The 464187-nt window shown below is 40.2% G+C and overlaps 1 protein-coding gene across 9 annotated transcripts; it reads right to left on the bottom strand.

Annotated features, from left to right (window-relative positions):
• Positions 1 to 32071: 32071 nt before the first annotated feature.
• ATP2B2 (ATPase plasma membrane Ca2+ transporting 2) lies at positions 32072 to 420783 on the bottom strand. Of its 9 annotated transcripts, XM_065687053.1 has the most exons (26): positions 420513 to 420783; positions 340216 to 340269; positions 303070 to 303174; positions 212013 to 212496; positions 155626 to 155823; positions 133053 to 133310; positions 131984 to 132109; positions 124134 to 124259; positions 120618 to 120710; positions 114659 to 114700; positions 112752 to 112916; positions 110341 to 110555; positions 108669 to 108911; positions 86472 to 86713; positions 85667 to 85901; positions 80144 to 80323; positions 79026 to 79113; positions 71096 to 71202; positions 70187 to 70378; positions 62992 to 63205; positions 59423 to 59634; positions 56186 to 56293; positions 52246 to 52428; positions 45795 to 45966; positions 39766 to 39821; positions 35284 to 35368 (listed from the first exon to the last, which is right to left on the bottom strand). In XM_065687053.1, the coding sequence occupies exons 4-25, from the start codon at positions 212209 to 212211 to the stop codon at positions 39814 to 39816; spliced, it is 3606 nt and encodes a 1201-aa protein (XP_065543125.1). In that variant the 5' UTR covers positions 212212 to 212496; positions 303070 to 303174; positions 340216 to 340269; positions 420513 to 420783; the 3' UTR covers positions 35284 to 35368; positions 39766 to 39813. The 9 variants fall into 9 exon arrangements, with proteins under 9 accessions (XP_065543119.1, XP_065543120.1, XP_065543121.1 ...); XM_065687047.1 differs by lacking the exon at positions 39766 to 39821 and having other exon boundaries at positions 32072 to 35368; positions 45880 to 45966; XM_065687052.1 differs by lacking the exon at positions 39766 to 39821 and having other exon boundaries at positions 35250 to 35368.
• Positions 420784 to 464187: the final 43404 nt, after the last annotated feature.

Raw genomic sequence — 464187 nt, 5'->3', positions numbered from 1 at the left:
ATGGCTGATCCCGGATGCTGCTATTTGGTTTACCAGCCAAGAAAGGTAGAATTCTAAATTTGGAATGGAAAAGGAATAGTTTGTTTTACAGACAAACCAGTCTGGCTGCTGCTGCAGTTGTCAGCTTGCAGCATAGCTGTGCAGATAGCGTGGGAAGCATATTTAACATAAATCAATCTGCCTGCTACCAGAACAGGTAGGCAGTCTATTTGTCTGTTTTGATGCCGAGAGGAGCACGTCTGTGCCAGCTCAGCTCCCTCTGGTGGCTAATGTCTATAATTGACAGGGGTTTTTTCCTCAAAAAAAAAGATTCAGTGTATTCCAGCTGATTGGCTTCAGCCTGATGAGGTAGAACCTATGTTTGAGAGCACGTAGGTTTAGGTAACTCTAAGTTTTCTGTAAAGCATTGATAAATAAATGCTTTTACTATGAGTAATGTAAAAGACTCCCAGGTTGTACAGTCTTTTTGTTGTTGCTGTGCAAACTGTGAGAGCATACAGAAGTGTTCAGTTTTTAGATTTAAGCTGTTTAAAATAAGTATATTAATATGAAATAATGTAATTTAATCATATTAAAACCAGTGTAAATTTAAATTCCATCCCTGCTGTATTTGGAAAATTACCAGTCTTATAATTCAGACTAGCAATTTGCTGATAGAGATACAGGAATAAAACGAGGGCTAGAATATGAAAGACTTTAAAACAAATGAAAAGCATAAATTCTTGCAAAAGCTTTCTTGGTGATGCATCCATGTTGAGCATGTCTTGTAGCTCAACAAGATCTCTAGATTAAATAAAACAAATCCCCTATACACATCTTCCTCCCCCCCCCCCCCCGAAAAAAAAAAAAAAAAACAAAAGGAAAAGGACAACAAACCAGAGCACAAGCCCAGGTGATTGTGTAACCAACATGATTGCACAGATTCCAGCAGCTGTGCTAGACTATTTATTCAGCCTTAATCCCATGTGGACATACATACCCAAGACCTACCAGATTTTGACTTAAGTAGTTAAAGTTTCATAAATGGCTAAATATAGCCCCTAGTTAGGAAACCCTATTTGTATTAGAACCTTCTTGCCAGGTCGGAAGCAAGCATTTAGTTGAAATAGGTAGCTTGAGTACATCTGGTACATTTTACTTCAGACTGCTCTTGATAGTGGTGAAGTCTAACTTAGTCTGACAGCTCAAGGTGCCTACAACACTACAAGTGAGCTTGATGAGGAAATCACATTTGTTAATATCATCTACATGTTGTGTAATCGATATTAATCTTACCATAACTGTGAAAACAATGAGGACTTTAGTAGTACTGAATTCTAGCTGCAAATATTTTGCTACAGGAGAACAAAGTCTGGTTTTGGATATGTTTCAAGTTTGTTTTTTCTTTTCTTCAGGTTTCCATTTGTTTCCAGACTTGTCCCTGAGTTGGTAGGGAATGTTTCCTAGTTCTGAGGTAACCCTTTGTGAAGCTTAAGCCCTTATCCAGTCTAATATTTCATAACATTACAAACTGTTTAAAGTTATTTCAGGATTGCTTCTCTGCTTCTTGTCCCCTCTCCCTTAAAATGCATTGAAATCGTCAGAATATTATTAAAGTAAGTTATGCCTTTAAGAAATGTTCTTCTGTCACTTTGTTTTATATTTTAGGCCAGTCTCTCTAGAATCCTTACCTAACCTTTACGGTACTGGAGAAAGGGGGAGGGAGGGGAAGGTTGCTAGGATACTTGCAAAAAAGCAAATTAGCTGCACTAGAAATAAAACAAAAGGATTAAAAATCTCTAACCTTTTGAGTTAAACATCCAGATTCAACAACTGCCAACATTTTGTAGTTCTTCTCTTTGAGACAAAAAAACGCAGAATATTAATAGAACTCCAATTTCACAGTCGTATGGGACTTTAAAGCATTGCCCTAGTAAATCAAGTTTAAGATTTGCCAAACAGCATAAAAACTCTTGCTGTTTTCAGAAGATTGGATTATTATAGGAAATTTGGTATTTTGGGGTTTTTTGTATCCATGTTTGGATGTGGAGCTTCAGAGTTCTAGGTCTTCCATAAAACACTGAGCTCCCAGATGAACAAAACTGAGTCCCTAAACCCAAGTAGAATCTAAGGAGTCTTCAATGAAAGACGTTTTGACAGTGCTGTTTTAAGTCTCGTTTTACATTTTAGTTCTATTGAGCTTTTCTCCATTTATAGCTTTGGCAGCAGAAACTCAACAAGAAAAACAAAGCTAAAGATCTAGATGCTTTTCCTTCACTAAAATATACATTTTCTTGATTTAAACTCTGACAAGAAATCAGTCTTTGAATATTTTTCTGCATCTTTAGTACGGTAAAATTCTTGCTTCTTTCAATAAAATATCTTTTTGTATATTCAAATCCATTGCAACAGAAAACTGATTGTAATTGTCACTCTTGTGCATTACCTCTGAGGTAGAGCATGTACTCATAACAAGCTATTAGAATTATAAAGCACATCGTTGTCCCACAAGCATTCCTTGTCCCACTGAGGCATGCAGGTTTGGATCAGATTAATGCAAAGAATGAAGCCATCATTACTCTGAGTAGTGATCTGCCGCCATATGCCCTGCCCCAAACTTTTCATGCCATTGTGCTTTGTAGACTAGCAAGTACATCTGCATTAATGACCCTTTCTTCTCTCCTTTTTACCCTGAATAATGCCTAAAGAATAGCCCTTGCCTTTACTATGTATGTGGGAGATCTGCTGGTGAACATGACAGCTTGGGTATTTTCTGTGTTTGGGTCGAGAGAGATGTCTATACAATATTTACTCCAAAGGTGTTAGAGGAGAAAGAAGGCAGAGTAGCGTTAAGCTTCAGCAAGTCAGTTGTCTTCGTGAAAACGTAGCAGGAAGTGCTCCTTGCTGTTAAGTCACAGATGAGAGGAACTGCTGGCCTCAGTGCATGATTAAAGAGAGATGCACGCATGCCAGCTCTCTGCTCTGCAGATGCTATATAATAAAATGCACCTCTGTTTTGTTATGTTGTCAGAAATTGACAGAATTCGCTTTCCCTGAATAGCTAAGGATAACTTTAAAAACTTGAAGGGAAGATGAATGCTGCCAGTTTCATAATCAATTCCCATGACTTTCATTCTGATGTCTGATGCCAGTAAGAATTTGTTCTGCACCCCTTTGGATGCCACATAAGTCACAGATGAAAGAGTATGAGTTCCTTACTTACAGAAGGAATTGGAGATTATTATACTGCTCTGGCTTGACTATTTCCTTTCTCCAGCTGAGTCAATAAACAGTTATTTCACATAAGAAAGTTGCATATTAGAAGCCTTCCCTGATGTAACTATTTCCTTATTTAGCTCTCTGTCTCTTTTTCAACCGTGTATTTGCCTTCCTCTTCTATTTACCCTTCTGTGAGTTGCAAGAGTAAGTTTGCAGGTTTGTTTTTTTAATTGTTTTTAGTTAAAAAAAAAAAAAGCATAATCATTGCCTGCATAAAGGGAACTGGGCTATTCACAATCTGAGATGGCAGATTGGTAAGAATCCAAATGCAGCTGCACAAAGACAGCAAACAGCAAATTGAAATGGAAACACATTTGGATAATTACAAACATGCCAAATCAGGAAATGCAAATCTGTGTTTTTTAAAAAAAAAGGTAATACTGTTGCCTTTCTGCAGTGCCTGCTGAATTAAAAATGCAAAGTCTGTAATAAGACAAACCTCAGGAGTTACAAAGGAAAGTAGGTTGTATGAATTAAGAAGTACTATGGTCTAACAGGTAGGTCATTTTATAACAATCCAGAAAAACAGCATTAGGAGACTGCAAGTGCTCACTGCTCCTGAAGTGATGGGAAAAACAAATATGCCCCACATAGAAAGAGCCTCATCACCCAGGGTCCTGTCCCACAGTACCTAATTTAGGCAAGCAGACAGACCCAGAAGTGGTTGTCAGGGTCAGCCAGAAGCCCATACCTTCAGACAAGTCCATGGGGATGAAGTGTGTTCAGGGTCAGGCCAGGAGCACAGGTTGCCAAAGTCAGGGGCAGAATCAGATCTAATGATGGCAATTCAATATTATTAAATTCATATTTTCTTAGAAGTAAGCATGAATGGTGAAGAAAATAAACATGCTTGGAAGCTGGGGTTACTCCTGCCTTGATTATCCAAATGCTAGTAAAGTACTGGGACTAAAACCTGGATGACAATACAGTTTCAAAATAGCAGATGTTGTGGACATGGCCCTATTTTAACAATGTGGAATTGCAGATAACAGAGGTTAAAATAAATCTGTATGGGTTTACACATTCCCAGATGAATGACATTTTCATCAGAACTGAATCAGATATTCAGACTGTGCCAACATCTAAACTTGAATTTTACAAGTAGCTTACTTCTAAGACAATATGATAGCCATTTACTTTTTTTGTGTAATATTAATAATTCAAGTCATAAAGACTTGCTTAAGCCTCTGTGAATTTCAAAATCTTTGTTACATAGCCGGAATAGTTCTTCACAGTATCAAAATAGATACTGTTAGAATCATAAGATCCAAATGACTGGCATATCTCTTGTTCAGTTAAAAAGCTTGAAAGACAGCAGATGAGCCTGAATTAATTCAGCCTTACCTAAACATGTGGGTCGTCTTCTGGGGAAAAGAGAAAAATTGAAAATATAGTAGGCATAGCCGTAGATACACTTCTAGTGATAATTTGGCCTTGGTAAAATAATTTCAAAACAAGACATGTCTCAGGGAGGAAATGCATTTATAGCATGAACCTGTTCTCCAGAAATGAACTCCTGATGCTACAGTTTTATGGTACGCTATTGTTATATTGAAACCGAACATAGCTGTGTTTTTTTGTATGCAAATGTTAAATAAGATTTGGGAGAATTCAGCTGTTTGCAACCAGGTAACAGATTTCAGTATAAATGAGAAAAAGATAAATCTATTGGAGAACATAACTTGGGAACCTGTAGGGTTGGAGTTTCTTTCTGTTGAAACTTCTCCAGTTTTTAATCACACTATAAATCTTCTCCAAGCAGTGTTACACTAGTGAGTGCAATAAGCCATGACAGAGGTAGATTGCAGTCGTGCTGAATAGGTATATTCAGTGGTGTGATCATTCCCATTGATTATTTGCTGTGGCATTCTTGATTTCCATGTTTAACCATTGTCTTAGGTTTAATAGAAAAAGAAGAATGAAATTAATTTATGTGTAAATAGTTTGCTAGAAGGTCATTGTTTTCTATTCCCTGAAAATGGTGTGTAATGCAGACATTAAGTCTTACTTAAATTGCAAACCACAGTCTAAGAATTTTAAATACAGCCTCATGAGAAAGGTTTGACATACTAAGAGTATGAGTATATCTTCCCACATGAAAGTTATAACAATTTTCAGGTTGTTGAAATTCTGGTGGATTACACTTAAGTATAATAGAGTAATACCTGGGTTTCTCTGAGGAGTGGATACTTTAGTGGCCAGAAAAGCAGAAATTATGCATTAAACCATTTAAAAATATGGTGCAATGATGCCACCACTGTACATGGTCAAGTGCTTTTCTGCAGTGCTTGGAATGTGATGCAAAAGAACTGTTTTGGTGATACTGTTTAAGCTTTCTATGATTAATGGCAGAAGTTTTTTAAGAGATGCTAATAAAACATTTTTTCTAGCTCCAGTAATGTGCTTGACGGAGTGTAGAGACAGTGAAAAGGGAGAACACGTGCTGTGATTTTAGAATTTAGATTAGAATATTTAAAATTCTCTCATACAAATTCACTGAAAGAGTCAAGTATGGTATTCATACTAAGATGGAACCTTCCCATTCCTCAGAACTTTCATCTCTGATTCAAAGACAGATGAAATCTGCATATTGGGAGCTCTGTTCAACCATTTTGTTGGCATGATGGTAACTGCCAACACCTGCCAGGACTTGGTTCCCTGTACTCCCGATCTCTTTCCCACTCTCCTGAATGCCCTTGCAAGGTTCATCGTAGGTTATGTGTCCATGCTGAAGTACTACTTGCTAAAATACCATCCTTACATGATGGTATTTTATCTGTAAGCCACTGTAAGCACACAGTGGCACCAGAATAGAAAGATTAATCCCTTAACATCTCTTGTTTAAGAGATGGAACTACACTAGCAAAATACAAAATAAATCTTTCTAAGGTACAGTTAAGAGACAGTATGTAAGAAATGAGTTTTCCATTGCCTTGTTCCAGAGACATTTAAAAACACTTTTTTCCCTTTAGCAACATTTAACTTATTCCTCCCCTCTGTACCTCTGTACTTATTGAAGAAAGACTTTGCATAATGCAGTGTTACTAGATACTTTCTCTCCATCTGAATTAAGAACCATCAAAAGTCTAGAATAGAGTTTCTGAGTGAAACTGAAAGGGCTAAGTGGCTGAATAATACCTTTTTCAAAAAAAGAGGATATAGCCAGTTGCTTTGGAAATAAAGTCCATTCATTGCCAGAGGACTTAGAGATGTTAAGACCACCCAGAAGGCAGGTAGCTTGCCAAATCAAAATCGAAAGTACATCAGGCATAAAGGGCTGCACTTTTCTTTGAGAACTCCCAGGACTACAGTGATTCTACTTTTTATGCTTCATTATTTAAAACCATAAAGGAGACCCTGCAGCTGAAACTTTATATTTTGCCAGCACTTCACCCCATCTGTATAAAAAAGTAATAGATGATAATTATAGCAGAAGCAGAGCGGAGAAGTACCTCCATTATGAAACTGAGGCACTGAGAGTTATGGTAATATCAACAAGGCAGATTTTTCCTGATCCAGCATGCACTTACTCTACAGAGCATTCAAGTGAAACAGAAGCAAGTGGAAGAAGTGATAGCAGTAAGAACAGAAATGGTGGTGTATCAGAACAGGATGATTATGGCATCACTAGTCCCATTCAGTAAAAATTTTGAGAGCTGTCAAATGATCTCAGAGCTGAGAGGTGTGCTCAGGGTTTTTGCTCTTGTAATCCCTAAATTACTTGGTGTCTAATTCACCTAAACTGGGCACTAATTCAAACAAAGTAAAGTAAATTGATGTTTTCTAGCCAATAAATGGGGGAATAGCACTATAAAAAATACTGCAAGATAACTAGAGGTGGCAGTAGTGGTTGTTCTATTTGGGGTTGTCTTCAGAGTTCTTATTCTGTTAAAATGAATTTTTAAATTGAGGAATAAAAGAACATAGTTCCCACTTGCACATTAAGAAGTGATAATCTGATTAGATGTTCTGTTATTTTTATAAATGAACACTAATATAAAAATATTCAGTACTTTACAGGTATAATTAATACAGCAGCTTCCATTGGTGTGCTGTGCCAGTGAAAACAGGGTTATCAGAGGTTGGCATTTCAAGGAGTTGATTATGCAGCAGCACCTGCTCAGCAGCACAAACCTGCCAAATGCCAGTGACAATTTGTGTCATGTGTTTGAATCTTCATTATGTCACTTTGTGTTGGAATAAGAACAGTAACCAGTAATGAGAATACCACTGCAAATGCAATTGTTATGGATTTGGAGGGTGCTGGTACTAACCCAGATTTCCAAATTATCTTATAATAATTAAAAAATATAACTGCATATTAACTTGGAGCACAATAAGGTCATGGCAACAGAATACATTACTCTGATGAATGACTGTAGCCTTCACCATCTGCACGGTACCTCAGTCAGTCATATTAGGAGCAAGCCCAGGCATGCACGAAGATAAAATTATAATGCTTTCCAAAAATATGTCTGGGAGTTTTCCAAGAATGAAAACATTGCTCCCTCAAGTTTGTCATTTGAATGTTGTATTTATATTGCAAAGCGCTAAAATAATAGATTTTTTGGCCAGAGTATGATAACCTATTCTGACGAGCTAAGTGGGTAGCACAGCTATATACTTTTACTGATAATTGCTGCACCAAAGTGAGTAACTGGTGGTTGAGTTATAGACCAGCCTTAGGGAGTTAAAGCCTGCAAGTGTGAGAGAGGTAGAACTTTGTGAATTTGTCACGAGTTGGGTGATACATCACTTGCAAGTTGTTAGAATCATAGAATAATAGAATAGTTAGGGTTGGAAAGGACCTTAAGGTCATCTAGTTCCAACGCCTCTGCCATGGGCAGGGACACCTCACACTAAACCATGTCACCCAAGGCTTCATCCAACCTGGCCTTGAACACTGCCAGGGATGGAGCATTCACAACTTCCCTGGGCAACCCATTCCACTGCCTCACCACCCTTACAGTAAAGAACTTCCTCCTTATATCCAACCTAAACTTCCCCTGTTTAAGTTTGAACCCATTACCCCTTGTCCTGTCACTACAGTCCCTGATGAAGAGTCCCTCCCCAGCATCCTTATAAGCCCCCTTCAGATACTGGAAGACTGCTATGAGGTCTCCATGCAGCCTTCTCCAGGCTGAACAGCCCCAACTTTCTCAGCCTATCTATCTTCATACAGGAGGTGCTCCAGTCCCCTGAGCATCCTCGTGGCCTCCTCTGGACTTGTTCCAACAGTTCCATGTCCTTTTTATGTTGAGGACACCAGAACTGTACACAGTACTCCCAAGTGAGGTCTCACAAGAGCAGAGTAGAGTGGCAGGATCACCTCTTTCGACCTGATGGTCACGCTCCTTTTGATGCAGCCCAGGATACGGTTGGCTTTCTGGGCTGCGAGGACACACTGCCGGCTCATGTTCATTTTCTCATCGACCAGCACCCCCAAGTCCTTCTCTGTAGGGCCGCTCTGAATCTCTTCTCTGCCCAATCTGTAGCTGCGCCTGGGATTGCTCTGACCCAGATGTAGGACCTTGCACTTGTCATGGTTGAACTTCATAAGGTTGGCATCAGCCCACCTCACAAGCATGTCGAGGTCCCTCTGGATGGCATTCCTTCCCTCCAGCTTGTCAGCCGAACCACACAGCTTGGTGTCATAGGCAAACTTGCTGAGGGCGCACTCAATCCCACTGTCCATGTCAGCGATGAAGATGTTGAACAGGACCGGTCCCAACACCGATCCCTGAGGGACACCACTCGTTACTGGTCTCCAGCCGGACATCGAGCCATTGACCACAACTCTTTGTGTGTGGCCATCCAGCCAGTTCTTTATCCACCGAGTGGTCCATCCATCAAATTGATGTCTCTCCAATTTAGAGACAAGGATGTCGTGTGGGACAGTGTCGAACACTTTGCGCAAGTCCAGGTAGATGACATCAACTGCTCTACCCCTGTCCATCAGTTCCACAGCCCCATCATAGAAGGCCACCAAATTGGTCAGGCAGGATTTCCCTTTGGTGAAGCCATGCTGGCTGTCACCAAGCACCTTGTTGTTTTTCATGTGCCTTGGCATGCCTTCCAGGAGAATGTGCTCCAAGATTTTGCCAGGCACAGAGGTGAGACTGACTGGTCTGTAATTCCCAGGTCATCCATTTTCCCCTTTTTCCAGTCGTTGGGAACTTTACCTGACTGCCATGATTTTTCAAATATGATGGCCAGTGGCTTAGCAACTTCATTCACCAGCTCCTTCGGGACCCATGGATGGATTTCGTCAGGTCCCATGGACTTGTGCATGTTCAGGTTTTTAAGATGGTCTCGAACCAGATCCTCTCCTACTGTGGGCCCAAGGTCTTCATTCTCACAGTCTCTGCGTCTGCTTTCCAAGACTTGGGTGGTGTGGTCAGAGCATTTGACAGCGAAGACCGAAGCAAAGAAGTTATTAAGAACCGCAGCCTTCTCCAAATTCAGGGTAGCCAGTTCTCCTGGTAGCTTCCAGAAGGGGCCCACGTTGTACCTAGTCTATCTTTTATTTGCGATGTACCCATAGAATCCCTTCCTGTTATCTTTAAAATTAAAAAAAAATAATAAAGAATGGCAGACTGCCATGTACAGGGCCTCACTTGGATGTGTCTGCAGTCTCGGAAGCTTGATTACCCTACATTCTCTTACAACTGAACCTTGAGCTTGTTTGGAGGTTCTAGTAAGGGAGCACAGCTACTGTATAACCGTGACTGAACCCGCCTGTATCAGGTAAGGTCATCCTCTTCGACAGAGAGCGCAGCTTCAGGAGGGACGCGCATGAAGTGGTGAGGGAGTAAGGGGACACCCAGATCAGGCAGCCAGATCAGCTGAATCAACCCTGGCAATCACTAGGGTGACAGATGTCGCAGCCAGATAGCCCTCACATCCTCACATTGTTTATTTCAGTGTAATTTTTTTGCAACCAGTTTTTGTTTTTCATTTCATTTATTTTAATGAATTTTTCATGAATGAAGCGTGTAAGATCTCCTTTTGCACGCTAGCTTTTGAGTTTGATAATACCAAGGGGACATATCTCTCTGTTTGCCAGCCACAAATTTGATCTTCATCACAGTGTCATTGGTTGTGTCTTGTCTTTTCACTCTTTTGAGTAGAAAGGCTTGATATTTGCCACTGACAGAAATGTTCCCGCTCCCATAATGTTTCTTTCTGAATCATTCAAACCTAGAATTTTTTGAATCATGTCCATGCTTTATGAAATTAGTCAAGCCACATGTAAGCTATTTATGATTGCCACCCTTTTGGGATTTTAATGGTTTGTCATAAATTAGTAACAGAAATAAACATTTTAGATGTTTGCCAGAATTGTTACTATAATAGTGAGTGAGCCTAAAGATAAGTTATAGTCGTGCGAAGTTATTCTGACTACAGTCCAGTATTAACCAGTGGCAGATCCGGCTGGCACTGGCAAATCTGAGTACAGTGGAACCTATAGTCAAGTAAAAGCAGTCCAGTTTGCCACCATCTACTCATACTACTATGTTGCCTCTACAGAATGCTTTTTCTCAGTACATTTCAAGATGATTTACAAGGAAAAGTACTGCTCTCATTCACTTTGAAAAGGCAGTAAAGCTTATATATGTATTGTGGTCATATATGGGTAACTTCTTCAAGAAGACATGCTAGTAAAACCGTCACCCATAAAACCTACCTAAAAACTTCATGAGCAGCAGTTACTGTCTATTTTTTATTAAAAGTACTGTCCAAGGTCGAAAATCACATCAGGAATATAGAAAGGTTGCTTTTGTAATGTCAGGAGTTTGGAACAACTTTAAATTAAAAAAAAAAATTTCAGTTGGCTTGCATAAAGCATACTTCATTTTAAAATGTTCTATTCCCTTTATTAATTCAGGTACTACTAATTCTGCTTTTATTTAATGCAAAACTAGGTACTTTGGATTAGATCAAGTAAAAGCAAAAGTCACTTTAACAGCTGAAAGTTCTTCTTTCATCTTGAAAAGTTCATTAAAAAAAGCCCAAAAGACTAAGCTGTTGTTTAAAAATGGCAAATGTTTGATTCTTCAATTGGATAAATTATCTTCTGCTGAGGCAAGTCTCAAGTTAACTGCAGATTGCACAAACTCAATGACAGAAGGCTATGACCATTCCATTAACCAGACTGCTGTGGTGTTTATTTTAGACAATCTGTTTAATTTTCCTTGGCTTTCATTTTGATGTATTGAAGATCACAACCCTCCAATATGTGCAATTTAAGTTTTCGTTGCTGATGACAAGTTGAAATTGAAAATAGGTTTGTAAAATTACAGGTGTCAGTACAGTTAGAACAGAACAGCGTAATTATTGACAGAGCAAATCCTTAAAGCCAGATAAGAAATTAAACTGAAAATCAGCTGCGAAATCAGATATGTCTTTTGAGGTTTGCAGACTCATGGATGGCTTCGTCTTTAGAGCTGAGCTGCTAGCATCACAAATTGTTAATTCAGTATCAGCATTGTTATTAGTCCTTATGCATTTTTAAGCTGAAATTTATTTGGAAATTTAGATCTGGAAAGAGGATTAAATAAATGTGTGGGGGGTTTTTTGTTTCTTGGCCTTTTTTTTCTTGCAAACATAACCATTGCCCAAAAATGCTTCTCCTAGCTCCATTTTTAATTTTAAGTTATTTTTGGCCATGTTTTGGGTTATGTTGATCAGTATAGGATATGCAAAGAGTTATTAAGGTTCTTGTCCTTTCTGGTACACTTGTAGCTGTTGCCAGGCTGTGCAGTATAGCAGCTCTCTTTGGTTTCCTGTACTTTCAGTATAAAAATGGCAACATTAATTTTGATTGAGACATAGCTTACTGAGACACAGCTTTTTCTATCCCATGTATCTGTCATGTGTGTATAGAACAGAAAGAACTACATGGGATGGTAAAATACAATGTTTGTGATAAACTTTGTTGAGTTAGTAGGTGTGAGAAATGTAAACCACTTCTCTTCCATTCCAATTATTTGGATGTCTCCTTGGTGTAGCAATGAACAAGCTTGTTGGAGCAATATGACTCATGGAACTGGGACTACTGTGTCAGACAAAACCAGGAACCGTTACTTCTGTCAGCAGCTCATGATGCTGTCCAGTTTGCACCATTAACTCACTGTTCTGTAAAGACTAGCAATGGTTGTAGCTTGTAGTACAAAATGAGGACCCCCATGAAGCCAGTACACAGACATCTGATGAATTGTCACTCTGCTGAGCGTCATAACCTTCTTGCTACTCCCTCCTTTGTGGGTATTAAGCAATACTTTAGTATTGACAGTTTTTCTCTCTCAGCATATTCAGTAGCCTTTGAATATGAAAGCCCTCATGGTTAGGTTACTGGGGATAGGAAGAAAGGCATAAAGACTTGTTCCCAATTACTTTACTTCTGATGTCTATTTTATCTATAAGTCTATGCACTTTGGTTCAGTTGGAGATCATATACTTTTAAGCTCTAAGGAAGAGCTAAACCACAAGAAAAGGGGTAATTCTTTTCTAACAAAAAGAACAAATCCTTCTTAGTTTCCTTATTATGATCCAAACATACAGTATGGTAGTGTTAAGCTATGACAGACTGTAGTACTGCAACTACACCAGTCATGACCCAGGGACAAAAAAATTCTAGCCTCAATTTTATGGTTGGTTTTGTGTATTTTTCTCTTTATGCGTGTATAAAGAGGTACATACATAATATTTTATTACGTGTATAGGTCCCAGTTTGGGCTATTTCTAAGGACAGTCAGAAGCATCTAAGTCAGTTTAGCAATGACAAAAAAGTGTGATTCAAGTGAACTCCAACAGAGGTCTTATTCTTTAGGGAAACCAGATTGGGTATGGACTTGAATAAATTCAGATTTAAACTCCATCAGCCTTTGGGAGTCTGTGAATGGCTCATCATGTATTCAAGACACACAGTTAGGTACAAATGCCAACCAGCAGAGCTGCAATACAGAGATCAGATTCTTCTTCCATCTTAAATCAGTGGTTTCCTTTCTAAAAATATACTTTAAAAAAAGCTGCAAAGACTGAGCATTTTGCTTTGTGAATTTTTCCTCATTTAGTAGTTGGAGTTTTTCTTCTTTCAGTTGAAGTACTCTCAGAATACCAAGGCTATGAACAAGGAAAAAGAAACAGTTCACAAACAGATTGAAATGATGGAGAAAAATTCTAACCTATCTGTTTTGACAGATAATAGCTTGCTGCTGTGGTCCAGCATTTACCCAATTTTTCCTTTCTAACTGGGTGAAATTAATTTTGCTGAGATTTCCTTTGAAAGTCTCCATGAAAGGACGCTGGACTTTCCCACAGGAAAAGCACATATTGTTTTGTTCCACATTAAGCAAGATTTTCACACTAGCGGTACACAGCACCGCCCATCACCTGTACCGCGCTTTTACATAGGTGGCAAACCAAGCAGCTCTGAGTGCTGCAGCTGACAGCAGGAAATCTGGGGTAAATTTCAGAACAAAAGAAGGAAAATTAGCCTGATTTATTTATGCATTGAACATGCTCCATTAGCTCTGTGCATCATGTGAGCCCTTGTTTCTAAGGAAACAACTCTGATGCTCAGCACATACTCTCTTATCATGAAGTACAGGATTTTTTTTCATCCTCAAGAGAATTTTTTTAAGACATAAATGTGAAATGATGTGCTGCACTTGAATGGCATTAATTTCTATTTACAAAAACATAATTCTTAACATATGATCAGTTCAGTAGAAGTGATTATAAATCTATGCTGAAATTAACTACAGTAAATATCTAGCACAGTCAAATTAATTTTATGATATTTGGGATGGAATTGCCTCAGTTTACAGGGGGAAAGATGTTATACAATTGTGTCCCTAGATGGTGCTTTTACTTAGATTCTTTGCATTCTTTGAAAGGATCATTTGCATTATTGCTGATTTATAATTTAAAAATAATAAAATAAAATCATAGTGTGACTATTCAAATTCTTCTGCTTTCAGCAGCAGCTGCTTCCAGCAAACATGTCTTGACTACCTTGAAGTTGTACCTAAGGTACCAGTGTGGTAAGGACGAAAAGATGGCAACAAACCTAGTAGAAAGGCTGGCACACACCTGAAGGAAATGGTTCTTTTATCTATCAGTTAGTATCAGATTGCTAAACTAAAGAAAGGATTTGCAGATTTACAGTAGCTACAGAAGATATGCAGTACAATAATAAGGGTACACTTGAAGGATTCTCTGTCCCCATTTGTTAGTAAGATAACCACTAACTAAGCAGCTATAAATTCTTCAGGCCTGAAGTCTGTGTGTGAAAGGCTAGATTTTATGGTGTTAAAACTTGTTTAAATATGATTCTGATGAAGGTGGGTAAGTTGCCTATTGAGTTAGACTAAGCTATGGATGGTGGGGTTTCATTTATTTGTTTCCAGCTCGCTTGTTTTGTTTGTGTGAGTATCACCGGTGCAATTAGGATAGGATTAAATCCTCCACTGAGTATCAAATTAAATTGTAACTGAGGTGAAGAAATCCACTGAAACAGAAATAAACAGAAAGTACAAATAAGCCTTAATAAGTGTATAAATCTAAAAAAGAGACAAATATAGATAAATTATAGTTTCTATTATTAGAACCATTTTTAGGAATGCTCTGAGATATCCAGGTACATCCTCTTTTTAACAGAGGATGTGTTTACACACTGGAAACAAAGAGGCAGGACATTAGCCAAACACCAAGAGAGAAGTAGGTAGTAACCAAACAATTAGGAATTTTTCTGTATAGAGGTACACAGAAACTGGAATGCCTTTCACCATACCTCCCTTTTCAATGTAACTGGTTTGGCTTAACAAAGCTTCTGCCTGAACAGTGTTTTTGTTCAGCACGTGCAGCTTGCAGTTCTGACAGCTCTTTGTATGGCCCTAGAGGTAAAGATACTCCTAATAGTTAGCAGCATCAGACAGAAAATATGAGATAAGAATTGGTACTTTGATGTTACCACACGTGGTCAGCCAAATACCACTTTTAGGTGTAATAGCTACCATAACTTACAAGAGAAACAGAGCTAAACATGTTCAGATCTAGAGGTAGCCTTGCCAGTCCTGTAAGGTTAACCCTGAAGGAAAAAAGTGTGCTGTATTTTTAGTAATCCAGCCCTAAGAGAAGTGCCATTGAGTGAGCAGAGAGACCCTTCCAACTGGATGGCCAGTGCTTGGAGTTAAATGCAAAGAGAAATTTTTGGTACAGATTGGAAATCTTGGGGTATCTATCTGTAACTGGCAACAGAATGAGCAGTAAAGTAGGCCACCACCTCATCTGCAAAACCAGTCTGGCATCTCTATATGAAAGGACAGATAATGCCATTTCATTTCTGCTCAGCCTGAGCTTCATTGAAACCTTCTGAGTTCCACCAAATTCTGCAACACTTGGACAGGATACAAGAGGCGACCACAGTGAAATGGTGGGTTTGATGGGTTGAGCCTTTTTATGTAACAGTGTAAAGCCAACTCAACTGATTTCTATTTTGACTGTAAAATCAGGAATATCTCTTAAAGGAGCCTCACAATAATAAAACATTTCTAAAACAATAAAAACATTTCTAATAACCTGTTAATAAATACCAACAAGAATTGATTGGGACACATGAGCCAGGCTGATAACAACACATTTACTGCTGTGAAGGGAGTACCGTATCTACTTGGAGATGATTTAGGCCTGTTTTAACATCTATACCAAAAAATACCTATTTAGATTCCCAGGATAGTTTCAGCAGAAGGTTTTTTTTACTGCCTCTAAGTTTGCTTTTCTTGTCCCCCTTTCCTTTTATCTTTAGGAGAATATTTCCTAGTCGTTTCTGGTAATGTGGTTTTTACAGCAGCAGAGATTTTAATAAGCTAAGCTGGTTATGTTTGCATGCTTAATGAAAAGAAACATCAATTCTTCTGGCATGTTAAAAATAAAGCAAGATATTGCATGCCTTGTAGACATATTTAGTTTGCAGTTTTCAATACTTGTAGCCTTTAGCCTTAAATTATCTCTCTTTTTTATTAGTCTAAGGAAGATGAATACTGCACAAGAGGCTGTTAAATAAGTGGGTATCTGTCAAGCCTTAGAGTGAATTTCCATTTTTATAAGTGGTATTGTATTGTTTATCATTTGACTGCAAATGCTTTCTGGCTTATCTCCAATTTGAAAGCTGATATTGTAGTCAATATGAAGTGGCACCTATTAGCTAGCAGTCAGGGAAGAAGTGAATTATGCCTGTGCTTTAGGAAGGGACATATAAGTCACAGGACTTAAGCATGTAATTTCCTTTAAACACACACTTCATTTGTCATTCTGTGTGAAGATGTTTGCCTGAATTAGGATCCAAGTAGGCCATGTAGTTAAATGTGTTTCTACTCTGAGAATCTCTCAACAAGTTCACACATGCTTTAAGATGGACGATGATGAAGGCTACAAAATTTTTTACAAATAAAGTTTTGTTTTATTATTTGTTGTTCATAAGCAGAGAAAAACACATACAAAATGAGAATATCTCTGCAGAGGTTTACAGGCAAAACTATTAGCCTTGTTCATACAATTTTACTGGAGGTTGGAAGTGAGAATGAGCTCTAGCAGTAGAGGCACCCCAAAATTCAATTGAGTGTTAAAAGGCTTGGAAAACTTCACATGAAAGGAAAACTGAACTGAACAGCAATTTTTCAAGCTGAAACTGTCAACAGATTGTTACATCTGAATCCATATTAGAAATTCAACAGGGGGAATTTGTTGTTTTTCCAGGAATTAAGGGCATCTTAAGACCAAACCCAAGTCAAGCGTCCATCCATTTGTGTTGAGCTGCATGCTCTCTTCATTGAGTAATCTGTTAGAAAGGGATGGTTTGATGGGCTTTTGCTGTAAATTCCTTCCAATTTCTTGCAATTTAAAATAGAGTAAAAAGGGATCAACACTGATACTTACATTTAAAAATTGAATTGAAAGAGGAAAATGGTTTATGCAGGGGCTTCCAAATCAGAAAACTCTTTGAAGTTTGAAGCCCTTTTACAGCTTTTATTCTGCTTACAAACTCAAAAATAGATACTTGCAGACTGCTGACTCCACAGAAGACCTCAGACTTTCTGGGATAGGGTGTTTCTGCTCAAAATTGATCTTGTGAGGAAAATTTAAACATCACCTGTGTGCAGTGTAATATTAGAAAAATATTTTATTTCCTTTAGAAAACCTTATGCATGGACATAACACAATAAAGGCTGAACTTAAATCTAAAACTCTCTACTTCTAGAGCATATATCTTGTTTTGTCTTTCCTCTTTCTTCTAATATACAACTGTACTTAAAGGCAGCAGCAAGAACAAAACACTAGCCCAAGTATCTGAAATCTAAAATAAACAACAGGAAAAGAACTGCTTATTCTTGCAAGGAAATGAAAGAATAAACATTCTAAAACATAGTATCTGTACTTAAGAACTTTGATCAATTTTGCTGCTACTGAATAGTTCTTTTTTCAGTACCAAAGACAATAGAATTGGTCCAGGTTTACAGTATTACCAACATCAAACTATTTTCATTTTAATTCTACAAAAACCCTCTGTCAAAAGGATGAACCTGTTGAGTGTTAGTCCTTGAATGGGGCCTCAAACTCTAGACTGTCCAGTTTGGAAGAACATACTGAACCTGGATTGATTTGAAAGCCTAGTGATTGTATGGGCAAACTGGCAGGAAAACACTATTCCAAAGCAATCCTCCTGTAAAAGTCTGTAACTTTTGGACATTGATCTTGTAGAAAGATGCTAATTCATTCTGTATGTCTATTTTTAAGAAATAAAAGAATATGGAAAAGTAAATGGACATTTATTGTATATAAATAATTTGTCACCATGAATAGTGACAAAAGCTTAGAGACCCAGCACATCCTGAGATCACAGAATCATAGAATCATAGAATAGTTAGGGTTGGAAAGGACCTTAAGATCATCCAGTTCCAACCCCTTGCCATGGGCAGGGATGTTTCACACTAGACAATGTCACCCAAGGATCTGTCCAACCTGGCCTTGAACACTGACAATAGTGCAGTTAACCATCATTCACTGGTCTTTTGCTATTGCCCTCATAAACTCGATATACACACAATTTTCACCAAAACCCTCTCATCTGAGTGAACAAAAATAATGCAGCATTCCCAGAAAATCAAACCAAAACAAACCCCAAACCCACTGAACAAACCCAAACACCCTCCCCCCGCTTGCAAAATCCTTACATTCTGCTTTTATCTGCTTCCACAGGCTAGTCTCCAAGGAAAAGAGATATAACACAATGTAAATCTAAATGTTGGAGCAGGCTTTTGATCAGCTAATTTTGGAGCCTCTGGGATTGCTAAAAATTGTTTCTTTCTTGTTTGGAGCACAGTTCAGCAGTCTGGTAGCTGACTGTTTTGCTGGCTCTTGGCTTTGTCATCTCTTGCACTTCGCTGGGAGCAATTATAGTAGAACTGGAAATGCAAACATAGTAACATGATCATTTATTAATGAAGAGAGTGGGTTTATTGCTGAAATGAGGAAAAATGTTTTATTTAAATTCTAGCTATGAGTATTATCGGTATTTTTCAAAGGGAAAGCAGGCCAAAATATCAAGATCATTGTGACTTCATGTCTCCGTAGTATCATTATTTCAGTAACACTTAGAAACATGAATGAAGAGGTTAACATAGATTGCTCTATCTTCACCCAAATTGATTGAACCAATTGCACTGTTTTATTTCCTTCAGAATGTAGCAAATAATTATAGGAACATTCAGGAAAATCCAGAATTTTAAAGACTCCTAGAAAATATTTTGAGAAAGCAAGCTGTGGACCCATCACTGCACAGTTTGGAACCCCAGAGTCAGATTTCATCTTAACTAATGTATTCTAATACAGCACTTCTTATTGAAAACTAGAACTTGCCCAAAATACAGCCTTGGTGAACTCTTTCTATAAAAATTGTTCACTTTGAAATTATCAATCACTTCACTTTGTACCTTGATAGTAACAGCTTTGAATGGGGCCTTACAGTATAAAATACCAAGAGTTTAACATCAAGAATTGTTCTTCAGGAGTTTCATGTCACTCTGGAAGAAGTTATCAATTGGAGCTTCTGTTATCCAGTACAAACACTGTATTAGACTTGAAATAAATTGGTCTGTGTGGTCATACATAGCAGGCAAACAGGATCCAGATAAATCTCAGCTCTAGAATTCCCACATTACTAATGACATTCTGATTGTATTGCTGCAGTTGGCTGGAGTTCTTAAGGCATGAAATTGCCTCCCTGCCAGGCTGTAGCAATGGTTTTAATCTTCTCATTAATTGAGCAGATGAAACAGGTCACAAATGTAATATGGTCAAAACCACAATCTTAAATATACCTGGTAATTAACTATATAATCAGTGTAATATTATCAGCTATTGCTATCAAGACTGCCATAGGTGTTATCTATTACATACCAGTTACCTTGAGTGTCTATAACTTTCTATAAGAGTATCTCATGTTAGTATTTTTAATAACTAATTTGCTCTGAAGAATGAGAATAGTCTTTGGATCTCACTTCACTCTGTATCCAGATGTCCATAACGCACTGTGTGCAGCTGGATTTTAATGCCACTATAGTTTTGGAGGAAGTTTTTTCTGGTATTTTTGGATTTAGATCTCTTCTTGGGAAATTGGAATTAAATGATCTTAAAAGTCCCTTCCAACCCAACCCGTTCCATGATCTGTGATCTCAGACATGCTTTGGAACTTCACTTTGTGTTCTTTAAAAAGTTTTATTTTCAAAATGATTGCTCTTTCAAGACTTTTGTATCGTCAAGGTCTAAATCTGGACATGACAAACTTTATCTGAAGTGAAAGCTGTATGAGGCAAAAGTAAAAAAATAGAAATCAATTTCTATTCCAAATACTTTCAGAAATCAAGGATAAAGAAATAAAATATGAAGTTTTTCTTTGGGACTTCTTTTGAAGCATCACTGGAGTAACTTACTGGCTTTTTCGGAAGCATATACGTGCCTTCAGAATCTAAAACATATTTCAAAAGTTTGTATAAATATGCTTTTGACATGTAACTCCTAGAAACTGGAAACACCAGAGGTAGCAATTTCTCTTTAAATATGCCGATATCTCAAGCAGACAGGAGCTACCAAAATGCACTTTGGCTTTTGCAGTTAGCATAGGGTATCGCAGATGGCTTTTGTCCAGAATTTCAGAAGCACCTGAAAACAGCTACATTCTGGCTACTAATGCATCATGCAGGATGAAATAGAACCTCCTGTGAAGCTTGTTCATTTCTTTAGACATCATAGTAACATTTCTCCAGACTATTTCCAGCACAACTTCTCAAAGCTAGTGGTTAGGCAGAATGCCTTTTATTAGACTTTTTGATGGTCTAGGGTGACACTATGTGGCTAATCCGAGCAGTGAAATATCAATTGCAAGTTATCTCTTGGAATAGCTCATGAGGAAAATCTAACCATTCTAATGCTAAACAGACAAGGTTAGAGCCCATCAGGTTTTATTAATGTCATATGAAGTGGTGAGCGTGTCTGAACTTTTTGTTCCTAACTGTAACATTCAAAGTATCACTTGGTGTAAATATATGCAACAATGAAAGAAATTATTACACTGAAAATAGACTCTGCCTTGGAAGGGATAGAAGAGTTAGGCTGTGGTCTAACCCTTTTTAGAAAGGAAAAAAGTATCTGTAGATACTGGCCTCTCTATCAGCTGTGTAATGCCAAGTCTATTAGGAAACAAAGACGATATTCCTAGTCCAATATCTTCAGCTCTTTCCTGTTGCCTTGAAGTTAATTTTCTTTTATTTGGCCCTGTCTCCCCACTCCTTCCCCCATTTAATTCTTTCCCTGGAAGGACTGCTTGGGTCTTATCCATCTGTATGGATGTGGACAGTCACGATCTAATTCTGCAAATAATACCACACCTCTATATTTGCATGGATATGTGTCAAGCTGCTTTATCCCTACAGTTTCTGGCTGGGCATACACATATTTGGGTGGCAGTCTGTTTCAGCTCATATCTTGAATGAATGTTACTCATAATTCCACAGATTGCAAGAGGGCTTCACTGGTTCCACCTCATGACAATTCAAAGTCATCAGCTTGTGAACTTATCCCATGTCCAAGGAAAACTCCCTTTTACATGAGTCAGCATAAGCTTTTAATACCTTAAGTATGTCAGTTCCTGTTTAAAGCTTTTCAGCATGCACCAGCATATCATTTGGGAAAAACAGTCTGAGTGTGACATACTGCATGGCAGCCTCCAAGTGTCTCAACCTGACAACCATCACTTTAAACTGCTCAGGCTGTATCTTGCTAAGAAAGCAAGTCTCTTTCATAGTTCTGCAGATGCAACTCCATTTTCAGGTATCCACTTGTAAAATTTAGGGTAGGAAACAGTTTGAGCCTGCTACATTGTCCAGATGTCGTCTATTGCAGTGGCAATAAGTGAGGACTTATGGAATTTGTTCAAGCAGTTTTGCATAATCTTATAATTAGATCCTGCTCTTCCTTCCTGCACCCCCATTTCTTGGCTTGAACCAAGAGTGGAGGCAATCTTAGTAGTATTTATACTTCTTTGATGCAATTTCTCCAAAGGTTTGTCCAGGCCTCTTCCCAATTTGCTGTAGTGTTTCCCCCAGAACCAGCATCAGTCTGTTTGGAATTCAGAGACTGTCCTAAGAAAGATTGTCTCCTCAGCTGCTGCACTTGGCCTATATTTAAACCCACAGTGGGGATGAATCTACTACTACTTCTGGAAATGGACCTTCTTTGTTGTCCCTTCACAGCTTTTTTGTACACCAACATTTACCAGATCCACTGATGCAGTTTGTGACCACAGTTCCCTGTCTCATTAGTTTCAGCTTGTCAGTGACACTCAGCAACTCTCAAGTCTGTCACTCCTTCAGAGCCATGAAAGTTTTGCTGGTTAAGGATCACCTGAGATGTTGGGTCACAAACCAGATGTCAGTAGTCTCCTTTGCTATCGCTGCTGCTATTAGAATTTCTGTCCCTAGATAATATTTTTACAGCAGAACAGCTCTTTTCCAAATAATTTGTTTATCCAAAGGGAATTTCCACAATTAGTATTTATAACATAATAAAACCCAGCCTTGGCTATTTTTATTGTCTATAATTCACTTGAATTTTGACACTGAACTCCAAAAATTAGATCTTAAAAGTTGTAATCCATCAGCATATTACAATCACATTTGAGACCACTTAGCTATTGCTAATGGGAGCTGGGGAAGGAGGCAGGCAGAAGTCATGCCTAATATTTTTGCAGGTCTCATAGTTTCTTAGCCAAAACATTTCTGTGTATTTCATTGATCCAAGGTATAAGGAAAAGGTAGACCTTCGAAGTTTATCCCCTAAACTTTAACATCCTAAATCTCTAGCAGCTAGGCTTTCATTAGAACAATAAAAGTGCTATCTTACAATAGGAAGGTTTCTTTTTCTCCAGTTCCCTTCAGTGGCAGCACTTAATACCCTGTTGTTTTTTTTGGAAGTCGAGGTGATCCCCCATAGATTAGGTACAATTATAATTTTATCCATTTCTGTGGATGGGAGAGATCTAAGTTCTGACATAATTTTGACAAATTCTTGAACAGTATTGACCTTGATGCTCTCTGCTGATCATGATTTGTAAGTCACAGGCTAAGTCAATTGATCAGTTGTCAACTTGTGTTTCAAGTCCTTACTATTGTCTGGTTGGCAGCCTGTACTGGAAGTTTTCTTCTCAACCACCTACAGCCGATGCATGTACTCACCACCTGTGCTGATGGTAGGTTTCTTAATAACATTTCAACTTGTAGAATTAAATGTAGCTAATTCAGGCCCATTTCTGGCTGCACATTCCACAGCATATTTAGAGCTTCGACTTCAAGCTGTATGCTACAAGCCCAACACATTTTCTTAAGCTTTCACATAGACCATATTGCTGTTGAGACAAGTAAGTACTGTACGGAGCTTTCCAGCAGAAGGAAGCTGTGTTGTCCCGCTGTTTCCTTGTCACAGTGGTTTCAGCAAACTATTCTAAAGAGCAACTCGATGACCTTTTTTAAAGCAGCTGTTGAATGAAGCTTTGACGATCTACATAACTCATGGGTAGATTTGAAGGTCTGCATTTAAAAATATGGTAAGAAACTACAATTAAAAGATGATAAGAAAAGAGCTGGTCTGTTTAAATGATTAGAAATTAATTTAGCCTGCTGGAGGGTATGCTCTTCCCCTGCTTTGAAAGGAATCAGAAGAGTTCTTATTTGGAGCTTGTAGCTACATTTGTATGATGTGTGGAAATGTGTTCTCATACCCAGGGCACAAAGTTCTAGCTATAAGAACCCCATTTACAGCCTCAAGTCCAGTATACTCCGCAAGCCAATCAAGAATTCTTCTTCACCTTGGCAAAGATCTTTCATCTCAACAACCTGCAGCTTCCCAAACTTCTTAGTTCATCCTGCTTGTCATGCCTCAATGTTCTTCTGTCACTTATCCTATGCATTCATCAGTAACAGAATTCCCTCATCTGGAGTAGCATTTGTGATGTGCATTATGCTTGTCTGTGCTACAGCAGATCAAGTGCTCCTGCAAAGGGTTGTGAATCACATGCAGGAATAGCTGCCTGTGAAAAAGACTAGTCTTTTAGCTCAACGTAAAGCTAAGAATGGTTTGATGTTACTTGTTTATTCATCTTTCTTATCATCAAGATGGATGATTTTGTTAATTTTTGTGTAGAAAAGTTTTTACGTGTTATTCCTAAAGGTTAAAAAATGTATTACTCAGTCACTAGACTGTTATCAAACTTTTTTTCCAGCCATATTTAAACTAAATGGAAAAGAAACCCAACAAAGAGTCCAAGGAATTCATATCACCATCTGCATTGCTATTCAGCATGGTTTGGTTGGGGTTCTTTTAAATAACACCACAAAACCCTCCTGAACTGGTGTATAATCTAATGCTGCCAAAACAAAAATAGCACCCACAACAGTTTAAATACAAAACTAAAGAAACCAACAGAAAACTGGGAGGAGCGGGCTAAAAAAAGGAACATTTATCAGAATGCAAAAGCAATTCTTGGAAACAGTTTTTCCTTTTGATCAGAATAACTTAACATATCAGGGTCTGCTTCAAAGCTCAGCATTTCCTGAGAATTAGTGAAGCTTGAAGAGCGTGTTTCAAGTGATAATCTGCTATTTCCGTGGTGGTGGCAGCTTACACAATGAGATGCAGTTCATGAGATTCAGTTCTAATGGCAAATGGCTCTCAAGCTGTATTTTAATCTATGCCGGGGGCATCTAAGATGGGTGAATGAACACAGTTTATATTCTAGAGAAATAAAAATTCATTTTGAAGATGAACTTTAAATCGTTTGTAAGTTACTCATTCTCCGTACAAAAGTGCTGATGTGGTGAAAGCAACCGTTACGTGTATGTGATTCAATAAACCCACAGAGGAAATATTTGCACTTTGATGACACTGTGCCATGGGGGCTGTAGGGCCTGTGGATAATCAGAGCCCTACTGATTTTATACTAATTTTCTCTATTGTTATTCATAACATGTTCTTAAAACCTGGGTTGTACCAGCTGTATTTTTAACTCTGTTTGAAAGACAGTATTTCTTGTATCATGGACATTACATTGTGGGGAATGCCCTCTTCCCACACCAGTGCTACTGTCAGAGGATTGTATCTGCCTTATGAAAATTAAGTATGGGGAATCATGGCAGTTATTAGCACATGCATTACCATAGGCCCCAGATCCTGGAGCATTCAGGCTCTGTTATAATGTACAATACTTAAAACAGGTTATGATTTTTATAATCGCATCACTCAGGAATTGTTCTTTGAATGCAGCAGAATGTTTTCTCCTGTGGCTCTCACATACAAAGAACAGCTTTTCTTCCTTCTCTTTTGGTAGAGACTAATGCAGTCTGAATCTTGACAGAACAAGTTTCTAAAAGATCCTGTTCTGATTCATATTCTGTCCAGTGTCCCTTCTGTCATCCCTCTTTGGCAGCCGTTTCTCTTGCTCCCTATAGATGGGTTACACAGGTTGATGGATGTTGTACAAATCTGACAGGTTTAGAAGCCTTTGTGTGATACTGTGTGTGTACAATACCAGATTTTTCAGTCGCAAACCTCTGAGTGTTTGTCAGAGATTGTAGGGACAAGAACAGATCACCTTAGTTTCTGGAAATGTAACACTGCTTTGGGTTTGGTTTTTTTCCAGCTTTCCATATCAAAAAGCACATCTCTGTATTCTGATTGGAAATTAGCTAATTTTTATTCAAAAACCTGTGCCTGGCCTTGCCCTATGTCTGAAACCAAACCATAATAATCCTGTTGGCAACACGGCTATGGTGTTACCTATCTCAGCCTTTAATGCCACAAGAAGCACAGAAAATGAGTTGCATGCTTCTTAACTGCAGGACTGGAATCTGAAGAATAGGTTGAAAATCCTAACAGCGAAGTTACTCCAAGAAATAGAATATGAATTGATATAATGAAATTGAAAATTATCATTGCAAAGGGAAATGGAGATCCACTATACAACAGGTTTAAATAAAACCAAAACAACCCACAGAAAAAGCATCAAACCCCAAATTATCTCCCTTAAAACTAAACCAATACATTAGTGTCCTTCCTCTGCATGAACATGCTTTAAAATCTTTAACATCAATACTAAACACACATCATTTCTTGAGACAGGCGGATTAAGCACAAGACTGAGCAGTAAGAGAGTCTGATGGAGTTGAGTTTTTAAATGAATTTAAAGATACATCAGAAGGGTCTTTAAAATCCAACTGATTTCCAGTGTAGGCAATTCTTATCTTAATTCTGCCTCTCTAGACAGCAATACAGTGCAACATTCACACATGCCTTGCTTATAATCAAGGATTGTTTTTAATCACAGGACATGTCTTCTCACACTGAGATACTCTGGGCTTCCACATCAGCGAAGGTATACTAAAAAGCAAAAATCTATGAAATTAAAAGTCCGTAGTTCTCGTGCACCCTAATCGGCCTCCTGTCTCTGAAGCAACATACAAAAAAGCACTGATAGCACTACTGAGAAAGCTTATGCTTGGGTGAAGTCACAGCAGGGAAGAGATGGTTACAGAAATAAAATATCTGTGGTCTATTAGTTGGAAAGTGAACTAAAGAGTAATAGTAACTGTGAGATATTGAAAACTAGAGAACAATGTAGTACAATGTGGCACACTTTCAAAGGAAATGAACTTGCAAGTAAATGCTGCAGAGTTTTTTTTTTTTGGTTTTTTTTTTTTTTAGCAAACTTTCTTATGTTAGGAATTTTTTAACTATTTACTTAAATTTTCTTACTAGAAATTTTCACAAAATGGTGTTCATGTGACACTTTCAAACCTAATTTTCACAGGCCCATAGTGAGTAGAACAAGTGGAGAGAGGTATGCTGACTTTCCTGCCCTCCTGGCACCACTTAGTTGCAGCCTCAGAACAAACATGGTATTTTGTTAAAGCTGCTACCATGGTAAAAGCTTCCTCTCGTCTCCTTTGTGATAATGCCTTCAAAGTCTTACCTTCAAGAACTGGTGTTTTCTGAGCCCAGTTGATATTTTCTAAAACCAGACTCACTGTTTTACTAATCTGATAACATTTTTTGAATGATGTTTTGTGGAAATAATTTATAAGGAGACATCATTTGATACAAGGTTTAACTACCTGAGTTAGTCTAAGTTCCCTACCAAATGGCAGGTTGTTGGGGAACCCAGATAGTGGGAGGGATTAATTTGGTTTTGTATAAAGATATGTTTTGGACCACATAGCAAGGGCCTTACATGAGCTATCAAATGAAGGAAGCTCAAATTGCAACTACAGTTTCATCCCATTTCAGGATTCAAGACTACAACTGAACACTTAAGCATGGTGAGACTGCATTGACAAAGAATGTATATCTTAATCATTTTATTGACTATAACTAGGTAGTAGAATATTCCCCCATGTGAGGAAATTCCAAGTTCTATCAGCTATCATTTTCATTGTCTGATGTCTGGAGGGATGGCAGATTTCCACTATGCTGTAGGAGCTCACTATTAGCATAGTGATGCTCTGCCAGTGGCGTATTATAGAGCAGCCTGCACTTTTTTAGGAACAAAATGTACTGGCAGGATTAGATGGGCAGGAACACTGAGGAGACAAAATGCTTTGACAATAATGTGGTAGTGCTTCTACAAAAATAGGTAGTGCTTCTCTCCTTAAACTGAAAAAGACCAGAATAGCAATTCAGTCATCCCTACAGCAAACTCAGCCAATGGGGGTTTTCTCTGTGTTTTCTCATTCAATGAAAATACAATTCATATCCAGGAATTACGTGATACAGAGAGACTGGGATATAGGTGCTGTGGTTTAACCCAGGACAATAGGCTATTAATAAAAGGAAATAGGTAAAAAGGCATTTTTCACTAAGACCATTTTTATCACCTCAGGGTTGTAAGTAATAATACAGAAAAATGTAATAGAAAAATGCTGAAACTATCTGAATACTTCACAAGCAGAGAAAATAGGATAATAAACCCAACTAAAAGCGATTTTAATTCTTGATGGTAAACTCCACCAAAAGGGTGCATATGCAGGCGGAAATGGCTTCCCTAGCTGCAGCCAGTGCAGTACATCCTCCAGCAACAGAGCTCATTCTCCCCAGCCTTGCTGGTACTCCAGCAGGAATGGCTGATAATGTGAAGTGTGATGCTATTTTGTCAGATGCAAGCATCTGTCTGGCAGAAAATAATTTTGCTTTAGAGCAGCCACCAAACATGCTTGTGACTCTGCATTTTTGCTTCTGAAACCATAATTCTCTATGATAGCCTTGGTACCTTAGTGGCAAGACAGACAGTCACAGGCACTGAATGCTCTCTTTGGGGTATGGGGAGCTCCATAGGCATCTGTTGAATTCCCTCTGTTGCAGGCTGGGTAGAACAGTCATTTTAATCTGAAGTAATTGCAGTTCAATTCTGTGATCAGTTGCTGCTACTTCTCTGTCCCAGCATGAGCCCCCACCAAATCATATGGTGAGACCAGTCATGGAACAGGCTAGAAAGCACTGGAAATTATCCAGGAACAGTAAAAACCCAGCAGATAAACAGTCTGTTCCACCCATGTAGCTACATAAACACTGGTGCTGGCATGTAATGATGCTTTTTGATGGAATAGCAAGTTTATCATAGGTAGCTATGTAATACTGTTAGGCGTTTGGCATGCTCCTCTGTGACAGAAAGCATTCCACTTGATTCAGTTGCACCCCAAACATAAAGCACTCTTTACGTACACAATGACAGGTAGCTGTCTTCTGTAACTCCTGTCATCTTTGTCTTTGAGAAAAGAATACCAGACATGGATCAAATTAACAATTCATTATACCTATGCAAAGTAAGCATAAGAAAGCTTTCCTAGTTGACATGTTTTGATGAGAACATATCGGTAATGTATTCCTGTGGCTTGTCATCAAATAATGATTGTCTTATTTTCTTTAATCTTTCTATTTAAAATGCATCTCACAAGTCTTGAATAACTTGAAACAATCTGATGAAAGGACCAGGAAGTTTTACAAATACATATAGGGTCCTCTTCAACAGATACTGTAAATGTTTTAGAAGGTTCTTTCAAGAAAGCTACATAACTTGCTTGCTAATGTTCGTTATTGTACCAACACTGCTTATACCAGATCATCTCCTAATGGTTCTTAAATGCACACAGACAAGAGATAGAGTGAGGTGCTTTATCATTTGCTTGAAAAGAGAACAAATCCATCACAGACAGAATGAGTGAAGTACACTCCCTTACTTGGAATTGAACAGTTGGTACCAGGCAAATGTAATGTCCCAGATACACTGATAATCAAAATTTATTTGAACATATGGGAGAAAATGTTGTTGTATTTCCCCTGGCTTGTGTTTTTCAAGTCTGCCTTGTTTACCAAGTTCTTTAATCTTATTTCTCTTCAGTTCCCATCAGGTTAGATCATAATATGCATGTTAATACCTGTTTGTAGAAAGAAAAACAAAATCAGACGCTTCTTTATCTTATTTAGTACCTCTTACACCAATGTGTTGGTGAACAAAATTGAGCATTCCCTAAACAGATTTCATGTACCAATAGAATTAGAAATACAGATTTGTAGTTTATAATCCAGGACAGTTTACATGTGGACCCTAGTCCTGATCTGGGCCATGAATACATTTTATTATGTATTCTTAATACCATGTTTTATTATGTCGGTGTCGCACACTGGAACAGAGCTGGACATGGAGCTGCTGGAATAGAAACATAAATAGGAAATGTCTATTGCTTACCTTTCTGTAGTTCCTCAGAAGCAACTCTTAATAATACAGTATTACCAACAGGAAGCTGGAAGTATTGAACCCTGGTCCTCTCACAGCCTGTGTAAGTAAACGTGTTGCTAAGTGAGCTACTTGCTTCAGTGTAATCCAGTACCACAAAATGTGTCATTTATTTTTGTATCACAGAAGGGGATGCTGGAGATCACCCACTTCTGGTGAAAGAGATGTCAGGTTTGGGCTATCAGCTGAGCAAGTTTGTTACATCTGTTTTCCAGCTAGAGGTCTAGACCTCACTTTGGAAACCTCAGCCTATTCACAAATTTGGACTGAAGCTGGAAAAGGCTGGTAGGCAGAGAATACTACTTTAGTACCTCTTGTATTCAAACTCAGTTCCTAGATCAAGCCAATAACAAACAATTAGGATTTTATTTCATTCCATTCCATTATATAGCAAACTTTACATGCACCTGCATTTTCTTCCTTTCCCTCCCTACTTTTCTCTTTGCCTCTCCTTCACGCACTATTTATGAACCATTTCTCCCATTCCATCTCAGTAATATCTGCATCAAACAAATACATATAGTAGCATTTAGTGTAGCATCAGTCTATACGATCAGCACCTGGTATTTCTGTCAAGGCATGCATGACTACCCTCTTTGTCTTCATAGGAGTGTATTTCATATGGGTGTGAGACGAAGAGCAAGAATAAACCATGTCATTCTTATTTTGTATCAGGACATCATTCTTAGTTCATTGTGATTGACTAGTAACTTTAACTTCAAACACCATGTGCCTTTCTGAATCTTCAATCTGATGCAGAGTAAGAAGTTAGGGTAGTGGGGAATTTCTGTTATTCTTCTAAATTCACATGTACAACTCACATCCATGCAGTGCTAAGAAAGTATTTCATATTTTTGAGAAGGTACAACTCATAAAATACATCTCTGAAGCTGACAGAAGCTTAACAGATATTCACTGCTTAAAATGCATCCTGCAGCCACAGTCCTCTTTCTTACTAACACCTCAACACACAGATACTTGTTAGTGGAGACAGAGTGCTGCAAAAGCACTTGGACTGAGCCTGTAAATAAAGGTATGTGTGTAAGGAGGAGGTAAATGAGTGACAGAGAATTAGAAGATAAATATTTCCAGATTGTTACCTCGGCTGAGCTCACAAAATCAAAGCAGAAAACTGTTTTATTCCAAACCAGTTATAAAGCTCCATTCATATAAGAAATCCGTTAACTAACAACTATTTTCTGTAGGGTTTTTGTTGAATTTACCGTATTAAATAAATTTTTATTTATTGGTAAGTTATCTCCCACTGTAGTATTATTTCACTGTAGTTTTGGCTATCAAGTATTTCTCACCATACAGAATTTGTGAGTAAAAGCTTGAAATCAAGGTGGGAAGACAGGAAAATCTGAAAGTTGAAGCATTTTACCTTTAACAGTGAGATTATATGATAGTCACTCACAATCTGTGGGAGAAGTTCAGCCCACTATATCTGTTTAGCTAACTTCAAAACCTTGCTGTTGCTAGTACAGTTGTGTGTACAACCACAGGCTGTACTGCAGCTTATGGAACAATAGCATTAGTCTAAGCTGTAAAAATAAGAAGGAACTTTGGGCCAAGGGTCTAAGCACCAGAACAGAAAGTCTTTTATTTTGCCCTAGCACTGCATATGCAGTGTTTAAGTTCTTAATGGCAGGACACAAATCCTGCACTGAACTCCCTGGTTCCAGAGAGTTTTTTTCTGATTGCGACAGAGGGGGAAAGAGATGAAAAAAATGTATCTAAATGAAGGGATATGTCATGGGCCAAAGTGATAGGAAAAGAGTTCCATGTCTGTTGGTTTTAGGACCAAAATTAAATTAATTGTTTCAGACACAAATTTACTGTACTTGGTAATTCCAGGCAAATTCACTGCAGCATCATTCACATCAGCCACTCCCACCATTGTGCACCACCACCTCAGCATGGATCAAATCATCTTTCTAGGCATCACCCTGGCCCATAGTCAGGCAAGGACTGGAAGCACCCTGGTCTGGCTCACTGTCAGGGTGTGCTGAAAGTGTAACCACTGACTGCTGAGTAGGCTTCTTGCTGCCAGTCCACAAGCTTTATATACACCTCTCCATTAAAAATACCTCAGTGAGAATCCACAGCTAATCCTAATGACTTCATGTGAAAATAAAGAAAGCTGTTACATTCAGACCATTATTGTTCATGCTGCTTTGTGAATTTATTTCTTTAAATTTTCCACTTGTGCTCCTGCCAAGAGAGATCTATTAGACAGAAAGCAGCAAGAGTAAAACTTCATCATTTTGTTTCAAACTATAAAATAATTTACATCACATATTTTACTTACTTTTGTCTTTTTTTTTGGTTTTTTGTTTTTTGAAACCACAAACATTCCAGCATCACACTGTAGGAATAAGAATAACAATAGAAAGCATAACCTTTTGCATAGTATTAAATGAACAGACAGAGTTAAGTTCTTTATTTACAATTATTGTCTAGATAAAAAAATTCATAAAAACAGATGAATGAACATATATTAATAACCCCTAGTGGGATGGATTGCCAATGTACCACTGTATTGTTGTCCACAAATCTCATGCTGCTAAATACAGTACGTAGAGAGCGAGCATTTATATATTGCAGGGAATTTTAACAAACTGATCATTTTGGTTTTTGATCCATTGTTCCCATCACAGAGAGGTCAAGCAATAAAAGAAAGGAATTGTGATGCACGACTTGTAGTTGAAAGGTCATAGCTATTCTGCTTTAAAAAAAAAAAAATCTATCATTTATCATATACATAAAGCACAGTCTCTGCTCACAAAAGCCCAAGTTTTCTATGCATCTCAGTTTATATATGTTTTACTATATATACACAGAATGCAGTGTTCATTGTCTTAACAGTTTTCAAGTCTGCAAATGGTACCTTAGGGAGGGGTACTCCTACAGGAGAATTGAAAGACAAATGAAACCAAGAGAAAACATAAAGAGTGTTTGGAAATAAAAAAGCAAACAGTCAGTGTGAAGATGCTGAAAGTAAATTGTTCCAGTATTAGTAGCTTCTGTAGGTGTTCAAGTCCAAAGCTAGAGGCTTCCCTGTAAATAGATAACACTTTTTTTTTTCTTCTGAATATGATATCCCAAATAGGCCATAGAAACCCAATACATGTTATACAAAGGTTAATCACCATTATTTACAAAGCGAACAATCCTGACTGAGTTTCAATCACTTTGTTGCTAGGAGTTTAGCTAAATAATTATGTTTCCATGCTAGCTTTTTACTGTTAAGAAACGGGTCACACTATGTGTTGAAGAGAGAGTTGTATATGCCTTCAAAGACCTGTTCTGCTGTTGAGTGAAAGGTTTGGATCAGATAGCGAACTAAGACTTTGAGCCAAAAAACATTCAAGCTTCTACACAAGAGTCCGGAAGCTGGCAAGTCAAGCTGATTAGAGCGTTACCTGGCTGAATAGTCTTGATGCACCCTGAAAACGTTTTAGTCACTTCAGTCTGCAGTTTGGCCATGAGTCTAATCTTGTTTTGGAGAGTTCTGGCTTGGTTTAGTGCTTGTGACTGCAGAGATGCACCACTCTATGAGCCAACTCTAAGACAACCAGTAAGACCTTAACAAATCAATTTATCAAGCTAGTTTGAGAGTGTTTTTCAACACATCTGGCATAATCAATTGTGTAATTCAAAATGTCTTTTGCACTGTACAGTTACGGAAAAAGATCATATGCTGAAAAGTCTCCAAGCAAACTTTATATTAAATACAAAAATTACTTATGAAAAATCTGTGATCCACAAAGTGCTTAGCATTCAAGTGGTTGACAAAGCAATTACAGAAGCTCGTAAGCTTTATGTTATCAGGGCTGTTACCATCTTGAAAAATCCTTTTTCACCCTCCATACTGCAGGTTTTCTGAAAAGCTTTCTTCGTAGAAAGCTCAAGGTACAATAACGCAGGACTGTGTTACAGTGATACCTTGAGACTACAGGAAGACAAGCTCAGTTAAAAAAAACCAAAAAATCACACAAAGCACAACTTAATATACAATTAATAAAGTTTCGTTCAGGCCTAATAGTGCAGAAATTACATTGTTCCTTTAAAAAAATCAAAGCAACAACCTACAGTGATTCTCATCCAAAATGCCAACAGCCCATACTTTGCAAGTAGTAAGGAAATCAATGCCTAAAATACTAACTGAAAGGGATTAACACAATATATCACAATATTTTAACATTAGTTTTTATCTCCATATAGACAACCCAAATATAACTTATTGTATTTATAAACTCATATCTCTCTAAAAATAGTTTTGGAAGCCATTGCCATATGTTAAAAGAATGAAACAGCCTCCTTTAGTGTATGTTGCACCAAAACAAAGTCAAGCATGTTACTGGGGGGAAGAGACAACCTGATAATTTTGATTTTTATTTGAAACAAAGGAAGCCTGGTTTACCTCCCTGTATACAGGATCACAATGCTACATCCAATGTGTTATATTTTGGCTTCTTTTGTTATCTACTAGCAGTATCTACATTATTTAACACCCAAGAAAAAAAAATCAGGCAGAAATCAGAGCACGGTTGTAATAAAATATCCAGGGTGCGATATTACAGACATTTTCAATGAGCTGAGCTGAGCCAGTTTTATACTACTTCGGCAGGAAGTGCTTTCTTAATCCTACAAATAGTTAAGGATATTATCTACAGGTTTGTAAACAAATTACATTCTTTTTTTAGGACATAAATAAGTTAAAATAGTCAGAGCAATTTGAGCAGAAACAAGGCAACATGCCAACAAAGAAACTTTATATATATAACTATTTATATATAGATAGATATATACATATATATAATTAATTATGTATATACTTATATGTATATATCTCTATATATAGTCTCATAAATGTTTACGTTCCTCTGTCCAACTGGTGCAAATCTACTGTGCAAGTTAAGCTTCGCAACTTCAAAAAAGTTATTTAAATTAATCTATACAATTGAGTCCATGCCACACAAGCATTTCAAAAAACTCACAGACCAGTGAATTGGATAAATAGCCTCAGAAAGAAGTCCTCTGCAGTTCCTGCTTAAGAAGGAAAAAACAAAAGGGAAGAAAAAGAAACCAAAGGAGAGAAAGAAGGGCTAGAAGTGTACAGTACGTTCATGCAGGAGGGGTGGTTTTGTTTGTCTGACAGGGAACAAGGGGGGGGGGGGGGAGGGGCTATGTAAATCAGCCATTCATTCTTTCCCCAAAACCATTGTGATCAACAATTCATTCACTTGCCTCAGAGTGAACTAGAGTTCAAACAGCTTTTCAGCCAGCAATGTTTTTAATATATATATTTATATATTTCGGTTGCTGTGGGGGTTGTTATTTTATTTTACTCCTTTTTTTTTTTTTTTTTTTTTTTTTTTGCAGTGACCTTTTCAGCTAAAGTGATGTCTCCAGGCTATGTATTGGGCTTCCTGGACTAGAAGAGGTAGCTGATTTACTTGTATCAGTTGTAAGATTTATTCCACTGTCGATAGCACTGTTGTTCTTGTTCAGCGAAGACGGTGGACTCGAGTTTTTCTTGAGAGCAGAGTCTTCTTCTAGGTCTGTGTCATCAATGAGTGGGATGTGGGGCTGGGAATCTTCTATCCTAAATTCAGGATGAGTCATAAAGTTGTGAATAGAGGTTCTAGATTCTGGTTTTTCTAAACCTTCATAGAGAGAGCTACGGAATGCCTTCACGACGCGGATCTGGGGGGAGAGAAGGAAAGAGGGGTCAGAGGCAGCGCCTTCGAAGGGCGACACTGTGCTAGAGAATACTTTGTGAAAAATGTAGCGTATGGTTAGGGCAGTGCAGGCAGCTGAAGTCCACAGTCTCTGGATGTTATGTGCATAAACAAGTAGCTCAGTTATGTGCATTTTGAATATCTGTATCAACTGCAATATTAAAATAAATCAAGTTTAAAGCCATCAAAGAACTGATGGGAAGTAGTGGTTAAAGAAAGCGAACGTCCACTCGTGTGGTACATCCCTAGTAAAAGACAAGCCATGTTAATTGTAATGCAAATGTAAAACCATGCATGTTGATAGTTTTGCAGTGAGTAGTAGGAAGGCTTTTTTAATTAAAAAAGTCTCTTTTGTATTGTTAAAAAACCATTACACATAACATATCACACTTCACAAACAGAAAAGCACAGAACACAGACACGGTTGGATGGGTACGTATGGGACACACACAGGAGCCAAGTGTAAAAACTAGAACTAATATCAGTGTTTTAAAGCAAAATCTAAATGAGGGCAGCCAAGAGCACAAAAAGCCAAGCAGACAAAGCACTAAGCATAATCATGCTACCACGGGGAAAAAAAAAATTCACAGTTACCACATGAACAGAGATAACTTGCACACAACAACTACACTTGGAAGCCTGGATAATGTGAACATAGTATTGTTGAACCAACTTTTATTTTTCCTTCATGCATATGTGAGGTAAACACTCGAGTATAGACCCACTGTTCTAGCCATTTAGCTTTTTAATATATATAAAATGTGATAAAATACTGTATTGATTGTTGGGTTGAATTGGATTGCATTGTTAAACAACAAGGTTTTTTGGTTTCTATGTCTCAGTTGTAAAACTGTGAAGTTAAATTCTGGAAGCAATAAAATTTATGCCATATATGCAGTCTTTAAACTAGGTCAAGCTGAGTGATGCCAGGGTCAGGCTCATGTCATTAACCCCCTGACAGTAAGAACACATGAAAATGAACTGCAAGGCTGAGCCCAGTAGACTGTCAGGGACAGCACAGAGTGCTTTCTCAGAAGAAAACGAGAGGAACAGAGCAAGGAGCATTGCAGAGTGCAGGCACTAAGTCCTCTGCGGGAGGGCAAAGGGAGGGATGCTGCCTGTACCCCAGTGACCTACCAGCTCTGCAAAGAAGGGAAGGTTTGTGCTGGTTTACTGCTGAAAAAAACATAACTTTCTGGAAGAGGGAGGTGGGGGCAGAGAGGAAAAAACAGAATGGCAAAACGTGATCTGTTGGCAAATGTTTTATGACTAAGTATGAAGTTCTATCCTTCTACTTCCATGTAGTCTATGAGTGAATTTTTAGCATTTCTTAGAGAGGAGACCAAAGCACAAGCAGAGGCAGAAAAGGTGCAAGCAGGCATTGTGAAAGCTTCTCCACACATATTTGAAATGGTTTTGTGGTTGGCATATGTATCTTTTTACACATAAATATGCTGCACATTATCGGTTAGCCTAATACACCCCTAATTTGTAAAGCTTTAATTCCTCTTTCAATTGGCAGACTGCATTTCAGTCATGGCATGGGGTCACAGTGTTACAGCTGTGGAGTCTAGCTGATCCTGTGGTTGGAGCTGTCCAATCTGTACAGAATTTCAGCACAACTGAAAAGGAGCTGACTTGTACTTTGATCTCTTTGAACTTTATCCTCATTTATGTTCTCTAATTTGGATATTTATCATCTTTCAAAAATCCTAATAGCGGAAGTCAGTCATGCCATCTTAAGATATATGGCCTTCAGTTTGTCCAAACATTTTTCCTTTCTTCTGTACATATATATTTGGTAACAGCGGGGCACAAAAAGTAGTTCATGGGACTGCTTATGTTCCAAATAAAAGGATTGGAGTGGTACAGAACAGCTAGTCCAGATGCTGCTATACTAGAAGATTTCAGGAGACTGGCAGAGGTGCAAGACAAAAGGAAGATGAGAATAAATGTAGAGGCTACAACCATAGAGTGTACCTAACACCTCTTTGGCAGAGCCCTGGAGTTACAAACTAGGGGTTTATGAGAGCTGAATCTCTTTGATACTGCTGTGCTGCAGTATGTGATGGTTCTGTATAGTGAACACACTGAGATAAGAGATACATTTGCATTACTAAAGATAGGATTGGAACTCATAGGGAAGAGGTGACATACTAATTCCCTCATTATACCTTTCTATATTGTATTTTAAAGTGCAAAGTAATATAGTCTAAAACAAGAAAAACACAATAGTATGTTTTGTCAAGGCAATCTTTAAAACATGTTACTACATTGCCCTATTTTAAATCAGGAAACTCTGCAATATACTTGCTTTGTAGTATGGGCTGATAGAGTGACATTTTCTGCAAAGCTACCTATTATTTCTGTTATCTAACTGAAAATAACAGCCATCTCATTCAGTTGCAGCTATTTGCTATATCATATTAACAAAATAATTTCATTTTCTTGAATACAGCCATTTCTTATTGCATACATTTAGGTTCTATCTGCTAGCTGGATTCTTTTCAATAAAGGTAAAGCAAATTTTTATTTAAATAAAATGTTTACAATTTGATATCATGCTTGAACAGATACAGAAGAATCCAATGGAATAAAGCTTTTCTTCAAGTCACACAAACTGCATTTAAGCCTCTGTGGGTTATAGCAAGGAAGGAACCGATTTCAATTTATGAGGCTCCAAGTTCCCTAGTAGGAACTATATTGCATTTAATACCAAAACTTGGCATCTGAGTTGCATTTCATACCAAGCTTTTAGACAGTCTAGCTAGCTGACTAACAACTTACACAGCTGAGGGAAAACTGTAGCTTTAGGTTGTATCTGAAAGCCAGTTATGCAAACCTGCCTGCCATGACCTGAATTTGGTACTCAGCAGTGACTGAACAAAGGATCCACTGAGAGAAAACAGTGCACTAACATATTCTGCTTGGACATGCTTACACAGAGCCTGTAACTGCAGAACAGTCAGCCAGCAGTTGTATCCCTTAGTGTGAAGACCTGTGGCAGTTTTGGCATGGACTGTGCAGTCTTACAGAACATTTAGATGTCAATAAAATAGCTTCTAATTGTTCTTAGTGATTTCTAGTGAAAATACTAGAACTAGTTCAGATCTGCTGATACCTAAAGTAGTTAATCTTACGAACACAACGGTAATGCAAAAGCCAAACCTGGGTGAACCCTAAAGCTGAGAATACATAAAGTTAGCTTTCTAACAGGCTTTCCTCACTAGGGAGCTGTAGAAAACTACCTTCTTTTCTTAAAATATCCCTTAAGACATGCATATGTATGTTCCACTAATTTTTTGCTTAAGGAGAAACTCCCTCCCCGGCTTTAAATTTTGCATATTTAGCTTGGCATCTAGAAGAAAACATTCATGTTTTTAGTGTCACACCTCGCTCAGTGACAGAATTTCTGCATTACAGTGTAATTCAAAATGTTGTTCATAGTCTGTCCCCCAATGTATAAAATTATTGCTTATAAGAACAAACTTGCTCCTTTCATTATGTTTGTTATTGGAAGCTAAGGTTTATTGGATACAAAAGTGGTGTTCTAATTTCCATGGAATATTCTACTATATTTAAGCTGAGAATGAAAAAAACCCCACTGTTTACCCAGAGTTACTTGGCCCAACAGCAACAAATTCTTTTAATACATGCTTAAGTTCAAGATTTGAACTAATATCTGGTGTAAAAATGTTCAGGGGCTTTGCTGAAACAAAGTTCATGTTACTTTTCTGAAGATAAAGCGGATGAACTTTCATATAATGTTATGGGCTATAGCATGTAAAAGCAGGGACATACCCATGATGGATAGAACCCAGAGGGTGCTGGTTTATTATGAACTATGTAAGTTCATGTCATGATGTTACTTTATGATACTGACAATGCCAAGGAAAGACAAACAATGTGATACAGCTCCCTTTTCTCACAGTAATGGAGACAACAGAAAAAAAAATGAACTGCTTTTAAACAGAAGACTGTGGGGACAACACTTCAGGACATTTTTGACACTGCTATAAGTTTCCACTTCTTTCTTCTCTGTAGCTGTAATAGAAAAAACTCTTCAGTTTCATCCCACCTTGAAAGTTAGATTTATTATACTGCATCAGGCAAGAAAAATAAAAGAAATAGATTTTTAGATACTACAAATTTTTCCCATCAGAAGAAAAAAGATGACGTTCAGAATCTCACTCCTAAGTACAACAATCTAGGCAAAATACACAAGGCCTGTTAAGCATCAACAGATGTATTATGGTTGGTAGTGTGTGGGCTTATACTCGAATGTTTACCTGGCTTCATATAAGCCAAGTATCTTGAGTTTGGTTCACATTCATTTCAGGCTCAAGGTTAAAGACTCACAACCTCTTTTTATTTCACTCTCTCCTGCTGAACCCTTTTGTCCAATGTTCTCTAGCCCTCTGGGAAAACAAACACATTTAATATTCAGACAGTAGAGAGTAGGGCACTGCAGAAGCAAATAAATTCAATACTGAAAGATCAGTAAGGTGATTAGTATAAAATTGTAAACAAGAGGTCAATTTTGCAAAGAGATGCCAACTCTTAGGTGAAACTGATGCTATTCTATATTAAGACTATAACTATACAAAGGCAAATAAGTTTGGTGAAGTACTACTGCATATGTAAAGCTTTGAAACAGAAGGCCTATCTTCAGTATATTTGGGTTTGTTTAGTTTTGAATCCTCCCACCTTTATATGAGTAGAAAGATTAGGTATCCACAAGAGTAGATACTGAATGTGTTGGAGTCACCTCTAAGTGCTGTGGCTAGTATGCTCTAGATTGTATGATGCAGAAGTTCAACAAATTCAAAGATAAAATAACCACTAAATTTTAGGAAAGTTTTCTGCTTTGATGAGTGAAACAGATGCACAAGATTATCTGTGCTACTCTCTTCTTTCTACATAATATGCAGTAAATCCAGGAGGAGCTGCTGAAAAGTCAAAGCACATGCAGCAATGGAATACCTGCATATTCTGTGAAATCCTCAGGCCTGAGTCTCATTGTGCAAAAGGCTCACCTGGCTATTATTGCACTGAATTTTAGGGCATGAGATCAGGATCACATGCAGGGCTTCCACTTTCCATATCACATCTTTGCTACAGGATTGCTGCAAAATTATGGAGTCTGACACTTTGGTGTCAGATTTGGCAAAGTTGAAATATATTATGCAACCCTGTTGTAAAGAATGAATTTCTGCATTAGGAGTCAACCTTCTTGTCATGCTGTATCTCCTTTTGAGGACTTGGGTTTATATTTAGACTTTAAACCTACTTAAGTTTCCCTACAGGGAAGAGCTACAAAAATTGATTTTGATCTTGCATATCCCAGCAGGATTGTGAAAACTTGTGAAATCAGTAGGAACATCTAAGCTTTAGTATGGTATGGTATCCCTGTCTCTAGTTTGCTGATGTTCCCAAATGGTGCAGCTTCTACAAACGTAACTTCAGATGTGGACTTTGTAAAGTTCTGCTTGTTGTACTTTCTCAACTGAGAGTTAATCCATGCTGCCACAGAAAGCAACCAACATCTTCCCCAAGGCTGGTATGCCCAGTTGACTTGCTCTGGGATCTGCACATGCATCAATACTGGGCAGTAATCTTGGCCTTGCCATTTATTAAAATAGAGGATTGTGGGTTTTTGTAAGAAGTTTGTTCCCATTTTTCTTCACGAGAAAATTTGATCCAAACTCAAGACTTCATCTCAAGTTTTAGTTGTAAAGTCTGTCCAGCTGAATGATGATTACATTTATAGGAAACTAAGTGTGTAAGAAATAGAGAAAAGCAAAAGCTGCTGGAACAGCAAATAATTTTTCTTAATACAAAAGAATCTGATTTTCTAACACAACTATTACAAATAACTATATTAAGCCCTCTTTTTAAAATTATCTTTTAGTAAATGGACTGTAATATGCACTAGAATGAAGTCTGCTGAGTGTCTTAGGCTAGTTTGACAACCTGCAGGTGCTGATGCCCTTATGCCACTCTGAGGCAAATATTGCCTGTAAAGAGCTTCTGCCTATAAATGACAGTTTCCTGAGAAGTGTGATACATTTCAACTATTTCCTTAATTTTTCGTTTTTTTTTTTTTTTTAAACCAACCAACCAACCATACCCTAAAAAACCTTCAGAGATTTACATGATGTACAAATATTTGAGAGTGTTTTGTGATTCTTTGATAAGATTTTAATAGGCTGCTATAGAATTTGGAATCCTCACACTTTCCTATGTCATTCTTAGCAAATGGCTTGTTTGAGGCCACTCTTGCTAGAGTTAATATGAAAGTCTCAGAACAGTGATGGACCTCAGCAGGAAAAAGGAACTTGCAAATACAGCAACTAGAGCTGATTCATGACCTGGGAGGCTGCCTTTTGGTGGGGTTTGGCTGGTTGGTTGGTGGTTTTTCCTTCAATGCTTCCAACACTTAACAGTACTTTTTCATTATCATCTTTATGAAAGAAATTAATTCTTTTTTAAGGGACCTGCAGTTTCTGGCTGCTTCCACTTAGGAACAGTAGAGACCATATATAAGACTGACAGGAAGGCGGAAGAGCAAGGACAAAGGAATATTAAATGTGAGTCTGTCTTGGGAAGTTTGAAACCATGTTCTTTTGAAGGGGTCCCTACTGATAATATAAACATGTGAGAACCAGACAGAAACAGATTAGGATAAATAATAACTTGTTTACTTTGTGTACAGTGAGATGTACTCATCCTCCTCCTAATTAAACAATGTAGTAGCAAAGCCTTCCAGCGTATACTTCATTTTAAGCACAAATTAACATTTTGTGTTACTAATTCTGAGCTTCAAAAGTAAAAAAGATGTTCCACTAAATCTGATTTTGTTTTCCCCAAAAATACCCCCCATCAAAATAAATACATGTAAAATATCAACCAAAGCTGGGATGGGATAGCCTGCTATCTAAGCCCACTTCTAACTCTGTAGTGTAACAGCTTTACAATGATAGAAGATTGTGTGCATCCCTGCAGAGGACATGACAAAACCTGAGAACTTGGCTGAGACCATATTAGAGACAGACCCTTAGTTTCCCCACGTTTTCATTTTCTGTAGCTTAAATGTGTGCATATTGCATACGCATGCAGATTTAATGTGCACTGAAATAAATGTTCCACTTTTATCCGAGTATATAAAATGCCAGGTTTCAATTTGCAGAAATTTGCACTATGTTCATATAAAGCTGCAGTGTTTTTCACTTAAAAGAAAGATAAGAGACTCCTGATACAGACCTCATTGTTACCAGGTAATGCTGACAGCCACACATTTTTCAGCTAAAAAGTATCACTAGAAGTAGAGAAATTTTAGTACTTCAATAAATATTTCTCTGTCTAAATTGCTTTGAATTAAGGTATTCCCCAATGCTGTGAAAGACTGGAATGAATTCATATTTATGAATAGCTGAAACTTTCAGTAATAATTTGCTAATTTCTTTCATAAACCACTGTAGATGTGGCTGCATATGACAGGCAGGTTTCTTTTTAAGCATGAACTAACCTTGGAATTAAACATTCATCTACCCAACATAATAAAAAATAGTTTTATATTATTTAATATATTATCATATGATATATTTATAACAACATATATTATATATGTTATTATAAATCTTCAGAAATTGATGAGGTGTCCCAATGAACTATAGATTTAAAAGCTATATCATTAGTGAAGGACTGCATTAAATGCCCTGTGAATTTAGACTTACATATTCTTATTAATAGAGTAGGATGTGATTTTTGTATTTTTAAGTATTGATATCAGAACCTCTGCATTCTGGGCACCCAAAATGACACCTAAAATATCCTGATTGCTGAACATGCTGAGCACCACTTCTCTTAAAATAAACCCTCCTGATAGTAGCTCATATTAGACCCTTTTGTCTTGGCTGCAGCTTGAAGTTTTTCCCTTGATACTCCCCATAATACATCTATGTATGCAACATTTTTAAGATTCCCAAAGAGCGGGAGTGGCTTCAAAATCAGAGGTATAATTAACCCATTATTCCATTCTTCCCCATCAGAAGAATGTAATGATTTATGGTTTAATTCATTCTGAGCAGCTCAGAGGAACGAAGCCAGTTCTGTCCAGCTACACATATTTTAGCTGAAAGGTAGGCCTAGGTGTGCACTTTGGAACTGAAATTTTCTCTGAAACTGCCAATTGACAAAACCAGACCCTGTTTCTATGGCATCTGGATTAGGAACAGTTTTCCAGGTTCTAGAAGATGAACCAACTGTAAATTGGAAACAAATTAAAAAGCAATTAGTTTTTTTCTTTGGGTTTGCACTGCCATTCATTAGGGTTTTGTCATTGTATTAAGAAATCAAAACTTTCCCTAAGGGTTATAATTTGAAGCACACACTGGTTTGATACTAAACAGACATTATAAATATATTCTATATATATTGTCATAAAATATTAACTGCCCAAAATAACCACTTTAAAAGTCCCAATCTCTAATTGTCTTCTGCAATGGAGATACATATCTTTGGGTAGCTTAACAAATTAATCATGTGGGGTTTATTTTGCTGAATAAATGTGGCTATAATTGATGCGTTCCATAGGCCACTTTCATTTTTCTAAATAAAAAGAGACATCAAAGACTGTAGCAGATTATGCTTTCTCCTATTAATTAACTTCAGCCAGTAACCTAGTAAGGCGTTTTGTCAAGACACAAGACTATTCGATTCTTAGTTGCTTTGCTGCAACAGAGAGAAGAGACGGAAGATAAGTTGTGCATTTTCATCTTACTAGATTTATCCCTTCAGACTACTGGCTGCAGGGTGTTATTGTAACATGTACCACAGCAGAATGAGCTGCTCTCTGTTTTCTGCTCCAATGGAGAAATGGTATTATGGGAAATGGTTCCCTGGTGAAAGGCTGGTTTGTGTGAAGTGTTTTGTGACCTGCTCAGTATGGAAAGGAGGGAATGTGGGCTCTGAGGTGTCAGAAGCAGATTACGCTGCCTGTGGCCTGACAGTGGCACACACCTCAGTGACTTGGCTGCTCTTGACTGTGCCCTGTAATGTCTGGTGCCGTTGGAGTAAAAGTTAGAAGGCCAAACAGCAAGAGATACAACTTTTCTCCAAGGAGCAGCTGCCAAAGTTGGTACCCCTATGTCTCTTTGGGTTCCTAGCAAAAGCAAAGTTTCTCCTTTAGATTTTAATTCTCACAAAACTTCTAATGCATGTCTAAATGCTTGATGTTCAAATACTGAGGGGGTTTACACTCAAACGGAATGACAAGGTCAAACTGCTTTTCCTTCTGCAGGAGTTCTGGCATTTTATTTCCTTCTCTTGTCTGTTCCTGTCTTCCTTGTCTCTGTCTGTCTTTCCTCTCTCTGTTGGACAGACAGACAAGGCTGGTTTCTTGGCTGTTTGGCCAACTCTTCACTAAAACTCGCATAAAGAATATACTGCATTATATTGTAAAGTAAGTGACAAACTTGTGAACCGATTCTATAAATTTAAATGCTTTTTTCATGCTGGCTATGCTGTAAAACACAACAGCAACTTACAGTCCAGAATAAGTAGAACTACAAAACCAAAGTTCTCTCTGTAAAAGCCTTCCTGAGCAGCTGGAATTTAACTGCTGTTGAAGCAGCCTTTCTTGTCAGCTGTCTCAAAGTTTTTATTCACTATCTCTTCACTGGATGCTTTGTTTGCATCTAAAAGAAATCTGTGTCAGGATTTCACAGTTTATGAACCTGTTTCTTCTAACAAAAAAAATCATTACCACATGTATTTTGTTGTTTCAACACTGCCCTTTAACTTGCATAGCTCCCTCCTTCCTTGATGCATACCTCCTAGTGAATTTAGCGATAACTGACCTATTCTTTCACCAGCCATATAAACCTTAATCCCTCAGCCTTGCATCATTTACTAGATTCTGTATTTCCTTGTTCCTTCCTGCACCTGTGCTAATTAGAGTACATCCTTCCTGGATGTGTGTGACCTATACTATACACAGTCTTCCAGATGGAATGATCTTTTCTCTGACAAGCTCTATTGCTTAGTATATTTGTAGAATCATTTAATGTATACATTTTATGAGCAGTAGAAAAATACATCCAATGAGACTGAGAAAACATGACACAGAAGCTTCAAATAAAAGCAGAATCTCCAAACACTGGATAAAAATGACTAGAAGGTCCTGTCCTAACAGCAAGTTAACAAAACTTGCAATGGATCATGGAGAGTATCTACTGTACACAAAGTAATCATGTTACGTGTTTCTAGCTACGTGCACACTAATAAACATAATGGGACAAAAAGGGAAAGGGCAAAGTAGCTTAGTCTCAAATGACTGCTACATAAGTTGGCATCTCTGTAGGTGTGATGCATTAAGAATACACACTCACGCCCAGCCGCAGCAGCAGATGTGCTGGTAGGAGAGGAAAGAGCATTGGATAACGATACGTGACTAGGGCTAGAAATATTGGTTACATCCTGGGTCTGGCTTGTGACGGAGGACTGTCTCCTTAGAGCCCCCTGAAAGGAAGTGCCACTCTTGAAAGTATTGACTACTTCGATCTGTAATGGAGGAAAGAATGAGACAAGTTGCTTAAAGTATGGATACAGTTGCATAACTAACAGGAATAATAATGAAAAACAATAAATCAACCGTGCACACAGTTTTACTTCAATCGAAATAAGTACTTCTAAAGTGTTCCTTTCAATATTTTTTAGATATGAAATGATCCAAACTTTCTGCCTGGCTAAAATGAAACAGCTCTATAGGAGACAGTGGAGCTGCATCAGTTTAAACAACTAGATTTTAAATAACAATCTTTAAAATTTAAACAATTTTATTTGTATGTAAATAAAATAAATACAACCAGCATACTTGCTATAACGAAACTGTTTTTCTGCTAAGAGTAAATTTACTTTCTTATTGATCTCTAAGTGTTCTCTCAGAGGGAGGAAAATTCAGTCACTTCATTGGAATTGGGGAGGAACAGGGACAATACCCAACAAACAAAAACTCTTTAAAATATCCAGATTATGACTCCATTGTGCTTACAAAACCAGGGCTGTCACTATACCAGCTTGATCAAATAGGAAGTGTTCCACTATCTCATCTGACTTTTTCTACAATGAAAGTTTGTATAAGCACAGTGATAATGAATATTGGTATTTTATAACTACAGATTTAAAAATATTCATATTTTATCTTTATACAGAGCACTTAAAATCACACAGAAAATTATGTGGAACTGGACTGACTATTGCAGCAAATAATATTATCATTTTCTACTTGCTATTTTATTATGTCTATTGTATGCACTTTTTGATATATCCTTCCTGAATACCTGTTTTATTCATCACCACGGAAGATGAGTTAAAAAAAGAGCTGAGTATTTCAAGGCATTCTTTGTCACCAGTATAACCCAATAAAAAGCAGGCTCTGCATACAGATGTGAACCAAGGGATTGGCAGTAGATATTATCAAGTAGTATATATGCGACAAATACCTCCACACCAAAATGTCCTCTTCGTTACATTAGTACATCACAACATGTAGTAGTAGCAGTATCAATTACAAGAATTCAACCAACTACTTGTTTGAAGCAACCCACTGTTACCAGATTTGTATCTTGCAAGCCAGGTTGCAAGGTACACAGCCTAGAAACTAGTTGGGAGAAGTGGTGTATTGATCAATTAAACCAGCACAAATCTTGGTGCAAGCCCTCCTGAATAGTCAAGTTGAAAGCACTATAATAAACTGGCTAATAGTTTATGCTGTGGTCAGTCTTAGGAATAAACAAATTTGTATGGCTTCATTATAACACTACAGATGTATCCCTTCCCACAACCTGATCTTTGGGCAGAGGTGTTTATTCTCCTGCCTGGTTTTGGGGAATAACCACATCACAACCAGCTGTAAAAAGAATGAATGGTCACTGCTGTAAAACTGTCACACTGAACTTTTAATATACAAACATAAAATAGCTTATTTGTTACCTCCTGACTATCTGAGAGTCCCGTTTACCACATCCATTAAAATGTACACATTCATAGATGTACAGTATTAAGTAGTTATCACATCTCACAGCTTTCCTCTCAGTTTTTTCTGCAGCAGACTTATTTTAAATTGCATGTCTCATACAAATAGCACAGTAAAACATGATACAAGGTGATTTTGCATGTGGAATAGGGGTACAAGTGAATCATTAGCTAAGGTTCACATTTACATATAGAAAAAAACACATGGCCCAAACCACTGGTTACGTATGAAGGCGTATTAAATACTCACCTGAAATGTTCAATGTGCAAAAGTGGAATTAAATACAGATCTTGGGTTTTCATGATCTAACACAGGTGTCAGAGCACTCTTCAAAAGAGACCATTCAAAAAAGATTTTAAAGACTCTGACTGAGAACATGAAGTATGTATCACTGGGGAAGACAGATGGTAAGTCCTAAGCCAAGGGGCAGTTCTAGAAGTACAAATGTCTTCCTAATAAACTGAAAGACCTTGGTGCAAGAGTGAAAAGATAAGGGAAGATCAGTATTCAATTGTTTCTCCAGAGAACAAGAATTATATGTGTGTTATTTACTCATTCTCATGAAGAAAGTAACTACAGCTCTTCAGGGACAGAATTCATAGTGGGAGGACAACAACCTTCTCAGAATCTCAAATGCCCAAAGTTCAGGGCTGTGTCATACCTGAAGCCAAGAAAGAAGAGAGGAATTGGGCCTAAAAGTTTATCTTCCAAAACCAGAAAATTACAAAGAAGAAAGAGTTCACAGAAATATATATATATTAAAATAATGCATTTTAAATTAAGATGTTAACTTCTTAATTAATAAAGAATGCATTAATTTGGAACAATTCAAGCTGCTAAAAAGGAGAAAGTAAATGATAAGTCATACATCATGAGAAGTTTGAATCATGTTTTGATTATAGGCCTTCAGGGAGACAAAAAACCCTGCTGTCCTACATTTGAAGCTTATTTCTCAGGTTGGAATTTTCACCTCTCTTGTTTTTCTGTACTATATTCAAAAAGATGTCTTTGGAGTAAGTCATTTTTGGAGTGACTTTGGAGAAAATCTTGGAGGTAGCATGGCTAATAAAAATACTGGTGATCAGCAGTTAAAAAAAGAAATAGAAATCTTATAGCAGCAGAATAGCCCTTGCAAAAGTCTTTTGTGGTTTAACACAGAACAGACTGTCAGCAAGCATTTCTGTCGTCATTAGTGGTAACAGGACCCAGGGCTCATTCATCTCATCTCCAACCAAAAGCTTTTCGCATGAAACAAAACAGTATCCATGGGCTACTGCCATTTTTTCTATATTAAAAACTCTATGGAAAGCCATATAAAGAGGTGCTAGGTTTATAGCTAACTTAAAAACCACTTGCCAGGAGTGACTCTCATTGTTAATTGGGTTTGCACTGGTTCAAGAGAAGAGTTTTAATGCAGAAAGGAAGGAAAAGAAAATGCAGTACAGCACCTCCATGTATTCTTTAGTATCTAAAGAGGAATAATCTATTTTTCAGGAGCAGTTAACATGGCAGCTGTATATTTTTCACGTTTTGATTTTATTCTCGTAACATTTCTAGCCAGTTATTTCCCATGTTAAGCAGATAAAGGAAATTGAATTATAAGATGAATGAAGCAGAGAAAAGCTTCAGGCCTGGTACTGCAAAAATCTGACATGGAGCTTGAAAAGTTTTCAAATCTACACACTTTACCATTTTTCCATATTCAAATGTGTGGTAACTCGAGAAACTTTAACATATACGATTAAAAAAGATGCAATGATTTCTGGTTGTTCCTCAGATTACACAGGTTTGCCTGCTAAACTTCCCAAAGGCTCTTAGACCTGCCAAGATGGTACGATGAGTCTTGTCTCTTCCTTCAGAATGAAGAATTTGTAAGAACTGCAATAAAGAGTTGGAAAACAATGCTGAAAAGCAGCAGAGGTTGGAAAGTCCTGCCTTGAATGCAACTTGAGACCACCTTTCTATCTTTCTGAAACTTGCATAACTAGATGAGTCATTTGCGGAATTTCATGTCAGTGGCCTTTCAAGAGAGCTATCCAGTAAATAAAACACATATCCATCCAGAAAAGCCCTGAAGTCTATTTATAAGACAACAAAATATCTAAATGAAGGAGACAAAAAATGAAGATTAGAAGTAGAAAGTCAGTCTCTTTGCCTTAGTTATGTGCATTTTCATACACCTTTCTTTAATGCATGTCTTCATAGAAACACATCTGACATTTCAGTATGAAGAATGACCAGTGGAAATCCTTTCACTGGTGTCCAGGTTTGAACCCTCAGGTTTAAGAGAGTGCATAAAAAGAAAAGAATATCTTTATACTGCAGTTTTTGTCAGTCTGGATGAGGTTTTATTGGAGCATTAAAAGGGAGATCTATCAGAAATCTGGGAAAAAAAACCCCCACAAACCCTATCATAGAGTATAACTGTTTCAGGAGTGAAGACTTTTGTCGAGTTCTGTGGCTATCTGCCCAAAAATAACTGAATAGAAAACAAGCAAAAATAATCTAATATGCATCACAAGCATATGATGGCGGAAACTGGTCTCGTTAGGATTTGAATGATCAATCTAATCGTGAGAAAGTCTACAGTTCATTCCTAATCTTACTGTCATCCTTAAGTATATAAAGTGAGGGGATGCTCTACCTTCTTCTTCCGCAACTCCAGAAGTGCATTAGACATCAGAGGATTCTTGCAAATCCTCCAGCTCCCCAAGGATGCTACAGACATCCCCATCTTCTTCCATCAACTCTTCTTTAGCTGGCTTCCTGAGAAATGTAGTAAAGTGTATGAATTTGGATGGGCCACAACACACAGCACGACAAAATGTGCTCAACTCAAGGGCCATCCAACAGTAGATTTAACTTGACCTGCATATAAGTTCATCACTCTCCAGTGGACACCTTGGAACTGTTTTTGAATCTGTTGGCCCATTTCCTTTTTTCATTATCATTCCACAGATGTGAAATGGATGTAAAAAATCAAAGTCGCTAAATAAACAAAATGAAAGAAAAAAATCACAGAGGCCTCTCGGCAGGAAAGAAATAATACATCCTACTGAAGGTATTTCTACAACTAAGAGCAGAAAGGAAGCTAGGAAGATGGATGTTAGCAAAGAAATATTATTCATGTTCATTTCATTTTAAATAGCATCAAAGAATAGTAATTTATCTGTGAATTAAGTGGACAAAGATATGCAAAACTAAAAGCTACCTCTTAGACTAGAAAAAGAACTGAAAGGATGTAATTTGCTTCTTTGTGCTTGTAGCTGTTTACACTCACCACAACCAGAAAGATATCCTGACAGAAATGCCAACAGACAACACTTTTCCTATAGCCACCAGGAAGAAAAGAATGCATATTTAGAGGTCATCTTTTCATAGAGATACCTGGGCACCTGTTTGTCACCTTTCTACAGGGACAATTTGAATTTTCTCTGATAATGAGTGCTCCTGAGTCAACAGAGCCAAGACATACAACCTCAAAGCTGAAGATCCATATTTAATTGCTTACCACAGAACCTTGGGAATTGACCCAAACACTTAATCTCTCTAATGGCAATTTTTACACTCTTGATTTTTTTCTCTGTGGATGCACTGAAGAGACCCAACTGGCCTAGTTTCAACTTAACTCCCTCACTTTTTCTAAAGGCATGGCTGCACCTCTTTCTCCAAAAAAAAAAAAAAAAAAAAAAAAGGATCAATTTGGAGATGAGGAAAGGCAGAAAGTATTATTTTTCTTGAAGACAAAAATCAAAATCTACTGAGATAATATTCTTTCAAATTTTATTTTTCTTAGTTATTCACTTCTTGCAACCATCATGTAAGACATTCACAGCTGGCAAGTACATATCTCTGTCAGAGCTGCTCTCTTCTACAAGCTGGCACAACTACTTGATCTTAGAAAGATCAAGGAGAGAGCGCTGGAGGGTTATAAAACATGCTACTGCACTGCAATGAAAAATGTGAAACAGGTCACAGTTTTTTTAGCACTACAGGACGTATTTGGCCAGATATCCTCGTCTCTACTATATTTAGCACCATAATTCAGTGCAAATACATAGTACATTAAAAAATGCCACAGCTTTTTGCATTTAGCAAAAAGGTGTGTGGGGGGGATGTTCAAATAAAAAGATAAATATTTTGTTAATAAATCATCCACAGTAACCCAACACATACATGTCAATATTTAATGGATGCTTAGGCCCTTACTACTAAAAATAAATCCATAACAACATTTTTCATTGTCTAATAGGAAAGAAGATCAATTCCTTTTAATCATGAGATATATATGGTAGTGCCAGAACAGAAAATATTATCATCTTCTTTAATGAAATTGTACTTTAGACTCAACAATTTACTGTGTGATTGCAAAAGTGGCAGCAACAAGCAGGTTTTGACAAAATCAAGCAGTTTGCATGAGAAAGCCTTCAGAACATTTTGCTAATCATTGTCCCAGCTAGCATATTCCAAGTGGTGCTATTTTAGGGGCTGTCATCCCTGAAGTCGAAAAATAATTTCCATTCACAGTAGTCTCAGAAAAGTATTCCCATTTGTGCATATTATCATTTTGTAATCCTTCCATTTAATTTCTACTGCTGTACACACACCCCCCCCCCCCCCCGCTTTGTTCAGTTCACCTCTTTTACTTTTTCATGTACACCTCCTTTGAAAACAGTTCAGATGTTAACCAGTACCATCAGCCACACACTCAAACACTGTGGCTTTCCTTACAACATTATCTAGCCTTGATCAAAGATTAAGGGTGGGTTTTTTCTAGACCTTGTGGGCATTTACTTTTAGCATACCTGGGTTTGGATTCTGTTGAGCCCTCTGAACCACAGAATTTGTCCACGTCGAAGTTCTCTCTCTGCATGATCAATTTCTTCAACATCTTCATTAAGTTCTTCCTCAGGGGCTTCCTCCTTCTCAGTGAGCCTCCCTGCCTCCTTTAAAAACTTTAGCCTACTTGTTGGGATGGTTGCAATGACCTAAAATTACAAAGAAGTACTGAAAACATAAGCCTCATTCAGTAACCATAGTGCAGTAATCTGCTCATTGCAAAAGAACATTGACATTCTGATGAAAGTTATAGTCTTCCAGGAAAGCTAAGATAAGCATATTCACAATAGTACTTTACACTTATACAACTCCATTTTAGTCCAGAAATACTTAGTTTGCTGTGTAAACAATTAGCATTAATTGCGTAGCTAAACCACATTGGCAATCCACAGCTGTGGAGTAAGTTTGAGGCTGAGAAAAATGTCCTTTCTCAAAAGACTTAAAAAAGGTGGTTTTATTTGAAGGTAGTTATTTAATCTTGGCAAGATCGATACTTCTGCAGCCAGAGTTTGGGTATTTCTAATGACTTACAATATGTTGTTATGTATGACTAATGACTTTCTAATGACTTACAATAATGTATGTTAATGTGAGCTGAAAATTAGTTGTACCTCATGCTTAAAAATCTTCTCACGCTACACTGGTTCCTATATTCAGCTTCCCTTTCGTTTGGCAAGTTGAAATGCTTTTCTCAGCATTTCTCAAAAATGAGGTTTTTGAAAGGGGTGGGTTTCACTGCCTCCCTGTTGGACTTCTTACAGACCTAGCTCTTCCTCTGTGTCCTTGTAACTAATAAATCCTGATTAACTCAGCCCCAATTCTCATTCTGTTTGTCCACCAAAGTGGTCCTTGGATATAATTACTATAGGAGACAGCCAATAATCTTAAAGATGTGCACATTCAGTGTGACTCTCTTGGGCCATTTTCTCTTTGTTCTGATTTCTTTTGCCAGCTTAAATAAAAATACATGCAGATGGCCATTTAAACAAGACACAACCTGGAGCATACTGACCACTTAAAAACTCCCAAATTTCCTACAAAGATAAATCCGTTAAATCCATTTAGCAAAAAAAAAAAAAAAAAAAAAAAAAAAGTGCTGCAATTTTCTTTTTTGTTTGTCTTTGTTTCAGCATGGAGCAATCACATCTCTGAAGCCTAAATGTGTGAAAGACAGGAGAGAAAAACAGTTGCAGGAAAGCTGGTGAGGATATATCTTACGGTTCTGGAAAACTGGACTGGATATAGTGAATACACATGAAGAGGCACCAGATATTTGCAGGATAAAAAGAAACTGCTGAGTTTGTGAGGGTCTCCTTGAGCTTCATGAGCCACAACTCCAATTATATTCTTTTAAAAAAAAAAGAAATGTCAAAAAACCCACCACCTTCAACACTACTACAGAACCTTCTTAAAATGCATTTTGGGGTGGAAAAACAAGATGCAGACTTGGAAAATCAATGAACTGGCTGACACCAGCAAAGACAGAACAGGGGTTAAAAAGAAAAGGTAAGTGCTAGTCACTTAAATACTTACTGAAACTCCAGCTTTCCAGCTTTCAAAACACTATAAAGCCAGCATTCTACAGAAAGGAGCTACCTGGGAGGGTTCGGTATCTGATGGAAGTAATGGTGGTGAAGTACTTGCAAGACAGTACACATAGAAGCAACTGTATTTGGTGGTGATTCTGTGCAATAGAACATACTTCTTCTTTACTACCTCTCTCAGCCAGGCTGACACATTCTGCTCCAATTCTTTTCTTAGGGTGTTTACATGTCTTTTTGTTTGCTCATTTGTTTTCCGTATCTGCAGACACCTGCCCAGTTTACGTACTGGCAGACTCAATTGACTGGATTTAGATTAAGAAACTAAATATCCATAAAATTCTCACAGTTTTAAAAGGTGATCAATAATTCTGGGACTGTAACATGAAATGTTTTAGAAAGACTTGGTTTTCAGAAGATGAAGGCCACCTTTTAGAAAATGGTCCCTCAAAGCATCTCAAGAGTGGCTTCCTAGAAATAAAACCTTAAATAACGTTTTAAAGTGCTGGTTTTAACATCTAAGCCTGAAAATCTTGATTGGTTCTAGTGGTTCAAAGGAACAGAGCACATTCAGGAGAATAATAAAACAAAGGGATAACAAGTTTGTTTCGTGCTGAACTAGGATTAGTCATAGCAGAAGAGAAAAAGCTGGGAAGGAGGGGAGGCATCTCTTCTAAAGGAAAAGTCTCTCTTACTGTAGAGCTCCATGAAGAGAGGATTTGCCACAGACTGTAAATCATGTAAAGATGTAAATGCATTTGTTTAGCTTGTGTTTTTCTTCTCTGGTCACTAAATACTGCTGCACCACAAGGGAAAGAGTTTTACCCTCTGTATTTGCTTTATGTAAAAATGTAGTCTTTTCAATACTAAAATTGTTGAGGTATTCCAACAGCAATTTTAATTTGATGGCTAGGCTCTCGTAACAAGGCTCAGGCAACTATGCCCATCCTTAAACAGGAAAGTGATGCTGATATTATTCTTAGTTCTCAGTGGTCAAGTAATAACCACGTGTAACAAAATTCAGAAGGCAAATAGTACATTGATTGAAGGCTGTGGGGAGTTTATTACAGCTGGTCTAATAAACCTGCTAGGATTTTTCTCCTTTTCCCTGCTTTTCTTCCCCCCTTCCCAAAGTTGAGCATTTTCCCATCAGTTGAAAACAAATCTTTTCTTTCCAATAATTATCACACTGACTTTAGATCTTCCTCCTGCAAAGTCACAAAGCAAATCCCATCTTCAGTAGAACAACCTAATAGTGGTGGTTTTCAGCCGCATATGCATTAAACTCTGTCATGTCTCTGAGGCCCAGTTGTCCAAAATACTGATGTTTTCCATAAGAGGACAGCCAACTAGATTTGAAAGCTAGCATCTGATCATTACAATGCCATCAGAACCAAATGAGTATTCAACTGCAGCTGACAATTTCTTGCCTGTTTCTTCACAGTGGCAAACTAGCTGATCTCTATGTAGCTTCACAGCTGAGAAGCAACACGTAACTTCCCATTTTTACTGTGTCAGGTGGCATCAGCTTAAATACATTAATAATGTATTCAAAGATGAAAAAAACTAATGTTATTAACTTTGCTATATGTGTTTGTACTTAAAAGCATCATGTAGTATTTTAACAATACCGATTGTGAATGTGTTATAACTTCTAGTCATATGTAACTAATCATATAACTTGTCTCATTGACACATGCTTTTACATCTCTTCTGTAAGTTTATATTAGCTAATGATGACATAGGTTGTAGCAGAATTTTAAAGTGACACATGAATTAAACTGCACTTTCCTGCAACTATTGTAGGAAAAAAATCCTTTTTCTTTCATCTGCTCTTCCATCCTGCAGGGAAGTAGGTGGATGAGGATCACTGAGGGTATGTGTTAAATGCACTGGACTTAGCCTTGCGCCAGTAACAAGGCTATCATGGACTGGCTGAGTGGGTGTTTCAGCAAGGAAATGAGTGGGTTGATAGAGAACTGGAACTAAACATACATGTGCTGCCTTGGGTACTCTATTGCAGCAAAGGTCACCATGCACTGGCCCTTGCTATGCTCTTTTTGTGACTAGAGGACTAGGTTATGAATCATATGTCTTTCCTGAAAAAGCCTAACTGAAGATGACCTTGGTGATAGCACGCCCTGCTTAGGGAAAGAAAAGATACAAAAATTAACAAAAATCAAAAGGAACAGTGGGATAAATTATCCTTATTGCTCTGTCTGCTCTCGAAGTACTTAGAGAGCACCTGTATTTCAGTGTGTTCTACAAGCGGCATTGTGAGAGAGCAAGGAAACAGGATAGTAGGACTATGAGCAATATCACATCTTTGATGGTTTATAAAAATAAAAGACAGAATTCTGCATACCTGACCCCATACAAGTTCTCCTAGTCCAATAAATACACACCACATCCACTGGTCAAGCTGCAGGGGGGAACAGCTAAATGGTTTTCCTCCAAACTGGACAATTACTATCTACAAAGAAAAGCAGAGAAGAAAGGGGGTCAGTATTTTCTGGGGAAGAAACAAAACAAACTAAAAAATTACCACTTCCCTCCCCCAAAAAAGCCCCAACAACTTTCAGCCATATTTTACTTGAGATTTTAGTTTGTCTTGTGCATATTATAGCTCTGCTGGTTTCATTCCAACATATTTTACCAGGAGAATAGTCAAACATATTACAAACAACCTTTAGTTTAATGGACTGAATTTAAAAAACACCCAAAAGCAAAATGCTCTCTTATATTCCACATAGGTTGTTTGGCACTTGTAGGTGGGACTACCCGAGGTACAGTTTGGGAACCCATCCAGCAAAACCTCAGAATCTCAGTCACTAAAAATCCAACCATACAAACTTATTCACTTCGTATTAGGGATCAGAAAAAGCCGTAACAGTTCAGACTAAGGCTTCTGTAGCCTCACACCTAACAACAGTGATATAGGAATGCCCAAGAAGAAAGAAATAATGACTGTCTCCGTGTGATCTCCCAGATTCTGAGTATTCTCAGCTGGAGATCTGTTAATTCTGGAGTAGTTTATTTTGAAATGTCCACTGCATGAGAGATTTTTCCTCTAATTAACATTTTACTATACTGTTATAAATGTGTTATTATGATGGGATACCAACTCTAGTGCTGTTGGAGAAAGAGGGGGGGGAAAACCCCACGCCATGCAGCAGGATAACCAGCACACAGAACCTGAACAAGTTTCTAGGCCTGGTTAGATTGTTAAGGTTTTGCTGACAAAGTCAGATATTATTGATATTTTTGTTAGTAGTGCTGTTGCATAACTAGGGAGCTGAAATCACAAGCCAGAGATCTAAACTGACTGCTAAAGGCTTCAAAACACAAGTACACAAAGTGGTAGTCCGGTCTAAGACACAAAGGAACACTAATACAGAAAGTGGTTGATTCCCTTTGTGAGTGAATAAACACAAACTATGAACACAAATCCACCCATGTGAAGTGCAAATACACAGGAAGAGGGAAGGGACAGGGAATGGAAGGCAGTAGATAGGAAGGAGGAAAATGATTGGAGAGATTAAGGAAAAAGGAGGAGACAAAACAAAAACTGCGAATTATGACACTAAAATTCTAAGCAAGAAATTACAAGTCCACATTGAGAGATTGCTAAATGCTATATGGCAGGTATGGCATGTTTTAATCCATCTGTCCTCACTGTGAAAAACCTTTATTGGTTCTGAAAGCAGAGAAAGGATTTAAAGTAAAAGAAATCTATTGCTTGTCTGTGGACAGGAGTGGTAACTACCCCTTTATTTCTCAAGCTGTTGTAGCTCTCTCAGAAGCACTTTCTGATCTTTACTGAGGAGCCATTCTAATAGTCTCCATATTTGTTACCTTGAAAATTTGGCCACTGCTTCTACTTTATTTCTACTGATTTTTTTTTTTTTATTTCTACTTACTTCTTTTTTATTTCTACTTATTTCTTGTTACATTCTACTTATTTCTTTTATTTAGGAGGAGGACTAAACTAAACTATTAGTTAATGGAACTACTGCACTCAAAGATGAAATAGCAAAGCCATTAGTCTGTACTTCACAGAAGGCGTAGTAAATACATATGGAACTAAGAAAGTTTGCAATATGAAATAAAGCTACTTCTGTAATCTCCCACATCCATCTACATAATCTAACCTCAATCATTTTGGTTTAGAATAAGATGCTTGGCTCATGCATCCAGCTATTAAAACACACAGCCAAAATTCCAAATGCTTTCCTGATATTGCTTCAGCAAGCAACATTATGCAAGCTGTATTTCCACAACGTAATACACAAAGTGGAAAACAGAAAGATTAACCTTCTGCTGTCACAAGAAACATGACCTGGTTGTAAAAAGAGACTTAAAAGCAAGTAGGAGTCACAGCCTCTCTTATGTTACAATGTCTTTTTTGATTCACTGTTAGAGTTCAAACCTAGTGTTTTGAAGTGTGCACTGAAAGTATTTCAGCTACTAGGGAAGCAGGAGAGAGTGAGCAAAACCAGCAGCCAATTCAGAAATGTGGCTAGCAGCTACATGACACTTTTCCTTCAGCCTGACAGCTGAAGAATAATGCCTAGAACTAAGAAAACATCCTCAAACACTACCCATGATTAAAATAAAGAAAGAAAGAAAGAAAGAATTAGAGATGAGTGTGAATTTGTCAGGCATTTTAGTTCCTGTTAGTAAACCCATGTTTTCAAACTAGCTGCTAAAGAACGTCACTGTCAAGTTCTACTATGAGTCACTGGTGTCCTTTTCCCCATACTTAGTTTATTGAGTGGTTTTCCCTTTGCTGTTTCAAACCACTATAGCCCAGTTTCTAATAGCTCCACCCTCCTCATTACTGCTTCCATGAGGAATGTCCCAATACTGACAGCTTCCAGGATGCCAATGCAGAACTGAGCAATAATGTCGAGACAGAAATAGCTCAAACCTAAGCAACTGTGAGGGCTGCAGCAGGCTTCTAAGGTAATGTCAAGTGGTATCAAGTACAGGATAGAAGTCAGCAAATGGATGGATACAGGAGTGGAAGGAGGAAGCTGAGTTCTTACAGAAGAAAAATTACAACTATTTGGGAAAAGTGTGTATTTCTGTCATGATGCTCACACATGACTGGGACAGCAAACTCTTCAGATGGACATGAAGAATTACTGCCAAGGCACAGTATTACTGAGAACACTGAGCAACATTAGGCGGTGGCATTTAACCTCAGAAGAATAGATCAGCATTAGCTATTTGAAGGCTAATTTATCTATTCACAGAGTAGTAAATTAAAATGCTTTTTTGCCATTGATTGATATACTATTTAATAATTTCTTCTACAGAAAAACAGTTCCAAGACCAAAAAATCATAATGGATGTTATTATTGCACATCTTCAGATTAACTTAAAGATTGACCTACTGAAAACAATCAAAACTTATGCTCTATTAGTATGGCTACATAACATACTCCATTACTAACACTTGTATTGATTCAAAAAATATGTGAAACTAGGTGCTTTACTATTAAGTGTACCCCTTACAACATTTAGATTTAAAAAGAAAGAACATGTACAAAAGTTACACTTCTGATGAATAGTTACTAATTCTTGCCCAAATCATTACCTGAATAGCAAATGTACCGAGTACAATAGTGCAAAAAATAGGATTTCTGAAGATGCCATCAAAGACATTTCTTTCACCATGGATTTTCCGTGCGTTGATTTCATTGAAAAGCTGCATCATGACGAAGGTATTGAAGATAATGGTGTAATGTTCTGAAGGAGGAGAGTGAAGGGGTGCATTCCTCCCACTGTCAATCTTAAACATTTTCTCACCTAGGCATAAGACAAAAATAAAGGTTTCCACTAGAATAAGCTAATCAAATGTCTATTTCCCTTGTTGGCTTTAGCTAGTTGACTCCTGTGCTCTGCTTTACTAGCTTGCTTTTTTGCACTTAATACATATAATAGGCAGAATTTATAACACCAGTAAGCACAAGATACCTAAACTTCTTGAGCAACAAGCTTCTCAAATGATGACTTTTACCTATTAACTCAGTATACCTATGCAAAGTTTTCAGTAGAGCGTTTCCTCTAACCAAGTAGTAATTATTCTAAGTCAATTCTTTCTGATTTACCAAGCACCTGAGACCATGATTGTGATTTTCTACATAAGGTAGAAGCAACCACTCTTCAGCAGGTTTTACCCATTTGCTAATCCAGTATGGCATAAACTCTTGACAAGCATTCAAGCATTTTAATGATAAAACCCACAAACATTCATGGTTTTGAATGGATTTGGGTTTGATCATGCTGCTAGTCTGCTTTGCAAGCACACCATGAGACATTGCTCTTTATTTGGATGATTTTACTTGCTTTTAGACCTGGTCAATAAAAAAGCGAGATACAACGAGATGAGTAACAGTAAAACCGAGATACGTTCTGAAAAGATACTTGCACCTGAGGGACCTTTTTCTTTGTAGAATCATAGAATGGTTTAGTTTGGAAGGAACCTTTAAAGACCACCTATAGTTCAATCCCCCTGCCATGGGCAAGGACATCTTTCCGTAGAGTACGTTGATCAAAGCCCAATCACAGAGTCACAGAGTCATAGAACAGTTAGGGTTGGAAAGGACCTTAAGATCATCTAGTTCCAAACTCTCTGCCATGGGCAGGGACACCTCACACTAAACCATGTCACCCAAGGCTTGAACACCACCAGGGATGGAGCATTCACAACTTCCCTGGGCAACCCATTGCAGATACCCACCAATTGCAGCTGGGTTAGAAAATGAAAATCAGATAGATAATAATACACTCATGTAGAACTGTGGCAAGCAAATAGATTTTTCCATAAGAATCATTCTTCCATCACCAGGAAAATATATACCTAACGACAGATAGAGCCATGTAGTTTCTTTTTCAGAGAGAGGCATCTACAGTGAAGAATAGGTAATAATTTGCTAGTAATAACAGGTAATTTGATAGGCTGAGGAAGTTGGGGCTGTTCAGCCTGGAGAAGAGAAGGCTGTGTGGAGACCTCACAGCAGCCTTCCAGTATCTGAAGGGAGCCTATAGGGATGCTGGGGAGGAACTCTTTGTCAGGGACTGTAGTGACAGGACAAGGGGTAATGGGTTAAAACTTAAACAGGGGAAGTTTAGATTGGATATAAGGAGGAAGTTCTTTACTGTGAGGGTGGTGAGGCACTGGAATGGGTTGCCCAGGGAGGTTGTGAGTGCTCCATCCCTGGCAGTGTTCAAGGCCAGGTTGGATGAAGCCTTGGGTGGGATGGTTTAGTGTGAGGTGTCCCTGCCCATGGCAGGGGGTTGGAACTGGATGATCTTGAGGTCCTTTCCAACCCGAACTATTCTATGATTCTATATAAACAGTAAAGGAAAAAATTAATGAAAGAAAACAGATACAATAATTTTATCCATTATAGATACATACACACATACATGCACACATATTACATCTATTTGCTTTCATTCAGTACACACACAACACAAATATATGAATAATTCTTCCCTCAGTCAAAATATCTGTCCTTAAATCTCTATTATTGCATTGCATCCCTCAAAAAGCGTAAAAGCAGAACATGCTGCTACTGTGGAATGGCATTGGTTAGACCCATAACTAGTTTTATTTCCAAATGTTCCGAAAGGCGCTATAGTACATCAACGTTATTATGACTAGCTGCTGAGGTTATGATTTATTTTTAATACTACAGTTTGACAGAACTAGACAATGACTTCTGGATTTCCAATGTGCCTGATGTCTCAAGGCACTATTGTATGTTCAAACACAATGGATTTATTGCCACATCATGGAAAGAAAAAAAAAAAACAACCCAAAATGTGATGTACTGGTCTCTACAGAAACCAAGTACAAAAAAAAAATAAACTATTAGTTGGTAAAAAAAAAATTGTCATTAATTTGGAATTTAATTATCAAAATACTGCATTTAGAACATTATTTCACTGCAGAGCTGAGACTCATGGAGTTAGGAAAAGACTATTTCGTAGGCTTATCAGAAAATTGGTTGTGCTGCATCCTTCAAAGTATGCATGGGTTTTCCACAGACACACAGAAATAATTAGAATGGGGGGAAGAAGCCTGGTTTTCTTTTCATCAGAGGTCAGGAGAAAATATTTAAACCATAAAACTTATCAAAAAGCCATTAAAACTCCCTATAAAGTCCACAGAAGTTCTTGTTCCAAGATTCATATCACATGAATTACCAAGAACAAAGCTCAAAAAACTCCTAAGAATCATAAATTTACAGTTGCAGCTTATATGGAAGTCAGTACATAAAGAAAAAAATCTGAAAGAGAACAAATGTAATTTAAAGATGATGACATAGTGACAAGAACACAATACCCAACTGATAACATTATCTGTCCTTTGAGCAAAGTTCACTTACTATTGTGAAGGAACAGAATCTATTATTAGACCCTGCTAGTCCCTGCACCAAGAAACATTCCTCCTCCTTCCCTCCCCTCTCCAAAATACAGCTTATGAAAAGCATCTGTTGATAGCAAAGCCTGAGGAGGAGTCCAGCAATCTCATAAATTAGATTTGTTTTAGCCTTTTAATATCCATTCTAGATATTAAATGTCAAAACAGAGTGTTATTCGTATCACTTAATACTAATTACTTGCTTACCAATACTACGTAACATCAGCATTATTCCTTGACTGTGGCAAACATTTTGCTCCTGATAAGAGCTTCTCCAGCTATTGGTAAAATGGATCTTGATTTTTGCTATGTTTATATTGTTGCTGTTAATTTTTTGTTACATCCCTATTAAAGATGACAAATCTCAAAAGGAAATTTCAGAATAGAAGAACAGACACAGATAAGTAAATAACACAGATAACACAGTACTAAGATACTCTGCTTAAAATGCAAACCCATGCTACATTTTAACATGAACTTTTCGCAAAGCCTGGATTTTGTTAGGAGGCAGAAAAGCTCACTGAGGCCATTCCCAGGGGAAACAACAACTGAAAGGTGACTCAATCACTCTATTGCATGTGTTCTATTACCCCTACTATTTCTGATCCCATTAAACACTTCATTTCTTCTAGCTCTTTCACTAAGACACACTTAATAGATGTGCACTAAGTGGTTACATTTACAGCTTTCTGACATGTTCTAAACCAAGCAACAAGCATAACAAACTTCCTTACCGACAAAAAGAAGTGTAAATATGAGAGTAAGCTGATACACAGCATGGCCCAGAATGTTCTTCATCATGGTACGGGATATAAGAGGCTTGTTCCTGCCATATGGCTTTCTCAGCAACAGAGCCTCGGTGGGAGGTTCAGTGGCCAAAGCAAGGGAGGCAAAGGTGTCCATAATGAGATTGACCCACAACATCTGTACAGCTTTCAGAGGAGAGTCCTGTGGAGACAAATTGGAAAGTTACATATTTCCTAGAAAAATAATGGTTGTGAGGTCTTTCACTGGGATTTCATTTCTTCCTGTGTGATGCCAGCAGTGCTGAAGATGGGACACTGAAATCCACATCCCTTTAGTCTGTCCTACTATGTCCTTTCTTGTCTTCTTATGCAAGACCAGTATGACAGGAAGCATAGTCATCTGAGCAAAGATAAATCATTACTCTTCAGTCCCTTAAATCAGGAATATTTACAATCACACAATGCTTATAAAGCATAACATGATGCTTTATGACAGATTTTACAATATCCTCTGTTACTTCATGCATCATGCTGAAGTTTCCAGCTGAATTTAGGTAACTAGATAACACAAGTGGGAGTTTCTTTCCTGGAAGAAAAATTATACTGGAACAGTTTAAAAAGTAATGTTTCCATTTACTATAAATGACCTGTTTTGTCAGAAACAGCTTGAAATTATTAACAATTTATGAAACAATTCCTGAGACGTGTGAACACATCTTACTTGGATAAGACCTTTTAAAAACAGTAGTGAATTAAAAAAATGCCTGATATCTGGGTTTAAAAAAAACCCAACACCCTGAAACTCATTAAAATATATCAAATATGAAAAAATAATGATTTCCTTATTATTTCACTGGGTAACAGGGTAGTATATTTGAAACTCCAGAACTGGAAAGAAAAAACTCAAACATTACTACCGGTCAGGATGTATTAATTTTCTGAAGCAAATCTCCAACCACTAGAAGGAGCTCTTTCCTCACTCAAATCAAGAGTCTGTGGTCATTACAGAGGACTTGAGATCTTTTAAAACAACCCAAAAGGAAATAAATAAAGCAAACTAACACAGATCTCCAGAGAACTCAAGATTATTATTAGAGAGTTTTGCTTTGTAATTCACTAGGGCAGCTGTAATGATAGATGCAACCTCTTCAAGGAGCCATATCAGGAAGAATGAAGGAGGTTCTTCTGTATCTAACAACCTCCTTCCTATGCTTTTAGACTGAACCCAGCATGGGCAGCATTAGTAAGGTCTGCTCTCTGTTTCAGATAGATGTTTTTTATTAGAAAAATAGAATCTCAAAAGTAACAAGGTATCAGCATGAAAGATCTTATAATGGAAGGGAGTTAATCTGCAGTGTGGGAGTTGGAAGATCTGAGCACTATTTTTATGCATTACATTACCATGCTGCTGTAATAGTGAAGCAAAGAAATCTATGGACCAGCATACGAGCCAAATCAAAGCCAATAAACTCACCTTATGAACTCTGTCCTTTTTTTCAAAGAGTTAAATGGTCATTTTTAATGAAATATTGTCAAATACTGAGGGCCAATTCAGTATCTCAAGAACATACGGAGAACAATGGTAACTGGTTTGGTCTCTTGTGGGTCTGGTTTATATTCCAGCTCTCCCTTGTGATAAACCATTATTTCCTCTTGAAAACATGTATTTAACATCCCTACAGTTAGATAAATTTTGATACATCTTATTCATTAAAAAAAAAAAAAACCTAATTTTTGGCTTATTTGAAGGGATGGAGAAAAGCAACCTCCTAAGTTTTACAGGTTGGCTACATTAGGGAAGATTAGCATAAATAGATATTCGACCTCTTGGTTATGTGTTGCATTAACTGGGCTTATGTGGAGAGTTCAGTCACTCATTTGGTATGCAGCTGCAGAAACAGGAAACATCTCTGTCGTTAGAGGTGGCTAAAAACCTGAAAGCAATCAGGACAAACTTGGTTCCAAATTGAGGCCTCATTTGTTTTTTATTAATACTTATGCCTCAAACAAGGAGAGTACTTGCACTAAAAGCAGTTTGTTGCTAGGGCACAGTACATAGAGAAAAAAGAAAACATAGTTTCTACTGAACAATTTTCCTTGTCATACTTCTACCTGTCTGGTTAATAACTTTTCTAGAGAAACATTCTCTACTTTGAAATGTTACAATAGCTGAATTTCCACTCCCTGTGCTGACTTCTATGTCAGTAAAACTGAATTTGTCTGTTATGCTTAACAAATACAGTTAAATATTCAGGTGTCTATCAGAGCCTGACATATTCCTAGCATAACGAAGAGGCAGATTATTTCAGTCTCTAAATCACGCAACTGTAGTTGGCAGTCATCAGTTTTGGCAACAACTTGTTCTCACCATTTCACACTGCCAATCACCTTGTGTGGCTATGGTGCCCCTAATAATTATCTATTATTGGCAGTGCTACACTGCTCAGTCAAGTGTGAAAGCTCATTCTAAGCTGAAGCCAAAACATTAAATACACATTAGTCTGGGCAGGCAGTGGAATGAAATTTCCACTGCAACTCTATCTGATTTCTGATTAGTTGGTGGAAGCTGAGGAAAATACGTATCAGCTTAGTCTTCCATTACAGATTTTAGTCGCCTATGCAAGTGGGATGCAAATTCAGTGTTCTTCTCATTTTGGTCACTAACTGACTAGAACTAGTTAGTTCCTAACTCACTTTCTGAAAACTTTGGGGATGAAAGCTGCTCAAATTGCACCCAAAATCACCAGTTATTTGTCAAATTCGTTTCCACTTGACCTTGGAATAGGTTAGCTTTGGCCTAGAGGTAAAAGGAAAATGTCCCTTAAATCAAGTGATGTTACACTTCATCTTCGAAACACTTAAAAGTACAAACTGCCAAAGGCTGGAAATAAACTACAAATCTTTTGTGACATGCAGAGCCTCACAAATTTTAGAGCTTGTTACTTTTGATTTAGATGACAAGCTGTAGGAGAGGAAAAAGGTATTTTCACCCTTACCTCTTCACTCCCACTTGTCAAGAGAACACATGCATGGGTTTATAAAAATGAGCATTTCTGGTGGGTTTAATCTTATATCCACTAATGCAGAGAAATGTCAGCCCTCACTTCTGCTGCTACATCATCCACTAACTGTATGGAAGTGGCATCCTCAATTCTATCTCCGTGGCTCTAAGCCCTCTCAAAACAAAGCTAAACAGTGCATACTTTGATTTTATATTATAGCTTTTTCAAATTTGCCAATGCTGTGATTTTAGGATTTGCCAAATACAGTTCTGCATTCAAATATTACAACCAAGTGAATTACTGCCTTACACATGTAAGTATAGATCATCCTCATTTCTTGAACAAGATCTGTAAAAACAAGTGATTCATGCAGTAGTTCACTGCATTTAATTTTCCAAACATAATGTACTATAGAGTCACTGTTTTCAATTCCTAATGTCTGCTAAAGCATTAAGTCTTCCTCAGATTATGAGAATAATAATTTGAATGCAAAATGTTAAAACAAAGTCTTCTCTGTCTTTGACGCAACCTTTCTGAATAGTTACATTGCCTCAGCGGTTGGATACAGACAAAATTTGGCAGAGAGATAACCTGCTAGCTTTAGACTTCCAGTGAAAAGCTGTTTCCATTTGACTGAACTGCATTTTAAAATCTTTATTTTGTACATACCCAGATTATTTTTACAGCTCCAAACATAATGACCTAATATTCTCTTGGTACTGTGTAGGGGACAGGAAACAGGATGAATCTTCTGGCTTTGTAAGGCGCATATAAACCTCTATATGATACCTAGAGATGTGGAGCAATGACTCATTTGAAGTACAAAATTCACAGTAAATGTAGGCAGAGCTGCAAAGAAGAACCCTCACTGAGTCAGGCAACGGCTGTGCAAAATTGTTATTCCAAGGATGAAGTCAGAATATAAGAGTTTATGTCTCATAAATCCACTGGAAAAAGAAATCGCTGGCTTAACCTGAGGTAATAGTTGCGAAACAGAATGGACAATTATATGCAAACTGGTCAAGATAACCACACCCTGATCAGTTTAAAAGCATGCAACCCAGAGAGAAGAAAGCAAAAGGTAAAGGAATTGGGTTATTTGAAAGACAAGGTGAACTGATACATCTTGGTTGCATTGTGCCACAAACTGCACTGGCATGGGACTAGTAGCAACAATAGTTGGGATCTCATTGGTCGGTGTTATCTACATGCTGGAAACAAAATTAAGAGCACCTATGCAGCCACAGAGGGAGTGATCCCTAGTCAGCTTTTAATCAGAGTAGGTAAGTATAGAAGCTTCATCCTCCAGTGTCCCAGTATGCTGGCTCTGAATTGCAGAACATACTTTTTGAGAGGTGACGTAAGAAGCATGAAAGAAATGTTACAACCTCCATAGAATTTTCCTCATTCTAGATTTGATTAAATATCACCAAAAAACATAACCTGGGGAATATTAATTAACCTGAATATTAATTGTGAACTAAAATTATATTCTGCTTGTCAAAGAAAGCCAAACTGACCATCTAAAAGCAAAGTAAAATCCAGTCCGATATGGACCTTAAAATATTCATTTTGAAGGTCACAGAAAGCTATGCTGCCTTTTGGAAACTATAGATTTTAGCTTCATTTGTTTGTTAATAACTTAAATGTTTCAGTCAAGATAGTAATTTAAGACCCGAGTACAGTTTTGCAGACTTAGATCTGTGTATGTGCACCTAGCCTGTTTGCAAGGTATTTTTGCTATATTCGTACATTTTGAGATAGAGCTATTTTCAGAGCAACCACAGGGTACAGTGATGTCCATGTTCTCATGGGTGATTTTTAGTAAAGCTTATGAGCCAAACAAACATAATGCCCTTTCACTGGCTAGAGCCTTTGGGTCAAACCCTACATAATGATGTCCATACGTAAGCAGGGACAGAACCGAGAGCTGCTTGAGATGATCAGAGGTGAGGTCTTTGAGCATAAACAGAACTACAATGGAAGTAACTGCTGCCCTTTTGCTACAGTTAAAATTTTAGCTTCTTCGGACCTCTCTGTAGGATTTGCATTTTTAGTGCCAAAGTAAGGAACTGCATGAGAATCTATTTGGACAGAAATACAGGAATTCTAGGAGGTGTACATTAAAAACCTTTAAACAGGGACTACAGACTTGACAGGCTCAGCGATGGTCTTATAGACCATTAGGGCAATACAAAGACACTGGTCCTGATCCATGTCCTACTAGAAGCCAGTGAAATTATTCAAAGGATAAAGAAAGCTCTGGAATGAAAAGTTTGCACTGTTTATGCACTTAGACTAGATAGCAAACAGTCTTTACACTGTAATGTTTAACCTCTTAAAGAATAAACCAATTATCCCTCAACTAACAAACGGAATATATTAGCCTTCATGTTTTCATCAAGCTATTGAAAAAGTGCTGGACATCAACAACAACAACAAAAATCACCTTAACTAAATGTTAGTAGGCAGTAACTGAATGTCTATAAAACAGGGTCTTAAAAGGAATCACTCACAGCAGGCCCAGTAATGGCATTCTCACCATGCTGCTGTTAGCACTCTTTTCTATATTGTTTTGTCCCACTGATAAAAATCCAGGAGGATTGACCTTCCCAAGTTTCAGTCCTTATTCTAGTACCTTCTGTTACCAACAATAATCACTTTACAGCAAAGCATTTTCTTAATATGCTTCAAAATAGTTCCAAGGGAAAAGTTATCCAACTTCTGCCACCAGGTGAGTAATTCTGTGGCACAGAGAAGCTCAGCTCTGACACCTGGGCATCAGCAGGGCCTGATGGCAGCGGGGGGAGCTAGCACTTGGCAGCTAACAATTTTGACTTTTTGGAAAATAAGTGAATTCAGGTGTCAGCTCGCTGTCTGAACAGGATAAACCAGTTATTTCATTTGTTAAGATCACTTCCACTTGCTTCAAAACCAGCCTTTTTGCGTGTCTCCCGGCACTATCCTCATGCTCACTCAGCAGGGGAGCTGACGGGTGACAGTCCCACCCACCCAGCCACTGCATGGCGCTAGCAGAAGCTGAAGCTTGCTCACATGCTGCACAAAAGCCTGTATGCGTCAGTCAAGGCTTAGGAGAAGTTTGACCTCATGGTTTTGTAAAGGTACCTGGGTTTCTGGTTTCAAGTATCAATTCCATGATTACAATGTAAGTTTACCCTGGAACAGAGCTAATGACTTATTCATTGTTTTGCTCAGGTGTGCATGAGGTGAAATATACCTACGAAAACAGGCCTGTGCATCTGCATGATGCACAAGAGAGGGAAGAGGCAGCTTCCCCATTGTGTGTCTGCATCAGAGGAGGCAGTTCGTGACAGCACCTGTCTGCAGCATCACAACTACACTTTAATTTAGGGAGGGACAGCACTAAAACCTGCATGTTGTGTTTTATCCTCCATTAGAAAAACCTACTGTACTAAATACATCTTTTCTTTCTAGGGAAAATAAAACTGCAGTTTATTAGTCAAAAGGTAGTAATTTGAAGGGGGGAAAAATCGTGGTTTACTTTCACACATGCTTTTTGCAAAAGATGTAGACACATTGCAAGTACTCCAGGATTGCACTGGGGGATTAACGTAAAGGGAGAAAAAGAAATCAAAGTCCAAGTGCATGTGACATTTAACTGGTTTGTCATTTGCGCCTGAAATGAAAAGGGATTGCCTGAAAGCAACAATGTTTTTATCAGTCAAAAAGTCCCCCTGCTGGGATTACATCTGTGTGTCAGAACTGCTGTCCTGAAAATAATAATCCCATTCCATAATCCATCAAAAATACACATTTCATAGTGAAATATTCTGAGAGGAAAGGGCCAAGTCACATAACTTTGTCCTTCCAACCCCTGACATTTTCTGACCATCATCACAAGGTTCAGTCATGACAATAATATGCAATCAAACCCAGGGAGCTATATGGAAACAGCACAAAAATTAGCCACTCTTAGAAGTAATCTGCTTCCAAGAGAAGATGAATTAGTTCACTTCCTTACGTGAACTGCTATTTAACATTTAGCAGCTTGATCCTAAATACACTTTTAATGCTCGGAAGAATTTCAGTGTATTTTCTGTTTTGCAAAGTGAGAATCAAATGTAAGCCACTGTTACTTAAGAATGAAAAGTTTATCTATCTCAATAGGATTTGACCCCATACTTTTAGCAACAGCTCACCTGGGTAATGCATGCTCCAGTAAAAGCCACAATGACAGCCACAATGTTAACAGTGAGCTGGAACTGCAGGAACTTGGAGATACTGTCATAGACATTGCGTCCCCACATTACAGCCTTCACAATGCTACTGAAGTTGTCATCTGTCAGGATGATGTCTGAGGCTTCCTTTGCCACATCTGTTCCAGCAATACCCTGCAAAAATTAATTGTGACTACAATTACCTACTAGAAAGCACAGAGACAGTTAGAATACAGATCTTCATACTCATTCGAAGTCCACAGTTATGCAGAGACTTCCCAGCATAGTAACAGGAAATGCTGAATATATTCTGCATTTTCTGTTCACTAGGAAGTTTGCTAATGTGGCCTATTTTTGAAAGTGAGTAAGGACACAGAAGAGGGGAATGATAGCAATGGAGTTCATGTGATGATCGTTTTGAGTGGTTTAAATTACCAGCTTGATGACTACTGATCTTCTGAGTTATTTTTATCATTGATTATATCTTATTAATATACATGAACAGAATTGCTAACAAAAATTAGTTATGTATATAAATATATAGTCTAGAATATTAATGTCTTCTGAATCAGAGTACACTGGGAAGACATCTTTACACTTAGTGATGGATTTTATCGAAGCAAAATAGTGCTCCACTGTTGTGGAGAAAATAGTTCAATCTTTCTGTGTTGGTACAGGATTCTGCACATGACCAATAATTACCTTAGACAAAATACTGGAAAAGTAACAAAACACAGTAAATGAAAGGATTCAGAAAAAACATAGTTCACCCCCCCCCCCCCCAATAACTATGTAATAATCAAGCAACTTTCTCGGCACATAATGAATGAAAAGCCTCTTACAGCAAATCTATAATGACACAAACATCAATAAATATGCTCAAGATTATACCATTGCAAAGCCAACATCAGCTTTTTTAAGTGCTGGTCCATCGTTGGTTCCATCACCAGTCACAGCTACGACCTGCCTCTGCTCCACCTGGGTGCTGTCAATAATACCTGCAAAACATGTGCGTGTGTATACATACACATATATATAAATGATTAGCAAGATAAAACTCCCCTCTAAAAAATAGCAGGGCCCCTGTAACATAGACTACATAGTACCACACAAGTCTTACGCAGATCAAAAGAGTTGATTTTTAAGGAAAAGAACCATGAAAGCTGTGTCATCACTACTACACACTACCAGACATCACCACTAGAATTTACATGAGAAGTTCTGATCCTGCATCATCAAAACATCAATAAAACTTGCATAGAATTCAAAGGGAATGAAATCAGATCATTATGTTCTTTTAGAAGATTTCTACTATTTAAAATCATGTGTCACAGTAAACACATTTCAGCCCAGCTCTCTGATTAAACATCAGTGGAAAGGATTTACCAGAGACTTAAGTTTGTACTTAAAGCTCTCCTCAACTGGGACTGAACTGCAGTATCTGCTTTACTGGGATGCCTTCAGGCAATCAGTTTGACCTAAAGCTAACATGCCATTGATGAATTACATTTAGCTGGAGCCAGTTTAGCATTTTAAAAGCTATGTGCAAGTCTGCCAAATACTGTTTAAGAAGATGTAAAATAATTCTTTAAATTCTGGAGCCAAATGTTTTAATAAATAGACATAATAAAATAATTCTGATATTAATTTTGTGATCATTTGAGAAAAGAAAACACTTTTCACTTGATGAATCAAGTTTCATACAACTAGCCTGAAGGGAGTCTTTTCCACTTATGCAGATGGAGAAAGTAAGGAAAAGAATAAAGAATTTTTCTAAGGCAACAGAAGTGGCCCTTGGATGGGGATCTTTCACCACTCATATTTGTATTTCCATGTCAGAGTCCATTCAAACATGAGTCTAGAATACAGGATTGTTGTGTAGGAGACAGGAACACCTCTCCAAATTAATTAGGTGGGGAAATGACAAAATGCCTTTTGCTAACACATTTTGCAGAAAGTCATAACCTCTAAAAGCAATTATCAAAACCTTCCCAGTGTGAAAAGCTTTCATTCTGCTCTGGAATAAAATAACTCACATATCAGATACCTAAGCAGAAATAGGAAATTGCAGATTACAAAGCAATAGCTGCCTCTTGGCAAGGTTCAGGCTTATCGGGCACTCAGAAGATTGCAATGCAGCATGGAAGCAGTTACTGCCCTGTGTTTTTCAGTCTTACAAAAAGCAGAAAAAACCCTGTTTGCTTTCCACTGGCAGGACAAACTCAGATAAATGGCACATTATTCTGATAACATCTTATAATTAGAGCTTTCAATTTGTTGGGGTGATTTGCCTTTGGTATTACAAAATAAACAGGAACATCAGATACCATTACTGTTAAAAGCACTTATTTTGGTCTTCCCTTCTTGTTATTAACTCATCCTTTGATGTTAAATTAATAGTTCAAGCTTTTTTAAAAAAAAATAGTTATAATCTCTGACATGCTATAGTATTAACTGCTCCAAACAGGTAGATAACATCCTCTCACAACTGGATTCCAAATGGGAACACAACCCAAATCAAGCTGAAGAGGCTCTAACAAATGCCCTCCTATAAATAGCACTCTGAGATCAATGACAGTACTACCAGATGTCCTCAGCTAATTGCAAAGTAATTTACAGGGTTTAGTAGTTGTTCACAAGGTTTAGTAGTCATTTTTATCTCTAAAAGCAAACTATGCAGCTGGGATAAGACCAGCATAGACGGGGAATTCCTAAAACTTGGCAAAGCTTCCATCCCAAAAAGCTTTTGCCGTTTCATTGGTCTGTTCCCTCATCTTAAGCTGTTTGGCCACGACTTCTTAACTGTCAAAAAGAATTTTATTCAATGGCCATAGGAATACACCTAGAACATAACATTACAGTGTGTTCCACACACAGACTCTGCTGATGTGGCAGGAATCGGGGAGGAGTCGTGTGGCTTGCATGAGGCATAGGGTTTTCAGAGAAAGAAGCTTGTTTCTGATGAGGGAAAAGCTGCTATTTAAAACAACTCTGTATAGCTATCAAGAGGGGCACTGTATGCACAAACTTGCTAGAAAAGGTACCGGCACTGAATACACAGGTGAATGTGAAATATATCCAGTACCTCCCACCTTCCTCCCATCTAACATTAATCGAATAATTTAAAGGCTAATGTCAGTGTTACATGTAATATTACAGACAGCATTGGTAATTGTGAACAGTGCTCCACAGCTTCATGAAATTAGAACAGAAGAACATGGCTAAACCACACATGTTTCTGCACCAAGCATGCACCACAATGTGCTTTAGGCTACAGGGGAACCATAAAGGCATCAAGGCCTCCCACAAAGTTGCATTTAGTACCAGCTACAGAGACCTAAATGATATTTAGAGAGTAGAAAACTCAAAATTCAAGTGCAGTATACTTCCTGCTTCCTTTAAACTGGTCTTACGTTCTTCGCTTCAGGGAAGAGTTGGCTGAAGCTGACTTTTGACACTGTGGAACAGGTCAACTTCCTGAATTCTTCTTCATATGAATTTGAAGAAAAATAAGTTTTAACATTTTCTTACAAACGAAAAAATTAAAAACCACTTGCAATTTATAGCATGCTGATATTTAATTTCAGAATTTCAATTAATACACTTTTGTCTATTATTCCACTTAGTCTTATGGCATGTTCACATTAATTGGGCCATATATAATACCTCCTGTGCAATAATATGTGAAATATTTTAGTAATTAAGGGTAATTATTAAAAATCTTTTCTTCTTTAAAGTTCTCTTTCTGCTTATTAATCCATCAGCTTTATATGAGAAAGGAATAGTTGTTTTCAATATCATAGAAAAATAATTCCAGCCTAATTTAAACATATTGGAAGGCACAACTTCTTTAACTGATAAAGTGAATATTTACTATACCTTCTCATAAGAAGATGCTCTTTCCCATCAGTTCTCAACAGTAGCTTCCCATAGTATTTTAAGTAACAGCATGAAAATATTGAAGAATTTCAGCAATAGTATTATAAGGACACATGAGTATACATTCTATGAACCTGTTATATTTTGAAATAGGGTAAAAAATGGAATCATACCAATGGGCGTCATAAACCCCGTAAAAAACTGTATTTCAGTGGGATTGAGATATCAAACCTTTTCACTGCACTGAAACAGTTGGTGATGCTGAACTTTTTGTTTTCGATGTAGCTCTACTTCAAAGCCACAAATACTTGAGACCAGCTGTCTGCCCAGTCTGCAGTGCTGAACCATGCCTTTGTCTAGTCCCTCAGCAGTAGTAAAAACAGAAATGCAAAATGAAAATGATCCTTTAGCAGGGTGGGATTGTGCTATGTTAAGGAGAAAAAATATTCCCTCCAGCAGCTGTATGTCATTAAATATTAAATATAAAAAAGTTTACTTTGTGATGTGTGTTTTTACCCTAGAGCAGATAGAATACATCAAAGAAAAGAAAACCCTCTTGATCCCTCAAGTGTCTGAGAAAAACATAACATTTTAACAAGAGGCCCCAAACTAGTGAATATTTCAATAGTTTCTTGTAACTTTTAATGGCCCTTGGAGTATTACCAGCCAAAATTGCAGCCTGATTTTCCACAGACTTGTTCTTGAACTTTGGAAGACAACTTCCTTCTGCAAGTAATAGAGGAGCCAGCAAGGATAGGTGCCATGCTTGACCTCGTGCTCGCCAACAGGGAAGGGCTGGTTCGAAATGTGATGCTCCAGGGCAGCCTCAGTTGTAGCGATCATGAGATGGTCAAGTTCGAGATCCTCAGGACAGTGAGAAGAGCGTGCAGCAAGCTCACTGCCCTGGACTTCAAGAGAGCAGACTTTGGCCTCTGCAGGAGCCTGCTTAGTAAGGTTCCATGGGATATAGCCCTATAGGGCAGGGGGGCCCAAGACTGTTGGTTGATATTCAAGAATCACCTGCTACAAGCTCAGGAGTGCTGCATCCTGACTAGAAGGGAGAGCAGCAGGAGGGCCAGGAGACCTCCTTGGATGGATAAGGAACTGCTGAGGAAGCTATCAGGAGAACTCACTACCCTGGGTTTGGAGAAGGCTGAGGTTGTGAATGACTTCTTTGCCTCAGTCTTTGCTGGCAAATGCTCTGACCACACCACCCAAGTCTTGGAAGGCAGACACAGGGACTGTGAGAATGAAGAGCTTGGGCCCACTGTAGGAGAGGATCTGGTTCGAGACCATCTTAAAAACCTGAACGTGCACAAGTCCATGGGACCTGATGAAATCCATCAGCGGGTCCTGAAGGAGCTGGTGAATGAAGTTGCTAAGCCACTGGCCATCATATCTGAAAAATCATGGCAGTCAGGTGAAGTTCCCGATGCCTGGAAAAAGGGAAATGTAACCCCCATTTTCAAGAAGGGGAAAATGGATGACCCAGGGAATACAGACCAGTCAGTCTCACCTCTGTGCCTGGCAAAATCTTGGAGCACATTCTCCTGGAAGGCATGCTAAGGCACATGAAAAACAACAAGGTGCTTGGTGACAGCCAGCATGGCTTCACTAAGGGGAAATCCTGCCTGACCAATTTGGTGGCCTTCTATGATGGGGCTACAGAATTGATGGACAGGGGTAGAGCAGCTGATGTCATCTACCTGGACTTGTGCAAAGCGTTCGACACTGTCCCACACAACATCCTTGTCTATAAATTGGAGAGACATCAATTTGATGGATGGACCACTCGGTGGATAAAGAACTGGCTGGATGGCCACACACAAAGAGTTGTGGTCAATGGCTCGATGTCCGGCTGGAGACCAGTAACGAGTGGTGTCCCTCAGGGATCGGTGTTGGGACCAGTCCTGTTCAACATCTTTGTCGCTGACATGGACAGTGGGATTGAGTGCGCCCTCAGCAAGTTTGCCGATGACACCAAGCTGTGTGGTCCGGTTGATACGCTGGAGGGAAGGGATGCCATCCAGAGGGACCTTGACACGCTTGTGAGGTGGGCCGATGCCAACCTTATGAAGTTCAACCATGCCAAGTGCAAGGTCCTACACCTGGGTCAGAGCAATCCCAGGCACAGCTACAGGTTGGGCAGAGAAGAGATTCAGAGCGGCCCTACAGAGAAGGACTTGGGGGTGCTGGTCGATGAGAAAATGAACATGAGCTGGCTTCAGTGTGCACTCGCAGCCCAGAAAGCCAACCGTATCCTGGGCTGCATCAAAAGGAGCATGACCAGCAGGTCGAAAGAGGTGATCCTGCCCCTCTACTCTGCTCTTGTGAGACCTCACCTGGAGCATTGTGTGCAGTTCTGGTGTCCTCAGCATAAAAAGGACATGGAACTGCTGGAACGAGTCCAGAGGAGGCCACGAGGATGATCAGGGAACTGGAGCACTTCCCGTGTGAAGACAGGCTGAGAAAGTTGGGGCTGTTCAGCCTGGAGAAGAGAAGGCTGCGTGGAGACCTCAGCAGCCTTCCAGTATCTGAAGGGGGCCTATAGGGATGCTGGGGAGGGACTCTTCATTAGGGACTGTAGTGACAGGACAAGGGGTAATGGGTTAAAACTGAAACAGGGGAAGTTTAGATTGGATATAAGGAGGAAGTTCTTTACTGTAAGGGTGGTGAGGCACTGGAATGAGTTGCCCAGGGAAGTTGTGAGTGCTCCATCCCTGGCGGTGTTCAAGTCCAGGCTGGACAGAGCCTTGGGTGGGATGGTTTAGTGTGAGGTGTCTCTGCCCATGGCAGGGGGGTTTGAACTAGATGATCTTAAGGTCCTTTCCAGCCCTAACTATTCTATTTGTTAGATACTTATTCGCTCTACCATTTTAACTTGCCACATCTTAAAAACATTAATTGTATTTATATTAGTTGCATGTGGCTTTCAGTAGTAGTAAGTATCTCTTGGATTGTTGCTTGGTTTTGTTCAGCTCTATTTCATTTATTTCATTTTTCCTGGCAAAGGTTTTATTTTCCTCTTAAGGGAAATCCTGACTGATTCAAATGAGGACTCCCAAGGGACTTATTTAATCCACTTGATGAAACACAAATTGTTGTGTGTTTCGGAAACAAATAAACTATTAGGCTGTACAAGTCATGTCCTTCAACACTATACAACAGTCTTTTCAATGCTCTAGGGAAATGAGTAGACTTCAGCTAACTTGGTGCAGTTTTAATACTGACCTATGGAGTTAATATTTCTGTGGTCCAACCCAGTGGTCTCCAAACCTTTTCAATCATGACTACCTATGGCAAAATCTTTCTGAGCACATACCCCAAAATATGTATTTTATTTATAAATGATGCATATGTAATACTGTACTAATATATTTATGTACATTATAAAACATACATTAGAAAAGGATTAGACAGAGATGAAATAAACAGCATCTAAAAAATAATCTTCTATTTATTAATGGCAAAATATATGTTCTTCCTGCATCCCAGTGGATTGTCCCTGATGTGTGTGCAGCCCACTTTAAGACCACTAGTCTAAACAGTAGCTGGAGGGGGTGAGTAACAGCAGGATGTCTCCAGCTGCCCCATCTTGTGCACTGTACCAAGGCTTACCAGATTTCTCTGGAATGATCCATGCTTCCAGAGTTCCTCACATACACTGGTCTCAAAGCCAAAGGACCCTACTGAGCCAATCTTCAAAATTCACAATGGAACTTTAGCTCCAAAAGCATGTAAACATTAAAAAACAATAATTACATACTGCTCCAAAGCTTTTATCAATCATGTATGGGGTCATATCAATAAAACTTTGCCATATCAAAAGGATTTCCTACCTAAATGTGAATTATTTAAGGAGCCAACCAGCTGATAACATCTAACTGATAAGCTGGATCTTACCCTGAATGTCAGTTCCTGCAAGAATTGCTAAGATGGGTCTCCCCAGACTTTTTAGGGCCTTAGCAAAATAGTCTGGTTCTTTCTTCATCAGGAAGCCAGCAAATACCATCTGCTGACAGGGCTTCTGCCTGCACCAGCCCCCCAGCTTAGAATGGCCAGAAATGACGTTATTCCTAATCAAAAATTAGCTGATTTCATCAGCTGTCTTTTAAGTGTGAACTTCAAGGTCAACAGAGTAAGATTTCAAGTCATCAAGAAGTGAGTAACAGATAGGAAAAAGGCTTTATAAAGAAAATCATGAACAAATCCCTCTTTTATAGGAGCATTCCATCTGCAGTGTTGGAAGAGAACATCATTTGTGTGGTGCAGTCTGAGCAAAAACAGACTAAAAATACAGCCAGAAATCTAAAGGAAGCCAATGCATCTCATAGCATGAGTGAGCCTATAGGAAAATGGACTAGGCTTAAAAAGCCCATGTCCATTCATGTAATCATATAAAGGGCCGCTCCAGGTTTCACCATCTTCAATAACTGCTATTGTAACATGAAAAGTGTTTTATCTTGGAATACTTGTTAAGAATAATTGTCAGAGAACAGATGCACTTGAGTGACTTGAGATTGTTCTTGTTTTCTTCATAAAGAGGTATAGGCAAAGAATACAAAATCTCTGCCCCCTCTTGTTTTATATGAATAACTAAGTAATATTTTCTTTCTGACCAGCAAACACACATTTCCCCTTCCCAGCTACAGCCTCATTCTAGTCCAGTTAAAAGTCACAAAGCAAATATGAGATTAGTATTTCTGTTATTCATGCCAACCAGTTTCCTGTTCTTTTCCATTTGAAGACTCGGGTAGAACACAAACACAAAAGACTTGGTTACTGAGAACACTTCCTTGCATTGTGTATAAATGTGCAATTAAAGCTAAGAACTCAGCTATATTTGTAACAGCAGAATTTTCACAACACAGTTGAAGTGCTGAGCATACTTCAGTAACTTTGGCATTAGTTTCCACACACACATAAAGCAGCCGGCACGCACCTTTGACCAAAGTGTGTTTGTCAGTGGGAGATGAGCGAGCAAGCACCCGAAGCTTTGGCCAGATTTTGTCAATCCGTTCTTGCTCAATCTGGAGGGGGGGGACACAAAAAAAAAACCCCAAAACAGTAGAACTGTTAGCCTGTGATTAGAAAAATGCAAACTATATTTATGTCTGTGTGGCAGCTGATTTGCTTCACTGCCCTGGTCTGCAAGTTTACTCCAAAAGCACAGAAGAATTGTAAGAGCCATCAAAACTGCAAATGAAGACAAGGTGAAAACAGGCAGTTTACTACTGTCAAAGTTCAGATGTTGGCTAATGTCAGTATATTTGCCACAGTACCTATTCAGCTTTTCTTATCACCTTTATGGATTAATTCCACTCTGTATCATGACTCTAGATAGAGGATGTTGACAAGTAGAAGAGTGTTATTCTATTCTAACTTTGAATCCAAATCCTTCACTCCATTTTGACATCAATAATGGCAGAATTTTCTCTGTATACCAATATAACAAGAATAAACCTGCTGCATAGACTAACAGTACAAACCTGCTGCATATACTAACATTCCCAGGATTCCATCAACCAATGCAAGGAATGAATGACTATGTCCATTCATTAGTGATAGACTCAAAGGGACAGCACAGCGTTTACTTTTTTCAAGCTGACTTCAATAAACTGTGTGTTAGCTTCATCTTTTATGAGGAGTTAAAAATCTTCTGAAGAATAGATAAAGTTAAGCAAATGGTTAGAGTGAGTGGATATAGCAGTACATTAGATAAACTGCTATAAAATAAAGAAATGGGAGGAGCTGGTTCTCAGTACATTGCAATTCTATGAGAGAGATCTGCAAACTGCTGTTGAGTTCCTTCTCTTTGCTAACAAACCTGCTTTAGGGTGCTTAGTTTGATTTCTTGTAGACTGGTGCTATGGTTCTAAACAGCGCTGAATTAGGCTAGCACTAAGCCAAGAGTGGCTTCTGCATGAGGAGAGGGTGGCCACATTTTCAGTGGTATTCTGAATTGCAGAAGGCTAGCAGTAGGAAGAAGTAGCAGCCTCTCCAAGTAGTCTTTACTGATACAAGGTATACTGTATATGAGGTATTTAGTATATGAATTACCTCTCCTTTCTCATTTCGGATCCTTCTATTGAACTCTTTCCCTTCAAGGCAGAGAAAGTCTTCTCCTGGATGAATGATTCCACATTTTATGGCAATGGCACGTGCTGTGTTGATGTTGTCTCCAGTGACCATGCGGACTGTAATTCCAGCTCGCTGGCACTTTCTTATGGCTTCTGGGACCTACAAAAGCAATGTAACAGGAGAGAAAATTCCTAGGTAAGAGATAAAGTTTAAGTAATTCTGTTTCTAAATCAGAATATTTTAAGCTAGGAAATTCATGAAGGAAAAGGTGAAATCATATGGTTTATGGCATATTATAGCTATCTGACTTACAGAACTGAAGTTATGCCACAGGCAAGACAAGTCTTGTACTGAGGAGCACGCAAACCCTTTTTAAGACAAGCTGCCTAAAGCTTCTCCTGACTTTACTAAAAAGGAGTGCTCTGCAGATTTTCTGACCTTTAGCGTGAGGTAGAGCATGCTGTACACCTCGAACAGCCTAGACAGATACCTTCAGCATACCACCACTTCTCTAAATTTCATTTGTACCTAGAAGAGCCTAAGGGCATCCCAGGACTCCTAATGAAGGCAGAAACCCTTCCCAGAACTAGTGAAACTGAACTTCCTTACTACAGCAGATAGCAAGGAACAGACATAAAGCATTTCTAGGTTGCACTGGTTCTTACATGTGGGGCAGCGGAGAGGTATGAGAAGTAGACAGATGACACTCAAGAGAGGAAAAAGATTCCCTGAAGATGAGCATGACTTAGATAAGCATTTGAACATTAGGCAGTGATCCTAAGTAAACCTCCAGGAAATATGAAGGTTATTCCTCAAATTAAAACAGCTCCAAAGACCTGGCCCTAGATGCTTGCTCTGCAATGTTGCCTAACACTCTCAATCTATGTAATTCATACATAAATCATACTTGCATAAATTCCCTAAATACATAGCTGACCACTGACTGCAAATTGCTGCTGTATGACAGCTGAGCTCCTTCAGTAGACAGTTATGTAAAGTAACAGGATTGTCTGACTGTGATGAGTTAGGTCAGCAATCATGTATATAGAGAGCTGTTGATTTCCTACATAAACTAATAAGCAAAGGATATGATTATAAAAATAATTTTATTGTGCTTATTGAAAACTAAGAAATAAAACCAGCACCCCCTGCCCCCCCAAAAAAAAAACCAACAAAAAAAAAACAACAAAAAAACCCCAAAACTCCACAAAAAAACCCAGCAAAAAGCCCCAAAATAACAAATTAAAGAAGGGGTTATCAAAATGATATTACTGGCTACAACAGCAAAGCCTCACTATATTCTACTACCAGTTCACTGCAGTTTGCCGATCATAACCTCTATCATAAATATAAGTGTATTGTAGAGCTCAGTGCCAATTACAATTGATTAATCTCACCCATTAGTACAGAAAACATGAAGAAAAAGGGCCACCATCTACCAGATTACCCTGTTACTTCTGCACATCTCTAGATATTTTAATTTCCTCTATAGCTGCAATATGTGACACTGCCGAGGGCAGGGCATTGTCTTTTGCATGACAACCACTGCTCTGATCCAGTGTGGCAAATGCTGGCCTTCTAATGATTCCATGGGGCCAGAGAGGCTATGTATCTCAGGCTGCACGTCAGACTGAAATTACACACCCTTAAACCATATTGTAGATAATGATTACTCTAATCAGTGAATACAATTTCACACCATGTTTCTGCATCTTTAATAAAGGCAGTTGCGAAGCTTCCATTTCCCCAAACACCTCACTGAGCTAAGACCTAACTGAGGATCGGACTAGTATTTGCCCCATGACTACAAAGAAAATGCCTCCACCCTGAGGCTGCATCTATACAATGTGCTGTTTGCAGAATGACTGTCAATACTGATGACAGAACCAACAGAAAAAATAAGAGACAGAGATTTATCTTCCCATTCTCCTATCTCTACTAACAGAATAATATTCCCACAAGTAGGATCCTAGAAACATTATTTGGACCTAAAGCCTTTTAGCATTATGAACTAGACTTCTGTGGGGGGTATACAGTCTATGGGGGCATTAAATCTATTGCTTAAGCAAATGACTCCTGATCTAGCCAGCTGCCACATTAATAACCCTGTCTATATCCCATTTGCCAACTTGGAATGCCCTTAGTAGCCACTTTAACTGTGGTGACTCTCATGCATAGGATAGGACAGATTTAGATGACTTTCTGTAAAACCAGCATAGTGGATGAACCATGAAGGAGAAAATAAATTACAGTGCAAACAGAAAAAGGTTTAGTCAGAAAAAGTGCCAGTCCTATTACACAAGGTCACGGGAGGACAACCTAGTTTCCAAACCATCTCAAAATCAAATAGAACTAGAGATAAAATTCTATTTTCCTCTTCTCTCATTTTTTGGACAGCTGGTGGGTGGTAACTGATTTAATACTGTGTACAGTAATTACAGTGAAAATATTGTTCCTATTTTTTTATTGCTGTAAGGAAGAAAGAGTGTTGGCAGACTGAGTGGGCAGGGGAAGCACATATTTTCCATTAGTTCTGCAGAGATTCAGTACACATTTTAAAATTCTCTGGTCTGCAACGAAAACCTCCTGGTACATGCACACATGCATAAATTACCCAATGCAGGAATATCTATCAGAATCAGGTGGCAAATAAATAGGTGGCATTTGGAAGTGGTTTATGTTCATCTCCCAGAAATAACAGATTGTAGGCGTGCATTGGCAAATCAGTATAAGTCAGTTCAGACACATTAAAATCAATCCAGAAAGACTGTCAAAATCAACAGAGAATCTCTACAGGAGCAAGACATCATTCCATTTGTTCTCATATATTTACCAAAGAAAAAACCACATGCGCACACAAAGAGAAATATTAAGCAGGTAGTTCAGTGCTGCTGACATGGAATTAAGCTACTGTCTGAATTAACCAAGGAATTATGCAGAAGTCATGGGTGTCCAGTGGTTACACTCCAGATAAAGCTGTTCACTTGCTGGATATCACTGTTGAATAATTAATCCAGATAGTTCCTTTTCTTGTACAGAAGGAAATGCAAGTGCAAGAAAGCTCCCAGCATTATCCTCCGAACAGATGGCAGAACTCTGAACTCATGCAAGCATGGCAGCACTGACACTGCAGGGATTCCAAGGATGCACACCAGCACCATGCCACAGGAGCTTAGTGGAAACAAGTAGGCTTCCATTTTGCATGTGTTACCTTCAGCAGTCATCTTAGGGAAAAAGAGAAAAGTGAGCCTTTCCCAAGAAAAATGTGAATGTAAGTTAAGGGAAACTAAAGGCGACCAGGATGGTGACACTGGATTGTTTCATTGGATATACCTAATATAACATTTGTGTCAGAACAAATTCTGATATCCATGGGAATAACAACAAAGCAGCAGCTGCACTAATAGTTCTGGTTTTTTATATTATTCTTCCTTACAGAAGGCATTTGGAATGTGGTGTCTAGTGGTGACTCTAATAAGTGGGCTTAATTCTGGCAGATTACTAAGATCCCTTATAACAAACAGCTCAACATCTTACTATTTGCCTCTACAATGAGGATTTCACCACTGTAATAAATGTATAGTATGATATTCCCACTAAGTCAGATATTCCAGACCTAGCCAGTTTGTCTGAAATTCACTGGATTTTTGCTGGCTTGGGTTTGTTTTTTTTTGTTCCTTCCTTTCTCCTAAGGCAGTGCTACTACTTTCTATCCATGTATGGTGTAATAATAAATTAAACATTGTTTTAAAGTTTTCATGACATTATTACCACTTAAAAACAGCAAAGGGGGGGGGGGTGAAGAAGAAAAGGCAAACCCCAGAGCCCCCAAAACCAATTGTCCAACACTTAGTATAATTTTGAAATAATAAACATTTTACCATGTGTCTTGCAACAAAGTAAGAAGTGTTACTGCATATTCTGGTGCTAAACTACAAGAAGTTCAATACATTATTCACATAATGATCTAGAAATAAAGTGCTTTCCTGCCTTCACCTTCTTTGATCCTTTACACAGAAGTCAGAATTGACCTCTTTATTTTTAGCAATGTTACTCAAGCTCAAAAGCAATTATTCCCTATGAGAGGAGAGCGGTTCTCTTCTAAAACATCCTCCTCATAATCTCATGACTGGATAGTTTGCAGCTATTTTCAATAATGAGTGCAAATCCCTCATTATTTGGATAATATGCTACCCATCCCCTCAGTCTGTCACACACACACAACCTGACCTACAGCTATTTTCTCACATGGACCATGAACCAGTTTGGAGGGAAAGAGGACTGAGTCACAGCTCCAGTGGTCACTGGCACTTAGGAACTTTCTGAGTGAAATATAGGTGAGCTAGAGCATTAAGGGATGGCTGCAGGCAGAGCATTTTAAGGTTTTTAAACAGTTTTAGGCATTCAGCGTCAGGTGTAGAGACAGATGGGTTAGCAGCAAGAGACCATCTGACAACAGATAAAGTGAATGCTGTGTACATGATGGTTGTAGAGATAAGGAGTCTATTGTAGAGTCTGCACCTAAGCAAGATTTACTGTACGTTATAACAGAAAGTAGTTATGCAGTTGGTACCTGTAGTTGTAATGTTAGTTTCCAAAGTTACAACAGTCAGAAGAGTATACTTTATAAAGGACTTGGGGAAATAAATCTGGGCTTCCCCAGGCAACCTGTGCTAGTGTCTCACTACCCTCACAGTGAAGAATTTCTTCCTAATGTCTAATCTAAATCTCCCCTCTGTGAGTTTAAAGCCATTCCCACTTGTCCTGTTACTACAGGCCCATGTCAAAAGCCACTCTCCAGATTTCTTGTCAGCCCCAAAACCTTGTAAGTGCAGTAGCAGGCACATGCTTCCACTACACACAGCCAATGCTGATTGTCTCAGTTAAGCAGAAATTTTAGTTGTATTTTTAGAAGCCATAGAAGTATAGTAGCCATGAAATCTGCAGCCTTTCCATACCAAAGCTTTACCTTGCCCAAATACATTAAAAACAGTTTTCCTGAGTAGCCACCAGTTAATCTTAAGACAATTAGTAAAGTGGCAACTGTTACATAGACTCCAAGCCTGCCTGCAACTTCTGTGGAAAGCGAGCCCACTGCAGTAAAAATCACAGAATCACAGAAACATGGCAATTCTAATCACTGCACATCTTTAGTGTCAGAGTTGCACATTACTGCATTACTTAAAGCGAAAATTCTTTAATACCTGGGAGCATAATAAAACTTCTGCCGAATGCTACACTTGGAGAGAAGGTTAAGTCATCTTAATGCTGTCATTCAGAATGCCCTATTTTGCTTTATTTAAACATTGGTTGATTAATAGCTGATTTTTATCAGGTTAATTATTTGACTTATTATCAAGAAAAGTCTGTTTCTAAAGTTCACTTCTACCTTGACAGAGCTAATTAAAATTGAAAAAAAGATAAAACCTGCAAGAAACCTGTGGTTTCTTGGTTAATGTTCAGCTCTCTGAGAAATGCTTTATAACATAAGAATCAATATACCTCTGGCCTTACTGGGTCTTCAATGCCAACAACACAAATGCAAGTCAGGTCAGACAATATGTCGTTTTCGTTGTCCCAGTCAGGCTCTGGGCTGCTGCTGAAGTCTCGGAAGGCAACGCAGATGGTTCTCAGCCCATCGCAGGCCATGGGTTCTATCACTTTCTTCACCATTTCATCTCGGTCGCGGGGTCTGAAGATCCGAGGTTCACCAGCTGCATTAAGGATCCTGGAACATCTGTTTGATTTGAGAAAATACATAAGTTGATTGTGTATTTGCACGACTGCTGACAGGTATTTCCTTGTGTGAGCATATTTCATTCAACAGTTTCCTTTTTTGATGGCAAGGCTTGAATTCCCAGTCTAAACACCTACATTAAACAAGAAGATTCACTACTGAACTGTCACAGAGAGATTTTGTTTGCAACTTATTACAAAGACACCAAGAGCCCTTCAGCCATTATTTCCTCAATAACCATGTAATTAATGAGCTGACAACTTACAATGAAATTGAAAAATCCTTGTTTTCCAAAGGGGTTGAACATAAACCATCCATCTGTGTACTGCTGAATGCAGACCCAAATCTTTGGCTAGCCAGTGGTAAGAAAAATAAGCCAAAGAGTCTTGCAAGTGTGAGCACTTAAAAAATATATATTTAGAAAATAACAATAACAGGTTATACTCCTATAGTGTGTCATATTTCTGCTGTAAGTAGCAAGTTCCCAGGACCAAAATTCTCCCATTGTCTCATTAGTGTCAGAACACTTTGCCTTTGGAAAAACACAGCACCTAATCCACTGGAACTTACTTCTTCAGCACGATTTCAGAAGCTCCTTTGCTGTACATTCGGAAACTGCCATCTGGCATTTTAATGACAGTACTCATTGACTTTCTCACAGAGTTGAAGGTGTAAACTTTATAGAGCTTCTCCTCGGGGATGAGGTTTCGAACAGGCTCATAATCCTGCTTTAAATCCAGGACAAATCCTAAGAGACCACACTCCGTCTTATTGCCGACCTGGCGAGGCAGGCCACCCTCTTTCTCTGGTGGCTGAAGAGAAGGAAAAATCAGATATTAATTTCTCTACTGATAAGCAGTATACCACGGCTTCTGAACAATGAATGCAGAGTTGAAATGGACAGTTTAAGATCTGAAACTCATTGCCACTAGTCTTCCAAGTTTTAAAAACCAGCAAAAAATCCCACAGAGCTATAACCAACTTGAAGCAGCTATTCTCACAATGAGGAACATTTCCCTAGCCAAAGAGCTACATTTGGTATCTTGCATTTCTTCGCTTTCAAATTAGCCATTGGCAGTTGAATATCTTGTGATGGTTAAAAATTAAGCTCAAAAAGAATTAATTCTCATTTGTCGAAACCAGGGGATTTAATTTTCTCACCTGATTAGAATTACATTGTTTTGCTGACTTTCATGGTTGTTATGGTTTAGGCCCACCTGGTAATTCAGAACCACGCAGCCGCTTGCTCACTACCCCTCCCTTCCTCCCCCTGCTCCCGAAGAGATAGGGAGGAGAATCAGAATGCAACTGCCATGGGTTGAGATAAGAACAGTCCAGTGACTAAGGTATAACACAAAACCACTGCTGCTACCACCAATGATAATAATGATAAAGGAAATAACAAGGGGAGAGAATCCATTGCTCACCACCCGCCAACTGATACCCAGCCCAACCAGAGCAGTGATCTAGCCCTTCCGGGTAACTGCCCCCAATTTCAATAGTGGGCATGACGTGCTGTGGTATGGAATACCCCTTTGGCTAGCTTGGGTCAGGTGTCCTGTTTCTGCTTCCTCCCGGCCTCCCCTCCTCCCTGACAGAGGACGAGACTCACAAAGTCCGTGGTCAGAGCAAACATTACTGAGCAACAACTAAAACCATCGGTGTTATGAGCGCTGTTCCCAGGCTGAAAGTCAAAAACACAGCACTGCACCAGCTACTAAGAAGGAGAAAAATGACTGCTGAACCCAGGACAATGGTTAAAGAAAGATCTGTCCTTTTCTTCCTACCAGGCATTTTTTATGTAAAAATAACTCTATGTCTAATTATAACAGCAAATTTCAGTGAAAAGGTATTTCCAACAATCTATAAAATAATAGTTCTACAACTAAAAGTAACTGTTTTTGTAATTACCGCATATTAGTCTGCTGCTTCAGACAATAAATGCTTTGTATGTTAGAAAAAAAGTGGAGCAGACCAGTCTAGAATTAAAGAAGTGTTGCTTAAGCCAGGGCTAAACTATACTTAGGGGAACCAAAAGGAGAAGTGCTTTCAAAACTTGTATTTGCATGGAAAATAGATTTGACTCAGGACAAGACCGTAAGTCATCATTTTTAATGAGACTTCAAATATTGCCTCAAATATTGCCTCAAATATTGCAGAATTAGGACTGCAGGACAATATTCATAATCCATGCTTAATTTCACTAAAGAATTCAAAATTCAGTCTACTTCAGAAATAGGATTCCTGAAGCAATGGAATTCCCTACACTGCCGCTCAGTGGGAGGAGGGGTCACGTGGGGATTGATTAAAGTTGCATACCAGTAATCCTACTTAGATTTGAATTCTTGAAAAAATACATCCACAAAAAGGGAAAAGGGGACCTTTAAATAAGTATTAATAAGTACGTACATATTGCAGATACCCACCAATTTCAGCTGGGTTAGAAAATGAAAGTCAGATAGATAATAATACACTCATGTAGAACTATGGCAAGCAAATAAACAGATTTTTCCATAAGAATCATCCTTCCATCACCAGGAAAATATATACCTAATGACAGATAGAGCCATGTAGTTTCTTTTTCAGAGAGAGGCATCTACAGTGAAGAATAGGTAATAATTTGCTAGTAATAACAGGTAATTTGATAGGCTGAGGAAGCTGGGGCTGTTCAGCCTGGAGAAGAGAAGGCTGCATGGAGACCTCATAGCAGCCTTCCTGAAGGGAAAAGGGGCTATAGGGATGCTGGGGAGGGACTCTTCATTAGGGACTGTAGTGACAGGACAAGGGATAATGGGTCAAAACTTAAACAGGGGAAGTTTAGGTTGGATATAAGGAGGAAGTTCTTTACTGTAAGGGTGGTGAGACACTGGAATGGGTTGCCCAGGGAAGTTGTGAATGCTCCATCCCCAGCGATGTTCAAGGCCAGGCTGGACAGAGCCTTGGATGGCATGGTTTAGTGTGAGGTGTCCCTGCCCACAGCAGGGGGATTGGAACTGGATGATCTTAAGGTCCTTTCCAACCCTAACTATTCTATGATTCTATCTAAAAATCTCTGTCTCAAAGAGATTTATCCTTCCAAAAAGAGTTACATCTTACCTCTATATGAGCCATTAATTTTACTGAGTTATATGGGTTGCATTCGTGTTGCTGTGACATTTTAGCCTTACTCCAGGGTCAATGTAAAATTCTGATACTTGGCGAAGATGCTAGCATATTAATTTTATTATATGCTATAACAACTTGCCCTGCTATAATCCAATTACACTGTGGTGTAACTTCTCCCTGGATTCTCAAATTCACTCAAGAATCCCTAATGTAAGGTGCAAGTGCTCATATTTATGTGTATTTGGAAGGATTGTTACATTCAGATATGAAAACCTCAGGAGTCAAAAAGATACCCCTTAAAATACAGTTTTGTTTAAATACATAAGGCACATTTTCATGACACTGCAGGTGCACATCTGAAACATGCTAAGAACTTCAGCTTTCTTAATGCAATAGAGTAGTCAACCTCTCTGCCTGGGTAGGGATGCCAGGAAAGGCCAGTTTCTCTGTGTATCTCTTATCAAACTCTTCCCATTTCAGATCTAAATCCTCATCTAAGCTTTGGTTCTCTCTGCCACCAAAGTCAATGAACCTTGACATTGACTTAAATGCGAACGTGACCAAGCAACTAGCAAACATACACTGGCAGCCAATAAAAGACATCAATTTCTTTCCATCAAAGAACATACAATCCTAGACAATAGTTAATTTGTACATAAGATTTCATCATGCCCTGATATGAATGGACATGGAAAAAAAAATCTACCCACATTTCACAATATAAAAACTAAATATTAGAGTCCTTATAGAATTATTTTCATTTCAACGAAAACTAGATCACATTCTCCTCTTCTTACCGTGCACTAAAAATGGATTTCTTTTAGAGAACATCTTTTGAATGCAAATACGTAAGCAAGGGGAAAAAATACCAGTGACAAGAAAATGAACAGACATTTCAGAAAGGTTTCAAACCCTGACAAGTGGCCACCTCCCTCTAGAGCAGCTGCTGTCTCCATATTCTTTGTACATTACATTATAATAAAGCATATGGTGGTGAGAGCTGGCAAGCAGCACTTCCTTTCCTGTACTGCTTCAGCTCAAAATCTATATGCCAAAAGCAGTCTCCTTGCAGATTGTTCCTGACAATCCTTTGCAGAAGCTGCTGGCTTTTAAACCTTCCTACCGTGCTGTATCTGTATTTATTTCTTGCTGAAATCTGCAGGTTTTGGCACCTGGAAAACAATTGAAAGGACAGCCCAAAGGGGTTACTTTTAAATAATTAACTAGAACAACTTCATTGACTCCTCAGAGAATGGGAATCCTTTGATAACGTGAGAGAACTGTGATTTGCAAATGGGAACTTCACCTTTTTGAATGTGCTGTTTCTTAAGAGCTAGGCACAAGGCAGCCACATACTGTGCAAGCTTCTACTAGGAAGAAACTGATCTATCTTCCACCAGTACCAACCTTCCACTGATCCTTGTAACATGTTTTCAAATGTTTTTTCCAAGTCTTTATATTATTTAGGTAATAACAGGATTTGAAGTGTAAGTGAATACTTGCACGTAAAACGAACTGCAGGCAGAGGTACAACTACCAAACCAAAATAGGTTTCTAGGTCAAAGTACAGCTGTATTATTAAGCCCTAAAAATAACAACCCAAAAGCTAGTATTGACCTAACAGTGAATCTGGATTACAAAAGGTGTTTTCAGAATTTTTTCACAGGAAAATAATAACTAATAAGATGGGATAAGAAGGAAGGAAGAGAAAACTATAGGCATAACTTCCAGAAGTGCTTTAACTTTTAAAATTAGATTACCAAATCATAAGCCTCGATTTTTGCCATAACACTTATTAAACCTCATTTTTTTCTCATTGCCTCTTTTGATGTGAAACAGGAGGACCTAGCAAGAAGATCCAAGCAGTCTTTTCACATTAAAATCTTAGGTTTTCATGCATTCTCTGAAGTAATTTGTTTTACGTTGTTCTCCTGTGTTCTACAGCTTGAACCACTCCTTTAGAATAATAAAGACTGTAAATACACCAATTTTATCAAGATAAAAAACCAGACTTTTCTAGAATATGATATCCATATCAAATGTTTCATTTCAACTCCATTTGCAACAGGCAAGCAGAGGAAAAATTATTTCTAAACTGCAAAAAATATCCACTGTGGAATTTATTTATTCAGCAAGGAGAAAACAGACCAGGATGTGCAGGGATTTTCTCTGTATGTTTAAACATTATATGTGTAAAACCAAGAAGGATCAGTGCTGCTTGAACCATGGACTACTTTTAGTATGTAATTCCTAATACTGTAAAAAGGAGAACTACTAATAAACTAGAGTGCTATCAAATTCAGAGATACTACCTCCTCATTACGTATTTTGAATCAATGGTTTAATGGAAGAAATCTAAAGGAAGATTAAACCAGACCGAATTGATAATCTTAAGTAACAGCTTTTTGTAGATACAGATTTATTCAACTGACCTCAAGCTAAGCCAAGACAGATTTAGAAATGACTGTTTATCTTGGAGAAAAACTTCAAGATGGAAGGAGTGTGCTTTTTCTAGCCAAGGATTAAGAAACTAAAACTACTTGACTAAATAAAGTTTTCAATTACAAAATGGGGAACAATTTCAGAAGATGTGTTGAAATAAAAAAGCAGTAATACTAGACATCAGCTCTTCTAGTTTTCAATTATGATTTCTCATAGGGAGATGCTGTTAACTACAGAAGTTCAACAGCAGCACTGGTTTTCTGTCTTCCACAGGAAGACCATCTCCACAGATCCTTCACCCCAGCTATAATCTGGATTCTGGGTACCAAACACTATGAACAAATTTGCTTTATCTTCTCCTTACTATTTGTTCTAAGAGTACTGTTTTCTCACTGCATTACCTCTTCAGAACTACATGGGAACGCACATCCCTGTATAAGAATGCAACAGAAAATTTGTTAAAGCTTATCTGGAAATAGGCTGGGTTTGATATGCACAGATTCTCTTACAGAAATTTGTTTTACATTTCCACATACAGTTTAGAAATGTTGCTTAATAATCCTGTCTGGCTTTTCCTAAACGGTACTGTGGAACTTGCCTTTGGTTCTACTGAATTTCTGTATACTTTCAACACTATGTCAGCACACAGCACGTTGCTGTCTTTCTGGGTAGATCCCAACTGGTGTACTAATTATACACAACTAGGATAACACTAATTAACCAAATTAGAATTCTTAAATCTTTTTGTAGATGAACACAAGTTAAAACAAACCAGCATCCTAACAATAATACCCTGCATCACCTCTATACTGTTAAAACGTTCAAAATTTACTTTCATAAGGCCTGTATATGTTAGGAATAAAATCAGTCCTCATATCTTGTGCAGATTCGGATCTTTGCTGCCATTGAGGACACATCTAGAACAATATTATTGCCTTGACTGATGAGGAAGATCCCAAATTGTCCTCAGACTTTTCTGAATTTTAAGTAGTTTTGTTCATCTTAAGAATTAAACAGTTGTTTCTGTTTTATGTAGAGCACAAAAAGCAACATGCTTTCTAACAATATACATGCTATTTTACAACTCAGAATCATCACTGCAAGGTACAATGCTGTCGAAATTCAGTTAAATTAAAATCAGAAGTTTTAATTGAGGTCAGCATAAGGGATTGAAAAAGAACAACAAAGAGCTTGGAACTGGTTGTGTAATACAGAATCAACCACTTCCCTGGGCAGCCTGTTCCAATGCTCGACAACCCTTTCTCAGGGAAGAAATTGTTCCCAATATCCACCCTAAGCCTCTCCTGGTGCAACTTGTCCTATCACTTGTTACCTGGGAGAAGAGATCAACCCCACCTCAGTACAACCTCCTTTCAGGCAGTTGTAGAGAGCAAGAAGGTCTACCCTGAGCATCCTTTTCTCTAGGCTGAACAGCCCTGGTTCCCTCAAGCCACTCCTCATCACACTTGTGCTCCAGACCCTTCACTAGCTCTGTTGCCCTTCTCTGGCCCTGCTCCAGCACCTCAATGTCTCCCTTGTAGTGAGGGGCCCAGAACTGACACAGGATTCGAGGTGCAGCCTCACCAGTGCCCACTGCAGGGGAACAATCACTGCCCTGGTCCTGCTGCCACACTGGTGATACAGGCCAGGATGCTGCAGGCCTTCTTGGCTGCCTGGGCACAAGCTGCTCATGTTCAGCTCTGACAATCAATACCACTAGGTCCTTTTCCACCAAGCAGCTTTCCAGCCACCCTTTCCCTCTCCAGGTTTCTTGCAGCCCCTTCAGGCACTGGAGCTGCTCTAAGGTCTCCCCTTAAGGAGCCTTCTCTTCTCCAGGCTGCCCCAGCCCAGCTCTCTCAGCCTGGCTCCAGAGCAGAGCTGCTCCAGCCCTCGCAGCATCTCCGTGGCCTCCTCTGGACTCCTCAGTTCTGCTGTCTCAGCAAGAAATGAGTAGTAATAGTGAAGCAGTTTAAAAGACTTCTTTCTACTGACCAGACATGTGCTGCACTCCCCAGCCCACATGGAGCAAGCTCCTCAGACGAGGGACAGCAGTGTCACAGGCCTCCACCTTGTTATTTGACAACCATTTACTTATCAGATCTGTTCAAACTTTCTAGGAAGTTGGAAATGTTTGACTTATTACTGTATAGGGTGTAAGAAACAATATATTTGTACAGTAGCCAGAACAATGGAATCAGTTAGGTAAAACTGGCATAATTAGATCTACCACAACAGTTGGAGGATACTGAAATTCAGGCTTCCTCTATCAGATTAGTACTCATGCAAGATAGTTCCTTGATTTTGTTCTGGGTTCGGCAGTAACAGTTACTTTTCTCCTTCTTAGTCGCTGGTGCAGTACTGTGTTTTTGGCTTCAGTCTGAGTCAAAGGCTGGGCTTAAACCACATGAGATTTTTAGGAGGACAATAATAATTTTTTTTTTATATGATCTGAAGAATAACCCGAAAATGATGCAACAATCTATTTAATTAATGCAATGCTGTGGTACCATCTATTCCTCATCGCTAGTGCTCCAGATGGATATAAGTTTAGTCAGATACAGCACGAAACCAGTGTATTTCAACATCTCTTGTTGCCTTGAATAATGTCAAGGCCAGCTGTAATTATGTAATGCATCAGTGTGACATCTCCCATCACCATGGCAAAGTTCAGGGAGCAGCAGTGGTGTGGCTCAGTGAAGATGGACTTGTAGCTGTTTCGGCTTACATAACGGTAGTAAGACAAAAATGATACTATCCATAAATTCCCTCCAGAGTGATTATGAAAGAAGATTAAATCATGCATGAAGAACAGACTGAAAGCCTGGTGTGACAGTCTCTACTCCCTCTTTCACTGACTGTTACCTACTTTTACATTCAAAGAGAGCTAATACTTTGCCCTTAGTTTTAATAGCAAATAATTAGATTACACTTTCAGTCTGAAGGACAAATTTACCTTTGTTCCATTTGAATTAAAACAGTATAGGGCAAAAGAACATTAGGAAAACCATGAAAATTGTTTCTTCTTATCACTAGTTAAAAAAGTCCTGCACACATCACAGACTTACAGAGTAGTTGAGGCTGACAAGCACCAGCCTCCCTCTTTTGGGAAACCATCTAAGCCCAGGGTAACATAGAGCAGGTTGCTCAGGGCCGTGTCCAGTTGGGTTTTGAGTAGCCACAAGGATGAAGACTCCACAACCTCTCTGGGCACCCTGTGCCAGTGTTTGACCACCCTCACATTAAAACTTGTTTTCTTATATTTAAATGCGATTTCCCATGTTTCAATTTGCTCTCACTGCCTTTTCCCCTTTCACCAGGCACCACTGAGAAGAGTCTGGCTCCATCTTCTTTAGTCCCATCAGGTGTTTATACACATTGATAACATCCTCCTGAGCCTTTTTTTCTCCAGGCTGAACAGTCCTAGCCTTCTCAGTCTCCCGCTTGCATGTCAGGCCCCCAGCTCCATCATCCAGACCATTAATGACATGAAATAGCTTTGCCCCCTTACTGGGGATACACCAGGATACACTGTTAGTGATCAGCTTCCAGATGGACTTTGTTATCCCAACCCCCTGTGACCAGTTTTCAACCTGTTTCTTGTCTATTTTCTACTCCCTACATCATCAGTTTTTCAATTCACTCTCAGGAACAGACAAAACATTTCTATTGTATGTGCATAAATTTTCAGACATGCAAAATTTTGACACATGAACAATTTGCACTATTCATATGAGAACGCTACTCCTAGTTTTCTTATACTTAGTGTTAGAACTAAGTAGAACAACAATTGCTATTTCCTTCAGCTTCTGAAGCAGAGAAAAAGGGGTAAGAGGAGAAGCAATATTTGAGGTAGTTAACAGAGCTAAATTTAACTACATTTATCTATGTAATTAATTTAATTGGGCCCAGAGCAAGGATTCCTGATTTCAAGTTATGAAAACATTACCTGATATCTTTTAAAACTTATATTTAGACATTGCAGTTCATTAGTGACTCCATAATCAAGAGATGACACATGGGTTATTCTGGTTCTCTGGTCTGAACTTTTTTCTTTTATACCAAATAGCCTACATTTCAAGATTAAAAGAATGGAAAGTGAAGACTTGATTCATTTCAAATTTAAGAAATTATATTTTTAAATCTCTCCATTCAAATGACAACAGTTCACGGCTGCATTTAAACAGAGGTACAATAATACACCATGTTACAGTGCAACTCTGCCTTGTTGTGATACTACTGACTAATCTCAGTTATGACTAGGATATTCCATCTTTAGTGTTTCCAGATGAGATTAAACTGATTTTTACAGACACAGATTTTCCTCCATATTTTCCCAGAAAAGCCTGATATATATTGTAGTTTAAGATGGTATTCCTCTGTATGAAGGGACTTTCCCATTGTTACTGATCCAAACCATTCGTATGTTCCCTTAAAATGTATCATTATGGGACAATCTGGCTCTCACACTCTGAACAGTATGTATTCCATTTCCAAATTTGGACACTAAAAATCTCGACTCTTGTCCTTTTGTACAGTCCTATTCACAGGGAACTGGCAATTGGTAGATTTATCCTAGTGCCATTCCAGCTTTGTTTAACTGCAACAAGAGCTGTTGACAAGTAACCTAAAATAATTAGACATAGCAATTGTTATTAACTTACTTTAATTAACATCCAATTTACTTTAAATATAGTCTAAGTACAAGGTTTCAGTTCAAGCTAGCTATAAAGAAAGAAGCAAGAGCGTCATGCTCCCCTATTACAGATAACGTCTGAACACACACCAGGGACAAATATGCCATTTCTAAACCCAACTGATTAAAATTAAGAACAGATTAATAGATTGCATAGCTTTTTGATACTTTGTTCCATATATCTGGCAAAATGCTTACTATATTTCCATGAACAACAAATGAGCTGAACATTTTTCTTAAAGTACGAAGGAGAAACTGCACCTAACTCAGAACTGTAATTGGTACCTTCAGAATGAAAACCCAAACATCCGCTACCTTGTTTGAGATGTATTCAACTGAGGTTTCACTGCATGCTGGTATTAGACTGGCTTCATGAGTGTTGCAGGCAGAGAAAACACAGACAGGAGACAAACTGCATAATGTTGAGCTGATTGGGTAGTGAAGATTACATTTCAAAGCAACAACTGCAGTTAAAAAAGTGTATTTCAAAATTAAAACCAGTAGTAGGGATTTACATGGTTTTTTGTCAATATTAAAAGCATTAATGCATCTGTTCTAGGGCTGAAACCTCATCTTTTAGATTCGAGAAAACAGATACAGCATTGATCTAACTAGCTATTGTACATTTGGAAAATGTCCTCTGAGCCACTCTAATACACGTATTACAATCTATCAACAGTTTTCACACTCACATCTCAAGACTATTCCACCAAGGTTGCCTCTGAAAACTTTACTCAGTGTTTCTGAACTTGCCATCATCACAATTCCAGTTATATGATCTTCCTCACTTTTAAGCAGTTAACTCTCGCTCAAAATGAATCATGTTTTTTAAAAACACCTCCACTAGTAGCCTAAAGTTCATCTCATGCATGCTTCCTACTAGCCATTGACATGAATTTCTGCCACAAAGTTGTGACACACACCGTCTAGTCCCTGTTACCTAAGGATACCAACTCTCATTTCAATTTGTATTATCTACTCTGTGCTGTTTACTAATTACAACTGGAAATCTTGCAGTACAACGTAGACCTTAAACCTTCATTTGAGGATAATGAATTGGGGAAAAACCAAAATGTGCCCTGCGATAATGACTGTATCATACAAGAATTCAGTCATCACATTAAATAACAAAAAATTCATAGCCTTGCATGTGCACATCAAAAGCCTGAATTTGAACAAAAGAAATAGTATCTCCAGACAGCTGAGCTTTGCATATAGTTTGCATTTGCACAGAACTTATCAATATTTTGGATTTTTTACTTTTCTACTAAATATATCTCAGATAGGAAAACTGAATTTCTAGAAAGACCAAACCAAAGCAAAAACTAGCCTTAATACTCACTGCGTTTCTGGTTGCAGCACAATTACAAACCACTTGTACAGTTTAAAGAGCTAAATTTAGCAAGGGCAAAGCAAATCTAGCCACATGAAACGTAAAATGAAGTTTTTTTCACTTGACTGATGCTACTGATTATAGCCCATCATAATTATAGATTTCTGTTAATATTACTCATTTCCAGGGTGAGGAAAAGGGTTCTTCAAGCATCCATTTCTAAAAGAGTCTAAAAACATGAACGGCAGCTATTTCGCTTTTCATACAAAATGCACTCCTCTAAACCTATATGAGCACATATCAGCTGGGTTGTTTTGGGGGGAGACAAATGCATGAGCTCTCGTGTATGTAATATCTTAGAGTGATGCTCGCCTAATATTTTCTCAGAGGCATTTTTTTTTTTGCATGATTGGTGGGATAATGCTTGAGATCCATTATGAATTCAGTCCTCTGGCTGTCCCTCTCCTTGTCAGAATACTCAGAATGATGTCTTTGCTGGGAAGAACTGCAGCCTGTGAGACTGCAGCCAAGTTTGATCTGGTTATTCATCACAAGGAGATGGGACAGGAATGATGGAGAGGTTGAACATCCTGTCCTTTATAGGAAAATTCTCCCCAAAAGACTTGTCTCTCACCTCTTCCAAATACACCACCCTTCCTAAACCACCACTGACCTGCCAACCCTTCTGCTTTGGAGTAAGGTAGCTTAACTCTCTGGCCACTTGACTTAAGTGGAAATGACAAGAAAAAAAAAAGGGGGGGCATAAGAAATACATGGTGGGACTTTTTAAACACAATATTTTCATCCAGTATTACAAACAAGGAGCTCCATCTACTGCCCAACACTCATTCATAATGTCGGATGGATGAGACCTCTGTGAGGACTTGCCAGTAGCCAGCCATACTCCTTTGCTGGGTGTTTGTGCTTACGCCCAAGACAGGTTTGTAGTCATACTTCTTAAAGTTGTCCTAAATTGTTAAAACTTCCTTCCAGAAGTTAATTTTTCCATGCAAGGTGTCTGCCTAAGCAGGTCTGTCATTCCTTCAGTGCTGCTACAGAACAGTACAGTTTTGACTGTTAAAATACTCTAGCAACCTTCCCTTTGAAAACTTTCCATTTCCTCTGCTAGATTCCAGGTAGGAAAAGGATTTTCTGTAATGGATACCTACTGTCCATCAGAATCATATGTCCCTGAGAAATCAGATCCATCAAAGTCCCATACTTTTGAGAAGCCCATGCCCCTTGCAGTTTCCTCAGAATCTATGGTTACAGTTCTTCAGCCTCATAAGGATTCTAGAAGAATTCTAGATCTTAATCTTTAGATTCTAGAGATTTCCCCAGCTTATCCAGCACCATCTCTAAAAGCAGAAAGGCCTTTTCACACTGACTTGTAAATAACACAGAAATAGGACTGACTGGAATCCAGAGGGGCCAAGAGCTTCACATACGAGAAAACTGGAAGCTTGAAAGAAAAACTATTAGTGAGGTCAACCTGCAGAAGAAAGGAGAAGTAGAATTTGAAGCATAAGTTCTTACTGACTGTAGATTTAATACCAACTTTCTAGGACTAGCTATTTAGCAAATAAAGTAAGTCTTATTAAGTGCAATCTCATTCATAAAAAGGAGCAATGCCAAGCTGATTTAAAGTCTTTTCCAAGTCTGTAAAGTAACTCCTGTACATTTGTTGCTCTGAGATTAGCAAGGTGTTCTCTGTCATGTACTTTATTGCTTGTCTGTTGTACTTCAGGCATTGCATCAGGGTTTGGGTGGTTGTTCACCCCCTTCACAAAGAATAAACCATACTGGAATTCTGAGAGTAAAAAGAAAACTTACTAAAAACCTACACAGGATGTAACAGAGACTATATATTTATGTAACATATCTGAAAGAAAATTAATGTCATATTTCACTATGAGGCGATTCACCCACTCTGTTGTTTTCTAATACGCCTGTTTGTGTTTCTTTGATTTTAAAACCCATTACCATTTCCTATAAAATTGGTATTAAATTATCACATTTAAAATTATTATCTTCCTGTGCCTGCACAAAGAAAACCTACATTAAAACAGATGTGCCTGAAGTAAGTGGTTTACACCCACTCGGGTAAAAACAAAAGCTCCCATCAGGAAAACATGCTCCCTGGTAATAACCCCTCCGAAGTTAGCACTAAATTCTAACCAGCATATCAATCAGGTCCAAAGTGTGATGACTCAACGTAAGTAAGTTTTCAGAGGCATGAAAGAAGTAAGTATTGAAAACAACTGTGCCAACATATGCAATTAAAAAAAAACAACACACCAAAAACTCCAAACAAACTAAAAAACCCCACCATAATACAGCAAACCACAATGGTCCTAAAAATGCTCCGACAACAATAAGCAATATTCACATATCTACATGAAGACACTTTGGAATAGCTTGCAGGAAGCGCTGACTTTTAAAGCCTGTGTTCATCCACAGGCATATTTGGCAGCAGCTGGCACTTACTATTCCTGAAAGTGAATCATCTTACACCAGTATGAGAGGAGTAGAAAGTAAGAATGTGAAAGTAAGACAAATAACAGAAAAATTCTACGCATGGTAAGAGGAAAACCGTAGCAAGTTAAAAAGCTCATTTACTCATTTTCATACAAGCAAACAAAAAAAAAAAACCAGCTAATGTGTTAAATGATATTATAACAACAAAAAGCTTCCAAGCGACTGTCATTCCTGTTTATTATCTTGCAGTGATTATTTATTCCAAAAGGAATAAATGGAATCTGCAATTACCAAGCTGTAAAGGTAAAGATGGCCAGCACTAAGGAGAATTTTAATGTCTTGCTTTCTGCCACATGAAGAAAGAAAACACAGACGTATAATTCAACTTGATCATAAACTTTTAGCTAATATGGAAATAATTTGTCATGCTACATCACTGGATGATCTTTAAGGTCCCTTCCAGCCTAGCCCATTCTGCAATTGTATAATGCAGGATTATCCTATTCATCCATCTTCTCTTGCCATGTTCATTTATGGCTGGGGCAGGATGGTCACCCCTTCCTTTGACAGTACAGGCGACTAGGAGCAAAGCATAAGAGTTGTCAGGAGCTGCATTCCCGTTGCCAAGTTCATTTACAATTACAATTTACTGTATAATGAGAACATCTGTGAAAGAACTAGCTCTGTCTGAGCACCTCTCTTTCACCATTTCTGCCATTGCAGAAAGGAAACCTGCCTTGCCTCTGACAACCTTGCAACTCCTGAAAATACGCAACCTTCCAGAGAGTTCTGCTATGTCAGTAGCAATGTATAGGATGGCCCTGTTCTGATCTCTGCTCCCTTATCCCTCTCTGCTTAGGGAAATCCAGCCCACAGCCAGCTGCCAAAGCTTTCTAGGCAGCTGATTCCATTCTACCCCTCACTTTAAACTCTCAAAAAGCTTTCTGGTAGCGAGACAAAGCCCCTACACCCTGACAGCAGAGCGCACACGACTGGGATAACATCAAGACTCAGTGTGTCACATGTTCAAGCAGTCTTTGCGAAATAGAGTTATTTCAATTATTAACTCAGCAGCTAATTTAGGGAGAAAAGCTATCTTGATACCTCTTATAATATAAGACTTCAATGGCAAATGATGTGTGAAGATCATTATTCTCTGTAATTACCACTCCTAGAATCAGACAACTAAATACATGATCTACTATCTCTAATTATTATTTACACAGTAAATACTATGCACACTGCAAGTTTGGGGTTGTTTTTTTTTTTTTTTTGCTTTGCTTTATCTGAGGAACTGCTTACCAAAAAAAATGTTGTAAAAAAATACTGTTGGGTATATTTTGGTGATGATTTTCTTGCTTATATATAGAAAGAGACTTTGGCCTGCATTGTCTCTCCCCATCTCTAATGTCTATCTACATTATACAGTTGCATAACACTGGGAACAAAATACGGGAAGTGAGAGAAAAATATCAATTTACAAAAATATCAATATGCTTTTTTAGCATATTTTGTAAACAAAACAGTTTTTTAGAAAACAGTTCAAAGTTCAATCAAATAATATTTTAATTTTAAATGGTCCAAATGCACCATTTAGCTGAGATTCAGAAATGCTCCACACAGTTATTAATGCCATTCCTTGAGCACTTCAAAAACAAGAGCATGTACAATTTTCATGTTTCTACTAACAAACTAATGTGCCCTAAATCCAGCCCTACTGAACTGGAAGATGCCACCCTGAAATCCTGCATTGATTTTCTACATGACTTTCGGCAAAGTAGGTTTTCCTCTGTGTTTCTCCTTGTATCACCTATTTAGTAACTTACTGTACCCCTAAGACCGCAGAACACAAACTGGAGAACCTGGAGCAGAGCATCATGAGCTCGTATAAATCCACTTGTTCTTTTTCAGACAGTGAGAAAATGGGTATCTTTGAATTCCTGCACTAGTTCATCAATCTGCCAGCTGAGGATTCTCTTTTCAGTACACTTGTGTGACATTTTCTGGATGGCTTTAATGACACTAGGAGAGGATTTTGCCATTCCATATGTATTCCACAGCGCCAGTGCAGGAAGATGATTAAAGCCAGTTACTCCTTCCTCCTGCCTCCCTCATCCAGAGCCAGATGACACTTGACAACAAGCTAGGCCAGTGCCATTCATTACATGGGCTAAGTTGCAAAAATGCATCCCAGATCTGTTTCTCACTGTTTACTGGTTTCCAGTATTATTATGTAAGGGTAAAACCTTGCAGAGATCTATCCTTACATAAAATGTCTGTCCAACAGCACTCCTGCTCCTCCCTCCATCCTTCTCAACCTTAGAACGCAAATTACTGAAATCTCGACACATCATCAAAAGGTAGAATTTATTCTGGAGCGTTGCCTGAAGAAAGCAAGCAGAGGTACAAAAACCATTACAAAGGATGGGCTCTGCTCAGGTTGCTGCCAAAAATCACTCAAACTCTTCCATGCCAAAACTACTGGTGCAAACCTCCCTGGGAGCAAAGCTTGTAACTGTTCACGGGGGAAAGGCAATGCAGGGAAATAAGGAAAGCCTCATGGCTGCAAAGGGGGAGAACACTGCGGAGAACATGGGCAAGCTGCTGCTGCCAACTTCCGATCGCCCTTCCTCCTCATGCTCCAGTTTTTCCCTCACCATGCCCTCATTGCAGCGTTCTGTTTTCTGGAGCTCTGTGCCTTCTCCCACTGTCTCTTCTTCCCCCAAGCTGACCTGCTTTCTCATAGGCAGGCCAGCCCTGACTGACAACTTGACTACGTCATAAATGACTGATCTTCACAGACTTCAAGCCAACAACTGGGGCTGCCAGATATATTTGCACTTTAATGTTAATGGTAGGGAACTATGCAGGGAATAAACCAGAATTTAGGCCAGGCCATTTACTTGGGTTGTCATTTAACGTCAGTATAAATGAAAGCTTTCCTCAGTCTATCCTTAGTATTTTATTTTTTTTTTTACCACTCTGTCCCCATTTCTGGCCTCATTTTTCATGTACGTGTTTTTGTTGGGGTTTGCTGGCGGTTTTTAAAGTATCTATTTTAACTTAGAACATTGTTAGCAGCAATGGATGAACTCATCTGGACAAAATAAGAGATGACCTGAACCTTCATGTGCAGTAAAAACGAATGGTAATTCTGTCTGTTTTTTAACACAAGAAACAAAGAGCTTGAGAAGAGGTTTTTAAGAAAACTGTACCCGAGAGTAAAAATATCTTTCCAATTTCAAATACCAAAATAACTAAAAATGTCATCTGGAGGATAAAAGCTACCTTCTCATGGTTCTCTTCTGAATAAAAAGAGGATTCGAGTGACATCCAATAGCAGCTTCGTTCAGCATGACTGCTCTTGGCAGACAGCTACAATAAAGCACAGGCTCTTTTGCTGTTGCCTCAGGAAATATAAATCCTCATGATTTTCTGTTGATAGGTACAGCATAATCTGATCTATTGGGCTTGGAGCTTTGTGTAGAAATGAAACAAACAATCTTTCCTAAGCAGTTAGGGTCTCCTTCTTCCATTCAATTCTGAAAACAAGACTTCATATAAATAAATAGACAAAATATATGTATACAGACATAAAAGCAAAGGTCAGTGCTCTGTCAGACAGGAATGAGAGAGCTGCAAGCAACTACTGTTGAAAAGATATGGCATTTCAATCCTCTTTTTCATCACTGATAACTTTATACAGTAATGTGGGGAAATGTATACAAAAATCCCTAAACCAACCTTCTACTACTCAAGTTTTTAAATGACCCTGTAGGAAGCTTCCAAATATCAATATTCCTCAAAACAACTTTAAGTTTTTTTTTCAAGAAGGTCTTACTACATTGGAAGTGACGGAATTATGAAAGGTAAAGGGAATTTGTTGGCTAAATAGTATATGTGTGCATAGATATATATTATTTTTGAGACAGTTTTTTCATCCAGTTAAAAACAGTATGCAAGATGAATTCAAGTATTTGATAAATGAAATCCAGTCTACATTTGACTTAAATAAAAATCAGTAGGAGAAGTATTAGTGCTTTACATGACTTTTTGAGGACTGTTCTGACAGGAAGATCATATATTCCCACAACCCAGATAGCTGTGCTACTTTTGGATGCAAATATATTCCTCACAAATAAAAAGAACCCTTCACCTGGCTACTACATCCATCTTCTCAATACCCACAACAGATTTCCACCTATTCCTGCACAGCAGCTGCTGTATTAAAATCTTATTTTCCATTACTTCTACCATTTCACTTCAGCAATTTCTTCTGGTTTTCCTGTATCCTGGGTTACCTCCCTGCCCTGCCAGCCTCCCTCCACCCCTTTTCCCCAAGAAAGCATGAATTGCATTCACTCCAGTCTCCTGCATCAGACAGTCAAAAGGACTCTTTATTCTTAGCAATAAAATTCTGTGCCAAAATCTCTTGAACTGCTTGAATAAAGCTAGAAATTTTGTTCCACTTCTTTTAATAAGATCATTCATTATCTATTCAAGGAAAAGGAATTATACAAAGCAAGAAGGTGAATTCACACCTTCCTTCCTTTCCTCGTAAATCCCAAAGGCTGTGCCTATGTTAGCTCCATCCTCCTGCGCCACGCCGATGCCCTGAGCGAGCCCGTTTTCTCAGCACCATCTCCCATGAAGGATGACCGCTGCTCTCCCCCATGGAAGACTCCTCTCAGGGAAGCCTGTGGAGAATCCCTGCTCTTCCCTGATGGAGTTATCTTGGGCCCTCAGGGCCCTCCCTGTTGCCTTGTGAGGAGTGGTGGGTCTGAGCAGAATGTGGAGACCCTCCTCTAGGGCTATGGTAGGAACATGGTCGGAATTTAGGTGCTAGTAGCAACTTTGACAACTTCACTGTTTCTTAGATAGATGTTATGGTGTCACGAAGAGGTGTTCTTCAGCCAGATGATAAACAGGAAACATTGCTGTCTCTGTTCTGGCTTCCTTCGCCCCTTCTGGTTTTATCCAATAAAGGCCTTTTTGTTAAAGTTTTACAAGGTCCCATTCGTTATTTGATTAACATTTACAAACATGTAGACTTGCCCATGACATCTCTGCCTATTTTCCTTTGAGATCCTCGTTGAAGGATGCCGCTGCATTGTACCACACGATACGCAAATGCAGTAAATGGTCACTAGAACTGAGAACAGTCCTGCAGCTCCAGACATGCACCTAATACAGGCATAAGTAGCTTTTTTGCTCCCCAGGCACTTATAGAGTACCAGCTGAAACGCCTGTGTTAGACCCTAATAACAACGAGTTCAGCTGGGTGTTTTCCACTGGAGCTGAAAACCCCTCTATTAAGTACTAACTGCAATTTGTTCTTAATAAGAACTCATTATACACATCCACAACCATGTCATCTGTGCCCTCTGACAGCTTTCAGGAAACCAGAAGAAATTCTTCTTATTAAAACTGAATTTTTGCAAGCAAGAGCTCAATAGAGGAGTTCAAATCACCAGTAGTGGTACTTGGAGCCTCTATTTCATGACTGCTCCATGATATTCAAGACCAATGTGCTTCTGCTCCAAGTGCAAGGAAAATACTCCCAAAATGCAAATTTTGTTTTCAGGGTAAGAGATGCATTACAGTCCTCATCACATCTCACATGCAAAAATGTATGAAGTCTAATCTTTACTTCTGTGTGGGAAAGCTATCGAAAACATGACTATTGGAAAAGAAAGGTTTTCTGGAGAACGGCTTCACAAAACCAGCATAAAACCAGCATTAAAGTGGCTCTGCAGCTAATGGAATGCAAAAGCAGCTCACTCAGTAACTTGATCCTTGGAAAGCATTAAAAAGAACTATATTTAATGATGCTATTGTTCAGTTGGACTAATTTGTGTTTAATTTCTCGGGGAAATTCAAATCTTTTATCCCAAGCAGGGATATTATTTTCTTTTTATATTTTTATCAGTGGTTCAATTGCCCCTTAATCAAAAGACAATGCAAGAGGGAGTATTTATCATTCAGCAGAGCATCTTGACTAATTTTATGGTCCATATGTGATCACTCTGAACAGAAGTTCATACAAAGCGCAATTTACAGCATACTCAGAACTAGATAACTAAAAATAGCATGTGTAAAATTCAATCTTATAACACATGCACCCTTTGGGTTTGAGCTGATGTTCACAATATGATTAAATATACTCTGAGTGCACAAGTATGCATTCGGTATTAGCAGCTAGAAAAATCATTCTGTATGCTTTATGCTAGAAACAACTCCCTTAGGTATTTTCAATTGTATTTATTTATGATTTAAAAGGGGCTATGGAATAATACCTTGTATCTTAAACTTTAGCTTAAGCTTGTTATAAACAATGAATAAATGAAATCCTCTGATACTTGGAGTTGTTATTCTTGTGGTGTCTGTACTTCAAGGCTTGATTTTATGACAGAATTATAGCTAAAAGTCACCATTAATTTTACATAGAGAATCATCTGCTGTGCATCCAGCACAAAGGTGATTTCCAGGGGATTTCACCCATTTATCAGTTTGACAGAGAATCAGTCTCTGTGCGAAGCTAAAAAAGAACTGAAATGGTGAAATACTGACTCCTTCTAACAGACACACATAACTCATTCCAACAAGAAGCCATGAAGCCAAGCCAGAGTTAAAAAAAGTTCAAAATTATACTGAGACCAAAGTGAGATTTTAGAACTATTACTGACCAGAAATTTTTCAGTCAAATGGAACTATTACCACAAGAGAAAGACAGAACATTATATTTCATACTACAGGTGCATCACTCTGGGAAGTCTGATGCCGCTCAGAAACCTAAATCTAGTCTGAGATTCTGAGAGGGCAGTGGAATGGATGTTGAACAGAAACACTGGTTACTGCTTTTGATCTCAGGCATTCAGAATGAACAGTTAAATGTAAAACAAATGAAGCAGAGCTGACATGCAGTCTTGCTCTGCCAGTCACACCTGACTTCACTGCCACCCAACCTGCTGCCTTCTGCCTTGTTCTTTGGAATGAGGAAAATTCTGCCAACATTAGTAATATTCTCTCAAGGCCCTCCCAGAGTCAAATGCCACAGTGGCAGCAAGGACTGATGCTGGTGACCAGCATTACCTCTGTAGCAGTTACACAAACACAATTATATAGCTTTCTCCTAGCCTTCATCCCAGTTTAGACAAGTACCTTGTCTTAACCACAGTTGTGTGTTGAGGATGAATTTGATTCCGTCTCTCTTTCTACAGAAGGAAGTATCTAATCTTACTTAGGCTGTAACAATACTAAAATAAGATGTATTAAAAGATGTTCCTCTCCCTAACAATCAAACGTAATACTGATTTCTGAAATCATTATTTATCCAGCAATAGTAAAATACTCTTTCTAATTTACAAATGTGTAGATTAGATTCCAAAAAGCCACTGCTGTAAAATATCCACTATTACACAGCATTTATACTGAACCACCTGAGAGTGGAAGGCCCATCTTGCATTTTGGCTATCATGGTCAATTTTGTCCCGGACAGCGCATAGGAAAAGGATAGAATATAATCCAGCCTCAGCTGATCAGAGCTATTTCTCTCTACAGTGCAACTGCAGAAAGGTGCACTCACACTGCTGTCTGGTTGCAGCTAGAAGGTGGCTACCAATGGTATCTTTGTGAGCAGACGGAGCATCTGTGTGATTCCCTGTCCACTCATGCTGTCGGAAGCAGCTCCAGCTGCCTCAGGGACTGGTTCTCCCCACATTTCCCTTTCCAGAGAGATTTCAGTGGGAACAGAAGAGTAAGCGCAGTACAGCACAGATGACTGTCTGAAGGGTGCCTCAGCTGTGCCTTGACGTCAGACACTAACCCTGGCTACACAGCCCTCAGGAGCCTTCATTTCAAAACCGGGTTTGCTACAAGCACACTTGGTGTATCTGCGTCAGGTTCCTCTAAACATCCTTCTTCCAAGTATTGATTGCTACTAATATCCAAATGTTTACACTGCAAGAATTCAAGGAAATACATGCTCCAGCCCTCAGCAGCATTTCTGTATTTGTATCCTGTTTTCGGTGGTTGTATTTTAAAACAATAATGAAGTGCAGGCAAGACTACATTAAACAGCTCAGCACAGAGCTATGAAAAGGACAGCACATAAACCCATAAACTAAAACAATAAATTTGTTCTGCAATACTAAGATTAAGCTTGACCTTTAAAGGAGCAAATCTATTGGAACTGCAAAAGTTTTCAGCCTCTTAATTAGCTTCTTACAGAAGAATCTAATGCTGTTAGCAAGCAGGATATTTCCATTTTGCCTTTCTCTACAAACTGAATAAAATACTTCTGGATGTAATTCAGTTCAAACCAGAATGAATAAAGTTCATGAACCTCATTGATTTAACCAATCCAATTTATCCTATTTGAGAACTGAAAGTTCTTAGACACACAGAAATAACTGTGCACATAAGAAGTCTCAGTGACAACTTGTTCTGCTTTTAAATTTAAGTGCACCAAAATTGGGCCATACCAATCTAACAGCAGGAGAGTTTTAAATGCAGCATGGTCTTGTACTTGTAAGTACATCCCTATCCTTAAAAGATACAAATACATAGTTTTTACAGCACCTGTTCTCATTTTGAGGACCTCAGTGGCATTTAACGCTCTATAATCGACAACAGGATGTTAAGGAATTAACATTGCTTAAAACATTATAACTCCTTCTTCTAGGTTTCATTCTGTTGACAGAGAAAGCCCACGTACCAGGATCTTTGTAGTGTAAGCACTGTTGATAGCAATTGCGTTAACCAGCAGTTCGAGGGTTTTGGCGGGTATGGAGTCTGGGTCAGGGATCTCTTTGTAGTGGACATCCCCAACGTAGGCTTGGACCACTGTCATCCGGTTGGTCGTCAGCGTCCCTGTTTTGTCGGAGCAGATGGCTGTAGCATTACCCATAGTTTCACAAGCGTCTAAGTGGCGGACCAGATTGTTATCCTTCATCATTTTCTGAGGAAAAGCAAAATAAAGAGCTGTCAAGATCTGCTTTGGCAGATTTTAACATCAGTCATGAAAACCAAAATGCATGTATTTAGTCTTGTCCACAAGTACGCAACACTCACTGAACCAGAACTCTGACTGGGGATGATAACCCAATGCTTAGTCACAGACAAACAAGCAGTGACTAGCCCTGCAATAATTTTGCCTTCACAAACCAACCCAGTCCCATCCTTTTTTGCAATATATATACATTTTAAGGAATAGCCAGAACAGCAGAGATTAGCTAAAGAAACTGAAGATAGCAAGATTTTTTTAAACAGTATCATTATAGCAAATATTAGACGTTTTCTGTTCCCAGTGCCAGGATGAGATCTGGCAGCACACCGAGGGACCACACATTTGGGGAAAGAAACAAACTAGCAACAAATACCAACAACCATAAAAAAACCCACACTACAAAAAACCACCATGGTAGAGTACTCCATTCCACAATGCACCTGGAAATGCACAGTCATTGCTTCTATCTTCTCAACATCAAAACCACCCTGTGGCCCATCACCTGACATTACTGTCAGACAGTATCATATCCTCAGAGGGTGCAGTAACACCCCTTGTACACACAGCTGTATGGCAGTTGGACACTGCACATATAGATACTCACCTGTGTGCTGCACGTGTTGCTGGAAGGATGTAAGGAGACTGAGAAAGTATTTTAAAAGCAGCTAAACTCTTTATTAGCAAAATGCCATCCTTGAGAGGAGCTCTTTTTTTCCTGATGACAATGATGTTTGGCTACATATAAATAGAGCTATTCCTTCCTAATGTTCAGACATTGATTTAGTTACATACTAAATAAACTTCACAAAATCTTCATCTAAGATTCCCAAAATCTGACCAAGCTGCTAAAACAATCTGAGAAAACTCCTGAGATAAGAGTGATCCACAAGTGCAGGATTTTAATCCTCTTTCATTTCCTCATAGAATCTTTTACACTGGCTACAAAGAACTGCAACTGCCCTTCAGAAAAGGAGGTGAAAGCTCCAGTGAAACTCTCGTTTCTTTGAAGTATTCCTGAAGGCTTCAAATCCTTGTAAAAATTTTGTACTATTGCACAAGTAAAATGTGAAGACAGAGTTATTCTGTGTCAAAATCTCATAGTAAATTCTGCTCAATAAATTCCTGGTGCCCTTGCAAACTAAGTACGTGTTTCTGCTGCACCGGGTAGTTTTAAAGACACGCATTAGAATACATATGTATTTGCAGTTTTGACAAATACTTTTAATACAAAGCAAAGTGTCACTTCAGAGGAATTTCACTCAGTATTTTGAGCACATTTATTTACAGGCCACTTTTCATCACACCTGATAAAACCTGAAGACTTACTAGTAAACTCAACTGAACAGCATTTTCTCCCATAATTATTATTAATGCCTCTTACCTTTACAGAGTAAGCCAGAGAAATAGTGACAGCCAGTGGAAGTCCCTCAGGAACGGCAACCACAAGTACAGTAACCCCAATAATGAAGAATTTAACAAAATACTGAACATAGACAGGAGTGCACTCAGGCAACCACTGCTTCTTGTTGACCACAAACGTGTCAATGGCAAAATATAGTACCAAAATTATTACAGTGATGGCAGACATCACCAAACCTGAAAAGAGAAATATTCAATTACTATAAACCAAAACACAATTAAAACCCTGTGCAATTAGAAACTACATTAGAATTCTCTTATTCTACATGATGCTTTTCACCAGTACCAATAATGATGATAATGATATACTCTACAATGCAGAAAAAACATTACTATAATGCATTTACAACAGCCCTGCGTTTCGGGGAATAAGGAAATGCTGAACTGTACAGAACAGCTGAATCATACCATGTTAACTTTTAAGCACCACCTTACTGCTGCCACTAAAACTTCACAGTCAGTCTGGTTCCACAGGAGCTCGCTGTTACTGAAGCTTTTTCCCTTTAGTGCAGTAGTTTGACTGGTACAACATTCAGCTGTCCTTTTAACCTCCACCTTTCACAAATTACTAGTCTATCGATATTCAAACACTCATCTCTTTTAAATAAGCTTATCTTAAGAGGCTTGAGAAAAGGAGTCTCCTGTAGTTTATGTTGCTGTGTAAGATATTTTAGCAAAGCCTTATTGATGTGCCTGGCTGAATACAATGAGGCAATGCTGCAGGATCATCCACAGAGCAGGTTTTCCCTGCTTTTATTGAAAATGTGATAAATACCAATGTGTCCAAGGCTTCCCTTTTCAAAGGGCCATTTGTAAACCGTGCGTATTTTTATGAAGAGAGGCTCAAGAGGTCTGACACTGACAATAGAGCACAAGAGACACCAATTCATGGAAGATCTCAGGGACTTAATATGCTCTCCCAGTGACACAGACTTTCCTAAGCAAGCACTCCCCCTCTGCAGTTTTGTGCCTGGATTTGAGCATACAACTGCAAACTCCATTGGAACATCTATTTTGCCTTCTATGATTGCTGCTCTTTGGCAGGTTTCTAAGCAGCCATTAAGCCTGCATTTCAGTGTAAATTAATTTCTCTCTAATGAGATCATACGGTAGAAGCAGAATGCTGTGAATTTCATGTCTTGACTGGGTAAGCTGAAGAATGCTAAGGTTGACAGGAAACAGATGAGCCACGGAGACTGGTATATGCCAGAGGATAAAGGAAAACCATTAAAATATTGTAAAGGCAAATACCCATGACAATGCAAGACATCCCCACATACTGCCCAATGACAAAGAAAAATCAAATGAGGCAATAATTAATTAATTGAATTCCTATTACTTGCCACATTTTGTTTAGAAATCCCCGTATCGCTTTAAAAGCGACAGTCACGTCTCTGCTGAAATAGCAAAGAGAGTAATAAACAGAAGGCAATGTAGAAAGGTATTTAAGGTATTTAAGATATTAATGATCATGAGAAATGAAGTGGTTTTATATCAATGCAACTGCTGTACAACTAACAACAAAGCAGAGACTATTAAGGAATATGAAACTGGCCAAAGCATGAAACTGGATATGAAAGAGATGATACCCATAGATTCTGAGCCATGCACTGTTCAGGTGGAGACAGAAGTGGCTTCATGGTGTTACATGATCAACTAAGTGTAAAGAACTTAGAAAGGAATGAGAAGGAATAGCAGGGGTAAAATCAGACTGGTAAAGAATGATAAAGGAGACTGAACAGAGGTAAAGTTAGGAATCTGTGTAGGGCGTCTGCCAAGGATCCGATAGAGATCAAGTTCTCTTTAACACCACTAGAAAAATGAACCTAATGAACATTATGTCATTATGAAAGAGTTTCACTTTCTACCTACATGTTGGAGAAGTGTTACTTCTAACAGTAGGGACCAGGTGGTACTGAATGTGTCATGTTTGGGTAAAAGGCAGGAATATGGATATTAAGAGAAAACAGAATGCTTTCTGAATCAGTAAGAGGAAATGCTGTGTGAGTGGTATTTTGAGATGATATTAGAGATTCTGAAACTGTGTACTCAGAAGTTCTAAGTGGAGAGGAAATTAAATTTGTAATGACTGCATCTGGGAATCTTAACTATGACAAAAGCTACATTTCATTTTGATTCAAATATTCATTATAATCCAAGTTGCCTAGAGCTTCCAGTTTCTTGACAGTCAAAGCTAAGTTTTAGGAGAATAAAAGATCTTCAATACCATGTAACTATCTTTAGAAAAGCATTAAGATGACCCATTTCTAAATACTGCAGTAAGAGGCCCATCCTGTTTTAAGAATAACTGTCTCTAAACCCCTTTATTGCCAGTATAACATACTGCTTCCTCAGTCAGTTATCCAGTCATACCTGCTTTGCCTATCTGGACTGCCAGCTTGGTCAGCTTTCCCTGAAGAACAGATTTTTCCTTCTTGTGCATGTTGGATTTCTTCTTGTCTTTGTCATCTCCCTCTCCCCCTTCTGCACTCTTCAGCGGCTGCATCTCCATGGCAGCAGCCCCATCCTGCTGCTTGGCTAATAATGCAGAACAGAACAGTTACTCCAAAACTATTCATTCCTTTATTGTAGTGTTGATACTGAATTCAATCAGCAACAGTCATTGAAGGGGCTGACTGCAACACAAATGACTGTTTCTGTGCACAGGATTACACTTCACTCCCATGGCAGTCAGACATCCCTGTGAGACCCAGGGGTGTTCTGCATGGCACAAATGTACAAGCACACCCATGTGCACCCCATAAACATGGGGATGAGTGCTGCACTCTTTGTCAAGCACCGTGAAAGTCATTGGGTTGTATTTATTGGTTGATCTTTTTAAACCACCGATGACATTCTGTGTTATACACATATATATCACTTAATGTCTTGCAGATTACTTGGCAAGTAACAGGACATCAATACTGCAGGTTTTCCTAGAATAGATCTCAAATGCTTTGGCAAATAGACACTCTGTGTTTCTCTAAATGTTGTTACGCCTCATAGATTACAATGCACCTTCTTACAGTCACACCTTTAATGAAAACATTTTAAAGGTAATGTAGTTCCACAGATGATCTACGGACCTCCTCTCTTGACCGCATGGGCACCGCAGAGACCAGTGGATCACATTACATGAACTGCTATTCTAGGTAAAACCAGACTTTAAAAGTTTCCTTAGCATTCGGTATTCAAGTAACTTTACCATCCAATGGTGACACCATCATCAGTCTCACATTAAAAAAGCACATAATTTGAAGGCCAAACCATCCGTTCTTGAGAGAACGCTAATGCTCATATAAGGAAACTTTATTTTCGTATCAAAGAGAGAGACATGTTTTTTTAAAGCAATGACATTCCAGTTTATATATGTGTATGTATCTGGTTTGTATCGAACACAGACATAAGTAAATTAAACAGAATGAGATGAAACAGCTTTGCTTTGACATTCGTGAAGAGCTTGTACAAAACTGTGCTTATTTGATCTGGAAATCTAATTCGACTATGTAACCTTAAATCTTACTTGTTTAATACCATTTTATGTAATGCTTTTCTACCATTAACCACTGAGCTTATCTGTTCAGTTTCTGATCTGTCACCTCTACAATCCTCAGTACTCTCTGAGAAGAGAAAGCTATAGTTTAGTTGACTTCCTTGGCATAACCCAAAGAAATTGTGATAACTGTGTCTCGTACAGTAGAAAGGGAACCATGACTTCGCTTCACAGAAAGCTAAATATTTATTTCAGTTCCTTCCTGAGACTGAACATTAAATAAGGAATGTCCAAGATTATTAACCTTCCTATTATTTATCCTTATACTATACTCTTACATTGCTGAATAACCTCTTGGCTTTTAGGTTTCCTTTTGTTACTGGTTTACCTTCTCCCTGCAAAAGAAAATGTGTCCATACAATGCCATTAAACACCAAGGGTGATGAGACATATCAAAAATAGGGCTGGAAATCCACTAACAATACATAGCATACATAACTTGCACAAGAAAATGGATTTTAAATGAGCTTTGTGACATGAAAGTATTATCTATAAATGGCTCATTAGAAATACTGCTCTTTTCTTATCCTAAATATCTGTAAGTCATAAACACCTTGGAAGGTTTGTCAGGTTTGGTTGGTTGGGGCAGGGTTTGACATTCTGTTTGAACAACAGGGCCACTTTTACACACAGGCACAAATCACAGGTTTTCATGTTACTTTTCAACAGAATTTAACTACATGCTAAAAATAAAATCCACAACCTCCTTAATACGAAAGAAGATTACCTTTGTTCTGGCTGTTCTCCATATTCCCATCCTGCATTTTGCCTATATGATGAGAAATTTCAACAGACAACAGACAGTAAACAACCTTTGCCCAAGACAGAACATGAGAATGGGAATTTACATAAAAAGGGCAGACAAAAGCAATGAGCATGTTACAGATACTTCTTTATGGTCAGAGACCATTGTTATTATACATCTACTTAGGACAACTTAGCTGGACACGTTCATGGACTGCAGTCAAGTTCAATGTTGTAACATGTAAAATATTAAGTATCAGCACATGATTTTGAGCAAATTGCAGAAGTTGAGAGGTTGAAACTAAAAAAAAGAATCCAGTGGAAATTAGTATCTGAATAATATTCCTGAAATGAAATTTCAGAAAACTGGGACTTCAAAGAACCACAGGTATCATTTTGGCACACCCCAGTATACAGCCTGACTATCTTAATGTAGTCCAGAAGGAAATTCACTATTTTAGTAAATTAAGACAAAATATAAATAATTGTGTCAATGAATATGAATAAAAATGTAAATCACAAATGGTTTTTAACTTGCATTTTCCTCACTTAGTTGCATTACTTAGCAAGTTAATCCAGTAAATACAAGTGCTATGCAATCGTTCTAGAGTCAGATTTATCCTGAAGAAATATTTGCCAAGTGCATCCAATTTCCCATTTTAGCTACAGAGAGCCTCAGCATTGCAAAGTCGTTATGTGAATTCTTTCTTTTTAAAACTGAAAATACACCATTTGAAAGTGTCTGTGAAACACCAATGGCAGAACACAAACTGGAGCGTACAAAATTTAGGTACTGGAATCACCAGCAAACAATTTCAAATGTATTCAAAATTTCTTGGTGGGACCCTTGGGAAACTTTCACAGTGACATAGGAATTTATCTTCTTGAAAAGACTGCTTGAGTTTTGTAAATGGGAGAGTCAGAAGGGACGACATTCTCTTTGTATAGTTATGCATAATGCCCAATAAATAATGCTAAAGAAATTTAATAGTTAAACCACCTTTACAGGGTTTCTGACACATTCCAGTAAGAAATGTATCATTAGAGTTTATAAAACTATAAAGGCTAAGATGCATTTCCTGCATCTTTGTATTTTCAGTGATTGGGAGATCACTAAAACCTCCCCTGTCCGAAAGAGGACAAATGGCCAAATCAGCCATGAATTCATCACTTCACCCTGTGCTAGCAAGCTGCAGGAACTGAGAACCTCCGGAGCACAGGAGGCCAATCACGGCAAGGGGGTCTCAGTAGGTATAATCATCTTGGTGCTCCAATGGATTACTGACGTAAACCCTTCAGCATCAACTGCTTGTCTGGATTTCTAGCTCTGTTCCCACCTTGGCTGTCATAATACATAGTACCTTCCCCTTTGCCATGAGACATGCATGGATGAACCCGAACAAAACCAAGTTTGTTTTTGCTGTGGAATTTCCTGAAGAAATTGTACATAGAGTGGACAGTTGAACTTGCTATTTCTCTAATGGCTATTTTTTTTAGAACGGTTTTTAATAAAGTTAGTGGAAGACATAAAGCATCTCTAGAGATTCTGATTTCTGGCTAGAGGATAAAGCCTTCCTTAAGAACTGGAAAACCCTAATTTAGAGCAGTCTGCTCTATAGCTCTCTTTTCAGAGCACAATTCAAAACCTTAAAGCAGTGTAATTGATGATTCTGCCATTTAAAAACCAAAACAAACCCAAGTCCAAGGCTTGCATAAGTGGAAAACACAACATATATTGGTTTTTTTCTGTGTAAATCCAAGTATTTAATTTGATGCTACATATTTGCTGTTTAATAGTAGTATTATAATTGTTGTAATGAATTATACTGACAGTTCATCTACCCTGGCTACCTCAAACCAGCAGGACACCAAATGGGTAATCACTAACAACAGCGAGAGCACCAATATGTAAGAACTATATTCTTAACCTCAGCAGCTACATTAGGTTAGCAGCTGCATTTAGGTTGTTGGAGCAAGGGGAGAGTCATCACAGCTAGTTATTTTATGATTATGTAGATAGAATAACAAAGAACAGGTAATTTGAGTAATGATGACAGAGAAAATATAAAGAAAAGAATGTAAAGGATTTATTTCCTCCTGTTCAAAACAATTTTAAGCTTGCACTTGGCTATAAATTATGAATAAAGAAAGAAATTAAGAAAGAAAATGAGCTGACAGAATCACTACTGCTGAGAGATCCTTTCTCCTTTCAGTTAGTGCTAGGACCAGAAATACTATCCCATCTTTCTGGGTTTTGTGCATTGTTTAGAAACATTAAAGGGATGAGTATTTATTGATATTTGATAATGTTTTATATATAATTCTTTTAAAAATTGTAATCTATTTTCCCATAATGTTGCAAATCTTTTCTTCTTTTCTTTTTTGAAATGAGTAAAAGGAACAGTGTTTGGGCCCTGGAGTCCAATTCTGCGTTTATTTTTATCACTTTTCCAAGCAAGGATGAAAAATCTAGTTTATTGTAAGAACACAGAGCCTCCTGCTATGACTTGCATTCTGCCGTTGCTTTGAAGGTTCTGAATTTGAATATAACACATTCTGCATGTTGCCCTTGCCTTACTAAAATTTGTCCTTTGGAAAGCACCCATGGCACCGGTCTTGAGCTCCTACTCCGAAAGACAGGTACTTCTCCAAATAAACCTTCCAGGACAAGACTCCCACCTACCTCTCCCAGCCCTTTATGAGGAGTCAGTGGCACAGAATAACAAAGATCTATCGCTGGCATTAGAAATTGTTTGTACTTGGGAGGAACTGCTCGGTATCACCCGAAGCAGCTAATGGAGCTATGTTCTCATGTGCTGTGATGGAGCAGAAAAGCACAAAATACCCTGTGGATTTTCCACAAGGGCTCCTCTTGCAATGGAAATGAGTTATAGCCCTCTTCATGCCAAGTTCTAGTCTGCAGCTAGCAGGAACAGACGCACATTGCAAATCTATATATAGGGGGAAAAGTGACGTCAAATGGATCTGCAGTGAATACTTGGAATTCTCTCATGCAGGCTGGTACCAGAGCCAATGCGTTAGTAAAACACAGGTTGATTACAAAAGTACAAATCTGACTCCACTTTACCTAACAGGAAGTTTTAGCCAATTCTTCTATGCACACACTAAATAACTTCACTTACAGCTCAGAAAATACTTTAAAATACATTAAAACTGCAGATTGTTCTGCACAGTGGTGTACATACATGTGCCAGAACTGACAGAATTAATGGTACCTATCGAGTATTTCAGCTGCGACTTTTCTCTGTGTCTGCTGGGGTATTTCTAGATCAGAATATAATTTTCAGTAACAAATTCTGGTACCAAATGGAAAACCACCTCCAACACCCCGACATGGAGTAGGAATGGGGCAGTGCTCTAAAAACAGCGATGAGCGCTCCTTTCTCTAATGAAATCAAATTTGGGGTAAACAAGCTGAAATAGTGATTGCTGTTTCCCATATTTTCTTCTAAAAAATTTACCTTTTCTAAATCCACTTTAAAATTAGATGAATTTTCATTAATTACATTTCTGTAACATTTTCTCATCTACTTATTCTAAAAACTGAACATATTGCCCATAGTTTTAACAGAGACCATCGGTTACGTATTTTAATCTCAGCTACTAGAACTCAACAGATGTTATAGCAGTTCCTTCAGTACACACAGACTGTGTCACAAACCTGCACAAATTTAACACTATAAGCGCCACTGACTGAAAACAACTGATTTCTTTTGTGTGAACTCTATACTGACAACTAAGACAATATTCTCTCTGAAATGGTAACGTTTTCAATTAACAAGCAATAGCATTTCCTGAGCTAAGTACTTACTCAAGCATATAATATCTTAATTGAAGGTACTTTCTGCACAGAGGTATAGGACTTCAGGTAAAAAAATGCTTCTTTCCAGTCACATCTCAGGGAGGATCCTCTGACATTATTGAAAAAACATTTCAATATTCTTATTGAAAAAATATCTGCATGAACTTGGTCTCCTTGCTTTAGAATTTACTTTTTCCCTTCCTTTCTCCCATCCAAACCCCCTTCTGTACATATCTACTTTATTCTCTAACTCATCCTCATTGCTAAGTAGGAAAATGTGTCGTATAAACATACCAGAATTTGGCAATTTCCCAGACAATTTCAAAGAAGGACTAACCCTACTTGCCAAGAATCTGTTCTCCTCTGCACACCATGTCAGATAAGTTGAATTGTGGAAAGTTTCTCTGTTCATGTTGATCAAAGATCTGCAGAATTAATTCAACCACCTCACCTCAAAGGAGTTAAAAGCAAAAACATTCTCAGCTGCATAAAAAACTGACTTCTGCACTTTGTGCACTGAAACCAAGTGAGTATCTATCTCTCAACTCCAAGCTAAACAGGGACAGTATTGTTTCTGATGGGAAAGAATCTTACTTAAGACACTGACTTAATATCCCTCGGAACTCAATTTATATACAAAGTTCAGGCAGTAAGACAGAACATAAAAGGTATTTACCAGGCAACTAAAGCTTGATAACATGGAAATGAGGTTAGAACTATTTAGGACTCATCTCTGCCTCCTGCTGAGTGGCAGTTCTCACCCAGCAAAGCACTTAAGCAGATGCTTAACTTTGTACAGCTTGCATGACTGATCACAACTGTGACACTGCAGTCTGCAGAGGGACTGGGGGTGATACCTGGTAAGACTTTGTATGTGTACAGCTGGTATACACGCAACAAAGTACAATTATAGAGCATAAAGAATGGGGAATGATGCATTCATCATTAATTTCCTGGTTCTTGGTCTCTAAGGAATCTGAAATCACAGTGTAGGAACCAGGATGATTCAGGTTCCTGTCATGCAGCGAGATGGAGAAATGAGAAATCCTAGTTTTCCAACAAACTTAGCACGTGAAGGAGCAAAGTTAAAATCTGGTTACACGTTTCTTTTGAATCCTAATAAAATTCTTTTAAAATAGCCTCAAAGATTTCCTTTGCCATTGCTTTAAATAAGATATTGCACCAGTAAATCTTCGTACTTGTCTACTACTTGGCATAGCTATGTTAGAAGCTCTGGTTTCACATGCATAATGCAAGAATGACTGACCTGCATGGAAAAAGCATTCTATCACCAACACGATGAAAAGCAGAAATACTGTTGTCAGTATTCCTGGTGCAGCACAAGAGGGAAAGGTTTTTATGGCAAATAAAGACTAACGCATCTGATTATCACAAAAAATACAGCTGCTGCCTAGACTAATATTGACCCATTCCATTTAATACTGCTATTAGACTATTCAAAGAGATATCTGCATGCAAAGAAGTGGGGTCAAAAATCTGTACTAAGAGACAGCCAAAACTGACTACTGCAATACTTTTTTGTTTCTTTCTTGTAAATACAGGCAGGCTCATTAGATGGTCCCTGTCTAATCTTCCAAAAGAGATGCTCAGCACAGCAAAAGTAATTCCTAACACACTGTTAGCTGAAACTGAGCCAGATTCCTGATCCCAGCACTATTTCTCAGAGCTGCATGAAGACTAATGAATACTTATGAGAGTGCCACATCAGAAGAAGAGAGAATCATTTTATGATGGTGTTCTTCAGATCTATGCTGGCAAACAAGTGAAGAACTTTACAATGAAACTTCATGTAAAGGCAACTCAAAAGTTTTGAAACTAGCCTTGCTTAACTGTTCCTTTTAATTGCGGTTTTAATTAATGACAAATAGATCATAATTCCTACTTCGTCCTCTCCCTCCTTAATTCTGTGTGAATGAAGTCAGTCATAGCATCTTTGTGGCATCTCTTATAAGCTACCATAGAGTTTACGGAGTAGGATCTCTCAGAGGGCAATCACATGCACATATAACATCTGTGCTGTTCATCAAGGGAGGAGGGGATCTTACAGAGTCAGGAGAGGAATCTATCAAATACAACAAACTGGGTGTTTGTGACGTACCATTGACTAAGCTGGCATTTGCATTACCAGTGGCATTTGCACCTGCTGCACCATCTGTAGCTGAAGGAGGGTGGGAGGAGGGATGGGAAGAATCTACTGAGCAATAATGGATAAAAAAACAAAATATAAATAATAATAATAATAATAATAATAAACAACAACATGAACAAAACATGACAAAACAAAACCATTTATGGAATACTATGGCTTTGTTTTCTTCAAAATCAATCTCGTTGAAATTAATTAACATAATTTTCAAAAGCAAAATATCATTACAAAGATGTTACAAAAGCAAAAACTCATACATGGAATAACAATAAGTAAATAAATAAAATGAAAGGCATTTAATAGAGTTGGTGAGAACTGACAGTACACAATATTATGTGCATTGCATTGGTCCTTTTATGTGTGATTTGTTTAATATAATGTTATGCAAATATTAAAATGGTTGAAATATACCCCTTGAGTTTATGAATTTACACATTACATTCATTTTTACATTATTGTATTACATTTACAGATTTACAACATTATAGATCTTGTATTTTATGCCATGGTGCATATTATGATGTGTTATTGCTGATACAACCCAGTCTAACATGGGCTCAACCTATATCCTGCCATCACCTAGTTAATATGCACATTGACCTGAACAGAAACATTAAGCTTTTCAATATTGTATGTGAAAATGACAAACGAACTTTTGAGGAGAATAAGGAGGTATTTTAAATCCAAATAACAAATGGAACTGGTTTGTTCTGAGATTAAAAACGTATCAGAAAATAATTTTTTTCTGGTTTTAGCCATTATCTGCATAGGAGTGAAATTGGTCAAGAAATCTTTCCTAGCAGGAAGGTGGAAAACCCCAAAAAGGTTTTATTTCTTTATTATGAAGCCTTGTGTGGGATGGTTTAGTGTGAGGTGTCCCTGCCCATGGCAGGGGGGTTGGAACTGGATGATCTTGAGGTCCTTTCCAACCCTAACTATTCTATGATTCTATGATTATGTGTTTTATACTAGAGTTCACAAGTTTAGCCTCTACACATAATACATTAAACAAGCCCTGTTTGGTTCGCATTGGTCAATTGTTCTCAATGGAACACAGAAGTCCTGTAACGAATCCTGATTGAGACTCTTGGACTCCTTCAGCACCTTACTCATAGTGGCTGTTTGCCACTGTACTGGTTTGGTATTCAAGAAAAATAGTCTCCTTTTATTTACCAATGGTAAATTGGGAGAGGAAAATAAACAGCAGACAGGAGTTCAAAACAGGCCCTGTGTGACTACATTCGTGCAAATTTTAATTGCAAATTTGACTGCTGTGATGGTAATAACTTAAACTGTTTTGGTTACTCATGCTTATTTTTTATGCCATTTGGATACTCACACTAACCAGCGCAGCATGAACTGCTAGCAGCAAATCATGCATTCCAACATTTAATATGCTGTAATTTGCTTCAGAGTAACTGATTATTCAAGCTTAACATTAAGATTTGCAACACCAACAATGCACGCACACTTAAACGTTTGCCACGAACAATCCTGCTGATTTGAAATTATTCTTTAATTTAACTGGACTGATTCAAAGACAATTATTTTAATCATTAGTTCAACCGTGATTTGCCCCAAAGCTGCTGGCTAAAAGCCTCATCCTTTCATTTGATGTGGTACAATTCTTACTCTACCTGGAAGCTGATGTCCATCCTCCTGTTTCACACCTGCATGGTGGTTTTTAACAAAATGTTAATGAACAATAAAAGCATACACCCACAGGAGACTGAAACAAACATTTATGATCTGCAGGATTTCAGAGTTGCGGGTTCATACACAAGAGTACATTATTTGAGGCTGGGCCTCAATCTACAGCCAGCTCTGCCCAGCCTCTCCTCTGCACCAGCACAAAGCTGCTACCAACAGTAGAAAATGTGAAGGAATTTTCTTGGTATTGTAGCTATATCCAATTAGATTCAGTGTCTGCATACAAAGTTCTTTGATACACGTGTCTGTCTCTGTCTCTGGGTAATAAGTTACAAGCGCAGTGCAGTGCATTACTCTGCTACCTCTGATTTCTCTTTCCCTGTCTTTCAAGGCTATCTACAAAGAGACATCAGAGAATCATCAGTGTCCCGAGCAAAACAACACACAGAGAAGGCCAGCCCAGTTGAACAGGCGCAGCAGGGCAGATGGCTGTCACTTCCAAACAGGTACTGAGCTTCCTCTTCATCACCTATAATATCCTTTGTCACTGCCAAAACAGATGCTGCCAGACCTCAAAAGGTCCATGGCCAGGAGTCTTTCTCTTGATGGCAGCAAGATGAAACTCTAAGATACTGTTCAAAACTAGTCTGACATGGAAGAGTTTTACTTTGGGAAGTTTTGGCCTGAATGGTCCTGGAACTAACCATGCCTAGCAGGTATTGTGAATTTCTGTGTTGAAATGAAAGGGTAAACATTGCATAAAGCCTTCCGTCAACTCAAAAGGGGTTTCCTCAGAGAAACAAGTGCAGCCACTTTTTGAACATATTCGGAAATGGAAATTGTAGGTCATGAAAACCATTTGAATTTGGCCTTCCCAGCTGCAGCTTCAAATTAATAGGATGGAAATGACAAAAAGGTGGAATCACACTGCCTGACAGAGACTAAGTCAAATGTTCAGTAAAGCTATAGCTGCCCTTTTTCACTGATGGCAAAAACCACTGAAAAGTGTTGAAATTACTAAAACCCCATCTTAATTAGCCCTAAAATTACCTCTGAAAGATAAATATTCTTAGAACAAACTTGGAACGAGATTCTGAAAGGAGACTTGAACAATTTACAAGACTATGAACCAAACCTGGAAAGCACACACATTAAATCACGTTTCTGCTTATGGGTGCAAGCCATAAATTAGCAACTGGTTATGGCATCACTATATGAAGGCAAAAAGTCTATAGAGACTTCTTGACTCCATTAACTGGCATCAGACATCAAAGCTAAATTCTGTCAACATTTTTTGCTACTTTCTTGTCTCTTATGTCTTAGTCAGAACTTTACACCTTAAGAAATTACAATGTCTCTACAGTCATTAAACACCTAGGCAAGCAAAAAAGACACCATGTATCTCTATTTTACTTCTGAAGCTCAAAGAAAGAGGCTATTTCCATGGCCAAGTTGTTGGGGTTTTTTCTGAAAAAAATACTACATAGAGTTAAATGCACAAGAGCAAAACCTTAGCAAAGTTTTGGTGAGTATGGCTTTATGTAAAGAAGACATGACAATGGGAGCGTGCCCATGTATTCCCTTGATTGCATTATGTACTAAGAATCCACAATTTCACACTGGAAAAACATCTTGTTATCCAATGTATTTATTGGTTAACGGCTTTGGCTGTTTTTCTGTGTGACATGTAATGACAAAAATGTATACAAAAAAGGAAGTTGTTAAAATCATATTTATTTGTCAGAAATGGGGGAGAGCTCTGGCTACACAAAGCCCAAGAGCTTTCTTCCGAGCATCTTTATGTGTTGTGAAATTTACCTTTCTTATCTTTCTTTTCTTCTTCTTCTCCTCCAGCCCCTAGCAGGGTGAAAATGATGCCTGTCTGAGAATTCACACCCACAGCAGTTACCAGCATCCGTCCAGAGCCTTCCATGACGTGAGTACCTGAAAATATGCAGTGAGAGTTATATGTAGCTGAAAAAATAGAAAGAACCACCATTAAATATTTTATGCAAGACTTTTACTACAGTACTGAAATAAATTTGTTACATTTTAAAAATCTATACTGAGGTAATATAATTACATACCAAAAATAGCCCAATAATAGTATATTATTCTCTACCAAGAACGGATGGTTAACTGCAAATCCTAGGCTGCACCTGCATGAACCACACACATCAGATTCCCTTTCTAAAAGGAATGTTGTCACTAACCAAGTTTACATAATCGTGGACAAGTTTAGCTTCATCTAGTTAATTCTTGTAACTTTGAAGAGTTTTTCAGAGTTCTGCAACCGTTCCTCTGTGACTCCGGTCAAGCCTGCACTGACTGCACATGCAATACTGTCACATAAATGAAGTGAAAATACAGGTGCGGTTTCTTCTCATCTTGCTCAGGTGATTTACATGCTTAGAAAAAATATTTTTGAAGACAATTTCATGTCTTTAAAATTAAAAAAAGCCACACAGAGAAAAGTCTTCAAGGAGATGTTTCACTAAACCAGCAGAATGCAAACAGCAGAAAAATCTGACAGGTACTTGAAAACAAATTCATTATGAGGGATTTCTATTACTGTAATACAAACCAAAACGTACATTAAGGTTTCCTGAGAAAGATCATTTGTTTAACTAGATAATTTTACCATTATTTAAAGTAAATTCCTCTCCAGAAATATTTCATGCTTTAGTGTACAGAAATTGTTTATTTACAGCTCTTGCTCCTACACTGAACCAAACAATAGGTGCATCCAGATCATACACAGCCTCTAAGAAACCTTTTGCTTTGAGTTGTGGAAACAAAACCCAACAGAAATTCCCAGAAGTGATAAAAAATATTCTGATTTACATAGGGGAAAAATTTTATAACAGAGGATTTGCAAGAGATCAGTCTATGCATTTGCACACTGGCTATTTCTGAGATGTTTGAAATGGAGGAGCAACCTATTGTTATGACAGGTATTTAAGGCCAGTTACTGGAAGCTTATTAAAAACCCTGTAATTGAAGCTCAGGAACAAGGACAGCATCAAATGAATCATTTGTCATTTCATGTAGTGACAAATTCATAATCTAAAAGTTCATTATGGAAGCGGTATTTTAAATGGCCAAAGAGAGATATCCTTAGCAACTAGTGAATTTTAAAAGACATAAAGCAGCTCAGTAGTGCTCCTATGAAACATATGAAAACCAAATACATAATGACCAAAACCTACTGATAAGGCTATTAGTTGAAACAGACTTTATCTTTTATCCTTTAGTATAAAATTCTGTTATGCCTATTAAGCGTAAGTCACTGCGAGAACACAGAGGAAAAGCAGTAATTTCCCAACACGAATTGACAGAGCAAGGATTGGAAGTTTACTGGACTTGTATTCTTTTAAATATTCTTTCCTGTATACGAAGGAGGAAGTAGTTTGGAAAGTATGAAAATAGACTGTAACACACCAGCTGTCAGCCCTGGGGAAAAAATCACTGCACACAATAAAGACAAGTGCACATTTATACCTCCGGGTGAACTATGGGAAGACTCATGGTTAACTAGAACCTGCTCAGGAAGTATTCTATTATTTAACAATTGGTTTTAATCCTAGGTGCTACGGTTTTAAATAAATGTTAAGACCAGTCATTATTCCCCATTCGCAGCTGTGGAACACCAGAAGAATGAGACCAGATGTAATCAGAACAAGTTTACCAAAAATGTAAGATCCACTGACCTTCCTGAAGACAACACCACAGTTTCATTCATTCAGCAGCAGCACGGATTTGGTAGAGTCACTAAGTGACTTGTCCTAAACAATGCTGTGGCTGATGAGGTAAAACTTCTGGTAAGCTTATTCTCAGCTACCTTGCCCCTAATCACTCACCCACTACCATCACTAACTACCACTCAACATTTTAAAACCGAAGTGAAGCTGTTCACTGGTGCCTGTAGCTCTGGCATGTACCGCAGCAGGGCACACCTGAAACCACAACAAAAAGACATCCTCAAATAAGCTTTCTGCTAGCTCCTGAACATGGACTCTTGGCTGACTGCACCATGAGCTGGCTGCACTGAGCACGTGGGGAATAGAATTGATTTCTCAATGAGAATCTTATTGGGCATTCAGGTCTCCTAAGCCTGAATGGCCACAGAAAGATCTTTTCTCCCCTCCTTTTAAAAAAAACACTGCATTTTAGTGTATAGAAAATACACTCATTTCAGTGAGTTCTCTCAAAAGCTGAAAAAAGTGAAGATATATGGACCTGTGTCCTTATACAGATTTGTATTATACACACACACACACACAAACACTTGCTGTTCATCCAGTTGCTGTCCTAGAACATGGTAAGCAATGCAACTATCTATTTATAATCAAAATATCTTTCTCTAAATAATCAAAATCTCTCATGTTCTTAAAAGGAAAATAGAAACACAGAACAGAGAGAACATCTGTCAACACTAAACCTAATTTGAGAGCATAAATATCTCATCAGAACACTGAGAAAATTTCAGCAGAAAGAAGCCAAATAAGAACAAAAATGCACTAATGGTCAGACATATCAAAGAAAAGCAACAGACTTTCTCACTTCATTGACAACTGTTCCTGTGGCTTTGTGAGACAAAATTTGAGTCCTTAAAATGTCATTTGCTTTCTTTCATATGATTGATAGAGAAAAACATCACAGGCATACAAATTAGGACCGCCACCCAAACAACAAAACACAAGTTACATTCAAGCCTAAAGGAACAGAACGGATCTTTAAAAACCAGAATAGGCTTCCTTGTACTGGCTCAGACAAAACGGAAAATGTCTGAAACAACTTCAAAATTTAGAGGAACCTTTTTTTTAATGTTAACACCATTTAAAATATATTTCAATTAAGAACTTGCTTTTAATATTCCCATGTCTTTTTCTGAAGGACTGTTTGTACTGGACTACAAGGGTGGGTAGAAATAGCCTCCAAAACCTGGCACACACATTTATGTTTCAAAACCACTCTATTAAGAAACTACGTACCCACCAGATTTCACCTCCCTACACCAGGAAAAGACAAAACTACCTTAACCTGAAATGCCTTTCTGAACCTTTTCTTAACATTAGTTTTGTAAAACATAATTCAAACCTGTTCAGGTGCACACAAAAGCATGTTTTAGAGATGGTACTAATTTATCATCACATTGTGTTCCGCTAGCGCTATGGAAAATTCAGCGGCATCTAAGCTAAGCCACAGAACTGACCTCCTTTCACCTAACTGGCAATTTCACCATTTAAATGGCATTATAATTATATTACCTTGAATAAAGACATGGGCACTGGTAACTTCAATCAGCTGGTGTTATATAAATGGAGTTTTGGAATGAATGTGTGGTTTTCACTGATCTGCACACTAAGCACATCTTTCAACCTCGTCTTGCACAATTCTACTGGCCCCTTTCCCTCTCAAGACTGGTTTTCCAGTATTAGTAAAATCATTCTTTCACGTGCTGAGTATTTAATTTCAAGTTAATTAAATACTTAATAAATTTTGACTATTCCAAGATACAAAAGGAAGAAGTCTAGTTTAGTAAAAAAAGATAGAAACAGGTTAAATGGATAGGAAACCTATTACAGCATGTACTTCTCACACAAAAATGCCACTAAGCATGAGACTGCTCAGAACCCCCCAGGTTTAATAATAGTACTGGTGAAAGAGATCGGAAATAGAGCTGAAAAACAAAAAAGAAAGCCGGAGCCCAGCGGTTTGGGGGTTTTACACTGATCTGCTACTTCCAGCAAACTTGTGGTGAACAAAAGTTCTCGGCATGTCCAAGCAGCTGTTTCAGTCACTGCAGTTACTAAGAGGTAACTGAAATTAATAATACGGCGAACAAACCACCAGAATACCCTCTATGAAAAAAAGGAGTTTTCCAGAAGAAACTCCCCCTTCTACAAGTAATTTCAGCAACTGGAACTCCTGAAGTGAGCTGCTCAGTTCTGAACATTTCTGCTGCACTGGAGGCCCAGGTCCGAGTATTTCCTGGCAGGGAATGAAGACAGAATCAGAACTACTTTTCTCCAGAAAACAACTGACTCAGTTCCTCACTCCAGCTTCCTTTTTATTTCCAAACCTCACAAAGCACCACGGCAAGAGATTTCTTGTGTATTTGTTCTTAAATAAGCTCTCTTTCGTTTCAAATCCTTGTTGTGCACTGATGGAAATAACCATCTGTAAGAGTCAGGTTAGAATAGTGTTCTGTCAATTTCATTTCAGCAAGAACTACGCTGGGTGAGTTCCTCTATGTAACTCTTTCATACCTCAATCAAATTAATCTAAATACCTGGGGGGAAAAAAAAGGTCTAAACAGTAAGCATCATAAGGCATTTTATTACTATTATAATACATGGTACTCCAAAATACTTCGCTGTGTGCAATACTGAGGCCAGACTCATATTCAAATTGTCTCTTTAGGAGTCATGGATTTCTGTGAATTTTGAACTACACAAAACTTAAAGGGGCCCATCAGCTTCAATCAAGACAGCTGAGTAGCAGTTGGTTTGCTTACCCAAGTTGTCTTCATCGTTGGTTGATATATGCCCATGTCCACTGCAAAAATATACTATGTCAGCACAGTCTCATTTAAGCTGATCACTTATGATGCAATGGCTTATGCTACACCATGAATGCTTCTTTTAGTTCGGTCTGTTACTGAACTAAAAGAAGGAAAATGTTTTAGACAGAAGTACAGTGGAACTATATAAGAGAAGCTGCTTCCTTTGGTTTCAGGTACATCAGCCTATCTATTTCCATCTCTGCCTTCCTAGGTGGTACCGAATGTGCTATATACAGATGGAAATGAACTATCTGCTTTAGCCAGCACTTGTACTCTTCGAATTGCTTCTCAAGTATGGTAAATGACTATCTGGATGATCAAACAGGACATTAAGCACAGAACTCATTTAGTTTAATTATGTCATCCAAACTGACTGCATATAAAAATGTTGTTCCAGGTGCTGATGGTGAAAATAATACTCCCTGATTTGGGGTGTTTATCTTGCACCAAATTTAAACTCACCAAACAAACTGTGGCTGCAATTCACGTGCTACCTTTTTTCAGTTATTCCTGTCAAGCCTGAAATGTTTTTTATCTTCAACAGATGATTAAGGGAGAACAGTGGCAAGCGACATCCTGCCAACATTTATCTAAATTCCAAAAACCTACCTGGAGATAACTGAACGATGTCTTCAAGTACAAAGATAAGAGGAAAATTTATGGTCTGTCTGATGGTTTTGCAGGGGATTGATTTGGGTGGGGTTTTTTTCTTTAGACAAGTTGTATAAAAATACAGATCTGGGCTAACATCCAAGGCAAGCTGAGTTTTAACACCCACCCCCGAAAGACATGGTGCTTCACAAGTTCTCAGGTTTTGGGCTACTAATGATTTCCACTGGGCGCCTCAGCACTCACATCACTGGGATTAAACTTTGTACCGTATCGATGGGAAAAGGTCTTTCTTTTTTTTGCTTGATAGAATATCAACTCCTGAGCAAATAGAGTTTAGAGATTTTCTAATAGTGTGAGTAAAAAATCATTAGTATAAGTATGGAACAAAGGTGAGTGTACCGCTTGTTAAAATATCACATTAATTCTTCACCTTCTCTGCCATCACAATAGAGATTACATAGGAAGAGAGAAAAATAGAGTATACACTTGATTTAACTCTGCAATAAAAACGTAAAGACAAATTTGTCTCCTCTTAGCAAAGAAAACTGAGTTTTGGTAAGCAATACAAAAACATCTTTTCTCCTAACATGACTGCTTTCACTTTCTCTCCCTTTCAGGGCAACACCTTCATGTTCTTTCAGAGCCACCATGGAAATCTATGGGTATTGAAAAAGATCTGATTCACTTTAGGAATATGTGAGAGTACAAGAACCAATGGAAACCTCATGATCAAAAATCCTCTAGAACTCAGCAGCAGTTGATTTTGATGGAAGCCAATGATATTTCATAACAGAAGTTTCTATAAGAAAATATCACGATTAAAACTGTCTCTTCAAAACGAAACTGTCTGTTCCAGTTACGATGTTTACAGAACAGCACAACTGCCAGCTAAGAAAAAAGAAATGAAAAAACCAAAAAAGCACAAATATTTCAAGGACAACACCGGATTACTGATTTTGTTAGGAACAGCAACAGTGAGCTGCCCTTCCTCCAAATATCCCTGCAGGCCTCCCTGTTTATACACCAGAAGGCATCTCCAAGAGAATCCTAAATTAATCCAGAAGATAAACCAAATTACTGTAAATCTAGCAAAACTAAGTCAGTACTTTCATACACTACTTGTGGAAGGCAGAACACTTCCTCAGATTCCCTTACAGTCCATCAGGGAGCCAGAGGGACACCAAAACCTCAGAAACCCTGTCACTGTCCTCTCCAACCGAGCATTTCTGCATAAATGCTCAGCTCTTCCGCGTACCTTCCTCACACAAATGCACCCTTTGGAGTCTGCAGCTACACCACTAAGCTTTACCAGCCTCTCTTTAACATGTGTAAACACATTTTCAGGCATCCATAACTTGGAAAAATTTAGGGGTTTACAACACGAACAGCAAAAGGCCTACACTTGGCAGCACATTGCAGCAAAAACATTTAATAAATAAAACCCAGAATATTTTTAAAGAAACCAAAGATTTTTTTTTTTTTTTTTTCCTAAAAAGAGCAGAAGCCATTTGGTTTGCTGGTTTAGTCTCAGAAGTGATAGAAACTTTTTGTGTCATTTGAACAAAATAATCCAGTACACAATCTCAGGGAGCAAGATGCTTGCAGCTTGCCAAAGTTAAAATGAATTAACACGGTCTTCGGCAACACGAAGTCCGTGGCAGTGGCCAGTCCACCCGTAACGTTAGCAATTTCTTCATCTTAAGTTAATGCAGCTACGTTTGACTGAAAGCTAGCAGGGTTTTAGCAGCCCACAATTCCATATGTTACATGATAAACATTCATAACCTCATAGTCAGTGCTCTGGTTATGTGATGGCAGTTGTTGCCTGAGAATCTCCTGCTCGGGGAGGCAGGCTGGGGCAGCAATGCTGCAGGGCTGCATGTCGACCTGCTGCACCACCACATCAGTGTTCTATCTGGGGTGCCCCTTTGCTGACCCTTGTATATCCAGACAGCAAAGAGAATCCTTTCCACATATAAAAAAGCTCAAGTATATTTGAAAAGGACTGTTTCAGGTTATTACACATTGATGATGATTGTGAGATCAGCAGGCTATCACACTGTGATGACATACCCGCTGGAATCTATTGACAATCAACCTATTTAGAAACTATGAGGATTAAAAAATCACATTCTATTTAAGCAATTTACTGTATAGAATTATATTACAAAATACAAATACTACAAAGAGCTTGAATTTACCACAGAAGATAAGCTCACAGTATTCTAGTATTCTAGCGTTTCCTTCTAAGCACATTGGGTTTTCTCTATTGTATCTAGTACACACACAAAGTGTTCAAAGAGACTTTAAAAGGCTTGTTTCCTCTGAAAATACTTCATTTCTTGCATCAAACCTCCATAGCATGTACTTTGAATTACAAAGACAAGGCCAGTGTTCAAAAGATCAGTTACTAAAACCTGATGGTGTGGAAAAAATGAAACAACGCAGTGCATAAGAGATAACTCAGCAAGTATTCCAGCAGATTTACCTGACAGGAGCATTGGGTCTTTGTCAACAGACTTGCGGACTTGGTCTGACTCTCCAGTTAAAGAGCTTTCATCGATTTTAAGATCATTTCCTTGAATAAATATCCCATCGGCAGGTAGAAGATCACCTTTCAGTAAGAAAATGGTAATGGAAAACCAGAGTGGTTTAGTAAGATTGTTCTTATAATTACATCATAGTTTTCATTGTAACATCATAATTAACAACAATTGCATTAAAATGTAAAATGAAAGCAGAAGTGAAAGAACTACTACCATATCTATCCATGTTAGCCACGGTACTCCAATCCTGTTGGGAAGGGCCTTTGTATCGCACATAGTTTTTGCCTAATCTTGTCCCAGGATCAAAATGCATTACATTTAACATATGCTGAACGCAATAATCACTGAGATTTGGCAGGGGGAGTGCTGCTCTTGAACATGCCATGCAGGTTCCTCTAGAAGCCTGCACAGGAATGAACAGTGGCTGATGAAGGTCAAGTTGCCCTTTCCCCTTCCCCACTCTGGAAGCCCTTAGCTGAGTCCAGGAGAAACTTGAAGGGTGACAGAATGGGCATTGTGCTGGAATTCACCATCTCAGCCAAACACAGAGCTCCTGCAAAAGTCACTGGAGCCCAGGGCACCCATCCACTAGATGCATCTGATCTGGGGGAACTTACAGGATCCATGGCTCTGGAGCAGCCTACCAAATGGGGGACCCACAGAGGCACAACTCCCTTTCACAGAGCATTTCGAAATTCTTCCTCTTAATACCAAGAGGACAGAAACGAAACATTCCAAATAGTGTCCTCCTCCATGGACGAGCATTGCCTTTGTATGAACAGCCATTGTCCTTGTCAGTGAGAGGCAGTGAAGACTGCAACAATAACATGAATTACCTAGTGTAATTGGACAGCAAGTGTCTCAGGTTTTCCTTCTACCCTAACAGCCAAATTGTTATCATAGTCAACAATAACACCACATAATTCTCTTTTACATCCCTTCCAGTGAAATGAGTCTGTTCTGATAGAAAGGGAAAACAGAATAAAGATCAGGAAAGTTGCCAGAACTTACCATATTTCACCTGTGCAATGTCACCAACTACTATCTCTGCCACTGGGATCTGGATAACCTGTCCACCTCGGACAACAGTAAATTTCTGTTCTTGCTCAATACGACTTTGAAGCCCACGAAACTGCTTCTCCTTGCTCCAGTCATTGAAGGCAGTGACAAGTACAACACAGATAACAGAGAGTAGGATGGCAGCACCTTCAATCCAGCCAGCTTCAGCCTCACCTTCATCTTCAGCTCCTCCTGTTGCAGTACCACATCCTGAAAAGACAACATGAAGAACTGTTTAGTCACATGAAGATTGGGTTGATCACGTTTATCACAAGAAGAAAAACTTGCTGTGAAATGACAACAAGGGTAAGCAGCAGAACTGCTTTGTGAAGTCCTGTCTGCTAAATGAAGCATGGCAGAATAGAGGAGAAAAGTAGAAATAATGTCTGAGGAAGAGAAAGAAATCAATAGAAACTTTAGATCTTTTATTTTCCCTGCTGAACAAGGTATCCCTGGTAAACCCAAACTAAACAAACAGAAGAAGGCATCAATTCTGTTATCCAATTAGAAGGATTGACACCTTCACCTGGTCCATCAAGCACTTCCAGAAAGAAGGAGTAACATCAATCAATGCAAAGCAATGGCATTATATTAAGAGACTGAATTAAAACAGATGTAAGAAATATTTTTCACTACATACAATTTCTAAATATTTCAACTAAATGCACTTATAAAAAACACTTGTTTAAAAAACACAGAGTTGATCTAAAAGTATTAGTATTTAAATGTGATACTGAAATGTATTAGGGAACACTGAGTAAAAATAATAGCGTAATATTAATTCATCATTTTTCCTTACAGAGACATACAGTGGGGCGTGCTTATAGAACTGGATGTTATTTTTGCCACAAGTAAAACCATATGAAAAAATACATTCTATGTATGAATTCTGAAGTGTTAATTCTGAACTGCTTTAGACACGTTGCTAATTACTTACTTCAAAGTAATATGCAACTAAAATGTAAACCATTTCCTAGATAGTGTTCACAAAAGAAAACTAATCTAGCTCTCCTTGATGAAGTAACACCTGAGAAAAAGGTACTTTATAACAGTGGGCAGCAAAGTACAGACACTGGAACCCCACAGTTCAGAAATCCCAGTGGACAGGAGAGAAGAACCCAAGGCTGAGCCTGGACAGCACAGCCTCCTCTGCCAGGTCCGAGGGAAGAAGGAAGTCTCTGCATTTTTCACACAGAACTGACCCAGGGAGGCATCCAACATCACTTCTCCACCTTTGCCAGGTACCAGGGAGTTCAGCACCTTAGCAACTGCGCTGCTTCCACCTATGACTGAAGTTTAATTTTGGTATAGTCGTCACCTGCCACCAGAGGGAATTAAGAAGCAATGTGATTTCTATTTTTAAGTCACAAAGATTTCCCTGTAGCATAAGCATCGTAATTTGTTAACCAACCAGCTGAGTAATTACCCTTGCATAAGAACAGTAACAAAAGTACCTAAAGCCAAAGGAGGAAAGATGATACTGAACGTCCATTTAAAGAAGTTTAAACAAGGTGACTTCATTTCTTTCTTGTGTACAATAAAAATGGTTTAGTTAGTAAGGGCCTTGTACTGCGGATAAAGGTTCACATAGGTCAGTGGTCTAAGGACACCTTTGCTAGGAAAGGCCCTTCTCTTGGGAGTGTGCTTTGCCTTTCAGTTGGGCTAAGTCTAAATTTAAACAACAATACGATTTCAGACCAATTTCATTGTTGTTTTAAAAGAGGTTTTCAGACAGGCGGGATTTAAAATGCCACCTGCCCTTCAAGAAGTGACCCATCTGTCGGGAAATGTATTCTTGCACTATGTTGGGTTCTTGCTGCAAAGCTGTTCTAGAATTATTCCCTTTTGATGGTGGAGGGGATGGGCCTTGCACCTCTATTGGTGTAAGTCTGTAGAATTCCTTTTCTTCTGCCATTTTGTCCCACAGGATTTTCTAAAAATTCTACAAAGAGTTAAAAGAATTTATGGGAAGAAACTGAATTTGTTCATAGGGAAAACCCCACATACCGCTTAACTATACACTTACACTATCTGTCCTCCTTACTGTAGTACACAGAGTGACACAGCATCAACTTCACAGGTAAGAGGAAAATAAGGAATAGAAATAAGACACCCAAAAGACCTAATAATATTATGCCTAAGTAGCAAAATGTCGTTTAAAGCATCTAATGTTTATTAAGAAAGCTCATATGAGCTTTTAAAAATCGTGTTAAGGTCCAAGATTGCTGTTACGCTTTCACAAGTTAGTACTTGTTTCCCGATGTTACTAATGAATCTGACTGAGATTTTATTGAAAGGCACAGCACAAAAGCGGCACAAAAGAATCTGTAATGTGCATGTGTGATTTGTGGTGGGGTTTATTCCAAGACAGTCAATTGTGAAGTGCTAATTTACAAGTAAATTTAACATAGGTCCTATCTGTCAGAAAATTCAATTCCAGAGAAGTAAACGAGTTTTTAATATGAAACTCTTTCCTACTGTAGCTATGAGCATATGCTATGTGTGTCATTCCCCAAAGCCTCAGCCTCGTGAGACACAAAATGCATTCTGCATCTGAAACTGAGATTACAGATTTGACTGCGAGTCAAGAATGTACGGAGCTGGAACCCCATTGGCACCAAAAAAGCAGAGGAAGCCATGAGACGGATTAACTTATTCCAAAAGCGCACAGGAACAGGCAGGTGAGCCGAGGCCCCTGAGGAGTGGGAGGACCTGACAGTGCCAAAGCAAAGGACATTCAGAAATACAAAAAGGGACTACTAGGATTGTGTCTTCCATAAGACATCACAAAATACGTTACCAAAAACCTGTGGAAGGAGAGCAGCATTTTATAAGCTTAAATTTGACCAGAAACAGGTCTGCAAAGACTGTTGAAAAAGTTCTCTATAGAAGGGAGATGAACGGAAGATCAAATCCAAAGGTGAAGAGGATCCAGGAAAAAAAAAAAAAGAAGGGAAGTAATTCAAACCAGCACACATAACCAGACCACCTGAAGTCACAACAGCCTGGACTGCTATCTCAGCAGACGTCATGCGAAACATGGGCACAAGAGCTATGGGCTACAAAACCTGCTCAAGAACCTGGGGAGCACCCAGCACTCGACCTGTGCTAGACCCATTTATGCACCTCATTAACTGCCAATCATTTCAAAATCAGCCTGAGAAGCCCACTCTGCATTAGCAGTGTTTCAATTATTTATTAGGTTTTAGAAAGAAAAAACAAGATATCGGAAGGGAACTGTACGACAGAAAAGACTTGAATACACTTGCATCAAAAAGGGAAGGTGAGAAAGCAAAGGAAGATATGCAAGAGCAGGTTGCTTCCAAGGTCACAGACACCATTTTAATACGTATTCCTTGTAAGATCAACCAAATCTGGGCAAATGCAGAAAGCGGCAGACAAGCCCTGTGCAGATAAAAAGAATATCTGCTTAAGATTTCAGAGTTCTGAGGAGGTTCTTAAAGCTGCTTTGAATAGCACAGCGACTGCGATGGCAAACCACACGGTCTTCAGCTGCAGCGTGGTAATTTTTAAACCAGAAAAAGAATGTTTTTGAAACCTGTGAACATCTGTATGCTTAACAAAGTCCCAACCTACAGCACACACCTCTCAGCTCCTCATCTCAACCTACACGGTACTATTTTTAAGCTGAGAATAGCTTGTGGCATTTAAATTCCCAAGGAGAATCTCCCAGCACTCCCAGAGGTAATTTTTTTCAGTCACTCAAACTGGTTTTGTCATCAGAAAGACAACAGTTCCCATGATAAAAACTTCTGATTTAATCACTTTCTGCAAAGACATTTTTCCTTAGCTGCAGCTCCGGCACTGATGCTATTAAAGCAAACTGTGCAGCTCGAAGTTACAGCTTTTTCATTACCAAACATATCCAGTTGGAGGGCAAAAGGAACAATAACCACAAATTGTACAATAAATATATAGAATCACTTTCTTAACAAGTTTTTTTAAGCTGTAACAGATAGGGCAATATTTATTTTTACATATTCCTTGTTGTGTCTTATCATTTGCTACAAAATTAGACCAAAAGATCCTGAAGTACCAAACTGCTTCCCGAACCCCTCTGTGAGATGCTGCACCATCAGAGGCTGGGCACGAAGCAGCAAGGTCAGCGGCTGCTGGAAAGCTTTGCGCTCTGAGTGTCACCCCAGAGCCACGGCTGACGGCAGAGGTGCAGAAATGACTGGAACTCAAAACAGCAGAGTTCTGCCTTTCTCTCACAGTCTCCAGGGACTCCTGCGCCCGTGACAAACATCTGTTAGTTACTTATTGTGAGCCAGATCGCATCCTCCAGAAACACAGAAGGGCTTTACTAGTGCGAGATGTTTATACTGCACACATGGTTCAGGTTTAGGGGCTGTACATTCTCTACAAGTGGTTTTTGGATACTTACTTGAAAGGCATTTTAGAATTCCTTATCTGTGATACACCAGTTACTTACATAAGGGCTGTGGCGTAGGGGGGAGCAGAAAAACTCCTCATGTCCCTGTAGGTTATTATGTAACTGCCAACTTTGGAGTTCAATATTAAATATTTACACGTTTCCGTGCATGTTCATGCAAGGAAACAAACCTGTAAGCCCTGAAAGCGTGTATATATTCACATAGTCCTTCAGCCTGATCACAAACATTTGTGAGCAGAGAAATGGTCATTGAAGTGCTCAATCAGCTTCAAGAGATGCGAGATGCTGATCAAGATTCCTCTTGGAGCCTCCAAGGGAAGGCATTTTGGAAAGATCAGTTGGAAGGATAGGGCCCTACCTCCCTCAGAGGCAATGGAGAGGAGTGGGACCATGAAACTATTTCTATAGTTTCTATTTCATATCAGTTTAGTTTCCTTTTGTTGCCACAGAGAAGGCAGAGAAAGGCAACTATAGGAATGTTAACCACAAGTCCTGTTCTTAGGGATTGCAAGGGAAAAGTTTAACATCTGATTCACTATAATTTTACTGTCTCTTGCTCAGACCTAACAATGCCTGGTAAATACAGCCACATATTCAAAAGGTAACACACAGCTTCCAAATGTAAGAACCAGACCTTTGGAAGTTGCTCTTTGTGTTTATTACTAAGAGGTCAAGTGCAGTTGCTCAACAACGCTTGCAAGGTCATGTCCTAGCTGAGCTTTACTCTCAGGATTAATACTTCTGGAGAATCTCTTCCTGGAAAATATGTGAGAAAATTTTATATTTCATCCCAAAGCTTCATCATTACCTCACGGCCCCAGTTGAGAATTGAGTCGTGCTTGGCAGCCTGGAAATCTACCTAATGAGCAATATCTAAAAGCAACCCAGTTTGTTGATGACTTACACAGCTCTAATGAAGGGAAGGCATCTATGGGACTTAATTTTTGCAGTCCAAGACAGATTTGTAGGAAGCAGATGTAGATCACTTTACATTGTGAAACGATTATTTAGTTTGCAGGTCCCATATGATACAATATGCACACTTGGCACTTTACGAGGTCTTAATGCAGTGTTACTGAAGCCAGCTCAAGTCTTAAACTGATGTCATTTGATGACATCCAGTAATGAATTTGCTCTGTAAGCACATTTTGTGCTGGTGAACAGTACAGGATTGATAGTTTTGATACTGTCAAGCAAGACCAGAGTGAAACCATTACTTTGGACAAACGCTTGGCTCCCAAAATGTAATGCTTCACTTCACCCCATCTGCATTTTAGAAGGGATACAACTGCTTTTTTTCTGTCCATGACACACATAGGATTATTTCCATACTTCTGTTCTTGGGCAGAGCATGGTACCTAGATTTGGCTTTACCTGCTGAGTCCAAGAAGCAGTGTTTAAATCTCTGTTTTCTTTCTTGTTGCTTCTACAGAGACACCAAAGGTATGGATGGTATTTCCAGGTTGTCGTGGTTTAAACCCAGTCAGGTTGAGATAAGAACAGTCCAGTAACTAAGGTATAACACAAATCACTGCTGCTACCACCAATGATAATAACGATAAGAGAAAATAACAAGGGAAGAGAATATGATACCACTCACCAAAATGGGCCCGACCGAGAAGAGAGAGTGCCCTTCTGGGTAACTCCCAGTTACCTCCCGGGCATGACGTGCTGTGGTATGGAATACCTCTTTGGTCAGTTTGGGTCAAGTGTCCTGTCTCTGCTTCGTCCTGTCTTCCCCTCCTCCCTGGCAGAGCATGAGGCTCAGAAAGTCCTTGGCCAGAGTAAATATTACTTAGCAACAATTAAAAACCATCGGTGTTATCAGCTCTGTTCCCAGCCTGAAAGTCAAAACACAGCGCTGCACTAGCTACTGAGAAGGAGAAAAATGACTGCTGCTGCTGAACCCAGGACACAGGTCTTATCATTCCATGTTGCCACACTGCAATCAAAATATCAACCGACACAAAAACCCCAAATCACTATTGGATGAGCAGAACCTCACTTGCTCTATCTCACTCAAAAGGCAATAGGTTCAAAGGAAATAGGGGAGAGAGAGAGTCAGTCAGACAGACAGACAGTATACCTAGCCAGCAAAGTGGAAGGGGAAGAATCAAGAAGTTTGTAATAGGGAAGCTTCAGAAAAGACTGTCTGCTAAATAAGACTTAGATGCAACCTTGAATAACCTAGAAACAGGCTATTTGTGAGAATTTTAAAATACAGTAAAACCCATTATAGCATATCATAAGCAACCAATGCAATACATTTTCATCCAAACACATACAAAAGAGCAATTGCATTCACTTAGATGTATTTTCAGTGAATAGGTTTGCTGTGCAACCCAGTATGAATTAGCAAAACAAGTGTTTTCACACATCATCAAAACCAGTTTCTCCGTAATAATAAACAATCTTAAAGAGCTTCACAGGCATTACTGCATGTACACATAGTAAAAACTTCTTCAGAAAAGACTAAATGATGAAATAGTCTTCATAATTTCAGGGTTGAGAGAATTAAAGACCGGTTAAAATCCAAGGTTCCCAATACAAGATTCCATAGATGAAGAAGAGTTCTGTCTGTGGTGGGAAGGCCTTCCTGCGATAATTGTAATAAAGACCCTCTCTAGGAAAGAGACAGCTTATAAAGCGTGTGCATCTGTTAGTACAGCCTGTAACTATTTCATATAGAAAAGTTGTCTTAGAGGAGCCTTAGTAAGAAGGAACAGCCCATTTAGGTCCTGAACGCACAGCTGAAGAGAGAAAAACACATAATGTCAAGAAAAAATGGTACATTCAGAGCTGCAATTATCCAGGCACTCCTTACAAACACATCAGAAAGCTACAGCTACAGCTAATTTATAAACAGGGAGGAATGCTCCCATTTCCCATGCAGCAATCCCCAACCGTATCCAGCACTTCCCAAATACAGCTGGATGGAGAGGAGGATGTGAACACTTCCTCAGCTACTGCTCCAATGCAGATCACTGATAGCACCAGGAAACACAGAAGCCCATGAAAAGAAATAAATTCTTCATATCAAACTGGCTGTCACCAGGCTCTTGACTTGAAATAGACCTAGGAAAAACATTCAACACTAGCATAAAACAACAGATATTTCCTAAATGCCTAATCAGATTGAGAGCTCCCTTTCTTCCTTATGCTTCCTCTGCTAAATCCTAATAAACAAAGCCTATTCTCTTCCTGCCTGAAGCAGAATGATCACTGGAGGTCTTTAGAGTGGATGCTCGAGTAATGGATGCTCATACTGTTCTATCACTCCTTGTTCCCTAATATTAAAAAAAAGTATTTGCTTCCAAAAATATTCCCTTTTTTCTTTTTCGTTGTGTGCTTTATGTTCTAAGCAAGACGATTTTAGAGCAGACTGTATTTAACAGAAATCCCACCCAAAATTTGCAAGACAGTGTTCAGAAAGGTCGAGACTTTGCCTGGAAATCTTGACAGATGTTTCATTGGAGCTTCTGAAAGAATCAAACTGAGCACAGGATGAAGTTGTGACTGCTGACTGATACACTTGATACACATAGACCATTTAAAGAGTAATTGTCAGCTTCTTGCAGCCTACAAGCTCTGCAGAGAGAGGTTACTAAGAATAGGCTGCTGACCTTAACAGGCCCCTTCAAACCGATTTATGGGTTCTCAGAGGTCCGCAGGCCACAGCTTGAAAGCCACTGATCAAGAACATTTGCAGCTGAGAAGCTTCACACAGCCAGGGTACTGCAAAAGGAGGAAATTAAACCAGTCTCTTTTGAGCTTAGGCCATAGCAAGGTGCTGCAGAGCCAGTTCTGGAAACCCCGTCACGTCCTCTGCTGCTGTTACTCCCTCATTCATCAGTCATATTCATGAGAACAAGAAAACCAGGCTGAATAAGATACGGAAGATTTGTAGACCTCAGCCACAAAACCAGCTCATAAACTGCAGCATTTATTACTTTCATTAAATTTCTTATCTTCATTACTTTGTTCTATAAAGCTTTAAGCTGTAAAAAATCATGTCAGTAAAAGATTAGATGTTCTAGAATAATGTCTTGCAGCAGAAAGCAGTAAAAATTTCTATTAACATTAGCAAATAATGGGAACCTATAAAAGTAGTTGCACAGTACAAATCTATGCTCTAAGGAAACGTGTTTCTGGACCCTATTTTCCAGTTCAGTTTCATCCCAAAGGATGAGGTCCCATCTGAAGGCACATCCTGTTTGTGCACTCTCACAAAAGCAGCCAAAGCACACTAAGTGGGGACAAACAGGAGATGTACTTCTGCATGGATCCAAACTCACATATCAATGTAGATATGTCCAAAGCAAGCTCAAGCAGCATGCAATTAGGATAGTCTCCATTTAGAACATACACTCTGCATTCCGCATGCTGCTTTTGGTTTCAACTCATCTAGTTTTAAGATTCTGAAAGTTTATGCATACTTAACTGACACAAGATGAGCATCTCCTAAAGAGAAAAGGCAAAGCTGCTTACACAGTAACTGAAATAAACTGGGATCAGTTGCTTAAACTGCTACTTTTCTGACAGAAGATATGCATATATGTATGATACATGAAAATATGCCTATCTACATTAACACACACATATACACGCACACACAGATGCACATACTTAACAAGCAGTATAATTCAGTGCCATTACACCCAGTATTAACTCTACTGTAGTAGATGTGGGCTGTTAAACCAAACACTTACTTGTCTGTGCTTTATTCCCAGCAGTGGAGTCCAGGGGGTGAGGGCTCGTTCTAGTCTCCCTCTGACTGAGCTTTAACACAAACCCTCTGCACATCTAAGCAGATCTGAAGTTGAGAGATTTTAAGAGTCTTTCCCCCAGGTCGCAGGTCAATACCTGGTTCCACATACGTGTGCACACATTTCATGCTGAGTTTGTCCCAAAGGCCTGTTTTATTGTTACTGCCTTCTCAAAAAGAAAAGGAAAACCAGCAGCCATGTGCTGTACACCTGCCTTGTCCCCAGCTCTGTGTTCACCCAGGTAATACCTGCTTTGTTCCAGTCAGCTGTACTGAAACAGTTTCATCCATATAAAAAGTTCCCATTCTACTTCAAACCCACCAACAGATGTGAACCATAACCACATGCAGACCTTGGGCTCTCCCATAGCTGGTTTGACCTCACGCAGAGCAGCTGGTGAACAGCACCCTCCTTTGAAACTGCAAAGAACTCCTGTCACCTCATCCAAACGCACCGGGAACTCAGACATGTCACATCATGAACAGATTGTGCAAATGTGAAAAATATTGAGATTTTAAAACTACTACATTAGAACCGATTTTTATTTTTTTTAATTGCAATTAAGAAACCAGTATTCCTGTGTTTCACGCTGGTTTATTTCATAAGATGTTAATGCTAACTATTGACAAGAAAGATGTTCTCAGAGCTTTGGGGTTTTCATCAGTTTGGGGGAATTTTGATGGGTTTTATTTTTAAGCAGCAGGTAAATAATTTTAAGATGATATTTTGGTTCCCTTTGCTAAATTGAGCACAGTACTTGTATCCCTCTGCAGTACTGATATTCAAATTTCAAGTTCCTATTGAAAAAGCAGGGTAAGCTCCCATGAATAGCCATACACTGGTATGCATAATCAAGTTGTCTCCAAGTAGACAAAATGCGGCTGGAAATATGACAAATTGGTCTTCACAGCCATGAAAAACAGATCTAGGTGGTGATGTGTTTCAATTCCTACAGGAGACAGCTGGGTTATACACCAGGAGCAACTCGCTGTGTGGACACTTGGACAGATTATCTAGGAGAGGCACTGAATTTCCATCACCGGAACCTTTTAAAAATAAGCGTCATAAATTCCTGTCAAGCGTGGCTTAAGTATTGTTGATAATGCTTTTGGGTATGGGGACGGACTAACTGACCTCCGAGAACCCTTCAAGTAGGTTTTCTCATATCCTGCCTCTTCTTGCTTGCCTTTGGATGCTGTCAACAGGCTGGGGATTAGCCAGACCAGGGAGGAGCAGAAATTGGAGCACCCTGATATATATACCCAGTCCTTGCTTCAATGCTACACCCCTAATAACAGGAAGGGCTGGGAACTTAAAGTAAAATAGAGCTTTGCTGTCTGCGTAAGATGAAAACAGGACCAGCAGGACTTGTTGTCTCCGTTCCAGTCCCAGTCCTCCTGATGCCCATGGGGTGTTGGGGATGATGCTCAGATGAAGCCCACAGCACCTCCCCAGTGTCCTGCTTGCAGGCTGCACAGCACCTCCACCCCGTGAGCCAGCCCAAATGCTGCAGCCTCCCCAGGCCACAGACCCAGTCAGCAGAAGCATGCCAGTAAAGCCAGGTCTGTCAACCGCCTGCACAGCCCAGCAGCGTGCACAGATGGAGGCAGCTGTGCCTCTGCCCAAGCTGCTGTGCTATCCTCAGCAACAGCATCTGGAGCACTGGGGTACAAACCCCCAGAGAGGCCTTGTTGTGTCCTGATGGGGTTGTCAGTGACAGTCAAACACCTACAGCCAGGTTCCACCTGGAGCCACCAAACCATCCTTGCACCAGGCTCTCTCTCCATGGCCCCACGCCACCCAGGGCACCCACAGGTCCTCTGGTACTGCCATCCCAAATGTAAACCTGTCCCATCTTCTGCATCTTGAAAGCAACATGAGAAGCAAAAATGTTGCAGAACTTGAACAGGGCATCCAGGTGATGACAACTCACGTGCACAAATATGTCTTTAGAAAAGCAGCCTTATACAGTATTGAAAGACAGTGAGGTAATCCGCATGCAAGTTAGGACACGCGTACTATACTAGCTGGACACTCCAACCTGCTCCTGGATATTTAGAACTTGCACTGAAGTACAATTTAGGGCAGGAATTAAAAAGTAAGATACTTTCTTAAGCAAATTCTTAAAGGAACTAAATCTACTTAACCAAACAGATTGGACTAATATCACTAGAAGCCATATGCTGCTTCACCTCATCCCAGCTTTGGAAGGAAAGAGAGTAAATGATGGCGTTCTGGTGGAACAAGCTGTTTTTAAGAGGGCACATACTTCCGTTTCTCCTGTTTTTAGTCCTGTTTTCCAGGATATCAACTGCTTCATGCCTTGTGCTGCCAGACAGTCTAAAATACCCTTTGCAAATCTCATGGTTTAATTTTTATGAAGAATGACAGAAGTATTTCAGTGCGTGCAACAAGACTCTTCAGAGGTTCTCTTCTGAAAGCTCTGAAATCAACGAATACTTTGAGATTTATTTTATAGAAAATGCCATTTTCTAACACTGCACTTCCATTGTCTCAACCCCTTTTGTGAATTTTGCTCCTTGGACAGAACAATAAAACCTCCTGTGCAGCAACAGCCAAACAGTGCTGCCTGTTTAGCAGCAAAGATGATAAAGGATCCCTAGTAGGACATTGGCTGTTAAGGCTGCACGGCCCTTACACCCTCTTACTTACAACCTGGTTTTCCCCTGATGCCTGGAGAATGCTATGTAACACACTCTAGAGACTTGCAAAATAACATACGCACTTCAGGTTTGTACAGTACAAAGTCTGAAACAAATGGCGGCAGGATTCCAAATCTGTTCTAATTAAGGGCTAAAATGACATCAAGTCAGAACTAAAACCTCTGAGGAAGTACATGGCGTGGTATCAGATTATGCTGTACTGGACACATGGCTGACAGTCCTGCCAAACTCCAGCCAGTGCTTACAGCCTGCAGATGGTGCCAGTGGTGGGCTCAGGACCCGCAGCTGCATTCCCCGGCCATGCCAAGGGGTTCCGAGTTTACCCTGACAGTGAGGACTACCAGACAAGCTGCTCCCTGGACCTCTTGTGAAGGTGATCGCTAATGATTGTTTTCAGCATCTGCAGCAGAGTTCTGGAACTTTCTGAAGCGATCACCCAGGGATGCAGGGCTGGTTTGCCGTCTCACTGACGCGGTTTGTGAAGAGGGTGGAAGTCAAGATCCAAATCACTGCAAAGTACTGAAATGAATGAAATGTAGCTCCTTTTATTTTAAAAAGGGCTTCACGTTTTCTGACATACCTTTTGTGTTATGCAGATGGCATGAAGAGATAATGGATTTTCAACATACCACAACTATTACATGATGACATTTTTACAATACCAACTGCACACACACAGGTTGTGGAATCAGTTTTTCATCGTAATGTTGGCTTTGTAGCTGGAAGGGCTGGCAAATGACTTACAGTTGTTTATTTCTATGTACCGCTATGATTTTAGGAGAACTCTAAAGTAATATTAGTGCTGGCCTTAACAAACCGGATTTTTATGCTGCCTCCGTTTGTGCATTTTTTAATGCAATCTATGTTACCACATGTAAAATACTTATAAAAATATATTAAGATCTAAAACTGCCACAAAGAACAGAGAATTAACTTTGTTCAGCTGACTCACTGCTGACATTTCTTATTCTTTCACTCATTATTCAGATCTACCAGTGCATACTAATGAAACCCAGGGAGACAGGCTTTTAGGGACAGGGAGACATATGCAACATTTCTCTGTGGAAATCCTTGTGTCCTGGGATCTTGAACTGGCCTGGCAAGACTCTGGGGATGTAAAAGTTTGGCAAAGAACTTAAAAATTCATGGGCTGAATCAAGCCTGGGAGTAGCCCTACTGAATTGAAATGCTAAGGAGAACGTAGGATGAAATCCCGGATGTAAAAGACAAGGTAAAAATGGATAAATGCTGCACACAATATTTGGTTTATTTCAGTTATACCCACTGCACCTCATCAGGAAGCAAATGAACTGAATCCCTCAGAGGACGGCTCCAGATTTTCATGCGGTTATTTATCTGGGGTTACTTTTAACTCAGTTTAATGACATTTGGTTAAAGCTCCTCAATAATTCAGGCTTTCACTTTCTGTAACTGCTTTGAAGCAACAGCTTATCCCCCCGGGTCATCTGAGCAAAGGGAGCACACGAGTGTTTCTTGCTCCGATGAAATCTTGATCCATGCACAGATTTGCGAGTGCTTATTTCTAGTGCTGAGGTCACACAAATGATCAGTACTAATAAAGATAAAAACAATAACCCCAGTCTGTTTCCATTTGGCAGGAACTGACTGTACTCTCTAATTTACTGCGTACCACTTCCAACACCAGATGAGTGGGTCGTGCTCCTGCAGAGCTAATCCTGCTATTTGTTTTATACCCAGCGTTTGCCTCCTGCCCAACCGACACCTGTGTGTTTCTCCTGTGCCAATATGTGTTTGCGTACACAAGGGTCTATTTTCAGGTTTCCTCAGCAGGGAATCTTGTATGTTTTTACAAGTTCAGAATAAGCTGATTTCATCAGAAGAATGTAAGACTTCCAGAATCCCCAGAGGAAAGCAGATCAATCTCCCACACGTCTTGGAAAAAGAATGTAAGAATTTTAAGATCTGGGCAAGAAGTCTAAAAGAGAAAACACATTTCTGTGAGAGCAGGAAGGACAATTCGATACTGCAGGACTGAGCTACTCCACCTGAAAACACTACAACAAACACATCTGTGCCACACCAACAAAGAAAGAGAAGGGATGAAAATCATAGATTAAACACAGGGAACAAGAGAAGAACTTTATCTAAGCTAAGGTCAAGGTGCCCATCATGCATGGCAATGCAGAAAGGGTCTTTTGCCCTCCTGTACCACCCTTCCTGAACTACAGAGACTGCTCCAGCATTCACCCTCCTGTGGAAACCAAGAGGTGCTGTGCTGCTTTCTTCCCAAAGAGGAAGGAGGCACCCTTCCTGAACACCAAGGCACCCCTGAATTGCATCCCGTATTCCCAACGTGCATCTTGCCAGGCTGTGACGGTGGCTAGTGGCTGCTGACTCAGCATGGCCAGCTCAGATTTCTAGCCGCATGCTCAAACAGAGGGAAGACTTCTCTATATGCAGAGAAAGGCACACAAGAGCAGAAGAAAAAACCTGCACGTGAATCCGATACAATAATACACTGGTATAGAACTTTGCCTGAGTTGCAAATCCAGGCAAGGGAGGGGTAGGAATTACCCTAGGGAAAAAAATGAAACAAAGCCCAAACAGAGTGAATTTATGGGAAAGGCCAGAATCTGGATTAGAAACTGCAGCTGTTCACAAAGGCAAATACTGGGCAATAAACAAAATGCTTAACATGACCTTAGAGCTATGTTAGAAAGGTGGTATTCCTTATTTCCCCCTGGATGAAGGGGAAAGTTTGAATGGCTGCTGTATGCTGTTGTACTAAGATTCCCTTTAGTAGCCTAGACATCATGTGAGAAGCAATAATACACCCCAGTCTGATCTGGGGAAAGCTGAGAACTGGAACCACAAAAAGATATTGCCTGTGACCACAAAACTGAAATGTGCTGAAGGAGTAATGTCTTAATTACATTATACTACTCTGGGTTTTTTAATCCAAGAGATTCCGTAGTATCTATACTGAGTGCTGGGGAACTGGGACAGACAGTGTATCTTTAGAACATGACACTGTACTTGAGTCCAGCCAAAACCCAGCAGACAGCCTACTGCAGCTCTTCTGCTCCAGCACAATCGGCACTGAGGGTCAGGAACCTGTGAGGAGGAGAATTGCACTGACCTACACTGACAGAGAGAATTCTTTAATAGAGGCACACAGTACATCACTTCCTCCCACAGATACCTAGTCACTGGTCAAACCTTTCCCACTGAGACTTACTCCTACAGACTTGCCCAATGCGCTGCAATGTCAAGAGGTGTATTTTGAGGGTGTCCTCACAGAGAGGCAGCCCCGCATTTCAGATCCCAAGCAGTGGATCTGCACAAAGTAGGGGATGAGTTGGTTGTTTGCAGGTTTTTTCCCCTCAGACTGATTCTTTTTATCTACCCAGCACGTGGCTGACTTTGCTCCTGTGGCGAGGACCTTCAAAGCTACCCGGCGAATGTGGCACTGATAAGCATGTTGGCTCTGGCATTTCCATGTCTGACTGTGACCTGCTGTCCACTCAATCCTTACACATGTACTGTTCAGGTTCACATATAAGGATCGTAAGATTTGCTAGAATATGCACTGAACACTTACGCCATGAGTACAAGTGAGTGCTACGTCCTCAGGAAGGCTTAGCACAGAGACAAGATGAGCAGCTATCCTCACAGGAGCTGTGGATCAGCTGTATCTTCTCTCCAGTTACACAGACACCCTTTCTGATTTAAATCTCCAACTTGAGTCCCCACTGACGAAGTGACACAACACATTAGAGGAATGATAAGGAGCCAACTGAGTTGTGAACCCCAGAAATACTGTCTCTTGTAAGGGACTAAAGGATGAGAGGTCAGCAGGCACCCCAGGCCCAGCCCCAAGCAGCAGCCACCTATCAATGCCACCAAAAGCTTAATGAAAGTGGCTTCGGAGGACCAAATTTCAGGGGACCATGCCCTGTTTCCATGTCTTCTTTTCATTAACTTGTTGCATGAGTACGGGCACGGCTGAGCCAGCCAAACCTCTGCTGAGCAGTGCATTAAGCAGTGTAACCCATCATTTAACTTCAAGGTGGAGTTTTGCCTTGAGAGTTTCAACAGAAGCTACCTCAACCACAAAGACTTTTTCCTGTTTCCCCCCATAAGCTGTAAAGAATTGTACACTTGAAAACAGACATCATGCTTGCAGCTTCACACTGAACCCTGGGATGTTCTAACGTTCTGCCTCAGGCTACTTTTTTCCCCCTTCATAATCCACAGAAGGAAATAGAATTCAAGAAGAAAAGCTGACAGGTTTGTTACATCCATGTAAATAGTAACTGACTGTCACATGTTGACAGGAGTGGGTTTTGCAAGTGGGTGATAAGAGCCACATGTGATGTGAGGCCTGAAGATAGTAACAAGGGAGAGGACCCAAAAGGCTCAGAAATTGCTAGTGGGGGTGTTAGCAGAAGACTGAAGATTTTTTCACAGCTGACCAAGGGTATGGATGCCGGATGCACCGAACCTGGGCAATGGGGCTGATGTGCTCTGAGCTGCAGGGCAGACTGAGTGAAAGTGGCTTCAGAGAGGGACAGCAGCAACACAAATCACAGTTAAGTCATTCCCACAACAGACTGCTTCAGCAGAGACCTAAGGGGAAAGACACTCAAAAAAACCACCCCAAAATCCCAAAGTAAAACTAAAATGAACAAAACACCACCCCAAAAATCAGGTGGGAGATTCCTGCACATCTACAGCTAAAATGAGACCAAGATCTGGGGGGAATGAGAAGAAGTGCCATTTCCCACTCCCTTGGTGGGTTTCTGAGTGTAAGCTCTCTTTCCCAAAGGATGCTTCATTTCCTCAAGTGATGCAAAGGTTTGAGACCCCGAGTCCAGCTACTTCATCTCATGAAGCAGTTCTATTTCTAAAACAGGACACTTGGTATTTCTTTACAAACCGCACACGATAATGATGTCACCATTCACTGATACACAAAGACAGCTTTCAAATTTAGTCCTAGACTAACTACATAAAAAAGTGAACGCAGGATCCCAGATATTCCTCTTTACGTATCATAGGCTTACTGCTCGGTTTGCTCAGGGAACCCATTAACCCAGGACAGAAGGATTTTGTTCTGAGGAGCAGTCTTTTTGAACTGAAGTGGCACCCCTGTGTGATCAGCACTGCAGTACAGCCACATCTGCGCCAGGGACTGCCTCTCAAAACACACTGGCTGGAAGCAGCAGCAGTTTCGCACTTTGCTGAAAGGGCGGAAGAAGGAGCCTGTGAGGATCAGTCATTGCCACAGGGCTGACAATAATTCATGCAGAAGTTCTCCATTGTTCTTAATGGCCTGTCAGATGATAAAGGGAATGCAAAGCAGATCACAAAACCAACTCCAGCTCAGCTGCTGAGAACAACATTCTTGAAACTCACTCCTGCTAAGAAACACAGGAAGAACCGAAGTGGCTTCTGGAGAAGCAGTGAAACAACGCTCCACTACCATCCAGTAATTCCTGTAGATGAGATTTTGTGACTGCAATAGAAAATTAAACCATGATTTCCAAGATTCACCAAGATTTTAAATGGAGAACTGGAGTAGAACAGAAACTTCCTACATTGTCAACAACAGATTATTATTCTTTCCAGTCAAGACTGGTTAAGAAACGTTGCTATTGATACTTCAAAACCTCAGAAATACCTACTGTTTCCAACAGTCTAAACTGAATGCAACTCAGCAGGTAATAATCCCAGACTGGTTTGTGTTGGAAGGGACCTTAAAGCTCATCCAGCTCCAACCCCCTTCCACTGGAGCAGGTTGCTCCAAGCCCCATCCAGCCTGGCCTTGAACACTGCCAGGGATGGGGCAGCCACAGCTTCTCTGGGCACCCTGCACAGTGTCTCAGCACCCTCACTGGGAAGACCTGCCCAATGGCTAACACCAATCTCCCCTCTGTCAGGTTAAAGCCATCCCCCCTTGTCCTATTAACTACTTACTTTTCCCGAGATAATACCAAACTGTGTTGTAGATGTTTGGAGATGCAATTATGATACAGTCAATGGACTTAAATTTGGCAATGTATCAACATTCATAGATCAAAATGGGAAATGAAGCCGATCTAGATATACACACAGAAAATTGACTTCTGAGCTTGCAACTGCCTTATACAGCAAAAGGCATTAGCATACATACATACTTAACATACTACACCCTTTAACAAGGTTCCTGAAGCAATTCATGGACAGTGGTATTTTCTAGATGTGTGGTCTCTTTGCGTACTTCACAATAATAGAAAATAGAAGACACCCTTCTCTCTGTGGACTCCAGCCTGTCCAAACCCTTCCTCTGCTACCTGCCCAAGACTTACCATCTTTAACGGCTTCAGCTACATTTCGCTGACCAGACTTCTCATTTGAGTTGCTCCTGGAGATAAACCATGGACTTTTCTTAACAGGAGGAAAAAGCATCTGGCTAACGCTAATGCTTCTGCTATTGACAGAGATATTTCTGTGGAAACATCAACTTTCACATCATTTGGACTCCAACAGAAAGGCCCATGCTCTGTTCATTATCCTTCCATAGTCACAGATGCCAAGGACATCAAAAAAGCAGAAGATGATCGTAGGCACTTTTAGCCAGGACAAAAGAATTTACACAATTATCCCATGCAACGTGAGGTCCGTCTGCAGCACAAACTTCCCTGTGATATGAAAAGCGCTGTGTCAGTATGTACCATGGACCTGCAAGGAAACTGCCTGTTTCCAGCAGTGTCTCACACCTCTCTGCTCATAAAGGTCTCACCACTTGTATTTATATTTTAATTTCCTGTAAGTCTTTTCCATTGCAACAGTACTGAATTTATATTTACAACTGGTTTTAGACTCTGAAAGGTCCATGTGGATGACAGCAAGGTGATGAGTTCAGACAGTTAGCAGTGATGAGAGAGCAAATCAGTGTGGACAGGAGAAGAACCTCACTGACTCATTTTCCAAATTAAAATGCATTTCATTTGGAAAAAACAAAAGAAATAGAATTTAAAGAGGAGGCTGCCTCTATGTTGTAAAACAATGCCTTTCCATGTTGTAAAACAACCATGCACCAGGAAGTAGTGTCCTGTTACACAAAGGAGACTTCTTGTTGAGTTATAGACAAACTTGATTGTCACAAGGTTTATATTTCACGTTGTCATCTACCAGCAAAATCAAATACCCCCAGCATTTAGGGACTGGGAGGAGGAAGCGGATGAAGAGAGAAGAAGGAAAGAACAAAGTTAAGAATGCATCGGGTAGGAATTGGAATTCTGTCCAGGAAAGCTGCCCACTGGCTCCTCAGCCCATGGAGCTTCAGCGGCTGTGAGCAGGCACCAGCTGCAGCCCCCCGCCGCTCCTGTGAAGGGCTGCAGGGGAGGCCCGAGCCCCAGGACCAGCTCCCCTGTGCCCTGCTCATCACAAGGCTCCATGCAGGGCTGGGCAGCACAACCACTGAGTTCAGCCAGGAACCACCAGAGGATGTTTTAAAGTGGGCTGTGGAAGAATGGAGCACATTCAAGAGTAGACAGTGAGCAGGAAGTGCCAGCTCCCCTTCCCAACAGTGGGCTGTATTTGCAGAAGAAAATATACTCTTCTCATGAAAGAAATAAAACTTGCAACTAAATGTACATTTCAGTAAATCGTTTTCATTCTGGGAAGAGTCAGAAAAGGAAAATAGAGGTTTTCACACTTCCCAAAGGAGGATTTCATACTTGACCTAGTAAATGGGCAGGGTCTCCCTATTACCTCCCATAGGCAATATTACCCTCTCACTTCAGGGAAGCAAGATCAGTGATACAGACTGTGGCAAGGATGTTTGATATTACATGGCATTTATTTCCACAACAGCAGTGCAGAGATGGACTGACCTAGAGCAATGTGGAATGACTATGAGGTTTAGATAGGTGAGCAGACACTTCCCAAGAGCTGCTGCCCTCTCAAAGAACTACATCTCCCCAGACAGGCCCATGGTTGGTCAGAATCCAGGTCCATGTTCAATTCAAGAAATAGTTTAAATTGTCCCATGTACTGGCTGAAGTAGAGGCAAAAGAACATATTTTGTTCCTTCACAAACACTTTGCATTTTAGTCAATACTAGACTATATACAATTTCATTTTATAATTGGCTACAGAAGGTTATGCAAAACCATCAACGCAATTTGAAGTGTGACTGTACCCCACTTCACCAATAGCAAAATCAAGCTCAATATGTGTCAGGTTTGCTATGTTTAGGACATCTACCAATAAACTTATAGGTGTCCTTGGCAGCAGTTTGTAATATACTTATTTTAAAGAAAGAGAATCTCCCACATTTGTGCAACTGCTCAACTCTGGCTACTGTACAGAACCTCAAAAGGCACTGCAGATTTATAGCAGTCAGGCACTTCCAGCTCAGCAACCCAGACGTTTTCATGACGGCATTGGCATGGAAGTTCTGAGCAAACACTCGCTCAACAGGCATGGTCCGAGACAAAATGCTGGAGCTGAGTGGCCCAATCCCTTTATTGGTGCAGGCCCTCACTTTGATGTCGTAAGTGGTATCAGGCTTCAAATTCAAAGTGATGCTCGTGTCTTTGCTGTATTAACCAGTGTTACAGACTTACTCCTCACAGGAACGCTCTCAGAATAAATCCATACATGCCTGGGAGACACTGAGACACCACTGTGACAGAGGCCATAAAAATACTGGGTCTCTGACGCCTGCATGCTGCCTGTTGGAGGTGGGCAGCTTCCAGCTCACCTGGATGGCAGTCGAATTCACAGACTCTGCCTCCACCTTTCGAGGTGGGGCACTGGGCACATCCTTATCAGCGTGCACGTGCAACATTCTAGTGACTCTTAACATTTGCAGATAGCAGAAATTATAGGTACACCCAACCTCTGAAGGCATGTGTACTCCTCTCCCCTCCCCTGCAGTACCCTGCTTTCCAAAGAGAGCCAGCCCAGCTCCGCTATGGGGGCGGCTGGCCTTGTGCTCCTTGAACTGAAAATGCTCTTGATGCACATCACTGGCGAGAAGTGACAGAATGGCGTTTGCACACGTGGAACTGGGGGATAAACAATCCTTCACTTGAAAAAAGTAAAGGACCTTTACAGTGTGTTCCAGAAGCTGCATTAAAAGATATTCAGTGATTTATGTTCCCTGTGTAAAACATGGCAACAGGAAAATGATTCTAAAAACATAGGGAAAATGGTGACCAGTGAATAAAATCCTGTGCTGTGGGAAAACACAAATGCTTTTTCCCAGGCTGTGCTGCTGAGCTTTCCAGACTATCCCAGAATCTCAGACGTGTCGTACCTTCCCATGGGAAAATAAATGTTTTAAATGCAGCGTTAAAGTAAGAAGAATAGTAATTTTAGAACCCAAACAAGACTGTCTGATGACACATCTCCCCCCTTAATAAAACCTGTAACAATCCTATTTCCCAAATCCTGTTCCCCTCCAATAAATTAGAAATAAGAGGACAGTCCACACGTTTACACCTAAGAGAAAAGTTTGCAGAACCAAGTTCTCATGTTGTAAAGCATCATTCACTGTTTTCAACATCCCCAAGGTATCCTACCATGTCCAGTTATATGAGGTAGTAGCAATAAATAACATTTTCTTCAGTTAAAAAACAAACGACTCCTTTATCTTTCTATGCCTAAATCAGATACCTGCTGAATCAATAGCCACATATTCAAAATGCAGTTAGAAAGCAATAAGAGGTTCCTGACTGTATAGAAAGGATTAATCGTAAATAAGATGCAAGAGCTCTGCATAGCTACGTGCTTATTGTGCTTGTAAATGGAAAAGGAAGAAGGAAGGGTCTTCAAGGAAAGTAGCCAAAGGAAACTGAAGCAAATGTAAAAAGTATTTCAAGGCTATATTTAGAGGAAGACATTCTTCCTGCATTTGCCAAGCTGTGCACGTCATTTCACACAGCATGTTTCAGCCAGCTTTATGAGTCTATGAGAGAGCTGGGAGGGGGGGGAAGAATCTGTATCAGTTGCCAGAAATGGAAATCTTGCATTTATGTAGAGGCACAAGTACTTTAAGCATGTGAATCCAAGAGAACTTTCTGAAGGGGGGGAAAGGGGAAGGAGGGGAATGGGGGGTGAGAGTATGGTGTTAAATTTTCTAGATATCACAGAAGGATTCTGCAGTATCTAGTTTATAAGTAACATGATTTAGCCTCTAATACTCCCTAGCCATAGCTATACCACTAAAAATAACTCAAATGAGCGAATTTCACTAAATTCAGGTCTTCAGCTGGTATGTTACAAACTATCTGACAACTTGCCCATGCCCATGCAGACAGGATCCATCAGTTACAGAAGCAATTAAGTATTTCTCCTCTATAATGCAGTAAACGACCATCTCGGATACACAAACACCGAAGACAAGCACAAAGGTGAAAATAGAAACAAAACTATTCCAGATTCACAAGAATATGGTGCTTTTTCTTTAATGTGTTTAGCACACGTCACAAGGTTTCACTATTTGCATAAAGAAATGTCAAGCACACAAAAAATATGTCAGTACCAGATGCAATGGTAAGAGGCATAAACCACATGGAAATTTCCTGTTAGTGACCTTCTGGAGGGTGGGGATGGAATTCATTTGAGTGATAGGGCTGGGTTTACTTCCACTTACACAAATGACTTCTAGAAAAAGGTTTTACCTTCATTCCCTTCTCCAGGCGGCTGATAAAACGAAAGTCCCAAAGATATGATGGCTGCAATTTCCAAGATTATAAGAGTCACATCCTGCAAGGCTTCCCAGACTAGCTGTAAGAATGTTTTTGGCTTCTTTGGAGGTATAAAATTTTTTCCAAAAATAAGCTTTCTTTTTTCTAGGTCTGCAGCAGTGCCAGCTAATCCTGTAAAGAAAATAAAAGAGCACACATTAAAGTTGCACTGGAATAGAAAATGCCTGCTTAGACCTGCATTCCTATAAGTTATTCCTCCAAGAGCAACTACAAGCTGTACCACCTATGGCATATTAACAAATAGATGGATATTCCATTTAAATTTTGCCTTTGCAAGACGATCCATCCTTATGTTCTGAACAGAATCCTTATGGGCTACATTTGGTACTAATTCCTAACAGTTTAAAGCATAAAAAAGCCAGTAGGTTTACTTTAATAAGACCTATGTATATAGATACATACATACATGTAAGCAATGACTTCTGAAAATAGCCCATAAAGCACAAACACAGTATACTGGGGAACAGCTGGAATAGCTGGTGGCAGATTTTGGTAACAGCCATAGAAGCAGCATTACATATCTCTGTTCTGAGCTCAGGTCCACAACCTTGAAGTATAAAGCAATAAAGCAAGTCTCATTCTACTGCAGAGCAGCATCTCCTGCTGCATACGTACTGCCACACACTGCTGGAATGAACTGTTGGTTAAGTGAACAAAGGCAGCAAAAGTGACAGGTTACATATGCAAAGAAAGTAAAAAGGAAATTATATGGTTCCTTAAATCAATATAAAAAATCCATATTTTGCACGACATTTCAATTTAAGAACATTTCAATTGAAGGATGTAACGTAAGAATGTGTGGCTGCATTGAACAACCAACTTTGTGGTTTTTTCCCTATTTTAATGATATTAATCTATGCAGTCTAGCGCCTGTTCAGAAAACAAAAATGACCTGCAAATGTCAGGATGGAATAACTGCGCGCATCCTCCGCGCTCAGCAGCATGAGGAACTGCAATAAAATCAGTGGTTACATATATCTGCCAAAAAATATTTGACATCATTTGGAACATTTACAAAACCGAAGGTTTCGAACGTGCCCAGCAACATCAAGTTATTCACGCTTATGCACCCTAACGTGACATGATGACAATACTTGAGAGTTGGCCTCGGAGCAATACGAAGGTGCCTGCAAGAGAGCAGGAGGAAACAATGAAGCCCACACTGTAAGGATTCAATCCTCACACAGTTTAGGGTAAGCCCTTGCTCCCTGAAGCATATCAGTATCCAGGGGGTACGGATAATGGTGCTCAGCTGTATGTCTCATTCCTTTGGGACCGGTACAACTGTTCCCGGCAGTGTGCATGTGCCAGGAAGCCTCCTCTTGGATGGAAGCACCAGGCCCAAGCGTTATTTCCTCAAACGAAAGCGATGCTTTCCTGAACAGATCAGTCCTGCTGCAGTGCAGGCGAAGATGTCAACTCGCCTTTCACTGGAGGTATATGATTACAGCTGCTGGGTACCTTCTGGCTCTTGGTTAACTCATCAAACTTTCATTTCACCTTCAGCTTTTAAGAAACGCTATCCCCCTCTCCTAGATAAAGGCGGACTGTAGTTATCCTTACCTCACTTCATTTAATTTTCAGTACCTAGTGCCACAGTAACAGCCAGGTTCCAGCTGTTACAGTGTGTCGACATCATTCTCCACGATTCTAGCAATAACATATCCAACCTCTCCACTCCTCCATGAGCTCCCGGTCAGCTTCCAAGGTAAACACTTTCCACTATGAAACACAAACTGCAAGCTATGAGCTCCTCGGGTAGTTGCCCTTTTGTGAACCAACGCAGATCACAGGAGTCGGGACAACACACGGAGATCGGGAGAGTCACTCACCACAGCTGGGATCCCACACAGGGCCAAGCCTTCAGAGCCACCCACCCACACTAGCCCTGATCAGCTTTCAGAGGGCTGCAACACCTGCCAGCACAAGGAAGGACTTTCACTCCAAACAGCGTGCACAGTGTGAAATAGGCCCCCAAAACATAACCTCTTCCAAATACAGCAGGGACTTCACGCATAAAGAGGAAAGTACATGGACAGCACTGGCAGTGGGAAGGATTCAGGGCAGAAACGTTCACATAATGCACCTACAAGCAGCAATGCAAAACTCTGAAACAGGAAACTCCAAAGCACTTTGGAAAACGGAAGGAAGAGATGTCTGATAAATGCCTCTGTTCCAGCACAGAACGTATGCGCAAGGTGGTGGGCCAGCTCCAGCGGGTGAGGAGGTGACGGGGTACTCAGCACCCTGAAATGGCACAGGGAATAGCTGCAGTCTTCTTCAGCAATCCTAATAGTCTCTACCTAGACATGATGAACTCACCACTTGGAAATAGTGCTATAGACTGTCAGGAGGCCGTAAAAAGTACCTGTACCCTATGTACTGCTCATAATGCACATACAAATACATGGCCAGCCTGAGAAGTCTCCAAAGTGAACGACCAACACTGGAACTCAAAGAGCTGCTTTCTCTTTAAGATAAAAACTGTTCATTTAGTCCTCATCAGGTTGAGGACCAGACTGGATTTAAAGCATCTGTGGTCACAATCATCTTCTAGACTACAGTCTAAATAGCCCATGCTGGAATCTAGACATAAATTTCATTTAATTTTACTCTTTCATTTTTTTATAATAAATATTATTTCCCTTAAAACCCCTGAAGAGACAAGGGTAAATCGTGTGATTCTGTTCTTTTCTGTAAGTCTGTGTCTTGGTGAAATTCTTCACCAAGTCAGCGTCACCTCAAATAAACAGCATGCTCATCTTCAATTACGAATCTATTTTCTTGCAAGACATTCAGAAACACTGGAAAATCAAATTCAGTGTTTAGCTCACGCCAAAAGGTTTCCCTTTTCCTGAGATCTGGCCATTGCTCAACAAAACTCCTCCAGCAAAATTGTGTTGTTTTGTTGTTTTCTTATCTCCCACTGAATGCCAGAAACTAAAATACTGCATTTAGAGAGAAAGGAAAGGAGAGAATGCAGAAATCTGCAGACCAATTGATGAAAGCCCATCTCAACAGTCCTAAGCATTACTGCAGAGATAAGGTCAGAAAGGGACAATAAAATATACAGAGAAGCCAAAGTTATACAAAGAGATACAGCAAAGGGAAATGTGACTGAGAATCTGAGACAATGAGAGAGGTTTATTCTGCAAAAGCTTCCATAACCTCTCCATACCATAAACTCGCCATACCACTGCCAGCAGAAGGCATGGTGGAGGGGGGGGAGAGGGACAGAGGGGGGCAGGGACACCCACACCTTATCTTCTTCAAATCATCTGCTTTATTCAGAAACCTTATTTTAAACAGTGCTAAAGGTGTGAGGAGGCTCGGGTGCCCCCGCCCCACGCCGCAGACCTGCAGGCTGCTCTGCCCAGCTCGCGTGCGATGACAGGCCGGGCAGATGGCAAAGACGTCAATTACGCAGCGAGATGGGAAGTGGACATCTGTCCTCACCAGGGCTTCCACCCAGAGACAGCTTCCCTGCTGCCAGCTTCTTAATGGGGTTTTGCCATTTTACGCATGCTGACTTCCCCACCGCTCCTGAAGAGCGCTCTATTAATATTTCTTGCTCGCCCCTTCAGTGTTGAGTCCTGGGACAATGAAAGAGCACTGCAAACCAAAGTAATCTGAAATATCAGTTCTATATGAAGGCATAAAACACTGAAGGAAGTGAAACAAACAGTGGGGACTAAAAAAAACAATAAATGGAAATAGCAATTCAACATGACTCCATGTTACTGGCTAAAGCAGCAGCCTTCCACCTTGCATTCTGCATGACAGCAAGCCACAGATGAGATGCTTTTATGTTCATTTGTCCACACAGCATGAATTTTATTGTTTAAGTGCTTTTCTGTGTTGAAGCTGTGCAGTACACTTTGACCCAAGTGTTTCGGAATGATTAGAAAGATTTGGGCTAAGTTTATGTATTAACAGCATCCACAGGTTTAGGAAACACTGAAAATTTATTACTGATGCTTACAGCACTTGAGCAATTTCTTAAGGCTTGTTTCCAAAAAGATCTCTCCCCCCCCCATTTGTTGGAATTGTGTGGGAGAATCAGAACAGCCGCATAAAAGGCCTTTTCGACAACGTCGTGCAGTACATGAAATGCATTTCAGCTTTCAGCTACCATTCTTGCTTTTTTGGAGGGAGAAAAAGACTAAAAACCTGGAGAAGCACCACTTAATGAATGTTCTCTGCTCCGTATCTGCATTGGTCAGTTACTGCATGCTGAATATAGAGCCATCACTTCAATTAATGCTTCCCAGAAAATTGTATTTCTCCCACAGTCATCTCCACTGCAACCAAATGGAGCATGACAGAGAATGATTTTGACACTACAAAAATAGCAGAGGCACAGGACTACTAAAGCGACAATTTAAAAACCGCAGAACTTTAAAGAGAATGTTTTACATCTGCTTAAATGATGAGATGAAGAATGGAGACCTCACATTTGCACCAACTTTGCAAATAAGCCATTCATTACTTACTAACCTTCTGCACACTTTCTGATGCATCCAGAAAAGTAGATTCAAATTTCAAATGGCAAAACCTGTGAACAGTGTCACTTATAAACCACAGCACAGGTACCTTCAAATGCAACAGACTTGGTCAGACAGGAAAAAAAAGGTTTCCCAGTGATGCTGAGCTGCCATTGGAATTAACCTACAGAGGTACACCTACTGTTTCGCCTGGCGAACTCCAGTGACGGTAAGATACGACATGCAGGAATTCTGCCTATGAGAAGACAGCCCTATATTTTATCTCATGAGCTCCTGTCACTCTTGTCTCAAACTCTCTTCTCAAATGATGAACATTCCTAGCATCACATTACTTACGTCTTCACAGGAACTAAAAAGTAAAACACCACAAGGTATCGCCTTGACAATTTTCTTTGCTGTGTTTCACCAATGCCATTTATTTCCCATTTAACGCTGAAACAATCCCTTGCCACTACCGCAGCTATGCTTTAGCAGAACTTGCCCAGGCCCACCAGCTTCCATAGCTCTTACATAGCTTCTCAGAACTCCTTACATTACAAATATCAGCCCCATTACTGCTGTTGTAACATAGAATATTCAAACCCACAATCTCATTCAACAGTTACAGTGGGATTTCATCCTCTGGCTTTGGAAACAAATTTCTGTGCACTATTTTTTCTCTCTTGAAACAGCTCAGAGTGACACCAGGCCTTTTCTTCTTCCACTTCAATCTAAGAAGTATTACCTATCCGTAACTGAAAGAGCAGAACAAGTCAACTTCTCAATTCAAATGCATAGCTAATAACTAACAGATTCAGTTTCTGAGATCTGCCTTAGGAACTGCGCCTACCTAAGAAATTGGGCAAGGCAAGGAGACATACACAGTAAACAGTGATTACTGTTATGGCTCTGACGAGATGCTAAGTCCTTACATTTAATGACATCATCAAGCATACTATGATGCAATCCAACACCAGTCTTCATTAGGTCATGGGGATTGAATGCCACTTGCTTGAAGGGTACCTAAGTAAAATGAACACTTGCTTTGGGTCCAGATATACCACAGAAATATATGTTGCCTTAAACTACTTGTTTTACTGGCACAAGATGAGTCTTTTCAGAGTAAAACATACAGAGATGTGAAACGCAAAGTGAAAATACTCCCACCTAGAACGGATACCCTTGTGACCTCCCAGGTTTATCATGTATGTTGCTCGAGAAATTTTTGGATGCAGTACATTGAAATTCTGTTTAGGTTACACTAAATTCAAATCAGTTGAGAGAATTCAGTCCATCAGCAGGAGAGTTTTTAATGAGCGCATCTACTAGTTTCAGCAAGCTCACTTTGAATTCCACTAGTGAATGAACCTCAATGTATACTAATTTCTTTCTAATCTCAGAACAACAAAGCTGCCTGTGAAGTGCAATGAATCTCATTACCTGTTGTCATTAATACCAGCTGCTTACATTTGTTTACATAAATTGTAAGAAACTTGTCCCAAAATGACAAGCCTGGGGAGCCAAAGATCACTTAGTTCATGTCCTGTAAGCTTTATGCTGCCAGGGCCACTATTCCTGCTAGTCTATTCAGCAGTTCAGCCCCCAGACGCTCACAGGACTTAGAGCCTCCTCAAGTCAACCACTCTACAGCTCCATCTGAACAGCTAACACAGAAAAGAGGGGCCCAGACACAGAAGAAGCAGGAAATGAATAAATTTCCTCTCCCTTTCCTCATTAATCATCCTCCCTCTTCCCATCCCACAGCAGCAGCTGGTCCCCATATCCTGCCCTCCTGAGCTCTGCTACCCTGCAGCACCCAGAGCACCCTTCAGCAACTGGACTGCCACAAGCTGACTAGAAAACCCTCTATGTAAACCTTCCCTGTTACAGGTTGCAATCAAATCAAGCACTCTTAAGTCACACAAAGCACATAAATATGTCTCTAAACCCATGACATTTTAAGAAAGAAAGTAACTGAAGAGCTTAACACTCTTTCTGATGTTAATATAAGGAACAGATACTTAAAAGCTTGCTCTTCTACAGTGAGTTTCTATCTCTCGATCTCTTTCCAGCTATAGAAATGCATCAGCAACTTTATCTCAATTCAGCGAAAGGCTGAAGTTCTTGCCCCAGACAGTTTGGTGGCAGTTCAGTGGAGTAAATTTGCATCCCTTGGAATTCCTGATGCACATTCCACTGCAAGATACCATGCAGGATTTATTAGTGTCAAGAAGCTCTGAATGCCGCATAACGTGTTTCATTCATGTCTCCATCTAGCCATTTTGGTTTGATTTCTTCTCTCTTCTTCTATTTGCTTTTCAAAGTAAAATTACTCTGAAAAGGAGCTATTAACCAAGATGACTAACAACAGCAGAAGCAGAAACGTCTCCCAGTAGTGACTGTAACATAGCCCCCCAGAAAGCCACTCACCTGAAATGTGCTACGATTTCATAATAATGTCATGACCGGACAGTGCAGTGCATAACCATGAGCCCATATCAAGGCAACAGGCAAGACATCAAACACTAAAGGCAAGAGATGCATCCTAGGAGATGACCAACACTTTTCTGGCATTAACGGACAACAAAAAACTTTCTGCGAAGGCTGGTAATAAAGCATGCACTGAGAGCTCAAGGTGCGGTATGAAGAAAGAGAAATTAGGATTTCTTTTTTAGAAATGTGCTGCTGTCGGTGGCTGTTGAGGGGGAAGATAATCATCTCTCCAGAAATCATTTCTTCAGCTCCTGTTCCACTCAATAGCCATTACTCCGCTTACACAGATCTCATCTTGTGTACCACAGGCTCCTACAGATGCTGTTCGTTTGCTCTATCTTGACGTAATATCAAGTACAATAGTCATTATGGACTCAGGGCAGCAATACTAATAAATACTGATAACCTAGCATGTACATCCACCATCCAACTCCCACCCCATACCAACCAGATAATATAAAGAAGACAGTAAAAAAATCCTTGTTACATGACATGTAAGTAACAGCAGACTGCAGATATTCACCTAGCACTAAGAGACAGCTAACCCATAAGTTCTGGAAGTTCTCTACTGCAGTTAAGCTGACCAGACCCAAGCCAGTGGGCACTCCACAGTTGCTTGGTGCTTCAGGTTTGTCCAGCATCCCACACCCTCAGCAGCTCACTGGTACTGGTGACTTATGGAAGAGGTGGAGAGGGAACAGGGGAACATAATGGTGTCTTTTTTCCAACCTCCCTTTCCAGGTAGTCAAAGCCTTGAGACAGTTTCTCCAAACATCTTTTTTTAGTTATTTAAACAAAGGTAGGATTTCACTCCCATAGTAGGTAACACCATGGTTTAGAGCAGGCTGCATAAATGCCCTCTGCACATGTATGACCCACAAAGCCCTGGTTTCCTACTGAAACAGATGTAAGATGGTACCATTTCAATGAAGTTGTTGGAGAATATAAGGGAAATAGTATCAAAAACCATGCTATTACAATGCTGAGTTATAACATGATTGTTTCAGATAATGTTAAAGCTTTTTCCTTCTCTTAATATTTAAACCAAATCAAGCATCTCTGACTACAGCTTAAGACACACTTCCTGGCTATTCTGTAGGATCAGGCTTTAAAAGCACTAACATATGAATTGGGTAATGGCAGAAGAAACCAACCATGTAAGTTTAACAGAGGAGATCCAAGGTCTTGGCCAAGAAGAAGAAGAAGAAAATATAAGCACATAATAAAGTCAAAGCGGAAAGCATTCCTTAACTAGCACACCTCCATGACTACTTAACATCCCTCTTACTGGAGTCTACAAAACAGTTCACCACTTTGTATGTATCACTAATGGCCACCGCAGGGGATGGGGAAAGAAAAAAGACCCTGACATCAACCTGTAATCATCTCAAACCAAAGTTTGGGTAGCACTGCTGACAAGGAAACCACTCTGGTTGCTGCAGCAGCAGCTTCTTCCTGCCTGCGTGGATCCAGCACAGCCTGGGGAAATGCATGGCCCCCAGCAGAAACACTACCAGCAGTCATGGTCCATAGGGAGGACGTGATTATATGTCACAAGTCAGTGCCTGCATGAAAGCATCTGTGTGCCTGTTGGGAGCTGTGCACATGCAGGAGCTCTTCCAAGGCCTGGAGTAGGTCCATTGGCAGGACCAGAGTTGCTATGGGCAAGAGGCAGAGCAGGGAATAACACAGGGTCCATGCATGGGATACCCTCCTAGCTGAAGAGAGGAGAAAAGGACAGAGCCACATGTCCACCTGTGAACAGGCCTATACTCACTGACACAGAACTAGCTGCTAGACTCTGTTCTTCATAGGTGATACAAAGCCCTCAACTTTAACTTTTTCCCATTTCTTATTATAGTGCAACTTGTTGTCACTTGAAGTTTAGTGAGTATTACGTTCAACAGAAACAAATGTCAACGAAATGTCCCAGAAACTGAGGCCACCTGCCTGAAATACAGCTGAATATGTACTAAGAAGAACCACCTGAGTCTTCTCCACATGACAATGTTCTTCCAGATGATGTGGCCTAGGCTTGCTAAAGACTTCTCATGATTTTCTGTTCAGCTCCATAGAGCACGTCCACTCAGGATAACAGCCACAGTAATCTGAGAAAGCAAATGCCCAAGAAATAAAGCATGTGCAGCTGGGAAAGCATGGCTTGAGAGAGGAAGACATTATGCAGCTGAAGATGCATTAGACAGGCTTCTGTCAGCTCAGCATGGGGCTCTTACACAGTATCCTGGAAGTCTAGCACACCTCTCTTTATTCAAGGGACCTTTACTATTTTTATATATCACTGCAATCACCGGAGTCTTTAGCATAAGTTCCAAGAGTTGATAGCTCACATTTATTTGATGAAGCCTATTGGAAAGGTTAAAAGTAACATGGTGTAACAACGTACACTCTCATAACTGCAGCATGGAAAAGAGCGTTTTTCTAGGAGAGGCTAAGAATTCTCGGTTAAGTAGCTAATTCCTCATACACATATTTTAATCACATTAAAACAAAAAACAGAAGAAGGACTCTCAGACTCCGAAGAGAGACATGTTTTTGTCATGTCTATTAGGGAGTCAAACTGAAAATATCAAACCCAGCATGATTCTTTCTCACCCCTAGTTGAGAAAAAACAATAAATAAGCCTGATAGCAACGAGCTGCCTTTTTCTGAAGTGTTACCTCCAAGTGCTGCTACTTGGCAACTCTTCTTAAATTCGCTGCTATCTTTGTCAGTGTCATCTGCTCTTCCTGTGAGTAATGTCAGCTCATCAGCTACACAGCAACTGCACTCACTTCAAGCTATGCCTTTGCAAGAGGCAGAGCAAACGCTGTAGTGTATCTTTTGCTGCTGAGTGTTCAAGAGAGTATTCAAGGTATCTAAAAAAAGAGTGAGAACACTAGAGAAAACAGAGCACTGTGATCCCTGTGCCACCTGCAAACTACACTATCACTCCTGCAAGTGACAACGATGTCACTCAAAAACACCATGTCCAACTTGTGAGGAGACAGTAACATAGTAAGATGCTTTTTAAGCATCCAATGGATTACATCCCAATGGTCAGTAACATCAAAGTAACTATTCCTTTGAAACCCCTATCATAGCACACACGCTGTTGTGCTCCCCATTACCCATGTAACACCATTGCACTTATCACTGCCCATGTGCTCCATCCACTTCACAAACAAGTGAGAACTGTCATTTAGATCACCTTCTACCTTTCCTGTAGACTTAAGTAGCACACAGACTTGGAGGAACAAGAAAAGTGAAAGAAGCTGTAAAATTCCCCCCCCTCACGGTGCCAACATTATTACCATTGCAGTGAATACCTCATACTTGAGCACAGAAACATAGCCAAAGTTCAGAGTCACTGGGCATCAATGCAAGTCAAACAGGCTCCCTATTGCCCCATTTCCTAGATACCTGAGAAAAGGTGCCACAGAAAGGCTCAAGACTTTCCAGTCTGCTGGCAGTTAGCTGAATCAGCCCACAAAAGCTGTCTAGGTGTCAAGGAACAGCAGAGGAGAGCAGGGCACTCACCCTCAGTAGCAATGTTTTAGTAGGGATGAGGGCACTATGGAACAGAGGTGATGTTATTCCTCCAAAGAGTACTCAGCCTTATATAAAGACAATAAAAAGAGGATAATACCAAGAGATATATATTTTTAACACTGTGAAAAATGACAATGTTTTCTTGACTCCGGTTTTATTTCTGAATTATTAGAAAATATAAACAGCAACCAAAGCAATCCCAAGATGTACTGTGGGATACAGCATTCTTCTATTCTTATACCCATATGCAGCAGTACTATTAGGAACACAACACCCACAGACACCTCCTAATTTAGCACACTAAAAAGCCCAGAAGTATAGACTCCCTTTTATAAGAAGCACACATTGCCAATCACCTTGATTAGCCCTCAATGTAACTAACCTAATGTGAATGCAATAATCATAACTGAAGTTCTTCAAATTATTTTTCAGTGCAAGACAGAATTAGAAGACTAAACTAAATTATAATGTAAGTTCCTCAAGGAAGGTGTCCACAGTCACCAGCTGCAGTAAGAGCATAAGTCAGAAACAGCCAAGGACACCATGTATTTTTATGCACAAACTGGTAACACTTCAAAAATCCAATCTTAATAGAAATATTCAAGACCATGTAATACTTAAGCAAGGTTTGCTTATAAGTTTTCTCCACAGCTGAACAGTGTATCTGACTAGCCTGGTCTTCACTCTCTGTTGAATATTAACCTCCATCATATATTCTATAGGAAACAGAGACTCTAACCTGCATCCCACCTTGCATTTTATCACGGGGGTGACATGGCAACCCTTTCAGCTGGTACGGGGCACCTAAATGACCAGAGCTACAGATCTTGGTCAGCACAAACCTATGGGAACGTCAGGTAGCATAGGCAAACGTGAGCCAGAAACAGCACACATATAGCCAGCACACACCCTGGGGGACGTCTAGAAGGAGACAACTTCAGATCCGAACCCCAGTTCCCACAGGTGACAAAAGCAGAAAACATTTTTTGGGGTACAAAAGATGGAGTTCCAGAAATCCAAAGCGTCACTGACAATTGCTCAACTATAAAGAAGCCCTATTCAAGGTGAAAAAAAAGTGGGAAAGGATTTGTATTCAACTCTCTTTACTTAGTAGATCATAGTATCTATGTGTTCATTATGTTAACAATTGCTTGTTCCACCTTTTCAATTTTGTGTTCTCTGGTTTCAGAAGCTGAAAACATTTTGTGTCCTTTAGCAAGTGCACATTCAAGAGAATGCAATACAGCAGCTCTGCATCAAAGCTCTGACAGGAGAGCACTCACATTACAAACACTTCAGAATTCCTGCTAGACACAGTGGCAGAATCTTGTGTCACAACAGAAGCACCCAGTTCGTATTATCAACCATTCCTGGGCAACTTCAGGGAGGAAACAAAAATCGTATTTTCTGAATGCCCCCCAAAAAGCTTAAGTTTTCATTTAAAATGAGACCTCAAATTAGATGTCATTTTATCAGTTTATGGCTGTAACCCTTTTTCTTGCACAGCAGTTACCTATGTTTATGTTGTGATAGCCTTTTCATTTTACTTTCAGCTTACTAATTCATTGCTGTGCCTAATCCAGCTCAACTGGGAAGAGGCACTCTTAATGCAAAATAAGAATGTCCATACTGAGAAATAATTCACAATGGTCAAGCAGGAATACATGTTCCAGAATGAATCTGTAGGTAAATCCCTTAGTTTGGGTTTGATTTAGACCACTTTCACCTCAGCTTCTCAAAGCTGCTGCTAGAGACAAGTTCCTCCTCTTCCCACAGCTGTGGCAATACAGACATTAGGAGTCGAAACCATGCATCATACAACAAGAGAGCCCAACAATTTACTTTGACAAATTAGAAACAAAATCTTGCAAGAGAAACAAAAAGACCAAGAAGCAGAAAGGAAGCAAGAGGAGATTAAAGAAAGGCAACTAAACACAGCATTCTTATTATCTGAAAATGAAGCAGAATTCTACACTTCTATCATGTAACACAGAGGCACAGATTTAGAGGCTCAGATTCGGGGCTTAATTACATTCTTTACACTGAAAAAGACGGAAAAATTAAATAATCCTGATTATGCTCACCCCCCAAAAACGTAGTATTGAAAACATTCATCTGACTTAGCCTAGAGATGTTTGTCCTACTAGGAAACTTAATCTGAAATCTTATTTTGATTTCCGCATACTTCTCTGCCGGTAGCAGAGTAGGCTTCCCTTTGCATAGTTCCTGAACTGGTCAGCTTATTTTCCTTGTGTAGTTCCTGCCTCACACAAATGTTTTGGGGAAAACCAGTCCAAATTCATGGTAAGGTTGGAATCCAAAATGCAAATTACTACTGGCCAACTGTTATACAAAGCTTATAAAAGAGAAGTCTTCCCAAGCCCTTTTCAATGGCTGTTGAACAACTGCATCATAAGTGACTTTATATTATGACTGAAGTTCAGGTTTTCAAGTTCATAGAACAGAAAGCACTGGAATAAGTCTTTCTTAAATAGCAAAATAAAATATTCCTTTCCTAAGGAAAAAAAAAGAGGTTTGGAAAACTGGCAGCCTTACTAAAGCCCAGAGTGTTCCAGAAACGCAGGCTATGATTTCAAAGTATTTTGTCATTTGTACAACCATTTTGCTTACAGCTGCAATGCAGCATTCTCTTCAGGACTGTGCACTGCACTTAAAGGATAAAATGACCCAACTGCCTACTCTGTTCCATCATTATTCATTAATGAAAAGACTGGGCCTAGAGGATTGTCACTGCAGGATTAAAAAAAAAAAGGTTCATTAATACACCCCTTAAGCATGACACACATTAACACCACACAGAAGACGAAAACAAGAAAATCAGACACACTGTCGGTGGATGCACTGGCAATATTTAGAGGATGTTACCAGTTTAAATAGTACTGATAACATTCTATTATATTATGAAATAATTTCGATGAATATACAAAGTGCAAACACCTTGAAATAAGGATGAAGTCATTCCTTTCAGGCAGACATCTTGAGTCTGCATCTGCTTTCTACAGGTTACGTAAATGATAAGCAGAGATGAACTGAATGGTCATCCTGAAATATTCAGGATGCTAAAAGGCAGACTCTATGTGTGTGTGTGTTGCCCTAGTTCTGCTATTCCTTCTGTTCTATACACAGTTATATATTTGTATCACATGTTGATTTTTCCCTGTCTCCCTATGTGCCTATGTCTACTGCTCTTCCTGAAGATTATCTTAACAGATCTTCCCTCTATATCCTTTTCCACACTTTATTTTCCCCTTCATTTCATCTCAAAGGAACCAATGCCACTGATAAAGATCAGATAGCTCTTCCTTCTTTCCTCTGAGCTTCTGCTGCTCAGCATAGTCCTTACTCTCTCCTTGAAACTTCTTCACCACTTGAGGGAAACTGTCTGTCCTCTGAGGCCACAACTGTTACTTAACATTGCCCCCCCTGTTTGGGTGGGGGTTACTTGTTTGCTTTTTAAAGAGAGAAGCATGAGCACAAAGTAAGTAAAATCTGGGGAGATCAGCATCTAGCAAAATCCACATACTGTTGAATTAGTCTTCAAAGATGGCCAAAGAACATTATGTACTTCACAGGCAATGAATGACATTGAAGAAAAGCCTTTGTAAGAAAACAAGTAAGACTAAAAATCTTACACAGAAATACTCTATTTATTTTATGATTATGGAAAAGAACAGACAACAAAAAACTTCAAAAGGAATTACCTGAGACTGTAAGTACCAACTACTGATACTACGTTGTATTTATGGGTCCTCAAGTTTTAGACCTTATTGGAAACACGAAACATTCCTGTTATGAAAACAGGCTTGCACAACATAAAAAGACTCTAACAGCATTAATCTTTAAACTTCCTGAGCTTTGTTTTGTGTCACAGCTTTTATTTGCAATTAAGCTTGGTGCACATCAAGCTTGCCACCCTGAGAATACAGCCCCAGATGAGTAATTCAAGCTCCCTTTACACTCACCTACCAAACTCTGACCTATCAGACCAGTCCAGTAGAAGTGAGAAGGTATTACAGTTTCCTTCAGACCTTGATATCTGAGCAATTCATTCAACCAGGGTACCAATTATGTTTGATCCCCTCACCTTTCCCCCTGCTTCTGGACTGGACTGATTTGCTGAGAAATGGTAATTCCAAACCACGCTAAATTTCATCAGTGACCTGAGATGAAAGGTTATGGATCCTGAAAACAATCTTTAATTCATGCAGTTTGTTCAACTTATTATAGTTTTAATGCTATAAAAATACTGGCTCTTCATCTATAGATAGGCATCTACTGCACTCTTATTTACATGCAGTTGGGGTGAAGATAGTCATCTGTATTGCTGAAAACGTGCATAAGAATGCTTCAGAGAGCTATGTGTCCTCTTGTGCTCACCTGTATCAAAACAGTAATCTGAAAAAATTCGAAATGTTTCCTTGTCAAATGCTTGAAAACGAGTGATATCATGAACTGATGCAAAACCACCAATCCAGTCCACCTAATATGCTTTTAGCTGATTAATATAAAATTATTTAATAACAATGTTCTAGAACCAAATACAGCAACTAATGTAACCAACACAGACCTGCCTTCTCAAAAAAGATGATGCCTCGGAAGTGTATTCATGGTTGGATTCACTAGTTGCCTCACTAGGAAGGCCTTTGCTCTGCCTACCTGCAGCATCAGGCACTGATGCCTCCAACTTCACCAGACACATAGCTCACATCAAGAGCACCAGATTCTTCCAGTCTTTATCATGTAACAAGTGGTGACAAAGCCCCAGGACCTCAGGCTTCAGCAACAACCGTATGAGCCCCAGCAGGGTTCTGGGGAGTCTTCGCTTAGTCGTGAGCCCCCACAGAAACCAAGCTGGACACGTGCTGTCATCACATCATCTCCAATTGCAGCAAAGAAGCGGAGTTCTCCAGGACTGCTTTGCTTTAATAAACAATTTAGAGCTCGATCCCACTTCTGCAGCAAGCAGCAGTTGTGCAGCAGGGATTAACAGAGGGCTCAGGGTCCAAGCATGCTGCCAGGGCTGCCTCCTGCTGCTAAGGTGCCTCTTCTCTGTGCATACAAAAGCAAAGACACCGTCCTCCCCCACAGAGCATTACCCTGCCCTTCCTGGGGCTGATACATGACAGAAACCAGATGCAATTGCCAAGTGGAATATGTTATTGAAAATCTCCTAAAAAAAGCTGAGGCAGTTAGAAAGGCCCCACGTCAGCTCCCCACTTGGAAATTCTTTTTCCCTTATATCTTTAAGGTGGTTTTCCTCTGCTATGGCACTCCACATTTGTTTTTGTTAGATGCTTTCTCCCTGCTGCTGAATCCAGACTGCATCTGCTGTGCTTTATGTAATGCTGCTTTGTGCAGCATCATTGGACCTAAATACAGAATTTCAATGGGTAACTGCACCTAAAGATTTTGCTTTCATTGATTTTAAGACATTTTGTTGATTTTTTTGTTGATTTTAAGCAGCATCACTACTAAGGCCTCAGCTTCTAAAAGTCAAATTCCTTGAGGCTGAAAACGATCGATCTGGTCCTGAATCCTGTATTTATCAAGCTGCTGCCTTCAACACCCTTGGCTTGTCCTTGAAAGGGCTTTCTGCAGTCATGACTCACTCTGCTACAGCACTCATTTGGCTGCTAGAAAAAAGAGCTGAGTGACAGAGAGTTAATCACAGAGGGACATCTCCATGTGACAGGGAAAACAGGGAGATACCTGGGGCACATGGAAGGAACACCAAGCACTCAGATCAGTGTTCTTGCTGTTCAAAAACAGAGAGAACTGCTATCTACAATTCTATTTTCCTGGCTTCAAAAGCCCTTTCTCAATTCACAATTTCATTTCTGTGTAGGGAAAAACACAGTAGAGCCAAGCTTTTCCCTACAAGCAACCACTTAAAGGGGGAGAAGTACACAGCAGTAAGTATTTGAATCATACAAGTATTAGGAGAAAATCACAAATCACAAACAGGCAAGTAATTAAGCTGTTTGCAGGCTACTTTGCTCTTCACATACCACATCGTTAGTCTGTAACTGGCAGGGTATCCGCTCTCCAGAAAGAAACTCTTTTAAAATTGTACTGTTTTTCTGGAAACTTTGGGGTATCACTTTCCAAGTGGTACAAAACCAATGACCAAATGTTCTTACACCACTGTAGACTGATTCCTTTCAATAGCAAAATTCTGTCTGGAATTTGCCTTCAGATAGATGAAGCAAAATGTCTGAAAACTGCAGCTCCAGCAGCGGTAACACAGGATGCTTTCTGGAACATATTTATTTACCTGAAACCATGTACGGTCATTAGGCTGTTTGTTTCCCAATAAACATTAGTAATCTGTGATCTGTGTGATATCATCTAAGTTTCTCATCTTTGCTCCCTCTCCTCTGTCCGCTCAGTGTTTACAAATTATGATTAGATATTAGTCCACTATCTGGCACAGTGGGGATTGTGATTATGATTGAAGACCAGCAAAACACAAACATATTGAAAAATAAAGCAATTTACATCTCAGATTTGGCATATCCCTTTTCATTATGGATATCTGAGTTCATTAATTCTCCCTGAAATTCACATGGAACAGTGGTACCAAAGCCAAGCGTAAGATACCCCTCTTCCCATGTCCCCATTCAGGTCAGCTCCCGAGCCAGCCAGGCATTCTTCCAGACCTATTTCCAAGCACAGTGACACAAACAGCTCTGCTGACATGGAAAACCAGGAGCAACAAATAGCTGGGAACTGGAGAGGGTGGCAACAGCACAGCTTAAAGCATCTGAACTGCTAAAAGGTATCCAAGTCTTCAGACAGCATAGGTTTACACGCACCTATTGCACAAAGCATCAGCGCTACGAGAAGTACTGAAATTAAAAGTACTCATTTGCAGCACTCCAGTGACAAGCGCAGGTTTACACGTTGTCTGTACACGAGCCAGCAGTGGTCTCTTTATCCTCATAGCAAGGATTGTTCACCCTCACAGCAAACCAGCCACACGCCTTTTGCTTTTACAGTTCTAATCTTTGCGTAACATAATGCTCAGGCTATTAACAGCAGAGCATCTCTTGACCCTTACAAGCCTCTATATTTCAAATGTTTGGATTTTCACAAATCTCAGGAAGCTTTTTTCCTGTAAAAAAAAAAAAAAAAAAGAATTCATCTACATGGATCACATAAAGTTTGTATAATAAATGTCATAACATAGATCAAAAGTATTTATTCTTGCTTAACTCACATCTTTCACGCTTTCATCTACACAGAGACAGAGAGAATATACACAAATGTAGGAAACATGTAGGGATACCACAATGATGATGCAAGGGGAGGAGCTCTGGTTTAGGCTCATAAGCTGGGTGTGCATGTGGTAAAACCCACCTAAGTACATACCAATTTTCTTTGTCTTCAATTATACTCGCACAAAAAAAGATACGGTATCTTTATAACAGAGGAACAGACTATGGTAGAAACACACCTCAGAGATTAGACCTGCCCTACACGGCTTATGCTGATAGAAATCCATTTTTTCCAAGCCTATGGCTCATTGTCAGTAAACTGATTTAATGCAAAAACCTAATGGAGTCTGTTTAGAGCTAATGGACAACTACGAGAAGGACACTTAAAACTCTCTTTTTTAATGTGCAACACAGAATTCAGGATGAGCAAATATGCTGTTTTCACGCACGGGCTAGATTCAGCTTGGCACTTCTGCTGTTGAGGGTTTGGTGGATTGGAAATAGAAAGGCTGTAACTGCTTTTGAAAGTTTCAGAAAATGACGTACTCTACATTCTAGTTATTTCTAAAATTACACGCAGTTGAAAGATCACATTAAAGGTCTTTTACTTTGGATCTCTTCATGCCACAAATCCAATCTGGAAAAAGACATGAGACCTCTAGGAATGATCAGTACAACAGCGTTATCTTTAAACACTTGGAAAACAAATAACCACTGACTTGGATCTGAAGCTGAGGCAGTAACATACACGCAGATAGGGATTTAAGTAGTTGTGAAAACATTTTACATGTTGCAAATTCATGCAAAGAACTCTACATCTCGGAGTAATTCTTACTTCAGTTACAATGCAGACTTCCATCGATTCTGCTGTTTTAGCAGACTGACTGCTTGCAGCTCACACTCACTTTTGCACCACATAAGAACTCCAAGTCAGGAAGCAAAATGTTTCAAAAGCCAGGGAAAACACTGCCTTTTCCTGAAATGCTACAAGTGACCTGGCCTCCCATATATTTTTGTTGTCAGCAAACTAACACAATGTATGAATCCCAAGCGTTCTTGGCAGTTTGTGACACTAAAAAAACCAGAAGATATCACAGGGATGATTATATTTAGATTTAATTAAATACGTTAGCACAAAAAGTGTCAGTCTGATATAAACTGTAAGAAAGCAAACAGGCTTTTCCTATGAATGTGTTCCCCCAGTTGTCCCACCCCCTTTCCCTGAGGTATTTTCAAAGGTTGTATGTCTCTTGATATTTATCTTTCCTTTTAGTTAACTCTAACGGGCTGATGGGTTTCTGCTCCATTTTAAGCAAATCCATCCAGCTAGAGCCACAAGTATGACCTGGGCTGTAGTTCTCTCTTCCGAGACTGCTTTCCAGAGGTAAATGAACACAAATTTTGCCCAAACTACAGCCCATGCAGAGACACACTGTCTCCTTGCTCTCCCTCCAGAGTGCACAGGGACCTCAGTGTGGACCACAGATGAGTGATGATAGCACTGAAGAAGTGTTGCCCCCCATTCATGGTCTTCAGACATCTGTGTGACATGAAAGAAGGGCTGAGCCGAGTACAAAGCAACCAAGCACATCAGCCCAGGTTATCTCATCCAAAGGCTTCATAGGCATGTCAAACCAAGCGGCGAACTCATATGAGTCTGTGGGCTTCACATGCATCTGAACCATTACAGATAATAGTTAAAAGCAGTGCAAAACGCTGCTAGATCACATTTTGAGTTCTCACAAAAATAAGTTAAACTACCTACACAGTTACAACTAGAATTATGTTGAGAGTCCAGGTATCACAAGCAGTAGGAACAAATCCTAGAGCAACAGATCTGCCTGTAGGTACAGAGGTACAATGCCTCAAGGGTTTCTCAACGTTATTTCAATTATGCCCTTACAGATCCCAATAAAAGCAACACTGGAAAACACAAGACGCACTTGCAAGTTAGCAAACTGTCCTGCATGACTAAACTAATTCCTAAACCATCAACGTTATTTCCTTTTTAAGTAAAGGTAATTACACAGTGTTCTATAAAAAGATATATACATGCAAGGCAAAAAGCTGCCACTGCCAAGAAAATTATCCATCTATTCTAGCTGTGCTGCTTCCAAAAATTGCCTCAACAGTCACATTAATCAAATGGTTTATAGCAAAAATCCTAAGAAACACTTTTAAAGATCCGTAGTGTGAAGTTCACTTCGGGTATTTCTTACCATTCGGTTTCAGTCCCAATGTCTGGGAAGACTTCTGTAAGACATTGCAACTTCTCTTGCAAAGGCCTTTAATAGTTCTAAGCTCAGGAAACAAACAAAAACTTATTTCCTGAGATTTTATAAGCTGAGCATAGCAGGGAAATCTTATAGATCCTAGAACTGAGGATGCAGCTGTAACCCTATAGCATACAACCAACACGTGACCACTTCCATCTTTGAGTAGAGAAAATTCTAACCTAGCTCATCTTACTCCTTTCAATTAAATCAGTGGACAAGCTGTCGCGAGTACACAACAAATTGAAAATGACAGTGAGAATCATCTAATACTTCTTGGCTCATTTATCATTCCAGCCATTGAAAAGGATTTGAAATATTTTTGCCAAAACACAGATGGATATTGGCTTTTCTTAGGCTTGATGCCACTAACTGTGAATATCAAACCTGAAGAGGAAAAAAAAGGCCAAATTCTGCAGCACCTGAACACTGGGAAACCTCAGACAAGTCTTGAAACTGGGGGTCAGATCTCTAAGAATACGTTACACCAAGTGGTTCTGCCACAAAATCTCCTGGAAATACAAGATGTGGCAAGCCAGCGAAACTCCAGTACTCCCGCATACAATCAGGTGTGTTCCTTGGAGCACACAAGGAGAACTAAAGGAAACAAAGAAGAAGAAATAAAAAGACAGTATTTATAGGGAAACTCATAGGTTTTCCAGGGAAGGGAGTAGCCAGGAGGACAGCAACAATAACGCAGGAGTCCTGGGGAGCTGGTGTGGAACTGGCACCCCCAAGGTGCCTAGGCTGATTCCTTGTTTCCAGAACACCCTGTAGTACTTGCACTTCAAAGGCTTTTATCAATATTAAGGATATCCCTGTATATTCATCCCTTTCATTCAACCCCAAACAGCTGATGGAAGGATGGAAAACAATCCTTGAATATACAAGCAGGTAAGTTACACCATCCAAATACACCTGTTTCCTGGAAGGACAGAAACACTCTTCCGAATCTGCTCCAGCCCCTGCAAAACAGGCAGAGGCTGTTATTAAAATACTGTCTTGGTTTGTGCAGGTTCCTTTGACTTTTCATAATCCTACGCGTGCTGAAAATTCAGTGAAAAACAGATTCCTCCTACCAGAGATCTGTTTCATACGTCAGGCAGTTCCTCTAGATAGAAAACTGATCCCCAGGAGATGGGAAAGATGGGCAGTTTAAAGGGACTGCGATCGCATAGGACTGGCCAGAGTGAGGAACAACAGCGTGCCCATACTTTAGATAACTGCAATAGGCTCTCTGGGATTTTCTCAGCATTAAACCTGATACACTGCCACCCAATCCTTTCATCTGCACTGGTTATAATTAGTGATAAATAACTTGCAAATAATGAGAAATAGCTTGTCAACAACACTTCACTGCTCTTAAAACTGCTATGTGAAGTAAATCCTGGCAAATAGTCACACAGCGCACACATACACACATATACAGACTCCCACGACCAAAACCCTCCCAGTGCCAGATCTTCAAATGATGTGAACCTGATCTTCAGGCTAAGAAATCATGAAAGCCATGTTCATGGGAACATGACTGACAGGCTGAGAAAATGGGAGCTCTTCAGCCTGGAGAACAGAAGCTACGTGGAGACCTCAGAGCAGCCTCCTAGTATCTGTAGGTGGCCTACAAGAATGCTGGAGAGGGACTCTTCATCAGGGACTGTAGCAATAGGACAAGGGGTGATGGGTTTAAACTTAAACAGGAGAAGTTTGGGTTGGATATAAGGAAGAAATTCTCTACTGTCAGACTGGTGAGGCACAGATTGCTCATCCCCAGCAGTGTCCAAGGACAGGCTGAACAAGGCCTTGACCGACCTGGTCTAGTGGATGGTGTCCCTGCCCATGGCAGGGGTTGGAACTGGATGATCTTATGGCCCTTTCCAACCCAAACCATTCTATGATTGATTCTCCACACATTCATGTATAGCCCTTATATGCTGAATGTGGTGTTGAATTCCCCCATTAGAGGCCTAGGTGATATGAAGTGGGAAGACTGACAAAATGTGTGGAAGTCTAAGAGGATGACTGGGGAGTTTAATTCCTGCATTCTTCCTGTGGGGAAGAACCACAGCTTGAGCTGGGAGACGGAAGCAGGGAAGTGGCTCCCAAACACCAACTCCCTTTAAACACCCCCACATTCCATTGGGAATGACGCAAAAGGATAGGGACAATTCAAAGTGAAAGTAATTCATCAGCTGAACCTGATGCCTTGGTTTTCCACCCTGCTGAGATAGCAGCCTGAGCCTACACACTGCTTAAGGAAGTTCCAGCAGGTCACTGTCAAAGGAGAACATTACCAGCTCCAGCCTCTACACCAATCTACCGAAGCCTTCTCTTATGGTTTCTCATGGAACCAGAGAATAGTAAGTCTTTTACTGCAGAGAAAGTGGCAAGCAGGTAACAAACTCTGCACTTCTGATGAGGGAGACAGAAGATAATGGCAGTGTTGGCTTCCAGGATATTCATAAGTTTGCGATGCCTCCTCTGCCGTATCCTGTTGCAGTTGGGTTGCGATCAGGTAAAGAAAGACAGGACTGGAACCTGAGCTCTGGGGACACTTGTCCTGCTTCCTTTAGCTGCTCTCTAGCCTTTGCTAGAGCAGCAAGCTTTGGCAGAGCAGTTTCGTGAAGCCCCAGGTCATGTCGGTTTAATGCAGCTCTTTAAATCCCAACAACATTTTAGGAAACTACTTGTAATACTCAAAGCTTCAGGTGGTTTTTAAACACAAGGACCACATTAAGAAGTTTATGCAAGGTGCAAGGATGGAGCGTGTTGCCCTGCCAGCAAGCTCTCCAAGCAGAGGACATGCAGGGGTTTGCAGCACGCTCTTGAGAAGAAATTTGTGCAGTTTTAATTCCTTCCAGAGGAGGACAGTGGTCTACAACAGAAGGAACTGAATGGCAGTATTTCATCTGGCAAGTTCTCCGTTTCCCCATGCTGGCCAAGCAGACACAGGTTCACCAGGTTTTCTGTGAGCTAACAATGGCAAGCCCCAGCCTGGGCATTATCTTAGATAATCCAAACATCAGTGCTTGCTTAAAAATGACCTGGAGCTTTGGAACGATCACTGATGGGGGAGTTCAGATGTCAAAATCACAACCTTTCTAAATAGGGACAAGTTTGACCAGCATGCAGGATGCTGAAATATTTTAAGCACTTATATGAACCATATGTAAAATTCAAGACTCAATTTATCTGTACAACACACTGATTTTCTGGATGAGCCTGCGCTGTTTTAAAGGCTTGGCTTCCACAGGGAGAAATTTCTTATGTAATATTTAATATTTGAAAGAAAATGCTGAGAAGGCATGGATCTTAATTATTTAGCTTCTGACACATACCCTCCCTTTAAAAATTCAGCATCTGACTGCAGATCTAAAAGACTTCCCTATAAATAAGTTATCTTCTCTGAAGCTGTAACAGATTTCAGAAAGTATTGCAATGGCTCTTAGCTGATCAGAGGAAACGCAGTGCTATTGAAATGTAAAAAACCGTGTATTTGAGTATTATTTTAAGGCACCAAACCATTCCAGGTTGCTGGCATTCTTTAACAAAGCAGCTTTAAAAAAACGATGTGACTTCCCCTGCTCCAAGTACTTGCTTTCCAAGAAGTCAAGCACAAGACTGAGGGAGTAGTTACAGTTTCTCTTATCTGCAACAGACCTGTTTCTTCAGTAACTATCTTCTAAAGCATTCTAAATTAATTAAAGAAACCTCAAGAGACAGTAAACTAATTACTCTGGGCATACATAAGATGCTGTGGAGTTAATCTCTATGAACACAAGTGAGTTAAGTTTGTATTGACATATTGGGCCAAATTTATTGTCAGAGAAATTAACTTCAGTGGAGTTAAGCCAGGAGTGAATTTTTCCTCATTAAGTAGAAATAGGTCTATCATCTCAAGTGTGAGGATTTACTGCCTTTTGGGAAAATTAGATTGCACTTTCATTCTGTAACTGACTACTCTTGCACACCTGTCTGCTTCAAAATGAACAGACGTTTTTGTTTAACCACCTAATAGACTGTTACAGGTGACCCCTTTGAAGTGAGCACTGACTTCACTCCAGAGGATGCAAGCAGTACTGCTAAACTATGTACGTAACTTATCCCCAAAGCTACCTGAACCTCCCCTGTGGTACTCAAAGCAGGAGACAATTCTGATGTCTAAATGTAGCACAAAATGTCTTCTTGGTCCACATTTAACCCAACAGAGCTACGTCTGAAAATTCATCTCAGGGAAATTTCCATCTACTGCATGGATTCCACAATCTTTTCCTATTTAAAAATAATTCTTCATCCAAATTCTGTAACCACTGCTATATACAGTGGTTACAGAGTATCATATATTAATTTTTAAATTACTTTGTATAGAGGAACAGAACTCAGAGCAGTAATTGCTACCACTTTTTAAGAAACAGACAAGCTAAGCAGCCAAACTAGCAAAGAGCTGTGTCTCTATGTCAGCACTGTAAGTCCCACCAGCTTAAGAGACAATGTCTCCAAACTCCTTCAGCTCTAAACATTTACCTGAAGTAACCACGGTGTCCTTGGCTGCGCTAACAGGATAGCACTGCAGTCATGCGTATCAGGACAGCTTTTGCAGCACCATGGGGCACTCATGACAGTAGACCTGGTGCTCTTCAGCATCAGCCACTCTTCCAGACCACTTAGCCACTCAATCTCTTTTTTTTTTTTTTAGCTATCCTAAGACATCTACTTAGAATTCAGGAATATGTCATGGAATCATCAAATGGTTTGGTTGGAAGGGACCTTAAAGCTCATCCAGCTCCAACCCCTGCCACAGGCAGGGACCCCTTCCACTGGAGCAGCTTGCTCCAAGCCCCTGTGTCCAACCTGGCCTTGAGCACTGCCAGGGATGGGGCAGCCACAGCTTCTCTGGGCACCCTGTGCCAGCGCCTCAGCACCCTCACAGGGAAGAACTTCTCCCTAATATCTAATCTAAATCTACCCTCTGTTAGTGATGTCACATAACTACTAAACACTAAGGGTAAAACTTGGCTCTTTTTTAATTTATTGTCTTCTACTTTCCACCACCCTCCAGTTTACATCAGCACCTTAAACAGGAACCTATTTTCAGCATGACGGCAAGAGACCAGAAAAGTACCTGAGGGCAAACTGAAATAAGCTTTGAGGGAGGCTGCAATTATTCAGAAACAGAATTTGTGAGAACTGCCATAGCTCCTTAAAACCAACAGAACTTCCTTGACACAAAGCAAAGGCCTCATATTATTCTTAACATTTCCTGAAGTGTTAACATCTTAGTTAGCCCACCCCTTCTTATGAAAGTCATTCTTAATAAATCCGCACTTCCCAGTGCTATTCATGTTACCCCAACAACTTGTTTCTTGCAAGTCCTTCCTTCAATGTGAGTATAAGAAGACAGCAGCATAGAAATACTAATCAGAAATCAGCCTGACTCAGGGACATCAGGATACATGGAAATTTCCACCACTGCAACCTCCAGAGCAAGCACAAGGAAGGAGAGATGAGGCAGGGAGGTTACTCTGTTGGCCTGGGATCTAACATCTCATCTCTTCCCCATACCAACTCCCATCACTTAGTAGCATGTACAAAAAGTTTAAATCTTACTTAGACTTATCCTCATCACTATCTTGGCAAATGTAGCCTGAGTGTGGCTTTAAACACATCTGTGAGAAAAAAACAAACCCAAGTTAAATTGCATTAAGGAAACATCCAAAATTACTAGTTTTAAAATCAAAACCCCCACTGCAGAGTATTATGCTGATCACTGAGAAAATTGCTATAAAAGCCAGAAGGCTGTTTTCTTTGCAATACCAAGAGGATCTTTTCCATTGTTCTGCCAAGATTTGCAGCAGTCACAGAGATGTTTAGCTTTTTCTGAGGTTCATCACCGCAGTACAGCTGCTGTTTCGCCCACAGCAAAGTGTCAGCCTCCTGGAGAGTTTTAATTAAATAAAAGGCAATTTTAGAAGGGGGGAGAGTATCATGACAAAGTGAAACCTTGTTATTTGGGTGTCAATCTGCATAAAGCTATATTGCCTTTTGATTATGTTTATAAATGGCATTCAAATCAAAAGCAAGACTTGCTGAGTAATTCTGCTGAAACTGGGTATCAGCAGAATTTAGGCTGATGGACTCATTAATTTATATTTTTTAGTACATATTTCAAAGAAAAAGCAAATCCCCAGATTTCAGGTATAAGAGTCCTTCCTTCTCAGCCAGCCATCTGATGTTATCTCATTCTCCAACACAGCTCACACTGAGAATGAAGCATGGTGCTAGTTTTCTATCACCTAGAAGGAGGAACTGTGAGCTACTACTGTTCCTTAGCAGTAACCGAGACCCAAGGGTAACACTCATCTGAGAAGCAGAAGTTTCCTAATTACAGTTTATTAAGAGAAGTGTTCCTTATTAAAAATTACAGTGAGCACCAGTACTGAAACCTTTCTTCCATCTCTAATATTAAAGTGTTGTCAGTGCTGTGCCAGTTGACTGTACAAAATGACAAGTATCCAGGCACATCCCTTGCAACAACTGGCATCTGCTTTGGAGTCATTTTAGTTGGTTTGAATGGCACTAATTAGAAGTAGTTACATATAAATGACATCCCAAAGACTTGACACAATAAACATTGCTATCTAGTGCCATTCATTTGCTCTTCCCATTCAAATATACACAGTATTTACGATAATTTCCATGTTCACTGCCACCTTTATCCCACAAATAAGGTCATGAGACACACAAACAACAAATATATGAAGCACCACATGGAAGTTGAATACATAATAAGTTATCAAATGCTCTTTAAAGCGCCTAGGCCACGGTTTTGATTACTTCTAAAAGTTGTAAACATACCTCTAAGACTGTAGATTAGAAGGCTGTCTCGGTACTTGACCTTGCAAACAAGCCATGAAGGGCCCTTCACAAACACCTCTTGGTGAGTATCAACTGCCCAGGCAGTTTTACAAATACCAACAGAATTTCCTATCTATTCCTCTGCTCTACATGCACAAAACTGTAGGTCTGGAATGTCAAAGTACAGGCCAGGCAGACATGGCCAGCAGTAAGCAAAGCAGCAGCTAACTACAGAGTTGGAATCTGGCTGGGTACAGAATGTGAGGCTGGAGATGAGAAGGTCTGTGATGCAGAAACACTGCTTTATTCAGCTGCAATTAAGATCATTAATAGATGTAGCTACCTCAGGAAAACGCAGCAACCACCTAGTGACATTCTTTGATTTCCACCATCCCAGGTTTTTTTGCATCCCACCACCCTTATTAAGACTTACAGCTTTTTCCAATACCTGTTCTATTCAGAGCGTCTTTAATACCACATATGAGCTCGCTCACAACCGTAGTGGCATAACATTATTTTCAAACACCTTTAAATAGTGCTGTTGGTTAAATAACTCATCACTAATGTGATTTCAGGAATCCAGAGTGTCCTCTAACGCGCAACTTTTAACACCAACTGTACATATAGACCAGAAAAGTCAAGGTGACCAAGTTAAATCAGTTACATTCAATGCAATGTCAAATTTCTGACAAACCGCATATAGCCAAAGCATAAACTACTTATTAAATGATTACTAATTTAATTTCTCTTAATGATGTTTTGGGTCATCATATTTTTCTATCATGGAAAGGAGAATAACCCTAATGGCTCCCATCCAAACCAGAATAGTCACAAAAGATTACCGGGACCTCACAAAATTCTGAATCCCTTCCACCACCTTTTAAAGATTTGCACATGCCCTTTAATTTTCATTCTTTCAGATCTCAAACAATAAATGCAGATGTATTTTTTTTTCCTAAGTGCTCCCATTCCTAGCTTTAAAGCTACATACACTTCAAACAGCTTGACAGGAAGGCTTTGGAGTCTTGATTTGTTGTAGTCACAGCATAATAGCAAAACTCCGTGCACACTAAACAGCATCACCGTGTAACAGAGAAGGATGAACAGAATCTTGGAAACATTTCTCCAGCTCTAATTCATTCTTTCCCAGAACAGAGCCAGTTAACACGCCACCTTTTTACTTAACACCCAGTTTAGCATCATCTATGCATAATCCAATCCCAAATCAAACTACCTGAGCATATGTTGAGATTTAAGCATACTTAGTGCATGTGCTTTAAATTAAGTAAATGCTCACAAACTCTCTCAAGGTCTCACGAGACACATCTAATGCAAACAACACACCGGCTGGGATCTTGCACACGCTGAACTTCCACAGCACTGCAAAGTGTTGTGCCTAATACAGTTTTAGAGATCTGAGACTATTCCCCGTAACAACCTCCTAGTTTTGAGCAAATTCCATGGTTCTGTCATTCACGTGTCACTGTGAACGCCACAAAGACACTTCTTAATACTGAAACTGAGCAGAGAGCCTTGGGATCAGAAGACAAGCACTGAGATGGCTGTGGGGCAGCAAAGAGCACACCAGAACCCTTGTGGCTTTGCTTAGAGCTCTAACAGTTCATTTCTATCGGCACAACCCCATCATCTAAAGCTGTAAAAATAAACAGTGCCGAAGAAGAGGCAACAGTACTTATATGCTTTGCTGTTGGGAGAGTCGTGCACAATAATCTCTAAGAGCACTGCCCATTATACCACCAAGTAAAACAACTTGAACTTTAAGTACCTGAACGTGCACAAGTCCATGGGACCTGATGGAATCCATCCGCGGGTCCTGAAGGAGCTAGAGAATAAAGTTGCTAAGCCACTGGAAAAATACATGAAAAATCATGGCAATCAGGTGAAGTTCCCAACACCTGGAAAAAGGGAAATATAACCTCCATCTTCAAGAAGGGGAAAATGGATGACCCAGGGAATTACAGACCAGTCAGTCTCACCTCTGTGCCTGGCAAAATCTTGGAGCACATTCTCCTGGAAGGCATGCTAAGGCACATGAAAAACAACAAGGTGCTTGGTGACAGCCAGCATGGCTTCACTAAGGGGAAATCCTGCCTGACCAATTTGCTGGCTTTCTATGATGGGGCTACAGAACTGATGGACAGGGGTAGAGCAGTTGACGTCATCTACCTTGACTTGTGCAAAGTGTTCGACACTGTCCCGCATGACATCCTTGTCTCTAAATTGGAGACATCAATTTGATGGATGGACCCCTCGGTGGATAAAGAACTGGCTGGATGGCTGCACACAAAGAGTTGTGGTCAATGGCTCAATGTCCAGCTGGAGACCGGTAACGAGTGGTGTCCCTCAGGGATCAGTGTTGGGACCGGTCCTGTTCAACATCTTCATCGCTGACATGGACAGTGGGATTGAGTGCGCCCTCAGCAAGTTTGCCAATGACACCAAGCTGTGTGGTTCGGTTGATAAGCTGGAGGGAAGGGATGCCATCCAGAGGGACCTTGACACGCTTGTGAGGTGGGCTGATGCCAGCCTCATGAAGATTAACCATGCCAAGTGCAAGGTCCTACACCTGGGTCGGAGCAATCCCAGGCACAGCTACAGATTGGGCAGAGAAGAGATTCAGAGCAGCCCTACAGAGAAGGACATGGGGGTGCTGGTCGATGAGAAAATGAACATGAGCTGGCTTCAGCTCGCAGCCCAGAAAGCCAACCGTATCCTGGGCTGCATCAAAAGGAGCGTGACCAGCAGATCGAAGGAGGTGATCCTGCCCCTCTACTCTGCTCTTGTGAGACCTCACCTGGAGCATTGTGTGCAGTTCTGGTGTCCTCAACATAAAAAGGACATGGAACTGTTGGAACAAGTCCAGAGGAGGCCACGAGGATGATCAGGGGACTGGAGCACCTCCTGCATGTAGATAGGCTGAGGAAGTTGGGGCTGTTCAGACTGGAGAAGAGAAGGCTGCATGGAGACCTCATAGCAGGCTTCCAGTATCTGAAGGGGGCCTATAGGGATGCTGGGGAGGGACTCTTCATCAGGGACTGTAGTGACAGGACAAGGGGTAATGGGTTAAAACTGAAACAGGGGAAGTTTAGATTGGATATAAGGAGGAAGCTCTTTACTGTGAGGGTGGTGAGGCACTGGAATGGGTTGCCCAGGGAGGTTGTGAGTGCTCCACCCCTGGTGGTGTTCAAGTCCAGGTTGGACAGAGCCTTGGGTGGGATGGTTTAGTGTGAGGTGTTCCTGCCCAAAGCATGGGGGTTGGAACTGGATGATCTTGAGGTCTTTTCCAACCCCAACTATTCTATGATTCTAACTTCAACCAAATTTCACTTTTCCTACCAGGTATTTATAATAACCATTATTCTGCAACAAGTCTTCACCAAAAATAAAAAGTGTCATTCTGCCTTTTAGGAATGTACACACCAGAACTGTGCTCTCTGACTATTTTTTATTTCTAAGCCATCTGCTCATAAACGAGGATTTGAATTCCTTTTCACCAATAACAGTGTAACCTTCTGGTATAAAATGTATGAAAACTTTGGGGAAAAGACATCCAGTGTGAAGCTTGTCCTGTTAGGGCAATGTGAGATGAAGCCCAACTACATAAATCCAGCATTACAAATAACTGCCAGCCAGTACTGATCTTTGCAAAACTACTACAAGTACTTGGGCTACTGACTCAAGACTGCTGCAAGAACTTCAATATATTTTACAAATCGTAAGTCAAAGTACGCTTAGGATTATGTGAAAATTCTTTTGTCATTAAACTTGATTAAGTAATCAGGTGCTCTTCGATATCGCAACAATATTTATGTGTATGGGTCCCTGGAAAAGCCCTTTTCAATCTATCTCTGCCCACAGCAGCTGACTTTTCTTTCCTTCCATTAAAAGATCAGTCTAGGGAAAATAGATCTACCTTTTCACCTCAAGTTTCTTGGCTTTGGAAGAGCAGCACCATGGCAGAGCAGGGCTGGCATGGCTCTCCACAACTATTAGAATCATTATTTCATTAAAGCAACTCTTGTGATGATCCCTAATAAGTAGGTTGTTCTCTCATCTAACCAACTAGCAAGTTATTTACTACAAATATAGATATCCAACATAATACTTGTGTAAGAATATTCATGTTAACAGCATTACATTTTAGGAAATACCAGTCAGTGGGAATTCCTAACTCATAGCACTATGTCTGCATTCATTAACCTGTTAGGAAGATGGAATTTTATTTAAGAAATTCATTTATCCCCTACTTTGCTTTTACCATTGTGACTCTTAGGAATGGTATTAAGATAAACTAATTTCAAAATGGCTTCACTTGACATTGCCAAATGAAGAAGTGAGTGTTCCCATTCACTCGAATGAATGTATGTTACAGTACACATTAGGATGCAAATATTAAAGAAATACAGGTAAGTGTCAAAAGCCAGTGTAAAATGGCTATCCACTTCTTCCTGTCCTTATGAAATGCATAGACGTTCCATACAAGTCTTAGGAACTATAAGAAAGATTCATAAAGTTTACTTGCACAGCAATCCTTTCAAATACCTATAAGTTATACCATAAAACTTGCTCCATATCTGCTCTGTTGTAGGGGTGATCAGCATTTTCTTTCATGACAGAAGGAAAATTTCAAAATCAGTTAAGAGTAAGAGCACTCTGTCTCACACTGATATTCATTAATGTAAAGATAAAAGCTAGAAGAATGTCCAAATGCAAATCTGAGTGAACACATTTCACTCTATCCTGATTTTTTACCTCCACTTCAAACTGTGAAGCTGCTATTCTAAAAAAGCAGAAGAAAAGTACCATGCTTGTGACAAAGTTGTAGGCAACAACGCATACCCTGAAGAGCGATTTCCATATGGTTACATGATACACTGTGCTGCTTTTCAGAAGAGTCTATCCCTAATAGATATGCACACCTACAAAACTACAATGTTTTTTTAACAATTGCCAGTTATTCTGTTAATCCCTTAACACATTGTCTTGCTTTGTGCTCTGGAATAACCAAATTCCAAGGTAAAATACACATGCAACATGAGGTGTTCAAAACAGGAGCAAAGTGTGCCTGTGATCAGCCCCAGCTCTTCCAGGCACCAGCATCCTTCTTAAACTGTTGTGGGTTGTTGGTTGGTTTTTTTTCGGAGGGGAGTGGTTGTTTCATTGGGTTTTTTTAAGCCAGATCACTGAAGCCTCTGTTAGAGTAACTATGCATATGTTTTCCCTAGAGACCTTGGAAATAACTACTAACTTCTACAGACAGCATTTCTTTCCTATTTAGAAAAGCAGCTCAATTTACCAGCCCATCCTCCTTTCCCGGCAGCAGGAACTGTGCTATCAGGGCTCCTGAACATATTCAGCTGTGACCTACAGTCGAACGCCCTTATTACATCTGCATTCTGCACACAGAACACGGAATGAAGCACTGACCTTGCACTGCACAGAGTAAATTCTAAATATAGCAGGATTTCTAAGTATTCCAATGTTCTTTCACCAGTTAACTGTTAACTCATGACAACAGGCAAGTATTTTCCCTGAGGCACACGTTTTTCCTTTGTTGTCCTCTTATTCCAGGTTAGAAGAAAGCTGGCAAATAGCCAAGATGACATGCAGCTTATTTCTACAGGTAGCTGGTTAAGTTACTTTAAGGGAAAGGTAAAATGCACTCAGGACAAGTGATGCAGTCAACAGTTTGAATTCTGCAAGCCAGATCTTATTCCTCAACTACCTGGGCTTTCATTTGTTAAGTTTAGACTATATATACATAATACGTTGTTGAGGTATTTTAATTACAGTTAACATCACATTTGGGATGCTGCCTCTGTGGAGCAAAATGGTAGCACAGGTCTGCAAAACAGATTTTGTACTCTGCCCTAAACATCCTAATGGCGGAGCAGAGAGGAGTGAGGAGGTGAAGCATCCTCCCTAGTATACAGAGATGTCCAGAAGCATATGTTGAATCAAATGTATTGATGCAGGATTTACAACATACCATATAATAACAGCCGTTGCTAAAAGGAGACAAATAAAAACAACACTCCCCCTCCCTTTATTAGATTTATAAGAATCTCGGTCTCTGCTTTGAGCAAGTTCTAGCTTTTTCCTCCTCTGTTAGTAAGGTTTAGGGATAGTGAAGTAAATTTGTTCTTTTCCCCTGTAGCTGTTAAAGAAAATGCCTTGGATGCTGTGAATTGTCAGCTGAAGCACTCAAGTATTAACAACACACTGGCCAGCTTCATAGGTAGCTGTTCTTGCCAATGTAACTATAAAGAGAAACCTAAGAAAAAGAAACCCAAACAACACTGCCTTCCCGTTTTGCAGCAGTTATTTTCCCCTAGCCAAGAGCTTGTCTTTAAGACCCACCTCTAGCACATTTTTCCCCTCATGGCTACCCAAGAAACAGCGCTGCGATGGAGCACTTCCCTCTGGATACTCAGCCTGTGTCCTCAGCACGTGCCAGAATCTCTCCCCATGGCTGCTCTCAGTGTCTTGGCCAGGACTCTTCCATGCTCCCACGGACCTGTTTCCTTCTGGGGACTCTGCATTTCTTCTGTTCACTTGGCATCCAAACCTAAATTCTTCCATTAACTGTCAGCAACAATAAAAAGCTGTTTTGGATGAAGATTTCAGTAGCAATAGATAATTTCCTGACTCCTTCATGAAGATACTTGGCTAGTGCCCTTCTTCCACTTGTCAAATGCTTGAGCACATCAATACTTAGTGCAGTCACAAGATGGGACACCTAAGCTGTGATTCCTTCCCTTGTTCAAGTATTTACAAGAGACTCACAGGGTTAACTATCCACGTATTCCTCTTCTTCCATGAGTTCTGCAGCCTGAGAAAGAGCCATAGGCCCTGTACTAGATGAAGTACAAATGTCTCATAGTGCCATAAATATCCGCCCCTCACTCCCAAGTGTGGCATCTAAACTATACAGAACTGGGCCTAAAACTCTCCCTACTTGTTCTGAAGACTGTCCACACTTGAAAAAGGGTGCTGAAAGGCAACAAAAATTACACTGTCCTAGAACATTAAAATCCTGCAAAAAGAAATCCCTCAGTAAATGTTGTGCTGCACACTCAGTACCAACCTCTCAAAGTTTCCATTTCCTGTGATTCAGGATTACAGCTGAAGTCTTTCTATTATTTTAGCCCATATTTAAGACATTGGAACACTTCAAGTACCAGATCAGAGGCAGATGACAGGTTAAAATGAGGATTTGTGAAGGGCTATAAATCAAAAGGTACAACAAGGAAACTAATCAAGAGAACATTATTATCATAAAACACAGTAAGAATTCTAATGCACAAAGCTCAATTATTTTCCCACATAATAAAAAGCTTTCAGCAGGAAGTTTGCATGCAATTTGAAGCTAAGGATAGAGGCATTTTTACTAGAATAATACTAAGTGTGAGTTGCTCTTCCAAAGTATTCAAAGAAATTTTATTTGTTTTATGAAGCACAAAAAACACAAGCATCCATGTAGTGCACTACTACTTCCACAATATTTACCTTCATACCACATCACTGGCATATTGTTTTGCCTCTTATCTATCAAGAAGTAGGATTTGGGGAATATATCACAAACCAGACTATTATTATGGAATTCATCAGAATTAAGAATTAGGTCTTACACACATGTGCAGAATTAAAACTTCTGGTGCAAAATCCACAGCAAGAACAGGAACGTTACTTCCAGCTGACTCCAGCGGTAACAGCCTTTGTTAAGTAGCTGGCAATGATGATGATGATGCCAAATATGGGATGTAAAAAATTTCACCTTGCCTGCAGGTACCATAGCTAATAAATAATAATAATAATAATAATAATAATAATAATAATAATAATACACTGGTTATATTTCTACTTGCTTCCAATGCTGCTAAGAGCATTTCTTTAAAATACTTCCATTCTTTGTAGTAAATGTAAATCTATGGTTCCTCTCATAGAACTGAGCAACTTAAATGCTCGCGTGAAAGAAAGCAACATTTCTGTCATATACCTAGCAGATAAATGGGTTTATTTGTTTAATGGAAACTATGACATTTCCTTTCAATACAACCCAACATCTGAGTTTAAGCCTTAAACATAATACATATATTTGTGTATAAATGCTCATCTCCCCAAATAAAATATTATTGGAGGAACATAACTGGCCATTACTTGACTAACAAAACAGCAAAATGCTCAAACAAAATAGCTCTGAACAATACTGAACGACAGTAAAAGTATTTTCCTGTTCAACACCAACATACCCGCCTCAAGAGCAATTCCTGCTCTGTCACACACCGTAGGTAATCTCTCTCCAGCTTCAAGCAGCAATAAGATGCAGTAGGTGGATCTTCTGAAAAAAGACTACACAAAACCCATTTTTGTCTTCCAGAAGACTTCTATGTCTTCCTCAGGTGTACTCAAGTCGAAATTTCTTACAGACATTTTCCAACATGAAGCAGTAATACCGATGGTATGCGTGTCAAGGACACCTCATGCCAAGCTCTCTCTAACTTCTATACTACAGGCATGATTTTCATCTTTTTAATCTCAGAACTGTGGGAGCAGTTACCTCAGCCCTCTCAGGTGCATTCATCTGTAATTCCCTATGCAGAATTTCAGCCGGCTGAACATTCACAGTAAAAATCACAAGCTGCCACCACCTTTGCGCAAGAAGGACAAGGGAGAGAAGCACAGAGCTCCAGATCACATGCAGTGTTGGCCGAACAGAGGCAGCTGATGGCTACAAAACCAGTACATTTAAAAGTATGGCACCTGAAACTCAGGGGAGTTCCCTTTGTAAATCTACAATTTAGAACACACAGCAACTAATCAGTTACAGGGAATAAAGGAAGTAAAACTGCTTTTAGTTTCGAAACAGATGAAAAACATCATTTCCAAAATGGTCTGAACAAAAGAGTCAAAATACAAGATTATTCTTCCAGGAAAGCCTCTTGAGAGTAATTCTTAATCACTACATTGCTGAGTTTGTCCATTTTAACAATTAGCATCTATGAAAGCTGGAAAACTTTAAAGTTTTCCAGCACTTCTCTTATTCCCTACAAAACCACAAAGTAAAAATGACATCATCTTGGAAAGTGATGCCATGCAGTCATGCAGATACACAACTTGATCATTTTTCCTTTGAAGTCGTTGCAGACACAATGCATTAGACTCCTGCTAGACAGCTGGTGTGGCTTTGAAAAAGTCTTTCCAAAGGCCTATACTTGAAGCAGATTTTTGCAGAGCTTAGAAATACAACTGCACCATCCCTACTGATCCCACATGATGAACGTCTGGCCTCTACATGGCAGGCAGGCCCTTTCTGTCCGTGACAAGAACAAATACCTAGGTCTATGCTACTGTAGTAACTTCACTGACTCAGTTCACTACAGCTCCACTGTTTTGTCCAAATACTTGATAGTTAACTGAACATTATCTTTGCCTGCAAGTCATCTCACAGCTCTCGCTAGGAGGTTTCCAGATGTTAGTTTACAGCTGTTTCGGGTTTTATTTTGTTGTCTTTTATAAAATTGCCAGCTCTTGTTCTAATTCCCTTCAGCCTTTTTTGAATTGTAGGGACATCTCCAATATTTCCATGAGAGAAAAGCTCATTCAGAACCTTGTTCAACGAACCTGCATTGTGTCAGAGTGACAAGCAGAACAGCCAAAGTAAAATACTTTGTTTTCTGTGTAAGGAAGCTAGAGCTTATGAAGCACAAGTACTTAAATTAGGAGCAAGTGCTACCTTACAAAGCAAGGCCAATATTTCCGCTACTGGAAACAGGCATAGCTATCTCCGTTTAGGCAGATATACCACTGCAGGGTTCAAAACCAAATCCATTACCAGTATTGAACACAGATTTAAAATTAAATCCTCCTCTGTCTTCCTTTGCACACCCGCATTTTTGCAGACAATTCTTTCAAACATGACATTCCCCAAATGTGGCTAATTTTGTTAGCCCAGTCTTCTAAATACTCCATATCCTATGAAAGAGCTGCATTTCACGTTTTGTAGAGAAGAAAACAGTTTGGGAATCCAGCTTTCCTCCGTAGGTTCAGTTCTTCCTCCCTCCTTGTGCAAGCTTTGAAATAAAATAAATTCCAGGGTTTTATCTAGCTAGAAATGTAACACTGTTGGGTTTGGGGGGGTTTTGTTTTGTTTACCATATCCTTTAATAAAACATCCTTTCACTTCTGATTCCCAGAAGCTCCTAAGATTCTTAAGCAGTTCAATCATTTTATCTTCCAGGAGTATTACTGCTGCCTATGAAGATTCCAGGGGGCTTTGACAAAAGATGTAGGGAAAGAGAAGAGTAACAGCGATCTAGAACAACATCATATACACAATATTATTAGCATTATCAGTGTTAACATAAGATATTCAGAGTGAAGAGTATATTTTCATTCAATCTAAACATGAAACTCTAAACAAGCACACCTGGATTGAAGGAAAAGGCAAAATACGTATTTATCCTGGGACATTGGAAGTCAAACTGCAAGCAAAAAACCAACTTCCAAGGATGGCTGACACCACATTAAATTGCACTGAGTAAAGCACAAAAAGCTAAGTGAATGTGACACTGAAGAAGATCCATCTTACCCTTGTCAGACATACTTTTTGATACAACTAACCCACAGCTACGAATTTTCCTCTCCATCTGCTAGCCTAGCACTCTCGGTGCTTTATTTAGGTGACTTGGTCATTTAAGATTCTTTTATTAGAATAAGTGAAATAAAGTTGTCAGCTCTTCAGGGGATGTCAAGGTGGCACTTATCAGTTGCTGATTCAGACTTATAGAAAGGTCAAATTGTTGAGCAAGGGTTTCTGTAGGCTGAAGCTTCTGTATTTTCCCTCCTCCTAGAAGGATTAGAGCAAAGCCATAAGTACACTGCCCAGAAGGACGAGTGTGAACAGCAGACTCAAGCAGTAAATTGCAACAGACTCCCAGCTGAAAAGTAGACCCAAGCAAACGAGCTCTCACATAATAACTTCCAGCAATATCATGTTTTCTGATGATAAACACAGTTGTCTGTGAAGGTTTAGGCCTATTTCATCCTCTTGACAGATAAACCCTTCTGGAAAAGCAAACTCCTCCAGTGAGCCACTGGCACCTTGGACACTCTGTTGTACAAGAGTTAATCTGAAACAATATTGGACAACATCATTGCCTGTTAAGAAGAGCGTTTATTACTGAACTCTGGTTTGTTTCAGAAAGCCTGGAGACTGTTCAGTACCCTGCTATCATAATGTTGATAGTGGTCACAAATCCACAGTTAGCTCCACATATTTAATAGGGAATTAACTAATGCAATTTTGTCTCCCCGAACAAAAAAGCCCCTAAAACCCAAACAATTTTTCCTACATTAATTACACCAACTGCACTGCAGAGATCAAGCCAATGGTGGGCTCTTTTTATACAAACTAAGCTCCTTTCACCCACTGCAATATAACAGCCAAACAGAAACAAAAGCTGTTGCAGTGCAGAATTTGCCATTACATTCCCTGTTACACATCTCCCAGCTCAGCATGAGCTATACAATAAGACCGCAGCTTGTGATAAACTGAATGTATTAATTAATTTTGGCTGCCAGCTCACCTTACTTGCACAGAGTGACTTGATATTAAATAGAGTGTCAGGTGTTCCCCTCTGAAAAGACATGGACATGCTTATTAATTAGCTTTGCCTGCCAACTCACTTTAATGAGTTGTTGGATTACTGAATAAACCAGTGTTTGGCTTTTCAGTAAGGTTACTTTGTACTGAGCCTAACACTTTACTGCTAGACTATTATCTAGTCTTCCCTCTTGCCAACACATGCTATTAACGCTCACTCAGTTCATGCTGAAATGTATTTGAATCCTTAGATTACCAACCTACCAGAGCATCCTACTGTATTTTCACTTCCAAACACTTTCTTCTGTATCTTCCCAGCCTTTATAGCTCTTCCAATGTACTACAGACTTTAAAGCTATTATTTTTTCCTTTAATTAGTCTTTTACGATGTTGGAAACTGAGTGGGAGAGTAAAGAGCACTGATGTTCAGGCAGAAACAAAGTTCCCACTACGAACTTTGATTTGGAAAGAACTCTTAGGAGTATGTCTCTGTTGACTACTAGAAGAACTACCTGGCTTACTTGGCTTTACACACTGAACTCAGTATAACTAATTAAGGCTCTATAAATTGCTATTCCAGAGTCCTCTTAGTGCTCAAAAGCAAAATTATCTTGAGTGCTTTTCAATAAGCACAATGAGGCCTTAAGTAGGAAACAGTTGACTTTAAACTGCTTGGTAAAATAAAGATATTTTAAATAGAAAAGTATATGCTCATATTATACTTTACCATTTTCAACATTTTCCTATCAAAAATGACTAAGATATTAAAGTCTTTTGACAGCTATTTTTTTTAATAATTACGTCTTGATTTCTTAACCTCCTCGAAGCATCAAAATCCATTATTTTTAACAATACTGTAAAACTGTATCAGTTAAAAAGACCGTGTCATAAACACTGAATGTTAAATTAACAACACCATTGCTAGAAAGTATTTCAAATTATTGTGATATGCCCAAAACTCAAAATTTATATTGTTTTGCTTAAGAAGAAAAGAGAAATTTCACTGACTTGAATAAAGGGTTAAATCAGGAGACAGAACTTGATAAAAAAACACTTGTGTGTCTGAAAACATGAACACAAATAGCCAAATTTTCCTATCATTTAAACTATGGAACTTCACCCTGTAACTTTTACACTGAATTCTATCACGGGGAAAAGTGGCAGAAGTTTTCATAAATCATTTTTTGCAAAAATATTTTTCTTGAAAGCCTTTCCAGCAAACAACTACTTCCATTCATTTCTTTAAAGATTCAGAAATTAAAACTGATATAATTTTAAATGGTATGAAAATTACTGTGTAAGTTGTTGTTTTTTTAAAGCCAGAAGCCAAGTCTGACAAATGCTGGTCTTAAAATAGTATCACCTGGAGGCTGGTACATACATTTATAGAAGACCAGTTACTCATTTGATACCCCTCACTCAATTGCATCAATTCTATTTAATATCTCAAATATACTTATTCACAGTCATGCTGAAGTGTTTACCAGTCAACATCAAATCTGCTGCCAAGATTTAATACTCAGCATAGACATAATCGACCAGTTGTACCATCACCACCAATCTATAGAGCAACCTAAGAAGATACAGAAGATCCAGTTCCAGTTCAAATCGGAGAAACAGCACCAAGCAGATAAAGGAGATACCGTGCTGCACAAAGGCCCAGGTTCACATAGGACAAGCACGTTTTCCTAACAGGAGGGAGCTCAGAAGCTAGGATCGGTGTGTGCCTTCCTCCAGCTCTGCTCTCTGGGCCCGCTCCTGTACCCAGAAGGCTTGAGGGCACCTTCTCCAGAAGCCCTGACCTTCTTTCTGGAGTAAAACTGAGCCACTTTTCAGAAAGATCCTGTACATACAGGAATCCATTTTGGAGATTTCTGCATTTTTTCTACTATGGTAAAAGTAGTAGGAGGACTTACTTAAAAATACCTAACTGGGGAAAAAAAAGTCCTAATGATTAAATAATGCTATACTGCCCTACTGAGAACCACGTTTCTGGAGAGGGATTTGTATGGTACAAGAGACAGGAACCCTAACAAACAGTTTAAACCTGCTCGCCCAGCAGACAAGAGAAACCAGTCAGCAGTCATGATTCCTGTTTAACTACACATATGCTAGTGATTTTACTCACATTGCAACACCAGCAAGAAGCAGTCAGCCATCACCTTGGTAATCCAACAAGGTTACCGTGACTTTCACAGACAGACCCAGGCATATAAGACTATCAGTTTTTAATGACAAAGTGGACTCTTTTGAAACACTTGAAGATGAAAATAGGTTTAAGTCTATTCCCTCCTCCTGCCACCCAAATTCAAATGCAGCTGGCAAAAATTTCTTCTTACAAGGTATCATGGCAACCTCATGAAATTGAATCCGTAAGAAGTCCAGGAAGACTGAAGAAGTCCCCCAAATAAAATTCAGGACTTTAAAGCAACAGTGCAAGTTAAATGGCTCAAAATAAAAGAGAGGAAGAAGGTCTCACCAGATCATGATGAGATAGTGACATTGTCAAACAAGAAATCTCAGTGTTTCCAAACTGGGTACCAGATTCAGGCATTCCTTTTAAATACCTCATTTAAAATCCAGGTTTCTCTCCTTACACGAACATGGCCAGACAGAAAAGACTACAAGCTTGAAAAAGCACTGCCTGATTCTGCAGGAGGTCCCAGCAGTCACCATTACCCCAGGAACAGCAGCTCCGAGCGACTCATAGGAGCACAGCTGGCACAAGCCCTGAAGGGACATCTCATGTCCACAGACCAAGGTGAGGTGTCCCTTGTACCAGCTACTGAGCATGGGAACATTTAGAATCATAGAACAGTTAGGGTTGGAAAGGACCTCAAGATCATCCAGTTCCAACCCCCCTGCCATGGGCAGGGACCCCTCACACTAAACCATCCCACCCAAGGCTCTGTCCAACCTGGCCTTGAACACCGCCAGGGATGGAGCACTCACAGCCTCCCTGGGCAACCCATTTCAGTGCCTCACCACCCTAACAGGAAAGAATTTCCTCCTTAGATCCAATCTAAACTTCCCCTGTTTCAGTTTGAACCCATTACCCCTTGTCCTATCACTACAGTCCCTGATGAAGAGTCCCTCCCCAGCATCCCTATAGGCCCCCTTCAGGTACTGGAAGGCTGCTCTGAGGTCTCCACGCAGCCTTCTCTTCTCCAGGCTGAACAGCCCCAACTTCCTCAGCCTGTCTTCATGCAGGAGGTGCTCCAGTCCCCTGAGCATCCTCATGGCCTCCTCTGGACTCGTTCCAGCAGTTCCATGTCCTTTTTATGTTGAGGACACCAGAACTGCACACAATGCTCCAGGTGAGGTCTCACAAGAGCAGAGCAGAGGGGCAGGATCACCTCCTTCAACCTGCTGGTCACGCTCCTTTTGATGCAGCCCAGGATACGGTTGGCTTTCTGGGCTGCGAGCGCACACTGAAGCTGGCTCATGTTCATTTTCTCATCAACCAACATCCCCAAGTCCTTCTCTGCAGGGCCGCTCTGAATCTCTTCTCTGCCCAGTCTGTAGCTGTGCCTGGGATTGCTCTGACCCAGACGTAGGACCTTGCACTTGGCATGGTTGAACTTCATAAGGTTGGCATCAGCCCACCTCACAAGCGTGTCAAGGTCCCTCTGGATGGCATCCCTTCCCTCCAGCGTATCAACCGAACCACACAGCTTGGTGTCATTGGCAAACTTGCTGAGGGCGCACTCAATCCCACTGTCCATGTCAGCGATGAAGATGTTGAACAGGACCGGTCCCAACACCCATCCCTGAGGGACACCACTCGTTACTGGTCTCCAGCTGGACACTGAGCCATTGATCACAACTCTTTGTGTGTGGCCATCCAGCCAGTTCTTTATCCACCAAGTGGTCCACCTATCAAATTGATGTCTCTCCAATTTAGAGACAAGGATGTTGTGTGGGACAGTGTCGAACACCTTGCACAAGTCCAGGTAGATGACATCAACTGCTCTGCCCTTGTCCATCAATTCTGTAGCCCCATCATAGAAGGCCACCAAATTGGTCAGGCAGGATTTCCCCTTAGTGAAGCCATGCTGGCTGTCACCAAGCACCTTGTTGTTTTTCATGTGCCTTGGCATGCCTTCCAGGAGAATGTGCTCCAAGATTTTGCCAGGCACAGAGGCGAGACTGACTGGTCTGTAATTCCCTGGGTCATCCATTTTCCCCTTCTTGAAAATGAGGGTTACATTTCCCTTTTTCCAGTCATTGGGAACTTCACCTGACTGCCATGATTTTTCAGATATGACGGCCAGTGGCTTAGCAACTTCATTCACCAGCTCCTTCAGGACCCGCAGATGGATTTCATCAGGTCCCATGGACTTGTGCACGTTCAGGTTTTTAAGATGGTCTTGAACCAGATCCTCTTCTACAGTGGGCCCACGCTCTTCATTGTCACAGTCCCTGCATCTCCCTTCCAAGACTTGGGTGGTGCGGTCAGAGCCTTTGCCAGTGAAGACTGAGGCAAAGAAGTCACTCAGAACCTCAGCCTTCTCCAGTTCCAGGGTAGCCAGTTCTCCTGATAGCTTCTGGAAAGCACCCACTTTATCCCCAGTCTGTCTTTTGTTTGCTGCATACCTATAAAACCCCTTCCTGTTATCTTTCACATCCCTAGCCAAGTTTAATTCTAACTGGGCCTTAGCTTCCTAACCTGGTCCCTAGCTTCCCGGACAACACCCCTGTATTCTTCCCAGGCCGCCTGTCCTTGCTTCCACCTTTTATAAGCTTCTTTTTTCCCCTCTAAGTTTCCTCAGCAGCTCCTTATCCATCCAAGGAGGTCTCCTGCCCTCCTGATGCACTTCCTTGTAGTTGGGATGCAGCACTCCTGAGCTTGTAGCAGGTGATCCTTGAATATCAACCAACAGTCTTGGGCCCCCCTGCCCTCCAGGGCTATATCCCATGGAACCTTACTAAGCAGGCTCCTGAAGAGGCCAAAGTCTGCTCTCTTGAAGTCCAGGGCAGTGAGCTTGCTGCACGCTCTTCTCACTGTCCTGAGGATCTCAAATTCAACCATCTCGTGATCACTGCATCCAAGGCTGCCCTGGAGCATCACATTTCCAACCAGCCCCTCCCTGTTGGTGAGCATGAGGTCAAGCATGGCACTCTCCTTGTCGGCTCCTCTATTACTTGCAGAAGGAAGTTGTCTTCCACACAATCGAGGAACCTCCTGGATTGCTCATGCCGGGCCATACTGACCCTCCAACAGATGTCAGGGTGGTTGAAGTCTCCCATGAGAACAAGGGCCCGTGAGGGTGAGGCTTTTCCTATCTGTCTGTAGAGTGCTTCATCCACAGATTCCTCTTGATCAGGCAGCCTGTAACAGATCCCCACAGTAATGTCTCCTGTCGCTGTTCTCCCTTTAACCCTGACCCACAAACTCTCTGTTGACTGATCACCTGTCCCCAGACAGAGTTCCATGCTCTCCATCCTATGCCTATATAAATAACATCTCCCCCTCCCCGCCTGCCAGGCCTGTCTTTTCTAAAGAGCCTGTAACCTTCCATTCCAACACTCCAGTCATAAGAGAAGGACAGGAGAGACAAAGACTTTTACATCCGGGAAATGGCATTGATTGTCACTGCGCAGCAAGAGCCAATCTATTTTTCTCCGTGATTTTGAGCTGCCAGCTGCAGCAAAGCTCATGTCAGCATCAATATCTTTGGAAAAGTGGGGCAGCAGAAAGCACTGCCAGCATCTCATGGCAAAACATGCCACACTGATATCCTTGTTAAACAGGATTAACATCAGGAATTAAAAATAACATCTAGGTTGGGGGAAAAGAAAACCTACGGCAGTGATTTCACCTTAAGAGTCTTTGTATGTTGGTAATGCTGAAACAGTTCTCGGCATTAAGTTATTTTAAATCATTTTACACTCTCCAGATCTTTTACCATGCACACACTTCAGGGCTGAAGGCAAAAAAAGAAATCTGTTTTTTCCAAGATGCTTATTTAACATTCAACACACATTAATAAAGACTTATATTCTTAGCTTGTATACAACATTTTGGAGCAGCTATGCACATGTGTGTTAACAAACTGGGTGTGTTCTTTGTCCTCTACTAATCGGTCACTTTAAAACAGCCAATAAGACAATCTGAGACCGATGACTTCTGGCATGTGTTATTTCATATTTAAGCAAATGACTTCAGCTACACTATAGCATTAAACAAAACCAATCAGGAACAACTCATTGAGGAAAAAAGAACCAAGACTCTTGCTCAGCTAAACCTGTTTTGATTTCTCTGGCAATACAACATACTGCTCATATCCATCTTCTGATCCAGTGTGCACAACAGGTTTGGGTGACAGTTCACTTTGGGAGTTTCAGGTTATGGCTTTTACTTTGTGGACTGAAGCAGTTTAGCTTTCATGTCTATAAGCAGGTGAAGGCGTAATACAATCAGAGACTCCCCTGGGAACAAAACCAACAACATATTTATACATTTTTCCTTAGCTATCTTGTAAATCTTTTAGATTTATCTGTACAGGCCTCCAGCACCTGTAGCTTTGAAGCATCACTGACAGACAAGGCCAGCATCACAAAGAGCAAATTTAGCACCCCAGGGCCAGCTACAGCCCTCCTGTCACAGCCTCACACAGCGCAGTATTGCTCCTGTCTGATGTGCCCATAACACTGGTTATCACCAGTAATTCCCTTTTACGGTTCCCCTCAGCATATTATGTCTTAAGTCAGAAAAACAAGTGTCTGAACACCAAGCTAAGCACCCTGCTCTGCAGCTCACTTCACAGCTTCTCACTGCACTGAACCAAGAGAGAGGTCAGCTCTGTCAGGCTGCCCTTGCACCCTCCCTATGCGCCTGCACAAACCCACTGGCTTGAGAAAACAATAGAACAAAGGAAAAGCCTGAGTACTTCACCATCATCACAAGAGGGGTACAGAGTCAGCAGGCAAGCACGCCTCAACACTTGAATGGGTTTCAAACTCACACTATGCTTTTGAAGGGAACAGGGGTGGCTTCACCGTTTTGTCAGGTTTCGCTTTAAGCAAAAAACTAGACAGTTTTCAGAGTGAGAATACTAGGTTGGGACGTGGCCAGTCCTTGCAGTTGGGCATCCCCAGAGGCTGAAGGGCACTTCACTGCTTCTTTTAGCCTTTTCATCAATTATCACTCACTAACAGGAGTGTTCTTTCTGTACTCCAAGGTTCCCAGGGGCTGGAAGTCAACTGCAAGACTACAACTCAAGGAAAGGCACAGGGTTTAGTTGCAGGAGGGCTGCTGACTGGATGATCCCTGCTATCAGTGGCACACCACGCAACAGCCACGGCCCTACTGGCAGGGCAGAACGAGGATGTTGTGCAACAATATTTTACTACCTTTAACTTTTTTTAACTGATGGCAAAAATAAATGGGGGAGTGGGGGGGGAAAGCCCAGTCGACCACCAGGGGGTCAGAAAGGAATTATCATTCCTTTATAATTCAGTCCCTGTACAAGACTAAAGCGCAGGAAGCACAGAGAAATGCAGGACTCTCCAATTTGTCACCCGGACTTCCATACTAAAGTAATGACTTGAAACTGCTCAAAAAAATGGGGAAAGAAGTACTAGATTTTTTATATTGTTTAAGGAAAGAATTAACTGAGGGGCCTAGAACAATGCTTACGCTAAGTGCCAAGATTATCAATATAAACTCGCACTGTACTGTTAGAGCATTGGCCATACTCATGGTCTTCCTGTATTAATGCTGACATGATCCTGAACAAATAGCACTCAGCCTGTAGCATCAGAGCAACTATGCCCTCATTTAGGAAGTCAAAGTGAAATTCTGCTGCAGCAAATAGCTCCTTACTGAATGCAGTAAGGAAATTCTCCTCTCTCTTTTGTAACTGCTTCAAGGGCAAGCTCTCCTTTTCAAGAACACCTGCCAAGAAGTGGGCTATTCCCTATTTCCCCTCATCTCCAATGCTAATCAGAAAAGAGAATCATGACAGCTTTTGAAGGACTCTAGAAATCTGGTCTTTTTGTACCTTGGAGGACAATACCTAAGCTGCCCTCATTCTGAAAAAGACAGTTCCACTGTGGGAAGTGGTTGGGAAGAGACACTGACACAAAATGCGAAAGGAATAATCAAAGATGCAGCACAGCCCAAGGAAGCTCAGGTTTTCAAGTCTCTTAACAGAACTGACTCAGCTCACAATCCACACAGGAAAAGAGTATCTGCAGTCCCTGAAGAATTTCACTGGAAAGCAGGGAGGAAACAAGGGTTTAGTAAATGCTATTGTTACAGAAATAGCAGCTACATACACCCAGCTATTTCTATTACACAACAGAAATACTCTGCATTTAATATAATCTGTGGTTGCATTGCCAAGTTCTGGACTGGCAATAAGGATGGGACATTAAAAGTGCATTGTTTAACCAGCTCCAAGGCAAGGATAAGGAACGAGAATCCTAATGAGCATTCAAAAAGGACTTTTTTTTCTTTAAAAGTTAAAAAGAAAACTACTATAGCATGCTGCAAGCTATGGCAGACTGTGTCACCTATCAGCAGCGCATAATAGGTTCTTTATGTCAGAGACAGTCCTTTTTTCAGGATGTGTGTGGAGGCCACCTTTGTCCTTCCACCTCTGGGGATGCCCAACTGCAAGTGTATTTTCTAGAACACCTACATAGATACGGGTAAAGTATTACTGAAGATAGGGTAGAAGACAAGTCAGAAACTGTGAATGCATCACATTAAAGGAAATCAGTATTAAGGAAATGCAATTATGTTTGTCCTGGAAGCACATTAAGTTGCCTGCCAAAAATACATCTTTGGCTTTATTTTCCACTTCTCTCACCTTTATAAATAACAGCCATGTCAAACACCATCAACCTTTGACTTCTTGGAAAACAGATAGAAACAGTAAATTTGACCAGTCTAGATTTGAAGGATAAGTAGTGATTGCAAAAGGGGACAGGATCATTACTGCGTCTCACAGGCTTCTTATCGTGAGTCTGTTCAAAAGAAAAATAAGCACTCGGTCATGGTAATTCCTCTTGCAAGGCTACTGATCTTAGACTTACACATTGAAAACCACTGCCCCATTTCATCCAAAACCCTTTTTCAACCCATAACATGTAATCCTCTTCTATGAAAAAGAAACATTACTGTTATTGTGAAGACTGGCATTGTCACCACCTGCCCAACCCATAGATGATCCTTATAAAGACTTCAGCACCAAGGTTTCCAACTTGCCATGGCTCAGCAGGAAGCAGCATTGCTGCTGGCAGTGACCGCTTGGCAGAAAGTCTGGGGACACCTAACAAAGATGCAGGTAATGGTTTTATTTGTTGATCTGCAGGTGGCATTGGAAGGGGAACATTTCCTGCACTCCTGTAATTGTCAGCTGAGACAAGTGGTTAAGAGCTGTGCTCTTCCATTTCCTCTAGCAGGGGCAATCACAGAAGGATAAAACCACTGCATGTCAAGTGGTTGCTTTCCAAGGACAGCAACGTCAAGCAAAAACCCCTCCAGTCTCTCTGATAGACTGCAAAGACAAAGCTTAATTTCATCAAGGGCAAACTGGCTACATCGATTGGATTATTCATTTGGTTTAATGGACTTTGCTTTCCTCCTGCAGCTTTCTCAAAACAAGAACAAAATGAAGATAAATCAGCTCTCACTCCAGGCTGACACGCTATATATATTTATGGATTTCTAAGCCCTGCAACACAATAGAAGCAAGGTATTCATTATACAGCGTTTGTTCTCTGCAGTGCTGTTACTCTCGCACAGGCTCCAGAGAGAACAGGCATGATGGCAGAGGAAAGGCTGCCAGGGAGCTCAGCTCCATGCCTCTCCCCTCCCTTCAGGTCTTGCTTTACCATTACTGATAAAACACATAGCTTTTCCTTTCCCAGTACCGAAGCCACTTTAAGAGGCACACATCAAAGTGCCCACGACAGAACACACTTTTGATCCCCCAAGCGAAGGGCTAATTGCCTTCTTCTGAGGGAGCACCACTAACGCAATCAATTTCAGCAGCTGATGTAACTGCCAGAGTTCATGAAAACTAAAAATCACTTCCCCCATCATCATGTGCACAGTTGCTATTATGTTAAAGATCTGGCCTCATCTTTTTGCACACAATAAATGAGCTGGTTATGCCAACGAACTCAAACCACTATTTCTAACAGGATTACACATTTATCAACCACACCACATAATGGCAACACTTTCCATCACTTATTATTCTGCAAAAATGGAATGACACATTGTATTGCATCATTGTACTTAGATTAAGGGGCGATACAATTATGGCAATATATAACACAATACATTAACCTATGATAACCTCTTTAGAAAGAGGGAAAGAATTACTTGAAGTTGCTGGGCCAGACTTTCTTTTGACTTACAACACGTTGTAGTTGCAATTGAGCTGATTACAATGAGCAAACATTAGACCTGTGCAAACCAGGTGCAAAATCTCACACCCATTCATTATTCTGTTCATTGAAATCTGGGGTGTAACAACAGAATGTGTGTCGGTAGTTAGCCAATATTGCCTGCAAGGATTAAATGTACTGCCTCAAAGCAAAGGGGAATTCAGTTTGTGTGACAACAGTCTCCTTTCTAGAAGTGCTGCATTTTCTAAAGTAAGATAATTGTTGAAAGAAAGATGACATCCTGTGTAATCACATCAATAAATCAGCACTGGCCTCAGAAAATCTCTGATGCTAACTAATACAACAGGCAGAAGACATTCACTTGCTTTCTTCCTTTCCTAACCTGCCTTTAAAGCAATGCCAGTTACAGACAGAAGTTTTTTGCAAACCATTTAGCATTCTCAAAGGTGATCTAGCTTATATTTATTTTAAAAGCTTTGTGAGGAAAATGCAGCATGCAGTATTTCTCCAGTTTTCTACAAGTAAATGAACAAAGCCAAAGTAAATCAGCAAGTGGCAAGACACGCCAAACCCCAGAAACAAAACAAGCAATGAAATTGTACTTATCACTTTGAAAAATCAAAGCCATTCATTTGAGATGCTTATGTTTGGGTAACCTTTGGAAGAATGTTTGCTGTTCCATTACACAAACAATGGAAATATTAGATAAGGAAAATAACTGCAGTTGCCAAGAATGCTCCATGCACTCCTCTCAAGCCATTAAACATGTAGATACTATTTTATGGATATATAACATACAGCCTACAGCAGGGATGTCAAATGTCCAGAGTCATTTCCCCTCACCTCTGAGCCTGCCTGGCTCCCAGGAGCACGGTGCAGAAGTGCCTGACCCACCATGTGTACATGGCCCTGCACTGCTATACACGCCGAGATACAGAAACCAAAGAGCCAACTTCAACCTCACTAAGGCCAAGTATTACAACTTGAACAGGCATATTATATAGGGCTTTGAGACAATACTGCAGGCCAAAGCAAACCGCCTTGCCTCACATGAGTTATTAACACCCAACCACCTTGCCTAGAATTTTTCCATCTGTTCACAGTCTTGAAAGACCTACTGCAGTAATGGTGTTTAATGTGAACTTGGGTCAGACCCAGCATTTCCCCACACAACAGAGCTGCAAAGGGCCAGATAAGTAATAACTGCTTCAGCACTTTCCTCCACAGTGGGAGAGCTGGGGCAGGAGCAGCCCCACGCAGGAGGGGAGGCCCCAGCTCACCCAGCGTGTCCTTTCCCATGCTCACCACTCGTCCCAGGGAGGCAGGCACCATTCTGGCTTTTCCAGGCATGCCCCCAAAGGTAAAGGCAGCACAAATCCATCAGCGGGACCTGTCAGGGGTCCAGCAACTGCAACAGAATGTCAAAATGAAGGAGCGTCCAGAACCCACCTTCCCTGCTGGCTACCCAGCCTCACAGCGCAGCCATGCGTGACCTGCCAGCCACAGCTCCCAGGAGCAGGCACCGGCACGCAGCGGCTGAGCGAGCCAGGGGAGGTAACCAGTGTCCATAGAAGTAACTGCAGGAACATGTCAGGTTCTCACAAGTCCTCACCAGCTCAACCACACTTCACACTGCATGAATAACGGGCGAGATTTGAGTTTAAACTTTGGTAGTGGTTTATTCCCACGCAAGGTAGGACAAAGCAACTCTTAGAGGCCTTTGCCGGGACAACACCGAAGGCTTTTTTCAAGGGGGAGGCTGTTTTCATTGTTTAAAACAACCCTTCCATGTGGATAGAACATGTACAAATAAGGACCAGACATATACTTAGAGCTTGGCTTTTGGCCTGGGTGTGTTGGCAAATTGGCCTGAGTTATGTTTTGACACCACACATGAAGTTGAGGAACCAGACAGCATGGTGACCTGGAGAGGGGACGACCGGGTCTTCTTATACATCACTTTTAAGATGGAGTTTGAAGCTTTCCAAAGTACTTCAGCTCAGCCTCACAAAAAGATTTGTGGACAGCTACACAACATTTGGAGGTTTATGCGTGACTGAGTGTATTCTTTTAAAAACAGCTAAAATGATGCCATTACCAACGTCTTTATTTTCATAAACTGTTTCTGACAGTGTGGTTTTATAGATTTCAATCTCTGGCAATCCAGTATTTTATATTTCTATTTTAAACTTATTTGTCTAAATCAAGTTTGTTTCATTCCTTTCTCAGTTAAGTTTCTAAATTGTTTACATGTGTAGCTAATTTAACATATAGCAGCATTATTATATGTGGTGCACCTAACCGAAATTCAACCTGTCCTAGCAAGATCAGCTTCAAAACAGAATACCAAGTTATTAAAGTTGTATTTGTATAGAAGCACACTTAAGGAACCAAAACTAGTGAGTACTAAAAGCAAGTGCTTAATTTCGTTGTATTCAGTCTTCTTTTACCTCACAGTTGCATCTGTAAAAGGCAAGATTGTAATAATGAAAAATAAATGCTCTTTGTTGAATTTATACTCAGTCCATATGTATATGTAATAAACATGCATTTCAAAGGATAGTAACTTAATCTTTGTATCTAAACTAGTTATGATGATTCAGTCAACTTCTACACTAGAAATACCATCATTTAACTTGCTATTTGGCAACCCCTGGTTGCCATGAAACCTTTTTACAGTATCCTAAAAGAACAGCTGAAAAAATACAAAAAATCAAACTTACATTTTTCACATAAAACTGGATTCCTCCAGCTCATGTAATAATATTACATCTGAAAGCTCCTCACACGCTACCAGACCATTCCCAGAAATGGGGAGACTCAGCCTGTCAGGCATCTACTAAACACCTGCAGAAAAACTTCCCTGGTAGAGCTGTAACATTATCCCATTATCACTAACGTGTAAAGTCTTTCGGAGCTGCCATTTGAGGCCTGACTACATATATATCATCACTGGAAGACTTTGTTCTCTACAGAAAAATGAGACAAGCAGCACTATACACAGCTTCGCTTCTTGCACACACTGGAAATTCCTGCATCCAAGTATTTGAAGGGAGAAGTCACAGAAGTTAATTCCCTAAAGTATTTTTAAGAGGAGTAAGCATTCTGTAATACTAAGGCAATGTAGATGAAAAATTTACTGTAAATTGGTGCATACTACATGAAATTGTGGGTGAAATATGGGCAAGCATCAGAAAGACCGGATTCCAGTCTCCTCTGGCATTCATCCAACTAACTCATTACATTTTACCAGCTGCCCGTCATAAGGTATCACTAATCACAGAACCACAGGATCATTAGGGTTGGAAGGGGTCTCATCCAGTCCAATCCCCTGCCAAGGCAGGGCCACCTAGAGAAGGTTATACAGGAATGTGTCCGGAAGAGTCTGGAATGTCCCCAGAGCAGGAGACTCCACAATGCCCTTGGGCAGCCTGCCCCAGTGTTCTGCCATCCTCAACGTAAAGAAGTTCTTCCTCATGTTGAGCTGAAACTTCTCATGTTTCAGTTTATGGCCATTGCTCCTCGTCCTGTCACTGAGCACCACTGAAAAGTCTGGCATCATCCTCCTGGCACCCACCTTTGAGATACGGATGTGGATTAATGAGATCCCCTCTCAGTCTGCTCTCCTCTAAACTACCCCAGCCCACCTCCTGCTATCTCTCCTCATAGGATAGATGCTCCAGACCCCTGATAACCCTTGTGGCCTCTGCTGGACCCTCTCCAGTACCTCCTTGTCTGTCTTGTACTGAGGAGCCCAGCACCGGACACATCTCCAGACGTGGCCTCACATGGCTTCAGCGGGCCTCAGACTGCATGGAACATTACAGAGCTGCCACTACAGCTCTGCCCAAAGCAGGATTCAGCGCTGTCACTGTGCACAATGACAGATCCTGCTTGTTTTCTGTATTACTAGAATACGAAAGTGAAACTAATTGGAATAAAAGTAGTTTTCAAGCAAATTCAAGCAGAGACACATTTGTATTTTTGCACATAAAGTATTTCCATAGTTTGTTGTTTGGTTTCTTATGAGTCCTTAAATGGTAGCTATTCATTATAATATAATCACTTTAATGAAGGAAATCCCTCAGGCACAACTGAGAGCTGGGATCCACACTGCATCTACAGCTACAAAAGCAATCAAAGAAAATTTAAGAAGAGACTGAAGCCTTGCAACCCATAACACTATTAGTTCATTCAGCATGCAAATACTATTCTACTCAACATTCAGCAAACTTCTAAAGCTCCACCCTAAATTAACACAGAAAGCATCGGTGAGTGTATCTCCACCACAGGGTAAACCACATTCGAGTTATGCATAGAATACCTTACCTGGAGAAGTTCAAGGCCTTTGCAAGAGCTTCAGAAAGGCACCTTTAATACAAGTGATTGCTTCTACCAGTCCATAGGTGGTACATCAAATATTAATATGGGAATTGAATTGCTGAGTAAACTCCGAGCTAATTGCTACTTCTTACTTTCTAAATATCAAGTAAGCCAGTAAATTCGGATTAGACCGCATTTTACCAAATTATAACGTGCCTGCTTCCAGGATATATTTTTTTCCTGCTCCAGTAACTACTTAAGCCATACCACTCAAAACAATAAAGACTTCATGGAAACACACTCTGAAAGAGCTTAAAGGCCTGGGAAGAACCAAGTTCTACAGTCAAGTAATTTCTGCCATTCCATCCCTATTGACCCCGGACCCCTGCTCAGCAAGAGTTTATTTGGTTTATTGAAAGAAGTAGTGTCTCACAGTAACGCTTATTCTGATATTCCTCATCAAATTGTGTAAAACGTGCAGCACTCCAGACAATAAAAAAAGCAGCAGTTGAGTTAATTGTGCTTCACCAAAATTGCACTGGTTGGAAAAGTGATTTTCAAGCATAGCAGCAAAATATGGGATTTCATAAAGATATTCCATGGGGAATCCACGGTTTGTTGCGAATACCAACAGATAAAACTCTGTGGGAGCCTACGTCAATAATTTATTTGTAAGTCACGTATACTTGCTGCTAAAATTCCATTTCCACACAAAAAACTGTTATGTTTCTTTCCTCTAATAACAGTCCTATTTTCAAGGATACCCTTTTCACTGTATTTTAACTTTCTATGCTGTGCTTGGATACAAGAAAAACAAGAGCTAGGGACTTATATCTAAGCATATGCTTATATTGACATAAGCCTTTAGTTTTTTCTATGGACTTCTTATGGATATACTTTCTCTCAAATGAAAATTTCCGAGTTTGACATGACATATGTTAGACAGATTCACCCCTAAAATGATTTTTCCAAGCAAAACAAACAAGATGAAACCCCAATATGACTGGGAATTCCCATTATGTGCTCTAATTCTGAATTGAAACTCAGCAGAGTCTCCAGGATTCAAAGGCTATGCTGATTGCCATTTGAAGCTGGAAATGTTTTTTCCACAATGCACAAGTGATGAAGTGCAGGTAAGGCTTAAAGGAAAGTTACCTTATCTGAAGTATCAGATATAGATTACTGCTGGAGTCAGCATGCCACACTAGTTGGACGCATACACTCTGTTCCGATATGAGGAATTAAGTTTCCCTGATGTCACAAATTGAACAGATAACGCAACCAACATCTCCTTTGAAGTTCACATTGACCAGGTAATCGCTACAGCGAGTTGGCAGAACTTTACTGAAGTCACTGAAGTGATCTCGCCTCACCCAGATGGAGACTTCAGCTCTGACATTCTATGAAGCGCTGCAGGGTATTTAAGATGCTGAACCCCTAGAGGGATATTTATAAATCACTGCTTATTCTGTTATGGAAACACAGGGACCCTGCACTTCTGTCTGGAATTCCCCAGATGCATCAGAGATAGGTCAGAATCACTGCATATTCTCTATTGCTGCATATTCTCTGAAGTGTTGAATCTCTCATGTGCAACAGCTATTAGGCATCTGCACTGACAGGCATCTGGAAGTCCCAGACAAGCGGCAGGGTCTCAGCTTCCTACCTCTGCACTCCTACTGGAAGCAATCTCCAGGCAGGAAAAGAGGTCTGCCTGACGGATTAGAGGTTTGAGCAAGACGAGAAAAGGGGAGAGATCTGTCATAAAATGTTTGACACTAGTTACTCAGAAACAGTTAACTTGTTATTTAGAACACAAGACTGCGCGTGAACGCTGAAGCACTACCGAAGCTGGCTGTTCACTTGAATACAGAATTAGTTTAACAATCCTCTGCTGAAAAGATGCTGTTCAGAGCTTTATAGTTTATAATGTTTAAACAATAATGAGACTGTATATGATCAGCTGTAGGACCACAAAGAATCTACTTGAAGGCTAGGCAGTGATAGCTGCTTCTTTGGGACTTTTCAGCTAGTGTTATTTATAATCTCATACTATGTGATGCTACAATTGACATGTTTAGAACTGCACCACTAATTCAAGCTCTTTCAAGCATTTACACAGTGGAGGTAACTAAATAATTAATTTTAAAAAGGAAAGAATGGAATAAAACCAAGGTGTCTATGTTCTTAAAAACAAAAGTCATTTCAAATTAACATCCTGGCTACTTTAGAAGCACAGGTAAGTATTACAGACTCAAAAACTTTATCATCTCTAAAAGTGTTCATTTTCCTTGGAGATGAAAATACAGTGATTAAAATAGTATTCTTAACATTAAATAGAATTTTACTCTCACTAAAAAGGAAAGAATTGGTGAAAAAGAAAATTGCATGAGGAGAGGGAAATGTCCCACCATTGTCAATGTTTTCTGGGGAGATTCCTGGCATGAGTGTCGAAAACTAGATTAATGACTGATAACCAGGCAGAGAACTCCAAAACACACTTAGAAGGATACTTAAAAGTTATGATTGGTATTAGTAAACATAAAGTAAGGAGTTTAATTATGCATACAGAAGTCCAGCTAATACAAAGATCAATGCCACCATATATTGAGTGAAATATGATACTACTGTAAACCAAGATTAAAAACCACCTAATATATATATATTACATATTGAGCTACAGCATAACATAGCGTGTAACTCAAAAGGTCATTTCATATTCTCAAAGTGCTCAAATACCTCAAGATTCTTCTGAAGCAACTAGTCTCCACTTTCTTACCCTCAAGAGCATATATGTTAATGCCTCTTTATAATGCCATAAAGCAGGTGCTGATTCTTTGTCTGCCTTTAATGGAAAAATAAATGCATTTAGCTATTTGAATAAACTGCACTTCTTTTATTCTCATGTTAGCTTTACCTATAGCTAGATTGCTTTTACCTTTTTTCTCCAAAGACACTTTCGTTTTATTATCGTGGGCAAAAATGGCAGCACCATGACAATTATGTTCAGGTTTGAAACAAAACCTCTTTCTTTCACCCTCTGGAGAGCACTTATGCAAAGTCCCCCGTTCCAACTGAAGTGAAATACGCTTACCTTCTGTCGGTGATGTCTTCAGATGTCTGCAGAGCCCCTCTGTTTCCCCATATGTCTCTTTAATTTTTACTACTGCTTCTGTCCCTCGAAGTTCCATGAGGGAGCGCAGTTCTTGCAGTGTGCACCCAAACTCTCCTGCATGGTTGGCCTCATTTCTTTGGTTCTTGGAATAAAAATCGCTATTTGTCATGTCACCCATTGTTGCTGATTATATTGCTCCACTCGTTACAGTTGATAGAATCTTAAAACTGTTTAAAAATTGAAGGAAAGGAATCTTGAATTCCAATCGAAGAAATTAAAAAGAATCCAGTGTGTGTCCGGCAAGGACGTGGAGGATGCCTCTGGCGTGCAAGGTGTCCCTGACTGGCTAGTGGTCTGCAGGACGGCTGCTTTCAAGGCTGCAGACCAGCTCCACTCCATTCACCATTGCCCATTATGCTGCACCCAAGCTGTAGAATCTACATGGTCATTTCTTCCTCTGGACCTTTGGGAACAAGCAGAAACGACTCATTACAAGAGTGAGCAATAATGCTTTACAAAGGTGATATCAAATTTATTCTCTCTATTGTTGCAGGTTGAGTTGTCATTTAAGAAAAGCTATGCAGAACTGCTGTAGAGATCTGTTAAGTGCTGCGGGGAGTCAGAGCAAGGATAACACTAGCTCTGTTGCAGATGAAGCTCTCTGCAGCTGAAGCTAAATGAGATGGCTTATGAATATTAATAAGTAACCAATTAGTCCAGCATGGTAGATGCACCTCCAGTATATGCTCTAGTTCATACAGCCACATCAACCTTTGACAAGAGCAAAGACTCGCTCATAAGGACTACAAGGTAATTAAAATCAGTTAAACACTACTAGTTTTCATAATAGGTTAAAGCACAACTTTTTCAGTGCAAGGACAGTAGAACTGGTGGAAAACCTAGAACCACTGTTACAAATTCAGAGCACATTTACACACATTACACCTGGCAGCATGGCTTCCTGTGAAAGCAAGCAGAGCCCAGGGCAGAGATGCAACACCTGAGGTTCCTGCCTGAACATTCAGCACTATGCTCCCATGGCACTGTTTCCTGTCAGCCCAGCCCCTGAGCACCAGCACAGCTTCACCCCACAGCAGGGATAAACACACCCCCCAACACACGCGCAGTGTTGAACAAACCACATTTGGATCATCAGGGAGACAGCTGATGACTTGCCAAAACCAGCCTTTAAAAGCAGTTCCCCCTTCCTAAGTTCTAATGAAGCTGGTTTAAACACTGCTAAAACCAGCTATTATATTTGGCACAGAGTTTTAACAGAGATTAAGTGTTGCTTTTTTGCTTCAAGCGGGTTAGTGGGAGTGCACTGTCTGATTTATAGGTCTCAGAATAGTTTTTCTTAATAAAGATCTTTACAAAAGCATACTATCAGTTTGTCTGATAATGACTGACAAGCCTGTCATAGTCGATGTACTTATTTCGAACACTCTAGGTACAGCAATGCACAGTGGAAATGAGTACACACACAAAGGACATATAGAGGATGCTAAAGTGTTTAAAGTCCCAATTTTATATTTTGTAACAATTTTAACCTCTCTCCCACATACCAGTTAACACATAGGCTTGGTCTTTCCACTGCTCTAACTGCACCATCCTTGGTCCACAAGTAAGGAGGGTCAGGCCAGCTGTATGCACTAGTTCCTCTCTGCCAGTGCTGGTATCTGCTGTGGAGCTGTCTGATACACCTTGCTCAATCAGACAAACTGAACCTCTACCAGCCCTCTCATCTACAGAGGAAAAACTCAACATTCCTTTGATTTCTCTGAAGGAAGGAAAAGAAGGGGAGTGGGGAGGAGGGATGAAGGACCAGTTTTAACACAATATTACAGCTGCAATTAAAACAGCAGGCAACTGCTACATGCTTCTTCTACCTGTCCTATTTATTGACATATATTCCAATGGCAAGAAGTGCCAACACTGATTTGGTATCTTGCTTTTCAAGTTCACAACAACAGTACAATTTCTGCACAAAATGTGGCTTACAGTGAGCAACAAAGAAGAACTGGAAGTAGTAATTAAAAAAGGGCCTTTATTTGCCTAGCTATAGCCAAGGAGGAGATATTCCGCTCTGCCAGCAACACTCAGCTTTCCATGCTTGCACAACGCATTCACAGTATCAATTCATTTTTAGACAATTCCCTATAAAGCAAACATAAAAGACCTGACTATTGCTTTATCTGTTTTTAAACCAGATGGATCTGCATTCTGAAAAGGAATAACACCAGCCTGGAGCATTGTTTTGAGAGAACTGCAGGACAGAGATATCACACATACCCAGTAAAACAAACTCTGTCCCAAGAGCACTGCAGCACCACAACCTCCACTGATGATATGCCCTCCCTTTCCCAAAATGATCATTTCAGACTCTTTCTGGCTTCATCTATGAAAAGATGCTGCTGACAGTCACATCAAAACGCAGATACAGATTTGAACATGGAAAAGGATACCCAGGAAAAGGTTGTGAAAAAATGAGGCATCAATAATAATTATAATGAATAGCTAAAGTAACAGACTGGTGGTTACTTGCAGTAAAGGAATCTATTCCTTAGATGAGCGCACATCAAGATCTTGAACACAGGACATGTAAAACAGCCACCATGTTAAAAACGCAAACATGCCACTCTCCTAACAGAGAATTTACTGGGCTCTGCCAGTCCTGTGGGCTTTTAAACATTCCTCTAAAAACCGAAAACTGTTCAAAACAGCATTTTCCAAGGAGAGCTGTATCCTGATCTCATTCCAGATGCAAAGGGCACTGAACTCAATGTCAAAGATGTTTGCTACACGATTTTTCCGTGGAATGCGTCCACCACCCTCAATCAAATCATCTCTTTTGACTCACTGTGCCATCACTATACATTAATATATTAGCTTCTATTTTTAGAAATTCACTGTCATCTGTCAGCCACAGCAAGACAGGTTTGCTGCTTTTTAGCATGAGTCATCTGCCTGCTTAATTTTTAATTTCACCTTCAATTAAATATTAATCAATAAACAAATATGAAGTTCACCCTTCTTGCACTCAGAGTTTGTGCTCTTCGCATTCACCTAACATTCCAACACCAGGGAAACACCATCTCCTGGTTTTGAAAGGCAGATGGCAAAATATAGAAAGCACAAGGCATGACTAACATTATTCACTGATAGTGCATCTCTCATCCCCTGGAATGGGATATGGAGGTGTCACTCGATCCTTGAATCTCTCTTATGAGAAGCCCAGGAACCTTGCCAGGGAGCACATCAGGTGAGCATCACTGACACATGACCACCTCTCCCTTCCCCAGTGGTTAATATTCCTTTAACAAAGGCTGAGAAAAGGAAAACTGGAGACTGGCATATGGCTCTACTACCCCACCAGCAGGGTTCAGGCTTTGCATCGCTCAAAGAGATCAGATTAATACAAGTGGGTGAAATTTAGTGTCTTCTCTACAAGAAATCCAAGTATTGCATTAGGTTTGGGAAAGTTCACCACCCCCAAATCCTGAGAGTGCAGCTTCTGACACCATCCTAGCACACAATCATTTCCTCTTCGATTAGGTACATGTGTTCTCACCATTCCCTATGACAACAGCTTACAGGGAAAACAGTCCTCTATACACATGTTCAGCAAAAGAGAAATAAGTAACAGAAAAATTCATTTCACATACGATGTCACACTGTCCTTTCAGACAAAAGCAGTAGCTTTTAATGAAGTTTATTTCTTCATATTTACTCTTACTAATGGCTTCTGAAACAAGCTTTAGAAACATGAAATTTAGGTTAAAAGGTTCCTAAAGTGCAGCTTGAAAACAACAGCATGCTGTGGGCAAAAAGACAAAACAGCAGCCCATCTAGATCCACTCCAGGTAGCAAAAAGCTTAATGTACTAGAAAGCCTGAGTAAAATACCGTTCTCATTTTTGTCATTTCAAAGTCAGAATTCAAGTCTTCACCTTGGTCTAAGATCCTGTTTGGCAAAGATGTTGCAGATTTTTGTTGTACAAATGCATTACAGACTCGAGTTATTTTGTTGGTTTGGTTTTTTTCCAGAGTGTCTGTGTCTTGGGGAATAGGCTTCCAGTCCTGTAGAGCCCAAGTCAAATATTTTTCATCTTCTAGCTGCTTAAAGGAAATGCATGCCAATTAAAACAGAAGCAATTTGGATGAGCTAACTACAGGCCTGCTGGGAAAACCAGTCTTTGATTTCCCTAATCAGGAAAAGTCTCATCTTGGAAGCTTGTAAATATTTTCAGTGTGTTAGAATGACTTCTGAGTAGATACCATCACCATAACGCATTGATGCTGACTCCCCAAATTCAGGATACACGCATATTCAATTGTTCTTTCTAAACTGTCATCTCAGACTATGCTAACTCTGATCTCAAATCCAATGATGAAGGAATCTCTTGCATTACACAAGGAAGGATGGAAAGGGAATCGCTTCTTCACAAATCGGCAGAGGCACAGCCAGGTCCAAAGGCCAGGGCAGACCAATTAGCAAAGCCTAGGTCCTGTTCACTCCTCATGCAGCTGGGCAGAAGGCATACAGATTGGGTTCCCCATGAATGAAGTGGAGGAAATCAGCAGTTCCCACCTTCTGTATGCAGCATTACTGTCCTACTTGCATTACGGTTTGACTGTAGATATAATGATAGCTGGTACCTTGGGACCTATAGAAAAACCCTGAAGTAAGAGGGGAAAAAAGCACAGGAAACGTCACATCTTAGTGAGTAGCAGATATTTAACCAGATTCATCTCTATTCATTTCATTAGAGATACCATTCCTTGAGGAAAACAGGCCTGGAAGCAGATTTAAGGAAATCTTCTCTTGAGTCTGAGCAAAATCATCTGAGAGAGGCTCTTTGAGACCACAGTTCTCAAACTCTGATGCGAGATGTGGGTGGCAAATAATGAACTCATGGCAGACCTTTTCAGGGTGGAAACTGCTGAGAAAGAAAACCATAACCCGCTCGGGAGAAGGCTCCAGATGTGCAAAATAAATAAAGTTTGGCCCAGTTGTACCACCTTTTACTATTTCTGTTCTTTTCATGTCAAGCACAAAATGCCCATCCTCTTCTGAATATAACCTTGGCAGACCAGAATGGGAAATGGATTGTCTATCCAAGCAGCCAGTGAAGCTAATCAAACACACCTAAAGATGCTTAAACTCACACTCTCTTAAAACAAATACTGACTTTGAAGTTTAATTATCAGGAATGCACAAGATGCAGAAGGAACTAAGGAAAAACTCCACTTGAATAAAAGCAGGTTGGCACCTTCACAAGTGTGAAATTTGTGTTTAACACCAGGAAGCCAAGAGTAGATAAAAAAGGAGAAACTGAACTTTGTAGCTTAGTGTTGTCTGAAAATAACCTGACTTCATCATTACATTTATTAATGAATTTCAAGTCACATTTAGTTAGCTTGTACATAATTCAGTCATGATTGTGAGGGTGCTGAGGCGCCGGCACAGGGTGCCCAGAGAAGCTGTGGCTGCCCCATCCCTGGCAGTGTTCAAGGCCAGATTGGACACAGGGGCTTGGAGCAAGCTGCTCCAGTGGAAGGTGTCCCTGCCCATAGCAGGGGTTGGAGCTGGATGAGCTCTAAGTTCCCTTCCAACACAAACCAGTCTGTGGTTCTATGATGAACACGCAGGGATGAGACATTTGTACATTCCAACTAAAATGGATGCTTCATTCAATTGTTCTTAGAAATATATTTCCCCTGTTAATATGATGACATAAATACAAAGTTCAGGTATTATTTTAAAAAGATTAAAAAATAAGTTTGTTTTGGGTTTTTTGGGGTTTTTTTTATTATATATAAATTTGGTTGGTTGGTGTTTCGTGGGGTTTTTTTTAATCATAGGCAACTATCTACCATAATCCCTCAAGTAAACAATTGTTTCAGTCCTTTCAGTATGAATCCATGCTTCCAATCAGCTTGGACTTCTTGTAGCAGTTTTGTTATTAGGTAGGATAGGTAATGATTCCATGCCGCCTGTAAAATACTGTTGATTATTTGAAGCAAAAAAAAAAAGGCACTGTCACAAAACGAATACTTATTAAAGGGGCACAAAATGCCATTCATTGCATTTATACAACAAGCCTATTTACCTGGGACTTCTACCAAACAGAATCAAGCTCACAAATTTGCTGCCATTTTTATCCTTCTTTTTTGTTTTACCAGTACACTGAGAGAAACTTCAAATAGCAATTGTTAAGTAAAACTACCTCCAGTGCCCTGCTACAGCGTACAGTTATTCAGCCTACAATTTGATACCAAGTCTGTTTTCCACCATTACTCATGTAAATGTTTACAGCAAAGCCACATGAACTACCAACAGGAACAAAGCTATTAAAGGAATCAATTCAGTCCCATTAAAGTCAATGAAATGACTCTGTCAGTGACTTCTGGGGGATTGGATCAGGTCCTGCACATGAAATCCTTCCTCCTCTGACGCCAGAATTTCACTCTTTATGAATGCTGTTAGGAGATAGACTGCAGTAAGAAACCAAATCCCATTTATTATTGCTTATCACTGAGCTCTTGTCTGAGTTACAGAATATTCTCGGCTTTGCTGTGCAACACCCCCAACCCCTGGTGACTTCAGGTGCTGCTGCAGAGGTGCCCAGCTCACCAGCCTCAAGGGGCACAGAGCCCTGCTCATTGCAAAGTCACCTCCTGTGCAGTTTTCTAGTAAACTCCGTACTAGCCACAAGTGTTAAGAACCCTCTCTCATTTCTTGATAATACTAAAATGAATTTGTTTTGCTTTGCTCTCAGTGATAAAATGAACGGTTGCTTTTCATTAGCTATTTATCTTCTCAGGACTCTAATTCCACACTAAAGCAGCTACTGGATTTCTTCTGTTCACCACCTCCCTACACACATTCCTGCTCTTCAGGGTTACACTTCTGGCACTGAACAGAGACCCATTCTACACCTTTGTAAGCTTTAGAAAATTCACGTTTTCATGTATATCTGCATTCATTTTACACAAAGACTAACACAGCGCAGTTGTTCCAAGGAAGGCGTAATTCCAAACTTATCAATTTAATTGAAAACATAGTTGGAAAAAAGCTAAGCATATTCAGAATTCAGATAGTCAGCTATCATTAAAGTAGATGTGGAAAACAATCTAGGTTAAATGCTCCAAGAGCAACAGCTGATCACAGAATCATAGAATAGTTAGGGTTGGAAAGGACCTCAAGATCATCCAGTTCCAACCCCCCTGCCATAGGCAGGGACACCTCACACTAAATCATCCCACACAAGGCTTCATCCAACCTGGCCTTGAACACTGCCAGGGATGGAGCACTCACAACCTCCCTGGGCAACCGATTCCAGTGCCTCACCACCCTAACAGGAAAGAATTTCCTCCTTATATCCAATCTAAACTTCCCCTGTTTAAGTTTTAACCCGTTACCCCTTGTCCTGTCACTACAGTCCCTGACAAAGAGTCCCTCCCCAGCTAAGATCAGCTAAGGAACATACCCCAGAACAGACCTGGGCCCCAGCACAGATCATGGAACCAGTTACCAAGCTTGGGGTGGGGGGCATCCTTTCTCTAGCATAAAAACACACAAAAGATGCGTTGCCCATCTGTGGTGTACTAGAGATATCTACTGATCGTGTATGAGCTCGTTGTACATTTGTCCTTCATTCATGCACTTACACATTACCAGATTTCTTAAATTTAGAATTTGAATTTCAAGGTGACCTTTACCATCCAGAAGGTATTGGCTTCAAGCACATAATGTCAAGAAACTTTGAGAAGTCTGTGCTTATATCTGCCTGGTATCTGATTATATCTCATTTTAATCAGTAATGCTCTCCAGAGCATCTTAAATAGGTTCTCTACGGCCTTAGAAACAGCATCTTCAGATTGATAGACACAGATTCAATACATCTGACGGTCCTACTCTACCCCACACTACCAAAAATCTGGGGGTTTATTTTCAATCTGTATTCATAAGGGACACTGAATTTGGTTCCTACAGTTTTTTTCAAGTCCATTATTAATAATTTCATTACAACAACATTACCTGGCCTCTCTAATCTTCATACCTTAAGACTAATTCAAAGTTTTAATACTGTGGTAGAAGCTGCCATTGCTCCTGGTAAGTACACATATATCTTAACCTCATTTTACCTTCCCTTCTCAGATGTTTGAACAGTATTTTACAGAGACTTTGTATCTTAAACATATTATCTGTGTTTGAACCATCTATCAGCCTTTTAATCAATAAGCTACAATTTCTACTCACAAACCTCCTTTGGCTTGTAAATGTCAGAAAACCAACATGGGAAAGCGCCTTGCTAATTGCTTAGAGAGTTCTTGAGTGACAGCAGAAACATTTCCAGTACTGGCCCAAATTTTGTCATAAAAGTAGTCTCAAATACTTAAATGAGGACAATTGTATTATTTTTTAAATAAGCTGGAGATAAACGGAGGCCTCTTCCTGTTTAGATGGAAGCAAGAGCAGCACATCTGTACTTCTGAGGAAGCACAATGGAAGAGCACTCATTAATGTGAAATGCAAATCTGATGGATTACTTTTTAGTAAAAGTTGACAAGTATCCTGGTTTTTATAAGTATGGATCTACAGCATAGATAATAAAGACTGAGGAAATCCGTAACTGATCAGCTGCAGCAAAATGCATTGTGGTGTGTCTTGTTCGGAACATTGAGGGTTAAAGGCCGAAACCAACTCTTGCTTGGCCAACCTGTATTTCCTTACATCAGTCACATGGCAATGATGAAACCAGAATAAAAACTGAACCCCTGTCAGCAAACACAGCAAGCAGGTCAGTGGGGTTTGTACCTGATGGAAAGTCAGTGCCTCTGAACATGAAATGTAGACAGAAATTATATCCAGCATGCAAAAGTCCCAGTGGCTGTTTTACTAAACCCACCTATTTTAATAGCCGTATTCCTGGGATCGATGATTATTTAGGAGGTATCACAGTTCGTTCTAGAACCTACCACAACCACTTCACAAGGAATGCAATTTACAGGCGAGATTAAATCCACATATTTCTCATGGAAAAGACCTTTCCTATTTTAACATTATTTCCAAGCTACTGGAGTATGATCAAGTGCTGACACTCGGATCCCCAAGAAAGAAATTCAAAATTCTACACAGCAACCCAAGGGAAACCATTCAGGGAAAAGATTAAACCAAACAAAAACAGCCCTGGACTTTCTATGCTGTTTTCTCTGCTCTTCTCTCAGCAGCTACCATATAAATCAACCAACCATCAGCAGTGAAAACGACTGGTTACCTACCGATTGACGAGTCCATCTTTAAAAGAAGGAAAAAACCTCAGAGCATATTAACAGACTGCCAACTGAAAGACAGGAGAGTCACAGCACAGCCATACCGAAATGGAATCAGATTGCTATATTTAGCCAAAAATGCTCTATTTCATAGAATCACAGAATGGTTTGGGTTGGAAAGGACATTCAGGTCATCCAGTTGCAATCCCCTGCCATGAAGGCAGAGATACCTCCCACTACACCAGGTTGCTTTCAGCCTCATACATGCAATAATGTCTTTTACCTACAAATGGCTTTAAAACTGAGAGCAGAGAAATCAATTTTTGCAGTTACCCCTCCTTATATTTGTCAGAGGGTTCTCAAGAAACAGAAACCCTGTGCCAGCAGCAGGGTGAGAGGCATGGGGCTCAAGCAAACATTGTGGCAGCTGAAGCCAGGCACCATAGGGTCCAACAGCAGTCGGCACAGGACTGCTCAACAGATGAAATGCTGGAGCACGATACAAATCTTCACGAGGAACAGCTGGCCCAGGGGAAGAAAAAGAAATGAGAAAAAAGAAAACCGCCCATAAATACAAAAAACCCACTCCAAGCTTACACTGCAGCCTCTGTCTGCAGCCCTACCTTCTGCCACCTTTGCTGCACTATTAGAAGGCATATTATGATACTATGACTTAAAGCCATGAAAGTAATACTGAAGCTTTTAGTGCAGCACCATTGGTGGTTAAAGAGATTAAGAAAACCCATCTTCCATGCAACAGGAGTCTAAGCAGAATAATGAAAGAGGAAGAACACAAAATATGAAAGAAACATCGTTAAAAAAGCACAACATGTTGTTCCTTAATGAGTGACTACAAATATGTACAAGTGGCACTGGAACATGCACATTTCTCATACACACTACTCCCATAATGGCTGTAAAAGAAAACTGCATGCTATTTGTTCAAAAAAATTTATATGCAGTCCACTAAAATGAGAGCAGAGAGACCAAATTATAATTAACAACTGCGCTTGGTGCTGTAAGAACAATCAACAACAGATTTTGGTGGTGGTGTTGCCCACGTATTTCAAAGCAAGAGACCACCTTCATTTTTTGGGGCTAGAACCACAAAAGGGTTATACGCAGTACCAGGATATAGAATCATAGAATAGAATCACAGAATAGTTAGGGTTGGAAAGGACCTTAAGATCATCCAGTTCCAACCCTCCTGCCATGGGCAGGGACATCTCACACTAAATCATCTCACCCAAGGCTTTGTCCAACCTGGACTTGAACACCACCAGGGATGGAGCACTCACAACCTCCCTGGGCAACCCATTCCAGTGCCTCACCACCCTAACAGGAAAGAATTTCCTCCTTATATCCAATCTAAACTTCCCCTGTTTCAGTTTTAACCTCGTTACCCCTTGTCCTGTCACTACAGTCCCTGATGAAGAGTCCCTCCCCAGCATCCCTATAGCCCCCATTCAGATACTGGAAGGCTGCTATGAGGTCCCCATGCAGCCTTCTCTTCTCCAGGCTGAACAGCCCCAACTTTCTCAGCCTATCAGCCACATGCAATGTTTTAGTTTTGCCAGGCAGGATTTTTAAGCAAAGAGCCAACATTTCACATTGAACAGGAGATGCGAGTCCAGCAGGTGCCAGTCACAGACAGACCAAGTGGTCTACTCCCACAACACATCATTCAAAGCTGACACCAGTTCTTCCCAGCAGCACAATGTACATCTGTGTAAAAGCCACACAAGTTCTAAAAGCTTTCTTTTAAGCTCAGATTGTTCTTATCCTGCTTCCTATCTAGTTACATCAGCCACCTGCAGCGAAACAACCCATGCCTTCTCTGGGTCTGCTCCTCACACACACTGACAAACAGTACATCCTGTATTCCTCACTGTATGGCTGCCCTGCAGAGTCAGACCCACCTCTGGACCATCTCCGTGACATCAGAAGCCTGCCCTGCATGCCACCCAGTTGCCATTCATCTTTCAGTAGTGAAGCACCCCAAATCGCATCAGCACTCCTCCACAGTGGAGAAAATGGCTGCTTCAGACTGGGCGCAGCCTCATCTTTATCTTCTTTTCTATTGACAGCCTTTCCCCTCCCTTTGACTTACCTGATCATTCCCTACAGATACACAGTACCTCTCTACTTTGTACAGTAGTGGGTAAGAAGACACAAAGCAATTCTTATTACCACGCTGACAATACCATTGCATTCTTTCTTCTGTTTTGCTCACACCTCTAAACCTCATAAGGAATTACGTCACATTAAAACACATAGCTGCCTTACCTACCTCCTGAGATCAGTTAACTAAACATATAAAAGCAAAGCCTAACCTGCTGCCTGACCATACGTTACACAGCATACCTAAACATACTCATATATGCCTCAGAATTCAAAAGCAGCACAATGTGAAAATATAACAGATCTAAAAATCAAACTTTAAGAGATTTTGGATTACTGAAAAATGAAGTTACCAGTATTTTAAGACCCCCAGCACACATATTAGAATTAAGTTCCTATAAAACTTCACATCTGTTTAAATCTCCTGTATACCACTGAACTCTGTGCACAAATAAGCAAACACAGGAAGAAAAATCCTTCAGCTCTGCTGCATCTTGGGGAAAACAAGTGATATGGCAGAAGACAAAATGCATCTTTCTTCATAAACGCATATTTGCATAATATTTTGCAATTGAAACTATACTTTGGTTAGATTTACCTTAGAGGCTTTCATGAATACAACCAACAGAGCTAGAAGAGAACAGCCACCCCATATAGGTCCCACACAAAAGGAAAGCCACCTCCACCTCTCCCAGCTTGTATGGCCAGTCATTAGGTAGCTTATTGCTATCACTTGCCACAAAAAGCACATGTGATTCTTATTCTATTTAACTGGGGGAGAGGGGTGGGCAGCATTCATAGAAGATAGACTCTAACATGGACTTGGTGATCTTAAAGGTCTTTTCCAACGTAAAAGATTCTACAATTCTATCTACCATGAAATTTTTAATCTATAAAAAGAAAAATTCAAACATGTCTTCTCCACAGTGATTTCTAGCTATGAACGTCTTAACCACACTGAAATAGAAGCAGAGCGAGCGGAGAGGTAAGTCAGCACCACGTAAATCCATGTAAAAGGATGGGAGAGAAATGAGAGAGAAAGAAAAAGAAAATTCCCTGCAGGACTCAGTCGTACAATAGAAGCTGTCATCCAAGGTCACTCTTAAGAAAGAGAGCAGCCAAAAAGGAGGTTTTAAATCTCAGTGGGCATTAACTGAAAGACATACAGTGATGGCCTGCAGTGATTTTAAATAGGACATTCACAAAGGATTAAAAGTATGTATGTATCACTCAAATCAATCAAAATACCAGACTTTTGCTAAACGCTCCCTGCACAGATTATTCTCACATACAGAGAATCGAGAAGTTGTTTTGGAAAAGAAATTACAAACTGCAGCTTTACAGAAATCATAGGGACACACCGTATAAACACCTTCACCACAAAAATGCCATTGCTCCTTTCTACTGGAAACACCTGAGCAAGACGACAAAGGTTTAACACCGCTGGGAATAAAATAAAGGAGCAAACTAATGCCCTGCGCTAGAGCTGACAGAGCAGGGCGCAGGCTGCAGGGGGTGACTGGCACTGTTTGATCTCAGCTCCTCCCGACTGGTGCAGCACCACGGCCACGCCTGGACATGCAGGGATGTGCAAAAGCTGTCCCCAAAACTCCTGAGAAAGAATAAAAAGAATCTGGGTAGAAGCATTTCAAAAGCGAACTGTTCTTCACATTCAGCTCTAAGGAAAGCTATTCGATTTAGCAACCTGTTTTAAAAGGGTGGAGGGGGAATCACTCTTCCCTCAAAAATGTATACAGTACAGACACTACGCTTCTGCTTCACAACAGCAACATTTGGAAAACTATTTAACCTTTCTATTTTTATCTGGGTGCATTCAAATTACCAATAATGTGCACCATGCTGTAACAAAACCACTGATGTAGGGTATAATTTTCCCTCAAGCACATTATCCTAGCTGGTGGCTTAGAAAAATAGATTGATAAAACAGCAGCAGACATCAGTTGATGGATAAAAAGTGATCACAGTTATGTAGTATATGTTGCTGCCCAACCTTAAAATCATACAATTAGCCAAAAAATACAAACAGTAGGATGGGACATACTAACACCACCACATAATTTATGGGGCCATCCTAAAACTCCTCCTACAAACATGGTTTTAAATAGAGATTATCATCTCACAATTTAGCTATTAACACACAGGTTTATTTTAAAGCCATCAGCATGCCTGGTACTTTTATTAAATATCTTCTTCCTTGCCAAGTTCAATCGGGATCTCATCCTAACCATGATAGGCTTTTAATTTTCTTTTCTATTAATAGCAACTTAAAAATAAAATGTTCTCTTTCGAAACTGTAAAGCTGTAACTTTCTTTAGGAGCTGCAAGGGGGAAGAGAGATTAATCTTCCCACTCTGCATCTCTTAAACTACATTAGCTATCTGCATGTATGGGAAAAAAGTAAGAGGACAAGTAAGAAAAAGGAATGTTCTCTAAAAGTATCTTAACTGTAACTCCATACAAGCATTTATCAAGGCTCCAGAGCAGTAATAGGGAGTTATCAAAATACAGGAAATAAATACTTCAAGAATTTCCACCTAGGGTTTGGATCATTCTCAGTAATTCTCTTGTTGGTCATCACTAGAGAACAGATTGATGAATGACATAGCTGAAGGATACATAGACTCCTGCTCAGCAAAGCCCTTCAGCAGATACTCAGATTTCAGCACAATTGAGTCCACATTAATTCCCCTGCAAATGAGGGAAGATGGAAAGTTAGAGATGAGTATCATAGCACTCTGTGGCCATCTGACACGTGGACAGGATTGCTCCAGCTGCTTTTCTTCTGTTGCCTCCTTCAAGCAACAGCAGAAGAATGGCCAGACAAGATCATCCACAGGCATAGGATCTAGGACGGATATCACCACATGCTGCAGCACCTGCTTTCACCATCACACTGCAGTGCCGCCTTTACTTGCAAGAAATGGAATCAATAATACCAAGTCGTAGGCTGTCGTCGAAATCAGAGAGCTCTAATATCTCCAGAAAAGCAAGCAATCAGTAACTTCAGCCTGCACAAACACGAGAGAGGGCAGAGCCCGTGGTATATGGTAGTGCTGGAAGGACCCACAGGTGTGCTGCTCCATGCATCCCTCCAACCCAGCTTCCCATGCTGGGAGCTGCCTTGTTCTGCTGCGAAACCAGTGCACAGGCCAGGCCCTGTGCTGCTTCAAGAGGTATTTTCTCTCATTGAATGCTTGTGATCTCTCTTTCAGGATATGGGCCTTGCCACAGCTCTTCAGGCCTATCTTTATCTAATGATTGGAACACTGAAATGTGTTTTAATGAGGGATAAACTGAGACCATCTGGATGGCTCAGCTGCTACAGAGCATAACGGTTTGCTGATTTTAACCATGTCTCTCACAGAGAACATAGACCTGTGTTGCACAAAGCGCACTAGTTTGATTTCTCCTTGTAATCAAATGTGTTGATCTAAAAATCTATTTCCAGCAAACTACTTGTCTGTTTTGGGAACAATGCCCTCCTCAGCTCCAAACCACAGGGATGGGGATAAGCAGAGGCAATTGGGCTGAACAGGTATTTTTTAAGAGGCTGACAGCAAGCATTCTCAGTGAAATCATCCATTTTGGAACATGAGCACTATTTATTCATGAATGAATGTACATTTTTCAGAATATATAATTTGTTGACCCTATATATATTCTGCAAGACAAACAGTGAGTCTACTTGGGGAGGTAAAGTAAGAAAACAACTCCTTGTAGGTTAACTTCCCATGTATCCTTATGGCATGGTCATAAAAGTGGCAGCATGGAACAAATGGAGCAGCAAAAGCCTCTTCCCACAGCTCCACAAAGCACTGCCTTTTTCAGTATTACCTAGCTGTTAGATAAGCATCTTAGGTTTATGTCACTCAAACTGCACCATTTGTCCGCAATTACCCAGCAATTTTAGCTTAGGATAAGCTTAGGATGCTGCTCAAAGCGGGGCTTTCCACGCTACCTGCTGCCCCTTTCAGCCATCACTGCCCTCAGGCCACAAGCAGTGGGGTGAAAATATCTAACTGCACCACTTTTGTTTGCCAGCCAAGATTTATACCTGACTGTACAGACCAAACGCTGTGATTTTAGTCTCTCAAGATGAAACTCTTCCACTTTGTAGGAAAAAAACCCCAAACCACCACATATTTAATGGTCAGCAGAAGAAAGCGTGAGAATAGTTCTACATACTATTAGAATTCTCCCTGGGTAGATGGGGGGCTTCTGCTCAAATCTCAAATGAAATAAAATGAACAGGGGACCGAACCCTAACTTCCTACGCTCCTCAGGTTCTTCTACATTAGAAGACAACAAGCACTAGCGCTTTGTGAAACACTCCAAGTTCTAAAGACTCCAGCAAACTTCACAGCTGCTTTTGCAGAGACCAAAACTGCATGTGGAGGTGTTGGGAATGGTTACATGTGTGTGTAATGACTTCCACCAAAACAACAACATCCACCATTAACAATTTGAGATTGAAACATTCTGTTTCAATTAGTTTAAGTGCTCTTAATTATGCATTCACCAGAAATGACAGCTTTAACTCCTGATTCCAAGCAGATCTGAAAATTAAAAGCATAAACCCAGTGACTGCTCTTGTAAGTAGAACACACTTTGGGATAACTGAGATCTTATAGAATTTAGCAAATTTTTTTAGCATACCTTTTCTTCATCTAAATAAAGTTTCTGGGGAAGAAAAGTAAAGGTCCTCTGTTGATTATACGCCTCAGAAAGTGATGCAACACAGAATGTTCTGGCCTTTGACTATGAAGTGATTATTTGAAAATGAAATTTAAGTAAGCCTTGCATACATTTCCTATCAGAGTATCAAAAAATGCCTAAAAGGGAACTTTTGGAAGAAGTATCTTGAGATATTTGGAAGAAATACCCCCCAAGATGCTGAGATAGACTGATAACTGCCATTTCTGAAGCTACGTCTAGTACATTGTATTGCTTTATTGATTTGTTGGATTCTCAGTTCTTTTAGGTATAAATGCTGTTACAGAAACATCAGTTGGTTACTATGACATTTTGCTGCTCACTTCTAAACCAAAAGGGCTTTGCCAAATCTCTGAATTCTTCATGTCACAACTGAACTTCTGAAATTCCCTCACCATGAACGACAGTCACAGATTCACTGTAACTCCACGTCGCTCCAACGGTCACCAGGCCCAAGCAAAGGATTCCATTATTAGAGATGTAGATGTATCTACAAATGAATCAACAAAATTAGATCCCTGCCTCTACAGGCAGAAGGGGTAACAAGGAATTACCTGCATTTTGTCACAAGTTCTGCAGAGATCCACGTCTAAACACAGCAAGAATCAGTGGTATTACCAGGTTGTGTACAAGGTGGACTAGTTTAACACAACCATGTCGTAAACACTGGGATTTCCATGATTAATCTTAGAGCACCGTTTGACTCATCCCCCTGCACTGACTTAATACCTGAAATCTGCAAGTAAACAAAAAATGTACTCCAGCTGTTCCCAAGGTTTTCATCCTAATCAGCTCTCATATATTTTCAAGAGAAGCAAATTCACACCTCCTGACAACAGATTTGTTTTTCATAGTTATGTTCTGTGGACCCATCTGCAATATTTCACACATCAGGGCATTAAAGCCACCTTACTTCTAACAATTTTGAGCAATCTCCGAACCTGTTTTTTAATCGGCAGTCATACAGGGATAGCACCCCCCCCACAACCTTGAGAATAAAGAAAGGAAATTGTCAATTTGCCAACAACAATCTCTGCATGCTTGAATACAACCCCTAAAAATAAAAATACAAACTTCTATCTCAGAAAATTAAGCAGAACTAATCAAAACATAAACCACATCTGTGACTTGCATGCACCGAACCCACATGTCATCCCAAAATGCATGTGCAGTCTGCTCCCGATGTCAGGGAGCAACCCAGCCAGGTTGTGGATTACCCAGATATCACCTCTTGGTAGAGCTTACATAAACCTGGTACTCCCTCTGTAAATCAGTGCAAAGATTTGAGGTGAGCACTTTAAATACACAGCTTTATTCGCATCTGTTTGAGTGTCCATTGGTTTGCTGCTTTTGAAAATGAACGTAAACCACTTCCTCAGATATGTTCCTCAATAACCTGATGTTTATGTTGCTTTCCATAATTCCTTGCAAGAACAGAATTTAGCAAGTTCAGGCACAACCATTGTCAAAAAGCACCTTCAGTCCCGTTGTCAAAAATTATTTCAGCACTTGGGAGTCTGCACCCATGGAATACATCGAGCAGAACAGACTATCTCCATATCCCTGTACCAGCAACCCAAGTGACCTTCAAGAAATTATGCAAATAGTAAAAATGTTCATCTACCATCTCAACTTATTTTAGCATTTGTCAAAGCTGCAGCTCGCCCATGTCTTCCCATGACTGACAAAGCCATGTACCCTGTACACCTTATTTTAACAGGCTGAAAAACATTCCTGTAGCACTCTCTGTACTCCTGCTCTTCATTTACATCACAGCCAAAAGGCAATGACACAGGAAAATCTGTGTATGTGCCTGTTTATCTGCTTCTCTGGTTGACCTGATCTGCCACTCGCAAGCACACAGGAACAACAGCTTATTTGCTGAATCTGTTTACCCCACTGTCATTCAAGATGTAGCACGATGCTTAAATAGGCAACAGTCAGATTAATATAATTGAGGATGCAGTTCAGAGTAGACAGGAAGCCACGCTGCAATTGCAAAGCGCTTATTCTCTTATGATTAAAACATCCCCAGGGCTCTATCCGTATAAAGACATACCCGCAGCAGAGACGCACAGAAGCCAGAGGACCAAGAGACACAAGCTTTTCCTTTTCAGACTAGCTCCACGGTTTGAAAGGAAGAAACATGAATCACGCGAAGTTGCCATTTTCATTGCATAAGAACCACTGGTGGGTTTGTCATTCCTTTCGACACATTATAATCAGAGCTATATTTCTATTACAGAAGACGTTTCAGGCACCAGAATGAAACTGCAGCACACAGATACAGAAAATCTCTTAAATGGCCTATTTTCTTTTACTCCAGTGACATATGCCTCTCTGCTATTCCCGAACAGATTAGAAAGACTCTGTCCAAACACAACAGAAGAAAAGCAAATAAGGAGCAAATCAGTGACTGAAAAGTTGCTCAAGTCTCAAGCATCACAGGACTGACCAGCAAAATTCAGATTTCTTTGTACTGTCGTTGCTATTCCCAGTAGAGGTAAAAAGAGACATACAGAGTATAGGTGGCCTCCTCCTGTAGAGATCCAAACACTGTTATCACAGATGGTAGAGGAAAAAGGAATATTGCTGCTGTAGACACTTGCTGAAGTCTTTCTGACTAGTCTCACGTAAGCTATTTAGTATCTCAGCACAAAAATATGAAAGCATTTCACTTTGAATTACTCGTCCTTGCTCACAAGTTGTCAAGGAAGTCTGAAGAATAGTAACACCACGAGTAAAGTTACAGTGGTGGAAAAGGGCTTACCAAAGCCTACCATTACCTGCAGCATTTCACAGGTCTAACGACGTCCAAAAAACAGTGTCCACAGACAGAAATGCTGTGCTGCAGCCAGAACTGCGCAACAGCCACATCCCCCCAGTTGATAACCACCAACTCGGTGTTAAAACTTGGTATGATGATTTAAGTGACATTTGCCCTAGAAATGAGCCCTCCAACTCCTACTGAAGCACACAGGAGTCACAAGTGGAATAACAGACAGAAACTATTTCTGTATCTGTGCAGAGTTGATCTTTGCCTTTTCTCTAGCCTAGATTTATATCTCCCTTAAGTGATCAGTGTTGGCCTAATTCTACTCCCATTTACTTCAGTTGAAGCTTTGCCATCAACTTCAAAAAAAATGGATTTAACCCAATAGAGTTCATTTTGATAAATTCTGCTTGCAGAGAGGAGGACCTCTGCTTCTCCATCAGAGGATAGGATGATGTATTTTTACAACAGGCTTCACAGCTAGATGACATTGCTATGTCCTACATTCACATTTTGGTTTTGAGCAACACTGCAGTTCTGAAGCAACTCCTACAACCATCCCTTTTTATTCCATGTTAGTTCTGTTTGCAGAACAGCTTTGGGGCTCATGAACTAAATTTCTTTTGGAGGAAGCAAAGCAGAAGCCCCACTTCAGGTTCACACCAAAAGCACCCACCACGTACAGATCTGAAACAATCGCAGGTCTTTGGAAAGCTGTAACATGCAGTGAGCCCATGCAGTCCAAAGGCTTAGACAAAACCTAGTCCAACATAAAACCTGCACAGATGTAGAGGCCCCAACACTGACTGCTTCAAGCTATTGATCCTATTGATCTGCTCCTAATGCACCAAATGACCTGCTGATACAGACACATTTCAAATTCTAGTTCTACTTCTTATCTCTAGAATCTTTCTATTTCCCATTCAGCATTAGAGAGATTCATGACCTTCTGCAATTTATTCCCAGATTCTTTCTTAAATGAAACAAATTTCCTTTTTGGATTATGGCCTCAGACCTATGCCTCCATCTTACAGGGAACTGACTCTGTTAGTCTAAAATTCTCTCCCAGAATCAACCTTCCAAGACATTTTTAGCCAAGAGATCATTTGTTTAGCAGTGCATTAACCAGTACTGTTCTGGAACATCTCAGTTTATGCACTAGGTCTAAGAACTACAGTGAAACTTAGGTACCTGCAAATCCACGATCAGAATACAATATTGAAAGGAATGCTACAAAAGTAGCCCTTCGGAAAAGGGTCAACATTTCAAACCCCACATTACCTATGTAGCAGGAACAGCAATATTTTAGGCTTTTCAGCTTCTACAGAAGGAAGGACCATTACCTAAGGTATGTCTGCAAACACTACAGTGGTAATGAAAGGAGATGTACTGAAAGACTCATTTAAAAAAAACACCACCAGAGTAACCCCAACACAGCACAGCACAGACACTTGACAGGGAGAGAAGTCAGTGACTGCTTTCATGCAGGTCAAATACGTCAGGCTTTACCCAGCTAAAATTCCCTTTGACAATTATATCCTAAAAGTCTTGGGAAGCCTTCTGTCTGAAGGAGCAGCTCGTTCTGCCAGCAAACTGCCTCTGAAAATAAGGATTTACTTTAATTCTCCTCCCTTTTTTTTGTTCACATCCCAAGATTAGGACAGACGACTCCTGACTGGCAGAGCTCTAGCTGCAGGACCGCCTGCACCTTGGCCCTGCTCTGGGCACCTCTACCTCTGCTCTGCCTGTCCATTCTCTACCCACTGAGGCCTCTGAAGGATGAAGTGAGAATTCCCCTGGCAATATTCCTTTTAACATGGGAAGGAGCAGTAGTTACCCACTCATTTTTATCCCTGTAATGGTAATCAGCCCACCCTGCATTTTAGAAGTGCCCCCTTCAAGTTAAGAGTGCAAATTTTGTCATAGCTCACTGTCTTCTTTTTCTACAGTTCCCCCTCAGATACAGGCCATTATCAAGACAATTATCAGATGTTTTGTGTACTATTTTGTGGTGCATCTATCACTAATCCCACTGCAGCATAATTCACCAATGGAAGGTGACACTTCCAGGAAGGGTGCTTTAACAACAGAAACACTAATTAAGAAGCACTGTAATTATACTGCAGAAACAAGTGACAAACTTCTTGTATAGCACAAAGTACATGGACGCAAGAGGTCCAGATTAAGTCAACGTTTTTTTCTCATTGCCCTAACTTTTATATAATTTCACACAGTAAATGGAAAACTCATCTAGAAATGTGGGGCAGGTCACTTAGCACTGTTGCAAGCAACTCCATAATAATATTTAAAATGGAAAGACTTTGAGACTATACCTGTAATGTTTTTCAAATTCCCTACACAGGACAAGCCTGTGCTGCTTTCACTCCTCTTTCAGCACCTTCCACTTCTGCCCGTCTGAATTCCACTTGCTGGAATCAACTAAAGACACCAAAAGGAAATCATAAATCTGTCATGTAAACATGTAAAACACCAAAAAGGAAGCCAGGTTGGCCACACAGAAAGCATAGCCTCCTACATCAACTGTAAAGCATGAACTGCCATTTCAGATCAGTGTTCTAAGACTTGTAGGACCCTTTGACTCCAGAGGTCCCATCAGACCAAGAGTTGTACGTGACTCACAAAAACGCAGGCTCACACTTCTGTGAGTTTCTACTTTCAAATTAAACCCATCCTTTTTTCTCCTTTCCTCCATTTTGTTTCTTAACAAAACCATAGGATAATTTCGGTTGGAAAGGATCTTTGAAGATCACCTAGTCCAACTCATTGCCAACTTTAAATGTGAAAGAGGGTCATACCCAGCTGAGCTCTGAATATCCTCAAGGATGGAGATTCCCACCCATCTGGGCCACTGTGCCCATGTTGAAACATCCTCCTGGTGAGCAAGTTCTTTATATTTAATGAGAATTTCCCTTACTGCAGCTTCTGTCTATTACCTCATATCCTTTTGCTGTGTACCTAAGAGACAAGCCTGGCTCTGCCTTCTTCTATAACCCTCCACTGGGCAACTGAAGAGCAACCCCCTAAGTCATCTCTTCTCCAGACTGAACAACCCCAGCTCACTCCACCTCTCCTTGCATGCTGTGTGCTCCCTACCTGGATGGCCCTTCACTGGACTTCCTCCAGTTGTATTTGTCCTGTTCTGGGGAGACCAAGACTGGTCCCAGCACTCCTGATGTAACTGTCCTGGTCCCAGCACTCCTGATGTAACTTCACAAGTTTTAAACAGAGAGAGGAAGTTAAAAAGAGTGAAGTCGACAGTTATTAAGAAGTTTAGTGACCAGATTTTGGCACAGGCATCATGCAAATCGCAGTTCAGGTCTACCTGCCATATCAAACTGGTTTCATTGCTTATACAACGCCACCATTTACACAATACCATTGAGAGTAAATGAAGAGTAGATATAATTTGCCAAAATCATTGGGAATGGGACTTCATTTTCAGAATCAATGATCTGTTTTCACAACTGGCGCTGAGGAAAATAAGAAAACATTTTACGTATAATGAAGCACATCCATTTGATGGAAAAGGTAAACCTAGAGTGCATTTTCAGAACCACATTTCAACCTCAAGGTCAAATTCTGCAAACAAAGATTAACTACCTTTCTTACATACAGGATTAGCCACATAAGAGCGATTCTTTTAAAAACTCTTTTCCTTCAGTCCACAAAATACTGGAATTAGGGGATTCAACTCCCATCAGTGAAGGAGTTTGATACATTTTCAGATCTCCATTCACCACTGCTATCAAGCCAACCTTGCAAAAAATAGTTCATTTTGATTGTTAAGGGGAAAATAAATATATATATATCTGTTTACTAGCTTTAGCAGGTTGCTTAATTCCCCGAAATAATCCAAGCAATACTGATTCTTGCCATATTGGAAGTTTTACAGCATACACAAGAATGCAATACCTAAAGCTGAACACCAACATTAGAGTCCAAGACACTATGAGATTATTAATCATCTATACCTTTGTCTTACAAATGCAATTTGAAAAAGGAGGCTTTGGTAAAGGTACATGCAAACAACAGCAAATCAAAGCAGCATTCAGGGATTAGTAACTCAGCCATCTTTCCCAAGACTGAAATTTATCCCAAAGGGTGCTGCTGGCAGAGGTCTGGACACGCACTAAGGTGGGCAGGAATCATGTGAAGTGGCAGAAAAGAAAAGGACCAAATCAATTAGTACTTCAGTGAAGCCACAATATTAAAAAACAGAGAACTTGTGCATGAAGTCATTCTCTCTTTTGTTTAACCAAAGTAATATCAGCACTCACCTACAAAAAGCAACAGGGAGGCAGTTGGAAGCACTGGTAACAAGGGGTAGCACCCTTAGCATGGGAAAGGATGTTGATTTAGCTCTTAAATGTCTTATAGTCTTATCTCCTACTCAGCAGTTGGGCAGCAGGAGTTGTGCAACTCTGCAGCACCTGTAGAAATGTGGAAAGCGGAGTCTGTCCATGGCACCAGCAGAGCACTGCTGTCATACCATGTGTCAAGGAAGATGGACAAGCACAAAAACTGGAGAATGAAGGAGTCATTCAAACTGTCTAAAGAGAGCAGGAGAAGACCTTAAGCCTCTTCCAAAGAACTGTGATCCAATGGAGATGATAGGCAAAGACTAGTATCGATACAGACCTTCACCGTGGAATTCAGCTGAAAGAAAACCTACTGATGCTGCTTTGAAGCATGGCTTTCCCACTCCATCTCATGTTACAAACCAACATCCTCACTTCTGCTTCTCAGGTACCTATAACACTGCCAGAACTTGACAGGCACAGACTAGTTTGGCTGAGTTGTCTAACTATGAACATCATTTCCAGCCTGCCTAGACAGTTTTTAAAAGGAGAGCCAGCATGAAAAAGGTATTTGTTACAGAGAAGTCAGCTCTCTGAGGATATGGTGATTCAGGCTCTAAGCCTTTTTAAATTTACAACCTGCTAACCAAATCTGTGTCCATATTCAGATGGAATGATTGGGCAGTGAAGTTCAGAGCAGTAGTCTTTTAAAGGCAAATCCAATTAGGACTGGATTTCAGCTACTTAAAGGTGCCTAATGTTTCCTAAACAATGACTGAACAGCTTTCTAAGGCACCCCGAAACAAACTTTGTGTTACGATGCACATGGATTTTGCAACACATACAAATCTCATTAGCAGCAAGAAGGACTGTAGGACATGATGCATTATCATTGACATGCTCCCTATGGAATTAAAAAAGAAAATGCAAACACTTTCTAAGTCAATTTTTTACAACAGTAAATAGCTTACAAATGGTTCCATGGCCACTTTTACCAGTGCACATCGGCTCCAATCATTCCTTTACCTTGGCTGAAACCTCAGCCCAAACCTCAGCCCTTAATTATCAGCCACTGTTAAGAACTGACATGTCTCCTGATACTAACAGCACACCTTCCCTACAAAAACTTATAATCATTCTTTGGGAGTTTCATACCTTCACTTAAGAAACTAGGCAATTACAGCTTGCTCATGTTCTATTTTGTGGTGCCAGTAGTTTTCTTCACCTTCAGAAAATTTTGCATCATTATTCTAATTACAATAAGTGGGAGTACACAAAATCTTTCCAACAAAGGAAAGAAACTGCGATGGCAGATGCTGACATTTTATACTGCAAAATACCAGAAGGGGAAATAATGAAATACTAGAACTGCCACTTACCCAGGTAAGAGTCAGCTGTTGTAAATAAAATCTACATTCTTTGAAAGTCATTCAGGTGCTGATGAACTGACGCAGAGTTAGTTATACTCTTGCAGAATAAAGCTACCGTGAGTAGAACTGTTTATTTAAAAGAACAGTTGCCAGTGCAACACAAACAGCATGTATGTGTTTGCGATACATTTATAACCCCAAACCCCACGCAGGTAAGTTTCCCCAGGTGTCCTGACACACCATTACACATGAAAAACACGTTTCCTGGAGAGCTTTCACATGCCATTACCATGCTGAACACAACTGTGCATTTAAATACTCTACTAAGCCATTTACATGCACAAGAGAGCTGCCTGCCTAGCCAACTGTGATATCCAATGTCCTAGATGCCATGGAGCAATTGATCCCCAACATTTTGCGGAGAGTGAAGGAGTTGAACACTTTAACAGTTTCCTGTTTAAGTTCCCAAATTTATTAAGGTCTCTGTGCTAGGAAAACTAGAAAGTTTGGATTCAAACAAAATACATAATTACACAGGATTTTCTCAGTCAGAGAGAACTTCAGCCAAACAGAACGAGGACCCTACATGTGTACCTGGTTTAGATGGGCAGAACTGAGGAATCACAGCCACCTCTTCTGCAGAAGAAACCTTTGGATATTTATGCAACCAGAGAAGTCACAGCACCCTTTTAAAGTACAGAGTAAATTCAGTTTCAGTCTGTCCTCCAGAAAGCACAGATTTCTCTGTGTTGTACTTAAGTAACCCCTTACATAATCCATCAACTTCCTTATTTTAAAATACATATAAAATACTCTGAGTTTGAGTCCAGTGATAACAAAGTAGTCAAACAAATCTGAATGCCTCTTAAACCCACTTTTTTCTTTTGACAACTGCCTGAGAACAGAGAGCGCAGCGAGCTGTTCTTCCTTTAAATTTAGCTTCTACCTCTGTGGAAACTCCTTCCAATATTCCAGTATTCGTTGCCCGGTCTTTCCATTCAAGCGGAAAGGGACAATGGACCTGATTTGGCTGGCCCATTCTCATGACGAATTATTAGCTTCATAGCTACAGGGAAGTTACAGAAAGGCAAAACTGAGCACACGCCTAAACAGAAAACACCATTTCTTTCCTTTACATCTGAGGTGAGGAAGGGGTTTGCATCTGTACTAGTGCTTGTCCCCAGCAGTGGGACAGCTGGCTGCTGTAGGAGCTCTGTATCCCACACCTTTGTCTCACAGGATGAGCAGCATCCAGCACTGGTACCACCCCAGACGGATGCGGTGTCCTCAGAGTCCACGTGAGGCTCCGGACTTGCTCATGAATCTGGTTGACATGGGATTTTTCTGAAATTAGAACATTGCCCCATTTTCAGTAGAGCCTCCAAGATGCCAGGGTTGTCCCTGTTAGCAAGGACACTCCTTGAAAATTAGGACATCTGATAACCTTAAAGAAGGAGGGTAATTAATCTCATACCTGCAACATTTTCTCCTAAAGAAACAGTGATAAAAGTAACCTCCTATTAGAATACCATTAAATGCAGTTATTATGCAATGCTCGTTACATAACCCCGCTTTACCAATGCCGGGTATTTTATTTTCAGGCAGAATTCACTTTCACAGACTTGCCCACATATGAACATATTTAAAAGTATGGATTGCCTCTCCCAGAGGACAGGAAAAAAGCTTTGGTCCTAGATACATTTTCAGCTAAATGGATGGATGGCAGAATGGCTGCCAATATCTCAGATGTAACTTGAATCCTTAAGAAGTCTTTTTGAGAATCCCTTTTCAGCTAATTCCTTTCAGAGGAGTCATAAATTTCATATAAGCATTTGCAAATCCAAATATATCACCCTATGCAGATATTCGGTACCATCTGAATTTCAGCTAAAACTGCACTGTGAATCTGCTCAAAATTTAAGGATAAGCAAAATTTGACTACGTAAAGCATGACAACTTGCACATTTGTTGCTGTATTTATCAAAACTATTTTTGTCATCTATTTTCCTTTATCCCTGCGTCCAATGAGGAGCAGGAACAGTGATGCACTCCCTGTTCTAATAAAATATATCGTCTAATTTTACTTAATAGGTTCAGTTAGTTTAGAAATAAATTCCAACTTCCAAAATAGATATTTGAATATTTTGCTTCTTGGTGTCTCAGCTCAAGTTCAAGACAAAGAAAAATCCACAGCTAGGAAAGAAATGAATTAAACAACAGTGCATGTGAAATTCTGACAAGGCAAGATGCATTTTTAAGATTATGTTTAAATAGAAAGGATGGAAACTTTCAAAACAGAAATCCTTGCAAAGTACAAGTGTTATATAAAATTCATTAATAAGCTGCTTTTTTTCTTTCCAGGTATTGGAAATATTGAACATTTACCATTACCTATTAAATTCATCCCAAAACATTGCATTTATAAGGAGGTTGGAGGTATGCTATGTGACAATTGCTAATGAGAGCATAAGCAGCTGATTAGTATTTCAGGTACATCATCATCCTTTGGTAATAAATCCTGCCAAAACAGTAAGTTTCGTTTTTCTTTTACATAAATGATATTATAATGAATCATTTCTATCACTGTACCTTCTAAAATTAAAGCATAGGGGATGTTTTCAAAGCAATTATCATTTGCCTTCTGGCTGTACAAGCTAATAATGGACATTTCTCTATCTTACAAGCCCACGTATCTGCCTTATGACTTACAAGTAACTCAAGCTGCTACTCATCATACACACCGCTTGCATACCCTACCTCCGAACACAAAATACTGTCCACATAGCATAAAATTATCCTATGCAAAACATAGCAAGCAAGTTACCATTAGAAGCAGTAGTGTCCCATACCTGAAATTCTCCAGCCGCTGGGATTGTGTTACTGAGCCAAGAGATGAATTACGCAGATGAGAGGAGCTACCCGTTACAGCAGGAAGGCACGAGTGACCACGGTGTGATGTACTCACCCAGGACCAGCTCCAGAGGGGTCTGACCATGAGCTAGAGCAGAGGTACCTCTCCTGGAAGGGGAGCACTCTCTCTCCACCCCTGCAGCCTGGTCTCTCCTCTCTCCTGTCTGTCCTCGCCTCGCTCCCCACGGAGCACACACACTGCCTAGAGAAAGGCAGGAGCAGCACTGTGCTCCTAACGCGCAGCACGCAGCGAGGGCAGCGGAGGAGGGAACAAGAGGAGGTAGTTGCTCCTTTATTAACAAACCCTGCAAAATAAAGTGACGTTGCTACAGTTTTCCATTCTAGATCTTTTAAACTGTCTCTTCACTAGCTCGCAAGGGAAGGCAGCAAAGAAAGTGGCTTCATTTGCCCTGTCAGCCCCTGTGTGCCTCATTTTTTTAATGCACCGTGGCTATGCAAGAAAATAAAGCCTGGGCTTTGTGCACACCTCAGGCTATTGAGCAAGGCAAAGATAGTTCTTTACTCATGAAACAAATGTTAAGCATGTGCGAAACTAAGCCAGACAAGATCCACTGAAGTTAGAGGCATTTAAACCAGAAATAATGACTTTTAGAAACCACTATTCGGAAATGCTACTGAAAAGACAGGAAGGTATTAAGAGTTCCAACCACTGCCTGCGAGATTTACACAAGTGTTTTATATGAAATGTAAGACTAGTGGCAAAGGAAGTCTTCACACTAAACCCGAAATACCATGCAAGTTATCAGTTATGAAAATATCTCTGAAAATATGAGGTAGTGGATTAAATGGGATCAAGCAGAAGATGAAACTGAATCCCAGGCTCCCTCCCTCTCAATCCCTCAACTAAGAGGAGAAGCAACTAAGTCATTGCTCCTATTGCTCAGCTTCTCTGCAGAGGTTGTGACACCATGGGTAAGCCTACTTCTCTTGCTCTGTAAAACCTGTCTGAATGGAACTATAACAAATTCAGCTTAGAGCTTGGAGGAAATAAAGGAAAAGAGAAAAGGGAAAGACAGGTTTTAATAGCGTCTATTTTTTAAAATGTCCACACAAAAATAAGCAAGCCATGTAGTAGTAATCTACATTAAATGTATATATGTATATGTAGACACACATACACACACACAATGTTCCTATTGGTTATATGTCTGTTCTGAACATCCATCATTTCCTCGTCTCTCCTCACACTCGCAACAAACCGGTAGGTGCACCTGCATGAGCCTGGTGGCGGTTCAGTTCCCCAGAACAATCCCCTCTGCTATTTTAACACTAAACACCAAACTCTCAAAACCCAGTCATTTCCCACCGATACGCATTCTACCCCAATGATAAAAGACAGCATTGTGATCAGAAAAAAAATTACAAAATATCCAGAATAACGGAAGCTTTTAGCATTGCTTTTTAAAATCATCCTCAAATTATCTCAGTAAAAGTTAACACATTTTAATGGTGCAAATTGTTTATCACTGTCACACTATGAAACAGTGATCAAATTTGCATTTCAATCTGTAAAGCATAACCATTTCTCCTACAGACCCAATAAATATTTGTGATACTGTGATATTTGTGACAGAAGAATTATACCTGAGAAGATCAAATGCCATCAGTTGATGGGTTCTTGACCAGTCTGAATTTAAAGTATTTCACATGTACAGACCTTCTCTAACAGCACAGCTGAGAAGAACAAGCAGTCTCAGATTCTTGTGGTTGTTTTGTGAGTGTAAAATCACTGCAGAGAGCCTCACCCAACTATTAAAACAGTTAAAATCTAAGTAATTAAAACACTTTAAAATCTTACAGAAATTAAACGTGGCCCTATACAACCTGTTAAAAAGGTACACTTGAGGCATGCAAATGATCAAAAAGAAGACAAAATCGTACCTGACCAAGAAAGCAGTATGTGCAACATCCATAAAATAGGTTTCTAAAGTACCAAGAAGAAACTATTGTTGCTAAAATGAGTTATTTCTTGAGTCAAAGAGACAAATACGATCAAGATCTATTTGATACGACTTGACCTATTAAAAAAAGCATGGAGTTTTATTCATACGTCATGTCCAAAGGAGAACTTGAGCAAGTAAGCACTGAAACTGTAATAAATTGCTGGGCTTTGTACACTTACAAATCCAGAATGTTAAATCAAGTCAGAATTAAAACATGTTTAACCCATCTTTTACTGGTGTTTACAATTATTCTACACTGATTTGACAAGGCCTTGGAAATACAGGTATTAAAATACACGTGTATCCTCAAATATACTTTTCTGCCTCACAGCTACTTCAAGTCCAAGCCAGTTTCTAAAATCACAGCACATTGTGTCACTCGGAGCAGTTGGCTCAGCACCACCTCTCCATGCACCCACCCCATTCACTCCAGTAGTCCTTACCAAACTTACAGCTCATTTCCAACCGGTTCTGCTAAAAAGTAACTCTTTGATTTATCAGGGGTTTGCACACATTGTACAGAATAGTATGGAGCTTATTTAAAGCAGACAGAAAGTAACCCATAAATATACTTCACAATTATTCAAAGCCCAAATGGCACCACGACCTGCCAAAGTACACGGTGCACTAAGCACAGGAGGCCCCAAACGCAGCCAGGTCTGTACACCCGAACAATGAGTGCCTGGAGCTCCAGGAGGGAAGAGGAGCAGGCAGAAGGGAAATGTCACCTCCAAGCAAACTCTGCTGGCGCTGCAGAGCTTATACACACAAACACTTCTTCACACTAATTCCCATTTGCAAGACCCTATGTGAGTGCTCTGAACCTCAGCAGAGGACTCTAAAGTTAATTATAACTTATTTACCTTACATTATGATACTTTCCATCCTGAATAACTTGGGAATTGTTTTATCTACATTTATAGAGTTACGTGCTCATTTCTTTGTTACTACTCTGATCAACCCAAAAAGGAAAAGATCTTGCGGAGGTGCTTAAAAATTATAGAACAAAGTGACAGAAGTTTGGTTCAGAGGGCAGGAAACGGACATTCAGGACCATTCCCAGATACTGCTTTAGGAAAGTAGTATCATTTTTGCCACTTCTCTAAGTTTGCACGAATCCCAGAGTAACTGAATGTGGTCTTGCCATTATATTAAAAGAATCATCTCTGTTAGCCAGATACATACACATTTCCCCGAACATAAACTTAAGTTCCTAGCCTAGGTAAATTTGTTAACAAACAGATTATTGTTTCTTATCCAAGTAGATAGTAGGAAAACTGTGTAATCTATGTAAGATAAGATACAGCAAGTCACACAACATGATCAAAGAATCATAGAATAGTTAGGGTTGGAAAGGACCTCAAGATCATCTAGTTCCAGCCCCCCTGCCATGGGCAGGGACACCTCCAAGGCATATATATGAAGTTAAATGAGAGAGTAAAACGTCACTAAATTACTAAAGAATGGAGGTGATAGAAAACCAATGGGAGGGTCCTGTTGCTTGACAGAAGGGCATAACACACTGCTGGTTCCTTAAGCCACATCAGCTTTTGAATTGCATTTTTCTCTCTAAGAAATCAGAAGGTCATTTTCAGCCACATTTTAAAATCTACAATATCATTAAAAAAAGAAAAGGCAGGAGAAATTAAGAATTAAATGAATCACATAACTGGGAGGCAATGAATTTGGCAAAGGGCAATAGGAAACAAAGGACACCTTTACATCTATTTCCATAAATTTAGTAGTGTGTTTTCAACATTAAGAATAAAACAGCTCATTTAAAAGAAACTAGGATGTTTAAACAAAAACTGTCTGCCAAAAGCTTGAGATAAAAACGTGCCCTTGATTAAATCAATGCACTGTATCTGTTACCGCTTCAGAGGTGACCTTTGTATCAGACATTCCATTTCTCATCTTCTGAACAGTTTTGCTTACAACACCTTTCTGTGAGTTGGAAAAGGTGTAAGAATTATGAACGACGAAAAAGGCTACCAGGGATGCACCACTCTGGCTGGTGACCTTATGCAGAACCACCTCCAGCTCTGCAGGTACCAGCCGAGGGGCCGTGGCATCTCCAGGTTTCGCAGACATCACTCCTGCACAACCAGCCCCAAAACCTGCATAACTAAAGGAAATTCAACCTCACCTACAGAAAGGGAAAACCAAAGTCAACTGCACAGGTTTTTCTGTGCTACGGCAGCAGTGTCCAAGACATACCACTGCAGCCCATTTTTAGACATACAGATAGCATCTGAGCTGTAATACTTTATACAGGTGTCAAATTTCTGTCCCCAAAGGTAACTGGGAAGTGTAAGACAGCCATTATGTCTCCAGATTTTAAAGACAATCACAAACCTCTCTAATACTTATGTATTGACTATCATTATAATACACACCAGTGTACAAATACAAATGCTGAAACTCTACAGCTTTATGCAGGTTGAGTGCAAGGATGAAGAATGCCCTGAGGCAGTGGCATGGGGAGGTAGTCACTGAACAGCCTCCTTTCAACACCAGCTTCTGGGCTGTAGTCTGAATACATGCAGAAAGCCAGGGAGCAGCAACCTCCCCTTCTCTCTGTGCCAACTAGGAACTGAGCCAACATATCTTATAGGAAAATTGGACATGGGGAGACTTTCTTTATGCCATAAACTTAGATGCCTAAGCAAGACAAAACAGCCTTGGTCCACTGATTTCTGGTATCAGAACTAGCAGGCCCCAAAAATTAATCACTTAGCAATTTTCAAGCCAGAACAACATAAAGGAATAAAATGGGGGAAAAAACTGAACCTATTTCATAGTCTCAATCATCTATGCACATTTCTTTTATCTGTAAGATTGCCCAATGTCCACAACACAGTTTGGTTAGGAACGAATCAAACATCCTTGCGCGCAACTTTATTAATCTGAATTCATCCAAATGCATCTGTCCTGACAAACCTTTCTGAAATACAAGAACAGATTTTCTCCTTGAGGAGAAAGTTTCGAAAGTAAATGATACTTTCTGAAGTTCTATAAAAGATTCCTTTTAGAGGAACGACACAGTCTTTCTAAGTAATTCATCTGCTTTTTAAGTAGCTAGAGTAGTGGAAGCCTGAGTTGCAAAACCCCTTTCAACCTCAGTAAAATTATCACTTAATTATACGCTAGGTCAGATCTCCCCAACCAAGAGAACAGGATTTAAATATCACATTCACATACTCTTCTCCTCAGACTGTTCTCACAGCCTGAATTCATTCCCCACCATGTTTTTTTTCCATAATTACAACAAGGAAAATATACAAACTATAATAAGAATGTCCCAAATATTTGGCCAAAACACAAATACAGCTTTAAAAATATCCTTCTCTCATTTAAGAAGGCCTCCTAATCCCAGATAACAAACCTTCAAGTAGGAAGTTCCTGGAATTTACATGTTAAAACTGCTATACTCTGATCCCAACTACAGAATCAGTGCCACGTGTGCATGGAAGAATCCCAAATCCACAGGACACCCAACAGAAACCCTTCCGTGTGAGCATCTCCCCAGTCAGCCAAGCAGCCGTGACACCCAGTCCAGGCCTATGGGAATAGCTGGGGCTGGGCTGGCGGCTGGGAGCTCCTGGCTGGCTCTCAAAGCTGGTAGCAGCCATAGAAGACATGCAGGTTACAAAGAACTAGAACAGTAACTTGCAAACAGCCACTTAGTGTGTGATGTCCCTGTCGATGGCACGTGGTTGGAACTAGGTGATCTTAAGGTCCTTTCCAACTCTAACTATTCTATGATTATATCTCCCAAGAAACTTAAACAGTAGCTACTCACGGAACAATTATGCAGCCACTTCAGCAAAATGAACACAGGAAAGTAAGTCTGCATTTTCTGACATCTGATTTGCTTTTGCTATGAAGTGCCAGGTGCTTTATAAAAAAAAAGAAATCTTGACCTTTTTAATGAAAAAGAGAAAAAAACAAACCTGCCAAAACAATTAAAACATCCACAGAGAATGCGCAAGTCCGGTATACCTTTTAACACATCATTTAGCAAAAGGGAATTTACAACTGGTTGTAGTACTGGTCATTACACATCTCGACGGGTGTAATTTCTGGAAAAGTACGTTTTGCAGTTATTTGAGTGGTGCAACTATTCTATTTAAATTATTTGTATTTAACTGATCTGGAACCCAGCAGCTGCTTACCCTTTAGCAAGTGCAGTACAACTGCTTCTCTGAACACCCTGCTGATACTTTCACCAGCCTTTGCATGGAAGTACTGGGACATTTTGCACTTTAGTTGCCAGATCAGATATAACCGATACATGTAGTATCCCTGCTATTGTCCTTTATATTTTACACAGTCAGAGTGATTGCTGTTTAATAAACTACTGTATTTCCCTGAAATTCAGGCACATCATTAAGGTCTTTAAACAGAAGTCATCAAAATAGAAATTGTTCTCTTTTTCCCTCAGTGTGCCAAGGGCTGGAGGGATCACAAAGACCATGCTGTTTTCACTGCCTGTTTAGCTAAAGCCATGCAAAAGCCACCTGGAAGGAGAAGAGCAGCTTGCCTAACTACCATCATTGCAACACGTTTTCTAAAGCTAAATAGAACCTTCAGAATTCTCCTTTCAGACTACTAAAATATACACATACCCAAAGACGTTTCAGAAGATGAAGCAGGAAAATACAAAGAAACAGCTTATTTGTCCTTGTACAAATGACAAATCTCTCGGGTTAATAAAGTATATACCGATATACTCATTACTTCATAAATCTGGGAGTGTTTCGTACAGTCATTCAAGCACTACTGTATCATGGCAGCACTACGTCACCAACGCCAAAACTCCAGAATACTTTCTCCGGAGCCACTTTGCAAAACTTTTCCTGTTTTCAAGAAGTGACCTGACAAATAGGTAATGGGCCAGGGGAAAACATTCTGCTCCAGCAGCATATTAATGCAAATTAGGAGGAGGCAAGATTTATTCTTCATTACTCACCAGTGTCCTATCTTGCATCAACTTACTTGCTTCAGTAGAAGCCACTTACCAGCCCGAGAATTTCCATGTTCTTCATCCAGCAGAACCCAAATGATAACACAGACCTAAGCGATTACCTCTTACAAGTGTAAAATAGTATAACAAAAAGTCATTCTTCACATTTCAGACTGTCTCTAGAAAAACACACATGAAAATAAGAAACCATTGTGCACCTGTAAAAATCCCACCAACCTCCTCTGCTAGCAAGTGCTACTCAGTTTGAGTTTCGGAACAAGCCCTGTATGTAATAAGGTTTCAGCCTGGGCACTCTGAACAACTGAGTTAATTTTCACTTCACCACGTGGAATTTCAGAAATGCTCGAGATCATAATTTCGTGCTGAGATTGGAGATTAGTATAAATCCAACCATTCCACAGGAGTGACTAAAAAATTCATCATCATCATTCATTTTGCTCCTATTTATTCCACCAGGTTAAATTTAAAGCATATTTATATCAGTATTTTGCATGAGCATCGTAGTATAACTTAGAAGAGAAAATGCTGCCCAGTGTTATTTTTAAACCTAAAAAAAACTAGTCTCCCGTAGAAAAACTTTAATACTTACAAACATCATAAACATATAAGCTGTCAGTCCTCAAAACCTCACTTCCCTTCTTGTACAGCATCTTATATTTTTCTACATTTCTGAAAATGGTTTGTAGAAGAGCTTAACACATCATAAAACTGAAGAGATACATTTGGCTTATAACATGTACAATGGAAAGTGATATTGAAAAGGAGAAGCCTTTTTACCATTACCAAGAACCCTTAAGCATCAAACATTCATAAATATCTTTAAATATATTTATAAATTATGAGTGGGTGACTTTGATATGGAAAGCTTTTGCAAGCAGCAATGAACTGTATTTGTGGTTTTTATATATAATCTTATGCACAAAAAGGACAAAAATTGGAAAAGACAATACTGAAAAGGAAAACCCATTTCTGAAGATATTCCCATCTTTGACTCACAAGCTCAATATGCGAAGCTGTTCAAGACTGTTCAGACAGGCCTGTATCACCCCCACAGAGGCAAACTGACATAAATTCTCTTACAACGGCCTGGAGGAACTCTCTTCACAATCCGAACACACAGCCGGGTGGAGTTATCTTCATTGAAAGAGTATTTTAGCACAGAGATAAAAGATAAGAATTAGTTACATTGCTCACAGGACAAATTCTTGGTTCTGGTCATAGGATCTGGGATTTCTTTCCTAGGTTCTGGGCCAGTAATTTGCCTTTAATTTGGAAGAAATGCAAATCCTATCAAACCTGTTCTCTATTGCACCTCAGTAAACTCAGAACACGCTAAGCTTAAGTATGTTGTCACAGATATGCAGGCCTACATCTACATCACTCTGCACTCAGACACCCCAGTTTAACAGTGGATTTTTCTAACACTGAACTTGTGACTACACTGGTTAGGAAAAACAGACCCCAAAATACGTCAGATTCAGCCCTTATTCTATACTACCAGGAAGAAAATAGATAGCAAAGGTGAAACTGTTACTTCCCACCTTAGTATTAAAACTCATGGTTTTGACCATCTGGAAGTTCTCACTGAAAAAGGCATCGTGTTGTATTGTACCTGTGTTCTTCAGGAAAATACACGTCATCTTTGAAAAACGTTAGTGTGACAAGCTATCAACAGAAAGGTTAAATATCAAACTATTCGTACCTCCTCTACCATACACACAGAAAGCACGGGAATTTTGGTTGCAGGTTTCTATTTACTACCTTTAACTGTTTACTACCTTTTGATATTTTTTCTTAATTTTTTATCATATTATATTAGGAACCTTGCCATTAGCATTATAAACTTCATTCTGCCCTGCATAAATAACATAAAATCTTGAACTTCACAGATTGTTTCTATGATAAATCTACAAACAGCAAAGATGTTCGCTGGACATGTTGGCAAGACAGCTGCGCCAAGGGGACTGACTTACAGGTCCTTTATCCAGTTTAAAAACTGACTTCTTTTATACTGGTCTCTGCAAGTATTAGAAGTTTAAAATCACAGTAAATATCAGGATGTTCCCCTGTAACTTCAGAGATCCTTCTGATGCCTCAATTTTTGCTTGGTTGGGTTTTTTGCAGAACTGGAACAAGATTCTCCTCAAACAATGGAACAGTTTTGTGAAAGTATTTCTCATGGGTCATTTAAAATGTTGCAAATTTGAGAGCCAGCTACTCCGAAGCTACTCACAGTAGTAAAAATTTTCCTATGGACTTTATTATCCCACCTCTCATCTCAATCTGTAATGAATGGGTTACAGCAATGGTCACTCAGATGTTAAAAATAACATTAATTCAGATTTTAAAACCAATCTGTTCCCTGACAGCTGATGAGAAACAAGGTCACAAGTATTTCTTTGACAAACAGGCATCCCAGGAAGTGGTATTTTCTTGCAGTACTCTTGCGTTTCCATGGATGTCACATCTACCTGCTACTGCTGATCCATAACTTGGGAGCATGCGACTTCCAAGCTCTCTCTTATCATCACATTGGAGAGGATCTGAATTTACTACTCCAGAATTACTGTTCCTGCATTATAGCAATGAGTTGGATTGGCTTCACAATACAAACGCCTGGTTCGTGCTCAGCTCAAAGGATTTTGCATTCTCGTTGCCTGGTTTTAAATACTTCTATTGTATTTCTCTTTTCAGGTTGGTTCTGCCCACCCTTCTGGATGAGAATCTTCAAACATGCCAGACACAATGATCTCACTGCAGAAACGTTAAGGACTTGTATGCCCTTGAAGTATGACAAGCACAATGATTGCTTTAATCTCCTTGTAAGCACTGTAGGTAGCAGTCTAGTCCTCCTTCTATGTTTTCAAGTGGTCAGTTGGCTTTTCCGGAACGCAACTCACCACATTCTTACTGCAGAAGTTAAAATTATTCGGGGTGCTCTGGAACAAAATGGTGCAAATACACAAGGAGAAAGTTGCACTTGCTGTTAAGAAATAATACTGTTACATAAAAGCGGCGAAATGGGACGTTATTGAAATGGCACATGGACTTCTCAGTCTGGTCACCTGCCTTTCACACTAAGCAGAAGCAGATCTTCTCACCATCCTCTTCTGCTCTGTCAGCTTGCCTGCTAACCTGATCCACATCTTCACACACCAGAGCCTCAGCCATGAGGGAGCAGGCTCCTAACAGATGGTAACAGTGTAATCCGTGCTTCCTCTCCAGTTAATAGCTCTCCAAGTGAGTCAGGATGAACTGACAGATTTCCAAGAGACCCAGTGTCACCTGGGGACGTGTCCCCCAGGCTCTGAGGAAGCCAACCCCCTGCTATTCAGCTTGACCTAGGGCTGACCTCATGGACACAGGGAGGAGGAGGCCTTGCAAATCAGCTATTTAAAGCTCATTACAATATCAATGTCAAGCTCAGGGGACTGCCAAGTCCACTTAATCCTTCCTGCTGAAAACATACCTTCCAAACCGAAAGCCTATTTATCTCAATCTTACTTACGCAAAGCTGACTTATTTTCTTCTCCTTCAAGAAATCTCTGGAGTTACTACTTCATTAATTTGAAAACTGTTCAATGCTGTACAGCACCTCTTCATTTTACCCTCTTTATACATGACTTAATGGCTCCTTTACTTCCCGCATCAGAACGAATTACCAATAAACCTCGCTGTAATCTGTTTACTACATCCTGTTCATCCAGTTTAGATTGTCCTAAGCATCCGTAACAGCTTAGACATTCCTTATGTAACAGGGCTGGGACATCAAGACTTACCATGCCTGAGCGCACACAAGCCTAAAACTGGCCTTCCACAAGTCACAATACACATCCCATTTGAGCTTCATTTATATTTTCTATTAGGAAATGGATACTTCAATTTCTCTACGTAGGTGACATACATTCCACGTGTTTGCCGTCGTTTTAATAGGAAGAAACATAAAACATAGCTTTTATTTTTATTTTTGCAACATTAACATTGTATTGAGTTTTTATCTTTCTTTGAAACAGCCTTACTAAGAGGAAAATGAAAGCACAATAATGTATCTTGTTTCTGGCTGGAAAAGATGTTCAGTCACTGTTTATTGTTCCAAGGAAGTCGTAACCATAGACACAATAACTTCAAGGAATTGTTGCCAACACTCGGAGAGGTAGATACTGAAAGAATAATCAAGTAGATTCAATAGGCTTCTCTTTCACTCAATAATGTCCACATGGGGCATATGGATCAGTACAGTATAAAAAACCATCATGATGCCTGTACTCCCCTGAACTGCTATGTGGGCTGTATTCACTTTTAAAATTAAAAGTGAAGTTTTCCCCTGTGAATGATGCTTCTGCATTTCAAATAAGTAGCACACTCTGGCTCCAGGAAGACCTTAGTGTGGTCTTTCAATATATAATCGGGGCTGATAGGAAAGAGAGAGACTTTTTACCTAGTCCTGTAGTGACAGGAGAAGGAGCAGTTTTAAACTGACAGGGAGACTGAGATGAGATCTTGGGCAGTTCTTCCCTGTGAGGGTGCTGAGTTCCTGGCACAGGGTGCCCAGAGAAGCTGTGGCTGACCCATCCCTGGCAGTGTTCAAGGCCAGGCTGGACTGGGCTTGGAGCAACCTGCTCTAGGGGAAGGGGGTTGGAGCTGGATGAGCTTTAAGCTCCGTTGCAATCCAAACCAGTCCAGGATTCCATTTCCTACATCAATTCTGGGATGAGATTTTCATACTGCTCAGAAAACAGAAAAAGCCAACAAAGTTATAAATGAATTTTGGAAAAATCAAAGTGTGAAGTTGTGGCTAAAACAAGACTATTACATTTAGAACCCAGAAGAAACAAAACACAAGTGTTAAACCACCAACTCAAATGTGCCATTATAGATACACAGGTGCAGAAAAGTAACTACAGTCAAAAGTTATACTAGCTGCCACTCCTCTGCCAGGAATCCCTCACTTGAAGCATCTTTAGAAATCATTTAGGGATGCTGGGGAGGGACTCTTCATCAGGGACTTTAGTGACGGGTTAAAACTGAAACAGGGGAAGTTTAGATTGGATATAAGGAGGAAATTCTTTCCTGTTAGGGTGGTGAGGCACTGGAATCAGTTGCCCAGGGGGGTTGTGAGTGCTCCATCCCTGGCAGTGTTCAAGGCCAGGTTGGATGAAGCCTTGGGTGGGATGGTTTAGTGTGAGGTGTCCCTGCCCATGGCAGGGGGGTTGGAACGAGATGATCTTGAGGTCCTTTCCAACCCAAACTATTCTGTGATTCTATGATTTAAGAAAACAGAAATCACTCAGGAGAAAACAATTCTAAAGACTGAAACCTCCATAAGCCCTCATGAATGGTGCCAGTCTTTGCAAAACTATTCTGCCAAAAAGCTCACAAAGACAAGAGAGGGAGAAGTCAGTAATTCCAAACCTGATCACACTGACCAGGCAGTTTCATTTCTGAACGCTTTAAAAAGATTTCTGAATACTTCAAAAATTACTCTCAGCAATTCAACAGCTTTTGATGAGAGGACAGGTCACCACTTCTTTCCACTATCTTCCTGCTACGTTGACTTCGGACTGTCAAGCAGAAAAGCACACAATTTAACCCCAGTCTGATGGCACCCCAATGAAATCTCATCTGTCCAATTCAGTCCCCTTCTATAAAGGAAATCCGCCTGGAGTTCACTGTATCATTTTAGTCTCTTTAATAAATCATCACACAAAAGATCTAATATTTTCTTAAATACTGTTGTTATTAATTCCAGTACCACCAGGTAATCCAGGCTGAAATTTGGAAGCAGCAGTATCTGACTTGAGGGTAAACCCCAAAAAGAAGCTGGGAAAGGAAGCTAGCCATTTAGGGAGAAAAATAATACATCAGCCTGTCAGGGGTTTAAACCTTTCAAACACACTGCAAAAGAGGGTACAAATAGAACAACGTTACTGAAGAAATCAATAATCACAAGCAGGACATCCATTTCTCAGCCTATGCTGATTTTGGTGCAGCTCTTGCACAAAATAGAGGCTCAGAAAGAGCATATTGCCCTTCACTCAGGTTTTCACACCAGTCTGGAGTTATTCAAAGGCTCTTTCCCATTCTTCCCACACAGCTGCACAAAGAAGAATATATGACTAGTGGGACAACAGAGACTAGAAATTAATCTAGGCCAAAAGCAAACTTCAGGAGGCAGAAATAGAAGCCTACAGATGGGGATGCGGTTTGGTGTTTTTTTTCTTAGGACAAGGTCTCTCAAGAGAAATGTCTGGAAAACCCCAAAGCAAAGGGGTGACAATTTTGGTGTCTGCTATACAGCTGCTGTAAGTGGCCGGAACCAAGGGATCAGACAAGGTAAATAGGAGGCATCTGTCTCTGCAGCACCGACCCCAACAGGGACCCCTTTACTCCGTATGTCTGGGAGCCCATCATCTTCTGAATTTCTTAGGTTGCTGTCAAATGCCATTTTTGCCTTCAATCACCATGACCTGCTTCACAGCAGTCCAGAATATTTCCCGAAAAGGCTGCAGTAGCCTTGATGACATGGGGTTTTGTATTCCTCAGTGTCATTCATACTGCTTATTTTCTCTTCCTAATTGTGGTATCTGTGGGTGTGATGTAGCTGGTAGAGCAGCTGGTTTCAGAGAAGAGGACGATGCTAGCACACTGACAGTTCCTTTTTCTGCTACCTGGCAGCTACACAAAGTTGCAGCCTTCCTCTGACAAAGTCAAGGGAGGTGTTAAGCCCACAGAAAACAAGAGGCTTCCTTCCAAGCCAAGCTGCCCATGTCTGACTGAGAGACACTGGAACCAATGCAGTGATACCAAGTGGGCCTCAAAGCAGGACATGCACAGCCGTCCAGTTGCCCACTGCAGCCCAACATCCAGCTACAAACCAGCCCCTAAAGGCTCACTGGCAGTGCTGTGCCACTCTGAACAGAAAATACACCAAACTAGACAAGTGTGTAAAGAGAATTCTATGAATACACCATGTTTGATGGTACTGCAGATCACCCACCCCTTAAAACAACTCCCCCAAATTGTCATTGTTCACAAGCTTAATTACCAACCACGATCTTAAGGCTTTTCTGCCCCTTGCCACATGGCATGTTTTTTACCATGTGCTTTAAAACAGATACCCAGCTAGAGAACTTATGCCCACATGACTGGTTTTCCACTTGGACAGATACTGAAGTTACAATTTATCATTTCAGATCGCAAGACAAAAAAGTCCCAGCCTTCCAGGCTGGTGGGGGGAAGAGCACCACATCTCACTCTTGGCTTATTGCTGACATATGTGCTATTTTAGACAGATAAAATCCAAATAAGTGAATTTTCCTGTCCTAGTTCCAGAGTGAACTCTCCACAGGTTCACTGGAAAAGAACAGAGCACTCCAGCGGCTGGCACTGAGACTTAATTCGAAGGTTTCATAACAGCAGCTGCACCCTGACTTCAGAGCTGAACCTCCACCGATCAAGAGACTGCTTCAGGCAAAACCTTAACAGGTAGTACCATCGGCACAAAAAACTAAGATAAGGATTGCATTAAAAATTAAGTAATACTCTCATTTAAACACACAATCTCTTCATTTTTCACACTGTCGTAAGTTCACTCTTCCTTCACTCGGTGAATAGGACTATACAAACACAGGTCTAAACACACTGGTCATCTGCTGAAGTCTACCAATTCTATCGTCCTTACGACTTGCTTGAAACCAAGCATATTCATTTAAGTGCCTTCCAGTTAGACCTCACATGTAAGTTAATAAGCACACAGAGTAAATTCAGCACAGAATATTAGGTAAAGGCAAGTCTTATGGAGTCAGTTATTTCTCAGAATGCTTAAGATTAATGACATCAGGCAGACAATTGCAGGAATGATGTCGGGGGCTTTAGGAATAACTCACAGTTGTAATCCATTTTCCTAATCCAATGATTGGAGTTTTCACTTTTACCCTTCTGATTCTCTGTCCAATCCCATCATGGGGGAGTGAACAAGGGGCTGTGTGGGGCTTAGCTGAGGAATGGGAAGGGAGGCAGGGAACTGAGAAGGGAAAAGCAGTTGTGCGCCTACCACAGTAAGATATGGATATCATGAGGGTGGTCTAGAGACAGAGGTGGAGATCAAATGCAGAAGGTTAATTACAGGGGAAGGAATGTGGTCGTTATAGCATAAGAATTTAGGGGCACAGCACAAGATCTGTAGGTAGTCCAACTTCAGAAATTGCACTGTTTGCAAAACAACTTGTCTAGCTGTGTGTTCATATGAAATAACAGTTCAGTCATGTCAGCTAACACCTAACACACTGGAAATAAACCACAAAAAGAACTACTATTGAAATGTTCTTAATGCTTCTCATGTGAGTTGAAAGATGACAATATGATTGTCAATAGGTGAAATCCAGATGGAGCTTCAGAAAGTTAATTTAAGCAGAACAGGTCCTTTAGATGTGGTTTCAAGGTAGAAGATTTCTGCACTCCTTGTGCTCCAGACAGGTTTACTCATCCCTAACGTTTGCCCAATTACCCTTCCACCCCTTCACTGAGGATATAGTTGATCAGTAAGATCAGAACTCCCAATAGAACACACTGCATTACCTGCTTCCTCCTGCATCAGCTTTAATGGTATCAACCCAAGCTGAACAGGAATTTTAAAGTGATTAAAAACAAAACCCAAAAACCACATACCAAAACCCCACCACTGCTCATCAAGACTAAGCAGAGGAAGAAAATGCTGAGCAGCAGCTGTCACAGAGTGGGAGGACAAGGACTCAAATAGGAGAAGAAATTGCCAAAATCTTTTAAAATACCCTTCTTTAAGAAAATTAATCTCTTCTCACAAAGCCGGTTTTTTCAGTCTTTCAAACAGCTACAAATAACTGCATAACTGTTTATTGGTCTATTTTTTCTGTGTTCTTCCCTAGAAAACCTGTCAAAAGGTTTGCATGAAAAAAATCTCAGCCTTTGTAGACAGAGGAATCCCAGAGCTACCTTGAAAATCATCCTGCACAAATACAGCCTTGTACAAATACACATCTAACAGCAGCTGCAATACTGGAACATAACACATGTGCCTTAAGTGCTCCCCTTTGCAGCCCTAAAAGTATGTTCAGATGACAGCACTGAAGCCAGCAAAGGAGAAATGCTCGTCTTTGTAACCATTTCTTTCGAGGAAAATGGCACAAAAATGGTAGACTTGACAGACATGCCATTGCTGACATCAAACTTTTTGCTTAATAGTTCATTATAGTTTATATATACTGATTATAAATTAATGTTTAAATTAACCTCCGCTAAACTATTCACAATTCAAACCTGGTCAGATAGTTCAATAAGCATTCTTAAAAAAAAAACCACAACACTTTTATAAAAATACATAAATATATATATACATACATACATCTGTATATACATATATACACACACACAGAGGGAAAAAAATGTGCTAGGGAATGTTAAGAACGCAAACCTGAGTGCTCAAGAGAGAAAAAATGCCACTGGAGTTGCTAATGGAATCTACTGCACCTTCCACAGGGTCTAGCCCAACACACTCACCGTGGGCTAACCAGGTTCAGAACTGCACATCCCCTGGCACACAGAAAACTCAACACTGGTCTAAAACGTTTATTTTCAAACACTATGGCTCCATCCTCATGAAAGCAAACAGCTGAGACAAAGCCTATTCTACTGAAGTGATTAAAGTCAAAGAGGAATCACGATTCTGTGACCTTCTAAAAAACAAGTGTGGCTTCAGCAACATGTACTGAGATGTGCAAAGGGTTACCAGAGCACAGTTTTTTGATATTGCCATCTAAACGATCTGTTGCCTTCTGCTCAAGCCATCATGAGCCTGTGTTTGTACATGCTTTCTTCAGCTCATTTTCAAAAGTAGCCTGCTTACATAAGTATGTACCTCTAAAAAAAACCCCCAAAATTCAAAGAATTAGCTTTAGATATACCCAATTCTAGGTGTTCCCTTTTCTCTGATATCTATTGGCCATAAAATAACAACTAGCTTTAACGATTCTGACAATTATCTCATCATTTAAAATGAAATTTCTAGATAAATCTTCGCCAAAATGAGAATTATGTTAAAATAAAAGAAAAGAAAAAGAAAACATGAGGTGAAATTCAAATGGAAGAACATATATTACTGCATTGCTTCAACTCATGGTAAGATTTGTCTGATCTAACCTAAATAGCCCAGCTTTTTTCCGCAGAACGTAAATAAAATTAAGGTCAAAGAAAAGATTCACTTGCTACCTCTGTAACAGATTATATTCTTAGCATGAATCCAAAAGATAATCATAAATTGCAAATAACTTCCATGTTTCATGGACCGAGTGATGAAGACAAATGAGACTGCTCTGAAAGCACATACCTGTCCAGACAGGCATTGCTGCCCAAAGTCCAGATGAAAAGAAGAAAGAAAAGTAACACCATTCCAAAGCATTAGAAAAAAGCACATAAAGCTCTTACATTTTATTCATGTTGCTTGCACATCTGAAAAATGAACAATAGCTGTATTATAATCATGTAATTTATATAGACTGTAGTCCTAAATTTGCATGATACAAAATGTCTCATCTGGTGAACGATCTGACTAATAGTCCATTATGATTTGCTTGGTTTGCTTCTCAGAGGTTGTTTTGCCATTGTAGAAATGAATGTTGCAGCTACACTGTTTTCTCCAGAAAATATTATTAAAAAGAATAACTGGAAAAGAGTTATCTGATAGCCAATTTATGTATGTTTTCTAAACAATTAGAGGGTCTTCTGTTCCACATACCTCAAAATATTTAAAAAAAAGGAAAAAGCCAAGACCAGATACATGAAAAGGCCTGGACTGGTTTCAAATGGTGTGTAGAGCTTTGGAATACCTTCATAGGCAAAGAGGTGATACCTGTAGGTACATGTCTAAATTATTAATCACAGTTCTATTTTACAAAAAGGTGTCAATCAACTGCTTTTAAAGAACACATAGGGACAGGACAAGGGGGAATGGCTTTAAGCTGACAGAGGGGAGATTGAGATGAGCTCTTAGGCAGAAGCTCTTTCCTGTGAGGGTGCTGAGGCGCTGGCACAGGGTGCCCAGAGAAGCTGTGGCTGCCCCATCCCTGGCAGTGCTCAAGGCCAGGTTGGACACAGGGGCTTGGAGCAAGCTGCTCCAGTGGAAGGGGTCGCTGCCCGTGGCAGGGGTTGGAACTGGAGGAGCTTTAAGGTCCCTTCCAACCCAAACCAGTCTGGGACTCTATGATATGATGAAAATGGAGACTAAGGAGTCCTTCAGAACGTGAAACAAAGTCTACAATAAACCAACAAACTTCTAACAATAAATGTCTAATAACCCCAAATGCATCTCAAGATGTAAGCTCTATTCCCTTCAATAGGTATCAATCACTTTACCTGCTGTTCCCCCTCTTAACCCTCTCAGCTCTGGTGTTTCTATGTTTCAGCCTATCTTCACACACCAGGGTCTTTGCTGTGTTCTTCGCCCCTCGTGAGCCTACCTCTTCCTATTTCCTGATACGTATTTACATGCAATATTTATTCAGTACTTAGACTGCAGGGGTCACACGTTCAATTTACACTAAACCAGCATAGTGGGGTTTGTAACAACATTAACATATGCAAGCACCATCCAACCAAAAACCAGTCCCTTGACAAACTTTAATGATTATGAGAATGCTGCAATGAAACTCTATTGCATCTTTTAACCAAGACAGACATGACCATAGCATTTTCTAGGAAGGATATGAAGTGATACGCAGCTGTCGTATCTCTTTAGTCTACAGGTATGCCTAAAATAAAGACTGAGTTATTGCTCTCTCTCCCCATCCAGTTTCTTTAATATGGATTTTGTTTCTCTGAATGACCTGCAAATTTAGCTGTCTTAGCCATGATGCACCTGATACAGATACACTGGCTGCCCCATCTAGTGTAGGTCCACGAGAAAGAAGTAATTTAGGGTAAAACCCTGTAAACCAGATGCAATTAAAAAAACATTGCAAAACAAGCAGTTAGTAAATAACATAGCTGGACACACTTGAAAATAAAGGCTGAAATGCTTTAAATAAACCTCGTTAAAATTCATATTAAGACAATCAATTTGAATTACTTCAGGTACTTTATTTTTCCTTTAACCTATGAGTATTTTACTAGTCATGGTCCTCATTACTCTGTAGGACTGATGTCAAGGGTATCTATGCATATGTAACCTATATTACTTTTCAAAGTCTAAGATAATGTATCTCAGAACCAGAGGATGTTTTGGGGAGGCCACAGGGTTAATGGGATCTTTTAAGAAATACATATTGGCTTATATTTAGGACTTCCACTTTTATACAGCTTTGGAAACATGTTCTCTAGAATAAAACAGAACCATTTCAGTTGAAAAAGGCCTTTAAAATCATCAAGTCCAACCATTAACCAAGCACTCTCAAGCCCAGCACTAAATCATGTCCTTTACATGCCGTATCTACACATCTTTTAAATGCCTCCAGAGATGGCAACGCTACCACTGCCCTGGGCAGCCTGTTCCAGTGCTTGACAACCCTTTAGAAAAGAAATTGATCCTAATATCCAGTGAAAACCTTCCCTTGTGTTTCCTTTTGTGCTATCACTTGCTACTTGGGAGAAGAGAGCGACCCCAGCTCACTAAAACCTCCTTTCACGTAGCTGCAGAAAGCAGAAGGTCTCCCCTGAACCTTCTTTCCTCCAGGCTAAATAACCCCAGTTCCCTCAACTGTTCCTCATTAGACTTGTGCTCCAGACCCTTCACCAGCTTCATTGTCCTTTCCTGGACACACTTCAGCATCTCGACATCTTTATTGCAGTGAGGGGCCCAAAACTGAACACAGAATTTGAGGTGGCTTTCCAGCTACTCCTCCCCAAGCCTGTGGCATTGCATGGGGTTGCGACCCAAGTGCAGGACCCAGCACTGAGCCTTGCTGAACTTCATACAATTGGCCTTGGCCCATTGATCCACCCTGTCCAGATCCTTCTGCAGAGCCTTCCTGCCTTCAAACAGATTGACATTCCTGCTAGACGGCAAGCATGGCAAATTACATCGCCTCTTGAGGACTGCTATTAAATATATCTCTCCAGGGAAATGTACTGATAAGAGTTCTTAGTCAAAACATCAGAAGTTACAGGCGTTTCTACTAGCACAACCAATATCTGACAATCCCAAAATTCAGTTCTGCTGGTCTTATGCATGTTCTATCTCCGTAAAGGGCACCAAGCTATTTCCCTCCACACCACGCTTGCCATTCTCTTGCAGAGAACAGCATACAGCAGGAACTGCTGTGCTCGAGTTTCGTCAAGATGTGCTTTGTTGGGTTTACTACAGTAACCCTACTTACTCCCAACAACACGCAGTTAAAAATACTCTTTGCACAACACAAGCAAACAATTCTGCAGCATCATACCAGACTCCTTCTCCTTGATTAGAAACATTTGCTGGAATGAGGTTATTTTCTTTGAGCAGCAACCAAGTACATTAACTTGTGTTACCGTGAACGATCCATGCATGCAGATTTTAATAAAAAATTCAGTATCTTGTGCATAAGAGACTCTTTCAGGTTTTAGACCACGTAAGATTTTAGTCTGAACGCTGGGCAGCCCCACACTTTTCATGCCTTGATTATTCAACTCCTTATCAAACTATCCAAAAAAAAGAAAAAGCTGTTTGAGAAGTATCCATTTTTAAGAGATTAATATATTGGTTATATGTGACAGTAGTTAAATCACTAAAGATCAGATTGAATTTTATCTACTAAAAATAGGGATTTTTTTGATCAGTCTTTTTAATATGTGAAGATCTGAATATATAAAAATCATTTGTTGCAATTAACAGATAGTTAACATGAAGGATAGAATCTAACCACATCCAAAATAACAGGTATATTTATAAAGATGGGAATGCATCCAGAAGTTCAGTGGTAAGAGATCTATTATAATGCACAGGCAAAGAGTCCCAGCACTGTTTTGAAAAAGTACATTAAATTATGCTTCCCTGGGTCTTTCTCTGCAGGCAGATGTACCTACCAAAAATACCAAAGCTATTATGCCAGATGTTTTACATCTGGCTTAGTAAGAACTGTCAAAATCTGGCAACTTCTATTTGCAGAAAACGCCAATACTTGTCATTCAATGTTTTTAACTGTGTGACTGTACCTGACCTCTCCAGTTGCTCCTACCCTGAAGACATGTGCCTACTAACACTGTAGCATTCAGGGACAAGTACTCACTTCTAAGATGCAGGGCTATGAAAATATTTCACTTGCAAAATGTCTTCACTAGCTCCTGAACCACTATCTTGCTGCATTCCACTAATGACATTCTCCCTCCTGTTATCATCACTGCAAACGTACTTAAGGACATCCTGAAACTGCAGAGCAGTACCAATGCAGCCATGTTCACACCATCATCACAGATCTTCCTTCATACTAAACCAACAGAATATCCTGGCTGCACATGTAATTGGAGAACTCGCCACATTCTTTGATTTCAGATGAAACTGTATTTAGAAACTTAACAGGCAAGTATGTTTTCCTTGCCATGCTATAGAATTCCCTTTTGCGAAGGAAGACTGAATAAACAAAAGCAGCCATCGCTTCCTCTGGCTGTTGATGGCTGCTTTGCAGCTCCGCTGAAGAAGAAATGCAGTAACTGAAGTTCTCACATCCTGCACCGCTGACCTGCCGAGAGCATCACTTCTACCCGAGCCTGGCGCCCTTCAGCAGTCCTGCAGAAAGCAGCCTGTGATCTGCTTTGCTACCAGCCAGCCCCTCGCTGCCATACAGCCTGCATGACTCAGAGCGTCCTTGCCGTGCTCTTGCTCCCATCCTTTTGCACAGCAGCTCAAAGCTACAGCAAAACAGTGCGAAGGCTCCGATGGCTGCAGCTCTAACAGGGGGGCTCTGCCATCAGGGTTGCTGCAGAGGTCAATCCAAACCAGCTTTCAGACAGAATACAAGCTTCTTCACTAACAAAACTGAAAACTCCAGTGTGCACCAAGCATTCCTGAACTGTGCCTCTTCCCACAGTACTCATTAATCTACAGTGCTTCCAAATCACTGAAGAGAACTAGCAAGCTCTACCCTATTGTTACTACACACAGCAAATGCTCACAAATTCAAATACTAGGAAAAGTTATATTCAGCTATTACCGTAAAAAAATCTAAGTGTGGCAATTATAATTTGACTAAAACTATCAATATCCAGGATTTTAACATGAAATCTTACATGTAAGATTTCTTCCTGCTGCTGGAGAGGCATTGCTGTGTTACAATATAAATGGGTTAATATCAAAATCAGAAAAAAGCTGCAGGAACTTGTTTCACTGGTCTTGTTTTGTTCGGTCGTTGAGATATTAGACAAAAAAAAAATCTTGATAATCTTAAATCTTGGAAATTACGTCTTTTTCACAACCACCGTCAACTGCTTTCAGCCACCAAAGCCATTGGACACGCCAGTTCCGCCACATGTACCTAGCGACATAATGAACACAAAGAACTGCACTGAAGTCTATATCTGGAGAACTGCTTTTGATCATGGTTTTTAGACTGAATATAAGTTGGACTAAAACTGTATTTCAGCTTTGTGAACACTATTTGAAATATTTAACCAGATATCTTGAACCTTATTACCACATGTTTTTGGAAGGTTCTTGCTTGTCTAGGAAGGTGATTGCTAAAATTCATTTCCAATCACAAGGTGCTGTATTTGGGGGTTTAAATGCTCCCAATCCTAAGAATTAATTATGCAGTCAAAACATCTCTTCCATCAATGAACAAGAACTTGTTCAAAATGCAGCCCATCTGTGTAATACTTGCACCTCCAGAGTTTCTGCATTAATTTTCCCTGGGGAAATACACTGATTTCCAATCATCTACTCCTTTCTTTTGTACTACACGTAAGGGATTTATGGAAAGGATTTTTCAGGCATGCCATCAGTCAGATAGCTTTAGAGAGAAGTATTAGGTTCTCAAAAGCATTTTTACACTACTACTTGGACACTCACAAAAGCAATCTCCTCCTCTTGCCAGCTCCAGATTATAATGTAAGATACCCAAGCTCTTACATTTATTCAGCATACACAACTGTGGTTCAATTTGGCACATTTTTGGTTTTTAAATATGAATAAGAATACTTCAAAGAATAAAACTGAGTTGGGAAATATTTATATGAGAAGCTGAGTATGGATTAAAATTACTTGGCTTCAAAAGTAGAATTAGATGATGTTTAATTTAGTTAAATTATGAAGTTGTATTTGTTCAATTTAAATATGTAATCTCCTTTGAGAGAGTTCAGCTTTGCAAAACGATAATCTGTTCCTATATTTCTATTAGTTGTAATTTATTCTGATTCATTCCTTTGTTCAAAAAATGCTAATGAAAGCAGATGATGCTGAAGAAGATCAACAAGCAACAACAACTGATACAACCATCAGTCTGAAAAAAGGAGGAAGACTGTACAATAAAGTCAAGCAAGAAATCTGAGACAAGGATTTCCAGGGACACATTGGTTGTGGAGAAAAACAAGCAGAGGGACTCAGCTGCCAGGCTGAACTAGCATGACCTTAATTCTCAATAACTCATCTCAAAAAGACATACAGCAAATTACATTTCTCCTATGGGTATATACTTAAGAGCGATAAAGAGCTAAAAATCAGCCTTACTGGGCTTTGATGAGGAGGCTCAGGAGAGGCAAGTCATTGCTGAAGGAAGGCTTTGGGACATGCAGATTGTATAGATACATGAAGGACAGATTGACAGTAGCTGTGCTATCCTTGTTGTGAGAAGGCATATAAGAAATTTTAAATCAGACATACAGGCTTTTAAGCTGGTTTATTTCCCTATCACTAGCTGTTTATGTATTTCCTGTACTCCTTGGGTAAGATCCTCACAACTGCTGTTGTGTCTGTACACGAGGTCCAGAGCTGTGCCAGCTTTCTTCCAACACCAGCATCACAGAGTCGTATCACTGCAGCCATAAACTCCTACCATAAGCATCGGTGAGGCTTTCTAGGATCAGTTTGAAGCAAGACAGAAGAATTTGCCACCTCAAAAATACCTTACTTACAACAAGAATTTTTCCATCCTCTTAAGTGGCTCAAACCCCCTCCAAACCATTGCCAGTGGTCTGCAGACTGTTTACTGTGGGCAAGCACAGAGTAGCACACCTTCGGCCTTTCCCATGGAAGCTGATCAATCCTCACTTTAAGTCATATAATAGAAGGTTTGGGGGCGAATCCATATCTCAAGACTTCTCTTGGGTGTGTTCACCTCACCCTCTTCCTTCCTAAACCAAATCAAAACCAGCTTCATCAACACCTTATGGGTATCACCATAGATGCTTGCGCTGTGTGACTTAATGGAGTTAAGTGGTTCATTCCACGTCTGTTCAGTCTTCTGCAGGAATGAATTCCACAGCTCCCAAGAAAGTTTTATCTCAAGCAATCGTAAGTGTTCTCATATTTGTCTTTTTATTGCCCGGTGAGACTTGGTTGCTATAAAAAGCCAGAGCCATGGGAGGGAAAGTCAAATTCATAACAAATTTTGAATTAACTACGACCTCCACTTTGAGGCTCTGTGTTCACCACCAAACAAATGCAAAAGGCAAACCAACACGGCAATGTGTTGCTGGCACTCCTCAGGGCAGCTCCTCAACAGAAATAGCTGGCATGAAGCTTTCTAGAGAACTAGTTGTAAGGTCAAACACGAAGTACTGAGGAAGGGAGTGGATCTTATGTGTGGGAGGGAATACAACATTGGTATTGTTTTCAAGTGAGCCACTGAAAGAACAACTTTGAATTGAATTAAACTACACAGTACACTAAACAATGACAAGGGTTTTATAACAACTCTTCTCTGTTTAGGGTGCTTTTACATTTTTATATGTATATATAGATATATGCACACACACACACATAGGTATTTTCTGTGTTGAAGGATTCATCCCTTTCCTAATCCACCAGTGGTCAAATCTCTTCTCAAGCAAGCTTCACAATGGAAACTGTCCTTATCAGCAGAGAGTCTTCTGCAGAGTTCTCAGTGTCTGCATTGGCAGTTTCAGCACTGAACCTACCCCTTTAATTTTTACGCCACTGTCGCAACCCCTAGGTCATACCTCTGCCTAAAGAGAGTCCGGTTGGGGATTATATTTCACCTCATGTAACAAATCCAGCTTTATACAGAATCACAGACCCTAATCTCCTTTGATTCCCATTGATCACAAGCAAGAGGATCTCAGGAGGGAGATCAGTGGTACTGTCTTCCCAGTATAAAGTGCGTTGTTTTAAATGAATAATATGGATGCCTATTTCTAGTTACTTTATCATCTGTCCTTTCATAGCATTCTCATTCAGGCTTATTTTAAGTGTTACAATTACTCTTCTCTCAGGGTTTGTCAATTAAAGCTCCAAAAGTACTGCTGCTTACCTTATTGGTAATAAAAACTAAAAATAACATGTCCTGTATCTGCTGCTTTCATCAGTTAAGGGAGGGGAGCAGGACCTCCTTAGAAGGAAACCAGACCCAATTTTGAAATTATATTCTAGTTCTCTCCAAGAGCAAAAAAAAAAAAAAAAAATTATAAAAAAGAAAAATCCCCCAAAATACTTTCCTAGCAATATTTTTAAAGAGACACTCTTAATTCAAATGAAGCTATGTAAATGAAGCTTGTATCGTAAGACCTCAGGCACTCAATTTTAATGCTTCAAAAGGTTCAAGAAGAACCACTTCAGATGTCTTCCATTTTCTCTTTCATTTCTTTCCATCCACAGTTCTAGTATGAGGATCATGTTTTTAGATTAAAACTTCCAAGTGTATTTCTAAACTAGAAAAAGGAGGACAAGGGCAGGGAAGAGGACACTCCATTTATCATCTTTTCACATTAGAGTTACAGGGAACCTTAATGATATATCCAGCTATAAACCCTGTAGTTGGTACTATATTAATCATCTTTCTGCATGAGAAGTCAGATAAATATATTATCCCATTTCTGCATTGCAGATTTTGTGTGTCCCTTTCTCAGGTTGCTGGTTATTTTTATTTTCTTTTTATTATCCTGTAAACGCTGCTTTGGAGAGGGGAAGGATCCACAACAAGGTAGGGAATGGCACAGATAATTTCTTAAAATGAGCTGTTAGATTAAGATTCAAAAGAGGATAACCAAAGAAAGAGACAGCAATTCAATCTTTGCAGCACAGTACCTTTTTTAACAGCCTGAGTACACTTTGTCTCTATCAGCACACTGTGCCTTCCCCAAGGTCAAGTGTGGCAGCAGGCACAGGGAGCAGCTGGCCCTCCAGGTCCTACCTGCATATGGAAAGAACTTCGAGACAGACTCCAGTGGTCTCTGTCTACGTGCCACTGGGTTTCATATCACATATTCCTAGAAAATATACAGTCACTTCTTTTGTCTTCACATTACAGCCAAAACACACAAATGAATTTCACCCCTCCACATTCTATACCTACCTCTAACACTTCGCAGAACAGATAGAAAATACGCAATTCTATTTTGGATGAACCAGAGCAAGACTTAAAATCAAATTAACAAAAGTTTTGGCAAACAATGGGGCATACACCAAGTGCCCTGGGGGCTAACAGCTCCGCACATATGCTTAGTAATAAAACATCAGCTCAAGCCCCCTATGCCGTGAAGCAGAGTCCTTGATGCTGCAATAGATATCTTAGAACATCACTGGATGCTCTAGGGAGAACCAAAAGGAAATAGCCCACAAAAGTATGAGTTTGCTCCCAAGTGTATACGGAATGCTGGACAGTATAATGCATGGAAATTAGACATATCATCATTTCTGTAATCCTCCTGCTCCAACAGTTTATTTTCATGGCATTTTCAGCCATCTTATTCAGTAATGCTGATTCAGCACTACCATTTTATCCTGCAGCTCTCTGCACAGCAATTTAGCACCACTGCATTACAGAGGCAACTGGTCCTACTATAATGCAAATGCCCTCCTTGGGTAGCACAACAATTTGCATTGCATCTAAGAAACTCTGCACAATTCCTCTTCCAATTTCCCAGGTTAGCTAAGCTATTCATAAATAGGAGGGAGGATGACAATCTCCTTTCATTGCGAAAAGCAACACAAAATCATTATTCAATTGCAATTGCATTTCACTGGTTCCTTAATATCAAACAGTATTCAATGTATTTTTAGAACAGCATGCAAAATCTTCATAGAATTTAAGCAAAGGAAAGAAATGTCAAAAGCGCACAGTGTAGAACTCAGTATTTGTCCTCAGCTAGGACAACAGTTTCTTCCTAAACAGACTTACAAATGACACAAATCAATGCTGCCTCCTGACATTTGCAATCACACCCAAAGAGGCTGGAACAGTTTACTGGGAACACTGTTCTAATTACCTACGTGACACAACACGTACCATTCTGAAAGACAAGTCGTAACGGTAGCAGCGGATTCGTATCACGCTTCATCAGCACCAGTGTTTGTGTCAAGGTTAGTTAGATGCTGAGCATGACCATTACAATATATCCATCCTGTAAAATAAACTCTATATACTGCACATGCCAAAATACACATCCACCATCCTTCTGTAAAGCATAACTCTTTTCTCAAGGTCCACTAACACACAGAAACCTACCGCACCAATGACTGGATGGCAATATCTGCTCTCAAAAGGCAATGGCCTGAGGTATCAAGGAAACATGGAGACCCTCACCATCCCTACCAGTGGAGAAGCATGCTACACTTGGAGGTGAAAAACAGCTTAAATGTTGAATGCAGCAGATAAATGGATGGATGGGAGGGTGTAAATACGGCCAAGACTGTTCCATTCTCATGCCTAAGCCAGCTTCTTGCTGCCTAGAACCTGAATGGACTGGTTGCAAGTTTTTATAACACCTGGACAGAGTAGCAGTGGGATATCTGATTAATGAAGAGACACAAGCCAGTGCCATCAAAGAGGCTGGTGATCGTGCATTATGATTCTGTGCAGACTACTGAGATATGGAAAACTGAGGCCGCTCAAGGTCCAGAAGGAGAAGGAGGCTGAACAGAAGTGCTCCTCAAAGAAGTGGTCTTAGTGAAAAGAAGGGTGTCTAGGATAAAAGCAGCGAACACTGAACAAAAGACCATGGGAGTAAGGGGAGATCCCGGCGTTCTGAGATGCATGGAGACAAATGCCAGGGGATGCCTACGACAGCTGACATGTGAGATCAAGCAGGTTATGGATCTGAAATAAACTTGTTGGATCTTGAAAGAAAACCAGAATCCCAATCCAGTGTGGGCTGACATCTCCAGCAACCCCTGCAACTGGCTCGGCTCCTCTGGACAGAGCATGCTGGCCCTGACAACAAGCTCTTACTCCTGGCCAGCACGAGCCTACATTTCATATGCTGGATCAGCTTCAATTAGCCTCTTGGCTAGTGGAAAAAGTTAAGGGTATTTCTACTTCCACTTTTCCTGGAATGTTTAACACTGACTCTATCTGGCCTTACATTTAAAGGCCAGTACCAAATTCCCATTTTGACAGTGTTATGGTAGTATGCAGAGAGACTCAGTTTCACCTAAAAGAACTGCTAAATCAACCCAATGGGCAGTTTACTTAAGTTTTACTTAAAAGTTGTGGTAGACTGACTGTTGTCTCAGCAAGGCAGGAATTGTCTTATCAGATGTTGCATGAGGTATACAGAGGGAAGAATCCTTGAAGACATTTAAAATGCTGATTCTTGCCCTAAACTGAGGTACAAAGTTTGCACTGAATTGTACTATGGAGCACAATTCAAGTAAGAGCACAGCAGATAACTTATCATCCTGAAGACAGCTCTTGTCTAAGTAAAAATCTTCTCAGATGAAGTGTATATATGAGGACTGTCACTTACTTCAAATGCCAAACTAATCTCCAGAGGTCAGGAGCTGGGGAGGCCAGTGAACTGGGCAGGAGATGACTGTACCAAAATCTCTCTTTGCCCAGCATCTAACAGATAAGCATCTTCTATGTGCTGTTTCCTCATTTTGTGTGATGGATTCAGCAAAACTCAAATCACAGTGGAATAAAACTCCTTTTATTTTTAATTCATTTCATACAGCTTTATTTTTAACTCACTTTATTTGAAATGTAGTGAACGAAATTTCAGTTGAAATTACTTCGTCAGCTGTGAGTCTTCATTCTTATATGTAAAATAAGCTTTTAGTAAACCTAAATCACTGATTTTCCTTTTTCATCCTCATTAAGTTTATATACATACCAAACTGCACCTAGGATGCTGATACAATATATTAGACTTCAATATTGCAACTTGCACACTCTTCTCTGTAAAGATACCCAGGCCAAAAGAAACCTCAGGATGTCCAGCAAAGGGAAGTGCCCCTGGGGAGGAATAACCCCAGGCAGGGCAGGCTGGGGCCAGCCGGCTGGAGATCAGCTCTGCAGAAAAGGCCCTGGGGTTCCTGGTGGACCCAAGGTGAGCCAGCAGCACGTCCTCACTGCAAAGGCTGCATTAGACGGAGCACTGCCAGCATGCCAAGGGAGGTGAGCCTTCCTCTCTCTCCACTCAACACTGCTGAGACCTCTGGAGTGCTGTGTCTGGTGCTGGGCTCCCAGTACAAAAGAGACATGGACTTCCTAGAACCAGATCAATGAAGGAGCCAAAAATGATACAAGGACTGCAGTACCTGACATACAAAAGGGAGATGGTGAAGGCTGGGACTTCAACCTGGAGAAGTCGCAGGGGGTATCAATATACATAAACACCTGATGTGAAGGAATAAAGAAGATGGAGACTAAAGAAGTGGTGCCGGGTGAAAGGCAAAAAGGCAGGAGAGCAAATTGAAACATGGGAAATTCCATTTAAGGATGAGAAAACTGTGAGGGTGGTCAAACACTGGCACAGGGTGCCCAGAGAGGTTATGGAGTCTCCACCCTTCTGGATACACAAAACCCAACTGGACACAGCTCTGAGCAACCTGCTCTCTGGGCAGGAGGGCTTGGACTGGACGATCTCCAGAGGTACCTCCCAATCTCAACTGTTCTGTGATGCCATGACTGAAATCAGCTAGCTTCTACCCCTATTTCACCTTCGCCACATGTGGAAATGTGACAATAGGTTAAAAATGCACAGACTCTTTCAAATAAATCACAATTATTACTGTTGGTCCTCTTCTAGGTTTCCACATGAATTGCTTCTAAGATGTCTGATAGAATGATGCATAATCCTTGTATGCTCTAACTGTACAATGGCTACTTCAGAACCAAGACAAAACATACGAGCAGGATGAACTTGTTCATGCAGGATGTGGTAGAAGGGAAGTAATTTGTAACTTGGTTACCATTTCTCAACTCTGCAAAGTCTGATGTTCAAGCAGGCATCCCACACTTCCGAGTCTTCATATTTCACTGATCTGCAGTGCTATGAAGGAACATGTCCTGCATTTTACAGCAATGCCAGCCTCTTAGAAATATTTTCCTGTTACTGGGCTATTTTAAAACATGCTTCATTCCCAACCCTTCTGTTCCAAATTGACTCTTTTTCTTCAACTGCAAATCTCCAGGTGTAATATATAAAACAAGATAATCCATCAAGAACAACATTAAAAATATGCTTTTTCCCCTAGACATGCGTAAACCCAGCAAAACTTTAAACAAAAAAAATCCACAGCTCTTAATATTGTACCATATGTTTGTGCTTTGTACAACAGGACAAACTTTAAAGTAAAGATTAAAATGAAATGTTATTGATCATCTTCATTGCTTTATGTTTGAAGTTAAACCTATATATCTATACAGCCTGTATAATCTTATATATCCTTTATTCATGTGTACTTACAAACCATAACCTATCTAGGCAAAAATACTGTTATATTATGCAACCGTTCCAGTAAGGCTATATTATCTCTGAGCATGATGGACACAGAGGTGTTACCCAAGGATAAATTCATAGTCTCAGGGTGCTGAGCCTCCCTACTGTGCATCATAAAGCTCTGGCAAGCTAACTCCGAGCCCAAGCATCCTCACTGCAAGCCCAGCGCCTGGACTGCAGGTGCTGCAGAGGCACAGAACTATCCCGGTCACAGAGATTCCTGGGGCTGGATTTGCAGCTGAGCCATGCAGACAGGGAGCCTCCATCCACAGGGCATTCACTGCTCCCTTCCTGCCTCACAGGAAAGGGATCTTCATGAAAGCACAAGAGAGCCTGCCTTCAGCAACACGTTTTTGGAGACGAATTAAACAAAAACACCTCTCTAGGAGCAGATGGTTCAATCATAATTATCCTTTGCCTTTTTTTTTTTTTTAAACCTCTTTTACAACTGACGTATTAAAATTATTCAGAAATGTGTCATTTTAAATCTTGGGGGGGCAGGGGGGATTGCAGCTGATCTGATAATGTATAATATGGATGTAATTACTTTTTGTTTGCTTTCAGCCATCAGCCAGAAAGACACGATAAATACTTGCTAAATTCCAGTGAATTGTAATACCCTTCTTTGTCTCTCCTTGAAAATACGATGAAGAACCTGGCAAAAGGCAAGCTTGTTCTCTGCAGGGTTCCACAGTCAGGTGAATCAAACACAAAACCGCTTTCTTCCCTTCAGAACATTATTTTAAGTCCGACCTGTAAAAGTATTTACATCTCTTAAAAGGGAAGCAGGGAGAGGGGGCAATTTACAGGACTATGGGCTGCTGGAGCCCTACTGCAGTAGAATAAGGTTTCAGGGAGAGTGAGATATAGTCACAAGGTCACGACATCTATATGTATTTTAAAACGTAACAAGGGATCACTACATACACCACTGACATCTGACAATGTGAACTGCAGGATGAGAATGAAAAAGTGAAAACACTTGTCACGTTCTTACACCAGCAGAACGTATGAGCCTATTATCAGTATTCAGACTAGAATCTTTCTTTTAGTAGGATTAAGAAAAAATGATTGCATCCCAAATCCAACAGCACTGCAAAAGAGACACTGTGTTTTAAATGATGGGGAAGGCAAAAGGGGGGAAAAACCATCCTTGAAAACAGTTTCCTTGATACACGATATGAAATTTAAAAGAAAACGGCACTCAGAAAAGTCACTTTATGGAAGCTCTTAAAAGCACAGCATGATACCTGGGTCATCAGCACCATGTCTTCTGTAACCTGCAATCCCACTGAGAAGCATGCAACTTTAGCAAGCTCTTTGAACATACATGCATGAGACCTTTTCATATATGCAGAAAGAATGAGAAAGAGCATTTCCAACAGAAAAAAAAAAAAACCCAAACCATCTTTTCTGTGAAAGTACATTTATCACTGATGTGGGCCAATCTCCACAGAAATGAAGATGTAGGAGAAGGATGAAAAGGAGGGCATACACACACACACAGAAAGTATAAAAATATTCATGCTGCATTATTATGCACAAGTTATCTCCAAGTCTTATTTTACTGCCTTATTCACAAACTTGTTCATTTTACCAGCACTACAAGGAAAATACCTCCTTCGCAGGTAGCAATTTTGACCAAAATGAGAGAAAGGTAAACACAGTGAAAGCTGTAAGTGATCAAAGACCTGCTGGATACCTGAGCCAAACAGTGATTTCGGAGCAAGGTACAAGAGCCAGTCATGCATATGGACGACCTCTCACAAATTAAATGCTAATCAGGAATGCATCTCAACATAAAATATACCCAACATGGACTATGAAGTAGATCTCCTTTTACTAAGGAAAGACTAACAAAAGCCCCCATTATCGATTTCATACTGTATATATCTCACATTAACCACAAATCCCAGCAATAAAAGTGCAATTTTTTCCATCTGAAGCATGCCAGCCATCTTTCAAACATCCTAATTTGTGTAACAGCTCTGCAATCCTTTAACAGAGTCCCTAAGAGAATGGAATCAGGAGGTCAAATGCTCAGAAGTCCTAAAAAGCGTGCAGCTCTTTGGCTGCATGGGAACGGGAGGATGAGCAGGTTTATCATGAACGAATCCACATTCCCTTTCAGCAACTTCCATCCTTACCTTCCAGAAGGTGTGGGTAGCACGGGGCTAAGCATCTGCTTCCGCTGCGGAAGTGCTCCGGGACTGACCCCAGCCTTCAGCAAGGACGCGCAGCGCCGAGCACCTGCCCCAGGCGGGCAGGACCCCGGTGGATCCGGGATGGGGCAAAGCTCGCCCGGCACCGGGAGCACTGGGCAGCGAGCTGCCAGCGCCGCAGGCAGGGATCAGGCGCACAGCATCTCCCTTTACATAAGAGGAAATGACTCCTGTCATCTTATGCTTTCTGTTACAGCGTTCTATGTTTCATCAACAGCCAAAAGCTTTCTCATGCAGCAGCCAGGGATTGGGAGCGGATTCTTCTTTTTAAAATTAATAAATAAATAATAATGACATGTAAAGCTGTCAGAATTTTTAATTATTGCACCATACACCACCAAGAGCCTTTCCCCACCTTACCGCAGGATACATCATGCATGCTTAAAAGAAATTACATAAAATCCCCAGTTTCTTCAACTGCATTTTCTAATCCACTGCAACAGAAAGGCAACATTGGTTTTTTTTTTAATCTGTGTGCCCTCTACTTTCAAACATACATATTGCAAAACTATAAGCAGCTCTATAAATAAACCCAGCCGAGGATTACATATTTCCTAACAAGAAATGTCTTTTCCTATCACAAGAGACCATTAGTTAAAGTTAGGGGGGGAAACAAAGTCAAGCTGTACTGCTCCCATTTTAGTGTCTTATCTGCACTTCACTCCTGAAAGAAAAAGGCACATCTGACCCTTACCAGCAATGATAAAAGCAAAATCACATCCACGTGTTTTCCTCCTCAATAAATAATAGATTTAATCAAAATCAAGCCCATATGCTTAAACAACAAGAAGATCATACAGAATCCTCAACCCACAAAACCTCAGTGAATGACTTCTGATGCAAGAGTGCCTTTTAGCAATGCAGGTTTTGTCTGACCTTAAAGAATAATCTACAGAAGTCGCAGCATTACCTTTCCAGAGAGTCACAGGGCACGAACCAAAACCTAAGGCATCACTCAGACCCAGTCTCCACACCATTTTCTCATCAGCCTGCGCCTCCACGAGAAGCAAATTGCCAAATAAACAAGCTCAGAACGGAAAGGGGAAAGATTATTTTTATTATTATTATCATCATCATCATTATTATTCTCATGCTGTGGATGTCGCTACTTACTTGGCTAAGATATCATCACAAATCCGAACGGATTTCAATTACACAGCGGAGTAATCGCGGTTCGGCATCTGCGCGGGCTGGGCGAGCTGCGGTACATTACAGGAGTCCCTCTGCAGACTGTACCACCCGGCGGGCAGGTGGGGAGGGAGCCACAGGGCTCCGCCGGGCCGCGGCGCGCCCCGCATCCCATCGCGGCTCATCCCATGGCGCGGGAGGGTGCCTGCTGCCCGCACTGCGCGGCTGCCGGAGCGGGGAACCGAACGGCAGACATAGGCAGGGAAAGGAAATGTTTCTCTGCAAGGAAAATGGACTGAACCACCATGTTGTTGTTTGTGATTTTAATACTTCCCTTGGGATAATGACAAAAACGGAAGATGGCAAGCTACCAGGAATATGCCACTTACTCAGAAACGGGAGAAACCTTCAAGGACAAGGGCTGTCAAGTCTTATCGCCATCATTTGAGAAGGGGGGGGGGCGCAGGGGAGAGGGGAGGAAACGCTGTGTACGGAAGGGGCAAGGGGACGGAGGGAAGCAGCAAACCCACTGCGCGCAGCCCAGCACTCCCCCAGCTTTGTTCCCTGCTGAGACCCCGGACAGCAGCCACCCCACACGGCTCTCCTGCAAGCCCTTCACAGCCTCCTCTGCTAAAACACAGCCTGATCTCCCTGTTTATACAAGAACAATGCTGATTCTATGAAAATACCAAAACCTGCTTGCAGGGCTGTGATGGGCTTGTGGGCTTGTGGTACCTGTGTCCCTGTCATGCCTTCCACAATCCAAAACCCATGCGGGAGAAGCACACAAAATATCCTCCTGTTTAATCTGATCTGGCCCCATTAGCATACGCTGTAATCCCATATGTGCTGCCAGAGGAGCTCTCTGTCCTCCTTTCCTTTCCATTTTAAACATACAAAATACAGCACTCTGCCTCATGATAATGACAGCCTAATGCTCTGAGGAATCAGTGTGTTTTATTTAGAGCTTCTCACCATCTCGCCTGTAATACCTCTTAAAAGAAATCTACCTGTTATTTTGTTTTATTAGTCCATGCAGGATTCTGAAATGTAAAAGACTTTTTTGATGGAATGCCATGGCAAAAAAAAAAAAAATAATCCAAGTACTAAAAATAAGACAGAGACATCAGTCCTTTAAAAAGCATCACATTTTCTGTGTGAGAGTTTGGGCTTTTTCACAGTTAATCGGGATCAGTACATGTACTGTGTTCAAACTGCAACTTCTGATTCTGTACCTCTAACCGTTCAATCCCAACAGTGACGAAACACAGAAAAACACCCGTTTTTTCTTGAACTAGGTATAAAGCAGTGCACATCAAAGTTGGAATCTTTCCTGTGGCAGCCCAGGACAGCAGTGGTTCGTGACTGTGCTCTGTCTCGGGCAGGGTGGGCAGTTGCACAGAGCGTCCCTCCTGGAGCACTGATGGGAGTAGCTGTGCTGGTGCTCTGTCATCCTGCCTTACTTGCTGCTCAGAATATCAATTCAGCCAGTTAAACCAAAAGCACTGCACTGCACCAAAATGGAAGCGATTTAAAAAAAAAAAAAAGAGAGAGAGAGAGAGAGTGCCAGGACCATTGATCCGGAGTTTCATCTGTGATAATCCATTGCTTTAATGAAATAAAATGCAAATCGGGACCACGACTGATACAGATTTTTCTCACGTGAAACTGCCTTTATCATTAGAAAGCTACAGACAATTACACACATGCCAGGACACTATATAGTGGCTCTGTGTTATATTAAGCAGAGAGACATGTCCTCTTTTCTCAGCAAGTCTTCAGTCCAAGTGGAGCTGTAAGGAGTGGGGAGAGCAGGCTCCAAACTCAACTCCAGCACTGAACAAAACCAGGAATGGAACGAAAAACTCCCACAGCTAAGATGTGTTCTGCTTAGGTCCAAGACCCGTCAGTGTTGGTGACCTTTACTGCTCTGTCAGAAAAGCAGGCAAATACTAACATAATCTGCAATTATTTGGCTACTAATTTTAAATATAATTAAAAAACCAATAAAAGGTTGATTGACACAGTACCAAAATACATTACAGAAGACTTTTTTAACCTGTCTTTCCTGGATTAAGAGAGGAATAGTTTAAAAAAATGAAATGCTGTATAAAAACTTGCTCCATACATTTGAGTACTGCCATTTGAGGACTGCTGCTCTCAAAAGATTGTGTGGCATACCACAGAAACTTCAGCCTGGGTAGGGAACCATAATGCCTACATTATACTTTATCAGGAGATACTCTAATTCTTATATTTGATTAGCAGAATAGGCAAGGGAGTAAGAGGAGAAAAATAATAATTAAAAATATGTTCAAAAGGAAAAATAGTTTGAACATATTATTATTATCTACACAGTCCAACTGAACAATTTCTAACATGAATATTCCCTGTGCTCATTTAAGGTAGGGCCTCAAATGTACCATGCCACGTAAGGTGATGAACAAGCTATTAACCTTCTTACTAGGCTTATCAGTTTGGAGCCTGTCCACTCTGCTGCGTGTATGTGACCACTAATGTTGGCTGTACTTCAAGCACAAGGCTGTTGTCCTGAGGCCTACCAGCAGTGCTGAGCCCAGGAGATGTGCTCGCTGGAGCAAGAGCTGAACTATTGTGTCATGGCAGCATCCACCCCACAGGGAGCTCGCACTGGGTTGGAATAAAGAAGCTATCAATGAAGACTCCCATTCTATTTGTCCTTACTTAAAGCTACTGAGTACAAACTTCCCTGCTGCACACCAGCCCTCCTGCCAGTCAAGGCAGGAAGTCATCTGGTTTCTGCAGCAAGGAGGAGGTTCCAGCTTTGCAGTGCTTGGGACCTGCTTGCTACCCTTCGCGTTACAAATCCACTGAGCACAAGGAATACCTGCTGTACATAGCAGACAGATACACTGATACACTCGTATCCTACAATCAAAGCTAAAACAGCAATTCCACCCCCAGAAATGGGCTATCCATCACATAACATCAATACTAATATTCTGACCTCAGAATGTTATGGGCTGTGGAGGGGTTTTTTACCTTTTTAAACACAACTGTGAAAAAAGTAACACTATCCAATTCGGTTGGTTTCCAGCATGTGCAACTCAAAATGGCTGCACTGTCAGCTGGTGCTTGTCTAGATATTCCATCATCAAATTTAATAGCAAAGCAATGCAAAACAACAGGACATCTGAACAGTGCCTCTCCTGAAATGAAGATCTGTCAGTGCGTCTTCATGCCTATTAAAGCATCCAGTGGCATATAGAAGCATAGAATAGTTAGGGTTGGAAAGGACCTTAAGATCATCCAGTTCCAACCCCCCTGCCATGGGCAGGGACACCTCACACTAAACCATCCCACCCAAGGCTTCATCCGACCTGGCCTTGAACACTGCCAGGGATGGAGCACTCACAACCTCCCTGGGCAACCGATGCCAGTGCCTCACCACCCTAACAGGAAAGAATTTCCTCCTTATATCCAATCTAAACTTCCCCTGTTTAAGTTTTAACCCGTTACCCCTTGTCCTGTCACTACAGTCCCTGATGAAGAGTCCCTCCCCAGCATCCCTATAGGCCCCCTTCAGATACTGGAAGGCTGCTATGAGGTCTCCACGCAGCCTTCTCTTCTCCAGGCTGAACAGCCCCAACTTCCTCAGCCTGTCTTCATACGGGAGGTGCTCCAGTCCCCTGATCATCCTCGTGGCCTCCTCTGGACTTGTTCCAGCAGTTCCATGTCCTTTTTATGTTGAGGACACCAGAACTGCACACAATGCTCCAGGTGAGGTCTCACAAGAGCAGAGCAGAGGGGCAGGATCACCTCCTTTATTTATTTAGTATTTAGCTCTGACAGAAGAACAATTTAACACCTTAACTTGGCGACAAGGAGCGGAAATGGAGCAGAAAAATGGAAAGGCACATAAAAAGATACTTCTTGGGACTATGTTTAAAAAACACAGCAATGCTTCTGGGATGAGAAAGGAATGGGACTTTGGCTGTTGAGCTTGAAACGCAACTTGAAAAATAGCCTCACCAGTAAAACTTCAACCAACAACTCAGAAGATACTCAGAGGCAAACAAGTCCTCCCCATTTCTTTGGCGAAAAATTTCATTCCATATGTGCCGGGCTGACAGACTTCAGAAGCACATTTCAAGGTCTTTTTGAGATAATTAATGACAGGAAATGCAGAAACATCATTTCAATTCCTCTCTCAGGATCTTGGGGACCAAGACCTCCTTTTCAGCGAGGCTGTCCTATCAGAGGAACAGTGCTGGAAAGCACCGGCTCATTTCTAATATTTTCCTAATGACAACCCAGATACTTAAACTAGAGCAGCAGACTGGCAGCCTTTCATATTTTTAAATCTCATTTGCTACGTTTTAAAAACAAGAATTAAAGCTGTTTTCAGACTCGGTGTTTCTCCAGTTTTGTAACATTCTGCAGTAATATTTCTGCAAAGAAACAGCTTGCATTTCCAAACTGCGCAAACATGTTGTTATCCTGGGAAGCAACATGACCTAATAAAAGAACTAGAGGAGAGGGACCTCAGAACACTCAAATTCAAGGACTTGCCCTGCTGTTTCTTGACTAGGAGATGTTAGTAGGTCACTTGATCCCACTGTGCTTCAATTTCCCTAACTATAAAATAAGTATATTCACTAGTTTAAATTACAGCACTTATAAGTTGCCTGACTGGTTAACTCTTTCCTGCCTTTGAGGGAAGGGTTTGACAAACCTGAGTCTACTTAGTGAAGTACTGAGGTTAGGAGATAAGCAGCGTGCATTTAAAACTCATAAGCTCAGAGTTGCCTTGAACTGTTCTATTGCATCTACCACATCTATTTCACTGTACAAATCACTTCTTCTTCTGACTGACAAATTATTGCAGTCCCTGTCAGCTCATGTCCTAGATCAGGATCCCAGTTTCCTCTATATCTGAAAGGAAACCTACCAGCCAGCCAACACCGCAGTTACCTCCCATCCGTCAGTCGTTACCACCTATGAATACACAATTTTTTCTTCTCCCATTCCCTACGAGCCATGCCCCAAACAAGCAGATGTCTACAAGGTTGGGCTGGCATTGCTGCCCCTCTCCCTGCCCCAGCAGTAGTGCTCAGAAAACAAACCCAGACTCTCAGGATCACCCAAGCAGGAAGAAAGGTCATCAGGCTCCTTCAAGAAGGACAAAACCTGAGGAAAGCAGAGCCAACTGGAAGATGCATTAACAAGCCTGAGCTTCCCAATAAAGTCTAAGTAAACCTGCCTCACTGCCATTGCCTTACCACAGCAATGGGAGAGAAGCATTGTAACGGGCTGCTCCAGAGTGATCTGTATTTGCCAGAGTAAGCATCTGCAACATCTGACACAGCTGAACCTAAATCCACAGCTGAAATCAGCTTCTTCACCATCTCAACAGTCTAAGATGTTCCCAAGAACAAGAAACAAGTATTGTACGAGCATTCCACCTTCTTTTTAGTTTAAAGACAACCTTCCATAACACATGTAAATGAGAGAAACAAATTTTTGACACTAAAAACAAATCTTAACCAACAAACTGGCCTTTTTCAAGAATAGTCAGCGAGTGCTGCATCTTTTAGGAACTGAAGAACAAGACAGTCAATATGTTTAGGAGCAACCCTTTCATTTAGTATGGATTTAAAAACCCCATAAATGTGCCAGTCTTTGAAACAGAACTTGTGCCAACTGTCTTCTAGCATTAACCTGTTTACTTAACACAAACTAATGGTACTAGCAGGTGGACTCACAAACCATTCGTGACTTTCCGCCATATAAGTTCCCTTCTCTGTGTTCTGGAAAGGACAGTTACACTTCCTCTTTGGTCTCCTATCACCACTTTTTTGGTCCTGATAGAGATTATAGGTCCTTGAGAAGCACTGGTAGGAATCTGACATTTACATTCAAATTATAGGGTTCTACAGTTAAAAAGGATCACATTAGATTGCATCAGACTATAGATTTCAAACAACCTAACTTTCAGGGATGTTTGGAAATAGGGCTGAAACTTTGTATACAGAGATGGGTTACATGGACCCATCTCACTACCTCACCAAAATCACTCTCCCAGAAAAAAACCTGAGATGTTTAAAGGAAGAATTTTAATTCAGTAGCTTCTCCTGATATCACTGATGCAAAACACTACAGTTTTAGAGAGGTTGTTTTTCCTTCTTACTGACTAACTCTCTGTACAGAAAACCACTTACCTTCAATTGGAAAAATATATGCAAAGCCAGGATGCATTAGAAGGAGCATCCTTCACTATAAAAGTGCACATGACTACGATACAGATACGAATCTCCAACTAAGTACCACCTTTACATAGCTAGGTCACACCATGACCTTAGACTACACCTTAGGAAAGAAACATTAGTCTATTAAATCGCTCAACTGTTACAGTTATATTTCAGACAGATTAGACAGTAATAAACAATAGCAGAGAATTCAAATACAAATATGGCCTGTTAATAATACTAATAAGAAAATGTATCCCCTTTTAAGACATTCTTTAAGCTTACATTTTTCAATATATCGATTTTTCATACATACCTTGATATTCTTACTGTAAATCTCATTAGACTGACATGATAGGTACTACTGTAGTCTTTTTTAAGATTATATCAAATGGCTAAGAATTGAAGCCTGTACTAGCATTATTTAATATACTGCCCTAGTAAAAGCAAATGATTAACATCATAAAGGGAAATAACAGTGGGACAAGGTTCAATCACTCTCAACATTTAAAAAGGGAAAATGAACTTTTAACAAACTATTTAATAAGGACTTCTGATAGCTCAGCAAGTAGTACAAGTAGGATACTTATTTCCTAGAAAATAATCACCTTAAGGGAATTACTTCTATTTGTTGAGGGCTTTTTTTTTTTCCCCATATATTAAGATAAAAGTCTATGTATAAGCTTATAGCTTAAAGCAATCTGACCTGTTAAGCTTTGTTAGGCCACCTGTGACCTGTTCCACGAATGCCAGTAATCACTCTGCACAGTGAAGTGCACATGCAGGAGCCCCATCCAGGGACCACAGAGGCACCCTTTGGGGGCTGTCGTCACATCCCAACCCAACCAATGTCTCTTTGCTGCAGGGGCACAAAGCCTAATTCAAAGACATGCAGACCTTGATGCTCCTCACAGGGCAAGAAGGAACTGGAGACTGCCCATCATAAAAGCACTATTAACTTCAGAAGTCACTCCACATTCTAGAACCTGCTTCTGCTGTTGGGTTGGCTGACTGGGGCTCCCTGAACAGCACAGGGCGTGCTGAATGGGGCTGGCAGCCACCACCTCCCTGCTGCAGTGACACACAGACCAGCTCCCCTGCGTGGAAGGGATTCACTGGCACTGGCTGGAATGTGTTGGTATGCTCCAAAATGTTTTATACCTGTCCTGCCCTTCCCTTTCATGAAGGGATTTGACAGACTGGATGCACATCAGCCAAAACAAACCAAACTATTAACCTCAACACACTGGTCCTTTCATTTCCACTGGAACATCTGGGAATACCTCTCACAAAAGCCATTCCAAGAGTTCAAACAACTGTAGAGTCAAATCTAACCTGAAGTCATCCTGATGGCCGTTTGTGGCATTTTTATATATAAATTCTAATAAAAATACTATGAGAACTCTGAATTTCTGTTCACGATTACATATAGATTTGAAGTAAGTGTTCAAATTCTTTAGCAAAGGGATTTCTTTTCTGAGCTTTACATATCAAAGTTTAAAGAATTACTGGTGTAGGCACTGGAATAATGAATATTTACTTAAAAATGTAACTTATAATTGGCACAAAAATATTTATTCACATTAGTATTAAACTAAATATCAGGCCCAAATCCTATTGTAACAAATATACACAGTATATGAAATAAAAATACACTTTTAAATAAAGACCAGCTAGGCATCGTGCTGGGCTTCTGGACTGAACTATGTCATCGTGATCCATGAGCCATTTCTTAATCCCATATTCAAGACTATGAAACAATGACAATTCTGCCAGTATTTTTAAAAGCAACTGAGCTTAAGCGCTTGCCAAACCAGCCGTGTTGTTCTAGAATAAGAGACAATCTGGTGCAGGAAAGCTCTACCTGTGAAGGAAAATGTTACTGGAGGAAAAAAACCACCCACAATATCTAGCCTAGAAAAACCCCACATCCAAACACAATTCTTTTGTGTGTGCCCCTAGTATTTCCATAAGTGAAATAATCCTTCGACTCTTTCTCCAGCAGAATTCCTGTGCTGCAGATAACTACATTCCTCACCAGCAAGAAAGTTCTATTCCTTCATTAAGAGTTAAAAAAGGAAAAATCCTTGTGTTCGGTCACAAAAGCATTTAGGATCAAACGATGCATGGCAGCATCTCCTTTGCCCAACAAGGATGCTGTAAAGCAGCCAGCCAACATAAGAACAAAAGACCAAGAAAGAACCCAACACGCTTTTACTTGTGGTAAGTCATGGTGGATCACACCCAGGTTTAACCTACCAGTGAGCACACACCGCGAAGTTTGGATGATTTCTTTACTAGATTTTTAGCTACCTTTTCTTAGAGGCAGAATTGTCACTCTTTTCATCACTCCAAAAACCCAACAGTGCTCACAAACTAAGAATACGTTTCCAATGAAGGAGAGAAGGGACACCTAGTTTTAAACCCAAAGAACAGGACATAGCGTTTCGCAGAGGTAATAAATTATTATGATTCTTCATGGGTTTTTTGTTGGGTTATTTGTCAGCTCACACCACAAACGCGGGCAAACTCCCCTTCCCAGAGTTAAAGGGACCCCAGGGAAGTGTTGAAGGACCAGTAGCAAATTCACTAGAACTCAAGGTCTTTAACCAGAACTTGTCCATCTGGATGACTACCATCACCGTGACCTTTTTCCAGAGCTAATTCATGGTCATGATCTCTTAGCAAGGCTTTTGTACCAACTAAACCCTTTGGATGTCTTAATGTCCAGTAATAAAACTGCAGATCACAGTGATAAAATCCCTACAGCTTCTGCCTAACTGAGGCTGGCACAGACTACCACACTACTTGTTCCATGGCATATGCCCTTACCTGATCAAATGTGAACATCCTAACATAAAATCCCCATAAACATATAAAGAATGGGTGAAGATTAAAAAATAATAGTATTTTTAAAAATGACTAGCAAATAAATACAAAAGCCTCACTGGAAGGTTAAGAAAATAAATGGGCAAAATTTATTTAAATCACTCCAAAAAGGGAACAAGAGGGAAAAAAATCTGAAGCTCTTGTAAACCAGTGTTCTCCTCTTTAACCTGTTACAAGATGGTTTGTGCACGGGCTGTTCTGGTCTGATGATTTAAGACCATTAAGCACTCATCTGCCATTCCAGCTTAGTAATTTTGAAAGTGTCCACCACCATCAGATAAGTAGCTGCTACTCAAATTCTACTTGAAATAGAATTAATTCTTAGAAATTGTTTGGAAGGATTCCTTAACAATTCCTGCCTACAAATAGTCTGGGTTTTTTTATACAGCACTGTCCTACAAAGATGAGCTACATCGCTTTGTTAGATATCTTGTTTTGCTGTCTGAGTCAGACATTCCAGTCTCAGAAAATATACAGCTTATATATTCAAATGTTCAAGGAAAAGAAGATAAGCAATGCATGCACTTGTGTGTATGTATAAAATTGTGTACAGTGAAACTAAACAATTACATTCAAGGTTAGGATTAAGACCTATATTTCCTGAACACTGATGCCAGTGCTCAGAGATGTTAGTTGACCTTGAGGATAAAAATAAATTTTGCAGTCCTGCATCGTGTCCTCAACTTAGTTCACTGAAGACATCTCAATGTTCTGTGCTTGCATACCATAAAACAGTTAAACACAGACATTCCATAATAATTATATTTAATGCCCCTAACTTCGATTTGTGGAGAGGAAAATTAGGTTTCCAGAGAGCTGCTGTAGCTTCCAAACATCATCTTATTCACAAGCAACCGAGCTGCTTACAACATTATATTTAGATAAAGTAGTGATGAGAACCCTCAGCATATTATTTGTTAAATTAAATCCCACTGACGTTTTTTTTTTTCTTCTTGCCATTTCATTAATTCTGTCTCAGGAACAACAACAATAAAATATATGATGAAGCATAATTCAGAATTCCATGTTTTCCACTTCTAAAATAATGGAATTTTTGCAATATCTGCGAATGGGGTGAGAAGACTCAAAGCTTCTGGCAACCATGGAGAAGATAAATACTAGTACTGGCTTTCAAGTCATTAATTCTCTAAAGAAACACCAAGATGCTGAGCTCAAGTATCCTTTAAAAGAAGCAACAATTTCTCAAAGAAACATTTTACATAAGCTGTTAGCCTTTGATTTTCCCTGGTTTATGAAAATCCTGGGGTGCCCTTCCGTCAGGGATCACACACCATACTCAGTGCAGCCCACGGAGCCCCCGAAGCGTTCACACTCCTTTGCTGCTGTGTTTTCGCTGACTCCACCCAACCTGCCTTCAAGAGCTCAAAATTGGTTTAGAGCTGCCCAAGAGGTCGCTCTCCAGCAACCTGATCCATCTTCCATTCAGTGCACTCAGCAGAGCAAGTAACAGCGCCTTCAGCTCCCAAAAGCAATTTCATGTGTTATGAAGAAAAAAGGCAGCGCATTCCCAGGCTTAACTGGGCAAAATGCACAGCAACTTCACACAATAGTGTACAAGACCCCAGTTAAACCTATTCAACTAATGCGTGTACAGGATCCTTTAGTTGTGCAAAGGATTCTGCCCTAGGAGAAAATGGGATCCCCTGGTTGCCAGAAAGACCGTTTTCTAGCTTAAATAAGTGTATATGTGAAAGGCCAGAATACCCGTCTCACCCCAGATTTGTAGCCATATTCTCAGTAACATCATCTGGACTCTTGCCACTGATGGTAACAGAAAACAGAACACGCCATTATAGTCCAGAACAGTTTGCAGGGCAAACACATAGGTATGAGAATGAACATTTGTCATTAAGGACATTTTAAAAAACCCCATTTCCTCTATCTCTGTGCTAAAATCATTGGGAAAGCAGCTTTGTGATGCCTCTTCTTCCTCCCCACAAGACTGCAAAAACATTCTGACACTTCCGAAAACAGAACTTCATTTTACATCACTTACTTTCTCACAGTCTAAGCTAAAAATAAATTGCATATACTTACACAGAAATAAACATGAACGCTATCACATCATTAAGAATCTGAGCAAGTTCATTTCCTTTAGCGTACATTATTTCCATGGGCGCGAAAGGAGGTATTTGTAAACCAACTGATGAAAGAAACTCAACGCATCTGGGGAAGGTAGAGTACCTGCTTGCATTAACACTTGTGGAATCCTTTCAGCAAATACAATTTTGAGTTACAGAACTAACTAATGTAACTAAGGACCAGCCTTAAACTGTGTGGATAACGAAATCATCCATATTTTATAGCAATACATTCTAACAGGTTAAAATCAATTACATTGCTAAACCCAAACCAAACAAAAAAACCCTCACCACAGTCCAAACACACAAACCCGCAGTCATCTCCATTCCATCAATAATATCAACATTTACCTTTCCTTCCCAAAGAGCCAGATACTAAGGCACCAAAAATGTTACTTTTTCTAGTGTTTACACACCAAGTGCTGATGATGCTGTTCCCACACTGCAGCTGTGTGTCTGCCTACTTGGTACTGAGAAAGACCCATGAAAGGGTGACCCTGATGTAAGGAACACAATATCGGCAACCCCTTGAAATACTTTAAGGTGCATTAAACACCTTTCAAGGTATTTAAGGAATCCAGTGGGAAAACATGAATCATACAAATCACAGATACAACAGCAATAAGCTAAAAACACACCAGGATATTGAATTTATATAAGTTTTGGATCCTAGGTTTTCTTGAAGGTAAAAATAATAATAATCACTATGAACAAAGGACAGAGCTCCTGAAATCACAGTTTGTAAAGAGCAAAATTACCTCACTTGTGAAAAAAAACATCTCATTTCTTTTCTCCCGTTTCATGAGCAAACTTAAAATACATGATGTTTTGGGGCAATATGAAAAGAGAAAGTGATTGCAATGGAGTGGCATCAGTAGAATGTGCTGTGTGTTTGCAGAATCAGCAACAGAAGGGTCAGTCAGTGATTTCTATCTCAATGAAAGAAACACTTAACTAGTACAAGGAAATGGAGGCCAGGCACTTCAGTTTTTCTGTCCCTGGCAGAACCAATCAAGGTAATTATATTACAACACAACTAGCGACTTGCACAGTACCTGTGTGCTCAGCATTCAGCAAGAGGAACTAAAATATTTGCCACTGGACACACAAAAAGCCAGCATCAAGTCAAGCCTAAGTAATACAGTTGTACAAAGATTTAATTATAGCTTTAATGAACTGTTTGCATTTTTAGGGTTTTTTTAGAGGGTTCAGACCTCAAGCTGTTAAGAAGATAAAGCATCAAGACCGAGATTAGTCAGAAGTCTTGATTTTCAAACCAAGAGCCAATCTTCTACCAATTCGGCATCTAATGAAATCAGGCATCAATTTCAGTTTATAGACTGAGCAAACTGGGTGATAACTCAGCACTTCTCTGGAGATAATGTAACAGTGAGATTCAGATCCTTTACTCCCTTCCTCTCACTCCGCACTTCATCTGTAAATAACCGCTTCCACATTTATAAGCTCTAATATGATCCCTGTGGAGATCTTGCTCAGATCTCCTACACATACCTTACATAAAATGTTGCCTCTTTATCGCTACACAATCAGCTCAAGCTCAGCAAGACTACAGAGATGTATATTTAGCTGTAGAAGAATGAAAGTTAGCACAGCTTATGTTCAGTTACATCATCCTAAAAAACACTTGAGTGAAGAACTGAGCAATTAGTTTGTGCCGAACTCCAGGCTGCCCAATTATATTATCAGTTTTCCAGCCAGACAGTTAAAACTAGGATGGACAGTTCTACCTAAAAGCAATGCAAGCGTGTCCTTGTCTATCCAACGACTCCTCTGTTTGCATCTTCACTGAGGTCTATGGCCAGTTCTACTCCTCATGCTGAAACCACCTTTAAGACACTTGTTTGAATTACCACCTCAAATAAAGGGCTTCCTCTCCATCCAACCAAAACATTAATTGAGGCTCTTTCAAGCTCTGAACTCACACTTGCGTAACAACTCCCCAACATAAGGAGGACATGGAGCTGTTGTAGCGAGTCCAAAGGAGACCATGAAGATGCTCAAAGGGCTGGAGCAGCTTTGCTCTGCAGACAAAGCTGAGAGAGCTGGGCTGGTTCAGCCTGGAGAAGAGAAGGCTTCAGGGAGACCTTAGAGCAGCTCCAGTGCCTGAAGGGGCTACAAGAAACCTGGGGAGGGGCTCTGGACAAGGGCCTGTAGGGACAGAAAAACCGGGAATGGCTTTAAACTGACAGAGGGGAGATTCAGATTCGATACTAAGAAGCTCTTCCCTGTGAGGGTGCTGAGGCGCTGGCACAGGGTGCCCAGAGAAGCTGTGGCTGCCCCATCCCTGGCAGTGCTCAAGGCCAGGTTGGACGGGGCTAGGAGCAACCTGCCCTAGTGAAAGGTGTCCCTGCCTGTGGCAGTGGAACTGGATGAGTTTTAAGGTCCCTTCCAAGCCCCAAACCATTGGAAGGATTGGGTTTTGGTTTGGAAGGGACCTTCCATTCTAGGATTCTACGAACTCCAAACTTCACAGCAAAAAGGAAACGGGGGCTCATACTCCTCAGTAGTTTGGGGTTGGGGGACAGAGGCTGCTTATGCGACAGCTTTTCAATTAAAGTTTCCCAAGTTGGATACCACAGATTGATTGTGCCTGCAGTTAATTAAGCCAAAGCCACAAACAAGCCCATGATGAAAGAAGAGATTTCTTGATAGAGGATGGCCATGCTGCAATAGTATTAGCTCCGAGCTAGGAGGATCTAGATTTAATTTCAACACCCACCACAAATTCTCCCTTTAACCTTGACCAAGTGATTCAGTTTCGCCATGTCCATTCCCTATATGGATGCAACAGATCATGTCCCCAGTGTACAGTGAGGACAAAAAGATAGCTAAATACTCAAGCTAATCTTTCAGCATTGAGGCTCTTTCACAGACAGATATGATCTACTGCATAAGTCTAAAGTAAATATTAAGAAGCCAAAACACTGAGGAATTTTATTGCATTGCAGCAAAAATTCAGGTGTCAGCTCATGTTCCCTGCTTTACTGAACATCACCACACAGAGCTGAGGAGGACCTCAGACTTGCTTCAGCGAGCTCTCGAAAACACCCAACACTTCTTATTTTCATGGATTAGAAAAACCTCACAGCTGTTCGAGGAGGCTTCATCGAGGAGGCTTCATCCCAGCCCTTAGCCTACATACATCCCGGTCAGTTCTCAGAACACGGACTTACCAAGCATGAAAGTCAAGACAAGAATGAGGTCTGACAAAACTCCAGCCCCAGCTAGCCCTGCTCTGCTGTCTGAGCCGTGAACAATTTCTACTTTTCTTGCTTACCTTCCACATTCTATATTCTTTGCTCCTTGTGTCAAAATTACCCCTACAATTTTAATTCTGTTTCCAGGTCTCTTCAGATGTAACACTGAACTGTAACTGCTTACTCAGATTTCAACTAGGATCTCTTGAAACACTCTTCAGAACACACACAACTTTTATGTTAAGTGAACGTCAAGTTCCTGTATGAGCTGAGCAACACCTAGAGCATCTCCTCAAATCCCCACACAGAGGATCATTTCAGTTGGAAAAGACCTTAGAGATCAGCGCTTCCAGAACACTGTAAAAATCCTCCAGTATTAGGCTTATTTTCCTCCTCCCTCCCCCCTGCATTTTACAATTCTGTTTCTGTCTTCCATGAGCTCCTAGTAACAAGCACTGAAGAGTTTGTTTCATCTATATTCCAACTATTTCAATATGAAAACCATTAGTGATAATAACAGCCAAGCTTTCTGTAGGGAAGAGTCCCAGACGGACTTCACTTGTACATGGACACTGGCAGTAGGACCTCTGCACCTCCAGAATTGTTTCCCACCTTGCTCCACAAAATCCACCTCCAAAAGCAATGCCCTTAACTCTGCCCACAGCCTTCTTGCATGGGCTCACTCGCTGCCCTGGAGAAGCTGTCCTTGACAGCAAGTGCCAGGCTCCTCACCACCAAGGTCCTGTGCAGAATGGTGGTGTGAAACGCAGTGCTCAGCTTGCAGGGAAAGCAGCTCCCATAGGAAACCCAGCAGGAAAGCAGGACAATCCACCCAGCAAGCCACAGTCTGCACAGACATTTCATCTGTGCGCACTCAGTCGGGAGCTGCCCTTTCTTTACACCAAGAGTGATGTTAGAACCACAGTGTAGAAACCTCTGCTCCCAAAACATCAAACTCCTCCAGAAAACAGGAGTGGAAGAGACCTATTAAGCATTCTGAAGTGCAAATTCCATAGAATACACTGAAACGCCAGTGCCCAGACTGCACTGCATTTCCCTAAGGAAAATCTTGCAGTCTAAGCTACAGAGCCTTTATTTACTAACATAACTATTCAAACATACAATCCTATGCTCCTGGCTCCACAAGTCTGCTTAAAGGCAGAAAAAGACAGAAGCAAGGGATTTTAATCTATCATTTGCTTCAGAGGAATGCTGAGCAGGAAGCAAAAGAAAATGTAACAGCTTTTAGAACTGTTGCAGTGCCCATTTCAGCAGAAGCACTCAGGATCGAGTGCTCAGCTAACATGATTGGAAACTCAAAAGAAATTAAGAGATGGGGAAGAAAATTCACCCAGCACTCCAGTGTGGCAGCGTTTCCTACTTCCTAACAGCTTGTTCTATTGCCTCTCACCTCTGCAAACACAACTGCAACCACAGAATGCTGCTATTCTTTTTTTCACAAAAGCAGGAGCTCCTGATACCACTGTGTGTTGCTTGGGACATTTTTATTAACTTTGTCCTTTGTGATACCACTTTGCTTTCTCACTGGGGGCACAGGCAGTGTCCAAGTGAATGGGACAGCAACTGTGGAAAAAAGTAAACGGCATTTGTTTTCCTTGCCCTCCCCCAGTTAACGTCCGCACTGTTCTCTTTTTGTCTGTCCTTCCTGGTAAAAGACAATAAATTCATGCTCTTAGAGGGATGAATGGTTGTTGCAAGGTGACTGGCAAACAATTGCTAAGTGTCCAATCAGCCAAATCTTCCTACAGGTATATTACAGAAGTAACCGTATAAAGAAAAAAAACCCTGTTTGCTGGTTCAAGGTCCCCTTTGATTTGGGTTTATTGTGACTTTGACCGCAGTTTTGCTTCCCTTCCCTGTTACAGAGAAAGCAAATACCAGCGTTTGCTTCCACAGTGTGTAGCTGGCAACACACAGGGCTATCAGCCAGCCCACAGTGTGCAATAGGCTTTGGGACACTGAAAGCCCTGCTTTGCTTTGACCAACATCCCAACCTGATGCCAGCTGAGGTTAGGTCAGCGTAAAAGTGCTAAGGAAGGGGAAGAAAATCCTGGATCTCATTTCTCTCCTTGAAACGGCAACCAAACAGGGGCATTATTTTCCACCTTCCATCCAGTATGGTTGTGGTATTTTGGATTTCCTTCTACTCAGCTGAGCAATCGTGGGGGAGGAGGAGGAGGAAGAGCAGGAGGAGGAAGAAAAGGTACTAATCTCTTTCTAAAGCAGCACTTGACACCGAGTGTGTAGGTGATAATGACTACTTGTAGGGAGCTGACATAACACCAAGCAGTAGAGTGAAGCTTTGCTGTAAGAGGAGTGAAAGTCCATCGAAGCAGTTAATTCATTACTTTTATTCTAGCACACCATAAAAGAGACACAATATGATTAACTCTAAGGTGATTCTACAGTTTTTCCAACATACACTACTGTCATTTCTCACTGTGGATCAGCCCACCTGGGTGACTGGAGAAGAAGGTGCAGTTCACCTTTCTTCAGTTCTCCTTTCAGAAAGACTGAAAATGCCAGCTGGTAAATTTAAAACCTGGAAGAATGCACATTCTGCCACGCAGAAAGGAAAAAAAAACCACAAGCGAGGCAAGTAGCAAATCCACAGGAAGCAAACTTAAAATGAATCACAGGATGAACATTCCCCAGCTCCCCACACATCTCTCTCCTACATAATTAAATGAAAACTGCCCTTGCAGAGGGAAAGAAAGCTGCAATAACTCTATTTACATATCAACAATTATTCAACTGTCAACATAACTCACACATTCGAGTTAATGGAGAAAGCATCAACACAGCTATTGACTACACTTTAGACCTCCTCTTCAGATGCCAAGTAGCAATTTCAGGCTCTTTCACCTTGGGAATTCTTAAATATTCCCTCTATCTGGGGTAAACTCGTGCTGTTCCTATCTCAAACACACTAAAAGCTGCCTCAGGTTTTGGATTTGAGGGTTTCTTCTAGTCTGGACCAAAAGCGTATTTGTGCAAACTGTGTTTGAGCAACAGTACAAAACTAAAAATTAACTAGGAGCATACAACTTTATACAGCCTACCATAAAATGTCACTAATGGCACAGCAACACTGAACCATGTCCTCTTTGGAAATGCACAAATGTTTGCCGAAGAATTGTACATGAACCACCACAGGGCATCTCAGCTTCCCAAGTGAAAATACTAACGCAAGACTCTTTGCCAGTGCGTGACTTGGTCTGAGGCAGAATTTCCCTCTGATTCTGCCTATTTGACTGCTCAAATACTGCTTTTGCCTAAGACATGGGCCTCCATTCTTTACTCCCTACTTGCATGTCTAAGTTTTTATTGTACACATGGCACATGAAGAATGAGGTTAAGTGGTAAATTATTACCTTATCTTCACAAGATGAATTAGGCCTAGAAACAAAGGTGCCAAAAGTAATTATCACATTAGACAGGGCCTGGTAAGAATCATAGAGTTAACCCCCGCACAACTACTGCATACTTGCTTATGCTCCTGAAGTTTCTGTGCACTCAGGTTTCTCATTCACAAGTGACAAGTACACCTCCTCCACCACATTAATGTCTTTGTGAGAGTCACACCGATCCCCTATCCAAGAACAAATCTCATGACAGAAAACCATGGGGATTTTTGTTTCACTTAATTTTTCTGCATGGATACAGGTGCTGCAGGTTCCATGCAATGCTGTGTCACACTGCAAACCATAAGGTATTCCCATTTTGAAGCCAAGGAGTTTTTTCAGCCGGCAGAGGCACCTAAGAATGGAATATACCCAGCAGATCTAACGGCTGCCTCCTGTGCATGCTTCTATCTTCTCTAGCCAGCTCACTGCAAGGATAAATGCAAGAAAGAAGTGATAATCAGGGAAAAGGGCATGGGATTCTACTTTTGTCAATTCCTCATGGATCTTGACTTCAGCTACAGGACATTATCACTGCCCAAGTGAAAGCATGTGGATAGGTAGTGAGCTACCGGAAAGAAGAAAACCTGGAATGTAAGCTAGCTGGTGCAGTATCACAAATGTAAATTTAAGGTCACAAACACACAGAAGTTTTGATTCTGCTTTCTGCAATAATGACTTCTCTTAAAAAAACAAAACAAAACAGATGCGGAACTAAAGCTTTTCCTTTTAATGAAAATGTAGTTGAAAGTGCATTAACCACAGAACATTCACAGCATATTAAACCAAGTGCTAAAGTTACATACAATCTTACAGAATGTTTGCTGGCACTGGAAAAAATGGAGCACATCTCCTACAGAAGCAGTGATTTTCGCAAAATCAGCTACTGATCCTGGGTTTTAAAGTTTAGATAGGCAAATATTGAGGAGCAAAACTCCAAGCACCACCTCAGGGCTTTTCCTTCAACCTGAGTGTCAGCTTACACAGTCCACAGGCTTCTTCTACTGCAGAGCTGCGGCTTCCCTGCAGCCTAAGCTGGACTGAATCAGTTCCAAGATGAGTGCAAGAGCCCAAGCAAGGCAGGACTGGGACCATGACAGCAACAGAAAGTGAAGTCAGAAAGGCCAAGAGCCAGTGTTCACATCAGCTGAAGCCGTGATAAAACAGCAGCCTTTGTCAGCCCCACCAACCCTTACAACCACGACGTGGCTCAAGGTAGATCATTACCATCCACAAGAAGGTAATTATTCCATCATAATGATTCCTCACTGACCACAGAGCTTCTCTAATTTCAAGCTGTCAAACTCAACTGTAACATAGCAGTGGAGAACATCTACATGTAGTGCACGCTGGCTGTGCAAAATCACTTCTGCTCGGGAAACTCTATGGTTTGCACAGGTGCCAAAAAATGCATTTTCCATATCTGTCACAAGTTACAGCCTCTTTTTCTAGTTAGTTCTCACAGCCCTTTACTATTTTTTCCAACAATAGCAAATAAAACACATATTGGGATAGTCTCAAATACTAATGAAGTTATGGGCTCCCAGCTGTTAATGTGTTCCTCTCGGCACCTTTTGCAGTAAGCATTTATGCAAGCACAATTTGGATCAGTTAAAAAAAAACATCCAAAACCAAAACCAAAATCCAACCAACCAACCCACCCAAAAACCAGGTCAGCTGCAAAATCTAGGATGGTTTTTAACAGGGCTGCAAAACTGTTAAAAAGGTTCCTTAAATCCTATTTTTAAAATCCTGTTTTAAAGTTGCTCCACAAATACCAGTGATGGTAAAACAGCTTCCCAAAAGCCAAAGAAATGCCACACTGGTGTTTAATAATCCAGGTGGTTAAGCAATGGTTCAGCTGTTACATGCATTTCAGGAAGGAGAAGCCAGGAGGCTGATGGAGGTGATATAGCTGCTTTTCTTGGAGTAGCTACAAGCTACACACAACACACAGTCCCTACTCCAGCAGTACCTGTGCAGAGCCAAGTGCCACCACTCTGGAACCAGGCTCCTTGAATCAGGCTTCTCCTGCCAGGTGAAAGCAAGAAACTGACATTTCTACATGGCAGTATAGTACTGCAACTCACTCCTTGCAGTTACCAAGACTTTGGACAGATTCTGGGTGCATCTCACAGCCAGGTACCATAATCTTCCTGGGAATTTTGCTTTGCTGTGCCACTGATGCGAGGCAAAGTATCCTCCTATTACAGGAGGAACAGAAGAGCTACTCTAAGCAGAGAGCAGGAAAAAGATGGATGAGTTTTTAAAGCTTCTCCTGCATTTCAGTTTGGGTTGTTTAAAGCTGAACTGCTTTAAATTGAATTAATGAATACTATGTATTATACATACGTACTGTAAAATAGACAACTGAGTAGCAGCCTGCATGAACTCCTAAGCACTGAAATTAATCTGTCATCTTGCAAGGTCACTATCAACAGAGCAGCTCTGGAAAAATAATAGGTGATGGAAACACAGGAGTAAATAAATCAATGCCTAAACACTGCTTTCTAGGAAACTGTATTTTGGTTTAGATTATATTCTGCTATGCAAGATATCTTTGCAGTAGGGAGCAAGGTCATGCATAATATTGCACTAACCACATAACAGCAAATAAACAAGAGATTTGGCATAGTAGATAGAAATTTGCTAAAAATTCTTCATGAACAAATAATGAAGCCATAGAAATACTTCCACATCTCACATTCCTTTCAGTGCATCTCTCTTCTGATACACATCTTCCATTCTAAAAATATTCTGGTTTACTGTTTAGCCATCAGCTGAAATGAATATTCCCTAATCCTTTCCATAAAAGTAAAAGGGAAATGCAATTTGTACAGAGTCCCAGAAGCCCTTCCGAAACACGCTGCGCTGACACACACATTTCAAACACACATTAGGAGATTTTTGACCTTCTGCTCTTTTAAATCAGTCATAGTAAAGATATAGGTCATTTTGCAATAGGAGGTCTCCCTGTAAAACAGTTTGCATAAAGCATTAAGAATGTCTTCCAGGAGAATTGCCTTTTATTTCTGAATATGAGTTAAAGGACTGCTTTAGACCGAGATAAAAATCACAAAAATGAAATTTTAAAGATCTGTTGGAAAGAGCTGTTAAATCCTGTATTGCAGAATTACTTCAGAACTACAAATATCTTGTCTATCAAAGTTCACCCACCACCACTCCCGCACCAAACAATTTACAGTCCAATTTACAACAGGACCATATAAGTTCATTTAATGAACCATCAGAGGTAGAAAAATAGCCGAATAATCCCAGTGTACTTAAGACATAGAAATCCCATGTACTTTAGACATAGAATCACTGAGATCTCATGGTAGAGTCCTGTTTGTTCAAATTAAGATGCTTCGGTTAGCTACCCTCAATCTGATGGGGAATTAAACCAGCATGATATTCTATGTGATGATGTAAATATTGTGAATTACAACCTTGACTTAGAAATTCAGGGGACTGACATTGTGAAATGACTGGTAAGACTTCCTTCAATGCATGAAAGCATTATCATGACAAAAAAAGTCTCTCTCGCAACAATACACTGCTCTCTGTACATGCAACTCGTTGTGGTGTGGGTGATAAACACCAAGTGCAACTGTGCAATAAGCGTAAGAACAAAGCTGAGCCTCTTGCGAGCAGCTCCTGCTACTCATATAGCAAACCTGAATATTTGTCCACCCTAATCTGTAAAAGATCAGCCTTTGCAAAGCAGGCTGCTCTGTCACCATCCACCAGCTCTACCCTGCACTTCAAGAAGCTACAGGCTGTGACTTCAAATTTGGTCTTTGTGGCTTCCTTGTACACACTGCTCCACTGGTAAACAGAGTATTTAATGTTCTTAAAATATCTATCAGGCATTGTTTTAAGTGGCAATTTAAATTAAGAAATCAAATCTACCAATACTGTAAGCAGGAAGAGTGCAGGAAACACATGGGAACTTACTTTCTCTAAATCCAAACTTTCTTTCATCCATTTACACTGCCTGCATGTATCATCATTAAAAACACAGGAGCGCACCAAGTGTATCAGTCATTTCCACAGCATGAAGACAACAAAGTTATTTCTTTCTCTGACCATACTCCTCTTTGTTCACTTTTAGATATTTTGACAAGACACGTAGTTCCTACAATAAACATGTCCCAGATGGGAGGAGGACTAGACTAGAATATCAGACAAGGAGAGATAATGACAAGGACTAGAACAGCAGAATACCAAAGGAAATACTTATGACAATATTTCTGCCCAGACTTGGAACCACCGTCTGCTCACAAAAAAGTGAGTATTCACCATTGACTGGCCAAACCTTGCAAGCGTACATTTCATTCACCTCCCCAAGACTTTTGCCCGGATTGAGTTCTATCTGCAGCCTGTAAAGAGAAACAGTGCTGTAGAGAGGTTAAACTAAACCCTTAAAACTGCATTATTCACAATTCGAGTGGAAAAGATAAATGATTGTTAAAAGTGCATTTTTATATATGTCTCCTTCCTGTTTCCCAATTCTCTCTCAGGAATCGAGGATTAGATGTTCAGTGTAACTGAAGTTTCCCTAAATCCATTCACTGTTCAAAGCTGTAGCCAAGTTTTTTCAATATACTACTTGATTCTGATTACATACAAGAAAAACTGCATTGTAGTTTTAGGATTTCACTTCTGCACTTTAAAAATAGCTGTCTTATTATCATAGTATTTTCTTGTTCTCTTAATGTCAATTTTGCACACCACGAAACAGACTAGCAGCAATCTGAAGCCAGTCCCCACAGAAGCCAATGCAAAAGATCCTAATTTCTTCCAAAATCACATTTAAAAAAAAAGCCGAATTTTCTCATTGAAGGGTTAACTTCTCTGGGTATCTTTTTCCCAGAAGCCTCACCCATCCAGCCCTCCCCCAAGAACACGACTGAAAGACATCCTCTCCCTTTCTTCTCCATCCTTCCGAACAAGTGAAAAACCAACCCCAGCCACTTTGGAGAGCAGTCGGTTGTGCCTCAATGTGTGAGAACACTTGCAGATCTTGTCTTCTGCCTTGCTGCAGTTTTGATTCTATTCTGTTTTATTGGATCATTTTATCTTCAGGCACTGCAAACATCTGTGGCTTAAAGCCAAGCGTGAGTTTGGATACTGCCCACCGAATTTCCTCCATTTCACAGTTAGCTGATCACCATTCACCAACCCAGAGCTCCTGCCTTGGTTTTCCTTACTGTATTTTTAATGTTCTTTCCAAATAAATCCAAATGACAGTCTCCTGATCAAGTTTTATGGATTTTCATTTAAATAGATAGGTGGAGGAGGTATATAAACTAGCATTTTCCCATCCATTTTATGTAAAGTCATATCTAAGATGATGCATGCACCACCAAAATAGCTGTTCAAAATGAATCATTCATACCAGTTTCCAACTTCTTGTAAGAGATAAGGATTGAGCCACCATTGCAGAAACTTTGAAAATGTCTTATAATAAGAGAGCGTTTTGTAGGCCAATGCAATGCAGGAATGAAAAATAAGGGGGGAAACCCCTAAATTATACTTTTTTAATTTGGAGTATGAAAATTACCTATGTTTTACTCAAATCTGACTACAGAAAAGTAACAAATGCCTTGCCACACACACAGCTTATGAAAACAAAGAAACATCATCACAAGGCCCAAGCCTTCCACAGCAAAATCAAAGGATTAAAATGAGACTCTAGATGGAAAACAACCAAAGCTTTCCGCAAGTTTTAAATCTTACTGCACCTTGGCTGGTGATGCACTACAACGGTGTATGTATGAACAGGCACACAAACACCCACTTTATGCTTTCATATGCACGAACCCTGTGGTTTAAAGTTTATTTTTCTGTTCTCAAGACTCAAAAAGCTTATGATGATTTGGGGGATTTTCTGTTTCCGCCATTTTTCTTTCCCCCGCAGATTGCAATATGATGACTTTTTCAGGTTTGAAGCTGTCCTTTTCTCCTCCTTTCTTTTTCTTTTTACTGGTATGTATTTTAACAGAAATAATTCAAATTCCATAAAGACAAGACAGAAAGTGCTCTGATCCTTAATAACCTCTTGTTAACTACTGCAATCTCCTCCACTTTAGCCTTTTCAAATCCCAATTTTCTTTCCCCTAGCTCTGTTCTAAATACACAACCAGTTGTGCTGGCTCTTTACTTTGATTGCATCAGGTGGGTTTTTTCTTTCTTCTTTTCTTTCTTTCACAACCACCTCCAAGGACTGTCAGGTCCTTGCCTGAGCTGTTATCTGGAGCTACACCTGCCTTTGCTCTGCAAGGATCTCGCTGACCACCCATTCACCAAAGGCAATCCTCCCTCACCTGCAAAATACACCAACCAACCTCTGCCAAACCTCTCTCCAAGACTGAGGGGTTCTCTGACAGGTACAAATGTCCCACTCCTGAGCATTATCGACTCTGCTTCAGATGCAGCTTCTGGCCCAGCAAGTCCCTCATGAACTGCTTACACGAACAAGAAGTTCCATCATTATTAAAGCTCTTTCCATAAAGAAAGGATCTGCTACTAGCCCTTGTGAGATCCTGATTTTCAGGAATGCTGCTTCCTGGGATTTGGCAAAAAGTTGATGAGAAAACTAAGTTTCAGCACCACCCTTAATCTCACCATATTCTATGTATGCACTTTATTTTCATCTTCTCCACAACACACAGACAGGTAGAAATGCACATACTCGTTGAAGGAAAGGGAGGAGAAAGAAAAGGGTTTAACTGTTGAAAGTTACGTCTATGCCCACTGGGCACAGACTTCGTTTCGATTTCAGCACAGTTTCTCAAGCAACGCTGACAGAGACATTTACAGTGGTGAATCATGCTACTCAAGCAAGATTGCACCATTTCCCTGGGGACCAGTGGGATGATGGAAAGAGGAAGAATTCCTCAGGAATGATGTTTGGGGAGAGGAGGGGAGGAAAGAAGAAGAAAACACAACAAAACATACAAAACAAACACATACATACAAAAGGGAGAACTCAGCTCCAGCTTGTGAGAGCAGGGCCAGCATCCCAGAAGGGGACAAGAAGTGGCGCAGGAGGGACCCAGCAAGGTCTCTCTTACGATTGTTTCAGCAGTATCATGGCCCATTTCATAAACAGGTTTCTCCTGCCTAATACAAGCAGTTTATACAAACTAATATGGTCTCATCTCCCTTCAAATTGTGATTTATATCCCAGGGGCTAAGATAGAAAGTAAAGATAAAAACTATCAATAAAGATGATAGAAAATTATTCTTTGCTCTTTCTTAGGCACGACTAGTCAGCAGTTGTTTCTCCAGCAGCCTCACTGGTAGCTATCAGATGAATTACTGCTGCCAGACAGCAGCAGTTTTACCTACGATACCATTTCATCTCTGGTATGTAGCTCACACCAGCTGCTGCAACAGAATTCAGCAGAGAGAAACAAAGCCATTCCTTTCCTTTCCTCCTACAGTTTTTAGGCTCTGCATCTGCAGTTGCCAAGTCCCTCTTTCGATGCTGGGAATCCAGTACAATTTATGTTTGCGTGCACATACACTCCTGCTTCTTTCTGACACAGTCTAACCTTGTTCCAGATATTGATGGAGAGAAGAAACTACCTACTACAGACAAGGTATTGTCTGTGATAAAAGGCTAGGGTTTTTTAAATTGAGTATGGAAAAAGTCCATTTAATGGGTAACATCAAGATACGCATTTGCATTTCTAAAGCCAGTAGTTGGCATCATTTGTATGTATATATATAAATCTCTTCCGATTTGTGCAAAAGGATTCACAGTACATCATTCCATGAAGATTTAATCGGGAGTGGTAAACCTCTGCTTACATCCTCATTTTTAAAGTGATCTTTAAAAATACAATAGCTTCTGAAATAGAGATGTGAAGTTGCTGCAAATGACACTGAGAAAATGGTCACCACATTTAGAATAAAGCTGTGATTTCCTCTGCATCCCATCCCAGTTGAGAGAAGTCCCTCTGGACTGAGCCTTGGTGCTTTCAGTGCTCTTTCACTTTAAGGGAAGGGAAGGGAAAAAAGCCATCACCACCACAAAGCCAAAGCAGAACAAACCCTACAAAACCCTGTCTTCCACCACACTCCCTTGGGCTAAATTTAGTACCAGTCCAGTACTGGGATCAGGCACTGGTACTAAGGGATTTGGGCCAATATAAACTAGAAGCAGCAATTTTCATATCTATCAGATGATTAAGTTTTGCAGGACAAGCAAATGATATGTAAAAATTCCATGGCAGCTAATCTAAAACAAAACTTGAGGAAGCAGCAAAAAGCTCATAATGAAGAAATATATTCTACCACAGGTGGCAGGAAATTGTAGCTACTGATAACAAATGTTATGGGGCTCTGGCAAAGAAAGAAAATTAGCATAAGCATGAACGCAAAGTAGTGATAGCACCAAAAAAAAAAAAGAAAAGCCTTAGAGCACTCTCCAGAAATCTATCATGAGAATCAAAGGAAAAGTAGTAAGTAATGCATTTGCATTTTCTGTAAGACCTTGCATTTCAACATATTCTTAAGTATTTTGTGAGTGTAAGTAGCTGGCTGCAGACCATGTGTTTCTTGCATACATAAAAAGCAAAGCATCACTTCACTCAGTGCTGAAGCACTGACATCTGCAGAGAGAGATTACTGAGGAACCCAAAACAAGACCTAAGTATAAGTCACTCAGTCCATCCAAACAGGCAATGTGAATGACTGAGAATCCAGAAAATTCAAACCATGGGTCTCAGAATACTACAGAGACAAGTAAGGACCAAAGACATAAGCCCAAGGCCGAGCTGAGCACCACATGGTCAGGGTGACAAGAGGAGCAGGGCAAAGGGGGAGGGTCACACCTTGCATCAGTCACAGACTCTTCTCCAGTTCCACTGGCTTTCCTGAAAGACTCTGTCTTAGGGGAAGAAATGTAGGAAGCGAGATGGATTACACCACTCTGCAAAAGCTGGGAAGTCCCAAATCCCCAGTTGAGAACAGTGTTAATAACTTCTGACTCAGATGAATTCTCCCAGTGAAAAATGGATGGGATGCAGAAGATGACTGTATCATCAAACTGACAGCAAACAGAATTTACCTGCTTTGTTCAGCCAAGAGTACAGTATTCAGTGAAGTCAATGGAACTCCAACATGGATAACAGCAGGCAAAAAACAGACTTCAAATTTAAAGCAGCTAAACAAGACTCACAAGCAAAACACACATTTTAGTAATAACAAGGGAAAAAAAAATAACCGGTATTTTGTCTAAAAAGAGCTAAGCCTGATTTCAGCAAGGAGCTACCCCAGCAGGCCAAATTGAAAAGAGAGGAGAGGAGCACCAAAGTGTATCTTCCTTAGTAAAAATCTTCCTTAGTAACTTAGAAAAGTCATGAGAATGACAAAACAAAACCGTGAAGGATTTCATACGGGAACATCTTTAGGAGAGGACAGGAGCTGCAGTTACCTTAGTGAAGAAATAGTCCTCATGTGCTCCTGGCCTCCCCAGACAAAATCTCCCAGTCAAAGCAGTGCTCCTCCTGTCTCGTGTCTTCTGACTGGTGTTAAGATCTAACCCCATTATGTACATGCAACCTCACTGCTGCTTCGGAGCCACATTGAACAACAGTGAACTTTGGGTACAGTTAGACTCTGAGTTAAACACTGCATCTGCTTCGAGCAGTGTTTAAGAGGCTCAACACAGAGCATTCCCTACAAAGGTTTGTTTGGGGTTTTACGGGTGTTCTGTTTTTACCAGCATTCTCCATCGTGTGACTGTGCCTGGCAGTTTGCCTTCTACAAAGGAAACTAACAGCGTTGGGTATTACATTAAGGAACAGAGAAGATGATGGTGTTTTGACCTCTTCCTATTTCTCTGCAAAAAATAAAATGTACAAAAACCTCGGGGAGGCTTTTTTTTTCTTAACTAGCTGAATGACTAAGTCCCTCTCTAGTAAGTCTGCCTTAGCTGTTCAGCCTCTTGCAGACATGTCTTGTCAGACAAATGTCTGACAACTAGATTACAGACTACTTGTTTGAAGAGTTTTTGAAAAACAAAGCTTGAATCTCTAGTATTTTGAAAGACAAGCACGGTAGCTGGTCTGCACAGCTTATAGCACCTATTCAAACCTTCATTAAGGCAACAGTACCAACCTACTGCAGCCAAAGACTGATGTCACTATGAGGCAACGCTCAACTCGATGTTATAGTTGCCCACATAGTCATGATGAATATGTTTTTATTCTGCTCTATATCAAAAAAACACAGGCACTAAGTAGAACATTTTGATAGAAGTTAATCAGTTTTAGTTAAAAAGTCTATCAAACATTTACAGGTAGGAGAACTACACACTTACCACCCTGGTAGAAATTTGTCCGGAACGTGTTAGTGACAAAAGAGAACAAATCTTTGAATGATTTCTATCCACGTAAGCATTACTGAATATTTTGATTGTATTAAAGGTGATCAAGTGCCATTTTGTATCACATAATGCTTTTTAGAAACTTCAGAACACAACAGTTACTTTAAGGTTTTTGCCAGAAGGTATAAAAGTAAACAAATGTTCTAAACCATGTTCATAGTCTTCTTCATAGCAGCTGTGCAGAACTGAAAGCTCTATGCTGCGGAAAGCTGCCTTAATTGCAGAAACTTGCCCAGACATCTTGCAATCATAAAAATCAAAAGTAATCTTATCCTTCACTGTACTAAACTCTATTAAGAATAAATACTTATCAAGTTTTCTTTGTTGGTTCTACTACTTCATAAGCACAAAACTTAACTTAGTAGGTAGTGAGTGCTAGTACCACTTTTCCTATAGCAGTCTGAATATTATACCTTATTTTCTCTTCTTGGTTAAGAAACCTTCAACAAGAGAGGCATTAAATGAAAATACAGATTACACATTTATCATATTGCCACTTGCAAATCACTAGAACCACTTACTATTTGACAGAAAATCCACGATAAATACCAGCTTTTTCCTTGCACTTAAAAAAAAATCATGGAATTCTCACACATTCAGAGCAAGTTGAGCAACTTCATTTTAACGTGGTTAAAAGGTTAAGCCAATATGAGCTACCTGACCGCTAGTACAGTTGCAACCAAAATGCTTTAAATTAGGTGGTGCTGCTCCATACCTGACAGTGCACTCCTCCTGTACTCACGTTACGGTGCCTGCCCTGGATTTCAGCAATGTCCCTTACATAACCATCATCAGTGCCACCCAGAACACACATTTGTCACATTCACCATCCCCACTCTTCATACAACACAAGGTAAAGAGAAAGCAGATTGATCTTTCATACTAAGGGAAGCTCTCCTTAAATGATGTGAAACCGTATGTAGCATTGTAACGTATGAAAGAGGAAGAAATCTCTTATTAGTTACACACAGTAAAGCAAATAGAGCACTTCTTGGCTGGTGTCACTAAGCCAAAAAACAAGATGTTATTTATCAATAAGGGTTGAATTCCTCAGGAATTTTCTATTTTTGACAAGTTCCATTAAGTTACAACAGTTGATTATTCATTTTGGGGAGAAAAAGAGAAAACTTACAGTGCTGTTGTCTCGTGAAAACGAATGAGTGCTTCATAAACAGGGTTCCAAGTCATAGAACCAGCTGGGTCTTTTTGTGTTGGATAATCAATCTCGATTTCAAAACTGGAAGAAAGAAAAGCGATAATTAGACTTGACAAACTCCAGAGAATTAAGGAAATTAACAGAACAAACAAGGATTGATCTAAAGGATACCCCACAAAAGAAACGGATCCAAGAGCAAACATCCAGTGTCATAAATAGTTACAGACATTTTGCAGTAAAATGATGTGATTAAAAAGTTCTAACTCTGTGACCAAAGATCTGTATTAATAGCTCAGAACTATGAGCCTCATTCCCAACCAGCTCTCGCTTTTGGCCATTTATCAGTGCTGTAGCCCTCTGGCCTCTCATGGATGTAAATAAACGGTATTTTTAAATGCACACAGCCCTTTGGAGACTTTCAAGTGGTTGCAATTCCCATCGTCTTTAAAAATAGCTAGCACCCTGAAGAAAATAAGTCTAAACCTTCAGCATTTCAGGCTGCTCTAGAACAGCTACTCAACGTCATTAATACTCAGTACTAACAGGACAAATACAGAACATTAATCAAAAGGGCTGGTGTGTGTGTGTGTGTGTATCTGGGTGTGAGAGGAAAGGTGGTAGACGGCAGAGATTCCCCTAGTGTTCCTTCCATGGCATATGAACCCGGAAGTGAGTAACTGAGTGGTCTTAAGGTCAACATATGATGGCATCATGAATAAATGACATTGTGACTTATTTCATAACAGATACTCAAGGAGGTGCACCAAAATCACAGGCAGCAGTTCTGCCAGAAAGAAAGGTCCTGATGAGGATTCCCATATGCAAACACATCAACACTATACCATGAAGAAAAATAACAAGAAATAGTAAAATTGTCATATTTTTGTATTAAAAGGGAACGTGGGGCTCCAGTGTGATGCCATTTTTGACCTAACTCAGAATTTTACTCAGTTACTCGTGTCAAACAGTAGCATATGGCACAGCCAGAGGCAATGTTCTTGGTAGAGAAAACATCCACTTCTGACTTCTAAATCCTAGCTAATGATCAGTTCATCATACCCCTCAGTAAAACATGCTTGGATCCATCTTGCAAACACTGGACTGTTTAATGCTGTTTGAACACTATGTGAAAACATCCTGTATTATAGATGAGGGTTTCCCACAGATGCTAGTAAGACCACATCTGCTTCACACTAGGTTAGCACAAAGGAGCAAGCTTCCCCCAGACCCCTGCTACTAGGTTTTAAAAATGCCACATTCCTGCTCAGCAGTGACCCGAGTTTAAACTATCTGAATCCATTTAAATTCTGTGTTGCTTGGATGCGTAGTACTCGACTTAGGGATAACAACAGCCCCAGAGTGTTCTTACCATAAATTCAGTTTGCATTATTTTATCTGGGAATTCCAAGCTATGGACACCAGTCCTTTCATACTGTATCTGAAAGTTATTTTGAAGATTAATGTGCCTGACTCGGTGTTCCAGAACCATATGACTATTTCTCTTCCCTCATGTCTGTAGAAATCAGTGTGGGGAGGAAAACAGACACATTCAATGCAAAGACATGCACAACCTTGTCCTGCACCTAACATGGGATACTGACAGAATGGAGGAAAACCACACTGACTTGCACACTAAAACCCAAGAACCTACCTTATAATCCAGTCTTAAACTCAGCTCTCAGGATCTTGCCTACCCAATTCAATGACTCTCAGAAGAGGTTGCTAACCAGTTTTTTTATTGCCAGAGTATACCACCAGGTGGCAAGATTGTGAAATAAAGACATTTCAAAAATCATTCCTATAACCCACTCAGTGCTGCTTCAAGGGCCCTTTGCTGGGCCATGATAGCTGTTTTGTGAGGACTTAGGCAAGTACTTAAAATGTCCCTGCAAAATGATCTGTAAAATATTGTAACATCTTTTCATGCATCTTCATGTAAGTCAATTTACAGTTGGGATAGTTAAACGCTACACATAACCTCCAGTAGCTGAAACACACGAAAGTTGTGCCCATCAGCTGTACTTCTCAAAAGAGCTTGGTTTTCCCACCATCTCCCCTTTGCTTCCTCTTCCTACAATACCCATTTTCCCCTTTCTGAAAGAGTCTAACGTCTGACATGACTGCAGGGAATTACGTATTTAACATGGACTACAACTCAACAAAGGTGGCTAATAAAATTATTCTGCAAAGAGAGAGAAAAGACTTTACTCAAGGTATACTTAAAATACATTAGGTCTTTTTTTTTTCTCCATGATATTTTAATTCCTCGTTTTATACCCTAATTATCTGTAAACCAAGACAAAGGACAGTGCTTCTAACACAGACCATACAAGCAGTATATGTGTGGTTCAGACAGATGAGCCTGGCTCAATGGGCTGCATTTTATATAGAATATGTTTCTTTACAATGTCACTTGAATTCAAACTTTGGGAAAAATAGAAGTCTTCAGTAACAACTCAGAAATCTGCCACTGTAATGCCTCACCCCTAGATCACAAAGGACACAATGTAAGCATGCAGTCCAGCATTATGTATTCTATATGCATCTACATTCCCAAAGATACATACAGGTAAATCAAAGGACGTGAAGTATTAGTGAGGCTTTATCTTCCTGGTAACGAAGCAGATAAACAAGTTGCACAGCTGAACAAACTGATGAACAATTCTAGCAGAACCTGAAATAGACAACCTGAAAACCATGACTCTAGGAATAGTTTAGGGACATTTTCCTCCCATTTGTAGTGTGGCACCTGCTTAACAACGTACAGCTACACTTCACAACCGTTTAAAATATTGTCCTTATCCCTTGAGCTAGAAGAAATTGGGTAGGTGTAAAATAATCAGGATGTCAAGTGCATTAAATGTCAAGCATAGATAAGAACCAAAATTGGAATCTCTCAAAGATGCTAGTACTCCCACAGTTGGGTAAGAAGTGTTAACTTAGTAACTACCAGCATTTGGGAGTTGTATTTTGATACAAAAGACAAAATTCCTTGCTTTAATGGCGCCTACTAGCCTGAAAGCTGATTTGCCATTAGAAAGTAGATGTTATCAAAGTTATCAAGAAAGCTTCCTGCCCCAAAGGGGATTTTTATTTGGGACTCTACAATTCAAACACTTCAGGGTATTGAAATTAAGTAATATTAAGAATACTGAATAATAATAATAAAGAACAAAGAATAAACAATCAAATACAAACCCAAGCAAACCCCCCCACACACGCACTTTGCAGGGGAAAAAGGAAGGGATGAGCCAGTGTTACAGAGGAGGGCACAAAAAATGTAAACTGCTAAATAAACTGCCGAGTTATAAAATGTTTCTTCACCCATTGAAACAAAGTAGCTTGCTTATTCAATTTTTAATTGCAGAATTCAATCACTATCAGAATTAGAAGCGAGCACTCTTTCCCCAGTGAATATACACTAACTGAATATTTTAAAGGGAAGATAGCTAAAATCTAAATTAGACTGGAAGCTCTTTCAAGAAGGAATTTTCTTTTGACTAAGTTCATACCGTACTAGCAAATTCTCGAATTCAGAAACCTAAGCCGTGGTTAACTAAAATTAAAGCACTGAAAAAATACTTAACAGAACACAATGCACATCATGCTGTGATTACATAGTAACGCCTACTACTAGATGTAACAATACACAAATGTATTTTTTGTCTATAATGAGCTTCTCCTTTATTATCCGTATTTCCTTCCACATTACCTATTTAATTTCCTATTCAAACTGCATGGCAAAAGTAGCCTTACAGGACATTCAGTGCTTAGGAATGGCTCTACTTAGAAGGCTTCAACTGAGAAATTCCCTAAAAAAAACCCCTGTGGCATTGGACAGGCCATGACCATTTTCCCAGAGAGTTTTACATAGCAAGAATGCATCACAGAATACTGAGGCATTTAGATACTCGTGTAGAAGTGATTCAGGCTCTTGAACAGAGGCAGAATGGAAACTTTCCTCATCTCTGGTCATTCCAAGTCTACTCCCCCGCTTTCCTTCCAACCATGGGGTGCTTCTCTGGGAAGAGCAAGAACAGAATCAATTGATTGACAAATGGACCAAGAGAAATTGGACTAAGGTTGCCAAATCACTTTGCCTCAGCCATATCAAGCTGTCAGCCAGCAGTAATAATGAAACTGATGTGATTTGAAGTAATCAAGCATCAGGGTTAGAACACCTCCATATAATTGTGTCCTAGCTGCACATTGAGTAAGAGAAGTCAGTAGAGTTGAAACATGTTTTTCTTTAAAGTTACAGAAAGCATCTAGTAGGTCATACCTCTGCCAATACGGATTTTTCCTGGTTTTACGATTTTTAGATTATAAGAGAAAAGTCTCAAGCTCACAAACCTACACAATTCTACAATCAATTTACAGAATTAGGCCAACATGTCTTTACTGCCCCGGATTAAGCAATGAAGACTCTGTTGGCTGTTGAGTACTTTCTAACGTGCCATCCCCTTCTAATCCACAGTGCTAAGATTATCATGCCAACTTAAATCTATACCTCAATACAACATTAACAAGAAAGCACTAAGTATACAAGTATTAATAACTGGAGTTAAAATGACATTAAAGGATTTTATGGCTTTCTTCTTTGCCTAATGAAACAGTAACAAAATACATAAACCCAAAAACTACCTATGCAGAATGAGCCGATGTCACATAGCTGAGGACTTATTGTTGAGGTCTTCATCAAAATAACATCTTTTCCTAGAGAGTACTGTGAACCCATCCCAGACTCAGACAATTTGAGTTTGGGTTCATATTAAAAAAAACAAATATATATAACCCTCTTCAACGTTCAAGAACACTTTCTAAAGCACTTTATAAAAATCAGCCTTACTGAGAGAGTACATACACCTGATTCATTTCAGGAAACCAAATAAAAAGAACACGAGTGCCACCAATCCTTTATTAGCAGTAACAGAACCTCCCATGGACTGACCTTGCTGTTCAAAATCCTGGACAATAAAACCTGACAGTTAAGAACATGCAAAACGCTCCATCTGGGCAGAAACTTGGTTAAAAAATAGCAATCAGAAGGAAGTATTGCATGTGAAAGCAGGATGAAAAAGAAAGAGTAGGAGGAGGATTTGGGAGATACAAAATTAAACGGTATGTTAGGTATCAGAGCATAAAATGCAAAAGATTAAACCCAGCAAACTGAAGATATTTTGAAGCTTGCAGCTTCATTTTGGCTTCAGTAATGATTTTATAAGCACAGGTTTGTGTGTAACATGCCACTAGCAAGCTGCGTATAAAGCAAGGGGCTGCACACAAGCAGTGACTTGCCACGTAGCAGGCAAAAGGAAAGGTTCTTCCCCGGCACATAGGCTATGGCAGCAGAGCAGGGCAGGGTGTTGTTCCTTTCCAGTTTTTTAAGACGAGAGAGGCTATCGGGGTAATACAGACACCTGGGTAATCCTGGCACCTCTATCAGGAAAATGAGAAAAGAATTATTCAATCTACACCTTTCATTAAGGAGAACAGTTGCTTTTCCTTTGCTGTAAAGGGAAGTCATGCCTCATAAACCTGCTGCGTGCATGTGCATGAGGGAGAGTCAGCTGGACGTATGTATATGTTGGTATTATCAAAACCCAATGGATATTTGTAGGCTTCAAAACCGCCTTCCACAAAGAGAGTCATATGCAAAAACGAAGCCACTACAAGATAATCTAGAAAGCCTTTGCTTTTAAGTAAAATCTGGTTAAAAGAGGGGGGCAGGAGTAAGTGTTCGGTTCTCCTGCTGACAGCAGGTCACCAGCAGAGCCCTTTGGGAAGTCTCTGCGTGTTCCCATGTTAACCAGAGAAGGGAGCAGGCAGCAACATGGCAAAGCCAAGTGAAGATGCAAAGGTATTCGTGGCAAAATATTAAGGGCTAATCATGGGGATGTGTGAAAAGACCTTTCAAGGCTCCAACTGGACATTAAAGTGCCAGATGAAACTCAACACACGCATAAAGAACAGCCCTGCCACTATGGCTCCAATGGGTGATCTCCAAACTACCCGCCTCCACACAAAAGCAGTGTTCTGGGATGACTGTGGAAGTTGGCCTTTCCTGGGAAAGCATCCCTTCCATTTTCATATGCAAAATCTCAGGGCATGACCACACATAGCAGACAAGTCGCATGTGTACCCTCACACAGCAGTCACCACTGCTGTTGGTTGGATGGAAATCTCTTGATGGTGAAGTACTGTTTTAGCTGACAGCTAAACAATTCCCCCAAGCTAAATCTCCAGAGAGATTGGGGTGCGGGACCCTGAGCACCAGCAAACATTGCTTACAAAGCAGATCTTCTATGGAAAGATGATTTACAGGATAAACAATATGCAGTGTCATGTTGGAAGGTCACGAAGATTACTTTAAACCTGTTAGAATTCACAATTTTAACACCTCAAAAAGTACCACCCTCCCTGGCTTACTGCAGGAAAAAGGTGCGAGTTTTGCAACCTTGCCAAGGACCAAGGAATGAAATCAAAATAAGATTTGTATCTACCAAGTTCCCCAGAAGAAGCTCCACAAGGAAGAGTTCCTATGGACTGATTTATATATAAAATGGAGTATGATAATTTAGCAACGATGGAGTTTTGCTCTAGTGGTTTATATAACATCAGCAAAGTACCTCGGTGTAATTACAGCCATATACTCAGTTAGGGACCACACTCTCATTCACCTTTGTTTGGAATCACATCCAAGGCATTTAAATTTGTAACTTCAGTAATGGCATTAAAAAAACCTGCTCTATACTCTCTCACCAGAGAGGTTTCTGAGAATGCTATTAATAACTATTGCAACATATAAAAAATGGCAGAAAAGCAAAAGTGTGACAAGTATTTCCCATTAACGTGTACATACAGTCTCATTTAAAACAGATTTTCTTGCAAGGAACATGTTTATATAATACACTTAAGTTGTTATATTATCAAACTGACTCTTAAGTTTATAATGGGGTCATTTTGATTTAGGTACTGGAAAAATTTAAGCCAGAAGAAACAATATTCAAATGTATATGGAAATAACAGAGGTAAAATCCTGGAGGAAAACTCCCTTAATACATTTAAAAGGAGGGAAAAAAGTAAAGATGAAAGAAACAAGACTTTGTTTCTGGGCTCCTAATGAACACCAAAAGCCCAAGCACAGAGCAGGGAGCTGGGATCCAGCCATCAGCTCATACCACAGTGTGTAAGAGATCCATCATGTGCTGCACTGCACAAATTAACTAGGTCTTTGCAATGAGTAGGAGGGTCACCTGTTGGCCTTCACTTACTGTACCAGAGGCATTTCTAAGGAGCACCCTGGCCTTTCTCCCAGTCCATCATAGAATCACAGACTGGTTTGGGTTGGAAAGGACCTTAAGATCATTCAGTTCCAACCCCCTGCCATGGGTAGGGATGCCTCACACTAGACCATGTCACCCAAGGCTTTGTGCAACCTGGCCTTGAACACTGGATGGAGCATTTATCACTTCTCTGGGCAACCTGTTCCAGTGCCTCACCACCCTCACAGTAAAGAGTTTTGTCCTTGTATCTAACCTGAATTTCCTCTGGTTTAAATTTAAACCCATCACCCCTTATCCTATCACTACAGTCCCTGATGAAGATGTACAAACGTAACCACCTCCACTTGCATAACAAAAGACAGGATTAAAAAAACCCCACCAAAACAATCAATAAAACACCACACCAAAAACTCCAACAGCTATTAGAGGTAAGAATGGGAACTTCACTTATACAAACTTTCAACTTGAAGAGATTTGAAGGAGCCCGTCCTGCAGCAGGGACCACCTGCCTAGAAGGCACTGCTTGATCAGGTGCGCTGTTATTAATCTTACCTAAGCACTATCTGAGCAGCCAGCTGCAACATTACCTTTAAGCAACTATTACCAAAGCACTGTTTGAGCAGCCAGCTGCAACATTACTTTTAAGCAACATCACATTTAATCCTGATTCATGCTTGGATGAAATAAATAATTTGAATAGAGAATTCTGTTGTAAATGGCAGTTTTTTTTCTTGGCATTTCCTTGCTTTTGGAATTTGGATTACCCTTCATGCTCAGTGTGACTGAAGGGGAACTGATACGTGATAATGCCATAAATACTGCAGGAATTTTATGCAAGAAGATTAATAAGAAATACATGCACAAAGAAATTATCCAAACTATGCAAGGTTAACATTACCCACAGTATGCCAAGGACAGAGAAAAAAGTGAAATCAAATCACACTTCTAATTCTCAAATAAACGCCTGTTACAAGTCTCTAAGCTTCTGATCTAGGGAAAGACAGAAGCTGCTTCCCATGGCTGAACAAGCCCATGACAGAGTGTACAAGACCAGCCCTATCTTTCCTCTGACAGTAGCAGCAGCTTACGACTCCTCCTGAATCCTCAGCCGCCTGTAGTATGGTATTCAAAGGTGTATCTGGCTCATGGAAAGACATCTCAGGAGCTCACAGGACTTAAAAGACACTTGCTTCAACAGGTAAAGGGTGAAACTGAAACTACGTACATACGATGCTTTTTAATGCCCTGTGCTGCTAACCCTACCTTGTACCATTGTGATTCTGGAACTTATGGCAATCAAGGAAAGAGCAGTTGGGAAAACAAGATAATGACACAGTAGAAAAAAGTTCTTGCAGCTGGGAATGGGAGCCAGCACAATGACACACCTACACTCTTCAGGCTAGAGTGACACTAGTCTTTGTCAAGTGAGCATCTTGCATATTTAAAGGAAGGTAAAAGAGAGAAAACACTTAAGGAGAAAAGCAGATCCATGAACCCTCGCAGCAAGAATTTAATGGTGGAAGGAAGACAAGGACTTTCAGCATTGTCTTCTACCACAGGTAAATGTGACTGCAAGAATAACCCAGCTGTGTGTGCTTGGGGCCCAGAATCCCCCCGTGTGCTGGGCTGCACCCCCAGAGCGTGAGCAGCAGGTCGAGGGAGGGGATCCTGCCCCTCTGCTGTGCTCCGGGGAGACCTCAGAATCACAGAATCCCAAGGGTTGGAAGGGACCTCAAAAGATCATCTAGTCCAACCCCCCTGCAAGAGCAGGGTAACCTACAGTACATCACACAGGAACTTGTCCAGGCGGGCCTTGAATATCTCCAGCGTAGGAGACTCCACAACCCCCCTGGGCAACCTGTTCCAGTGCTCTGTCACTCTTACAGTAAAGAAGTTCTTCCTGATGTTAACGTGGAACTTCCTATGCTCCAGTTTACACCCATTGCCCCTTGTCCTATCACTGGATATCACTGAAAAAAGCCTAGCTCCATCATCCTGACACCCACCCTTTACATATTTGTAAACACTGATGAGGTCACCCCTCAGTCTCCTCTTCTCCAAGCTAAAGAGACCCAGCTCCCTCAGCCTCTCCTCATAAGGGAGATGTTCCACTCCCTTAATCATCTTTGTGGCTCTGCGCTGGACTCCTTCAAGCAATTCCCTGTCCTTCTTGAACAGAGGGGCCCAGAACTGGACGCAATATTCCAGATGCGGCCTCACCAAGGCTGAGTAGAGGGGGAGGAGAACCTCTCTTGACCTACTAACCACACCCTAGGATGCCATTGGCCTTTTTGGCCACAAGGGCACATTGCTGGCTCATGGTCATCCTCCTATCCACCAGGACCCCCAGGTTTAATATTTTCATCAAATGTCCTACTGAAATCAAGAAAAACCACATCTACCACTCTACCATCATCCATCCACCTAGTCACTTCCTCATAGAAGGCTATAAGGTTGGTCAAACATGACTTCCCCTTGGTAAAACCATGTTGGCTGTTCTTAATGACCCCCTCATCCTTGACCTCCCTGCAGTCCTGATCCAGCTCTGGGGCAGCAGCACAAGAGGGACGTGGAGCTGTTGGAGCGAGTCCAGAGGCGGCCATGGAGATGCTGCGAGGGCTGGAGAGGGACTTTTTACAAGGGCAGGCAGGGACAGGACAAGGGGGAATGGCTTTAAACTGACAGAGGGGGGATTGAGATGAGCTCTTAGGAAGAAACTTCACTGTGAAAACATTTTTTTTGAAATTTTTCTAATTATTTGTTGCATTTTTTTTTAATTATTCTAATATATGTATAGCTTCTGACTAACCCTATTTGCTTCACAACGCAACAAGTTGTTACATTTTTGCTTTTGATCTCTGAAAATAAGGAAAAGTATTCATAGGATCACAGCTTTGTGTTGGAAGCGACCTTAAAGCTCATCCAGTTCCAACCCCTACCATGGGCAGGGACCCCTTCCACTGGAGCAGCTTGCTCCAAGCCCCTGTGTCCAACCTGGCCTTGAGCACTGCCAGGGATGGGGCAGCCACAGCTTCTCTGGGCACCCTGTGCCAGCGCCTCAGCACCCTCACAGGGAAGAGCTTCTGCCTAAGAGCTCAGCTCAGTCTCCCCTCGGGCAGGTTAAAGTTTCTTTAGTCTCCTGCTTCCTTATCACCATTACCATCTGCTCCCTAGCAGGCAACTTTGCAAACTTGTTTTTCCTTCAGACTACTACTCATAGACACCAATAAAACAAAAGCTACTCAGTAAGCTGATGCAGATTGCTCGATACTGGCCTACATAAAGCTCATCACCTTGGCTTGGATATTATAATCAATAATAATTTAGATACTGCATGCAAAATGACACCCTATTCCCCACTTGGAATTATTAAGCTTCCAAATAGACTTCCTAAGCCAAAATGAATCAGTCAGAAATAACAGTTTCATTTCTTTCCAACTAATTCAAACTAGCTCACGGGGAAAAAAAGAAAAGGCAAATTTTATTTGCCTCTGAAACACAAAAGACTGTTCCATATTTCTAGTGCTTTAAAGTATGCAAGTAATAATACTGCCCAAATGTCTCTTCCTTTAAAATTAGCACCTAAAGTTAAAAAAGCAGCTTCCATATCCTGCAGGATTTCCTTATGCGCTTAACTCCTCAAGGGTTTGCTATAAATGGGGCAAAGAAACCTAATACTGGAGCAAATGAAAAAAGAACCATCTTGACCTTGTTCCAGAAGGAAGAAGATTAAAAGAAGCAGCATCCAAACACTGCCCATAAAACAAGAAGCTCAGTTTGGTGACTGCTGTAGTTCAGAGCTCCCATAGGCCAGATGCACCCACTCGGTGCAGAATTAGGCAAAGCAGATCTCACAGCCCTTACTATTTTTGCATTGACAGTGTGAATGACTGGTGTGTTGGCAGCCCTTCACAAAGCCTCAACAGCCACAATGCAGCTCCCCCCAGCCATGGCCCCCCCGGCAGTACAAGCATGGCTACGAGGCTTCTCAGCTCCCGACAGAAGGCACAGAGAAGTGCTGTGCACAGCAGGTCTGCGTTTGCGGGGAGCAGATGTGAAGATACACAACCTAACTATCAGATTAAGTTTACTTCAAGCTGGCACACAAAACATCCACCCGCTACAGCAACGCAAGCTGCAAACACTGCCATTTCCCACCCGACACTCCTTTCACCTCCAGCTTCCTGGGAATCGCAGCTACTTGGCCAGCTTTCCGGGCACTGTGATTACCCTGTTTACCATTCCACTGTAGCTGAAGGACAAGGTGAAGATGATCCACCAGCTCAGGATGGGACAAACTGTGCCTACCTGCTTTCTTAAAGCTTTACTTCACTGTGACACAGCACGTATGTACCAGGTATCTCGCAGGCAACTCCAAAAGCAGTTCAAGGTCTCGTTCCTAATTCTTTAAGCAACCCCATTTCTTTACAGAGTAGGTTTTGACTGTGAGCTGTCAGACCTACATTCCTCTGGAATGGATATATACCCAGGAAGAAAAAATGGGAACTCTGTGAATGAAGTCTTCTCTGGTGACAGTACAGACACAAAGCAGCCATTTGGCTGGCAGACAAAGCTGAAACGAAGCCATCTCTGGGAAACCCCACTCCTGAGCAAGATTATCACAACACCAAGAGTGGCTCTGGATCCCAAAATTTTATATTCACTAGCAACCTCTTTCCATCATCTTTTATTGCCCCAAATTCTATATTGAAATCAAAGTTCTGACCCAGAAAAGATTGATTTCACATAACAGTGACAGCTAGCAATGGCAACAGATCTTTGTAAATGACAGATAAGCACTACACTAAAAATCCTCCTTTGGAAATGACTGATGGCTATAGCTACAGTCCAAGGTATTAGACATATTTTGTGAGCACCACCGAAGGGTAGGTACCTCAAAAAGACAGGACAAATACCTAAAAGGACGATTAGACAATCACGTTACTCCCCAATTTTCAATGACATGAGAATTCCTAAAGTACATATTATGTATTATTCATTTCTAACACAAATGCTTCAAGAAAACAGGTCTAGTAAAAACTCATTGCAGTTAATTAAATTAAAGCAGTTAAACAATCTGGTACTCTGTGTCACTGCTGTCCACAAGCAACCAAGGATTGAGATTTGCGGGCAGAGCTGTTTGGAAAGGGCACAGACCTCACTGCTGGCACTCCACTTGGCCAAAGGCACAGCTAATACCTTGTACTGTCAATTCTGAACGCCTGTAGCCGCGAGTCAGCCTCAGCCCTAAACCTAGGGTTACATCTTGAAACACTCATATTATTATTCAGAAGAGTGTCTTCAAATCCCTGTTAAATTAATTTAATGCAAGAATTATTTTTTAATATGCTCCTAATTTTTCAACATCAAGGTCCTGGAGCAGGAATTAAACCTATAAATCTAAGTGTAGCTTATTTGAAAACAGAACGAATTGACATAGCCACCTAATTGCACAATGACAGGAACAACCTTTCTGGAGATAAAGCAGTGCTTAGTTTGCTTATCAGAAAATTCAGCAACTCACCAAACATCTGAAAATGCAAAAATGTGTTGGGAATGATACGAAAAAAAATAAATAATCTTAACTGAAAAATAATGGCTTGTCTGGATTTTATTTTCTTTGCATCTTTTCAAAGAAAAATTAGACAGCTCTGCACTCATCTTGAATCTAAATATAATTGCAATACATGGTGCTAGCTAATTCTCATTGGAGAGATGACATATCAGTAGCAACCAGACCCTGATGTGGATTAGGATAAGAGGGAAGACAGAGGAGGAAGAACATAGAGCTCTGTTCTACCTAGCGCTTTTCATGCACACTGTACGTCAAGACAACCAACAACATAGTGAACTTGGTGAATAATGAATGCCAAAATGAACAGAAAATTCAGAGGCAGTAAGCAAGGGAGAAAAGCTCCAAGCTGTCACTTCCCAGGAGAGAGGCTGGGCCAGATGGCAGGAACTCTTTTGGCCAGACACCTGCCCAGGCAGGAGCCGCAGTTTGGAAAGGAAAGGGAGCACGAGGAAGGAAAGTAACAAAGGGAAAAAACAATCATCAAAAATGGGGTTTGTAGCCTGCAGGACTCCTAATTCAGACCGTTCTAAGAGAGAGGTACAAAATCAACCAGAAACTCACTATGATCAGTTAGGAAAATTAAACCAATTGCCACTCCAGATTATGGACACAGAAATTCCTTCCGGCTGCTGTATGGATTTCCTGGCTTTCTAGAAATATAAATCAACTGACTATTTTTTAATTAGCAAATCCTACATGTGCTTTAGGCAACATTAACCATCTTGCCATCCAATTGTATTCTTCAGCTGTACTTTCCCCCCATCAACCTCCCTGATAGTACTGGGAAGAAAGGAAAAGCCTTTCTCCATATATTCAGATTTTTTCTTTGTTTGCCTTAAGGTTTGATGTATATTTGAGCTGTCAAAAGTGATTTCCCTGCTCACTGAGCAAGTATTCTCAACAATTACTTTCTAATTTACTACTATCAGAGAATGATTACACAGGCACAGGTAACTGTAAGGCAGGCAGGTCAGGGTGCATCAAAAATTCCTTTCTGGGCAGGAAGTTTCATTAAATATAAAGCTTATGGAAGTGGAGCACAGGGCTGCTGTGAGTTGGCTTTGGGACATAGATGACAAAGGTGCAACTAAATTAGGAAAGGATAATAAAGGACAACAAGAACCTCACATGACCCCAAACCTGTGTTATGTGAAATAATACCACTTTCAGAAGAGGACTGCTTGAAACAGTATATCAAAGTATACCTTAAAGACCTGAAACTGGACTATTTCTTATGTCCTGATGTCTGCTAAACCCAAATAATTTGTACACTATTGCACCGGGCTTCATGAGAGAAACAAAACACAAAGTAAGAAAATGGAAAATGAGTGCAGAATGGATCTAAGGTAGTTTTTGTATATATAGGGCTGTCATCTGAAAGGAACATGCACCTGATATGCAGTTACAAAAAGAAACCCATGGCTAAGCTGAGAATCTGAAAGAGGCATGTAATTCAAGCACCCAGTGGCAGGGACGTTCATCAAAGAAAGGGTAAAGCCTTACGTTGTGCAGCTCCTGTTGGAATGGCTGTTCTGCTGCTGAGAAGCTCTGCTGGTTTGTAGACTGATAGTGGTATCAACATTTACAGAACCCAGTAGTTGGCACAGTGCTATGGTTTAGATCTGGACTGAGAATAAAGTTGATGTTTGAGTTGTTGCTCAGCAGAGCTGACCCTAACCAAGGACTTTTCAGTGTCTCAGGCTCTGCCAGTGAGGAGGGGCACAAGGAGCTGGAAGGGAGCAGAGCTAGGACAGTGACCTGAACTGGCAAGAGGGGTATTCCAGATCACAGGGCATCGGGATCAATACAGACATTGGGGGATGGCCAGCGGGTAGCGATCGCTGCATGGGGATGTGCTGGGGAGATATTGTGCGTGCATCACTTTGCAGTCTTTAGGTTTATTCCTCTCCTTTTTTTCTTTTCAGTACAAGTATGATCACAGTTTATTTCAGTTATTAAGCCGTTCTTATCTCTACCCATGGGATTTTACCTTTGCCCTGATTCTCCTCCCCACCCCATGGGGGCAGTGGGGGAGCGAGCGAGCGGCTCCCTGGGACTCAGTTGTCAGCTGGGGTTGAACCATGACATGAGGAAACTGAACCAGAGGCTAAGGGTGTACTTTTAAAAATCAAACGAAGCATAGCCACCTTTTCATTGCAGAATTAAACACCACTAGCTTTCAGTAGGACTTAGGAACCTAACTGCTGGGTATCTGAAGGTTTTCAGGCCCAAATAAGCACCGATTACAATTTCAATGAATTCCCAGATTTCTTATTCTAAACCCCAGGTACAAGCAGAGGGATTTACCATCTCAGCTGAACTATGTTACTCTCCTTGGCGCATCACAGGGTCTCAACTGCACAGAAACCCTGCACCTACACGAATATTTTAATCTATTTTATAAAAATGCTTGTGTATGTGAAAGTTAGTCAAGAGGTACTTAAGAAATGTCTAAAGCTTCTTTGAAATTACCACAAAATGCCAGCAGTTGTTGTAAGTGAACTGCTAAACAGAGTTAAAATCCAAGCAAGATCAGATTCCAACAGGAGTATATTCACTAAAAAGGGTGAATATAAAACTCAGGAATATTTCATTAAACACCATGACAAAACAATAGACTGGAACATGGAAAAAAGTATCAGGAGAGTTTAAGCAAGTGAAGATTGAACAACATGAAAGACAAACATCAGCTTGTCAAGCAACAGACTTACCACATGCTAACTCACAAAGTCCATTACAGCACACAATATAGAAAATGCATGGGATGTCAAAAGGTGCCAACATGCAGAAATCAGGGGGTTGTTCAGTGGGTAGAGCAGAAATGCAGGCGATGCCCTTCTGTCACTAAAATACAGTGTGAACCAAGCAAACAAAAATCACACAGCAGCTCCCTAAGAATGACTGGAACCAATCTCAATACACAGGTACTGCCTCTGCATCAGGAACACAACTACAAAACCAGAGACTGTTTCTGTAAGTAAAGAAAAAATAATGAATGCATAAATAACAGTCTAAAGTTTGGGGTTTTTTTTCATTAAACCATGTCACGATGTTAAACTATTTTAAATACAAAAAGAAATCAAATCAGGTTTGTTAAAAGAAGTATTAAATATCTGTGTGAAAGGAATGAAGAATAACAAGGCTTCTCATTTTTTCATTACTATTGAAAAGCATTAAGTGGACACTACAAAAATAAGAAGTTATTTGGTAGACAAAAGTAATGTTAGGTTCTTTAAAGAAATTTGTACAGAAAATAAGCTTTTGCAATTGAAGGCCAGTGCGTTCTCTAGGCACCGTGTATAAGATAATAGGAAATCTGGAAAAATAAGAGATTGCAAGACAAAATCCAAGTTTTCAACTTAAACAACTGATTTCCAGTATGGTTAGGGAAGCTACAGACCTTCCACGGCTCCTGCTGCTTAGGATACAAAGCACTCCATACTGCTGCAACAGCAACAGTAGTTCAGATAAATGAAGTAAAACTAAGTTAACAGATCAGCCAGAGAAGAATGCCAGTAATGACAAGAAGTTGAGAAGAAGCTATTCCTAGGGAAATATAAATTATGAATGTAGAATGGTTATACAACTAAAAGCTGGAAGAAATCAAGAGCAAGGCTCTGTGACTAGCTGAACTAATGAAGCCTCGCTTGCTCCTCTGCTCTGTAATAATACACAAGATCAAAATGAGCCTTCTTCCCAAATTAGTGACATTTCGTAAGATCCTATTCCCAAGCAGCTTTCTGGTATTCTATAGGAACCATGAGCCTTTTCTTAGGTGTTTTTTACCTTCCACCCAGTCATCTGTTTTCACTTCTGGCAGGAACTCAGTGTCTTTCTGTCTGTACCTGCCTGCCAAATAGGGTAAAACCAGCGCAAGGAGTCAAGAATTACAGCAGTGCAGGGAAAGGGAGTATAAATGCAAAGACACACCAACAGATTTGATCAGCATGTTTTCGAGGGTCACAATTGCCAAATCTTGCAGCTCCTCCTCAGTCGTTTCATCTTCTCCCTTTGCATTTCCCCACTCCTACCCCCATTCATAAGCACAGACTAAGTCAGGAAAGGAATCTAGGTTTTGCGAATGAATCACGTTCCAACATTTACCTTTTTGAGATTCTTTTCTTTTTGGAAACTCAGCAAGAAATCATACATATGCAACAGAAATCTCAACAAACTAAATTTATTATAAGCTCAGAAAACCAGAATTTTTTATTATTTCTTTTTTCTAGCTAGACAAATACTTTGCACAAGCTAAAATCAAGCTGCTTCCTGATCACTAACAATGAGGACAAAGAAGGCAAATGGTCATGATGAACCTGTCAAGCCCTCACAGCACCTCATTGTGAGGGAAGCTACCCTACTTTCCAAAGCAGTTTTCTTCAGACTCATCACTTTCTGCTAACAGATGGGAAGCCGAAGATAGCAAGCAGGAGAGTTTATGCCTAGCACCAAGGGAGGGAGAAAGAAATCTCAGCAGGAGATCCTTAAAAAACCAAAAAATCAGCAAGTGGAGGGGAGGGGGGAAAATCTGTGAAGAATAAGGATTAAAGACTGTTCCTGGTGGTGCCCATGCTCTAAATGCCTGAGCTGAGCTCTGCCAGCCTCTTCTGTCCTCTGCTTTTCTGCTGTACTTGCTTCTGCTTGCTCACTTTCCTAATTGCCCATCATCTCTCACATAAAAGTAGGAAACAAGGTTCTTCAGAAGTCTAACAAAGAATTCTATCAACAAAAAAGCTTCCTCATACTCTAAAAATTGAAAACCACGTTTCTGCTGCAAGAGCCCAAACACTGAGACTAATCCTTAATCCAAAATTCCTATCTGGATTAGTTTCTTCACCAAATAGCCAGGATTCCACTAACTCAACAAGGTAATGATGGCAAAACCCCATATAATCACCCGACGAGAAAACAAATGCAGTGCGGTGGTACACACTGAAGCAGGCTCTCTGATGAAGGAAGTTTATATTTCGCCATTGAGAGGCAGAGCTTTCTCAAGGTTATGATACAATAAAAATACCAGTACCCTTAAATCATGTAACTTCATTTCTTTCTTGCCACCATAAAACAAATCATGAGTGCTACTGGCTCATGAGAATATTTGTTAGCAGTGGTACCAAACACAAACCCCTCAACAAATCGGGTTGAACTAAACGTCATTAAACTTGCAATACTCAGTGGGGAGAACAAACTGAACAAGCTTACCTAGTGCTGGAAATTACAATATGCTGAAAGTTTTTTAGCACTATTTGTCATCATTTTCTAGACAAAGCAGCACACTACATTTATCTTTGCATGCTTTTGTGTATGCACGTGCCCTCTTCTACCTGGTTACACATACATGCATAAAGACTTGGGAAATACTGTCACTAACGCACTGAAAGCACTGACATCATCTTAGCTACACCCAACTTTAAATAACGGGTTGGAAACCAAGGAATTTTGCACAATGCTGATTGTAGATTCTTTAGACTGAGCAGTTCCTGTGATCCTATAGTAGATAGGTGGCATCTACAAATGAAGTTGTTCACCTTTTTCTTGGTTTGTTTAGTAAAAAAAACACCTTGAGGTCCCTAGCATTAGCAGAAACACACTCCTGGAATCTTCAGGTGGTCATCACCTCCTCACTTCTAACCAGACTGGAAAGACTGCAATGAAGAGAAATATCATGCGCGTGTTTTAATATAAATACAAAAACTCTGCTTCTGTGAAACTCCTGCTTCTTCATATGACATTAATAGTGTTTGAGACCTGATGACAATGGTATCAGTTCTAAATCAAACTTCTAACTCGCGCAAATGAGATTATACCACAAGACACAGTACAGGATGGAATCATGTATTTCCCTTTAGGTCACATTTCAAGAGCCAGCTGAAAGAATGCAGGGATTAAAAAATAATTGTATGCATATTCCTTCAAGTAAAAAGGCCCCGTTTCTCTTCTCTCTAGACGAAAAGAGGTCATCCTTGACACAGCAGGATGGGAATCAGGGTGAGAACATTTCTAAGGAGGTTTGCCTTTCACAGGGCCAGCAAGAAGGATTCTGAAACAGGAGTGTGAAGATAATCAAGCTCTGTAGGCTAAGAATTCTCAGGCCATACACACACACACACATCTATCTCTATATATAACCCAAAATAATCAAAGACAAAGGTTTAATGAAAGTACTAATACTTCCATATATTATTTCTGCACAAACACTAGGTGCTCAACAGAAACAAAGAACTCGAACATACACACTCACATACACCCAGTTATGAAAAATGAAACCAGAAGTACACCATAGTTGGTTGTATATTATAGAAGTCAGAATATTGCCAAATAAAATTAAGCGTATCTCCTTACTGTCAGAAAGTGAACTTCAACCTCTGTAGACTTGAAAAATCTACATGGATCTGGACGAAACAGGGAAAATAGAACGTGAGCTGCCTCCTTAACTGTCAAGTGATGTAGGAGGATATTTGATTTCTTTTTTGCCCTGTAATGTGAACATAAAAGAAACTGCACTATAGCAAGATCTCTGCCATTGGCACCAAGCACCATTTTCTCTTGGAATTACTGCATTAGACCATCAAGTGAGACAAGCACTGACAGAACAAATCAAAGAGTCATCTTTATCTACAAACAATGCAACATATTAAATGGCCAATAATTACAGCTATAAAATTAAGCAGATTAGTCTATAATGTGGTTTTGTGACCATCTATTTTGTTGAGATTTATATTTGGCAACATCCTTATGAACTCTTCCGCAGTACCATTGTAAAGAACATTTAAACCAGTTTATCTCATTTCCCTATTTTGTTCTTAATAGCCTGACATATGTCATTTAACCACATAAAGTATGGGGTTATTTAGAGATTTGTCCTCCATCATTCCAAAATGAATCTTCCTTGAATTCTCATTTCCTGCCTGAAGTCTGAAAGAAAGTCATACAAAGACAGCTTCCAAGATGAACCATGACTATGAAGCAGATTAGGAGTTCAGAGGATCCTCAATCAGAAAATGCTGCATCTGGCAGGGTGATGAAAACAGTAAAGCATGTCTGGACTGGTCATCAACAAAACTGTAAAAGATGAGTCTAAGAACAAGCACTCCTCATGGTGAAGACTGTCCTCTCATCACAGATTTCCCGTAATCCCTGCAGAAGCCTCTGACTTCTCATTGCAACTATCAGACCAGTCAATTACAATGATTTTGTGAGTGGCTGGAATTTTCCCAGAAATGTTTCCAAATACAGTCAAGTTCATGTGGTACACAAAGACCTGATTATAAATGCAATCATTAATGGAAAACTGAGGGAAGTCACAGAATCATAGAATCATAGAATAGTTAGGGTTGGAAAGGACCTCAAGATCATCCAGTTCTAACCCCCCTGCCATGGGCAGGGACACCTCACACTAAACCATCCCACCCAAGGCTTCATCCAACCTGGCCTTGAACACTGCCAGGGATGGAGCACTCACAACCTCCCTGGGAAACCCATTCCAGTGGACTGTCAGAAGAAACTTCTGCAGACACAAACCAAACTTCACCTCCGTGAATCTAAGCTGTCTGTGCCCAGGGTAGCCCAGCACAACAGCAGGGCTGGGAAGTGGCAGTGAAAAGCACAGTTACCAACTCCACTCTCTGGTCAGCTAGAAGGAAGGCAGAATGGTTTTGAGCTTCGTTATGAAAGGAAAGCAAAGCAGCTGTTCAGTGAAGACTTAGAAATTCCCTTTTTACTTCATGGGAATTTCTAAGTAAATTCACTCATTGTTGGCCATTAAAAACAAGTCCTAAAATTTAAGGTATTCCATGCTCAATTCTTAAACAGTGGAACAGTCATGTCTACATATTATTCCTCCCCCCAAAATAGCCTCAGCTCAGGATAACTTTAAGCTGTTTGGGTTGCAGTACTGAGATAGTTACTGATGATCAAGTTCTATCAGCAACATGATTAAGTTTACATAATTATTTCCTATGAAGAAATGAGAAAACCCTGAAGTATTTTAATTTGACCCAAATAAGATGCAGATTTTTTCATTTATGATTAAATGAATACTGAATACCATTAAGAACTCAAGGTGGGAGTTTGAAGTTGAAGTTAACCTGTGTTACCAGCTTAATGGCCTACTCTGTAACATGTACCAGAACGCAGCAGAAAGTAAGGTGGAATAAAATGTATCTAGACATTTTCAACTTCACTTGATATTTCATACATAACACAAATCTTATTTGACAAGAAGAAAAGCAATAAGAAGAAAAGCCATCCACTTAAAATTGCATTTTTTGGTCCTAATTCTTGAAGATGTGAAAGGAAGTCTAAGATTCCATGGAAAATGTTCTATTAACACAGAACAGGGAAAAAACTATTCTGTGCAACAGGCATTCAGCAACTAGTAGATGAAAAAACATTGCTGCCAAGTGACTAAAAGCAGCATTACATTTTCTAATAGTCTGAAATACAGTGAATTTCACTACAATATCAATGCGCGCTCAGGTGCGTGAAATACATGACACAAAGGACATCGACGATCACATTAGAAAGACGTTTCAATTTATATTCACAGTAATAAAACTTCTTTTCATATACTTTATACATCAGTTAGATATATGAAACTGCTTCTCTCTTATACAGCTCGGCACAAGCCATTCCCAAGAGAGGGGAAAACACAGTAAAAGAGGATATTAGAAGATATGTTTATAGTTCTCGTAAGAAGCCTTTTCTTCTTTAGTGTAGCAATCCTTCATCATCAAAGGTGGAGGCCAATACAAATTCATAACAACTTTTTTCTTAAATCAATAAGATTAATCAATACCGCTGTATAAAACCACCACGTTTTCCATTCTGGATTTTTTATGTCTTGTTATAGAGATTACAGTACAAAACATTAAAATATGCAGCAGATTTGGCTGCTTTTCCTAGACTTTGAAATTTGTTTTTCTGACAGGAAGATGGGTGTTTCACCTAGCAATGACATACCGAAAAGAAATCACAGCAAGCTTCCTCCCTGGTATTTCTGCACCAGTGTCATCCACACTCATATCTTGAGCAACGGCTTGTCATGAAAATAATGATATTAATTAGAACATAATGAAAACAACCATTTTTTGCCCATTCCTAGCCATCACTACACTGGACAAATATTTGCACTGTTCATAGCTCTTAAGTATATGTCTGTCTAAAGTTACATAAATGGATTTGCTGTCAACTGACACACCTGCATTTTACCTATTTATTTTAATTCTCAACTTCAAACCCAAACTGTTTAACCTGTCACCATCTAAATGTAATAGTAACTAAATATCATGTTTTCAGATAGTCAGAGAATTATTTTATTGATAGGCCAATGATAACAGAAGGCATCAGCAGCTTTCACAACTCAAAATTCCTTTGTATTGGTTGCAGCACATAAATTTCCAGGGTCTAGAAAGCCTGTGTAGACACAGTCATGATCTCTTACAAATGGAAGCAATATGTTGTTAGACTAATGTGTTTACATTGAATGTTAGACATTTATGTTCATATGCTGCAGACTCTTATCAGTTACATATTCTCAGGACCAAAGCTATTCTGTAGCACAATAAAAAATAAAGTGAATACTAATTTAATTCTAACCCATCATTTCTTTCACCGCTACTCTGTGTTTGTATTTTTGCAAGTCTAGTCAAAGCATGCAAACTTGCACAGCATTTAATAAAATATGCAAAATCAGCATATTTGAGGCACAGAAACTATAATTTTTAGCGAAAGCATCCCTAAGCATTATTTATACAATTTTTTCCACTCAAATATTCTAAATTCAAGTCATCTTGCACTTAACAGTCAATTACATTGCAAAGCAGGTGGGGGCGAGTATAAATATACATATGAGTTACATTCAGCATGAAGCAGCTGAGGCACATTCAGAAAGAATAGAAGCAAAAGAAAACTTTGAGCCAAGGCACAGGTATGTGCTAGTCTACCACCACTATACACACTCTCCTGCCAGGGGAAGCAGGTTATCTTATCTATCTTAAAAATGAAGTGGACTCACGTCCACACTTTCAAAGCTGTTATAAGCTGAACAGTACTTGATAGATGAGAATCTACTGATCCTAATTTTAGAAACATCATATGGATAGGATGGAAGATGATAGAGGTACTGTAACCCACTATGAGAACACAATGGGGAACACACGAAAAACCTCCAGCTCATTTTAAGAACATTTAAAGTTCCTGATTCTACAAAACTGAAAAAGCTTCAACCTTGTTTCTTCTTGCTATAGTTACTTTAATTTTTTGGATTTGGATATTCAAGAATCACAAAAAGAAAAATTGAGCAAAAAGAAGGAAACCAGACTCATTATTTTAAGGCCAATTGAATGATATTTGCTATCACACTTGTAATATGCATGTTCCATATTAGAGCTACCAGTTCGGACCTTAATGCTGCTACTGGCACATGCAGCACATGCACCTGTATAGCATATTTTCAAAATAAGAAAATAAAAATATAAAATACAAACACTAAAATAAAATGTAAGTAAAAGAACATATATTTGAATTGGCTGTTGCCTAAGGAGTGAGAAGATGAGATAGCAGTGACAATTCCATTACACAAACCAAACTTCCTGAAGTGAAAGCTTGAACGTTTAAAAACCCCGAAGAGTAGAAACATCTATTAAAAACATACAGCTGCTCCTCAACTATTTTATGTTCATTTTTCATACATGTGGATGTTGTTCCAGATCAAAATGCTGACTTCTGGTTAAGTATCTATGGCCGAGTCATAAGGCACATACAAACAGAGGCTTCAGAGGGACTACTTTGTCCTTATACCATCTTTTCCATCAAGTACTAAGTCACTGTCATAGCTATGCTTCAAAAATTTCAGCAGAAACTATTCCTGTGCATACATCTGTAGGAGCATTTCTGGGTCAGATATTCCCTTGAACTGAAATATTAGATACTTAAACCATCAAGACAATACCAACATCATAAATATTATTATAGATTTAGAAATGGAGCTTAATCAGTAGTGATTTAGTTCTGCATCTTGGCTTGAGAGCACCATAGCAAACGCTTTGGAGACAAACTGCTGCAAAGAAGAGAAGCCTGAGAAGCCTGTGATCTGGTAACACCCAGCTACAGGGGAGGGTTCCTCAAACTCATTTCTAGCTCTTCCTATGGAACATAAACAAGTGAAACCTTAATTATAGTAAGCTTTCACATACAAATGGAATAGATGTAGATTTAAGAAAATGTAGAAAGCAGCAATTTACTTTGGAATAATTTAATTTTATTTAATTGCTTCTAATTAAAATTATTTTACAAATGTAAAACAAAAGTGACTATTAATTCTCCGCATAAACTAAATTTAGCTATGAACCGAGTAGCTTATTCACAGTGTTTACTATAATTATTGCAATACTTTTGTAACTCGGATGATTTAAAAGTTTCAGGACTTGATACCAAATAATGGTTTCTGCTGCATAAAGCAAAATAACCTTTCAAACTCCTGGTGCCTTTGTACTTTGAATGTGACTCACTAAATTTACATTTAGTGAAAGTACATGTGGGTGTAAAAGCACTTATGTATTATCAAGGAATATGACATTATAATCCCATGAAGTTACTACTTATGGAAAAAAATAAAACTGTTCCCATTCTCTTCCATAGCGAAGTGTGAAGTGAATACCTTCCATTAACTTCACCTTCTATTAACTTTATAAAGGACACTTAGTATTTTTGCATATATTTAAGTTTGCTTTTAACACAAAGTTTAAAAACTGTCCACAAAGCATAAAAAAAGGGAAATATTTTTCAAAAAAAAGTTAACTCATCGGAAAATAACTTTTGTATTTAAAACTATTCACTGATTTGTGTTCAATCTGACAAAAGGATGTGGTGACAAGTTGGTGTGGAAAATTAAACAAAAACCATGGACGACATTCTGCAAACATCTGTATTTTATAAACAGACCAAGGTAAAGCCAAAAAGGGTAATTTAATTTCTTCTCTTCATCATTTTCCTTATCCTTATATATTTTTACTATCCAGTTTCTTGTGTGATTCTTCAAACACCAACAGACCAACAAAGCAAATGCACTGCAGAGTCAGTGTGCCATTTTTAGGTGACGTTTGTTAACTGAAAAGTAAAGCTATTACTAAAGTCTACTTCCAAGACATTTTCTCTCTGCAGAGAAGCAATTTCATTCACCAAACTCTTTAATACTCAAAAGTCACAGTCTATCTATCACAAGGGACAGTCATGAGCAATTCCTTTCCCAAGGAGATGACCTGAACACATGGTTGAACTGCCCTATGTAGTTCACCCCACTGAGGCTTGAGCATGTACCTCTGGAATCAGACACAGAGAAATGGAAAACAACTGCAGGCACATCACCTGCAAGTGGGTGCCCACTGAACTGCTAATCCCCCTGGCACCAGTGTTCACAGCCCAACTGCACAGGAGTGGTCTCAAGAGTAAAGGGGTTACCTTTGGGTTTACTGGGGCAGTTTTTTCCTCACCGGCTTTCCATGAGGGACTATAGCAGTGCCCTGGAGATCAGGAAAACAACTGTGATAAAAAGTACTGGGTTGGAAAAGTAAGTCTGATAAGAAAAAATAGCCTTAAAAAGCAAACAGTGCACAAAACGTGAAATATGGTTACAGGCTAAAAGCTCAGAAACGTCTTGAAAAGCTCCTGTCAAGGACCTCCTTCTGGAAATCAGGAGACAGACAAGGGAACAACCACACACCCAGCTCCCTCTCTGATGTGAAGGCACCTGACACAGCCACAGAGTGTGGAAACAGGTATGCTTTTCTTTTTTAAAAGAAAAAATAACTTTGGCAGGGGGAAGAAAGTACACTCACACTAGTTAGCAATCTTGACAGCACTTAACCACCGGTTTCATCACAGAAACCAGTTCAAGAGTCTCCTAAAGGCCTCTGCACACGGAGGTATCAAAGAAGCAGCTGTGCAGGGCACGGTCTAGTGTCACTACTGCGCCAAGGCAGAATCTCTCAGTTACATGAATACAAAATGCAGAGGGCATATTTAAAAACTGGCCAAGATTACAAGCAGGAACAATGAGTTAAGTCACAAAACCAATTATTCAAGTGCCTGTTTTGAACATCTGAAAGCTAAAACCTGGAAAATGTGCTGTTTCAGGGAAAATTCTGTAGCACTGGGAAGATACTCCCAACGAAAGTTAAGTTTTTTTCTTAATTTCAGTAATACACTAACAAATCATCGTGTCTTGATCCCCCGAGCATCTCAGAAGCACTTTTAGAGCATTAATAATAGGTCACTTAATTCCCTTAGTTGATTTCTAATGTCTAATTAGGCTTTAATTCATGATACAACTTAAACTTTCATACTGATAGCCTGTATTCTTAAGGAAACAGGAGTTCCTCTTGCTAAGCCAGAAGTTTTCACAGTGAAGGCTGCTGGATTGCGGTGTTCTTTGTACTTGTTTACCACCTCCCTCAACCCATTCTAAAATAAATCAAAGTGTTTATTATAGAAACACTCTGGTTTGTCCATATCTGCTTATTCTTCTCAGCTGGCAATTGGCTCGATTTTGGAAATGTTTCATCTCTAAGGTTAGAGTTGGCAATGTTCCATAAATTACTCTGTCAAGGCACATCCAAAACCACTCTATACCAGGAACCTTGTCTTAAAACTGTCTTGAAGAGTTTCAACATGGAACACTGAATAAACACATTGTTTCATGTTTATTACCCTGAAAAGGTAGGGTTAACAGGGGCTCATTGCCCTTATTTGAGCGCTCCTAGCTATGGACTGCTGCAGTATTTGACTCTCTAAAGGTCTCTGCAGGGCAGCTTCTTCTACTGTCAAGCTAAAAATAAAGCTTTAAGGGAAAACAAAAAAAAAACCAAAAAACAAAACAAACACACCAAACAAAAACCCAAGCGAAAAACCAAACCCCAAACCGAACAAATAGCAAACCCGAATGACTACAAACTAAAAACACCCCACACAATCCTTCTGCTTTTTCATTATAATTCTTACTCCATTTTCTATTGCACCAAGCAGTGCCCTGCTTGGTTATTCTAGTAACCAAGCTTAGCATTACTAGCATGGTACATCTACCTCCAAGATCTTTTTTGATCTTAAACAGACTAGAACAAGAACTAGAATTAGAGTAGAACAGAATCAGGGAAGGAAAACAGGCTGAAATCAGAGTTCAAACAGAAGAGAACAAGAACAGAACAGAATTCCTCTCCCGTTTCCCTCCACCTGCAATGCAGCACACTCCCAGCTCTCCCTCCGGGATTCTGGCAACAGCAGCAATCTGCCGAGGAACAATCAGCTGCACCTTGGGACACCTACTCCTGCACCAAGCTATATTGTCACTGGGGAATCATCTCAGGATCCCCCCCAGGTGCCTATGCTGGGGAGGAGACTATCATGCTGAGAAATGCTATTCCTTTGGCTCTTCGTCAAATGGAAGTCTGAGATTATGCCTTACACCCCACAGATTTTCCTGTCATGTTTCAGTTTAACTTGTTTCGTTCTAAAGATCGGAAAAACACAGAATCAAGCAAGAAAAAAGAAAAATCAGATTTCTCTCTCCGAGATACAGCACTGCCTGGACGGGGCTGACAGCGGACAGCACCGACCCTGGCTCCGCCCCATGGGGGTTAAGCAGCATTACCGCCCTGCAGTGTCAGCGTTCCCTACCGCACTAAACCTTCACGCCCATGCAAATAAAACAAAGCAATTGGAATTGTTTCAGTTCATATTTTTTGGAAAGAGCAGTACACATTGTTCATGCTAAAAGATAGACTGGGGTTTTTTACTGTACTGAACTCATTAGAAGCAAATATGATGGCAATCTAATTTTTTTCTGCCACAAAACAAACCGCAGATTCAGTTTTCAACTTCCAGCCGAAAGCTCTTCTGGTTATAACTCGAGTCTAAACTTATACAGCATGATCACTACCATAAATAATCTGCAAAGTGTCCGGAAAACAAACTCCCCCCTTTGTAAAGTATCATAAGAAAACCAAAAAGAACTAAACATTGTCAATTCAGCTTTTCTTTTACTTTGCTCTTAAGGATTTTGAAAGACCAGCTGAAAAGTATTCCTCCCACAGAAATGAAGAGCTTAAACTAACCAAAAAATGCTTCCCAATGGTTGGGTTTTTTTCCCAAGAATACCTTAATAAAACTATCTGAATAAATTTAAAGGGAGATAAATGGTGTTTCCAAGGATAAGAAATTAGGGAAGGGCTCTAAGCATCACTGGGGGTTGGACTAGATGATCTTTTGAGGTCCCTTCCAACCCTTGGGATTCTGTGATTCTGTGATCACAAAATTATACTCATGTTTCATTTAAACTGATTTTGTCTACCATATCACTAAGAAAAAACCCCAAACAACCTTGACTTTCATCTTCAGGAAAGAGAACAAAATATTATTTTAAGATCTGACAGAACAATTTCAGGTTAATAATACACATGTAAATAGGAAATGTGCAGATAATGGGATTTGTGTGAAAAATCTAAACCCCATTGCTCTTCATTAAATTCAGTATCATCAGCACATTCTGCTGGAGATTCAATTAAAAAGCAATATTCTAAATTTATTACTCAGCTGTAAATATTAATTCTGTTTGCATGCAAACCAATATAAATTTGCAGTAAACAGCTAAATCATTCTAGAGGAGAAAGTTCTGAACATCAGCCCCAACAGCACCAGAGGACCAAAACAACAGAAGAGCCACACCACCTGGATACTTGCAATGCGGTACAACGTACTGTGCCTTAACAAACCAAGTTAACTGATAAAAACCAATGGTAACCAAGATGCACAATGAAAAACCACATAGCTCTTTGGTTATCAAATGTTATAAATCACTGCTTCAAATATATGTGTTGGTTTTTTTTTTACCATATGGGAGATGGGAAGGGCCTGTCAAAACACAATACTGATGAAAATTTCCTAATCAAGCTTGACAGATAACCAAATAAACAGACTGACAGACAGACAGAAATTGCATATGCCTCATTTCATTAAAAAAAACCCAACAAACTAAAAATAAGGTCTTACTAATAATTACCACTATCACTACATCTATTACAGCGGCTATTACAGCCCCCCCAAACTTCAGCACTATGTGCATTCAAGAGAAAAACAATCAAACCAGAGAATGTATCACCCTGGAGGGCACAGGAAAACCAAGGAGAGATGAATCAAATCCCTGCATCTGTCTCCCCTACTTTTACTACTTCCTTAATGTCTTTTAGGCGTCCTGACTGTGCTGATGAACAGCACTGCAGCAGCATGAAGCACCTCGTGGGGCGAGCTGCCTCACCAGCAAAGTGAATGAAGGAGAATGTACAAAGGACAGCAGGACAGGGAATGGAGATGGGATTTTAAAACTCAGTTCTGGCTTTTCAGCCCAAGCCTGGCAGCTGCTCCCGAGCTCCAGCCACAGGGATATCCAGCTCTGGCACAGCCGGGAGCAGTGCCACTGCACATCTTCAGTTCCCACTGAGCCTGTGGGACAGGGACTCCACTTCCAGGCTCCAGCAGGGCCCTACAAGAGACTCACTTCTAATGCTTTCCTTCCCCAAGTTCCCCTTCATGATTTTCATATTTTCTATCTGGCACCTAGAAACAGCATAATACCAAGTTTGAACTAAATATCTCCATGGCTAGAAAAATATTTTTGATTCAACAGATGTCAGCAAAATTTTATGGAGTGAAAATTGAGTGACAGATGGTGAGGTCTGGGCAGTTCAAAGACGTTGAGTTTTATTAAAAAGGAAATTTGAGGGAAAGAAGTATTGTGCTGGAAATATTGATGCAGTGTTTAAGCAAATGTAAAAGTATTCTCATTTGATAGAAAACAGTAAGTTTAAAAAAGAAATAAAAAATACAGGTATTCATGCCATAAACCTCAGAACACTGAAAAAGGCATTTTATTCCACTTTCTTGTACTGAATACAGCTTTTCATCCATGACATTAAGATTCTCAAAGAAAAATAATATACTTTGTGGGAGAGAAAACTCCCCAACTACCAAACCAAAAATAACAATGACCTTGATGAAGGATCCTGGACAAAATACATCCTTTATGCGACACATTAGCTATTGTGAAAGCAAGTTTAGGGATACTGAACATGGGATAGTATAGTTTGGGGTAATTATCGAAGTATTAAACAAAACTGCAAATAATGGCAAATGCCCTATAGGAAACAAGACCGAGGATTGTAACTCCTGCCTACCATTCATTTATCTCCTCTTTCACAGCTTTGCCTCTTAGAATGGTAGAAAAACATTGACACCAATGTAATAGAGACAGTCAATGAAATGAAAAGAACGGCATAAACACAATTATCATGGCATAATATGATTTCTCTCCCTATTCCTATGGCTCTCAGGTCTTTTTTTTCTTTTTTTTTTTTTTTTCCAGGCGATGTTTTAAACATTTTAAAGCATCATTCAGAAAAAAATAAGGGAGGCAAGTAGCAGTTTCAGACTCATGAACAGGCTCAGCCTGCATCAAAGACAAAGCTGCCCTATGGAAGTCAGTGAGCTACGGTAGATGTCCAGGGGGAAGGACTTTGAGAAACCTAATAGTTCCAGAGCACTTAATCATTCCGCAAAGAACTACCTGTTCTCCAGATGAGTTATGTGCACCCAAATCAGCTCACAGCTGAGACACAGCCCGTGATAACTGTGTTGCACTGGTACTGTTCGCAGGAGGCCCAGCAGCAGGGAGCTGGCAGAGGGAAGCACAGGAAGAGCTAGGCTCCCAGCTGCCCACTGAGCCAACCATGTGCTGAGCCTCACCAACACAAATTACCTGTGTCCAACACAGTGTGCTTCACATCTCTCCTACAAGAAGCCTGTTGGAAGCTAAATCCAACTCTAATCTGCTCCTGGTGCAGCACAACTTGGGAGTTTTGGTACTGTCCTAGACTGTCTTTAAGAACACTCTGACATTACCAGTAGTAAAAGGATCACAGACACATTATTACCCGGATATTTTTGACCTTGCATCTTAATTTCTCAGTGAAATCTTCTACCAGTTATTTAAACTGTGCTGTCTGGATTCCCAATGTGTGCTGCCTGACAGAGACGTGGAAGCTGCTGTACCATCACACTTTAGAAATGCCACTTACTTTCCCAAAAGTGGCACAATAAACTGACATCTTCCTCAAGACTTTGAATCCAGAACCACTGCTTCAGCATTAACATTTATGGCTTATATAGTAATATCATATCTTAGGTGCATTAGATGAGGCCACACCAGGAATACCAGTTCAGTTCAGTTTTGAGTCCCACACTGCAAGAAGGCCATGGAGGTGCTGGAGTAGGTGCAGAGAAAGGCAACAGAGCTGATGAACATCCTGGAGCACAAGTGTGATGAGGAACAGCAGAGGGACCTGGCAGAGTTTAGTCTGCAGAAAAGGAGCTTCAGGGGGACCTTACTACTCTCTACAACTACCTTAAAGGAGGTTGTAGTGAGGTGGGGTCTGTTTCTTCTCCCAGTTAGCAAGCGACAGGACAAGAGGGAATGGCCTCAAGCTGCACGAGGGGAGGTTTAGACAGGAGATTAGGAAGAATTTATTCCTCAAAAGGGTTGTCCAGCACTGGCACAGGCTGCCCAGGTCAGTGGTGGAGTCACCATCCCTGGAGGTATTTAAAAGATGTGTAGATGTGGCACTTGGGGGAATGGTTTAGTGCTGGACTTGGCAGTGCCGGCTTAACAGCTGGACTTGATGATCTTAAAGGTCTTTTCCAACCTCAACAGTTCTATAATTCTGTCTTATTAGTGGTTTTAGACTTCGACACCAACACCACAAGTAATACATACTTGGCTACAAATACTGCATTTTGCTAGTGAAATAAAGTATAAACATTCCACTTAAGTTTGACAGAGTGATAAAAGATTCAGCTAATTCCAGCCTACACAAAGCAAAATATCCTCCTTGAGTTCTATACTTCAAGTTATTGTACAGGTACAAGCTATTCAGAGGCTATGTTTAGCTTTACAAGTCGCCCATCATTCCTTCCTCTGTATCAACATATTTATCTGTCCCATTCAGGTATTTTACACTTGTTCAGAAAAACCAAATAAGAACATGAAAATTCTTGGATCTGTGTTATTACCAAAGTAATTCAGGTCCTGCTTAGTAGAGCCCTCCAGCCTTCACAAGGAGAACAGGCCTTCAGATAAACGATCAGACTCTGATCTGATCCTAACAGCACATACATATTGTCTAACATACATTTACAGTGCTTTTAGACCAAACAATTCTGTAGCTAAACAAGAACAAAAAATGAAACATTAAAGGGAGGTGTTAATTCCTTCTATTTACAGGCTTCTTTTAGCAGTTTTCTCTATCAGTTAAAATTGAAGTTGTTTCTTATTTTCAGTGATTTGAAAATCAAGTAACACAAATTCATCAGATAAATGAGTCTACCTTTCCAGAGATACGTAAGAAAATGCAGCTTACGCATCTCAGGCCTCCTCTCTTAGAGCTATTCTTTATCTTCCTAAGGCAAACACAATGATCAGTCTGCAAACCTCCTGAAATAATTACCCAAATACCTCCTATCTCTAGCTCTTCAGGAACACAGACTTTTCAAAAGAACTCTGAAATGTGGTCATTTTGGTTTTTCAAGTATGCAGCGTTAATGAAGTGAAAATATCACACCAAATTTCAAAAAGCGATTTCAAAAGCTTGACCCGAGCTGATAACCGTGGTTAAGATTTTCATTTCTGCGTATTTAAGATAAAATGGCTCAGGAGTTACTGAGAGGAGAAAACAGTTTTACACTGGGGAGAAGGATAGTATTTCAGCTGTGAGAAAATTCTGAACTAAAAATGGCCCAAGTGAATGTGCCAGCCTGTTCACTGTGTGATTTTGAAAGGAAGGCCCATAGTGTACAACTTGATTGTAATATTGAAGTTGAGCTGATGGTGCAAGGACTGATCATCAGCTCAAAATTTACAGGAAATCTAGATTTAAGCCCTACAAAAGAGGCAGATCATTATTTAGAAATATTCTAAGGAAGGTCTCGCTCTCATCAGTGCTGATGCTGAAAGCAGCATTCCTAATAATTCCCTCTGTCACATTTGAATCATTCAGCTGTGTTTCTGGGTTACCTTTTCATCCCTGTGTTTTGGGTATTAACAGCCAAGGAAATACTACGCCTGGTACAACTAACAGCCCACTGCCACTGCACAAGGGTACACTCAGAAAAAATGACAGCATTTCCATGAGTAGACCTGAGTGAGTACACAAGGCCAGGGGATTCATATTAAAAACAATAATTCACAGGTAACTGAACATGCAATGTTAATGATATGGGGCCTTGGTCCAATTTGTCAGGCCAAAGCTGGCAACTGCCAGCAGAGTTTACTGTGAAATGACCCAAGGAAAAAGTATGCTTTGCACAATCTGATGGAACCTTCTTATTTTCCTGCAGTGAGAGGCAGAAATGCACAATCTAAAAAAATCTAAAAATGCAAGATCATTTGCCAATGGATTAAGAAAGAAGGAAATTTGTATCGATATGCACACTACTCCCGAAAGGGAATGAACTTACTTAAAAAGCACTTGCTAGAAGCATCATTTTAAGGACACTTCATGGCAAATTATCATATTGCAACCAGAAGTTTCTGAACAGCTGCCTGTTGAACGCTTTCACTGACAAGCTGCTGTTAGGTAAAACACCATGTCCACGCTGCACAAGGTTTGTATTGCAGAGGATATTACATTGAAGAGATGCTATTCTCGGTCCAGAATAAGAATTAGTTCTGTGGGAGTTAAATCTATCAGTTATTAACAGTTCCGTATGGGAAATCTTTTGAATAATGAAAATCAAAAAAAATTTTTTTCCTGGCTTATACCAATACTATACTTATTACTGTGTAGTACTATCTTTGATGAGAATTCCTGCCACTTAGAGCTACTGGTGTAACTACACTGGTGTCAATGGAATTGAGTGAACACACTGTTAGGCAGGACTGAATTAACTGGAATTTATACAGAAACTCAGGGCAGCTCCCAGATATTTCCACAGCGAATGCACTCTGTATTTTGTAGAAACACACTTTGTATTTTGTTTTAATTTATAGGACATGCTCCGTGCACTGGGAATGTCAGTGGCTTTCTGAAAGTAGTACAATGTGGTACCGCTCGTCACCATCTCTGACAATCTGCAAGGTACACGTCACAAGGAGACAACAAGTAAACTGTCTCACCAAGCGGCTTTGCATTAAATGCCTTCTTTAATGGGAGCTGAAAGCACACTGTTCAAGATGATCATTAAAAAAGGAACCAAACAGCTCTGGGCTCTCTGATTAATTGCTCTACTTTGCTAATTTGATCAGCTCTCAGTCACTTTTCCGTGCCTCCTTCACTGGCTTGATCTACTTTGTAAATTCATCTATTTCTGAACACCTGCAGTCAAAAGCCCACCTCCACACGAGTTATGACTCTTTATTTATACACAGCATTTTTTAAAAGGTCAATTAAAAAAACCAAAACCATCTTGCCACAAGGAGCATTGCTGGGCTACAGTAAGGCAGAAATTAAATAAGGGTCATAGTAAATACAGGCAGCACTCCCTGCACTCCCCAGTGCTTCATTCCTGCTCTATTCAGTCATATAAACTGTATTCTTCAAGAGAATTCTAATAAAAATTACATTACAGCAGACAAAAGATGACAAATGATTCAAAGTAATTGCAATCCCCAAACCACATTAATCAGATAAGCCATACATCAGGAGGTGAATAACAATGCAGGTTCCATTTAGAGTACCACGGTTAGCTGAAAATAAACAGGGACTTCACAAAGAAAGCGCAGTATTATTATACCACATTAGAAGCAAGTAAACTGATGATAAAACTTCGGGGGGTGGGGGGAGATCAGGAAGAAATTCAGCATCATCCATAATGGATCTATTTCAGATAATAAAAGATTCCCTATGTATTTACAAGTCCAAGTGTGTGACCTGATTCACAACTGATAAGCAATCCATTTACACTTGCACCAGTTCTTCATGCAGAGCAGGACTCTTTGCAAATAGAGTACAAATACAAAAGCTGCAGTGCAGTAATGTTGAAAGGATGAACTATTTTCCTTCTTAAAACTAGCTGTACCGATCACTTTAATTCATCTTTCTGATTGGTATTTCATCCTAATGCTTTCTTGGGAATATAAATGAGAAACAAAAGGAAGAATCAAAAATTTTATCAGACTATGAAGATTTTTGACACCAGATTTGTAATTCCTTTTCACAGCATATTCTTTGTGTAGAATTTTCAATACTCTCTTTTAATCATCATTGTCTCCCTCTCAAAACGCGGACAGTGTAAAAGGAATTTTTCCATCTAAATCAGAAAAATTATTGTTCAGTTTATGATCCTTGATAAAACGTATCTAAAAACATTAGACTGACAACAACACTGTCAGACTTGCCTAACTCATAAATACAATTTGCATTAGTATTATTTAGTTATAAGCCCTTGAGATTACAATAGTTTCTTGTATTTGCTGTAAAACCTATTTCAGCTAAGCAATGCCAAGCTTGGGGCCTCATGCAGTAACTGTGTGGACAAAAATCCCTGCTTTAGAGAATATCTACAAAGCTGGCAGTGGATTACTGCTAGATGGACTCCAAAATGATGGACACTTCTATCGTACCTCAGAGCACAGAATATTGGCCCGATATTTTAAAACTAAGAATAAAAGAGAGTAAAATTATTAATAGAGCTATTTACTGCCTTTCTGGGGCTCCCAGATTAATTAAACTGGCAGAATCTGTGCTACAGTCCTTACAGCCTTTCCAAACCTCCAGCAAGCACCAGTAAAATTGTAGGACTGCTTCAAATATCACTACGTGGTACAGGAGACTTTGCAAAAACTAATGCATTACATGGAAAAGTTGCTAGAATGAAGGAAAAATGTAGAAAACAGACCAAAAACTGGAAATACAGAAACTTTGGCATAGAAAGACCTGACAGATGTTAAGCTTTTGTTCCTGCATTAACTCTTCTTCCAGAGTGATGAGCAATTAAATGGAAGATGCAATTGAGCAAGGGCTTGTCCTTGGTCATGATCTGCAAAGATGCACATGAACCTTTACCACCAGCTCTTCAAGACCCTGGGTGCCATGCTACTCCCATGGGTAAGTGTGATTATTAAAAAGCCAACGAATATCCTAGGATTAAACATTTTTATTCAGGAAGCAGCAGTACATTCATGAATGTGACGGGACTCTCCAAAATACCAAGAAGCAGCCTAACTGAACATGTCTATTGATTACCCTGACAGCTTAATAAAGCAGATTGTCAATGGCTGACTGAACTTAAGTGAGCTAGGGAAGAAGATTAAAAGACGGTGTCCCCCAAAGCCTTGGCCACTCCTCTGACACCTCTAATCCCGTTGGCCAGCTAGGGAAAGCTATTTATTAACTTTTGGTCTCAAAGGTAGAGACCACTGAATAGCACAGACATCCTTTGGTAGGTAGGGGAGAGCATATGCAGTAAGAGAAAAACAGACAGGAAAAGAGAGGGGTGGAACCACATGAAGGTTCCTGTTACTTCGAGTAAAAAAGCAAGAGGAAAATTATAAAACGTATGTATCAGTAAGCTCAGAAATACAGGTGTTTTCTACTTAACAGCTCACAATATCCCAGAACATCATTGGAAACCATTTGATTAATGTGGAGCTTAATTCCAAAGGTTTATTTTCCTGTACTAGTAAAAGGGATAATTTGCTAATATTTGTAGAAGGGGAACAGCAGAAGTGTGTGCTGCTTTGGAGGAGCACAGGGGCTTATTTTGCCTCTACAAAGCGTTTATGAAATATTTTTAACCAAGTTATTTTAAGAAGCGCCAAAGAGTTGGCAGCCTTCAAGAGTAACTTAGCATAGATAAAGAGCCTGAGGACATGGGGCCTGGACAAAATGGGATTCAGTGGGCCTTCTGTGTTATTGTTTGCACCTCATCATTTGGTGACCAGTCATGAATTAGGATTCCACTGCATTATTTAAACTACAAAAATGTCCCTGCCCTCCCTACCTGTAACTTTTAAGATAACCATTATCAGGCCATTATCAGTTTGTTCATGATTTCTAACACTAACTTTGCACTGGATGTCGACTAAAACTGGAAATGGGTCACCAGTTCCATAGAAAAGCTAAAGACTAAAAATCTTGTCCATGTGTTTACGATCATTTCAAATAACCTACTATCCCATGGAATAATAACGTGTATGATTTAACAAGATGAAATGAGGCTTACCATGAACATAGCGCAGAGGGTGATGCAGTGTTTGTGCCACAGCATATGCAAGCCCTAATAAAAATAAAGAAAAAATAGTTTCAATTTTGGAAATACAAATTATTACTGATACAATGAATGTAAAATCAGAGTGGAGGAAAGGGGGAAGAGTCCAACCATTTAAAAGCTTCCGGTTTCATTTAGATCCAGATGGTTTTATTGCACCATTAATAAAATTAACCTCAGCTCTTCTTTATTGCTCCCTAAGTGATAATTTAAAAGTAAGTCTTTAAAAGAAAAATTTAAAGTATCTTACACATTGAAGTGTTAAAAATGTCTAATTACAGAAAGAAAAAATCCATATAATAATACAAGTAAAAGCTATTACACTTGTTGCCATTTATAATTGTTCCGTGGTAGCATTGAGGTCTATAAGCCTTAAGTAGAAATGGTAACCTCAATTTTTCTTAGAATCAAAGATTATGAAGGGCAGAAGGTCAAGTAAATAAATATACATATGAACCAGGGTATGTGAAGATTTTACTGAGTTACTTTTGGAGGAAATGAAAACAAACATCTCTGCCAAGAATTACATCAAGAGGAACACCTAGCTATCTGTCTGGTTCACAAATCTAACTGCAGGGTTACTACATTTTCAACAGAGAATCTGTTTTAAAACCTCCTGGAGATTATATTAAGCAAGCAGAGACATAATACTGTGTGCATATCATATTTGTCAACCATCTTGCCATTAGCCAGGGAATTGTTTCACTAAGCAGTGGGATTTATACCACTATACAGCAGTGACAGCCATGGAAGAGTTTCAATAGCATTTTCTCTTCATTCAATAGCAATTTCTCTTTCAACTTTTCAAAGCGCCGCTGGAACTTAACAAAATGATCCACGAACTGAATGTATGAATGTTGTAGTACGGCTGTTCTTGTTCGGATTCTTTGAATCTACGAGATTCCCTGTGAGCACTGCACACCTGCTCATGTCAGAAATTCAAAGGATGATACAACCTATTGGAGAGTCAAGGTGGAGTTAGGGAGGTGATACATCAAAAATGAAACTAAATCTGGCCAAAAAAAAACCATTTGGTAGAAGCACCATGGAGTCTAATTACTACAAGTGATCAAAATGTCTGTCTTTCACCATATGCTACCACAAGTACTTGCAGCAGTTCCAAGTCAAGCACCTTGCTCCACTGCCTGGGCTACCAGCAGCACTTTTCCACATTTATTCTGGTGTTTTCCCAGGATGGAAATACATGAAAATGGCTGAAAACTAGAGCTCTATCGTATAGATTGCACAAACAATACCAGAGTTAAGCAAAAGCATTTCCTCTTCTCCATGAGCTGGCAATGTAACCCATGCAATGGATACCACAGATAACATGCCAGGCAATCTGCAGGTAACTCCAAGAAGCAAAAATGGGGAGGCACAGCACAGGACTCGATCAGCACAGCTGCAGTCCTAGTGATGGCAATACTGAGCTCTGTCTTGCCCACACCACAGCTCCCAGTGCTCACTACTGGAGGCTAGGCTGCAAAAAGTGTCTTTCTTCCCAACAGCACAAGTACACCATTAAACCTCTGTCTGCCTCATCGGTAAAGCACTTCCACCTCAGTGAGACTGGGTTTGAGTGTAAATTCAGCAGCAACCTGAAAGTGCGCAAACAGTAGGGTGATAAAGTCAAATAAATGTGTAATCTGTGATTTATCTGACATAAAACATGATTTATCTGACTCTGTAGAAGACTCAACATTTTCAGGCAGGGAAAGACAACAAAACCATAGTCCAGGAGTATAAAATTCCAAGTCCCAGAGTAATCAATGCTAGTTTTAAAATGCATTGTTGCTTTGATCAGGGATTACTTAAGGCTCCATCAGTTCAATATTTTTTTATACTTTCATCTGGCATTCCCAGAGTTTTGGAACATTATAGTTAGGAAAGGTACCACATGTTGCTGTAAAATTCCCTGTAAAGGAGTTGGATCTGAGAAAGCCAGTCACTGGAAGGGAGGGTGGCTAAATTAAATTCATACAAAATTTATTGTTAAATAAAACCCCTTGTGCTTCATGTTTCTCTAAGTAGCTTACTCCATGGCTGAAGCAGAAACTCCTTATGCCTGCAATCATTCCTTTGCTGCAGTTGGCTGAAGATGTGAATAACCACAGCAAAATCGGTAATCAAAGAATTTGCTGGGGGGAAAAGTACTTTATTGTGTTTTCAAGACTGTTTTTGATGAGGGAAAGGTTTCATCTTCCTAAGTCAAACTAAAAACTGAACTATGAAGAGATGGATGGAGGTTCCCATTTATTCAAAATCCTAAAAATACGAAAGTATCACAGAGGTGGCAACAGCAGACTCTTCACTGACAACCCAGCTTCTTGGGACAAAGAAAATAGGGTATAAGGGCACAGCAGAAACTTGATTAAATAATAAAGGATTCTTCTAGAAGGGGACGGGAAGGTAAGAAAAGGTTATTTTGTCCCTCTTTCGGTCAGCTTTGGGATACTCACCTGTTATCAAATGTCTTGGCAACTTCGTATTTAATTTTATAAAATTCCCATAGATACTTTGTACTGTGGGCTGCTGAAGTGACTTCACAATGTAAGTCACAGCAGCTACAATCTCCTCCAGCCCACTCCAAGACCTGTACCCCTACCTGGGGTTTCCACACAAGCAGGATGCATCACTACATCCTTGCAAATGATGCAAGGGCGGAACTCCCACGTCTCCAAGTATAATGAACAATCTGAAGATGATTAAAGGTTGTAGATACTCAGAAACACACCAGTTGCAGACTTAACTGACGCTAAGAAAAACCTGTAGAATACTGCATGGTGCCTTCTTATCAAAGTTGGCACAGGTACTGTGTCTGCCTGTTCATCCAGCCCATGCCTCCTCTCAAGGCAGTGTTTCCATCCTACTGCTACTGGTATGGTGGGGTCTTGTTTCCTTTTGGTTTTAAACACTGATGAATGCTCAGGCAAACAAAAAAGGTCTGCAACTATTTTATCATCTCTTAAACTCACTTGTAACGCAGTTAAACATATTTTTTAATTCAATCTTGGAGATGATTTGGAACTGCTAAAATTGTACCGTTTATCCAGTATTCTATGGCAATTTTGGAATAGCACTCAGTAAGTTTATTTTTAGTACGTGCACTTCATTCACACATTCTGTAGTGCTGCACAAGGATCACTGATCTATATGCATGACTGCAGTGATAAGATCTGGCAACATTCTTTAATAACTGTTTAAACTGTTCTAGTCGTGTGCTTCAAGCAACATACAATTATTCCAACACCTAAAAAGAGCTTTTCCACTTGCAGTATTTTCCACTACTCAATATGTGCACTCTTGCCATCTGATAGGTAAGATTTTCCATTATTTCCTTTATTTGATTCACTCCTTTACAGCTGATGGACAAAGCACGTACCTGCAGTTCACAAAAGACAGCTTAAATGTCATGTACGAGGGCTAAAATGAGAGATTCCTCTTTTGATGCACAATTTCATGAGGATCAGGCTCAAAAATATGGTGCCCATTATTACATATTTATATAAATACAGACAATTATATTCATAAAGACAAAAATTAGAAAGATGACATCAGTATTTGGCATGATACTGAACAAAATTTATCCTGTAGCTTGGACAGATGAAAGTTGATTTGGATTTCTCAAGTAACACCAAATGCCAGTAAGATACGTTCACCACAGCATTGCTATGTTCCTACTTGATTTCTGATGTCCTAAAATGCTGCTACCACACAGTACCATCTCCTCACATAAAATAAATTGAATTTGTTAAAGTTAGCATGGATGCAGGTTTTGAAACATGCATCATGCTTTTCTATTAACAAAAGGCAGCAGAGCTTTGGCTGAGGCAGGGATAAATGGAACAGGCAGCTGTGTGAGGACTGCCTCCAGGGGGAAGGCATCCTGCTGGGCAGAGACCCCAAAACACCACTCCACTTGGCCCTTGCATCCTAGGCTAAAGTTGATTAATACTTGAACACTGAATGAATTAAACTCTAGACCAAGTAAAGCAATATGCCATTTTTCTAAAGTGGATACTCTGGCATATTACATATACAGTATCAGGGCTGGGGTATCAGCGAAAACTCCATTATCAACACTGCATCTGCAACTCAAGTTGGCAAAGAAATAAAATCACAACGTTTGCAAATCAGGAAAGAAAAACTACAGATACTTGGAAAATACATTACCATTGCAGGAGAAGAAATTACTTTTTAATCTTACTTTTCTAATTAAATGGTTATTGTGAGGGAGTCTGTCTTCCACTACCACCCCCTGCCATAGTGTTTGAGACCCCTACTACAACTTCAATTGTTTCCACCTTCTGTAAATGTAGTATTATTCCAAGTTTAGCTTACAAAGTGAAATACATCTCACCCTTCTTATAATTCCCTGGAATTTTAGTATAAGTAATTATAGCATTACAAAACAAAACTGACAGCCTATGTGTTAGCTCAATATGTCAAAACGACAGGCAGTAAAGCCTCTCAGTGGCTGTGGTACATCTACTGTCATCTCTCATCAGATGATGAGCTAAGAAAGCAGCAAGTGATGGGTTCCCTTGTTCCATTAAATGAGTCAAGGGCATTCTTCTAAAGAGGTTGTTCTGGCTCTCAGACCATCCCTAGCTAGAAATGTGAGTGGAAACACTGCCCCATAGCAGTCTTCTATCTTTTCAAATAGGCAAACCTGGTGCTTCCTTTTGCAAAGTGGCTGACATTAAAATCAAACTGAAATTCTAGGCACCTAGAGTTGCTCTGGAAGGTAGGAAAGGGCTCCTGGCACCAGCCAGACAACACTGCTTCTCTACATGATCATGACAGTTCTAGACACGTCAGATGCTTTATTTCACCAGTGACCCAAGCTGATGGGGATGAGAAGTCAGCAGAGCTGCTGATAAAACGTTACTGTACCATGTCCAAACCACACTAGAAGGGGCCCTGCCTCAGTGTGACACAAGAGCCTTGACTGAGACTTCAGGACATACTGCATGTTCCTTTGGGGATGCTTTGTCAATGAAAAGCAGTGGTGGAGGGAAGGGAAAAAAAGGGTAGGGTTTGGTTTGTTTGGGGTTTTTTTCCCCCTCTTTTCTTTATTTCTTTACCTTGTCTTTAAAGACACAGAGTTAGAATGATAAAAAAAGGCATTGAACACCCAAGACAAACACCTGAGAAGACAACTTTACCTGAAGCATACAGTAGATCCAGAAAAATTTGATGTTAAAATTTCAGTATAGTTGTGCCTTTAGTTGTTGCAATATTGTATCTGGTATGGTTAGTGGTTTAAGACATTAACCTATCTACTTTATTCAAAGGTCATCTATTGTGGATTCAAAACAGGAGGGGGAAAACAATCACGTAAGGGCCTTTGAAGGGGTTTGTTCCCTGAGGTATTCACTTTCAAAATAAATCATGGAACAGGTATTTAACATTTTCAGTGCCGGAATCAAAGCCATGTATTTCAAAAGACTCCAGGTGATACCCGACCTTCATGTGCCTCAACATTATTCGCATTCCCAGAGGTCAAACTTTTATTCTTCTGAAATTGGTCTGGTTATAAAAACACTTAGTAGCTCAAAAGACATAGCACCATCTTTACCACAGACGTATTAGACAGACCTTCTACATATTCCATTTCATTTCTAATAAATGGGGCTGGACTTCTAGCAAAACTCAAACAATTTCTCAAACAAGAAAATAAAACTCTGACCCAGAGTGCCTGCAGACTCCCTCCCTGCATTTATCAGCACTTCATGAAATGCAGTTATTACCAATTCCTTTAATAATTTGGCTCTCTGATACTAGAGCATTATCTGGGCTAGAAGAATCCTCAGATAACAACAACTATCTGATATTGCAGGGCTTTACACATCTGTTCCACATAGATACTGGAATGTTTTCTCCCAGAGATCAGTTCAGCGATCCAGTAACATTCTAAGACAGTTTAAGGCTGTACAATAAACACCCTATAAAAACTAGTTCAAACAGGAATTAGATTCATCTCCTAAAAAGTCTCAAAAAATTAAATTTGTGTTTGAAAAATATTTTCTTAATGGGAAAAAAAGCCACGTATTTTTTTATTTCTGAAAACAGAAGCCAAGGACTAACAAAATGCTGCTTAAGGCATTCCCAGCTGTAAATCACATTTCTTAGGCATGGAAAGCAAGCTTTTGCCTACTTACAGTGCTGCCTGTGTGCAGCTAGATCCCACCTGGCTAATGGCATGTGGAAAGTGAATTGGTGGAGGATTCACGTGTTGCTAGCTATGGCCATTACCTCTGCTGTGAGGCAGCTTCACACTCCAACAGCACGGACACACTAACACACATCTCCTTCTGCCAAATCAAACCTGCCATCAAGTGTGTGCCAAAAGGAAAAGAAAAATAAATTTTTGTGAAGAAATGACATGACCAGAGGCCGAGATGGCTGCAAATAAGACAGATGTACTTACAGCAGACAGCAAAGTATATGATCATGCAGAGTACAAGAAAAGGTGTTTGTTTTATCACACAAAGCAATGCCCCCACGGCTTGGGCATGACAGTGGCAGCTGTCCACAGGGCACAAGCAAGACCACAAAGCAAGCACCCTGCTTTAGCAAATAAAGAAAATACATAAAGCTGAGCTGCTCGCTTCACTCAACAAATGAGGTTTAATGGCCACAGCCTTGCAACAGGTAGTGTCTTTCAGCAAGCGTTTTGGAAGCAAGCCAACTGTGGGACAGAGGAACCCATCGTTCTCCCTTAGTAGTCCTAAATTCACCATCTGGGAACATCTGCTACCCCGGTCCTGCGGATGAGCCACTCCTTTGTTTCATCTCATTTCTGATTTTTCAACACCTCTTCCACAGAACAGGAGCATCACGACAAAGTCCAGACTCTTCTTCCACTGTAGCCATTATTAAAAATTACATGTTCCTCCCAACTCACTTCTTGTACAGTGCGGCATGGGAACGTTTGAGCTTTACTTCCCTAACTGCATAATGAACAGGTCTCCTTAGACGTGGCCCCTTTCTCTCCTTTCTACTTTCTTAATATATGCAAATGCACAACAAGCATTCTCAAAGCATCTGACAAACCTGGATATCAATTTCTCATTAGAAGTCTCTGCAGCAGCTCTGGGAACCTCAGCCTCCCCTCTGTGATTTTGTTAAAAGATAAAACAAAATCCATGTTCAGTGGTCAAGGAATCATTGAGATTTTCATTGTATGGATGGATATTGGGTTTAATTTATTCATGAAGAAATCTTTTTAAAGGCTCTTTTTGGTGGCAGAGGATTTAACACAGTTATGTAATAACTGGTTCAACAGCTTCCCCCACCATGTACTTTGCTCTGCATGTAAATTTGTTTGAAGTTATTTCTAAGGCAGTAACTCGATATCAAAAGTTTAATTTCAGAGTGTGACAGATGACAAATATCTTCTTCCTATTTAAGTGCTCCCCCCACAGTGCTATTCTGGTCTGTGCAAAATAGAAACGACTGACTGAAGGAAAAAAGGAGAATAAGGAGAATTAGGGAGTATTTTCATAATAATCTCATCAAAAGCATTTTTCAAGGTTTTCCCATTAAAATCGACATTTAAAAGAGGATCAATAAAAGAGGGGGTGAAGCTACCCTTCCCAAATGATGCTGATTGAAGTACCTTCCATCCTGCTATTCCTTTTGCAATGCAACACTTTCTTGTCCCCTCCCAAGGAAAGAGAGCATGCATTTAGACTTTCTGCTAGCTACACTACTTGTCAATACCCTTCTGACATTGCAATACAGGAATGCTGCCAGGCTCTCCAGGTACAGAGAGGACTCATTTCTGCAACCTTCTCTTAGTATAAACGACTGTAGTAAGTTCAGCACAGCAATTCAGCTTGTGCTTAAATGCTGAACTTGGACATATCTCAAAAGCTCGTAGTACTGCAAGCCTTCAGGTAAGAAAGATGAATCAACCTTCACATTAAACCCATCGGCCTGTCAAGCATGACTGTTAACCTTTTTAGTAATGCAAAGAAAATAGGCTTAATCGACTGCTCTGCTTGCTGTCAGACCAGATGCTGGCAAGGGCATCTGTGATTCTGACTGCATCACATGCTGAGCTATGCTATTAGTGAATTTTGATCATACTACTACCTTTTCAAATAGTAAAGGATAATAAGAATCTTATTTGTGCGTCCTTTTTACCTGAATATCACTGGGAAGATTCTCAGCTGATGTGCACGGGAAAATAACTGCATTCCATTTGAGAGAAACTGCACACACTTTCATTCAGCCCTCAAGAGGAAAGGATTCTAATTCCTTCCTCACTGAGTTTTGCTGGCTGGGGGAGAACGCATCCTGCTCAATAAAGGTCATAGCCATGGGCAAGGCCTGCCAAGGGATAACCTGCAGCTTAGCTGAAGATCTCACAGCAGGTGAGCTATAAACCACTGGAATTCCAGCAGCTTGCCAGGAAGGCACATTCTATCCATAAGCATCTTATTGTGAATTTAGAAAACTAGAAGCACCCCCACCATTTCACACAATGCTTTTCCACAACTCCTTCTTGTTGTATCCATAGACACTATTTGCAGGACAGCGGACAAGTGCAGCACCACAGGAGGGTTTGAGTTTCCAGTCCCCACATAAACACAGACACTGGTGGAGTGCTGCTTCGTAGTAATTTAGACTCTATAAGAGTGTTACTGCTGGTTCTGGAGGGAGTTAGGCACCTCTGCTCAGCATCCCACTCACACTCTGAACACAGTGGGGGATTTCTGCAGAAGGTTTATTCATCCATCACACAAAGATGCCTGCCTGGGCCAGAAGTCTAGGATTGCTTGAAGGAGTGCTTCAAGGAGGTCCTAAAAAGCAGTCCGAGCATCCAAACATTCAGGTCTGAGAAAGGATTTACCTCTCCCTGTTGGCACAAATGCACTTAAATTGTTTTTCTGACAAAGGTCTACCTGCAAATTCATTGTTTTTCTCTGTTAAGGTCTTCCAAAGCACCAGGAAAGTGTGACAACATTCCCAAGAGAGATTATATATATATAAAGATGCCTTTCAGTATTTTCTTAATATAAGTTCAATGTTGTCATAGCTGGTTTTCCCCTCAGTTACAGAAACCATAGACATAATTATCCATTGCAAACTATTATTGATTACACATGCCCCAGCACTGACTATTGCAAGGTATCTTGCCACTAGTCCCATACGACGTAGTGCTCTTGCAGAAGTAAAACAAAAGTAAAAAGGAGCATAGGCTACCAGAGGAATTTGCACCCACTCAATTGCTGTCCACAGGCATTGTGAAACCCTGAACATTACAGACTGCTGCTGTGTTAAAACTCTTTCAGAAATGAAAGCCTGGAGAAATGAAACACATTCTGATCACAGTGATCTGTAGATACTGCATTCTAGCACAGGAGTACTGTCATTCTACCCCATGTTACAAACACAGTAACTATCAGACAACTGCAAATCCAGTACAGCTTTTAATCGAGTGCTGGCTGATTTTAACCCCTCCGGTTCAAGGAGGAAAAAAACCTCATTTCCCCTCTGTGCAGGAAAGCAGCATTGATTCTTCAGCACACTGCCCACTATTAACAAGAATTCTGACATGGAGTTTATGAGTGGATATATCCTTATCAGGAAAGTTAACAAGTATTAGAGGAAAAGCCTACAAGACAGAGAGAGAGGCTGCCAAACTGTGTAACAAAAAGCTTAAAGTTCCTGGAGTTTATTAATATTTAGCCACCCTCCTTAAGATTTGTTGTTTATTGTTGCTTTCTCTATTTCTAAAGAAACAGTCCCTGAGTTTTCTTGATACGGATCACAAAATAGCACAGATAAAAAGAAAACTAAGCCTGAGGGATCACCTCTACCCCACTAGAAGCATAATACTTGGATGTCATCAGCTTTCCTTTTCTTTTTCCTTTCCTTCCCCCTTCCCTTTTCTGTCTTGAAAAATATTTGGCCAGGGCAGACTGAAAATTGCCTAATGAAGTTCCAAAGTGGTCGAGGTAGAATTATCCTCAAATTATTTCTCGTCTAATTCAGGTTGCCCAAAGAAGAGGTGAATGCTCCATCTCTGGCAGTGTTCAAGGCCAGGCTGGACAGAGCCTTGGGCAACATGGTCTAGTGTGAGGCATCCCTGCCCATGGCATGGGGTTGGAACTGGATGATCTTAAGGTCCTTTCCAACCCAAACCATCCTACGATTCTAACAATTCTTACAAGGAACAAGACTATAGCCCTGATAAAATGGTACTGCCTAATGTAGAAAGATAAACTACACACAATTAGATCTTTCTGAGTCCTTCCTCTGATCTTGGAATTTTTAGTTTCTTTTCAGCAGCTGTTTTCTCAACACCACCACCAACAGCAAGGAAGGTAGTTCTGCCTCTGCAAATATGCCTCTGCAAATGACTCGGTTGGCTTTTTATGCCAGACATGTTATGCTTTGCCTGGTTATTAATGCAGCAATCAATTATATTTTCTTTGATTAAGTAAAACACAGAAAATACTTTCATGGCACATACAGAAGTGGTTCAAGAGTAATTCTTTTGATTACAAAGGAGACAACAGGCCATTTATCAATTCTAATGTAACAATGAGATGCCAGGGAAGATTTTTCTGTGGCTGACAGTAAACTCGATTCCTAAACTATTCCTTTTGCCGTCTGTGGCTGGAATTTTGCAAGAATGCCTAGCAGAGCTGTCTGGAGAAATGCTGGTTGGTTACCAGTATTTTACAGTGCCTAGGACTGTTGCTGCAAGATCTTCATGAAAGAATTCACTGGAGCACACCACCAAATCCTCTTTTTAAAACCCAAGTGATTCTGTTAAAGGCAAAACAGTGGCCTTGCAGCAACGCATGAAGGAAGAGTATTTTAAAACATTTCTTCTGTCTTCAAGCCTTCCCCTGCACAGCTTTCCCCCACACTATTGTCACAAGAAGGCACCGCTGACAGCTCTGCAGGCTCCAGCAGGAAGCCACCCACACACAGATCCAGAAAAACTCTCCCTTGATAAACTGCCTTCTCCTGGCCAGGCCTCAATGTGACGCCACACCTCTTCCTACAGCAACACAGCACTGCCAGGATCTCCCTCTGGGGACTCATCATCTGCCACAGAAAGCATTTTGCAACCAACGGCATTGCTTCCAGCCCACTTACCTGCAGGATCCAGGAGCACAGCAGGCTACAGTGCCTTTTATGAAGTCTCCCATTTCATCTCCTGCCTACCCTACCATCAAAACACACTATGGTCACCAGAGGTGTGCTCCCCAGGGGTGCCAAAACCAGGCCAACTCCACTGCTTCCCCTCAGTAGTAGGGCGTTTTATGGGCAGGATCAAGGAGCACATACAAATAGAAGGTGTAGTCTTGTATCAGTGACTGTATTGGAAAAACACAACCAAAAAAAGAGACACATCAAGGTCAGCTGTGGACCCGCTTAAACAAGTCTAGAGGATGACACGATGATGCTCCAAGGGCTGGAGCAGCTCTGCTCTGGAGCCAGGCTGAGAGAGCTGGGCTGGGTCAGCCTGGAGAAGAGAAGGCTCCTTAAGGGGAGACCTTAGAGCAGCTCCAGTGCCTAAAGGGGCTGCAGGAAACCTGGAGAGGGGCTTGGGACAAGGGCCTGTAAGGACAGGACAAGGGGGAACGGCTTTAAACAGAGAGGGAAGATTTACATTAGACATCAGGAAGAAGTTCTTTCCTGTGAGGGTGCTGAGGCACTGGCACAGGGTGCCCAGAGAAGCTGTGGCTGCCCCATCCCTGGCAGTGTTCAAGGCCAGACATAGAATAAGAAATACAGACATGACTGTTTTAAAGATTAGATCACTGTACTATATTTATCTTGTTTTCAGATAAAGTATGCCTTTTGCAAGAGAAAACAGAGGGGGATCCAACAGATAAAAACCACTGCCATCAACTAAAGAAAATGTAAAGTTATTTCAGTTGTACCAGAGATCAGACGTATGAAATGCAAACACATGCAAAAAACCTATTCATAAAGGGGTTTGGAGGTCTTAAGTAACTTTTTTGTAAAACATGTCATTCCCAGAATAAATGCAGATGTATTAAATTGTGTGAGATGTGATGCAATTCATCGTAACTGATGTATTACATTTTGTGAGGATTTTTGACCCTGGTGTGAGTTTATGTAGATCTTCAACAGCTTCAGCATGAACAAATATGGCTAAGCCAAGTGCATGAGAATCTTACAAAGCCTTGCACAGTATGCTCAGAAACATTTACCACATCAGTGATGATTATATGATGAACATGCATCACGATTATGTAAATTCCGACTGAAGCCAAATATTTCACTTTATGCAACAAACAGGCACATGCTGAACTAATGATGCTGGAAAGCAATATATATCATCATTACCATTTCTTTCAACAAGGAGAAGTGTGCCAATAACTAGAAGTTGGCAAAATATTAGCACTACTTTTCAGTAACTGTTTGCAAAGGTAGAAATGGATCAAGGCTTTTGACAAGTAAAAAAACCTGGAACTAATATTTGTCCACAAAACAGACTGTAACCAATACAAACAGAGCTCATGTTGGCATACTGGGTATTACCTGTTACTTATAGGTGCTGGCATCTTTATTATTCCAGGTTTCCCCATACGGAACCCTCTAGATTATAATTCAAAGTCTTTACCCATTGTTGTCACTATTTCTTCAGCTAATCAGCCATGACCAAAGCTCTGCTCACAGGTGCTTCTAGTACCTGTGCTGTGCAAATAAACCAAGTTTTGTTTTGCAGTCTGGCTTTAGTTAATGCTTGACCTGATGGTGTCTCTTCAGACATCTACAGCAGTACCACGAAAGCCATTTCCCCAGCTTCTAATAGGGCTACAAACAAAATCTGAATAGCTGCTTTTTCAAGCAGCAAATGGAAACTACAAGTGAAAAGCAATGCAAAGCCTTTCTTTCCTTCTCCCCAAAGTCACTTACTTTGCTGGAGCTCCATTATTATTTAGGGCTGGCCTCAATTTGTGATACTTGGCTGTGAGCAGTCCCGCTAGTCACAAAACCTGCAGAACAAAACGTGTCCAAGAGCTGCTGGTGAAGTCTGCTCCCACAGACAGCCAAACAAAGGCCACATTTCAGAACCAGAGTTTGTCGTCAGCCAAAAAATGGGGTCGAGGGTGGGGGGGTATCCAGGTTCAGCACTGGGACCATCAATGCACCATGTGTTCTGCCCAGCACACTACTATAACAGAGCAGGCATCATGGGAACAGCTTCTGCCTGGCTTGGGGTTTATATTTTCCACTCCTTTCTCATTACTGTCAATTGTTCTTGTTAGGAATAAGAAAAGAGTAGATTTCAACTTCAACAGCTGAGCTTAAGCAAAAGTTTGTCTTTAAAAAAAAAAAGCATTTTAAAACAAAAAGGAAAGAATAAGTGAAAGTAAAGTTTCGTGTGCTTGGCTTTGAGGTATAACCTTCTTTTTTAACAAAAAAGGCACAAACCACCTCAAGTCGTTTAAAAGAACACTGTAAGTACAAACTGCCATGGCAAAAAGCAACAACATCTGTAATACTGTCAGTACTAGCAGACTTTTATAATTACATTTTCTCTCCACAGTACAAGCTTACCTCCAAACAGTACCTCCCAGACAATGCAAAGTGCCAAAGACTCAGAGCAATACATTCCCCAGAATATTTCTCATATGAATATCACATTATATTTACTATTTGATACATTTACCATGCTACCAGTTGCACACTTATGAAAAAGGCTGGATTTATTTCCAGCACATAAAAAGCCATAGAGCTTTCCACCCAAAAGGACCAAGCTAATCATGGTGCATTCAACTACTCAAAACATTCATTTAAGACAGCTCGATTACTTTTCTGCTGAGGACAGATGGCTCTTGTAGCTGGATAAATCCCCAACATGAGTTTATGGAATCAAACAGTTAACAAGGACCCAGATATTCAGACATAAAAAAAGCATCCTTCTTCAACAGTCTTATTTCCACAGGCCAAGAGAGCACACGAAATTGCTCATCAGAGTCATATGTAACAAAATATTCCACATTTTAAAGCAATGCATTAATTTTACTTAAAATTTCTCTATCTCCATTTTACATGTTTATATATTTAGCCAAATAGTGGGAATTTTCTCTTATTACACTCTCCACTCTCAGTATTTAGAATGCCGGTTTCCACTTCAGTCAGTGCAAAAAGGCCAGGTTTTGGAGGAGAAGGGGAGAAGACAGCTATTCAGGGTATTCGAGTAAGTCCACTTTCAGCTGTCTCAGATTGACCATCTTTAACCAGAAACAAGCTTTACAGTAGCTTGGTCTTCATTTTTTCCATTTACCTGCCTTTATTCTATGTAAGCTAACAAAATAAAAAGCTTTCAAAGTGACCCATCCCCACTGATGCCAAATGGAAAACCTGTACTTTATTGTAATGTCCCACAGTGACAATCCTGTTGCACAGAACACTCTGTATGTAATGGACAGTTTGCAGTGAAAAAGGATTCATACGTTTAATGAGATCTCAGGAAATTCTTCCCTGTGAGGGTGCTGAGGCGCTGGCACAGGGTGCCCAGAGAAGCTGTGGCTGCCCCATCCCTGGCAGTGTTCCAGGAGCTTGGAGCAACCTGCTGTTGTGGAAGGGTCCCTGCCCGTGGCAGGGGGTTGGAACTGGAGGTGCTTTAAGATCCCTCCCAACCCAAACCAGACTGGGATTCTATGATTCCTTTTTTTAAATGAAAATTGCTTCATTACGCTTCAAGTATCACATTTGTGCAATGTAATAATAAATGTTTCCTTCTCAGAGAGCTCTCTCTGTTATCTGAGGGTGCATTTTACCTTTACAATATGTTGCATTTTTTAAATCAATGTAAACACAAAATAGCAAAACCCCACAAGACAGGTTTTTACCCCAGCTCAACATACGTGGGTGTCTCTCAGCCTAAGAGCAGTACATTGCATCAGTGTGAAGCCTTTTCCTCAACATCTGGTACTTATGACAGGAACTGTTACACTACCAGAGAGTATAGAAATGAATCATCTGACTTCCCTAGACATACAGGTTTGGAATAAGAAACTAACAGAAATAGCAGGATTTATCACGTTAAGGAATTAAAACTGTAATGCTCTATGTGAAGACAGAGCAGTTCTCAAAGCCAGTAATTTATTATTCTATAGGACGCAGATCAATACCCATCAGCTTTATGAACTGTTTCACTCCAGGTGCTGTTCCTGCTGCACCCTCACTTCACAGAGATGAGGTTTAAGTCAAAACCTCAGAACGAAGCAGAGATGATGTGCCACGGGAGACCCAGCTGAGATGCAAGTTCTCCTGGTACCTTCCCACCTCCTGCGAGCCACGCACTCGGAAGTGCTCAGCACCACAACCAAGCAATCAAACTGTCAAGTCTCACTGCCAGTAACAGGAGTTGCCGGATAATCAGCTCATTTACAGATCTTGCACTAAATGCAAGAGCTGTGTAAGAAAAAAACATTTGGTAGTGGAGGAGAAGGCTTAGGAGAAACCAGAGGCAAGCTCAGCGCCATGTCTGATGGTAGAATTCCTACTGAAATACTAACATTTACACATATCACTGTACAGACAGCGTTTTCAAAAAGCAGAACAAAGCAACAGTAAAACCCCCACCAAAACCAGCCTTTGCTTCCCTTACTTTGCTTCAGTACTCCCTGCTCTCATGCACACAACGCCCGCCGAGCCTGTCTGGTTTGCACACACCTGAAAGACAAAGCAGTCATGCAGGCTTCTGGGAAAAGCAGCCAAACAGTGAAAGGGAACGGGCAAAACTGAACACTATCTTATATAATCCAAAGTGAATGTTGTTAAATTCTTCCTTCAGCTTTACAATCACTTGTGTGTGTTTGTTCATTCCAATGGGCACCTGCAAACCTCACTGAGGCATGATAAAAATTATAGTGTTTCGTGAACATAAACTATTACAAAAAGCTACCATTTGTTACTAACAAGGAGCCAAGAAATGGCAACCCTCATATATCCCATCTGTCGAAATGGTAATGGGCCTATGCAGAACTCATTGCAGGGGCAGAACCCAATCACCTCCCTTTGGATCATTGGGTGCAAACAAAATTTGTCAATGCAGGTTCCAGCAGCAGAAACATTGAAGATGAAGTGCAGCTCCCAAGATTTTATTATGCCGACCAGGTATTTCTCAGATTTTGAAATCTTTTCAGTACTCACTTCAGACTGATTTCACACAATCTGAACTTGAATTAGAATTTCTATGCATTTCAGAGCTCTGCTAACCTATTTGGGTGCTGCTGCCAAGATACAGATGTTTGTCTTGCTCTGCAGTGTGAGATTTGGGGCAGTCAGGCTCTGTGTTGGCTTCAAAAATCAAAGCACAGATTTTGCAGAGCATTTTATCTTGTGCCTTTATAAAGTGTTTTTAAACCTAAACACACATCTTTATCCCCTAATGCTAGTTGTGAAGCTGGGCTTCTTTAAAACACACCACTCTAGTGCACCCAAGAAACAACCCACACATCAGAATGTCTCCACTATCACCAGCCCTGTTGCTGGAGGTGGAAGCTCAGCATGAAAGTAGTAAAACACTGATAACAGATACAATTGCAGCTACTATTCACTTGGTCTTCATTTTTTCCATTTGCCTGCCTTTATTCTATGTAAGCTAACAAAATAAAAAGCTTTCAAAGTGACCCATCCCCACTGATGCCAAATGGAAAACCTGTATCTTACTGTAATGTCCCCCAGTGTTGGGAAACAACCCACGCATCAGAATGTCTCCGCTATCACCAACCCTGCTGCTGGAGGTGGAAGCTCAGCATGAAAGTAGTAAAACACTGATAACAGATACAATTGTAGCTGCTATCCAATGAGGTCTGCCATAGTCACAAGGTACAATTCCCCAAATTTGCAGGCCCTCAAAGCATTCCAGGCCACCCCTGGAATACTGGACTGCATTATGTATTACTGGTCCCAGCTACACAAAAAAGATGTGGACAGGCTGGAGAGAGTCCAGAGGGCCACAGAGATTATCCAAGGACTGGGAAGCCATGTCAGGAAAGGCTGAGAGAGCTGGATCTGTTAAGCCTAGAGATTAGAAGGCTCAGGGGGAGACCTTGCTACCATGTTCCACTATTTAAAGGGAGGCTACAAGGAAGATCCTATGATTCAAGATAATAAAACCACCAAATACTGAGAAATTTAAAAGAAAAGCAGATCCCTAAATGAAACCTTACTAAGAAACCTGTAACTGCAAAATAACAAGGAAGAAAGTTAATAGCTGCGAGACAAAATTTGAATCAGTAGATCAAAAGTGATCTTACATTACTTTACTGTATGATAGGAAAATAACAACAGCCTAGCCTCAGGCAGGGGCAAGAGCTTATAAAGCAGCCATGCAGTAATTCTGTATCCTTCTCTAAGTCTTGATGCTGCACTGAAAGAGTCAACAAGTGAGACCTCTTTGCAAGTCTGAACTGCACTTTGGGGGACTGCCCACAACTACCTTCAACGATGGGACTGGAGTCTCAAAGGCTTTTCAGGTATCAGAATAGTAGTTTTTAAGTTATAAAGATTTGATTGTTCAGAGGGATACTACTAAAACCTTAATGATCAGGGCAAGGGATCATGGTGAAGGGGAAAAAGTATCCAAGTTACCCCAAGCTTAGAAGAGTGGGCTCAAAGCCTGGACCAGGACCCAAAGTTTACAACAGATTCTAGTCTTTTCATTAGATCAAGCCAAACTGTGTGTTCCATGTGCACTTGGCATTATAAGATCCTTCTGCAACTCACACCCATCTCTATTAAATGCAAGTACCTGCTTCAAGTTATTTCTTATGTACCAGCTTTGGTAAACCAGCGAGCCCAGTAATTAGCCTCAGATGCTTATCTTAAATGTACCTGGCAAAGATCAAACCAGCTTGACAAAGAACAACAAAAAATAAGACAGACAAATAGAGAATACACATCTTCCACAAACCATAAAAAATGACCCTCCACTTTTTCTCCTACACTACTTGACTATAAACTGGTTTTGAAATTGGTCTGCTACAAATGGGTATATAGACCCTGAAAACAAACTGAGCATTACCTGTTTTCCTCTGCAACCCTACAGGACCAGCGTCTACAGCAGAGCTAAGCTGTGGCTTTTGTTTCTTTCCTTGTGGAAAATCACGTTCTCCCAAATGTTCACGCAGCTCTGCAGGCTTGAGATTAAAAAGCAAGTAAGGCTCCCAGAGCCAAAAGTTGACTTCTCTGGGAGCCTACAAGCAGCCCTTCCACATGTGCTTCCATGGCCTGCACATCTTGTGATGCGGCCCCCCACACTGGACTTGTATGATTAGCACCAGCACATCAGTGTGTAATCAACTCATTACTGAGTATTTCATATGCAGAAAAGACAGCTAATTGCCTGCGATGAAGAGAATTTTTATCATTAGTAACAGCTACAGGTACATCTGTGGACCTGCGACTCAAATACAACATTTTCAGCCCATAGGCAGGGACAGAGCTACTAAAGCTGTTCACAGAAGAATGATTTCTTTTTTTCATACTCACTTCCCACTAATTTTATTACCGACATACCAGTATTTACTGTCTCTAAATGCCTTCCCTACTTTCTTCAATTTTAATTATATTGTGTCAGCACCTAAAAATGTACAAACCATGCACAAGACAAAGAAGATACGTTTCCTACAGAGGGTGCAGAGTTTTCAGAAGAAGGAATACAAGAGCAAGGCCCCATGAGGCAGAAGACACCAGCTTTATTTTGCAGAGCTTTGCACAGGGAGTCCCCAGTAGGGATAAAATTAAACACCTATTTTTGAAGGGCTAGGACAGACAAGCAGAATAGAACAGCAAAAGCCAGCAGAGGCAAAAGACTTTTCTCAACTCTTAATCTCCCTCGTCATTCTCCCCAGACTCATTTCTCCCTAAAAGATGATGACAAAGTAAAGGCTTGCTTGTCACTCAAACTAATACAAAACCCAGGCTCACCATCAGCTTTTAAGAGCTTTTTTTGTCCTTTCCTTTCCAGCCTTTCTACCACATCTAATACGCTAGCCCTTTTCAATAACAACATACATCAAACCATTTATAAAGGTGATAGCTTTTCTTTGCAGGCCACTTTCCTGAGGGGAAACACAGTAGTAAGTAATTCTCCCTACATCCAGCACCTAAAAGCACACCTTCAGCAGCCTTCTCCATTGCTTGCTGAGTAGCTTAGGTGTGTGCAGGCTCACATTCTCCCCAACTCTTTATAAATCAATGCAAAATATCTACTTATGAGAAGTTCCACATTAGAAGCACATAAAGTAATGTCTACGAAGCATTATGGTGGTTCAATAATGATCTGTCTTTAAAAGCAAGTAAAGGTCAGAGAACTAGTCACAAGTAAGATGAACTGTTATAGTTCAACTTTCTCAGATACAGTTACATTCACAAAAGGCTTCTCAGACTCAAACCCACTTTCCATCTCTAGAAAACAACAGTTTGAGAAGGCAAAGGGGCCTTTTCAGGAGACCACTGTCTCTCTGCCTGATAAATACAGTTGCCGACCAATCTGCAGCTGTTAAGAATCATTCCTCTTCTTATGTGAGAGGGAATTACCTAATTCATCACAGTTCAGCCTTAACCTGATAATAGCACCTACAATTAGGGTATGTGCCTGTAATATTTCCTCAGAAAGTTAACTCTTCTCCTAATACCAAAAGTCTATCCATCCAAGGGGAAAGTCGCCAAAGCTATGAAAGGAAAGAGCTGGGAACGGGATCTAAGAAAAAAAGTAAAGCCCCACTATGCTAAGCATACAATACAATAAGAAAGCTGGAGAGAGGCTTTTTGCAAGGGCATGTGGTGACAGGACAAGGGGGAATGGCTTTAAACTGACAGAGAGGAGACCGAGATGAAATCTCAGGAAGAACCCTAGGTTCTTCCTGTGAGGGTGCTGAGGCACCAGCACAGGGTGCCCAGAGAAGCTGTGGTCACCCCATCTCTGGCAGTGTTCAAGACCAGGCTGGACGGGGCTTGGAGCCTGCTCTAGTGGAAGGGGTCAGTGTAGCAGGGGACTGGAACTAGATGAGCTTTAAGGTCCCTTCCAAAACAAACCATTCTGTGATAAACAATTATTATTCTTGCTGCAGCAAGGCTAATACATAAAAGACAATGCAGAGAACCACTTCAGTGATGTGTACATGCCGTCCACCTGATGGAGGATATAATCCAATATTTTACAACATTTATATTTTACAATAGGAAGCAGAACTGTTTCTTCTGCTTGCACTCATTCTATGTTCTTTCCTGTCTCATTAAGTAACATTTTTAGCAAAGAGACAGTAGCAGACCACAAAGCAACATTTTACAGGCAAAGTACCCTTTGCCCACCAGTGACATCCATGTAGTGCTTCCTGTTTATTCTTTCTTTTATAAAATATTCCAGAGCAAATCTGGGTAATTATTTTGCTCTGATGCAAAGATTGCTATTTAAGAGCATGTCAGAATTCTGCTGGCACCCTAATCGGTTGGCTGTGTTACTTACGTGCTAACAGAAGGACATACAAATTACTTAAGAGATTAATCCAGAATGTCCTTGGTGGGAGTCACTTCTTGACTTATAATTTTAAAATCTGTTTAAAACATTATTTTCTTTTTTTTTTTCCTTTAACATATCACCAGAGTCATAAAAATACAAAACACTTCCCTGCCTCATTAGCATTATACTTAACAATGCCTATTTAAAAGCTAACAGCCAGTTTCCCACCTTAGGTCTTCCAACAGACAAGAGAAATGTAAGTACTTCTCATAACCTTAAGATAATTCAGAACATGTTTTAGAGCAGCATCACTTCTTGAAGGGTTTTACCAGCTTTTAATACAGTATCAATTTCTTCCAGAATGCTTAACAATATGCAGTGCCTACCTCCTGTTGCCTGACCTTTCAAACATACCAACAGTACAAGCTCTAGAGGTGAAGCTTTTGCTAGCAGAGAAAGTATGGTTTTCCTGCAGTTTTCCTGCTGTTTTAACACTAACGTGCATGGGTATCAAAGGCTTCCGCTAGAGAATTCTGCTCCACAACATATCAAAGCAAACACACAGAACCCAGCTCTAATCTCACTCAGCACACAGGAACTGCAGCTCCAGTAACATTCAAAAGACTTGAGCTCAAAAAAGGAGAAGTCTGTGTAAGTATTAATTATGCAAATTAAATAAGTATATGCTTTTGAATGTATTTCACTTATTGAAATGACCCAGAATAATAACTTCATTAGAATTATTGGCTCAGCATCAGTTTATTTCAATACAGCATTAACTGGGGGAGGGGGGAATAATTTGTTTCCAAAACTATTTATAGCCTCATACCCAAGACATGTTGTTACTGTAGAGCAACATGGTGCAGGTACAGCTTGGTAGGTAAGTATCATCTTCATTTTGGTCAAAATTTTCAATGAAGTGAGAAAAAAAAAGATGATTAGCAAGAACAACATTATTCCAGCTGGGTTTTTTGGTGGGGTTTTTCTTTATTTTTTTTCTCTAGTTTGGCATTAAACATGAGAGAAACCAAGCTGAAATCTGTGCATTACTGACCAATATCTACATGAATAGCTGCAATAGAGACAGGCAGAGTTAAAACACTCTAACCTATTCAGTATTGGGAGTTCCTTCTTTTCCGACATTTTCTCTTTTGGGTTCTTTGTTGGTGATTGTTGTGGTTTAAGCAGTATGTATTCCTCCCAACCACTAGATTTAACCTTCACTTAAACTATGCCTAACATGATCGATAGTTAACTGTGATTTGGGAGTTTTTCAACAAGCTACTTCTAGTTTTTCCTCTAGTTTTCACAGCCACCAACCTAGCTCTCATCTTGTTCCCTTTAAAATGTATACAAAGGAAGAAAAACTATTAAAACATGAAACACTGGGAATTAAGAATATATCTATTGGAATCTTTTAATTTTATTTTTTTTTCTCTAGTTGTGCAAGATCCACTCGAGTTTCCCCCCTTCCACCTTCCTCCAGTTAACAGTCATCACAGCACCACCTTGGGGCACAGAGAGGAAGTTGGGGTTAGATGAAACCACATCTGAAATTACTTCACTGAATAAGACCATATCCCTGCTGGTGTTCCTAGTAAGAAAAGGAGACAAACCTGCACTACAGGGCAGAAGACAGCTAGCAAGGAGACAGTTCAATGGCTAGAAAACAATAGCTACTGATCCTCCAACTCACAAAATGCCTCTCTCAGAGGATTTACCACTTCTTCCTGGGATACATTAGGCATCACCCTGGAGCATATCAAGACCAGCTTCTAAGTATCTTATTCAGACACTTGACCTGTAGCTTCAATCCCAGCAAGCTGAAACATCTGGAGCTCTGACAATATTCTGGCAAAATCCTATTCAGAAGAAAAAGAAAGGAGAGAACAAGAAAGGGATTAGCAGAAGGGGGAAAAGAAAGGATTGAGAAGTTGCACACTCCAAAGTAGGAGAAACAGGAGAATCAAACCATGAGCACCTATACTGTTGAGAATTTAGCTAAAGGCAGTGGAAAGAGCTTTATTACCCAATGACTGGTATTATCCAGTCTCTACACCTGGCAGAACAAAAATCTGTGAAGAGAGAACAGAGAAACAATGACTGACCTCAGGAACTACAGGGTTGAGAAAACAAGCCAGGGGGTTGCCATAAACCCATTGATGGCCCTTGAAAGAATTAATAACAGCTAAAGCAAATTAAAAAAAAAAAAAAAAGACAAGAAAACCCCACAACTTTTAATGACTAATGAGAAACCCTGCTCTACAACACAGGAATTCATACTCTAACCCAGCATACTGCCCACTAAAAACTGTAACAGCAACACCAAAAAAACACCCCAGTTAAAAAGTTTATTTTTAAGTTACTGATGGGTTGACTGTTTTTATTTATAGGTTAATTGAAGCAAAAATGATACACATACATAGATAGATACACAAACATCCACTTGATGACTTCAGTAATACCAACTTGTGAGAGTTTTATAAGGCTATGGCACCAGCATCATGTCACTGGCATCTCTTGACACGACAATGACAGTTCCAGTTGGACTGCGTGAACACTGTGTTGCTGTGCTGACAAACTCTGAGCTACCACGAGGCAACACTTGGTGGGTGGAAAGAAATTTTTTTCCTTCACACTCTTGCTGGTGATAAAGGCCAATCTGAAATTTTGGAAAATTTCCCTTCTGTTACTCCAGCACCACCGCTCCTGAACTGCTTAGTTCTGTTACTGCCAGAATCTTTGCTCTTTCAAGTTTGACAGAAGCCTCCTTTCTGTGAGCAACAAGCATCTAACTACAGCAACTGTCACACAGCTGTAGTCCCAGTGAAGTTTGATCAGCTACACTCAAGCCAAAATAATCTGACAGCAGGAAGAAATACCTCACTTGTTGGATGAAGATATGCTGTGCTGAATATTACGAAGGCCTTACATGAGATAGGAGTGAGCTGTAGGAGAACAGCTTCTTGCAGGTGAATAAGGTAACTGGCATTGTTGTAACCTAGTTCACTTTTTTCAGACACTGCTTCCCACTGCGAAACCGCTCAGTCTCTCAAACACTGATGTTTCTTCTCTTCCAAAAAATCACAGAAAATACAGCAAAGCAAAAAATGCCTTCGGTTTATCTGGGGCAAGGGGACAACACCCAGTGCCCTAAAGCGTATCTGAATGCCTGCTGATCATAAAAGTCACAACAATACCTTGGCTGCCTTGTTACACTGCTGCTAAGAAGAGTAAGTGGAAATACTATGGGATTACTAGCACAGAACAACCAACCCCCTACTCCTTGATGAAAAATACAAAACTTAAGTCTAGGCTAAATAAAAATTGGAGTGTTTTAAGGAAATAGTGCATTGATATAACAGCAGGAGTGTAGAGACAGTGTTAGAGGAGGAGAGTGTCTTTGTGGGTTTCACTCTGTCTCAGATTGGCTTATGTATCAGTAAGGCTTTCCTCCTGCCTAGCTAGTTTGTAAGGGGATGATCTGCATTCAAACTACTTTGTTTCTGTTCTAACAGTAGTAGTGCAGACATCATAGAATCATAGAATGGTTAGGGTTGGAAAGGACCTTAAGATCATTTAGTTCCAAAGTGTTTTTATTTTTACTTTTTTCCATTTCCTATTTTCTGCATCTCTACAAAGATGCAGAAACATCATCCACAGAGTTCACTAACTAGAACTACTCCAGTGCCCATCTAGAAGGCAGGCTGACTCCACCAACAGAAGCCAAGCAAACCCCTAGCACTGCTGAAACAGTTAACTACATCATTTTTTCAAAGGAGTCTCGCATTTGCTCTTAACATAGAATGGATCTGACCCAGAAACAAAAGGGAACAGACATTGCTAATAATAATTTATCCCACTGGTGTGATTTTAATTGTTTCCATGGTTTAAATCTAGCTGACAGTACACATCAACTTACCTAGCTAGGCTTCATCTGAGTAGGCTTACTAAAGACAGCCTTTCAGAAAGAGCCACATGGCTCAAGAGGATGATGGCATATGAAGCTTTTCATATCTAAGTACCTACTTAAAACAACCCCTAAATATGCCCACCTGGATATTTAACAGGTTGCGTGAAACAAACAGAACAGTTTGAGCCCAGTTTCCAGGGAAAAAGTAACCTGCAGATTGGTTGTAGTTTACACTTGAGCAGTAAATTACGATGTCTGTGTCACATGGACTACACAAACCGAACAGCTCTTTCCTGAATGGAAACGTGCCCATACTAAACTGGATATAGAAGGGAGAAAAGGAATTCTGTAATTCAGTGACAAAATGCAGGACCTCACCTTCAGAAACTCCTGTTATATAGGAAGATGAATTTACTTAAAAGATCTGGCCTCCAAAAAAGCAGCAACTTAATGGAGCTTATACAGAAAATAAATCTAAATTAAGGTCTGTTACTTACAAGCCATATAAAACATGAATTAGCATACAAAAGCTTCAGCATTGTGCATGACCAAATTCTCCTTTACGTGCTTGTATCCTTTTTATGTACAAGGAAGCAACACAAGACATACCAGTGCCCTCCCAGGACGTAATAAATGGATTATCCCCTTTCAATAAACTAACTCACAAAACCAAAATGGTTTCAATAAATTACAAGCTGTGCAATCCTAGTGAGGTCTAGAGATTTTTACCTTTAAAAAGAAATAACTACAGTGCAATTTGAAGTTACCTGGTCCTCCATGATCCATAATGGAAATTATGTATTATTCCGTGCATCTTCACAAGGAGTAAATAACAATGGCTGAGGGCACCTTCAGGTAAATGACAGTGGAAAATACTGCTAGGCTCTTTAGAGTATTTCTGATTCTGACGAGTTTGGCAATCTGTGTGCATTTGTAATAAATACTACTGCAAAAAAATAAACATCTAAAACATCACTAGACTGAGTTAAGAACTTCAAGCCCAAGTTAAGAAGCATCATCTATAGTCACTGAGAAGCAAAGGAACATGGAGAATGAAAACAGAGATATTGCACATGTCCGCAAAAGCACATCACCACTGTTTTAGAGAGACAGAAACTGACAAAGGGCAAAAGATTCTGTGTTTCTCATCATTAGAAACACTATGATGTCCGTTCCTACCTCTGTAATAATTGGATACAAATGGGCTCTATAAAACAGGTGGCGTTTGCCATTCACGTGGGCTATCATGACCATGTCAGAGAAAGAATGCCAGGCAATAAACAGCTGTAGCAATGAAACCTTCAGAGGACAGTCACAGCAAAGGAACAGGACAAAGTGAACTTGCCTTTGTTCAGTTTTTGTATTTTTCCAAGTGACTGAGAAAAGCTGTTGCCTTCCTATCCAGCATGGACTACTAGGTCATTGCATCCTTCATGTAAAACAAAACTTGTGTGCCCTACCCTCTCCAAGCCATGGAGTTTAACGTTTGCTTAAGCTAAATGACTTATTTCCTGAAGCGCAGATTCAAAGCATCCCCTGGCCCCTCTATAGCGGTGTGACAATTTCAATAATTGACTTCAAACGCAGAATGAAACAGCACAGTAACATACGCCAAATCTCTCAGTAGTCAAAATCTCAGCTGCTAAACTGCTGTCAATGTACAGTGATAACCATCTCAGCTGTTCACAGATACCAAGCAATTAGGCTGGCTGAAAAGACTTCAGTTTGAATTTTGCCACAGCAACTGATGAATTGAACAACAAATATCAGACAGACCCTTACAACTTCACTAACTCTTTTAGTTTCACCAAGGCAAGTTAAAATGCTACGCTGTGCTTTTCACACACACAAGCCCATCCTTCTTCCAAAGGAGCTTCTATCTGCTCAGAATGTTTGCAAACGGTCTGCAGAAGCAAGAGCTGAGGCTGGTGCTCCAGCAGGCAGAAGCAGTGGTGAAGCAGGAGACAGAAGCTACTGCCCAACCTGAAAAGACTACTCAGTGATACCCATGAGTGATATTCAATTTATGCACAGGGAGCCATATGGCTGTAAATGTGCAGTAATGCCACAGAAAAAGTGGGATAGGACAGTACAACAGTACTGAGGAAGCAAAACAGGATTTTTGCCTTCATCTGACAAGGTCTGACAGAAGCCTCCTCCAGAGGAACAGAGCTGCATTCACCCTCCTCAGCAATAACAACAAATTCCTGGCTGGGCTTCTCCTGAAGGTTATTTTGCTATAAAAAGAAGTGGGTTTGCTTTGTTGTGGTTGGTGTTTTTCTTAATGATTATTTTGTTTAAGTCAATACGCTGAACAAATAACAAAGCAGAAAAGTCACTCTAAAGGAAAAGGAAGGCTTTTTTACACTATTTTAAAAGAGCCAATAGCAGTCACCACTTACACTTCACCTCAAGGTTCTTTGCAATGTACTTAAAATAACAGGGCATAACAGTTGAGGATGACTTACTTACAGATCAGATACATCTTCAAGTATTATTAAACTCTAAAGAGCTCACTTACAAAAAGCCATTTTTCTAAATGAGCATAACTGTTCCTCTGATGTAGGGTATCAGATCTTAGAGACAGTATAATAAAACTGAAAGGAAAAAGCCCTTAATGTCTATACCTATTATATGATTATTGCTTTTCTTATAAGACATTTGGAAGCTACAGATATATGTGACATTGCAGACCTACCTGCCAAGCAAAGAGATGCTCTCCACCACAGAGGTAAGAGAGACCACATACCACAGGTTCCTACAGAAGCTACCTGTCTCATGAGTGCTCATCAGCAACCTACAAACTTTGGAGGGCTTTTTCCTGGGTTAAAACTCCTGTTACATCTGAAAGTGTTACGCATTTGTACTACAATTTTAAAAGGGGAAATGGTGTGGAATTGCTAAATGGGGAAAACAGATCCACAGTTATTGAAAGAAAAGACCTATTCAATTAATTTTTAAAACTTTTCTCAAACTGAAGTCAGGAAGACTTTCAAATAACAGTGACAAAAAAAAACCCCAACCCAACGAAAAGACTGATTCGCCAAAAACAGTATTTCCAAACCAAGCATCAGTGAAGCATGTTCAGGACATGTTAATTTTTACTTCATCACACTCTTTGCTCTTTTAAAATGCATAAGTAATGGTCAGATATTTGAGTGTTTCTATGATCACTTTGGAGAAACTGGAAAACTCAGATTTGACCAAATAAAATTTCAGAAAATAATAATCTAGGATAACATTGAAAGAAAACACAGTCACAAACAGAATTATAACCTCTGGAATACATAATAATGAAGGAAAGCAACAGCCTGATAACACTACATAACTTAAAAAATGCATTCAAAGCCTAATTCAAAGTATTAAACTAATTAAATTAATTAAACTAATATTAAACTAATTCAAAGTGTTAAACTGCATTTATGTTTACATACCTCAGTGCTTTGCAATTCCTATTCAAATCAACAACTGAAGTAAACTTTTGCTCCTGATTTTTAGTCAGGCACACATATTCGGTTCCTGTGCTGTTGGTCCATTTGTGTGCCTGTTTCTGTATGTAAAAACCTGAATGAAACAATACTATACAATATTTCTCTGTAAATGAAGCTATACACCAGGTAAAAATATCTCTTCAAATGCTAAACATGTGAAGCTCACTACAAGTGAAGAGCGAGCAACTGCAGCAAGGCAAGAGGATGCTGGGGAACACGAACAGGGGCATCACCACTATAGACAAAAATGTCAATGTCCCACTCTACCTGGCACTTGTCACGCCACACCTGGAATATTGGGCTTAGTGTTGGTCCCTGTTATACAAAAAACATGTGGATAGGCTGGAGAGGGTCCAGAGAGAGGCCACAGAGATGACCAAGGACTGGGAAGCCATGAGAGAAAAGGCTGAGAGAGCTGGGCTTGTGCAGCCTGGAGTTGAGAAGGCTCAGGGGAGACCTTGTCACCATGTTCCAGTATTTAAAGTGTGGCTACAAAGATGACAGAGACTCTCTTTTTACAAGGAGTTACATGGAAAAGACAAGGGATGATGGGCACAAGCTACTCCTTGGGAGATTCCAACTGGACACAAGAGGAAGTTTTTTCACAATAAGAACAATCAGCCACTGCAATACTCTCCCCAGGGAGAGTATTCCCTAACATTGGACACTTAAGATTGGGCAGGATGCTGGGACATCTAGTCTCGGTCATGCTTTGCCTAAAAAGCTTGGACCAGATGATCCATGAGGTCCCTTCCAACCTGGGATTCTGGGATTCTAAAACAGACAAACAAAACAAGCCCAACCTCTTAATGTGTAAAGTACTGAAAGCCTAGAAACCTCAAAATGTTCACATAAACACAGACCATCTCATAGCACCATTTTGCTTAGCTGCTTGCTTTAGTCAGAGCAGGTCACTTTCACTCTTGTCTGTCATTCTGTTAAAAAAAGTCTAAAAGAAAACCATTAAATAGCACTTTCCAGCTCTGATTTTTTCATTGACAACATAAAATATTCAGAGCACCAAAGCTTATTCTGCCACACTTCAGCTTTATATTGCAATATAAAATTAAAATGCCCAAAGTAGGTGAGTGTTTAGGTGATAGTTTACACATACAAAACCCAGACCAAAACATGTCACTCTAGGTTAAGAGTGTCTCTGCACAAATACTAATGGTTTTACTGGCTATGAACTGAATTTATCTATGGTAAAATCTCATTTGCTAGGCATGTCATGACTTTAGTCCATAAGATTATACTGAACTAAGGCTTTAAAACCTATTCATTACGTTAAACCTCCTGCAAAATAATTAACTGAGAATAACTAGGATTAACAACAATTTCATACACTGAAGTCATGAAGTCTGCAAGTATGCAGATGACATCATTGCCACATCGGAACTGCCATTCCAGTGCGCCCAGTGTCACTCACCAGAGTGGCCTGCACAGGGCGCCTTACTCCTGCTCCACACACCCTTCCGCTCAAAACAAAGCCACACATGTGACCCAGTAATATGTTACCTTTTTGCTCTGCTCAAAGCTCAGCCAGGCCAGATCTGAGAGCAAGAGCGTTGTGTAGCACCTGTGGGCTCCCTGCCTCGCTTGTGACAGCATTTGGAACAATAGGAAAAGCACATTTTATTTAGCAAGAAATTCTGAAAACCGTAAGATAGATATTGCAACGCTTCCCACACACCAAAAAAAAAAATAACAAAAATACCTTTGAAAATAAGGTTATCAAGGCTCGATGTCTAAGAGTCAGCAGTGGTTCATGGGGCTTCTGGACATAGCTGGCTGCCTGCAAGCACTGAGCATGGCAGGGCAAAAGTGGAGGAGCCAAGAGCCCAGATTTGTGAGGTCCTGTTGTGAAACAGGGAGCCCTAGCGCTGGTCTAAAATCTCCACATGAAGTGCCATAGGTCTCCTGGGGCTGTGAATCCCAGCAGTCCTCACAGAAGCTCTGTCTACAGCAGCCAAGCCAAAGCTGAGCTAGCCAGAAACAAGCAGTTTCCAATGGTCTGTTCCCTTAGAATTTCTAAAGGATCCATTTCCACAAACACGTTGGGTTACAGTGAATTTCATTTTTCAGCCAAAAACGTTTTTTTCACAAGTCTCCACCATTCCTGCCACCAAATTAAAAACCATAAAAAGAATGAATTTGTTATGCAATTCTGGCCAGCTGGATTCTTTCTCTGCAGCTATGGCAGAATTCTTCCATGACCTGGAGCCAATTTCTCACCCATGCTCACTGATCATGTGCTGTGCATTTTCTGTATCCAACCTCAAACCACCAGATACGCTGAACCCTCACAGCTCCAACTGCAAGTTAACGGGTGTTGGAGCCTGGAACAGAACAAGTACTGTTAATACATTTAAGTTTTAAAAGGACTGACAAGGCTGCAAGTCAATACTCTTCACAAGGCAACTCTAGTCAGCATTCTGCATCATTAGATTATCCTTTTTAGTTACTCCACAATTCCAAGATGAAGAGAAATGTACTATCACTGACCTACTGACATCTCAGCACAGAAGCACTGATTCTCTTGCTTTGATGTTGCACAACACCCACACAACAGAGCCATGTCAAAAATACATTATTTCTAACACAGAGATTATAAACTCAGATTTCCCCACCCCAGATCCTGCTAGGGAAAGTGGTACTGCAACTTCCAGTAATTATCCCTTCCTGATGAAAGACATCATGTGGTTTCAGAAACAAAATAATTACTGTCATTGACACTACTGATAACATTTTAGCTGGAGCTATCAATGTCAGTATTGCTGTCAAGCTGTTACTGGTGCTGGATTGCATAACAGACTTGCAGCCATGGAACTAGCTCAGCTACTGATCCGCTCTCCCAAGACTGGAATATGAACCACTGTAGCACATAATGGTTTGGTGAAACAAGGTTTTTAAAAGATTAGGCTTGATTCCGGTTAGCATGACATTAGTATTAGTGTCATTAGTGTAGTTAGTATCAATGAGACCCCTCCCTGGAAGGTTTCCCTGCCCATGGCAGAGGGTTGGAACTGGAAGAGCTTTAAGGTCCCTTCAACCCAAACCAGTCTGTGATTCTGTGACTGCCGACCTTAACTGGAAGCTACTACTGACACACAAAGCTGTAATGTATTTCAAAACAAAGATGCTTACTTTGTCTGTAGGGATTAACTGGATCTCCCACTTCAAGCAAATACAATTTATTAGAGCATGTTAGACCAGCCTTTGTACTTGGATCTTACATGTAGTATTGGATATTCCAATAAGACAACTCAAAGCAACAATAAAAAGCAAAAATAAATTGCATTTAGTTATTTGTACTAACAAAGAAGAAAACTGATGTACCCGAAAACTCCGCATGGTAATTTGTTAGTGTATTACATTAATTTAAAGGCTCTCATAATGCTTCCTTTAAGGAAAATCTTTCTATATAAAAAACTGGATCTTACAGAGATTTCCTGATACTCAATTTCCCCTTTAATTTACATACAATTATGATAGTGTAAAAACAAACAGTAAACATACATAACAGCAATAATGTCAAACGTATTAACATGATGTCTAGAACCTCTGGGCTCCAACTCTGATGAGGGATACTGAAAATAATATTCAATTCCCGTCTTCAAACACTGCATTTTTCTATAAATGCAGCTCTTCTGAAATGCCCAAGACTTAAAGACTGTAGCAAATGGCCATGGGTTGTACTAAGGAGCTTAGCACCCAGTTGCAAAACATGTTCTAAGTTCTATTCACAAACCAGAAGCTCCTCCCTGATCCACCATCACAGCACATGGGCAACAAAGGGGTTCCTTTCTTTAAAGGACCTGTCAGCTTTTCCTTCTTCCAAAACTAAGGTGGTCTGAAATACCAAGGAAAACAGAAAAATGAAAATTTCTCTCAGAAATATATATTCACTGAAACTCTGAGAAATCAGTTGCTCATGGGCAGAAACCCACATTTCATGCCACAAAACATCCTTTAGAGAATGTTTTAGCATTCAAGCAACTGCTGCAAACAGAGATGTGATGGCTTAATTTTGGGCTGCAAGGTCCTGGGGGGGGTACCACTTGGTACTGTTATGAACTGGCTTTTGGCTCAGATTTGATTGTAAGTGTTTATTCTCCAGCAAACTGGGCTCCCTGATTTCTTCCTACTTGGCCCTGCCTTCTCAAAGCTTAACAGGACCCAGTACTACCATAAGGAAAAAATGAAGAAGGGTGGTGGTACTCAAACAATGAGAATATTTTTCCATGAAAGGAGTAACAATAGAACTGTTTTTACTTCGAGTCATTTACTAAAGCTTTGGTAATTAAAAAATCCCAAAAAAACAACCCAACAACCATAAAGCTAACAAAACAAAACAGAAAACCCCACCTTAAATAACCTTCCTCTGCTCACTTCATCCCAATTGTAGAACTACACATTCTTTCTCAGGGAAATAATACTGGCTTGAAACATGTGCTTTCACCAGTCTTCTTAAAAAATAAAAAAAAAAAAACAACCAACCAAAAAAACCCACATCATATTTTTAAACAATAATAATTTTTATTGATTTTTTTTATTTGATGGAAAATGAAACTGGTTTATGTATTAAGACACATGAGAAATAGGACAGCTGCACTCATAGTCCTGTAATGTGTTGCTTATATTGCAGTATGTCCTCAGTGCTGCAAAAGTCCTAGCCACAATCCTCTGATGCTCTGAAGTGACTTATGTACCCTGCTCCATAAGATCTACCACTGATCACAAGCTATTTCCTAAGTTAGGGCATGACTCATTTTCTTGTTGTAGACAGGAGTGATTCCCCTCCTCAGAGCTATTGAGACAACATGTCATAATATTATGGTAGTACCATCATAAATACTAGTGTAAGTATCATAAAATACAACCAAGTGACAATACTCACTCACACTCCAGCATCTCCCAAAGCTTCCAGCTCTGTGTTGGAGAATTCCCTAAGGACTGGAAGTAGTTTGTTTTTCTGCAGAGCCTTGCTGCAGAAAATTATATGTAAGCTACTGCAATAGAGAGTCTACCTTCCTGGGAAGAAAACAAAAAAGACAAGCTTTTAGCTTAAGACGCAATCACATCCCAGCATGGAACAGGCCTAATGTAAAAGTAGGTCTTCTAATAAGTCACAGTCTAGCCACGTAACACCTTTTAAAAGCCATAGTTAGACCCTCATAAAATGTATTCTCCTGATTTTACATTGACAGAAGTCATTGTAATCATTTAAGTGCTTTCTGTCTTCAGTAATGTCTGAAGCCTTCGCTCTTTGCATAGATTTTAAAACAGAAGTGTCCTCTTCATCTCTACTGATCTACTGAACAACTTACTATTATTTTGGAAGCTTTTTAGTTTGCCCTAGGAGCTTGAGGAGATGTTAGTCATAAAGAGGTCCTTTGACTAAATTAAGCAGTCATTAGAACAAGGTAAAACAAGCTTACAGCAATTTTATGTACATGTACTGTTGGCATGAACTGCCCAAATACTTCTAGAATCCAACAGTGCTGAAAATACTTGTGTCTCTTAATGCATATTTCACATTTCAGACTTATTCTTAAGATACTTCAGCAACTATAGTTCCATATTATGTAATAGTCTCTTTTTGAGACTTTTAAAGTTTATACACTCAAAACAGAAAAAGAAAAAAGCTCATTTCTTATATTGTCTTTTTAATGCCTTTGGCTTTACAAACTTTAAATGCTGGAAGTGCAGCATGGAATAAAGCTTACTGAATGTGTGCCTTGCTGTGGTCAGGAATGTACAGGATTAAGACAAGCAGCACTAAATCATGCTTGACAAGATGTTTCCAGGGGATACAGCTCTGAACAAACTTGACTCAACCTTCAGCAGTTCTGTTTGTACAATAAGGTACTCCAAAGACAAAGGACAAGCTGTAAAAACAGCAGGGACAGTCACCTCTAAAAAAGGCAACTCAGCATTCACTAGTGACCTTTGAGAAAAGTGTCTTATAAATCCTTTCACCATCTACTTGCCAAAAATCTTTGCATTCAACACCTAAGGTACATGCTGTCATGTAAGAAATACCAACAGCTTCAGAAGAGTGTGTGAACAACCTTATGTTACTTTTTGGAAATCCAAAGTAAAATCCCTGAATTTGAATACATTTTGGTCATTGACTCCGTAAGAAGATTATAAACAATTAGAATCCTTAAAATATGTTTCAAATAACTAGTATTTGTTTAGCTTGAGGCAGAAAGTCAGTAGTACACTACATGCAAAGCAAAACCTGCAGGGAGAAAAAGCATCTTTTATGAGAAGAAATTATATCCTTGGAATATAGAACAGCATCAGTGTTTTTTCTTTTCAGCCACAGATGTGACATGCAATTATAGTATAAGCGGGTTTTTTCTCTCAAAAGGAAAAGCAATCAATGCTTTCCAACTAAACCAAAGTGAAGTTCATGATACATCCTACATCATTGTTTAACTTCCCCAGTGATTGGGGGGTGGGGGGAAATTAATTGCTGAAAGCAATAGCTGAAGAGGTCCCACTGGATGCTGTGTTTCAGTGAACTACAATCCCCGCACTAGCAGGTAGGTATACCCACTAAAAAGGGTTAATAAAGACTGTTTAAATATTAAACTATCCAGTCCTTTTTCTTTTGTAATCCATCAGTATTAGTATTGAATACACAAAATATACATTGCACCAATAAAAAGCCCTTTCTAATGTTGCTGCATTTCGAGAGAACAGGGATGAAACTGTTTGGAATAATAGGGTAAGCTTTCACAGTTAAATCCAAGACTTATGGGAGAAGCATCAGCTACTGTATAAAACTGGAGAAGGCTAAAAACAAAAACCAGCATATGCCAATTAATCTTGCATCATGAAGACACGGTGCTAAAATCAGACTAAGATACACATGTAGGCAGAGAAGTAATTTGTCTTCTGTTTCAAGGCTTTTTTTCCTTGGGGGAGGGAGAAACGAGAAAAAGAAGATGCGAGGGCCCAAATAGAAATAAAAACATCTTCCCATGCCCTTTTTCGTGCAAGGTTGGAAGTATCCCACAATCTTCAAAATAAGTAGAATCTGCTAGTATGTGCTAAATTTAGTTGCATATGTTTTTCACAACATATGCAAGTACCACTTCCGCCCTTCTTGATAAGGCTACACACTTCACACTCATTAATCTATATTCTCTGTAAAATAGCTGAGGAATATTGAATCATACAGAGAAAGAATCCATTTGTGATAGAAAGTCTTGAAATAATGTTCTGAAAATAAGAAAGCAACTTGCTTTGCTCTAGTTTCTCCCCCCGCCCTGTAACTTCCTCACTATGTTGAAAATCAGTAACTATCAGACAAACTATGCCTGTTAGCTATGGCTAAGAAAAAACACTAGTGTACACACACAAAAAACCCCATCTTTGGAGAATGATTTCTGCTGCAATTCTGCTTCACATTTGGGATAAATTCTGTATTCTATCACAGAATAGGAAGAATTACTTTTCTTCTTTCCAGTGATACCAAGTACATTACCCCATATTTATTCCTTTCCACCCTACACGCTCTTTCCCAGGATGTTGTTAATCATCTTATTTAAAATAAGAAACTCAATTTCTATCTGGATAATATTTCAACTGCATTAACAATTTTATTACTAGAATTAAATGCACACTAACTACTTGTCTTTGACTTCTATACATCTTTACCTCTTCACAGGAGGAGTGATTTCCTATACTCATCCCCATGTTAATGAAAGAAAGTGAAAGTTTCACCTTCTATAAACCCTTTAGCTCCTGTTTCTCAACAAAGCTACAACTGTCTCAGTGTTCCAGTGCAGCAAGTATTACTTTTCAGTGGAAATGCTAAGACAAGAACTGCAGTTAAGTACAATTCCTCCAGAAAAAACTCTTAAATGGATAGTGGTGGTTTAACTTGGCTGAAATATAAAGTCATAATGATAATGATAAAGTCAAACCACTTTAAAACAAAAGTAACTTGAGAACTGCTTAAAACATAAGGAGTAATTTCTGAGTAATATTCCACCACCATCACTGAATAAAAAGCATTATTATCCTGAAACAATCGTGGTTTTGCAAGATAACAATGAAAAAAAAAAATCAAAAGTAGCAGCAACTACTCCTTACACTGTCAACTCCTGCTGGCAAGATTTGTGAAACTCTACAGTAATGCAGAACAGAAGTTATATTTAATCAGGAATAATTTTAAGCAATACTCAACATAATACTCTTAAATGGCATCATACATGAAAACAGCATTTGAGAAGATGAGACCATAATCCTTACTGGTGCCGCAAAATATCTCTTAGAATGACGATACTTCTGCTCCAAGGAGAATACAACCATGCAGGTAGTAAGCAAGGAAAACACAGACAGCAATGGAGATCGTTCGGTATTTCCCATTCTACTCGCAGAACAGCAGCTAATCCAGGAAAGTAACACCTCATGAACCAATACCTCTACCCTATACCTGTAAATCTATGCTCAGAAAACAACATCACTATTAGTACTATATAAAAGGACACTATTTAATGCTATGTAGCAGAGGTGAAATTTCTTTCCTACTATCATCCAATCTGGAAGAGTGCATTGATTCTGTTTCTGAATTTCATAATTCTACTATGTCTCCTGCATGGGTATAATGCTACACATCATCGCTGATTATATCAAGATTTGCCTAAATTTCTGCATGTTTCTTAAGGTCATTACCTGCATGCCTTTCTTTTTCCTTTGCCTCAACCCACAGGAAAACCTCTAGAGACCAGGAAAAATACAAAGAAGCATGAGGGCATATTCTAGTTTCCAAATTAAACACAATCTCTCAAAATGCCAAGCAAAGCCAATAGTCTCACATTTTATCCAAAAACCCTTCCCCAAAAATCCTTTCCCCCTCCCACACTCTTTCACACAGTCACTAGAAGTAAAAATAATTCAGTAAATACTCAAAATTTTGGAACAGGGCACTTCAAAATCCCAGTCAGAACAGTTTTTTCTTACTTCACATAAGTACTCTTTAGAATTGCAGAATCATTTCAGTTTAGTTCGCCCTCCACCCTGTTTGAAACTACATTGAGTCCTGAAGCACTGAGACAAGGAACTGCGTTAACGTGCAAACCATATCAAAATGGTGCTTTCTACATCTGTTGCTCTTACAGTAATTAAAATAGAAGAAAATTGACAGTTACTTAATACCAACTTCTAGCTGAACTCTGAGCAATTCAGTGGTCAGTTTGATTCTCAAAATGTACTTTAATGCAAACCTCCACAATAAATACTGTTCCTGAGTGTTTAGAGATACAAGCTTACGTTACGCACCTGCAAGTGATCAGCAGGCCCATTCCTACCAGTAAGGCTAACTAAAAATTGTCTATCTGAGCCAGCAGGATCCTCAAAGCACAGCTGTAAAATAAAAAACATTGTCACAGAAACACCTGCAATCCAGCAAAGTAGATTACTAGATTCTGTCTTTTCTTTTTGAACATCCCATGGGGTACACTCTTAAACATAACATGTGCAACCTGAAAATTAAGATAACTTTTTACTTAACGTAACCAACAAATATATTCAAAGTCACTAAAACACAATAATTAGAATATTGGGAAATCCACTTCCCATTTTTCATTTTATTTGTAGGCAAAATTTTATCCACAGATAAGCAGCCGTATATGTTTTAATATTTATTGATCGCTGGTTCAAAAATATTTATGGGTCTCAGTCACCAGAATAGTGGAAGTATGAGGTCAATACTGGCTTATTCACAAAAGTGATTTTAGGAATCATGCTGTGGAGAAGAGGAGCCACTCCAAATAAAGATTGTTCAAGGAGAGCCATCAACACTTTGCCATGAAGGAAAAAGTATACAAAACCGAATATATATACACGCACATACACACACACACACACAAAATGTTCAGACCATATGTACACATGCCCTCATGAATACTTACACCATTAACCTAATTTTCAGAGAAGAAAGCAAAATCTCCAGCATTTCACTGCATTCCTACAGTGGACAACACATCCACACACACTCACAAAACATGACACATAAACGGACAGTACCTTTCACTGGGAAACTCACCTCCCAGTAACCGTTTCAGACAGGCAGTTCCAGAACTGCCCATCCAAACAGCTTCCTGGCTAGACCTGAGAACTTCCAGGTATGTTGGCACAGCCCATTCTCCCATCTTAGTAAGGAGGAATTGACAGCTCTGCAGTACAGGAACTGTATCTGTGTATGGCCTCTCACTTGTTGAAGAACAAGTTCACAAAGGCATTACTCAACTGTAAAGTTCCCTAGCACCAAAAGCCTCAAAAATCAAATCAGGCTGACCTTCACCTTCTAGAAGAAACTATAAAATAAAGGAAATAATGTTTTGAGATTTCCCACTTTGGAAAGGGATTTCCTGCACACAATCTGGCACCTTTTTAGAAAGGACAAGTTTAAAAATAAATCAAAATATAAATCCACCCCCAGAGCCATTCATCTGCATATTTTATGAAACCATTTTGCTTTAGCTGGGCAAGTCACACCTAAGTCAGTCCCCTGCTCAACAGAGGACTATTTATTCCTGAATAAATTAACTACAAACTGCTCAGAGCACAAGCACAACTGTGCAACTTTCTGAAATAAGCAGCATTAAAAAGCTTCGCCAGGTTGCATGAGGGACAGCATCAAATGAAATGTGGTGAGTCCAACAACGATTCCGAAGTTGTTCTAAGCTGCTAACAGACTTCATTTGAAAAGACTGACATTAAAAATAATTCCTCAGCTTGTTTTTCTTTGAAAAAGTATATAACCTTTTTATTACTCAGCCTAATTTTCATAACCAAAATGCACTGCAGCTTGCTTTGATGCTGTGCAATGCTTCTTGGTTCTGTTAAGTGGTACATAATTATATTCTTCCCGTTCCCCCAAAAGATGTCATAAATTCTTCGTCTTGACAGCTTCAAACAATTAGACTTCAAAAATATGCAGTTGAGGCATATAGGTTAGAAGTTATGTGAAGTTTTTAAGCTTTTAGATGACAGAAGGGGTCTGAGTGTTATTTAGTGCTTAAATAGCAAGCTCTGAAGATCTGAGGAAAGTGGCAGAGCCACCTTTGGTCATTCTAATATCTGGAAACAATCCACTTGAATCTAAGATTATACCAGCACTCAATCCTCTGACCTTTCAACACACACAAGAGGACTACAGCAGCAGAGACTCAATGTTAGGAACTTACTCAAAACAACTTCCTGGGGGTATGCTGTTATTATGTTAACTCATTTTGAGTTTTGAAAATAAAGCAATAAAAGTAATTATTGTATGCAACAGCATTTCACAAAGCTGCAAGGAACATTCTAGATACCAACGGCTAAAATTCAGAGCATGTCTGAGATTTTCCTATTAATTATGTCCATGTTTGTTCCTTGCAAGAAGGAACATGACAACCACATTTGTTGAGACCAGTCTTTTCACACTGAGGAAACGGATGGATAATCCTTATCAGGGAATATTACTTTCCATTTCACTGAAAGACCTCCACTAACATGGTGTGAGCTAAAGAGGCCACACAGGAACCTGAAGTGAGGTTTGCTTACCTGAAAAAGACAAGAGGCTGAAGGAACCTCATAGCCCTTTCCCACAGCTTGGGCAGAATATAGCAGACTCGAGGAGTATGCCTGACGCTGTGCCTCCAGTCCCATTTACAGCCCTTCACACAGCCTCCACAGCACACCCACTCCAGTGCTCCAACTCTTCAAGTGTAGTTCAACTCTCAACTCTCCCCCCACCACTACCCCATTTAAAGCTTTGCTGCAAACTTATCTGATGATGACTTCTTGTGCTATGCTTCTGGGATCACAGGAAACAACTGCTTACCATCCTTTTTTTGGAAACCTTGTATTTAAAGAATCACGTTGCCGGCTGATAGTTTTCTCTTTTAATTCGTTATTTTTCAACCCTCCCCACACACACATCATCTTCCCCAACCATTATTCCCTTATCGACTGTACTGCTCATGATTTGTCCATTGCTTTCTCTTCTCTTCTACTTTTTCAAGTGCAGTGCCCAAACACAGAAGTCAGCTCACTGAGCCTTCACAAACCCTGAGGCTGAGTTGGTGCATATTACAGAGGGCAATTCCAAACAACCCAGATTAAGAGGTTTAGAAGACACTATGCTGTCATGCTCGTGGCACACTGTAATCCGAACACCCTCCCCTAATTCTTAACCCTAATTCCCTCTGTGCCTACAAACCAATTAATGTCTTTTTTTAGGTTTCTTCTTCAAAGTGTTTGCATCCTCATCTACCCATTCTAGCATCGACCTGTTAAAAGAGTATGTTCTGGGCCTGATTCTCCTGTGTCATTTTTTCCTTGAGTGACCCATTCAAAATAGATAGTGAATAACTGATAACTCTGAAGATTCCCCTAAACTGGCTGTTCCCCTGAAAATATTTTGCAGTCATTTCACCTAGATCGGATTTTTGTTATGAAAATGTCAGATTAGACCATGTCAAATGCCCTGCTAAAGCCACAGTTGTGTGCTTCTCCTCTTCTGGTATTCCAGCAAGCCTGTCAAAGCTGTAAGGTAGGTGGGTTCTCAGCAAAACCTGTCAACTATTTAATGAAATCTGTCCTCTATGTACTGTCAAACTCATTTCTTAAAAACCCATTTTGACATCTTTCCAAATACCCAGTTAGGCCCCTCTTTACCCTCCTACGAAGAAAAGTAATATTGCTTCCCACCCACATCAGCCAATTCTCAGAGAATTTCTTAGAAGGAAAAATTTCCAATGTCAAATGGCAGTAAATCATACTTAAAAGAATTCTCTAAATAGCAAAGAAAGTATTTTCATTGGGCTGAACAAAGTTGAATTTACCTGAATTACCTAAATATTTTCTAGCATGTTCTGATCTTCAGGCACGCACTACTATTTTGAAATTACATTAAGCACAGATAATATCTTCTGGATAGGTGTTGTGGACAATAGGCTAAGGGCAAAAAAAGGAAGAGCTATGACAACTTCAGCTTTATTCAAATCATCTGTTCTTCTCTCTCATTCACTAGGAGACAGCTCTTTCTCTATAGCTCTAAAGATAGCAGTCACTCTGGTTTGAGCAGCCCATGGTGATGGAGAATGGTCCCAGCTACCAGCTTTCCACTTTAACTGGAAAACCTTTTTCTGAAGTCAATTAACAGCTTGCAAAGAACCAGAAATGTTGAACCTGATTTTGAAGCAAATCACTATTTGACTCACAAGAACACAGTCAGTTGACTGGCTCTGGTAATGCTTGCCAAAAGGCAAAGTTAAGTCTACAGCTACTGATACAAAATTCCAGTTTCTTCTTTCAGCAAGCTCAGACAGACACACACACTCATGCAGTTTCTTTTGTTGAAGAGAATATCCCACAGTAATTCCCCATTAAGCTCTACGTCAAAAGGTCCCCAGCAACCTATGTGAAAAACACATATGCACGTGGGGTTTTCTAGAAGTATCCTGCATTTATAAAACCAAGACAGGACTTTCATGACTAACACAAGCTACTGATGTCCAAGAGCAACAGGGAATTTATTTATTCTGTCCTACTTCCAAGCTGAAAATACAAGGACCTACATACTCAAATTAATTAAGTACCAGCATTGCTCAGGAAGGTTTGTAATTATTTAGTGATGGGAAAGAACAATTCATAGTCTCTCTTCACCTGCTCATATAACAAAACTTTAAACGGCTCAGATGATATTTACAGACCTTTTAACACCACAGACCTTCCTCTTCACTCAGATAAACTGCCAAATGGACAGAAATTTCAGGAAAGAACACTACTGCACCACAGTTAATTTATAAAAGCATCTATAAGCGTATCTGTCAAGATGCGATAGATCCAGGATCTAAACTTTCCCAGGAGTGGGAAAGAGCTGTAGCTATTCAAGCTATGTTTGGCACTTCAAATAATTATGGTTTTATCAGAGGCAAACACGAGAGACGTCTACTTCCTGACTGTTTTGCACACATGCATCTGACTTCTGAATTTAAAGCCTCGAGCCCTCTATCACCTGTACATTAGTTAGAAATCATTTACTAAACACTAATGGGTATTTGTGATTATGATAGATTGCTTGGCACTCTCAGATCCTCCCCAATCTAAGCCTGTAGTCTCATTTTAGATTTACTAGAGTGCATTCAAACTTCTGTGCACTAATAATGCCTTCCTTGCAAAGTAAAACGTGATAGCCAACTTCAGCAGACTTTTTAAGAGGCCAGTTGCACATCTGTAATCAGCATCATTCAGCACCTAGTAAGAGAAGGAAATCTCTTCTCGAAAGCATTTTTTATCTGTTCAGAGCATTTTAGTTCATGCAGTTGGATTTCTATGGAATTCATTATTTATTATCAACAATAAGTTTATTTTATAAATGATAGGAATTGCTTAAAAATGTGCAGTATTTCTCCAGGATATAAATATATATATAACAAATCTGCAGATTAATTCATATTCTACATCATTGTGGCAGCTACTAAATTATTTCTAGGAAGAGATGCCTTTCTGGTTCCTTCTGGAAGATACAGGAGCTGATTTAAAGCCAATACCTGGCAGGAGTCTGGTACTGAGAGAGCCTAGTTTGCTTAAGCTTTGTCTTTTGGAATATGGAGTTTTAAATGCAGCATCCTGGTAAAGATACTGGTATGGAGCAAATCAAGAGATCTGGGTTTCTAACTCAAAAAAAGATTTATACATAGACAAAACCATAAATTTATGTAGAGATGTCCCGGCAGCTGGTGCTGAGCACAAGTGCTCTACGTGCCTGTGGTCCATTCTGCACCCCAGGTGAGAAAGAAATATTCTGCATTAGGACTGGATTCTGGCTGGTGTCATAAATCAAAAATCAGCAGGAAAAGCTACAGCTCTGGTTTGTGACATAAGAAATACTGAAAACAGAAACCTGAGCAATCACTACCACATGCAAAGCTAGGAAGAGGGATTAGTCTAGTAAGCCTAAAGACCACAGGACAAGTGTGTACTTGGTAAGCAGAGAACATAAGGAACAATTGAGTTGTGTTTCTCACAACTTTGCTCCTTTCCATCAGTCATTATTTTCAGGTGCATGGAATCCTTGCAAGTATAAAAAATATTTTAGGTACTTTCTCTTCTAGACTATCAGAAACAAGAAGAAAGAAGTGCCTCTGAACAGATTTTCAAGGTAAAAACCATCTAAAACATGAGTGACTAGAAACTGTGATACTTCACAATCTTTCCCCACAGCTTCACAGCAGGACCTGTGATAATACTGCTTCCTTTTCAACATCACGGGCGTTGGAACTTCACAGTGAATACAGCTACAAGGGTTTGAAATAGAAATCAAGAACATGTCATCCTTCCACCACCCCTCTGAGGTCAGTGAATGGGTGAACTGCTCCACCCGCATTGCTCAGGAACTGAGCCTTGGCAGTGACAGAAATGCTTTCTGCTGACCTTGAAAGTAAAGTAAATGCAATACCCCATGCTGTCTGCAGTGGTTCTACTTTGTCAGGTTATCATGCATAAGCACGGATTCTATGATTCTATGCAGTTTATAAACAAAATATAGGTTAAAATTCTTGTCCTGAATCCTGAGATTGACTGTTCAAACTGAGCAAAGGGAAATACATAGCAGACAACAGGTTACAAAGGGAGCCGCAACAAATAAGTGTTGACTTTCAAAGGTTCTCTACTAGAAATAAGGAAACACATAAGAAACTGAAATATTTCAACATAAGGAAGCAGGGAACAAAATAATTTAAGCTGACCTCAAGAAGATTCGAGTCCGACAGCAAAGCCTTGGGGTTGCCCTTGGTAAAGATCTGTAGGACTGTGATTTTGCTGATTCCTTCCATTGTGAGACATTACAAGCAAACCACTGAAAACACTGTTCTTACCACATCTAACCTGGACACACAAATAAAGTCTCAGACACAAGAGGGGTGGAAAGCGGGTTGGGGGAGATCCAGGGAGAGATCCTGGACTCTTCCCTCACTACAAGCTGTTTCCGTATGACCACACTAGCTGGATGCAGGACACTGAAACACACTCTAGCACGTTTAACTTAGCTTGAGTATAACCGTAACACACTTAGAAAACTTCCAAAATTTTAGAGTTGTAGTGAAATAAGCACAGATAAAGAGCAGTGAATCAGAAGGCACCCCCACCCTCAAAAAGACTTAATAAAGCTGATCATAGAATCATAGAATAGTTAGGGTTGGAAAGGACCTCAAGATCATCTAGTTCCAACCCCCCTGCCATGGACAGGGACACCTCTCACTAAACCATCCCACCCAAGGCTTCATCCAACCTGGCCTTGAACACCACCAGGGATGGAGCACTCACAACCTCCCTGGGCAACCCATTCCAGTGTCTCACCACGCTAACAGGGAAGAATTTCCTCCTTATATCCAATTTAAACTTCCCCTGTTTAAGTTTTAACCCGTTACCCCTTGTCCTCTCACTACAGTCCCTGACAAAGAGTCCCTCCCCAGCATCCCTATAGGCCCCCTTCAGATACTGGAAGGCTGCTATGAGGTCTCCACGCAGCCTTCTCTTCTCCAGGCTGAACAGCCCCAACTTCCTCAGCCTGTCTTCACACGGGAGGTGCTCCAGTCCCCTGATCATCCTTGTGGCCTCCTCTGGACTTGTTCCAACAGTTCCATGTTCTTTTTATGTTGAGGACACCAGAACTGCACACAATGCTCCAGGTGAGGTCTCATTCAAAATTCTCAGAAAAAAAGTAATAAACTTGCTGATGCAGAACTGTCTCCAAAGAAAATCAGTATTGTGCTGAATTGGTAAGTTTGGTTAGGCCTCCAGTCATAAGTTTCCTTAACCCTCTATCTACATTTTATTGTTGTTCAAATGCTCAGGAATACAGTTGTAGAAAGCCAGAATTTTTACCATTACATCCAAGTGAACAGATCAAATCTGATGCAGAAAATTCAAAACAATGTGCTACCCCTTCACTGACTAATTACACCCAATTATGCCCAAGGATACACAGCCAATTACACCTTTACTCATTTAAATAGTAACTAAAAGCTGAGCATCAGTGAGAGAGCTGAATCTACAGGATGAAGAAAAGTAGAAGGTCCAAAACCTAATTGTTACATATATAAGCACTAGAAACTTTCCCGAATCCTCTTCTCAGAAATTCAGACATACACCTCTACGAGAAACCAAGTTATACAATCCAAGTTGCACTAATAGCTTAGATCATTAAACTTGTTCCTATAGTCAACGCAAGGTGAAAATCCCTTCAGAGACCACCTCTCACTTCACCATAATATTGCAAAAATCAGAGATAGAAAATGGCAGATCACTGACAAGTAGGATCTTAAAAACCTGATACACATACAGCTAAAAATTCCTCTCTTCTTACAAAGTAAACATTTTCTTCTCATGAACTACCAAGTTCCAGCCGGAGTCCAGTTTTCTTATATAAAATACTGCACGCACAGGGCACAAATACCCCACATGCTGCGTGTTTCTTCACATCCCAGGGAAGCAAAGTCAGTGACAGCAAACGATCTGCAGTCTAAGGGGTAAAGCAAGAGCAGGGGAAAAGCCACAGAGCAGATCACATTGCATACATGCTGACAGCAAAGAATCAGACCAAATTACACACAAGTACAAATCACACACAAAGTCTGGCACTACAGTCAAACATGACACAAGTAAATATCTGACACTCTGAAATGTGAAAGCATTATTCTGTGAAACAGAAACAGGTATCTAAAGTAAATGCAGGAAAGCCCCTCTAATTTCACTGCTGTCACAATTTCAATCCTGTAAATCCAATCCTTGTCAGAAGGCTGGGAAAAAAACCTCTCTGCATTATTTTTCCTGATAAAATACTGCTGGCCTTTCACCCTGAAATATTTCAGTTCAAACACCACATAATTCCAAAAACTTTCATCAAAACCCAAGTTGGATGTCTCAGCATGCACTGGATATGACTTGAGCTTGCGAGGGGAAGTGGTTCCAGTAGAAGCAAGAGGGGAAAGGCATATCTGACATCAAGAAAAGACAAGAAAGTTTTCCACTTTCTACATCCAGGAGAGGAAAAAAACCCAAAAACAGACCCAAAACATACAAACACATTCCTTCACCCAGATTTTAGAGCCAGCCAGTGAAGGGATAAGCCTACAATTAAATTAGTTCCAACTAGAGAAGGAATGAGCAATGCTTTGCGCATACCACAAGAAGATTTCAGCAGGAAGGTGTTTAGTGGATCAAGCGCTGGTTTCCTAAAACAAATGAAAGGCAAGCAGATATCTAACTTCCAAGAATAATCTAGCTCTAAATACATAATTTATCATAATAATAAAACAAAGAGTAACAAGAATATCTAGACAAGTCTCTCTGCTTTTTGATAAGGCTTGTCATACAAAAAAACTGACTGCATTAACAGACAGAACTTTGCTGAAGCCATACCAAGCAGAGGTTATAAAAATACACAGTAGCTTATTTAATCCTAACTTGATTTTTATGCTACCTCTTGAAACTTTTAATAGTTGTAGAGATGGGTGTATTTTCATGTGTCTTACACTTCATATGTAAACACACTTATTAACATACTTCATATGTGTCGTATAACTGCTTCTGCCTGGTGAGCACCTTTCGCTGGTCTCTACAGTTTTTATCCAGGAAAAAAACCCAATAAAAACAACAGATCTTCAAATAAAAGTGAGAAGGGCATTATTATCAAAGTGTATGAAAGAGCTGACAGAGATAGTAATGCCTTAAAATAACAAAGGCTCACAACCTCACACAAAACAAAAATTCATAGACACTCCATAGGCAAGAGAGTTGGAACTGTTGCAATCTGTTAAACTTCACATAAAACCCTGCCTCTGTTGTGCATCTGCAGCAGCAATGCTTTACACAATGCACAAAAAAGGCCCATGGCATGATGCAATCATACACATAAATGTAACTTGTGAAACAAAACATACAGGAATTATTGCATTTTAACACTCTGCCACCAAAGCTGATAAATCTGCAATTGCATCTGGCAGCTTCTGGCACCCAACAGACTAAATCACCATAGCTGGCCAGTCCAGCAACAGAGCACATATTTCAGTGAACCTGTTATCCCATAATCTTCCCTGTTATGGATTTATTACAATGCCTGACAGATGAAATATATTTCATTTTTTTAGAGAGTCATAATCCCAATTACCCCCCAATTTGGTTTGCTTTTCAGCAGACAGGCTCTGGACAATCCTATCCAAATGAAGAGCTTAGCACTTTCTTTCTTCAAAAGCACGCACGGTTACTTCACATTGATTTAATACCTGAATCTCAAAGTACAAAGGTTTCTTATGATCGCTTGTTTGTCTGGGTAAGACCATCTGTAACATTCACAGATGATACCACCAGTGAGTGAGTTTAGTTTATAAAATCCCAAATAGCATAAGCACTATAATACATATTTGGAGGGGCAAGGAGGAGTAGCAGGCACTTGTGTTTTGTTAGGAGAATATATTAGTGGACTAAAAGAAAAGATGTTACAAAAGAAATTTTAGCAAAATACAGTGCCAAGTACTGAAGTTAAATGATTTTTCATAAGCCCCAGGAAAAAATGCCCAAAATAGGTTATTTTAATGAACTGCGTTAGAATTCCATAGGTATTATCTTCAGCCTCACCTCAATTTAGAGGACTAAAACAGTGGAAAACTTTCTCATCACAAGATGAGGTTTTTTAGAACTACTGAACTAAGCACACGTTAAACAAATTAATCCCTACTGCATACTCAAGGTGAAAAGACTTTTTCCTTCAATGTAACTGGAAATAGTAGCACAAATTCTGTGCTTGTCAGCATCTCTCTAGTCATATACATCATTCTCTAGTGTTCACAGAGGAAAAATCAACACCACCATCTGTAACCCCGTTACATTCACCACCACTGTATGTAAATGCCTATCATAAATACGTAGATCAAATTATAACCTCAACTAACAGCTAAGTAAAGCCAGTACACAAAATACAATTCTCACTGAAAGAGGAAAAATTTCTTTCATTCTGATGAATAGGTTTCAGGCTTCTCTGTGTCCAAACCCAACCACCTGAATTATAACGCAAAGAGTAAACACAGAATGTACTTTAAAGCCCTTCTCTTGATTTTAAATAAAATAACTGGGAAATCTGCCAGGTCTAAAATATCTCCCAATGTAAGAATGTGGGGCAGAACTAGGCAGAAAAATAATTTACAATATAATATTTTACAATCCTATAAAATAAGATTGGTGAAAATCAGTTTACCTGATGCAGGGTGCTTTGCAGCTATTTGATTTAGATGCTTTTAATTAATATGGAATAATTTCTGCAACTGGGTCTTAAGCAGTCAAGGAAGTTAAACTGAAGAACTCCCACAAAGGCAAATCCTGCAGACTGGAAGTGGCCCATCACATTCCAGGCGCAAAGGACAAACCAGAGGAAAATAAAAACATTCACAGAAGTGATGTTCCTCTATACTGCTGCAAACATTACTGAAGTCTTACTGAGTCTGAAGCAGTCTCAAGGATAAGTTACAGCTGAGAAAGTCTAAACAAAGCAAATCATCACACTATATAACCCTAGGATATGAAAAGTTCTACTTGATTAAACAAAAGAGTAAATATAAGAGGGATGCAGAAAAATATGCTGCATCTATTTCTGACTGCTTTGAAATTAAGGACTCAAACTATATTTGAAATATACTTTCAGGTTCCAAATACATCTATATAACACTCCATCAAAATATACTCCATGTACATGCATCAGAGAGAATACTAAACACTGCCAACTGTACCATGGGCACTGGTGGTTGTACAACTACCACAGGTTCCTTTTCAATTCACCATCACCCACAATCTAAGAGGAAGTCAGGTAAGAACATTCTGTAACATTTAAACAAATTAAAAACCTCAGGTAACTTCATGTTTGTCACCATACTCCACCTTTTGGCCACTTACACATTGGTACTGATAGCACAGCTGCTGTATTTAATGTTTCCCAGGGGTACATGTTCTAATACCTGTTCCCACACATGTCTGGGCAGTCCAGACAGCAGTAAGAACAACTATTTCCCAAATAGCATTTTCTAAGCATCTGGTAAGCTTTAAGGAAATTATTTGAACTCAAAAGTATAAATCTAAGAAATCTAACTGAAAAAGCAGAGATTATTACACAATTAAACTGCTTTCCAGCATATGGCTGTAGCAGACATGGGCAAACAAATGCAATCTGTTTGAACCAATTGCTCTCAAAAGCTTTCTCCATTTCCTTGATGGTAACAAGCAGCCACTGTTTCATATACTGAGAAACCCGGAACCTCCTTTCGTCACTGCAATTCTCTCTAAAGCAATGTATATCCAACCTCATCACAGATCAAGCACAAGTTTAATTTCTTGTGAGCAACAGGTTACAGAGCTATCTCAGTTTCTTGTTATTCTCTCACAATTCATGCTAATACCTGTTCACAGGATTTGGTGATAATGTTAGAATTCAAGGATAGCCGAACACTGATGTTATATGATGAATTTCACTAAAGAAGACTCATTATTTCACTAAGGAGTCCCAAAAGTTCTGCTCTCTAACACCAAGCATTTTACCTATAGAATCTGTTTTCTCACACTGGTTCAGATTTAGCATGTCTCACAGCAAATTTCTTGTAAGCAAGTGCCATAAAAGGTGTGGGGAAAACACTTTCAAATCCTGTATGTTTTGATCTCTCTCATTATAAAGAACTAATTCAAGGACATACCTGCCCTTTAAATTAGAAGGCCTGATCTGTATAAACAACCATTCCTGTTGGGAAACATTCCTTGTCATGTTGTTTTAGCTGCCATTATATCCTTTCAGCTGGTGGTTCACTGCTGTCACCTTAGCAAGGGCTACCATACTTTTGCCTCTGTCCACATCAAGCATTTGTAGATGGCTGTGTTGCACAGTTGTGTGTGTGTTTGCACCTATGTTCTTTGCCTACAGATTAGTTTTCTTAATATTGAAATGCCCAAACACCTACATGGTGTCTTAGACCTCTACTATTTCTATGGTATTTGCACATCTTTTCATTAGTGCCTCTGGAATTCTGTTTCCTTTCAGTATAAGGTTTTGCAAAACATCAGATAGATAAACTTTAGCAGGTTTCACTGCTGAATAAAATAATTCTCTTCAGCTGACTCCAGATAGGAAATCCGAACTGCAGCACATGCCCCTTTCCTAGACTTTTCACCTTAATTAGAATTATTTGCCAAATCTGTTGACAGCAACCAGTGAGTCCTATTGTTCTCTGATTAAAGACAGTGAGGTCTGCTTGCTTACAGACAGCCACTGAAAAATTTCTCCCTTTCAAAAGCCCCCATTCATCAAACTTGGATAGAAAATATTTTTTTTCCTAAAAAAAGAACTAAAAAATATATTTAAAAAATACAATCTTTATAGCTACTGGAAAACTAAAAAGCTTTTTTAAGTACCTCTTCAGAGGAGAATCTTTCCAGATCTGGTATTTTTCTACCAGATTGGTTTCTAAGTGACTTAGGTCACAACTTCTTACTCTTTATAGATCAGCTTTTCAATTCTTTGCCTTCAGCAAGCTCCCAAGAGTTTCGCTTAGTTTCTATGCCCTCTATCTCTCCCTTTAAAATGGAAATCAGCTTGTAATTTTAGTCTTCCTTCTGACAAAGGCAGGTCCAACTCAACATGCAAACGAAATCATTAACAAACAGAAGACACTGTCTTTTCACATAGGGATGCACCCTTTAACTCTCATTTTCTGAGCTTTATGAGCTATAAAGTATTCTATCAGAAAGGAATGATGTTTTTGTCTTAGTGTCCTCCTCCTTTCAACAACCATCATTTGACAGTCTTTTCTCCAGTTCCACACTCTTCCTGAGCATGTCCATTTGTCACTCAGGCTTCCCAGTCTGGAGCTAGAACACCTTCTGACCTCCGCTCCTTTACTTGAAAACATTCAGCTGACCTGGCTCCCTGAATTGCTTCTGTAAAATCCTTAAAAAAACCAAAGTTTCCTTACTTATCCTACCTTTGTCAACTGCTTAAGGCATTCCCCTCTTGGCATTCACTCAGTTTCCACAATGTCTTAGTTAAACTGAAGTTCCTCACTCAGCCTTTGCAGAGCTGGCACTGCACTTCAGCCCTTTTCTCCTATCCTCAATGTCACTACCACCTACACAGGATCAGCCTGTAAAATGTCTTCAAAAGGGCTGCACACTGGAAGCAGAGGCAGAAAAAGTATTAAGGAATTATGTGCTTTTGAGTCTGCAGAGAACACATCCAGAGGATCTAAATAGGAGACTATTTTGCTAATATTATAATCAAAGTTCAGTCTTATAATTATAACAGGTATAATAAATGGCTGCCTTCATGCCAGACAGCTCCTTATAACTATTATAAATCTGCCATTATTTTCATTTTATGCCTAACAGAGAAGCTGCTGAAACCCGTCACTCCCAGCTCTACGTTTGAGCACAAACAGGTGTTTCTCTAGTAGAAATGGTTCATCACTTCCCACTCCCCATGCACTCCAGGGAAGACAGCAACTTACAACATTTAACTGAAGTCTGAAATCCCTTCACACTCCAGGAGGTCAAATTAAAGTCAGTCATTTACACAAACCATACAGAAAGCAGAGCTGGGTGAATTTTAATTAAAATGAATGGCTGTGTAGGCAGGATGAGCTGAGCCATTCTCCATCACCTGTTTTGCTGAACACAGAAGGCAGGACAGTATGTACTGTCCATTGAAACAAAGAGAAGCAGAAACATGTTCCGAATATTCTTTTATGAAGGACAGTAGCAAGAAAAACAATTTTCAGTCATATTCAACCTCCAGAAAATACTCACCAAATACCACAGAGCGCTACGTTCAAGTTCCCACTCTGTCCAGCTACAGTACATAAACTCTACACATTATTCTAAACCACTTACTAAATATCAGAAAAATAATATATATATTACATGCATGTCACTCTCAGCAGAGTGACAGCAGAGTAACTTTCTGCAGAACGTTACCAGACTAACAGGGAACTGTGACACTACCTAATGCCACTTCAGCAAACGTGAGCATTGTGAGGTTGATGAGGTTGAAGTTCTGAATTCTAGAACAGCTTTCTCTACCAAAGGAGTGGGCCTTGAATAATTTGTGACTATAGGTTGCATGGCAAAGCGTGGAAACTGCTACATAACGGCAACTTTTCAAAGAAGGATGCAGAATTAATGCAAATTATACTATCTATGCAACCTCTAGTTAGAAGAAAAAACACTACCACACCTTGGCAGCTGTTGCAGTGTTGGCATAGTCTGGTTTCCCATGTATTAAAGGAACATCTTCCTAAAACTCAGTGATGAGAAGTCAATCAAAATTGCTGCATGACGCCATCTTCAGCCACCTACATCTACTTTTATTCAAGCTGTAATTTCTCGGTAGCTTCACCACAAAGTCTCCTCACAGATGAGATGGAAAATGGGAACATTACTGCTAGTCATCAACCTTGTTTCTGGGAGCTCTGTACAGCTATTTGTGTATACAATATTCAGCTTTCACTCTATTTTGAGGGCTACCAGCTGTAGCTCTCAGAGATCTCTAAGTATCTTTTGTAGGAGAAAGGACAAAAATGCATTGTGTTTCATGGGGATGAGTTGAGCAATTCTTAAATTAGCAAGAAGCAGATAATCTCAATAGGCAATTTTTGTTGGCCAAACCAATTTCATGTTTCATTCTTTTTTAAAACTATTAAAAGCACTATTAAATTCAGTAAATTGAATATAAAATTAAATATAAATTAAATACAAGGGGTTAATTCCTCCACCCCAACTTTCTTATTACAGTCTCTGGCTGTTGTTTGCACATATCCATCTTTCAAGTTACAGAGCTTAACATAGTCCACCAAAAGACAAGCTTAATTATGGCAGAATAAATCAAATCTATCTGTTAGAGGAAAAAAATTACATGATAAAAAGTTATTTTTCCCTACTGAATGGCATGCATATGTATATAAATATATATTATAGACAGATACACAAACTGCGTAGTTCTGCAACCTCCTCTGCCCAGACTGCAGTACTCAAAAAAAAGGTCAACATTACCATATTACAACAACTATAGCCACCTTTAGCCCTCTTGATAGAAATAAATATAAACCTTGCTTCACTGGTGAACATTTCAGTCATTTAGCTATGGCAGGTTATAAAGTAGTGCATTTCATATTTCCATCCACCAAGTGCAAAGGCATATCAGGAAAACTGACTGTAACAAAATGCAGTAGTAAATGAACAAGTTCTTCTACGGGAAATATTGTAAGACATCTACAAAACCTTCAAGAAAGTGCATTGTAGTTTATTTCTTCCATATTTAAAACAATAAAACAAAGCAACCAACCACATTTCTGTGTAATGCTTCCCCTTGATGAATAATATGCATTTCAGAAAAAGACTGACCGACTTTCCTCTAAAAAGACTTATCTACTAATGCCAAATTCTCTCTTCATATCCCTACCAGTGTTGGTAGCGTGATCAGAAATGTTCAGTAATGTCAAACACAGGTTTATGAGCATAAAAATGTTTCAAAGTGCATGGTAAGGAAAGAACGAAATCCACTTAACAGCGCTAGGTGTATTTTGATGAATGTTTTAAAAGAAGCTAACATTAAAGAGGTCAGTCCAAAATAAATGGAACATTAAGTAAATAACCTCTTAAAATAATATGATGGATGAATTTATTAAAAATAAAATTTAAAATAGATTTTTTCCTGACTATTGCACTTGCTTTCCCTGGCAAAGGAAATGGGAATAATTAATGGATTTGTCTGCTTCTCCCTAGGGACGAAGCTGATCGATCTGTGGGGGAAGGCATTTATCTAGCACAGAGACAGCACTGGTACATCAGACTGGGGAGAGGAATCTTTTGCTGGCATACCTCCAGAGCTGCTTATCAGCTCCAGCTGCTCAGACTAACTCAGCTATAGGTACCTGAAATGCTGGTAAGGTTGCCAGTGGTAAGAGTCTTTCCTTTACCAGAATGAAGGGGAGGGGGGGCTGGGGGGGAAGGTCCCCTATTATTACTATGATAAGCAAAACCTCAGAATCCATTAATCCAGAAGCAATAAATCAACTACTTGTTCCTTTCTGGCAAGTACGGCTCTTTAAACCAAGGACATTTTTTTTGTTCACATATCCTTGGCCTGACGACAGGTAAACTGCAGGTTTAGCAGAACGAAAGGGGCTTTTTAGTTACTTATTTTACAACTGCTCAGTTCATTATCTGCTCCACAGCTGAGTAGCTCTTGAAACATAAACCTTATTTTCAGTGTATGAGAGATGCAAGTTAATTCATTACTGCAGACAGCTAGTAGTGTGATTAAAACCTCAAACTTTTCCACGTCTTCTAGAGCTCCAAAGTCCATACGAGCACCTCTCTGTGGTCATTCAAGAAACCTAATTCTCAATAGTCCTACAAATAAATAGCTTCCACAGAAAAATAATAACATTTGTTTTCCGGAAAAAGCTAACACTGACTATATTTCTTCCCAGTGCTTCATGATTTAGGATTAAAAGATTAACAAATTCTATCAGACCAAAACAAGCTCAAAATTCACACTTTGCCTGTCTGATTCACTGACAGGAAGAGATGAAGATAGAAGAAGATGTTATTTAATTATATATATATATGTATATATATATAAAACCCAAATAACAAAACCATCAAAACAATTACAAAACAGCAAAACAAAAACCCAAACACACACAGCATGGCTCAAAACATGTGAAACTCTAAGAACACACAGGATCTCACACGTTCCCTAAAGTCATTTTAAAAAAGATTAGAACATTTATCCAATTAGGGCATTTACCAAAGAAGTGGTAAATGCTCTATCCCTGGCAGTGTTCAAGGCCAGGTTGGACAGAGCCTTGGGCGACATTGTCCAGGGTGAGGCATCCCTGCCCATGGCAGGAAGGTTGGAACTGGATGATCTTAAATGTCTTTTCCAACCCAAACCATTCCATGATTCTGTGATTCTGTAATTCAGTTTATTAAAGCCACCATACAAGTGGCCTTGAACCCATTCTGAAAAGTAGCAATTAGCTTAATAAGCACAAAGAAAAGTAACCTAGATTTCTCAGGAAGTTAAACACTGCTCATCTTTTTCCAAACCAGCACACAGTATTTCCTTTAAATGAGACTGGGGGGGGGGGGGGGGGGGGGGGAAGTGTGACAGAATTTCATCTGTCACCACAAAATAATCTATGCTACTGCTGTCAATCACATGGTGTTGATAAACTCATTATTTCCAATTAGCACAATCAACAAAAAGCTCTTAAATCTAGTCCTACTGGTTTGCCAAAACTATTGTGACTTTAATGTGGAAAAGAAAACAGACATACAATCTAACTCCTGTGAACAAGTGTGTGCATAAGGAAGGTTAAGTCCTCAGTTTATACAATCCTGAGAATCAGCAATGGCTGAAAGTATCAAAAAACTTTGGAAGAAAACAGACTGGGAGGAAAGGGAGTTCTTCAGTCCCTCATCCTTATTACAAGTTAAATACTGGAGAAAACAAACAGAAAAGAAGTAATCAGCAATGTGTTACTGCTTATTCCAAAAGTAATTTTAATTTACCTTGTCATCTCTCACTGCTATTGCACACTAATCTTTGGGACGATACATTTTGTTTCTCAGCCTTATTTCACAAGCATTTGAGAAAACTTCATTTTCTTAAGATGTAGTTGATAGTCTCATTAAATCTATGTTTCTTCTATTTTCCAGCAGCAGACAAGTAACTTAGCATCACGCAGCTAAAACTCAAGGTTTAGTCTAACATTTATTCTTGTACATCACAACTACATTTTTAAATCTTATTGTTCAAGTGAATGTTTCAGCAAATTATAGATTCCAAACTACACCTACTTTTTCACAGTAATTAGAATAGGTAGAAAAAAAAATCTTAAGTAAAATATAATTTTAAGTCTAGACCTTGCCACTAATAAATTGGTTAGTTTGGGGCTAGAGAGAAAATTTATTTCTGACCTGTTTAAGCAGGAGTCCTGGAATTTCAAACCATTCTAATATAGTTCCTCCTGTCTCCAGTGTGATTAGATCAAGCAGTATGCAATATCGCATACAACTTTTATTACCACTCCTTCCTCATGATAACACAAATACATGTAGCCCCACCTCACACCTCTGGTCCTTCCTGCCCTTTCCTACATCCAGTTCTCTCACAACCCAGGCTTCAGTACATGATTTACACCACTGCAACACAAGTGCTGCGGCACAGTTGCAATGCACCCCAATTTCACACAGAGTCAAGGTTAAAAACATTGGCTGGACACACATACATATTAAACACACCAGGCATCTGCACTGCTACTTGTGACAGGCTCAAAAGGTCAATGCATCTGCACTCTAAAACTGGAAGTATTATCTAGTGTCTACCAGTGCAACTGATCTACCAGTTAGCGAACCTGCTATTTCAAGAACACTAATTAAATACTGATCACAGAATCACAGAATCATTAGGACTGGAAGGGACCTCTGGAGATCATCCAGTCCAACACCCCTGCCAAGGCAGGGCCACCTAGAATAGGTTATACAGGAACGTGTCCAGGTGGGTTCAAATGTCTCCAGAGAGGGAGACTCTGACCAGGTAAGAATTCTACGTAAAACTAAATAATTTTTATACAATACTACTGTAGAGAAAACACAAAACAGGAAATATTTTATATTTCAGTTAAGAACTTAAGTGCACATTCATTTACAGTAACAGAATTTAATTTTTATTTATCTTCCCTTTTCTACCTGCTGTCTCAGGCTTTTCCATAGCTATCATGTGGCAAGCCTTAAACAACAGACTTAAATTGCTATTTTGATTTGTGAAATCTGAATCTAATCGTTGTTAGGTATTGAAAAGAAACCACTATATTGGAATTTATTACCACACTGGGAAAAACTGTATATGGCCTTTGGTTAATGTCCAGCAGATATTCCACAGTACCATCAAACCCCTTCCTTTCAATCTCCAATGCTTTTACACTGCCTAATGTCCCATCTCGATACTACAAGTTTGACTATTTTAGGGAGCATTATGCAGCAAATAAAGAAATCCACCCCCAGTCTCCAGTTTTATTTCAATAAAACACTATTACAGTTTGGCTCAAAGTAATTAATAGACTGGTTGGGTTTTTTTCTTAAGTATCCACTACTCAGTCTATAAAGCCAGACTATTTTGTGGCCTTTAGCCATTTACATGTGAATATCAACATCATCCAATGTGAGATTTAAGAATCAAATTTCAGTTACAATTATTGACACCTCTTCTTTCCAAGATAGTTGGAGATGAGAAATTAAAGTATAACAGGTGTTAATAACACAAATATTAATTGGCATTCAGTGAGACATCATAAATTTGTCCAGCTTTCTATATATCACCTATTATCTTCTGTAAAATCACCAAAAGACATGAGCATTAGAAGATTGTCAGTTTAACAATATACAAGAGACAAGTGAATACAAAATACTCATAATTCTACCATGCAAAAGGTCAGTACTATACTATGGCCAACAGTTTGGCTGCAATCCAACCACACAATCACATGAGACAAGTTAATGCTAAGCATGTCTAGGTGCTTTGTCAAGCCAAGGCTAACATACTGAATCATGCCAGACACTGTCATAAGAAGTCAGCATTATAAAAAGATTCCTACTTCCCAATAATTGACTTAAAAAAAACCAAACCAGCAAAAAAAAACCCCATAAAAAATCAATCACCATTATTCCTTCCAAAAGCAGCTTCAGGCACTACGTGCTCCAAAGGCAGGTTAGAGTTGGGTGTTACGTTGCTTGGTCTGGGGTTTTATCTTGTTTGGTTTTGGGGGGTTTCTTCCCCTCCCCACAAAATAATCCCTACAGCTAGCCAGATGCCTTCTTTCAACTCAAATATAAAAAGCCTAATCAACTTCAACATAATTTTATTCAAAGTTCCAGTGACTACAAGTACTTCTTATATGAAAGCTCTAATACTGCATTAAATTTAATGAGAAAATTAGCCTCTTAAGCCTGAAAAAAAAAAAAAAACCAAAAAACAACCCAACAAACAAATAAAAAAACCCAGAAAAACTAACCCACCTCTCTGTATATACATCTTTCCACAGCCCATCAGAATTAAAGAAACTTACAAGTTAGGATACAGACGGGTTCCCTATTTATTTCTTGTTCATATAAACGCTCTTGCAATTCATTATTAATATCTTTCATTACCATATGACCCGTTATTTGGGGGCTAAACAAAAAGCTGAAGGACCACCAACAAAAAAACCCAAGCACATACACGCAACCATCTATTCCCCCTAAAAATACCCAAGAACATACCAGAAACAGTTATATTGTTAGCAAAGGCTAACTTAACTAGCAAAGTCTCTTAGCACTTCACTGTCACTTCTGCTTTTTTGCCATATAAACAATTTTTATGGGTCTGCTCTGCAGAAGGTCTCACCAATCATTATTAAATAGCACTGTTTAAATAACAATTCTGGGTCTACAGACAAAGAGTTGTCATTATTTCACATGACAGTACTATAATAAGAAAGATTAAAATCTCATTTTTTTTCTACAAAGCATAAGTCCAAATAAATATGTCAAGAGAGAGAAAGAGCCATATTCACATTAAGGTTTCTGTACGTTTCCTTTCTAAAGAAGATAGCCATATTTTGTAGGAGACAGTCCATGAACACACAGAGAACACACAGCACATCCAAGAATATTCCAGCTAGTCAAAAATCAATGCCAATGGTGCTTCAGCCCCAGATCTATTCTGGCTCTTTTTTTCTTTACCTCTTTTACAGATGATGTTTCAGACACCATCTTACTTCATAATGAATACCTGAATTGCAGGCAAAGTGAAAGCAGTAAAGCAGAACAAACAGCTTTCATTATCTTCTTCAAATATTGTTATGTTGGCATGAAAGTGTTTGGCTCTCACAATGCCTTTTTTATTATTTGAAACATGAATAGCTTCAGAGGAACAGAAGCACAATGAAGGCAATTCAGTACATCTTTTACACGGACACAAATCCATTCTCCGAGCAGACACTGCTTTCTACATTCACCAATACAAAGGTCTAATAGGCATTCCTTACTACACAGCGTATCTGCATCCCACAGTAGCAACCTGAACTATTTCACCGAGAAATCAACTAAAAATGTTCATGTTTTGAGTTTGTACATCTGAATCATTTGCCTATATACATATTTACATAATCACATCGCCTCCTGGATATTTATTCTGTCAGCATACAGAGTTTCAAATAACAATATGAGCTTTTCTGGCTGAGGTAAATCCAACACAAGCTGTAAAAAAAGTCCTCTCATTTTCAACAACCCTACACTACTGGAACCATTCTATTTGGTTATTAGAAGTTATTAATTCAGGAGAACATTGTCAACATTTCAATTTTACTTTGCATTCTTTCGCCACTCATCTACTCAAGGATATAAAACCTGAAAAAAACACGCAGCATTTGAGGACATGGGTGCTACATCTCAACAAACCCATTTATTACTTTTTTTAATGGCACTTTCTCCATTATCTCTCTCGATTGACCAGCTTCTCTCTATATGGTGTGTGCTCAACTACCTTCTACCAGTTTGCCTCATCAGTTTTCTAAAATAATTTTCCTCCTTTAGAACAACACCACATTCCCCTCAGTACCACTGAAACAGTGCCTTGCTATTGAATCTGAAGAGAAAACCCAGACTATCAAAGACCCAACCTCCACAACCTAAACTATAAGGGAAAAGTAAACATTTGGGTTTCCACCATTCTGAGCAGGGAAAGGAAAACTGCTTTGAACATCAAGAAAGAGACTCGGACCATCTCTTGCCACCCAGAATCTTCAGACAAATGAAGCAAGGACAATTTAAAGACCATTCACTGTGTCAACATTAATTTTCAGACATGGACAGTTAGCACATACCTGCCACTTTAACCACTAAGTATATATAGTGAAATAATGAAGCCAGAGCATAAGTGGAACATGTGGAAGACAGTTTCACTGAGCTGTCACTTACAGCGCTTCTCTCATAGCTTCTCTCCAAACTAGAATACTACTTCCCAAAATAAAACCAGGATCCCTAACAGTTTTTCCTCAGGTTCATCTACAGTTTTTACAGCTCCTGCAGGCCAGAGAGACAACTACAATGCAATATTCACTACAGTTCATTACACTCCTAGCTCAAAATGCCTTTAATCCATTAATCCAAAATGCCTTTAAGTCTCCTTAACATGCACATTTAGAAACAAAGAAATAAACATCTACATATAGCATAGTTACCTTAAGCTTTAGTTATGATCCCCAAAACATACTACTACTAAAACTTGATGTTTCCAGAAAGCTGCTTAGACAAACCACTCAGCTGAAATACATATAATGCCAATACAACAAGCTCTCTCTTCACTGAGATGATACCAAAACAAGTATTTCACATACTGCTCCACTGCTGAAAGAGAATTTTTTTTTTAGGGGAACAAGACAGAAATAACCCAAAAAATCATCCTGAAAATTTCACAAGTTTTTTGCATGTAGTTCCATGACCATAAGCTCTGCCCCATCTCACTACTCCTGACTCTAATACACTGTTGAAAACACTGTTACTCATATCTGGTAAGAGCATTATTCACTCACATTTTTTTCCCAAAGCACAGTATATTTTGACAAGGGATAAGATGGTTATCTCAATAATCTCTATTAGAATCATAGAATAGTTAGGTTTGGAAAGGACCTTAAGATCATCTAGCTCCAGCCATCCTGCTATGGGCAGGGACACCTCACACTAAACCATGTCACCCAAGGCTCTGTCCAACCTGGACTTGAACACCGCCAGGGATGGAGCATTCACAGCTTCCCTGGGCAACCCATTCCAGTGCCTCACCACCCTTACAGTAAAGAACTTCCTCCTTATATCCAACCTAAACTTCCCCTGTTTAAGTTTTAACCCATTACCCCCTGTCCTATCGCTACAGTCCCTGATGAAGAGTCCCTCTCCAGCATCCCTATAGGCCCCCTTCAGGTACTGGAAGGCTGCTATGAGGTCTCCACGCAGCCTTCTCTTCTCCAGGCTGAACAGCCCCAGTGTTCTCAGCCTGTCTTCATACGGGAGGTGCTCCAGTCCCCTGACCATCCTCGTGGCCCTCCTCTGGACTTGTTCCAGCAGTTCCATGTCCTTTTTATGTTGAGGACACCAGAACTGCACACAATGCTCCAGGTGAGGTCTCACAAGAGCAGAGTAGAGGGGCAGGATCACCTCCTTCAACCTGCTGGTCACGCTCCTTTTGATGCAGCCCAGGATACGGTTGTCTTTCTGGGCTGCGAGCGCACACTGAAGCCAACTCATGTTAAGTTTCTCATCAACCAACCACATCCAAGTCCTTCTCTGCGGGGCTGCTCTGAATCTCTTCTCTGCCCAACCTGTAGCTGTGCCTGGGATTGCTCTGACCCAGGTGTAGGACCTTGCACTTGTCATGGTTGAACTTCATAAGGTTGGTATCAGCCCACCTCACAAGCGTGTCAAGGTCCCTCTGGAGGGCATTCCTTCCCTCCAGCGTATCAACCGGACCACACAGCTTGGTGTCATCGGCAAACTTGCTGAGGGCGCACTCAATCCCACTGTCCATGTCAGCGATGAAGATGTTGAGCAAGACTGGTCCCAACACCGATCCCTGAGGGACACCACTCGTTACCGGTCTCCAGCCGGACATCGAGCCATTGACCACAACTCTTTGTGTGCAACCATTCAGCCAGTTCTTTATCCACCGAGTGGTCCACCTATCAAATTGATGTCTCTCCAGTTCGGAGACAAGGATGGTGTGCGGGACAGTGTCAAACGCTTTGCACAAGTCCAGGTAGATGACGTCAACTGCTCTACCCCTGTCCATCAGTTCTGTAGCCCCATCATAGAAGGCCACCAAATTGGTCAGGCAGGATTTCCCCTTAGTGAAGCCATGCTGGCTGTCACCAAGCACCTTGTAGTTTTTCATGTGCCTTAGCATGCCTTCCAGGAGAATATGCTCCAAGATTTTGCCAGGCACAGAGGTGACACTGACTGGTCTGTAGTTCCCTGGGTCATCCATTTTCCCCTTCTTGAAAATGGGGGTTGTATTTCCCTTTTTCCAGTCATCAGGAACTTCAGCTGACTGCCATGATATTTCAAATATGATGGACAGTGGCTTAGCAACTTCATTTGCCAGCTCCTTCACATCTACACCTTTTTAGTCTTCTCCATTCATATGAAGTCATTTGTAAAAACATTGAGAATAGAAATAAGCCTTATGAAGAAAGATTTTAAACCACTGTCTTGCCATACTTGTCTATATTTCATTTTTCTGTACATGTGTTGCTTTTTATCGGATATTTGAAGAAGTGTTTGGTTTTTTCTACATGAAATAGTAAAAGCAGATGACTCAAAGTCAGGTCAGAAAGTAAAAACAATAGTGATTTCTGACAGTCAGTCAAAAACTAACATAGCTGTAACTTAAAAATGATCACCTGGGAAGAAATTTGAAGACCTTGGACAGTAGAAAGAGACTAGCAAATGCAATACTGGTCTAGAAGGCTGTAACCGGAAGGAAAGAGCTTGTCATACAATAGAAACTAGAGGAAAAAATAATAATAATGAAGCAATAAAACACCTTCTGTTCAGACCCCTGATGACCCCTAATTCAGACACCTTTGGCCCAGCTAGCTTTACTTTTTCCCTAAAATGAGCTATCAATCAAGTCAACTCTTGAGAGATGAAAACAAGAAAAATATGCACATTAATACAAGCATTCCTTTCTTTCCTCATTCTTAAGAGGAAGACCACGTGTGCTCTGTGAAACAACCCAGTAGGCTCAGCCACTTCCTTAAACATTCATCTCTAACTGCCTACCTCACCACAAGTATTGCCACCAGAGAATCACCCCACAGTTGCTAGGAGTCTTAGAGAAGTATCGCCACCTTGAAAATTCTGTAGTGAAAAAACAAAACACAGCAACAATAAAAGAGTAAAATATTTACAAAGGTATCTGTTCTCTCCTGTGAATTTTTACTTACTGAATAATGATGCACGTCTTAAAAAGTACCATGTGACAAATGACAGCTGCCCACTATGAAGCTTCTCAAGTATCACATTTGTTTAAATTTCATGGTGTCAGAGGCTTTAATGATGCCTGAAAATTTTCTGTTTTTAAACACTGAGATGAACTGGAAAGTGAAAGATATGTCAAATTACTTGGGAAAAAAAAAAAAGCTCATTCAGAAAATGGCAGATAAAACCAAGGGCCTCAATGAAAAGTGAGTATTGCAAAAGAACTGTGAACTGACATAAATCTACATTTGTGGCTTAGAACAACAAAAAAGAAAGTCATGTCCATCATAACGTAACAAAAGAAGAACTATTGCATGCATAGGGTATTGGTGTTAGTCCCTATTGCCAAAACAGCACAAGTACTTCATGCCCAGGAGGACAGGCTCCATTGAAAGAAATTCATCTTTATCTCTCTCAGCGCTAAAACTGAAATGAAGTACTTCATGATGCAAAGCAAAACACAGTACTAGGAAACAAACATCTGAACAGCAACATAAGCTGAAGAAGAAAGCATGACTCCTGTCATTTCATGTTTTACCTATAAAAACCTCTGCATGTCAGAAAAAGGCATTTTATTAACCCTGATCATGTGGCCAAGCATCAACATTACTGAATAATCACAAGAGATCATGAGTCTCTCCACTGCCATCAAGAAAGCTTGGTGGTTTCTTCCATTAAAGCCAGGCACACATCCCAAACACAGAGTTTTTAATAGCATAATATATATCCTATGCATCACAGAGCCTTACAATGAAGACGCTCCAAGACACAGCACGATTTATTTGCCCTATGCTCCCAACTCTTTCACTGCTTTGCAACCTTGTGACAGCCTAAGCAAATGACTCCTCGCCCCATCATAACAAAATTAATTCTCTAGCCTGAGGCAAAGGAAAACAAACTACATTAGAAAACAGATCTCTCAAAAAAAGCAAGCTAACTGCAAAAATCAGCTGCTGGTATAATGTTTTAATAATTACTATTTTCCAAACGAACATATTTGTGATAGATGAAAATGAACATGGCAAATCTGAAAAATAATCTCAGAAAATACTTCGAATTTTTACTAATGGAAAAATCTCTTCATAAAAAAAAAATAATTAAAAAATTGCTACACAACACTGCTTACAGAGTTTGCACAAGACCTTATGTGCTAATATTTACTAAGCTGGGTATTGTCATGAGAAAACTGTGCTTTTTAATTACATTTTGAATTTTTTCTTTTTATGAAAAAAGCTAACTTAATGAACAGAAGAAGAAAACAGAACCAGCAATGTGATAGAAAAGAGGTGACATATTAACTAATTTTTTATTATGTTTTCTGCAAATGAGTATCACTGAACATACTAACAAAAAATAGCCAGGTGAATCAAAACCAAACCTACTGAGATGTCTAGCATATACCTGTGACCCACTGAATTAGAAAACCAACTGCCATAAAATTGTAACTCAACCAAATCTCAGACTAACACAGCAGAGTAATTGTTACAAAAATAAATCTACAAATCCCCTTAAAAATTGAAAGACACAAGCAATATGCTTTGTCATTTTAGTAAAACAGTAAAATGCTCCTTAGTAAATCTTATGCATTCTAAATTAAGTCTGTAGGTCCTGGCAATCATCCTATTTTGTGTCACATCTCAGATCATGTAGTTTTGCTGAAAGTTATTTTCCTTTAAAATACCTAAGCACCTCAAACTTTCTGACCTTGAAATCACCAGAAGCTATCTAGTCAAATTATAGAAATTTCGATAATAGAACTTTCTAAATTCTCTCCTTTTGTGCTTTATGTACATTCAGTAATCAGACTGTCGCTGTTCAAAGTTAACAAATCAAATTTCATTTTGCCCTCTTCTAAATCCCCTGACTATTCCCAAGTTGGCTCTCTTTTCTTCTGCTTACCTTTTTATAGCCCTTAATTTAAAGGGAAAAATCTTTCATCTCTCCTACAATTCATACAGCATTACTGTGTTCAGATTCCCTGCGCCAGAAAAACTGCCAGCCATCACAGATGAACCTCCCGTTCCCCATTGGTAGAGCTCCAGTTCAAGGCACATACGCAAAGTGGAATTCACCATGTTAGCACACCCACTGGGTCTGAGGACAACCAGCTCTTTTAACACCTGTGGAGCAACAGAGGACAGCCTTTTCCTCTGGTGAGGTCTTTCCACACACGCGTCAAGGTTCTCAATAAAGCAGGAGTGAAGAAAGTGGTTTTGTGCCACATACACCTCTCCCTTCACATCGGGCTTCCCCTCCAAGCCTCAGAATTTTAGTGGCATAAAGGAAACAGCATTTTCTATGGATTAAGGCACTGGAGATACAATATAATTACCATGGTCTTTATAACCAAATGCGGCCTAATCAGAGAGGTATCTGTCCCATAGTTTTCATTAGCAAAGCAATTCTAGCTTTAAGTCCAAGAACAAGAATGTAACTGGAAAACATATAAATATTTATAGAACCCTAAGTAACAAAATGGCTCTGAAATACTGATGGACTCATTCCAGAGTCGGTTTAATACAGCAAACAGTTCCAACTATTCCTTCAAATGTGGAGCTGAAAATACTTCTGGTGACCATCTAGCAACACAAAACCTAAGAGAAGCAAATTTCAAACTCGTTTCTTCCCTCTAATTTTAACAAGAGCTAACAAGAAACAGCAAAGCCAGAGGAGTATCACTTGCCCACATATTCTTACCTCCTAGATCTGACTGTGCACCTGCCACAGAATGACTGACAAATTATGCCTATTGAAAGCAATCAAACACAAACTACGCAGATTATAGACTAGGAAGGCAACCAGAGAAACGCTTTGCTAGCAAACATAACGAACCCCAAACAGCTCATTAGTGCATGACAAGAGTTTCCAAACTGTGGTCTGCAGGCAGCTTGCAGTTGTCACACCAAAACTCTTCTTACCAGGTTGTGAAGCACAAACGCTGCGCTGCAAGAAGTGCATGACCTGCCTCACCTCACAGCTACTTCTGGTGCTTTCGGCAGCCCCAGGCACAGGCCAGCATCAGCCATCTTGTCCCCAGAGACTCTCCTTGCCCTGCCAGTGTCTCAGCGTGATGCAAGGAGACTGCTCTGGCTTCTCCAGTCACATCCCACTTGCCACACACAGGGAGCTGCGGGAGAGGAATCCTTCAGCTCTTCGCCTTTATAGCTACTTGGCATCAACGTGACAGTGAGGAGGGGAGAAAGCAAGCTGCTTGGCTGGTTCTTGAGTTAATGCAGGCTAAACAAGCACTGCTGTAGTTTGCTCGAAGCTGGACAGTTTCCCATCTGCAGGGCTCACTATTGTAAATAAGCAGATCCCAATCACACGCTTGCTTCCTCATCCTTCTGCAACACCTTGTTGCAGATGTTGCCAAGAAGGAACCCAGGATCCTGATCCATTAATCTTGCTCCATACAACCAACCTCTGCAAAGGAGTATGTGCCAAGGGAGCTGCCAGCAGTTCCAGAACTCACTTGTCCCACAGAGCAATGCAATGCAATGCAAACAGGGCGCCTTCCTCAGGTAACCGCTGTAACCTACAGCACTTAGCCTTTCAGGCTGAACAAATTATAACTGGTGCCAAGCAAAAGGCATCACCACCAACTGCAGTCAGTCCAAGACACCATTTGCTTACTTGCCAGAGGCCAATCCAGCAGCACCCAAGCGCTGTGTTCCACACCCTGCCCGCACGCAGCAGCCGCAGGGACATCCCAGCAGGAAGCCTGGAGCCAGGGAGCAGGATTTTCCCAAGCGTACCGGTGCAGACCCCACGTTTTGGCAGCAAGGGAACTGCAGGGGTCTCTGCGCGAAGAGACCGGCTCCACCGCAACCCCCCTTGAGTCGCGGCGGAGCGTGCCTGTGAGCCACAGGGAGCACGTGGTGCCGCAATGGCGGCGGCCGCCAGACGGGAGCGGTGCGGCGGCGGGGGTGGAGACACGGCTGCAGGGGCCGGGGGCATTACTGAGAGGAAGGGGTTCTGGAAGGGCGAGGGACAAGGAGCAGCAGGAGATGCCTGCCTTCACCCCTCAGCTCGCTCAGGGAGGAGTGCGGCCCCCAGCGACAACGAGGGAGGGGAAAGGGCTGTGCGGTGAAGCTGACACTGGCGAAGGCCAGGAAAGGTGCTTCCCCCAGGTGTTCCAGTTCTTGCCATCTTCGTTTCCCAGCCCGCAATCAAGTGTTTGGTTACCTGTGTGCAGTCCGTTTTTCCCAGCAAGTGATCTCTCCATCTTTGTTCTGACCCATGAGCTTTCCAGCTCCTTCCTATTTTGCCCACTGTGGCAAAGGAGCAAGCAAGAAGCTAAATGGATGCTTTGCTCCTAGCTGGAGCCAACCCACCACGCCAGAGCATATGGTAAAGGACTGCATGGTTCATTGCCACACTCCACAGCAGTGTGCACAGTCTCCATCACTAACGGCGTAGACTTGTAATTACATGCGAGGAAGTCACCAAGGACATAAACACAGGCCCCAGTCCTTCCCCTTTCTTCCAGTGACCCACTGCAGCCATAGTTTCTTGGTTATCTGCTACAGGTCTCAAGTTTCAGACCAAGTGTCCATACCCTGGTAGGTACAGCACAGGCATTCTGCAGACATCTCTTCAGCCAGAAATCCATTATATGGTTACCTGCAACCAGACGGGCTGGCCTGCCGTGCAAAAGTAATGTGTTCTAGCCCCACATCCCAATTCACACCAACACACGTCCCAGCTTCTGCTGGCAGCGCAGTGAAGGTCCAGTACCAGCAGCTTTGCCCTAGTGAATGAGCTGCTGAGGGAGAATGACACCCGAAGACTCTGTCCTGTACTCACCCCCCGGTGTAGCATGCACAGGTGGAACATGCACATTTAATTAACTCACATTACAGCTAAGTTTTGCTTTGCTTACAAAAATGACAACTGTTTAGGTAGCACGAACCCCATTCTCAAACTACTTTAGGTATTTTTGTACTGTGTTGGAACTCTTTTTCCAAATGCATTTGGAAACAAAACATTTGGAATTTGGAATCAAAACACTTATATTCTCTTCTAACATGCTTCAGGTCTTGCTTATCTTATCCATAACAATGAGTGTTAGAGGATCAAAAACTCTTACCTTTAAAATCTTCACCTCAAAGCCTTCAAGCAAGGCCACCGGATTTCATAAATTGTCATCAAATCCACCCACTTGGCTGCCTTATTTACCTTTGAAGACCAACAAAAAATATAGCCAAGTCCTTTGATCAAGGGCAACGCAGCATCCATAAATAATATTGCTGTTGCTGGTATTCTCCATTTTTTCTTCATACTTTTTCTTTAAAGAATCTGTGTTATTTACAAGTCTACACAATATTCTGATTACACTGCGTTACCTTTTTCCAGTAAGGAACCAGTACACTGGGAGCACAAAACCTTTTCCCTTTCCTCACAAGGCAGCAGGGGCAGAAAGACATTTCACACAGATCTATCTTGCAGGTTTGTATCTACAGAATAACAGAACAAAAGTATAAATAATTTCTGAGCAAGTCCAGAAAGTTCTTTCTATTTCCAGTATCTTGTTGGAGATAAAAACCTAAGCTTTTCACTGAAAATGCAAAGACAAATCACATAAAGCATACCTCCATAAGAAAGTATCCCTAGTATAGGGATATTTTTTACCTACATTTAACCTTGCCTAAATTTAACTGTGGCCAACTTATCAGAGTGTCCAGCCATGAATACATGGGCCACAGTTAAGCTTTTTTGCTTTCTGAGAAACAGGAATTGAGAACTTACAGCACATTAGCCAAGCTTGGATTTTGAATGCAGAATGCAAAGTGGTAGCATGCATCTTTGTTCATGACTTTGTAAATTCTTAATCTTCCTCTTCTTTACCAGCAGTCTTTCCAAAGAGCAAACAATCAAACCCAAAATGCTTTGCTGTGTCAGCACAGCCTCAGTTGGAGTGCTAAGAGCCAGTTAACAGAAAGACAATGAATGCGTGAAAACAGGAAAAAAGAAGACTGAATCTGTTGGGTTTGGTTTGTTTGAATTTTATTAAAGCATACATGAAAACTACTAAGAGTATTAAAAGGATCAGCCTGCAGAAATAATAATCTTGTTTTATTTATAGTCAGGGTCATGGGAAGTCTGTCCAGATATGTATAAAAAAATACAGCTTCCCAGATTAGTTTTGGTAACAGAATTTGAAGAATGAACTGCTGTGGGAAAGTTTAAATTCTCATCAAATACACCTGAGTGTCCGTGCTCCAAAGAGTTTGTACTTCCTGGCACTCATTCAGCAGCAAGTATGTAGGCAATTGTAAATGTGAGTGTAGCCAGGACAAGTTTTTACGGTAACCCAGTTTTTACTATGAGTACATGCAACTGTAGTGCGTACAGACTGCAGTTTGTGATCATGGCTAATTACAGCATGATTAAAATACTATTTGAATTAATAAATTTGGCAAAAAAAAAACCAAACCACAATTACTTTATTAGATTAATTAATAAAAGCAATCACGAGCCTTCTATTAAATATCCCATAACAGAAGTCTACTGCAATCACGAGCCTTCTATTAAATATCCCATAACAGAAGTCTACTGCACATGGTATTAAAGTAACACTTATCTCTACAAAGAATGTTGATAGCAAAAGGATGCTTTTCTTGTGTAGTTATTGCATTGTTAGATGCTTGCACAACAAAATTCATCTTCTGTCACTTCTGCTTCACAGTTTAAAAAGCTGCTTGTTCTGAGTACTGCATAATGAAAGTACATCATCACAAACAAAGCAGTATGGAACAGAGGCTGAACCTCAAGACAGTCATTGACCTTGAAGAAATTATTCTATCTCAAATCAGTTTATATTCTTATGTGCCCCGTCATTCACCCTGCTGCTGTACTTGGGTAAGCGGAGAGGTTCTGTCCTCTGTCGTGTTATAATTGGACAGGTAAGATGTCTGTAATTAACACACTTCCATCTGGACAGCCATAGCTGTGGCTTCAGACAATCTTTACACAAACACTACCAGACTTGCATCATCACTGTATTGACGAATTGTATTCATCCTTATGAAAGTTTTCCTTTCATAAAGGTATGCTTTTTGGTTTTATCCTTTCAGGAAAATCAGTAAAAGATGCTGAATCTTAACAGTAAATCCACATAGTGGCATATTCTCCAAGGCATCCAAGCTACAGGCTACCATCTCTGGAAGCAGCTTTCTGCTAACCTTGCAGAATCTGGCAGACTGTGACCGGAGCCTTGAACATAATATATCCATTTAAAACAACAAGGAGACATCAGCACGTTCTAGCAGGCCCTCATGTCCTATACCACAAGGAAGAGGAATAAGGGTACCTTTGTAATTCCATAAAGCAGAATCATATTCTCTGCAGCACATTCAATAATCCACTCTGTTCTTGCTGTTCACTGCAGGAAATGAATAGACCCTAGATGACAACAAGTTCTGTGTCACGCAGAACAGGTGCCCACCTGCACCAGGGTGCCTCAGGAAGCATTCCCCTTTGAGATGACTGCCATGGGACTGTTTTTTCTCTTCAGAAATGCTGCAGTTATCTTTGTCAACACTGCAGGTAGGTAAAATGTTGGTGCCAGGTGCCTGCCAGCTGGAATGGAGCCTGGAATGCAGCACCTACGGTCCCAACTGTTCTGTATCTCTTCCATTACATTCTCAAAGACACAAGTTTGGCCACTGCCAAAGTCATTAACTTTTCTAGTGAAGTGCATTCATTAACCATTATGAGAATCTACAGCAGCACTCAGGTAGCATGTGGTCTTACAGCATCATACTGAGGTGTATTCTTTCTCACAGACATACACCTGCCTGCATATCATATTTCCTTACTTATTAAGGTTCGTATCTACCCTTTATAGCCCATGTCCCATTTTCCTACCTTCATCAAGAATACAGCTTTGTGTTAATGCCTTCATTTGATGCGCACTGCTAGGCGGTTGGATGAAGCCTTGTGTGGGATGGTATAGTGTGAGGTGTCCCTGCCCATGGCAGGGGGGTTGGAACTAGATGATCTTGAGGTCCTTTCCAACCCTAACTATTCTATGATTCTATGATTCTACTTAGCTGTAGATTCCTAGATGAAAATATGTATACTTAATTCAACAATGATAAATTCATCACTTCTATCATTCTTTATTTCTATCACCAACTTTCCTGTCCACCTTAATCACTTCTGTCCTTAACACTGCTTGAGTGTTATACAAAGAAAAGGGCGTCTCTGGTTCTTGAAGGAGAGTAGGACAGTTCACTGAGCAACCTCTTACACCTCCTGCTCTTCTGCCTCTCACACTGCAGGGGACTGCACAAAGACTATGTATTTTCTATCACCAGCAAAGTCAAAGCTCCTCATGCTGACCCGTCAAAAACTTCCTCAACTTCTGGAACTCATTAGAAATTACAAAAGTACCTATATTACAAAATGAGACAACAGAAACACAATTAAGATGAATGCAAAGCCCAGCTCAGCCTAGCCAACCTTTTAGGCACACCTAAACCCACTGGATAATCTGTGCCTGACTCCCACCAGCCTAACACCCTCTCTTCAGAGCATCATGACAGGGCATTTGGGTGTGTGGAGCTCAACAACCCCCACATCAACATAGCAGAGGGGCAGAGGCCTAAAGCTGCCTTGTACAGAGCCACCACTTTGCCCTGCCAAGTTGCAAAAGGAAGGCTGATAAAACCTGCCCTTATTGGCCTCAGCTCAGAAGCAGGCACCAGGGCTGTTCAGCAGCAAACATTGCCAGTCTTACCTACGCAGACATACGTACCAGTTTCAGCTGCACTTCATCACATGCTTTTAAGGCCGGAGGCTTAAATATTACACAGTGTCAGTGTTGTCACTTCTCTCTCCAAGAAATGTTGTTGTCTCACCTATATAAATGTCATGCTGTAACCGAGTTCCTGTATTTCACCCTGCTTGGAAGCAGGTAAAACAGCCACATTCCTTCTCTGACATGATTAGGAAGGATATCTAGTGATGCACTGCAGCAAAGCAACAGCCCCAGGTTACCTTGCAGAGGTAGGTTTTTTTACATTAAAACATAGGTCTTTAAAGCATAACATTTTGTGAAAGGTGGATCATGCAGCAACTCCAAATTTAGGTTTCCTAATGAGATGATCTGGGAAAACATTTGTCTCACATTAATACAACCATGTCCAGCCTGATCTTCCTTTTCATAAAGTGCTCTGTGCATGTACAGAAAGCCTTTAGAAGAACATGCTCCCTTTTGCTTAAAGTATTCTAAAAATACTACTTCCTAATGAGGAGCTCATTTGCATGACAAATTCTCTGTGCACTGTCAGATACATCTTTAAATGAAGATGTCACGCTTACAGGAGTTATTCTGCACACAAATGAGTCCTCACCAAACTTTGCTTGTGACAAGTTCATTTCATTTTCATCATCATGTGCTTTGACAGGAAGGTAAGGGAATCATAGCTTTTCCCCAGTGAGAATCCTTCACTCCTACAGAATTTGGCCAAAGGAGTGCTACCCAGTTGAGTTCATCCCTACTTTCCTGGCCAAATATCTGAAAGCAACCCATCACTTACAAAGCTAACAGTTAGTACGTAGATTACCCGTGTTTTCCAGTGTCATTCTCGCAGGAGTAAATGTAATTATTAAAGAAGAAGAAAACCACTACAGGCTCTTCTTCCCCCTACACTTAAATTAATTTCAAATTAAAGAGTCCATAAAACCATTAAGGCTTTAAACTGGAGAAAAATAGCATGAACATCTCATTTAAAAAACCACAAAACCACAAAACAAAACTTGCAATGTCTGCTCTGCAAACACTGAAGCCAGTATTCTTCAGCTGTCTACACAACACAGAGGAACCTCGGTGTTGAGAGACCAACCTACATATAAGCCTTCTATCTTGAGAGAAAGCAAACTTAGGAATTAATTCCTCCTCCAAGATATGCAGAAAACATAAAATCCATCAGGAAAGCCTTGGCCGTGTCACAGAAAGTGGACAGCAGTGCAACTTCAATCACAGGTTGAAAAACTTCCCTTTCCTAACCCCACCTTTACCAATGTCGACAGCACCCATAGCGATGGTTTGGATGTGTTGCCATGGGAGAAGGCACCCCTCCTCAAGTGTTCAACCACCTCCGCAGGCCCTGCCAGTCTCAAGGCCGGGCTGGTGGGTAGTCAGGGAGCCAGCAGTAACGCTTCCCTGGACATAAAAGACACTAGATTTTCACATGACATCCCAAAAGCTTGGTGGTGGAAATAAAAGACATTTCTTACTGTACCTAAGTCTGAGAACACACAAGAGCTGTGCACCAGAAAGCTCTGACCCTGTACATTTGTCTTCTCTCTCCTCAGCCTGAAAACTTTGGGAATTGATGACGCAGTCATGAAGGAAACCAGAAAGAGACTGTTTCCACCATCACCCCACTTACTTTCTCAGATTTTATCTGCTTCAGTTTCCCACTCAAATCTTATATTAGATTCTTTTTCTTATGCTGCTTTCTCTACCTCCAAGCTTTTCCCTTTTCTTACATAATGAATAAATATTTTATAGCCAAAGAGGATTTCTACCTGTTATGCAACTCCATTTATGGGGGCAGCTTCCATCTTTTTCTTACTGATAGAGCCTTTACTGAAACCAGAAGCTGCACTAGTCCAAGACAAAGAAAAGCGTGCCTAAACAGTTATATTTATGCTACATTAAAAATGCTAAATGGCATGAAATTTCATTGCTTCAATATGCATATAGGGTTGACAATATTGAGGAAAATATTAATGTATGAATTTAAACATCAACACAACTATTAATTTCCACATTATGAGGGAGCAATTTCAGTGTGCCGAGCAGATGCACCACAGCTAAGGTGGAAAGAACAGGCATACTCTAGTTCTGAAACAGGCCAGGATACATGTACGTGCTTTGGATGCTCAGTTTTAGACGCTTCCCAGAGCCAGAGAGGTTCTGCGTAGCCTCCTCTAGAAAGTGCTTAGAACAGAGCTCACCAAAACCTTAGATGAACTCTTCCAGTTTTGGAGCGCAATCTCTGTCCAAAAGCCAAAAGCGGTTTCTTCAGCTCTGTCTACAGCTTTTAAAAATCAAAAATTAATGATTTCCACCTCTCTCTAGCCACCCGCCTGTTTGTTTACACAGAGTAAACCCACTACAGGAATTATAATGCTGGATAGAACAGGAAGGCGCCTGGGCTGTAAAAAGCGTTTTAAATGCTCATCACCATACAATCAGTCAGCAGTGGATGGCAAGAACTCTGCATAGCTGAGAGCCTGATGTTTCCAGACAGGACAGCAGCAGTGGCTACAGAGGCAGACCAAGCTGGGTGCTGATACATTCTAATCAACCTCACCAGAGGAAACACTTTCCTTATTTTATCTCAGCAGCATGTTTAGCTTCAGCACTAGGGTCTTCTGAAGAACAGTTATTTTAGATGTTAAAAATTAAAACATTAGTTGTGACTATTTCCCTCCCTTATCAGTTTGGAATTAATAACACAGAATCACAGACTGGTTCGGGTTGGAAGGGACCTTAAAGCCCACCCAGTTCCAGCCCCGTGCCACGGGCAGGGACCCCTTCCACTGGAGCAGCTTGCTCCAAGCCCCTGTGTCCAACCTGGCCTTGAGCACTGCCAGGGATGGGGCAGCCACAGCTTCTCTGGGCACCCTGTGCCAGCGCCTCAGCACCCTCCCAGGGAAGAGCTTCTGCCTAAAAGCTCATCTCAATCTCCCTCTGTTAGTTTAAAGCCATTCCCCTTGTCCTCTCCCCACCTGCCCTTGTAAAAAGTTCTCTCTCCATATACTACATACAATATATATGCATATGCTATATATATACATGTGCATGCATATCCATATCCATATACTACATATAGAGATGTTCCCTCACCAATAACATTCAGAGACAAAAATACATTAAAATGTTAGCTTTAAGTTTGATGACAGCAGTAACAATACAAAAGGTGCAGGTGTTGTACTGCCATCATCTCCTTTCAGTAGGTGTCCTGAATGTATAATATTTTAAGAAATGCAAAGAAGATTCCATAAAGCTATTAAGTTATAATTGGATCTAATATCATCAGCTGCTTTCACTTGCAGTTCTGTGCTAGAAAACAGATTACGGGAAAGAAGCCTCATGTTTTTACTCAGTTGCTTGAATCACTTCAAGGAGACCATGTAATAGTCTGAGAGGTCACATTTCTCCCATCCATGTTCAATAAATGGCAACACGGAACGGCACAAACTGGGTTTTCAAATGGGTGCAGCATCCTGGGTTCTGCATCCAAAACAACGAGTAACTAACTCTGTGCTCGGCACCAAGCACTTTACAACATGCCATGAGAGCGGGGTGTGCAGGAACCTGCACCTGCGAACGCAGAGCGCTGCTAAGGTGCTGCCAAGCACATGGATGAGCCAGGCCTGAGCTCCCTTCAGCCCCGCAGCTCCCGGAGGGTACCGCACCGCACGTGCGGCACCGCTGAGCGCAAGAACACGCAGGGCCTCAGTTCTCTGTCCTCCCTGGCGGCCTCGAACCTTGGAGGGCAGCGCTGTGCAGCACCCCGGGCACGAGTTGTGCCCGGCCTCAGCACCGGCTCTCACACAGAGAGCAGCACCCTGGGCACGAGTTGTGCCTGGTCTCAGCCCCCGGCCCTCACACAGAGAGCAGCATCCCGGGCATGAGTTGTGCCTGGTCTCAGCCCCTGGACCTCACACAGAGAGCAGCACCCCAGACACAAGCTGTGCTCAGCCTCAGCCCTGGGACCCCTGGGGAGCAGCACCTCAGACATGAGTTGTGCCCAGCCTCAAGTCTGGGGAGCCCTGCAGGAAACAGCCTCCAGGAGGCTCCAGGATGTCCCTCACAAAGGCCTTTGGAGCAGCCAGCAGCCAGCAGCAGGCCAGCCTCGGGGGCTGAGCATGCCGGGATTCCCAGAGCCCTCAGACTCCACCAGACCACCAACGCTGGGCTCTTGGTCCACGTTCAGCAGATCAGACGCTGCCGAGTCAAACACAGCAGTGTAGATGTGAGCAGGAAGGTTGCGTCTGCTGCAACTGGGAAGTGCCGCATCCGGCAAGCACTGTGAGTTCAGGCATCGCTGAGCACTAAACCATCCCCTCAGCCCGCAGGAAGGGAGGCTGCTGACAGAGCCTGCGCCTCTGATCTTCATTTATCCCGAGCAGATCGCATTATCAGCTATTGGAATGAATCCTCTGCAGAGAGGGAGGTTTAACTTCTAGTCTTTTGTCCTGGATCTTTAAAACCCTTTGTAACAATAATAGCTCAAAGCCCATATTCTTTCTGTCTTAAATAGATGTCAACTCAATATTTGACGTTTGAATACAATTATCTTCTATTGAAGATAAATCAGAACTGAAGATAAGGCAAAGGATGAGGGAAGTGTTTGCCCCCTCCCCTCATGTGGGCTGTCACAACTCAAGGGCTATTGTACACATTTGAGAAAATGCCATTAGCCAGGGAGGGGGAGCAAGAGATGTATTAGCACTCACACAAATGCACCCACATATACATATATGTATTAAAAAAAGGACACTTGGCTGAAGGAGTTTGAAGAAACATAGCTGCTAAGCTAAGCTCAGGGACAAACCTGCTGAGCACCTGAAGCCCATATTGTCTATTTATCAGTTAAAGGGATGAAAAACAGGCATTCACCAACAATACGTAGTCGGGAGGGTAACAGCACGTGCACACATACTTATTCCTCCACAGATAGATATGGTTGGCAGAGAAATTACAAGACTGGAATATCACTAGCAGGGATTTGAAACAACTGGTTGGATAAGGCACCCAATGCCTTCAACCCTCAAAAAGAGAGAGAAAAGAAAGGCCAGTTTTATTTATCAGTTTCTCCCTGCAGAGAAGGGATGTCTTCAGTCTTTGAGCAAACAGAAAAGATAGAAGCAGCAGACATTGTCCAGTGACTGAGCCAGCATAAGCACCTGGTTTGGTGGCACCAGTCTCAGGGGCTTTTGCTTGTCATTAGAAAGAGAATTTTTCAAACAAATTTGAGCATCTCTAAATAACAACTCATAATGAAATGAGGGTTTATACTGCCTATGCTGTAACACACATTAAACCTGCACAACCACAGAGTTCACTCTGGATCTAATGACCTCAGCTCACTCCTGGTGCCACATGGCTTTCCATCCTGCTTTAGCATGAGCAGAATACACCTCCACTTGCCTAGACATGCACTGACGTGTTTCTGGGCGATAGCACAGGCAGGAGAGGCTAACAAATGAGAGAGGCTAACAGCCAAAGAGCAGAGCTAGCCCAGTGCTCCCACCAGGAGCAAGGAGCAGCATTACAAGCAACAATGCCAACTAGGCCTGCGAAGAGTGACAGTAGAACTCGCAGTGTCTCTAGTTAGAAGACGAATGCCCAGGATATCTGTCAATCTCGAACACGAAAACAAGCCTTGTGACATAGTTCTATACATGTGGCTGTGAAACCTTTTATATATACCATAATGTCAACTTGTTCTGCTGTTATCTCACTCTCTGGGCATAACTACCACCAATGAGTATTTTGTACTAAGAACTGCACAGACATCTACCTCCCACATTGGCAAAAAATGCTATTTACAGCTAGTTTGGTTACTGTGTAAGCCATCAGTGGTGCTGAAGGGTTAGAGATCGAGATCAACAGATCAAGGTTTTAACTCTTAAAATATATTTGGGTTATGCCCACTGAGAGTCAGGCAGTGATGGTTGATAGAAGTACTAATATGTAAAAACAATGGTAATATCACATTAACTATTCACAGAAAGAGCTAAATGCCATTTCTGTCCTGTGGAGCATTTAGTGTCTGTGTAAACTTGCCTATTCACTCCCTTCTGCTCACCCTATACTTTCCATGAGCACCATAAAAATACACTGACAAAGCAACTTCAGTGTCTTTCTACATGGCAGCACTAACATCAGCATTTCGAATGGTGGCAAGAACGCTGGGAGTGGGGGGAAGTCTCTAATGACACACAGAATCTCTAGAATCAGTACTTCATCCCTAGCAAGCACGATTCAGACTTCAACCAAACTGCTGATTAGTCCTGTGTTAAGTCTGGTACCAAAAAACTGGAAGACCCTACAAGATACTTTGATCCTTTTGAACAGCCATGCAAACATTTAGCTGCCACTTCTCATTTCTTGTCTTGAATTCCAAGAGGAGTAAAACTGCAACACAACTCTGATTTCATTTTCTGTGCAGAATAGAACCTTTGAAAGGTTGATTGTAACTGAAAGTTAAAAAGGAACAAGAAGCATTTAAAGAGATTTCAAAGCTGCACAAATGAGGTTTTAATCTTCTTTCGTACTTTATCCCACTCCTATACGAAAACACATTCTAAGGAGTGTTTCACAGGCTGCGCTCCTCTGAGAGTTAAAATTCGCTGCTCTGTTTTTTTTCTTGAAGGCCAACTGTATGCTCCATTTAGTTCTGCCTTCCCACTCACACACAACACTTCAAAACTTACAAGTTACAGCAGTATCAACTGCTTAGATAAAATTTATTCCCTCTTCCAGAAAACCTTGCTTCTCTTTAACCTGCAGCCACTGCAGTTACTGTAAAGCTATTACTGTCAGGTTTCACATGCACACTGAAGTCCACCACAGTGAGTAGAAAAGTTCCTTTAAAACACATAATCAACAAAAAGCAGGAGGTGATGTAACCCCTCTAAAGGGAAGCTTTGTCCAGGCACAAGTCTAGTCACAGCTCCGTGAAAGAGATTGCAGGACTCACTAAGACATTTGAAAACCATCAGCTTCTGCAGCTAGAAATACCAGTGTGCCTCAGAAAAGGCTGCTGTAACTAGCACAGGGATGTTTAGCCAGAAAATTGTGTGCTTTTGACAAAGTTTTAAAGGGTGTTGCATAGCAAGCTGAGGCCTTAAAATAATATATTCATTAAGATAGTTATTCATTCCTAATGACAGGACAAGGGGGAACAGCTTTACCCTAACAGAGGGGAGATTGAGATGAGCTCTTAGGCAGAAGCTCTTTCCTGTGAGGGTGCTGAAGCGCTGGCACAGAGAAGCTGTGGCTGCCCCATCCCTGGCAGTGCTCAAGGCCAGGTTGGACACAGGGGCTTGGAGCACCCTGCTCTAGTGGAAGGTGTCCCTGCCCGTGGCAGGGGTTGGAACTGGGTGGGCTTTAAGGTCCCTTCCAACCCAAACGAGTGTGGGACTCTATAATTCTCTAAAGCAATTCAAAACCAGCCTTTTCTAATACAATAATATTCCCCCGCTGTTCAGGAGCTTTCAGGAGCTGATGGATGCTCCTGAAAGACCTGTGAGGCAGCTTGCATGCCCAAGTCCCATGTCCTACACACTGCAGTGAGGTAAGCAGAGGAAAAAAGTACATAAGAGGAGGGGGAAGGATACAAGAGGGGAAAAGGCTTTTATTTTATTCATATTTCAGTCTTCTTGCTCATCATGAGCAAGACTCCTCAAGTATTAATTCTGCTTTCCAGAAATGACACCAAGAGGCAATTTTGAGTTATCATTCCAAAATATGGGCTAATTTTAGGATGAATAACATGCTATTAACTTGAATGCAATTATACCCATTTGCACCAGAAGTGAAATATAATGCACTATTTTAGACTTTTCAAGCAAATATTTGACTAAACTGGTTTACAGCAATGCACGGGAAGACACTATAAAACAACAACATCACTTTTGTCACCTACAGCACCCATTTAAATCTTAGTTTTTACATAAATAGAAGTTCCAGAGAATACCTGCAAGGCTCCTAGAGCAGAGGCTTTTGAGAAATCCACAGCCATCCAAACTAAAAATGTTTACTTCTTTTTGCTTTTCTTTTACAAAGTTTCTGCATTATACATGCGCAGTAGAAATACCTTTGCCTCAAACTAATTGAAATCATCAATCTGGAGCAACGAGAAAATAAAGCACTCAAGAAAAAGCAAAAACTAAAGTTTACAGCTTACCACCCTCGACCCAGGCAGCCTAAACCTGATTTTACACAGTAAATCTCAAGTATTAATGTTGCCCACCATCATCCTGTAAGAGCAACTAATCTCCTTAGCTGCAATCCACTGACTGGAAACATATTGAATACACTGTGTGAGCAGTTTGAAACGACAACAAAGTGCCAGAGAGAGACCATAAAAGTCCCATAAAACATTCTGTAAGAAGGGAAAGGAAGGGAGAGCTAGACATGGGCAGCGGTGACCAGACCAAATCAAGAACAAAAACCGGTGAGCCTCAAGATTTGTACCAGTTCCAATGGACCTACCTCAGCACGGAAATTTTCTATTTTCCCTTGGGAAGTAGGAGATGGCACCTTGTGCACGTCCTTTCCATCCTCTTCACAGATGCAGAATATTCAAGTGGCTTGAAGTTCTAGGAGTTCTTTTGAAATGCCCACAAGTTTTAGTTTGGTTTTGTTGCAAACGATACTCTGAAAAGCTCAGCACACTGCTCCTGCAGGCCCAACCCTGGGGTTTGCATCAGACCAGGCTATGTTCTTGCTGGGTGCCAGGCCCTATTTAGTACCTGCACTTGGTGAGAACCACTGGCAACTGGAGAAACAAAGGGAGCAAATGGGAGAGGGAGAAGCAGCCTGGGTGAAATTCTGACCCAATTCAAGTCAGCTGTGATTGATTTAAATCACTAATGAGCAAAAACCAAGCCACCTCCTTTCCTTTTCTAGCTCATTCAGGGAAATAAAAGCTTCTTTTACCATTTGGATTGGAATAATTTTGGACTGGTTTGATTTTTCATGACACTACCTTGCCTCAGAAACCACCTACAAACCATTAGCAATAACTGCTTGTTCGCGTCCTGAGGAAGTGAGCTCCAGCCATTCCATTCAGTACCTCTCCTGACAAATGCTACCTCAGTGGTTTTGTGCTCTGTTTTAAAAAGCTGTTTTTCTGTGTTCAGATAAATTACTCATCTGATATGAGGGCTGTACATGTTTGGTGCTCTCTAAACATACCCCTGGTTCAGGCCACTCCGGCAGCAACTTCAGAGATCTGTTCTTCATAGAAGAGTAGAAAAAGCTTCAATATTTGTGAGGTGTGGAAAAGCTTTGCATCAACCATGTGAAATCCATCTAAATAAATGTCATTAAAGTCAAAGCAGATGGCACTTAGCTTGTGGTCAGTACCATGGGATCCATGGAAATAAACCGTTTCTGCCTTTATAAGTCAGTCATGTCTACCCAAAGAGAAGAATGTTCAAGGCAGTCACCACGTGATTCGTAGCTGGTGGCATTACTTTATTTAAATAGAACATTCATTTAGCAACGCAACACTGATTTCCTTTAAGCTGACTTACCTTTCTGTAAGAATTATTAACCAGAGAAAACATTTTTTCCCCCTCAACCACACTGCCTCAATCCACTTTGCCTTCCATCTTTTTTATATTTGTATTTTGCTTCTACTGAAAAAGAGAAACAAAAAAAATCTCTCCCAGAAATTAGATTTGACAAAAATTATATCACTGAAATACAAGCAGTCAGGTGATGATGAATCCATTCCCCGGGCTCCATTCCCCATCATCCAGAAGCTACCTTGGGTTTCAGAAGAGAACACCATTAACTTTCATTGCCTCTGGTAGAAAACCTGCTGAGCTTATTTCAGAAGGCATTAGCTTCTATCCACTATGGGCCAGCTGTCAGCATAAAGACAAGGCAACAGAGATTATTAAGAATATAACTGGAACACTGCAAGAAGCTGTGCATAGGAGCTTCAGATAGTTTAGGAGAGCACTGTACAATGCACCAGGAAAAAACCAAATCACATTCCCATCAGAACATTATCTCCTTCATGTTAACGAGTGTGGATGAAAAGCATCAGTGTTGAATCCTTGATAGTGCAAGTGAAAACTGTACCTGCAGACACAGGAGAAAGCACACAGCGAGTATTTTTTTGTAATGTGGACTTTTGTCAAATTGGAAGCGCATTGAAAAGACAAGTACAACCTATTAGGCAAAGGAAAGCAATCATTATGTCCCCACTTGCCAGAAAGACGACAAACTCTCATGGAAGCATTTGATGCTGCTAAGTATTACCATTTTTCATCGTGGGATTTAATACATCGCTTGGCTTAGGTGACACTGTGATTTAGGGAGGTTTACTTTTCCCTGGTTTGAAGCAGGTTGGCTAAGAAAGACAGTCTTCTGTATACTAATACCAAGAAACCAAATTTTAACCAAAAAATGAACCCCAAGCACAGCAACTTCTAAACATCCTTTTCTCAATGACAGTGTTGATGCAGGAATTGTTCCGTACTTCATTAGTCCCATATTTTTCTTGTGTCTTATGAACCCCAACTGAGACATGTTTTGACCAGCATGTTCCTTATTCACTCACACTTTGAAACAGGATCATGAAAAAGAGCAAAATACACCTGCCATAGCTCAGCTGTCTCTGAAGTTCAGAGACAAGAGGCTGAAGAAGAGATGACTGTGCACTGCAGAACTACCATACCCAAAATATCTCAGGGTACTGAGATCGATTCACACAGAGGGATCTTTCCAGAACGGTGCTGAAGAGCTGAATGACTAGCAGCACACAAAGCCTACACATGCAGTGTAGATGGCCAGGTTACGCTTGGAAAAGTTCAAGTGCAAAGAAGTGATAAGGGAACAAGATGCTTGTTCTGATACCTCTCACACTGACCCCATCCATATTTTATCTGATCTCTGATCCTTCAGAGCCTTCAAGAGCTGCCAAAAGCCTCACCAAAGGGGCAGCGTAGGCAGCACCAGGAGAATTTTCTTTCCAAAAGAGCCTTCCATGGGGGATTTGCCACTTGAACTCCCTCAGACTTCTACCACATTGGAATCTGATTTGGAATCATTTCACTTGCTAGTCTAGTTCCAGCAGGACTGACCACCTCTGTCTTTTATTGAGGGATTTGGACATGCAGCGTTAACCCAGGATACAAAATGTTACCTTTTTTTATGCCTCCTTTGAATGAACTGAAGCAACAGACTTTATTCCAGGCAAGCCTCAGGTTTTTAAAAACACTGAGAGAACTACAGGCAACCTGCTAAGGCAAAACATTCCTGTTGTCCAAATGCAAACAGCACTCATTCAGCAAAGGAGAGCAACCGAGCCCCAGGAAGTATGCTATATACTTTATGCTTCCTTGTGCAGAGCGTAATGAACACAAACCACTCTGCAGGTGCTGATGGCTATGAAGGCTCTAACCTTCAACAGACACTGTGCATGTGGACAGATACTCAAAGAGGTCTGCAAGAAAAGGAAGGAAGGGACTGTGCAGTTCTTGCATACAAACAAACCAACCTCCTTCTCTGTAGCACCTCTCCCCAAGATCAGACTTTACTAACTGCAGATCTTCACAATTTTCCCCATGCCTTGTCCTTCTCTTAGAACTACTTGTGAAACTCGAGCAGTGACACATGCTGCACCTGCTGATACAGCCACAAAACACAACCCACTCCCCTGCGTAAAAAAGTATGAACTCACTTGTTAAAGAACATACACATGCAGCCAAATTAGAAGAGCATTTACCATGTTCCCATTTCATCCTCCTTGCAGTTATTGCATTTCATGTACTGCAAAAAGCTAAGGAAATTGAGCTCCTTACCTATAGAAACTACTGTACTTCTTTTCTCAGATTTGTCTCCAAGAACAACCAAACGTCACGAGTGAAAGTCTAATGATATTGCACTCGTGATTCTGTTTCTATGCAGGCTAAACCTCTCTTTTCTGTTTTGCATGACTCCACCAGCTTTTTGAGATTTAAACTAATCCTATTTCACCAAAACATTTTTGTTTGCCTCAGATCCAGTTTCCCCCTCTCTCCAATGGAAGTCTGGATTCTTTTCAGTTAGCAAGCAGAGGAAATGGGGGAATACATTTACATGTTTTAAAAACTTTTGGCAAATAAGTAAAGGACGGTGGTTATAGCTCTGATGAGAATTTTAGGTCTTTAAGTCTGTCTTTTAAGTGTTCTGTTTTGGAGATGACTTAGTTCCAGATATGTGGCACACTAAAGGGTTATTTCAAATGCTTGTGAAACCCAAAGTGTATTAGCAGTGACTTGAGCTAATGCCACTGTGGTTGCAGCAGACACTGCCCACCACACTGTTGTGTCAGAAAGGTTTTCAGCAGCTACCACTGGCTGTGAGGTTGGTGAAAATTACACAGTCCTTGCTGCATTCCCTTAGTTTATTATTACCTTCCAACACAGAGGTAATCGTACAGGCATCTTACCACAACATTTTGTGGATTATCTGACAGAGACAGCTGGTATTCCTTACCCTCTCTGTTAGGCTTAGAGGTGCTTGGAAAACCTTTACTGGAGAAAATTCGATCTTCTAGAGAAGTCATTTATCCCTTGTTGTTCTGGTGAGATTTCGATTGGCAACAAAATCCCTTTTCTTTTGGGTATCAGTAAAATATACCTGCAGGGTCTGAACGTACCGGCAAAACTCTGGTCTTATCTTTCCCATGCATCACTGGGAGACAAAATTAATTGGATAGCTGGATAAAAAAATAAATCCATCACAGCTAATCTTGATCAGCTGCAAAACTGAGTCAGTGGACTTCAAGCAGTGTTGAGAATTCACAGCAAAACTTCTTCTATATAACTCAAACTATTTCTCCTTTCCTATTTGGAGACCTTGAGCAGATCCAAAGATTAATCACTGTAAAGGTTCCAGCTACATTACAAGACTGTAGCAATCAGTGATGCCATTTCAGTGATTTACACAGCCGATTCCTCTCCAGAAGAAATGGAGAGGAAAAGTGCTGCGATAAGTTCATTGCTCAGCAGAAGATTTTAATGGAAGGACAAGAAAGAAAAGCCAAGCCTGAACCAGGAATATGCCCAGATGAATATGCAAATAAGAGATTTGTGGGCAGACAATCCATTTTGTTTGGATTTTTTGACAAATAATTTTGGCCTGTGAAAAACTGCCTAACAGCTACGTTAGGCAGGGCTGTGGGAGAGCAAGGAGATCAAAGCAGAGAGACTTTGCATTTAAAACTAGGAATGATGACTAACAGATACACAAAAGTCTTCTAGAGCAAATGACAGCAAACACCACTGAGCAACATAGTCGCTGCTGTACTTGGGGTATGACTAACAGCTTTATATGGCACCTTCTCTCATCCTCTGCACTGATATCCCCCTGCCTGAAACTTAATTTTGGCAACTCTTCATTAAGTATTTCTTCCAAAGCTAAATCATTTTAATCCAAGTCTGCAACAGCAGAATTTCTAACAACTACAGCAAAAGAAGCAAGAAAAGCTTTTAGACTACTTATCAGATAGAAGGACATATTTTGCTTTTACTATATACATCATATAATAGCATATAAATCTACCGTAATAACCAGATGGTGGGAAATGCCCTGGATGAAGAAACAGCTACATTTAGTTTAGATGAAAGCCACAGAGCATGGTTCTACTCTATTCTGAATTATGCATGTGTGCTTTTCTTTATGAGCCTAAAAATAATACATGCTTTAGACTTTTAATCCATTTTGAGAACTAGAATATGAACAAATGAGTACAGACCTCTTAGATTTTCCTACTTTCAGTACTTAGGGAGGGGGTTGTCCATATCACTTCTCATGCAGTCATCCTGGAGGTAAATGGACTGAGTTTTCTTGAGAAGTCAGTAAAACTGCAGTCGATTGAAAACCTCAGTGAAGAGAATGTCATTCCTCCAGATGACATTCACTTAGCAGAGGAACATTCTGCAGAAGTCAATGGGATCAGTAATAATACAGCCAGCAAGCTGCAGGAAAAATTAAGTGTGTCTTGGGGATAGTTGGGGAGTGCAGGAACACGAAGGAGGTCATGACTACAAACAATTATTATTTGAAGTCTTATCTGACCAAGAGGCTAAGCTGGAAAAAATGTGAGAGCAAAAGTTTCAGACTATAAATCAAAGTGAAATATTTATTTTTTTGACATCTTAATGTTTCATGTCTAAATATTTTCATAATGTTATGTTTTCATTTCAAAATTCACCTAATTTTAAGAAAATCTGAAAAACAGTTTTAATTGGGCTGGCAAATATTTTAGGCTGGAAAGTAAAGCCTTATACATTGTTTTGCCAACAATTCTAGAATTGCTGCTTCAGTTCAGTGCTGGTTTTGTTTCCTGCAAAATATTTGGTTCGGCCACTAAAAATGTGAAAGCAAACAAAATTTACCAGCTTTAGCCCCGGAATAATTCGCAGGGATTTTAGTCCAGTGTGGAATTCAAGTGTGCTCCTCGCTGTGTAAAGTCATCAGTTAGGATTCTTGCAACAGAGGTGCCCATATGATTAGCATAAGAACACCCCTGCTAGTTGATACCTGTGCTGGTAGGCATAGCTATGAGGTATCTTTAAGGCCTCAGGTGTGTTCACCTTCTCTAAGCTGAAAGCAGAACTTCAGCAGGGAAAAATAAAGCAAAGATCTTTCATTTTTTAAGCACTGCTGTTCCTAAATGCTGATAGTTCTGAAAGGGCAAGACAGTAAGACTTCACAGCTTCCTCGGGGAAAATCTGGTCAATTGATTCCCGGTCTTTGATGCCATCAGCAGAAAACTGCCTCTAAGCTCTTACCTAGGTATACAGAAAAAGCACAGGCCAAGGAAACAGTTAAGAGACACACAAGTAACCAAAATTGCAGTAAGTTCGCTTTGTATAGCAACTTCTGAGGTCTTCTCTTACAGTCTCCTCCCTTCCTCAACAATTAGTATTTGCACTCCTTTGTGCACAGTTTGGAATGCTGAAAACAATTAATATTTCAGCAAGGATAAAAGGTTAGGCAGCTTGAAGTCTATTACTTACTTGCAGCCGAGGTATACCCCAGAGGGCAGTTGATACACAAACATGCTTCCAACCCGGGAGTGGAAGGACCACTTCCAAGGATGAGAAGGCAGCTCAGTCATTATTCATTTTTATTACAGCGGTACCCAGGCGCTGCATAAATATTATTTCTGTCTTAGTAGCCTCTTGCTGAGCCAACCGACAGGATGCCAATTAGTGATCACTTTCTAATCTTATTTTTGGTCCTCTAAACATCTGTTTACTGGTAAACTGACAAGAGATCTCTTTACCCATTTCAATGGCCCAAACAACGTTCCAGTTCATAAGAGCTACACTATATTTATTCTTTCTGTTAATAGTTTTGTAAGGAAACTAGGAAAATCCAAACCAAATAACAAAACCAGAAAGCTAGCTACACAGAGATGAAAGTATATGCCCACATGCAAGAATAAGCATGCAGTACATTTCTGTAGCATCTTATATCAAATTTTGTTATCATGTTGCATACGTAAATGTCAAACATATTAGCAAGATGCAAAGCAGACACAGAGAATATTTAAATGTCAGCAGAGTGTAATGGATTTCTAATTTTCGCAGTCACTTCTGCTATGTTTCTATGTTCCGTTCAGTAGTCAGATACGAAATGACATCTTTCAGAGAAATACTTAGCCTACTGCCCCTAAAACAAACAGAAAGAAGAAATCATTCCTTGTGCGCCCCAGGATAGAGAAAACGGAAGGATTGTTTGCTCTGGGTGGTAATTAAATGCCACCGAGGACAGCATGTGTGTGTTTATGTACATGCACACATCCACCGTTTACTCTGAGTTGTAATTAAATGATGTTGTGTTTGTACGTGCACACACTTCTCTTTGCCAAATCAAAGAGCACAGAAGAACAGATCAAACAGTACAGAAAGATCAGCTAAGAGAGAGACAGAATACATCAAGGTTTGGGCTCCCCTAAATCTTTTTTGTAGGAAATGTTAGCAATCAATACATCGTAAGTCTTCCAGAAGCACAGCCCTGTCCTGGCAACTGTAGTTCATGAGGCTTTTGACTTGTTTGAATACATTCATAAAGGTTTATCTTCTCTGCTCATGCGAGTAATTATTCTTCTCATTCACACTATTTACTTGAAAACCTGGCATTTCTAAATTTCACCGTGCTGCAGTGAAACATTCAGCATCCCTGACATGGGGTTAGCAATGAGACTAGAGCCTAGACAACACAGAGGTTACAGCCTCTGCTAAAAGTCACTGCCAGATTTATAACCATCTCCAAAGCTCCGCTAACTTTGCACTGGTTCACTTCCCAGCCAGTTACATTTACTCAGCAGAAGATGAATTTTATAGCTAAAAGACATACGTGACTCCATGGAGAATTCTTGTGTCTATGTTCAAAAGCATTTATTTATACAGCAATTAAATGTCTCTATAATTACATTTTATAAATGTTTATAGCTCATCTTCAGAACAGGTGAATAAAGAGGAATTTAACTGAAAATTAAAGGTACTTTAAAGCACACTGTAAAGCAGAAATTGACAGGAAAGGTTATTTTTTGTGAGACTTGTTGAGGAAGGAAAACAGGCCGTCCATTTGAACAGACACAGAGATTAGATTACCATTGGAACTAAAATGTACGGGCAATTTTTTTATATATATATATTCAATAGCTCAGAATTGCATTCAGCTTTAATTGCTGTGTTCCTACCCTACTACTCATGAATAACTGTTTTCTTCTCCACTTCTATATGGGAACTACAAAAGGTCATGTCATCGGTAGGGTAGGCAAAAGAAGAATAACATACTGATGTTTCCTAAAAGACATTTGAAATTCAAATGCGCCTTTGACACACACTACTAATGTCTCTGCTTAGCAGTATTACTGCCTTTGGGAACAGTGCTAATTTTCAGATTAATACTTTGCCTATTGTATATTTTATGCACTAATTATGTGTAGAAGATAACATTCATATTACTTTTAATTTCTCTAATGTAATAACATGCAGGAGATTTTTAATTTATGCTGCATATTCACCTCCCGTTGGTCCACTGATGGCTGTAAGTTCATACACTATCAGATGAGCAAAACACTTCTGCTGAATTATCAGAAATGCAAAAGCAGAGAATCAGTGAGGAAATACCCCAAGAGTGAGCATGCCCACCTCACTCAAATGCAGTTACGAATTTGCCTTTATCGGCATTTTGTCTCCAGTCTACAGAACACTAAAATGGAAACCCTACCTGAAGGAAGCCCAAACACACAGGACAGTGGGTGCACTGCACTGATTTTAGGTCTGTTTGCCATTTTCCACATAGAGTACTCGTACACAGTTGCCTGTCTTGAGTTTTGCAGGACAAAAAAACCAGGACACAAACCCTGTAGATAAACCACTATCACTCTCCCTTGCTTCTGTGTGGGCTTTTGTGGCACTTGAGGCATGACAGTCAGTGAAGGTATTGCCTCATCAGTTGCCTCTTCCTCTTCTCCTCCTCCTCAGAACTTACACTCATTAACAATTCAAGAAAAACATTTTCGCAAGGTTTTCAACATCCATGGCCTTATTTTCATTTTTATCCAATACTTGAAGTGATTGAGCTAACTTCTGTCTGAGCTGAGATTAAACAGATGCCAACTTTTTCACATCTTGTAGCACAAGTTTCTCTTGGTCAAGGCGTTTCCTTCGCTCGCCCAGTTGCTCAGCACCGGCACTGCCAGCTCCTGCAGCCAGTTCAGTGCAGACTTCCTAAATGCCAATTTTCTTCCAGTTCCCAAGAACAGGACAGGAGACGTAAAGCTGGATTCTGAGAATGCAGTCACTGAACACTCTCTGGTACCCAAGAGTCTTACCTCATATTCAGTCTTGGATTTCCGTGCATGGCCTGCATGCATTGAAAGAGCCCTGGGTATAGAGTTTATTTCTTATGCTTTCATCCTCTTCACACAGTCATTAGATCTGGAACTTTCTGCAGTGAAAACACACACAGTACACTGTACTCTGCTGTCTGCAGAGATACATGTCACACTGCAGTACAAGAGTACACAGAAGTCCACTGCGCTGTGCTGAATAACTAGTTTAGGCAGCATCTCCTTCACTCTTGAGTCTGCCCGGAAAATAGAGGTTACAGAATATCCTCATCTAGGACTAGCTAATTTTATAACCTTACTGTTCCTTACAAAGTCTTTTTGTGTATAGCAGCTATTGTTTAAAATTAGCCTAGCAACAAAGGAGAAATTTCTTAAAGTTTAAGTCTAGAATTAGAATTACTGCTTGGAGAATTTATTCTAACACTAGTTTCTACTCACCATAACCCCACTGGAATTCTATAAAACACAGCTAGTAAGAATGCCTATTAAATTTAAGTCCAAGTTCTATTAGATAAGTTTAATTTCTAGAGGAAAGAGCTGGGTAAAAAAACCCAACAGAGCAAAGTACAGAAAATGCCAAATGGTACTACTTAATTTCTGGACTCTGTTCTAGTAAAGTGGCACCGTCATATCGAAACTTAACATGCACTTCCTTCATTTTGGGCCACTCTTTTCAAGTTCATTAAGTAATTCTGTGACTGGAAACTTGCTGGCAACAGGATACTCCACTTTATATGCACTTCCTGCCCCACTGAGTTTAAATGCTATTTTACACTCTCAATTGAACATTCAAAAGGCAATGTTACACAATAGGAATTTCATGCATCTGTATTAATGCTGACTATTGTAGCAGTGAACTGGCTTCCAAAGCAGCCCCAGCATTACCTTGTAAGACTTTATTACCAAGAAATTGAAAAAAGTATTCATCAGGTCCTGCAAAAGACAAAATTGGGGGGTTCTTTTCTTCTCTTTTCCTTTTCTTGCCTTTCTTTTATCTTTTTTCTCTTTTCCTTTCTCTTTCCCTTTCTTCTTTTTTTTTTTCTTTTCTTTTTCTTCCTTTTCCTTCCTTTTTATTTCTTTTTTCTTTTTTTTCTTTTCTTTTTTCTTCCCTTTTTCCTTTTCTTTCCTGCATAATTATGAAGGATTTTATTTTTTTATTGTTCTTTTAAAGGAGAGTTTAAAACCCCCCAACCATCACTTTGCAATATTATCTGACTCCAGGAACCCCAACTTGTAAGTGAACAATCACATCTCATAGAGATGAGGGATGGAAAAACTTGTGCCAGAAGCAGAAAATTAATTAATTTAATAAACCGACTGTATCATCACAGCCAGATTCGCATTTATAAAAAGCACACCTCTTTGGTGGCTCATTTGCTCCAGAATTCTAGCACCATCCTCACCAAATCTGGTGTCTTCTAAGATCAAATTTTCAGCCTGCAGCCTGCCTTACTTATTATCTGCAGCTGACCAGGGTTTCATAAATATTTATATAGGAAGCACTTCGCTGAAGCTCCTTGTAATTCCTAGTTCTGCATACATCAGGTTATTTGTCCCTCTGAAAGCTGAAATGTTACTATGCACAATAATAAGTATCTTATGAAGTACAGTTTTAATGTATGTTTTACTTGTATATAAGCCTTTAGATTCTGATGATCTCAAACAGCTATTCATATAAATAACAAAGAATGTTTTGTTATTTATATGAATACAGCAAATGTTACCCCAGCTGGACTGATGCGTGAAGAACTTCAATTCCTACCACACCCCTGGTGCTAAAAAGCATCTTGGAAAACTGGAATTAAAAAGGGTAAAAACCCCCACAACTTCAAATACTCTGAGTTTCTCAGAACAAAGATATTTTGACCCCTGTTACACCTTTGCATGTCTACAATCCTGCTGCTTAAGAATGAGAAAGGTGACTATGAAAAGATGCCATTGATCCCATCCTGTAAAAGCATGAGACTGTCACAGACATACAGCAGCTGAACCATGAACAGAGCTGAAGGAAACCTGCCTTCCACCTTCAGGAAGAATTTGGAATGAGAATATAAATTTTTCTGAGTTAACAGACACATTTTTTCTCTCTCTTATTACACTTTTACTCCCACATTCCTATGCATATGCTTCTACATGCATTTCCAGACCCACTTGTCGGTCATCTCAAGAAGCAAGGAAGCATCTAGGAAAAACCCCACAGTACCACATAGGGGTGGGCAGGGGAGAACTTAGAAGCAAGCTTCCAGGTCGTCACTGCCTCTGCAAGTTGATTGCCCAACTCACTACTAATCTGCTGCACAACGCAATTTCATTTCAATTTCCCAAGGAGGTGGCGGAAGGGAGAGAGGAGAATGCGTCCAGCTGATGAGCCCTGCTTCGGCTAAAACTCTGTTGAAAGCTCTCTGCAGAGAAATGCAACGAAGGGATTGCAAAGGAATTCATGATTGTTCATGTTTCCTAACTAGTTTTTCCTTTATTATATATTTTTGTTTACTAAACAATCATGATGGCTTTGTTCAATGTTACTCGCAATATCCTCTAACACCAAAATCCCATCTCAGAAAAAGGGCTTTTTTTACTGCTTTTTCTAATAGGAATAGAAGGTAACTCAGTTTCTTGGATATTTTTCTTAATAAAAATATATAAAATTAGTAATGGTACTTGACATACACCTTAAAAATATTTTTGCTTCTCCTGAAGGCAAGGTTTAAATGCCTCTGGCACCATCACTGGACTAAATGATTAAAAACATTATTTGCCACACGACCTTAGCAAACCAGCTCCTGAGCACGTCATTAAAAATGCTGAATGTATTTGCAGTGCTTTGAAGAGGAAGCTTGATGGAGAGTTATAGTTTGCCAAACTGGTTTGCTTCATTTCAACATTAGATCATCAAACCCTTCGTCAGGTTACTTCCAACCTTATCTGCCATTTCATAGCAATATCCTAGTGGAAGTTACTCAGTCTGTATATTTCATGAAGACCAGCTCATTAGTTTCTGATCTACCAACCTGCTTCATTACACCACACAATATGATACAACTTCATTAATTCTAACAGAAGTTATATGTCATTCCGCAGACTGATTTTCCTGTTTTGATCCTGTTTCTAATAGGTATTTTCATCCTTGCTACAAGGATGAAAGGATGTGATATTCACCGTATGAAGTTCAAACCAGAGAAAGCTCATTTTGTATAACTTGAAGTGCCAAATGCAGCACACAAAATAAGAGAACATTACGACATTAAACACGATTCGTAACAGTTGACCTTTGAATCAGATCAAAATGGCAGTTCTTCAAAACTGTATCTGCTCTAATCTAATGTAATGTAAAGCAACAAGGGACATTCACTCAAATATTTACAGAGGGGTGTTTTTAATTATACAACTGAAATATTTCAGCTTTATTACAGCGGCGAGATTTACACGAGCTTATTATGACTTTATAGACTTGATCTGGTTTAAATTAGGAAACTACTTTGTAACTTCCAAAGTAAAGATGCAGATTAGAATTTCCTTAATCAGCTCAGAGGTGTAGCATTTGAATTAACCATTCTTACACTGTGCTTTTCCTGATAGCAACTTAATACACGCACACAAAATAAGTATGCAGATTTGCTCAGCAGAGGAGCAGTGAAGTAAACAAAGCAGAGACAGTGTGCTCTAGCATTGTGACTGATGGGCAGTTAGCACTAGGTATGACTTGAGCTGTAGAGACTTCTCTTTAAGGAGTCCCAGTACTTCAAGACTATTTTTGACAGTGGTCTTCGAGATCCACTTGCCACATATATATGTCTGCCAAATCATCACAGCAATTCTGATTCATTAAAAACTTTTTTGCTCAAAACTTCATTTTATCAAAAGTCCAACTACTCATTACTTACCTGCTTCACCCAGATGTCCATTGGAAAGGAAAACAAAAAGGTACCCTAGCTGTGAAGATGACTCTCATAGCTAATACACTGAAATACATGCGGGGAATCCTGGGTCTGACTGATTTTGAGTGACCTGAGATGTGAAAGCTGTGCTGCCAATCAGAGCAGGGACTTGGAGCAAGTTTCTCAAAAGCCACGGCTGTACCTCAGAATTCCTGACAAGGAACACACTGAAGTTTCCATCCCAAGGTTTACAACCTCCAGACTCACACAAATTAGAAGAATTGCCTGGTTAGTTGTGTACGTGCATGTTATAACAAAGCAGGATGCGTTGTATTTCCATTATTCTAGCCTGATTGAGACACACCTTTTAGGTCTTGCCTTCTGATGGATGCAGCCAGCCATCACAACCACCCCTAACATTACGGGAAGACTTTTCAGTGACAAGATCACTAAAAATAGTCAGGATCCCTGTAGAACAGTTTCCAAAGTGACTTAAACTTTGAAATAGTGAACTAGTTAACTAGATTTCATCGTAAGAAAATAGGTGTTAAATATTTTCTGAGAAAATAAGCTTTTGTAAGAGCTGGTATATAGGTAACTAAAAAATTAAGAACTGAAATGCATGTGAAAACTCCTTGATAGAGTGCTAACTGAGGCACCTGGACTGAGAAGCCCATGCTCTGAATTCCTGAGTACAGACGGCTTCACTGATGTCATGAGGAAACTCCGCATTGTATTACTTTTACTAAGAAACTAGAAATTCACTTTAGTAGATAATACAGGTCCTACTGCTACAAAGTTAGCAGTTATCATTAAGTCTGACCAATTAGCAAACAACAGAAGAACATGATTTTTGGAATATCACAACACAATTACTCTCTAATACTTTAATGCCCAATAGTTCTCCAAGTAGTCAGTGCACCATGTCGGAAATTCCATAGAAAATATTCTGCCACAAATGCTTACAAGACACAATTTGCCCTTGAGGGAAACCATCCTTCTCCCCAGGTCTGTCTATGGAGATACAGCTCCTAATTCAGCAAAGCACTTACGCCTGATGTTTAATGCTTTATTTCAACACAACTCAAATGCACAGGTAAGTGCTCTGTGCAACAATGAGGGATTTAGGCATATGCTTAAGTACTTCACTGAACTGGGACTGTGCTTCTATTTATAGAAGGCTTTTTGTTCCGTTTTTATTGTTCAACACTTACAGTCATCCTATGCCTTTTCCTTCTGTATACCTTCCCCTCGCACAGTGAAGCTTTTAGGGCTATAATTTTCTTCCACAAGTCATAGGTTTAAAATCGGAACTGGTATCATAAACTCCTCCAATATCATATTTCTTTCACCATATTTACACAGAAACATGCAACAACAACAAAAAATAGGCGGAATCATAGGAAAGTTATGAAGCCAGAAGTCATACATAACAAGTTGAAAAAGCTTCCTCCCCTGCCTGCACTGAAGAAAGCATCCATATAGGAACTAAACAATAACATGTGCACCCTTAAGTGTTCATTTCCACTTCTCCAAGTGTCCTTCAGCATGCAATATTCTGTTCCACAGACAGAGAAATTCAGGCAGGGTCATGTCTGAAGCAGATTTTATTCGACTTGAAGAGACATCAATGTTGTACGCTCATTGCTGCTGCAGAGTGGCAGGCTGCTAACAGGTACTGAGTGGTGTTGTGAGAAGACAAAAATACTTCCAAATGACTTCTAGCTCAACACCAGTACCTCTGTATTCTGATTTAGAAAACATCTCTCTCCATTGCAGGGTATCTAGACCTATCAGCTCAGCTTCCAGTGTTAATGAACATAATTTCATGAGTCTTTTTTTCATTAACCAATCTCTTTTCACAGATATTGTAACAAAATTTCCACATCTACTGAAAAATCTCTTAATATTATACCTGCTTTGTTAACAACAACAATGATCCACTGTTGTTCTTTTATGGATTTTATGTCCTCCACAAACATATACATAGGGCTTCTATTTTGTGTATTTATGCACAGATTACCTAAAGACAGGGCTGTGCTTCTGGGCTAACCGAAAATCTGGTTGGCTAAAGCCAGTAGATTTAACTGACACCCTTCTATTAAAACAGCTGTAAAAGGCATGTTTCCATCCAAAGCAATATCAAATATAAGGCTGTTTAGGAACTCAAAAGGTCTGGGGGAAAGGATTCATCTAGATATTTTTTGAGAATGGAAAGAGAGTGCTAAAAGGAAAGAGGAAAGGCAGACAGCAAAAGACAGAGAAAGAGAAGGAATGATGAAAACAGCCAGCTCCTCAGTGGTGCGTAACAGCAAAGGCTGCGGCATCTGACGTGCCTGTGTGCTGGTGGAGGGAGGCTGGGAGGCAAGGCAGAGCACTGCTGCTGTTACGTTTGATGCAGAGCCCATGCTGCACAGCAGTAACAGCTACTGCACAGCTCACCTCCCACTTCCCTTCCCAAGGAAATCCACCACTGAGCTTTTGCTATGGAAAGCTGGCAGAGAGAAACCCACTTTTCCTGATTCTTCCTGTGTTCAGGGGAACAGATCGTATACCTCCTTGTAAATACTTGTACATAAACAGGACCAACTCCATCATCCATTTCTCCTGTAACTCATGACTTCCAACTCTGGCTGCCTACGTGCATTGGAAGGGGCAAAATTATGTCCCAAAAGTGTATTATTTCCACAAAGTGCCCTAACACCAGAACCCAAAGCCACTAAAAAATGAAAGAAGCTTTTCATCGTTTCCAGGAGGTACTGAATCAGACTCCAGTAATCTTCAGCTGAATTATTCACGGTAACTTGTAAGCCATTATCATAGAAGGACCTTCATTAGTCACCGATTTAGAGTGCAGTTTTCAAAAACATTCAACTTAGAGATGCACAAATCCCATTGACAAGCCTACAGGATGTAAAAATTCCATTTGGCTTCCATTCCTCACCTTTGTAAAAATCCTGCCCTGAAAATTCCATTTGGCTTCCATTCATCTCCTCTTTTAAAATCCTGCCCTTAATACATTAAATATTTCTCCTGTGTTATCTATAACTTATTTGACAATCAGGCCATAATTGTTACTTGGAAATGGTCTCTTGACAAGAACACAGCACTTGGTGCTAACTTTAGAAATGTGAAATTCCCTTCACAGGGCCAGATGAAATTTTAATGGAAAGGGTTCTGTTGTAGGCAGGTTCTTCTACTCCAAACACACTGGTTCTCAGAACGGTGCCTGCAAGAACACCACCAAAAACCCTGATGTTTTCACACAGAGATGAGACTTTGCTGGTTGTGTCTATGTAGACCCAACCACAGTTCACCTCCACCTAAGTAAGTGGCTTTAATAGTCTTTCTTAATAACATCAGAAATAACTTGCAGAGACAAAGAGCGTTTTGCACTTACAACAGCATTTTCTATCCAAAATTATCAGTAGGCTTACAAGTAGTGATGAATTAACCCTTGAAATGTGCAGGTGAGGTGCAGACCATAGCAGTTTCATTACTAATCTGAAAAAAACAGCACAGCAAAGACAAGCAGAAAATGTCTCCTAACAAAGCAAGTAAAACCACAGACTCTTAGTTCCCCCATCACTTGCCCTAGGCATCACATACCTGCAGTTCTTGAACCTTTTCATGCTGTTCCCTTGAGGAGGAAACACGGTATATTATCAAGGTGGAGCTGTGCTAACAAGGTAATGGTATGAGCATGGAACACATTGCTAACACTGCAGGTGTATTTTATTCTGATTAATAGGAAAGCACTGGCTGAGATTTTAAGGGCAACAATACATTTCAAGCAGCTGCTACAAGTCAAGAGAATTCACCAGGATATTGAAGAAGATGTGAAAGAAGCCCAAAAAAAGAAATGGAATTCAGGGCTGCAACTTCAGCAAACTCAGCCAAATGATTTGTAAGGTCTCTTGAAGGGGTGATCAAGGAGTTCAGCAAAACGGACAGTTACCAACACAGCCTGTATAAAGTACTGCAACAGATTATCTGAGTGCAGAGGAAATACACGAAGCATTGTAAGAGACTACGACTGTTACATCCAGAGTCTTTAAAGGTTTGGACTATCAGAAGAGATGGGACAAAAGGTGAAACAAGAGAATTTAACAAAGAACAAGTAGAAAACAATGGCCAAAACCTCTCGGTTATGATCTAGAGGAGCCAACACACAGAAGAATCAACAACTAATGAGGGACAATAAAAAGGCAGTGGGAAAAGGATCTATAAATATAGTAAAAATAAACGAGGTTCTTGGATTTAATGGGAAAGGAGAAAAATAACAGATGATTAAGTGAAAGCTGAAGCATTTGATAGGTCCTTCATATTCTTTTAATGTCTCTATCTAAAAGACAATGAAAAGTGAAAAATTTTCTACAGTGATTTTTACCAAGAAGACAGAAATACGGGCCCAAAAGAACAGGCTAAAAAATATTGAAAGAAGCCAGACACATACTCATTTTGATAGAGAATGATGTGTTCACGGCAGAGTACTTAAGGAATTACCTAAAGCCATCCCCAAACATTAGCTATTATACTCAATAATGCACAAAGGAAGGGTCAAGTTCCCCAAGGACTGTGGAGAGGCAAAAATAGTATGCAATGTCAAAAGGAAAGTAATTCTAAGTGGAGAAACTGCAAACCAATCCAACTCCCTCTTACACTGAGGAGGAGGCCGAAACAAGTTAAATCATCACATAAGCACCTAAAGGATTAAGTCCCTGAGAATAATCAAAGCATCAAAAGAATTAAATGTTGTATTTGATATGCTAGCCAGCCTGCTAAAGAAGGAAAACCCAGCAACAGGCAATTTACACTGGCTCCAGTAAGGCTTTCAGTAATTGTCCAACATGACATCTTCACGGGACAGTAAGGACTGATACAAAATCACAGCTTAGTGTGTGCACAGCTTCTTAAAAAGCAAACCAGCCACCACACAAATTAAAAGCGATTACTCAGATTCACTGTCAATGGAATGCAATATCACATGGCACACTGCAAGAATACCTCTCACTGTATACAAATAAGCTGGCTGTATACATTAACATACCTCAGGAGAGTAACATGTTTGAGAAGTGAGCAGGTAGGGTTCATATTGCCTTCAGTCCGCAAGCAGACAAGATGAAAATTAAAAGCAAAACTTAATATACTGAAGAACTTGTTGAAAAGTAACCTGTAAGCAGAGCCAGTGCAAATCTAGAACTCAAGCCAAAATCCAAAATGAAGCTAAGCCGAGTTCTGCTGGGAGGGATCTGGAAGCCACAGGTAGGCTATAAGTTAGAATAGTTCGGGTTGGAAAGGACCTCAAGATCATCCAGTTCCACCCCCCCTGCCATGAGCAGGGACACCTCACACTAAACCATCCCACCCAAGGCTTACCAACAGTACAACAGGGGTTTAGAAAAAGGTGTATGCCAGGATGTGTAACACATAAAATAACCTTTCAGTTTTCTCTACTGTCCTGAAACTTGCAAAATTCAAGTTGAAAAAAGGAAGGGGAAAAAAACAATTGCAAGGCAATTCACAGTAAATACAAGTCTGTCTTGTCACCTTGTTTAGCTGGAGAGCATTAAATGTTAGTTGTGCCGAGAAATATGTTGGAAACACTTCTGGGTCACAGAAAAGGCCACACAATACTGTATCTTCTGGAGGAAACAAACCTATCAGCACCAGTCCTCACTGACCATAATGGCATTTCCTTGTTCCTATTGCCCTCAAATTCTTTAGCACTTGACACAGCACCAGCAGGGCTACAGTGTATAACAAATTCATGTTTCAGAGTATTTAACCTTTCGGGAAGAATCATTCTATTCTACCTCTTGCAGAATGATTCTTGTGTCATTTGCAATTTTAATAAAAAAGGGACCTAATTTTTATCAAGGTTTTTGGATACTTGGTACTTACTGTAATTAAGAAAACCCCAATAATATGAAATAGATCTTTTCCAGACACAATTTTGACATTTTGTCTTCATGTAACTACTTTCTACTATTCATAGACCAAAACTGATGGCAGTCTCCTAGTTTTAGTCCTCCACAAAAAAAAAAAAAAAACCCACAACTGATTTAAAACTAGTAAAATAGCTCACACAGTAGAAAAACATGGAGAACATGTAGCTTTCGTAGACTAAAGCAATACATTAAAACTGCATTTGAATTTAAGACTACAAGTTCAGTGCAGCAAAGCAGTTGTACATACACCTAATAATGCCACCAATTATTTTTTCTTGTGTAAGTTTGTTCTCAAAACCACCATTTGGCTTTTACTGTGGCTGTAAGCCAGCACCTAAATATGCAGAGATTCAGTCCCTCAGATGACAAGGAATATGTTGTTTTTTTAATAAACTGAATTTATCTTAAGTTTGGCAACTGCTATCAACAAAATTGCTAATAAAGCTACATGATAGCAAAGAACATTCTTCTGCTCTTGATTAGCATAAATCCCATTTAATACTGCTGCGTAAAATCATTTCAAGACGCCCGTTAGAAGACTTTCTAGGAACCCATCGCCTATTGAGAGTTTCCAGCTTAGGTTACAGAGAACATTCCCTGAAAACAGAATTCCTAGTAGTTCAATCCTCTTAAACATTATTATCCTGTTTAAATAATACCAATATTTACAAAAAGGGTTAAAATACCAATAGCTTCATCACAAAACCTGAAATGCTGGGTAGTCTAATATATGGGCCTATTTTCTATGTTCTGCTGAATGCAATCACACCTTCCACAATGGAAGATTTCCCAGTTAGTGGGAAGAGCTTCCACCATTGAAGAATTGCTATTCAATATGCAGAATAGAATATATATGATCAGCAAATACATTCAAGGTGACACTGTGACTTTTGTAAAGTAAAGCCACCCAGAGGCTTGGAAAGTATCTCCTGCTTATAATGAGATATCAAAAGGAACATGATAGGTGTTAGCCTCACTGTTAACCACCAAGAAAAAGAAGCTTCTTCTCATCAGAAAAGTCCTGAATCATAAAGCATTTCAAGAAGACATGAATGTAATATCCAGTGGACGTCAGCAGCTGCATATTTTTAAGCAATCTTCATCCCTGCTGGATGATTTTATATTAGGCATGCTTTTCGTGAAGTCCAATGCAAGTTATTTTAGGCATGTTAATAAATAAATTAGGCTAAAGCTAATTCCCCAAACACTATGGAATTAATGATTTATTAATCTTAGAAGTTTAAAGGCTGAGTAGAGTCAGCTTCAGCATTCTGGGCTTCATACCACAGAAGTTTTTCAAAACTTGACAGGCGTATCCATGGTCAAACTGCTGTAAAGCTTGGTGGCTGTGAGAGGGAGACGTGATTCAGCCTTGCAGCTCCAAATCCTCTCCCTTCAACAAGCGAAATCAATCCTTCCTTAATGAATTTCCAAACCCATGTGATGGTTTCCATACATACATACAATACATACATATGCAGACTGCGCCATGCAGCAGGACAACATACCTCCTTCACAAGAAGCACCAATGGAAGAAAGCAGGTTTGGAAATAACACAGTGCTGTTATTTTTTAAGGGCGTTCCAGTATACAATTAATTCCTAGTGCAAAGATTCACGTATTATGATGACTGTAACCTAGCACACAGTATCACTGTTGCTGCTCTTCCACTGATGTTTAGAAATTGCACCACAACGTTGCCCTTACAAGTATTTGACACTCCAAACAGGGCAACTTCTGGAAGCTGAGCAGTTCTTAGCATGATGGCCTTGAAACAGGAGTGATGGGAAGACTATCAAATATGCCAGCAATGTGAATGAAGCCTTTAGATCAGAGAAGAGAAATAGCTGCAGATAAATAACCTTCCAGAAGAGAATTGCTATTGAGGACATGAGGGCACTGACCTGAGCACTCAGGCTGACAAAACTCAGGCTCTTCAGAAATTATGTCTTTTTCTGCACACTTAAAGGCATGCAATGAACCCTTCAAAATACACTTCTTATTGAATGTGTCAAATATGTACTGACCCCTGCCTCCAAGAAACATTTAAAGCCTTTCAGATTTACCTGCCAGTGTGTGGAAGGCATCTCACCAGTGATTTTATTTATATGTTACAAAATGTTCAATAATCTGAACCTAAGGTTCAAAATACGTGAAATCAAGGCCTTTTCCAAAATGACCTTGAGATACATGTCCACACTGATGCGCAAGGGGTGACCCAGGAAAACACCAGTCAACTCTGGATATGCTACATTACATCAAATCAATGTGAACGAGTCAGTCACACCTATAAAATGCAAGTCTGAAATAGTTCACTACTAAATAACTTCACTTATGGAGAATTAAACTTTTTTTCAGAGCAAAAAATAAGCCTTTCTGATTTAACTGATAATTTTGTCACATGAACACAGACAGACCAACATGTATGTCAGCCACTGTGACACACATTATTGTCACATCTATTATCCTCTTGCACATAAATATTACTTGCCCATGCTCATTTTTCCTTTCTCAAAGATTCTAATTTTTTTTTTCATTTCAAAGAATTTTATCCTTTTGCATTTGCCACTTCTATTCTTAAATAGTCTGTACTTATCTTAGTTTTTAAATGTTTAAAGCTTAAGTTCCACTTTGAACTTTGTGAATTGCAAACACTTACCACACAGCATACGCTATATGTAAAGCTGTTTTCAAACAGAATTCTTAAGTCTGACACACACATTCCAACAGCAAGCTTCATCAGAACTTTGAACTTCGTTCAAATGTCTGTTTTAAAAGATCTCAGCGGTGACACAATTTTGTCTAAATGCAAACATTCATCCCAGTCCCAATTATCTATCTCCTCCACTATCATCTCCCATCAGACTGTCATAAACCAGTCACTGAACTCTTGTACAATTACTCTGCTTTTTCTTGATGGTCCACACAGATTAATTTTTCCAAACTGCAGTCATTGTCCTGCACCTATTCGAAAATTATGATGCAAGTTTCAGGGTATTTTGAGTATCAGAATTTTCTTTTCAACCTCACTTGCTATGCTTTAAATTGCTATTACAAGCTTTGGACAAATAACCAGAACAGGTGGGGTTTGCTGATGTAGATAAACCCTTGGCTAGCAGCTAGAGGATTATCTATATTCAGACAAATAGTCCTACTTTCAAGTCCCATCACTAAAGTTAGTGGTAGGTGATCTGCAGCGCTTTATTCTCAGCTAACAAAGGATAAGGAACCAGGCAAATGCACCAGGTTTGACTCAGCTACCTACAAAGAAGTAGCTAATGGTGTCTGAGATGCCCTATTGTGTCTGATCTGTGATGCGGGACACAGTGGAGACTCGCAGCCCTCTGAAGCAGTGCAAAAAGCCGGGAGGGGTGCCCTGAGGCATCTCAAATGACAGGAACACCTACCTGAGGGGAACCAAACCAAACCCACTGGCTACTGTAACGGTCCATCACCCTCCCCATTGTGCTCCTCCAAAATGAATCCTATTGAGGGGACAGCATTAGAGGATATCATATATCCATTATCTCCCCATGGAACTTATCAAAACCAATAAAAATTTACTTGGCATAATCATAATAATAAGGAAATAGGCACTTGAATAGGTAAAATATATGGTCAGGATAGAGGGACATGCCAGAAATTTGGATCAATATCACATTCAATAGTCTAGATATTCAAGAGGTTGTGGTACTGGATTTATAGCGTGTGAGCAAAGAACAAAAGTGGCAATGATATCAAATATGAATTAAGGGTAACATAATACCTGCATTCATGCCATCAAAAGTTAAAGCGAAAATGTTAATACCAGTACTAAACCAAACATTTAATGCATATCATTCTGCTCTAGGAAGAACTTAGAGCAATCCTCACATTGAAAATGAAGCTCGGCGTTAGATCATGAAGTCACTAAAGAGAACACTGAACTAGTTTGTCAGCAAGATACAGAGCCACGGACAAGCAACCACTTCTTCACGTAAGAGTCAAGAAAATCCTGAATCCTATTCGAGTCCCTACATGAAAATCAGTCATGTGTAGATGAATGGATGGGATCGGAAGAGCTACTTGTGAACACGACCGTATGCATGCAGTCCCAGTCAGCTCCAAAGAGCTGCTTACATAACCAAGGGCTTGCAGCATCTACCGACAATACACCAGTATCCTTTAAGAGATCCCTCTTCGCTCTCTGGGAGTTGAGTTACGGCAGTGTCAATTTTCACGCCGTCCATAAACTTGCATTTCAGTTTATTCCAGCAGCAGTCCTCCTCTACACCACTGCTTTCAGCCTGCCTATCTTCCCAGCACCTTATCTCAGTACCCATGCTTCTCAAATGCCACTTTACCACAAAATACTCTTTAAATAAAAAGAAAGTATTAGCATAGGATTAGGTTGTGCTGGTGTCATGGGATAAAACAGCACAACAATGAGAAGGGAAAAAGCCGCACAAGCAGAAATGATCAGCAGGAGATACACAGAGAGAAGTAAACTTTTTGACAGTTTAATTAAGTAAAAGAGAGGCTGCCTCTCCTACAACACATCAGGCCTTTCCTCCGAAGGCGCGCAGCGGAGGACAGTGTTCCTTATTTACTTCTAGTACAGTCTCGAAGTCAGGATTCTGGAGCGGGAGCCGCTGATGTTCCGCCACGGTCGGGAAGGACCCTCCTCAAGGCACAAGGACATCCGAGCGCAGGCGGTGGTGACGGAGCCTGCAGCAGAGCCGGCCGGGACCGCGGCTCCTCGAAGGTGCTTTGCGGGTGACCTGCGGAACGTTACCTCCGGCCGCGGTTTCTCCGCGGGCTCCGAGGCGCTCTTAAAGCCTCACCGGAGCGCAGTGGGGCTCTGGGGACGGCCGCTGGTCGCGCACCTTTACACCCGCCGGTGGGGCAAAGGGAGCAGAGCCCCAGCCCTGCCGTACCCGGCTCAGCTGAGGGCGCGGGAGCTGGGCGAGCTTCTCCCTCCTCAGCCCCCGGCCCCGCGGGGCGCAGATCCCCTTTCAGCTCCCTCAGACGCACATTCCCAAGACCGGCGTCACCCTCCGAAGCGCGGAGCCCGGCCCCGCCGGCAGCACCCCTCGAGCAGCCGGGGCGGTGCTGCGGGGCTCCCCGCGGACAGCACGGGCTCCGCTGCCGCCTCCCGGCCCCGACCTCCGGGCTGCCCGCGCAGGGCAGGGGCGAGCGCGGCCGCTGCCCACCGCAGTTTCCGTTACCGGGCTGCGAAAGGCGCCGAGCCCCGCCGGGCAGCGTGAGGCGGCTCTGCCCGCAGCGCGCCGCCACACAGCGCTGCCGTCCCGCGGAGCGAGCCCGCGGCAGAGCCGGTCCCATTCACCGCCCCAGAGCATCCTCCGGCCGCATCCCGCTGCCCCGGCAACTCCGCGGGGCGGGCGTACGGCCGGCAGCGCTCCCCGGCCGCCCCCAGCTCCTCAAGGTCACCTCAGCGCGGGGCAGCGCCGGCAGGAGCCGCTCCCCGCAACCCCAACCCCGCGCCGGGCTCCCGCTCCTACCTGAGCCGCCGAGCGGAGCCGCGCGGAGCCGCCGGGAGCGCGGAGGCGGCCGCTGTCCCCTCAACGGCGGCGCCCGGGAAGCCGGGCCGCGCACGGCGCCTCCCTCCTGCGCCGGGCCGCTGCGCTGCGGTGGGCGGCGGCGCTCCGGCAGGCTGAGCGGGGAAGCCCGGGCAGGGGGCGGGCAGCGCCTCGCCTCGCCTCGCCTCTCCCCTCCCCGCCGAGGTGACGGCCCCAGCCGAGCCGAGCCGAGCCGAGCCGAGCCGAGCCGAGCGTCCCCCGGCGGGGTTGGGGCTCCCCTCAGCGGGGAGAGGCCGGCGCCGCGCCCCGCTCTGCCGGGGCTCTGAGGGGCACTTCACGCCCCTCGCTTCCCGGCCGGGGCACCGCTCGGAGGCAAGAGCCCCGGCCGCGGGGAGCCCGGCCCGCACAGGTTTACACGGGTCAGGCTGTTGTTAACACGTACCGCTCGCAAGATGCCAGGGCAGTGCTGGGAGCCGTGCTCAGGCAGGTGAGGGCGGCTCGGCCAGCGCAGCCAGAGCCGATTCCATCACCTCTGTCCCTAGCCAAGGCTTAATGCAAAACCTGCCTTGTTTTCTGTCTTGTTTTCTTGCTTAATACTCTCAGTTTTCAGTCAGAACTCTCCCAAAAGAGCGAGGGGAAGGCCTGACCCCGAATCTGAGATAAAGAGTCCTGCCTGGCCTGCAGAACACTGCAAAGGCACCAGGCCTGTAGGAAAGGATGTCTGTTTTCCCCCTTTCTTCATAAAGTGTGATGTACAGGTGATGTACCTTACACAGACTGAGGAACGAACGCTCCAGCATTAGAGAACTAGTGGAAAAGAAAAAAATACCCCACAGCATAGATGTGAAAATGATATTTTTCCTCACAAGACTGCCGAAAAGAGGATGGTATCTTTGGAACACAGCCAGAGTAGTTAATGCTGGGTATGTAACCAAACCTTCCTGGTTTTACACATACATTAGACTTCCTAACAGTTCCATTATGCGATATAATGATTTCACCATGGCAGTTAAACCCAGTTACCAGATGTCTCCAAAGGTGAAGTGAAATAGAACACATTTTGAAGAACGGAAAAAAGTACTGGGTAGGTGGGATGGATTTTTGTTTGGTGTACAGGATTCATATGCCTCACAGAATGCAGCACCTGTAGACTCCTACAGCAAACAACACTAGCATTTGACTTCGAAAACTGGACATATTCCACCACTTTTTATTGGTGAATAGCAGTGCTGGCCAGCCCTGGTAGCTTGAGAGATGATACACTGTTAATTGTATTCTGATTACTATCTTGGGCTCTTCCTTAACACCATTTGAATCCCAGTCTTAGCATTATCTCAGCAAGAACTTAAGAAAAAAGTAGGACAGCCAACATCACAAAAGTACAAATCCCTGCACATCGTTTAAAACTACTTCTAACTGACCGAAAACCAAGAGAAGCTGTGACCGTATCTTTGTAGTGCTTTCAGACAAGTCCATTACTGAAATACAGACTTGTAGCTCAGTTACTAACCTTGCAAAAACCTAGAACCACAAGTATCTAGCCTGGATTTCCCATTCAAGTCTTAAAGCTCATGCTTACTGCCAACCAAGAATCAACATTTCTAGTGCTTTCCCAAGATGCAGCCCTGTGGGTCATGATGAAGATCAAATACACTGAGAAAAAACTAATCAAGAATAGCAGCGTTTCTGTTTTGACAATGCTTCGAAGGATGGCAGAGACAGCCTGAATGAAATGTTTACAAAAATAATCACGCAAACATTAGGTAAACGTGGTGCTATTTTCAGCTTGTGCTTATTAATTATTTAAAGCAGATGACTGGAGAACCGTTTGAAAAGCATTAGATGCGCCTTCTTACTAGCTGCATGCAAACACATTTGGCCGATAATCCTGTGCTGCATAAAAACATTGCATCCTAGAGACTGCTTTGACAGAAATTCCAAATCCACCTACAGCCACACCTGTTAAACACCAGGGACCACAGCGCAGAGCACAGGACTTAAACAGTACACAGAAAGATAGTCTCCAAGTGTATAATTTGTCACATCAGAACATCCACAGCTGGTCAGCTATTGCAGCTGGGCCTTGTAACATCGGAGCAGTACAAAGAAACGATTACTCTCCTTGCCTGCTCTCCATCTTGAGGTACCTAGCCCCCACAAATGATTTTTGAAATCATGGTGAATCATGGGATAAAGAATGAATAACAGGGCAGCTTTCTTCATTTTAATATCTCCTGCCTATGAAAAATATTTTCCCATGCAAACAATCATACAGAATTTCTGAAGTTTCTGTCAGCTTTAGAAGATAGCCTCATATTTTTATGGAGAGTACAGGACAGATGTCTCAGCATCTCCTTTTTCCTCTGGAGATCTCTTTCTTTTATTACAGTATTTCAGGGACTCAGCCTCTTATGTACAGGTTTTAATACTACTCCAACATAAATAATAATATGACAAGATGCTAACAATAACAGCATCAGCTGATCTACTATCTTAACACTTGCCAATATGCTTTGGAGATTAGGACCATTTGCATTACATTTTGCCCTAAATTCATTGCATGTTCTTTCATATAAGGCGAGGTTTATACATTCCTTTAAATTCTTCCTAATTTTCCTGGTTTATGGGGGAATATACACATCATGGAGTCAATCTGCTTTGGCAAAAGAATATAAAGGAGAAGAGGTCATATAATCACCAAACACCTTGGCACTACGCTTGCCTCAAGTTTGAATAATCTAATAGTAAGTTATACTTGTCAGACATTGGGTTTCAGCTGTACATAATTTTCACAACCTACAGCTTAATTCCCACACTAACAAAATGGATGAAGGAATTTCAAGAATATTTCAAAAATGAGGGGATAATGGATGCAAGTTCAACAGCTTTGGCTGTATAATGTTAAAATGAAATAGCTATTCATATTTCAGCATCCTTTGTGAAACTTCTAAAGCTAGAAATATGCATTAAAGCATATAACTTGATATTTGAGTATCACATACCGAGAACATCTTCCATCCCAAGGAATCCTTACGCATTTACAGAGTTTACACATTTGAAGTGATGTTGGTGCCAAATGGCAACACTAGGAATGAAAGCAAAGAATACATGATCTGCCAAAAAATGTAGTAGCACATAGATTAAAAGAGCAAAGTGCAGTCGTAAAACCTGTCATCATTCTTTATGAAGCAGGCAGAAATGTACTAGGAGTTGCTATACAGCAGCACAGAGCTTTGTGAAATACGAGGACCAGGCAGGGTAGCTGGAGTACCTATATTTGACTCACGGCCATGAAGTTCTACTCTTTTATAACAAATTCAGACATTTAATTATCAGAATGTCCAGACCCAGCCTTAGCTGCTATCAAGAAAAAACTCCCATGGTATCATATGCCACCAAGCTATGGCCTAAGTCCAGCATCTGATACAGCAGAAAGCATACCCCTGTGAATCGCCAGTGCCATCTCCTGCGGTAATTTCACACCCTCACACCACAGTCTCCCAGTGAAAGGCCAACCAGACCTAAATCTCTATTGTTTTTAAGAGCAGAAGTAATGACAGACAAAGGCTATGCCAGTAACATTCTGTGACATTGCCATGAAGTTTTATAGCAGTTAGCATGAGGAAGTTTCTTTCTGTATTTAACATTTGAATGTTATATGCACTAAAGGAGGAGACTAGGTGAAGGTAACAAAAATTCTCCCTCTGCTTTGTGTAAAAGAAAAGGTTGAGCAGAAGGTTATTAGGTATATTGGGATATTCTGCAACTGTCACAGTTGTAATTCAGTAGCAAAGCAGAAACAGTCAAGTGCAAATCACACATTATATTTGTACTTAAGTGAAATGACCTTGATATGGCCCAGCTTCAGCTATACAGAAAGTAGAGGGACTTCAGCATCCACCTGGTGTGGAAGCAGCTATATAGGCCAGGCACAGTTTGTGAGCTGACTTTGTTAGCACCTTGGCTAGAAATAAGTTTGACTACAAGTTACCAATTGATTTCTCTGTAAAATAAATACGGTGTTTCCCTGGCAAGAAGAATTCTCAAATTGTAATTAATTTGTTAAAGCTGACATAAAGTTGATGAACCTGCCCCCAAAAGCACTTCGTCAGAGACAACAGAAAAGGCCATTTTCTGTGGCATAAGGGACATGTCCACAACACCTTCATTCTAAAAACTCAAACAAAACCCCCCCACCAAACAACATGAAGCCTGAAGAAAGAGGATACAAACCCCACCAGAGCAGTCAGGAGAATATGGTGAAAGGAAAGAACATAATATTCTGATTGTATATTTTCTGGAATGACCCCAAATCAGTTTGCCAGATGCGTAATCTGATTTAGTTTGTCATAATCTACCGAATACATGTATTCATGTATACATGTATTCATATATACATGTATACATGGGGGCAGAATATCTTTTTTTGCCTCTGAACTCATTAGCAGTCACAAAGTTCTTTTATAAATGGCGAGAAAGGTCTGAATACTGCAAAAAGCTCTATCTGCAACACATTGAGTCAATCCTCTTAAGTTATGCAGCAAGTCCACCTCAAAAAAATCCCAAATCCCATGTAACATCCATTCCACAGATTACTCTTGAGAAATCAGTTGGCAAAATTTAAGGTTCTAGTAAAAATTGAGTAATTTTAAGAACAACTTCCATATTTTGATGAATTTATTTACTCACAAGAAAGTATGCGAGGAAAAATGCTCAGGTGGACACAGTGTTGAGTTAAACCCCCTGAAAACACTGTAGATGTGAGAAACAAAAGATAGTGAATTACTGATCACAGCACAATTCTTTTACCATTCAGGAAAAAAAGACAACTTTTAACTGTATGTGGAGGACAGCAGTCATAATCACAAATAATATCAAAAGAACCATGTTTGAGGACATGTCAATTGTTTGACTTTGCTGTTCAAGAAATAATACTGATAGAGTGAAATAAGCCTGAGATTGCATAATCCTTAGTGCCAGTAACAAAGATTTTGAATGTGGAAGATAATGAAATCCTTGGACATGGGATGTGGGTCATTTCAAAAGCAAGAGTAACAACCGAAAGAGCAGTAAAAACAAAGCAGGATCTAAAGGTCAGTACAGCAAAACAAGCTGAGTATTAGCAAACTTGTCTCGATATTGCTATAAATTTAAGTCAGCCCTTACTTTTTACAGCAGTTTCCCAAGGGAAAACAGAATCATTGATGTAAATACTAGTTGTCATCAATGGTTTCCACAGAATTTTCCAGAAAAAATACTGCACAAAAATGTCTAAAGGAAAATACTTATCAGTAACACAAGATTCATGTTGTGAATCAAAGTGGATTCAGAAAGGCAGACAGAATCTAGCCATAGTCCCAGTGGTCACTGGATAAACACCAGATTTAGCTTGCTACTCTTAGGGTAACAATAATTCACTGGCTTTGAGAATAAAAGTATTTTAAAATACCTTCTTTGCACTTAAGGTTGTAAATTAAATCTGTGCTATATTGTTGGGAAGCCCACTTACCTTTCATACTTAAACTCTTAATAAAAACCAGCAGAAGGGCAAGGCAAATCTGCCAATATGCATTTTAAGCAAGTGGTCATAAATGCTAGGAAAAACAATCAGGAAGCTCTTGGATCCACTCAGGAGAGCTATGTGACTGCTAAAAGGAGTTAACAATGCTGTTGGGCAGCTCTGCAATCTATTTCCATTGAAGTCTGCTTTTTCACTTTTTCAGCTTCTGGCCAAAACTCCGGCTAATGAATATAGTACTTATTTCTCCAGTGCACTCTATAAATAGTCACTTTGAATCTCTGCAATTACTACAAATGAGCTCTGAGGTGAGATGAACAGAAGCATTCCTGTCAGATGTGGACAGACTCAGGTACCTCTAAACCAAACTACTTGCAAATGAATTCCACAATTACCAGCATCCTTGATACAATGTGCTGACTCAGTAGTTTATGTAGTTAACTGAGTATGGAAATGGCAGCAGCAAGACAGTTCATATTCTTGTCGTGTAACCTTTGTGTGTTATCTCACCTGCAGGCTTTAATTCTTGAAAGAGCGAATTCTTAACAGGATCTTACCTGTACATTTCATATCATGATCAAATATTATTTTAGAATCAATTCCATAGGTCTAATGGCCTTGGACATGCATTCTAGCGATGAGTGCAAACAGCAAGAAGGAAAAAAAAAAAAATGTGAACAGCCTACATTACGGATGGAAAAAGTACAAGCCTTTTTCTTATTTTGCATAGTAGTTTTCATTTTTCTCAGACAATAAATTCTGATTTTATTTGCATCAATATAAATTTAAAGTGTCAACTGATTGCCCCAGATAAGAGAGGGGAAAATAATCTAAAACGTTCTGTATTGATAGCAAAAAAGAGAGCCAGGCTGCTGGGCTGCCTGCTGGTCATAGGAGGGGATCCATGCCCCTGCTCAGCAGTGGGGAGGCATGTCCAGAGCACAGGGCCTGGCACTGGCGGGCTTCCAGTACAAGAGAGGCAAGGACTTACTGGAGCAAGTTCAGTGAAGGGCCAGGGAGGGGGTTAGGGGACCAAAGCGTGTGGCATTTGAGGGGATGAGTGATGGAACTGTGCAGCCTGGAGAACACTTGGGGGAATTCATTCATGTGGCTAAATTCCCAACGGCAAGGAATAGAGAAGATGGAGTCAGACTCTCCTTAGTGGTGGCCAGTGACAGGACAAGAGGCTATGGGTACAAACTGAGTATCAAGAAATTCCATCTGAAATGGAAAACCCCAAGCCCAAACCCCCACCTTCTCTTACTGCGAGGGTGGCCAAACACTGGCACAGGTTGCCCACAGAGACTGTGGGCTCTCCTTCCTTAGAGATACTCAAAACTCACTGGACCCAGTCCTGGGTAACCTGCTATAATTGAACATACTTTGAGCTGGGAGGGCAGAGGTGCCTTCCAGCCTCAAATCCTCTGTATTCCATATGGATTAACTAAATCAGCCTCTCCACCACCACCACAATCAAACATATTTGATGAGACTTCTTCATAGGAATAACTATGGCTATGAAAATTGTCATTTCAAGTTTTAAACTCAATCTTTGTCAGCAACAATTTACTGACAAAGACCATCCAGATCTCAGCATCTCTCAATCTAACTTTCTACACAACTTTTAATTAATCATGGATCAACATAGGGATGAATTTTACTTTGAAATGTTTTTCTAAGGTAACCCAAGTTTCTCCAAACTTACTGATCCTGGAAATAATACCTTCTTCCTAGGATCTACTATGATAATTGGACCAAAACTACCAGTGTTTGACAGAAAAATATCTCACCCAGACACCCACCCCCTAAACTTTTAAGATTTAATTACCTCTTAAAGATAGTTTAAACGCTTTCTGATATATATAAATATATATATATGATATCCTACCACAAACAAATCACTGGGAGAAGTATCCTCTTAAGATGAAATGTGCATGTTTTAGTGTTCTCTGCAATGCCTATGCAAATGGTATTTTGCTATTAGTCTGTTGTTGCTTCTGGGCTAATGCATATTCTATCCTCATTTACAAACTCTGCCTAATGAGGCAAATATTACTTTTATATATTACAATTTATATATCTCACCAGATTTTCTGACTGAATAACTGAATAGCAGAAGAAAAAAAATCATCTGATGTACCCTATTTCCTGAGTGTGGCAACTAAAAAGGTTATTACACCTAGCTAGCTGTCCTAATTATGCCTAGAAAAGCTTGGATTAAAACGGCAGGAACAAACTGGGGCCTGTTGGAAAACAAAAAGCTAAAATAACATAAGAAAAGATCATTGGTGACTGGCCTGCCAGTCCTTCCATGAGGGCTTGGCTAATACAGTTCAGGGGGGACTGTTAAGACTGAAAAGTCCCGGTGTCATTCAGAAATCCTCCTGTTCACAGTCGGATGAGTTGTTTTCTCCAGGAATGAACAGGCTGGGATGAGCATCGAGATTTTCTCACCAATACCTCTAGTTACTCCAAACTGTTTCCTTCCTTTTTCTGTTGCTGAGGAAGGGAAGGAGGTACGTGCACAGAATAGAGCTACCAAAGCTAGACTGTTCTGTTAACAGTGGAAGGAGGCTGGCAGAACTAGGTCTTGTAAATCAAGTTATCAGTTTTGGTTATTTTTTTGGGGTTTTTTTTTTCAAGTTATCACTTTACATTTTCTACTGCTTTGGGTTTATTACTTGGTTAAACCAACATTCATTAGTTGTTTTTCCATTTAGTCGCCAACAATTGGCAAAATTGAAAATACACATTGTTATCAGAGCTTCAGTAAGGAAAATCCAGGAATTTCTGCACTAAAGCAGGCAATTAAAGGTTTAGATGCAGCAGTGATTCAGCTCTTACAGTCCAAAGTAGTATCTGCACATACACTATGATCATCTTGTCATCTGCATATAAGCACAAAGGACAGTTCTAACTGTATGTCCAGTTATGTAAGACCAAAGAAAGCAAACCCAGGTAATGAAGATACAGTTGAATAAAAGGTTGTTTCATCATGTTGGAGGAAGCCCATAAAGGAAAAGCAGTCATCTCTTATAGCACAGCAAAAAGATACCAGCAAATCTTCATCCATTCCTTAAAACTTCCCACAGATTTGTATGCACATTACTTTTAATGAAGTGCAATGACACATTAGTCAGAAAGTCTATACTAAAGCAGTAATTACTGCAAAGTTCTACAGTTATAAGGGGGTGTTCCAGTAGATGTTCTTAGTACAGATTAATATTCTTTTTAATTATATAACTTACTGATGTGAATAAAAATGAAGCTATACAGTGGTGTGCTCCAAGTTGGCAGTCATAGTGGTTCCTCAGCGGTAGGCATACATGACAAAGCTTCACTAATCTTTCATTTTCTGCCCCCCCTCCTATCCATTTATCATATGGTTACATAAAAACAGCAGGGAAATGAATTATGCATATTTTTTAGCACACTGAGAAGTTAATGAAAAGTTAAATACAACTTACATGTGTGATTGCACAGAGCACTTGTGCTAAGCTTTAAAAGGCATTCTAAGATTAGCCTGGCATGTATTTCAAGTGTACAAAAAAAAAAAAACCAACCAAAATTGGTTCTTAAAATGCTGGTACAGACTGTTTCATGCCTAAATCCTCATTATGTTCAGTGTATTTATAGAAAATGACTCAACTTTAAAGTGGGTAAAGACAAGTAAACCCTCCTTTCTTGTGGAAAAGTGGTGCTCGTATATTCAGATGCTACCTCATCAAGCTACAACCTTCGGTAAATCATGTTCTGCATAGGAATGAACAAAGACGACACAAATGTTTCCACGTACCAATTTTTGTTAAAGTGATGATGAAATATTGCAGCATTTTATAATTGAGCAAATGGGAGTGAGGAGACAAAGAGGTAAATGAGGAAACAGAAAAGTCCAGCCCTTCCACCCTTTACATTTCAGGGTTTACTGACAAGCTTAAGCGCCCCAGAAAGCTCATGACAACACTTCCATACTCCAGCTCACTTCCACTTTACCAATATTTGTTACATCTCCATTTAATCTCGATCCACTTATTAGCCACACCAGAAAGCAAATTATATGGAAAGATACCAAGGCTAGAACACACTTTCAGCAATATATAAGCAACACAGTATATTTTTTGCTTTATTCTGTCCTCTCTTTCCTGTTCTCACATAGCAATGGAGAACATGAAAGTCAGGATTAAGATACATACCCTGCTGCACCAATTTGCCATCCCTGCAAGGAAGACAGTGGTAACAGTTGCTTCCATTTGTGAAATACAGCCAATAGTTTATGAAGTGGAACAAATCATATTAGTTCAGTATTTCTCGGAAGTGCCAAAGTCAGCAATTTAGATGCTGTACTTGAGATGTAAAAAAGTTATTTCATTATTTCTACTCTGCTCTGCCGAGAACTTCTGGACTAAGTTTCAGCTTCAGGCTGTTAGAGGCAGGTCAGGTCTAGGTTTTTGCTATTTTATTCATAGAATGGGAGAGTGACAGCATGAGTAACAACGTGTTACACTGTTGTCTCTCAAAACAGTAAATATAGATGAGCCATGGGAAGTGATTTTTAGTATCATAATGGGAAAAACAGACTATTCTCCACATGCAGACAGGGGCACACATACCAGCAACCACAGTTCTTCAGCTAATATCCAGTGTAATACAGGAAAATGCCACAACACAGAACCACTAGCTACAACTGTGAAATATTTCAGGAACTCTTTTGAAGGGAATGACATTTTTTCAAAGTGATTCCTAGTCCACATAAAAATGGTTTTAAATTGGCAATAATTTAGGCATGTTATTACAAAGGAGTATAAAACCTGTTTGGTATTGTTGCCTCATTTTAACACCCTAAAACCATCTGCTTAAGGAGACAATCATGCAGTAAGGACTATATGTACTCTGTATTTCTGTTCCCTTGCCATCTTTTTATCTTCATTATATAGAGTCGTGTGTAAGTCTTCCACTTTGCTACAACTTCAGTTCTTTTTCCCTATTTTGATGGAAACTATTTAAGCATTAACCTGTTACTAGTGACTTCTGGGTCAGTTTCTCTATTTTTGTGTTGACGTCATGTAACAAAGATTACTTTGGACTCAGGCTCTGAATGGCAGCTTTGAGAGGAACAGAGCAGACAAAACCTATACTTTGCTACTGAGCTAAGCACAAAGCAGGACAAGACTCACAGGCTTCAAGGTAATGTATGAACCTCTAAAAATGCAAGCCTACAAAATAATCAGCATATTTTGCCTTGAAAAAAATAATGGTTTTGGACCTTCCCTGCCCCACACCTTAATGACCTTACTTATTCATATCCATGATGTAAGGAGTAAAGTCACAGTTTCATTTAGCAACTCAGGCACATCACAAAAGAAATCGAAGTAGGAGTTGACTTTGGACAGAGAACAGAATCTTCAAAGAGAACTTTAATGTTTTAAAAGACGGACACTATTGAACTGCCAGTTGCAAAACTCCTTTCTGGAAAACAGCAAAGTGTCCTGACTACCATGCTTACAAAGTTCAAAGTGTGTCAGTGATGGGAACAAGAACAACAAAACCGAAAGATGTTAAGACTGGACCCCCTGGCAGCAGGCAGTTTATGCCTTTCAGGTTCAGCACAGAGACAAGTCCTGCTTAAGAAACATAGCTTTGAGTCTAATCTCTTGAGCCCATACGCAGGAAACTAGAATAGAAGGGCAGGAATGTGAAACCACAGTGCAGTCTGATGCCAAAACATGCTCACAGTCAGGGAAGGTTGCAGTGTGCAAGGTACCATCACAGAGAAATAGAGAGAAGGGAAACAATGCTCTGGGATCCGTAGCGTTGTGCTGTGCAACTTCTGGTTAGCACGTCCTACGAAATCCACCCAGATCATGGTATCTGATGATACCATCAGAAAAATGTCATGTGGACACAGACCATTACGTCTACATTTGTAGTACCTTTTTGTAGGTTTTTCCATTTTGAAAGTGATGAATGTTAATGGTTCCTTGCTGGCTTCCTTGGCAGAAGGAAGACATCTTCTTTTGATCAGGTATATGCTGAAACAGCTGATGGTTTTGGCTAATACACCAAACTATAAAAGTGAAATCGGGGGTTCATGGGGCAGTGGCTGTGCTCATCCACACAGTGGAAAAGGTTTGAGGCCTTCTGTAAAATTGAGGTTCAGAACTCAGTATTACGAAGCCTAGCACAGAACATAGGTTAGAAAAGAATCCTAACCCTGTGATGCTGACCATCAATACACTCAAAACATGACAAATACAGATGTTCTGATACCACGCCATCATCAGTGATTACATCCTCGCATTATCACTGTGTAAGAGACATTGCACAGCTCCTTTATGACTTTTCTTCAATGAGATATTCAATTTTCCCTTAATTTAATTTTAGGGTGGGAAAAACAAACTCCTGTAGCTGTTGACCACTTAATCTGCTTTGTTAGTTTTGAACTGTAAGTTGATGCCACTGAGAGGACAAAGCAGCTGAGAAAGACATTTTTAAAAGAAGAAAGGGGAAAGGGGAACTCAAGACACTTGTCTGTGCTAATTCATTTGGAGAATTAAGATCAGGATCTTAAAAATAAAAGCTCCTCCCAAATCCACCAGACACAATGATTTGCAGTAGAAGCTAAATGTTACAGTTTGAGTTTCTTCTCTCTGTTGCCGTTTGGGGCAAGCACCCATCATGAACATACATTTATATAACTTGTGTTAGTTGTTTTTTTTTAACCCCCTTTCTGTGCCTTTAATGCAGTCACTTCCACTTCTCTGACAGAGCTGATGATTTAAGTTAGATGCTAGTTAACATCTGGTGAATGACAGATTCTTGAAGGTAATATTGCCAGCAAAATCTGCTACTGCATGTGGCCTGTACACATAACAGCTGATACATGCAGAATAGCCTACTATGTACGTTCAAAAGCAGGTCTGACTCACCTCATCAGCATTTGTGCTGGCATGCTGCTTTCAGGTGACTTAACACAGTTAAATATAAAAGGAAATAAGGAATAAGGATTCGAGGTACTACAGAAATGTTCAGATGTTGGAATGATGGACACATTATTATAGTCACCTAAGGTATGAGCTAATGTCAGGCTGAAATCAGTCAGTAATTTTTTGAAAGCTCATTTTTTCCTTAGGTGACAAAATAAATGTGAAAACTGGGTCAGAAAAGGCTTTGAGGGGGTTTCCAGTTTACCCCCAGCTCCACGAAGAACAATGTAGATGCATGCTATTCCTTGGACACCTCATAACCCTTGTTAAACCTATGCTTGATGAAAACCTTGTCACCTTCCTAGGCCACCCATTCTTGGGACAGATCATTCTATAGTCAGGCTTTTCATAGAGCCATAGAATCATCTAGGTTGAGAAAGACATTTAAGATCGAGGCCAGCCATTAACCCAGAACTGCCAAGTCCAGCAGCAGACCATGTCTCTAAGTACCATCCTAGTGTACTTCAAATAGAGAAACAGGGTAAGAACAAAATAAGTCTCCAACAAAATCTGTGTATTAGAACCTTTTGAGTAAAAAGCTACATTTTGACCAAAGAGGAAGAAAAAAAAAAAAAAGCATTCACAAAGATCTTCTCTCAGTTCCATGACCACTTTTGAAACAAAGAAGCTTCTGTATCTGCAAAGCTTTTTATTCATCCCCCCATCTTGCATTTCTAATTGAGCTACAAGTGTTGCACATTATCTGAAAATTCAGGTCAGTCACAAAGCCAACACCCTTCTCTGCAAGAGGAGGATTCTCCGCTCACCATGTGCAGCCCCACACCATGGAATCAGGCACTACAAATCTGGCATTCTCCTCATACATGACCTAAATTTTCACCCGATTTAACTGCAAGCCTCTTGAAAACTAGTTCATGACTATTCTCTTTGCAATTACTGTTTCTTTATTGGAAGACTTACCACATCTCACCCTCAGTCTTTTCGGCTGTAGACTAAACATGCCAATTCTTCCGAACTTTCCCACAGGTAATGTTTCACAGACCTTATTCCTGCTTGTCTGTACAGGCTTCCCTCTAAATGGTCAACATCTTCATCACAGCATAGTTCCCAAAATCAGACACAGTGCTGCACCTGGAGCCTTACAGTATTTGAGTAGAAAGATTACTTCATCTTCCTCCAGATAGTCTTGTTTACACAGCCCATCACTTGCTTTTTTTGGTCTTTATGTTGTTTGGCAAGAGTATGAAGTTATTAGTTCTTGTTTAATTACAAACCATTACAACTCCCTCAACAGCTTTAAAGCCCTTGGTTTCTAAGAGCATAAGCCTATTTTTTGGCTTGTTCAGTTGACACAGTAAGCAACTATTCTTTTTCATCTTACATTATCTTCTCTTCAGGAATATTCAGGATCCTTCATCCTCGTTTGGACTACACCATGTCCATAAGCAGGATTTGCAGTATAAGATCTCCTACCTTAAATCTGTCATGCTGCTTCTATTTCTCCTCCTCCCACTTGCAATACTTGGCATATGCTATCCATAAGCAATGCAAGTACCAAAGATATCAGGATTTCAGGGTTTGCCAGCACTATCAATCACAGAACACAGGCTCTCTCTAAGTTTTGATAGTCTTCAGCTTTGCAAAATTGCTGACTTGAAAGTTAATTTGTCCTTCAGGTATACTGAAAAAATTCTCCACAGCAGTACCTTATGCATAGCTGTCCAGCTGTCGTACATGAGCAAATATAGCAACTATTACATGCCAGGGTGCCTTTTGCTTATCTGGGAGATTTCAGCTGCACTGTTTTGAACACTCAAGAGAACTGGAACACTGCAAAATCAGGACAGTGTATACAGAACTGCCTTATCTCTGACCAGACAAAGTCTTACAAAAAGTTTAATCTCTTTAGGGACAATTTTATTTTAATTGCATCTACAAAGAACCTTGGATGTCTTCTGCGGAGCTTTGTGACCTCTGATTAGAACTTCATGCAGAGACTGGAAATAAACTGAAATACCCAGACATACCAAAATAGGAACCTTTTTCCCACTTCAGTTACATAGAAGCTACAATTATATTTGCTACATAAACATTTTAAGTGGGAAAACATTAGATGACTGAAGACACACCCTCCTCCAAGCCCAGTGAACCACCACTCACAGCACAGCGAGAGTAAAATTAACTCAGCAAGCAGAGCTCACGCTGTAAAGCTGCTTCTGTGCGGGAATGACACTGTGCTGCTCACTCTGTGAAGGAAAGACGTTAAAGGAAACTAGTTGAGACAGTTTTGAAGTTCACCTTTTGCTAGGTGGTTGCACAGATTCTTTTTCAATCTGTTTCATCAGTGTGGAGTCTATCCCATAAGAAATCAGGTAAAGAGCAAAACAATGGTTTGACGTACTCAATAATTGCTTTGTGCTTACCCAGAGGTAACAGGGATACCCAGGCTCCACCTTTACCAACAGGAGAAACAGAGATTCCGAGTTGCAAAAGGCCATTCAGCTGATCAGCTGCTATTCAACTTACAACAGGATGAAGAGAAACTGATTTATTTTTTCTCTCCTTAAAACCACTCTTCTCTCTGGAAGGAAGTTACTAGCAGAAGGATACCAACAGTCAATACTTTTTTACTGCATGAAAGCAAACCAGAAATGCAAGGTTTTGACTGTAGTTCTGAAAAAGGAGAATGAAACTGAAAATAAGAAATAAAACCGCTATGGTTTATAGCTAGGGTGACTCACCATTATGTTGACTTACTCTGAGGAAAGAAGGAAACAGGACTGGTGGGCAACAGACAACCATGTTGCTCTGCTGTCCGCATAGCTTCACTGGTGTCTCCTGCTAAGCCCAACAAGCATGTCATCCTTGCACCGGTCTTGATTAAGGCCAGGCTGTTTTGCTACATGCATTGTCAAGAGTGCCAGTTAGGATCTGTGGCTCAATTCCTATCTGGTAGAAATGGGACAGATAAATCACTTTGAGCCCAACCCAGCCTCCACAGATTCAAGGGGCTGTTGCAAAGAGGTGAAAGGGCAGGGGTTAGAAGGGCAGGGGGGAAGATGTCTCTGGTTTTCTTTTTTAAGCAGCTGCATCACAGTTTCTGGATACAGCTCTAACAACAGATCTGGTTTGTACCATTCCTACAGCTCCCTGACAGCAAAAAGCTGGTTCAGCAAGTCCAGCCCTTACAGGTCGCTGGATGCTGCCCACATTTCAGTAAGCCTGCTGTCAAGTGAGAGGCAACAGCAGGAGGCCAGCAGACTGCAACCAAATTCAAGAATATAACCTCCAGAGCACAGTGAATGCCGTAACTCAGTCCTGAGCACCTAGGTAGTGTTGTTCCCTATGCAGAGACAGGCAACAGTAATCTGGGACCTAATTTGTAGAACAAGATATTCAAGAGGGAAGCTAATTGAAGTAGATAAATCTTGAAGAGTACCACATTGGGCCAAGATACAGTAAGTCCAACCTAGATGAGGTTACACATGTGCATTAAAAAAACTCAAAAAAATTAGTAAGAAACATTCCCCACTTCAAGATCCCATGAGAAATTCTCTCAAGCAATGACATTATCCATAATAATAAAAAAAAAGAATACTAAAAATGGATGTGCAGAAGGAAGGCAGCGAAAGCACAAGTTCGCCCAAACATGTCACAACTTGTTCCTAACGTTCACTGTCAGTGTGTTTTAGAGGTAAGAGATCATAGCCAAACCAAAGAGCAGCACCTGAATGCAAAATTAAACTTTAATTCTGTAACAAAACTGTTTTTTAAATTACATATTTATGTAAAAGGTTGATGTCAAGGTAACTGGCCCAGAAGCATTTTCAGCAGTGTCCTCAGATAAACTCTGGCCTCCTCATTCCATTACCTGTCCTAAGCATACTGAATGTTCCCCTTTGCCAGCTTTTACCAATCCTGCCAAAGACAGAAATAGCATTTATGGGCATTTCCATACTTGTGACGTGACCTACCCGGAGAGTGCAAGGGCACACTTTGATTTCTGTTCCAGTCATCACAACCCATGAAGAGTATGTGAGTGTGGACAGAAAGCCACAGCCGAGAAATTAACAGCAACAACAACAACAAAATAGACAAAGGAAAAGGAAGGAGGAAGGAAGGATGAAAAGTATGTGCCATGAAGAAAAGACACTGAGGTGAAGCAGGGCAAGGACATCACCAGCGAGCACCACATACAATTTCTGACCCTGGAAATTAAGTCCATCACCCTGGAAAGAAAGAGGTAGGGTGACTCTGCCCATACAACACCCATGTCTCTTTAAACAATACCTTAGAAAAAAAGCACAATCAAGCCACATGAAGAGACAACAGCTTCAGTGTAGTTGTTTACACTGCATGCCCTACAGAAAAATTCCCTTGAAAAATTCTCCTCCCATTTTTAAGCTCAAGCCTAGTTTAGAAAAGGAAAAACAAATCTTACTGAAGGATTTCTTGGGTCAGCTTCTCTAAACACAGATGTAGGGCTCGCTGAACATATGCCTTGACAAGGAAGAGAGTTTTGTCTCCCTTTGGAAGGGTGTCCTTTGTGTCACACTGCCACCTGGAATGAGACTTTCTCCATGGGAGTAGGGGGTACATTCTTACACTGCTCGAAGTGTGCTTCCATTCAGTTCCAGCTCAAGCAACAGGAATATATATTTGTACTTTACTGAAATGAAGGAAATGCAGCCAAATATCATCAAGAAAACCTAGAAGACATCCCTACCAAAATCTGAAGTGCCAGGTAGAGGCCCTCCCTCCATTAAGGTGGTGTCCCTGCACAAGTGCTATGTTACAGGTGCACCCTACCCACACTGTGGAGACTCTGTAAGAGCTATTCAACATTCCACCGTCTTTCTGGCCATGTTTTGTCTCATTTTTCTGTGCTAAGACCAGAAACGCACAAGAAAGCCTTCTTCCAGCCCCCTGTTTGCACATGAAGTTGTGGTGAAAACAGGATTAAAACAAACAAAACAAACAAACAAAACAACAAAAAACAACCAACCAACCCTATGCTTCACTTTGACTTTGAAGTCCATTATCATCTCCTTTTCTTGAGATAACAGCCTGCCGCCCTCTGGTTTTCAGGTCACTCTTCAGAGTACAGTAAAAACTATTATTCCATGACCACTCTCTGAGAAGCAGGTAACGGGTAGTTCTGCTCATACAACAGCCTTCATGCGGCCTCATGCACAAACTAAGTCTACAAAACTAAAGTGCTTTCTTTGATAACTTTGTCTTAAAGCTTATTTGATTGCATAGGACCTGAAGAACTAAGAGAGACACAGAGAATTATCAGCAATACTTTTCCGTCACTCCTTTCCTGTGAGTGAATAATTTAAATCCTTTCCCTCTGAGTGTACTTTTTATCACTATGCCTTTGCCTCTTTTAACAGCACATTCCAGGTAGTGCTGTTCTGCAGAACACCTTCACAGAGGAAGGTTAGGTATCAAATCAAGTGAAAGGCCAGTTTGCATTTTCAGCTTTAAGCAGTCACTTTCAGAAAATCCAGGAAACCCAGTTCAACTCCTACCGCATGTAAAATGTGAGATTACTGCACTAAGGTCACAAGAAGCACTTCTGCTCTTAACAGCAGCTTATTTTTTTACGTTAAGCAGTTATAAATCTATTTAAGAAAGAAAAAGGGTTCTGCTGAAGATTACTATCTTTTTCTGTTTGCAATTCAGAGTGAATTCATAAATCTTGACTATGGCTTTAATTCCCTGTAAAACATGCGTATATATTTCACAGATCTAATCCAGTCCTTGCATGGAACTTGCAGCAGTCTTTAAGAAATGAAATACACATACACAAATGTTAAACTCCACATAACTCTTTAAAAATGCAAGTAACATTATCCCTTACAGTGTCTCATTATTAACAAGGTTATCCTGCAATCATCTGCCATCTTCATTTATTCTCCATAAGTAATAAAGCAAAGTTATTCAGCTTAGGAACAGCAGAAATCTTACCTTCACAGCAGACATAACCTGAACATTATAAATGTGACCAAAAAAAAGCCAATACAAATTGATTTCCATGTCACTATGTCAATAAGAAGATAAGCAAGCTGACTTACAGGGAAAGGTAGAGGGCAATGTCCCATTTTCATTAAACTGAACAGGCCAGTGATTCAGTAGGCTCAGGCACTGACATTTTTAATACTGATAAAAATAATGTTATGTAAGCTGAATGCCAGAGACTCGATTTACTTCAAATGAGTACTTACAGTTTTGCTATGGTCCACTGGAGCACAGTAGTTACACAGAACATTTATTTATAGTTATTCCCACTAACCCAGTGTTATCACAAAAGAGCTTTGGTTTATATTCAGTGTAAAGATGAAAAAACATAGAGCAATGGAAAAACATGCTCAGCAAGACTTTGCTATTCTTACCAAACCTTACTTGCTGCTAAACACTTGTTCTCAGGGTACATCATCTTGCTCTCAGGATGGTGACCACGGCGCAGCAGCAAAGGCAGCTT

Source organism: Lathamus discolor, chromosome 7 (genome assembly GCF_037157495.1).
Source record: "Lathamus discolor isolate bLatDis1 chromosome 7, bLatDis1.hap1, whole genome shotgun sequence".
Taxonomy (NCBI): domain Eukaryota; kingdom Metazoa; phylum Chordata; class Aves; order Psittaciformes; family Psittacidae; genus Lathamus; species Lathamus discolor.
Note: the sequence above shows the minus strand (reverse complement) of the source record. Positions and strands in the feature narration are given on the sequence as shown.

Bases quoted from the DNA above. Each gene is read 5' to 3' on its own strand.
- ATP2B2 (XM_065687047.1), bottom strand. From the start codon at position 212,211: ATGGGTGACATGACAAATAGCGATTTTTATTCCAAGAACCAAAGAAAT. The intron at 79,114-80,143 runs GTAATTCATATA...CCCCCCCTCCAG, and splicing joins TCCGAAATGAGAAAGGAGAG to ATTGAGCAAGAACGGATTGA. The intron at 52,429-56,185 runs GTATGCAGAATT...TTGTAATTTTAG, and splicing joins GAGAACTTGTATGGGGTCAG to GTCATTGCAACCATCCCAAC.